The following is a 575702-nucleotide window of genomic DNA, read 5'->3' on the forward strand; positions in this document are numbered from 1 at the left end:
TGAAAGATTCAAGGTCTATTGTTGAAGGTATCTCCCTGCCATGTTTTTCCTCATCTTAAACTCACCATTTAACTGTCCTTTCCAGTATTAAATTAATAGGAATTTAATATTGCCTACTGATTGTGTTGTCATTTATTATTCACTCCAAACCACCGTTTGTTATGTACTATATGCATCACTTCCTAAATGATGAAGCTTTTGAGCATGTCAGCAAAAATTCATTAGTTTCTTAAATAAATAAGACAAGTATAACAAGTACAAATACACCATGTGGTACTCATTGTGAATTATAAAGTTTCTATTTAGACCCATAAAATTGTCAATATAGTTTATACTGAGGGTGTAAGACAGCTTAAGATCTATAAATCACTGCCTCATTAACAACAGCATCCTAACCAGTCCACCCAAGTCTTGAAGTGTGCGTGCGTGTGTGCGTGTGTGCGTGTGTGCATGCGCATGTCCACTCAGGAGGAGTGAGTGAGTGAGTGAGTGATCTGGCCAGGATCTGAACTGCCGCTTTGATCCGCCAGAATCTAAACAGAGCAAAAGAGACGCTTGCCCCTCACTGTGAGGATTAAATATCCCTGAGTCGGGACATCACAACCCTCCACCACTAGTCCACCCACCCCACCCCCACCGCTTCTGCACCCACACCCATCCCTCCTTCCTCCGCTCCTTTCCTCCTCCCGTCAGCCCTGGTTATCACTGTGTCTCTTGAGGGCTGAGGCGCAAAGGAGACGGAGAGAGGAAGAGGAGAAAATAAATTAAAGGAGCGATTTTATGATTCTAAAATGCCAAAGAGGACATCTGGGTCCATAAGGAGCGATTTACCTACACAGGTCAAATTCTGGATAGTTTGTGGTTTTCCATGCAGCTGCATTCAGAGGCGATTCTCAACCTGGACAGGATGTATTAAAGTGTTAGTGTCTAAGTGTGGTGTGAATGGTGTGCAGAGATGGAGGGATGTCAAAATATCCAGAGTACAAGAGGAATTGTTGTCATATAATCCAAATACAATTCAATCGGCAAACTGTGAGAATGTCAAAAAGAAGCAAATGTAGACACAAAATAATTATTCAATTGTATTCTGAAGTCCAATACTATCAAATTAAGGAAAAAATACATAACACTGGAAAACACAATTTTTGTTGAGTTGGGTCTAAGAGCGGTTTTTAAATCATTTTTGGGTGCATAATTCAAAACAACAAATCTCAGTTTTACTCTACCACATATTTTGTTTTTTTAGCTTTTCTTAAAAAATGTATGAAATAAATGTGCACCAGATATTTTAGTTAACGAAAACTAACGAAATAACTAAAATTCAAACTAAAAAATAAAAATAAAAATAAAAATAAAAATAAAAATAAAAATAAAAATAAAAATAAAAATAAAAATAAAAATAAAAATAAAAATAAAAATAAAAATAAAAATAAAAATAAAAATAAAAATTCTTTTTCAAAAGCACAAAAATAACTGAAACTGCATTTTACATTTACAAAACTAAATAAAACCAACATAATAATTATAGCGAAAATAATTTTAGTCTTTGGAAAATAATTTAATAATCTTTTGGGGTTGACTTTGTGATTTTAAGTATATTTATTTTGATATTAACCAGAATAAGGATGAAGTGCATGTGCCACACAGAACTGATGTCATCAAGCAGCAGCCAATAGAAAATCCCCTTCAGATGATGTCTCTCCTAGGCGACAATTTTGCACCTGTGATTTTTGGCTCCAATGGCTCAGCTTGCCTGCTTTTTCATTTAGCTCAGCCAAAATGCAAAGCTAAGTAAGAAATGTGTTACTTTTTTCATTTTACCATGGTGTTTATTAAATATTGCATAAAAGTAAACAAAAACGATCAGAACTGTCCTCAAAACTACTACATTTTAAAAAAAGAACTCAAAGCGAAATAAAAACTAACTCAAATGAAAATTCCAAAAATATAATAACCCTGAGGTGTACATAGGTAAATAAAACACTAAGATCCCCCCCACAAAGACACAAACTTCAAAAATGCTTTTATGCTACTTTTCGGTTATATATGCAGTAGTGACGTATTGGGAGCTACACACACCTTTCACTGACTGCACTGTCTCAATTGTGACTGCACAAACAAGTTGCCATAACTGAAAATCAGTCCAAATGTATATCAGCTATTCTTACTCCAGTCTTACTACAGCTAGTCAGTGGAATTTTGCTCATCTGGAGGGTAAACTGTGGAAAAAAAAAACCTTGACTGGCTAGATAAAAAAAATTAAAAAAAATACTCTGCAATTTTGGAAATCATCATGTCAATTTTAACTTTAATCAAGATAAAAATCTAACTCAATAGATTTTTTTTTTTTAGTCCCCAGTATAATTATTCCTGTGAAGAGTAAGAGACAGTGTTGTGTTCTTCCATGTTGAATTGGCAGGTTCTGGTCTGTAATGCTGCTAGGGTAGCAAAACTAAAGTACAGCTCACTTGTAATAACCTAACCCAACCTAACCGAACGTAAAATAACGTTTTTTTGTCTTATGTATGTATAAAACCCATCTGAAATGATAACCTTTTTGGCATGCAACAATGTCTCTCTTCATCCCGCACCATTTTAAGTAGAAAGAGATCAATTGTATGTTACTTGAATGATAATAATGCATCAGATGGCAGTTTTCTAGACACTCAAAGACAGTTTACGTGCACTCACACATTCACACTCTGGCGATAAACTACTTACAGTATGTAGCCACAGAGCCCTGGGGCAGGCTGACGGAAGCGTGGCTGCCAGTTGCGCCTACAGCCCCTCCTACCACCACCACGAAACATTCACGCCATTCATACACCAGTGTGAGTAGCACTGGAGGCAACGTGTGTGAAGTGTCGACACATGACTTGTGGGGAGCGGAGATCGAACAGCCAACCTTCTGGTTACTGGACGACCGTCTCTACCCCTGAGCCACGGCCGCCACAAAAAAATATGTTATTATTTTTGGTGTGTGTGTGTCACTGACAGGATTAAAGTGGGTGCACGGAGTCCCTCGTGGTGGAGTAGTTCTCCAGAATTCAGGTTAAAAGGGAAAAAAACTAAGTTCTTATGAGAACACATGGCTAAAAGTGTATCTTAATAAGCTAATATAAAAAGAATAAAAAGTTAAAATAATAATAATAATAATAATGATTTTTTTTTTTAAAAAGCAAATATTTCACTGCAATAAAAATGCTCCAACATTTAGCTGTGCTCATACAAAAAATTAAAGGTCTTTAGATTTTTTTTAACAGGATTAGATTTAATTAACTGGATTATCGAGCATAGTGTACGGACTACACATCAGCGCACAAAAGGAGTGTAATGAAATGTCAGACTTACAAATACCAACGTATACTGTGTGACTTAGTCCCTTGAAGACATAGTCCATGTAACTTTTTGGGGACTTCAGCGCAAAGTCATTCTTTCCAAATTACCCCCAAAAAGTGCGATTTGAGTCAAAAGTGTGTTCCTGCTCTAATACCTCCAGCTGAACAGAAGCAAAGGTCAGTGCTCTCCACAAGGGGTTAATACAATCATCATTACTGCTTCCTGCTGGGGTGCCTGAGGAAGCAGGGTGTGGAGGAGGGCTTGTGGGTGGGGAGGAGGATGAGAGAGTGAGAGGATGAGGGCAGGCAATAGAAAGGGGCAATTCTGACATGACAGTGACAAATTGCCTTGTATTTATTCAAATTGTGTAAAGTGATCTTTTGGCTGTGTCATAATGTGTGTTTTCATAGTGTTTGACCTCACTGATGAGTTAACACTAACAGGCTCGTAACGACAGGAAGGCAATGGGAGCCGTAGACAATGAACTTATTTGCTTGACTGACCTAAAACATGAAAAACAAATAAAACGTGGATATGACAATAATACTGGATGATTCTCATCAAGATACTGGGGGATTTGCATTGGCCAAAGTTTTTTTTTTTTTTTTTTTTTTAGCTCAAGACACAAATTAATAATGTTGTTCCTCTCAAGATCTAACATTTATGCACATTAAATAAAAAGTTATACACCAATGCTAGTTTTATTGTTTTATTTATTTTTATTTATTGCAACAATCACTTTTGACAAAGTAAAATTGTATGATAGAAACATTTATAAGCATTCTTCAAAAAGCATAAACTCAATAATTGCCTTTATACAAGGGTGGTACAGATTACATTTAGAAGGTGATTATTCGGCATATAAAGGTGCAGATACATTAATTTATTTTCACCATTAGAGTCACTATAGCATCCAGGGACATTCTCCCGTGAGGGATGTGGGCGTTTCAAAACCCGCACTTGATATCAATGTTATCAATAATGTCCCCTGGTCCGCAAGTCGAAAAGGTTATTGTGCATCCTCACTCACATCTTGCTTGTCAACCCAAATCTCAGTGAACCATAAGAGCATCCCCATCATTTTACCATCCTCCATACATCAGGAAATAATCTGCTAATCAACAACCAGATGGAAAAACAAAGTGGGAAGCTCTGTGAATTATGTATTTTTGTATGTACTTTTGTTAGCATTTCAGGTCTAGACAGGTATATGGTAATTATAGCAAACAACAAAGATACATCCCAGACTTTTGCACAGTACTCTATGTTTATACAGTTCCACAGATGGCTTATTTGATTCCAGTTCCATCTAAAATAGTTGCGGTGTCTCTATTAACAAAAAACATGTTAACACAAAACTGAGCCACATTATGTGTTGTCACAAGCAAATGAAAAGGAATCCGTCTGTGATCCCCCTTTTTATTTTGATATCAACTTCTCCTTATATAATAATACTGTATGTATTTTATATATTTTATATTGCATCCGTACAACCCCTCCGCTATATTGTCATATTTTTATTTCTTCTTGTTTCAGGTCAACGGTATTAACCTGCAAAAAAAAATCTTACAAAGTTGCTCCTCATATGATGTCATTGATTAGAAAATATGCTCGTATTGAACTGTAGAATTCTACTGTGGCAACATTAAATCATCTGTACAAAACTTTCCGGTAACACAACACAACATAACACAACACATAGAGTTTGTGAGTTGACAGACACTCCTTTAAGGAACATAAAGTTAGATATTTAATTTGTCGAAGCCTTCTCAAAAGTCAAGTAAGGACTAGTTTCTGTGTAAGATGCATCATGTGTTCAAAAACCTCCACTATAAACATCATTTTGGCAATATGTGAACATTAGAGCAAGTGTGATTGTGATTAATCAAAATTTGGACTTGTCCTAATCCAAAACCTGACACCTTTACAGTGAAGCAGAAAAAAAGCTTCATGAACTCAGAAAATAGCAAATTCTGAAATCAAAAGCCCAACTGGCCTCACTGGTTGTCTTCTGGTTTATTGACCCAGTCACCAGCAGCGATCCGGGAAGTCGACACACACCGATGAACATAGCCAACACACACATAGTTTCACAGAGCCAGTAAGTACACAGCGGGGATGAGTCATGGAGAGCTGAGGTCAGTGCAGAGATCTAAAGATATTAGTAAGAAGAGAGGGGAAGCACCTGCTCCAGCGGGCCTCGAGACGCCAATGCAGGAGTGTGGAATGTGAAGTTTTTAGTGACCTTATCATAAAACTGCATTACAAAATTGAAGTACTGAAATTGTAAAATTTGCTAAAGTATGTACTGGTATATGGGCAGTGCACGTCGTGTGTGAAAGTGCGTTTAAATGAGCATTAAATTCTGATCAGCAGTCACTCAATAAACCTTGCTAGGCAGTCTATGTATAGGCAATGAGGAAGTAAGTCTTGGATGACAAGTTGCTTCTGAATCATGTCCGACTTTAACTCCTCATGACATAACATTATTGGAACAAACAGCTTTAAAAAATCTGAATCAGGGCAACAAAATTAAAAAGTGTCACTAACAGGGCCCAACATGCCTGATGAATGAGTTAAGTCTCTTGGCAGTCCAAATATATACATGGAATCCGTAAGTTATGGCAGAGTTCCGAGCCCACGCTGACAATGTATCCCAAATTTCGACTTAAGCCGTATTTCCCCGTTAAAGTCGATATTTCCATCAAAATACGTTGTACAATAATTTTTAAGAAACATTAGCGTGACCTGGAAGACGCCAGAACCAACATTGTCATTCATTGCTGATGGACGGCAGAGCGGAAATATAAACACGGAAATGTGACGTACCTGATGGTGAGCCGACCTGCTGATGGACGTCCGTTGCTGGTGATAACAACACAATTTTAAATAATTTCAAAATGGCGTGATTACTGTGGGAAATTAACGAAAAAGGATGTGCTACCCACGAGGCACGAGTGCCCTAAAGTCGAAACGACGTAGGTCGCGTACGACGTAGGTCGCGTACGACGTAACTCAAGGACTCCCTGTACTTTGTTTTTGTGAAATGAAGTAGGTTTGCTAAGTTTAGTTAACGACTTTGACAACTTACAGTCAAAACCACACAGATAACCACAAATCAATGACCTGCCGCGATCAATTAAAGTGGTGACTTTTACTCTATAACTAAAACCAGAGACCACACCCGGTTTCTTAACCATTTGAACAATTTCTCAGTTCAGAATGTCCCGAACCAGAACTGGTTTCCTTCACAAAGATGGCGAGCTGCCATCACCACATCAAGGCTGCCCAACTGTGGAGAAGAATGCCTCTCGCCATACAAGTTGGTTTGGATACCTTGTCTTCGGGTTGGCCGCAGTAGAAACACGCCGGAATCAGAATAAGATGGCTTCATATCATTGTAAACATGTCACACCAAAATTAGGAGTGCTTCTCCATCAAGTGCAATCGTCAGCCACCAAGTTACATCGGCTCCTCCACATCAGCGGATGATCCTTTTGTCAACAACACGATGGGTGGCAAGTCACTGGTGGTTTCATCTCAGGTTGTTCTTGTGGCTCTGTGATTCCACTGCTCACTCTTTGTTGTTCCCTCAATCTCTTATCCAGCCTAATTGCTAGCACATTCCTCCAAATCGGAGGTCTCGCCCCAAGCAGATAACTTGTCCTTGATCAATGCATTAGGCTGCATTTGTCAACAGAGACTTTTGTCGTCCATTTTCTGTCAACAAGTTGATGAATTTAATAGAGTAGTCTGCGACAAAATGCCCACATTCGACACAGTGACTGCTGGTAACGATGATAGACGCGTTGGTAGGTGCCACCAAAGAAGAGCTGTCTGTCCTTAAAAGCACCTCTGGTCCACATGAGAATTTACAGTGCCAACATGGTTTGGATAGTTACTGCTACCATAAATTTGGTTAACGACTGCTCATGTTTACGAACTAGCAGTGTTGGGAATAACGGCGTTTAAACTGCATTAGGTAACTCTGTTTTCTATTTTTTTTGCAACACTTCCTTTTACAGCTTCCACCATTTCGTCCTCTGCTCTGCCTTTGCCATCTTTGTCTTCCTCACCACCAGAGTCATCCTACGCACTACCATCCTATGCTGTCTGCCTACACTCTCACTTTCCACTACTTTGTCGATGATCACCTTCAGATTACACCGTCTACACAAGATGTAGTCTACCTGTGTACTCCTACCTCCACTCTTGTAGGTCACCCTAGGCTCCTGCCTCTTCTGGAAGAAACTATTCACGGCAGCCATTTCCATTCTTTTTGCAAAGTCAACCTCCATCTGTCCTTCTGCGTTCCTCTCCTTGATACCAAACGTCCCCATCACCTCCTCATCACCTCTGTTTCCTGCACCAACGTGTCCATTGAAGTCTGCACCAATGACAACTCTCACTTCTAGGGATTCTCTGGATCATTTCATTAAGGTCCAACCAAAAGTTTTCCTTCTCCTCCAGCTCACATCCTACCTGTGGCGCATACCCACTAACAACATTGATTATCACACCTTCGATTCCTAGCTTCAGGCTCATCACTCTATCTGACACTCTTTTTACCTCCAAGACGTTCCTAACAAACTCCTCCTTCACGATAACTCCTATTCAATTTATCTTCCTATCTACACAATGATAGAATAACTTGTACCCTGCTCTTAAACTTCTAGCTTTACTCCCATTCCACCTGGTCTCCTGATCACACAATATGTCCACCTTTCTCCTCATAGTCATAGTTCCAACATTTAAAGTCCCTACTCTAAGACCTAGACTCTTGGTGTTCCTCTTCTTTTTCCTCCTACGAACACACCTTCCTCCTCTCCTTCTTCGACCAAGAGTAGTCCAGTTTCCACCGGCGCCCTGTAGGTTAACAGTCGTTGTTATTCCGGGCCTCGACCAATCCGGTATGGAAGTCATATATTTGATTGGCATGTTTGATTTGGCCAAAGTTTTTACGTCGGATGCCCTTCCTGACACAACCCTCTGTATTTATCCGGGCTTGGGACCGGCACAAGAAGACATTGGCCTGTGCCCCCTTGCGGCTACATTCCCCAAGCCTGCTCACAACAATGGGAATTATATAGTCTTTCATCAACCATTGCAACCTCCAAACAGAAAATCCTAATACGAGATTCCAACTCGTATGACGCTGTTGGCTGTGAGGCAGACAAGATAAAATCGTTCTTAAAATACTGACGGTGTGCAAAAAGTAAAAAAAAAAACAACAAATGGACAAACCCATGTTTCTATAAACTCATGAACACATAAACATAATCATTAGATATATTAAATCAAATCATCCCCCCCCCCCCCCACACACACACACACATACAGACAAAGCAGTCCAACATTGAGCACACTATTTGCCCTTCAGCTTCCTTCCTCCCTCATCGCTCTTCCTGGTGAAGCCTTATCAGTGCTCCAGGAACTAACTGACATTCACACAGACTCTAATAACACCGCAGCGTTTGAGATACTTTGCTCTCGCCTCTCTCTCGCCCTATGTCTCGCAATCTGGCTACTTTTCCTCTTGTTCTCTCTTCCTGGTCAATTAGACAGAGGCAGAAGTCCCAGTTGGCTCCCGGTGGTAATCAAACATCTTTTTCTTGTCCATTTAACACTGGGATTAATTTCCTACAAGGTTAATTAAAGAGGCCCGTCAGACAGAGCTGATTATTGTAAAGGTTACTGTTTTGCTGCCTGCGTCTGTGGATACACGTACACACACACACACACACACACACACACACACACACACCCTCATGCAGTTATATGCAGACATTCTTCGTACATGTGCACTCAGAGGAACGAAACAGAGACAAGATTATGCTGCTGCCCGTGGAGAAATAATAAGTTCAGAAATGCTATCGCTGAGTGTCAGGTGAGAGCTTTAAGAGGTATGTTGCACATTAATGAGAAGAATGCACCAGAAGGGGCTGTGAGCGCTGGTGAAAAGAGAACATTAAATTGAAGTCTGTCTTTACAAAGTTCAAAGTTGCCACATACTATAGATACAATTAGAGTATAACATGGATTCTATTCAATCCGAACTACTAGATAGTCGGTCCACTAGTAGTAATCATATTTGCCTCACAGTTCCGAGGTTCAGGGTTTGAATCTTGGCTTCAGTTTTCCAATGTGTATATTATATTCATTGATGATTGTCAATAGGTGCAAAAGTGAGAGAGGATAAATGTTTGTCTACACCAGAAAGGGCAACTGGTGGCCTCTCAGTGGATGATTAATTCACCAAAAACCCAGCAACATTTTTTTACATATCTATTTAAGGTTTATTGAAGAATATTTGAGAGAGTTTACAAATTAAAAAAAATGAATGCATGTCAATGATTGTCAATTATATACGGATTTTCGCTATTCATGGGACGGCCCGGTCCCTACCCCACACGGCAAGCGAGGGTCCACTGTATCGTTTTCAGTTGTAATATCACCAATTGCTCCTGATGGGGCGGCATGGCTCAGTGGTAGAGTGGCCGTCTCCCATCCGAGAGGTTGTGGGTTCGTTCCTCACTCTTGGTGACCATCTTGAAGTGTCCTTGAGCAAGACTTTGAACCCAGATTTACTCCCAGTGGACCTTGCATGGCAATAGCTGACTGCTGGTGTTTGAATAGGGGAATGTAAGGCATTGTAAAGCACTTTGGGCACCATTTGATGTTGATAAAGCGCTATATAAAAAGCAGTCCATTTACTAGATGGCAGACAGGGCATAGTTGCACTTATGTATATATATACTGTGTATAAAAAAAGATATTCACAAATTGTGTCATTGTTGAAAATGGCAATTTTGGCACTCATCTGATTAGGAAGTGTGTGGTCCTATCATGTGCCCCCCAAGCAGCGCTGATGAAACATTGTGGTCCCTTAATCGTTTAAGTTGCCCTAAAAAGGAGTAAGATGTAATATAATTCACGTCCTTTTTTTTACCACGTTGAGTATGAAATCTCCTCTGATGGTCCATGAAGCTGAGACATTAACATCCTGTGAATCCTCTTTCAAAGCGGCTGACAAACGTGCACACACTCCTGCTGGAGTGACACTTCAAACCTGGCCAGTATGCATGGCCAGTAGTCTCCACAGTCTAGTGGAGGAGAGACTGCCTCGGAAAGAGCAAAATAGAATCATTGTTCTGTCTTACTGCTGCATCTCCTTTGTCATTGTGCACTTGAGTCCTCCCTCACTGTGATCCATGACACATTTCATCTAAATTATTTTCTTCTATGCACAAATCCGGCGATCTAAAGGGGGACTGCTGAAGTGTTAATCTACAATTGTATTTGTATATATACATTCTTTGTTCTATCCTACCAATAAGCGCTATTTTATCACTTGGGGCAAAAAAATATATTTTTACCCCATATGGGGTATTTTGTCCAAAATTTAGACAGTCTTTGTAATTGTGATAAATAAGTAATTTATGATTGTTTTTTAAACTTTTGACCACTCAAAATGTTCAATTGCATCAGACATATGTCTATTATGTATTTATTTATTTTTTATGCCCTCTATGGACAATAAAATCAATAGTGTGCAATCAGCAAAACTAACTATAAGGTTGTATATATGAATTCTTTGTTGGTATCCTACAAATAAGTGCTACATCTTTCATGGAGGATTTGTTATTCATGTTTGTGACCCATGCACACGTCTAATGCTCAGCAATCATAGGGCACAAAGGTCACCATGACATTTCTAATGAGACTGAGAAAACATTCCTATTTAGCTGGTTACCATAACACCGGTGAGTAAACGGAGGGTCACAGTCCACAACACGTTCACACAAATGCGGACACACACTCAATTACCAGAGCAGCAGCCATTTCTGTTTTCTTCTAAAGTGGGATGGAGCCCTCAGGTGACACACAGACACACACACACACCACACAGTTGCACATTGTGGCTTCATTAGCATGCTAATTGGAGGTGAGGACAGTGTGGTGTGGAGGTGGCACAGAGTGTTATTCACAGGCTTTGGGAGGAGGGGGGATCCAGCTGACTCCCCCAATTTGGTCTTTTAGCTCCCTCACGCATCCCTCCACCCCATGTCCCCTCACAAGTCACCCCTGACTCTCCCTCCACCCAATCTGGCTGTCTCCTCCCCTCCCACTGAAGCCTGCCTCTGTCACTGCAGGCTCAGCTGCTGAGGGGAGCCTCAGTGCACAAAGCGATCTGTGTTCAACACTTCTCAGGGGTTATTGAGACCAAACATTGAGGTTTTTTTTTTCAAAATGTTGCTTTTTGGGCCAAAATAAAAAATAAATCATGTACACACACAGGCTAAATTGATTGGTACCCTTTCATTAAAAAAGAAACAACAACAACACAAGAGTTACTAAAATATAATTTTTTTAAAAACTAAAACATAACATTGACGAATGAAAATTAGGCATTTGTTGATGTCTTTGAGACTTGCACCTGTTTGCAGGTTTTGTTTTTGTTTTTTTGCCTCTCCTCATAGCAAACTACTCCAACTGTCCAGGGTTGGTTCTGCAGACTGAATGTTTCAGCTCAGGCTTCCCCAGTCCTGGTCCTTCAGGGCCAGAGTCATGCTGGTTTTTAGATTTTTCCGTCTTCCAACCCACCTGTATCCACAAGGATCGTTATTGGGCTTCTGCAGAGCTTATTGATGAGCTGATCATAGGAATCTGGTGTGCTGGAGTACGGAAACATCTCAAACGTGCAGGACTCTGGCCCTCGAGGACCAGGATTCGGGAAGCCTGTTCCAGCTGTTTGTACAGATGTTCCATAGAACACTTTAGATGCCAATGTTTAGTTTTTTTTTTTTGTGGGGGGGGGGGGGAATTTTAGCCCTGTGCTATCCTTTTGGAGGACCCATTACCATCTGAGTGGGTGGAGGACTTGGGATCACACACAGACACACGAACCATGCGTGGACTCCAGCGTGTCAATGCCAAGTACTGTGTGCTTCCATCACTCTGATTTTAATGAGATTGAGGGGAGCCGCTTCAATTGTCTGGGAGTCAGCTGCGTTCTTTTCCTTACAGCAAAAAAATAAAAAATAAATAAATATATATATATATATATATATATATATATATATATATATATATATATATATATATATATATATATATATATATATATATATATATATATATATTGTACTTCAGTTTTGTTTTGGTTCAATATAGCTGTGTGCTGTCTTCATACCCATAATAGCCAACATTGGCGTTCTGGAGCATTTTTAACTTCTACAGACTGAACAAAAGGGGTCCAAAGATTGACCCTTGAGGGACCCCACATCTCATGTCATTCAACATTTTTGGTGATAATAAGGTTGAGAATGTGACCTTGAGTGGGTGTCGGACTTTTTACATGTTGTTTGAGACCAAAAGTATCAAGTATAGTCACGCATAGTACATAATGAGATGGGCAATTTAGTAGAAACACCTGTCAGAATGACATAGAGGACGCTACAAAGTATTTTGCATCTCTGACGAAGTCGATCAAAATTGAATATTTTTATCTGAAAATGCTTGATACCTTTTTGTAACTAGTTTGTGCTGGTGTAATTGATTGAGTGAATCTATTTTTTCCCACGTTAATAATTTGGCCTCATATTGTCAGAGGAATACAAAACAAAAAAATGGGGCAAAGTGTTCCGGGTGCATGCTATGGGTTGATTTTTGACACCGCCACAACAGGTATTTAGAAGTCCTTGAGTGCCACACAGGCTGAGCGTTAATGGGGAAAAGGAGCCAATGAGGCAGCCAAAAGTAACCTGCTGTTACTGTAACGAGGGACCCTGATAACACAGTAATAACAGGCTAATCGTATTTGGGTTCAGAAACCACAACATGCTAATTCAATTAGCTTAATAAGCCCCTGTAGATAAAGAGCTTGTTTCGGCTGTCGTGATTGGCTGGCTCCTCTGGGGCCATGCAGCTCTTCATTGGTTACTATGAGTGGATGGAAAACATCAGGATGTCGTGTATTAGGGTTTTATGCTGGAATATTATACTATACATATTATAGATTATTGCCATCACATCGAATGAATGGCGCATTACTGCAGGCCTGGCAAAATTCAGACTGTCCAAAATATCAAAGTTTGTCTCCATATGGGAAAGTGCTACTCAGTTGCAAGGACATATTCAAGCAACTTCTGCCCAACTCCTATTTCTATGCAATGAGCATCTTCTTAAAGTGGCAACAATGAGGAATAAGTCACTCATCCCTCCAAAATGTCTTTATTCTTTGTCTCCACAAACACCCAACACAATGCCACATAAAACCACTCTGGGTCTATTGTCCTGCCGCTGTGTCTCAGTTGACGCTTAGCGTCTATCTCGGAGCCGCCGTCTTTGTGCGAAGGAGCACAGGAAGGATGGCGCCATTGTTTCACCAGCTGAGGAGGAGAATGGAAGTGTTACAGTGGAGAGAATTGGCAGCTGAGCCCAGCGAGGAGATTCTCCACACAATATTAGGGAGCGGGATCACCATCCTCAACCGCCGTGCTGGCCTCTGCTCGCCCCCTCTCTCTCTCACACACACACATGCACGCACACACACACTCCAAATGGAGACACACAACCTCAGCTCCTTCCCCTTCTCTGTGAAATCTGCATTCACTCTTAACCCTTTGTTTTTCAGCTGACGAGCTAATCTGTTTACGGGTGTTTGCAAGGGCGCTATTGTTTGCACCATGCACATATACATATGCGCACACATGCACACACGCACACGTACGTACGCACACACACGCACACGTACGTACGCACACTCACACACTGGCCCAGAGCCAGCTGACACCAGCAGAATATTGCAAAAATCTCTACAGACTCACTCCAGTTCTTCTTCCTCTTTCTTTTGAGCTCTTTGAAAAATTATGTTTACGTACTTTGCCAATATTTGCCCAACATCTCAAATTAATATAGAAAGTTAAGCACTATCTTGGCTTTAAAGTGAACACGTTTTCATTGTCACTGTACCTCACAAAGCTCCATTCCACATTGATAATATCATATTTTTGACATAAACGCAACATTTTGATCTACAATAATTGTTTTTGGCAAGGTTTCCAGTCACTTTGGAATTCAATAATCAAATCTGAAATGTGTTTCATTTTAGCCATAGACACATAAATCTATGATAAAGGACATTTAAAAAAAATCATTTATTGCCGCAAAAACAAATTAACCAATCATTTGTTCAGACAATACATTGATTACATCAGTTTATTTGTACCTAATAAAAGCTGATCCTGTTCGGAAAAGGCAATTTCATGGGCAAGGCTCAAGTTCTATGATAAAATAAGGTATTGCATATTTTATAACATGTATTTCAAAACGGGATGTTTTTTTTTTTTCAATTAGTAAAAACAAAACCAAACCTATTTGTAGCCCGAGAACAGACTGATGGTGTTTTGTTTTTCACTTGCATCTAGGTTTTTGCATTGTGTAAACTGGACTACTTTACGATGTTGCTTTTACTTAATTAAAAAAAAAACTTTTGGGTAAATTTTTTAGAAATAATATTGTTTATTATTATAATGGATGCATTTTATGTTCCTGATTATTTGTTTTTAAAATAATTGTTAGTAATATCTGTCAGATTTGAAGTTTTAGTACAACAGGTTAGGATTCTCTTGACTATATATTTGCGTATATAAGGTATGTTTTGTTATTGATTATTTCAGTGTTTGCTAAACTTTATCAAGCCAAAACGTATTTTATTGGGATGGGCGAGTTAGCCAACTCATTTCAAAGTATCAGTACTCACGACTTGTGGCTATTTTACTATCAGGAACCAGAACTTGGAATAATAGAAATTAATTTCATATAATTTTAAGGGGGAAAAAATGCTGTATTGGGAAATATAGGGCTTTGTTTAAAATGATCTGTCATTATTTTTGGGGGGGAATTTGGATGTGTCAAACGTACTAGTGCCATTGATACTTTGTATCTGTATCGGTGACTAATCAATAGTTGAGAACTCGTACTGGTATCAGTCTGACAAAAAAAAGGGATATTGAACATTCCTAATATTTTACAGTAGAAAGAAAATCAAAAGATCATCTGAAAATCATATATTAACGATGTACCTTCTGTCATTTGGTTTAAGAGCATTTAATTGTTATTTCTGTTACTATGTGTTGCTGGCATAGATAGTTGAACAAAGATGCATAATTTCTAATAAATAAAGAACTTTCGGACCAATTAAGTGAAGTTAGATTGTTTCCCTCGACACAACTGATCATCTCTCAAGGCACACAATTCATTGGTTTATTTGTATTGCTTTGCCTGTGCGAGCTCCAAGGGCATGCACAAACCCACTCACATGCTGTTCTTTTCACCCACATTTTCAAAACATTCTTCTCAACCAAAACTGGTACTTTTATGTTCATTTGAGCGTATTTGCCTTTTGCGCATACGCCGACTTAACCTTGATAAGGTCATGTTACTCATAACATGTCTTTGTCAACACTTTCTCACCATCATATACTGAGTATTGCTTCTAAACTTGACAAAAATTTTCCAGAAGAACAATGTGGCCCATTAAGAAAATTGACGAGTCCTGCCCTAACATACTAAGTAACATTATATTTGGTCAAAAACACATTTTACTGGTTTGTGTAGGCTATTTTCATTGAAAATCCCACCAAGCAGGTTTCCTTTCTGTGGCTCATGAAAGATTTATTTAGCTCGTGATCCAACGTATATATGCGCATGTGCATCCAGCATGCAAGTGTGTGCATATTGGAGACACAAAGTGGGGGATGGTCTACGTGATCAGCAGCACGCTAAGCAGATAAGAGAAAAAGCAAGTGTTGAATTGACAGCCGCAGTGTAGGAAGAGGTAGGGCTGAAAACTGGTGTAAACAACACAGCTCAAATTTAAAGAAGGATTTGTTTGGCGGCGAATGGCACGGATGGAGCTGTACTGTACAAATAAGCAAAAACAAAATACAAACATAAGGCCTACTGTGGCCCGTTTCTCTGCACACACCAGCTCAATCCTCCTCATCAGCGTCACACTCATTTGAGAGATTAGACAGCACGGATTAGACATCGCAAGCTTGCCTCTGAAGCGTCGCTTCTCTTTGTGCGCCTTTCTTTCCACTTCTTTCACTTCATAAAAACATTATTATATGGAGTGCTGGTAAGACTCTCACTTTCACAATAACCGCGTCTCACTTGATTCTCTCGCTATGGGATATGCTCAAGTAATTATGTAAGAAGTAAACACTCACAATCACTGGCTGCTCCTCCACCTTGTGCCGCCATATGCGTTTATTGGTTGGCCTTATTAGATTCCTGATGCCTCTACCACTGCTCTGATTAATGTGCATAAACACACACGAATACACACTCACGCATACACTAGGCACGTGCTCGGAACACCGTCTTCCCTCTCACCAACTTAGCAGCGCTATTAGTAATGATTGAACCCTATCCAGTGGATGTAATATATTAGCAGGGAGATTATTCTGACGTTAAAACATGTTCCCTGTGCTGACAGCATCATCAATCACCCTCACCCTGCCTGTAGAAGACTCACTGGACATAATTGCTTCAGCATGGGGCTGGAGAAGGAAGGCATGAGTTGGGGGGAAGGCTTTGGGGGCATGGGGGGCAAAGGGAAATGTGTGAGATTGAGTTTGGATTTCCTTGTCAGTGCACGGCTGACAATAAAGGAAGATGCAATGAACTTGACCATCCAGAAACTAAGTAAGAATAGGAATAAATGCGTAAAATGTCATTATTATTATTATTATTATTATTATTATCATCATTATTATTATTATTATTATTATTGTTATTATTATTATTATTGTTGTTGTTGTTTTTACAAAAAGCTTATTTAATACATATTTAAAGCGACTCTCCCTGTTCATTTTGTTCACCATTAAACCCTAGGGGGGGGGGGGGGGGGTGCACATAGGAAACTGGTGGAGGTTCAGTACCTCCAACAAGGTTAAGAACCACTGTCCTAAATCAATGATTATTGCTTTTGTTTGATATGTTCCTATTTTTAGGAATAAAACCACTTCATTATGTATAGCAGGGCTGGACTGGCCATCTGGTGTACGGGGCAGATGCCCGGTGGGCCGGTGTCTTTTGTGGTCAATATTGTGCTATTTATTTATTATTTTCATCCATTTTTACCTCAAGAAACCAGCCCACAATTTAGAGGAGGGAGCACATTAATACACTTGCAGTACAGACAGCAAACTAAACCAATCAATATACCTCAGTGGCAAAGACACAGGATGTGTTAGCAAGGAATAGCTTTTGTGTGTGTGTGTGTGTGTGTGTGTGTGTGTGTGTGTGTGTGTGTGCGTGCGTGTGTGTGTGTGTGTGTGTGTGTGTGTGTGTGTGTGCCAGCCCAGCCCTGCTGTATAGTTCATGCAATGTGAATTAAATGCACAATATGTTATCTAATTTAAACACTCACAAATACTTTATGAATGCATGCATGAAAGAAACTGAGCAAAGCCCTGAAATTCACAGTCAGGGCATTATGATTTATTTGGGGCGGCAGTAGCTCATCCATAACTTTAGAACCAGAGGGTCAAGGTTTGACTCCCGCTGCAGACAAAAGGCTTTGCAACTCGAAAAGCTCATCTGCCATGTCGAGGTTCCCTTGAGCAAGGACTGTGTCATAGGTCAAGGAAGCGAACATAACAGTTTAACATTGACAACGCTATGTTGCGCCAGCAGTAACTTGGCTGTCAGCCAAAAAGAGATCCCAGTCTTTTGCATGTGTGTGGCTTCACAATAAACACAATGCCATTTACTGCCTTATTCTTGTAAATCTGATTACAGAACCTAACTTCTTTTTTTTTAAGGCACTCGGATCAAGCGTGAAAAGCATGCATGATAAACTATCACAGTAAAAGTGTTTTTTTTTTTTTAATGACTGTTGCTGGCTGAGGTCAAGCTCATTGACACGATCAGGTTAATTACTGGACTACTTTACCCAAAAAGCACAGGTGTATTTTGAAGTTGTTAAAAAAAAAGGGTACCAAACCACCTCTACACTCTCACTGACAAAACGGCAAATAACTAAAAACAAAGGCAAATTTAAAAACATGACAAAAACTATATACACTAACAAATTAAAAAACACAATAGCCTACTGGAAGAGGTCTATAGGGGAGACCGGGTAAGTTGTCACATTGCAATTTTCTTCTTCACCAGAGGGTGCAACGAAAAAGTGGAATACTAGTTTTCATTGTATAAATGGTCAGGGGTTGTGTACTGTTTGAGAAGAGAATATTACATTGTGAGCTGAGATTAGTGCCAGTTAACTGTTTTGCACAACCCAAAGTAAAAATGTTCAACTTCATATATTTTGAAAAAGGCGACGTACATAGACAAATTCTAGCAGCAACTCGTGGACTCGCTAGAGGAGAGATTCAGGCATCTTGTCATGCCTCAGTCACTGCTCTGTTTTAAGATAACTTTAAACTAAAGCTAGGATTAGTCAACATGGTAGTTTGGGGCAACTTGTCTCAGTCTTTTTGGGGTTTGTTGTCACATATGCAAAGAATGGCCCAATAAAAAAATAAAAATGTATTTTTCAGTTGTTGGAACTATAGTATGCCCACGTCAGGACTGGTTTAAGTTTCATTATAAACCATCCATCCATTAACTGAAATGCTTTATTTTTTGAAGTTCAATTTAATCTCAAATTTCCAGTTTAAGGGAAGCAAAACAGACATTTGAGTCTGAGAGCTATGACCTACATGCCAGCAGTTCCTAATCTATTTCATAATATTTTATGTTAATGTTTGCTCAATGGCTATGGTAAATGTTCAACATCAACATAAAAAAACAGGAGAACAAGGATAATTTTGTCCTTGTTCTATTAGTTGCAAAATCTAGTGTGACATCTTACCCCATATAGTGTGACAATTTACCCATTGTCACATGTTCACTCCCTCTAATTGCTGGCTAAGTTATAACTCTGCACTGACACAAAGTATGGAAATGACATGAATACAAAAAATATACCTAACACTTTGGTCTTTCATCTGGTATACATTTTTATTTATATATGATGTATTGATTCCAAGAAATGTATAAAAGTATAAAAAGTGATAGCCACGGTCTCCCCTACTGGTGGGGGGATCAGACTAATCACTTATTGATCACTTATTGGACGAGCGAGAGGACTGTCCCTCACGTCCACTCAGCGATGCGTCTGATCTCCTGCAACAGTACCTTTTGGTACCAGTAGGTTTGCAATTCAGGGCCACCATAAAACAGCATATAGTGAGATACATAGATATAAATGACCACAAGAGGGAGCCTTGGCTGGTTATGGATGTGCAGACCATTCCCGGCCAGTTTGCTGACATTTCTTGCATTCATTTGTATCGAGGTCACTTTGTTTGTCTCCCAAAAAATTAATCATAACTCATTGAATTCTTTAACAATTTTGATATTGATTGGTTTGTTGTAACTAACAATTTTACAATGTTGCAGTTGAAGCGCATTGTCTAGACTATCCTACAAACTAGCCGTAAATAACGCAATTAGGGCTGCACAATTAATCGAAATTCAATTACAATTTCCATTATTACAATTCACAATTACAAAATCAGCATAATCGTCAAAAAAGATTATTAATACAATTTTTTTGTTGTTTGAGTTGTTTTAAATATATATGTATTTATATATTTTTATTTGCAGTTAAAAAAAAACAAGTAAATTTTGTTTAATCCAAAATGAACTTTTTATTTGCATTAATGATTTTCACGTTTAACATTTTCTTGTTTTGTACCAAAATATAAATGATAGTCCTAATCATGATTTCAATTACAAAAATAATCGTGATTAATATTCATAATTGCAGCCCTAACTAACACAGATGATGTTAAACGAGCTATCTTCTGGACATGCTGAAAAAAAATATGTCTCGCATCTAAAGAGCAAGTGACTTGAAGTCACTTCAAGTGGCCAAGACATGCATACGCTCGGGTTTGAAAAGGGTCTGAGAGTGCCCATGCAGACATCTTTGAAAGCTGTAGCAACCCAGCTATGTGCTAACCAGCAACTGACCAAATGTGTCCGGGTAAGACATGGTTGTGCTTCACAGTCCAATTGTCTCCTCCACTCAATCTTTAATTGTTCTCTTTATATATTGCGTATATTGGTTGCAGTGCATATATAGAGGGTAGTTCACATGTGGGCGTGTCTGCTGCGCTTGCAACTGGAATTTAGAAAGAACAGGGTTTTCCAAATGAGGGACGTGTGTAAATTGGCATTAAAATAATTTTATTTATATATATATATATATATATATATATATATATATATATACATATATATATATATATATATATAAACATGTTATATCTGCCCCTGATCAACACAAAAAAAAAACACACAAAATAAATGACAGTGAGCGATCAAGATGCTTTCAATGTAGTAATTCTATCTATACATTTTCAGTAATTCTGCTTTTATACATAAAAAAAAAATAGAGATACACTAAGAAAATTTTATTATATTACTATATTATTTTATTAACATATTCTATATGCGATTTCCATGTTTCAAATGTCCATATAGCAACCAGTATCTTGAGTAAGATATACCGACCCCCAATTTTCAGGAACTGTTAAACGATCACTGGAAAGTAAATTCCAATAGCAGATAAGGACATCATCCCTTTTATTTATTTTTTACTTTTTTTAATGGAATGTTTTTTAACGTACTAGAAATAATTTGAACGATATTGTGTTATTTGCTGTTGTGTTGCACTTCGGAGCCACCATACATTGGGCATGAACAAACCCACAACCACAAATCACATGGGCTGTGCTGAAAACACTCTTCTCCTATAAGAGATTGTGTTTAGTTAATTAAGAGTCACATTTCAAAATATGTTTCTGATTACATCGCATTACTTTTTGTACCCTGTGTCATGTCTTAATTTGAATCATTTTCGCTACTTTTCACTCAGAATTTGTGCTGTGCTGCTTCCAAAAAGGTGAAAGAGACACTGCCTTGAAACCCCACTCTAATTGTTCCGTTATTTAATAGAATATAAGCTATTCTGCGATGTGTCTTCTTTTTGCAGAGCAGTGACCATCGCCCTCTCGTCTCTCCCTCCCTGGCTGTAATGTTATCCAGTGATTAGTATTCTGCTCAGGCATTAGGATGGAAAGCAGAGTGGCTGCCGAGAGGTGTCCTGAATCACATCACTCATATTCCGCTAAGTGTGTGCGTGTGCATGCGTGTGTGTCCCTATGTGTGAGCGCACACGGTTTCAAAGAGTGAGTAGGGATTGAACCAAATCAATCTCATATCAGCAGCCAGTCCCTAAGTGTTATGTGTGTGTAAGCGTCACTGTGCATTGTTTAAACACACATTTGCCACCTAACAGAGCTGCTGCACTGCCATTTGTCAGTTTCCCCCTGCAGGGAGTGTGTGTGTGTGTGTTGCATTTGTGTGCTTGTGTTTGCACACACATGTCAAGGTCACCCGCGCCATTCTCTCTATAGGCTGGTAGACAGAGGCTGTGCATGCTCATACCTGAAATGCATCTCTTATTTACTTCTGGAGAGCAAATGAAGGGAACTCATCTGAAGTTCTTCCTACCAAAACATCATCTGAACACGGAGGATTGTATTGGAAATGGAGTGTTTTGTTCACAATATTCCAATAGAGTGATAATATTGAATCAGTGCCATCCATTGATTCTCTTCCACTCGCAGCTTCGCAGGCAAACCCAGTGTTCTCTTTCCCAAGCCACTTCGTCCAGCTCTTCTGGGAGAATTCCCAAATGTTCCCAAGTCAACCGGCGAGTCCTGGGTTGTCCCCGGGTCCTCCTCCCAGTGGGACAATCAAAACAAGATGCCCAAACACTCTTTCCCGAGCAAATCACAGTGGAGCAGTGCCAGATTGATATTGTGGAGAACTCCCTTGAATACAATCCATCCTCTCGAGTCACTCTTGAGACTGACCGCGCTAAAACCAACACGTATCCATACCCAGGCAGTGACCTTTCTCATTTTATTGTTGGCCAACAACAACAACAAAAAACTATACATGGGACGATCATTGAGCTGTAATATAAGCAGTTATCCGCTTAACTCCAGGAACTGTTGTTTGGCCAATTAGTTTGACAGCGACCAGGACTCGACTGCGCCGTCTCTAAAAGATTATTAAAAAATTAGGGGCGTCAGGTGATTAAAATTAATTGTAATTAATCGCGTGACTTCACTCGTTAACTCACGATTAAAAACAACAACAAAAGATTATTAAAAATGAGGCGTCAATGGCAGTGAATGAGTTAATGGCAGCTGTTTTCCCGGGGTGGTGGTTTGCGCAGCTGCACATTGATGACGACATGTCTCGAACCAATCGTTGACCTCCAAAATAATAACATCACTTTTTGGAACTGGGCTACATTTTCCGCAAAGGAGCAGGTACCAGAAAAAGCGAGTAGAGTAGAGTAGAGTAGAGTAGAGTAGAGTAGAGTAGAGTAGAGTAGATACCGTCGGTGGAAACGAGGCTTTAGAAAACAAACTGAACCCCGCATTAGCAAAAACTTGGTGATAGAAGCAGTGAATAGGGCCAGGGAAAAACAGAAGACTATTTTTTTTAAAGATTGTTTATATCTACACAACCGACACAAATATAGTTTTGATTCTTCTTTGGTGGGTGGTCTCGAACTGGGGTCCCCACAGCGGCAGACAATCTTCGCCACTTGGCCACAGCTTGTTGAAATAAAACCTCTGTGAACAGTATCAACTCTGTAATTCATTTTTTATTTTGATTAAGATAAGGGTGTTTGTATTGTTTATTGTTATCCATTGTTTGTTGCGCTCATTCAATTGTGCAGGTGAGCCCACTGGTTTGATTGGTTAATATGTCAGAGAATGTACTGTATATATTGGCGGTAAACACCCTGCAGCAACTGTACAACTGAGCTAACTGAGCTGAAACACAGTAGCTCACAGTGCACATTTTCTAATTAGCCTTTGCAAAAAGGTCTGAACTTGACACTGTTTAGTCGGCATATTACCCTGCTAAATGGGACCATCAGTGAATTCAATATGTGGGGAAGTGAATGATTCACTATAGTAAATTCTGTAGAGTCTATTTGGCCACACTCCAAATCTAAAGAATTTACACTTTGAAGACAGTAAAATATTAAGTAAATTCTACTTAAAGTATTTTTAGTGTGTGTGAGAGAATTTGTCTATCCCATGAAAAAAACGTATTACAGATTTGTCACTCAGAAATTCTAAGTAGATTTTGCAAGGGGAGATTTTGACTACATTTTATGAACTTATTTAAAAATATATATATATATTACACAAGTGTTGAGGAACGAACTCACAGCCTTTAGCTTGGGAGGCGGCCACTCTGCTATGCCACTCCTACTGTTTGCTTTTATCTAGTTATGATTCCAGCTGATACGAGCAACATACTGTACTATCACAGTAGAACCTGCATGACTCACAGTGTAGATCTTCCAACCTGAAGTTGCGGATTTGTTCCTCAACCCTCAAGTGCCTTTTTTCTGTCCATTTTTAACTCTCTTCCAAGTGTAAATTTTACTCCGCTTACAGTGGGACCAAATAGACTCCTCTGTTTAGAGTAAACTTTAATTCAGTATTCATTTCAGGAACCGAAGGATGCTGTGCACAGGTACACACAGCAAATATGTAAGAAAAGATAATGTGCGTGCAAACGTGGGGTGGGGTGGTGTTGGTGGTGTTGGTGGTGTTGGGGGGGGGGGGGTCGTGTGTGAGACGGAGTGTGTGTGCATGCATTAAAATAGGGGATTTTCTTGTCAGAGTGGCAGAGGTGGGGATTAGTTTAGGATCTGACTGAGACAGAGGAGAGGAGGCCTGATGACTTTAGCCACATAAAGAGATGACGGAGCAAATATGGGCGCATATACATCAATATCAGCACCAAGCACATTATAGCTGCACCCAGCAGAGCAAAACACACACAGGAAAAAGCTATGCTAGATTTTCTTTGTTTAATACATGCCTGAGAGAAGGAAATTAATATCAGTGGATTGAATCCGCTCCTATGGAAGATCTTCATGCTTGCCCAAACCTCAGCCTAACATGCCCAAATAGATGCACGCGCGCGACACACACACACACACACACACACACACACACACACACACACACACACACACGCACACACACACACACACACACACACACACACGCACACACACACACACACACACACACACACACACACAATGCTGACAGACAGGCACACACACACACACACAATGCTGACAGACAGGCACTAAAATAACCTCTGTTCCAGCTGGTGGACTGCTGAGGCTCCTGCTGGGCTCTTTTAATAGGGAAAATTAGCCAAGCAGAAAGGTGGATCCTGTTTGTTATGCTCCAGTGTCCCCCTTCCACACAGTGGGCCAAGGAGGCATCCTCTGTTGTCTCTCTCTCTCTCTCTCTCTCTCTCTCTCTCTCTCTCTCTATCTCTCTCTTTGCCTCTCAGCTCTCTTGACATTGTGTCTCCACCAGCTGCTCTTGCCTCCTTGCATCCTTCTTCTGCTCTTATGCCAGGTATACAAAACACATGTGCAACTGCTTTGTCCTTCCTTGTTTGAGAACTCTCCGTTATTTACATTACACCACAAGCTCCAGAAACGAGAGGAGATGCTCCTAAACTGAGAGAATGTCAAAGCATGAGAGTGAGTGAAGGTAGGCACAAACAAGCCTGAGACAGCAGTCAGGATGAGGTGAAAAGAGTGAAGGATGGGAGAGGATGCAGAAGAGTGAAAAGCATCTTTGTTCTGGATGCCCTTGAGACAGCTGACATCGCCAAAATAAGACCTTCTTTCAGGGGAAATGAGCGAGAGGAAGACAGCAGGATTTGGCATACCAACTAATAGGAATGTTAGAGATCCGTGTGTGTGTGTGTGTTTGTGTGTGTATTCAAACAGTTGAAAAATATATATATATATATTTTTTTTTTTAAAGGAGAAGTCAACCCCCAAAACATTTCTGGGCAATAATATGTTGTATGCAGCTTCTCTAGCCTAAATATGGTATTCTGGTTAACATTGCGTTTGTGGGAAAATGAATGAAGGAGCAAAATCTTTATTTTTTATTTTATTAGTATCATAAGGAAGCCATTTTGCCACTTGCTGTCGAGTTACAGTTGCTCAGGTCTCAGGTAACAACCAATCACAGCTCAGCTTCAGAAAACAGGTGACCAGTAATTGGTTGTTGCCTGAGCCCTGAGTAACTGTGATGTCATCATCTTCAGTCGACAGCAAGTGGCAAATATCCCTTACAGGATAAACAGGCTGGATTTTGTTTCATAACTAATACTCCACAAATGTAATATTAATCAGAATTTCATGTTTAGACTAGTGAGGTCACATATAAGATAATATTGTCAAGAAATGTTTAAGATTGACCTCCCCTTTAAATGTGTGTTTCTTATCGTTCTTGTGTGAGGTTTTTAAGCTCTATGGTGTAAAAAAAATATGTTTGTATCAACTAGTGCTGCAACGGATCACAAAAGTCACGGTTCGGATTGGATCACGGATTTCAGCTACGCATCGGATAAAAAAAGAAAATAAATAAATAATGCTTTGTCTTCATTTATTTTGTAAAACACTTTTTCCTATTAATTTATTTATTTATTTATCAAAATTTCTAATACTATAGTCGTTTAGAATTTAGGAACAAAACTTTAAGTGCAATATGAGGCAGAAACATTCTTATTTTATACATGGTCCATGTGTAAAATAAAGTATTAATGGCTTAAAATTATGTTCCTAAAATCTAAATGACTATGTTCGACATTTTGAGTTGAATGTTGTTATTTTTGTAATGGGCAAAAAAAAATTATCAAATAAATGAGGAAGTTCTATTTATTATGAAAATACCTCAAAGTGAAATTTAAGGCACATTCCCTTCCTTTAAACATGGAGAGTGAATTACAAAGTAACCTTGGTCCATAATATTGAAAAATAATTCAATCAGGTACCAGCTGTCAAACTCACTTACTGCTATCAGCCAGATACTCGTTGGTAATGCTAACAGCTAGCCTAGCAACTTACCTCGGAGACTTCTGCCAAATCATACAATGACAGTTTCTTAGCGTCTAATTTAGCGATTGAATATGAGTTTGGGATAGCATTGTGTTGTTGGTTGCAACTACAATGTCGATCAAAACTATGATAAATAAATCCTTAACGTCTAAATGGGAAGTCAAGCTAGCCATCACGCCACGACGTGGGCCAACTTCAAAGTAAAAGTTTGCTAAGGCTATTTGCATTGCCGGCAATGTAATACTGTATTTGGTCAACTTTATTTTGAAGTAGGCTTAGCGTGTAAAATTAACTAAATGGTGTCCATTGTGTATGTGCACTGATGTTGTTGTTGTTGTTTTCCTCCACCAACCAATCCGCGGATCGTGGGCGGTTGGAACAGTGGGGCCTGATCTGAACCAACCACGGATAAATGATGATCCGTTGCACAAGTAGTGCCAACGCAAGCCAAGATATGCTTGTTTGGAAATTTGTTTCATCTCTCTGCGCCATGCCAGGTATTCCGGCAAACTGTGGGAGTTTCCTTTGACATGTGCACTTGACAATTTGGTGGCTGAAAGTATATTAAACTTCACGCTTGCTGGAACCACGTCTAAGTATTGGCACAGGGAGTATAATGCGATTTTAGTGAGTTTAATCGAGGTGCGGGCAGACAGATTCTGAGCTCCACTGACATGTATGTCATCGTTCTTTTCATTCATAAATATGACAACAGCATGCATCGAACCCGCTGAATCATTGCAGAGCTGAATTCATTAAACACATTATTATTGATATCATCTCCATTATATATTTTTAGAATCAGCAAAATGGCCGTGGCACAGCTATGGAAGGCGAGGTGGAGACGTGAGGGGCGCACACAGAGATCCGCTATTGGGGAGGAAGGCACAAAGTGCCCACTTCACAGAACTCCCTGGCCAAATTGACATCATCCGCCCGCGGAAGTCTGCTTGCAGTTCCTTACCAACTTACTTCAACTCCCTGCATGGACTCCAGCAAATCAGTTTTTCCTTACGCCGTGTCAAGGAGTGTGCGCCTCTCGCATATATTGTCTGTGAATCAAGCTGTTCACGCCCACAAGGGCGCAAAATGCCTGTTTTAAACTGCATGGGGCAAGTCTAGCCCGCCCTGTGCAGATTTTTATGCCAGACTTGTGCTGATCACAAGATTAGAAACCTTAGTTGTTCTGTAAAGTCCAGAAAAACGTCCTGTTTTACAAATAGGGACATGTAAGAAAATCTCTTATTTGTTCTTCCTCATAATAAGAAAAACGTAATCAAGAGCAGATTGTAGTTATTACAAGAAACACAAGCAGCCCGAATAAATAAATAAAAATATTTATGAGACATATATTCGTTGCAAATATGTTGTAAAACATGACAATGAACACAATTTTTTTTTTAAAAACAGTCACTTATTAGACCTCAATATTGTTTTAAGATGAATCTCAAAGTATTTAAGCTAGTGCTTCTCAACCCTGGTCCGAGGGAGCACACGATCCAGCAGTTTTCCATGTCTCCCAACGCAGGTGAGGATCGTTATCAAGCTTCTCCAGAGCTTGCTGATGAGCTGTCATTGGAATCACCTGCGTTGGGAATTGGGAAACATGGAAAACACGCTGGATATTGTGCCCCGAGGACCAGGGTTGAGAAACACTGCTATAAGCAAATACAACCAAAGAGCTTTTCCAAGGCGAACAAGTCAAATGTTAAGAAATGGCCAAGTCAACCACCTGACCGGAATCTGATTGAACATGCACTTCACTTGCTGAAGACAAAACTGATGGAAAAATAGCCCAAGAACAAGCAGGAACTGGAGAGAGTTGCAGTAGAAGCCAGCATCTGGTGCGTTCCAAACTTGAAAAACTGAAAATGAATGGCAAGCAACGACTTAAATGTAAAAGTTTGATTTATGATTGTTCATTTGTTCCATTACTTTTGGCGCATTTAAAAATGCAAGGCATATTTGCAAATTGTTGCAATTCCTGCTACTGTTGAGTCAATTTGTATGTAAACACACTCACATCTGACAGTTTGCAGTTAAAGCGCATCTTGATTGCTTCATTTCAAGTCCATGGTGATGGTGTTTCCAACCAAAAGCATTAGAATTGCATTGATGTCTTTCTCTGACCTTCATATTTTAGTATTCTCAGACCCACGCAGATGTATGAAGACTGTTGAACCTTATAGGCGGCAGCAGACAGATGAGCCGAATGTCCTCTGTTAAATGGCTGATTGGAAAATGATATGCCAAAGCACATGATTAGCGATTAGTCGATGCGGAGTCGACTAATCGGTTCAACAAATGTCAAAAACTTGTGGACATTTCTTTATTTTTTCGCTCCATCTAACAGACAACTGTAGTAGCAAAATATTACAAATAGACAGACTGGCCTACACCATTTGCATTTGAAATTTAAAATGAGTGTAAGATCCTCATCTAAATTTTTAGCAAAAGGTTGTGGATGTAAAAATCTCATACACATCTGAAGTACAGTTATCAGAGTCCGGTCCTCGAGGGCATGAGTCCTGCTTGTTTTCGAGGTTTCTTTACTCCAGAACACCTGATCCAATGATCAAGTTCATTATCAGGCTCCTCCTACAGAGCTTGCTGAAGAGCTTAAATATGAATCAGCTGTGTTGAACGTGGGAAACCATGAAAACATGCAGTACTCGGGCCCTCAAGGACCGGACTTTGACACCACTGTCTTAAGCCATGTACAGTATACACGTAGCCGGGTTTTTTGCAAACGGGAGATATTTTTCTGCGGCTTGCCCTGTCATCCACACGTCCGCGGGGATTTTTTTGTCATTACAAACAAAGTTTTCTAAAAACTCCGGCCAAAGTAAAGATTTGCATATTTCTCCGGCTCCGCGTATTTTACGTCGTCCTCCACACACGTCACTCTCAATCACATACCTCAAGTTGTTGAAAAAGAAGAAAAAAGGATTCGCTTCCCACCGGGGGGACCATGTTTGTATATGTTTGTGTGGTGAGTGAGTGGGAAAAAAGTTGTTAAAAAAAGAAGTGAAAGTTTTTAAGATTTTGTATTTATCCTCTTTGTTTTCCTCTTTGCTCCGTTTATGATGTACTCAATGACTGTTTAAAAGTATTTTTTAATGAATAAAAAAAAAAAGTCTTGTGTGCGCTGACAGCACTGATCCGCATATATACAGATCAGCGGCTGATAGTCCGTACTTGTGTGACGTATGGTGAAGCTATGTCAAGAGATGAGCAGTATTTGGCTAACTACTGCCGCCTAGAGGCTTGGCATGCATCTCATTGTAGGCCCAATTTGTGGAAGTGGCATCATCAGACGGAGGCGTACTCTGATTGGATAGGATTTGGGGAACTGTTGCCACCTTAAGGTCTGGAATTGTTATGAACGTACTTCAAAACGCATTAATGCGGTTAGCTGTGGATGTTTTCTTTTCTACAAACGTGGTGGTATGGACACTATTTTTTTCTACACCCAGAAGAGGGAAATATCAGTTTAAAAAAATACCCTGCTACGTGTGTACATGGTCTTAAAGTAAGACAGATAAATCCATTTTCAACTAATGTTTTTACAAAATTATTACAGAAACGTATTAATGGTTGACATGAACTGTTGAAAGTCCTTTGAAAATTACCCTTCAACATGTCAAGACAATATGCCATAAATATGTGATTTGCCATTAGCAAACTTCCAAAGTCAACTAGTCGACTAGTTCCGGGGTCTGCAACCTGCGGCTCTGGAGCCACAAGTGGGTCTTTATTCCCTCTCCTGTGGCTGCCTGTGGATCTCTAAAAAATATATATAATTGTAGTATATTTTTAAACATATTTTTTAGATTACATATTCTTTAAAATAATGATTTAGATTTAAAAAAATGAATAATAAAATATTCCCAAAAATGTCGAAATTTTGTAGTTGTCAGATGAGATGAAAGGTAGATGCAAAAGTTTTTTTTAATTACCTAAAAAATTCCAAAAAGTGACTATAAAATGTCAACAACAAAAAAATAGAAATCCTTAAAATTACCATAAAATGTCCACCTAACTACTAAAAATGGCAAATTGTCAGGAATTTGACAGAAAAGCAGAAAAATCTAAAATTGTATTTAAAAATACGTCTAAAATTTTTACAAAATAAATTAAAAAAGAGAAAACAAAAGGTAGAAGAAAATGAATCTCTACATATTGGATGCCGCGGTCATATTTTTCTGTTGTGGTGCAGCTCTAATTAGCTTTTGGGCCCTCAAAACATTAGACTAACATTAACACACTGTTTCCTTTATCACAATGTTCAAACGTTTTGCAGCTCCAGATAGATTTTTGCTTTTTTATTTGGCCTAAAATGGCTCTTCTGACAGAAAAGGTTGCTGACCCCTGGACGAGTCGACTACTTGGTCCAATCCTAGTAGGGTTAAGCAGGAAGACAATGTTTCCTTTAAAACATTGGAAATTACAGATTTTTGGGAGATTTGCTGAGTAATTCAGTGTGCTCACCATCCATTTTGAGACTTCAATAAAAATACATGAATATGTATTATTATTACAGGTATTATATTCAAGATAATGTTATGTGGGGGGGGAAACACCGCCTGTTCCCTTGAACACAGGTAATGGAATTTAACTCCCCTTGCAGATACCGAGAAGAAGGTTAAAAACATTAAATTCCAGTTTTGCAAGCAGCACGCTCATTTGCTGCACTGAGTTTGTCACATCCTGCACCAAGCGCACACACTCGCACTAACACACATAAACACAAATGTCATTTGTAATGAGAAATGTGAGTGTTGGACCTGTCTCCTGCTCTAGCCCGAGTTCCTGTCCACAGGGGGTAGAGGGTCTCTCCACCCGTCTCATACATCCAACCCAAACACAAGCCAAGCTACACATCACAACGCGCATGGCCGCAAAAAGCTCACACGCTGGCAGCGCAGCACATCAGAGGGGGTCCAACGTCTCTGAATAAACAGATTCTTCTAGATGAAATGTTTCCGATATTTGTTATTCTTCCCCTTTGCAGAGCCCAGGTGGAATTCCTATGAAACCAAAAATGGTGTATGCGTTCCTTTGAACGATAGAGCGGACTGAGGAAACGTCTCGAACGGGGAACGAGAATTCCCTTTCGAAAGTTGTAACAACATTTCTGCGGATTCTTTGCTCGGCCTCTTCATTTAACAAAGAGCGCGCTGTGCTGGAGAGAAGTGGTCTTTTTCCCCCGGTGCAAATGCCGCCGCTACCCAGCATGCCTTGCAACGTCAGGAAGCGCACGTGCTCAGTGGAGGTCCACGGCTGGCACGGGATGGCCAGAGACGGACGAGGACATCTGACCGGCAGACTGCGCCTGCAATGTGGAAGGCCTGAAGGTGAAGCTGCTGATGCTCCGTTCCTGCTCAATTATGCAATTAAATCCAGACTTTGTCACCCGATCACACTCCAGATTATGGCCTGGAGCTAGCCAACCATGTGAGAAGTGTTATGTGCAGTGAAGAGGCCATTTTAGTAGCATCATCTGAGGATGCAGGTGGAACTTTACCTGGCATCACAAATTAACTCATTTACTGCCAATGACGGCTATAAACGTCACTATTTATATTAGTTTAATTTTTTTTAACAAGAATATGAAAACCTATAATTTTTTTATTGTTCATTTAGAACAGATATGAAATGTGTGATTAATCGCGAGTTAACTAATGAAGTCATGAGATTAATTACGATTAAAAACTTTAATCACCTGACGCCCCAAATTTTTAATAATGTTTTCTTTCCTTTTAAAAAAAAAAATCATTCACTGCCGTTGACGACTATAAACGTCAAAAATTTATTTTAACTATTTCTATTAGTTTAACATTTTTTTCCATCTTTTGTTAACAAGGATATGAAAACCTAGAATTTTGTTCATTGTACATTTAGAACAGATCTAAAATTTGTGATTCATCGTGAGTTAACTAGTAAAGTCATGCGATTAATTACAATTTAAAAAAAAAAAACACCTCTTGCCCCTAATTTTTAACAATCTTTTTTTTTAATGAATTTATGGCAGTGAATGAGTTAATGACCTAACACACTTGAAGAGCTTGAGAAGCCGCAATCGAAATATTAGCAGTCAACACGGCATCATGTCTGAGAATCCTGCGCAATCTGATACTAGTCTTTGAGCTTGACGTCGGGCCCTTTGCATGCTAATGCAGAACCGCACAATATGATATCGCAGGGTGTTTATTTTAGTCAATTTTGTGCAGCAGTGGGACATAGGTTGTGGACAGTTGTTTTCACTGCTGCGTATTTGACTCTATTTTTTCCTCTCTCTCTCTCTCTCTCCCCTCCCACACCCGCCTCCCATGTTAGTGTGTGTGCGTGTGGACCCAGGAGACGTTGCTCATGCATAATCACTGTATGTCTTTCTGATCTGCCTGTACCGCTGGCACACACAGAAACACACAATTAAGCAATTGTAAGGCAAAGCACAACAGTGTGATTGCAGCGATTCGAGCAAACAAAGGCCACGGAGGTGTTGCACTTGTCTTTATTAGTGGAAAACCAAAATAGATTGTTTTCATCTCATACAGGTTGAGTTATATTCACATTCAGACGGTTGCCTTAATGGTGCAAAGTGATCTATTAATTGACAACTCATCAATTATCAATGTAATCAATAATTATTTTTGATGATCAATGAATCGTGTAGTTATCTTTTTTTAATTGTACATTGTTCAAATACTTAGAATTTCCGCTCCTTAAAAGTAAATATTTAAAAAAATAAAATACCAAGGGGGGGGGGGGGGGGCTGTCATGTTGTCATCTTTAAGTACACCAAGAAAGCGAGCTGATTTGATTCTAGTCACTGGCATACTATCAAAAAGTACACGTATATTTGCAAGATTCTTTTTTATACATATAATTTTGACCAAATAAAATAAAATGTGTTTTCTTAATATTGAGTGAAAGTTTGATTTTGAACCATTTTGTAATATCTTCCAGTTCTTTGTTTACAACATTCATAAGAGTTATAGGGTTTTGACACAAATAAAACTAAAACTAACATCATCTGCAAACAAGATTTTTGACATCTGAGGGGATGCATATGAAAAATCATTAATGTATATAAGAAATAATAGTGCCCCCAAGACAGATCCCTGAGGAACAACACATTGTGTCACAAGGGGAGAAGAATGTACTCCTTTGAATGCAGCAAACTGTAGTCTCTTCTCCAAATAGCTAAAGAACAACCAAAAAGATGAGTTTCCTTGAAATAAATCAATGTGTTTCCTTAAAACTGCATGAAATAATGGTGACTTTCTCTTCTTCAAATTTTTAGTTCCTGATGGTAATACAACCACAAGAGGACAGACGATACTGATATCCGCCAGTACCTTAAAATCAGGTCAGGTATCGGCCCGATACGATACTTGCTATTTCTATAATTGTATCCCTAATGATTGGATGTTGCAATACAAAACTTCAGTGTGTGTATGTGTGTGTGTGTGTTTGTGTGTGTACTTGCACATACTACATTGTGAGGACCAAAATACGTCTTTAACCAACAGATTGAGGACATTTTTGTGAAGTGACGACCTTTTAGCCGGTCCTGACAACTCAAGACCTCTTTTTGAGGGTCAAGACTTGGTTTTAGAGTTTAAGTTTGAATAAGGTTATGGTTGAGGTTAGGGTAGGGAATGGGGGGTAGGCAATCATTTTTGATGGTTGGGGTTAGGTGAAGGGGCTAGGAAATGCATTATGTCTATAAATGTCCTCACAATTATATAAGTACAAGTGTGTGTGTGTGTGCGTGCATGCGTGCGTGTGTGTGTGCGTGTGTGTGCGTGTGTGTGCGTGAGTGTGTGTGTGTGTGTGTGCGTGCGTGTGTGTGTGTGTGTGTGTGCGTGTGTGTGCGTGTGTGTGTGTGTGTGTGTGTGTGTGTGTGTGTCCAGCGCTCCAGGGCTCAGTGGGCTAATTAATAATGAATCCCAGAGAGTCTGTGTTTGAAATGCAGATGTGCAACTGTCGGCTCCGCCTGCTCCTTCAGAGGGACCTGTGTGTGTATGTGTGCATTCGAGGAGGGGGGTTGTTTTGTGGGGGGGTTGAAAGAAGTACCGGTAGGAAGGTATCCTGCAGTATAGCAGTAAACTAGCAGGTTTGTTTTGTTTTATTATTGAATGTAATCTGTTTTTACAATGTTTTTGATTTTCAAGGTACTTTATTTTCTTCGTCCTCATTGGTCCAAGCTCAGGCCTGTGCTCTTTTCAGCTCTTTAGCTTGGATATATGGAAGAGGAGTTGGAGAGCAACTGAAGAGCAGACATTATATGATTATATAGACTCTCTACTCTTCGTCATTGCCGTGTGTGTGAATGGAGCGATTTGAGGTTTAACAGTTGTTATGTAGATTTTAACCAACAGAGGCTTCACTCACACTGTAACAAAATAAAGCCATTTTGCATACAGCACCTGTAACACACACACACAAACAGAATAATTACCGTGACAAACATTGACTTTGAGGGAAAGCGGTTTCAATTTAATTTCATATTTCAAATCCTCACAGATAATAAAGAATCATTTTGTAACATGCTCATTTCAGTAAAGAAATACTTAAAAAGTGTCTCTGACCTGAGGCTCGTCTATTGTTTTCACCCAATTCAGTTTCTAATTAACCACAAAGTCAAATAATGTTCTGGTCGACTTTGCATCATATTGGAATCCTAATGTGGAACACACATGCAGGTTGAAGGCCTTGACGCTCTCTTTGAAGCTCCTCTTTGCACAAAATATAATTACATTTGCTGAGAACTTCAATTATTCCAAACAACATTATCTAATGATTGCTTCTATTTACTGTCACAACAATGCCACAAAATGTCACTTTGTTGACATGCACCTGCATCCAGCACCTTCATTTCAATATCGCCACAATCCGAACCCTTGCCTCTGTTTTTATGTTTATCCTTTTCAATGTGTAACAACAGAATGGAACATCCAATGATTGGACATTTGAAACGAACAGTTCCTGGGACATTTGGTGTGAGAATGAGTGCTAAATTTTCAGGGTTAAATTTGTGGGAATTTATTTTAACTCCTGAAATGTAATTTGAACATCTGCAGAGTTAAATCGTGTGCAGATGTGTTATTGTACAACAATAGTGTGGACCAATATAGACACCTTTGAAGTGTCAAATTTGACTCTGTATGTGTTGAAGTAACACTGCCAATTTGGAGAAGTAAAAAATACAAAATGTGATGTACTATTGCTATAATTCTAATTTAAAAATTTGATTTGGGGGGAAAAAAATAAATATCTACGCAGACCAAACACAAGCATGCAAAACTTGAACCTCAAACATGCACTTCAGTTTTTCTTGTCAAGTAAAGAAATACAAACAAAAACATTTTGGTTCCAAATTCGTGATGAAAACAAACATGGTGTCAGCAGCGTCATGGTGAGATTAGTTTGTATTTAGGGCTGCACCGTTTAAACACCATGCCACTGTCCTTGACGTCACGCGCTGATGGGGGATATCGATTCTTAGGACACACCTGTGTGCGTGTGTGTAAACGTGTTATTATTAGACGATGCCACTTTACTAAAACACACACATGGCGCACATATTTTGTTTATGCCTTCCAGTGTTCATTAGCATAAACAATTAATAATTCACATAATTATAAGATACAATCTTTTAATTTAGGGAAGTGCACGTGTATGAGATATTTCTCGTTGAACGCATTAACAAACATTTACGGGTTCGACTCAAATTATCGAGGTCAACGCTGCTGGGGAAAGTTTGCAGAGGTCATGACACCCAGTGGCAGGGCGCACCCTGAGGCCCACTGCTGTCTCAATAGCAGTCGAAAACCTATTCATCTTGTCTTAGTGAGAACATTGAGAGAAAAAAGATTAATACAGCAATTAGAATATTTTAATAATACCGGGAGCACCAATCATGCTGTTAGTATTCTTGTAGGAATGGTGACACTTAAGTGTGGAAAATTATTGATTAAAATAAAATGGTGATACCGCACAACATAAACTGGCCATTCCAATTCCGACACTCTTATTAATACAGCACACATCGTTCTGTTTTGAAAACACAAATTGTTTTGTGTATTTGTTTTATTAACAAAATAATCGTGCATGGCGGTATAAATTCAACCAAACGTCGCTTCAAACCGCAAAACAAACAAAACAGCCAACTCCAAACAAACCATTAATTCCAAAAAAGACAAAATGAGAGAAATTATGAGTCATTAGCTTGTCTTATTGAGCAGTAATGTGCACCTCGGTAGGAGAGAGGCAGTCAGTGTTGCAGGGCTGTCTCGGGTTATCTGTGAATGGGCTCTTTATTGGAGGCGCGGAGCGGGGATTTGCCTTTTATTCGCCTCACTATGGAAACCAGCTCGACGGCACAAAAATGTTGATGGGAATAAAAGGAATCAGCACGCGGAGCGTTTCTAGAGAAGCATCTGTTACACTTAGAAACTTAGACTATCGAGAGCAATACAACCCCCTCTCGAAGCAGCACTCTTGTCCACTTTAAATGCGTAATTTAAAATCATGGAGGCAGGTGTTACACGATTTATAAAACATTTTGATATTTAAAACAAAAGATTTAAATAGGCTACTACTTTTTTTTCTTTATGATAAATATCGATAGACTATGCGTGCGGGAAAAAATGCACGTCCTATTTTTTTTTTTATTATACCATTATTGTTATTGGTTGTCCAATTTCCTAAATTCACATTAATTGTTAAGTTAATGTAGTTGAACTTATCTCCAACTCAATTGATTATACAAGAAGAAAAAAAGGAAAAAAGGAAAGCTTACTACGCCAGCTCGGTTTCTCTCGTTTCAAGTAAAAAAAAATAATAATCCAACATTAAAATAAAATAAAAATAAATTCCAAATCATTCAGAGTATTCTTCTTATTCCAGTTGCGCTGCAACGCATCTTACTCGGCGCCCGAAGCAAAGATCACTCATCAGTCCCTCGTGCATGCGATGATGCGAGTCTCCGGTGGTCACCGAGGCCGGTCGACGTCCAGCGGTCGGTCAGCGGTTCTATCCTGCCCGCCATCCGCTCACCTGCTCCGGCCTCCTGCTTGTCTGCTCCACGGCTCGGCGCTCTTTAATGACTTTCTGCTGGATCCAGCCTTCTTTTTATTTCTCCTAAATGTATGAAAATGTATGCAAATTTAAATCAAGCTTAACCTGGGAGCCCCGGCAATATATTTAATGGAATTGCAAAGCAATAAGGATGCTGGCACACATTCTTCAAATGGAAATTATAGTGTAGCTAAGTTAGCTTTGTGCAGAAATATCTTGCTGAGTTCTAACGAGAATGTTATGAGTGGGAATAAATGTAGGGCATGCCACTCGCGCGTTTAATGTGAGGAATTGATTTATTCCCACGGTGTTTTGGACTAATTTTTGGCATTTTTGACTGATTTTTTTTATTATTATTATTTTTTAAATGTGTTGTATGACATGCCCTCATGGCCCGTTCGCAAACGTGCTAAAATCTTGAGACGTGCCACCTTAGAAACGTCCTGCAGGACGTGTTTACTGCAAGTTAATGATTATCAGTTAGAATTGGACCAGGTTTGATCGCATCCTTCTAAAATTAAGTGCTGGCACGTCTGACAAATGCCACTGGAGCTTATACGCGCTCAAGGGTGACAGCAGCGCGTAAAGCAGTTGGAAACTTCGATTAATAAACAGGAAGTGCGCTCCACGCGCACATTATTCCACAAACAGACTCAGCGGACCAGCACTCGGACTCACTTCCGGTTCGACCGTCTTAACCCTTTCCTCACTGCGGTTCTGCACCCGCAGGCGCAGGTTGCGAGTGTGGCGTGCGCTGCGCCGCCATTGGTGGAGAAGTGTCGTCGCCGCCGCTTCCTCGGCCTGTGAGTGGCGGTTCTTGGCGTCCGTCAACGCCTGGCTGGTGCCGACACTCCAGAGAGAGGGAGATGTCAGAGGCTGAGCCGAGGCTCACTTTAGTATCGCCAGTGGGGTTCAGCAGCCAGCATGGCCACAGCTGCCTCCAGCCCCTACACTTTGCTCGGCTCCAGTCCCATGATCCACCCGGACAGCCAGGCCATGCAGCCTGCTAGCCCCTACAGAGGACACCAGAAACTGCTGCATGGTGACTACCTGCAAAACGTCCAGAGCAACGGGCACCCCCTCGGGCACCAGTGGGCGAGCACTCTGTCGGATAGCAGCCCGTGGTCGTCCTCCATGGAGCAGCAGGACGTCAAACCGGGGAGGGAGGACCTGCAGCTGGGGATCATACACCACCGCTCGTCTCACGTCGCTCATCACTCGCCGCACCACAACAACCATGGCAACCACCCGGTAGCGTGGGGGGCTCCGGTGTCCCACAACTCGTCCATCAGCAGCGGGCAGCAGATCAACATCTACTCCCAGACTGGCTTCACCGTCAACGGCATGCTGGAACACGGCGGGCTCACCCCGCCGCCCAACATGCACCCGGGCCTCAGGGACACGCTCAGCCCCGAGCACGGCGACGTGGGCGGCCACCACTGCCACGACCACTCCGACGAGGAGACGCCGACGTCGGACGAGCTGGAGCACTTTGCCAAGCAGTTCAAGCAGCGGAGGATCAAGCTGGGCTTCACGCAGGCCGACGTGGGCTTGGCCCTGGGTACTCTCTACGGCAACGTCTTTTCCCAAACCACCATCTGCAGGTTCGAGGCTCTACAGCTGAGCTTTAAAAACATGTGCAAACTCAAGCCGCTGTTGAACAAGTGGTTGGAGGAGGCAGACTCGTCCACGGGCAGCTCGAGCAGTATAGACAAGATCGCAGCTCAGGGGAGGAAGAGGAAGAAGAGGACGTCCATCGAGGTCAGCGTCAAGGGGGTCCTGGAGACGCACTTTCTCAAGTGTCCCAAACCCTCCGCGCAGGAAATCACGTCGCTGGCGGACACACTGCAGCTGGAGAAGGAGGTGGTGCGCGTCTGGTTCTGCAACCGGAGGCAGAAAGAGAAGCGCATGACGCCGCCTGGGGAGCCGCCGCCACCGCCCCACGAGGCGCCCTATTCCCACGGCGGCAGCGCGGGGGACGCGTCCTCCTGCCACGACCTCTGACCGCCGCAATGCTGCGGGAGGGATCGGACACAAGTCGGACTCTCGCGGTGCAGGTCCCGCCGATACGGGCTCCTCCGGACCTCCCTCCAGCAGCACCGGAGATACCCGCGCAGCCTTGGCCTCTTTCGAAGCGCCACGAGGGCATTAATCCATCGTTTCACGTCACTCCGTGGAGACGGTCAAAATGTTTGGATATAAATACAAAAATGTGCCTATAATCTACCAGCGCCTTTAGTTTTTGTCACCATAAATGGGACTGCTGTTTCGTTTTCTATTTTTTCCTCTATTTTTTGTTGTTGTGGAGTGACACAAATGATTTTCTTTTTTGAACTGATTTGATATTTCAGTGTTTGGGCGCCACGTGTAATTTTACTCGAGCTCACAATCCTTCCATGTCATTATTTTGTAACATACTCGTAGAACATCTGTAATTGCTGTTATTATTTTTGCATATGCAAAATAGGCCCTAAATCCAGTGATACACTACCAACACAATAGCACTTGAATCTTGTTTTTGCCCCTCCGTTGTGGCCTGTATTTTTTTCTGGCCACTCACAAAAACAGTTATTTATAAATGTGTTTGTTGCTTTCATTCATTTTCGACCATTTAAACTGTGTAGACTCTGAAAAAGAGCCGTATAGAAAAAGACATGGTTTGACGCTATACACCTGCCTATAATTTTATTGTACGTTCAACTATCCAAATTTTATAATATTAAATACTCCTTTGGTTTATTTCACAAGTATTTTTTCGAATATTGTACAGTTTTATATATTACCCTTTTGAAGTCATTAATTTAAAAAAATGCTCTTAGTTATTCCTGCACTTAATTAGCAATGTAAAAAAAAATATTTTCAGTATAAGATTGAACTGTTTCGGCGGTTTTATTCCAAATTTCGATGACAGCTCAAGTAATTATTTATTTTCAGTATAAAGCTTGTATTATGTTTTGAAATAAACTATGTATGTTGTAATAAACAATTTCTTGTAACAATTGTTGACTGTCCAAAAATAATTAAAGTTCAGCAATAAATTATTATTATTATTATTATTATTATTATTATTATTATTATTATTATTATTATTATTATTATTATTATTATTATTATTATTATTATTATTAATGCAGTTCTAATTAAACCCCTCAAACATTATTGATTTATAGGTAAACCAATCCAGGCGAACAATTTAAATAAATGGTTCGTAATACGGGTTTGTTTTTGTTTTTTTAAACATGAACAACAACGTCTCTTTTTACTTGTCATGTCCAAATTGTGTTTCCTCGTCCCCCGTAGGTTTGGTGTCCCTAACAGCTGTAAAATATCCAAGTGGCTCGATGGAGTCTTGGCTGCAGGCTGATCACTGGGAAAAAAGAAAAAAAAAAGACAGAGAGAGAGAGAGAGAGAGAGACGCATTCTGCATGCAGTTCCTCTGAAATTTTATTGTCAGGGCCCTATGACCTCCTTGATCAGACATGCGTGATGTATCGCCGGGGCCAGTGGGCCTGACAGCGCGCGCGTACACATGCGTTGACACGCACGAGCACACACACACACACACACACACACACACACACACACACACACACACACACACACACACACGCAGAAGCAGATGAATCTCATTTCAAAGACTACAGCTCCGTATAATTGGCGATGCAAAAGCAAAATAGAGCTATATTCCTGCAAAAAAAAAACTGCATGTGGAGCTTGAAAATAAATTAGGGATGGTTTTGAAAAAAAAGAAGTAAATGCAGCACTGTTTAAATGATTCAAAAATAGAGCTGGAGAGGGAGAGTGAAGGAGGGGAAGTGGGGGTGGGGAGGGGTGGGGGTGTGCTAGGCCTTGCCTTGAAAACAGAGAGCCTGACTGGAATACTAATGTGTCTTGAATTTATGCATCTCCTCAGTCTGCGGCCCAGGGAGGGGGTTGGGGTAGACAGCAAGAGAGGGTGAGGATGGAGGTAAAAGGGGACCTCGATGACAATATGGAAGGGGGGAAAAGTAAAACAAAATAGCAGCATCCAAGCACTTAATTAGCAAATGATGAGTGTTGAATGCGTCTATAGGAGAGCAAGTATGGACAGAAAAAATGTCATGTTCCGATTAACAAACAAATTGGAAAACTTTGCTATACTTTGAAGGCCAAAAACAGCTGAATTCTGAGAGGAAGCACTTTTTTTTTAAAGGTTAACTGATACTTAAATAACTCACTAGTGCAGAAATGATTGACTGGAAACACGTTAAGGGCGAAAAAGAAACAGGTGCACAGCAAAAAAAAGAGGCCTATTTGTGTCCTCCAAAATGTTTGAATTTGATGACTCTTGCAGGTAACTGCATCAGACCATGAGTCAGACACGAGTGGTGACTTCATGGTGACATTGACTGACTCAGTGCTTCTTGATTTTATCATCACGTTACTTTAGCACAGAACCGTTTTGGTTTGTTTTTAAGGTTTTGTAAGTAGTGAAAACTCACTTCAAATACATTGTTGTATTGTGGTTTTAAACAAAAAATATATAATAACAACAAAAACTTATAATTAGTATAATAACAGTCCCTATGTCACTTCCGCCGTCACTCATGGGACGGTCACGTGATCACGTGACGTCGGTGCAAATGTCTATACCGCTATATACTATATAGTCCCCCCACTTTAATGTTTAAGATAATCAAATAAATGTAATAATCAGACAGATTGATGTTGATTGATGAAAAAAAAACAGCTATTCAAAGCTGTCAGGGTGAGTGAAAAAGTAGCCTACTTGCCCCCTAAACCTAATAACACCCTCAGCAGCAACAACCAAAACCAAACGTTTTCTATAACTGGCAATGAGTCTCTGTGGAGATATTTTGGAGCACTTTTCCTTGCAGAAATGCTTTCATTCAGCAACAGTGGCGGGTTTTCGAGCATGAACGGCCTTTCCAATGTCGTGCCACTGCATTTCAAGTCCGGACTTTGACCGGGGCACATTAAAATCTCCATTTTGTATTTTTAAGTCATTCAGGAAGTTGACTTGCTAATGTGTTTTGGATCCTTGTCCTGCTGCAGGAACCAAATGTGCTTCAACTTTAGGTCACAAGCTGATTGCCAAAAATTCTCCCTCAGGATTTTTTTGGTAAAGGGCATAATTCATGGTTCCGTCAATCACAGCAAGTTGTCCAGGTCCTGAAGTATCAAAGCTGCCCCAGACCATCCACATTATCACTGCGTTTGATACATTACGTACTGTACACCTTCTATAACATTATTTTTTTCTGTTTCTATGGAATGGAACATTTGAAGTGATGCTTTGGGATGTTTCCCACTTGTTGCACATGAATTATTGAACCATTCAGAACCTACAGGGTATATTCTCACTGTGGTGTGTGAGGCAGGCACGCATTGTTATTTGCTCAATTAGGGAGCATCAAGAAGAAGCTAGAGTGCAAGAATGTGCTACATACATCGGAAATCAGTTTTAAATGGCACCAAATTGTTCCCTGTATATCTTTAAAAATCTTAATCACCCTGAATAGACAATTTGGGAGGAATATTCTGCTGCTACTAAAGTAAAATGAAGAGGTGTTTTTTTCTCCCCCTGTTAATTACTTCCTCTTCTGTACCTCCTTGGATCAGTGCCAGCTCTTCACAAGGAAGTCCCATAGCAGCCTTTTATTATTCTTTTTTCTCTCTGCTTCAGATCAACTTCATTCCAATGACCAGCCCCAGCGAACTAGGTGGTCGGCCAGGTCGCCATCTAGTGGATGGGGTGCCAAATTGCAGGGCCCAAAAAAAGATCCCCCCCACACACAAAAAAAATACTTTTACAATGAAAAGGTCCAAGCCCTCAGGTGCTGCATTAAGAAAGCGGGGCCAAGGGTAGAGGCATGATATGTCGGTCGGTCATCATTGTCTATAAAAATAAACATGAAAATAGTGTAAGCTTCTTAGCTTGCTTGTAACTTGTTTACTCCACCATTACATCCATGCTACTCTGTGCACCAAAGCGAGGAAAAGCTTAATGGCTTTAGTATAAAGCAGTCAGTCCAGTCCAGATAGTTGCAAATAGGTTTCCATAAATCATTGTTTCACATAACCACGCTAATTTATACAAGATAAGAATTGGGTGCTGGTTCAATGTAAACAAATATATAGAAAAACATACTTTTTAAATTTTATTTTTTATTTGAAATTTGGTATTTATTGTGTGGTGTTCTATTAAACATTATATTTATGTATTTAACTATTTATTTATTTATTTATTTCCGGAGGTGGGGTCGGGAGCAATCTGCACGTTCGCCTAGGGCACCAAATCACTTAGGGCCGGCCCTGCCCAAGACAGCACATTGCTCCAGTTTTTTATTATGAATCTGGTGAGCTTGCAAACTTTAATGTGACTTTTTAGTCACATCACAGCAGAGTGGCAATTACGGGGTCTTATTTCAAAACCTACAGTCAAGCAACATCTCTGCACTTCGAGGGGAGTTTTTAGCCTAACAACATGTCTAATGAACACACGCGCACACACAGATAAGTAAGGCTAGGAAGGCTTGTTTAGAGCTGGGGGAGAGTAAATCACAGATATCTTCATTTGAGACAGGAGGGTTGATCACTGCTTGTCCTGCTTGTTCCACATTAACTCATTATCACACACGCTCGCTCCATTAATTCTCTTGCTTTTATTAGCAGCTAGAATGAATGCAGCCGCACGCACACATACACACTCACACTGGACCAATGACATGTGCTGCTTCTACCTCATGTGACAGCTAATGGCTTCATTTGGAGCAGCGTGCTAATTGGCTGACTTTGGGGAGATTCTTGTTAATGAGGATAAATAGATTCACACCTGAATGGGGCGCTACCCAGCCACAGCGGCACTGTGGGAAATGTGGTTGACGTTTACAAATGTGGGGCTGCAACAGCAGATCATGGAGACGAATTGATATAGCCGTGTCCCTTTTTTACTTCCTACCAGCCTGAACGCAGTGATGTTTCCTTTGCCAGGCAGACTTATTAGCAACGTGCTTGATTAGCACCAGGAGGCCAAAACAAAGAGCAGCATGTCAAAGCAATTAGCCTCACTGTTTACCTCTCAGCTCCCAGGCTGCAGATGCATTATCCAGGAGAGAGAGAGGGGGGGACATGGAGTCAACTCAGACGGCCACAGAGAGAGAGGACAACAGCTGTTCCATAGGCTAGCCAGTGTGTGTGTGCGTGTGTATAATGATGGTAGCATTTCCTCATACCTCTATCCATCTGCTTTCCAGCCAAGATCCCAATCTTCTGCTGTCACACACACACGCATACACGCATACACACACACATACACACGTACACGCACACACGCACACGCACACACACACACACACACACACACACACACACACACGCACACAACTGGTAAGACAAAAGAAGATCAGGAGAAAGTGGTCATTTACATAACCTACTGGATGCAGAGTAAAATATGAAGGGCAGTCAGGAACATAATATAGGATTACCTCTCTCACATTACTGAGACGCTCACCTACACACACTACCAAACTCTTTTCACTCACACGCATGACTAAATAAATAATACAGCTGTAACACTCACACACTACTGAAATGTTCATTTTTCACACACTACCAAAACACTTTTATAGTAATCTGAGGAAACAGACTAGAAAATTGAGGATATAGATTAATAAACTAGGGGAAGTTTGTCAATGAATATAATTTTTCTTTTACTACCTTGGCACATCTGCAGCATGAAAAAAATAATAATATGAGAGCAGAGCCTTTGTATTTATTTATTGATATGTAAATCAACTTTTATAAAAAAATATATATATTAAGTATATATATATATATATATATATATAGATAGTAGTATTTAAGTTTTGAATTGTATTTTTTTTAATAACATTTTAATTCCCCCCCTTTTTATTTTTGCATTGTTGGTCCTCCATAGTAGAAACGCTCTCACACACCTCATAAATAAACTGATATAATTGTTATTTTATCCTTACTGGCCCCGCATAGTAAGAAGTCATGTACTGAACAGTGTCACCACCTAGTGGTTTCTTTAACTCTGTGCGCCATTTGAGGAAACGACAGCAAATGGCAGCAGCATTGTATTCTTCCATTTTCTATACCACTCAGTGTCTCAGTCTATCTGAGCCATCGTAGTGCATGCAATCGTTGCATTAGTTCTCCAGTAGATGGCGTTGAATCCTACAGTCCCTTTAAATTGAACAATTAAAGGCGTAATAATAACCTCCTAAGTAATTACAATTTGTATTTTTTTTTAAAAAGAGGCAAGTTCAGTATGAATGCATGTCAATAATGATCTTTAATGTCAATATATACAGAACTCGAAAGAAAAATAGAATCTTAAAAATCAAATGAAATAAATACAATATCATACAATTTCCACAATGTCTTTAAAAGAGATATCTATGGAATTTTTGTTTTTTGATTCAGCTTCTCTGGTTTGACGGGGTGCATTTAATTCCCCCCAGAGAATTCCCTACAGCTCCCACACATGCTCTTCATCTTCAGAATCTTCACTGTATATATTAAGATACAATGTATACAATCATTTGCAAATGTACTAGGTACACACAGATCAAACAAATGTCAATAAATATTATATATGGGGACTATTTTGATTAGTTTTTGCTCTATTTTAAAATATAGAGAGGTTTATTTAGTTAAATCTGGTGGTGATGTTTTGTCCGTAGTTCCATCATTGAGCTTTAAAAAAAAATCAGCTGCAGTAAAAGCCTCGTTAGCAGAGGCCACTGCATTAGTTTAATCCAGGCGTACCAAATAAATTAGCAAGTAACATGTATATGTGCAATTTAGAACTTCTGTTGTCACCACACCGTTTCACATTCATTTCAAGACATTTCGTCCATCTGCAGCCATTTTAACCTCTTTAGATACATCATTAGTATCACAAACATGAATTAAAGGTTAAGGAAATACAGCATCTGTCCACACATGCATTACACTGCCAAAAGTGCTAGAAGATGGTTTTGATCCTTAAGGTTTAGCAGTATGTCAAAAAGAAGCATTCGTTTGCGGCTATCCCTCAGTCAACATCATCTTGCCAGCACTCTCACACATAAACCTTTTACTGCATATTGTGGAGAAAAGGAGAAAGCAAACACAATGAAGGAAGGAGAAAGAACTGAGGCAGAGAGGATAACAGAACATAGATGAAGAGCAGTGGGAGGCAGGGGGTGGGCACAGTTTACCGAAGCAGCATTGTATCAGCCAATCACAGTGAAGGAGAACATCAGCTGGTGCGTTTCTTCCCGGGGAAGAAAGAATGAAAGGCGAGGAGGGCAAGTGCATATGAAAGCTGTGGAAATAAATACAAGTCTGTCTCCCCAGCAGTAACAGATACGAGTTTCTAGTCTTGCTTTTGAGCCGATGCCTTCGCATAGGAGCCTCATCAAGTGGCCATGTGCATGGAGCCGTGTGCGTTTGTGTGTTGCTTTCGTCAAATAAATATGTTGAAAATGGAGATGGCAGCTTTGACAGGCCAGGAGTTCAGTCTTTATGAGTGAGGTCAAAATGGTAGCACGGGCTCCCTGTATGTTTGTGAGTGCGTAGTTCTACATGTCCGTTGAGGTGAGTTTCTTCATGCTGCGTCGCTGGGCTAAACTGGATGCGGCCACAGGTTCTAGCACGGGCTGGCTTGTCTTCTGACTCAGCGCTGAATAAGTGGCAGCCATGGCTCCCTATAAGGAAAAGAGATGAGATATTAGCGTTAACGTTAATATACTACACTACTCAAAAAAGTTAGCGATATTATATATATTAGCGACCTTTAGATGAACTTATTAAACTTCTGTCTGTATAAAGTTGAAAATAAAGGATTTTACCACCACAAATGCATTTTTATGTCTACTAATAATTCATTTGGGAGAGCGGAGTTTGTCCTGTATTGAATGAGGTTGAGTTACATATGGTCATTATTGCAAACAACATCTCTAATTGTGCTTAGTTTTCACACTACAATACTGTACCTACTCAATTTACCTTGGAAATGAATTTTTAACCTTAGCTACCTCAGACATATTTCTAGGATTTGCTCTTGATCTTCTCGAACCCTCGCAAGCATTTGCTCAAGGTTCCATCCAGAGCTACAGTACACTACTTGTGTACTAAGTGTTCTTTCTGCTTAGGAATCATACTATTGTCTTTCCATTGCTTGACTGCTAAAAGCGAACACAACAATGTTTAGTTGGCTTGATGTATTCCCCCTCACCTTGACGAGGTGTGGTGCATCATGGCGTGTAAGCTGGAAGTGCGGCAGTGCATCTCTGCAGGAAATCCAGGAATGCTTTAGAACCTGCTCTGCCCTGTATCGCTGGTGAGGATCCACGTGGAGCATGTGAGACAGGAGGTCCTGTAAAAACGTAGATAAGGAAAGGGTAATATCCTCCGACAAAATCAGCTTTTAGATCAGCGGTTCTTAACCTGAGTTAAGTCAGTCTCAGGCTGAAGGGTTAGGTGAAGGTCAAGGTCAAGACACATGATTGCATGCCCATGCTCATGATTTGTGCTAACACTCCAAAGTCCTTAGGAACTCCGGGCGGATCTCATCCGGGATGGATGAGATCCGCCCGGAGTTCCTAAGGGCTCTGGATGTTGTGGGGCTGTCGTGGTTGACACGCCTCTACAACATCGCATAGACATCTGGGACAGTGCCTCTGGATTGGCAGGCCGGGGTGGTGGTCCCCCTCGGAGGGTGTGTTCCAACTATAGAGGGATCACACTCCTCAGCCTCTCTGGTAAGGTCTATTCAGGGGTGCTGGAGAGGAGGGTCAGTCAGGAAGTCCAATCACAGATTCAGGAGGCGCAGTGTGGTTTTTGTCGCAGCCGTGGACCAGTGGACCAGCTCTACACCCTCAGCAGGATCCTCCAGGGTACATGGGAGTTCGCCCAACCAGTCCACGTGTGCTTTGTGGACTTGGAGAAGGCGTTTGACCGTGTCCCTCGGGGAGTCCGGTGGGGGGTGCTTTGGGAGTACGGGGTACCGAGCCCCCTGATACGGGCTGTTCAGTCCCTGTACGACCGATGTCAGAGTTTGGTCCGCATTGCCGGCAGTAAGTCAAATTCGTTTCCAGTGAGGGTTGGACTCCGCCAAGGTTGCCCTTTGTCACTGATTCTGTTCATAACTTTTATGGACAATATTTCTATGCGCAGCCTCAACATTGATAGGGTCCGGTTTGGTGGCCTCAACATTGCATCTCTGCTTTTTGCAGATGACGTGATGCTGTTGGCTTCTACAAGCCGTGATCTTCAGCTCTCACTGGAGCGGTTCGCAGCCGAGTGTGAAGCGGTTGGGATGAGGATCAGCACCTCCAAATCCGAGACCATGGTCCTCAGTCGGAAAAGGGTGGAGTGCCCTCTCCGGGTCGGGGATGAGATCCTGCCCTAAGTGGAGGAGTTTAAGTATCTTGGGGTCTTGTTCACGAGTGAGGGTAGGTTGGAGCAGAAGATCGACAGGTGGATCGGTGCCGCGTCTGCAGTGATCCGAACTCTGTATCGGTCCGTTGTGGTAAAGAAGGAGCTGAGCCGAGGAGGGAATCAGTGTCGAGCTGCTACTCCTCTGCGTTGAGAGGAACCAGTTTATGTGGTTCTGGTTCTGGTTCGGATGCCTCCTGGGCGCCTTCCTGGAGAGGTGTTCCAGGCATGTCCCACCGGTGGGAAGCCCCGGGATGACCCAGGACACGCTGGAGAGACTACAGTATGTCTCTTGGATGGCCTGGGAACGCCTTGTGATCCCACTAGAGGAGCTGGTTGAAGTAGCTGGGGAAAGGGAAACTTCCTCCCTGGGCCTCCCTGCTAAAGCTGCTGCCCCGGCGAACCGACCCCGGATAAGCGGTAGATGATGGATGGATGAATTGACATGTATAACGGAATGTATGGTGTTCAACAGAGTTCAATTCTGGGGCCTCTGCTATTTTTAATATATCCGTTACCACTGGTTCCAGCTTAAGAAAACAGAGGTGGTTGTTTTAAAGTCCTGTATAACTATAGAGTTGAGTGATGGGAGTCAGCATACTAACTGCATGATTTACAATGTCAAGATGAGCAATTGTAGTCCAGCACAACTATAGCCATCTATAGCAAAACTAAAGAAAAAACTTCCTTAACTCATTAAGTCCCAGCCATTTTCACTGAAGCAACTCCCTTCGCTGTTTTACTGGATTTTGACTGATTTTGCAAGGCCCACAGAATATTGTGTTCTATTGCTATAAAAACAAAACAAAAGAAAGATTAGTCTCTCTTCTTTTATCAGGAAAAAAGTACATTTGTATCTTTTTCTATTTTGAAGATTAGCATTACAATATGGTTAGGTTTCGTCATTATTCACATTCCTGGCGAAAACACTGACAAATAGAGCTTGTTGCAACATGGCCCTGGCTTATCTCTTATACTCTGCTGCCACCTGCTGGACGTTTTTTTGAAATAACTATCATTGCTTAAAGCCACCTCTTCATGTCAAAAGCTGCATCAAAGCCTTCTGTATGCTCTTGCATAAAAAACATACAACATGTAAATACGTTTTTGGGAGTGAAGGACAAAGTAATGAAAATGTGTTTACACTTTTTTGGGTTTGAATGAGTAAAACTGCATGGAGATAGTGAATACAAGTACACAACACTCTCTGAATTCAGGGTGAAGAGAGCCACATTCGATGGAAAGATTACTCTCTCTGTTCAAGAAAAAAATAATCGTATTTTTCAATATAGAAGGGTCCAGTGAATGCACATAGGAAACTGACTAGGTTCACTACCTCCAACAAGGGTAAGAACCACTGTTTTAGATATATTAACAAACAATACAATAAATTGCATTCCTTTAGCACTAAAACTAGTCAACATTTGACTCCATATTTTAACTTGACCCTTAAATTACAGTACGTGACATATTTTCAAATGTAGATGTTACTTTTGAGTCCATTTTACCTTTGAGGTGTCTGACACAGTATCCCAGTTACCGCCTGTCAAAGAAAACTTTCCAGAGCCTATTCGAAGAAGAATCTCCTCTGGTGTGTCATTTGGCCCATTTGCAAATGGTGTGTACCTGCCAAAAGGATTAATAAGGCGTTAAGAACGTCCCAAAACAATTATGCATTTAGAAGCACAACTATCATGTTAATAAAACCCAGAATGTTTTATGTTCGAGGGTCTTCAAAAGAAATCTGTTTTGAAAAATGTAGAGAAAACACAACATGTCCTGTTTTGGTCTTACCCAGCCAACATTGTATATAATAGAACTCCAAGACTCCATATATCACAGGCTGCATCGTAACCTTGCCGCATTAGTACCTGAACACAAACACATTTAAAGACCGTCAAAGATAGAAGTACTGCAGATGTAAATTCCGAACAGCTCAAGTGATTTCTCCTTTCTGGCTCACCTCTGGTGCAACAAAGTTAGCGGTATAACAAGGTGTGAGGAGCAGACCGTTGCCCCCTCGAAGCTGCTTTGCAAAACCAAAGTCGCAGATCCTGATTGAGTCCGGATTCCCAGAGTCGTCCATATACAGAATGTTGCTGGGCTTCAGGTCTCGATGAACTACCTGACAAAGATCATTTGAAAAGATGGGATGATTGATTGTCGAGTGTGTGTGTGTGTGTGTGTGTGTGTGTGTGTGTGTGTGTGTGCGTATTTTTTCTCACCCCTTGACAGTGGAGGTAGTCAACAGTCTTAGTGATGGTGTAAAGCACAGCACTGGCCTCTCGCTCAGAGAAAAACTTTTGCCTGAGGATCTTGTCTAGCAGTTCTCCCCCCTTCATCAGCTCCGTCACCAGGTAAACATACCTGCCCTCGTCATACACCTGATATATTCACACGCAACAATTGTCTGTCAGCATGTTTGTATTTCACACTTGAGTATGTGATGAGTATGAAATACCAATAAAGCAAATACTGTACTGACATCTTTGAGTGTAATGATGTTAGGATGTTGGCCATATCTCATCAGGATTTCAATTTCCTCTGAGGGGTCCCTCTTACTTTTGTCTATAATCTGTGACATAAAAAACAACATTCAAGTAGTTTGCATCCTATCACTGTTTTGCCCCATTATTTACAGTTGATCTGACGTGAACAGTCGCGCTGCCCTCTGCTGGATAGACCTCACTCAGCAGAATTTAGGGATTTACAAGAATGTTAATGTAACTGACGAGTGACGACTACTACTAACTGAAGAGTAGATTGCAGAAGGAAAGCAAATTAAATACACCATATAGACACAATTGTTAAGCAATATAACATTGCATCACTGGTTACTATGCAACGTTAATCTAATACTAGAAGACAATGTCAAGAAAGCACCATAAATTATTGGCAAGCCTATCCTTAGGACAGATAAGACAAAGCTGGATCTTTTGACAAGTTGATTTCTTTTTTACAGAAGCAAAAGTGAAGTACAGTGTTCCCTCGCTATAACACGGTTCACTTTTCCCAGCCTCGCTGTTTGGCGGATTTTTGTATGTGCAATTTTGCATGCATTTTTTATTACAGTAATGTACCTATTTTATAAAATTTATGAAGGTTTGAACATTGAGAATGTTTAAACGAGAGAGAAATGTGAGAAAATATAAATGCCTCGATGAGAAAAGTGTATAAACTGTGTGGTGAGGGGTTTTAGAGCCTTAAAATATTTATAATATATGTAAAACATAAAGCTACTTCACGGATTTCATTTATTGCAGTATTTTTTCAGAACCTAACCCCAGCGGAAAACGGAACACTGTAAAGTAACACTGATCATGGGTCCTCCAACAGGATAATGACCACAATACAGAGCTAACAACAAAACATTGGACTATTTTGCGCCATGGTCTTTTGAGCCATACATAGTCGTTATCCAATAGAGATCCTGACGTTGACGTCACATGTCCCAAAATGGCCGTTTGGCAGCACAGAAAACAAGTCGGCCACTTTGAGTAAACAGCAAACACCACACTTTAACAATGATTGACAGTTGTTGTGGACCAGCTGCCACAACGAGAAGAAGCAAAAAAAAAAAAAAAGGATCGAGCATCCTCCAGGCTACCAAAAGAGGAATCAGTGCATAGCCAATGGATCACAGCAGCCATAAAAAGGGTGAACAAGAAGACGGAGGATTTGGGATCTTCCTCATTGCTTGTGTAGAGATCACTTTATATCAGGCGGGTCACTTGCTGCATCAGTCGTGTAGATGTAGCTCGATTGCAGTTATTAAATGAAGGCGAAAGACGTGATCGAGCAACATTGCGACCACGCAGTGGCCTGATGTGCACATTTGTGTTATTCATAACCGCTTGTAAATGTCTACAAGCATTCACAGCAAATCTGAGACATTCACGGCAAAATAACGTTCATGGGAGATTTGCCGGTTACGGCAAAATATCCATTGCCTAAACAATCACAAATTAACGCTACAACATAGTCTCTGTAGCAACGTTATGCTACTTATTCTTATGGTAAAACGTTATGTCACTTTTCCACATATAAAATAGTTAATAATTTTTCTTTTCTTCTGCTCCCATAGCCAGTCGTTATCATTCACAACATTTAGGGACAGCAAAAATATTAGATCCAAAGTCAATTTTGACGAATGCATGTCACAGACATGTCTTTTACACGTTTGAGAATTATTTTAGTATGTTAAAAAGTTGAATAATATGAGACCTTTAATATTAAGTAGTAAGTTTTTATTTACTGTTACTCTTGCCAGGTTAAAGATATTTTAGTGACGACTGAAAAATTCTTGTCTTTTTTTTAAGTGTACTAATGATTTTTAGCCATGTGTGTATTTTATTTTTTACGGTTGATCTTAGAAAATGGGTAAGCATATAGCAGAAAAGAACACATCAGATGGAGTCTGGAATAAGATAAATACTGTTTTAGTTGCCAATCTATCACTTGCTACCACAGCCATACCCTTTAGCACTGTTATGAAACATGACAGGTGCCAGATCAAACTATGGTATTAATGAAAACATCGCGTACAGATAGATGTGCATGGCTACGTGGGAGTGAAATCTCCCTACTACTTAGAAGTGCAAAACACGCAACAGAAAAAGATACACATGCATCTAAACATCTTAACCCCTTATCATAAAGTTGTTTAAATGTCAGTGACTGGTCACCTTCACAGCATAGTCCATGGCAGAGACTCGGTGTACACAGCGTTTACAAATGGAATAGGAGCCGACTCCTATGTCCTCCTGCAGTTCGTATAGATCCGAAAACTTGGACCCCGCATGCATCTGAAAGGAAGAAGAAAAAAAAACTCATTACATCTCAATGCAAAATTTTAATGTCCTGTATACAAATACTTGCGTGTGCGAAGTATCATGACAACCCATGAAGTGTAAAAATTAAGCAACCAAATTAATCTAAAAAATGTGCCTACTTCTGAAATTGTGTTTATTGCCCATCTGTCCATGTGCCACAAACACATTGATTTAAATGTTTTTATTCCTCACTGTGGGCTCTGCTTTAACTAGTGGAAGAAAGCAGCCGAACACCGTGACCACACAAAGCTGAGCGAGGCAGAAGCGACGGCAAGATGCAGCCCATTGATTGTCATTGTAACAAAATTCAGTTTTGTCATTGGCCTAGCAGTATTATTTATCCATCCCTCCATTATGCGTACCGCTTATCGTCACTGGGGTTGTGGGTGTGCTGGAGCCCAGCTGACTTTGGAAGAGAGGCATAAGAGTCATCACAGTAACACCCTGAACAATTTGGTGGTGCCTCCCGGGTGTAACAAATGTAATGCACGAGAAAATAATGTGTCCATGCAGTATAATTCTCAACACCATATATCACTGTTTGAGCTAATCTGATTCTGCTTATACATATAATTACTTCCGTTAGAGCCATAAATGATATTAACTATGCTAGTGAAAATGTTTGGCGTGACTTGAACTGCAACTGATGTCCCTGACATCACTTAACAGCTTTTGGATGATTGAGTTTTGCACTCCACTTCATTTAACAATTTAGTTTCTGCTTCCGAAACTTTCAGTTGAACAATATTTTTTTGATGGCATTCTCAAATTATTTGTTTCACTTTGTGCTCATACCACATGTCACCTACAATGCTTGCTTGTGCAGCAGGTTAAGAGACTAACACTGATTAGCGGCTCACATTGATATAAGCTTTCATCTAAACAATGGAAGGGGGTTTATCTAAGGGGATGACAATCCAACTGATAATCCACATACAAACTGATAGCACACATATGTTTGAAATTAATTGCTGTCCTATAAATAGCAAAGAATAAGATGAATGAATGATGTGCCATCCAAGCATATATGCCTTTATGGTGCTCTCAAACCATAGGACCCTTTTACACAGACGTAAAAGCGACGTTGAGCATGTACAGAAGAGAGAGACTGAATAAGTTTACCTGAACTATGGGGATTATACTAAGGAGTGGGGAACTCTTGTTTTCATCCATCGGCGTTGGAGCAACAAAACTGAAGCCTTTGAAGAGCTGGTGGGCGTTCGCACTGGGAGGGATACCTGGGGAGTCTAAATAAACAAAACACGCTGCATAATACAAGACTACGAATATACAAACACCCAATTAATTATGTAGTGGCAGGTGTGAACACAGCAGGATGGTTTTCAAGCTAACAAGCTTGCACTGAGTGTGAGTGTACGTGTATATTTATTTACCTTTAGGTGTCTTTGCAGTGAACTCTGGGTCGAAACAGAACGTGTCATCTGGTTTACCTGCCGCCGGCTTGAATGGGGGCTGTAGCTCTCTCCTGTACAGTTTCTGATGGCCACATTTTATATTTTAGATATTAGCAATCAAGTCTGGAATGTGCGAACATATGTGCGTCAATAAAGTTCCAGTACTACAGGTTTTCCCCTTCAAATTACTCCCCCCGTAGTCATACACAATGGTTCCTTTTTTTGTGTATCCCCAGTTTTTTTTTGTCATACGAGGACCCCCACTCATAGGTGTTGATAATTATCTAAAAGTAGAATGTAACAAAAACGATTCTAAAATGAAATTGATTTTATTTCATCTCCTTAATTTGAACATGTTGCAGTGAAAATAAATCTATTTAAAAAAAAAGAAATCAATTAACCTGCATTTTAAACAGGCATTAAATGTTAAGTATGAGGAACAAAACACTTAACAAGAACTAGAGTACATTCAGACCTACTATAGTAGTTTGCAGCAGTCGTGATTTTGCTGTGACTGTGCCACAGGTTATTGTCTCCCCGAGAAACAAGTTGTAGCGCACATATATCACTTCATTGATGGGCTTATGAAATGACTGGAAATTTACTGAGCATCTTAATGTGTCCACGTATCGACTGCAATATGCTCGCGTACCCTACCCTGGTTGGGAAACCCTGGTCATTATAATGCACTATCCTAAGTTCCTAACTCTGTCTAGCAAGACTTCAAGCAATTCTGGAAGGATTTTTAAGGTCGATGCGGTCTTGATCGTCATTCACATTTTCAAAAATGGGTCCCATGGATAACACCTTGGAGCTTGGGAAAGGAAAAAAAGGGGGGGGGGTGTCACGCAGAGCCAGGTCAGGTAGGTTGGGAGGTTGCTCCAGTATAGCGATGTTCTCTACATCCAGGAACTGTCGGATGCTGTTGTCATGGTGAAAGGCAGCCTTCTCCTCTCACAACTCTCTCCTCTCCTTGCCCACCAAACAAAGCAAATGCCACAAAATCTCTTTGTAGATGTCCTGGTTTATCATCTGGCCCACATCAAAAGGGAAATCTCATAGCTTGGGCTTAAAATATGTATTTTGTGACACCAGTCCTGGAACCATTCTGACATCTCATATATGAAAAAAAGGCCAATACCCCTCACTGAACTCAATCCCATTCCTCTACAATGGTGTCCAGCCAATAGCGGCCTGCTGGCTGATGAACACTCATGCAGAGCTATTAGTTCACACACAGCCAGAACTGGCCATCTGCCCAGATGCACACAGTGTGCTGGCACAGCCAAAATTAATGGCCAAGCTGAACGTTTGTGAAGTGTGAATTTGCATGCGTGTTCGTGTGGGTACGTGGGGAATGAGAAATGATTGTGTGTGCATGTGTACCCACATTCCAGTCAATGGTGGAGAAGAAAGCGTGGCGTTTGATCTCCTCCACACCATCGGGTCCGGCCCCTTAAGACACAGATCACATAACTTCAGTAAACCTGGCATGATGAATTTGTACCTCTTTAAAAAGTACCGTCACTTTCATACATGGTTCTTTTGTGGTATTCTGCACCTGATTGAAATAAATGCCACCAATTATTAAGTTCATGCTTGAAAAAAAAAATAATTCTCTGAGGACATATAATACTAATACACGGTTTCCTAGGTTGATTCACCATGAAACTGCAACACTACTCACCTAGTCTGTTTGTTGGGTTACGTTTAAACAGCATCCTCAGCAAACTCTGAGCTTCCAAACTAAGGAACTGAGGCATTCCTAATTTTGCTCTAATGGGAAAAAAGAAACAAACATAAATATGCACCATAGCAACACTGTTCAATGAAAACTGCCACCTTTGTGGTCTCGTAAATTTGCCTCACTGGATAAATAAATAACAGCTACTTATAATCAAAAGAAAAAAACAAAACAAAAACAACAACTGTATTAATGTTATATTTGATAAAATGCACAAGAAATAATGCTGAGCAATTAATAGAATTCAAATAGACATCACAGTGTAGTAGAATGCGACTTTCAAATCTCAAAGACTGCAATTTATATATTTATATTTTATTTATTGATTGATTGCTTGTATCACACCTAGCTAAGTTCAATGCTTAAAAAACATTGCAATGCTTTATTATTATTATTTTTTTATATCTGTTCTAAATGTACAAAAAGTTTTCATACTCTTGTTAACATAAGAGTGGAAAAATGTTCAATGGAAATATGCTGCATCTTTTAGTCATTGATACAGTAATTTCATAATAGATCATAAAATGTAGTTAAATTAATAAGATGTACAGCACTGTACTTTAATTAAAAAAATGAGTGTGATATTGATTTGTGTTGGTAATTTTCCTGCCACCAGAATCCATAATTGCATTTGTAAAACGTTGGTGACAGCTCAGTGCATTTTTCTAATCTTTAACATCAAGTAACCTGTAAAATTCTGCAGATTTTTAAAATACAACTTGACCCCAGTCTCCACAAATATATGCATTATTGTTAAATTTATTACTAATTTTTGACAGGGACAGGTCTGCTGCGTTGCGACTGGAATTTCCCCAGTACAGGCTTTCCAAGTAAGGGGCAGTCATTAATCACGTGTCAAAAAAAACTTTGTGCCATTAGAGGAACTTTAAATTAACTCAAAATTAATGCAATAATTTTGTCACCCCCACTTTTATTATATGGAGCAATAATTAAATGTATATGCATTTTATATTGGTACAGTTGTTTTTAGGTGTTGTCACTCTTTTGTTGTTGTTGTATTTTCCTCTTTTCATAAGACATTTTTTTGTATTAACTCATTCACTCCCAGCCATTTTCACTGAAGCAACCCCCTTCGCTCCCGGCTGTTTTACTGGATTTTGACTGATTTTGCACGGCACACAGAATAGTGTTCTATTACCATAAAAACATGGGGAAGTATATTTCTATCTGTTTCCGTTTTACAACAATTAGCATTGGAATATAGCTAAGTTTCATCATTATTCACAAATATGCAACATACCCTGGTTGATCTCTAATACTTTGTTACCACCTGCTGGCCGTTTTTGTAATTACTACCATTGCTTCACCCATTCTCTGCAGCTCAGAGGCTGCATCAAAGCCTTCTGTATGCTCTAGCATAAAAAACAAAACAATAAAAAAACATGTAAATTTGACAAGTCAATTGTTTTGTTTGTTTTTAAGAGTGGTCCCTGAGTCTGGAACAAAATGAATGGAATTGAATTTGAATTGAAATACGTCTTTGGGACACTGAAAACATTTAAAATAGAACATATTTATACATTTTTGAGAGCAAATGAGTTAAAAACTACAGGTCACATGTTTACATATCATTGCCTCATGGAACATGAAACATGAAACATAAAAAGTGAAAAAGCCAAATATGTGCTGTTTGAATTATTGTTGTAGCCGTTCCGGTCACTACATTCAGGATCAATTTCTGTTCATTTGTTCATAAATTAATACCTGGTAGAAAACTTTGAGAACACTTGCGTTGGGAACACCAATTAGAACTCACTTGTCATCTATCATTTTTAGAGTTCTATTAGAGCAATTACATTACGGTGTAACTCACTTGAGAATCATGTTCATGGTCTCATTGCGGTCTTTCCCTTGGAATGGTAACGTCCCCGTTAGCATCTCAAACTGAATGAGAAAGCAAAATTAATACAATGGATATATAATATCCCAGTGAGTGAAACTAATATAACCAGTAAGTCTGCAAAGAGGTAGAAAGGTGATTTCATAATTTGTTCATTTTTTCATGACGGAGGGCATTTTGATACATGTTATATGAGATGATCTTCTGTTGTGTTCTTTATCACCGATCGTGGATATGTTAATGCTACGGCAATAACTTACATGTTCTTGGACCCTGAGAAGGAACTCAATTTCAAAGTCTAAAATGTATGGGAAACCTTGGTCTATTAAAAGATTATCTTGAGCTAATGTTCAAGTATTGAGAGAACCCCACATACCATTAGTACTCCCAGCGACCACCAGTCTGCACTCTGTGTGTGTCCTCTCCTGTTGACCACCTCAGGGGCCATATACTCCACCGTACCACAGAATGAATAAGCCTTCTTATCAGCATCCACTGACTCTTTGCTCAGGCCAAAGTCTGTACACAATGACATCCGATTATGTCTCATCTGGACAAACAAAAACATGACAGTCCCCAGATAAAAGTGGACAAGTTGTGATTGTTTCCTTAACCAAATACAAATGATTACTTTTTGTGACATCCTACTAAATTCACAGGGGAACATGCTAATATACGGTTACACAGTGTCAAAACATACCTGTTAACTTTACATGTCCAGCTTCATCAAGTAAGATACTGGGGGGGAAAGGAGCACATTTTCTGTGATGTACAGCTTCAACATATTATTGTAACACAATGAAAATTGTTAATTCAAAATGATCAATTTTAGTGAAGTTGAAGGTTTTGTGCAAATTTTGAGATTAGAGGTGACGAAGGAACAAAATACACAGACGTTTCGTGGACCAAGGTTTATGGTTAGTGTTTGTAGTTTTGGTGTGCAAGTTCAAAGATGAAGGTGAGGTCTTACTTCTCTGGCTTGAGATCTCTGTAAACTATGCCCAAGTTGTGCAGGTGGTCAAGGGCCAGAGCCAGCTCTGCAAGGTAGAATTTCACATCTTCCTCTGTAAACATAACCTGTTAAGAACTAGACAGATTTACTCTCTGAACTCAGATGAGGACAATTCAGTGGCACGAAAGAATGTTATTGTCACAAACCAAACATTTCAAGAAAGTAACTTGATTCTGTATGCTGTGGATTTGACACTGCTGGCAGCTATTGCTTTGTTTCTGAGAGATGCTTTTAACAAAAGTTCTATCATGGCAGCAACCGCACGATACTTAAGTTCCCATAGTGAAAACCCTTGAAAGGAGTTGATCAGGGCCACAACCTGACAAGCAATTAATACTTGAAAAGCTGAAAGCACATTTCTTTCCATGAGGAATTCCAGTCATAATATGATTACATGTGAACACAAACAGAGAAGACATGACTTAGCAGTAACGATGCTTGCAAGAAATCATTCAAACACTGATGAATAGTAAATGTAAACCAATCTCACATGTAACTTTCATCTTAACAATTCCTTTAGGTTTAAAGAATATTCATATTTTCGTTTGTTGTTTTTCAAACTGAGAAATACAAACACCTGATAGTAGGGCTTAAAGTACAAAGAGATGTAGAGCAACAGAACGTACGTTTACCTCTTTGGATAAGCGAGTGAATACATCTCCCCCCCTGAGAAAGTCCAGTATTAAATACAGTTTCCCTTCCGTCTGAAAGGCTGCAGAAACAAGGAAAAACACATGCTTAATTATACCAACCTAAGCAGGACTATAAGAATATAGGCTACGATATATTGTACTACAACATTTAAGAGTCCGAAGAGACACGGAATTTGGAAACAGCCAACACTTCTATTCAATGTTTTAAGTGGCTTACAAAACTTTGGGAGTTAGGGTAGAGGTTAGGGTTAGAGTAACTTTGGCACATTTAGTCATGATACAACTACAAACAAATATATTTTATTTGATAGACCATCACAAAGTGGCACATAATTATGAAGTGGTAATCTACATGTAGCAACGTGCCAAGATTTCCCAAAAATGGAAGTTTGTCAAAATGTGAAGTCTGCTTGGAAAGGCCACTTAACACACAAAGAATATTGAAAGTCGGATGATGTATTCTAGAGAAAAGTAGTTTTTTTTTGCATGCATGCATGCGTGCATACAAGACAAATACAATGCAAAACCTAGCCAAAAATACATTAAAATTGGAGTAAAACAATACAGCTTCATTATATCTCAACATATCTCCTCATAACATAACCTGTTTGTTTACTCTGTTACTCAGAGAGACCCTCAGTAAAAAAAGTAATGCACTTTAGTCATCATTTGTTTTTTCCAATATATTTTTGTTATATACACTTTTAAAGGTGTATGAAGTGCACATTGCATGTTTTTTTAGTTTTAGTTTTTTTTGTTTTTGTTTTTTTAAAGATAGTGGCCGCTTGTGACTTTGCTACTATATGTAGTCCGTGGGCCTTCTGGCCGAGATTGCACAAGGTTTTTTGCAAGCACATGCCACAGACTTCAGCATCTATGTATTTCCAAGTAGTGTCACCAGTAAGGTACTGGTATGTTTCTTTTTCAAACTTGAGCTACTTTATGTAACAAGTTGCCCAAAATATCTTTACAATAGCCTTTTCATTTGACCATTTATGACGGAAACATCATCTAATTAGTAGATTACAACCTTAGCTGTTCACAGTAGGTACCCCTGCAAGCCACTGGCTAATAGGTTCCAGACTGGATTTGGGTTCGAATTTCAGGACATATTTGTATGTACTGCAAAGTGTTAATTATGTTAATATTTAACAGTAGTTTTTTATATAATACCTTATGTGCCCCTTATTACATGTTTTTTTTTAATAATAGTGAAATTTGATTTATTTATTTTTAATTGTTAAGTACAATGTGTGTTCAGTATTTAGGATTATGCAAAAATATTCAAGGATTAAAAAATAACAATCAGAAAATTTACTGGTCACACATGCACAAAAATAGTTTAATAATATAAGATTTTATTTGTACAGTCTTAAATTTTAGGAGCAAAATGCCAAACTTAGAGAGCTCCAGACTGGAGGTATGCAACTGATTCTTTAGCGGACCGGTACCCACTAATGTGTAACATGTATGCGTGTGAAAAGTATGTTCTTCAGAAGATTCTTGGGCACATTTTTGCAAATTTTATATTTTGTAGCATAATCTTTTCTAAAACAACCAGATTTGGTACAAGTTCAGTTCATGCACTGTGCATTCCTCTATCACATGCACAGATGATATCTAGAATCCAGATTATTTTTTTAAGGGAAAGGGGCTCTTTTCATTAAAAAAATTTTAACGGGACTTTGTTGGTCTTTTTTGATGTGGTGGAGTGTGCATTTAAAAAAAAATGGGGGAATGGGTTGCATTAGGAGAATGAGTAATATTTAAGTCAAAACTCTTATTTTTGTACTCTTAAAACAAAAAAATATTATTCAACAAAATATTTCAAACTTGAATAAAGTTCTACATAGAAATAATTTTGGTGATATGTCCTTTTTATCTTATTGCATAGATAATGGAACAAAATGTTTCTATTTATGCTTGAATCGGATAGCCTTCAAAAATTCCTCACCTTCCACATCTTATCTAACCATTAAATTTACCGGACATTTCCTGGAAATTATTATTATTTTTTAAATCCATCCCTTTCCTTTGCATCCAGTTGATACTTTGTAGAACCACATTTTTCTGTAATTACAGCTGCAAGTCTGTGGTGTATGTCTTAGCTTTTGTAATCTCAAGACTGAAACGTTAGCCCATTCTTTGCAAAATAGTCCATACTCTGATTGGATGAAGAGAATCAGTGAACAGCAATTTTTAAAGATTGCCACAGAATGCCAGTAGGATTTTGGTTTTGCGACAGGTTCTCCCACCTGAGCTGTACATCTCTTCAGCTGCCTCTCTGATTACCACTCTTTTCATCCAAACTGTCAGGTCCCGGTGGATGGTAATTTATGGTACGTGTGCCAGTGTACTGTGCGCGTCCCATTTTTGGATGATGGGTTGAACAGTGCTCACTGAAATGTTCAACACTTTTTCTTTTTAAATAACGCAACTTTGCTTTAAACTTCTCCATCTTTTATTCCTGACCTGTCGGGATGTATTGTGCTTATAAAGGTGCAATTTGTTTACTAATGTTCACTAACAAACCTGTGCAGTCTTCACAATAGTTGTATTCATACAGTCGTGAAATTACACAGAAGTGCACTCCATTTAATAATTAAATGACGTTTCAAGGCAACTCGTTACACTAGATGGATTTTTCAAATTTGTATTTTTACCAAAAATGGATCATGAATCATTTTCTGTCCATTTCTTAATGTGCCACTTTGTGCCGGCATATAAAATATCAATAAACTATATTTATGTTTGTAGTTGTAACAAAGGGTGGGCGACATAGATTCAAAAGTATATCACAAATGTTTGTATTTGCAGTGACAATATTTCTGGCGATAAGGAAAAAATTTGACTTCCAATATATTTGTGATGGCATTTTCGGAACAATCGTATTTAGATTGCGCACAATATTTAGCCCACCATTATTCTCCAATTATAATGTAAAGAAAGTGCAATTATATAAGTGACAGAGGTTGAAATGGACACAAAAACTGTCCAGGTAGTGTTTTCCACAAGGTCTAAATATAACATACTGTACCTGCTTACAAAAAAAAATAAAAAATACTTTAAAAATCATTGGCCTGGCCTCGTTGTCTTGTTACACACACACACACTCCTGCTTGCACTTTTGCAGATGCCAAACAACTTGCAATATTTTCTCCTTTGTGATTCTCAGGAAAGTAGCTTGTTTTAAAGCAGAGGTTTTGTAGAGTCCGATCGCTGCCTATGTAATGAACCGTCAGTCTGATGTAGGTTCTGAGGTTTGTGTCAACCATATGTTGGTGGTAGTGGCAAAAAAACTCCACTGGTGATATGATAGCAGCCACTTTGCAACGGCATGCATCTTGGACACGACTGTTTCAGTATTACCCTACCACTGTCTGCTTTTTTGTCACTAAGGAGTGCATCTAATCAGTGCTCCAGCAATGCTCGGTTGAAATATTTGCTCATTTTTACTCTAAACAGGAGCTGCTTTCATTCATAATGTGTCTTCATATTCAGCCGTGTGTTTAAACTCTACGTTGTGTTTCCTCTTAATTTTAGCGGTAACAGTGTTCCTGTATAATTTGCAAATAAATGGGGACATTTTGCAATAAATCTGGCCTCTTGTAGCCAAACCACCACCACACGACAGAGGGAGCTTGAAATTTAGGCACTAAATCCTCCTTTTAGGACAAAGTCAAAGTTGCAGATCTGCTCACGCTCTTCAATTTTGTTGTTATGCTGTAGGGAACAACATGGCCATGTGTATGTCCAAATGGACGTGATGACGTGCGAGATTACAAAATACGTCATCACATCCTTACAGTGTCATTTTTGTGATATTTATTTATTTATTTTAAAATCACAAAAAATACAACCGTCATAGTGTAGAATATAGAAGATATGGTATGTCAAACCACTATTGTGAACACCTCTGTGATGTGTGAACTGAAGATACTTTGTTGTTCTCCATTTTCTTACCGTAGTGCAATTTCACTATGAAGGGATGATTGACCTCCACTAAGATGTCTCTCTCCATCTTGGTGCGAACTCTGTCCCTGACTGAACAAAGAACACAAGAGTGCAGTAACGGTTTAAATGACAGAACACACTCATTGTGCAGTGGGCTTTATGAAAAGTTACCTTACCTTTCAATGATGCCTTTTTTAGAACTTTCATTGCATATAACTGACTAGCATCTGGACCCACGATTTTTCTTACCAAAAACACCTGGTGGGGAAACAACAATTTAGGATGACAAACAGAGAGATCAATTTGATTTGGTATGTTCTCACCTTGCCAAAACTGCCCTGACCAAGGACCTTGAGGAGTTCAAATTGTGATGGATCTGCTTTCTCACAGCCCTCTTTCACGTGGTGAGTGATGGGAATCTCCTTGTATGTTTCTTCATCCTGCACACACGGGAACAAATGAGCAAGTCCCAGTGCACATATGCCAGTCTACATGCATTGAGACCCCTAACCTTACTTACACAGTGCGTGTAACACTCTCCCTCCTCCATGGGCTCATCCATGATCTGATGTCCATTGACCTGCAGCCACAAAAACAAATTACATCATAGGAGTCGGAAAAGGCAAAACTCAAGGAAAGCTAGTGTATGCGAGCTTTCAAATGAACAGGACTGCAGCTCTTGCACGCCCACATGAATGATGAACAAATCAACAGATTAAAAAACGATGACTCACATGCAATAACAGAACATTTTCACCAACATGTAGTCCTTTTTGGTTGACAAACAGTATGGAATTCATACTCTAACAGTGCACATCCTATACAGCAGAACCCCTGTTGTATCCCTTGTTATTAGCAGTCGCCAAACAGAACATACATACATAGCACGTCTGACTGGCTCTTGTGATGCCTTTGGCATTTATGTAGCCGCTTTATGATGATGTCACTCTCATACTTGGTAGTAACAACACGCTTATTCTCTGACAAATAAAAATGTATGCAATTTTAATAACTGAAAAAACAGTCAAATGCACAAAAAAATACAAATATATGCATTAGCATAGTCCAGTGCTGCAGAGATTTGCAGTTTTCACTTGTGAAGTGAATCTTACTGCATGATGTATTCAGTCTAGTGTGTTTGTGTGTGTTGAATTCCATCAAGGCTCTGAAGAGAGTGGATGAGTCATAGCACTACGCAAGCCCACTCAGTGGGTGGAGCCACTGACATACACTCACATCCACAGAACAGAGGCCAACAAATCACTTTCCAATATGATTGAACTACAGAAAGCTGCAAGAGGCATTAGCCTTTAAAAAAAAAAAAGATATCTATGAAAAATGAAAGATAGCAAGATACAACTCAGAGATATCAAAATGCAAGCCTTTGAGCATCTGTGAGGTCTGAAATGTGACATGCTGGCTACAGCTAAAGCCAGGACATCATTCACACATGCATCTATCCTCCCACCTCTGCTATGGCTCATCACAGCTTGTAACAAGAGTGCAGCCTACACTTGTAGCATGGCAGGCCTCTTTATGCCATTCTCAAACATGCAATTGATCATATGGAATAGACCTAACTCTCTTTGAACATGTTTTTGTTTAAGGTCTTCCATTGTCCGAAACTGACGCAAAGTGGATTAAAAGGCTACTCCAGTTGAAGTGGCTAATCCAGATATTTACTTTGAGTACTTTAGTCAGCTGTCAATGTGCCTCATCCAGAATACATTAGATCATAGTGTCATTTGTAGAAGATAGGTACAACTAACACTCAGTTAGTCCAAAAATTCTACAGACGTTGTAAGAAAAGACTGCAACAGACACAAAATACTTAGATCTGTGAATCTAAATTGGTGAGTCAGGACTCAAAAATAGGTTGCGGACAGCTTGTAAAAATAAATAAATGCATATACAGTATTGAGACGTACTAAGTTCACACATATAACACACAATACTGGGTAATCTTAGGAAAATGTTGCCCACTTGTGCTCTAGTCATTAGCTACTCTGTAAACAAATACAGTGCAGCTCAGTCTTTGGCTAGCAGACGTCATAGCAACATGCTTTTGGCGGAATGTCAAGCTCTTTTGAAACTGAGTTTATAAAGCTTGTGTATTTTCAGAGGCTATTATAAAACGTTGTTCTTAATTTCAAGTGGGTCCCAGGGTGACATGTTGAAAACAGTTTCTGGTGTTATTACTTGCTAGCCGCACGCGTCTGCACCTCTTTTTATCCGATTGAATTGCTCTACAGTTTCCAAAGCACCTTGAAACTGGTTGAAAGAACACCACGGAGGATTTTAATGACACCTACTTAGCTCATTATGTTAACAAAGAACAGCATGCGTAAAAGATAGTGTGAAATATTACGTGCATTTACACCGGTAAGTTTATATGCAACAGCAGCATCACTCTTTTCACTTACAGGCGACCCTGTACCCGGCAGGTCATTAACTCGGAAAACTTGGAAATACATGAGAACACAACCATGTCTCTTTAATCGATAATGGAAAAGAAAAAGTTACCTGATAGCGAGCTGTCACTTGGCACACTAACTACATGCGCTAATGCTACATGCGCTAAGCTAGCAAAGCAGCAAACTCCTCGAGAAGTATAAATGACAACAAACGGCACAAGGAAACTGCGCGTCATTGTGCAACGAGTCTCACATTATACCGGAATGTTAGGTTCCAACGGGCGGGGGGTACAGTTTTGAAAACGATAAACCCAGGCGCTGCAACAAAAATAAATATGTAACCAGCTGTTAGCATTAGCTAGCGTGTTAGCATGCATCGCGGTGCGCTGCAGATCGTGACGCGAAATGGACGTAACCTTTAACCAGGGCAAGATACCGCAACTCGGCAACAAAGCCGAAACAATCCAGAGCAAGTAAAAATACAAAAACCCACCTCACTACTAACGTTGCTTATCTCCATGTTGTGCCAGGATTCCTCTCTAAATCTAAGGCATCGTAGTCCACCTAGACCCCCGCTCCAAAGTACATGTTCCCCCCCACTGTAAAATCCCGGCTGCTCAGCTCGGTCGTTCGGGGGGGAAGATGCGTGGCTGACCGTGGACCACTATCAGGGTGGGATTTGGGTGTCAGTGCGTGGGTATTTGATGTCAATGACTGGACCATGCGCTCTGCAAAGACACCGTTACCCTGCCATAGCTGCGAATATGGCGGCTACTGAGGTAACTGGTCAGTGAATGAGTTTATTGACGTATTTGTGACGCAATTCAGTTAAGGATTTCCCCTAGCACTGCAAAGCACCCGGACGACGTGAATAGCGACAGGCTACGAAAACAAGGTATTTAATGATCGACGCAAAATAAACGAACGTATCACATTAGCTTTCTGTTTACATCAGTCCAGGTTTCCGATCTTAAGAGTTAAAACTGAATGTTGAAGCCTGACCATCTCATGTGCTGACGGACATAAGAGGCTTAAAGCTCATCCACTTTCACTCCAGCTGTTTTCCCTCCCACCAACAGATAAAGGATATAAAGATACGTCTCTTAACGATTATTCAAAGAAAGATCATTCTCATTTTCCGGATGCTCGTAATTTGATGATTTTTACGGTTCAGACATCAACATAGTGCAATGCTGTTTCTTGTGCTAGAGACATGACATGAATAAATAATTTAGGCCTAGTACTAAATAAACGATTGCATATTTAGTTATTGGTGAGTAAGAATCAGTCACATGTCAGTTGGAAGTTCTTTAATATTTTCCCCAGACTTGACCAGAGCAAGGCAAATGATGTGCAATAAAAATGAATTGAGAGAGCCAAGCTTCAATCCACAGGCACTGGGCACAGAGCAAGTGTTTATGGTGAACAGCTAGCAACTCCTGTTTTAAATAACTTTCCGTGTACTGGAAACGCGTTTGTGCGGAAGCTTGGCACATATGAAATACCATAGCTAGTCATTTTCTTGCACTCCTTGCATTTGCTCCTCTGATGCAGAGGGCTCAGTAACATTAATGTCTTTCATCCTCATCAATGAGGAGCCTTCATTTGCTAGATCCTGTGTATGTTCAACACCACTTGTCGTCCTGGTGATGTGGTAGTTGGAGTACTTGTCTTCGGACACAACATCAGGAAGAGCTCTGTCCTTGTCCCACACCTGGTCCAAAGGCTGAGGTAGACTGGCAAGGAGTTCCTGGACATTTGTTGATAAAACAATCAATTAAAAAAAAAAACACTTGGCAAGTTCAGGTTAGTATTCAAATTAAACATGCCTTGAATGTACCTGCTGTTTTTCCACATCTTTATTTCTCATCACGTTAAGCAGGCTCTTTGTGAAGCTTGCCAGGTCCAGGTATTTTTGCTTTTGGTTCTCTAGCTCTTTTTCTAAGAACTGCACTTCTTCATGCTGAGAGGTTTAAAACAAAAATACTTAATTTCAGTTGAAGTTATGTCAGTTAGCAACAAGGATTCTAGACACTTTCATTAGCCTGAATGTCAAGACACATTAATGCAACGTCTTAGTGTGTGTCCTCACCTTGAATTCAAGTAGGCTTTGCATCTGTTCTAGATCTAAGGGCCCCATTTCACCCTCATCGTCATCTTCCTCTTCATCCCCATCAATCACTTCAACTTTCTACATACAGTAGTATATAAAAAAAATAAGTCATGTTATTTGTACAACATTATCGTGCAAAACATGTCCCTATGGTCAAATTACTGTTATTTTTTTTTAGGGCTACCATTATTTTTGTCCAGGCCTGTTTGTGTTTTAAAATAATTCTGTTGATGTTAAACCACAATGTCTGATTTTCTTATTGGAATTCAATATCAGGCATGCTTAAAATATTATTTCAATTAAAATAAAAAGTCCAAAAAGTGAAACTGTCTGACTAAGCACACCTAGACCACACATGAAGACCAAAGCTCTATAATGTTATAATAACAGTATTTGTAAAGAGTCTAGCAAGACTGAACTATTGAAGGAGACATATTTACGCACCACATTATTAGCCAGTGGCGTACCACCAGATGCATTTGTTCCATTTTCGTCTATCTGGTGTGAGTCAATGGTGCTATCTGGAGGTAAGAGCTTTGAATTAACACCGAGTTCCACAGTTCAAAGAGAGGTAAACGATGATGAGAGTGTTGCATCAGAGGCCCCACCTTCAGAGAGGCAGAGAGATATCCCATCATTCAAGTCATCTCCGAGTTCGGGTGATCCGAGACGATCTTCTTCAGGGCTCAATGCCACTGGAGATTCAACTCTGGGGGAGCTCGTGTTTGTGAATACAGCAGGTCCACCTTTTGGCAGGGGTATTTCAATACCCATGAGACGGTACTTCCTTCGTCTGTTGCTAATCCACGTCTGCCAGCCAGGGACAAAAGAAAGGCATAGTGGTATGTGACAAGGATGTGCACAAGGTGAGAATGTCAATTTTCAATAGAATAAAAGGTTAATATACATTGAATTTAATATCTCACATTTCTCTTAAAATGTATATATTGTATTAATATATATACAGTATACCACAACACAATGTTATCCAGAGAATTGCAATTTTAAATTACTGTAGACTTGAACACCTATGTCCTGTAGGTGGCGTTAAAGTCCAGTGTTCGTGAGTAATAGATTGATCTCAAAACAGAGACTCAAAAAGAATATGCCAAAATCATCATGTGATATTTCAAAAATGAAAACAATAGAAAACTCTAGTTTGGGCACGTGTATTACATACCTGGCTTCAACTTTTATTTCATTTTTTACAAGTGCCCAGTGTGGCCACCACTGGCAATTTGGACACTATGAAGCCAAGTGAACTACAGTTTTCTATTGTTTCTTATTTTTGAAATGTAACAATATCAGAAATGGATTAATCACCAGGGCGGAAAAGGACACCGTACATTTAGTTTTACCCTGAGGAGTTTTTACCTTAACTATTTCAGTATCTACATCGAGCTGGTTTGCTGCAGCAGTGATCTTGTCCCTGCACACGACACCCAGGCTGGTCATGCCCCTGTCCCAGTAGCGTTTCAGTTGAATGATATCCCCATCACTGAATTGGGTTCGATCCTGCAACTAAACACAAAATGTACACAAAATGCTGAGCAACATCTATTTTTAGACACCGGACAAGAACAAGTGTCATTACAGGCAGTTGTTATGTAAAGAATATAACAAAGAAGCATGAAATTATGTGAGAAACCTGACGTACATTAGACAATTAAAAATATCTATAATATATAAAATTAGTAAATACACTAAGGCTGCAAAAAGTTTTTTCTCCATTGAACATTCTGCATAAAAAAATAATTTGACACATCTCTGCAAAAAGTGTATTACCAAGAAGCCAGACTAAATATGTAGCTCTTCAATTGTTTCTTGATCAGAATAAGGAAATGCTTGAAAATGTCACTTTTTGGTACATTCAAATACACACATCACTGGTCATGTTAATTAAACCTGCACAGCAGAACTGTATGACCAACAAATAATCTGCCTTTACAAAAAAATGCTAGTAAGGGTCAGTTTGCTTGACACAGTAAATGTGGTAGGACTTCTTACCAACAGATAATCCAATTATGTACTTTGTCCCCCAGAACCAAAATAAGATCAGTACAATTCACTGCAGTTCAACACCACTGCAAGAGCAACTGATTTTTCAGATAATACAGACAGTATCTCTCTGACAGTGACAATCAAACGTGAGCATTATTGTTTTTGTTAAAGGGATACTTGACTCACTGAGACATTTTCAAGAGTAAGAAAATAATAGTTTGTCAATAATTGATGTGAACAATTAATAGCTTTAAAAACGAATTTTGCCACTTGCTGTCGATTGAAGAGGACATCACCTGTGCTGAGGAAGCAGGTAACAACCAATCATGGCTCAGTTTGCTGACCAAACCCGGAAAACATGTGAGCCGTGATTGGTTGTTGCCAGAGTAACATTGATGTCATCTTCAGTCGACAGCAAGTGGCAAAATGGCCGCTCCCTGAGACGGATAAAAAAAGCTGGATTTTGCTTCATAACTAATATTACAAAAATGTAATATTACTCACAATGTCATGTTTAGAAAAGTGAGGTCACATTTAACATATTGTCAAGAAATGGTTATGGTTGACTTCCACTTTAAGTGTATGTTGCACTCTTTGCACAATGGTACTCACTGTTCTTTTTCTGGAATTGCTGATAACCCAAGTGGCATCATTGACTGAAGTCTGTAAACAAAGAAAAACCCAATTAAACTCTGGCTTTCAATTCACTCAGCTGTACGACATCATAAAAGCCTTTCTACCTGTGAGCAGTTGTCCACAGAAAGTGAGGTTTGTGTGAAGGAGTAGCTGCCCTGATGAGTTGTGTTGCTATTAAGCAGCAGATTTTGGAAGCGGGTCGTGGTCAATGAGTGGTTCCCTTTTACCAAAGACATTGTCTGCTTCTGAGGGATGTTATCCTGAGCAGCCATATTTGCCAGTTCTTCTTCCCTTTGCCACTCATCTTCTTCATCTGCGGTTTCCATGGCAATGGAGAAGTTATGACTGGTGTCCAAAGTGCGTGAAACTGGCCTCTGCATATCCCGGGCTTTTAAAGTAGAACCTAGTTCAGACTTAATTCTGCTGCCTTCACCTCGTTCTGCTAAGGATAACATCTGCTGGATGCAGGTGGTCTGCTCTGAGGTAGGACTCGAGTTTTGGAGTGGGAGGGAGAGACGGGTCTTCTGTGGAGCAGGGGGTTGTGGTTGCGAATTGGTCTCAGATTTGGCCTGAAGCTGAGCCGGGGGCTGAGGTGAAGAAGACCATGGCTGAGTCTGTGCAGTACCAAATGGTCGAGTCCAGCCGGGAGGTAGGCGTCCTACCCCTGCAGTCAATCCTACATCCCTGATGGATTTCATGTCCCTTCCAGCAGTGTAGACCACAGATGCAGAGGCAGACGTGAGGGTTGGCAGATACTGAGAGAGTGGCACAAGTTTGGAGTGATGAGACGAGGAGGTCGCATTGGTTTTGCTCTGCATAGCCTGGCTGATTAAGGAGCAGGGTGGGAGTGCTGATAGCTCAGACTCTGACTGTAGGGGGCCTGTGGGTTTTGGCTGGGAGCGAGTGATGGAGTTCTGAGAGTAGATACCGTTTTGTATGACGTCATTATTATTTTTGTTGTTCCCACTGCTGAGATCAGAGGGAGAAGAAGCGGAGGAAGATGATGCAGGGAGAAGGTGCACACGATTATGGACATTCCGTACGGCAGCGACTTCAGCTGGGAGCAATGCTACTGCAGACAGCCCATGATTGGATAGCGCTCCTTGAGCTAGAGTGTGATTGGACAACAGTCCCCCAGCAAGTCCATGACTCGTCAAGGGATGAAACTTGCCTCCATTCTGGTCTCCCATAGAGGCAAGTTTCCGTCTTTTGTTACCGACCCATGTCTGTAGGGAGAAGTACAATTCAATCAGTAATACTAAAAACAGAACACTGCAGAGACTAACTGAGTTAAATGAAGGCACTAGAAACAAACAAACAAACAAACAAACTCGTTGCTATTTCATTATCCTTACCCGGACAACACTAAAGTCCAGTTTGGCCTCCTGAGCACATTGGAGTATTAGCTGGAAGCAAGCCTTGCTCTGATTGGTCATCCCATTATCATAGTAACGCTCCAGGATCATTTGCTGTTCCATTGTGAATACCGACCGCAGGTTCATCTAGAAAGCACCCAATAAACAGTGATGTTACAAAGTACCCAGGATCTTACTTATTGGTAATTCCCTTTCACTGCTTTGAGTACTACATTACTTTTGTAGCCAACAAGCCACTTTTACAGCTGCCATTCAGACATGGACGTTTTGCTATTAAACTAAAAAAATATATATAGATACGTGTTGTTATTAGCATTATTCAGATATCAAAGACAGTCTAAATACAGTGTGACAGCATACATAACAGGAGCCCAAAACCACAGCAGCTGAATAAATTGTACTAATTTAAGGTTGGCTACTCATACTTTTATCCACCTTATTCCCGAGGGCTTTGATGCAGAAACAATTCTGCTCCCAACTTCTGTAATTAAGCTATGTGTAAGGTTTCATGTCACAAATCGGTTATTTGAATGTTTGTATTTCCCCACTTTTCTAAATCATCCTAAGCCCTTGTTGCATTTAAAAATGACTTGTACAACTTGGGAACTTGTTGTGCTGTTAAGAGTTTGTATGGACACGCAGAAGAAGTTTAATCTGTGACTACAAAAGCAATGTTTTGAACTAGCACCCCTGACGAAGAAGACAGACTGTTGTGGAAAAACGCTAGTTTCCAGCACCTACCCAGAATTAGGATCACAGAGGAATAAGTCTGAGAATCTTCATTTGAAAAGCACACATCAATCGCCTATGGTCGAGTTGTTTCATTTTGTGGACAAAGAGCACGCACGACGTGCACATTGAACATGCTTGCTTTCCGACAATTACCACAGGTGCCAACATCAACATTAGGTATGATTTTAGTGTATGGGAGACACGGCAGTTTGGTATTAAACCTCTGAAATTATTGCAATGTAAGTAGAGATGTTCGCATAAATTTTGGTAAAGCTTGATTGCACTTAATGAAATCAAGTGGAATGTAGTTTGCTTACAACAAGCTTTAAGGCTGCCCCGCCCGGAAATGTAGTTAACATACAGTGGGAAGTAATGGGTTTGAGCTAGCTCCTATGTCTGCTTAAACAAAAAAAAAAAAGAAAAAAAAGAGAGACTGTCCAACCTCTTTTAGCAAAACACAGTGAACTTTATTACTGTGTAGGTACTGATTTTGAGATTGCTCATTGCCTCACATCTGCAGAGCTGGGAAAGTAAACATGCAACTGTACATTGACGCTAACCTAGCCTCTTTTTTATGTCATCCAACTACCCTGCTAATATTAGCAGGAAGCTAAAGCTACATCAATTAACTTTCCCACATTCGACTCGTGCAAATAGTTTCCACGCAAAGAAAACGCCGGTTTCAATTTATTCCGGAAGTCGGGAGCATAATGCATAATTCACGCAAAGGCTCATGGGGCGTAGGAATAGGAGGGATGGGTCCTAGTGATTTATGTAAAATTGGTCTATGCAAAAAGAAAAAAGAAAATAATTTCGTTTTTAATTTTTGCATGATGAAAGTAGAAAATGTTTTTCCTAAAAGCATGGATATACTCACAGTTTGGAGGCCACGCCTCTGTGGCCATGAATCCATGCTGCTACTGGAGGGGCTGAACCGTATATACGGCTCTGTGGAGGAGAATGGAGCTGCCATGTCGATCACAGCAAAACATCCACGAATTTATGTTGTCACCATCTCGCTTCTCCACATCCTGTCTCAGTGCACTTGACCAACTGTTGAGCAATGGAGCCAAAGCAGAGAACTTAAAAGCTGAGCTTTAACGCTAAACATTACACGGAACAAAATCAAGCAGTTGTCTTCATGTGATTAATGTTTTAGCACAATAACAACAAAAAGTAGTAACCAAGTTGGTAAACACATGTGAGGAGGTTAAAAACGAACCCAAACAAAAATCACATGGACCGTTGTACGACCAATAAGCATCCAGCGGCTTTATTTTGGCAGACTACTGCGCATGGCCAAAGTCGGCATAGGTAAACGTAACAGAGGTAATTAGAAACGCCACTTACACGAGGATGCACGGCGATTGAGAAATAAACCTCCTATTCATGAAGCGTGTGCCTCCAGTTTGCCTCGTACACGCACACAGAAAACAACCCCGGTAAGCGGCACGTCTGCACCCTCGCTCTAAACGAATCTTGCAGGCCCGAGCGGCCATGTCTGTAACAGCCGACGCCAGTTAGCATTAGCAAAGCTTTCCTAAAAGGACAGCTGCAGCTAAACTTTTCCTTTAAACCCGAGATTTCCCGAGTCCCGCCGCTGCCATTTCGCTGACCCCGGCTTCGAGCGAATAGCAACAAAAAGCTGGCGGGAAAGAACTGAAGCGAAGAGTGAAAATACGTCCATACTTGCTGTGTCCAATTCAGACGAAGCTTCTAAATTCAAGCAGATTTCTTTCCCACAGTCCCCGTTGCTAGACAATGAAATCAGACCGTCCGATCATCAATTCTAATCATGATTGTGACGTGTCAACAGACGGGAGCCAATAGGAGCGCGAGATCATCGTGACATCCGGAGAAGGCTGAAAACTGAGCCGCGAGGCCCCGCCCCTCCTTGACTTTGTGGAGAAGGGAGCCTTGCAGTGGAAGGAGGACGAGGAACACTGGGTTTATGTTTTGTTTCCATGTCAACTGACAACATAAGCATTTTGTTTTTGAAGAAAGTGTAGGTCGAAATTTGTTACAGGCTGAAATCATTAATGTATTACTGACTTTTGTTGTTACGTCTCACCTATTTGGTATTTAGTATTGCTTTTCTTTTGTAAGTATTTTGCAACTAATAAAATTAACATACATGCATATTCAGACTTTTCTTGAAAAGTAGCCATTTTTAGGCAGGGATTAATTTAACACAATGTAATAATTCATCAGCAGGGGACCATTACCTGAACACATACATTCCATATTTGGGCACCCTATATATTATTTTACAAATTTGGCCATACATTTCAAGGCTATATATATATATATATATCTTTGGGGAGCCGTTTTCAAATTATTTATTTGCATGCTAATCCCATAGACCTGAAGGACAATATAACAAATGAACAATTGGTTTCTTTTTTTTTATAGAATAAATATTTCTTTTTTCTGTTGTGCAGTTCAAAAGGTAACAAAGCTTTTTCTACATCATACATGCTCCAGTAATGCCCAGATGAGTACAAAAAGCCCTGACTTTTTAACAAAGAGGACGCCTATTAGCTTCTATCTTCCCATTAGTGTGCAGTGTTTGCCCTGAACACAACACATTTTATCGAGGGGGGAGGGATACAGTGGCGCGGCTGGCGTTATGCCCAAGCGTTACACAGAGGCTGCAGTTACGCCTTAAGCCACAGGTGGCAGCCATGAGTAAAAAAAAAAAAAAAGTGACCAACAATGCTTTTTTTAAATTCACTTTGTGTATATTCTTAAATTTACATTGACTATAACAGCAAACTGTATATTCATGTCTAGAAGCAAAGGTAAATTGATTTAACAAAAAAAACATTCATTATGCAGATCTCAAAAGTCAAAATCCTAACTAATAACTATATTGTGAAAACAAACTATAAATACTATTATTATTTTTATAATACTTATATATTATCAGAGGTGGGTAGTAACGAGTTACATTTACTCTGTTACATTTACTTGAGTCACTTTTTTGGGGAAAAAGTACTTTTTGGAAAAAAAGTACTTCTAAGAGTAGTTTTGCCACACACAACTTTTAACATTTACTCGAGTAGGTGTGTGAAGAAGTACCGCTACTCTTACTCCGCTATATTGGGCTACACTAGAATCGTTACCTGCCGCTCCGTTCATACATTAGATTTACCGTATTTTCAGGTAAGTGCTCCGCTTGACTGACTGTGTGGGAGCATTTCTGCGGACACTAGTGATGTGACGTTCATGAACGAACCGAGTCTTTTGAACGGCTTTTCAATGTGACGATGGGAACTAAGTCTTTATAGAGACCCAATCAGACTAAATCAGTTACTCAGTACTTGAGTATTCTTTTCAGCGAATACTTTTTTACTTGTACTTGAGTGATTTTTTTTTATGACTTATTTTTACGTTTACTTGAGTAACATTATTTTTAAGTAACATTACTCTTACTTGAGTAATTTTTTTGGCTACTCTACCACCAAGAACTTTTGGAGGTTAAAAAATAAGTATAAATATGCAAATATGTCAATCCACCAGTGCTGAACTGCCAGTATGCAGAGGTTGACTGATATTACCTTTTCTTTTTATTTGCAACTGATCATCTGCTTCCTATACCGGGTTTTAGTGTGTGACAATTTGAAAAGCTATTCCTGTCCTGAAGTAAAAAGTGATATTGTAAAATATTTGAAAAACGTTGTAATATAAGAAAAGAAGGAACATGCATTAAATAACTGTACTGATTGAACTGAATTGTAGTGGTGAGTAACAAAAGTTAAAAAGAAGGAATTGGACAGTCCTTGGGCCAAATAAAGGGGTAAATAGGGGTATGCAATGGTGATTTCCTCTGACAGCTGGATCACTGAGCATGGAAAACCGCCGCCAGTATTAATGTCTGCAATATAGGAGTAACAGCAGCAAAAAAGTAAATGCTTTAGCTCACAAATGAGTGCAAATTATTTAGCCACAGCAAGTTCTAATTGAAAACAGGTTACCAGTGTGAGTGACAGCCGTCAGTCGTGCCAGGATCCACTCGACTATTATTAATATTTTATTAATCATCCATCATATAATCAGATAAACATTGGTTTTGCATGGAAACGTATTGCAAACTAAATTTTTCAGATTACTATTGTTGTTCATTTGATATGGTTTAATTAATGACACTGCTACATTCAGTGATTGTATCTCAAGTTTGTGCTCTTTAGCCCCCTTTGAACGTGTGCGTGTATGAGTTTGTGTGGGGATGGTGACGCGTAATTCCATGACGTCACCCATGTCTCAGGTGCACAACAGGGGGCGCTGTCCCTCACAGCTGATCGCTTAGTCTAGAGTTGCAGAGACGACTGCTGCGGATATCCCCGTGCGTAGATAGTGTTGCTTGATCATTAGTCATGCACATTTCACCTTTCTGGTTGAGTCAGACTCAACAAGAAGGCATAAACTGTTCTCTCACCTAGCACGATTAACACATATTAGCAGGCTATTACAGGTGTTGCCTTCTATGTTTTATATTCAAGATTTTAAATGATTTTCAACCCATCCCCTAAACGCTCTTTGACCCCGTATTGTGAAAAGTGTGGATGGAAAGAGGAGGGGGCGCTGAACGAGATCCTCTGTATGATGTGCGTTGCACCATTTCCCGGTCTCTTTTGTGAAAGGTGGCCCTTATGATGCTGCAGCGAGGTGGGTTGGGGGAGAGGAGAGGGGAGGGGTTCCTCCCATCGAATCCCCTTCTCTCGGCGCGCGAGCTGCTGGCGGGAAGGCACGAGAAAGAGAGGGAGAGGGGAGGTAAGCTGGGAGCGCGTGTGCGCGCGTGTCTGTGCGTGCACGTAGATTGCACCACCGCATCCCGTTCACCGTTTCTGCAGGCGGCCATGCTCTGATGGAGGGAATAAAACCGACAACCGTCTCTTTACACTCCGAATTATCCGGCGCCACGTCACTCCAGATGTGACTGACAAGACGTTATATCATATGTCGCCTGCTTTCACTCCTGTGCTGTTTAACGCAGAGAGGCTGTGACATCATGGCTTTGGTTATGGAACCTATAAGTAAATGGACACCAAAGCAAGTGCTGGACTGGATGAAAGGTGAGTTAGGATCTCTTCTCTGCATCACGTCAATGTCCGGGCTTGTATGTGATCTGACTGAGGATTATCGGGTGGTGGTGAAGTGAGCAGCAGCGGCCACACGCTGCATGCGTGGAGCTTCTCCTGCCTGAATGAGTGAGTGGTTTTAAACGCAAAACCAGATGTGTTGGAGGTGGTGCAGTGAGATGGGTTTCCTATTAAAAAAAAGAAAAGAAAAGAAGTGAGGACACAGCATTCATCGTGTCATATGGTTTGTTTGAGAATGCGCCTTGCAAGGCAAACCTACAGGCTGATGTTGCTGATGCGGTCGGAGTAAGCACCATGCAGTGGTCTCATCAATGAATGTGGAGGATCTGTCATCAGTTCCTTTCACTGACACATGCTTGAAGCTCATATCACCACTCAATGTGTGTGTGTTATACAGTACTTGTGTGTTTGATTAATGCTGTTAGCTGCATCGACCCCCCCCCCCACCCCCCAACACACATGCATGCACACACGCCTCAAATCACACCAAACCTGAATGTCAGCCTGTTCAGTAAGATTCACTAAGAATTATGTGTCCTCATTCGGTGAGCCCTTTCAAAAGTCAGTATCAATAAGTGGCCATTAATAATATGTCTGTCTGCATGAGAGATGTTATAACTGATGGGGATAAGGGGAGAGAGAGAGAGGGGGGGGGGGGGGTACGGCTACTCACACACTGATCAGCTAGGGAGCAGTGTGACACTAACTGTGGCAGCCCTATTGACAGACATGAGAGATAGAGAAGGGGGAAATGGGGGTGTCCGCAATCGTGTGTGATCAGCCATTTTAATGGTGTATTTGTGCAGGCAGTACACTGGGGTTCTTTTTAATGGTGGATCACGATTCTGCATGATTCGATGCTGAGGTAGTTCAGAGAACCCCAGAGGACAAGGCAGCAAGCAAACATGGATGCCTAAGGTCCTTGACTTAATTGTCCTCATCAACCGGCTTCATCCTCTACTTAGGTGAATATTCAGTATGAACAACAGGAAATAGGAATAGAAGCAATTCAGAACACAATTTGTTTCAATCCAAACACAGTGGAGGAAAACCTGAAATACAATGAAGTTGTCACGTGAAGTGTCTACACTTCCTTAGGACCCAAACACAGACAAGGCATGGAAGTTGGGAAACAGAGTCTTAAGAGCCGCGTTTCCACGGCAGGAACTTCGGGGTAAATTTACGGGGCCAGCCCCGTATGTGCGTGTCTCCACTGAAGGAGCCTTCCCAACTGGGCCACATTTACAGGCACTTACGGGGACGAGCGGAGGTCCTACTTGAGGGTAGTTACTCCGCCGGCCCGATAAACTCCCGATCGAGCTTTCGTGCTGATTGGCTAAAAATTATTTAGTATAAAAAATTATCTTACCTTCATGCTCAACGATGATGCATTCTCGGCTTAAGTCTATTCCACCAAAACAATTATTTTTATGATTCTTTGCCTATTTTCGTTTCACTCTACTGTTAGCCTTTTCAAATTCTTCATCTAGATGCTGTCTCCTCTCACTCAAACTGTCATCCATGCCCAGTACATTTAACAAAAAAGCGGAAAAAAACGGCAACCGCCACAAATTTTTTTCTTTCCTCGTTGTTGTTCAGATTTTTGTGGCGCCGTGCTTGGATGACGTCACAGAAACGGTCGCAAGGCGATTACGTCTCAATCGAAACTTGTGACTTGCGAGTCAGCCTTTTCAAATTCTTCATCTAAACGCCGTCTCCTCTCACTCAAACCATCCATCCACGCCAAGTACATAAAATAAAAAGCAGAGAAAAACAGAAACCACCTAAAGTTTTTCTCTTTCCTCGTGATTTTCATCGTGCGGTGCTTGGGTGATGTCGCGAAAGAAACCGTCGCACGGTGTTTACGTGTCGATCGAAACTTGTGACGTCGCGAAATGGGTCGTACTCCGCAGTGGAGACACACCTACAAGCGGGCCGACTGAGAGGACGGTTCCTGTGAAAGTCCATCCCCCTCACCCCATACCCGAACGTCCTGCGGTTGAAACGCGCCTAATAATACCAAGTAACAACAGAGAGCAGGTCTGGATTCAGAAAAACTCGACGTTAAAAACCTGGATAAGAAACTTGAGCAAGCTGGATGCAAAGAAGCCTCGACTGAAAGAGCAGCGCTGGATGCATGTAAGCAACCTCAAACGTGGAAGTACAGCTTGCATGGAAGAAAGCTAGTGACGGGAAACCTCGGCTAAGGAACCTTGTCGTACTGACAAAAGTGTCATTCAGTAACTCTTGCTAGGGCAATGCACAATTCTATATAACAGTCTAGCCTATATAATAAGAGTGACATCACTGGACAAACTAAGAGTTACTAATATAGGCACACAGCCACTGTATAGCAACTGACTGCATTATCATCATAAGGACCATAATAACTGCATAAGCAACTGACAACATCAGCATTTCTTCTTCTTTTTTTTTTAGATATATTTGTCACATTTTGAAAAAGTACCTTATGAAGTAGTAAGTGTTGTCTCAGGCCTTTCCATGTGGGTGTTCTCCCTGTCATTGTGTGGGACCTCTCTGGATTCTAGGACTTCCAAAGATGTTCCCAAATGTCAAGAGTGGTAGACCTCAGCAGTGGACACTGAGTGAAGTAGCCTCTTCTCATCCATACATTCATGTGCATCTCAAAAGAAAGTGCCTCAGATTCCAAACCTGAGTCCTGTTCCAGTAATTTAAAAAGTAGGCGTGTTGTCATTCTGAACACTCCTGGTCTCAGAGATTGATTTTCATCATAACATGTCCCATGAAAGTCATTCTCAGGCACAGAATCCTACTTCGGTCTTTCATTTCCTGGATGCCCATCAGCCCTCTTTTTCTGCACTTTGTCACTTTATGGCAGTGACATTGAGGCCAATTTTAAAAGTGCTGAAGCAATTTGTGTGCCTTAACAAGTGACAACTCAATCTTTAGAAATATAACTTTTTTTTTGGTAGCAGGGAAACAAGTTGGCAAACGCAGTTGTTTCTTCATTTTCTTATCTCTTCTGTGGCTGATAATCTAAAGGGTGACTTTTTAATCACTATTATTTTTGGGAAATTGTTGAGAGGAAGCAATAAAGAACATTTGACCTTGTCTCAATTCAAACTCTCACGGAATAAAATGGCTGACGTGCAATAGCCACAGAATTCTCAAACATTTGCTATGAAAATTGCAGACTATGCAACATTTCACAATTTCTCCATAATAAATAGGGGTACAACATACATTTATAGGTAAATTATGGTTTGCCTTGGATCCTTCTCCTTATGTAGGCTTAAAAATCCTTTTCAGCATTCCATATCAATTACAAGTTCCAATATTATATTCATAAGGCCGACTGAGTGACTTCATGGACCAAATCAAAGTTATTTACCCTTATACAAAATAATGTAAATGTTCTTCAGGAGTGATTACATTTTTGGTTCTTTTTTACATTTATGTGATAAAAAAATTAAATGACCTTTCATTTAGACCTCTGAAGTAGTTTCCCCCCGTAAATGATAGTTGCATAACTTGAATTGATTTAAATCAATATCAGACAGCACACATGTTCCTGTGCCATTGTTGAGGCAAATTCTTAGCAGTGCACTTTTTAGGAATCTTTTCACTGCAAGGTTAATCTATTTAAGCAGAAGACTAGACTGTGTGCTGCTGAACGACTTCAAGCAGCACAACACCGGCATGGCTCATAGAAAGATGACTCATCAGCATTTATTTTGAACACCCACACTGGAGGACTTTCCTCTGTGTGCGTATTTGTGTTTGACAGAAACTGAATGTGGCAGGGTGTGTTCCAAAGACACTCAAATGTACCAAAGATGTTCATTGCTCTTAAAAAAAAAATCGGTAAATTCATTTTTAAATAAGAAATGAGCATTGTTATACACCAAAACATTTTTTAATGGAAAGTGTGTGAAAACATTGTTTAAATAAGTACCGTAGTTGATGTGTTGATAATTTATTTTTGTTTAAATGACAGCCTTCATCTGAAATTTTAAAAATAATAAATTTTGAGCCTTAGACATTGGACCTACTGTGTACGCAACGGAAATGCAAGCTGTACACGTGCTCTAAAGCAGTGGACCCCAACCCTTTTTTCACCACGGACCGGTTCATATATGTCCACAACTTTGGCGGACCGGCAACCCAGTGGGTGCTTGGTTGTTCGTCGGCTGATTAATAAAAGGCTACGACAACAAACGCAAGTCTACTACCGTAACAAAGGTAACAAAACGCGACTGAGATAATTAGCATCTTGACGTGTCAAGAGTCCGTCGTTAACAGAGAGAATCTGGTCACTTTTCAAAATAAAATATTTTTAAGCCTCGGCTAATCAATAAACCGGAAGTACAGTAAGTTTTATTTATTCTTTCAACTGTGCGGCCCGACGCGGCCCGGTCCAAAGGTGCCCACGGCCAGGTACAGGTCCGTAACCCGGTGGTTGGGGACCACTGCTCTAAAGTGTCCGTTACACAAATGCAAAACAAAACACCAATTGAATGACCATAGGACTGTTACACACACTCATTTGTACTTTTATGTGATGGCAGGGTTAACATTTTAGCTGACCTCTACTTTTTAGACTAGATTAGGTTATCAATATTACACAGTAGCCCCTTTCACATTCACTGTTAACCCGAATAAATAAGCAGAACTAAAAAAAAGTGAGGTAATCTGTTGCCTCATTTTTTTTGAGTTGATCAACTCAAAAGTTAAAGTTTTGCAGAACTTGATTAGTTTGATTAAACCAAATTATTTTTGGGGGATAGATAGTTACTTAGAAGCTTACTGTTACAGCAACTCAATTATTCTCAGTTACTAATTTATAAATGTTATAAAACCACTGGATTAAGTTAACAGAAGTCCAAACCATAAATACACTGTGTGTCCTCACGAGAATCCCGGGAATGCTGGAGCCTATCCCAGCTGTCTTTGGGAAGTAGGCGGGGTACACCCTGAACTGGTTGCCAGCCAGTCGCAAGGCACACACAGACAATCTAGCGACAATTCAGTGTTCAATTAACATACCATGCATATTTTTCCGAATGTGGGAGGAAACTGGTGTGCCCGGAGAAAACCCACGCAGGAACGTAGAGAACATGCAACCTCCAGCCAGGAAGGCCAGAGGGCCGGATTCTATCTCACAACTTCTGGACTAGGAGGCAGACATGTTAACCAGTTGGCCACCATGCCACCTGCTATGAGAATATGTTTATAATCTAACATAAATTATTATTAATTTATTTAAACCAGATAGTAAACTGAGAATAAATTATAATTTACAATTTCAACTAAAGGGCTAATATGATGAAACATCAGCTAATTTATGTTTTTAAGTTACCCAAAAACTAGTATAGTTCAATTTAATCAAAACTTTTTAGTACAAATTACTCATAAAAGCATACAAAGTTACACCAACTTAAATAAGTTTAGTTAGTAGTAGTTTTCATAAAACTTTGAGTATTGTGTACTTAATCTATTTGATTATTTTGAACGTTCGAGTTTACAGTGACTTGGCTTCCTGGTAAATCTGCATTAGAGGCATTTATTCGCTGCTGTTTCCATACTGCACATTCATACAGCTGTTGCAGCTTCACGCCTTCAGATAGTGACACTTCACCTCTCTCAATTCCCTTTTGTTTTGCCGCAGACTGAACAAACTGGGGTTTGACTCTTGTTTGAAGCTGGGTTTAGATGGAGCCTTGTATTCCAATTAGAATGAAACTAAAATGGCCAAACGAATGAAAATGCTCAATATAAACACTTCAATCGGAATAAACAGGGGTGATATATATTCCTTTTGTCTGTCCGATTTGATGTCATGCATACACTTCAGTCGGAATATCCAGGCTGCGTCCTGTGTGCGCATGCTCTGTCTTGACCTAAATGTGCAGTGACATCGTCTTTTTTGGACTTTAAAATGGCGGCTTCCAACTGGAGCTGGTCTACGACAAGAGAGCTTGTTTTAAACTATCGTTAGTTTGCTTTTATAAAGCTGTTGCTTTAATATAAGTGTAAAAACAGGTATAATACTGTGCTACTGCGCTGACCTTTATCTTGATAAATGATTTGATGTAATCATCAATCTGCTTTTGTCACCGGAAGTGTCAAATCCAGGTCCAAAAAGTAAAAATTCTGCTCCGGGAGCTCGTTTACCTGCTGGTTGATTAGAAGCACCTGTGGCTAGAGCCAAACCGTGGCACAGTTTTTACTTTATGAACCTGGATTTGACACCAGGGGCGGCGTGGCTCCGTGATAGAGTGGTCTTCTCCCAACCCAGAGGTTGTGGGTTCGATGCCTTTGTTTTCTACGTCGAAGCAAAACACTGAACCCCCAGTTGCTCCTGATGCTGCGTGATCAGTAGGTGAAGGAATAGTTGAATGTAAAGCCTTGTAGGGCCGTGTACAGTAAGGTGGAAAAGTAAATGAAGTACCATTTATCTCTGTGTGTCACACAGCTGTAAAACGGTTCTGATGCATGTATAATACATATCTAAAGAGACTCATGTACGGTTGACCAGAGCTCTTCAATGAATTCAAATCATAATGATGAAGAAGTCTAGATCTAAACAAGAAATCAACATTTGAGTTATTATACCTTGGTACGGAAGATAGCACCTTTAAAGTAAGACACAACCAAACTCATTGGAAGAATTTTCATCATATAGTAAGAGAATGACCAAAAAAAACCCTGATATCAAAGATATTCATCAGGGGAAAGAAGTGAGAGTTTCCTTTGACGGAGTAAATTGTATAGCGCATGCATATCTGCCGAAGAGAAGGACACCCCCAAATTAACAACACCTAAAAGAGGATGTTTCGACAATATCATAGTATGAGTAAGCAGGCAGACCATGTGCAAGAAGTGAAGTAGTGCACAAAGTATTTAATTCACTCGTATCATGCCAATCTTGACTTTTGATTGGCAGGATAATTACAAGAACTAGTAATGTCAAAACTCGACACTCCAAGGGTATTTTTTTTCTTTTTCTTTGCCTTCAAGTGGTATAATAATCACAAGTCAAGGTAAATCTCCTTTGTGCAAAAATTAAAATGCTTAAAAAATAATAATAAAATGCATGTACAATTTATAGAGAGCTGCGAAGATAATGTCTCATACCGCTCGACCTGTACTATTTTCCTTGACGAAGACCCATTGCTAAACAAGCTAAAAGGAGCATAATTATCACCTGGCATACTACAAACCATGGCAATAACTTGATTAATATGTGCATGTAAATGTGAGCACTTGTGTGAAAACGAGGTAACTATTTAAAATGATTTGTGTGCCCAAACTACATACCATCATCATCATCATCATCATCATCATCAGTGAGCCGATTTACAATTTCACCATTTTTCTACCCTGTATACGTTATAATCTAAATACTACATGTACAGCAACCTTTTTGGTCAACCATGTTGATACTATTTTTTTTTGACTCAGAACAAAATGTGTACATTGCATTGAAAAACCTTTTTGGGGGTAAAGAGCAACACAACATCGAATCAACTTTTCTTTTTCTTTTTTCCCCTGATAAACTGTATAAAAGGGTGTCTACTTAAGCTGTTTACATGTTCTGGTCATTATTTTGACATTTTAGTGCATGTTTGTTGAAAGTTGCTTGAATTAAAACACAATTTGGCTGTTTGTCCTCCTTGGATGAGCACAGACTACCCACATCACTTCCATGAAACTGACTTAGTCGCTTGGGTGCCCACTCGTACACGCCTCCTTAGTTTGCAAACACCTTTATATCAATTTTCAGGTTAGTGATTTATTAGCATAGCATTGGGTTAGTTTATTTTTTATTTTTTTTATCAATAATTCTTTAGATCGCAGTTTTCTGCTGTCAGTCACAGCCAGACCCCGCCCAACCCGCTCCCTCTTGCAAACCCAACAGTCCTTCAGGCAACACCCCCTCTGAGCGCCGCTTTTAAATATTAGTGAGGAGTGGAGCAAAAGTCCAGTTGCTGTTAAAGTTGTTAAATTGTACTTTAAGGTTGTTGGTAAAACAAACAAACAAACAAAACAAAACAATGTTGAATGAAGTATTTCCCCCCCTTCTGCTTGTAATTAGAAAGTAACCTAACCTGGCAGTCCACCTACAGTATGAACCTTTTGACCAAGAATCTATTTCTGATCAACTACCAACTAATAGCATATGGTTGGTTCTTTTCGCAGCTGCTTGATCCTTCTACCGAAAGAATCTCCCTTCTTTGTTTGTTTGAATCTACTAGCAAGTGGGTGAAAGACCACTTTTACTACCAGTCCATATTCCTTTATTATTTCTCAGTGGTTTAAATTGGAAAACATATTGGTTATGTTATGTATAGACTTCTCATGGCTGTGATTCCATCCTGTGTATTCTCGTCTTTAAGCCCAAGCCTGTTTACACTGTGTTCCACATTTTTAGACATATAGAGTCAATTTTACTCTAAAAGGACTATTCAGTCCCACTCTAAACAGAGTAAAGTTTACACTTGGAACAGAGTAAAATACTGAAACAACAACAACACTGAAGTGTTGAGGAACAATCCCACAATCTTCAGCATGGAAGACAGCCACTCTACCACTTGAGCTATGCCAGACTTACTCTTAGTTAACATATTGCTGGTGAGTCCAAAAGAGCAAACATTGAGGTACGAGGATTCCACCTGACATCTGCGATATATTGACACAGAGCAGGAGTGGCATGGGTCAGGGGTTAGGTTGGCTGTCTCCCAACCTGAAGGTTCTGTGATTGTTCCTCATCTGTTTTTTTTATTTTATTTATATTTTACTCTCTTCCGAGCATAAAATTGACTATGTTTAGACTGGGAAAGAATATAGTCTTTTTCAGAGTAAAATTTACTCTACAAATCTGTAGACTACAAACATTTGAATTCTCACTTTTTGGTGGGAACATACTGCACATTTTGTTGCTCCTATTTATTTAGTCTATTTAGTTCATTGCAATGTTTTTGTCAGGCAAATGCATCGTATGGTAAGAAAGCAGTTGTTACAAGAATTTGAAATTGTTTAGCTGTGAGCTGTTTTTGCGATAATTGTTTCAGTGTGAGGCACTTCATACAGATGTAGTGTTAAGTAAAAAAAAATTTGGTGAGATGATTTAATTTGTTAGTTTGGAATCCTTGGATATATATTTTTGTAAACGCTATGCAAGATTGGCATAATTGCATAATAATAACTGTTTGTACAGTGTTTTTGTGCTATCATTTGCTCTTGCTGTCTCAATATATGTGTTTGCGTTATTTTAAAATTGTTTTCTATATTTAAAAAAGGAAGTGCCATATATGTCATAGAAAGATGCCCATAAAGTATTCAAATAGGAAATTTCTATAATGCAGATTCACTTTACTGCGGGAGTTGTAAAGGTGATAATATCAGAGGTTCCTATGTTAATTCAAAATGATCAGGAAAAAAATAAATAATTTTGAAACCTAGTCAAGAAATGTGTTGGTCAAAATAACTGTTTTAATGATCACTATGTAATGACAAATATATATATATTTTTTGAGGGTGGTTTTGTCCAACAAAATCCTAATTATTTAAGAAGCTGATACAACTGGTTATGATCCCAAAATGCTATCCACTGTAAATTATATTGACTATTTTGGAAAACGAACATAAATATGCATCCCTCTATTTTCTACACCACTTAAAGCGTAAGCTGGAGCTGAAACTTTGGTTGAGAGGCAGGTTGCATTCTAGACTGGTCCCCAGCCAATAAAATAGCATTAACATACACAGTGTAATTTTAATAATCTGGAATAATGTACGCACATATCCATAGAACGTTTAAACAATGCCTTTCACTCCTTTATTTACACAGTAATAAGCAAAATAAATCCAGAAATGTTTTTATAATGCATTTTTATCGACTCAGATACAAAGCATTCACCTGTTTCTATGTGTGCAACCAGAAGCAAGAAACACACAGTTCCTACATGGTAACAGGGGTAAACAATACAACAAAAACATGCAATGTGTATGAAGTCATAACAATTATAAAATGGGTTTGATTCCTCATGTTGATATTTTTACATGCATATTTGCAATCCATTTCAACAGGAGATTTTGTCGGTTTCGGTGAACTTCATGTACGCATTTATGGACACACGCACACGCATTAACACACAAACTTGGGAGCAGGAGCTTTAAGTGGGGCATTGGTAACCATGGAAACCAGATCTGATCGTGTTGGAGTCACAACACATGCCATAAGATGGGGAGGCATAAACTACACACAGATGCCCGCTACACATGCTTGGATAACCTATAGGCACAGAGTGAGGCACATATGCATGCAGCATCACACACACACACACACACACACACACACACACACACACACACACGCACACACACACACACACACACACACACACACACACAAACACACAGCCCTTCGTGTGCAATGACTCGAACGATGAGGGAGCAGGAAATTTAGGAATGGGAAAGCGTGCTGCAAAATGAACAAAAAGCTTCCCTAAGATGGGGGAGGAAATGAAGCCATGATGGAGAAACGGGGAGAGCACAGTTTATGGCTGAGCTGTGCATAGAATGAGAGATGCAGTGGGCATCATATCAAAGTACCAGCTCTAGCCCGGCGGACACTTAGACAGAGGGTCCTGTGTGTCTTTTTGCACCTGTTGTTCCAGGAGCAACACTTTTATTAGGGTGATTTTATCATAACACCCATTAGTGTGTTTTGATCTCAAAAGAGGAAAAACACACAAAAAGGGCATTTTCCTCCCTGTTTGTGGTTTGTTTAATCAGGTGTTAAAGGGGAATTTAACCCAATTTTTTTTGTCTATAATGTTCTATGCAGCCCCACTAGTTTAAATATGGCATTTCTGGTTAATATTGTGTAGGTGGAATATGAGTTAAGCAGCAAATTCAGCTGTTTTTACCCATCTCAGGGGGCGGCCATTTTGCCAGTTGCTGTTGACTGAAGATGACATCAATGTTGCTCAAGTCTCAGGTAACAACCAATCACAGTGCAGCTTCAGAAAACAGGTGAGCTCTGATTTGTTGTTGCTTGTGCCCTGAGCAACATTGATGTCATCTTCAGTCGACAGAAAGTGTCTAAATGCCCGCACCCCTGAGATGGATAAAGACGACTGGATTTTGCTTCATAATTAATATTCCACAAATGTAATATTAATCAGAATGTCATGTTTAGACTAATTAGGTCACATATAAGATGTTATTGTCAAGAAATGTTTAAGGTTGACTTTCAGTTTAAGTATCACAGAAACCCAAATCAGGCGAGGACCAAACCAACCAAAACAGATGTGGGGTTCTCAGAACATTTCTGTTGTGGTGAGAAAGCAATTAAACTTTTTGCAGCTCCAACTGGGAAATGAACCATTCAGGTTCAATGTGACTTCACCGAGCTGGAGATTGACATGGAGATAGTAGCTGTCTTTAATTATAATTAATCATTTATGGGGTTGTAGGGCTGTGCAATTAATAGAAATTAAATTACAATTTCAATAATTACACTCCATCAATATAAAATCGGCATAATCGTAAACAAAAATAAAAGATTATTCATACTAATTTTGAGTTTTTAAAATTTATAGATTTGACCTTTTTTATTTTAAAATGACAAATTTAATATATCTTGTTTGGCCCGAAGAAAACTTTCATAATTATAGTGTTTCAAAGAAATGTATTTGTCTTAATATTGTTTTACAAGTTTAAACATTTTCTTGTTTTATACCAAAAAATAAATGATTGTCCTAATCATGATTGCAGTTAATACCAAATGAATCGTGATGAATATTTTCTTCATAATCAAGCAGCCTAGTATGTTGTCCAAGCAACATATTTACTTAAATCATGTGAAGGAGAATAATATGCTTCCCTGAGTAAGCTCTACTTTCTGGTTTACTGTAACGCGGTAGACCATTTTGTGTTTATTTGCCTTTCACTCACCAATAATAATAAAAGAAAACACTGCTACCTGAGGTGTTTGTTTTTTGTCTGGAACCACATCAATGGGAAATGCACTAAGTTTACTAAACCAACAAAGGATTCACTGCAGAGTGTCTGTATTTTGTTTTGGCCACCAAGTTGCAGGACAGCAAGCAGTATATTACGCAATTAAGTCTTATGTGATGTGATTGTTTCCCGCAGGGAACTTTGAATTGGATTCCAAATTGTCCATCTGCTTTTCTTTGTGCTCAGAACACGGGTCACAGTTTTATTTGGATCATGTTCAAATTTTGCGTGTTCATAAAATATTTTCAACGTAAACACATCGTTGATGGCAACTCTAACATCTTGGGGAAAAGTGTTCTCATAAACATTATGCAGGATTGGTTTATTGCAGTTAATGTTAGGATAAATGCGAACACCGACAGGGATGGGAAAGTACAGATATCAGGCAATGGCATCATTATTCCGGATACACCCTCTTGTGGCCATTTGATGATCAGGAACTGGAAATTAGAAGTGTAGAAAATTGCCAATAATTTCATGGATATATATCCAAAGGTCTTTCTTTCTTTATTTTTTAATTTTTTTTTAACAATTACTAGTGTCGGTGACTACTTAAGAGTTGAGTACTTGCACGGGTAAAAAAAAATATATATATATAGTGGTATCAAACATCCCTATCTGACAACTTTAAAATCATGGCAAATTAGATAATTTTTAAGATAAAATGTGCAATTTTGGGAGACAAAATATCACATTTCACATCACAAACATAATATACTGTAGTGTTTATTTTACGTATGACAGGCCATTACATTTTTTGAAAGCATTGTACATGATTTTTTAAATAGAACTATTTGATCATTGCTATGACTTTCTGACTCCTTATTCCATACAGTGACAGAAATTATATACTCTCTCAATTGGAGATTGCGTTGAATGTCAATATTCACTCCGAGCATGTAAATTTGTATAAAGATGAATATTTCCAGTAGAAGTGCCATCAGTTGAGATTGCCTGCGCATCCAGCAAGCTGCGTTTCAGAGAGGAGGCTGGGGTGCACTTGAAAGCTCACATACGGGAGAGCTAAAATGCCACCTTCTTAAGAATATTCTGTCATGATGTGATGAATATTTCACAGTAGGAATATTTCAGTGGCTTTTGAGTCTTTTTTTTTTTACGTGCACTTTTTCCAGCTAGAAACTCAAAGATAGGAGGCAAGGCAATAAGACAGCGGTCTGCGCTGCCTGTCAGTGCTCTTTGCACGAGTTCTACTCTGACCCAAGCATGGTCTCGACGGAAAAGTTAAAAACAGATTTGACTGTCTGATTTCAGTTGATGTTAATGGGCAAGCGGGAAAATCGCTGCTGAGAAGCTTTTTCATCTAGAGTCATATTAAGCAGTAAAATCTGATTTTATTGTGGCCTTCAACGATGTTTTTTGAATACAGATAAGTATTGTGTTTGTATGTGCGCGGGCCTTAGCCTTGCATCAGTGCTGAGTCCTGAGGGCCAGCAAATGCTGATCCCTTACTTCTACTCTGAGGCTTCCCATGCTGTTGGTTGCTTAGCAACCCTCATAGTATGCCAATAAATGCCGAAAATATTTGAAGGACTTGCATGGAATGTAAATGAAGAAGCTACATAAAAATAATAATAAAAAAGTTAAAACATTACATTGAGTTATAATGGGAAACAGTCCAGTATAAAACTAACCCTAACCCTTAAATAAGAGTCAAATCTGACTGTCTAGATAACTCCATCATCCAACTGATATTACAGTTTACACAGCGACGATGAAGTAGTTGTTGAGGAAATTTTGAACCTCAAGAATAATTTTAAATAAAAATTCCAAATTGAACAAACAATACAAATTGAACAAACAATACACACTTCTATCCTAACTTGATTACACAGAATGACACTTCTGACATTACGTCATGAAAAATAACTTTTATAAGGTTTATTTTAGCTATGCTGGGGCAAATATTTTGTTGACTTGCATTATAATGCATGACCAACTCTAGAGAGAGGGTCACGATTTATTTGTACTGAGGTTAAAAATGCAGTAAACTGCTAGTTGATAAATAAAGCAACTCTGAAAATCTTTTAACTAGAAAATATCAGCTTCTTCTGCTTAAAGAGACAGTGTGTAGAATTTTAAGATTTTTTTCCCCAATGTTTATTCATTAAAAACCAAAACAAAACTATTAATTTCAATAATCTGAATAAAATAACTATCACATTGACGTACATTTAATAAAAAAAAAAATCTTAGATCGAGTAATCCCTAATTATCTTGCATATGCCGGGCCGCATCTTACAGGAGGCTGACATGTTTTACCACCATCTTTCTGCTACGGATACTCGAAGGTGAATGACTTAGCAAATGTTGTATTTGGTGGGAGGCTTATGAAGTGTGGTCTTTCTGAGGTGTCGTAGTGCGTGTGCTTTGAAATACACATGCCTATAGGTTTGATGCATTCTATTAGTTCACCTCTAGATGGCATTAGATTCTACACACTGTCACTTTAAGGTAGTCCTTCTCTCTGTGTAAGAAAAAAAAATCATTGAGAAGCACTAATTTAAGGGAAGATGTATTGATTAAACACAGGCTAATGTGTACGTTTCCATGTGTAGGTTTTTGTACATCCATGTGTATGTAGAGGTACTGATTTGCATTTGTAACTACAGTATCATCTGTCTAAATGTGTTGCTGCTCTGTTTGTGTTGAAATATCTGTTGCTTAAAAGGTAGAAACCGCCACCTAGATGCTAATTGTTATCCTGTTTGCCTGTGGTGTTCCCCATTGTATATTAGAATTAAGCTAGCGGAGGCAAGCAGTTGATTTAAATACATAATGTGCAATTGTATTTTTTTATATGTTTAGTTTTACAGTAACCTGCATAGAATAGCAATAAACGGCTTGAAGATTATTTTAGAAAAAAATGTATTGTTAGGCCTGTCTGGCAAACTGCTGCTTGTTGTGAATTGAATTGAGACACTTAACACAACTAATCAGATCTACAGTTCCCAAATAAATAGATGTATTTGCCCCAAACTGACTTCATAATGTGGCACATTGTATAAACACGATTCATAAATGCCTCCTTGCCTCGGCAGCTGAGGTACAAATGAGAAGAGCAAATGTGTCTCTCTCATATGTTAATGTTTGGAGTCATGAATTCATATTCCTCGCTACTTGCTGCAGGGTCTGCTCTGCCTCCATCATTTCAGCATGGCTGTATCTGCTATTGTTGCTGCCGGCTGCATGAAGAAATCTGCTCATGCACTCAACTTGCAGATATTACTGTCAATACTGGACATATTTTTTTTTTTCATACATTGTACATTCTCTTTCTATATATGTTGATCATTTCCATTAATATCAACTTTTAGGCCTAATACATTTCTGAGTATTGTGTACTTGGGTATTTTCAATTTATTTTAACTGCCATTTAAAATGTCTCTATTAAAAATGTTCTTTCTGCTTTCATTTTGTTACTGTATTATGCTATATGAGAACATACAAGTGTAGATACAAGAACATCTCCACATATTGATAGGTATGTGCTTATGGAAAATGTTTGGAATGTATCAGCATTTTAAGCAAAACAAAGTAAAATGTTGTCTAGTTATGATAAAACTGCCATGCTGTCTACTAGACCAGTGGTTCTCAAATGGGGGTACGTGTACCCCTGGGGGTACATGAAGGAACTCCAGGGGGTAAGCAAGATTTTAAAATGCATTTAAAAAGCATCATCCATGCAAAAACGTTTTGAAAATACTTATTACATTATGTAAATATTTCAGTAAAATCAAAGTTTATAAAATAAAATGTATATTCAGTAGGCCGTTCAATTTCATTGTTCTAAAAACTCCAGAATGGTTCGACCCAAACTGTCATATGCAATCTAGGATCACCTGTCAATCATCTGAAAATGTGATTTAAAATAAATGATTAATTTTTGAGAACAGATCTTTACTACAGCGTGACACAAAAAAATAATCATCACCTAAACTTGAATAACTTTAAAAATAATTAATAAATTCTTATTATTTTTCCGATTTACCAAGAAGAACTAATGTTCTAAAAGTCTATCAAATTTGACCTTCAAGATGCCATGGAGTACTGAGGAAAATACATTTATAGTTGAGGCATATTTTCGGCTCTCCCTTAGAGATAGACTCAGAGTTGAGCTGTTACTCCTCCGCATTGAGAGGAACCAGTTGAGGTGGCTCGGGCATCTGGTTCGTCGTCCAGAGTGTGATTGTCTGTTAGTGTCTTTACCATTGAGGTTATGCACAATCCCATGGGTTCTGAACTTATTGACCCATCTGTAGATCATTGAGTGGACAGGAAATTCAGGACATCTTAACTGTTCTTTGAATTGCAATTGAGTTGCGTCGATAGACTTCAGCCGAAAATATGCCTCAAGTACAAATGTCTTTTCCTCAGTAGTTCATGGCATCTCGAAGGTCAAATTTGGTAGACTGTTAGAACATTAAATATAGATTTGAATGCCCCTTTATCGATATGTAAAGAAGCCCACAATAATATTCTCATATCATTTTTTTCAGCACGTCCCTGGTTACATTATTGTTTACCCTATATATTTGTAGTCACTTAAGTTTTTAAACCCCTCTAAATCGAAATCTATGTGCTTACAGTTAACCCCCCCCCCCCACCTAAGGATAATGCCTGTCATCACCAAAATACTCAGTCTGAAGCTTGGAAAATGAATCTGTGGCATTCCATGGATGTAATATTGTCAAGATGAAGGAGCAATGTCATCCCCTTTCCAGGCATTATTAAAAACGGTGTTGACATTTGTTATTTTGCAATTACCATAATCTCAAGGCTGTAAAATGCTGTTATTTCATTTTGAAAGCGCCGGTAGCAGTTTCACTACATAAAATGTATTTTCGTGATCTGCATCTTGCAGGAGACAATGCCAGATTGGCACATCTGAAGCAAACACAATGAGCCATTGTGATTTATTTATTTTTATCCCCACTTGGGGAGTAACAGTACATATAAATGTGTTAGATTGAAATTTAGTCTGCTATATCGTATGTAACAAGATTGTGTGTTTCTCAGAATAACGCTGGGATGATATTTTGCCTTCTGTGTCCCATGACATACTGAGTGCCAGATTTCTCTCATTCCTGCTTTGCTATTAGTGTGTATGTGTGTGTGTGTGTTGACTGTGTTAAGGTGCTACTACACAGTCTGTCTGCCATCCTCGCTTCCCTCGGGCATCAGTGTTTACCTCACGGCTTCACTCAGCTTTATCAACGGCAATCGTAATTGTTTTGTAAGTGTGATGTGCTTGAAACAAACATTGAAACAAACATTCACAGGCAGACTTTAGTGCACTGTTGTTCTCCTCTCTGATGGGTGCTCTCATGCTTTCTGCCTCATGCGTTCTCATTTTCTAACAGGCTTGTTCATTAGATGCGCTTTTTGCTGACTTTGTTTATCCCAAGCCTGAAGCTCTTAACTGATCAATAGTATCCCCGACCACCACATCTATATACTGCATGGCAGGTTAAAAGTCAATATTACTTCCGTCTCTGAGGTATACTGTATGTTAGACACAATTTTAATTGGGGAATGAACCTGTATTGCAAAAGCGCAAAATAAACATGCACAAATTCATAGGAAAATACACTTCTGATCCCTGCATGTAATGCCGTCTACAAGTACAAATAGTATTCCACTTATTTTGTAGATTTTAACCTATTGCGTCTTTTAATTAAAAAAAACCCCACACTGGACAATTCCCAGTGAATCTTTGTTGATTTCTGTATTTTTTAACCATCATCAAAAATATCATAGTTTGTCAGCTACGGAATTTTGATGCAGGTTGAGCTCACCCAAATGTCTTTTATTATCTATCTTTACATGCTGAGTTTTTTTCCAGGTTCATACTGTGCCCCATTTTAAAGGGTCAGAGCTTGAGCCTTATGTTTTCTCTTGATTTTTCTTTCCATCTAAGAAACTCGGGGCGCTGAAAGGCGACCCACCAGGCTTCCTGTTCTGTCTCCCTCTGTATTATTCATTATTGTTTTATTTTTTGACAAGTTGTGACTGGGGGATTGCCCTTTTAGGGATCAATAAAGTAATGTGAATTTGAATATGACCTGAATCTCATCCTATTTTCTCTCAGGTCTGGATGACTGTCTCCAGCAATATGTGAAAAGTTTCGAGCGGGAGCAAATGGGTGGCGAGCAACTTCTGCACATCACCCATCAGGAGTTGGAGGAGTTGGGGGTTACGAGGATAGGACACCAGGAGCTCATTCTCGAAGCAGTTGATCTTCTCTGTGCCCTGGTCAGTCACTCTCTTCACTCCTTCTCTATATCATGCGTGCAGAGGGACGTTACAATTTGCATTTTAGACAATCAGCTCACTTCATGGGGCACAATTCATACTTCTTTTTTATAACTTGATTGTAAATGTGTTGAACCAGAGAGGCTAAGGTATGGGTACACAAAGGCCTAATTGCTTTATGTCACTAAAAGATTTTCTTAACCTATTATAGAAGTGTTTAGTGTGTGTAGAGTGATTTTTTTTGCTCCCCCATCTGCTCAGAAAACAAATGGGGCCAAAATTTTTAAATGGGCTGGGTCAACACCAAGTTGGGCCAAGCCATGGACTCAGTGAAACAGAATAGCCAGTTAAGCCCGTATCCCACCGTGGGGGCAGAGGTGGATAGAGTAGCCAAAAATTGTACTCAAGTAAGAGTAGTGTTACTTCAAAATAATATTACTCAAGTAAAATGTGAAGTTGCTTAAAACAGTAGTCTTAACATTATGTGTATTTTAAAGAATATCCTGTATATATTTTTATGTTTTTATATTATCAACTGTCGTTTAGAGGCGCCGCTCAACTTTCTCTAATGTTTTGTATTTTTCCATGACGTATGAAACGAAACTGAAACTTTACTGTAATAAAAGCGACGAGGTGGCCGGGGGAGGAGAGAGAGTCGGAAGGAGCCGAGCGTGAGTTAAGGTCTCGCGCCTCCTCTCCTCTCCCAGCCGCGGTTGCAATAAAACAAAGCAACAGCTTCTGCCTCCTTTTTCCTTGGTGCACGGTCAGTAACTAAGGGGATCTGTAATATCAGACCCAACATAAAAGTAAACAGTCGTCATCAAATAAATCACTCAAAGTATTCACTGAAAAGAATACTCAAGTACTGAGTAACTGCTTGAACATGAAGTCTGATTTATTTTTTGAAAAACAATGTCATCAGATAGACAAAAACAAAATTATATGCAAATGCTGGCATCTTCAAATCATAAAATAAAAAATAACTTTTTAAACTCGTTGTGTTCTAACTTCTGCCATGGTGCTAAAGCAGCGCTGCGCAGAGAGCATCTGCCTATTTTTTTCTTGTTTTAGAGCTTTCGACCCACTTAGTAGTTAATTGTTTGATTGACACTAATATACAAAGATGACGCTCCCTCTAAAAGCGAGCGGTGGAGCACGGGGGAAGGGGGGGTGGGGGTTAAGGGGTTGAACGGGTCTCCGTTCCCATCGTCACATTGAAGAGCCGTTCAAAAGACTTGATTCGTTCGTGAACGTCACATCACTAGTCCGTGGGAATGCTCCCACACAGTCAGTCAAGCGGAGTGCTTACCTGAAAATACAGTACATCTAATGTATGAATGGGGCGGCGAGTAACGATTAACGACTCTAGTGAAGCCCATTATAGCGGAGTAAGAGTAGCATTACTTCTTCACTCATCTACTCAAGTAAAAGTAAAAAGTATTGTGTGGTAAAACTACTCTTAGAAGTATTTTTTTTTTCAAAAAGTTACTCAAGTAAATTTAACTCGTTACTACTCACCTCTGCGTGGGGGTGAATGCTTGCGAGTGTTTGCGAAAGTAGCGAATAATGATTTCTCGTCAGGGTTCGTTCAAAGCCGCAACGTTTGCTGAATATTTGCTTAACGTTTGCTAAACACACACCAGACGTTTGCCAAAAGAGAAATCTCATTGCGAGACTGACCACTTTGATTGGCGTTGAATCAAGACAGCTACGTTCATGCTCACTGCGGCACGAATCGCCATTTTTAAAAAATACGTCTGGATTTAGTCTTAAGAGAGTTAAAATTAGAACTCGATTTAGACGTCTAAATCAAGTCTAAACATAAACTAAACTGTACATTAATCAGTGATTGTTTAAAATGTAGTAATCCTAGTAATCATTTTGCCATCATTTATACAACTTAACATTTAATTTAATATTTAATATTTACTTGATTAAGTGTGTCGTCTAGATTCGGGCTAAAATATCAACAATTATAGACGGGCTACTTTCGGTCTAAATTTAGACGAGACGTCTAATAGACTTCTATGGCTCAGTGGGCCCCCCCAAAATTCTTGACAAATGACAATGATATGTTCTACGCAGCCCCACTATTCTAAATATTAGGTATTATGGTTAATATTGCGTTAGTGGAATATGAGTTAAGCAGCAAAATCCAGCAGTTTTTATCAGTATCAAAAGGCGACCATTTTGCCATTTGCTGTAGAGTGAAAATTACATCACAGTTGCTCAGGTCTCAGGTAACCAATCTCAGCTCTGCTTCAGAAAACAGGTGAGCTGCGATTGGTTGTTGCCTGAGCCCTGAGCAACTGTGATGTCACCTTCAGTTGACAGCAAGTGGCAAAATGGCTGTCCACTGAGATGGATGAAACCGGCTGGATTTTGCTGCAGAACTCATATTCCACAAATATAATATTAATCAGAATGTCATGTTTAGACTAGTGAGGTCACATATGACATATTATTGTCAAGAAATGTTTCAGGTTACTCCCTTTAATCTCGCGTACACCACACCACACGCTATAAAAGCAATAAGCACACACACCTATTTTGTTTCCTTGTCAAGTGTCTTACATTTAAAAAATCCGCACAAGAAGGGAAAGGCAATGTGCTACAAGTGGAACACATGAGAAAGGATATGCCTAACAAGGGGAAGAGCACATAGGAGGGCCAGAGCAAAGCACCTGATTTGTGGAAGTTTTGCTCGACAGTGACATCTCAATATCACCTCAGGGTTTTCTGGACTGAAAAGTTTTGTAGAATAATTCAATATTGTATGACCTCAAGAACATTTGGCTTTGAAGGGTCCACTTTATTGAAATCCATCATCTAGATTAGGGATGTCAAACTCATTTTTGTGCCAGGCCACATTGTACTTAGGGATTCCCTCAGAGGGCCGTTATGTGCTGTTTGTTACTTGAAACCAAATGAATGTTTAATCATCTACAACAAATTGATAGATTACTAGTTCTAAAACCAAACGTTATGGTAAGTAGTTTGTTAAAGTAAAAAGGGTAAGAAAAAAATTAAAGCACAATCTCAACATTAATATTTATTACACATGACAATTTGAAATTTTGGTGCAGATTTTGGCAAGAATCATGGAAGTTGACACACATCATTTGCTTTTCGCGGGCCACATAAAAGGATGTGGCGGGCTAGAGCTTGACACTCTGTTCTAGATGTCTGTTTTGATGTGTTGTACGTGGGTGTTTGTGTAGTACTGATTCTATTAATGGAAACACTTCAAATATATAATTATCTCATTAAGTCACGGCTTTGATTGAAATGTTTCTCCATTAACATTTGTTAGGGGGTGGTCGGTGTTAATTACACTGTTTGTGAACATTGAATATTAAAACCTGCCATGTCCCGAAAGCTGACATCTAAGAGTTAAATTGCAGGATTTAAAGTGGAGGAAATTGTTTGCATCAATAACATTACTCCAAATTGATCACAAATGCTTTTATTATGGAGGAACCAAGCTGTGCTACACCATCCGTGTTTGTTTAGCTTAGTTTAACCAACAAAATGAATGTAATTTGCAGAAAGGGTATGAGCATTGCAAATCTTGTAGCATTTCATTACATGTACACTAGTAACTTCATTTGACAATGATATTTAGTAGAATAAAACAAATGAGCATGTTTCTGTCTTCCTAGCAGACATGTTCACAATGTTAATTCTGATACAATGACACTATCTACTCTGAGAAATACATTACATGTTGTGAAACAAGGGAAGAGGGGAGGTAAAAATAAACAGCTATAGTGGCTGTGTTCAGAATTAACCAATCAGATTCAAACTTGTGTTAATTGGGTAACACCACCCACTCATTTTCATTTAAAGTGCCTGATTGACCCCAAAAATAAGTTCGGATGTTCTATAGGCTTTTATTGACATTTGTGTTGCCACATCCTAAAGCATAAGAGCTTCCACAGCATCGGAGGGATCTTTCGTTTTAAAATGTGCCTGCCAGAAAAATGATAAATATAATTTCATATAGATTACATGGAAACCTGGCTGCTACATTGTCACGAAAATGTGTTATTGTATATTGCAAGATTTAACTTTCTAACCATAATTTCAAAGCGATACAAACATGGGCCAATATTAGATTTTGATGTATGAAAACCATGAGCAAAAATATTATGGTATCAAATAATAAAATTTACAGCTCTAAAATGTTTTCTTTTCAATATTTGGGTAAATAAAGACAGCATTTTCCACCATTGAACAAGATCATCCATCCATCCATCCATCCATCCAGCCATCCAGCTATCCATCCATCCATTTTCTTAATCCGCTTATTCCTCACAAGGGTCACGGGGGTGCTATCCCAGCCGGCTTCGGCGGTGTACACCCTGAACTGTTTGCCAGCCAATCACAGGGCACACAGAGACGAACAACCATTCACACTCTCAATCACACCTAGTGACAATTTAAAGTGTTGAATTTACCTGCCATGCTTGTCTTTGGAATGTCAGAGTAGAACGAAGTACCCGGAGAAAACCCACACAGGCACATGGAGAACATGCAAACTCCACTCAGGAAGGCCGAAACCCAGAACAAAATCTATTTTATTTGTATTTTTTATATGAAATATTTAGTACGGAAGAAACATTTGTCATGTTAAGTTTAAATACATAAATACATGTTAACATTCTTCTTCTTTAATGCCATAAATGTTCGAATTCTAACGCTAACGGGAAATTAGCATCAACTTCGGGAATGATATTCCTTCAAATAACAAATATTCACACATAAATGCTGTGGAAGCACATATACACAGATAAGATAATAGTACTCAAAGGCACATCTCTTTTCCCTAATCTGTGAAAAACGAGTTATATTCAAATGCTCAAATGCTACTTTTTTTCATAATTTAAGTGTTTACTCCATGCATGCATGAAATAAATATGATAAATTATGTAATGCATAAGAATGAAAATGTTGGTCATTTTGTACTTGAGAAAAAGAGAACGTGTTCAGCATGTAGGGGTGAAAATGCATTATTAGGCAGTGATGATAGTTTTGAGTACTTTAGTTTTAGTACTTCAATAAATACTAAGTTTTGCAATCATTGAATAATGATTTTATTAATTGTGATTTTAATTCCAAATAAAATAGTCATTAGTATTGTTTTTTTCCATAATTGTCCAGCCCTACGAGCTTCCAGCAACACATTGGGTGGGGATTGGGGGAATACACCTACGAAACAAATTCATTTTTGGATTTATGAACTTTGTTTGAAAATGTTCAATTATGAACTATTAACTGAACTAAAATTTGTGATTTGAACTTTGAACTAGTTTGCGTAGAAAATGAACTTTCCCAACACTGACCACTATCCACAATCTTGTAGACCATTATCTCATCTGCCTGAACTTCCCCTCTTGCGAAGATGAATTTTTCTTCTTTTTCTATAGAGCCGTACAAGTATTAGGTTTCATTAATGATGGGAAAAGTTTTGAACTGACTTAGCTTGGTCTGGTATATTAACAGAATCATACGCCATTACGCCATATATTGTTCATCCAAACACCCACATATAGAATGTGTGTATTTTCTTCTTTTTTAACATTGGCTATGAAATGGTTCAGGCATTTTAGGCCTGCTTTGTATGTCCTGACAGCCAGCCTGTGTAGTGGCCCTGCTCCGGATTAGAGAATTAAGGGGAATTAGGTGCTACCCTCCAAGAGAGAGAATGAGGAAAAGAGGACAGGAGGTGTGAGCGGGGAAGTGAAATAGAGAGAGAATGTGAAAAAATTTATATGCATGATGCACCTTATCTCTCAGGCACACACTGCTGGATTAACTGAGGTTGTTTGAATGTGTGTGCGTGTGTATGTGCGCGCACACACGCTGACATGCTTTTGGCTGTTAATCAGCTTTTCTTTCCATTCAAATTTTACAACATGGAAATAAGGAAAACACAGTGAAAGTCTTCATATGTCCTGGGACCGGACATACAATTCATCATCATCATCATCACATTAATTGTGTCAGTTTAGCCACTCACCATGTTGCGTCATGCCTCAGTAGCCAACAGCTAGCTCTATAGTGAATATTTAACAGGAGTGAAGAGAGAGTTATTGTCCAGCAAGACATAATCACTCATATCTAAAGCGAACCTTCAGCTCTTCTTACACAACTTAATCATTCTTTCCTCCAACTAAAGAGGAAGACGCGACTGAATCGTAAAACGTCAGCTTGACTGTAAAAGTCCCATTTTTTTTTGCCTTGCACTGTAGTAATTTTTTGTATGTTCAATGAATACTTTCCAAATTATTAAATTATTATTTGGCCATGCAGTGTGCAATCCGTTGGTAAGAGATAAACTGGCATCTTGATAAATATTTCATCATGTTTTGGTGGGTGTATGTTTCTGACCTCTCCATTTAGAAATGTAATGCAATGTCATGAATTTACATTTAGAATGCACTTGGTAATGGAAGCCTCCAAGTTGGTCCTGTTTTTGTCTTTGCAGTGTCCTTCAAGTGCTTACTTTGAGTGACACTTCCTGTTTATCGGTCCACATTATTTTTCATTGGAGTTTTTTTTATATTTACAAACCCAATTCCCGAAAAGTTGGGACACTATACAAATTGTGAATACAGGTCAACAAATCTCAAATAAGTTGAGACTGGTAGCAATAAGAGACTGGAAAAGTCAATTGCACTTATAAAAAACAGCTGGACGACCAGTTACCAATAATGAGGTCCATTGGCAACTTGACTGGAGTATAAAAAGAGCTTTTCGGAGTGGCAGTGTATCTCAGAAGCGAAGATGGGTACAGAATCACCAATTCCTCCAATGTTGCGCAGAAAGATAATGGAAAAATATCAGAAAGGTATTTACCAGCGAAAAATTGCAAAAAGGTTGAAGTAATCATCATCTACAGTGCATAACATCATCCAAAGATTCAGAGAATCTGGAACAATCTCTGTGTGTAAAGGTCAAGGCCGAAAAATCATACTGGATGCCCATGATCTTCGGGCCCTTAAACGGCACTGCAGCGCAAACAGGAATGCTTACTGTAAAGAAAATCACAGAAAGGGCTCAGCAATACTTCCAGAAAACATTGTGGGTTGAACACAATCCACCGTGCCATCCGCCGTTGCCAGATGAAAGTCCACAGTACAAAGAAGAAGCAGACCAAATAGCGCAGGCGTTTCTCTGGGCCAGGGGTTATTTAAAATTGAGTGTGGCAAAGTGGAAACCTGTTTTGTGGTCAGACGAATCACAATTCCAAGTTCTTTGTGGAAAACTGGGGCGCTATATCATACTGACTGAAGAGGACAAGGACAACCCAAGTTATTATCAGCACAGATATACAGTGAGATGCCACAACCATGAGTGGTTGTGGCATGGGCAGCTTCCACATCTGGAAAGGTATCGTCAATGCAGTTTTTATTCACAATTTGTATTGTGTCCCAACTTTTTGGGAATTGGGTTTGTAAATTGAAGACATTTATTTTTCATTAACTGTGATTCTTTGCGGTATTGTTCATAGAATATAATGAATTGCTGCAGTTCCCTTTTCCAAATGAATTTGCATACAATAGTTTACTATCTGGAGTGTGGTGGCGCATATTGTCCGCCTTTCATTTGAATCTTGGGTTCGAATCTTGACTTGTGTGGAGTTTGCATGTTCTCTCTGTGCTTGCGTGGGTTTTCTCCATGTACTCCTGCTTCCTCCCACAACAAGACATTAAATTGCCTGTTGGCACGAATGTGCATGTGAATGGTTGTTTGTCTTGATATGTTCTGCTAGTAATGGGTGAGCAGTCCAGAGCGCACCCCTCATCTCAGTCAGATAGTACAGGCTTCAGCTCACTCACGATCCCAATGAGGACATAGGGTCTCGAAAAATCCATGGATGGGTACCACTGGGGAACAATTTGAAAACAAGTATCTGCTAAGTTCGATTTTTCTGCTGATTAATATTTGGCATGCTGATTCCAAAATTGTATTATTTTTTCTAGCATGTTATTTTCCTCTCTCCACAGCTTACACTCCAGATAAGCAAAATTCTACTGATTAACTATAGTAAGACTGTAGTAAGAATAGCTTATTACATTTAGACTCATCTACAACTGTGTGACAATTTGTTTGTGTAGTCACAATTGAGACAGTGGAGTGACAGGTGTGTGCAGCTCCCAATCGGTCAGTACTATCAATATCTAGAAAACAGGCAGCTAGCATCGTAGAAATTAAGAGGATTAGTCCGGACTGTTCTCTTAACCATGTAACCATGGGCATACCATTGTAAGTTCTATTTTATTTTATGCTGTGTTTTTTTTAAATGTTGTCAAAGCTTGTAACTATTCCAGCTAAGGGCAGAATCCACAAAGATTTGCTGATAGCGCCATTAATTGCACTTCATTTGCACTGGCAGTTAGCGCCGTCTTAACATCCTACTCACAAAGAATATTGCGGTAATGATATACCAGCGCGAACACAAAGTTGACAGCTGAGCGCAGTTTGCACTTTTTTTCTCCGATTGCCACGCTTGGCAAAGTATAAATGATGGCTTTGCGCCAAGAACACCGTGGCAGAAAAACGGCACGAAAAAACTCTTGGTAACACTTTATAATAATGATTGCTAGTTAATCATTTATGATGCATTAATTAAAGATGATGTCATGAGAACTTATTTTGAGCTAATAAATTGTAAATTGCTGGTGTCGGGCCAAAACCTTATACCTCCAAAATCGTCACTTTTCAGAAGATCCCAAAAATGACGGAGGGGTTTTCAGCCATTAACATCTCCGTTAATGATGCAAATACACGTTTATTTAATATTTTTTAAGAAAATGAGGATCCTATAGCGCAAAAAAAATTGACGTGATGGAGAAAAACTGAGATCAGTTTTGGATTCTGCACACATTTTTTTTTTTTAACTAGCTCAGACCTAACTCAAGAAAACTTGTGCTTCCCCAGCGATTTGTTAAAATTTCATTAATTAAATAGTTTTTTTCTCCAACATTTTTTTTTTCTTACCTCATCAACTATTTGGAATATTTTAGCATCCTTTAGTTGAATAGCTATTTATTTAGTGTGTATTAGCTCATGCCTATTATTCAATTGGAATTGGAGAAATAGAGCAATATGTCTAATTTGTGATACAGTATATGGTTGTGAAATGTTAATGTACAGTACTGAGTGCATGGCAGTTTGATATTTCAGGGGAGAGAAAAGATTTTTATATTGTAGAAGATGCTTGATTGTGACTATGTGGGTCTGGCAATGGTTGGAATTTCAGCATACAAGAGGTTTTACCCCTCATTGCTACTATTGCAACCGGATCGACTGAAGGTAGTAGGGGGCTGCTCTAATGGCATCGCCCTTGTACTGTATTGATTGACACACACAGGCACATATGCTAGCTCAAATTATTTTTTTCTCCGTACACACAAAGATGCAAACACACACACAATCAGCCGTGATCAGAAGATAAGGTCTCCTCTTCATTTGTGCATTCCGTTCCCAGGGGGAGACACAAGTGGAGGCCTGATTGTAGCATCTGCAAACACACGTTTCAAGTTCACATGTGCATCCCATACAGTACATTAGATCATACAGAACATACTGTAACATATGCATGACCCAGTTCCAGCAAGATGCGTTGCTCGTTGCTCCCTGCCCATCTTGTTTTCTGCCTCTTTAGCTTCTCTAATTTGGTCTCTCACTCCTCTTGCTGCCACTGTACACTCCTTTGTAGTCACTGTGGTCGTGACTGTACTAAATAGATCAAGAGGCAGAGGGGGAATAGAGTCTAGATCTGTGTATGTGTGCATGTGCAGTCGTCGTGTCAGCAGGAATCAGCCTCTTTCCGGCAAGAAATTTCCAGAGGTGCCTTGGTTGGCTGTGCACAATGTGGCTCACTGGGTCAGAGTTTTTTTTATTTTAATTTAATTTAATTTATTTTTTACAAGGGTTACAGGGTTGTGTAGGAATAGGCTTTGTAACCCTGAAGTCCAGAGAGGAGGTTTTTCATTCTAAAACTTTTATACTTTTATTACACCACTATTTTCCACCCATCTAAGGAATACTTGAAAAATACAAAAACAATAAAACATGTAACATACACACAGCTAAAAGTGACTCTATACATAGAGTACAGTACAGTAGATTAGTCCTGACTGTATAAGACCAGTTGCACACTAACATTGTCAAATTAGAAGTGGATTTTCCTGGCTGCTGTATGCAATATTAATAGAAATAAATAAACTGGGTGAGAAATAAAAGAGCGTGTGGATGCTTCAGATTCATTGATTGTACTCGCCATGCTTAACTGTCTCATCCACAGTTACAATAAGACACATTATAAATATAGCTAGATATTTATTGTAAAGCAATATATAAAGAGAACTGCCAATGTTCTGTGGGTGAATATGACTTATATATAAAAGTCGATTTTCTTTGTGAAAGCTCACATGATTTGACATGCAATGCATGTTCATCTGTGATTCAAATTTGCAGTCCCAGCAAAAGCAGTGGCTGACATTTGGGCACTCATGGAAACTAGCTGCGTTGTAATTCATTAGTTAGATAGTTCATTTCGGTTTAGCTGCGTCGTTTGGTATGCAGTTTTGGGTCGGTTACGCGCTGACATGAAATATCGGCCTCTACCTGGCAGTTGAAAAATGAATCCTGTTTTCTTCCAGAACTACGGCCTAGAGACAGAAAACCTCCGGACTCTCTCACACAAGCTGAACGCTTCAGCCAAGAACCTCCAGAACTTCATCCTGGGCAGGCGAAGGGGAGGACACTATGATGGAAGAGCCTCCCGGAGGCTACCCAATGATTTCCTCACCTCAGTGGTGGATTTGATTGGTGCGGCAAAAAATCTGCTAGCCTGGCTCGACAGGTATGAACTACACACACAATTAAGTTTGACAGCGATTTGATTTCCCCCCGTAATGAAACAATGAAATTTGACTAAATAACTTACATAAATGTACAGTACACACATAAGCTACAACACCTTCACAATGAAGAGATGAATAGAGGAGCAGAACAATAATTTAATTAGCTAAAAAAAATCTGCAACTGCTGTTTGTTTCCCGCTTACGCACCGAATCCTGAATCAACTCGCATGGGTTACTAATTGTACTTTTCCTGAAAACAAATCCAAAAAATAAAAAATCCAATTTGATCATCATGATAAATGGAGAGCACTTATCTAGCACTTTTATCTATACCATACTGTATGTTGTCCAAAGCTCTTTAACAAGCCTTATACTCACTTTTTTGAAAACATATCGAAGTGAGACTGTATGCCGTCCGTCAACCCGCTAACGTAGCCTCGTCAACCTACGGAAAGGTTTTCCTTAATTAAGACAGGTCAACAACTGGTCAGAACCCAGGGTGCTTTTTCGCTTTTGGTAACGTTTTCATTCCATCCATGTTCCGTTGTACAAACTAACAAGCGCTAAGCTAACCTCGCACGGTTCATCTCCAAGTTTGCATAAATAAATAAATATCAGGATTTTTCATACGTTCAAAATTCAGAGGTGGCCCCCTCCAGGCAATTTGGATATTTTGTTATAGCCATCGTTGTCTTTACAAAATAAATTGTGACTTCTAATGTGAACGTCCGTTAAGTGATATGCATGGGCACAAAACATGATGTCACGTGGGTGGCGTAGTATATTTGATCTGAGTTCATTTCTCTATTTGCAACTTAATATGTCCTCGTTCCTTGCTCCTCTGTTTACATGTTATAACCTACCACCAGAAATCACATCAAGAGAGTATGAGGGGGTAGGATTCGATGCGTTTTTTTACTTCTTCCTACTCCCTTTTGAACATGTAAGCTGTGCTTAATTGATGATTATGTATGTAACAAACATTTTTTTTCTTTAAAATATTTTTATTTTAATTGCATTATTTCTGTTGCTTGTTTATATGTTCAATAAACAAACAAACCAAACAAACAAACAGACAGAGACAGAGAGCTGGGAAGAGGGACAAATATTTGTGGACATTTCCCGGAGACTGCAACGCCAGATGACATCATGTAAATGACTCGCGTCACAAATCAACAAGAGCCCCAAAAAAAGATAAAAGGGAAAAGGAAAAAAAATGGCGGAAAGTATTCTTACCTATGAAAGATTGTTCCCAGCTCCCGTGTTTTGATTGTACATGATTGTGCATAGTTTTTGGTTCCATTTGCACTAAAAGTTCACAGCTAAAAATGTTAAAGGCCACATGATCGCCTTCATTTGCCTTTTCACTATCATATATAAACATCATAAAACATGTCAGGAATGCTGCTAATAGCTGCAAAGTTTATTAAAAGTTGAATGTACTATTATTTTAATCTTTTTTATTTTTAGTTTGCACATCCCTTTAACATCTGAAGTTGATTATATAAGCAATAAGCTGCAATTTACATGAACCAATTTGTCAACTAATTAAAAAGAAAATCAACGATGAATTAGCTTGGGTAATCTATCACAAACACATTTCAGTATAGTCAGTAAGTATACTTACTTATGTGTTAGCATTGCCAATTCTTTTTGGTGGATCAGTATCAATGTGCTTGTGTCAATTTAATGTCCAAAAGAAAATGTTTCAGTTCTGATAATCATATTTAAAGAAAAAAAAAATTATTTGTCTAAAAATGCTGCTACAGAATGATGACCTTGCAGACTGGAAATTTGAGGGAACACAAAAGGTGCCAAAACACAGAGCTTTAGCCACGGAATTCCGGTTCTGGTTCTCAACCAAATGTTGTTGTTTGTGTTTATTGTTTGCTACTGAGCATTGAGGAGAATAATAAAAACATGTACTGCATTCAGCATTCCAAATCACACTGTTCTTTGCCCTTCATTTCAGGTCTCCGTTCGCCAGTGTGACAGAGTATTCATTACTGAAGAACAATATTGTGCAGCTCTGCCTAGAATTAACTACCATTGTTCAGCAGGTGCCTCCCCCCTCCTACATACGCACACATGCTCAGGGCCAAATTATCGTTACAAGTTACTGTTGGTGGGCGTGTAATATGATCTACTAGAAGAATATAGAAGAATCATCTTTATTTGTGATGTACATACACATGCACAAAATTAGATACATGCATCACATTAGTGGACACAGCAAACATCCACACAGTTCAAGATCAATTTGGGATATTGGTATCTTGCTGTAGGACGGCACAGCCGCCTGTCCAGGCCACTTGGTGTAGGACCTTTCTAGTGGTACGCAAAGAAATACTGAATTTGCAATTACTCAAAGTCAGCCACAAGAAGGAGTCATGCCATATCACCTTATGACAAAATTGTCTTATAAATAATCATTTTATTTATGGTATTTAAAAATGTCTTTCATTAAGCCTGTACTACGCTGTACACCTGCCTTACAGAGCTGGTATTTAAAGGTGCAAAATCAGCTGTTGTAATCCATCTGAGGTGCATACAAATATCATTCACAAAATAAACTGTGCGGAAATGGTGCGTGTTTGGCAGATGTAATTGATTTTTGGAGGTTGGTTTCAGCTGCACCGAAAAAATGTCTACACAAAACTCAATATCAGTTCACCTAGCTCAGGTCTACAGTAGATCCCATTATTGTAAATTTGAATTTAGAGCTTGGTATCGATTCTAATTTCCTCAATCGATTCATTTTCGATTCAGTTCAGTTTGATTTGATTTTTTTTTAAAAAAAGGATTTGATTTGATTTACGGGAAGTCGAATCTCGGATTCAGAAGGAGCAGTGTGGTTTTCGTCCTGGCCGTGGACCAGTGGACCAGCTCTACACCCTCGGCAGGATCCTCGAGGGTGCATGAGAGTTCGCCCAACCAGTCCACATGTACTTTGTGGACTTGGAGGAGGCGTTTGACCGAGTCACTCTGGGGAGTCCTGTGGGGGGTGCTTCGGGAGTACGGGGTACCGAGCCCCCTGATACGGGATGTTCGGTCCCTGTACGACCGATGTCAGACTTTGGTCCGCATTGCCGCCAGTTAGTTTAATTTGTTTCCAGTGAGGGTTGGGAGGTTGCCCTTTGTCACCAATTCTGTTCATAACATTTTTTGGACAGAATTTCTAGGAATTGAGGGGGTCCGGTTTGGTGGCCTCAACATTGAATCTCTGCTTTTTGTGGGTGATGTAGTGCTGTTGGCTTCTTCAAGTTGTGATCTTCAACTCTCACTGGAGCGGTTCACAGCCGAGTGTGAAGCGGTTGTGATGAAAATGAGCACCTCCAAATTCGGGACCATGGTCCTCAGTCGGAAAAGGGGGCAGTGCCCTTGCCGGGTCGGGGATGAGATCCTGCACCAAGTGGAGGAGTTCAAGTATCTTGGGGTCTACCTCACAAGTGAGGGTAGGTTGGAGTGGGAGACCGACAGGCGGATCGGTGCAGCGTCTGCAGTAATGCAGACTCTGTATCGGTCCGTTGTGGTAAAGAAGGAGCTGAGCCGAAAGGCAAAGCTCTCGATTTACCGGTCGATCTACGTTCCTAACCTCACCTATGATCTTGTTCTTTCGGTCACGACCCACAAGACCCCGGATACAAGCGGCCGAAATGAGTTTCCTCCGCAGGGTAGCCGGGCTCTTCCTTAGAGATAGGGTGAGAAGCTCGTTCATCCGGGAGGAACTCAGTGTTGAGCCGCTACTCCTCCACGGTGAGAGGAACCAGTTGAGGTGTTCTGGGCATCTGGTTCGGATGCCTCCTGGACGCCTCCCTGGAGAGGTGTTCCGGGCATGTCCCAACGGCGGGAGGCCCCGGGGACGACCCAGGACACGCTGGAGAGACTATGTCTCTCGGCTGGCCTGGGAACGCTTTGGGATCCTGTCCGAGGAGCTGGTTGAAGTGGCTGGGGAGAGGGAAGTCTGGGCTTCCCTGCTAAAGCTGCTGCCCCAGCGACCCGACCCCGGAAAAAAGTCTTCTTAAATATCAAGGACATGATAAAAACTCCACAAACATTGCCATCAGCAACGATGAGATGAAATTATTTTCATAATTCTAATTCAATCATTGTAAATATAAATTAAAACGATTCCGAATTGTCTTAAAGTACAATTTGTCAAGTCTTTCATAAACGTAAGAAAATACTTTTAGATTCGCATGAACAGTAAATGTCAAGAAAGCAAAACACATAGAAAAAAACTCAAAAAGAAATATTAAAATAATTGATTCATGGTTTTATGAATTGATATCAGGCTCAAAAAGAAAAATCAATTTGATATTGATTATTAATTTTTTTAAACCCAGCCCTAATTTGAACATGAGTGAAACATCTGCCCACTGTTAACTACCAAAGGTTGTTTGCAGCTGATGGGACCAATGTGCTTTATCACAGCTGTTCCCAACATGTTCATTGACTCGCTGTCAACCACAATCCTCAGCTTTGCTTTACCTTTATGGAGAATGAACAACTCGTTTCTTTCATTTCCTGTCCTCCTTCTGCTCCCGATAGTGCCTTCATGCAGGTTCCCTATATTTACCCTTGCCTCTTTTCGAAGAGTGATTGCTACTGGAGCAATCTTATTGAGTCTAACTGCTCTTTACTTTAAGATCCAGTTTAAAGTCTGTGCCCACAGTTAGTCCTGAAGCCTTGCAGATAACACCCATCCAGTCTTACCAGAGCCAGAGTAGAGGCATAGCATATGAAACCCCACTGGTGAACAATGGTCCAAATGGACTCATGACTGCCAGGGTGCAGCAAGATACACAATGGGGGTAAAACAGCCTGTACTAATGGATCAAGCAGATGCATTCGTTGCCACCGTGTGCATCTGGTAGGCTCAGTTGGCTACGTTCCAGAAAATAGATTAACAAACAGTAATCGTTAACTGTCAGGTTCGCACAGTAGTGTTGATCGTTTTCTAAAAAGTAAGTAAACTATTATTGAGTAATATGCATAATTTGGATGCATTGCTCACAAGTGAAAATGCTGACTGCTAATTTCTAGTGAAATGGCATATCCCTTCCAATTGGCCTCTCAGTTATCCTCCTTTTTTAAATGTACTATTATTATTATTATTATCATAATAATAATAATTATTGATTTTGTATGTATTTTTCTCTTTCCACAGGACTGCACTGTATATGAGACAGAGAATAAGATTCTTCATGTGGTAAGTTTCTTCTCCATCTATATGAAAGTCTGATATTAATTTGAAGTTTGAGCCCTCTAAACAAAATAGACATTTGTTTGTTTTCATATGCATAGCATGATGGTAATTGTTAATGCAACCAATGTACAAACTCACCAATCACAATACTTACACAGTACTTATATTATATGAGATCTATCTCCTCTTTCATTTCTTAAAGACCTTTGCCATAACATTAAAACCACTTCCAAGGAGTATGCAGTGCACAGCACACTACAACCACACAAATGAAGCCATCCATTTTATTTTCACAGCTGCAAGGAAGTGAGAAGCCTATATCACCTGACTATGCACTGTTAATAGCGGGGCACTCATAGAGACAGTCAACCTTTCACACTCATATTCACACCTATGTGGTCACTGAGAGAGAAGCAATCTTACAATGACTACACATGCAGTTACACTATCCGTGGTTTACTGTAGTGATAATCATATTGCTGAATGAATAATGCTCTAGCTCAGGGGCGCTCAAGTTCGGTCCTCGAGAGCGCCTATCCAGCCTGTTTTCTATGTTTCTCTATCTATATTAGGCTTCTGCAAAGCTGGCTGATAAACTGATCATTAGATTCAGCTGTGCTGCAGGAGGGAAACTTGGAAAACAAGCTGGATAGCGGCTCTCGAGGACCAAACTTGAGCACCCCTGCTCTAGCTATACAAAATGCCTTCTCCTATCTCTTAAATTTGATATTGTTTCACAGTGCGGATGTACTTGACCTAATGTTTTGGTTGAGTGAGTCTAGGTGTGTGTGTGTGTGTGTGTTTTTGGGCTATAAAATGCACTCTGTGTGAGCTTGTGGACTTTGTGTGTTTGTGTGTTAAACAGAGTGAGCAGCAAGTGTCTGATGTGGGCTGACAGCGGGATTAGGACACTTTCTGATGTCATTCAAGGTCAGGTGGTGGAAACTATATCAAAGGCTGTTAAGGGGAGATAACAGAAACGTGACTGAGCCAATTAGCGATAGACTTATTGGAATTTTTAGTGTTGTATTAAATTGTCTGTATTGGATGAATGCATATATTTCTACGAGCACTACCAAACAAAAGATTATTTTAGATGCTAATTCTGATGTGGCATTCAGCATATTCCCTCCCCATGATTTTTGATTGGAACCAGGCCATTTACTGTATCTCTTGTAACGGAGCTGTTAATTTCACTGACACACGAGCACGCATGCGCACACATGTACACGCTCGTGCACGGGTGTCAGACTAAAGGCTACATTTGACTCTCGGTTATGTGTGGGAGGTTTGTATGTGAAATTGGGAGACAGCATGAAAGAAGAAAGAGGAAGAAGGTGTATTTAAATGCTGCTTGCTTGCTGATCCCTTTTACTAGAAATGAAATAAAGCGGAGGTGAAGTGACACAACCCACTAAGCTGTTCACATGACATAAACCTGTCACACAGGACAACAATATATGGGATTAAAAAAAATATGCTAATGTGCAGTTTCATCTACCATACAGTATGTTTGAACTAGTTTAGGAGTGGTTATTTGTCTTATTGTCATGGACAAACGTTGGCAGCTTCCAAAACAAGCCCAAAAATGTCAAAGTACACTCAAGTCTCTTTCTATTAAAGACTTGATTAGTGGCAGAGAAGAAAAGGCATCCATTATTTATACTTCTATTCCACACGCTTTAATAACGTCTTTATTTAAATGTCTACATACTCTCAGTAGCTGTAAGATTTATGTTTCTTTGCACTTGTAGAAAGAAAACTGTAACTAATGTTACCAACCGTATAAGTGAAAGACTGAGTTGGTCTACAGCAGCAGAAGTCCACACCTGGAGTGGGTTAGACTGAGTATTAATATTTTGGCAGTCACACGCTTGTATGGCGCGTATGGCGCAGCTCAAACCGGGTGGTTTGCGCCGTTGTGGGTGTGAACACAGATTTGATTTGCTGCCAATCAAAGTGGCTCGTCTCATTCCCTTTAAAATTGCCGCATGAGTGACGCGGTCCTTGACATGGCAGAAGAAGAAGACATTTTGGCAATTTTATGCACACATGGTCATTTTCTGCCTCTCTTCCTCCCTTTTTAAACATTTTATGGCTATTTTTAAAAACTTTTTTTTGTTGTTTTTTGCTATCGATTTTCTGCTATTTTCTGGCAATCTTGTGGACATGTTATGGTAATTTGGGGGATTTATTTTGTTTTTTGGACATTTTATATATTTTGGAGCGTTGTCTTTTCTGCCTTCTTTTAAAATAATTTTCTGACCCACCCCCCAATTTTGTATACATTATATGGTAGTTTTCTGCTTTAGTTTTGTTTTTCGACATTTTATGGTTATTTTTTGAACGTTTTCTTTTCTGCCTTGCCCTTTTTAAAATACATTTACTGACCTTTTTTGTTTTTTCTCAATTTTGTGTGTATTATATGGTAATTTTATGTTTTTCTTCTTTGTATTTGGACATTTTTTGGTCACCTTTTGGACATTTTCAGGTATTTTTTAAAACTTTTTCTGGGAATTTATACATTTAGAAGTTGACATTTTTAAAATATTTAATTATTAATTTTCAAATCTAAATTGTTAATTAATTCAAATATTTTTTATCCCAAAAATTTAAATAAATATGTAAAAATAAATTTATTTATTTTGACTTCTTTTTTTTGGGTGGGGTGGGGATGGGGGGCTAAAAAGCCACATGTGGCTCCAGAGTCGCAGGTTGCAGACTCCTGACTTAGACAGACAAAATACAATTTTAAAAAGTTCAAAATATAATCAGCTGAGCAGTAACACAGTATGTGTTTGCTCTGAAATATCCTCCCCGGCAAAGGTTATAGAAGAATCTGAGCACAACTTCTTACAAATCCTCATTGTCAAACATGTAATTTTAGTAGAACCTAAAGGTCAAATTCATTTTTCCCTGAAGGATATTGATCTTTTTCTTTCCAGGGTCAAACTGTCATGATTATGAAATCATTATTCGTGTACAGGCAATGTTTTTGTAACAATTTAACATTCTCAGCTGTTGTTTACACACATCAGTCAGCACAGAGACGACCTCACATTATTTGCTTGGCAGTTTTTCTGATGGCTGCCCTTTTTAACATAGTAAAATTACCTTTTTTTGGGGGGGCTCAGTATTGGGCCACTTACCTGGGAAATGAACTTATGAAGAACAAATGCACTAAAGCTTCCAACTTCTTATCTGTATTGGTGAATGAGGATTGCCTAGCAAAGGTTGCTGTGCGCTTGCTATATTGTAACATTAACTGTAACACAAGTGTAAAAGTTGACCAATGTAAGATAAAAATATATATTTTTAAAGCCCTATCTTTATTTATTTATTTATTTATTTATATTAAGTGTAATTGCTTGCTAGCAGATGGCTTGTCAACCGTTGGGTGGCCCATTTTGAGGTTCTTTTGTCAAAACCAATAATCAAATTATCAATGGAAAGTGTGTGATCTACAAATGCAGACTGCAATACAGTATGCGAAAGTGAGCTTCCAGCATGTGCTCCAGTCTTCTGCTCTGGTCATCCTTAGTGTAGTGGGACTTGTACGTTTGTCAGCTTCTGCTCAATAATGCAAAACTCCCTGCTACTTTGCTCTGCTCTAGACTACAGCTTGCAGCAATCAGATGGACAGGGATATTGTGTGTGTGTGTGTGTGTGTGTGAGGGAGAGCGTAGTGCACAAGTCTGTGTGCCTGATGGAGCGTGAAGTGTGTATGTGTTTTTATGTGCATTCATGCATAAGGATGAGCACTATTACATAACGCTGTCCTAGTTGTGTGTGTCCCTCCCCCTTGATTTTTGCACTGGACTCTCACTTACCTATTGCCCTTTCTGCTCCTCTCATCTACCGTTCTCAATCCTTTTTTAGAAAGTTGTCGTGGCGAAGCAAAGAGTCATGCATACACATATAATAGTGGTGGCTGTGTATGTTTGATGCAAGGAGGAAAAGGGGAAAGAGGGTGAGGGAGGAGGGTGGAAGCATGAAGCCAGATCTTAATCCATTTGGCAGCGTACTACGTCTGGCTTTCTGTTTGACTGCTCTTAAATCTCACGCCAGCCAACCACATAAGTGAATTTCTCCATAATCTGCGCTCTGATTGTCCAGAGGCGTGTCAGATCAAGTCTGGGTGTGTCAGTGGACGAGAAGTAGCAACTCTACTCTGGTGACTACTTGCCTTTTTGTGTCTTGTTCCGTGTTAATCCCAGGTCAGAACTGTTAGTCCGATGATTAGAGAGGAGGACAAGTAGAGCCGTGACATCAGACTTTGCTACAGCTTGGAATTGGAGGCTATTTATGGCTTTACAAGGATAAGATCATCTTCGTACACTTTTCTACTGTATTTCCAAATTGAAAGTTAAAGTTCCCTCGTTAGGTTATACTGTCATTGACCTCCTGTGTTATAGAGAAAGCATTCAGAATAGTTGACATATAACTGACACAAAAAAAGGGATGGACACAAGTCAATCCGACACAGTCAAAGTTAGCCAGAGTATGACAATGAATAGCCTCCACCTTTTCTATTGCACGTGATTCACAGACTCTCAGCTAGCAAATGCGTATGAGTGCTTGAGCGGTCTGTGTATGTTTGTGCAATTGTGCCTTTGTGTGTGCGTGGGTGTGTGTGTGTATCTGAGACCCGCTGTCTTCGTTCCAGAACTATAATCCTGTAATTGCCCATTAAGATTGAGATCAGAAGATTATTTTATATAGGGGTTATCAGTGTGTGCACTGTAAGGCATCATGCCACACCACATAATGTGAATATCAATAACATTGAGAGATGTTTTTATTTTTATGTCATTTGGATCATGGTATGTGTGTTTGTATTATGTGCACATGGTTGTTACTAATCTTCTAAGGAAGGATAACGGCATGTGTAAACCTGTGATCCAAGATTAGAAGGCAGAGATGCTGCTGATAATTTAACGATGCATGACCTAGCACATAAATAGACGGCAAAACAGTCGATGTTTATTTAGAACAGAGGCAAGGTAAAGCCAAACTTCCTTTTTTTGTAACACATTAGGCTTGTTATATGAATTCACAGAAATTGTTTTTGCTGTTTGACTGCCAATTACTTCTTGTTTAGACCACAGGTGTCAAAGTCCGGAGTCCTGCATGTTTTAGAGCCTAGGTCCGCAATTAGCGAACCGCGGTCCAGATTGTGGACCTAGGAGTGGGGACGGGGGATGTGGGTGAGGGCACGCCACTGACTGGCCGAGAGAGAGAGAGTGTGGGTGAATGTGCACGCGCTCACGCTTGCATTATGGGCTGTTATTCCCATGATAACGATTTACTGATTGGCTGATAACTATGCAAACCTGGAAGTAACGGCGCAGGCGGCGGTAAGGTCTTTGCAGCAGGAGAGTTGCTGGCACACAACATCAAGATGGCAAGCCAGAGAAAGATGGACATTGATAATCTGCGGTTTACTGACAAATGGACCGACGAATGGACCGAGCACAATGCCAATGTGTGTTCACGGTGGCTGCGATAAAAAGTGAAAACAAAACGCCATTATGAGAAGCCCCACAAAATCAGAGCTACAAACAGATAAAAAAAAAAAGATTAAAAAGTCATATGAGGCTTCTCGCAAGAAAATGACCTCATGAATGACAGAAAAGCAAAAGGCAACGGAGTGCTCACTCAGAATGGACTGGATCATCAGTAAGCACAAGAAACTATTTCATAATGCATGATAACTTTGCTAAATGGAAAATTATATTTTGTTTGACTTTTGAGATGTACGTGAACATTTGAACTCCCAAAACACTTGATTCACCTTTAATGAAAGTTGATTATTTTTATTTTATTGGGTAATATTAAGCAAGAAAAAAATCTGAAAATAAATGTGTTTGTTTCTTCCAGTAACTCCTGATTATTACTGTACACTACAACAGTAAAAAAGAAAAAGAAAAAAAGAAAAAAAAGCCAACAATTTTTGCCACCACGCACGTGCTGTGAACCTATGACTTCCTCAAAAAAAAAAAATTCTGGACTTTTTACATTTCTAATTGAAAACGGCCTGTTTTAGAGGGTTCCTCTTCTCCAACACACCTGAATCAAATAATCGGTTCATCAGCAAATTGTGCAGAAGTCCTGATAACAATCCTGATCATTGAATCAGGTGTGTTGGAGGAGAGAAACCTCGAAAACATGCAGCACTCCGGCTCTCAAGGACTGGACTTTGACACCTGTCGTTTAGACTAATGCTTTATTTTATGTTATCAAAGTGTCTATGATACTATATTCATTAGTATTAACTCATTAGACTTGCATACATGTCAATAAACTAAATATAGTCAATAAGCGAGTCAATTTGTCTAGGGACACCCTGTAGTCGCAGTGTTTGATAACATACAGTGATGTGATGTGTTAGATTTTGTATTTTTTTATGTAAAAAATCAGGAAAGCAATGATGCAAATCAGTATTATTTAGTTATATAGTTTAATTGTGAGTAAGAAATTGTTGTTAGGGTACCTCAGGTTGGTTGGTAGAAATGATATGTTGCTCAGCATGTGACAAAAATCTTTCAGGAAGTACTTTGTGTCAAAGTGGTGAAAGTGGTGATGTGCAACAATCTCATTAATTGATTTTGTTTTCCAGCAAGGTCACGACTGTAGCGCTCTTAGATAAAAAGCAATCACAATAACCTCATTCCTCTGTCATTCTCTCTCCACTCTCTCCCACTTCCTCCAGTGTAAGACCTTAGCAGGGATATGTGACCACATCATCTCCCTGTCATCAGACTCTCTGGTTTCTCAGTCAGCCCATCTGGAAGTTGTCCACCTGACAAGCATCATGCCAAGCGAAGGACTGGTAAAGAAAAACACACAAACATGCACACATGTTAAAACGAAGACAAATAATTACAAAGAAAGTGAAGTCAGAAAACATGGCAGATCTTTAAACAGCTAGATTGTTTGTCTAGTCTGACAAAACTTCCAACAACTGAGCTGCCTCCACTGCCCCTGATATTAACTTGTGTAATTAAAACACAGTCAAAGTCCAGTCTCATGAGTCACAAGTTTCCAATGACAAATACAGAATCAAATGACCATTTTATTTGGATCGCTGCAAAGAGCCGATTGTAGATGGCAGCATGTCGTCCCACTGGAACACTGATTAGCACTGAAGGAAGCAAATGAAACTACTCAACTCCTTCTGAGTAGAATATATGTCAAATGTCCTCTAAACTCAGCTTTATCAAACAAACTGTATCACAAAATCTAAAATGTACATTGGTGAATACTGTATGAGTGTCCTAAATGAGCACTTGAACACTTGACAGACCACAAACTTTGTACAAAACCCAATTCCAATTATTTTCAAATCCTTTTCAACATGCTGTATATTAAATTGAATAATATAATAGAATGGCCTTTATTGTCATTGTAACATTAAGATACAATGAAATTGTGTTGCTCCCTCGTGCAAAATTTTAAATAAATATCATATTCTAATAAAAAACACACACAACATGGAATAAAAAAAGTATATACAGATTAAAAGTAGTTAAAAAGGTAGATAAAGTAAAACACATTGTGATAATAAAGTACGATAAAATGAGTCATTTAAATGATCAGGATGAGTATAAGTTGAGCGCTGCAACAGCTCTTGGATAATACAAAAACAAGATATTTTACTGATAAATTTATGTATTCTATTTTTTTTACTTTAAATATTCACAAATATTAACACTCATTAAGCATTTGAGAACAGAGGGCTAGTTGTTTAAAGCTTTGTACTTTCTCATTCTTGCTCGATGTACAACTTTAGTTGCTCAACAGTTTGGGGTCTCTGTTTTCGTATTTTATACTTCATAATGTGCCACGCATTTTCAATGGGAGACGGGTCTGGACTGCTGGCCGGCCAATCTAGTACTCAACGCTGTTGTAACACATGCAGAATTTGGCTTGCTGAAATAAGATGCTCCTTTCCTTTAATACTCACCTGTTTCCAGTTAAAGCTGTCCACCTGTGCAATGTTCCAAACATTTTTTTTAAACATTCCTCAACTTACTAGTATTTGTGTTGCCCCTGTCTAAGCATTTTTTTTAATGTGTTGCAGTCATCAAATTCAAGCTGTGTAAATATTTAGAAAAATAAATAAATAAATAAATCCCAGAATATGTGTATCAGTTTCAACATTAAATATTTTGTCTTTGTAGTGTACTCGATTGAATATAGGTTGAAAAGAATTTGCAAGCAATTGCATTTTGTTTTTATTGATGTTTTATACAACATCCCAACTTTATTGGAATTGGGTTTGTGCATCTTGCACTAGCCAGAACGTAACTTTTGGAAGGACAACACTTTAGGAAAGACAGCTGGTTCACTATCAGGGAAAATAACTTTATAATGGCCGTAATTTATTACTTTGAAGGCTTCCTGGACAGATATTTATAGTCAAGGCAGTGAAGCAGCCTTTCAAGAAAAATGCTAATGAGTCAGAAGGACTTATATTATTGGCATTGGGTCTGAGTCAAACTTTGAGATTTGAATGTTTCTCTTTTCTGTTCAAGCTAGTCTTAGATAAATGGATGGCAATTTAAAGAACAACAAATAACAAATGCAAATTAGACCCAGTAGGGACAAAGTGATATTTTAGGACAGTATTTTCAGAAGAAATGTATTGTAATGTGGATTGCATTGACTTCTGTCTTGCTTGTCTTTCAGGGGATGTACATCAAATCAACATATGATGGACTTCATGTTATTACCGGGACCACAGAGAACGTAAGCTTAATTGACACTGAAACGCATCAATATGCATATCATATTATTATTTCATCTATATTGTGATTGTTTATCCTTTTTCTTGCCCCCAATGTCTTTCTTTGAAGTCTCCAGCAGATCAGTGCAAAAAGATTCATGCAGGTGACGAAGTCATCCAAGTCAACCATCAGACGGTGGTAAGAAGAAGAATGAATCCACAATCCATGAAATGCAAACTGAAACCATGGCGCTTCATGCCCTCCTGCATTGCTAAGTAGGCTAATTAGTTTTGCTAATGGAGAAGATTGCTGGGTACATTCTCTAAGACTTTTATTCATGCCAGTTTGATTGTCAGTCATCTCTCTCAAGAAATCCATGATTTCTCAGGATTTGAAATGGGAACTCATGTTCCTCTTTCACGACCTAATTTTCTGGTCGTCACATTAAATGGAGGCACACAATTGGGCAGCCATTTTAAAAATGAAAGGAGCCTTATGAGAGCCTGTGATTCATTGCAGTATGTTGTTAGCTCTGCTACAAAAGATCTGCTCAAAGATTTAATTGATATTTCTAGAGGGGAGGGATTTTTAAAAATGTAAAGTCTGTGTTGTGCCGTTTTGCTACTGTTCTCCTCCGTGATGTTTTCCTTTAGTTTCTGGTGCTTTCTTCTGCTTCTCGTTGAGTTGTGAGGGAGCTACGTACTACGGCTCCTCCTCACTTGCAGACTGCTCCCTGCCGGGCGCTTAGTTTCAACTGCTCGTTACTCCCTCTGTGAGACCCTCATCCCTCTGATCTCTCACCCCGGGGGGAGGAGATAAGCGCAGGGAGGCGCAGGTGTGGTGAACGCTGTGATGAGGCAATCGGGGCTACTGGTGTGAGGCAAAGCTGGTGTGGTGTAAAGATGTAGAGGAAGCAGGAGATAACGAGGAACTCGAGGAAAGAAAAGGAAGAAGAAGAAGGAAGGGGAATTTTGAAAACCTTACTACTGTTGACTTTGTCACAATGTTCCTCATGTGCAATAAATTTAATTTGAATGATGAACTTATTTCATGATAAGATAAGTTGTGTATATAGTAGCCCATACATTTAGAATCTTTGTTGTGTGAAATCTGCTACAAAACAAGATGGGTTGTTTTATGAGGTAAAATTTAGAAGTTGCTCAGATAAGAAACGGATTGTTTGAAGAGGCAACATAATTATGTGTTGGTAATAGCATTTGGGAAAATAATGAAGACTCCTGAGATTAGAAAAAAAAAAACACTCCAGCAGCAGTTTATGTGAAGCTGTTATTTTGGTGAGTCTCTCCTTGTATCCATCTGTTCTGTGCATATTTGCAAAGTGAACACTTTCTAACTGGCCTGGTTAACATGCTTTGTGTGTTTTGCGAGTGTCTGCGTTGTTGTGTTAATGTGCTGTCCACCAGGGGCGTCACTAGGTTTTTTTAAACAGGTGGGGCTCTGCCCACAGCATATGGGACGCAAAGTTACTATCAAGTAATACTGCTTTAGTGGTACTGAATATTATTCTTATAGTATTTTGTTCTTGCTCTTTAAAGTTGGTTATTAAAAGGAACTCCAGTTTTTTTTTTGTGGTTTAATTTGAGTTATATAAAAAAAAAGCCTAAGAATTAAATGTTCAAATTAAGGAGATAAAATAAAATATTTTCATTTGAAAATCAGTCAGTTATGTTCTACTTTTAGAGAGTCATCAGCATGTATGTGACCTTCAAAATGTATTTCAGACTAAGTAGCTAGCAAAGTAGCATCAAACTTTCTGCTCTTTGCTGGGAACTAAATCTAACTTATTACTAGCAGTGGTGGCGCGAGTACAGTAGTTACTTTGTTGAAAAAACTTGAATAAATCCATCATCGCTTTCGCAATTCTGATGTGTAAAAGATGTACAAATTTGGTGTGGAAGATCTTGACAATCTTGGCCTAAACCTCATCAAACACCTTTTGGGTCGATTAGAACTATAGAAAGAGATTGTTCAACATATTTGATCTTTGGCCACAGAAATGTATGTGGAGCCCGGAATGTGACATGGGGAAGAGGGGCGGGGTTGGGGATAATATGTTCCTCATTAAGATGAGAACATTTTATTTAATTAAAAACCTTCTCATGAGCCCGAGAATTTTTCTCGTTCTAATGAGAATCGTTCTCGTTTGAGCGAGAACGTTTCTCGGTAGGTAGGATGACAAAGTAGTCCATGCATGGGAGACCCTGTAAATACATTTTGTTTATATTAACCAAATATTTTTGCTTATATTTTCATCTGGGACTTTATTATTTTAGGATATTGCTGCTTTCCTTGCAAATCGTCGCCATTATTTTGTGTCTGTGAGACATTTAAAAGGTCCGGAGTCTTGTAAAATGTTCTTGTTAGGTTGAGGAAATGTATCATTTGGACAAGAAAGTTTCTTGTTAGAATGACAAAGTTTCTCATTAAGATGAGAAAGTCTCTTGTCCTAATGAGAAACATATTTCACCTTTTCTATCCATGTCACTTGAGGGTCTAAATTTAGCGCTGGATTAAGAGAGAGAGAGAGGGAGAGAGAGAGAGAGAGAGAGAGAGCGAGAGAGAGAGAGAGAGAGAGAGACATCCAACTACATCTTTTCAAAAGTCTCTGTAGAAAATAATTATTGTTAGATTTATTCATTTTTGACCCATTGTGTGTTGTATGCCTCCCAGGTGGGCTGGCAGTTGAAGAACCTGGTCAACGCTTTAAGAGAAGATCCATGTGGAGTCATCCTAACATTGAAGAAAAGGCCACAGAATACCTTGAGTTCCACTCCGGCTCTGCTAAGGAATGTCCGCTGGAAACCACTGGGCTTGCAGGTACATACCATCAGTGTAGTGGTTCACACTGCTGACTTTGGTGAAGCCAACATGGGATCGATTTCTGATCAGTGACTGTAAGTGTGAATGTGAGTGTTAATGTGTGTTCTATGTTACCTGTGATTGACTGGCGACCAATACAGATTGTCCGTCTTCAGTCAGCTGGGAAATGCTCCACCTTATCAGAGACACTGAACATGATAAAAATAAAAATGGATGGATGGATGAGCTGTATTATAATCTTTCTGTAATTATTTTCCCCTACAATAGCCTACATGCTTAAATGGAGATGTTCTGTGCTTTGTTTTTTTTCCTCTTTGGTCCTTTTATTCATATCTGTTCCGTCCTTCAGTGTCTCTGTCCTTGGTTCTTTTTTAGCAAATGCTAGTATTTATGCTTAATGACCGCGAGCAATGATGCAATAAGATTATACTGTATCTTGCCTTGGTGGTGAGGCTGGAACACTTATTAGTCCATCACTCTTTAGCTTGCAACTTGTGTTTATTGTTGTATAAAAACAGCAGTTAAGGAGCACCACATGCAATGTCTGATGGAGTGGTTTGATATAAACACACCATAAGCGGAACATACCAGAACACAAATGTCTGGGGAAAAGAATGTGGTGTGCAGGATTTGTTTGGCCTTAAAAAGGTGAAGCTTTTAATTATTCATAAGGAACTACAGGATCTGAAACAAGATCTTCTACTCAGCAGTTTCTGGAGATCATTTACTGAATCCAGAATATCTGACTGTGTCTTCACATATTTCTTAGCGTTGCATGCTTGTCCGTATGGCTCGGTAAAACTGTACATACTACTTACAGTATCATTCGCGTGTGTACTGTATCAGTGCAAAACAGTGTTTTCTCTAATCAGACCTTTTGCTCTCATTTTACTTTGTAAAACAAGCGTTTGAGTACAAACTGTACATCCATGTTTCACATCCAACACATAAGCCTGGTTTTGTAGGATGAGTCATGCGGCTTTATAGTCTCTAATCTCAGATGTGGCAAATATTCCGATGGATTATGACTAAATCCAAAAAGGAAACAATTTGTCTCTGAATGATCATGCGATTCTAGACCCAAATCCCTCCATGGCTGTCTTTTCCATTCCTCTGTCTAACTCGCTCTTTTTTTTGGTGTTTTTTCCTGTGCCTGCGTTGTGTAGCAAGAACAGCGTTATCATCTACTTGTATTACCCAAAAGCAATGTTTTACTTGCCAACATTGTGCACATTTGTCACATTCCTCACGTGTGCCACTGATTGTCGGAGAGCCCTTTTTCATAAATCTGTAATATGTGTAGGTGTATAAATAATTACTGGTTGTAAATGCCTGCTATTTTGGGTCACATGTATTTGTGAGTTATGTATTGTTAATAAGAAGGCTGAATAGGTAAAGAGTTATGGCTTCTTTAACATCTTGGTCAAAGCTTTTTTTTTGGTGTCTATTTCCGTGCTACTGGACAAAATGACAGCTACACCCTTTTTAAATCTTTGACAGCTTTTTAATAATTCATAACTCTATTTTGACAGAATAGTAGAATGGAAGAAAATGAAACGTTCACATTCTTGGTAATTAATGTGTATGTATGCTCCTTTTCCTCTGTACTGAAATTATATAATTACTTGCAATTATGTGGAAGTGCCAAATTGTAATATTGTATTCAGAATCGAACACAGAGAACAGGTCAAAAGTTTAAACTGAGAAAATGTATAATTTTAAGGGAAAAACTATGTTGATTTTAAATTCCATGGTGTCAACAAATCTCCCAAAAGTTGGGACAAGGCCATTTTCACCACTGAGGCATCCCCTCTTCTTCTTACAACAGTCTGCAAACATCTGGGGAATCGAGGAGACAAGTTTCTCAAGTTTAGAAATAGGAATGCCATCCCATTCTTGTCTAACACGCGTCTTACTAACTGTTCAACTGTCTTGGCCTTTCTTTGTTGCGCCTTCCCCTTTATGATGCGTCAAATGTGCTCTATAAGTGAAGGAAGTGGACTGCAGGCTGGCCATTTCAATACCCGGATCCTTTTCCTACGCAGCCATGAGTTTGGAATTGGTGCTGCATGTGGTCTGGCATTATCGTGTTGAGAAATGCAAGATCTTCTCTGAAAGTGATGATGCTGGATGGGAGCATATGTTGTTCTCCAATCTGAATATACCGTTCTGCATTGACGATGCCTTTCCAGATGTGGAAGCTGCCCATGCCACACGCACTTATGCAACCCTATACCATCACAGATGCAGGCTTATAAACTGAGTGCTGAAAACAACCTGGGTTGTCCTTGTCCTCTTTAGTCAGTATGATATAGCGCCCCAGTTTTCCACAAAGAACTTGGAATCGTGATTGGTCTGACCACAAAACAGGTTTCCACTTTGGCACACTCAATTTTAAATAACCCCTGGCCCAGAGAAACGCCTGCGCTATTTGGTCTGCTTCTTCTTTGTACTGTGGACTTTCATCTGGCAACGGCGGATGGCACGGTGGATTGTGTTCAACCCACAATGTTTTCTGGAAGTATTGCTGAGCCCTTTCTGTGATTTTCTTTACAGTAAGCATTCCTGTTTGCGCTGCAGTGCCGTTTAAGGGCCCGAAGATCATGGGCATCCAGTATGATTTTTCGGCCTTGACCTTTACACACAGAGATTGTTCCAGATTCTCTGAATCTTTGGATGATGTTATGCACTGTAGATGATGATTACTTCAACCTTTTTGCAATTTTTCGCTGGTAAATACCTTTCTGATATTTTTCCATTATCTTTCTGCGCAACATTGGAGGAATTGGTGATTCTGTACCCATCTTCGCTTCTGAGATACACTGCCACTCCGAAAAGCTCTTTTTATACTCCAGTCAAGTTGCCAATAATGAGGTCTCATTATTGGTAACTGGTCGTCCAGCTGTTTTTTATAAGTGCAATTGACTTTTCCAGTCTCTTATTGCTACCAGTCTCAACTTATTTGAGATTTGTTGGGACCATGAAATTTACATATGTTTCCCTTAAAATGATACATTTTCTCACTTTAAATTTTTTACCTGTTATCTATGTTCTATTCTGAACAAAATATTGAAATTTGGCACTTCTCCATAATTGCATTCAGTTTTTGTTCACAATTTGTATAGTGTCCCAACTTTTTGGGAATTGGGTTTGTATTTATATCATGATCAGATACATAGCTTAGAACAGAAGTCTAAAAAGTAAGGAAACATGATTGACAGGTGTGTTTTATTTTTGCTTGATGACTCTGCAACATTTGCATAGCTTTTTTTTTCTTTCTTTTTTTTTTTTCTTTAAGGAGAGCTCAGTATTGTTCATTCGATTTGACACCATCATTGCTCTCCTTTTAAAAAAATAAAAAAAAAACAAAAAAAATTTAAATTTTATTTTTATTTTTTTTTAACATTTGCATAGCTGACACTGTTAGGTAGTACCCACTGATCTGTATATATTGCTGAATAGCCGATAGGCCAATACTTTTAAAGCCGCGACGCCACCATGTTACCACTCCCAACAAACGTTTCTCGGCATACGATCCTATACATTTACAGTATCAAAATTGAAGAATTTTTTAAAGAATCATACCTGTAATTCAACAAAAGATGCTAAATCTAATATTGGTGTCTAAGGAACTGAGCGATAAAAGAAAAAGGGGGTGTTCAAAGCAGCACATACTGTCCACTTGTTAAAAAATAGTGACCACCCTGACAGCCAACACACACACACCACTGCAGTATATGTCTAATCTGCACGTCAATTATACAGTAGTCTGCTCGAGTAATGGGAGGGGTAAGATTGCCGCCCTGTGGCTTCAACGACTTACATGGGTGTGTATGGGCAATAATATATATGTATATAATATATACAGATCAGTGGTACTACAGCACTAATGGTATCCTTACATTTCTTAACGGCTGTCTGCATTTATGTGTTATGTACTAGCGGGGAAATGTTTGACAGTGAACCATTTTTTTCCCCCCAGAGATTATACTGATTTCAACTTCTTTTAGCTTATGGTTGGCAAAGTGTGACACTATTCAAAAGGAGGTGTTTTATTGTAACCCTACAGTGAAATACAATTTTAGTCCTATAATGCATGGAAAGATGTTAACATTAGGATATGTGACTATGCGAAGGTGTTGTGAATGGGGTTTGTCAAGTTTCTTGTGAATGCAACAGAACATAAATGGTTTAAGTAATGTTTTAACATGCTGGATTGATTGTGACCTGCTGTGAAAGTCTCATCCTGCTCAGTGTGCACGTCCAGCACCACTTCCCCTTTTCCTAAGGCTGGACTGTAATCACTAAATTACTATTTTCACTCTCACAGCACAGCTCCCTGCCTCACTCTCCTCTCCACCACTCTCCCCCTCTTTTTCTTTCTCTTTTTGACCTATTTCCTTGTTTCCGCTTCATCGCATCCCTCGTTTTTTCCCAACCAGTTTTTGTCATTCTTTTGAAAAACGGTTTGACTATAAACAGAGGAAGACTGAAAATGAAAGTACAAAGACATGGCCTACAGATGAGGGAGGTGGGAGGCTTAAAAATTAGAATGAATGCTTCTAAAGAGCACTGGTTACATGCATATAACCCTTGTTATGGCCGTATATTTCATCAAAATGTACATGCCAGCTACCATGACGTTAGCAAGGCATCCTTGTTCACATGGCGGACCCAATGACAAATGACGTGTCCTTGAGTCATGCCGAGGTACTAGGCCATGCTAGCTTTCCTCTGCCCTCAGTGAGAGCAGCGGTTGTCATAGAAACAGACACGGAGAACCCTGCGTGTAAAGAGGCTTGAAACAAAATGACAGCATAGTGAATGTGGGAGAGGCTGCACAAGCTACTGTATGTGGAAATATGTCTCTTCTTTTTGATCCACTGATCGATAAGGGCCCTTCTAAAGTTCAGGGATCTTTTCTGTCATAATTGTATGTTACAAAGTTGGGGGAAATATCTAACACTTACTTGTTACAACTTGTGCCCCAAGAGATTCAATGACATCAGTCTTTAATTTCCCTCCTATCAGCCGATCCCCACCAGTCCTACCAGCACCTCGCCTACACCAGGTGGAACCTTAGGCATGTCTAAAATGGATGCCCAAGATGTCTACATCCTTTCGCCTGTCTCTGGACTCTACAGCCCCAGGTAAGGAGCTGGGATCCTACAGATCTGTGTGCTGACCTACATGCTGGCTATGATTAAATTGCTTTCTGTGTTGTCAGGGAGGAGTTGGGTTTGATTTCATGTGATGACATCACCCGCTACAGTGTGACCTCTCAGCCTGGTTCCAAAGGGTCAGAGGCGGTCAGCTACTACTTGGACCAGGACAGTGGTCAGTATTTCTCTCTTTTGGAGGGAGACGGACCACCAGGCTCTGAATATGACAGAGGCCGTAATACGGGTGTGCGCAGGCGGGACAAGACCCCCACGCACGGTAAGAAAGTCATTTGATGTTGTGGTTCCAAACCTGTTTCTTCAGTAGAAAAGCATGATGTCTTTACCACAAATGTTCTCACCTTTTTGTTAGTAACATTTCCTCATTATGTGTTCATCCTTTGCTATGATGGCTGTTTATCACCTCTGCCAGCAAGGCTTCTGATGCTGTTTGCCTGTCAGCATTATGCAGCATTACACAGAAAAGTCTGGGCCGATTTCCTTGAACTCTTTAGAAGGATGTTGCATGGACCAAAGAAATAACAATTTATCCTGAAGCATAAGGATAACATTCTCTTTCTGGCATATTTCTTGAGAAATATCCCGACGCAGAACTGTCATGCCCTAAAATCAAACACAAATCCATGAGCACAGTTTCAAGCCCTCTCTCTCTCCCTTGCCACCTCGGGCCCTCTCCCACTGTCCCAGACAGCTTTCACCTCGGGCCCTCTTCCACTGTCCCAGACAGCTTTCAAGACATCCTCTTCCTTCATGGTAGACTCTCAAGCGGCCGTTGTGATGTGAAAGGCCAGCCAGGGTCACACGACAAACAACTGTATTAGCATTCACATGAATTGTGAGTCTGGACTATGTCTGGACTATCAATGAAAGCAGGGGTTTGTTTGGGATTCTGCTATGCAGAGATAAATTGTCCAAATACAACGGTCAACAACAAAAATGACGCAGATGCTATTACTGGGGATGAAAGAAACAGCAACAAGTGTCACAAGAAATATATAATGTAAAAGTAATAGTAATAGTTCAAATTTTGGGGTACTATTTCCTGGCATCATAATATTCAATCTTTTTTGTTGTTTTTTGTGTGTTTTTTTTCCCCAAATAAAAGACTATACGTATTACATTCTGTTTTGCATGTCAGAACTCCATGGTCATACTCTTTTTATCTTAAATTAGCAGATTAGCTTTCTGACCTGCTGCTGTGCTGGACTTTTCCAGCGGTACCAGACTGCTGAATCTTATCGTTGCAATGATGCTGAGACCTTAAAATCACCAAAGTGCTGAGCTCATTGGTTTTCTTGGCAAGAGAAACCAAGTCTAAAGGAATGTGCTGTAAAAAAAGGAAGGATATTTAAAATCATGGCAGTGGGTTGTTTTGATGATGACTTAACTGCTGAATTGTACTGTATTCAGACTCGACGACAGCACGTAGAGATTTTTTTCCGGATGAAAGGGAGGAAAATGTAGTAAGCAAACTATGCTAGGAAATGGGTATTGATATTTTTTCTGCACATGTCAAAGGTAATTTACGTTTACCAGTTTTACAGTTTCAGTAGAAAAAATATAATATATTTATCTTGTTTTATTTTAATCTATTGATTAAAATTATTAAAAACCTAATGAAGTTTTTAAAGTCTTTGATGTCCTTTTATCAGATTTGCAAGATAATTTGGATTTGAAATGCACAGGGTGGCCTTTGTCAAGTTATTCTAACAAACTTTGTTGTTAGTCTTAAACACCTGGCATCTCGAATGACTAGATTTCTCATTAACATTCGATATTTAATAGGGATTCGGTTTTGACCCCAAAAATGTATTTCGATGCATTCCTAATATTTAAAGCTGATTGGTGGGTGACAATATCTTGGTGCCTTTTGGCAGCCATCTCGGATCTTACTATCATTTTGAAATTAATTCACCAAGCGTTGTTGACTCACAGCCACACAGCGTTGTTGACTCACAGCCACACAGTGGGCGGTTCGACATGTGGCGCCACTGAATGGCAAGCCTGCATAAGCTATTTCGGCTGCACAAACAATATATCATACTTTATCCTAATTAATAAAACATAAAAACTCACCTAGCTCACATTCATTTGGCGACAAGACTGCAAGGTTTGCTATTTCGTCTTTCGGTGTATAGTAAATGATATATACTCAACAAAAATCTAAACGCAACAATTTTGTTTTTGCTCCCATTTTTTATGCGATGAATTCAAATATCTAAAACTTCTTCCACATAGACAATAACACCATTTCGTTCAAATATTGTTCATAAACCAGTCTCAATCTGTGATAGTGAGCACTTCTCCTTTGCCGAGATAATCCATCCCAGGTGTGCCATATCAAGATGCTGATTAGACACCATGGTTGGTGCACAGGTGTGCCTTAGACTGCCCACAATAAAAGGCCACTCTTAAAGGTGCAGTTTTGTTTTGTTGGTGGGGAGTGGAAGGGTGGCTGGGGGTGGGGGGGGGGGCACTGGTGACTCAGAAAACCAGTTTTTTGTGGGCAGTGTGCTCACTGTCACAGATTTAGACTGGTTTGTGAACATATTTCAGAGAAATGGTAATATTGTGTATGTGGAAAAAGTTTTAGATCTTTGAGTTCACCTCATAAACAATCGTTGCGTTTATATTTTTGTTGAGTATAGTTACGTATTGTAAAATACAATATACTCTATGTATATTAACTGTGCTGTATTTGTATGCCTTGGTGGTGGCTGGCTGTGTCTCACTCGTTAACAACCCAGATATTAGCGTGTGCGGAAGATTACGTTTACGCAGAGGTGGACATTACATCAATATTGGCGGAAGGAATGCCCGTTTTGTTGACGATTAGCAAATGATGGGAAACTTGGAAAAATTAACGGACTAAGCATTGCCGAAAATGGGTTTTCGTCCATCTATGTAATCATCAATAACCAGGTCAGTGCCAACAATCCGTCAATGATGAACAACGGAAACACTGGCTTCAATGAACTTAACATAAAAGGTTTTAGACTCTGGGAGGAGATTACTTGGTGAGAGCCCACGTAAGAACAGAGAGAGCATGGAATATCCACACAGAAAGAGTAACTAAAATGTGGGTCACATGGCCCTCATGTTGCATGTCATCCCAGTCCCTCACCTGCACACACCTTGTCTACCTCTCCCTTGTACACCCGCCAGCTGTCTCTTAGTCACTCACGACCGCTGCTTTCCAAACACCCCGAATACCCACGTCCCCACTTTAGCCGACTTTCTGATCGCTGGTTGGATTGTTCCAGGTGACCTCAGACCTGTTTCCATGCCTCCCGAATATAACTGGATGGCCGAGGCCAAGGAACCCAGCATGGGCAAAAGAGGGAGCCGAGGTACACGCATACTAACACATATACATGCAAACACTGCCCTTCACTCTGTGAAAACAAACAAGATGGGACCAGTGCTGCTTGCTTTGCTTTCTACTTTGCTCAACGCATCCCATCCTCAGGTTGTTCATGGTGGTGTAGTTGTGTACGGATACATATCTGAAAGTTATGTATCTGACATGGTGACAAACAAGCATAAATGCAAGAGGATTGCATTTATACAACTGCTGAAGAAATGAAGGTATTTCAATGTGACTAACAGTTTGCACGACAATTGATCTGTATTCACCTCAACTCTACTGCCAGAAAGTCTATGAATAACATTAAAATACAATAATACGGTCTGGGTCAGGTGCATTTTTTCCCTTCTATTTCTCATTCTTTTGTCAGATTTAGGTTTTCCTTTTTAAATGTATGACCAATGAACAAATCAGATTCAAACTCTCTGTGACAGTCTAAAGTTTAGCAGTGGCTTCTTCTAAATCTGCATAATCATTGTATCAGATAAGCAGGATTTCCCTAGCTGTGTCTTCAGTCTAGCAGATAATGCAGCTTTGGAGAACTTTTATCAGTTTCTGTTGTTGTTATTATCTCAGGGTCTTTCCACCATGCAGTTCTCCCTCAGTTCTCTCCTATCTGCAGGCCTTTTACATTTTTCTCCCTCTTCCATCCATTCTTGTTGAGCCTGTCTTATCATCTAACTGATGCATTTCTCCTCTACACAGATTCAGATAACTCCCTACTGCGTTACCTCAGTGATGACAAGATCTTGGTCATTGAGGAGGAGCCCGAATGTCCGGGTAGAGAGAGCCGGCGGGACTCCACCAGGCGCTCTCGACGCAAGAGCCGCAATCCCAGCAGCCCTAGCTTTCCCCTCAGCCCATCCATGCTGTCCTCTACACTGCGCTTAGACCAGCCACCAGAGCCGTTGCCTGTATGTACACATTTATATATTGTGTATATATTTATATAACCAATTAAAAATACAGTAATAATCAATTTCACATGGTGCTCTACTAAAATTGACACCCTTAAAAGGAACCCTGACTGTAATGACAAGTTTGCTCCATAAGTTTTATTTGGTTGTTACTAAATATCTATGAGATTTGTTTTTCAAAAACCATTTCCAGTTTAATGCATTTTGTAGAAACCTTATTTGTACGTATGCCGCCATCTTTGTTTACGTCGTAATTGAATAGCGACGTAAAATGGCGGCTGGCTCTCTGCCGAGCAATGAGAAACGGGTATGAAGAAAGCAAGGTAACCCTGCATAGAGTTCCTAAAGGGACGATCAAAACTCTTGAATGCGTCTGGTGAATGACAAGAGCACGGCGTGGGGGAGGGTGACTCTCCCGATCGCATGTTGATTCTTTAGGAACGCTACGATACTTGCCTCGCTTTCTTTATATCCGTTTTGCATTGTTCGGCAGAAAGCCAGCCGCCAATCTATGTCATTACTTACTGAATGCTTTGTGACGTAACAATGGCTACGTATGTACAAATAAAGTATCTACAAAATGTATTAAACTGGAAATTATTTTTGAAATATGTATCTCGTAGTTATGTTAATAACAACTAAATAAATCATAAAGAGCAAACTTGTCATTACAGTCAGGGTTTCTTTTAATTTAATATAGATATAACATACAGTTGTGTAATGTAAATAATAATATAATAATAATAATAATAAGTAAATCTCAGTCTGTTAATATTCTACAAGTAAGAATGATTCATGAAATACATGTTATTTATGTACAATTGTGTGTTATAGCCCTGAAGTAATATTTTATTCCTTTATTATGTCCATCCATCCATCCATCCATTCATTTAATACCGCTTATCCGGGGTCGGGTTGCGGGGGCAGCAGCTTTAGGAGGGAAGCCCAGACTTCCCTCTCCCAGCCACTTCGACCAGTTACTCCGACGGGATCCCAAGGCGTTCCCAGGCCAGCCGGAAGACATAGTCTCTCCAGCGTGTCCTGGGTCGTCTCCGGGGCCTCCCGCCGGTGGGACATGCCCGGAACACCTCTCTAGGGAGGCGCCCAGGAGGCATCCAATGTCCTTTATTATGTCCTCAGAATATTTTATTTTCACATTTAGAGGTTAAAGGTGTTAAAATCAACTCCTTCAGTCCTAAAAACCGACGGGCGGGTGGATGAATTCAGTGCTGCTTTAAAAAAACATTTTTAAGGAAAGACGGAGGTGACATGTTCCAGCTGTGACCGCAGTAATATCAACATTGTTTATATGAAATAGCAAAAAATGTCAAACTTGCCAGGGCATCACTGGTAGTGCATTCAAGTCCAGCATAACCAGGAAGAGGAAACGGGGTTGTCAGGGTTAGAGCTTACCATTCTATCGTAATTTAGATTCATAACCATTCTTTTTATTTAATGTATATATTACCAAACTTGTAGTGTTTGTTTAAAGTTTTTAGGGTGTTTCAATATTATGATCTCTTGCAGAGGACAGGTTGAATTACATACACTTCCTGACTGCAAACCAGACAATCAAACAAATTCACGCACAAAAAAAAAAGCAAATTCCTTCAACTTTAACATTTTAAGCATATTCATTTTGATGATTCTATTTTTTTTTTTTTTAAATATGAATTAGATTTTCAAATGTTGAACATGTTTTGTGCCAACTCTCAAGAATCTGATACAATAACAGGACTTGCGCAGGTAAAAAACAAAAACATGACACCGGAGAAACATTCAAAGCGATGGTATTACTTTACTGGTTCTTTCAGCACACTTAATGCTGTACCGTGTCGCATATTTTCTTTGTTTAATTAATTGCTAAGAGATGTTGTCTTCTTGGAACGGTGTGATGTCACACTGTCTGATCAAGTGTTTGGTCACTTGCAGTTTCTTACCAATCAAAACAGTATTCCAGTTAACTTCTCAAAGTTGTTTGTTTTCCCTTTGGTAAGTGTTTGGTATATATCAGGTTATAAAATCCATCTGAATATTGGAGTACCTGTGCATGCAGCATTTGTTTAGAAACTACAAGTACTTATTTTGGCACCATATGATAGGTGGCAGGTGGCAGATGGCTGACTTTGTTTTATGGAAGCGCTAAACAAGCAAGAAAAGTGAGGAAAGTTAGAATGTGTTGTTTTTATGTTTACTATAGAAACAAAGCAAGATGCATTACAGATTTCACATTTTCAGATGCATTAGATTTATTTAATTTTTATTATTTACTTTTTTTTTTAGAAGCATTTGATTTTCTCATATAATTATTATGCACATTTATTGGTTATCATTAATGTGAGACTGTAGAGTCCAGTACTCGCATGGTGATTGGTGCAGGAACAGACAATATTTAATTGTTCATTTCCATTCACATATTATACTATTTAGCAGTTACTGTATATAGTAGTTAAATATGGATATAAATAATGTTTTCTCAATAGATGCATAATCAAAGAGCTTGAGAACTGTTTGGCTTTAAAACCAAAATATTTGACTTTTTCTTTCAAAAATATCCAAAGATAAGATCATACAATAAGATTGTTATTCCCAAGCACTCTGTTCGTTGATCATATTTTTTGATTTGACATTTCAGCTCAGCATTATGAAGCATTCACAAACAATTTCTGGAGGAATTATTATATGTCTTCTCATCATGCAGCTTCTGTATGTCTCTCCAGTGGAAGCGTCATAGCATTCACCTCAGATTCACCCTCAGTTGCGTGTATTATCTCAAGAGGACGGAGTGAGTTTGATCTCCTGGCAGCTTTCTGGATTATAAGAACAACAGGGACAAATTCACATTGGCCCCTCATACACATGCATGCACATAGACAGATTCACACAAATTAATCTGTATGCAGGGAAACGATCTCACAATTCATCCTAACGTCCCTATCACCTGATTCTAAATAGGAATTTATTCTGGGCAAACACATTTGATTATGCACACACACACACACACAGAAACGTGTATCATTGTCAGTAAGGACGGTGTATGACTCAGCATCAGCTAGACCAATTAAGAATGTGCTTTGAATTCAATACAGACACACCAGACTCCCAACATGTTAGTACACACTGTCCTCTCTCTCTACCCTTCAAAGTGGTGTGTTTTTGTTTTGATGACTCAAATCCAAGCACATGTACAAGTACAGATCCCGCACTAATAAATATGTCACGATTCTGTCGATGTTAATATTTGGTATTGCAAAATAAACAATCTCATCAAGGCTTTCAGATGATCTTTAAGACGTTTCCTTCTCTATCTTTTAGCGAGGTGCGGACACACTGCGTGCAGACACAACAGACAGGTAAGTTGATTGTTTTTGTCAAAATACATTATATACATGTATAGAATTAAAGGCAGTAGTATTGTGATTGTTTTATCAGTCACAATCAATCTTTTTACAGATATTCTGGTTCTGGAAGCTCAGGAGCAGCCTCCATGAAAAAAGTAAAGAGACTTTTACTGCCTGACTTTTGTATTTTATGAATACTGCACTTCCTCCTCTTAATCTCTTTTTAAACAATAAACAATGACTCACATTCATTTTCAACAAGCCATAGATGCTTCAAAGTTACGTCAGCAACCACATCCGCTATGGTAACAGGCTTCCTTGTGACTCAACATACACATGAAGTGATTTGGGCCATTTTCCACACCAACAATTGGATTCTAAATAAAAGTTAATTGAGATAAAACGGCCTTCCACCTGAGGGTCATTGTCACACCGGCAGCATTAGTCATCAATGCTTGTTTGTTGTCGCATACAGTGAGTCAACCCAATTCTCCAAAAAAACAAATGTTCATTAATTAGTTTTCATTAAAATAGCAAGCTTGCTGTGTAAATGTGCTACATTATTAGCCACTCAGTACCATTTTACTCAAATGTTTAAGATACCTCACATGTATTTACTATGTATTTATGTAGATATAACAAGATAAAAATGGCGTATCACTATTTCCATTTGGAGCTACACTACATTTCATGATAGTGATATATAAGCCCGCTTTTACTACAAGGTATTGCTTCACTTAATGTTGTTATCAAATCATATGAGTAGAAATGTTACAGTAGAAGTATTACACTGAACACTTTTAACATCCACTGTACATATTTACGTCGACACTCCTTCTCCTTAAAGGCATTTGCAGTACTGTGTTGTTTGAGTTACGGGACAGAAAATGAATGATTAAGTTGTTGCGTTGTGTCCTGTGCTCTCTGTAAAATAATGAGCTCAGTCTAATTATTTTCCTTTCTCGCTGTCTTGCAGTCTTTCCATTACACCTCATTGAGAACGAAAACCAAAAAGAGAAGTAAAGGTCGGTAGATGATATGCATATCTTTTTTTTTTAAGACTTTTGTGCTATATTAAGGATGCTACTTGTGTAGTTTGTTTAGTAGGTTGGTTGTTTTTATTTTTGACATTACTGTGCGAGGTAATTGTGTTGATTCAGAACTGACTATAAAAACTGCTTCTCACACTGCAGCTGATACATACAGTGTGCTTAATTGAAAAAAAAAAGTCTTCATATTTGCGTGTCAAAACCATTAAAACGCATAATTTGGATGATGTCAACACTTCTGGTTCAAGATTGGATCTTAACTAACCAATCACAATCCCAAGTTAATTTGCATGATGTTCATGTTAAAAATGTTGCATATCAGCTTGGTAACACGTTACAGCCATATTATATTATCTTTTTTTTTTCTTTTTTTTTCCAGGAGAGCTCAGTATTGTTCATTCGATTTGACATCATCATTGCTCTCCTTTTTAAAAAAAAAAAAAATGAAAACAATTTTTTTTCTCTTTTTTTTTTTTTAAATATACGTATATACATATATATATACATATACACGCATGTATATATACATTTTTATTTATTTTTTGTATGTGGGTGAGTATGTGTATGTGCGTGTGTGTGTGTGCGTGCGTGCGTGTGTGTGTTCATCAGTTCACCTAAAGCCCATTAAAAAAAAATCCCATACTAATAATATAATATAATAATAAATTGCCAAATGCAGAAACATCAATGTAAGTTATCACGATGTAGTGGCTCTCGCTAACAGACAGAATTAAGTAACCAGAATTAGGTTAAAAAATTCTATATACGTAGACCATGTTTCTATAAATTTGGATATTTGTTTTTTATTTGAGGCAGATATTTTTTCCATTAAAATGTGATTTATGAGGAGGTTAGACCATTGGTCGATATTCAGAGTTTGTTTATTTTTCCAGTTAACAAGAATTGTTTTTTTAGCAATAGTAAGGGCTACAAGTGTAGATTGAAATTGTTTATGTGGTAAGTCAGTTGTTGTTAGGTCACCTAGCAAACACAAGTTTGGAGATAAAGGTATCCTACAGTCCAAAATAGCGGAAAGTTTTTCTAAGACTTTAGTCCAGAAATACATAACCGGAGTACATAACCATAAAGCATGAACATAAGTGTCTGTAGTGTTTTGTAAACATTGGAGACAAATGTCGGAGTCTGAGAGTCCCATTTTCTTCATCATATATTGAGTAATGTATGTTCTGTGAATAATTTTATATTGGATAAGTTGTAAATTTGTGTGTTTTGTCATTTTAAATGCGTTTTCACAAACTTGAATCCAAAATATATATATATTATATTATCCTGGCGCCCACTATAACAACCAAAAACATAAGATACCCCCCCCCCCCCCCCCAAAAAAAAAATCCATGTTCTTAGGTGGAAAAAGAGTCAAAATCAGCAAAAATAAATACATTTTGTCCAGCACAAAAAAAGCGGGTCTGAAGGGGCTACGCCTTATTGGCTTATTGATTGTCTATGATTGTGTCTGAAAGAAAAGAGTTGTGTATAAAAATATAGTTGAAAAGACTCCTCAATTGCAAATGCAAATGGAATTGGAATTCAACCAGGTACCTCCCCATTTTTTAAATGAGGAGGGAATTACTTAATTCATTCACTTCCGGCCATTTTCACTGAAGGGACCCACTTCGCTCCCGGCTGTTTTACTGGATTTTTGACTGATTTTGTGTTCTATTGCTATAAAAACAAGGAATTTACCCAAAGAAAGATTAGAGTATTTTCTTTCATCAGGAAAAAAAAGTGGGAGTCCTCGTGTTACGTCGTATGCGACTTACGTCGTTTCAACTTTACGGCGCCCGTGCTTCGTCCTTAGCACCTTCTTTTTCATTAATTTCCCTCAGTAATCACACCATTTTAAAGTTATTTAAAGTTGTGTAGTTGTTACCTCCAGCAACAGACGTCACATTTCCGTACTTAAGTTTGAATTAGCTTCGCTCTGCCATCCGTCAGCAATGAATATCCGTGCGGAAACATGAAATATTGGTTCCGGCTCTTTCACAAATATGTTTTTAAAATTAACTTTAGCTAGAACTCCGTTGTAACTTGAGGACTCCCTGTATTTGTATCTGTTTCCGCTTTGCAGCAATTAGCATTGTAATATAGCTAAGTTTCATCAATATTCACATTGCTTGTGAAAACACTGGGGGGAAAAGCCTTTTGCAACATGGCGCGGGTTGATCTCTTATACCCTGCTGCCACCTGCTGGCCGTTTTTTGTAATAACTACCATTGCTTTAAGCCACCTCTTCATGTCAGAGGCTGCATCAAAGCTTTCTATATACTCTTGCATTAAAAAAAAAAAACATAAAAACGTGTAAATACAATTTTATGAGTGAAGGACAAAGTATTAAAAAACATGTTCACACATTTTGGGGTTTGAATGGGTTAAGAAAAAACTGAGCCTGGAACTGGGTTCCAAAAGCACTCTAATATTGTTTTATATATATATATATATAATATTGTTTTGTTCTGACTTCAGGTTCACTCACGAGTGCCAGTCGAAGGAGGATTTCCTGTAAGGATCTCGGCCACGGTGATTGTGAAGGCTGGCTGTGGAAGAAGAAGGACGCTAAAGGATACTTTACGCAGAAATGGCGGAAGTATTGGTTTATCCTGAAAGAATCGTGCCTCTATTGGTACACCAATCAGAATGTAAGTCCATGTCAGAATGTCAACCTCACAGGGCTCTCTCTCTCTTTCTCTCTCCCTTTCTCTTTCCCTCTATTTCCCTTTTTTTTTCTCTTTCCCTCTCTCTCTCTCTCTCTCTCTCTCTCTCTCTCTCTCTCTCTCTCTCTCTCTCTCTCTCTCCCTCACACTCTCTCTCTCCTACCCCCTCTCTCTTTCCCTTCCTCTCTCTCTCTCTTCCTCACAGGGCTCTCTCTACCGCTCTCTCTGCCTCTCTTTTTCCCTCTCTCTCTCTCTCTCTCTCTCTCACTTTCTCTCTCCCCCACTCTTTTTCCCTCCCCCTCTCTCTCTTCACAGGGCTCTCTCTCTCCCTCTCTCTCTGTCTCTCCCTTCTTCTCTCTCTCCCTCACAGGGCTCTCTCTCTCTTTCCCTCTCTCTCAACCTCACATGGCTCTCTCTGCCTCTCTCTCCCTCTCTTTTTCCCTCACAGGGCTCTCTCTCCTTCCCTCTCCCTTTCTCTTTCCCTCTATTTCCTTTTCTTTTTCTCTTTCCCTCTCTCTCTCTTTCTCTCTCTCCATCTCTCTCTCTCCTCCCCCCTCTCTCTCTTTCCCTTCCTCTCTCTCTCTCCCTCACAGGGCTCTCTCTCCCACTCTCTCTCCCTCACAGAGCTCTCTCTACCTCTCTCTCTGCCTCTCCTTTTCCCTCTCTCTCTCTCACTTTCTCTCTCCCCCACTCTTTTTCCCTCCCTCTCTCTCTCCTCACAGGGCTCTCTCTCTCCCTCTCTCTGTCTCTCCCTTCTTCTTTCTCTCCCTCACGGGCTCTCTCTCTCTTTCCCTCTCTCTCTCCCTCACAGGACTCTTTCTACCTCTCTCTCTGCCTCTCTTTTTCTCTCTCTCTCTCTCACTTTCTCTCTCCCCCACTTTTTTTTCACTCCCTCTCTCTCTCCTCACAGGGCTCTCTCTCTCCCTCTCTCTGTCTCTCCCTTCTTCTCTCTCTCCCTCACAGGCTCTCTCTCTTTCCCTCTCCTCTCCCTCACAGGGCTCTCTCTACCTCTCTCTCTCCCTCTCTTTTCCCCTCTCTCTCTCACTCTCTCTCTCCCCCTCTCTTTCCCTCCCTCTCTTTCTCCTTCACAGGGCATTCTCTCTCTCTTTCCCTCTCTTTCTCCCTCACAGGGCTCTCTCTCTCTCCCTCCCTCTCTCTCTCTCCCTCTTTTTCCCTCTCTTTTTCTCTCTTTCTCCCTCTGTCCCTCTCTCTTTCCCTCTCTCTCTCTCGCTTTCCCCCTCTCTCTCTCTCTCTCTCTCTCTCCCTCCCTCTCTCTCTCTTTGTCTCTCAGTGTAATTCATGCAGGATACAAATTTGACAAAATCATGTTTTTGTTCAATTTTACTAACATTTATTAGCTGGGACAGACGGTGCAATGTCAAGCAAAGTTCATGATCTGAACCGTACATTTGGCAGCCATTTGCATGTCGGCTGTAATGTATTGCGTTTATAAGATCGTATTACATTCTGCTCCCTTGATTAAACTTCACTTCTTTTGAGCCAAAAGCTGAGGTTGTGGCTGTTCTCCCATTGATTTTGCAGGTGACAAATATTGCAGCCTTGGCAGAACATGCCGCCAAGTGCTTTTGTTTAATGTAAAGTGGTGAAAGGCTTGACCCAGCCAATGTAAACAACACATTTAGTTTGCAGAACAGTTCCAGGGTGAATTTGGTGTATCGGTTTGTGTGACCATTTGTTCCCTGACGGTGATGATGATAATAATGTACCACCACTCTCCATCTGTCTCTGCCTGCAGGATGAGAAGGCTGAGGGCTTCATCAGCCTCCCTGAGTTCAGAATAGACCGAGCCATAGAGTGCAGACGGAAATTGTGAGTGCTGAAATTATTAATCAAGCACATTTGCTCTCGCCTGAACAACATGGGTTCGCACAAAACTCCTGTGCGCACACAGAAGCACTAATCAGCTTTCTTCTTCTCTCTGGCTAACTGCAGTGCCTTCAAAGCCTGCCATCCCAAAATCAAGAGCTTCTTCTTCGCCACAGACTGTCTTGAGGAAATGAATAGGTGAGTGTTTTAACTGTGTCAACCAACTTTACACAAGGAGAGTGCCCACTACTATAGCAGACTGTGTTAATAAAGCATGAGCTCCAGCTGGGTTCTTGAATGTCGATTTTGAGCATGAGAGTGTTGTCTCATCACATGTGCATTGAGGAATATTTGCATCAGTGCTATCTGATTGGAGTCAATTATGCTCACCTCCTAGCGATGACATTGGAGGATAACTGGGAAAGAGTCATTAACGAGCTACTCTATATTAGACATACAATACAGTATGTACATGCTTTGTCTAAATGTGCGTGTGTGGAAACACCTTTGTTCATATTATTTGGCTAATAGTTTTGTAATATTACAAACAACAAAACATTTGCAAATTGCTCTGCTTTTTGAGGATTTAACATTCATTTACAGTATATTCCTTACCATCTTTTTACACTAAATCAATTTCTACCATTTGTAGCTTATTTGCTTTGCACATTCACAATTAGTAGCTGACAATTTAGAGCAATGTAAACAGACAATACTCACCAGGTATTAAAATGTTTTATGACAATTAGGGCCCACCCGATTAATCGGTCAGACGATTTTAACAGTGAATATAAGCCATTTTCCAAATAATCATAACCGGTCTGAGTTTTGCAAATTAGATTCCAATATGTTCTTCCTTCCTCAAGAAACAATTAATGCAGTTCAGTGTTGAAGCCCCATTTTGATTTGCTGGCGCAGTTTGTCCATTAGGTGGAGACCGACTCCATTCAGTCCAATAGACAGCAATTTCACTCATTACGTTGCTTGTAGGCTACTTGATACCACATTTATTTATGGCCTAAATCTAAAGATAAATTAATCAGTTTTGGAAAATGCCTCTCAGTTGTCATAAATACTAAAGGACTGGCCTGTAATTCACATCTGTAAGCATTAAACCAAAATATAAGTTGTTTTATTCATTATAAATGTAGAAACATTAATCGGTTAATTAATCGGTTATCTTATTCTTTTTTCTACCCATTATTAGAATTGGCATCGGATACAACTCAATATTAAAATTGTAGGCATAGTAATAAAGAAAAAACAATACTAGAACAAATATATAAAGCCTGAGTGCATCACTACTACTACAGTGTGCATTTTTCAACTAACTATGCTTACAGTACATCAAAAAATAAATATTGCCTTGTTTTTATCTCTGGGTTTATACATGTTCCAGACCATCCTCTCGATAGACAAAATCTGCAAAGTGCCGTCCAAGTATTTATTATATTATTTATATTTTTAAGTTTCATGCATATATTGCAGTACCACTATACTGTACAGTACATGCATGTGAGGTGCAGGTATTATTTCTGTCCACTTGGTATCTGTGACACTAAATGTGTATCTGCCTTTAAAAAACAGGCCAAGCCTATTGAATGATGTGGAAGAGAGCAAATAAGGTTGTTAGACCAGCCAATAGAGGCGGTGCAGTGTGGAGGCAGAATCCAGTATGCCTCAGCTAACGCTTTATCTGCGGTTTTATGCAATCAGCTAAACTAAATGTCTAACAAAAATACAGTATTTAAATACAGTAGCCTGACTATGGAAAATTAAAATGCATATTAGATGGAAACATTATAATGAAGACGAGAAGAGGCATAACCACTTCACAATTGGACCTTTTGTTTTTGTACAGCAATTTAACTAATAGTCTGGCCAATTTATTTGAAGAGGAAATACACAAATTCAGCACTTATGATTATAGTCAATATATTATATGGATTTTAAAAGTTAATAAAAAGCACAGAGCATAGAAATTAAATTGAAAACAAACACACGGGAGCCCCCAACATGTTTGGGGCCCCCACAAAGTCTTCACCCCCATATCGATGCCCCTGACAGCTATATATACATTTGCTTACAGGTTTTTTTAAATGAATGTATTTTTCCCTTGAATTTATTGACATCAATTCCGCAATGGCAAAATGATGATTTTCCTGGTCCTGCAATTCAGATGAGTTTTCTATTCTTACTTGCAGCCTGATTATTCAGAGTCTGCAGGGACACGGGACAAGCTTGAATTTGCAGTGGAGGCAGACAGGCAGAAAGGAGAGACAGACAGGGGATCTGGATGAGGACAGGATGTGTGGCTGATAGATAAAAAGCCATCTGAGAATCATAGTTCAGAGACTGGGAAAGGAAACAGTGAATACTGTCTTTCTGCATCCATCGCTCTAATCGCTCTAGTTTACTCTCTGCTTTTGTCTCCTCATCAAGGGGATGACGTCAGTTAGAAAAATCGGAACTGTTAAGAGACATGACTTTAATTATTTAAAGTGAATCTTTTTTTATTCATTACCTTCCAGTTACCCAGTATAACCCAACATTTCCACCCTTTCCTTTTTTTATTAACCCACGGTTTCCTTTTGACGTAATCTGCCACTTGTTTCTCATTTTAAATGATGAATTCATGTTTCATTATTTTAAAGGTGGATGAACCGGCTTGGATTGGCTGCTATTGGCTACACACCGGATGACAAAGTGCCACGTCCAGATGAAGGTGAGACAGACTGACTCTCATTTAAAGCGTTTGGTTTTCTTCTAAACTTCAAATGTTCCTTCCTGCTTTTCTCAATTTAGACTACTGGAGTGAGAGTGATCAAGATGAGGTTGATGGCTCCATGACACTCAAACAAGAGGGACCGTCCTCTCTCTGCGATACTTACCACCGCACACCATCAGTGAGTACAAACTTAACAACATCTTTGCCGTGTCCCATTCTGATTAAATATTTTATTCAAAAGACAGCCACGCTTTTAAGTGCTCTCGACATCAATAAATCACAAGATTATCTGGTTCGGGAAACAGCCGAGTCCGTGCCTTGTGTTACGCTGCCAAGTCACAGTATGTCCAATAGATGGCAACAACTAGCCTGCATTAGTGTATGTACTATTTTAGACCAGGGTTTTGGAGTAAGTCACCTATGTGCAAATCACAAGCAAGTGTCGCGCCGCAACCCTCAAGTCTCAAGCAAGTCCCAAATTACTGTGGGGAAAAAAATGCAAGCAAGTCAAGTCAAGTTATTACTTGATTCGAGCAGGTCACAAGCCAATTTGCTCAGTCACAACAAATATTCGTGATAATATATATATATCTTTTTTTTTAAATCACTAATCATAAAACTAAATAGTATATGGTACCTTTAAAATGTAAATAAACAACAGCTAAGATTATGATTCGTTTAATTTATTGCACTGAATTGTTTTAAGGTTGATGATGTTCAAATGATACTATGCATACACCATTTTTTAACACCCAGCAGTGGTATTGTGCAGTATTGCTTCCTTAAAAGGGTGGAGCCTGTTAATTTGTAATTCTTTGGTCATTACAAAACCATTACCTTACGTGTGACATTGAAAATGGATGGGGAGAACACAAAGCATGCCTCTACTTAAACAATGTCTAAATAACTACATGCCAGGAAAAATGAACAAAAAGTGCTGAATATAGTCCATTGCTGTTATTCCTTGTGTTCCTCTTCTTTGCCGTCACCTTATACATTTATAGTCGCCAACATAGCTATTGTCATTTGTTCTAACACTCACTGGTGAAAACAAGCCAGATCAGGGTTTATCATTCAAAACTGGGTTTAGCTGACCTAAACTGTACCAATTGGTGGAAGTATGTCCCTAGAGAGTGGTTCTTAACCGCGGTCCTCGAGTACCCCTATCCAACCTGTTTTCCATGTCTTCCACAGCCAACACAGGTGTTTCAAACGATCAGCTAATTAGCAAGCTCTGCATGAAGCCTGTTAACGATCCTCAGCTGTGCTGGCTTTGGAAGACTTGGAAAACAGGCTGGACGGGGTACTCGAAGACCGGGGTTGAAAACCAGTGCTCTAGAGGATGTTTGGACATTGAGTTGAAATGTTAAGCCCACATCCCGCTACGGGGCAAATGTTTGTGATGCGACCAAATGTTGATTTTACGTCAGAGTGCACTTAAGGTCGCAACATTTCCTAAACGTTTTTAATGATACCTAAACAGTTAGTGGTTTTCTAAACAGTTTTAATGTTTTTTCTTGTTGCCATGTTCAAAAATTTCCTTGCGACAAGATAAAAAAACATTAAAACTCTAGGTGAACGTCCGGCCAACATTTGGTGAATGTTTGCAAGCCTTGAAGAAGCCCTGATCTGAGAACGCATTCGCCTCTTTCGCCAGCTTTCGTAAACATTTACCCCTCAGTGGGATACTGTCCTTAAGCCTGTATCCCACTGAGGCGTGAAGCTTTGCAGCGCTAACGAATGTTGATTTGATTTCACGTCAGGGTTTATTCAAGGTCAGTCATAATGGTTCTCTAAACAGTTTTAATGTTTTTTCTTGTTGCAAGGAAATTTGTCCAAAATTTCTTTGAAACATGAAAACTGTTATAGCCCGTATTGAACGTTCGAGATGCTAGAGAATGTTGATTTCACGTCAGGCTTTGTCAAGATTTTTTCACTGTCACATTTCCTCAACATTCTTTAATGTTCCCTCAACAGTTTTAACTCATTCACTGCCATTGACGCCTATAGACGTCAAAAATTAATTTGAACTATTTCTATTAGTTTAACTTTTTCCCCCCACTTTTGTTAACAAGAGTATGAAAACCTAGATTTTTTTACTGTACATTTAGAACAGATATAAAATTTGTGATTAATCGATTAATTACAACAACAAAAAAATTATCGTCTGATGCCCCTAATTTTTAATAATATTTTCTTCTTTTTTTATTAGGGGCATCAGGCGATTATTATTTTTTTTATTGCAATTAATCACATGACTTCACTAGTTAACTCAAGATTAATCAGAAATTTTACATCTGTTCTAAATGTACAATGCATTTTTTCTAGGTTTTCATATGCTTGTTGAAAAAGTGAAACTAATAGAAATAGTTCAAATGAATTTTTGACACCTATAGCCATCAATGGCAGTGAATGAGTTAATGGTTCTCTAAACAGTTTTAATGGTTTTACTTGTGACAAGAAAACTGTTAAGAGAACCATCAAGTGACACGTTTAGAGAGAGATTAGGAAACGCTGCGACCTTGAAGGAACCCTGCTGAACCCTGACATGAACTCAACATTCGCTAGTGTCCCAAAAGTTCATCTCGCAGTGGAATACTTTACCATTCTCAGCTGAGCCACATAACAGCCATGTCCATCTTTTTTGGAGTTATTCATCTGACATCTCATTGCTTTTTTGCTCTCATCTTTTGGTCTCTTTACGCTCTGCTTTTTTCTGTTCCCTCCTTTCACTCCCCAACTTGATATCCTTCTTGTTTAAACACCCGCTTTTCCTATTGTAACCCACCTGTCCTATCCTACTTACCCATGTCTACAAAGTCGAACCTCCTGCACACTTATGACCAAATCCCCCGTTCTGTCAGCTCCATGAGCCTCATGCGCTCCACTCCGTCTCCCCTTCCTCTACCAATGAGTGCCTCCACCTCCCCCATCCCTCCACAGATGGTCTCTTCCACCTCCCCTCTTCCCCTGCAGGTGAATTCTTCTAGCCCCTTCCCAGAGCCAAAGCATGGGCGGCATTTTTCCAGCGAGTCCACCCACTCCCACTCATCTGCAGAAGACCAACGTGGAGAGGGATTAGGCATGGGCACAGGAACAGGCAGCACCAGTACCCACTCCTCAGGTTGCCGGTCTTCACATCGTGAGCGTCGCTCCTGGCAGGACCTTATCGAGACCCCCCTAACCAGCGCAGGGCTGCATTTCCTCCAGACAGCACCGGGAGAAAGTGATTATGGTGGCCTAATGGGGGGCATGCCTGGTGAGATGGGGCTGTATGGAGGACTTGGCAGACAGGGCATGTCCCCGGAGAGACGCAGGCAGGCTACCCTGCCGGTACGCCGACATCACGCCGCAGAGAGAGACAGGGATCGAGATGGGCCTTTTCCTCTGGAGCGTGGTCCGTATACACACAGCTACACACACCGACGCTCCCATAAGCAGCGCAGCCAGAGTCTACCCAGGAATAGGGACCCATTTGGAGGAAAGCTGATACACTCATCACCTCACATGGAGGAGAGAAGCGAAGATGAGGAGGCAGAGAGGCAGGCTGCGGATATACTCGAGGGTGAGGAGGGTAAGAAAGTTGGACCTTGTCTTCTTTTTTTTAAGATTGGATAATGAGTCTGATACAGTATATCCATAAAAATAGTCATATAGTACTGATTAAATCATTTGTACGAATAAAAAGATGGAATTTTCCTTTTTCCCTCCCCAGACAATTGGGTTTCTGTTAATGTTTGAACAGAGACCTAATTGTGTTCTAATGATGTTCAATATTGTGTCGGAAGAGTGGCATTTGTTACCAAAGTATTTATTTACATATGAATATTTATAAAGTATTGTAAAGACAAGTACAGGAGGACAAGCAACTGTACAAAGTGACATCACCAACTAACAATGTTAGCACAAATATGTCAGCAAAAAAAAAAGGGTAATCAATTGCCTCACTTTTTGTTGTTGATCACAAAATAAATGAATAAAAATTTTAAAAAATGGTTATTTCCATAATCTAACATCAATTATTATTAATTTATTTAAACTTAATTTGACCTAGTAAGGCAACTAAGAGCAGATTGTTATTTGCAATGTCAACTGTAGACAGAGTAAAATAACTAAATAACTAAAATGACAAAATAACAAGTAAAATAAATTATGAAACATATACACAAAACATCAAACAAAGCATAAAATAATACATTGAATATATATATATATAAAATACATTTTATTTGTTAAATATGACCTTTTTTGAAATAAGATTTTTTGGTAATCAATTTTATTAAGTTGCAGCTATTTTATGTTTTTAAGTTATTCATACCCAAAAACTAGTATAGTTCAATTTAATCCAAAATTATTAGTACAAAATAGCCTACTCATAAAACCATACATAGTTACACCAACTTAAAAAAGTAAGTAGTATTTTTTTTTATAAAACTTTGAGTATTGTGTACTTAATCTATTTTGAATGTTCGGGTTTACAGTGTTACTGGCTTGACACACTATTGCAATAAATTTGAACATGCCCCAAAGGGGGGGGGGGGGGGGTCAATTATTAACTCAATATCTCTTCTGTGCTTCCTCCTCTTGCTACCTCAGACTTGCGAGAGTTGAGAGTTGAGAGCAGAGAGAGGAGGGTCTCAGAGGGAAGGGAGCGACGGGTGTCAGATGGACGTGAACCTGAGCCATTGGATGGCCTAGAGCAGCTGTACCGGGCCCTGGAGCAAGCCAACGTTACAGCGCTAGGTGACCCAAGACCCTGTAGCAGGCAGGAACTTCGACGAGGTTTCAATCAGAGAGTCAGGGACCCCCTTCTGAACGACAGACTGCACCGCGTCAGAGCACTACGCAGCACCTTGAAGGTAGCTAAAAGACAGATGTTTATTTCCAGAAATTTTTTTTTTATCATAGTAGAATATAGATTTTCACCAAGGAGAAGGAATTTTCATTTGGAACAGCACCAAAAATGTAATCATCTTTTTTAATGTTAAACAGATGTGGGGAGGGTTTGGCTGGATCTGCACCAAAATGAAATGGGTTCTTGTTTGGCTGATCAAGTCATTTTTGCATAATCCTACTAACGAACAAACTACAATGGCCATCATCAGAGTGCAAGGACAAACAATCCTAATTTAGATGACCACCAAATTACCCTCATCAGGTGGCACCTCCCGAGTTGTCTATTCTGGCACACAGTACAGGTTGACGTCAGATTTTCCCTATCGAACATACAGGAAAGGAATTCATCTTAATACAGTAAATCTTTATTGCTACATCCTTAACATTCATACACTCTAAAAGGAAGATAAGCACTGTCACTGTATATTAAAACTAATGATACAGCCTGCATAGGGAGGATTATTGCTTATGATTTTTTTCTCTTTTATTATTGATGTCAACTTTTTGAGCCATATCGCACTGGCAAGTGCTTCAGATAAATGATCATATTCAGGTAAATTTGCTGTTGTATGGTCATCATACTTTTTACCACCATTGTCTGGTACTCTTTAGTGGTAGCACACACAAAAATCATGGCAGCATAGCTCAGTGGTAGAGTAATTGTCTCCCAAACCTGAGATTGTGGGTTTGATCCCGCGTCCTTGTGACCATATTGAAGTTCCCATAAGAAAGATATGTACAGTATATAGAATGTGAAGTCAGTGTGAAGCGCTTGAAGTTCCTTACTCGGTACATAGTATAGTATACAACTGAAAGACCATTCAATCTACACGCCTTTATTCAGAACCATCCAATACTTTCATTTGTTCTTTCATGGCCCATAGTTGGCACCTAATTGTGGTCTCCTGTCTCCCCCAGGCCAAAGAGTCTGAGCTGGCGATAATCTGCGCCCTCTTGGAGGACCCAGGCCTGTGCTCCCAGACCTTCAGAGAATGGAAACAGTGGCACAGCGAGCTCTATTCCGACATCTGTCAACTCAGCCCTGGCACCAATGGCCAGGACGATCTCTCCCCGCTGAGTGCTCCCATCATGACCCACACACACTCCTTTATCGAGACCCATGTGTGAGATTGAGGACAGGACTGGACTCTCTATCTATCAATTCCAATCTTACATACAGCATACACACACATACAATAAGACACTTTGTTACGTGTAAATATAGAGGGAACAGTCTGAGACATGTGTATGAGTATACTTTTGATAACCGAGGACCCCACAGGGTGCCTGTTGCATGCCTGAACAGAAACCATTAATCTTCTTTTGTCAGTGGAACTCAGCATAAAGTCCACATGCCTGTCAAGAACGAAATGGGGATAATGGATATGTTTGGACATGTTACTGTACATGTCCTTTGTATACTCAATTTTATTTTTGCTCTACTTCTGGTTGATTTTCGGGTGGAGGGGCATCTATGTAGCAGCAATACAGAGGAATTCTTTCACCACAACACTGTACTTTTGTACTAATGAACTTGCACCCAGAGCCACCAATCCGCCCCCTTCACTGTTTCGCTTTTATTTTCTCCTTGCATATCATGCTGGTAAGTCTTATTCTATGTTGATCTGACAAGTGAATTGTGGGAAAAGTAAGCTCAGAGACTCTGTTTAAAGACTGTGAAAGGTTTGCCATTAGTGTTGGTTAATCTCTCTTTACCAATGAAAAACAACCACTGCAGTCCACAAGAATCATTTTTCTATACACACAACTTCAAACTGTGAAAAAGTTAGACTCCTCTGTTTGTGTGCAAAGCTACAGTTTAACCTTTGTTTTCTTAACACCACTCCAGTCTATTTTCTCCGTCGTCATCTTTTTATTTTTGGTCTGTTCTCTTTCTAAGATTGTGTATATGTGTATACTACTGTAAATGTTCCGTTCCACTACCACTGTGATTTGCTTTTAGAGAGGAACACTGAGAATATGTATTTGAATGTGTGCATTTTTTTCATTTTTATTTGTATAATTTTTTTGTTAAACTGTGATAGCAAGAGTCAGTCACTGCAAAGAATGCACTTTCTACGTATTTTCATCTCATTGGTCTGTCTTATTGGCCTCTACCATTGCTGTTCAAAATATCAGGTAAAAGCATCTCATTTTCTGAAGATTTATGTACAGTCGACTAATATATTTAAACATAGACAAATATATAACTATATTTACGTTTTGTGTCATAAATATAATGTAAAGTATGATGTATTCTATGCCAAGGTTTTGCATTGTACCCCTCTTTACACTGTTGCTGAGATGCAGTTTAACTCAGAGCAAACCCCGCCATTGACCTGAGGGACATTTTTTATTGGTATACAGAAACATTAAGGCTGACACATAGATATTCTTCTGGTTATGCGTTGCATGAGAAAAGGCCTGGGAGAGATTTAATTGGACAGGGTAAAATATTATGGATCATTTTTCTCAATTCTTTTAAACTCCACATGATTGCAGGATTGAGCGACTTGTAGTGCATGATACACACAGGTATACCATTGAAGAGTGATTTTTGAGAGACTTTTGTGTTTAGAGATTTGAGGGATTCTTCCTTCTATATATCTGTGTTAAGACATGCGCTGTAAAACAACTGGAAGATTGGTGGTGGACAGACTAAAATCAACATTGGATGCATTGCCTCCGTCAACAATCTACTGTAACACAAATTTTGTTTATGTACCACAGAGTGAGCCTGAGTCACAAACATACTGTCACTTTACAAACAAAAGCTTGTTCTTGACTTAATGAGATGATATCCGTCATGTCTGGCCTACACCTTGCTAAAGACTCAATAGTGCCCCCTGGAGTGAACGACTCAGATGTGTAGCACCTACCGCATCAAGCACTATAGTATATTTAGGTATGCTTCACCTTCTACTGTTATTCTTTTAGTATAGCTTTGGTTTGTATCATCATGTTACACGCTTGACAAATATGAAACACAACCCAGAGCTCTGTTTTTTGAATTGTTTATTTGAGAGTACCACAAAGAAACTAAATGATGCAAGCACTTTCCCTGTGCCTCTCAACCCTCTCTTTGGCAACGTCAAACTGACTATACTGGTGGACTTCCTACATACACATAGCTGTAGAGGATTGGGAATGCAGTCTGGTCTGCAGAGTTCTATATGGTACTCATCGTTTGGTTGGTTGTCTTTTCTTTTTTTTTATTTCCCACCTTCTGCTCAGTGAAACAGGAACTTGACTGTATACAGGGGGCAAGTTCTGATTTGTGGCCACAGACTTTGTTATCACGCCCTCGTCTTTGTGTGTGTAGATCTGCAGAACCAGGCCGAAAAGGGAGATTCACTGTGTGTCCTTTCAGGGGTGTACACCTCATGGTACATTGCACAGGTGTGTAAGATGTAAGTTGCACTGCGACATAAAAAAGGAACATATTGCTCTTTTTCAAGGATGATACTAGCTTACTGTAATTCTGTACAATAAATGGACTAAAGATGATATTAAAAAAAGAGACAAGTACATTTATTCTTCCTAAAGTAGCCTTTTTTGGTTTCATATATATGAATATATATTACAAAAAAATACAGATTGTAAGTTGTTAAACTTTGACTCCAATAAACTGAATCCTCTGCACTATATGAGCTCGCTTTTGCCTATATGCCTCAATTTTCTGGGAGTAATGAATAACGTTACACATTCAATCCTTCAATATTGCACTTAATTTGAGAAAGTGCATACATTTTTTTCTATACCATTTTTTTTTAGATCACCCACTTCTATTTTGCAAATGCATGAGTCTCCTCCCTCTCACCGTTTAAATATTATTCAGCATTATATTTGCAATACATTGGATACACAATATATGTATTTGCAATACATTTGACCGTAATAATCATCATTCACAGAGACACAAGGCAATATAAAGCAACTCGATGCATAAGTAAAATCAAACAAACAAACAATGGTGTCAGAATACTACAGTGGGACAAAAAAAAGTGTTTGGCCAGTTTCCCATAGACTTCCTATTGCATTTTGGCCAAATACTTTCTTTTTAACCCACTGAATATTTAGTTTAGAAAGCATGGATAATGATCTCGTGATTACAATAAACTGCAGTACTATTTTTTTACGGATAGATGGCAGTAGCTAATCATGATTTGGAGATCTCGAAGCTGCAGAGTGGAGTAGTCCCAGAAGAAGAAGAAAGAGGAGCGGTGTCATGGCGGCCAAGGTGAATAGTATAGCTATATTCAATACGGCAAACTTTCTATGTAGCAAATTGTTTATTTATACTGAATATTTAAACGATGTGTTAATGCCTGACATTTCGGTGTTGTTTGTAATCAGCTATATATTATACTCAGGCATTCATCCCGTATGACGAAACATCTGGGAATGCCTGGCAGAATGAAAACAAGGCTAACGATTCAATATTACATGCAGTTGACAGCAGTTAGCCCTCGTCTACCTATCCACCAGTGGTTTAATTTTCAAGAACTGCACTGGCCACGCTATTTCAAAAGGACTTATTTGTACCTTCATTCGGCTGCAGGTAGTAGAATTTGCAATAATGTAATGTGGCGAAAAGTAGAAAATGCAGTCAAGGTTCTGTATGTCATACCTCCTATGCAAAGTGCGGTAACTTGAACTTCCACTGATAAGTGTTATTAGTCAAAGGAAAAACACGCTTATTAAATTAGAGTAGAGCCAAAATAGCCAAATTGACAGAAAAGTATGCGAATCTTTTGGAAATGCAACTGTATATCTGCATACATACATATGTTATAAAATGTGCACTGATCGTCTTCTACGACAAAAGACAAATGCAGCCTGTTTAAACAAATTCTACACAAACAATTATGTATTATATTATTTTTTCCCTATTATTTTTGAACGTTTTAGTTTTAAACTCATCTTGCAGCAAACATGTTCTCTCCAGTTAGCCTACAGTAAAGACATGTACCTGATTCACATGTTAGATTATCCTCAAGAAGATTTTTAAAAACTTCCTCTAACTCAGAAGGAAATAGGAACATTTTCTCAAATTCACACTTTTTAGTTGACAATGATGTTAAAATTGAAAACATTTGGTGCTAAAAAATCATAGGTTAGCTTAAGATATTGAAATATCAGATAATCATAACTAATTTCAAAAGCAGGACAAAGTGGTCTAAATTACCTACCTCACCTTTTGTTAAGATTGAACTGATGTAGTAGGGGCTAAACAAAGTGTGATTAGCAGCTGGTGCATTGATGAAGATGGCAGCTAGTAGATGTGAGAATCAGTGTTGTGAATTATACACATTAACCAGTGACCACCAACACTTCATACGTACTTCGCAGTAATATGCTTCACACCCAGTCACGTCTCTCATCCCCAATTGATTACGAGAGACGCACTGATGCCGCTTCGCTTCCCTTCTCCTGAGTGCCTCACTTCTCGCCGGAATTAAGCATTTTTACAAAGCAGAGGGAAAACTGCAGCCCTTGGTATTAATGATCACTGTTGAGGATTTTTTTTTTTTTATCCACAAAAATCGGTGATACATTATAGGGCTGGGCAATATGGCCCAAAAAATGTAATCTAGATTTTTACAGACATTCGGGACGATTACGATTTTAATCGATTTTAATCTAAAAAACCCAATAAAACATTTATTTAAATGTTTCATTTGTTCAAAAATAATTTCTGTGCAAAATGTTCAGACAACAATAATGTATACTGATTCTAAATTAGTTTTGACATAAACTTAACATTCATATTTTTTTCTTAAATGCCACAATTAAGTAGTTGGTAGCTATTGTAAACATGTCTTGTAAAGCACCCATCCAGCATTCTGCCACAAAACATAGCAACAACAGCTTTTAATAATTCAAAAGAAAAAATTCGGGACCACTGGTTTATCGTTGGAGTTATAAAACACCTGTAAAATCTGCTACTTGATGGTGCAATGTAAAAGAAAAAACATTCATCGAAAGCCAACTTAAATATTTTTAATGTTGCATGCATACTAATAGTGTTTTTGGCACGTGAGGAAATTAAGGTTTATATTTACTTCCTCACTCTATATTAAACAGTTTAGAAAAGATTTAGATTTGTAATGTTTTATTTTAGAAAGTCAGACTCAACACTGTGTTGTCTATTTTCCTAGGTGGCTATGGTGGCCGTCCCGGCGGTGCTGGGCATAGCCTCTATTAGAGTGTACACCATTAGTGAAATGCCCACCGAAGGCCTCATTACGCGAGAGAAGGTACCCCTATTTGTCTTGAAGGAGGCCAGTCCACTGTGTTTTGTATGTGACAGTTTCACCATAATAATGTTATACCTTTGTACCTAGCTGAACATCTACACCCCAGTGACAAAGTCTGCTCAGGTCCAGAGTGTTCCTGATCAGCCGGGGCAGATTGAGAATGGCCTAGCTACAGCGAGAGAAGGCCTGCTACCCTTTGTCCGTACAGTGAAGGTACTCGGCTCTATTTAGACTTTGTCAAGTTAGTGACCATTATGTTTTGGCACAATCCCACATTTTGCAAACAGCTTTGCTGGCAGAAGAGTTCAAAAGTCCCACAAGAAATAGCGTTTGTTGTTGCAGTGACGTAACACACTGTCATAATATTTGACAGTCTGCTATAGTGTTGTATAAAGTGGTGGAGAACCACCTAGAGTTCCATTGTCCATGCGTGCATGTCACTTAGTTCAGTGAAGTTGCTTTTCTTGATGGCTGTGTCCCATTGTATCCACAGGGAGCCTGTGTGTCTGTGAAAAGAGGAAGTGTAAATCTATACCACGCTGGAGAGGGTGAGTTCACTGTAGGTACCGGCAACTTTCACAATCTGTATTTTCATGAATGTGTTTAGATGTACAGGGCATAGAATTGTTGTTGCACTGGTGTAGAACAGTAAGAGAGCTGTATCCATGTACTCAGAAACTGCAAATGGCTCATTGAATCGCTTTGCAGTTATTTGCTTAACTGGAGCAATTAGAAAGGTAAAACATCATTTGCGGTCCCTTCCAGGAGGCAGCGCGTATACTTTGAAGAGTTTGATGCTCTTATTGTTATCACTATGCATTAGTCTGGCGACCAGAAGTTATCACGCAACCGTATGCTAAGTAGTATGTGCATAGAGTCCATTGTTTATCCTCCATTTATATTGATGACCTCTTTTTTTTCAAATATCAGAAAGAGAAAATGCTGTATCACCTGATTTATTCAAATTTGCACCCAAATGTATTGAGCTATTGCTTGGCATATGATGTCAGCCACCTTTCCGCAAAGTTTTATCCAAGTCGGTTGTATATTTTTTGCTTAATCCTGCTAACCAAACAATAATCAAACCAACCAACCAATATGGGTAAAAACAATATCTTGCACAAAGGTAATTAATTACCAGTAACATGCTGCCACAGTATCAATCAAAAGTGTTAGTGTCATGAGAATTATCTGTTGAAAAGAGAGGGACATTTTATTTACTGTGTGTCTTTGTCTTAGATGTGTATTATTACTTGAAAGATCCTCCCCCGGGTTTCCTACCCAGGTTTGGCACCATCACCATGGCTGGCCTACTTGGCATGTTCTTGGCACGCAAAGGTAACGCCATCCCCAGTCACACATGCACACACAGTGTGTCGGGTCGGCTGATATGCACATTCACAAGATCATATTCGAGAATTCATTTGCATTCATTGTCAATTTTTTGTGCGAGTGTTTTATTCAATTGTTTTCTACTATTTTATTGTTATTTGATCACCTGTGCATTTAGGGAATCATCAGAAACACTCTACCAATAATGGAAAGCATTTAGTAACACATTAACATTCCTCCCCCTTTGAAAATATTTTTTATTAGTTTCAATTGTAGTTTAATTTAAAATTGAGCTTTTATAGACTTTCATTGGTGTGTACACATTGCAGAATAGCATGGATTTTTAGACACATTTATTTTTTCTGTGTGCATATTTGCATATCTTGTAGTATGTGCAATAGAAAATGTGATGGAAGGAATTTGCTGGTTTTCCAACAAATCTGTCACTGTCGATATGGTGCTTGCTTGTACAAACTTTGCCAGTGGTTACTTGATACAGGTAACTGAAACTCCTGATCTACTTTAACGATTAAAATGTTGAAATGATTACTTTCCCTCTTGATTGTGAAATGGTGTTTTAGGTTCTCGTTTGAAGAGGATCGCAATCCCACTGGGTCTTATGAGTGCCGGGGCATCAGTGTGCTACCCAGCGCAGGCAGTGGCTGTCCTTAAGGTGAGGACTTTGTCAGACTAACCTTGCAACCAGCCATTTATAACACAGTATTCATGCGGCAAAACACTTATTTTCTCTTGTTACCAAGGTGACAGGTAAGAAGATGTATGCTGCAGGCCAGTGGAGCCGCGCTGCTGTGTCTTCACTGCTCACCTCTAAGCCCCCAGAGCCTGATGCTGCTCCACAGCCACAGGTTATCTATGCCTTAAAGCATTCAAACAGATGCATTATGGTCATGATTATGAATGGATGCAAATTTGCAGTGTTGACACAGAGTACCAGGGAGTTTATTATTATAACGTGTTTGTGAGCAAATGTGAAACACCTCACTATAGCACTGCTATTTAATTGTTTCTCTCTAAATATTTAGTTTCTTCTTCTGCATTTGCATTTTGTAAATGCTAACAATACCGTAGATCAGGGTCCACCAATTCCTGTCCTCGAGGTCAGAAGTCCTGCAGGTTTTAGATGATTCCACCCACTAGCACACCTGATTCATATAATCAGCTCATCTGCATGCGTGATAATGATCCTGATCTTTAGTATCAGGTGTGTTGGTAGGCGGAAAGATCTCAAACCCGCATGACTCCGGACCTCGAGGGCCGGAATTGGTGAACCCTGCCGTAGATCTTTAAAGTACACAAGTAATGGGAATTTGAATTCATTTCTTCTGTCAAAGGAGAATATTAGCAATTGTTTCATTGGTTAATTTCTGTAGTTAATGACACGCTTTAGGGACAACTCCTCACTTTATATGTACACTATGCATTATACTTCCCAAAGGAGGATACTGAAAGGAGAAACCGTGTAAAGCTGAGTCCATTTTGATCATTTTAATCAATAGCTGTATTTTACAGGAGAAGAATTCTGTTCAAGGATCAAAGAAAGCATTGGATTCTAAATACACTTTTCTAGTTGATGATTTTACATTAATTTGACTCAAGTAAATGCAGTATCTGTTGCAAGCTTTGTAGAAGCAGAAGTAGAAAAATGTGATTAATCTAGATTGATTTTGGAAAATTGTGCAATTAAATAGTTGAAAGTATTTTAATCACTTGACAGCACTAGTTTTTTCCCCCAATCCCTATGGGTAACCAGTAGTGTAATAAGCTTAGTGTGAATGATTCTGTAATACAGCTAAAATATTGGTGTTGACATTAGGGCATGGGCTGATTACCTATTTGACGGTTTACTATGGTTTGAAAAAGTCAAGGTTCCAATCACTGCTAATATTAGCTGTCACCGGTAATGAGCTCTTCTTCTCTTTGTTGAGGGGATCAAGCGGTGAAGTCTTGTGAGTGTTTGCGAACATAGCATAGAATGTTTTCAGCAGGGTTCGTTGAAGTTTGCAAACGGTTGCAAAGACGTTCACAAACGGTTTTAATGGTCGCAAACAATTTTTCTTGTTCAAATGTTCAGAGCCTTTAATAAACCCTCACGAAAAACCAACAAACACTTGCAGGCCTCCGCCGCTCACACATCTACTCGAGTAAAAGTAAAAAGTATAGTGGGGTAAAACTACTCTAAGAAGAAAAATTTTGCCCCAAAAAGTTACTCAAGTAAATATAACTCGTCACTACCCACCTCTGCTCATCAATGATGAGAGACTGACTTACTAAGAAGAATTAAAATGGCAGAATAATAACATGTATTTATTTATTGAAACTTAACATTGTACACATTTTTTCTGTCCTAATTATTCTATATTTTTGTTTCGGCGACATTTTCTCTCATGGTTAATTAATCATAACGTGGCGTCAATCTAATATTGGCCCGTTGATATTGTAAAAAAAAAATTCATTTTGTAGGTTTGATGTCGTTATTTATGGTGTTTTGAATAGGGGGGAGTGGTTAGTTGAACAGGTGATATTCTCCTTTTGATTGCATTCCTTTCACGTGCTGCTCACAGGCAACTCCTGTGCCACCTCCAGAGGCTGCAGTCGTTGATGAGCCTCGTCACGCTTCAGAGCCAGGCTCAGCGCAGTGTGTTGCCATCTCAGACACTGAGGCGGGATCGGTGGAGTGTGTTCCAGCCGCTGATAAACTCATCATTGCTATCGCAGCAGAAGAGGCGTCAGTCACACTCGCCGAGATTTCAGCAGAGCAGGCGCCTGCAGAGATAGACTCAGGTACAAAAGATATTGATCTCTGTCTTCCTATTTCTCTGTCTCTATTTCTCTATGTCACATCAGTCACATGAGGCAACACGCTTGTGTTTTAATGTTGTGATCTGTCCTCCCTGGCTGGTAAAGAATCACTCAACTCGGTTCAAAGTGAGGCGCCTCAAGCCTCCAAAGAAACACCAGAGGGCGCTCTTGCTATATCTGTAGATGCCGTCACTTCATCAGAGGTCATCTCTCCGGCTCCTGATGGCACCCCGGTTGAAGCCCTGCCTGATAAGCCCACGCTAAGTTCAGAAGCAGCGACCAAAGAGTCTGCTCAAGTTGAATCGGCTCCAGCTGAGGTTCTGGCTTCCTCAGAGGACCTGCTAAAGACCTCAGATGAACCAGCAGGTAGAACTAATATTCTTCATGTCAGTATGAATCCTCATCACAGTTGATCTAAAAACAGACAATTAATGCTGGATGTCTGCATAATATTGTAAATTACATCCAGTACAAATAGGGGTAAATTAAAGTAAGTCCCTGTCACTGTTTCAACTATTTCATAGTTAAGGGGGTTGGACTTTCCCCAAAATAATCACAGGGGGAAAAAATTCCCATGGCTTATAATGTGAAATGTATCGCAAAAATATACTTGACATTTACATTGTAAATCACGTTGTGTATTCATACACATACGTTAGAGGGACGAAAAACTTGAATAAGTAATCCAACTGTAAGGGGAGAGACTCTTTGACAGCTTTCATCAAACCATTAATTCTTCTCACATCGGGCAACTCGATCAAGAATAAAAGCTGCGGCCATTCAATTGTGAAGTCTGGCTAGCGAAGCATTTATGCTTTGCTTGTGGAAGTTGATTGCTCATTTGGGGACGTCTCAGAGGAGACTTCAGGTCTCTCAGGCTTTTCTTTGTGTCTTTAAAACAATTATTATTTTTTTACATTCTTAACAAAATGACTGTCATTTTAATAGATCCTATTTCTTTTACTGCAGTTAACTCACATTATTAAAAGTATTATTCTTTTGTCATACTTGGCCATTCAAGGGGACGTTGCTTGGTCCACTACACCCCCGCACCCACCCACGTTGCCCATTTGACAATCTATCTTTTCAGGAATATGTCCGATAGCACGCTTCTACAAACAAAACGCATTATCAATTTTTATGTTGATGAAAATCCAAGTATAATTGACGTGTTGTCTTTTTCTTTTCTTTTTTACCCCCCAAAATTATTGGAAAGACAGCGGTAAATCGCCAATAAGCGTTTTTCGGGAAAACCTCCCACAAAAATAAGTGGATAGGTGCAAGTCGGCGCATTCTTCAGCACATCGTTTGTTCTGCAAAAAACCTATGCAAGGATACAAGTCTGTGACTGGTGATTTGCAATTCGGTGGGATGTTACTTTAGAAAGCTTTATTTAAATAAATTGACCAACTTTTGTAGTAGTTCAACCATGCTTTATACATCAGACACAATACAAGTGACAATGGTGTTGTTGACCCTGTTTTTTTTTTTGTTTTTTTGTGCGTATTGTCGCAACTAGTACCGGATATGGAGTCCACAGAAACGAAGCCCGCTGGATTGGTAGAGGAAGGATTACAGGCAAGCACACCCGCTGAACAGCCTGCTGCAAATGGCAAAGGTACTGTGTCATTAGGTAGACGTGGTAGAACTTGATTTGAGTGAGAGGGCTTGCAGCAATCACAACTCTGTAAAACTAAAGCAGACAAGATGACATGCTCACTCATAAGGCAAGTCATGTGACTGACACTTTAAGCCTTCTAGCAAAACATGTCTGAGTTAAATCTCTGCTTTGTGCTTATTAGACTTGTTTTATTTTCTTCAGCTTAATCTTTTTTCTCAAACTATCGTAGTTAAAAATGAGTGTCAACACTAGATTTACCACTGCAAGAGTATTGGTTACGGCAAGAAAATGTTTCTAAATCCAGAATGCATTATTCTTTCTCTGTCGTTGCATTTCTCCTGCTGGCCACCTGAAGGCGCTGGTTTTAAACCAGATCCGGCACTCTTGGACTTTGGCCAGTCCAGTCCTGAGGATGAAGACTTGTACACCACTCACTGATAAAAGTGTCTATCACACATCTCATCCAGAATGACACACACTGTTGTCAACTTGTCACACAGCATAAAAGGTGCATTTTGGTTTTTTTCGTCTGAAAACAGTGTAATTCCTGCCATAACATTTTACTTTGAGTAAAAAACAAAAACATTGGGTTTAGATATTTTTGTGGAATAACAGATGTGTGTGCATGTGTGCTACAGATGGCCGACTGTAACCCTCACATTCTGTGTTGTGATGTTTAGCAACTGATTGCTGATATGTTGCAGTCGCCACTCTCCTGACCTGAATGCACGATGCGGTGCGTTGTAAACTTGTGCAATTTTGTTATCACCCAAAAATGTTTTTGCATATTGATTAAAGAAGTCAAATAAAGCTATATTTTTCATGGATTCAGGTTCAATTGTGTTATCTGTTAAACAACAATTACTTAACCATACATCATTCATGTTTACGAAGTGAAACCATTGTAGGTTGTTCATTTTAAATTGTATAAAACACAACAAGGCTGAGTTAGGCTGTGGGTCCCCAAGCAAAGCCAGTTTGACAGATCTATATTTTTATGCATTTGCATATCCGTCCATCCATCCATTTTCTTAACCGCTTGTCCACACAATAATAAAACATAAATACAAGGTAACAAGACAAAGACAAAATTATTGTTCAGGAGAAGAAAATAAGCCCGAGGGCTTATGAAATCATCCCCTTAAAAATAAAAACACAAAAGCTCATCTACTGTAAAGGGGAAACAATTATCATACATAACAAAACACTGACAAAAATGTATAAAGGAGGCTAGCATAAGATAAGAAATGGCAATGACATATAATAAATATGAATAACTCTTAATTTCACTTTGTGTAATTAATTACATTGACTGGACAGAAGGAACCTCATCAAACTACACCAAACATTTTGTAGGTGGGTGTCTAAGGAGTTCTAGATCTTGGGACCACACATTTTGATAAATATTTTGTGGTATGAGGACTGGTGGTAGTGCAACAAGGTAATTGAATGTTCATCTGGTTTCTTAGTAAGTAGGGATGAGTATCAAATGATAACACAGTTATTCATCCCTTATCAACAGTTGCATGCCTGGAATTTCTTGGTTGTGATGAATGTATTCAAACATGAAAAGACATGGTTGCAGCATTTTAATAGATTAAAGTTTAAATTTATTGAATCAGTGTGCGGATGGTGCTTTACTGGTTGAGTTGGAGATCATTGTGCTGTATTATAAATCAAGATTAATATAAAGCACCCCGGACAATGTTATAGTATGTTAAATATGGATACATTCAGCTGTAGTATAATGTCATAAAGCAAGATCGAGTTCACAAGAGACTCTCCTGATAATACCATAAGACTTCATAATTGTTTTTGCATACATTCTCAATACATTACCCCACCACGATCTTTCATCAACTAATATAGCAAGATGTTTGATGCATCTATTTGATTTCAATGTTATTTATTAGGAGCTTATGTTGGCATTTCTAATTACCGGTACACTTCTGAGGTCCGGGTGACAAATGGCAATATTTGTGTTATCTGCAAACATAATGGGTACAAACAACGCAAATATCACAGCAAAATCCTATGAAAATAAAATAAAAAATGAAACAGTAGGGGGCCCAGAATTGACCCTTGAGGCACACCAAATTTTAGTTTTGCTATCCTAAGCCGCTTCTCGATTGTACGGAATGGTTCTACACCGAAATGGTCAAATCTTTATAAGCTTAGAATGATTATTGTTCTTTGTCACATCAACAGTCCCGAAGGCCTAAAAGACGACCCATTATGGCTGAGTTAGCAAAGGTTAAAGGTCAGGTACAAAATACAATACAGTATATAACATGTATTATGTCATCTCTCTTCTGGGCTATTTTTCATGGTATTAGTTTTTTTCTTTAGTTGAATAACTATTGACAGGATTTTCTGCTTCCAAAACCATTCCTGTTAAGTGATATCGATAAACTCATTCCATTTACCATTACACATGTGGACAAAATTGTTGGTACCCTTAGAAAACATGATGCTAATTAGAGGACACATCAAATGGAGATGTGTCCTCTAATTAGCATCGCAGGTGCCTTTAAACTTGTATTCAGTCACTCTGCCTATGTAAAGGCAAGCAGTTACTGTGCTGTTGGGTGACAAAATCAGTGGCATATTATTTTTTCTTCCTAATGTTACACTGTTCAATATAGTTTATTGGATTTTTTTTCTGTCCTCATGGACTGATAGTGATAACTATAATGTCGAAGCACAATTCTTTCCTCATATCCAAAATAATGCCATTGCAAATAATATCCCTTAGGACACTTAAAGAAAGAGTTGATGGAACTAATATTAGCTCCATCAATCATCATTTTCATCTCCGTGACTGAAATGACGAGCGTTGCTACCAGCCTCGTTCCGTGCCGTTCCCGTCCCGGCTGTCAGTCACATCAATCACATCAAACGTCACTTATAAGCAACGGAGGCAGTGTTAAGATGCGACATTGATGCAGAGCCTTCACTAACATTGGAAATCTTTCATTCTTCACATCAGGCTCTCTGCTATGTTTCTCATTCTGTGATTATGAGTTTTTAATTTGTCAACAATGCATTTTTCCTTGTACTCAACACATGTGTGTCAAGCATGAACACTGGTACAATAATCTGCTACTGTGAAAAGCTTACACTAAAGAGCGGCCTTTTTGGTCATTTTTTTACTTTCTTACTGACGAAGTAGACAAATGTAACAAATATTTGACTCTTGTAGTGTGTTGAAAAAAGGCCGATGCTAATACATTGTTCTGAGTGTATTTAATGCTATAAATGGATATGATACTAGACTGTAAGCTTCCACTTTTGTTTTGTCAAGAAACTGACCCAAACACTATGGCTCATCGGGTAAGTGGATCCAGAATTAGATGCCAAGTCACACAGTTGTGGCTTTTCATGACTTCAACATGCACGCAACACAAATGGAATGTTCATATTTTTTTGATAACCTAGGAATATGGAAATTGTGCAAGAAGTTGTGCATCATCTATGCTTTGGGAAACATTGTTGGTGCCACACATGCAATCTGTTAAGCAACTTTACGGCTCCTCAGAGGAATTGAACCTCCTAAAATCAGTTTGAGGTTAACCAGCGTAGTGACCCTTAGTTACTCTGTGCTTGCTCACTTGTGTGACCCCGTGGAAAATGAGTGAAAAAGATGCCAGATGAAGACATCTTGTGATCAAATGTTCGCATCCTTTGGATAAACAAGCATCTGGGAACCGGGCAGCTTGTGGCATCACTTTGTGCTGTTGGCTTTAACTTTCGAAATGTTTTGGTGCCTTTTTATTTTAAACTGCCAGATGTCACAAACAAGTGGGCATGATTATCCACCAACTGCATGAATGAAATGAAACCACATGCAACAAATTAGTCATAGCGCAACCAACCAATCTGCAGCTGAATGGGAGTGTTCTGATCCGGCTTGTGTATCCACTGCGTCAGCAAAATAAATAGTTTGAGCCACATGGTGGGAATTTTTTTGTTGTTGTGATATATCAGATCTTTATCTTTTGCAGTATTATTGTATCAGTTTACAGTACTGTCCAAATTCTTAGCATGGACTTGAAATTAGCATTGAAATTTAATGTGAATCACACTAATGAATGAATGAAAACCCGTTCTACTGCATTTTTGTCAACACAGCCGGCACTGCAGACAATTGACATTTGACATTATTTTGTTTTACCGGTATTTGGATAGTTATCATAATGTTTTCAAAATAACATCAACATTTTTGCTGGGTTTAATTCACCATTACTGTGAATGAGCTGGCAACCGGTCCAAGGTAGACCCCATCATTCAATAGTCAGTTGGGATCCTGAACATGCAGTAGAAAATCATGGATGGATGGATAATTAGTCAAATGTGCTGTTTTTTGTGCTAGTTTGCACAAATAGGAAACAAACACGTCAGGACTGTTGGTTCACTTCTAAGAAACAAACAAACTGACAAACAAAAACTCACAATGGTCACTGGAATGACCTGAAACTGATGAGAGGTGAATTTTCAAAAATGGCATATTTACAAGCCGCAAATCTGTAAGAATTCAATTTAGACAATGGAAACGGAACTGGAAATTTTTAGCAAGTCATATTAGGTCTATGTTGACACAGTCAAAAATTAAGCCTCCCAAAAAATAATAATGTTGTATCGACTGCGAGTCATCAGTTGTGTTCTGATGGTCTGCTAAATCTGGGACAGGGCACCTCAGGATAAATACCTAAAACAGCTGAAATCACCCAATGGTTGAAATAAAAACATAGCACTCTTATGATTTGTATTTCTATGAGCCCGCGGACATAAATCCACTGTCATGAGCCAGTTGGAGTTTGCTCACAAGGAGTGGGCCAAAAGTCACATTGAGTGTTGCAGATAGCATTTGCAGAGGTTACTTCAAAAGGTTGTGCAACAAAATATTAAAGATCCCATTGTTTTTGTTTAGGCCAGCAGACTTTTAGAAGAAAAAAAATCGACTAAATATCAAATAATAAATAAAATGCTGATTTACTTTATTTATTATAACTTTATTGTGTTGTACGTTAAATGTTTTTCGTTCTTTGTTTAGAGTTACCAAGTTAACATACAGTAAAGACTAAGAAAAGGGCAGAGGTGCTAAATCCAAGTCCAGGAAAACAAAACGCACACACACACACACACACACACACACACACACACACACACACACGCACACGCACACACGCACACACACACACACACACACACACACACACACACACACACACACACACACACAGACATAAACCTTCAACAGTTTGGCTTTAGTCACCAGTGCTTCTAATTGACGAGGCAGGTAAAGAACCTGCCCGGGAGCTAGCTAGTGAGCTGACTAGCATGTGAGCTAGGTAGTTAGCTAGGATCTAGGGCTAAAGCCAAACTATGGTAGGGTTTTTACTTTATTGACCTGGATTTGTCGCCTCTAGAAAACGGAGATTTACAAGACAAACATGAATTCTATTGAATAATTTGTGTAACTTTTTATACAATACTTAATGTAGCTGTAAGCCTGTAGGCTATTTGTTCTTGTTCATAAAAATAAACCTTAATTGGACAATGTTTCATCACAGTGTTAATTCGTAAAAATGAAGAGAAACCCACATTTGAAAAACAATAAGCACTAAGATATAAAGTTCTGTTATCTGTCATCCTAATATTGGAGAATATTGTGTTACAGCTCTGATTGTCACCTCAAAAAGAGGGTGCCGAAAACAGGTTTCATCTTTAAGTTTTTGGTTTGACATTCATTTAAAACAGAAAGTTTCATTGCAAACTATAAAGCTTGAAGGAATCTGGGCTATCGACTGAATTTGTAAGTCTCTCAACATCTTTTATCCTGACAGAGACTGTGCTGGATGTTTCAGAGCCCCCAAGCAAGATGGGATGTTAAGCGTAACCTTCTCTCGCCTCTCTAGGGCCCCCTCTGCTTGTACATGCACCCCACCATCCCCTTGCCCCTTGCCCTTCACCACCACACAAACAGTAGCTTTAATAATGTTGCAGGAACTTTATGTTCCGCTGGACATCGTCATGTTGTCCGCTGTGCTCTTGGATGTTTCTTGTGCACAGAGGAAGTGGATTTTACAATCCTGGCCTCCCACCTCTCACCCCAAGAGCCACATTTTCCACAGGGAGACAGCATAAGGGGTCCAGTTTGTGGTCGCTGTCTTCCCAGGGTCTGACCAGCAAGGAAGGACCTCAACATAAAATAAACACAGAGTACACTTATCAGCAAGACTTACAGTATAAACATGTGAGTGTAAGCAATTTAAGGCTGTTTGAAAAATGATGAATGTTTTATTAGTGTACACGATTTCTCTGTTGATCCTTGACAAATGAAATCAGACTTTAATACAAACAAACAAGTAAATTAAGTAAATAACAATTGCTGCGACAACAATGAACTTTAATGAGTGCAAAGAGTGGAAACAAAATTCAGATAAGCTGCAAAAATGATAATGGAATGAGAAAAAAAAGTAATTGCCTGTTATGATAAATGCTCATAAGTTTGTTGCTCTCTGCTCTGTTGCCCTCCTTATCTGCAGCCAGTTCCAGTGTCTGTACAACAGTCACACCGCACTATTCATCACTGAGCCTCACAGTTGGAGCCCAAGTGGAGCAAAAGGCCAATTAGGATGTGTTTGCAGGGGTAAACAATGGTCAAATTCCTTGAATTCCGCAAAAGTTAAGTGTCTACTACTACTACTAGTGCACTGCTTAGCCCAGACTGATTGTCTGCAGATAGGAGAAAGTCAGATTGGCCCTGCAAATGTGGACAAAGGTCAAAGGGGCACTTTAAGTTAAAAACAAGTGAAAGGAAAACAAAGGAATGAGAACATTCGATAAAGCACTTTAATTGGGAGAACACACACAAGCCAACTAAGTCATTATGACCTCCCGCACAAAATAATGACATCCAATACATAAACTGTATGAAATAATACGATTTTACAAAGACAAAAAAAACAACAGTTTTGAGTGACATACTGTCAAGGGAGGTAATTCTCACCCAGTGGTGTCGACTGAGTATCGTTATATTGTCCAAATGGTTATAAGGTTATGGTGCCCTAAACGAGATTACATTTTTCACAACGATTTACATACGCTTACAAAAGAAGTTGACATTTTAATATTGCCTTTAATTCATAAGACCACATAACACAATTTCAAACATCATTTCATAACTTTTTCATTACTGTCAAATAGATCATGAGAGTGTGTGAGGTCTTGTGACATCTTATTTTACTGGAAAAACTGAAACAATTTTAACGTGTGTCTCAATGTCTATACTTTAAAAAATATATAAATCCAACATATTCTTTTTGCACGATATTATCATTTGTAGTAATATCTATTGGGCAATGCTTTGAATTTAACTCTATGTTGACTGTTGCAAAATCAGGGTTAGTTGTCAAGTTATTGTAAATATGCGCAGCTTCCCCACTTGAAAGAGATACATTCATCCTCTGTAGATTTTATGCAGATTTTATTGAATGACTAAGCAACGTTTTTCTTTTGTTATTTTTTTTTTTTATCTGACTCTTCATTAGTTTGACAGTCCATCAAGAAGTTTCATTCTTTAAATTAGTCACTCTCACTGGCAATGTAATGAGGAGCATTACCTATATTTGTATTTGAATTAGATAAGGACTTTGAGAAAAAAAAATCTACAAAATAACATCAAAATGTGTTTTTGTAAATAAATGAAAGTAGTAACAGAAGCGCATACACATAAAAAAAAATACTGTATATGAGAGTCTCAGATTTACTCATGTTTCACCAAAACAGATGAGGCTGTCAGTTAAACGTTTTCATTTTAATAATTGAGTGTAATTGTTAATGTATTCACATATTATTATTGCACTATAATATGATATATTGTTACTAAAATTTGATTATTTCACATTTTGTTATTTAACCATGGAATCCTTTTATTTTCATTTACCATTTAGAGTGCAACTACCAACATTATAAATTCAGAGATGGGCACACAAAATAGAATTCAATGCAGAATCACTAATTTCATATTAATTCACCATGCTCCACTTCGCTTATTTTTTATATTGATTTAAATTTACTCCTCTTTCCTTTTAAAATTAAAAGTTATTAGGAATAATTTCTTTATTATAATTATATTCAAAGTGAATTTTCAGCCGATTTTTGGCGCACCCTAGAGTCCATGGCACCTTAACATCTGCCTATCTCGCCTAATGGGTGAGCCCTGGCTGGTCAGTGCTTAAAACTCAATCACTGCCATTATTACTATTACTATTACTATTTACAAAAATAAATAAATAAACATTTTCTCACAGGGTTAATTGTGGCATGTTAAAACGAAAAAGAATAGGACGGATTGAGCAGAATTGGGCAAGTAAGAATAAAATAACTTTGTACAAGGGTAAAGGTTTCTCCCCTTGACTAACTATGGCATCAATGGAATTCACCAAGAATCATAATTGCATCATTGGCCATCTGTTCATCCTCCTTCATGAACCAGAAAGTAGCCTGCCATCTGACGAGCAGATGGACAAACGTACACAAATCCTGTACAAATATCTTATATTTACAGTAGTGCATATACATTTGAAAAATGTGGTACCATAATAACTTTAACTTTAACATAATAACTTTAACTTAAAACATGGATAAAAGATAAATTATATATATAATATATATATATATATATATATATATATATATATATATATATATATAGTGAAGTCAATATATATTAGATGACCATTAGGAAAGGCGGAATTCTGTTGGATTGTGCCATGCCTTTATCTGTCCTCAGTGTCAGCTTTCTCCCAGCTATTAGGGCACGTCACGTTCTGATAGATGGTCAATGGAGCAGAGTGCCCACACATCTGAGTAGGCGCGTAAACAGAGGCGTGCATGGCAGGGTTAGATTAAGTGTATCAGCTTGAACAGGTACTGCATTGAAGCAGACACACGCTCGCTCATGCCATTGATCATAGAAGCTGTGATGTAATCAGTCATAGAGCTTTGCGTGCATCCCTCATTAACTTGCACCCGAAGCTTTAATGAAAAACCACTGGAGAGAATCTGCGCATTCACTGTTTTTGTCCCTCTTTCTCATTCCCATTCGGACTTTCACGCCCTGCAATATCTGCTGGTCCTCCTCCTCGTTCATCTGACGCCCACCCTCCCCCAAATGCCCCAGCGGCTGGCTTGACTTCCGCTAAGACAAAGTAAATATTTCCCATGGCTTATCTGACCGCTGGCAGAGTAAGACAGTGCGAGGATAATTAACAAGTGGTCAAGTCACAGGCCCTGGTGAGGTTAAGGTCATTTCGCTACCTTAAACCCGATCAGGACTTCATCAACTCAGACCCAACTTGGAAATTCAGTTTCTTCCTGGTTCAATTTTCACCACATTGTCTGACAATAACCAACTAGAGAATGCAATTTCTGAAGAAATTGCATGTGAAGGCAGAGAGGCTGAATGAAAAATTGTGGAATGTATTATTTGGAATAATATGGAATTATGTGGAATGATATTGAATAACATGAAATAAATGACCTGGAATGACCTGAATATGTAGAAGTTAAAAAGTTTGGTTTGAAAAAAAAAGAAGATATTTGAGGAGGAAAAAATAAATCATAATTTCCCAAAAAGTTTGTGTGCTTTAATGATGAACATTTTGAATTTTTGGTCAGTGGGAATTTTGGGAACGTTAAATATTGTTCCCAGTGTAAATTGAATGAGCGGATTGATTTAAATTCAAAATATATAGGAACCATTTGAAACTGTTAAGTTGAATGTGCCATTGGGAATTAATAGTGATTTTTTTTGGGGGGGGGTGGAACATTTTTGGAATGAGAAAAATAGCCCTGAATAGCCAGATTTTTTTTTCTCAGTGTGTGTTAAAATTGGAATGGTATGAAACAGTGAATGCCTGTGAACAAATGTAGAATAAGTGTTTTTTTTTCTTTTCTGACAACTAGACAAATTATTGTGAAAAATGTAAAAAAATATATATATAAATAAAATAGTATGTGTGAATTTTTGGAAAGTTGAAAATTCTTCCCAAGGTGAATTAAATGAGAAGAATATTTTGAATTTTCAATGGGAAACTAACCTGTTTTGATGAATGTCTCATTGGGAATGCATGTTTTTGTTTGTGTGTTTGTTTGTTTGGGGGGGGGGTATCTGAAATAGTGAAAAATGTGAACATTTGCGAAAAAAAAAAAAGTATCTCAGAAGGCATGAATTTTCTCAATATTTTGAAATTGGAATGGAGTAAATCGGATGCAAAATGTGAAAGTAGACGCAGTACAGAAAAGGTGATTGGAATTATAATATTAAACATAATATTAAAGACTATGAATGATGTAAGAAACACAACATATAGGAATTAAATGTAATAAGCAATCAATTGTGTCACTCTTTGATGATCAGTAAAATAGTGTAATAATAATGTGATAATCAGCATCCCAATAAAAGGCAAGCGTGCAAAACTCCCAACTTGACTCGATTATCTCATTGTTTGTCCTTTTCCTGGAGACCAAAACTGAGGGGTAGAATGAAAAATACATTTGTGCAAGACTGGCTTGTGTCCAGGTACAGCCCCGCCCCTCTAATGATCACAATATGACGTGCGTGCACCTTCCCATGTTGTGCAATCATCATGGGGGCTATAAGACCCCCACACCGCAGCCTCATCTGGTTTCTCAGAGGCTGTCCCGCGCTCACACACTCTGAGGCATGACATGCTTCAGGATTCTTTACAGAGGGGGCCACCGCTCAGACGTTATGGACTTTAGTCAAATGAGGCATTAATACAGCTCGACCGATCAGACTGGACAAACAAACAGTTGAGGTAAAGTATGTAATGTTTGTTTTATAAGTCAGTTGATTTAATGAAGTTGAGAAACGTTGCTGATGTAATCCCTCGTGTTTGTATCCCTGCCAGGCTTCTTTGAATGTGATTATTTCTCTATTAATAATGTATTCTTCCAATGCGACCAAACCAGCTGCTTCCTCTAGATTCCCCTTTAAATTTCAAATTTAACTTGACACCCTGTTCATATATGGTATGAATTTTTCAGATCTTAGTTTCAAATATTAATATGGCATGCGAGTTTCCGAGAAATCCAATAAGCAGCCAACATGTCTTGGTTTGGGGTCATTATAGGGCGACTGCAAGAGTTGTTTTAACTCGTATTGAGGATCCAGTAGAATACTTGCTAAGTTTATCGCATAGAAAAAACAAATTGTTATCCATAAAAGGAGGCTAAATTTCCTTTTTGTTTCCTTCCAGTTGAGCTCGGAGCGCTGAAAGAAAGGAAGTGAAATTGTTCCACGATGACAGTCCCAAATGACAGCTTCACTTTTAACTCCACCTTCGCTCCTTATACGAGCAAAAACGGTGCGACAGCTTCTGTTTGCCCAGACTGGCCACCGGTTCCTATGACCACCATCATCCCCTCCATCTACAGCATTATCTGCATCCTGGGCATCATTGCCAACTTGCTGGCCATATGTGTGTTGGCCCACACCAGCGCTTCAAGGAGAACTGTGGCCAACACGTTCATGCTGAACCTCTGCGTGTCGGACCTTTTGTTCCTGCTGTCTCTCCCGCTGTGGGCCGTCTACTACTCGCGAGGTTACAGCTGGCCCTTCGGCCAAGTCGCCTGCAAGATCTCCGGAAGTCTCCATAACCTCAACCTGTACGCCTCCATATTCTTCATCACTTGCATGAGCATGGATCGCTATCTGGCTCTGGTGCACCCACTGCGCTCTCAGAGCGTCCGAGACCTGAAACGTGCGAAGCTCATGTGCGTCCTAGTGTGGGTTCTGGCATTGGCTTGCACGGCGCCAACCATGGCCGTGAGGGACACGCACTACATCGAGGCACTTGACGTGGAAGCTTGCGTGATTAGCTACCCGGATCACACCTGGTATCGAACCCTGGCTTGGATGAAAGTACTCGTGGGTTTTTTGCTGCCAATGATCATCATCTCTTGTTGCTACTGTGCAATCGGCAGACACTTCTTGGCTGGTTCTGGACTGGCAAGCCTGCGGAAAGCATCAAACTCATGTAAATCTTCAGCGTCGCAGGATAGCTGCAGTAAACCAGAGCGACCGCCGACCCCATGTGTGAACCCCAGCTCCAGTGGAGGCAGACCCAAGGAGGGACGAGGGCTGGAACGGGTTTTGTGGACTGTGGCGGCTGTTGTCCTGGCCTTCTTCCTTTGCTGGTTCCCCTTCCATTGCGTGACATTTATTGACATACTGAAGAGTGACGGGTGGTTGGACAGTTGCTGGGCGCATTGGGCCGTCCATAATCTCACCCCGCTCACCCTCTGCTTGGGCTTCTCAAACTCTGCCATCAACCCTGTGCTGTACTGCTTCATCGGGAACCATTTCCGCGGCCGACTGGCCGCCCTGAGTAAGGGTCTGTGTGTGCGTTTGAAGGCCCGTGAGGAAGATCACAATCAGAAGAGGGGCTCCTTCAGCACCCGGCTCAGTTCGTTCTCACGAAAACTCAGTGACTTAAAAGATCTGGCGATTGTTGACGCCTCTGCGCATGCTTAGGTGACTGGGTGATGAGGTAACTTCACATTGGGCAGAGAACACATTGGCAAGAACAGTGAGGGGAGAAAAAGAGATGGGAAAAGTACTGACATGCTGTACTTGAGTAAAAGTACAATAACTTGTGTAAAAAAACAACTTTGGTCAAAGCAAAAACTCAAATAATTACTCGAGTCAAAGTACAAAAGTACAGGCTCTGAAATGTACTTGATGAGTAAAAGTAAAAAGTATTTTTACCATATGTTCCTCCTACGTCAATTTGAAAGATAATAGCAATTAATGGGGCAAAAATGGGGATACATCGGCCAATTGACTCTCTGACTTACTATCGAGTTCAAATGATTCTCTGTAGTGGCGGCGTGCATTGCCCTCATATTTACGGGTTATTCTAATCTAGCCAATTGCATGTCATGTGATCGTGTGTCGTAGAGCCAATCACAAACTGGGATGTCGGAAACGCTTGATATGATTGGCGAAGGCATCAGATATTGAGGGCTGTTTTTTCTTAAAGGTCAAGTATGTTTTCATGCATTCAAAACAAACGCAACGACCTTGTTTTGAAATTGTATCAAGTAAAAAGTACAGATAATCATATTAAAATGTAACAGATAAAAGCAAAAAGTAGTCTAAAAAATAAATACTCAGGAAAGTACAAAGTACTGAAAAACTACTCAAGTAAAGTAATGAAGTATTTGTACTTTGGTACTTGCCATCTCTGAGAAAAACACATGTAATCTGAAGATTGAGGCTGCTTTTGCAAAACTCATATGAGTAATAGGATTAAAAAAAAAATCAAAAGCAAAAGAGGAGGGAACAGTTTGCTGTTTTTCAAGATGATTCATGAAGTAAAACTGCAGATAATTTTCAAATAATGTATTTTTTCTTTAACCTACCTGAGTTACCTTGCTTGCCATTGTGGAGCATGATGATGTGTTGATGCAGTACCTTTTTTCACAATATGACATTTCTTGCACATCCTTGACAATAAGAAAGATGAAGAAAAATGTTTTTTTCAGTGGCACAAAAGCACCACCTTTGGAATGTCATACTCACCTTTGTTAGGTTGTTTTTCAGGGTTAAGTTAATCCACATACATTTGACGACTACTCTGTCTACCATAGATGTTGTCCAACTATACAATTATAGCAGCCTCCAGTAAGATCAACAACAATTTCAATAGATTTTAATGTTTGATTTAGCTTTTGTATTACGTATAACCAAGCAATTTTCCATATCTGCCTCACAGTCAAAAGGATTCATGATGAATGTTCAGTTTTTATTGACACTGTCAGAGAAGTATTAATGTAACAATTTGTTTATTTTGTACAACTGCTTTTCAACATACTGTGGGTTGTGTCAATCTTCTTTACATTTCTATATCCACTGTAGCTAATGCCATTTCACAAGCTATTAAAAGGCGAGGCTTCAAATGTTTGACTTTGGTTTGCTATTGCTTTATGTTATGGTGCCAATCGGGTCATACTGTCACAATAATGTTATACAATGGTAGATGATGATGCCATGAAACCGCAAATTATGCTAAAGTTTTGAGTGTCTTGATTTTAGCTAGAAAAGACACCAAGAAGTGGCAAAATACAATAACATCGTGTTTTCAAATATACCGGTAACCATTTAAAATACTTTTTTTTTTCAAGGTATCAATTGTTTATGTTCAATTTTGACAACAGATCCATGTCCAAAATAAAGCACATAATATTTTTTCTCTTATGTCTTATGATCTACGTATAGTTGATTGGGACTTTCTAATCATGTTTAAGTCATTTTGAATGATGCACACGATTGCATTTCCTCCAATTTGTTAGTGCTGATTTGAATTAAAAATACATTTTCTTATGTAATTTCCCGTCAAAATATATCCATTCAACACATACAAACCCACTTGAAATCAGAATTTGACCAGTGTATATACAGTAAGTATATTTGGGAAGTTAGTCACCAAGTGTGATTAAAATGTATTTTTTCACTTCTTTTTTTTTCAAATGTACGGTGGTTAACAAATGTATTACACCACGAGCCAGATCAAGGTTTATGCCACAGGTGTCCTAAATTAACCACAACATACCCATATAACATTTTCATCATGGTATGTGTATCTATAATTGTTAATACAATTGTACACTACAGTATAGCAGATCAAAATTATATTTAAAATACCAAAACATAATTAGCAATAAACACAAGATACACCCAATTATTAATAAGTTAATTTCTTTCTTCACAGAGAAAGCGATTGAGCCCGAATTTGTGTATTCCTTCAAAAATGGGGAAATGTTGAGAGCTCATCGAAGGGTCCAAATTAGAGCACTTGATGAGGTCGGGTATTCTCTTTATGAGAGGTGGTCTAATACATTTGTCAAGAGCTGTATTATACATAGCAAAATATACATATATTAAGCTATTTTATTGGTCTAACAGTTAGGAATACCAATCTACAGTATGCATAATTGTATATGTTGTAACATATATATATATATATATATACAGTATATATATTAAATATACTGAGTAAATCTGTTTCTTTGCCTGAATTTTAAAATAAAATAAAAAATGACAGCAATATGTTTAGTCCCTCCTCCTCCTAGGAATGACCTTGCATTGGATTGTACATATCAAGGCTGCCCATCATAATGTCATACAAATGCTCTGATGATGCATTCCAGTCCAAACGCTCGTGTTGTGCCAATCAATGGACTATCTCAGTCTGCTACTTGTGTCTATAGATCCTCCACAGAGTACACTGACCCTGGCCTGTCCCTATGTGAGCTGGGAGCTTATAGAGTGTACCCATGTGTTTTCGCTGCTGAAGGCCACCCAACAAAAAAATACTGCAAAATACTATTTTGTTAATGATAAATGGTGTGGAAAAAGAAGTAAACCATGTTTCATTAGTGTACTTAAATAGATTTTTCTGTTCACTTGAATCTTTATTTTTCTGAAGTTTACTTTTATTACCTACAATTGAAAACACATATTTTTACTTTCTGCTCCTTACTTTGTCAAAAATAGGCAGGGTACAGTTTTTCAACCTCCGCAGGTGATGACACAACATGAACAGAGGGCGCTAAAGTCAACCATGATTGCAATTTGATTGACTGATAGTGATCTTGGGGACAAACAGGGACAGCAGCAACATTGTACGAACTTGCAAAAAGGAGCAATAATGATGATAATGCAACAAATGTGGAGAAGCAAGATATTCCCAAATTGTTTGCTGGTGTCAGTTCTTAAGAATGATTTGTGGTGAATATGTTCTATTTTGTGGGAGGCAAGAAACCATTGGCTGTGCTTCTTTTGTAAGAAAAAAAAGTATAATCTGAAAAAAAGAAAAGGAAGGAAGGAAGGAAAAAAGAAAGAAACACTTATGCCCTGTAGGCCTATAAAGTATTTGTGTGTGCGTGTCATCATCATTAGGCAGGCTTATAGTGCATTTTCGTACAGAAGGTAACTCCATGTGTTTCACTTAATAAAAAGTACAACGTTTATAAACAATTACAAACAAAAGAGTTAAGATATAAAGATAAGTAAATTAACAAAAAGTAGTTTACTAAAAAAACTGTGGGGGGGGGGGGGGGGTAAACTTCATACACAACATTTTGTAGAACATTTATTAAAAAATAAATAAATTACAAAGACCTAGATTTAAAAGCATAATTTTTTTTTATGTAGCATTTTTCTGTTGGTCAGTTATCAAAGCTATGGGAACAACACTAGCTAGCTTTTTTCTTTCATTCCCAGTACAATCCCAATGCAAGTTAATAAGGGTAGCTATGTTAGCTAACGCAAGGTAGCTTTTTTCATTTTTCATTCTCAGTACAAACATTAGCCTATATGAACTTTGATAAGGGAAAGTTGAATGAGTGCTTCTGCTTTACTATATACATTTTTGTTTTCACACCAAATATCTTTACTTAAGTACAGTGCGAGTAAGTATTTTGGCTGGGCTTTTTCCCATCGTGATATCCACTACTACCCAAGCAAGAGTGATAAATGCTTCTCAATACTGTAGAGTAAATGTTTGGAATTGACCACTGGGTGGCGCTAACATGCTGCAGATGCATGCGGCAGACAGACAGGACCTTTCTGGCTGTTTACCCACACGGTCAGCCCAGAAGCCCCATGCTCATGATCTTTACAAGCTGAGGGAAAGAGAGCCATGATACAGACTGATGATTCGGATGTTACACTTGTGAGTGTAGAAACCTTTAAACTAATCCACACTGAAAATTCTCAAAGTCACAAAAATGTCTTCTGTAAGAGCATGTGGTCATTGCGTGAAGGACACCGTGTAGACACGTGTGGCCTCATAGCCGCTAATGATATACATCTCAGTGTGACACACCAGATGCTATAGCACACACTTAACAAAATGTGCGCACGACATTCAATATTTTAATCAGCAGCTCTTGTTTACAGCAACATTGACACAGCAGCAACTCTGCAACTGACAGGACAGATTGCAAGCGGAGTTTGGATCAGCGCTGCAGTATGTTGAGACACACACGGCTTCATTAGCCGCTTCCTTGCTGCTTCTGTGGATGAGGTGTATACGTCCTTGACGCACAATCAATAGAAGACACTTTTCAACGAGAAATGAGAAAATAAAGTGGAGGCGAATCTTTTGGACGGCACGTTGTTGTTGTTGTGGTCTACTTGCAAATGTGTACAATTGAATACCACTGTTTCTGTTCTTCATTTGATGGATTTAGTCAGGGTTTCAATGTTCAAGGACACGACAGCCAAGGTCGGAAGGCGGCTGAGGGTGCACGGTCTATCGCCGTATCCTCTCTGTCCACACTGTAGCCGAAATGCGGACTTATTGATGTCCACATGATTTTTTTCCACGTTGGTCGGTCAGGACGTGAATAAGCCCATTTTGAATTTTAAAGACTACCTTCTTATCTTCATGAATGAAGATCTTTAAAACAGATTTGTATGTTCAACACAATGATGGATTAATCTAGAAAAATGCTATCTTTGGAACAGCTTGACGTAAAAATGTTAGGTTGTATTCTGTATGTCATTTGTTTCCTGCAGCACAATTTTATCAATTGAAATTTATGAGCTGTTTACACTTTAATAGCAAAAAGTGGTAATCTTGTAGAATCTGTGACATGTTTATTAACCTTCGAAGCAAATTAGATACAATGAACATAAAGTTATTTTATGTGATGCAGCCAGACTGCCGCTTGATTCATCTGGAACCAAATTTTGCTGCTTTTTATTCTGCTGACGTGCCCCATTATGCAAATGACATGACTTACTTTGGTTTCTTATCTTGTTGAATGCTATTTTGGTGGTTCCTGAACGTTTCTGAATGACGAATATGCACAATTTACGTGTGGGTGTGTGTATACATGTCTGCACTTTAGGTAAAAGAGGAAGGCTGAGCTATGAGTGGTGTGACTGAGCAAGTGCGCTTGCTGCCGTCAGTGCCGAAAAGCAGGAAGAGACCGCTAGAAAGCTCGCTAGTCAGAGCTCAAGCACCAAAAGAGACATTTGAAAGAGCGAGAATGAATTGCAGAAAAATAGATGCAGCCTCACTTGCTTCAAGTTTGGGTCCTACAAGCCACTGACCAAAAGTCTTATCATTAAAAAGCTGAAGTTGAGAAAGGGAACAAAACAACGACAAAGCCGGTGTGGTATGCTAAGTCGCCTCGAAAAAGGTACGATGGAAAATTTGCCTGTCTACCACGGAGCCATTGGTAAGAGGGAGGGCGAGAGGCGACTGGCTCTGGATGGAAGAGATGGATGTTACTTGGTCCGAAACAGTGACACTGTGCCCGATACCTACTGTCTCTGTGTGCTGTGAGTACAAGAGTGACTTTTACTTCTCTTCAGTCGGCATCCAGTAATCACATCATATCTGCTTGCACATATTATTGATCATGTCGCCTTGAAGGAACTCAAGAGGTAAAAGAATAAGCAAAGTGAAACCAGTGCAAACAAACGGCGTGTCTGTGTGCAGGTGCAAAGGCATTGTGTTTACATACAGACTTCACAAGCATGATGGAGGATCATGGGCTGCCGAGGTAAGATTTATACACCACACTTAATTGATCGACCTCAGTTGGGTGTTGGAAAATACAATTTTAGTGATGCTTGAACCTTATTTATTGATAGTGAGACACTTTTTCAGACTTTGCGGGGAAAAGCTTTATGAGGGCCCCATTTAATCCCAGCATTAATTTTAGTATACAAAGCAAGGTCCATAAATACTGTACATGGGTTGTTTGTGAATGACCATAACCAATCACAATCGCAAGCTGATTTGCATGATGCTCATGTTAAAAATATTACATTAGAGTTTGGTAAGTTTACGACACGTTACAGTCATATTATCCTGGCGTCCACACTCACAAATAAAACATGAGATAACCCCCAATCGCCCCCCCCCCCCCCCATGTTGATTTTATGTGGGAAAAGAGAAAAAAATCTGTAAAAAAAATAACATAAAAAAAAAGATAAAAATAAAAAAAATTGCCCAGCAGAAAAAAAAATGTGGGTCTGAAGGGGACAAACTATAGCAATCGTAAACCATTATAGTGTACGGAAAAAAACTCAAAAAAGGAATACCCCGAGGTGTTGAATTCAGCTTGAGAATTTGTTGACCAATTTAATTGAATTGTTTCAAGTGGTAACACACGATTAAATTAAGTTAATCCAATATTAATATACTAAATTTATTGAGCTCATTTAATTATTCTTAATGACCTCATAATTAATTAAACTTAATATATTAACTTGGATAAACTTATATCAATTATGTGTTACCACTTGAATCGCTTCAATTCAAGTTAATCAACAATTCTCTTTTTAGAACGTGCCCATTATTGTTAGTGTCCATTGCATTAAGTTTCATAGTCCGATAGGCAACTCACTACTTACTACAGTATATACCATGCCATGCATCCCCAAAAATTTCATTAAAGGGTAAATAATTTATTGCGTCTGCATTAGTAGCATTGGTGTATTGATACAGTATTATCTACTGTATGACATTTTAAAATAATACAAAATAATGGTTAATCCATTTGACACGCGTGCAAAATAATTACATTTCTGTTATTTCATGGGAATATTAGATTTTTTAAATATTTATTATCATTATTATCAATATTGTTATTATATTTTATACTGACCCTTGGGAGGACAAGCGGTTAAGAAAATGGATGGATATTTTATACTGTAATTATATTACAATGCAGGGTTCACCAATTCTGGTCCTCGAGGTCAGGTTCGGAGTCTGCAGGTTTTAGATGTTTCTGCCTACTCGCACACTTGTTTCATACAATCAGCTCATCAGCATTCCTGATAACGATCCTGATCTTTATTATCAGGTGTGTTGGTAGGCGGAAATATCTCAAACCTTCAGGACCTCGAGGACGGGAATTGGTGAACCCTGTTATAATTTATTATATTAATCTGTTCCTTATGGAATAGGCTTAAATGTCAGAGATTGTATCCAGTGGGCCACTGAACCCGGGCATCACCAGACGGGTCATCCAAATTATTTGGTGGGTCATCGGCATTACAGAATGAGTATTAAGCTTAACAGACGGTGCCAAGTTATTATCCTTTAAAGTTGTCCGTCTCTTAAAATTTGTTAGGGGCATCCACTTTGCTTTGCATGCCACCGATTGTAGCCCTTCAATGTGGAATGTATGATTGCACAAGACAGAATTTGAGATGAGCTTCATGATTGAGGCCGCAAACATAATCTGTGAACATATTGCGACATCTTAATATTGTCTTTTTGTTGCTTGTTGTGACACAAATGCTGCATAGTCACATAATGCCTGGTGTTGTACACTGACACGTTCAATCAAACAATATTGACGAAGACAAACATGGATGGCGCCACAATTTTAATAATTATTTACATTATTCATAGGTTCAACCAATATCACTTTAATAAAATATTTTTCAAGGTTATAATTGCAGTCAGAGAGAGAATTGAAAGATTTGAAAAAAAGCAATCTGTGTTTGGTTGAATGATTGTAAAATGCATGAACGTTATTAAAGAATAGAATGCAAATAACAGCTGAATAAAGCCTCCTACATGACAAAGGCAGACTATTTTCAAATGTTCAATCTAGCTCCCGCAAGTGGGCTTCGATTTTGCCAGGTGGAAAGGATGACTTCCAAACGTTTTCGGTTATTTTGAAGCCACATATGTTTGTGTTGTTTCAGTTTTAATTGGCCACAATGGAAGCTCCAGAGACAATGGCACATATTTCAAAAATGTACTCGTGATCAACACGAATAATTGTTTTTTGTTGTTGTTGACAAACAACATGTGAAAGAAGCCTAAGGGGAGTGAAGAAATCTCAGTGTGCATTTTCCTAATTTAGCCTCCAATACCCCAGTGTTTTATTTTCCCATCTGCTATCATTAGTTAGTCTCTCTTCTATTCATTCGCTATCTTTAATGACAGTGCTGCCAAATTGATTGTGCCATATATGAAACAGATTGTTATTTTATATTTTTATATAAATATTTTTTTCATTTTCATTGCAACAGCCTATTTGTATCCTGGTCAGTCTTTGATGTATTTTCTTAAGTGCAGCTGGCTCATTCCGAACTAACCATGTCTCATCCTCCTCTTTTCCACATGATGTCAAGATAAAGTATGTGAATTTTCCCCTGCCTCCTGCTTTACTTTCTTTCTTTCTTATCCCCCAGACTATTCCTGGTGTGCCCAGACGACATTTCCGTAAAATCAAGAACTTGATCGAGGCTTTCCAGCAGCCGGGACAAGGAATTGCCATTCCCCTGCTTTACCCTGTCACTGGCCAGAGATGGGCGCAAACACCCACGGCGGTGCAAATGCCCAGTAATAGCCTGTCACCATCTCACAGCAGCTCGAGTACTCTTCTCCAGTAGTTGTGCGCTGCTCGGGGACAGGAAAATGTGATGAGAAAAAAAATAAATGTAAAGTGCATTATTTTTTTATTTGTATTTTTTTAATCTCAAACACAACTTCTTATTGTCAGTTTTTCATGTTATATCACTTAAAATCAAAATACAATAAATAAACCCAATACAATACATCTTTGCAATATGTTCTATGTTCCCCCACTCGTCTAAATACTGCCTTCTGATTAATACTGCATTTGAGGGATATGGATTAAGCAGCAAAATCCACCTGTTTTTATCCATCTCAAAATGGAGCGGCAATTTTGACACTTGCGGTCAACGGAAAATTACATAACAGTTGTTCAGGTAACTACCAATCACAACTCACCTTAAAAACAAACAAACAGGTGAGTCGTGATTGGTCGTCGACTCGTGGACAGCAAGTGGCAAAATATATTATTGTAAAGAACATTTTGGGGTTGACTTCCCCTTTAATGTCTATACCAGGGGTCAGCAACCTTACCTGTCAAAACAGCCTTTTTAGGCCAAATAAAAAAAACAAAAATCTGTCTGGAGCCGCAAAATGTTTGAACATTGTGATGAAGGAAACAGTGTGTTCGCGTTAGTCTCATGTACCGAGGGCCCAAGAGCTAATTAGAGCTGCACCAGAACAGAAAAATATGACAGCGACATCCAATATGTAGATTCATTTTAATTTTTTGTCTTTTCTTTTTGAATTTATTTATGTATTTTTGTTGATTTCAGGCTTTTTTTTTTTAAATTAATACATTTGTAGACTTATCTGGTTTTCTGTAAAATTTCTGACATTTGGGCAATTTTATGAACATATGGTAATTTTCTGCCCCTCCTTCCTTTTTTGATATTTCATGGCTATTTTTTTCTGCCTTTTTGCTATAAATTTTCTGACATTTTTGGCAGTTGGGTGGACATTTTATGGTAATTTTCAGCATTTCTTCTTTTGTTTTTGGACATTTTAAGGTCACTTTTATGGTTCGTCTTTCTTCTTCTGACAACTTAAAAATTTGGACTCTGACTTTTTTTGGGGAATATTTAATTATTCATTTTTAAAAATCTTAATATTTCATTTAAAGAATATGTGATCTAAAAATATGTTTAAAACCAAAATTCTACTTTTTTTTTAGAGATCCTCAGGGAGAGGGACTAAAGAGCCACATGTCAGTGGCTGCAGAAACACAGGTCGCAGAACCCTGGTCTATACTGTTCCTATTTAAACTTAACTAAATGAACTAAAATTTTAACTAAATGTGTGTGTAAATAAAAGTCGATTAATTTGAAACGTTTTGTATTCACACAAGGTGTAGGCAATTAAAATGTCCAGCTACAAGATACGGATTCACCTCAAATTGAGGATTTTGCGAGCCATTTTACAAAGAGAAGCTTTTTACTTTCACTTAGGCAAAAATGTAATTTGCATTGTTGTTGTAGTCACAATGGACTATATGCCACGGAGGAGGCGGGACTTCCGACTTCCGGGTTTTCACCCATCAACTTTGTTTCCGGTTTGCGACGTGTGGGCCGCGTCCTAGTACTTGCGCTTCCGCCTTTGTGCCCCTTCGGTTGCGCGTTCCCGTCGACGGGTGCGAGGCTGCGAGTGTGTAGTGTCTGTCTCAGTGTCAGAAGCATTTCAGATAGCCGAGACGCCCTCCCGCTCATCGGCTTGACCGTGTAGAGACTTTTATTTTATAAGTGCTGCAGGAAGTGGTAAGTGACGCGTCTTCCAACCGATGCACAATCCACGGCCGCTGTCAAAAGTAATTCACCGACACTTCTGTTCCACCAAGAAACATTCAAAAGATAAGTAAAGCTTAATCACACTCATTAAAATTGCCAAGCACACACGCTTGGCAAGACATTGTCTACTGTACTTCACTCATTTAACCATTTTTAGCAGTTGGGAAGTAATATTTGGTCAATATTTATTGTGATAATGTTAATATTTTTATAAGTACAATAAATACCTTTAAAAATACAATTTCCCACTTGCTGTCTACTGAAGATGACAACACACCTGCTCAAGAAACCGTTAAAAAACAATCATGGCTCCGTTTTCTAGCGTCAAATGACCAATCCCAGAAAACAGATGAGCTGTGATTGGTCTTTACCTGTCTCCTGATCACCTGTGATGCCATTTTCAGTCGACAGCAAGTGGCAAAATGTGTTTTTAAAGGTATAAATTGTACATGAAAAATAATGAACAGATCAAAATACTAATAGACACAAACTTGTTACTGCTGAAAATGGCTAAATGAGTCAAGTAGCCCTTTAAAATTCAGTTTACACGCTCACATTATCGAACTATCTGTGAAAAGATTGTGGCTGCATTTGTGGTCACTCCAACTGTAATAGCGCTAACAGCTGTATTCTTCTATCATCTGTGTTAAGCTGTCTTTCATTCGGATAGCTGTAGTAGTTAGCAATGTGAGACGAGTATTTACTGCAGCTCAAAATGTCACAATATCTCACATTATGGAGTAATGGGAGACATTCATGTGACATAAATATTTACGAAAATCAATGAAAACACCCCATATAGCCTGGAGATTGCAATCTAACCTACTTTAATATGTCACTTGCTAAAATGCTCGCTACTCAAGTGAAGTTGCAATAAGGCAGTTAGTGCCTTTGTTTTTGATGAATTATGCTTTTGATTCAAGAAATGCTAAGCTTAAACCGAAATGGTATATTTGTGTTTGAAATTGCCCAACACAATTTTTTTCTACATAAGAAAACAGATTGCCGATATGCACAATGAAAATATAAGAAATTAGGACTGCATTTTTTAAAGGAAACCAATTGGTCATTAATTATTAAGTAAAATGCTTTCTTTTTCTTTTTTTTGTATTTAGAATGGCTCTTTAATCATGTAAAAACATGTTAGCCAAATAGCTGATTATTTGATAGAATTTTCAGTAGCATACTCAAATACTAAAATATTCAATAGCTGCATCCCTACAATTCCACCGTTATATTGTCATATTTCTATTAATTAAAACCTTGTTTCAGGTCACTGGGATTAACCTACAAAAAAAAATGATCTCAATATTACAAAGTTGCTCATCTAATTATGTCATTGATAATCAAATATGCTCCTAAAAAAAAAAGAAAGACAATATTTCGAGCTTTTACCTAATAAAATGTATGAGTAACCATGGGCCCAACTGTATTCTTGCAGTCTGTTCTCATTTTTGTGCCACACAAAATGTCTCATGGCTTCCTCGGAAGTGTGGCGTAAAATATTCATCCACTGAAACATTCATATCCATTACTGCATACATGAATTGAAAACAAATGTATTTTTGTGAGTGACAAGGAAAATAAAGTATTTGGGTGAAGCAAACGGTATAAAATGAGTTCTCATTCGCTCTTTGACACACCCACACGTGTGCGCACATGCACACCCACACCCACATGACACATAATATGGAACAAAATTCAATTTGACATATTGAAGTGCTGATCTCCGTGGAGAGAGTGCTGCCTGCTGGGTTAGGATGGGGAGGGTGTGTGCTACTGTCATTTTGGTGATTGACATTACTGGCTACTCTATAAGAAAAAAATAAAGAAGTGTGAGACAGAAAGAGGGAGAGAGTGTGAGTATCCATTCAGCCGGGACAGCGGTCTCCTAGCAACCGCCCTTTCCTTCTTTGCAGCACTGAAATGAGGCTGGACAGTATCTAACGAAGCATATGCTTTCGTAACGGCATCGCAAAGAGCTTATCAGGAAGGTATATCACCTGCTTGCAGTCACAACATATGCGGCGTGCGGCTCTGTCATCCGCAGCACACCAGAGAAACACAAACAATTAATGGTGGGCAGATGGTGGAGTGACGCAGGGAGGGGAGGCAGATGGAAGAGGAGGTGGATTAGTGAAAGCTCGCTTAAAAAAATCTTTGCATAAACTTTTTATTCGGGGGGAGCTTGGAAGTGGTTCACATGTACCCTGATTGGCATTTCCTAATGAGACGAGACAAGCTGTAGAGTGTGCTGTAGCCAACTCCAAGGTCTTGCCCCTTCTGTGCTCGCCACCCACTCGCTGAGCCTCAGCTGTCACATTTCTTCCTCTCGGCCGAGGGGCCTTTCTCTTCCCTCCTCTTCTTCTTTGCTTGCGACAGATGCAGGTTTCTCATGCAAGGCTCAGTTTGAACCGTAATGACGGGCGATAATGACAGCACAGATTTGAGAGCGACAATCTCCCCGAGAACAAAGAGCGCACGACAAATGTTGTGCAAGGGAGGCGAGTGAGCACACACACGAGTTGCCGAGCCCAAATAACAAGCCAGAATGCCATCCCAGGGAGCTCTGGGAGTATTCACACATAATAACTTTTTTTTTCTTCTTTTCGCCCCCACAGAAAGTTTGGAACACTGTGGGAGGGAAGGAGAGGAGGGAACACCAGGGGACGGGCGGCACCCCAGAACACCAGGCCCGGCAGGGAAAGGTCCCGGTTGTCACGCCAGCTTACCTAGTAAGAATTAACCCCGTTACTGAGTTTGCCAACTCGTCAACTCTGTCCCTACACCGTGAATGTGACTCCACTCAGTGTATATACAAGTGTGTGTGTGGTGCATTAAAATTGGGAGCAGGTGAGATGGAGTAGAGGGAAATGATATCCCCTACTCAACAAAGAACAAAGAGCGCACGACAAATGTTGTGCAAGTGAGTGTGGGCGAGTGAGCACACACAAGTTGCCGAGCCAAATAACAAGTCAGAATGCCATCCCAGGTAGCACTGGGAATATTCACACATAATAACTTTAATCAGCATTGGAACCCCATAAAGTCAGATTTTTTTTTTCCAGCGAGAATATTTACTATAGCCATGTATAATTCTTTGCAAAAATGTAACTGCTCTTTCTATTGATTAACAATACTGACACCTATTTATGAACAACAGAACTTCCAATTGAGCACATTTTTTTTCTTCAGTGTGAAAGCACTGGCTATGTACATTCTTGATTGGAGTATACACACTCGTACAAACTACTGTTGGAGTACAGCAGAGGCAGCAACCCAGAAGAGGTTCGCTCCACTTTTCGGGAAGTGTCAGAGTCGACAAGGCCTCTCTTACACATTATGTAAACGGGAGTATATCCGGAGTAATTGGCAACTAGAGAGCTCTTGATTTGACTCATGAAGGAGATAATTCAATGGCAACCGTAGAAGTCTCCAGCTTGGGTGAATTCAAACAAAATCCAAAGTGAAGAAGAGTGCTTAGGACAGCAGAAGAGTCAGTTAGCTCCCAGGCTAGCCGGGATACAAAAAGCAAAGCCACAACCAAACCACACTTGCTTGTGCCACTGTTAGAAACCAGACAATAATAATAAAATACCATCATTCTGTCACAGTTAAAGGCATTTTGGAAATCTTTTTCCTCTAATCTCTCTTCTTGTTCTTTTTTTGATGATGTCACCTTTTTTGATACAGTATAGAAAGGGTAGAACAAATTGGAGTAGAGTAGAAACAGGCAGTCTTTGGTGGGCTGGGGCGGGAGAGCCGCTTGAGTGTTACCTGCCCCCCACCTCGCTGAGAGTCATGAAGTGGATGTTGTAGGGGCAGTCGGACAGCTCCGACTGCTGCTCTATAGGCAGGGAGTAGTAGCCGTCGTAACCCTGCACACGTCCGGCAGACAGCAGCTGCTGCTTCTCCACGTCGCTCCACGTTCGGCTCCCCGTGTCGCCTAACTCCACCCGCCTCCTCTCGTGCTCCCACGACCCCTCGACTGCTCTCCGCCTTGCCTCCTCCCTCACCCTCGCTCGCTCTTCCTCCTCGCTGCCGCCGTAACGGATGCACAAGCACAGCGCCCCCTGCTGGAGGGTGATGTCGGCGAACCGACGAGTTCTGCCATTGACCATGGCGCTCATTTGCGATACGCTCACGTTGACGCCGCTCTCTAGTACGCGCCCGCCGACCCCTAACCCCAAAGCGAGGTCTTCCTCGATAGGCCGGGACTGGAGGAAGTGGTGGGTGTCGCAGCCGTGCACGGTGAAACTCAGGCCATCCAGGTGTATGGCGCCGTTCAAAATGGCGGCCACTCGCCGACTGTCCTCACTGGCCACGCCGATGACTTCAGCGCTGACGTGGCCGTGGGAGACGGCAAAACGGATGCTGGGGCCGAGAAGGAAGGGCCGGGAACCAAAGGGAGGGGGTCGCGCTGGTCGGTGGCAGGTTGAGCCTACGGGCGCTGAGACGAGAGGTAAACGTTCCAAAGAGATGAAACGCTTCAGCTGCCTGCGGAGCTCACACTGGATTCCCAAAACCACCTAAATGGAAGAAGCACAATTATTATTACCGACTTGGCAAGTGCAGATTCACATAATTGCAGATTTTTTTTCAAATTAAATTAGTATTATTTTTTATTTATTTAAAAAAATATATTTTTCTCTATTGTCCGATTTTTCCCTTTAAAAACGTACAAATTATAAATTGATCAAAAATAGAAGAGCAATGGGGTATTCACCTTGCTCGAGTCCCAGTCTTGCGTCTTGGTTTGGGTCTTCATCAGTTCATATGTTTGCTCCATGCGGCTGATCTCAGGCTTTGGGAAACCCGGAACAACATTATGAAGTTGGAAGCCAAATAGCTGCAGCCAGCTGCCAATGTCTGCACACAAATACAGAAATGAATTGCAGAAATTAAACAAACAGGATAAATAACACGTCAACACAAAGCCCCTTTAATGCAACTAAATAACGCGGGATTAGCGTACACCCCTTATTTTGGCCCGTCACGGGCATTGTTTATGAATTCCAGTCACGACGCTGTTCTTTTGCGAACTGAGGAGGGATGAAAACGGGAATATTGTGTCGGAAACGTTGGGGAAATGAAAGATGACAGGACCCTTGTCAGATCTTGTCCACTGACTTTGACACGACTAGGAATACACAAACTTTTTTTAACTAAAGTGTGTAAAAGAAGGATAATCTATAAAAGTCAGCCAGGATCGCGGAGGTATGACGAGCACAAAGGTAGAACATCAACGGGTATGTGGTCGTGAACTGTTTTGGAACCCGTTGTATTGTATTTTCTTGTGTAGTTGAGTACACATATTTCACCATATTTATATGGTGAACTCAGCACTGAATTACGTAACATAATTGTCATTGATTGTTGTATTAATGGTATTACAGTTGCAACTGCAGTTGTAATGCAGTAATCATGACAAAACGTTATTATTATTATATGTATTATAATAAAAATTGTATGAGGAAAATATAGGGTTAACTACCTGTATGCAAACACAAAAATAAATAAATAAAAATGTGACTGTACCACCATTTAGACCAGCATCATAATACAATAAAATAGTGGAGCTGAGTGTTCTTAAAAAATGAGGTAGAGGATTTATTCCTAAAATAAACTAGTATTTATTATTGTAGGCCACTGCAACAAACATTAACACTGTGCTTGAATGTAGGAAAATAAAAGTGTTATGTGTGTTGATTCCATCCGAATGTATTGAAAAATATTGAATACAAATCATACTCAAATAAATGAAACAAAAAACAACATTGCCTAAACATGAAAGAACCTTAAAATAAGGCTGGTATTGGCACTGATATCTGGTACTTGCCCATCAATACTTACAAGTGTTGCATTTTATTAGGCAGATGCATGTTAAAATAGCATTTTAAAAGACTGATATTTACTAATTTGGTCTGTAACATGTCGGAGCATTACAAATGCAAAAATAAAATACAAAATAAAAGCAGATTTTTGTAAATGTGCAAATTAGGAGATTTAGATCATTTAAAATTATACAAGATATTCAAACGATTAATGGAGTATCAAAATAATTATAAATTAATTTGGCAGTTGACTAGTTGTCAAGTAATCAAATAATCGTTGCACCGAATCGCAATACTACTCAATCGTTCCATTATATATATATATATATATATATATATATATATTTGGAAGCAAAAACAAAACAGTAAAAAGGCCATGGAGCCGCAGGGATTCAGTTGCATGACACAAATTCTCTCTTTAATAAACAATAATATTGCAGTAGATCATGACGGTCCAAATGAATGTTTCATTGTCGTGAAAGACAGATGACCCGACTAGCATCCTACATTCGCTCTGATACGCTGCTATTCCATTTCCTTCTCTTGTTCAAGCTTTTGTTTCACCCTTCGGGGAAACAGTGTGTTCTTGACAGACAAAAGAGGACAAAGCATAAAAGCTTGTGTAAAAAAAAAAAAGGGGGGGAGGGGGGAGAAACAGAAAAACAAGATGATCACATGCTGTCCTGTTTTCTGCCGGCATGTTCTTCAGTCTATTGCATTTTCCCTGTCTGACACATTGCCTCACCTGTGTCATCTCATTCGCAGCAGCAGATGTTTTCTACGTACGTGTAGGTGTGTATGTGTGTATGTGTGTGAGACGGTGAGTGGGCGACTGCGTGCAGTATCTTCCACTTTTTGTGCTATAGTTGTCATATAGCACTTCCCACATGTCTCCAAGTAGTATAGTGCACTACTGTTTGCCACAGTATGCTTTGGAGTAAATTCTAAATCGGCGCATATTTTCCTCTGCAGGGCAAGTGGGCGGGATGGCAAATTGGCAATGTAAAACATGTTAAAAATTGTAAACACAACACCATAGTGTTGTGTGCTTATCTGGAAACCATTAATCAACTGCATGCCATTATTATTTTTATTTACTTCTCTTCCTAATGGACTTTCACTTGTAAGGCACTTTTCTACCCGTAAGGTACTCAAAATGCTTTACAACCGTCTCCTCATTTATATACTGATGACACAGCATCAGCACCCCAGTTTGATTGACCACTTTTTTCAGACCGATATCACCAGGAGTACTCAACGCGGGTAGTCACCAATACCGATACCACTACTACTTGTGATACATAAAAAAAAAACACCACCCCAAAAAAATAAATATGACAGATCATTTTAACTCTTTCACTGCCACTGACGTTTAAAGACGTCAAGTAAAAACCTACGCTTCACTGCCAATGACGTCAAAAGACGTCATCCAATGATTTTTTTTTTTTTTTTTTGAAACGGGTAGAGGAAACCCTTCCGCATGTCTGGTGAAAGTTTCCAGTCTGTCTGTTGTGCCTAATGACTATTTTTGGCCCCTAGAGGGCAGCGATGACTCTCTTTTGACAAGATCGGGTAGGCGTCAGTAGAGGCGGAGCTAGAGCGTCGAGCAGGAGATGAGAATGGAAGACAAAGGAAAAATGGCGGCCGGTCGCGAGGAGCTCACGCCCGAGACGTTTTTTTCAAAGACCAAAAGCATCGCTGAAAGAGCACATTGTTGACGACGATGATCATCATCGATGATGAAGATGAGGGTGGTGACTCCGTGGTTGGGAAGCATTGACGCGGCAGTAGAAGACGTTAGATGGAGCTCGATGGAGGAGGGAACGGGCAATGGCGAGCGTTTGCAAGCAGCTCTACACTTACAAGACGAAAGCCATCGACCAACGCTAAAAGAGTACATTGATGACGATGATGATGAAGGTGAATCCGAGCTTGACGGCGAAATTGGAACCGCTAACGCGGCGGCTATGACGGTGTCGTAACGCGGAGCGCAACCGAGCACGCACAGGCGGACGTTCGATCGGACGACGGAGAGTGCCCCGAGTCCAATGCATATTCATCGGAGGAAGTGTGTACAGTCTGCTACTTGCTTTTTATTCCCCGGAAAAAAAGGCCGTCAAGAAAGTGTAACGTTTGCACGCAAAACGGACCAATGCGAAAGTGAAAGTAAGCTGTGTGCGAGTCCTGGCGTCTCCTTGCACGCAGGAGAGCGTTACAAAAGGAAAAACTGTATTTGAAACATCCACATAATTGTAAGTAGTACCACAGTTGCACACATTTGTAAATAGTTTGCGAAATTGTTTTGTCAAATTGTTACACTGTTGAATGGAAATAAACGCATTTTGCAATCCAAAAAACACTTTTTCATTGTTGGTGAAAGCGTTTTACAGAAGTAAAGCACTATTAAGGTGTTTGTGGCATCATTCATGGACAAAAAGAAGTGTACAATTCACTAGAGTGCATGAAATAACATCGTTTCACAAAAAGCTCTTTTTCTCCGTTTTTTGTTTCAAAAGAGAGAATTTCGGTGAAAGTAACCATTTTCTATTGTTGATTACTGAAGAACGGAATAAGGTAGAAACAAACTTTTTTTTTCTGATGAAAGCTGAGAGTCCAATCTTTCATTTGGTAGTATGTGTGTTTCCATAGTCCAAACACAACATTTTCTGTGGACCTTGAAAGATCACTCAAAATGCTTAAATCGGCTGGCACTGGCGACAACCCGTTTCTGAAAACGTCTGGCAGTGAAAGAGTTAAAGAAATACCTATACATCCCAATGTAGCATTTTTCCACAACATGGCATGAAATTCATGGCAATTTTCTATTCTTCTAACTTCTATTTCCTAATTGTAAATTTGCCATGTTAACGATACCTTCAAATAAGGCCGGGTATCAGCCTGATACCTGCTTGGGTACCTGTAATTATCCATCCCGATACCATGTATCAGTTGGAACAGTTGAAAGGAGACTGAGGGCAGGAATATAGACCAATGATTCACAACCTAGTATGATGTGAAAGATCATCAAGGGTGCCATGAGAAAAGATTCCATTTGACTTAATTTATCCAAAAATGATTATTCGCGAATTACAAATATATCTTTGTTCATCTATGCCAGGGATGTACAGTGAAAGCCTCAACAAATACTCTTCCATTAGATGGCAGAAGGTTCAATAAACTCATGCATCCAACTATTGCCACACCTTATTTCACACTAGGTCAATTTATGAGTAAATGAGACGAGGTCATTATTAGGGCTGGGTATGGCCAGCAACCTCACGATACAATGCATATCAAGATACATGGGTCACCATACGATACATAAAGCGATATATAAGTATCCCAATACATGGTCTTCAAGGCTATACATATCGCGATATTTTACATTACATGCATTTTTATTATAACAGCTATATGTATACCTAAATTATATGTTTATTATGCTGAAGGGCAAAAATGTTTTTGTTCACAGCTCTTCTGGTTTACCACCAAGTGGCATGCCTGGTCTAAATAAGTAAGAAGCCGCTTTCACAGACACGCCAGGAAACTTTACAAATAGGCATGGACCGATATGAGCAAAAATATAGTATTAAAAGTATTAAAATTACAGCTCTAAAATGTGTTTATTTAAATTTTTTAGGGAAATAAAAACAACATTTTTCATTCAACACATTCTATTACGTTTTTAAACAAATTATAGGAAAATTGGTACATGAAGAAATATGTACCATGTTAAGTTTAAATAAATAAGTAAATAAATGTTGATAGTCTTCCTCTGTTTTATTTTTTCTTACCAAGACACAGTGTCCAATCATTGGTGACTTATTTTTAGAACAGACTCGAGTTCGTGGGACGCTGGCACCTGCACTTTTGTTTTTTAATTAAGTAAACTGTGAAGGCACCTGTGTTTCTTCGCTCCCCCCACTCCCTCCTCCTCCTGTTACTTGCATGTGCACTTTATTGAGGCTGCTGTAGCACAGCCCTGCGCAAGCAACGCATATTTACAAACGAATGTGCAATATCGATTCTGACGCCCGCGTATACGTGTATTGTAAAGAGGCCCGCACCGATATATTGCTGTATCAATTTTTTGAACACACCCCTAGTCATCATTATTACAGTATTCATATTACCAGTGATGTTTTTGTTTGGTGGAGCGTCATGAGAGTCATCGTTACGATCTATGTAAAATGGGTGCTGATATAGACAACTGCAAAATAATGCAGTGTCTACGCACAGGGTAACATTTTTGTCATTACTTGCAATGTCTCCACAAAGGTTGACCGTTGTGCTGCTTGACCACTGAGCCTCCAGCAGTGGTTTACATAATGCATATACAGTGTTCCCTCACTTTTTGCGTGTGTTATGTCCCATGCCCACCCGCAAGGATGTAATAAAAAAAAAGTTTTTGGGGGCGAGTTACACTTCTACTGAGCCATAATGAAGTCACCACACAGTTCCCACCCTTTGAAATACTTGTTAACTTTGTAAATATAAGAAGAAAACTACAATCATAAATAAAGCATACAGTAAATCCGGGAGGTGTGGGCAGGGGGGTGGGGTAATAATCTCAGAAAAGACAGCGATACACCAAGGTACAACCCAAGATAATATAGGAATTTTGGACCCAAATACAAATCCGCGATATAGTGAATCCGCAGTAGTGAGTAGAAGTACTAGATCAATGTGTTTCAAACCCTGGCTGACCAAATGCAAGATTAGCTGGTTTTGACGGAAACGTGTCATAGAAAGGAAGACTTTGTTGTTTTGTCATACAGAAGTTACAATTTTACATCAACCAGCCAACAGACAGTAGTAGGTTTACTTCCACACTACTGCAACTATGAAAGTAGGACAGTAGAGGATATTTTGAGAACTGAAAACTGAACCAAAACATAGCACTTGGCATAAATAGCTCTCACGTGTGCCTTAGTAAATCAGCATTTCATAATATCTCACCTGTTGTAAATTGTGTCACCTCTTCCACTCTCCCTACGGGGCAGTTGTTTTTGAAGGTGTACAAGTTAAAAGGTCTTGGCTCCTTGCTCAGCTCCGCCCATAGTTCATGGTTGGGTGAAGTCCAGCGACCAGCCAGAGTGTCATAATCCCGCCTTCCCAAGTGGACAAGCCGTGTGAGAGGATCATACAACCCTCCGTGGAATCCGATGATGAGCTGAAAGTCGGGGTTGGTGTCCTGATAGACTTCTCCATAGGGGGTGTAGAGGATCTCCTTGACCAGTCGGCCCTTGCTGGAGAAAACGGCCCTTGGGGTCCCCACGCTATCACAAGCGACGTAGTACTCCTCCCCGCTGCTCAACTCCATTGCGATGAGGTGACCCTGAAGGTCGTAGTACAGCGACGTGATCAAGCTGCTGCTGTGGTTGTACAAGTGGCTAACCCTGGTCGGGTGCGAAAGGTCAGCGTAAAAGAACTGCAGCTGCTCGCCCTGGCTCGTCTTAGTGGCCACGCGCCGGCCCAGCCCGTCGTATCGGTACCACACCGAGCGCTCGCTTGCCCGGTTGAAGACTCGCATCAGGAGCCCGTTGGAGTTGTAGTCAAACAGGTCGCTGGCTCGCTGACGGAGGAATCCGTCTTCATCCACACTGTATTGTATCTCGCCGAGGTGCGTGATGCGGTCTCGCTGGTCGTAACGCAGCGGAACCAACCTGGAGTCAAGCAGACCAGTAATTAAGCTTTCGATGCAGTGAAGGAAATGAGTGTGACTGTGACTTTAAATGCGTGGTTAGATAAACAACATTAGAGCCTATTTCAGTTTAATGTTGTAGGAGTTACAATTGTTTTCTTTATAGCATAATAAATCATCCTTAGGGTAGCAATAATGTTCAAAGGAATATGGCAATCTTAATTTCCTGCAAAACAACTACTAATATCATGTTGGTGCCTGAGGAAAGGTTAGATGCGCGCAGATTTCAGGTTGTAAATCTCAACCATAAAAACATTGCCAGTTTATCTATGTTGTAATAGTTAGGTGTAAAATTGACCTGCTGGGAACCTGAATGTCAAATTTCATGAGACTGCTGAAAAGCTCATGACGTAGTTTGGACCAAACCAATGGCTGGCTACAAGAGCTAAACGGTTTAGGTCTGTGTAATACACTAGAAGAAATATCACTAATTCAATTAACTGCTATTAACTCATTCACTCCCAGCCATTTTCACTGAAGCAACCCCCTTCGCTCCCGGCTGTTTTACTGGATTTTGACTAATTTTGCAAGGCCCACAGAACATTGTGTTCTATTGCTATAAAAACATGTAACCTACAAATAGAAAGATTAGAGTCTCTTCTTTCATCGGGAGAAAAAAGTATATTTGTATCTGTTTCCGTTTTTCAGCAATTACCATTAGAATATAGCTAAGTTTCAATATATTCACAAATCTGTTTAAAACAGTAAAGGAAAAGAGCTTGTTGCAACATTGCCCTGGTTGATCTCTTATACTCTGCTGCCACCTGCTGGCTAATAACTACCATTGCTTTAAACAACCTCTTCAGGTCAGAGGCTGCAACAAAGCCTGTCTGCTCTAGCAAAAAAAAACTACATAAAAAAACGGATTTTGGGACCATGGCAATATTATACTATAATATAACCTGGGTGTTATCGAAATCCAGTGGTTTGGTGAGTCAGTGTTAGGGGTTCGCTGGTGGTCAAGACACAAACCTGACTCATTTGATTTGTGATGATACGTCCTGCATGGCCATTTTTGGTTGCAGGTAATCGCGCTGCAATGCTTGGCTTATCTGTGCTGTAGGGAATTTAGTCCGCTCAGTAGTCGATTTGTGATTGTTGTGATGATACGTTGTGTGATTTCTTTATTGTAATATGATTCACATAACGGAATGCATGGTTGGTGTTCCATAGGGTTCAGTTCTGGGGCCTCTGCTCTTTTTATCATACCTGCTGCCCCTGGGTTCCATCTTAAGAAAAACAGCGGTGGTTGTTTTAAAGTGCTCTATCAATATTTGGGCTGAGCTGTGTTGAGTGATGGGAGTCAGCATCCTAACTGCATGATTTGTAATTCCAAGTTGAGCAATTCTTGTCTAGCTACTGTGTTGAGCAAAACAAAAGAAACAATTCCTTAACTGTATGGAGATGGGGAATACAAGAAAAACACACTTTTTGAATTCAATATGAAGACAGCCAGATTTGTAAAAAAAAAGGCTACTCTCATTTTGTTCACCAGTAAACCCGCCTATACTGTACCTATGTCTTAAATTTGAAAGAAAGAAAGACAAAAAAAGATATAACAAGGGTTTGGTGAATGGAAACTGGTGGGGATTATAACCTCCAACAAGGTTGAGAACCAGCGGTTTATACAGTTGTGCTTGAAAGTTAACAAACAGGGGTGGGCAAACTCGGTCCTCAAGGGACGGAGTCCTGCAGGATTTGGATGTTTCCCTTCTCCAACACACCTGATTTATATGATCTGCTCATCAGCAAGCTTAAACTAACTACAACTTGCAGGACTACGGCCCTCGAGGACCGGAACTGCCCATCTCTGCTTATGAGCACACTGTATGGTGAGAAAAAAAGCTTAATGCCCATAAAATCCAAAATACTGCGGCAGTTGTTTTGATATTTTCGGAAGTTGAAATTTACATGAGTTGCATGTGAATTTTGTGACAATTCATAGCATTTTTGTGTCATTAAGGGACATTTAGCTTTTAAATATTTACAATTGTGCTCATAATACATACATCAAGGGTATGTAAACTTCCAAGCACGACTGTAATGAGGAGAACAGAACCTCAAACACCTCTATATCTCTCACCCCCAATACAGCCTTACCTTGCACTGGTGCCGTGGCTAAGAAGGTTGATGTTCCCATTGAGGTCATAGCTGTAGCGCCACTGAGGCCGCTCATTTACAGCGGCACTTTGCAGTTGGCTGTCCGCGTCATACTCATATGTGTATCGCGTCACATTGCTGTCCACGCCCACCCTAATGTCACAGGTGGTTGTACGTCCTGCAGAATCATACTGGATGGTCATCCAGTAGGCGATAGATTTGAGGATCTCGTATTGGACCTCCACAACTTGGCCGTAGGAATTAAACACCTTGGTGTGCTTCATCAGATGTGTCGTGATCACCTAGGCAACATCAGATTGTTCAACAGGCATACACACAGTAGCCAGCAAAGTGAGTAGTACAGAGAATGGATGGATAAAATCCATTTGAGAGTCTATGCCAAAGCAACGTCCAAATGTGTGGACAGTTCAGCCCATCAGAAGCCAAAAGCTTTATGGAAAAGGCAGCTGTTATCAAAGTAAAAGAGACTGTGTGTAGAATTTAGTGCCATCTCTTAGTGAACTAATAGAATGCAACGACCTAAGTTTGAAGCATGTGCATTTTGAAGCACACACTCTACAGTGCCTCAGAGAGACAACACTACACAAGCATACCACCAACTGCTACGTTCTTAAAATTTTTGTCCTTCGGGGAGCAGTAGCAGAAAGATGTCAGCACAATAATGTAATATAATTAGTGATAACTAGACAAAGTACAATTATATATAAAAAAAACAAAAAAAAATGTATTTTTTTTATACTATTGAGACTCCTAGTGGGTTTTCAAAATGAATGAACATTGAAAAATCCTACACACTGTCCTTTTACGGGTGATTGGGGAGTTATTATACTCAGGTACAGTAAATTACTTAAGTTACTTAACCCTATAAAGCCAAACGTGTCATATTCAAAATAAGACAATTTGAGTATAATATTTTTTGTGTGGATAATCCATTAGAGGTAAGGATGGGTACCTTTCACATTTGAACCGGTACTGTTCCAATACTCGGTACTCAATGCTACCCATTGTCAAGCTCGAAGTTTGAACCCACGTTTGACTCAAATATTTAAAAAAAATGACAGTTGGAAGAGGACATGACATGAACAAAGAGAATAATTGGGTTCAAATTAATCATTTGAATGTACCCGATGTGGTCTGAAACGCTTGCTACATTTTGGCCAAAATATTTTGTTAACTTAATTATGGTCACCAGTAGTGTATCCAAATTACAATGTCTATATATCAAACAATGGTAAAGCCTAGTGCCTTCTAGCATAATTCGATTGGTGGGGGAAGACGTGCGTGGGCTCTTAATACAGCGAGGACGGCGTCGACATCCCCCTCTCGGCGTGCATTGTCAGCTTGCACCCGGCACACTTCAGAAACTGTATTTCTTTGGATTGGTGCCGCAAAAATCTCGCTCGTTTCCAAAACCCGGAAATGTATTTTAGCGCGTGAATTCCTGCGTGAGTGGGTGACGTCAGTACGCTGGTGCACGTATAATGTTGCGTTCAAGTGCGGCATGGAAAATCATCAACTCTTTCACTCCCGCACATAGTCATAGTTGAAAGATGTGCTTCAGAATCGAAACATGGCACCGTTTGATTTTACTGGAATTGGTGCTCGGAAGTACCGACCCAAATCGGTCCATACCACAAAAAGTACTGTTTTTGATACCCATCCCTAATTAGAGGGCAGTATTACCCAGCTGATGGCTTTTCCAGCGACCTTGCAAGATCGCCCCAATTGAGAAAGGAGAGACACCGATACTTATTAATAGTGGGAAATGTTCTTTCTGATTTTTTGAAATACAAATATGTTTGATATGTCTGTTTATCACTATATTTTTGACAGTTATAAATATACAAATTTAAAGCATTGTGACCGAATGTGTCAAATATGACACAAATCAAAAGTCTTATGTGACAAAATTGACAGTTGCAACCCAAAAATATTTTGGAAAGTTCTCACTGTGTTCAGAAATAATAATTAAAAATTATTATTAAAAAAAAAATTTTCAGCAATCAAAAACACCAAGTAGCCAAAAAAAAAAAAAAAACTGGAGCAAATAAGGTGTGTACTGTATATGGCTTTAATGTAATTTACCTGGTTAAGGTCATAAAAGATGACGCTGAACTTGCCAAACTGTTCCACCCGGCCCGATACGTCAACATAGCGGTACAAGTCGATGGGCAGGGGGGTCTCGTTGATGACGGCCTGCATGCTGGTCACTCGAAAGTTATTATAACTGTAGTCGAACCTGGCGTTGACCAGTCCCTCTTCACTGAAGCGGAAGATCTGCCGGCTGGTCAGTGGACCTAAGCAGAGAAAATCACAAGCGCATTCACAAAAGTTCCCTGGTTAACCATCACCGACGCAGCTGAGCCTACCTAATCAATTCAATTGATGGAGAGAGTTGAAGATCATAAACGGCGACACGCTCAGCGCAATCCATTCATTTTTAACTACCCGCACACCTCTCTGGCATTTCCAGTGTTGACCTTTAATACGGACAGATAATGAAGTCTAAAGACAATAGTCATGATGGCCCAATGTGCTCCTTAATGTCAGAACATCAATTTCAACATTGTTCGTCTAATCTCTTGCAAGTGACTACCACCCGTCCTCCATTGGGGGGAAAAAAGAAGCCTGTTAATGAAACGGCATTATAGCACCATTTGAAATGACTCCGATTGCACTTAAAATGACGAAGCGCCTGGCTTAACAGAGTGCACATCTATTTTTATTTTCTGTGGAATGTGGAATCTGCACCTCCACAAATGGGGAAATGGCAGGTTCACCCCGAGTGAATAACAGGCTTTTCGACAACCCATGGGAACTCATATATGCTCCTTTCGTTTCTAAAACTGTCATCTTTCCACTCCTTTTTTTGCTCATTTTCTCCTCTCGCATATACCCCCTTTTTCAGACTCAACTCATTGCTGTCTCCTCTCAAGTTGACAATTACCGCTATCTCCCCTCTCTCCGAACATCCGTTTGTTCTGCTGAAATGAGATCAGTTAAAGGAAGGTGAAAGTCTTTTCACAGTCAGGGCAAAGTGATAGAACACACAAACACACGCACTGGCCTGCACATTGCTGACACCTGGTTTACCTAGTGACTGTTTATCACACATTTTCGTGTCAGGCACTGCAGCAAATGAATATAAAATAGAAAGTAACAGTAAGTGTTCTGCGGCGATCATCAACATCTACCGGATTTTCCAGTCTATAAATCGCTCCGGAGTATAAATCGCACTCGGCCAAAAATGCATAATTAGGTAGAAAACACATACATAAGTCGCACTGGGATATAAATAGCATTAAGTATATTGTCATCCTCTTAAAATAACTGCTTAAGTCATTTTATTTGCAAATTTTTTTTGGGGTGCCTAAATCATCTCATGATACGTTTGGTTTCAATTTTTTTGTGTTTCCTGGAAAATCTAAAAAATTGACTTAGGCAAATATTTTATGAAGGTGTCAATAGATAGTATACTATAGTTTAAGTCTAAAGTGCCCTCTTGTGGCATATATTCCTCCTGGTATATTCCTTTCATGTATAAGTTGCTGGAAAAAAAGTGTTATTTATAGACTGGAAAATAAGGTACATGTAAGGCAAAAACACCCCAAAACCCCCCCCCCCCCCAAAAAAAAAACAATCAAATTGATGTCCTATGATGAGATGGGAGACGTTCTGCCGAGAGCTGAAAACTACAGAAATATAATCCATAAAATCAGTTTGTGAATCAGGAACAAAAGATTTTCCTAGTGTTGAAATCGTAAGATATTGAAGCAGCATGTGAACAGGAATTGAATAGTTGGTGTCACAACCCACTCTGTCTTGTTAAATTTTTTTATCATACTTAACTCATTCACTGCCAGCCCAGTCAAAATGGTCTTTGACATCTATAGTCGTCAATGGCAGTGAATGAGTTAAAAGAGAGGCGTAAGACTGAAGTCTCCAACAACCAGTATGAGGACACCACGATCGCAGATGTTGTTGAAATTGTAATCTTGTGACGTCACTTGTGTTAGCTACAAACTGAGTTTGAATGTAAACAAACAACTGCAGTATTGTAACAGACAAATAGTTTGTCTGTTTGCGAGTAACACACCTACATAAAGAACGTTTCAAATCTGCCACATTTAGTCCTTATCACCGACTCGCGTCCCTCTCCAGATCTCCTCCCGGTTGCATTCCTGGCCGAGTGGATGCCATCCGGGTCCGTGTTGGGGTGAAGCCCCTCTTGGTGGTACCCTCGTAAACAAAAATGGGGTCTATACTCCACTAAATAAAATATCAGAGCCAATGCTGCAACTACTGGTGTATTCCAGGGACTACGCGGGTATACGGCGTGTACCCACTTCTTTTTTAGCCAAGTTTGCGTCTACCCACTTCTAAATCCTCAATTTTGTGTCTACTCACTTCAGAATTTTCCTTGATGGGCAGTTTTTGCGCACCATTGACCATTCAGCCATGACCCACCCTCCGCTGCATCTAACTGGCTGGCCTGCCTTATTGGTTAATTAAAGACATGATGACTGATGCGCCAATCAGAGAAGGAGTTGGGCGGGTCATACCGAGGACTTTATTGCTAACACGTGAGGTGCCAATGCCATTTCAGTTGATTGACAGGTCATTCCGTCTCCTGCGCAATGACAGTAAATGTGAGCGAGGCGGAAATAAATAAACGTCTTTCCATTGAGTGATGGCATGTATCCACTACTGTACGTACTACGGAAACATCATTCACAGGTAAGTTTTAAAGACGTTTCCAAATAAATTATTGTTTTAAATTACTGGCAGCAATATGACTGACTGTACTGTACTGTACAGAGGAGGATTTTGTCGCCATTGCAGTACACTCTTCGATTAGGCTAGGCTATCGTTATGAAATGTAATGTTATCCTAACGTTAGCAATTTAAATGATCGAATTAGACCTAAACTAGCTGGATTAGGATAATGTAGGGAATGCATGTAATTGTTTCAGTAATTGTATAATTAACCCAGTTTGCAAAGATTTTCAAGATAGACTGTAATGTTTGATGAATGAAACTGTAACAAATGTTCAGTGTCTATGAAGCTTTCCCCATCCCATTACTTTGAGGTCTAAATAACTTTAGCCAAGTTATTGTATAGCCTACTGTATATACAGTAACTTAAAGTATTATAGTACAGTTAGTACATAACCCTAACTTACATTATGTAGTTAAATTTTATAGTAGATAACATATTATTCATGTTTGCTTCATAATAAATACACTTATCATTACAAACTGCTCCTAATTCATTCACAATAATTATACACTTCATCAACTCTAACAACATTAGTTTTCTTTCTATTTTAACTATTTACATGTTGTCTAACTAAGGTTTATTATTTTTATTATTAATAATAATAATAATATCATTATAATAATAATGATTATTATTATTATTATTATTACGCAGGATAATGCCATGATATTCCTCTGAAGAAGTGGAAACTCGGTGTGAACCAGGGTTTGTCTTTTAGGACGTGACTACAAAAATGTCAGGAAACAGTCTACAGTCTACTAAAACATCAGAACTTTATTTGGGGTTAATCAGAGGCCTTGTTTAAAATGGAAAATGGGTTCACGAAAAGTATGAAATATGTTAGCTGAGCTGTTGTAAACATTTTCCAGCCCACAACTCACTCTTTGAACCTCAATGTCAAGTGTCAACTTCTTGTATGAACCTGAACTCAAAGACTAAAATGTTTTAGAGGACACTTCATCAACTCTAACAACATTAGTTTTCTTCCTATTTTAACTATTTACATGTTGTCTAACTAAGGTTTATTATTTTTATTATTAATAATAATAATAATATCATTATAATAATAATAATAATTATTATTATTATTATTACGCAGGTTAATGCCATGGGTTTTAAAGCAAGGGTTTTATTAAACAATAAACAAAAAAAAACAATGTAGCGAATTAAGATTTTTTTTATTTTTAAATAATCAAATCAATTTACGTTGTGTAAAGCAGCAAAGTCTTTTTTGTCTAGAAGCAAAGCTAAATAAATATATACGAGTGAAAAACAAGTGGAAACAAACCACAACATTTCAGTTCATACTCTTTATACTCCCCAACTACTTTTTGAGGTTTATGACTGTGTGGGGGTGGCCTGCCGTTGAAATCTCGATTGAGTGCATTTGCACACATGCTCGACCATATTCACTTTTGTTTGCATTTGTGCTTTTTCCCTCCTGAACGTTTGATCCTACGTCACATTGCAGACGGTGTGATTGACACTCCAAAGATGACTGTACGTTGTAAATATTTTGAAGTGGGGCCAAGTGTTGCTTTAAGTGCACATGTACCTGTCTGCCGGTATCGTATCGAGCTTATGAAGCCGTTGTGGGTGAGATGGATGGTTTTGACACTGCCAGAGGCCTCATCATAAGTGAAGGTCACCAGGGTGGAATCATATGTCACCTCAGAGAGACGCGCTGCTGGTGTATACCTTGAAAAAACAGAACATTGAAAACCATGAGTTATTTATAATGTATTATATACTAATCATGTGCAGCATACATGGCCATGTCTTCTTCAATGAACTTTCTGGTAAGTATGCTCAAAATGTTTTGCACCCCAGTGGTCCTTCATTTTATCCAATATTTGTATTTGCTTCTACACTCTAAAAAGGGATTGAATTGAATGAATCCAAGTGAGTATATTAACGTAAATGGTCATTAAACTTCACTTTAGATTGATTACCTTACCAACTGAAGCGATTTTTTTTTTTTAAATGGTCAACAATTCTCTTTTTAAACTTAAGTTGGTTCAACAATTCTCTTTTTAGAGTGTACAAATGTTTGGTCTTACAAATACCTTACAAAATTAGAGATGATTAAAAACAAGTCGCACCATTTAATTTATTTGTGTTTCAAAATAAGAGCAAATCAGGGTTGTGAAAGTCATGCCCTTTCAAATCTTTGCAAAAGTGATCATTTTATTAAAGTGTCCCTATCAAGGAAATAACTGTTAGGAAAAAAGTGTAAATGTCAGACCATTACTACAATCAGTCCTCCAGTTATCATTAAAATTAGATCAGTGGTGGAGGCTTCTGCTGCTGCTGATGACAATGATGATGATGATGATAAAGCGGCCCTTTAATCAGTTTCCCTATCAGTCGAATCACTATCATCTGTAGGGACATCTGACTTGGATATGGATGCAAATTGTAGATGATGTGAGAGCTTATCACTTATTTGTATACTAAACCTCTGGCACATCAAAGCTCTTTTTGAAAATGGGAAATCACACCCAGCCCACCTTGGTATCACCAATGTTGTGTTTTCTTATATCTAAGATGTGTTTAAGTACCTGTAGATGACGCTGCGACCCGTCCCCAAGTACTGTGTCCTGAGCAGCCTCCCATCCAGGGTGTAGTCCTGCAGGAAGGACGCTAGGCTGTCTGGAGGAGTGTACATATTCCGATAGTAACCAATGGAGAGCAGCGAGTGCAGGTTGTGTTTGGCCATGTTGGGCATGGTGACTGCTATCAATCGGTCTGTCTGATCGTATTCAAAGACGTATCTCCGCTGGCTGTGCAGGAGAAGCATGACCGACTGCAAGAACACAACAAGACAAATGTGCAGCATAGTGAGTCACTCTCTATTTGGACTGGCCTGCTTCTATATTAGCCTTTGGTTTTATTAGCAGTCCTGACCACCATTGTTCAGTTGATATATTGTACAAGTCTACACACCCCTGTTTAAATGCCTCCCCCCCTCAACAGTTAACTTTGACAGCACAAATATATATATATACTGTATATATATATATATATATATATATATATATATATTAGGGGTGTCAGGCGATTAAGCGTACTGACTTCAATGGCTAACTCACGATTAATCACACATTTTATATCTGTTCTAAATCTACAATAAAATACACAATAACATATTTTTTCCCCAAAGTTTTCATACTCTTGTTAACATAAAAGTGGGGAAAATGCTAACTAAAAGAACTATGGCTGCATCTTTTAGTCATTGATTCAGTAATTTCATAATAATTCATAAAATTGAATTAAAATTAAAAAGATGTACTGTACTGTAAAAAAGAGTGATTTCGATTTGTGTTGAGGTAATTTTTCTGCGACTAGATAGCATAATTGCATTTGTAAGACGGTGATAGCTGAGTGCTTTTTTAATCTTTAACATGAAGTAACTTGAAGTAATTTTTAATATTGTAAAATACAACTTGACCTCAGTCTCCACTGCTAAATTTTAAAGTGTCTGCTGCGTTGCAACTGGAATTCCACCAGTATAGGCTTTTCATTAATCGCGTGGTAAAAATGAAATTAAATTGAGTGATATATATATATATATATATATATATATATATATATATACATATACAATTACATTTTTTAATCAGATTTATCACATCTTAGAATTTAGTTTTTGGACCATGGCAATATTTAAAATAGAACGTTTTTATAGGTTTTGGGGAGCAAATGAGTTAAGTGTGCTTTTTTTTTTTATAGTATATATGGCCCTGCCTATGAAGAAAACAGTCAGGCGAATGCTGCAAAATGTAGTATAGAAGTTCTTTGGTACTACCAGAAATTTCTGCAGCTCCTTCAGTGTTGCCGTTGGCCTCTTCACAGCCTCCTTCACCAATCTTTTCATCTTTTGATCAATTTTGGATGGACGTCTCGTTTTTGGTAATATGACTGTGCTATATTTTCTCCACTTGCCTGTCTTCACTGTGTTCCTTGGAAATTCTTTTGTAATCTTTTCCTGAATAACACTTTGAAACAATGATATTCCTCTGATGAAGTGGAAACTCGGTGTGAACCAGGGTTTGTCTTTTAGGACGTGACTACAAAAATGTCAGGAAACAGTCTACAGTCTACTAAAACATCAGAACTTTATTTGGGGTTAATCAGAGGCCTTGTTTAAAATGGTGGCAGGTTTCTGATGACTCACATTTAATATGAGTTTAATGTAATTGGTTCATTCTGAACACAGCCACAGATAAGGTTAGAACAGGGTGTGCACACCAATGCAACCACATTGTTTAGTTTTAATTCCCCTCACTGTTTTTTTTTTAATAGAGTTGTACATGCATTTATTTTTTTTATCACAAACACACCTGGCAATTGGAAAAGGTTGTGTAGACTTATTCCACCCATTGAATTTGCAGTCTTAATGGCTTATTCCTACAATAAAGTTAAAGCAAAACAAAACACATAAAACTCTTGGTATTCTTCTCCATGTTTTACATAGTAGATTAATTTTATTGCAGCCATAAGTTTATACACACTGGTTGGTAACTAATGATCTATCTATATAAAAAAAAACTGCCCTATTTAAGTCTTTGGTGAAATAATGGCATAAGAATATTAAAATTTGATCTTATCAATTTAAAAAGGTAGTGTAATTTATATTAATTAAACTCAAATTGTTAAAGCAAAAACCTGGCACTGATTATATTTCAGGATGAATGCTCTTTCATTAAAATTGATTTGAAGGACGGAAATTAAACCTTAATTTGTCACACTTGTAGAGAAACATGCCAGTATTCACTGTGTCCTCATTGCCAATTAGTTTCATGTAGCACACACATTTCCAATTCTATTAGCTGTAAACCTGATTTCACTCAACAATCTTATACGTCCAGTAAAACGGAATGTTCAAAGCCTTAACATTGTACTGGTATGTAATACAACAACAAAAAACACGTTCTTACACACTTTTACTGCGACAACATTGTCTTGTGATGTATGCTTGAGTTAAATTCAACATAACAAAATGAAAGCAAACATTGAAAGTTTTGTTTTCAGGTAACGGGAATATCCGAGAACATTGTGTTGTGCTTTTGAAAACATGCACTCATGTCTTACTCTGTCTATGTACGAGTAGCTCCATATCTTGCCGTTGACCCACGCTCGCGACACCACCTTGTCGTTCTCGTACTTCAGACGTTCAAACCAATCTCCACGATGGATGGATGACAGGAGTCCACCTCCGGAGTAGCTGACATTTACTTCCGTGTATTTGCTACTCGGGGACCAGACCACAGGCCGGCCGAGAATATCATACTGGATATGGAGGGTGAACTTTCTGTGGTCGTCGTAGATTTTCCCCACTCTCGTGCTCTGATCAAAATCTATGGACAGCAAGTTCCGGTTATGTGCCTGAAAAGAGAAATTGCATACGCTTGAGGCAAGAGGGCCATGTGGATAATAGAATAGAATAAAATAAAATAGAATGCAATTAAATAATCAGGCAACATTTGAACTTAACTGCTGTATAATCAAAAAGCAAAGGTCACGAGATACGGGGATATATAAATCTCGACTATAACTTTCATGACACGAGATTAATCAGTAAAATGACATTTACAGTAAACCGCGTGCAAATGAAGCAATTATTACGCCTGGAGTTTCATTTTCTCCAGAAACTATTATTATTACATTCATTATGTGACGACTGTTAAACTGAAGAAGAAAGGTGTCAGTGAACGTAACGGTTTGTGACCGTTTGTGACTCATTTGTTGAGTAGACATTGCAAGTGATAGCAACGTTTCATTTGCTCAAAATCCAGTTTGCCACGACTGAAAATAGTGATCACGCATGCCCTTCCCTGTTTGCACTAGCTTTTTTTTTTGTGTGTGTGCCACCTCTTGTTGTCATAGCAACCAAAGACATACCTGGCATTAGCCCTGCAGAGAGGAGATGGGGCGAGCAGTGGCTCATTGCATGACATGGGACCCGCCCACCCCACATCCCTTAAATTGTGCTAATTTCAAAATTAAAGTTGTCATATGTTTTATTATTTTAGTTAGATTAATCACATCTTATAATTTTCATTAATGATGATTAAGCACTTAATTAAAAAGGCTTTTTATCATTTTTTTGCCCGACAAATTTGAAGAGCACCTGTTATATGTTAATTATTTCTACATTTAATGTTATGAGGACGTGTTCAACATTTTTTGATCCACTGCACGCTCTCATCCCCCTCTTTTTCTACTTAATTACTTGCATGATTTAAAATAAAATAAAAAGACCCCAGTAGTTTGACCTGAGCAACTATTCTAAATGTCATACGCAAACATTTATTAAATGCTTTACTTTAATGCATGTAGTTATGTTTATTGCTCAAACACATTCTGTGCTACCTTTAATGTAACCATCTGCTCTCAAGCTAAGGGATCATCTGCTGTCAAAATTAATAGTGTGATTAATCTGCACTAATACATGATTAATGCGATATTTTTTTGTGATTAATCAATGAGTTCATGCTTTAACTTTGACAGCACTATTACATGATACAGTCTATAATGATGTCTCATTTCACATTTACACCAATTGTGCAAATACTTTTGAGTCCCCTAAAATGATGGCAGCACAAAATGGCTGTAATTCCTAACCAGTAAAAGCCCTGTCTTTGTAACACTTCTTCAATGAAAGCTAAAAGTACATACTTCAATAATGTTAAATGTTTAAGCCTTTTTCACACTGCATTTAGCAGGGTGCAGCACGTAGCTATGTGGAAAGAAGACTTCTGCAAGGCAGCTCGAATTGGCAGAATCTGGCTCAATGATTAGTGTTATTTTGGCGGACTTATTGAAATGAGCAAAATCAGGGCTTTATTTTGCAACAATAAAATATACAAAATACAGTAATAAATAATCTTGTCGCTGCCATCGCACAAATATTTCACGCTGTGCAAGTGCAGTGTAAAAAGGTCTTTATCATAAATACTTTTTATTGGTTTATAGAGGTAAAACAACATACAATTACAAATACTTCTGTGCCTATTTGTATGTCTTGTGAAATTTTTTTTACGGTGATCTAGCAGTTTACCCTCAGTCTGCGTTCATAAGTGGTGTAGTTAGTCTTGCTCTGCTCCTTCCTCTGCCTCCATTCAATGAGGCTGGGGGCATGATCACCGGGCAGGCTGATGTTACAGCGGCTCGCGGTTGGGCTGACTCCGCCCCCAACACCTCCGGGGAGGAAGGGCTCTGTGCTCAGGGACAGCTCCATCCCGCTGGCCAGCGACACAAAGAAGGAGCCGTCGGCGTTGACTTTGTATGAACTCTGTGCATGGTCTAGGTGTTGATTTATGGGTGAGACACACACACACACACACACACACACACACACACACACACACACACACACACACACACACATGCAGGAAGTCGCACACAGACCCCCAAACCACACATGCAAGCAATGGAAATGTGCAGCAACAAGTGAGAAAAAGTCCACAATTTTCAATAAACAACCTTGATAAACAAAAAAAAAAAGTTGTTAAAGCTACTGTCAGTATGATGAGTATAGAAAGTGCTAAAAAAAAATTGTGCCGGAGAAGAAAGCAAAAACTGTAGAGTGATAAAATTCACAAACTATGGTCAATGTGTGATTGATGGCTTGACACATTTGAAGTTTCTCACAAAACAATCTTATCCATGTACTCTGCTAAGAGCTGATGTTGAGTTTGAGATCTCATTGCGCAAATGCCTTCATGCATGTATAAGAACCGATTTCTATCATTATGATGAGTGCTGGGAAGCAATTAAAGGGATGACATGGGAAGAAAGTGACTACATGATCTCCCGCTCTCATTTTCTCCCATTTTTAACAAAGTCTACCCATATTTACTTATTAATTTTTTACCCTGGAATCATAAAAACATTCCACTAGTATCTACCCTATATGAAACAAATATATAAATGTGTGTTTTTCTTTAACCCAAAATATGTGCTCTTAATATGTCAATCTCAATAATACATTTACCAATGCATGTATAAAAGATCCACTACCCCAAATAGGGGTGTTAAAACATTTTTTGGGGGGCGATATATTGCGATATTACAGTGCATAATTATTGTATCGTTTAAACATCAGTTTTGATGGAAATTTTCAATAAAACGTCTTATAAGGGTTACGGTTCACACCTTAAGCATGGAAAAATGCTATATTAATGGAACATTAAGCCTTAATATTTTATTTCAATGCTGTTCAAACATTAAACAGATTGCAACCTATTTGTTAAATACAGTGGACCACAGTTATAAGACTGACGTTTCAGATTAATAAATACAATTTCATACAAATCTTACAGTGTACATGAACAGGTTTACTGATTATTTTCTAAAATTGAGTAAAAAAAAAAAGAAACAATTATTATAGATTCATATTGGGATTAATCTGTATCAAATCTAATTGTGACCTATGAATCGTGAAACAGATCAAATCGTTAGGTACTAGGTAATACACACTCCTAATTTAAGGACAGCACAAAATTGCCGTACAAGAAATAAACATTAAGTGCAAAAGTTTTTAAGAATTTCCTTTTGTACCCCTACATAAATCAACTAATTCAACATTTTAATATTAATATAAATTAATTATGTTTGTCCTGCATATCATATCACTTAAAACTACAGTCGACCCATATTTGCAGTTTGGCACCTGTAGATTTACATTTTCTATTTTTTTCTTTCCTTTTTACAATTTATTTGGTGATTTCCCCAATTTCCCCCTGTTTTTCATGGAAAAAGTACAATTCAATGTTTCGCAGCATTTTTTAAACACATTTTTTGGGTTTGCAAAACAAAAACAAAAACATGACTTTAATTGTTTTTACTTCTTTTTCTTCACGTATTGTTTAGTATAAATGACCATACTCTTTTATTGTTTCAGGATTCCCTCATGACTCTTCAAAGTCTACCAGGTGAACGCTTCTGCGGGAACCTTTGCAAATGTTATAATGAAACAAACATTTTTCAGGACTGTTTTATGTTTCCTCTTGAACAATGTCAACACTGTCCTACAAAAAAACAGCAACACTTTCTCAAGATTGTGTACACAAACTTTGCGACACCTGCATAAAAATAATAATACTTTGTGAGAATAATTTCTTAATCTTTTCTTTTTTGTGTATTTTAGGTCACTTTACAGAAAGTCGTCAAATTGTATGGTGAAAGAAATACATTAAGAGCATTTTTATTGCTGTCAAATGTCAAAATCGGACCCAAACAGTTTGTAAGAGTGAAAGAGCTCCTCTTAAACTGCACATTCATAGAGAATGATAAATCATCTTTGAGTATTGCAGCACCCAACACAGTCAGCCCGAAAAAGTGAGCAAAAACAGAGGTCATATCATCTAACCTCGAAACAAATAAAGCCGCTTTCTTGCCATTTGCCAGTCATAAATGTTTAAACATCATTTATAGCTTCACAGCCTCTCTTTCTTACAGAGCTGTGAATGTTTGGTCGAGCCCCGGATGACTCATAAACGCCTTTGCAGCATATTGGTGTTGAAGAAGATGGAGGCAGATGCATGAAGACGATTTTATGATCTTTCATATGCCAGCCATTATACAGTTAAGTCAATGGGAACATTACATCTGGACCACCATATTTGCTTTCATGTCAGCTACTCGCTTTTTTTTACATTTCAGCAATATTTGAAGAACATTCTAGCAGCCCGCGGGCACAAAACGCAATGACGCTATACCTCGTTTGAATGTGTAGATGGTGTCACTGGCAGACACGTTCGTGCTGGTCACAAAGTTCTCTCGGTTGGATGCTTCAACCTCAACCCTCGACCAGCGCTCCAGGTTGCCTTGGAAACCGCGCACATCACCCGTCGGGAGGGTGATGTTGGTCACACGGCCTTCGTTGTTGTACCTGCAAAATTAAACACAGAGGCGATGATGGACAACCGTGCACACACAGATATGACTCTGCCGGTTGGAAAAATGAAACGCACACGTGGAGACGCACAATAGCACCCCTCTTACACACATACGTGTGACAGCTTTGATTTATGCAGGCAATTATCCAGCTGTGACATTGTAAATAATTCAGACTGATGTGTGTGCGTACTTTATCGCTTAAACTGAACATATGCACAATCAAAGCATTGGAAAGAGAAATCTTCCAGGTTAACTACCGCCAGGCTTGCAGAGTAACAATAGGAAAAGTTGGAAAGAATGTTTTCTTGCTTTTTCTATTTGCATTATTTTTATTTTATTCATTTATTTTTGACTAAAAGGCATGTTATTGTTATAATTTGTGCGAGCCCCACACAAAGCTGGACCGATTAAAAAAAACCTAACATGTTTGAATCAGAATCGCTCCTCATAGTTATAGATGGCATCGTAAACAAACTGTGAAAAGTAGTCTGCTAGCGCTGATATTTTCCACCAATAAATACTGCAACTAAAACTCTGCAATTGCCAATGCACAGCGCCCTCAATAAGGTAATTTTGAGTTCAATCTCTGTGAGGCCACGCACAGTGGTGGGCCTACAGTTGATTATTGAAATCAGACGCAGCAGTCAGGGGGTGATTAGTCTGGCTTCAGAACTCACAGCCTTCGATGCCAATATAGTTCTATGCCGATGTTAGCACACTGCATAAATATGCAGTTAGAAAAAACGAAAATACAAATAAAAATCTGACAGTGGCAGTTTAAATAACATTTGATATATTTATGGAAGCCAAACTTCAAGTGCGATTTGATGCTGCACCTTCCCAAAGGACTTGACTTACTGCAGCCTCTGACAGGTGGAAGAGTGCTAAAGTTGACGATTGAATAAGTTGCTCTATTCACATAAATGACACACTTAGAATCTTCAACTACTATACACTGACTTACAACTTACTTTCAATACTTAAAGAATAACATTTGATAAACTGTATAAATTAGTGTCTACATGTCCTGGTCATTATTTTTACATTTTAGTACATGTTTGTTGAAAGCTTGAATTTGGGGCAAAAAAACATGTGTTTGCTGCCATCTTAAGGTTAAACGCTGAGATAAACACAATTTGGCTGTTTGTCCTCTCATTACACAAGATGATACGTACTACGTCACTTGTTCCGCATGGCGCAGTCGCCACCGCCAAACACCGGCTCCTTCTCGTACATGCCTCTTTAAACGGCTTCTTAGTGAGTTGCTGCTGTCAATCACAGCCAGACCACGCCCAACCCTCTTCCCATTCGCAACCCAACAGTCCTCCAGGCAACACCCCCTTTTTTTTCAAATCTTAGTGAGGGGTGGAGCAAGAGTCTGTTGAGTAATCCTTTAAAGGATCTTTGCGCAGTTTGTCAATTTTTTACTCGCGATGGCCACCTCTGGCCCAAAGCGTAATTGCAGCATCTGTGTCAGGCTCGTTCATGGTGCGCTTGCGAGTACGTGCACGATCTTAAAGCGACAGCCACGGTTGACTTGAATGAGGTCAGAAAAACTCCAATCCCCTCCCCAACTGTGGAGTGAGCAGGGTCCGCACACTCTACTATAAAGGGAAGATAAAAGCTGATAGGTGCAGTCAGAGTAAAACAGTCAGGGCTCTTCGTACTCATCTGGGCATTGGTGAAGCATGCATGATTTAGAAAAAGCTTTAACATTAACTTTTCAAACGGCACAATGCATCTTTTAAGTACAAAAAACGTCCGCTACTTCAAGACACAAGTAATATTCTACTGCAGGGTGACTTTAACTTTTGAATTCCTGAAACATCACTTTAAGGTAGTTTTATACAACACTGTCAAACTCCAATTCCAATGAAGTTGGGACGTTTAAATAAACATTGAATACAATGATTTGCAAATTCTTTTCAACCTATATCTACAAAGACAAGATATTTAATTTTCAAACGGATAAACTTAATTGTTTTTACGAGAAAGGGAACCATTACAACGTGAATAGAACAACAAATATTATGAATTTCATTATAATATTGTCAGACTATGATCAGTACATGCTTGCAAATGTCCACAAAAATTTCTGTAAGAATCCATCATAGTTTTCATACATATGCCACCAGAATGCACAACACTGTACAGCAGACATGTTGACTGCGTTTGCCAGTCACTTCCGCAATAAATGTTTGTTTGTTTTTTCTCGAAGGAAGAATATGAAACCTGAGTTGGTCCGGAGTGCCATCTAAATGGCGGCAATACTTGGCAATGCCATACAGCATTATTATGGAACAATAGCCCAGGTAGAAAAAAAGAAAATGAAGTGAGAGGACAATGGGCCTCATTCACTCATAAATCTGTCATTAATCAATGATCAATATTTGCTACCTTTGTTTGCAGAATACCCACAAATTCGAAGATATCATTGAATCACACATTAATGCGTCATTATTGAATAATGTCTAATGATTGCAGAACTTACTCATACACAGTGGTCCAACTGTTCTCATCGCTCTTGGTTGCTAGGAGACCGGTGTTCCCGTGGTAAATGATGTGGGCGACGTCGTGACCTTGTGCGGAAACCTTCCTCAGTGTTCCACTGTTACTAAGAGACAACCGGTACACCTGTCCACCAGGTAGTGCCAGCCAGAGTGGCACACCGTGAGCATCTCTCTTCACCTGGAGTCCATGAGCATCACGACCTGTCACTGTAGACAGCAGGCCGTCTCTTCCATAAGAGAAGTTGTACAGGTAGTGGCCGGTGATCAGGTGCTTAGTGTATAGGTGGGAGCCATTCTGTTGAAGAAAAAGAGCCTCATGTTTTGATCACAATAAGATTTCCATCTACTATTGTGCATAAACTAGCTACCACCCTTTTTCAACTTTAAAGGGGAAGTCAACCGTAAACATTTCTTGACAATAATACCTTATATGTGACCTCACTAGTCTAAACTTGACATTCTGATTAATATTACATTTGTGGAATATGAGTTAAGCAGCAAAATCCACCTGTTTTTCTCCATCTGATGGGCGGCCATTTTGCCACTTGCTGTCGATTTAAGATGACATCACAGTTGGTCAGGGCTCAGACAACAGCCAATCACAGATCACCACATAATAACCAGTTCAGGGTGTGTGTATATATATATATATATATATATATATATATATATATATATATATATATATATATATATATATATATATATATATCCCATCTCTCCAGATGGGACCACATGCATTAGAATGAGCTAATCACACTAATTTACAATCCATTCTATCAGGGTTGCATCATTTTTAAAAAAAAAAAATATATAATAATAATAATAAAAAAAAAAAAATATATATATATATATATATATATATATATATATATATATATATATATATATATGCATATAGATAACTTCTAACAATTGACAATTGTAGCTTACACAGTAGCTTGACTGAGAATAGTTGGTTATATTTCTCATAGTGTTTCTTCTGGAGCTCTGTGTGTACACATTTTAACAGCTCAATAAAAATGAATGCAGTGAATAATTAAAATCCATTTAATGTTTTACAGTATGTAAGCGTTAACCATGTTATTGTAACTAAATTACAGTTGAGTTATCTTTATTATATCTCCTGGTCAATGGGAAAAGTACTGTCATCAATTGCATTTAACTACTCATTTATTTCATACATTTTATTTACCTCATAAATATAGCACTCAGGAGGCTAAAATCCAAGCCCTTTAATGCAGCTGTATAACTACATACAATAAATGCCTAAAATGTTTCCTGATAAAGAAGCTCTTGCTATTGCTTTTGCCTGAGAATCGGTCAGGGTTGCTAGGCAACAGAGCAGAGCTCTCTGACACAGGTTTGACAGCAGCAATCGGTAGGGACAAACAGGAAATCAACAATTGAACACTACTGACTCACCACATTGTCACATTGTGCTTGCTTGCGGTCTGATGGGTTTTCAGAATAATTCATGTCTGTGGTGACAATCGCACAGATCACTTCCACACTATGACCTTCCACACTATAACCTCTGAACCCAAAGATACTGGCTGAACAAAGGCACCGACGATTTTTTTTAATTTCCAATTTTAATGCAGTTACCACTAGAATAAGATCTCTTCCTTGTGACGACCTTTAACCCTGGAGAGACCAGCACTATAATATGAGTCTTCCCAGGCCACATTCCATTTGGCAAATGTGCATTTTTATTTCTTAGGTTTTGTTGTTGTTGTTGTTTTAAGACTGATTTTTAACAAACTTAAACCTTAATAGTGTATTCAAACCTGAGATTACAGAGCCTTTTCAGTCAGTCCTTGTATGAAAGAAAAAAAAGTAAGTGCGTCTTATGTGTAAATGATTTGTTCTGGTTTAGTTTGCTTGTCATCAAAGCATATGACCGGTAATAACAGAACATGTTTACAAGCCACAGAGGCTTACCAAGAGCAAGGTCAAGCAACATTTTAACTATCAGTGGTTCTACTACAGTTATTATGGTTGCTAGGTAAGAAGAGCAAAGCTCTTTGAAGATTTTAAAATTGTATATTATAGCAGTGCTTCTCAATAATTTTTTTGTTACGCCATCTCCTCCCTTCACCCCACAGGAAGAAAAAAATATTTTGCGCCCCTTCGCCCCCCCATCCCCAACTCTCCGCCAATAAGTATAAATACTATCATTTGTCTACAAAAATGTTTTTAGTACTCCTCTTCAGAGGAAGTAATACTCCTTGTACACTCTCTGACAAAAACAGCACCACTGCCACCTATTGTAGTGAATGTGCAATTACACTTTATTCTAGTATGGCAAAAAACAAACAAAAAAACACAGACATGCTCCCTGGGGTCACAAAATATTGGCATTAGCGATTCTGTTAAATACAACTAAAAAAGCTTAGGGTCAAAATGACCCCTAGCAACACTCATGTGTACAACATGAACCCCATTTATATAATAGGAGGGTTAAGCACGATAGAAGTTACGCAATAGTAAATATATTAGTGATAGGAAAATGAAGCTTCATGAAATTTCAAGAAGCACTCTTCTAGATGGTGCAATTAAAGGCTAGTGAAATGGAAAGTGATTTGATTTCCACTGCTTCTTTATACCAAGACTGCCGTCTAGAGGAGTCAAAAAATCCCACAATTAGGGACCGTGTACCTGGCTGAAGAGATAGAGTTCCTGGTCGAGTGGCGAGCTGATCTCCACCAGTCCAGCTGGGTCAGGCTGAGGCTGGTTGGGGCTGACAGCTCGGATCCGAATGTTCCCCAGATCAGCGATATACAGTGTCCCATTTGGACCCACGGCCAGAGAGGAGGGAGCTTTGAGACGAGCATCACGAGCATAGCCGCTGTCACCTTATAATTGGCACAAAATTGTGACCACCACGCCACACTGAGTTAAAAAACATCCTGATAAACACAAATTCTTCTTTCGAGAAGTAAACATGAATCCAAGTTAGCAAATAACATTTCATGGTGCGTCCAAAACAGGACTTGGACTCCAGTTGCTACTCAATGGTCTGGATCAGATCAGCATGATACTGGCTCAATACATTCACATGTTGTGGTAGCACAGCAGTATAAGCCTTTTAAATGTAGCCAGCAGGAAGCCCAGAGCCTCTGGCGGGTCAGTGCAGCCACCGGGATGCTGGTTTACCTTTCAACAGCATACAGTATGTATACAGCTTTCTTGTCAGTATTTTGTGGATGCATACTGACGTTCAAAGGCAGAGACTGTGTGAGTGTTTGCGGTGAGGACATGGAAACGGAAAGCCTCTGAAGAGTGTAATCATCAGTTAACAGCAAGACATGATTGAAAATATGCAAAGCAAAGCTCAAGAAAAAAGGAACCGTTACAGCCAATTGGCTTGTGTGGCAAGGGAGAGACTTCCCTTTGCTTTGAAATAGGAAGGGGGGGGGGGAAATGACAGCTTTTTATGAGCTGAATTAAATGATAAAATCACATCCTCTGACACTTACAATGGAAAGCATGGCCTAACTGACAAAAAAAACATCTGCTTATTTGTTTGGTCCTTTTCTCAACCTTTTATTAGATTTCCGGTGCCCTGCAATGATGTGCCAACCGGTTTAAAACCTTCATCTGTTATAGCGGAAGAGCTTTTCATTCGCCAGCCATTAAATGATTGGATTGGAAAGGCTTTTTCTCGTGCGGGTTTCAACTGAGTTTCAGGTGAAGGTCTTTGCAAAGGAGAGACAGTCACGTGAATACAAATACAAGTGATGCACATATGTACACTTGTGCACCCAAGACATGTTAAATTAAATCTTCCATTGCAATCACTTTCACACATTAAAGTCATTGTTATTGGTTGATGCTCAACTTGCACTTGAATTAATTCCTTTAGCCCTATACAGTCCGAACCATGAAATATATGAGAGAAAATTCTGATTCTTCGTAAATAGAGTCTTTTTTTAAAAATTATTATTGTTTATTATTTTATTATTTTAAATGAACTTTCACATATGACTTTTGAGTTGTACATTTATAACTGTCGAAAATATAATACTAAACAAACCTATTAGTATTTCCCCAAAACAAAAAGAACATTTCCCACTATTAATATGTATAGTATAACTGCTATCATGCACTATTGGGATTTGAGAACTCCACCAAAGTAACTAAAAACAGATTATTATTTTTTTTTTTTACTAACTTTGTGGGTCACAATTTTTTCTTTTGAATAGTGATACACCTCAAAACAGTTTCTGTTCTTGTCCAGGCAAATATGTACTTTGCATTTCTTACAGTATACATAGGCAAAGTGGTCTGTGCAGAACTTCTCTGTCGTGTTTGTCATTTTGACAAATTATCAACTATGTATGAACAAAGATCAATTATGCAATTTAAACATTTCATTAGTTTGGTTTAAAAATCAAGCTTTGATTGCATGGCAAATGCAAAAATTTACCAAAAAATAACAGTTGACTGATTTAGTGTAAAATGACTTAATACACCTACTGATTAGAATTTTATACACTTACTGTACTTTTAACACGGTTTTACTAAAACATTTAGTCAAAAACAATGGGTACTTTCACACTATATCCACCCATTAAATTATTATACTGTTGTCTAAGTAACAGTTTCAACTTTTTCTTACCTTAATCCCTATATTTGACAAAGAAAATTTACAAAATCAGGTGTCGCTCTTTTCTCAATTGTGGCGATCTAGCAAGGTCGCTGGAAAAGCCATCAGATGGGTGATTACTGCCCTCTAATGGATTATCCGTGCAACGCATGTGTCAGATCATATACGTCAGGGTTTTGATGCAAAAAAAATATTATACTCATGAAATAGACGGCTCAAAATGTTTTGTAGTTAATATGATATATTTGGTGTTATAGGGTTAGAAAGTCTAAACCTAGACAAAAAAAAAGATATAAAAAGGAGTGAAAGTTTAAATTACTTGATGGCTTCAATTACCAAGCATCATCTACTTCTAAACCAGGCCAAGAACAAATTTCAAGTGTGATGCATGTTGTTCTTAGCACTGGAATCCTATTAGGCATGATCTAATATGCTCACTTTATGATAGCGACATTCACACAACATAAGGATATGGCTGTGTTTGGAGGTGTTTTTGTGCGCACGTGCAAAAGCGCCAGATAACCTACCGGAGAAGCAATCACAGTTGGGGTCTATCTTGCAGTCACAGTCCGTAGGAGCGCCAGAGATAACCGAAATCTCCCCATTGGTTGACACCTGTGTTGTGTTCAAAAATCCATGTCATACAAGGCAACAAAACAGACCAATGCTGATGATAATGTTTATAATCTTGCTCGATAATGCTGAGTTTTTGGAACAAATGGCTCGAGGCATGCATGTAAATCACACAAATCATGAAACATTTGTTATGCTCACCAACACCCTGTTCAAGAACAGTAAAAATACAAGCATAATAACTTATTTTCCTAAAAGTCAACATCATTCCAGTTAACTGTATATCAAATGGTAAACTCAAAGGGGAAAAAATCTATCCTGACAACATTAGAGTGCTTTTTGTTGTTGTTGATACACTTAATTTGTTGTACTGATATATTAGCGCAGTATACGCTTCATTTGCATAGGCCTATATTGCAAACAGGGCTGTATTTATCTGACAGTACAAATCCAATACACTGATCCAAATTAAACAGGCGCATTCACTACTACGCACATTTGGTGCTCGATTTAGACTTTGCACTAAAAAGAGTTTCAGCAGGTGTTGTATTCAAAGAGACACCGCTGATTTCAAATGTCTTGTGACTTGACTCTGATCAAGGCTTCAAAACTCTGCCCTCTACATGGAACAAGAGCTCGCAATTGATGCTTGTCACGGTTTGCTCGCTGTCTGTTCTGTGAGTGCGCTGAGAAGAAACATCCTGTGATCGTGCAGAGTCTGTGTGGGAGACAAACGAAGTGGTTTGAGGGAGCTGCGTAAATGGCTTCCACCAGCAGGGGGTATTAGCGGTTGCATGTCGCATACAATTCCTTCTGGCATCACTAGACTGTCAAATGAAAGAAATAACAGACTCCATGTGCTATGCGATTGGCTGGTGATCAGTCCAGGGTGTACCGGCCTCCTGTCAAAAATTAGCTGCAACCCTAATGAGGATAAGTGGCATAGAAAATGGATGTATATATTTTTGAGGAGTGTTTTTAATATTTTTTCAGCTCCCATGTAGGTAATAAAGATAGACTTGTTTATGTTTTTGTTTCATTACTCATATCGGCTCTAATGAGAGGGCCCTGATGAATTGGTCAATGAGTGTATTGGCCTATTAGATCACTTTATCAAATTTGTATTGTTGTTTCACTCAGGAGATCCCATTTTCTACGGTTTATTTCATATTATATGCATTTATTTGAGAAAAGCCACAATGGCATCACTTCATTCTATATTGCCTTCTAAGAATCAAGCAGACTTGACTGCTTGACTGTTAGACTCATTATCAGAAGAGACAAGTACATTGATAGACTCAATCACTTCATACAGTACATTGTAAACAAACAAACAAACAAACATTTCTGACAGTGGTTTAAAAATGCCAATATACATTCAATAAATGTCCACTATTTATATTTCTATTATTTTCAATGAGGGAAAACATTCGCATTGGACTGAAAAGATGGATTTAAGGAATCGGTTAAGTAACGTTGACTTTTTCAAGGTTACTGTGGCAACACCGCTCACAAATTTCCGAAAAATCTGATTCCACCGAATGATGTCACTCTGTCAAAACTGGCCCGAACTCTGGAATTTTGGAGATCCTGAGTATGGGCGGGGCCAATGCATTTGAAGTATGTTCGAGCTTAAACATATAATTACAATTAGATGGGCAAATAAAAAGTAGTTTATTCAACATTTGACAGTAATATTTGGGAATTTGTAATACAAACTCAGTTAGTTTGAGTATAAACTATTGATTGGACTTCAGAGCACAATTACAGTAAGAAATATGAAAAAGTTAAGCAGTATCAACGACTAATGTCAACAAAGTCTTCCGTTTACCTAAGATGTTTTTGGAATCAGGAAGGGAAATATACAGTACCTCATCCAAGTATGGGAAGAGCATGCGAGTTTGGATTACCTTTGTCACCTTTGACGCTTATGCTGGCTTACTGCATGCTCCACCATGCCGCTACTATTATATTTTATTGTACATCAAATTTGCAGGAAATAGTAACACTTGCTCACTTGGTACTTTGATATAGTACGAGGAGTGCTTGTAAGCCATTACAAATGAAATGTACCAAATAATTAATGCACCATTTTATTTTGTCTCTTCATTGTCACATTTAGCTCTGAACAGCTCATTTGCCTTGAAACAATTTCCTCACTTAATTTATTTTTGTCAGATCAAATCATTTCTACATCATCCTGCCAAAATGCTACATGCATGGTTAGCACATTCGCCTCACAAAGGTTGGAGGTTTAAATTGTGGCTTCCGCCCGTCTGTGTGGACATTTTATGTTCTCTCCATATTTGAACGGGTTTTCTGCGGATACTCCAGCTTCCTCTCGCCTGCATGACAGGTTCATCGGAGACTCTAAATTGTCCTTAGGTGGGAATGTAAGTGCAAAAAATGGTGAAAATCCACTATGTCCAAATATGATCAAATTCATATTTTTTCCTACTTAGTTGTTATTTTTGCTCAATATTAGCCAATTTAAAGTGGTAAAGATTGGTTGTGAGCAAATACAGTACGTTGCCGCTGTTAAACACAACTCATGTCTGAGAATTGTTGCAAAATACAGTACTATCTACCGAGTAGTTCTTTGTTCTGCAAAAGATGTGTGGAAAAAGACATTGTCGCTTATTTCCAATGTCTGTATTGTTTATTAGACAAAAACGAGTGAAAATAGTCACATCAGATAAATTTAAACTGGCTTGTTTTGTTCAAATTGATCTCTTACTTCCAGAAAGACATTCGTGTGCCATGGAAGAAATTCTGCATATTAATGTCTGCTCAGGGCTAGTTTGGCTCATTGTTTGATTTTTTGCATCATTCAAGAGCTTTAAAAAGTTTGTGAAGACGACATGGAACAGGTGTATTAAAGGGATTCTTGCAATGGGCTCAGCATGACTGTGGACTTTGACATACCGATATAGAAAATGGATGGATTTTGTATGTAAAAAGAGCTGCAAAACAAGATCTGCGGTGCGTGGTATTTGTTGGCTGAAAAAAGGAAGAAAGTAAATTAACAACACTATTTATCGTGTGATCTATACAGGAAGATGTTTTCCACCGCAAATATACCTGAAGCCTTTTCACTGCTTGACTGGGACTATTGATTGAGGCCAGGGGCCCGTATCGTTGTTGGTGCTGGTGCTTAACTTTTAAGAAGTGTTAAGATGTCGGAAAACTGAATTAGAGCAGAAAGCTTTTTCCAATCAAATGCTGGATTTACTTTGAGCTTTATGACTACTCAGTATTATAGCAATACTTTGGATTTGAAACTGGACTGTAAAATAAATGAGTGAGTACTGCATCAAAGCATCATGAATGGAAATGAATGAGTGTTTTATTGATGATATGACCTGCTGAATGCGGTTGATGCGCCTCTCGTCAGTCTCAGCGATGTAAAGGGTACCCAAGTGTGACACAGCGATGGCTTTGGCGGCTTCCAAAGTGGCCCGAACCGCAGCTCGGCTCATTAGATGGTGGTCAATACCTGGCACCTGGCAGTGGATGGGCCGGCCGGCGACAATGCGCACCTGAAGAGTATCTGAGACCTGAAAACATACACCTTCATGTGTTAGACATTAAAACGAAGAGTAGGAAGTCGATCTTTCAGCTGCTATCTAGAAATGTTAGTGACACCCGACTTAACCTTACATACTATTCTATTTCCATTCACATATATTATGTTGTGGCTTAATTTTTGACCAAAGTCTAGAATATCCTTACCAATCAACAATAGCCTGTCTGCCATTCATAAATGTATGATAAACCCTTAATCAAAAGGGAAAGTGCATTTTTATTTGCTACTGTTGAGGTACTGTACATGTTTTTTGCAGGTGCAAATCTCTTGCCTGTGTCAAGGGACCATCTGACCTTTATATGAGTTCTCTTCCTTATAAATATTCCTATGCTTTTCTCATTTTTTCCATTTTGAGTTTCCTCCATGACCCTTCAAAGACAAGCAAGTGCATGCTACCATTGTCCCATAAAATTACACACACTTATGGCATGTCAAGTATCACAGTTTAAAGCTTCGCACCACTTGCATAATTTCTTGATTTAACACACATTGCTTAATCCAAAATATATTTTAGGGGAGATGGGTTAAATTAAAAGTAAAAGATAAAAAACTAAATAAAAAAATGTGTGTTTTGGAAAAGTCATCAAATTTCAGGGTGGGGGTATTTATTTATTTTTTTTAATGGCTGTCAAATGTTAAAATGTTACATTATTCGACCCAAACAGAATGAAAGCATTTTTACTGAATGATATAGTTGTTCTGCCACTTTCAACCCCCCTTTATAAAATAATCAACTGCACCTCTTTTCTTCCAAAAGTCTATTTGGCAGGTTCATTTCGACCCTAATTGTGTGCCAGTGGATTCTAGTTAGCCCCAAGGAGGCCAAGGGTCTGTTATAAAAAATAGCTCACCAGTGATGGGACACTGTGACTTAGTTCACTAAGAAGGATTAAAACAAAAACAGAATGTCAACATTTATTCAGTTATTTAAGCATAACATGGTATTTTTTCTGTACCAAATGTTCTATATTTTGTTTAAAATAAAACAGATTATTTTCATTTTATTTACCCAAATATTTCAAAAAAGGTCATTTTAGAGATATCATTTAAATACCATAACACCATGATATTTTTGCTCACGGTTGTCATCTTGTCAGAATCTAACATAGGCCCATGCCTAGATGTTTTAAAAAATAGATTATTTTATTTCACATTATAAGTATTTTGTTCATGTTTGTGTTGTTACAGATGTATTATACAAATCCGAGACAAAATGAGACAACCAAGTGCATTCAAATAATGGGTTTGATGACTTTCAAAACCAGAGCTCCAATCTTGTTGACATTTTACCACGGCAATGTTGCCTGATATTTATTTCCAGATCGTCTTGTCTGACACAATTTATGTTTTTACATGAGAGGCAATCTCCTTTTGGCTGACATGTTTTTGAATCAAAGTGAGTGACAAACAAAAGAACAGCTTCTGGAACGACATCTCGTCTATAGCAGGGAGCAGGATTTTCTCTTCATTTTACGTTACTTGTAACATTCACTGAATGCTGATATAGTGACAACAAAGTTGTTTGCAAGAAATAATTTTTTTTTTTTTTTGCCTCTGCAGCAAACAGAATCAGATGCAGAGGAATGAGGTGTTGAATACAATCACTGGCTGTGAATACTGTGTATGCATATGTGTGTGTACCTGTAAGACAATGTTGTTGTCCAGGATGTAGAGTGAGTTGTCTAGAGGGTTAATAGCCAAGTCTGTTGGCCACTCCAGACGCACCTGCAAAAGAATGCACAGAACATACAATCTATATGTATATTTATACATTAATACAACACCCTTGGCAGTGGAGTGACCCTCAAGTGTCAGTTGCAAGTGATAGGAATAATATCTGCTTAATAACATAGCATTTGGTCGCCTGGCCCTTCGCGCCCATGCAAAGGTCAGCGTCAGGCAGGGAGCATTCCCCGTGTTTATTCAACAGCCACAACTGCTGGTTTCGGCGGTGAGCCAAATGTCAGCCAATAACCATGATCGCCGCGTTCTGAAATAGCGCACCCTGCTTGCTAACACTGCGGGGGTCAAAGACAGACACAGCGACATCGGCCCCACCGACTTTGTGCACAAACACAATAAAACACCAACTGGGGTGTTTGTCTGAGGATATTTGTCGAAGGGTATGAGAGCTGATTGATGACTGTGGAGTGGGATTGGTAAATAAATGGATCATGTTAAATTGCCACTGACATGTCCAATTATAGGCTCTGTCAAATAGGAAAGAAGAGGTTTCAGTCTGAAATCCCATTTTAATGGGTAGAGAAATTAATCAAGCAGGGCTCATCCTGTCTTGAGACGACACACACCAGATCTCCGCTCATGATACTGAACTTTTCAGTAATGGCAGGCAAATGCCGCTGCATGCTGCATACAAAGAGTCTGATATCAAACGTTTCTGTCAAAAAGACCTACAAACTTGCTCAACACATTTGAGTGTTATTATGAAAAGTCAGTGTCAGTCTCTGTTGAACTTATTTGTTCAGAACAAACATTTGACCACTTAACAAGCCAGACATGCACATTTCTTTAAACATATAATTTGATGCTGTGACTGACTTAAGATGAACCACATTCAAACTGCAGGCAACTGGATCATTGAAAAACATCAAACTCTGTTTCTTTTTATTAAGTGTCTAAGCATAGAAGTGTCCTGTGTTGAATAAGAATCCATACAATTTTGATGCAAATACTGTACAGCCAAAAATTCAGATAAAAAAAAAAGATCTGATAGAACATGCATAATTTTCTCTTTATACTTAAATTCTATTTAACTGTTCTTTCATCCCAGAATATAAATCCAGGGTTGTCTGCAGATATTCTTTTCACAGTTTTGCTGATGCAAAAATGATTGTGAAAAATTCATCTTAAACTTGTGGTTTTTGATGAAGTCAGATGACTGTAACCAGAGCGACCATACTGCAGTTGTAGCAGATATATGTCCAATTTATGTCCACATATGAAAGAGAACAGGTCAGATATGGAACAATCTGAATTGTACTGTTCACGTTACATGAACAAAAAAAAAAAAAAAATCAGATACATGACATACATTGGCAAAAACAATTGACCTTGTGTGTGAACAAAATTGGCCACAGGAAGGTGAATGGTTGTGGCGATGTGATTCAGTGGTGGAGTGGACGTTTCCTAACCCGATGGTTGTGGTTTTGATTCTCAACCTTGACCATGTTGAAGTGTCCTTGAGCAATTTGCTCAGTGGACATAGTAGCAGAGTCCCATGGTGTATGACTGTGTGTGAATGTGAGCTTTTGTAAAGCACTTGGAGCACCATATGGTGAAAAGAAAAGTGTTACATAGTACACTATAGTTACCATTTAACAATGGCTGATTGTCAATTTTATGGACCATCTCTCTCTTTGCAGTCAATTGGAAATTAAATAATGTTTAGATATCAATTTAACAAATTTGGGTGACAAAATTAGTGAGTTAATTTTGAGTTAATTTTAAGTTCCTTCAATGCCACCATTTTTTTTCACCACCCCTTACTTGGAAAGCCTGTAATGGGGGAATTCCAGTTGCAACACAGCAGACACGTCCACATCAAAATTTTGCAGTAGTAACTTTAATAATAATGCATATATTTGTGGAGACTTGGGTGAAGTTGTATTTTACAAAAATAAAAATGTGCAGAGTTTCACAAGTTACTTCATATTAAAGATTAGATAGCTCTTAATATGAAAAGTAAAATGCACTGAGCTGTCACCAAAGTCTTACAAATGCAGTATGCCATCTAGTGGCAGAAAATGACCAACACAAATCAATATCACACTCGTTTTTTACAGTACAGTACATTTTTTTTTAGTTTTAACATAATTTTATGAATTATTATGAAATTGTTGTATCAATGACTAAAAAATGCAGCCATATTTCTATTTGTAGATTTTGTTTCCACTTTTATTTTAACAAGAATATGAAAACTTTAAAACTTAAAAAAAGAAAACATTTTATTGTACATTAAGAATAGATGTAAAATTTGCTATTGAAGTTATGCGATTAATTACAATTAAAAACTTTAATCGCCTGACATCCTGATTAGTAATACTAACTTTCAATTTTAATCTAAAAAAATTCAATATATTTATTTTTCACCCTGATCAAGAAGATCAACAAGAGCAATGTCTTAAAATAATGACAACATAGTAAGTAGCACAGATTCCAATACTACTGAATTGCTGCGAAGCAAAATACAACTCAAATATATCCAGAGCTGTGTTGTATGCACTCTTAAGTATGATAAAACTGCACTTCTCTCGGAGCAAAAAGCCACAGATTTTTTTATCCGACGCTTCACAAAATAGAAAGTGTTCTAATTCAAAAGTCAGTTTGACTTTGCCCAAAACCCGTGCCAACAATCTGCTGTTTATTTGGCATAAATTAGCGTGCTCGTGTTTGTCAAGTCAAACAGCTACAGAAGTTTTGATCAATATTGCTGCCAGTTTGAGGTCAGTGCAGTTTACAAGAGCAAACACAGATGGAGTATGATGATGGTCAGATGTGCTGCAGAGGATGATGTCTAACAGGGGGATTGAACTGGCCTCTTTAAAGACATGCTATTGCGCCTCTGGAGAATCACCTGGCCTGAACAGTCATACCCAGAGTCATGCACACACTCAAGCATTACAACTCACTGTGTGTGTGCGCGTGTGAGTTTGTGTTTGTGCCGAGATCGCACTTCATCTATAATTCATCCGCAGCTCTAATAGGCCTGACATAAGTCAGCAGTGTGATCTGAAGGCTAGCTGATCAAATTAGTTGCCTTTGGTCTTCACCAGACTGTCACGTGCATGCACACACACACACATGCACACGCACGCACACACACACACACACACGCACGCACGCACGCACGCACGCACGCACACACACACACACACACGTGCACTACACACAAAAAAAACATATGGGGGCATTGTGCAATTTAAAATGATGCCGGAAAATAAAGTGGAAAAATTTTTTTTTCAAAAATTGGCCTTCCTATTAAAATATTTAAAAAATGTATAATTATTTGCCGTAACATAAATATACAAATATTTCTTTCAAAAATTGTCCTTCCTATTGATACATAAAAATATATATATAATTATTTGTCGTAACATTTCTTCATACCCAAAACAGCAAAAATCCTGAAGGATGTGTTAAAGGCTTATCTACAAGCATATACAAGCCACCCTAAACAGCAAACATAAAACAAGACGGTTGCATCGCAGTTTTCACATCAAAATGTGGATTTTGCGGGCCAAATGGACAATGTGAGTGGGCATACGACATATACGCAGGGATTAAAAACCAAGACAAAATTCAGTCACAAAAAAAAAAAAAGACGTGTGCGCTTTTACAGAGAGAAGCTTAAATTCACTTAGGCGAAAATATCAATTGTGCACAGTTAAATCGATTGTTGCACCTAGTCACAATAAAGGTGTATTGACAGCTGGAATGCTTTATTTTGTACGTGCTGTGGGAAGTAAATCTTTACGATGCGTCTTCCAAGCGATTCCCGAAAGCAATTTGACGCTTCTGATCCACCAAGAAAGAACCATTCGAAAGATGAGTAAAGCTTAAATACACTCATTAAAATGGCCAAGTTAACAAACACACATTCTACCATTGACAAAGCCAGTAAATGTTGACGGGACATCACTAAGGCAGCGCCGCAATCATCTACATTAGTGTACTTGATGCGAGCGGTTAAAAGTTAGCTGTATGTTTGATATTTGTTTAGCATTCAATTTACATGCTTAAACTATCTTCCAAGCAAGCTATCTGTCAAAAAGATCGCGGGTCACTCCAAATTTAACGGCACCAACAACTGTTTTCCTCTGTTATCTGTGTTCAGGACTGACCAGTAGTAATTTTAAATGTGATATTTCTTAATATGGAGTAATGGGAGACATTTAGGTGGCATAAATAAATATCTGCAAAAATAATGAAAACGCCCTATGTAGCCTGCACATAGAATTTCTTGGTTTCTGTAGAATATTGTATGATGTTTTGTTATGATGTTTTGTTATGATGTATGATGAAGCAATTTCACCTGAGCTCAAGTTATGTTGCATAGTGCTGTTAATGTATTTTTTTATGTAATGAATGCCTTATGTTGTTGGTATAATAAATGCTAGGCACATTAAACTGAAATGTATATTTGTGTTTGAAATTGCCCCAGCTATATACACATGCATATTGTAGAGCAAAACAGATAGATAACCTACCTGGCTGATGTCCATTCGTGCATCACAGCTCAGTGGTTGTGTTGACATCAGTCCATTGGAGCCAATCACAGTAGACAGCAAACCTCTTTCATTTATCTTCTGAATGGTGGTGCCATCCACAAAGTAGACAACACCCTTTTTATCCACTGCAATACCTGGTGGGTGAGAAAGAGAGGCCAAATTAGCTTTAAAGCTGAGAAGAGGAGAGAATGGGCAAAAATGAGAAAAGGTGAGAGGGAGCGACAGACAGGAGTGAGTGAGGCAAGATGGGTAAAGTCAAGAGATGATGGGACTTTCGGAGCAGCATCCAATTCAGTTAGACATTCAGCTCAGCTAGTGACTGTCTTATCAAACGCGCTGCACTGCAGAAATGTAATTATATTTCCATCCCAGAGACCACTAAAGGGATTAGAACAATACGACTGCAGGAAGAGCTTATTTGTCACATTAGATGCAAGCAGGGTGCTTCACTGAACTTTTGACATTTGATGCCTGCAAATTTACATGATAAATGTTCACCCACGAAGTATGCACACATGCTTTTCTCTCAACACCTATACAAACTAACGTGTATGTGTGTGTGTGTGTGTGTGCGCCTTGGCTATGACCACTGTACACTTGAACTCTCCTTGCAGTCAGACACTGCAGCAGGAAGCGAGAGCGAGGTAAGTCACGGTATTAAAGGTCAGGGCAGACTATGAATCATCCGTAATGGATGAGGAGCGACCTCCCCGCAAGCACCCCCCCCCCGCACCCCCCGCCCCAATCTCATCTTCATACACAAAATGGGCCCTTTGACTCAACTCCTCAGCAATATTCCACGCCTCAACCTTCACCTCTCATTCCGCGGCTTCGCCATGATGCCTTTCGCTCTACATCTGCAACAATCAGCCATTTTTCAGACATCCTTGGCGTCTCCAATGTACACTGCCCTATGCTAAGCTACTTAAAAATACATTTGGTTTATAGTTTATCATTAAGTTATGGCAAGTGGTTTATCCATATCCCTTTATCACGCTAACACCTCAAAGGGCTTCCAAGTTATAGTCAATTACAGAATTAAGGATGTATTAGGCACCACACTAAAATCGGCTGGCTGAGCATTAAGGACCAACAAATAGAAAATTGATATTTGTTTTCAAAAGCCGTTTAAACAAAGATCAATCATTTTATAAGCGATTAAAAAAAAGGTTGTCGTCCAACTCCAATCCTATTAGTGGAGATAATACCATAATGCACTCCAGTGGTGTCACCATTTTTGAAAGGACACATTTTTATTCCTTCCATCTTAGTTCACCACAGTGATGGAAAAAAAAAATCCATATATTTATCTAGATCATCCTTTTATCGTCCCTGTCCCTTTACTGCAGAAAATGGATATCGATAAATTGTTGTTACTAACATCCATTAATCAAGTTTTTTTGGGTTGTTGAAGTGGTTAGCATTATTGCCTCATAGCACAAAGGTATAAAGTAAAGGATGACATTTCAGGATGGGACTCTTTACCTTTAACTTTAATCATGGGATTGGGACAGTAAAGGTTAAAAAGTTCATGGGTGCAGACAGGAGCAGGTTAATTCAGAAGGAAATAATAAAAAAAAAACCTTGGACAAAAGCACAGCCATTTGGATTTTTCTTTCCATAAGAGTAAACATTAACGCAATGGTGCATTCGCACTGTATTACTTGAAATAGCAATGGAGGGACGGCACATGACGGGACGGGAGTCATGGACGGAACATCATTTTTCTGTGAGAGTGCGATGAAATGCGAGTGAAAATCCACTCCCGTATCACCCTCTAGTATGTAAAGGTTGATTTCCAGTAGGACTGCAACTAACCATTATTTAAATGATTGATTGATAGCTCGATAAATCCATGAATCGGACAAAAAAAATAAAATAAAAAAATCCATCCCGAGATTAAAAAATGGGACATGATTTCAAATGTACGGTGCAGATAATGCATAAATTAATTAACATTCAGTTACTGGTTTGGTCTATAACATGTCATGTCACTGTAAAAGTAGATGTTTGGAAATGTTTTATTTTGATTTGACAAAAAGATAAGTGTACAAAAATCTGAGCCTATTTGCTGATGAGAGAGTGAAATTGGACAATTTTAAATTGAACAAGGTCTCTAAATGATTAATCAACAATAAAAAACAATGAACAATTAATTAGTTGTTGATTAATTGTTGCACCTATAATTTCTAGTCATATATCTTGAACAAGGCTTTTACAAGGTCGGAAGGCATAATGCTCTTGCTCATTGCTCCTCTGATCAATAAAATACATTTGATTATTTTATTATAAATACAGCTGTTGCTTGGATTGTTTCCATGTGTGGTATTGTTTAAGTATATACTGTATGTTCCAAGTGTTTTTACCCCCAAGAAGCTTCATCCATCCTTTCTTCTGTCAACATGCCTTTCGCTTTATTATGACACAATTTTTAAGATACTCATTCCAATTTAAACCTTGTCAAATATGATCAGGCAGGGTTCAAATTGATCCTCCATGTTATGCTGTAAAATATCATTCTAAACATCTCATTCTCACACTGATGAATAGGGCGTATGGCCGCCACTAAACATTCACACGTGCTCTCGAGCCGGCAACTGTGGACTGACCCGGTTGCTCGTAAATTGTGCGAGTTGAGAGAGGACGCGGGCATGCAGGGCCAGGGTCAGTGTGTTTCCTCCAGACGCCACGCGATGAACTGCAGAGCTGTCCCTGCTGGCCCTTTCATCTTCCCTCTGACACAGACAGATTAAACTACCCACACGGCCTCACACCTGCACCCCCACCCTTTAGTCGCCTCAACTCAACAAAGCACCCTAACCCAATCTGCTTTCATGCACATCTTCTAAACTTACTTTTGTCTTTTGTTTTACTGTATTTCACAAGTGTATCACATCAGTGGCCTCTGACCATCCAATAATGTCAAGGCTGTACTTTTTCTTCTCCTCCTTTCATTCTCAGCAACTTTTCTATTTCTCCTCCTGTCACCTGGCATTATGTAAGAGAAACATCTCAACCTATAGTGTGCGGCCTGAGCCTGCTCACATCTACGTGTCTGCACATTTCATTTTATTTTCACCACATTCCTCTATATAGCACTTCTTCTTAAAACTGTCTTAGAGCTCATAAATCCTGCACAAGGACATGACAAGGAAGGCAGGACATTGTCTCAGTATCTCACTCCACTCTTCCTTGCATGCATGAAATACAATAAATTCCTTCTCATGTCTTTTTGTTTATATTCTGATAGATCGGTTCACTAATTAATTCATGTCATTTTTTACCATTATTTACGGTGGCCTTGAAGTGCAAAACGCAAAAAAAGTGAACACATCTGCAAATCAAAAAACACAAACCAAATAAAAAACACAAAAACACAAATGAAACAAAACAGCAAATAAAAAAATCTCAAAAACAAAATGTAATCGGAAACACAAAAACATAATCAAAAACACAAAAAACGAAACAAAAAAAAATGATTGCAACCACAATAACGTAATCACAAATACAAATAAAAAACACAAACACAAAAAACGAAACAAAAAAGTGATCGCAAACACAAAAACGTAATCAGATATACAAATAAAAAACACAAGCACAAAAAAAATGAAAAACAAAAAAGGAATTACAAACACAAATAAAAAAAACACAAAAATGAAAACAACGAAAAAGTAATCGCAAACACAAATAAAAAAAACACAAAATACGGACCAAAACAACAAAACGTAATCGCAAACAAAAAACACAAACACAAAATATAAAACAAAAAACAAACAAAAATTTATCGCAAACAAAAAAACAAAAAAATGCTAAAGCTCCCAAAAGTTGATTTTTCACGTTACTGTCCCTTTAATATGATACGTTTGGCTTTATAGGGTCAAAATGGCCACATATTTGTTCATATTCATATTCATTCCTTCTACAGTAAATAAAACTATGTGAAAGGAATTTACAGCCACTCGTACAGTCGATGGATTATTACAAAACATCAAAAGAATTGCCACGTGTTCTACGGTAGACCTGGCAGACCTGATACTGATGTTTAGAAGCTGGCAGCAGGAATAATTGAGATATATCTCAACTCAAGAGAGAGATGGAAATTTGGCAAACATGAAGATTGAACTGGATTCCATCATCAAAGAAAAGCAGAACGGGATGGGTTGAACCGACCTTGGTGAATCAGCTGAGATTGAGGTGGGGAAATGCAGCCAAAGCGAAAGAGAGAGGAAGCTTCAAACGAGGCAGAGATGGCGGTGAGACAAAAAGGACGTGATGAGGAATTGCTTCAATTAAGCATTACGGGCCAATCACTCTCAATCAAAACATTTCTTTTTTCAAAAGTCCTTGTCAAAAGAATTTAACACCCCCTGTGGCATGGCAATACAATCTAATCTGATGAATGCCACCGAGAGGGGTTTTAGGAAGACATCAGTGTTGATTACAGCTATTTGCAGAGAGTGAGCCACAGGAGATTACTGGGCAAGCAAACAGACTGAAAGTGTGGATGGTGAAAAATAAAATGAAACGAGACAGTTACAGTAATTATAAAATATGTTATATTATATATTTTACAACACAGTAATAGTTGAGCCTGTTACAGCATATAGCAAAATAAAGATGGGGCGATGTGTGGTGAATACTGAGCACACTTTCAAAACAGCAGGATCAAGGATGTCACCGGGATGTTTCCTTTGTACTTTGAGCTTGTGCATTTTGATGAAAAAGAAAAATAACTGCAATCACACTGCGACAGCACTTCTAAAAATCCTTTGTCAGGCTACCTCCCAAAAACAATGACCTGCGTGCAACATATTCACAAAGGAGGTCTATCTAAATGACATAATAATGAAGGCAAGATACATTTATAGATGAAATGTCATCCCTTGAGTTCTACAAAAGCATTAACAACCAATAAAAGATATATACAACCAATGAAGCGTTTCTCGTGTTTGTACCTGGGACTGGCATAAAGTGTACTGGGTGTCATATTAAATGAGGAAAATGTTTTATTGTTCAACCAGTATTGTGCACATTCAGTTACAACTTGAAATAATCAATGTCAAAAATCACAGGCTTGACAAGTATTACATACTTACAATGAGCTACATTCTGGATGGTTGGGTAACACTGTTGCTTCACAGCAAAAAGAAAAAGATTTTCCACGGGATATGCAGACTACAGAATGAGTGGTGCTTTTTGATAATGATGTGGCATAGTCTAGGTTTTTAAAAAGAGAAGATGATAGGTTTGAGACCCACTTAAAAAACTCTACAATTTGGAAAATGGAACATTTGATCCTTGGGCAAGGCATCCAACCCCCAAACCATTGTGGTAGTCAGATCTAATTAGAAAATATCCGTAGCATCCTGCTAGGATATCTTTTACTCATATGTTACAAACTATTACTTCCACCGCTACGCTAGGTGGTGCTAATGTTCCTTTCTATGAATTTAGTGATCAGGATGGAGCAAGTACTTGCTAATTTTAAATTCTATTCTTCTAAATCACAGATGGGCAGCTTTTGATCACAGTACAGGAGGTCCAAGAGTTACAAACATCCGACTTCCAAATATTTTTAGATACGAACAAAAGCTGACCGATCCATAAATGTCATAAATATTTGTAAAATGCCATATTGCATTCGCAAGTATGTATCCTTAACCGCACGCCACATCATACTCTACAGTACTGTACTGTAGTTCCTGTAGTCTGCATCTATTTGCGCATCTACCATGAGAAGAGAAAGACCGCTCAGTCCGTTTGCCAGCCACTGTAAAAACCACAAAGAAGAAGAAGGCATATCGACTTTGCTAAAGGAAGCTCCAGCATGACACTACTGTGGTGCTTTTTGATATAATCACATCTTGTTGACATATCTACGGTGCCTGCTTTTCTTTGGGACCATACTAGAGCATTTTTTTAAATGACCTAAAATAATGTTGAATTAGAGATTGCAATTTAATATGAAATGCCTTGTGAACAATTCACTTTAACAAGCTCTCGGAACATGTGTTCGTACCTTGCAGATCTTTGTCGTTATTTTCCGACTGTTCAAAACCTTTGTTGTTCAAGTCTGGATATTTTATACATGCAAGATACTGTGACGTACATTGCTTCAATAAAAAACAGACATATGCACATATTTTGTGCATATTTAAAAAGGCATTTTGTCTTCTAAGTCAAACACAGCAGTAGAGTTTTGAACGATTCAATGCCCTAAGCAAGGAAGGACCGGGATCAATGAGAATATCAACATGCATGTTGTCATACATCTGGTTAGGAAGTACACAGTCCTATGTGGCTGTCTGGTTGTGCTAATTTAAAAAAGGTGGCCCCCTCCATCATTTAAACTGCCTGTCCCTGTAAATATTCGTCTAACACTGTACATGCCTAAAAATTCAGTTTCTAAAAGCATCCTGACATCACTACCACAGATTGGAAACAGCGGTAACGGAACATAAAATTGCAAATAATACAGCATCTAAATGGCCCATAATTGCAAGTACTGCTTATTTTTTTTGCAATTGCAATATTTCACAACATTGTGAAGCAGCAGGTGCACTATAATTTCACAGTGCCGCGCTGCCACTGCAATAGTTCGTCATTCCGCTCGCCTTCCCATATTCCTCTTCTCAGTGGGTGTTAATTACATGAATTGAAATATTATTACAGCATCTAAATGAAGCTAGCTATTGTTGATTAGGACCCACGACGCTTTTGTACAAAGTGTGACTGACAAGTGAATGTTGACAGATGGACAACACCACCTGCACTGCCTCATTTTATCCAAACAATATGCTTGGAAAACCTGCATCTTGTTTTGATTATTTATTATGTTTTGATTATTTATTATACCCATAGCAGACATCATGTTGTTCTTTAGATCACAAACTAGTTGAGAATGATTCAGCAGTGCTTTTGCTGGTGGTAGCTGAATAGTACACAATTTTGTCTTTCAACAATCAGACATAATTGACAGCTATTTTTACGATCAGTTATATTATGATCACTACATGATTGGATGGATGAATATTATATATTAATTAAAGCGTTCCTGTAGTGATCAGAAGGGGAAATATGTTTTATCAATAAAAATCGCACTCAAATGCATTTTTTTGTTAAACTGTTTGTATTAAAGCAAGCTAAAAGTAGCACCCGGAACATATTTGTCGAGATTCCATGATAGCTAGTGCTCGTAGCCGTACTAGCCTGAAAGGAGCGAAGCCATGACGCCACCACGTTGAAAGCTGTCTCGGTTCAACCGTCATCCCCAATTCAATATGGCATTTTTGACGAATCCGAGTCATTTTCACAACTCTCCAGTCAATACTGACGGAAGGTCCTTCAATCCGTCACTGACAACGCCCGTTTGCTGACAGATGAGACGAGACAGATGAGGTGCTCTACGTGTATTTAAGTATTCTCCCGCCGTAGGAAAGCCGGGATCATGTTATATCCTTTCCGTTTAAATAAACAAAAATAAATAACTGTCCAAGTCTGATTTACATCCAGCGATCTGGCGTCTCACTCAAATGGTAAATGGTACTTCATTTATCTAGCGCTTTTCCACCTTAAAAGGCCCTCAAAATACTTAACATTTGACTAGTCATTCACCTTCTGATGACGCAGCATTAGGAGCAACTGGGCGTTCAGTATCTTGCTCAAGGATACTTCGACATGGTCAAAATGGCGTGGGATCGAACCCAGCACCTCTGGATTGGGAGATGACCACCATACCACTGAGCCATGCCACACCCGCACACAAATGGAGTTTAACAAAACAAAAATAAATAAGATAAGTACAGGTAGTGAGTCATAAATGCTTCTGATGGCACAGGTTTTGTTAACCAGAAAATCTCATGCTGTCTGTTGGTTGAGATACAGTATATACTGTAAGCGCTTAGCTGAATGAATAACCTCACACGTTGAATAATCTGAACATTTGATGCTTCTTGCAAATGTGTGCATCACTATAAAACAGCAGGGTGCCGGTATACAGCAGCGGATGTGTGGGATTGAGGATATTCATGAAGGTTCGCAATTCATTTCAGCCTGATATTTTCCAAATCAACCCTTGCCAAAATGTATTTGCGGGTCACTGCAGAGAAGCTACAACGTCCCCTATGGCCATGTTGACTTCATAGCAGCTGCTCGCTATTATAATGTGCTAATGCTTTTATACCATTGTTATTCTACTGCTTGCTCTCGTAGGGTTTAGTGTGGTGATTGTCTCACACGCCAGAGAAAGATAGAGGGAGTGGGTGAGTGGATTCGATTAATAGAGTGAAAGGGAAGAAAAAAAGAAGATTAAATGCAATCAAGAATCAAAATAATGTGAAGTCTATGGTGAATGAAAAAAGTGAAAGTAAATAGACTCTACCACTGAGTCAAACCGCCTCATGAATCAATAATCAATAGTAACTAATGGTGCGAATGGCGGTCTGTCAACGCGGTGACGTCACATCTGCTCCAAACATAACAAATACCTCAAAATGGGGCACCAGAGGTAGGCCTACACTTTGATGGTTTATCATGTCCGTCCTGAGTCACAGTCATAGTCTATCTCATGTATATACTGCTGAACTATTGCAGAACTACTGCAGGTACTTTCATACATACTCATCTGTGTACATGTTCTTGTTTGTATAGGTGTAATTACTTCCAAAGTCATATAGTAGACCATGTAACAAATCACATTAACTGATGCAATACAATGTCAAGAACAATGACTTGCATAACATATTTATGAACCACAGCACGATAATGCAAGCCTTGATGCTAATGCCTCATCATTTTTCAAGTCAAATTTTTTTTTCACCAATCAATAGAAGTTCACCACATGGGTGGCTGTTTATCTTTGGCGGGTCTTTGGAGAGCAATCATAATTCATGCTACTTCTCATTACTTATTCATCAAAGCTCCCCAGAACACACACAGACTTTGTAATTAAGTCTGAATCAAGCACTGTAGCTTATCTAATTATCACCCACTAAAAGATTGTCGTCAATGTAATAACCTGCATTAATTAATTATCGAAAGCTGCCATTTTCTAATGAGTAGTTACCGCAGACATATATGTGTGGTGACACCACAAATGGTAGGGAGGGTTTGAAATAATTGCATGCAATTTTTTTGCATTCAAGTAAACATTTATTGTGTGTGTGAAACATACGTCTTGGCAGGAATTCTCTTCTTTCATAATAATAAAAAAGAGATTCAGCAATCACAAAGGCAGCAGACAAACTCAATTATAAAAGCAATTGAAATGCTTTGGACTATAGAATGCTCCATGAAAAGCTGAGGGGGTTGGATCATTGCAGTGTCTGCAGATTATGTTGCACTGTTTGGAACATCAAACAAACACAGGGAGGTCTCACAAAAGAGGCTCTTCACCAAACACGTCATCACAACAAGAGATGCTCAGCAATGGAAGAGGAGAGGATATTATCAGTTCGGGGGAAACTAATGTTGTCATAACCAAAACGGTGGGATAAAAATGCCAGCAGATTATAAAAAGCTTTAAAAAAAAAGCTTCTACTGAGAGTCAGAGGCAACTAGAAAAGCTTTCTTTGCTACGTTTTAAGACTTTGTGTCCACATTTTGACACTGAAGGTGCTCCTTTAGAACTCTCCAATTGATAATGGCACCCAAGTGACATTTACTGTTTCTCTCGACCCATTCCTGTCGCCCCATTTGACCTCAATGCAAAGTTACATCTAGCACCCTTCTTCCCCAGCTCACGCAGGTGAAATTGGACTTCCAAGTAAACCTTGTCAGCCACCATCACGCTACTTATTTATCCTCATGTCAGTTTGTTTAAAGAATCAAGATAGCTTTCGACCTGCATGGGCACAAGCTCACTATCGCCTTAATCACAACATCACCCGTTTACTGTGTGTGTGTGTGTGTGTGTGTGTGTGTGAGCATGTGTGGCAGTGTTGGGCACCCACCTCGAGAAAATGTAATTTATTTCCCGCCACATTGGCAAAGCTCCCCTCCTCCTGTCAGCTTGCCAGGCTCCCAGTGGAGGTTGACAGGCCAGCTGCCAGCACTGGCCATTTCAAATAGTTAAAGGGACACACGTGTCACATTCCCCATGATCATGCTGACATTGTCAAACTGACATTCCTTTAACAAGACTCCCCTAACTAACTCAGTGTCCTATCAGGGGAGTGGAGTTGAGTGCGGAGACTTAAAAGCTGGAGACTGTCAGTCACAAAAAGTGGAAGCACACACAGAGTGGCATGAACGTAACACCTTTGCTGCAACTGACTCAGCCACTGGCCTACAGCCATCTCATATTGACTATGGGCTTCATTAGACACACAATGTGCTTTTGTAATCTCTCACTGCCTTACTCTAGCTACAAAGTAGCTGTTGGTTTATATGCAGTTCGTAAATTTAAAGTGTGAACGTGACATTGTTTTAACCCTCAGTGCACAGCAGTGCATACTTTAATAGATTACACTGAAAAAAACAAAACAACGTTGGAAAAAAACAAACAAAAAAAAAAAAAAAATCTGTTGTGTTACAATTTTATGCTGATTAAAACTAAATGGGCATGCTGATTCCAAAATTGCAGTCAGTTTTATCTAGCACGTCAAGATTTTTCTCCAAATAAGCAAAATTCAACTGATTGGCTGTAGTCAAATTATTGTAGTACGAAGAGCTGATTACGAATGGACTCTAAAACTTCTAACCACTTAGTTGCGTGTGTCACAATTGAGACAGTGAGAGGTGTGTCAGTACTATCAGTGTCTGCAAACAGAAAGCTAGCATCGCATGAATTAAGATAATTAGTGCTTTTCGCTTAAAAGGAACCCCGGCTATCATGACAAATTTGCTCTATATTATTTATTTGGTAGTTACTAGCAACTATGACCAGTTTAATACATTTTGTAGAAACTTTGTTATTTACTTCGCAACGCACTCAGTGCGTAGTGACGTAGAATGGTGGTAGGCTCTCTGCCGAGCAATGTGAAACGCCTATAAAGAAAGCAAGTTAAGCCTCGTAGCGTTCCTAAAGAAACAACACACAATCGGGAGGGACATCCTCCCCCACGCCGTGCTCCCGTCATTCACCAGACGCATAAAACTGTTTTGATTGTCCCTTTAGTAACTATACGCAGGATTACCTCGCTTTCTTTATACCCATTTCTCATTGCTCGGCAGAGAGCCAGCCGCCATTTTACGTCACTACGCACTGAATGCATTGCGACAAAAACAACAATGGCATACGTACAAATAAAGTTTCTACAAAATGAATTTGAAAAATGAAGCTCATAATTATGTTAGTAACAACCAAATCAATAATATAGAGCAAACTTGTCATGACAATCGGGGTTCCTTGTAACATTGCAACCATGGTACACAGTACATTTCATAGAGTAACTATAATTGGTCCCAGTCTGAACTAGAGTAAACTTTACACTTGCATGGAAGACAGTAAAATATTTGAAAAAAACCTTAACGGTTGAGAAACAATTACAGAACCTTCGGGTTGGGAGATGGCCAATCAACCCACTGAGCCATGCCGGGCTATTGTGTGTCAGTATATCGCTGGCGTCAGGTGGAATCTATACCTCCGACCATTTTTGGTCTCCTTTTGAACACACCAGCAATGTTATCCAATCGTAGGCATGGCATAGATCAAGTGATAGAGTGGCTGTCTCCCAAGCTGAAGGTTGTGAGATTGTTCCTGAGTGAATATACAGTATATATATATATATATATATATATATATATATATATATATATATATATATATATATATATGAATATAGTCTTTTTCAGGGTAAAATTTAGTCTATGAAATTTACTGTGTAATATTGTTGTAAGTTCTATTTCATTTTCAAAGCTTGTAACTATTCCATCTTAGTGTTTTATTGACATACATACACATTTATTTCAACATGATCCGCAAAAATTTGACGCGATACAGTAAATGATATCAGTTTAGGATTCTGCCTCCAATCATTTGGTAAAAACCGCTGCCAGTGGCATTGATAACATTGTGACAAGTGACTAATGTGTGTCTAGCATGTCATTTGGAAATATAATTAAACTTGTATATAATATATTTTTACATTTTTATGCTGATACACATACTGTAGGTACATGCACATGCAGTGGAAAAGCTTAGGAAGAAAAATACATTCACCCATCCATTTTGTATACTACTTATCCTGTTCATGGTTGTGGGAAGCTGGAGCCTATCCCAACTGACTTTCGGTGAAAGGCAAACTACACCGTCAGACTGATTGTCAGTCAATTGCAGGGCACAATCCCCGCCCCCAAAAATAAAAAATAAAAAATAAAAAAATAAAATAAATACAAGCAATGGAAAAAGTTCACTCATGCTGGTTTCTTCGTGTAAGCCATTTGTGGTCCATTCAAGGGTAATGAATGAATTGATAAATGTTATCACGGTGAGTGCACGTCAAATTTTCCATTTGCGTGAATGAACACTATTCACTTTCTCTCACAGCACATGACCTGTATGATGGAATGAAGGTCCAACCTGACTCTCTTACGACTAACTTCACGTCCAATGTTCAAGGTCATTTGGGAATTCCCATTGAGAACATGCGCTCTAAAGTGAGAGAGCATGGATTATTTACAGAAACGTTCTTGCTCTAGGATCACAATGCACTACACTTAAAAGGAGTATACTGTATGTTTTTTTTGGGGAGTGAGTGAATCGCTTTAATATTCCACCACTTCTGTCAGAAATGCTCACGTCAGCCATTGCACACTGTCTGGCTGAGAAAAATTCAGCAATAAATATACAAACACAATGCGAACCACATCCTTGCAATTCGTTTTCCTGTCATACAAAAACTGCACACTGCCTTGACAGGTCCTCAGTGGATTACAATGTGTAGCGGGCTTGGCTGGATGCTGTTTGCTTGGCCCTGCTTTTGCCGCTGGCAAATTCTTCTTATTCTCAGCATAGGTTTTCTAAGAAACACGTTGTGGGTAATGCTTCCTGCTGTAGCACAAAACAACATGCTTTTTTTTATAATAATATAATAATAAATATCAAGAGGAAAAAACACTGTCGTATAACTAGTATGACCTAATGATGTCATTATTATCAGAAGGTATGCAGTTGTTTTCCTTAATGGTGTGATTAATTCATGAATGCATCATTAATGCAAGAATGTCTGGGGGCAATGGCAAAAGCTCGGTCAATGTGAAATGAAATACATACAAGAGGAGGTTGTTAAAAATTGCGTTCTATTTTACACACTCCCGGAGCTAAAAAATAGAGCTAGCATGATCAGATGCACTTATTTTGAAAGGAACAAAAACAATGATGTTGACCTCTCTTTCTTTCTCTCTATCTACTTCATTCACTTTTTTCATTCACCATAGACTTCACATTATTTTAATTCTTGATTGCATTTAATCTCCCTTTTTCGTCCCTTTCACTCTATTATTCGAATCCACTCACCCGCTCCCTCTATCTTTCTCTGGCATGTGAAACAATCACCACACTAAACCTTACGAGAGCAAGCAGTAGAATAACAATGGTATACAAGCATTAGCACATTATAATAGCGAGCAGCTGCTATGAAGTCAACATGGCCATAGGGGATGTTGTAGCTTCTCTGCAGTGACCCGCAAATACATTTTGGCAAGGGTTGATTTGGAAAATATAAGGCTGAAATGAATTGCGAACTTTCATGAATATCCTCCCTCGCACACATCCGCTGCTGTATACCGGCACCCTGCTGTTTCATAGTGATGCCTACATTTGCAAGAAGCATCAAATGTTTGATCAGATTATTCAACGTGTGAGGTTATTCATTCAGCTAAGCGCTTACAGTATACTGTATCTCAACCCCCAGAAGAGGTAGGTGCTGAAAGCATGAGGTTTTGTGGCCGACAAAACCTGTGCCATCTGAAACATTTATGACTAACTGAGTTATGTTATTTCCTTTTGTTTCGTTAAACTCCCTTCAGTGGTATGGTGGTCGTCTCTCAATCTACAGGTGCTAGGTTTGTTCCCATGCCATTGTGACCATGTCAAAGTATCCTTGAGCAAAATACTGAACCCCCATTTGCTCCTGATGCTGCGTCGTCAGTAGGTGAATGGGTAGTTGAATGTAAAGCGCTTTGAGGGCCTTGCAATGTGGAATAGCACTATACAAATGAAGTACCATTTACCATTTGAACATATTGAAAACCATGTGCACTTTTTTCATTCATACTCAGTATACTCTTGTCGAGAGCCTAGCAGCTGCAGATCTGAGAGAGATGAGGCCCAGTGTGTGCGTTTGTTTGTTTAGAGAAAAGCAAGACTCAGAGAATGAAGACAAAAAGAAACAACACAGGAGAAAAGGGTCAGTGTGCACGAGGGAGAATTGAGGAGGCAGCATGTCAGCCGCTGATAAGGGCATTAGTCTGCCCCCTGTGGGTCACTGGGGGAGATTGACACTGCAGTTGCACTACTTTGCAGATGCGCATGTGCACACGCCAACACACACACAGTGTCTGCCTGATTTTCTCAATTCAATTAGAAGAATATTTATGCAGCACAGAAGTCACTGAAGTCAGACGAGGGCCTGGCTCTTGGGTTGAAGTCAAGGCACTTGCCGTGCCTTCACAGACCTTGCGGGAATAGAAAGTCACCTTCCCCAACAAGTTGTCAACATAAAACTGTTGAAGGGGAAGTCAACCCAAAGATTTGACTTGTTCTATGGAGCACCAATAGTCTAAACAAGGTATTCGGATTAATAATGCATATGTGGAGTAGAATATAAATGAAGCAGTCAAATCCACCTGTTTTTATCTATCCTTTTATCAATTTTGCAACTTGCTGTCAACTGAAAATGACATCAAAGTTGTTCAGGGCTCGGGTAATGACAAATCATTGTGAATGTCACATGACCAAGCTCAGAAAACAGAGAGTGAAAGGTGTGCTTAGAAAGGTGTGCTGTGATTGGTCATTACCTGAGCCCTGATGTAATTTTCAGTTGACAGCAAGTGGCAAAATGGCAGCCACCTAAGACGGATAAAAATGGGCGGATTTTGAAGCTTAATTCATTGGCTCCCAGCAACGTATACATAGGTTCTATTTTAAATGTTGTGTCCCAAAGGCGTATTTCTATGTTTTTTGAAATTATTATTATTTTTTATGCTAGCGCATACAGTAGGCTTTGATGCAGCCTCGCAACTGCAAAGAACGGTTGAAGAAATGGTACTTATTACACAAACGGCCAGCAGGTGGCAGCAGAGCAAAAAAGATCAACCAGAGCCATGTTGAAAAAAACATCTCTTTTACTCACATTTCGAAATTGATTTGTGAATAATGATGAAACTTGGCTATATTCTAATGCAAATTGCTGCAAAACTGAAACTGATAAAAATATATATAGATTTTTTCCTGATGAAAGAAGAGACTCTAATCTTTCTTTTGGTAGGTTCCATGTTTTATAGCGATAGAACACAGTATTCCGTGGGCCTTGCAAAATCAGTCAAAATCCAGTAAAACAGCTGGGTGAAGGGGCTTGTTTTAGTGAAAATGGCTGGGAGTGAATGAGTTAAACCATATTCCACAAACACAGTATTAAGCAGAATAACGTGTTAAGATTAGTGGGGCCTGCCTAGAACATAAAGAAAAAAATGGTTTGGCTTTCTTTTTAAAAAACAAAAACAAAAACAAAACTGTGCATACTTGGGTTAATTGCGTACTTTCTGTCATTTAGTAGAATTGTTTTTATTTGTTCTGTTTGTCACTATATGTTACTGGCATAGATAGTTAAACAAAAATACATTACTTGCAATAAAAAATTTCTGGAATGAGTGAAACTGAATAATTTCCCATTGCGCACCTGATGATCTCAGATGGCACACTAAAATCACTGGTCTACATATCAATCACTCATCTTGTGTTTAATTTTACATGCACACAGCTCTTACTTACAACAAATGAATCATCCTCTCGTGTTGTGAACTGAAAGAGTGCAAAGATATGTGCTAAGGCTGTTGCATCTCAAGGGAATTTGTCTCTTTCATGTCAGACATGGGATCCATCTTAAATGGAACGAGGCCTTTTATTTGCCGAGCTAATTGACAGCGGGGGCACAAATGGAGCCAACTCTAAACAATGCTCCAGATCTTGTATTCAAAAATGAGTGTCTGAAGGACATCTAATCTGTGCGTTTCATGCTTATAATATTGCACAGCAGCAGTGCTCTCAATCGGGCTGCATCTTGTTGGCCAAATCTAAATCATGGATTACTGTAACAACTGTTTGCAATGTTGTCACACGTGCCAGAGCAATCCTACTGCAGCTATGTCAACAAACGGATGATCCATTGATGGCACATGGAAAAGTTTTGAAAGAGGAGGAAGGAAGCACACCGGGGGACATAGGACAAGATCAATGCCAGAGAATTACAGAGAGCCATCTTGGGAAAGAACAGACAGATATTTCTCCGTGATTCTAACACTTATTATCATTGGTTAGAGGCTGAAGGGATGAAGAGGAGCATGAGCGTGGGCTGTGGCAGATGGATGACGAGGTACCAGGAGGCTTCGGGCGGAAACCTCCAGAGCCTTACTAAGTTGGTTAGTCAGAGTGCAACGGCCACACAAGACTCCGTGAAGCGCAACGAGTTAAAGAGTATAAAATACCTGACCATGAGGGAACAGGAGGAGTCTTGGGAGGCAATGTTCTATATTGCTGCATAAAAGAATGAAAACAGAATGTTCTGCAGCAACATATAATGAGCATAATAGGCTTTGGATCAGCTGTCAAATTAGAGAAGGAATCTGCTCCAATATTTTATTTTCACATCTTGTTCTCTCGCATAAGTATGTTATCAAAATATGAACTATACTTCGTGATCCTGTGACATTTGAAGCACAGACACATTGTTTAACGCACCATACATAGACTGGCTGTCTGCCTCACTCTGCATTGCATGCACAAGCTGAGAGTGACTGACATAGGGGGATGATGGCTGACAGGGCCGTGCCTCAATCTCATGTGCCGTATGGGAAGCCAAAAGGTGGCCGAGTGTGTGGGTGTGACTGAGGAGGACAGTTATGATTTCTTCTTGGTAGCATATATTTTCTTCAAAATTACAGTCCCCACTGGCCCAACCAAGTTAGTCCTGTTTGGGCCCTCCTCTCATCTGATAGTTGCTGGATAATGACCTTATTATGGTTGCGCTTCCTCGGCTTGTCAGTCCTGGCCTGCAAAAGTTGTTCTAGTTTGGGGCAAAATGAGGAAACAAAAATACATTATACTCAAAAGCTGACACATAAGTCATTCTTTCTTATCAAGCACAACACTATGGGTTTATTTTCTGCAATACATGCACACTGCAAATTTCCCCATTGTGGGGCTAACAAAGGTTACCTTATTAGATTAGGTAGGATGAACAAGAATAGAGGTAACGAGCTAATTTAGTAGGCTTTTGATGATGGTGAATCTGCCTTTTTTCCTTCTTTGAGCCAACACAAGACCTTGCTTCCACTCAAGTGTCACAAATGTAATTTTCAAGACAAAAAAAAACTCTCCATGTGAACTAATTCTCATTTCGCTCCACCTGAAGTTGTGTAATACCCAAAAGCGTACATTAGCTCAACACCGACTGTGAACTCTCTTAGTAACTACATTTACATGCAGTCAATAACTCTTTCAAAAAACAATATTTGGCTATATTTCGGTTTTGAAAGGCCATGTTAATGCACAAAAACCCAAATATGCCCAAATAACACTCTTGGGTTACCTTTTTTCTAACCTTAATATTTGGTCATCTAAACACAGCTGGAATACTTCCTTTGAACGAAAAATTGTTTTGTGTTCTGCGCATGCTATATTCACACGGAATCTTGGTCTTTTGTGTACAGGAACTACTTGTTTTTTTTTTTTCTGGAGAGAACTACTTGTATGTGCGGCGGCTATCTTACATTGCCACTCGTTAAGCAAGACTAACTCGAATACAGTGATTTCTCAGTGGTGATTTCATGTTACTTTCTGTCTCTACAGCAAAAATGCCACAGTGTATACATATTAGGTTTCTCAGGGGATTAAAATTGTAATTGATCACATGACTTCAATAGACCCCTCCGTGAGTCATCACCTTATCGTGGTGGAGGTTTGCGTGTCCGAATGAGCCTGGGAGCTATGTTGTCCGGGGCTTCATGCCCCTGGTAGGGCCACCCAAGGCAAACAGGTCCTAGGTGAGGGACCAGACAAAGCATGGCTCAAACGACCCCAATGACGAACACAAATCTTGGATCTTCGTTTCCCTTGCCCGGACGCGGGTCACCGGGGCCCCCCTCTGGAGCTAGGCCTGGAGGTGGGGCTCGAAGGCGAGCGTCTGGTGGCCAGGCCTATACCCATGGGGACCGGCCGGGCACAGCCCGAAAAGGCAACATGGGTCCCCCTTCCCATGGGCTCACCACCGGTGGAAGGGGCCAAAGGGGTCGGGTGCACAGTGAGTTGGGTGGCAGCCAAAGGCGGGGGCCTTGGCGGTCTGACCCCCGGCTACTGAAGCTAGCTCTGGGGACATGGAATGTCACCTCTCTGACAGGGAAGGAGCTCGAGCTGGTGTGCGAGGCTGAGAAGTTCCGACTAGATATAGTCGGACTCACCTCCACACACGGCTTGGGTTCTTGTACCAATCCTCTCGAGAGGGGCTGGACCCTCTTCCACTCTGGAGTTGCCCACGGTGAGAGGCGCAGAGCAGGTGTGGGCATACTCATTGCCCCCTAGCTAGCAGCCTGTACGTTGGGGTTTACCCCGGTGAATGAGAGGGTAGCCTCCCTCCGCCTTCGGGTGGGGGGACGGGTCATGACTGTTGTTTGTGCTTATGCACCGAACAGCAGCTCAGAGTACCCACCCTTTCTGGAGTCCTTGGAGGGTGTGCTGGAGAGCGCACCCCCTGGGGACTCCCTCGTTCTACTGGGGGACTTCAACGCTCACGTGGGTAATGACAGTGAGACCTGGAGGGGCGTGATTGGGAGGAATGGCCCCCCCGATCGAAACCCGAGTGGTGTTTTGTTATTGGACTTCTGTGCTTGCCACGGACTGTCCATAACGAACACCATGTTCAAACACAAGAGTGTCCATATGTGCACCTGGCACCAGGACACCCTAGGCCGTAGTTCGATGATCGACTTTGTAGTCGTGTCATCGGACTTGCGGCCGTATGTGTTGGACACTCGGGTTAAGAGAGGGGCGGAGCTGTCAACTGATCCCCACCAGGTGGTGTGTTGGCTCCGATGGCGGAGTAAGATGCCGGTCCGACCAGCCAGGCCCAAACGTACTGTGAGGGTCTGCTGGGAACGTCTGGCAGAATCCCCTGTCAGAAAGAGTTTCAACGCCCATCTCCGGCAGAGCTTCTCCATTGTCCCGGGGGAGGCGGGGGACATTGAGTCCGAGTGGACCATGTTCCGCGCTTAAATTGTTGAGGCGGCCGATCGGAGCTGTGGCCGTAAGGTGGTTGGTGCCTGTCGTGGCGGCAATCCTCGAACCCGCTGGTGGACACCAGCGGTAAGGGATGCCGTCAAGCTGAAGAAAGAGTCCTATCGGGCCTTTTTGGCCTGTGGGACTCCGGAGGCTGCTGACGGGTACCGGCTGGCCAAGCGGAATGCGGCTTTGGCGGTCGCTGAGGCAAAAACTCGGACATGGGAGGAGTTCGGTGAGGCCATGGAAAACGACTTCCGGACGGCTTCGAGGAAATTCTGGTCCACCTTCCGGCGTCTCAGGAGAGGAAAGCAGTGCACCGTTAACACTGTGTATAGTGGAGACGGAGTGCTGTTGACCTTGACTCGGGACGTCGTGAACCGGTGGGGAGAGTACTTCGAAGACCTCCTCAATTCCACCAACACGCCTTCCTTTGAGGAAGCAGGGTCTGGGGACTCTGAGGTGGGCCCCCCTATCTCTGGGGTCGAAGTCGCCGAGGTGGTTGGAAAGCTTCTCGGTGGCAGGGCCTCGGGGGTGGATGAGATCCGCCCGGAGTTCCTAAAGGCTCTGGATGTTGTGGGGCTGTCGTGGTTGACACGTCTCTGCAGCATCGCGTGGACATCGGGGACGGTGCCTCTGGATTGGCAGACCGGGGTGGTGGTTCCCCTTTTTAAGAAGGGGGACCGGAGGGTGTGTTCCAACTTCAGAGGGATCACACTCCTCAGCCTCCCAGGTAAGGTCTATTCAGGGGTGCTGGAGAGGAGGGTCCGTCGGGAGGTCGAATCTCGGATCCAGGAGGAGCAGTGTGGTTTTCGTCCCAGCCGTGGAACAGTGGACCAGCTCTACACCCTCAGCAGGGTCCTCGAGGGTGTGTGGGAATTCGCCCAACCAGTCCACAAGTCCACGCTTTGTGGACTTGGAGAAGGCGTTTGACCGTGTCCCTCGGGGAGTTCTGTGGGGGGTGCTTCGGGAGTATGGGTTACCGAGCCCCCTAATACGGGCTATTCGGTCCCTGTACGACCGATGTCAGAGTCTGGTCCGCATTGCCGGCAGTAAGTCGAATTTGTTTCCGGTGAGGGTTGGACTCCGCCAAGGTTGCCCTTTGTCACCGATTCTGTTCATAACTTTTATGGACAGAATTTCTAGGCGTAGCCGAGGCGTTGAGGGGGTCCGGTTTGGTGGCCTCAGCATTGCATCTCTGCTTTTTGCAGATGATGTGGTGCTGTTGGCTTCATCAAGCCGTGACCTCCAGCTCTCACTGGAGCGGTTCGCAGCCGAGTGTGAAGCGGTTGGGATGAGGAAGATGCACCTCCAAATCCGAGACCATGGTCCTCAGTCGGAAAAGGGTGGAGTGCCCTCTCCGGGTCGGGGAGGAGGTCCTGCCCCAAGTGGAGGAGTTCAAGTATCTTGGGGTCTTGTTTACGAGTGAGTGTAGGTTAGAGCGGGAGATCGACAGGCGGATCGGTGCAGCGTCTGCAGTGATGCGGACGCTGTATCGGTCCGTTGTGGTGAAGAAGGAGCTGAGCCGAAAGGCAAAGCTCTCGATTTACCGGTCGCTCTACGTTCCTACCCTCACCTATGGTCACGAGCTGTGGGTCGTGACGGAAATAACAAGATCCCGGATACAAGCGGCCGAAATGAGTTTCCTCCGCAGGGTAGCCGGGCTCTCCCTTAGAGATAGGGTGAGAAGCTCGGTCATCTGAGAGGGACTCAGCGTCGAGTCGCTGCTCCTCCACGTTGAGAGGAACCAGTTGAGGTGGCTCGGGCATCTGGTTCGGATGCCTCCTGGACGCCTCCCTGGGGAGGTGTTCCGGGCATGTCCTACCGGCAGGAGGCCCCGGGGACGACCCAGGACACGCTGGAGAGACTATGTATCTCGGCTGTCCTGGGAACGCCTTGGGTTCCCGTCGGATGAGCTGGCTGAAGTGGCTGGAGAGAGGGAAGTCTGGGCTTCCCTGCTAAAGCTGCTGCCCCCGCGACCCGACCCCGGATAAGCGGAAGAAGACGGACGGACGGACTTCAATAGACTTCACGAGTAATCACAATTTTTTTGGTTTGGTAACATACAAGTTGAAACAAATGTTAAATTAATATGGATCTTTTAGTCATTGATACAGTAATTTAATAATAATTCATAACATTTAGTTAAAATTAAAACCGTACTGTAGAATAAAAGTGTGATATTGATTTGTGTTGAAGTAATTTTTCTAGATGGCATAATTGCATTTGTAAAACAACTCAGTGCATTTTTATTTTCATACTAAGAGCTATCTAATCTTTAACATGAAGTAATTTGTGAAATTATGCACATTTTTAAAATTGCAAAATAGAACTTGACCACAGTCTCCACAAATATATGCATTATTATAAAATGTATTACCTTTCTGCTGCATTGTGACTGAAATTCTCCCAGTACGGGCTTTCCAAGTAAGGGGTGGTCATTATTCACCCGTTAAAAAATTTGGTAACATTGGAACTTTAAATTAATTCAAATAAACACACAAATTTTAACACCCCTAATATATATATACAGTATATATATACATACACACAAGTGACTTTTTAAGACTTTTTTACACCCCGCAAGAACCCTGATATAAGTTTGTGTGTTTGGCGCGCAAACCACTGAAAAAACACAGGCAGAGGTAAAGAAATACAGCGATACAGCAGAAAAGCAATTTTTTTCAGCGAGGAGGAAACCGACTACTTTATTAGTGCGGTGAGTGACATGAATATAATGCTTTTTATTGACCGTAGAAAGTTAAAAGTGGAAATCACGTGTATGTGCGTAATGACTTTGTTCGTGCTTTGCGGTTTATATCGGGATATGTATACGGGAGTAAACTGCTCATGCAAGTATATGGCTTATTGCATATGTTTCAGAAACTGGAATTTTGATCTTAACCTGAATATTGACTGCATGTAAATGTAGCCAATGTGAACTTTTTTTTTTTACACTTTTATTACCTTTACTGTCTTTCTATAGTAAGGTTAATAATACAAGTACCTGGTACATTTATGCAAATAAGTGAGCTCACAACTGCTGATGCTCTTTCTCTAGTATGTAAAGTGCCAATAAGCAGGAATTACATTAAAGCATGAATTGAAATGTTAGGCTTGTCTAATTGTGGCAAAACTATTAACATGCATTTCTACAAAATACTAGGGATAATTGCCATTCAAAAGCATGGACTTTCAAAATTAAACGATTAGAAGGACTTTCACAACAAAGTCAAGGAGAATTTTGGTTCAATAATTGGTAGAGGAATGAACTTTATCCGAATATAACATCACAATATACTGTATTTACATTTAATCTGGTGTGTATGAAATCGTTCTCACATCTATTTTTTCTGTTATTAACTTATTATTTATTGTAAGGGAGCAAGCTAAACTACAGTATGTACACATACAGTCAGTTTTTTTTTCCGGACTCAGCAAAAGTCAGTGCCTCGCCAGCCACAGAATGTACCGCATGCCACTGGTACCACCTTTTGGCAACCTTCTAATACACTGATGTGCCACAACATAATTAGTTAAATAAAGTATCTAAATGGGTGGGCTGGTCACACATTTGTTCATTGATTTGTCCACAGAAAATGTCTTGTTAATAACAGGAATGCAATGGAAATAACTTTTTTTTTTCTCAAACAACACGTTCCTTGTGATAAACCATCCTATTCCAAGGAGAAAGAAAACAGAACACATACTGCTAGATGTTCTCCACTGTTGTCCTTTGTTTAGGCTATGTTTACACTATTCGGAGGGCCACGGAAGCCCCGTTTCAAGTCACCATGAACAAAATGGGTTAATTGTGAGACAATGCGATGAAACGGGATGGGCAAACATGACAGGCTATGATTTCCGTGAATGTCTGGTAAGAGTTTTAATCTGAAAACATTTGCTGTAGCAGTCACGGTGTGAATGAGAAACCTAATTGGCTGGAGCAAAACGGGTGCACACAACTAAACCAGACAGTATGAGAGATTTTCTGGCATCACACACATACACTGTGCAGTGTGTGTGTGTGAATAATGGGCTTTCTTACATTTTTTGGTATTTAGGATTAAAATCTTTACTGTATTTGAATTAGTTGTTGATAGAAAACAAATTATTTAATTAATGGTCACATATTTATTGAAGAGCTATTGAGCCTCACTTGACTCTGCCAGGGATTGTAATGTGCTCCGAAGCTTCCTGACATCCACAAACAATCCAAAGAAAGCCTTGAAAGAACATGAGAAACATGAGGGACCCTATCAGAACGTGACGGGTGAGGTACCGTATCTTGTGGGCGGATATGGTATAAAAGTGTCAGTCACACTTTATGTTGCAAATATACAGAACTACATATGTAGTACATAAAATATGTCACTGATGACAAATATGATTCAGTAAAGCTAAGCTAAACTAGAGGTGTACCATGTTCACATATTTATTTACAAAGATTGTTAAAACAGCAACGTGAAGAGTGTTAAGATAATGCAAAAGAATCATAGTTGCAAGTATAGTTGCAACAAATCCCATTATTGATTTTCTAATTCCTGACTCCCATTACATAAAATATTTTATTTTATTTTTCAGAATAGCACTGCCCCATCAATGAAAAGTCTTTAGCCCTCCACTGAGAGAACAGTTTCTTATAATAAAAATAGTCTTTTCCGAGTAACTATTGACAATATGTGAATTATGTGCACCCCAGAATGCATGCCTCATACATTTTTTTTGCTTGAGTCAACGGGGCAGACTGCTGGGGATAATTGATATTTTTGGCAGCGCACAGTACGATCTTTAAACCAGTAATGCATTATACTATACGCATGAGAGCATCCGTTCAAAGTGCCGTTTGAACAAGCAATGAAGATAATCACTATTGTAAACGATTGCGTGTTGTCGTCAAAACATAACCAGCCATTACATTAATACTTTAGCTGAGAGAATTACAGTACATCCAAACATTATTACAAACCACACTATGATTCATAAACAAATATGTAATATTTATACTTGATTGCTACAGTAATCATCACAGTAAAGTCTTTGCAGTCAGTTAATGAAAATGCACTGCAATAAGGTTTAACTTTAAAGAGCACCATCATGAAACAAAATATTGTTCTGTCATATGTGAAACAACTCAGGATCTTCTTTCTACAAATGTAAGTGACAATTTGTTTTTGTAAAATTATTACATTCAGGGTTGTAGTCTGCCTTTCGCTGTAGTCAGCTGGGATAGATTCCAGCTGCCTGTAACCCTCAATAGAATGACCGGTATAGAAAATAAATGGTTGAATGGACATCATGACTCTTTATAGACAGCATAGCTCTTCCACACTAAACTTATATAACTATGCCTTTATGGACATTGGTTTATCAGTCATGCTAGGATAGAAAATTAATTTCCCCAAACTTTATACACTTAGAAATGTTTGGACTTTTGTTAGTTTTCAGTCAGCTTCACTGACCAATATGCTAATAAAAGATCTAGATTCAGTCCCCGGGTACTGTTCCTCCAAAAAAGGGTTCCATGCAGAAAACAAACCTTTAATCTTGACTCCTACATACAGTATATGTGTCCATACAGTGCAACAAGAATAACCTTGGCAACAATGGGTGTACCAGTCAATTAGTAAGAACATTGTCTGTGACAAGATCTTACCTCGGGGGTTATTGAGTGCAGCTTCAGTGGCCTTCCTGCCCTCTCCACAGTGGCTCTGGTCAAAGGGCAAACACTGCTCCCCAGTCCCAGCTACCACCTCCAGGTTGCGTGACGGATCTTTCGGCTGACCAAGGTTCCTCACCCTGTACACTCTGCGACTGCTGGTGTCCGACACATAAAGAACTTCTCCCATTGGGTCCATGGCTAAGTAGTATTTATGGGCCGGGCTGGTGCTATTGAGGACAGGTCAGCGGAGAGCAAAGTTAGAAAAGTGCAACACTTTTACAGAGTACATTCAAGTCTGCAATTACTCATGGCCTGAGTAAATTTTGATTTAGTAGTGTATTTTTGAGGCAGGAAATGATATGTGAAAGTGGCAAGTGTGTGAGACATTGTGCTAAGACAATTTTTTCCCCATAAACACATTTTGACAAAATACTGTTGATCTGTCAAAATTGTATTAATGTAATTGTAAAGGTATTGTTGGCTATGATCATATACAATTTCAATATGATTAAATTATTTACATAATATAAATCACGCGCAAATCAGGTCTAACAAGCTCAGCAGCTGCTCCTCCCCCACCCCCACAGCCTCACAGGCATGAGTAACTGGGTGGGATTCATCCATTCGGCAGGGCAGTATGCATTCTAGCGAGGCGTACGTCGGCACTGTGCGTGGGTGAGCTGGTCGGATGGGGCAGCTGTGCACAGTGGTGAGAATGACCTGAGCACCAAATCACCACTGCACACTCAACTCTACTTGCGTCTGTCTACAGGCAAAGCAAAGGAAAGAACATTTGCCCAAAATAAGCTTTGCTTTCAGTCACGACTGGACACTCACTTTGAAATGTTTCTTATTGGCAAATAAGGCATATAACCAAGAGCAGGCAAATTTATTAGATTCACTCACCTCAGAACAAGCAGCCTACTGAGATGTGAATTCTGGTCTTAACGCTATATAACAGATTGGTTATAATTGTACCCCATTACAGTATATTTAAGTCGTTAGGTGATCATATTTGTGTTAAGAAAGCATGGCATCCACATATTTGAAATATTACCCTTTACACTCTTTACAATATTACTCTTGATTTACATAAACACATAAGCCTATTTAAACTTAGTACTATAACAAGTAATTAACACCATTTTCATTTTCCATTTCAATTTGAACAAAGGATAACTGTTATGTCAGCTATACTGCAGATGAATGAAAACACTGATTATGTCCATGACTTAAAGTGTACGCATTTTTTATTTACACTGGTTGTATTAAAGCAAGCTTGTAATAGCTCCCATAACATAATTGTCGAGATGCCGTAACATCTAATGTTTGCAGCAATGTTCACCGGCGAGGAGCAAAGCCGTGAATGCTGTCTCAGTTCAACCGATTCCCCTGATGAAATGCAGCATTTTTTGAAGAATCCGAGTCGATCACGCAACTCCCCAGAGTCAATACTCATGGAAAGTCTATCAATCCGTGATTGGCGACGCCCGTTTGCTGACGAACGAGATGAGACTGAAGGAGGTGCTGTCATGTATGCAAATATGAAAGCCGGGTCAGGTTATATCATTTCCTTTTAAATAAATACTAATAAATAAATAATCGGGTGGCACGGTGGATGACTGGTTAGCACGTCCACCTCCCAGTGCAGAGGACGTAAGATCGAGTCCGGGTTTCGGCCTTCCTGGGTGGAGTTTGCATGTTCTCCCCGTGCTTTCGTGGGTTTTCTCCGGGTGCTCCGGTTTCCTCCCACATCCCAAAGACATGCATGGCAGGTTAATTGAACACTCCAAATTGTCCATAGGTGTGATTGTGAGTGTGGATGGTTGTTCGTCTCTGTGTGCCCTGTGATTGGCTGGCAACCAGTTCTGGGTGTACCCCGCCTACTGCCCGAAGCCAGCTGGGATAGTTAATTTCTCTCTGTGAGCACTATAAACACTCAGACATGGTATTGATGTGATCATGTGTGTTAAATTTTTCATATTACTTCAAATAAGAAGTTAGCAAGGTGGTCCTTCAGTATAGTCATTAGAATTGATACATATCAAGCAATGTGTTACAAAACATTTCATTCTTAGCACACAGACCATGAACACTTCTCACAAAGAAAATGTTGGCTTGTTTGTCAGGTAGAGTTAATGATTCTCTTTTAGCCATGTACAGTATGGATGGAAAGGTGAACGTCAGCTCAGTTTGGAGAAATACATTATTATTATTTTTTTTTAAATAAAATTATATCCATCCATTCATTTTCTGAACCACTTATTCCTCACAAGGGTCGCGGGGCTGCTGGAGCTTATCCAAGCTGTCTTGAGGCAGTAGGCGGGGTACACCCTGAACTGGTTGCCAGCCAATCACAGGGCACACATAGACAAACAACCATTCACACTCAATCGCACCAAGGGACAATTTAGACTCTCCAATTAACCTACCATGCATGTTTTTCGGAATGTGGGAGCAAACCCACGCAGGCACGGGAGGAACATGCAAACTCCACCCAGGAAGGCCACAGCCTAGATTCAAACGCACGACCTATGCATTAAGAGGCGGGCGTGCTAACCAGTCATCCACAACAAAAAAATAAATACAAATAAATTATATATATATATATATATATATATATATATATATAGGCTGGAATATAGGACTGTACAGTTTTTGACCGTTTGTCCCTTTTCATTTTAATTGAATAACCCTGATATAATCAAACCACTTGAAGCATTCAAATGCATATTGATATTAACCTAAACATTCTTAGCTCATACAGAAAACTAATGCAGCCCAGACCAGGGTCTGTCAGTCATTGGAGTCCATTAAGCGTAAAACTGTTTGCAGAACTCTGCACTGAATCACACATGCATAATTTAAACTTGATCCAAGGAGAGTTTTTCACCGAGTTTCAAAGTGTGTCACTGTTCTGTGCGGCATAAAATATTTGTTGGGCCTCTTAAAGTTTCAGGAAGCATTGCCGGTGCACAGAGCTGATTACAAATCACTTGACTGTCTTTTTTCTAAATTAGATGCTCATCTCAAAAGGCATGTAGCCAATTAAAGAGGAATGAACACAACAACCAAATAAGAAATAATGTCACTGTAGCCTCTCCTGCTCCATGAACATGTTAAAAAAGAAAAAGCTATCCAAGCTGATCGACTCGGTCATCTGGACTGTCTTGTTCTCAGACTATATTGCAGAGGACGTCTTCCCCTTGTGTGTTCCTTTTGAAGGCAAAGAACAGACAATGGTTTTACACTGAGTACATCCCATATTGTCTCCCCATGAGGGCACCTTGCTTTAGAAACCCCGCTTACTGATAGACACTTTGCAGGGAAAAACGTGGAGAGGAAAGCTTTGAGAGCTGAATGTGGATGAATAATTAATGCATTTGACTTGGGAGAACAATAGTATAGCATAAAAACGAAATATGCTCCAAACAGTAAAAAGCAGCCATGGAAGCAGGAAGTAAAGGAGAACCCCCCAGGGTGAGGAAAGGGTATCTTAAGTGCCTCCAGAAGAAGACACTCCATGCATTAGGGTTTACAACATTACTTTTCTTGGTCTGACATTTGCAGACAACTGCCTGTCAGATGATCTGACGGCCTGGTATACCGACACCATGTATTGTTTTAAAGGTTTATCATCCATTAATAGAAATATGTATTTTACCAGTTTTGCCATATTCGCAGAAGTATTTACTTCTCAGGTTTAAGTAACTTAGAACATTTGTCCGTTTTGTAATATATGTACAGTGATACCTCAGCTCACAAACTTAATTGGTTCCCAGGAAGTGTGTGTGAGGCGAAAAGTTTGTCTTCCAAACATTTATTTCCCATAGGAAACCATTAAAATGAGAATAATCCGTTCCCAGGTCCCCATAAAACATAATTTTCTACTAAATAAGCCTTAAAACTACACAAAATATACCTTATTTTATATATAATAAATGTGCTATTGTATTGTAATTAAAGAAATACACTGTACTGTATAATAAAGTCGTTTTATTTGCCTTTGTGATGGTACAGTAGTTGATGGCTTGATGGAATGGAGTGGGAGAAGGAGGGAGGGAGGTTAGAAGTTACTGTTTGGAAGGAGAGTCACCTTCCATAAGGACTGTAGGTAACTCAACCTCCGGTGTGGCTTCTCTTCTTTGCTTCTTAGGAGACTCTTTATCCTTTGTGCTGACTAAAAACCTCTTAATTGACACCTGTTGCTTTCTGAGTTGTAAGGTCTTACGAAACTGAGGCATCACATTATCATTCATCATGTTGATGATTCTCATAGCCACAGTCTTTTCTGAATGGTACTGTTCGATAAAAGCCTGCACATCACTCCACTTAGTCAACATGGTCTTGATGCTCTCACTTGATGCTGCAGCCATCTCCTCCTCCTCCTCGACTTAGCGTACTGGTACTGGGACGCTAAGTCACACAAACGCACACCTCGTTCGTGTTTTTCGATTATCTCCTTCTTCTGCTCAACCGTAATTTTCTTTAATGTCTTCTTAGGCTTACCACTAGCCTGTGGTGGGGTCTTTTTCGGTCCCATGATAGCAAAAGTACACTCCAAAATGGTCCAAAATGTCTACCGAACACAAACCACGCCCGCACTCAAAGAAAGGGGGTGACGAACTGGGACGCCGTGAGCGTGCGTCAGCTTCTCGTGATTTCTCGTGTCGCGTGATTTGGTTCGTCCGCCGAAAACTAGTTCGTCAGCTGAGACTATATGCTCGTGAATTTAATGTTCGTGAGACCAAAAGTTTGTGAGCTGAAGAGTTCGTCAGCCGAGGTATTACTGTACTTTGTATTACTTTTCTTTAAAATTGCACAAAATTTTAAGAATTACATTAATTTTCTGTTCTTCTAATTTATAATATTTAAAATTCCTGATCATAAGACGGCCACAAGAAGGTGGTCGATACTGGATTCAGCAACCGTCCTGAGTACCGATAACTTAACAGCCTGATACTGATACCAGGTACTCGGCCATCTCTAATTATTAGATAACAATCTTCAATAACAATCTGCATTAAGAGAGCTACTGGTACTCAACCTTTCCATGTAGTTGCCTGGCTATGGCCAGCTAAACTAAATTTACTATTTTCCTGTCGTCAACGTTAATTGACGTCAACTACGTTTTTTTTTTTCTTTTAATAGGCAGAGCAACGTCTTGGTTGGTTCGCTCTGGTTTCACGAATGAGCTGAAAAAATAAAAAACACCCACTTACTATGGCCAGCAGATGGAAGCATAGTATATATTTTCAATGGAATCCCGTGAATCAAAGCGATTGAAATGACATGATAATATGAATGGCGGATCTTAGGAAGTACAACATTTTCAAGGATTTTGTCAATGGTCAAAGCATTTGACATATTAAGTCTAATTCACAGAGCGTCACTAAACAAAAAAATATTAGTGTCAAAGTCGCTGTTGTGCAAAAAAATTATATTTTTACATACAGCTTGTTTTCTCCTATTTTTTTTCCATTAGGCTTCTAGCTTGGTGTCACTCAAATTACTTATTTTCAAATGGTGATTACTAAAGAATGGAATAAGCTACAATCATAGTTTTTCTCTAATGAGAGAATGGAATTCAATCTTTCATATGGTATGCATCATGTTTACGTAGTCATAGCACACAACATTTTGCCTTGAAAGATGAGGGAGTTAATTACAGGTTAAGCATTACCCGTATTCTAACATTTTCACACTTGCCAACATATGTACTGTATTAATGTTACCCATTGGCCTATGACATTTTAAAACTCTCACTGTCACAAGCAGACATGTTCAGCTTGAAATTCACTAACCATCGATAAAAGTGATACAGATACAGAAAGGTTCAGGTAATAAGACGCTCTGTGTCACGTCTAATTTTCTGTGGACACGGTGGAAAGAGCTCACACTATCAAGGCTCAGAGCCAGCAAAGACTGCATGGCAAAACCAGGCCGTAGGCTTTCTTCATATCAGGATCACAAATAATCAAAAGTCTTGAATTGGGCCATTTGCAATATTAAGTGTGTGTATCAAAGGGAATTCAATGCAATTGGCAGACAAACCCTTCTCACCTGTGTCTGGTGTCCCGGTTCCTGATAAAAAGCCACGATGGAGCATTTAAGAAAAAGCAGAAAAGAAGGCAAATATGTAACTCACAATTCTAGTGAGAACTGAAAACATTTGACAAGCCACAGAAAGTGAGTTTTATTTCCATAAAGAACGATGATTTAAATGGCTGCATTGTTTCATATTAAATATTAATCCAAGCAGGAAGCTGTTTTCTGTTTCTTCTCGCAGGAACGTGAAGTATTAAATATAGTCACCATGAAAGTCTGAAGCAGAAGTATTAGTAAGAAATGCAATAATACCAGTGAATATGAGTTGAGTCACATAAGAAGAACATTTTACAGGACAAATGACAGTGAAATTCCATTGAGGTACTATACTTGAGAAAATCGAGCAATAGAGATTGTAGTGCCTCCAGCACAGCGTGATGTTGTCATAATCCACCACAAGAACATCATTCCGCAGTAAAGACTGGTAGATTAGAGTGTTTAAAGTCGGAAATGTACATACACTACTTCTGCATGAAGACAAACTGAAATAAAAGGTATCACAAACACATATTCTCATGAGAACTAAAGCCACAACTAACTCATAGTGCATGTCTCCATAACTCTCTATAACTATAATAACTATATCTCAATTAATTGTAATGCAATTATGTTCAAACTGCATACTAAAATTCTGCTTGCAACTCACTTTAGTTCCAAAATGGTTCTGGTGTATCCATCTGGATGAACTCTGCGAACGAAGTTGAAGTCCCCAACATAAAGAGAACCATCAGGGCCACTGGACAGTGCCACGGGGGCATAAAGCATCACATCACGGGCTGCACCACTGCAGCTTGGCCCACAGGGGACAGTACGGTAGAATCCGTTTCCCATAACTGTGGTGATAACGGCGGGCTGCTGGGAGAGGTAGACATTTTCCCCATTTCCCTTGTGGAGGATTCCTGTGGATAAAAAAACAAAACAAAAAACAAATGTGTTAATTATGTAATTACTTATAATATACACTTTTAAAATTGGAACACAAAAAGTGGAATTGAGATAGACCCCAGTGGTTTTCCAGGGCGTTCAACAGACAAGGCTTCTAAGTCCCTGACAAATTTGATTACACATTTCTAAAACTAACAAACAATTGCAATAGCTATTAGATGTAACTTACTGTATGTAAAAACAACAACATAATGGAAAAACATAAATTTTGTGAAATGTTAACGAGTGTTCAGTAGAGTTGCACATGTAGGCCAAATGTTAGATCTGGGGCTGCTTAGGAAAGACTTTGTTTTATTGAGAAGGTTGCATTTGATTTTGTAGATCCCATTATTGTTGTTTCCTTTGTTCCTGTGTGTGTGATGAGCTAACTTGTGCTTATTTGCTACATCTGTGTCCGGTTGTCACCCCCTCACTTCTGTCCTTTAATTCCACTGTTTTTGTGATGAGCAGTGTTTCATTGTCAGTTTGTTTTGTGCCCTGTGTTGTGTATTCTACACTACAAGCATTTTTGGTGTGCTTTCACAATATTTTAATAGTTTTTTTTTTGTGTTTAAGTACTGCCAGTAATTCGGGTTGCTGTCTTTTTACCTGACTGACTATCAAGTGAAAGACTTACAGTCTTTAGTATTCTGCCATGCTTTAAGCAGGATAGACATACATTGCCTTGAAAAGGCATTTATAAACCTTGAACATTCTCACATTTTGTGACCTCACAATCATAAACTTGACTGTATTTTGTTGAGATTTTATGTGATAGACCAACACAAAGTAGCACATAATTGTGAAGTGTAAAACAAATGATATATGGTTTTCAAAATTTTAAGTGAATATAAATATGAGAAGTCTATTTTATTTGTCACGCTGTACTCTGATACACCAAGAAACAATCCAGTTGCTTTCAAAAGTCATTTAACTGTTGTAACAAATATTCCCCACAGTTTGGACAGTCACATTGCACCACACCCACACCATGCAGGATGACTCCCACCAATTTTAAACCAATCTCACAGCCCTGCTGTTGTCTGCCAGGCTGGAAGCCCAACCACACTTTTAGGCCATGCGTGCCTCCTATCATTGTCGCAGGCCACAGTGGAAGAGGTATGAACCACAAGTCCAGGACAAGAGTGAGAGTGAGAGCACATTTACGATTTTCGGTAAGTTTTTTCTTGCCAACCTTTTCTCTGAAGCGCCCCCTCTCCACCTGACCGAGCCATGAGTCTTCGCATCAAACCTCTATGCTAGTTGTTTCATTCGTTGAGCTTTATCGTAGTATAGCATCCTTTGTTGTCTTTTGTATCTCCAAACAGAAGTAGATATTAAACAATATCCATATAAAAACACTTGTGTGTGTCTTTGTGTACTTGAATTAAAGTCAGAAACCTGTATTCTCGAAAACACAAAGTTATTTACAGATTTATAGAGGTTTTTCTTCCTTTTTCCTGATAAATAAGGATTTGTTTACCTTAAAGAATATTCATGTTATAATGACCTCGTCATAGTCCAGAACTAAATCCCATTGAGAGTCTGTGCCAAGACTTGAAAATTGATTTTCACAGATGATCTCCATCCGGTCTGGCGGAGCTTTTTTCTTTTCTTTTTCAAATAATGGACACAAATCTCAGCGTCTAAATGTTCACCGTAGTTGCTAGGCACCACAACACTAACAAACAATATTTTTATAAATAATAGAACCTGGCACAAAAACAGCAAATATGTGTTTTTCTGTGGATAACACAGGATAGGTCTCCCCCACACACAAAAAAATAAATAAAAAAACAGAATAGGCAAATTTACGAATAGCAGTCCGCACCAGTGCAAGAGCTCACCAATCACCCCCCTGTTGTGGCATTATAGGAGAATGACAGCAGCTCAGCATTTGTTTTTGAAATAATAGGAAGCATCCACAATAGTTATTCTTTCAGTCAGTCAGCCACTTTTATGACTGATGCTGCAGGAATCATATCAGGCAGCCTAACAAATCACTATTTTATGATATCAGTAGCAAATAAAAAGACAAACATACGTATCAGGTGATGGAATAAAAAAAACATGATTTTGGTGTTGGAAAATCTGTTAGAAAATGTCTTTTGGACGGCCCAGTCCAGTGACCTGCTGCCGCCACACGCTGATGCACAGCTGAACTTTTACACAGCCCCTGCTCTCTGTAATTACTACTCATGTGTTTTAATGTAGCCAAATTCATTATACAGTTGGTTGCATTTGCATTTTATTGTGTTTCTATTGTCAGACAATGGTGTGAGCACGCTGCATTTATTTATTTATTTTCACAGTCCATTTGCTAACTACCAATGCTGGTGCAGTGCAGTGATAAACTGATTATACAATCACAAAGACCTTTACCAAAACCAACATGGACTCAAGTGATCTGCCTGTACTGTTGACATTTAAAATTAGGAATTACAGAAAAAGTAAAGCGCAACCTTACACTTACTTGGTTTATTAGGTCTTCTTTTAGCATTTTTAAGTAATGCCAAAAAGCAGCTTTTTGAAGCTCAACATTTTACAGAAATACATATATACTGGTATGTAAGATTAAATAGCTCTTTGCCTGCTCTTTCTTCAGATTTTGTAATTATTGAGGAATCTGGTTTGAAAAGTTTTAAAACATAAATTTCAGGACTTGAGACTGCGACCAAATTGGTCACATTTTGTGAGCTATTTTTCAGCGTGTGCAAGTAGGAATTTCATCTGGTCACGTTGGTGCGATTGCATATGTTATAATGCTTCCACCAACACAGGCACTGTATTAGACATTGTGGTTAAATGTCAACCCCTACTTCAGTGTTTTCTGCCTATTGTGTATTGTGCAGTAGCATTACAGCTAGATAACAGTTTCCTAGAACAAATATACAAAATGTCAAGTTTGACTCAATATATATTTGGGACATACTTACCACTATGAATGTTGAGGGAATGATGTTTGTCCAAGGACCAACCTCCTAGGTGAGAGGGCACCAGCTCAAAACCCTGCATCAGAGCTGTTCTCCTCTCCCACTGAATAACTCCAGGGCACGATTCATACTCATAGCCGACTGACACTAAAAGCAAACATATGCACACAGATGCAGGCATTAGATTAAAGTTGAGTTCAGTTTAAACAATATTTAAACAATGTATAATTTAACCACTGAGAACTAGAGCAGGCTAAATTCATTTTTGTCTGCTTTTTTATTATTATTATTTTTTTTACATTTTATTTTGTTTTCATGAAAGTGGCATACAACATATAATAACACACATACAGTATGTACTGGCACAAAAGCTGAAGCATTACTTTTTTTTTTAGTCTTCTATCAATCTCCTAACCTCACATTAGTGGGACGTTTTTTTTGTGTGAGGTGAAGCCTAGCTTGGAAATGGGAAATGGCCCAGTGTTGCACAAATGAATCCTTGAGTGCAATGATGGACTTTCCCCTACATATCACGAAATTGGAACTACAGTATATGTCTGCATTCATCAGAAAGATACACATAAAGAGTTAGCTCACCCTAGTTGTCAGTGGCTCAATTTTATCTTTAAATAATGGAAAACTATCACATCTAACATCAACATGAGTTGGTATATTGCTTTCAAATACAAATTTTCACAAAAATGTGAAAAACACATGTATAGTTCAACATTTAATGTTAGTTATACATCTCTCTCATCTACAAATACAGTGGATATAAAAAGTTTACACAGCCCGGGCAAGTTCAAAATTTTGCAAAAACACGTGGGAAAACATGTTCTGGTCTGATGAAACCAAGTTTGAAATATTGGGCTGGAATTCCAAAAGGTACGTTTGGTGCAAACGCAGCACTGCTCAACACCAAAAGAACACCACACTGGCTGTGTAGTATAGTGATGGCATTGCACAGACCAAGTTATAGGCCATTTTGCCATTTTGGTGCCCTAAGCATAAATACTTTGTGGTGCCACACCCACCACCCACCCCTGACAGAAATGAACAATATCTGAGTATTTGTCAATTTTGCTTAATATTTATAAAATAACTTGTCAATATCATCACAAAAAATTGGTAATATAACAATTGCTAATGGGCAAACCTTTCCACCTATTTCGGTGGAGTCATGAATAGTCCCTCACTCTATTGCTTTGTGTGAATAAAGGAGAGAGGAAAAAAAAAAAGAGTAATCCTTCACTCTTGCATATTGATTCTACAAAAGTAGAATGGAACAGATTATGATGGAACATTTTATCACATTTCATGTTTGAGCATTTAATTCTTGGGCATTGTCTTCTTTGTTAATCAAATTAATATGCTATATGAGTAGAATAATAATCAAAATAAAGAATAAATCTGCATTTGTAATATATAATTCTCATAACATTCACCACAAAAACTCTGGAGCTCCTTTGAATTAGTTCCCTGCAAACAGCAGGTATTAACAGCATGAACAGAACACTAAAGAGAAAAATAATCAGACCTGCTGTAGCATTTTTATTTTTATTTTCATCAGTCATCTGTGATGATGGGGCAAATAAATAATATAATGTTTCCACGTACCCCCTGTAATGTGCTCACGTAGGACTAGTCATTGTGGTTTGGTGCACTGAATTAGTTTTTCTATGGAAATTTGAGATGTCCTACTGTGTGAGTGGTCAATGAACGCACCTTGAGTTTGCTGACAAACACGAGTTTGAGTAGGGCCTACTTGCTTTTCTTTTGCTTCTCCACGCAGCTACCGGTCGTTAAATACAAGCATTATAAAACTGAAATATAAGTATGTTGTTCGTGTCTTTAAATGAAAAGACTGGCCGTAGCAATCACACGTAGTAGTGTGACGTCATTGAGTGCGCGCTCCCGCGGCAAGGGGTACATTTTTTTCGGGGGTAAGTACATTGGCACAACACCTGTTACGCACGGGGCTCTCTCAGCCCCGCTTTGTGGAGCCTCGACTTGCCTTTACCTCCACGTACGTGAAAGAATGTATTTAAGTTCACTCAATATCGGCTCAGGAGAGGACCGCAAATTTACTCGGGGGACGAACCAGCGACTAGGCGCACTCGCATGCCCTCCAGGCACTCTCAGCCTTTGCCTTTAGCTCCGCATGCGCCCAAGAAATGTATTCAATTTCACTCAATACGGGCAATAGAGGAACACAAAATGTATGCTTTACACATTTTTATTTTAAATATTACATACTGATATTATTATAATTACTATTATTATTATTTTTTACGAGTTAGATATTTTTTTTGCCCCCCCCCCAGGCAGTTGATGCCCACCGTGCAGTGCGTGATAGGCATATGCCGAGCACCGTGTTTGTATAGGCCCCTTAATGTTTGAGATGATTTATCCTGGTGTCATTTTATACATCACAAACACTTGGCATTTGATCAGGGTTGTGTAAATTTTCTACTTGGTACATCAACTGGAACATTGTGGTCACATCACAGAAACTACAACACTCGTATCTTGTTCTGATTCTTGTGTGAAATAACATGTCCTATTTTGGTACAAATGGCTGCATGTACTATATCTGTTAGTTTTATATATAATGCATTTTTTGGTGGGTTACGTCAAAAACATTTCAAAAGCAGACTCTTCAATGAGTCTTTTCAGTGAGACACTTGACCATGTTGCATGCTGCACATGTTGCTCTCAAGTGCAGTATAATCCAGTGCATATTGATGAATTATTTTGGGGCCAGGGTTAGGATGCCTGGGTTCAACCCCTATATAGAAACATCTTTATTTCATTGATGATGTGCCTGCAGTAACAGTGAAGTTGAATTTAATCTCTCTCAAAGCTATATTGCATGTTGGGCTGAACCAGATGAAAGGCCTGTACAGCAAAACCTCATCAGTGAGTCTGTCTGCAAAGATCAGTATGAAGTAGCAGTGTAATCAAAAGGAGTCATTCTTGTATGAAAGAGCTCTAGAATTTGGTGCCTGGCCTCTTTGTTGTATTGATACACTGTGCAGCTTCCCACTGCAGCTTGACAGCAAATTAGACTGAATCAGATGACAAAAATCCAACCATATTGCTACAAACAAAATCCTGCCTTACAAAAAAAGATAAATAAAAATCAAATGACATGCTTTTTTTAGCAGATATAAAATAAACTTTTTATTTACAAGGGTTTATTATACAGGCTCAATGGGGAAAAACCTCTCAGATATTTGATGAATGAAGATGTGCAGGCTAAAAGTGTGTATTAATGCTTTGCTTACTTGAATAAAATCAGTAAGAAAAATTAAAGATAACATCATTTTTTGTCACACCCAGTTCAGAATGCGTGCATTGTATAATATTCTACACCTTTGCTGTGTTTAATGTTTAATGCTAACAATAGTCACTGCAACCATCCCCCCCTTTAAGTGTTATTATGCAAAGGAACAAAACAGCACTTCATATTCAAATCAGTAGGCCATGAGTGTGGTTCATGCAGAGGAATAATATATATATATATATATATATATATATATATATATATATATACACACACACACACAACAAAGACATTTATGAAGTGGGGATAAAAAGACAACTTGACATCTCTGACACAAATGTGGCGGATTAGGACCTGCCACTGTCAAACACTGTAGGCACTGATCTAGCTAACTTTCTTCGTTGTAGACCCACATGCATGTGAATTGACATGTACTCAAGGGATTTGAGAAGTTAAGTCAGCAGAAATATCGGTAGAGACAGTGGAATACATAAGTGGGGCATTCAGATTATGTACCAAGTCAAACATTCATTTCAAAAAGAGAGAACATTCCAAAAGGCAGGAAAGGTAAAACCAGTGACTCCAATCAATAGAGATGTGGCTAAAACAATTATATTCAGAACCTCGAAGCCTAGCTACAAATATTGCTACTATATTGCTGAATATTACTACTAAATAAAAATGTAATACCTTTCCATTCTTTTAACCCCTAGCCGTTATTGTGACCATTTTTTGGCTTTTTGTTGGTTCTGACCAAGCCATTTCAAAATAAAATACTGCCCACGAGTTGTATTGTCTTAAATTAAGCACTTTAAAATTCTGTATATAACACAACTAAAGAGCTGGAAAATAGAACAATACTACCATGAATACTATACTATACTACTATACAATACTACAGAAGCTTGGCATCAGTCTAGATCCGTCTTCATAGTTAAAATTTCAAATCCCACCTCTCATAGAACTATTTTGGTTAAGATTTGGTTAAGATCGTCACCTACCACAATGGGGACTGCGGTTTAAGATCATTGCGAGACACATGGCTGAAGTGTCCTTGAGCAACACTGAAATGCTCCCAGCTGCTTGTAGCCTCTTACAGTGTGTTCCACTAGACACTTGGCTAATTTGCATAGGACCAAGCTGAATTGTTCTACCTTCTTATTTTTCTTATTCAATATTGTTATGCATATAGGATTTAAGTTAAATAAACAGATTTTTAGTTTTAGTGACAACATTTTTGCATTCATGTTGTCTTTGTTATCTGTTCAGATCGCAGAAAGGTCTGATAGCTAGTGTTGTTCTGATACTGTTTTTTGTCCCTCAATACCGATTCCGATACCCAGTTTTGCAGTATCGGCCGATGCTGATACCGTACCGATACCTAGTTGTTGTTTTATTTTTCAATGTGAAAAAGCTGCCCTGCCATTGGTTCAGAGCATTCGCCAATACTTGGCTCGGCATGAAGTGAACACGTCACACATCAGTGAATGTCGTGCACAAGCAAGACACAAGATGCTGCATCCAAAGTCCTATATTAGTGTTGGAAACAATGGTATTGGCATGTTACTTGTTAGTACTTGCCGATACCAATACCACTGTTTTAATGCAGTATCGGACTAAGACCGAGACAAGACCATGACTATCAAAGGAAAATCACAAAAACAACATGGACAGAGTTTTTCTGCTTTACATTTCTCTTTAAAAATGAATTATTTGGTTTTCAAAGCCAAACTTCATTAGTATTTACTGCTGACATTTGTCTATTTTTGGGGGGGCGGTGCGTCTCCCATGTTCATCCACTCTCTGGGTGAAGGGGGCGTGGCACTAGTGAGCACTTGCATTGAACGTTTATCAAGGACCACAGTAGTACTGGCATTTAGACTGTTTTTGATAAATAATCCTGAGTCCGCCCTGTCCGAGACTGAGTAAAAATGCTCTTGATTCTGAGACAAGACCTTTAAAAAGTGGTCTCGAGACCAATGACAATCTCCAGAGCCACAACACTAGAACAATTGTCCTTAAACAGCACAACTGGGCTGCTTTGTTTTTCTTGAAAGACATTTTGCCAGCCTTTTCTGAGCTAATCAAGTCTTGTTGCATGAACTGATGAAGACTTCTCGGATGAGAGGTGAAACGTCTTCTAAGACAAACATGCAGTCCAGTGGCCATCGATTTAATGTCCTGAGAAAAAAATAACCTGGATAAATGAGAATATCCACAAGCGTCCTCAAAGCAGTTGTTCTATAATTACTAGGCAGGTCACAGTATTTATGCATAATGAGGAAAAAGATGTATCATTGTACTAATGAAAATCACAAAACAGTAAGGGAAGAAAAACACATTTCCAGAAAACTTAAACAAGATTGTCATGCTGTTAAAATAAATTTGTGTCAATCAGAAAACAAAGGGGTTCCTTCCAATAAAGGCATATTAAGGATTTTTCTTTCAGGCAAATCACATTTAGAGGGCAGCAAGCAGATATCTGAATCTGCTGATGTCTCCGGAATCCCACAAACCTCAATCCGGAAACATTACCGCAAATCTCAATAAGAAGAGCAAAGTGCAAAGGGAAAGTGTGTTTTCACAACCCAATATCACTACTGATATATTACACACAATTGCACACTCCCGTACAAACAATATCCACATGCACTATAGCACAAAGGTGAAAGCTTTCATTCCCCTCTGTTGAAGCCTCAGGCATGTGTTCACCCCAGCAAACAGAGCATGATCTCCCTTTCTTGCAGACTCTTTTGCTGTGTGTGTGTGTGGACATACAATCTGTGTTTACGTGGGTCGCTGTGCCAGCAAAGCACCAGAATGTCTAGAGAGGGGATGTTAAGGGGAGGACAAGTGTTCAGACGAAAGAACAAGAGGACACCGTGAGACAAGGAAGACGACAGGGGAGATGAGAATGAATGGAGAAAATAACAAGTATGGAGGATAAAACATAACCATACCGAGAAAGAAAAACAACACAAGAGGAAGGGAAGCAGGAAGGGCAAAGATGAGAGCGATATCTGTTTGGAGAAGGAGGTAAATAGAACAAGTAAAAATCTGATATAACAAAAAGTGACAGATGAGAAAGGGATGAGTGGAAAATAATAAATACAAAAGAAAACCTTTTGATTTGTCTGTGCAAAGTTTCAAAGTAGTATAAGATGAGACCTATATCTGGGAGTTTAACGTCATAAAGCAAAGTGAGCTTATATATATATATATATATATATATATATATATATATATATATATATATATATATATTAAAAAAAAGCCTTTATAGAACATATGTCAAGAGCCCTCCATGTTATTTTATGTGGCCTGTTCAAGCTCGAAAACAGTATAAGGACTTCTAGCCCTTTATAGCTTACAGTGCCCACAGACTAAATTACAGTATATGTCCCAAAATGCATCTTGAGTTTTTGATTTGCGCAATGCCTGCAGCCAGTTTCTATAAGCCGGAATTATTTCCAAGTTGAGTTATGTTGTTTAAAAAATAGTAGAGATGTGCATGAGTTTGTGTTGAATAGAGAGGAGGAAGGGTTTAAGGGTCTAAGATTTAATGCCCCAGCTTTTATAAACCAGAACATTGAACAAAGTTTTACCAAACTTCAGGGACGTAATGACTTTAGAAATCTCATGAGACTTCATTTGAGTCAGTGTAAATTATTATTTTCATGTTGTTCATGTTTTGCCTTTTTGTGAAGTCACATCAAAACAAGACTTTCAAAATCACTACAGGTAAACAAGTGGACAGACAATTGACACTGATTTGATGACCCATAATACAATAATTTAAGTAATTGTGTTTTCTATTGTATTCATTTTTATATTTTTAGAAACAGTCAATAAGCAGCGTGAACGTGTCAATGTGCAAAGGTGTTCCATATCGTTGTTTAAAGTATGTATTCTCTTTCCTTTTTGTAAGTTACACAAATGTTTGTTTATAATGCATATAAAAATGTGCATTAAAAACATGTTACAAATTGTAACATGTTTTTAATTCCCTGGCATGATATGGTATATTTACAGGAGAGATAATATGCTACATTATCATATCATGTTTAGTCTGCTGTTTATGAAAGTCTTAATAAATACTATACAAGTAACTATTAGCTATCAAATTACCAGTCTCCCTAGTTCCTCAGCGGTAGTCTTATTGAGTAGAGACATGATGGTCATTCACGTGACGTCTTCTAATCAGGATACTCGATACAGCTACCGTATGCTCATGCACAGTAATTAAAAAATCTTGAGTCATTGAACATAAGTGGCTTACTCCAAATGACAAAATGAAACTCACTTAATTGAATCACTCAGTCTATGCTAATATAATTAAGCTTAAAACAAAACAAAACAGGAGTCACTGGAAACCTGACCTTGAGTTGCTCAAAAGGGAAGTTTATATTACAAAGGTTAGACCAATATTGGGATGTCACACTAATGCCGGTAAAACTGTGTGATCAGGAGAAGATTTATAAACTTGAACTTGGACTCTTCTTTTGGAACTCATGAACATTATGAGTCTCTATGGTGTAGCTTAGAATTTCTCTATAGGCCTATATGCTAACTCCAAATGTCTATTTGTGTATGTGTAGCTCATAAATTCTCTCACTTTGTCTCCCTACATTTCCATGCGCCCAAACAACGTCCAATGTTAATGACGCACAGTAGACACATGCGACAACAACACACAAACAATTACACGCATTGCAAACTCGGAGTTTGTTATATTTTTTGCTTTCAAAGACTTCATCCAGCGACACAACAAAATATGTGTGTATTCAAATTACAGATGCAAAGAGTCATGATCAGGAAGTTGGACTTGACTTGGAACCTAAAGACTTGGACTTGAGACCTGACTTAGCCTTATAGAGACTTGTGCCCATCTCTGTTTGCCACAGAACTTCATATTTTTCCATCTGAACCTTCTTCTGCATTCTCCTCTCAAACACCAACTCCTAGCTATCAACCTCCTCTTAGGTTAAAAAATAAATAAATCAAAATGGCGGACTTCCTGTTAGGTTTAGCATATGGCTACAGAATACGTTTTTGTAAGTCTTAGGCTGATAGGTTTGCCTTCCAATTTTCACAAATATAGCTGATTGCAAATGCTTCATAAAACTGTGTAGAGGGCACTATTGAGTCATTTATTGGAAATTGCACAAGACATTTAAAAAATATTCATGTTCATGACAGGTCTGATGTGCGTGTAAAGTTTCATGAGCTTTCGCACATGTTTAGACTCAGGAAAAGGAGCATTTTTCTTTGCAAACAATGCATCGTTACAAGTGCACCAAAATAAAAAACTTTCGATACATTTTCATCTTCAGCATCTCAAGTCTTAAGATGATCTGAAAAATTTGGAAGGAGAAGTTCGTTAAAATATGACCCCTAGAAAGGCCCCCAAAAATCGAGACAAATTCCAAAGTAAATCAAAATGGCGGGATTCCTGTTGGGTTTAGCATATAGCTCCAAAATACTTTTTTTGTGCGTCGTGGGCTGTTACATATGCCTCCAAATTTTCTTGGCGATACAGTTACATGAAACGTACTACCGGGAATGCATCGTTAGAGAGGAATTTTGGAACGCAAAATGTGATGTCCCGGCCCTGGGGGACTTCCTTTTAGGTCTAGCCTATGGCTTCAAAATACTTTTTTTTTGTACGTCGTAGGCTCTTATATAAACTTCCAAATTTCCGTGCCTCTCGGTTATTCGTACAATTGGGAATGCTTCGCTAAGAAGGATTTTTCCCCCCGTTGCAACAGCGTGCGACGGAATAGAAAGCTTTCAATAACTTTTCATCTTCAACATCTTAAAATAAAACACAGAGTTTAAGACGATCGGATACATTTTGTAGGACGAGTTTGTTTCGTTAAAACATGACCCCTATGAAACAGCCCACAAAAATGGCAACTAATTCCAAAGTAGCATATGGCACCAAAATTGTTTTTTGTATTTTTGTTTTTTTGAATTGATCGTGGGCTGTTACATATGCCTCCAATTTCCCGAGCCTCTGGGTGCTTTATACAACCGGGAATGCTTCATTAAGAAGGATTTTTTTCCCTTTGCCAACACTGAATGCCACGGCAACAGCGTGCAACGAAATAAAAAGCTCTCAATAACTTTTCATCTTCAACATCTTAAGATGAAACACACCAAGTTTGAAGAGGATCCGATACATTCTGTAGGAGGAGTTCGTTAAAATAAGACCCTTATGAAATGGCCAATAAAATGGCAACAAGTTCCAAAGTAAATCAAAATGGCAGACCTCCTGTTAGGTTTAGCATATGGCTCAAAGATAGTTTTTTTGTACCTTGAGGGCTGTTACATATGCCTCCAAATTTTCTTGGCGATACAGTTACATGAAACGTACTACCGGGAATGCATCGTTAGAGAGGAATTTTGGAACGCAAAATGTGATGTCCCAGCCCTGGGGGACTTCCTTTTAGGTCTAGCCTATGGCTTCAAAATACTTTTTTTTTGTACGTCGTAGGCTCTTATATAAACTTCCAAATTTCCGTGCCTCTCGGTTATTCGTACAATTGGGAATGCTTCGCTAAGAAGGATTTTTCCCCCCGTTGCAACAGCGTGCGACGGAATAGAAAGCTTTCAATAACTTTTCATCTTCAACATCTTAAAATAAAACACAGAGTTTAAGACGATCGGATACATTTTGTAGGACGAGTTTGTTTCGTTAAAACATGACCCCTATGAAACAGCCCACAAAAATGGCAACTAATTCCAAAGTAGCATATGGCACCAAAATTGTTTTTTGTATTTTTGTTTTTTTGAATTGATCGTGGGCTGTTACATATGCCTCCAATTTCCCGAGCCTCTAGGTGCTTTATACAACCGGGAATGCTTCATTAAGAAGGATTTTTTTCCCTTTGCCAACACTGAATGCCACGGCAACAGCGTGCAACGAAATAAAAAGCTCTCAATAACTTTTCATCTTCAACATCTTAAGATGAAACACACCAAGTTTGAAGAGGATCCGATACATTCTGTAGGAGGAGTTCGTTAAAATAAGACCCTTATGAAATGGCCAATAAAATGGCAACAAGTTCCAAAGTAAATCAAAATGGCAGACATCCTGTTAGGTTTAGCATATGGCTCAAAGATAGTTTTTTTGTACCTTGAGGGCTGTTACATATGCCTCCAAATTTCCATAGCTCTAGGTAAAACGTACAACCGGGAATGCTTAATTAAGTAAGAATTTTGAAACACAAAATTTGATGCCCCACCTTTGGGGGACTTCCTGTTAGGTATAGCATTTGGAACCAATATACTTTTTTTGTAGGTCATAGGCTATAACATTTTCTCCATTGATTTCATTGTTTGAAGCAGTTATAGATGAAAGAGGAGAATTTCAAAGTCTCCTTTCACCAGTGGATAAGAGATGTGATGATCACAGCATGCACAACGCCAATTACGCCTGCTACAAGCTACAGTATGTTGGAAAATAAACAAGTAATTGTAGCGTTCGTTGGTGAGTAACATACCCACATACAGAAAGAATGCTTCAATTCTCCAGTCCCAATTAGATTCGCTTCATTTTACTTTTCAAATGCTAACTCTTTGACACATCTGCTCCTGGCCCCATTTTGATGATACACCTCATCCTCAGCTCCTCCAGCCATCCATCCATACTATCACAGACAGTCCAACAGCGCCAACATTTCCACTGACCAACATGGGGCTGTTGCAAAAATGTTGCCCACTTAGGCCACTTTGTCTATAATTCATTTGATAATTTTATACATTTTCATGTACATTTAATACCTTTAAAAAATATTTTACCATGTTAATGACATCGCTTGTGCTTTGGGCTCAAGTAATGATCAATCATGCCTCAGTTTGTGGGCGTCACTTGACCAAACCCAGAAAAAAGGTGAGTAGGTGAGCTGTGATTGGTCGTTATCTGAGTTCCTAGCATCCGTGATGTCATTTTCAGTCGACCGCAAGTGGCAAAATGTGTTTTCCAAGGTATTAATTGTACATGAAAAATAACTAAGTTATCTGATTATAGACACAATATTCACTTTTTATTGCTGGAAATGGCTAAATGAGTCAAGTATACTTTTAACAACGGATCCACATGACGTACAATAAACATTAAATGACAAAAAAAAGGTGGAAGAATACAAAGTAAAGTAAAAATTTATCATAGCTGCCTCCTCAAAGGTCTTTTTTGTTACTTTGTTAATGGCGTTCACCACCTGTTGGGTGATTTTAGATTGCACTTCTTTTACTTTGCCACTTGGGCGTTTCACCCATCTGCTTCTGTGTCCAAATTCTACTCGTGTCACAACAGGTTTTACAATATATGGTGCAATACGGCCTCACAATCAAATACACTATATAAACAATTCAAGGCAATGAGTCCTGTTATTTTATCGTATTCAGACCACGTTCATTTAATTTTTTGTCTTCTGTTTTGATGATGAGGTATAATTTGTCTAACACACAGCAAATTAATTAGCTTTGAGCCCAATTTGGGGGTGGGGGTCTTTTTTCAGTGCTTTTCTGTTCTAGCGAGTTGCCGTCTACACCCACTAAACATACCCACTCAGTGCACTTGGGAAAAAAAATGTTTGAATGTGCTATGTAAAAAAGATGACTTGAATTGACTAAAGACAACAATGAAAGTAATAATGAACGTTTTATTTTTCAACCTACCAGTTGAATGAGTGAGTCCCCACACCTCCTGGCCATAAACATCAGTTTTGTTCCAGACCAGCCTGTGGACCAGACCAGGGCCAGCAGGGTACCAGCGTTGGTACAACCTTCCCTGGACTGAAGCTCTAACATGCACCTTAGACAGACCGCCCAGAGGGGAGATGGGAGAGGACGCGGATGGAGGTGTGAGGAGGATGCGCAGCAAGGAGAGGTAACCTGCAGCTCGGGTACTCAAATAATTCAGCTTCATGAAGGCTCCTGGAATCGCAACTTCTTCCTGCACTGCCTGCAGGAGAACGACAGACAAAAATAACGTTTTAGGGGAGATGAAAAATAGGTTTGATCACTGTGTTATATGCAAATTGGTGCGACTGGAAAGGGCATCACAAATCTGCTTCTGTTGAGATTCCTCATTGACTGCAACAACATGATTCCATCATTGTTTCTTAAATGGCATGTTTTAAGGTTTCAATTAACTTTGAATAAAATATATTGACAGAATTCCCGCCTCTGGTAAAATACATGTTCTATTGGCTTAAGGTCTGGTGACCGACTTGGCCAGTCTAAGAGCTTCCACTTGTTCGCCCCCATTAAGTCCTGTGTTCGTGTGTGTCTAAATGTAAATGCCGTGAAATAAAAGCTGGAATTCTGAACTTTTGTCTTGTATTCATCTTTTGAAAGTGTCTTCAATAGACAACAAAAACAAAGGAATTGAACTTGCCATTCCAATACTTTTGGAGGAGACTGTATAATAGATAAGGTACAAAATGACCATGCTTGTTTTCTTCCCATCTAGTCGTTTTTTAACATAAAAGTTGCAGAAAAAGTTTACAATGTGAAGTTAACTGCACAACAAAACCATTAATGCTTTTTTTGAAACAGATTAGATATGATTCTCTATGGCACCATTTTGTATGTGAATTGTGCTTTGCCTTCTTGGCAGGAGCAGACCTCGGTCCCAATGAGTTTTTATTTTCGCGTTAAATAAAGGTTTTGAACATGATAACCATGACATAGCTAACTTTAATATGAATGCTATTGCTGTATTTAATGCTCAAGTAAAAAAACAACAACTGTACTTAAGTAGGCCTACCTGAAGCTCTGGTACAGCAGGACCCTTCTCTGCACATGTCCCTGTATATCTAGGTAGTGGGTATGGCAGGACCAGAGGATAAGGACTCAAAACAGTCCTAATATCACATGTTGGAGGCTGCACTTCTTCCCTGGACATAATGACCTGATCCAGAACCAGGAAATTGTTGTTTGGGGTCCAGACAGTGCGTGTTTGCGGCAGGAAAGGCGGGCGGTGGAACATAAGAGTCACTGACATTGCACCCAAAGTCACCAGGTCATAACTAAAGTGTCGGAAAAGTGAATTCAAAAAACAAGATTAGGAGAGGAAAAGGAAACAAGCTTTTGCATGTGTGTGAGTGTGTCCATTTTTGCACCTTCCATCCTGTCGACTGATGGTGTACCCGTACTCGGGATGCTGAGGGAAGGTGATGTTGACGCCAACCAAAGAAGAGCCATCTTGCAAAGCAACATTGCCTCGAATCACAGCAACACGACTGGCATAACAAAGACAGAAAGCAGTTGGATAAAATTATACAAGGACACACAAGAGGTTAAGATGATAGCTTTACAACGACAATTATTGTCTGAGAAGGGATGCATGTTGTGATGCGCTTGCCAAATGACCATGTGCTTTAGCAAAACTATTTGTGTAATTCTCAGTAAGTTTGATCAAACTCGTCATTGTGGACAAGTAAATCCTTTTTGAATGATTATATTACATATATTGCATGTGTGCCATAAACTGCTCTCTACCCAGTCATGGGGTAACTAACGACCTATTTTAGAAACCCTCTGAAATTTTCAGTGTCATTACTACCAACGTTTTGTCTTTCTTTAATGGAGGCTGAGGCAGTGGCTAGTTGCACAGTAACAATGTCATGTAGGCCTAATCAAATGTTTAATGATTTGTCATCATAATGTGTGTAATTGGATGTTGTCAAGATCCACTCAGTCATATATATATATATATATATATATATATATATATATATATACATATATGAAAATTTAGACACTTCAGTTAACCTACTATGCATGTTTTTTGGAATGTGGGAGGAAACCGGAGAACCCGGAGAAAACCCACGCAGGCACGGGGAGAACATGCAAACTCCACCCCTAGGCCTAAGCCCGGACTCAATGTCCCGTCCTAAGCGCTGTGAGGTGAACGTGCTAACCAGACAGTCACTGGTGAGACTGCCTCTTTAAATCTGTGCTGGCCAGACCTCACCACATGCATGCATTTAACCGATAATTTAAGACCACTATACTGAGATATTCACTTAATTATCTTCTGTTCTTGTATTTTAACAATTGACAATCCAAGGACACAGTCATACAAAACAAATAAGGGAAGGACTTTGCATGCACATGGTGACCCAGACTCGCAAAGAGTAAACAAGCACATACCTGGTATCAAAGGGCACATCTCCAGGGAGAGTGTGTGTGGCTGCTTTGCCAAGAAGAAAGTGTATGCGGTGGTAGAAACTGTGAGTGTGTGTATTAACTGGGGAAGGGGGTGCAGTTGGGGGCAATGGGCTCCGTTGCAACAGGGCCATGGGGTCAGCCGAGCCGCGGCACAGGGGGTCAGAGCCACAGCTTAGCTGCTCGCAACAGTCTGGATCCACACAGTCAATCAGACCATCTGATGTACACAGAAGCAATGTCAAGAGATCACATTAAAAAAATATACAGTATAATAATGAGATACCGTTTAACAACAATTTTTAAGACCAGCACTTACATTTGTATTATTATATGACTATATTATTTTTGTAATTTGTCACTGGAGGTTAAAGCTAGTTAAAGCTACGAGAACACATTTGCATACAGTTTTCAAGAGGTATTTACTGTATATTGCACTTTAGTAGTAGGGAAAAGATAGAAAGAGGATACCATAAAACCTCTGCCAGAAAAACTTCTGCACCTCCAGCCAATGAGGAGCTCAACAAAGAAGATGTAATCTGAGACAATGAACGTGCATCACCATTATCACAAAGATAAATCAAATTAGATTCTTTCATCAAGCCCGTTTTATATTGCTATAAATCAGGCATTTGTCGGCACAATTATTTGAATGTGAGCCATAAAAGTCCAGCGTAAACAATGGGCTGCTGATAAAAGCCAAAGCAGCAGGTAACAGGAGCCAGGCTGGCATTTGTGCTTCCTATTTCAGGCTTGTCTCTCAAAAGGCAGGAAGCAGTGCTGACATTTAAATGCATCTGACCACAGAGCAGAGAGCTAAAGGCCAACAATATTCTATTATAACCTCCTCCTACAAAGGTGGCCGAGTACAATAATTCATTTCCATACCATTCAACACTCCGGCTTGAAAGAACACAATTAATTGAATTTGCTACATCGTTGCCATTAAAAGGACAACGTTTGTAATTACTATGCATAGGTGGCAATTGAAATACACAAAGGAGCAAAGTATCGATTATAGTGCAATGCATATGCAGTGTAAATGTTTGACTGTGTCAGTCGGCTGTACTCCGTATGCAATGTTTAGTTTTTTCTTCCAAATGGAAGAACCCTGCTCTAACTTCTGGCATTTTTTCATCTCTGTATAGCTTCAGAAACAAAATAATTGCTTCAAAAGACAGATATGTAAGCATTACCAGCAAGCGCTATATCAGGGGTAGGGGAACCCTGGTCTTAGAGAGCCACCGTCCTGCCTGATTTCCATGTCTTCCTCCATCAACACACCTGATTGATGAACAAGATCGTTATCAGGCTTCTATAGAGCTTGCTGATTAGCTGATCAGTTGAGTCAGCTGTGTTTGAGGAGAGAGACATGGAAAATAGGCAGGACAGTGGTTCTCGAGGACCAGGGTTCCCTATCCGTGAGCTATATTATGATATTTGAAAAGCCAAAGAGTGAAGTGGCTCGAGTGAAAGACTGGTAGCCTGAATGAGATCCGTGATACAGTATATTGCATGAGTTCTTTCTTTGCAATGTTCTCTCTGCAATGTAGCATCTTGTAATGTTTTTTACTGTTTTCCTGCCTGTCAAAATGACCATGCCCATTTACAGAGAGTAAATAAATTTGATTATATTAAATTAAGTTCTTTAATTGATAGAAAGTTGGACAGGCATTGTACGGTTAGTATTTTTAGTTGACTAGCTTCTGGAAAAAAAAAAAAAAAAAAAAAATAATAATAATAAAATATATATATATATATATATATATACTGTAGGCAGACAGTCTATCACTAACCACTATGTGCATGAAAAACACTTTTAGGACAATTCATATACTATACTATATCGTATTAAATATGGATGGGCGAGTACTATGGGGCCGATACCTGAGCCATATTTCAAGGTATCGGTACTCGTGTCGGCCAATAACAGTATTGGCCTCTCCCTTTTGTGGTCGTTTTACAATCAGGAACTAGAAATTAGAATAATAGAAAATTGCCATTAATTAATGATTTAACCACCACTTCCCCTACTCTCCTATTCAACACGATCGCCGATCAGCCGATCATCATTTGCCCGTGATGCATTAACACTCCATTGCGCTGATCTCTACGTACGCCCACATCAATATCTGAAAATATAAAAATTGATCGCACCAATATTTTGTATTTTACTTTATAAAACCTTGATCCAAGGTCACTTTCTGATAATTTCAACTTTTTGCATTTGCCATGGTGTTCTTGGTGCAAATTTAGCATTGCCATAAGTGGTAAATCAGGTGCAAATTGCACTCAGCTGTCAAACTTTGTGGGTGTGTTTGCACTGGTATATAATTGGAGCAATATTCTTTAAGAGGGAGAAAACTGAAAAATAAAGATGCGATTTATAGCGCTATCGATGGATGCAGTGTATTTTTGGTTGACTTGGCCCTGAGTAGATCTAGTGTGGCGGCGTGGTTCAGGGTGTAGAGATGGTCGTTCAGTAACCAGAAGGTCAACTGTTCGATCCCTGCTCTCCTCAAGTCATGTGTCGTTGTGTCCGTGGGCAAGGCACTTCACACACATTGCCTCCAGTGCTAATCACACAGGTGTATGGAAGGTGCGAATGTTTGGTGGTGGTCGGAGGGGCCATAGGCGCACACTGGCAGCCACACTTCCATCAGCCTGCCCCAGGGCAGCTGTGGCTACTTAAGTAGCTTCCCGTCACCACAGTGTGAATGTGTGAGCGCATGAATAATGCAACCACTGTGAAGCGTCTTTGAGTGTCCAAAAAAGTGCTATATAAATCTAATGCATTATTATTATTATTATTAAAAATAATTTACCATTCAAATTATTCCAAAGTTGTCCAGTAAATTTATTACATACCGCTTTCATTGGTACATTTTAAGTGTGAAATTCCTTTATACGTATCTTTACAACATTGATAATAAAAAATAAAATAAAATGTGTAAGTGTTTTGTTGTTTTTTAAACCTATGGCTCTCTGGGCAGGGTGTGGAGAGGATGTTAAATGTATTTATATATTTTATCCCAGCAGGTGTTATGCATATCAGATATTTAGCTGCGAGAAGACAAAAAATGTAAATGCACACCCACACACAAACTCTTAAGCAATGACCAATAGGACTCCACAGGCTTCGCAGCAGGACTGGGACAACACAGAGAGGAAGTGAAGGAAGGACAATGAAGCGGATTCTTTTTGGCTATTGAATTAAAGGAAAGGAGTGCAAGGAAGACAGAAATAAAAGGTAACAAAGACAGTATAGAGATAGAAAATGATAGATGGTGATAGAATGTCACCTCCGTCGTTGTCTGTTCCATCACTGCAGTCAGTTTCCATGACAACACTGCATCCAGGCCCGCTCCATCCAGCCTGGCAGACGCAGCGCCAGCCACTCTGCTCCAGGGTACAGCGCCCGTGCCCGCTGCACAACCCTGGGCAGCCATCTGAAGATGACACACATACACACATACACACAGTCATTGCAATGTGTTCAAAATTTGGAATACTTGTTATAAATAAAAATAATTAAAAACTACCTTTCACAACAATGTCCAAATCATGAGCAACTGCGGAGGAAAGAAGTGACAATGACACCATTTTCCAATCCAAATATCACAACGAATAATTAAAATCTCCCACGCGCGCTCACCAATGTTGCAGTGTTCTCCCTCCCAGCCGGGTTGGCAGATGCAAGTCCCATCGTGGCACTGGCCGTGTTCTTCGCAACGAGGATGGCACGCTCTCTGGTCGCACAACATGCCGAGCCAACCCTCCTCACACTGGCACTGGCCCTCTGAGCAAACACCATGACTGCCACATGGCACTGGGCACAGCTCTGCCAGCGAGGTAGGTGGGGGTGCGGGGGCGAGACAAGCGTGTTAGTGTGAGAGGAGAAAAGAATGGGCCAAGCAGATGGAGAAAATTAAGAATTGAAAGAAAAAGTCAGAGTTGCATTGAATATGGAGGGAAAACAAAGTTTACTGTAATTCAGATTTCAGGCAGAAGCACCACTTCATGGTAGGAGGAATAATGTTATTTTGTTCACAATTTTCTGTTCTCTAAAACAGTGGTTCTTTCTTAACCTGGGTTTGATCAAATCCCAGGGGTTCGATGAGTCAGGCTCAGGGGTTTGGTGGAGGTCAAGACAATATGCCTGACTCAAATGTTTCGTAATGATACACCCCACTTGGCCATCTTTGGCTGCAGGTGATCATGCTACATTGTGGCCTATACTGTATGTGCTGTAGGGAATTTGGTGTGCCCAGTTGTGATGGTACATTGTGTGATTTCCGTATTATTGTAATCCCTTCATACTAACAAAACTCACATGTGTAACGGAATGCATGGTGTTCCACAGGGTTCAATTTTGGGCCCTCTGCTGTTTTCACTGTATTTGCTGCCACTTGGTTACATCTTAATATAAAATAGGGGTGGCTGTTTTAAAGTGCTCTAAATATAGTTGAGTTGAGTAACAGGGCTCAGCGTCCTAACTGCGTGATTTGCTGTGTCAAGTTGAGCAACTCTAGTCTCGCACAGCTATATTGCAAAACTAAAGGATTGGATGTAAAGGCTACTCTCCCCGTTCGTTTTATTCACCAGTACTGTAAACCCTATGGCTTGATTTTTTTTGGGGGGGATCATATTTTATTTTTCAATAAAGAAGAGTTGAATGAATGCACATAGGAAACTGGTGGGGTTCAGTGCCTCCGACAAGGTTAAGAACTACTAGAAGAGTGAATAGCGCCATACCAAACAAATGACTCATATTTGCACTGCATTTCAAAACCCAGAGGCCTGAAATCCAGCTCTTGGCAGAAATGTTAAAACATTTTCTTCCTGTCCTCTGTTTGATTTTCTGTATCCAATTTCTCAACAATCGTTTTATTCCTTACCTCGTCTTGCTTGTCTATTTTACTTTTCCACTCTCTCTAGAGGAAAAAACGTCATCTGTGAGTAAAGCGAGCAAAGTGCTAGAGGCTCACGAAGACCACTTACCTAGCCCACTAAGAAGTAATTTTAATTTAAATATACATTGCACAGAGAGGGTGGGAAAAGTGGATAAAAGGAGTTTTCAACTCTCTATTAGAGTTACATTTAGATATGCTTGGGCAAGAATGGAGAATTGTAGTGTTCTTTTTCATAAAGACATCATAGAGAGTGGATTCGTGCTTGCATCATAGATAGATATTCAGATATTCAGCCATGGTCTGTCATTGTGACGGCATACGGTATATCACAGTAATAAGGCGTCCACACTCTTGAGGGCAAGTGCTAATGCCAATTGCCCATAAATCATCTTTGCCAAGACCAGCATTAACTTTATGTGGTGGAAAGCCTTAAAACGGACATTTTGCCATCTGTCAAAGGACACTGTAATGAGGACAAAGATGAGGCGTGTACCACACGCTATAATTTCAACATTGTTGAATACCCTGTTACTGTGTTTGTCTGTTGATGGTGAATGTTATGCGCAGGCAGAGCATTGAAGGCATTCCACTTGAAAAAAATCTCAAACCACTTTATTGGAAAAAATAAATCATGAAAGTATTTATTTGGCACGAGTAAATGCCAACTTTCTCCAATTTACATTCTTGGAGCAGCCTTGATTGAAAAATAGCTTCCTTTTTTCCATCTCTTACATCTTTGTTCTTCCATCTTCTAAAGTGGCTGAAAGAAATTTGTGTGATTGCACTTTCAGCGTACTATCCACTGTAAAGTGGTTGCACTGCCTCAATCATGAGCATACAAAGTGACCACAAGATACAACTGCACAATACAAGATCCAATAGAGCAGCATGAAATGTTTTACATTTACAAAGATAATAATTATTTTGATAGGAACTAATCACTTTCTTGTCAACCAATATCAATCACCATGTTTGTTATAGAGAAAATTTTGATGAATTCATCCCCTTTACTTTCTCACTGTAGCTTGAGAAGCCACACCCATTTTTTTTAAATAAACTGTGCAATCAAGTTTGTTTATTTGCTGTGACATATTTTCCAAGAGCAACATCATCTTCAGAATCCATCCTCATAACGTTCAAAATGGCGTGCACGAGAAATACAATAGTTTTCACATTGCATCATGAAAACTCCAGCACTGCAAGCATTTATTCCAAAAGAAGAAAAAAAAAGTGTCACAATGACAGATATATATGAATGGACTAACAATGAGGCTTACTCGCCGCCGCGAGAAGTGAAGAGACGAGCGGCCAGCCTAGGTTGCCACTCACTAAGGCTGCCTAACTTGAATATGCTATTTCTCTGTGGTGTTTTCACATGATATTTTCTGTCTCTGGCAAAAACATCACTGTGAATGCTATACAGTTTTACTAATATGATGGGGAGAAGCTCTTCATGCACATTTCATGCGATTACACAATCTGTTGCGCCATTTTGTAAGGGTGTCTGAATTTCCAAAAGAAAAAAAGTGATACATTCAAACTTACCCACAATGCACTTCAGACGCATATTTAGCCCATTTTGGGGGGTGCTTCAGCATATATAAAGATAGCTATAGATATACAATAGAGCTTAAAAGTAGTATTTAAACAACAAAAATACAGGACACCCCCCCATTTGACTCAAAATGGTTTTGATCCACCTGGACCCCTTCACCCTCTGCTTTTGCAGAGAAACAGAGCACGTTGTCCTCCAAGAGTCCAGTGAGTCACGGTATGTCTGTCTAGTTGAGTGAAAGTGTTCCTTAATTTCACCAGGATATGTGAAAAGTTTCTTACCTCCTACCACCATTATTTTCATTACTAGTCTGCTTTTTTGCTCCCCTAAACGTCTTTATAGCACACCTAAACCTCTGATCCCAGAATTGCCCTGCCGAACATTATATAACATAATATAGCACAGGTCTATAGAGTGAATGAGGGGTGAGGGCACAAGGTTGGACATTCAGACACAGCCTAGGTCAAAATATGTAGGAAGTGCTCACAAGTCGCTTTTCTAACACCACACCTGCTCTTTACAGTTCTTTCTTGTCTGTTTGGTTAGGTTGATGGCGACTGTGACTGGTGGGTTCCAGGCTAGGATCACAGTTGATTGTATTGGTAAATCAAATGTTGTATCTGTGAGCATGCCGTGGATATAAAAAGTCTAAATACTGTTTAAATGCCACTTTTTTTTTTTAACTGAATACAAATATGGGGTCAAGATAAACTTTTTTTTGAGTGGAAGTACAATTGAACTACTGAGATAATATGGTTGGGTGCACACCTCCTAACAACTGGCAATGCTGACCAACAACTGGCAATGCTGACCAATTACGTTCAAACACTTGTTAACCCTATAAAGCCAAGCGTATAAATACAAGACATTGTGAGCCCTCTATTTCACGAGTATAATGTTTTTCTTCCTCATTAAAACTCTGACGTATATGATCAGACACATGCATTGCACGGACAATCCATTAGAGGGCAGCACCACCCAGCTAATGGCTTTTTCAGTGATCTTGCAAGATCGCCCCAATTGAGAAAAGGGAGACCTATACTTAAATGTTCCTTCTGATTTTTGGAAATACTAATATGTTTGATATGCCTGTTTATTATTATATTTTTGACTGTTATAAATGTACAAATTTAAAGCATTGTGACCAAATGTATCAAATATGACACAAATCAAAAGGCATAAGTAGAAGTTGGTTTTCTTTTCTTTTCTTTTTGTTTGTTTCTTCAAAAGGACCAAAAAATGCTCTATTTACAAAGACTCTGAATTTTCTCTCATATATTTCATGGTTCAGTCTTTATAGGGTTAATTAAATGACAGTTGTCACTATTTAAACTAGTATACCTCTGATTAACCCCAAATAATGTTGCAACACCAGTAAAGACAGTCGCATCCCTAGCTATATGAGGGTGTGCATACTTGTGCAACCACACTATCACTGTTTTCTGGAAATATTTCTGTCAATTGAATTGTATAAGTTAGAGGTCACATTTATGGTGAAAAAAAAGTTTTACAATCTGATGTATCTAGGTTTTCTCTTATCACAAAAGCCTTGACTTTTCATCTCAACTGTATGTGCACACAACACAAACCAGTATCATAAAATGGCTGCTATCCAAATTCTCTTCAAGGCTAGAAATTGTATCTGGAAAGACCAACCGTGCCACTTGACCGCTGATAAATGCGTGTACAATTGCATGTTTCTGTTCTGCCTGAAAATCCAATTGATGTTTTACCGATGTAGCAGTCGGGTCCTGTCCAGTTGGGCTGGCAAGCGCAGGTGTCTGACTCGGGGAGGTAGGTGCCATGTCCCGAACACTGCTCCTGACAGGCTGGCAACGGGTCGTCACAGCTCACTCCTGCCCAGCCTGGAGAGCACACACACTCCCCGCGGACACACACGCCATGTCCACCACACTGAGGGTCTACGCAGTCCACTGCAGACAAAGAGAGGACAAATGTCCGAGTTTGGGGGGAAGGGGAGTCGTTAAGTGTCCGAGTGTGCCTGTCTAATTATAATCATCAGTTCACTGAGTATGAAAGCAGTGTTCTTTGCATCCCATCCAGGAGTTAACCGCCCTAGCTACAATCCCTGTATCTGTTCCACAACATTACATTTCATAGGACACTTAAAACCCGGGCTTTGATAAGGGGTGAAATGGCCTGGTTGAAATCTGCATGTGCGGGTGGTCAGTGTTAGTGTGTGTAATTACAGCTCCGAGCGCCGAGCCAAAGCTCAGCACAACGCCTCAGCACAGCTTAGCTCGGCTCTGTTGTTCAAGGTCAAACACGTGATTCAGTCTCTGCAGGCGATGTGTTACAGTACGCGGCTGCTTTGGAACATTGTGCTGAGAGGTTACAATTAAGTATAGCATTAAGCTACGAATAATGCCGCTTTGCTATCCTTATAATTGTTGGTTATACAATGGAGAGATGCAAAACGATACATGACTGTACACACAATGAGAATCACTATCACAAAAAGAGCAACTCATAATACACTATAACATTTAATTATTTTTCGCCCAACCTTGCTTAGACAAGGAAAGCCACAGCTTTGAATCAATAATGATTCTTCAAATAAGGAATGATTGATATCCTTGGTGCACTGAGCAAACCCCCCCCCCCAAAAAAAAAACAAAAAAACAAAAACAAAAAACAAAACAACATTCTCCTCAAAATTTTTTGCTTACCGTATTTTTCGCACTATAAAGGGCACTACATTATAAGGCGTATAGAATAGTAGTGGCTGGGGTTGCGTTAAGCATCCAATAAATGGAGCTTACTTAACCAATATTGATCCACATATAAGGCGTATTATAAGGCGCACTGTTGTTTTGGGAGAAAAATTATAGGCTTTTAGGTGAGAACATTATAGGCTTTTAGGTGCGCCTTATAGTGCGAAAAATACGATATATTTTTTACACGCACTTTGCATGCAAACCAAACCAATGTACTTGTATAAGAGAATGCCAGTAAAGCGTATTGTTTATCAGGGAGTATAGTTCAGGACAATAAATGATTGTCACACATTTACTGTATATAATTGTCCGTGTAACACAATGCTAGTATGATGAAGCATTGCAGCATGCTGTGTTTGTCATTGTTTATGATGTCACGCTATTGACCATTCTGCCGACGCACAATGGGCCCTATTTTCGTAGCCTGGACTAGACAAGAAAAAAACATGTCATGGTTGTGTCACACATGTTTGACAAGCTATATATAAGCACACACACAAACATGTTTTTAGGAAATGGCATTTCTCACAAGTGTGGATGACTGCCTGTTAACCAGTTTTAAGTAGGTGTTGTGACAGTAATTTACCTCAAAATGAATGTGTTGCCTTTTTTTCATTTATTTTAAGTTTGAAATATCGACATGGCCTTTAAAAATGGTTTCTATGGTTTCTATTTCCACAGTGAAAGCAGACGTTTATTCATGGAGCTCGCCTTCCGGCCTATTCACAAGAGAATTATACATCCAGGCAAGTAAGTACATAGTGTCAGCCTCTATGTGACCATTAAGTTGCATTAACAAGACACCATTTATATTTGCCCTATACCTACTGGAGACAACCGTGTCAGTGAAGGTGAGGTTCAAGGAACGCACTTTTGCTTGATTTGGAAACGGCAGCAATAACTGGAGCAAACTGGCTTGCATAGTTTGTGTTATAGATTTTAAAAAAATGTGCATGTATCAATTTTTTTACTTCTGACATCACAAATTGAAAGTCATCACAAGTACTGTTTGATGTAGGACTGGCTGTAAATGGCTGCCAGCTGGGGCAGGAAATTGGGTTGATGACAGCAGTTTACAAAAAAAAAAAACACATACACAACATAACCTCAATTCTCCTTCAACCTCACCCCCATGCTGTAAGGATAATTACAATCATGCACACATTCAATTTATGTTTATATCCTCCAGTTAATATAAAACTCATCCACATGCTAGTAACTTCATGGGCCAGTTCCTTACACTTACGGTCAAATGCCTATCCAACTCATTAACACAATTACGATAATCACACATAAACCACCTTTAAAGTACACATCTGTTTATTTATTATTTGGGGACTGTGGAATCTTTGGCTGAGGAAAGTTAATGGTTTGGGGTATTTGCAGCAAAAATCTTAACTTTTTATATTTTATTTACACATTCTCAAAATTAAAAAAAAATAAAAATACAAATAAAACATTTTCAGCCATTTATCTTGCCATAACAAGTTCCAACAAATAGACTTAATCTTCACGCAAAAGCAAACCTGGGTCAACAATTACAGTAAATACACTTCTCAACGATGTGGTAATTGATTTATATTTTTCTGTAAATTATGTAAAATACATAATTATCATTATCCTTTTGGCACTATAAACTAAATGATTGAATTAAACTTGCAATAAAAGTAATTGTATAGTGATGGCTGCGAAAGCATTCCCCGTGTTCAGTTTATTTTCACAAAGTTAAAAAGTAATCAAAGTGGGTCATAAATACGATCATGTGAGATTCGTCTCTCTCAGTTCACCAACAGGCGTAAAGATGTCAACAGGATGAAAGTTCAGTGTGCGACTAAGTGAATGAAATACAGCTAATAAAACATGAAGCAAAATTGGTCCTTTTTGGTAATTTTCCAATATTTGCATTGACAGTCTACCAGACAATCAAGAAGCAGAGACACAACTATCTGTTATTTCCATCTGTTGGAACACATCATAGTCAAACCACTAGGTCACCACACTAGAACAGTTAAACTGTTTTGTTATTTATGTTGTTGCTTGTTAGAACCAAGGTGGTATTAGAATGGCTGGGTTGATCTCCTCCAAATGGACCAGGGAGGCAATTATAGCAACAGATGAAACGGGTTATGAAACGGCAGATATGCAGTGTGCTGTCTACGGCTTTTAGGAAGATATTTTGCTCAAGATATGATCTTAAAATTCACACTGCATTTTGTCAATATGATTAATAATATAATAATTTTGCTCCACACTTATACAGTATTTAGTAGTACTATTAAATTAACTCCTTTACAATAACCTTCCTGTTTACATTCTTGGAACTGTTGCAGATTGGTTAGATAAAAGAAAATTTCATATTTTTGTTGTGAACTATTTTGCTTTACAGTGAGCCCCTGGGGATATTCTCGACACACTCACAATAGGTGAACATTTGCAATATAGATGGACCATATTGTCGCTGCTATGTGGAAAACACTTATGTCCATTTTTTATTTTTTTTATTTTACATTTTTGAGATGAAACTGAATGCAGACATTCCAAAAATGTAAAAAAAAAAAAAAGAGACATACCTGTAAGTGTTTTTAACATAGCAGCAATGATATGAAAAACATATATTTTTATTAGTTTTATGCCTTGCCGAAACACACATAAACCTCATATCATACATTTACTATATACATTTTAAACTGACACAAAAAGCAATATTGCAGGCATAAAATGTATAGAAAATAATGTACTTATTTTAGTTTCTGTGCACATGCATGTGCCTTTAAGGGGCGGGGCCTGGTGGGGTGGAACGTGACTTTGGTGAGTGTCTTGGCATAAACTGTGGTAAGTCCTTAAATATGTGTTTTACTGTTCTTCCAGCGTTTTTAAAACCTGGCTGAGAAGTGCATTGGCAAGAGTGGCTCTGATTTTCCATTTGAAACCTCCTATGTCAAACTTTGGTCAATTATGTATTTTTTTTCCACAAATCAATACTATAACCATGGTACACTACAGGGTACGGCACCACCCGTTTGTGTTATTTGTTTATTTTAATTTGATCAACAATTTTTCTATTATTATTATTATTATTATTATGTGTTTTAGAAGGGAGATAATTTTCTAGATTTTGAAGTCTCATTTTATAGATTTGGCAATTTGTTTACTTTTATTTTTTTAACACAAATTTGGCAGGGTTGTGAACTACATTTTTTGCTGTGCCGTGTCAAAACAACAAGGCATTTATTTTCACTATACTGGGACTTAAAGCAACCCAAGTCACTCATACTCGGTTGCGTTACCGATAAGGACCAGTGACGTGTTTTAGCAACGTGTTCTGTAATAATCAACAGTGAAAATGGGCAATGTCATCAAAGTCATAACAAGGCTGAAAATGTGTATTCAGTGTAAATGTTTAGTTGTCACTGTCTTACCTAGTTCACAGTTTACTCCCTTGTAGGCTGGGCTGCATATGCAGATGCCGTGTATGCAGGAGCCATGATTGGAGCAGGTGGGGTCGATACACTGACCTTCCTCCACATTACACTCTGCTCCCTTCCAACCAGTCAGGCACACACACCTTCCCTTCTCATACACGCCGTTACCGCTGCACAACACAGGGCACGAATCTGTAACAGGACAAACACAGATTACAGCCATGTGAAAAGACACACATGGTACTGCAGTATATTAGCTGGGAGACCGCAGTAACCCAGTGTGAGAGGGACGACACACTCTTATCTCAGCCGCTGCACGGATTCAGCAAATCCTCAAACAGTCTTCCTCTCATACACACTCATACTTAGACACACACAAAAGAACACACCTACACGCGCACACACACGCATCCAGCTTATCACTCACGCTGTTTCAATTTACTCAAGCACCACCTGAGCCCGGCTACCACGGCAACCCAAGAATTGGAGAAAATCCCCCCAACGTCACCTCACTTGCTTTGAACAGGCCGTGAAAACAATTGTGAAAACGAAAGATTAGGAACGAGAGCATTAGGCTTTTATAGAATGAGGAGCTCTCTTCATGCAGAGATGGAGAGCTGTGCAGCAACCAGCCACGTAGGCACTGACAGACACACACGCACACCTACTCACACACCATCACCTCAATGTTGCTAAAAGAGACGCATGACAGGTAGACACTTCAAATTGTTTTCAATGAAGATTTACAACTAACACTTTTTATCTGGGCTAATTTGAACTGAAAACCTTTTGCAAATTATATATGTGGGCCAATGTTGTCTTGTTTGATCCTTTGTAAATATAACCCACTGCTCTCTGCAGCAATAAACGCGCATTTCACTTTTTACAACTCTTGTCATAACTTTTTAAACAACAACAAATATCACAATGCAACCAAATGAGCAACAATGAGAGGAGCATATGAATAAATGATGCATGTAAATACATCATCATGGGAGACAATATCAGAGCACCTGTTTCAATACAATGAGGCAGATATACGTTTTTCAATTTAGAAAAAAATATGGGGAGGGGCAGAGGAAGAAGATTGGAAGCAAAGGCAGAGAAAACCGGAGGAGAAGATTACATTTCACAACAGGGAGTGAGAAAAAGAAACACAAAAAGCCAAGTAAAAGTCTGAATAAAAAAGGATGATATACTTATTTAATACAGTTATAATACTTGGTTGCTTGGTTGATTTAACTATATTTCATGATGTGGCTTGTTTTTAGGTTATTAGAATATTCTTTACTTGACACCATAGGACACAACCAAACTGGCGACTCCTAGCTGCGAACGCTCATTAAGCAAGATTGTAGATGTTGTCTAATGAGTACCCAGCACATTTTAGTAATCCTGAGGTCGGATAAAAAAAAATATATATATATATAATAGTAATTTCCTCTAATCTAGATGTAGAAGTAGTGCACGGGCAGAGTGAGAGCCCATTAAGTTGCGCAGCGGATCCTTTGTCATGCTGTGATTATAGAAAATATTGTACAGACCTTGGTGGCTTGGCTTTGTACTCATTTCAATTGATTTCTCTTTGCCAATTCCGCATAGACATTTTGAAGCAAATATTATTAGAGGTGGCTGGCATTTAAGTCACCATATTGCTTAATATGAAAAATGTGGTGGAAGCAATCCTCAAAGAACTGCTGACAGACAGACAGACAGGGTAAAAGTCATACACTCTTTAAAATGACCATTTAAAATAACCTCTGCAGATGGAATTTTCAGTCTCTAGAGCAGTTCTTTTTCAAAACACTTTGACCCGTTGTAAGAAAATAAACTCAATTGAGTAATGCGTAATGTAAATAGATGCCCTTAGAATCAAAAGACTTAACAGATGAGAAGTATTATTATTTGTTGTTTTGTTTATATTAATATCTAGTACAAAGCGTACGACAGGTTTGAACATGTTGGTTATTTTCCGTTATAAACAGTATCATTGACATTTCTAGCCCATTTGCACCCCTAAATTGAATCCCAGCTCCCCTATGATGTAAAAGCTTATTTTTTTATTTCTATAATGTGTCCTTTGTAAACAAACTAGGAAAGTGTATAAACATGGAGTACTTTGTTGAAAAGAAATACAGCGGTTCTTAACCAGGTTTGATCGAACCCCAGGGCTTCAGTGAGTCAGTCTCAGCGGTTCGGCGGAGGTGTACCCGTATCAAAAATTATTTGTTAATATACTGCCCGCTTGGCCTATCTGTGCTGCAGGGAATTTGGTGGGCTCAGTAGTCGACTTGTGATGGTACATCGTATGATTTGTTTATTATTATAATCCCTTCTTACCATGACGAGTAAAAAAAGAAAGTGGTCGGATGAATATGTGCAATATGAATGTATGGTGTTCCACAGGGTTCAATTCTGGGCCTCTGCTGTTTTCATTGTATCTGTTGCCCCTGGGTTACATCTTAAGAAAACAGTAGTGGTTGTTGAGTTGAGTGATGTGAGTCTTTGTTCTTACTGCATGATTTGCAATGCCAATATGAGCAATTAGCAAACAGCACAAGCTATCTAGCAAAACTAAAAGAATAATACAAGAATATACAGTTTTCTGAATTCAAGGTGAAGAGAGCCATAATCCACAAAAAGGCTTATTTCCTGTGCATTTAGTTCACCAGAAAACCCTATGCATATATCTTTAAATTGAAAATAAAATAAAAAAATCCCATTTTTATTTTTCAATGACAAAGGGTTTGGTGAATGTGCACAGGAAATTGGTGGCGTTTAGTACCTCCATCAAGGGTAAGAACACTGTGACTGGCAAATATATATTAACAACAAAATTACAGCAACACCAACCTGCCAAACCAATGGTTTGCTCCACCCCACCCAACCCAACTCCTCCCCAACCGATTTGCACAGATGAAAATAATGCCTTCCAATGATATACTGACAGTGCAGTCATGCTGTAAGTAGTAAATACCGGGCTTAACCTGTTTTATGTGGAACATTTCTTACCTTCTATTACTCAGTGCGTTACCAACACTCTATTGTCATAACTAGTCTGCTTTGTTGCTGAATTTAAATTTAGCTCACTGTTTGTTGTTTGGTAGGAGTTAGCTGATTTTTTTTTCTAGCAAGGAAAGGTTTCAGGTGGTCAGGTAGATGTTTGAGAACTAATTCTCATTTACAAACATGACCTGGACATTGCCCTCTGTTTGATTTGGAATAAGACAAGCTAGCTAGCTGTTATGTCCTGTTAAAATTAAATATACAAATTATATACAAATGAAATGTACAAAATGATTAATTTGATTTTACCTGACCAGGAGCTCATCACCCCTAAATCTCTGGCTCAAGAGCCACCCCTGTACAGTATGTAGCATCGTTTGTATACGTGTTTACAAGCTTGTAACATTCACGGCGACATACACCATCAAGACAATTTTATTTAGGCATCAATCTGAATAACACATACAAATTTTTTTTTATGTTTCATTGTAAACCCCTGAATTCAGAGGGCTTGAATTTTTTTTTGTCTATATGACAGTTTTTTGTTGTTTTTTTAAACAGCAGAATTACAAATGGCCATTCACTCACCTATTCTTTTGAAACTACCATTGTCAGAGAATTGGGAGTCTCAACCGATAATGCAAACGATAGTCACACGTTATGCAACATTTTCAAACGTGTTTGCTTACCTTTGGCACAGTTAGGACCCATGAATCTAGCAAAGCAGTGGCAGCGTCCAGCAACACATTCTCCATTTCCGTTACATCCTTTGGTGCAGCCGTCTATTGTGTCTGTGCAACAACATACACAGACATCATTCACGTTTTCATTTATTCAAGACAATAAAGGCAGAACAGAAGAAAATAATCCACATGCAACTCCATCAACTGGCATACAGTAGTTTTCTGTTATTGAATGAAATATGTGATAAGCAATGGATGGCTCCCCAGACACAGAAGCTGTATTAGATTAGCCTGATCCAGCTGCTATCACTCTCTGGAGACTGGCCAAGCACTCACTTACTCTGTGTTGCACTAAGCACATTATGTTGCATTACAGGTTGCAAACACGCTGCACCGCACATTTACATACATCCGCGCTTCATCATCAAACTGTTTACACGAACACAATTTGGAACGAGATTGAAGAACACAAAGTGTGACGTTGTGAATGACCTAGTTAGTCAACAACAGATGATTGTAGAATGTTACTGCTGGAACACATGCATGCAGAGGACAGTAAATTGACTTTGTTGCTAAGAAGATTGTAATGTCCAGAATGTCTTTGGGTAACTATGCAGCCAGTATGGGTTCAGTTCCCATTCGGTGACAGTGAATGTGAATGATTGTCAGTGCCTGGCAGCTAATACAGGGTTACTTTTCCTGCCTCAATGCAAATTCCATAACATTAATTATATATCTGAACATCTCTAAAATGGTGGGGATAGTAGATAGCAGTCTTTGTTAAGGTTGAAATGCTTCCTTCTCCTCAAGAAAAACGGTGGGCCCATGCATCTATCAATCGACACGAATGAGAAATTACTTGTTGAAAAGCCCATTTGCAAAAGTCACAATCAAACTGCTCAAAAACGTAATACAATCTGTGCAGTGGTCTTACATCATTTTGCATGAAGCAACAAGTTGCTAGCTAACAGATGGGGGGGGGGGGGCAGTGAAATGCTACTATTTCTTACAAGATACTTTTGTTAAAGGTTGAACCGTTTTAAAGGTTACTCAACTGGTGCCCTTCTAGTTAAATTGGCTAAAGGAATATCCCAGAGGACCATAACAGATTAGCTGATGTAACACCCGTTTCATATAGCTGATATTTGTATTTGTGCTGCTGGATTTTGTACCCTAAACCAGGGGACACATACTGTACCTGCATTTGTTGTGTAGGTGCATGCGCACTGAAAATATAACATAAAAAACATCATATTCAAGTCTGTCTGTAACAGACTGTTATTATACATTGATTAGTGTACCAAACATTTTGCAGTACAGAATATGAGCCACTGCTCTGTTTATAGCCAAGGATATAAATATCAAATTTCCTTAGGTCAATTAATCTGGGGGCAAATTGAACAGTGCAGGACATAATGGAAAACGACATTGGTGTTGGTATACAGTGAGTGTCAAAGTTTACACACGGGAAGCAGATTCATCCAGTGAGCTGGAAATGTTGTGGAAAAAAAACAAATAATTATGTGCACCCCAATACTGAATTGTGGTCTATTACATTAATGCAAGCCACATGCTCTAAAGCAGGTCACATGCTTCTCAATAGATAGATAGATAGATAGATAGATAGATAGATAGACAGATAGATAGATTGGCATGCATCTTTCTATAATTAGCTCTTTCCATTTTCAATTGGTAATACAAAAGCAAATTAGTGAATTGTTATTTTGTTTTTAAATCTGACTAACATCCCGCAAATAAATATTTTTCATAATTACATTTTAGACTCAGATCAAAATAATGAAATGGAAAAATGTGCCACAGGACTGAGTTGAAAGGGAGAACGGGTAGATTATTATTATAATATCTAAATGATCGTGTTGATTGTGATTTCAATTATTAATTGTGACTAATATTTTTCTTCATAATCGAGCAGCCTTACATCAATATGCATTTAAAAAATATATATAATTGCAGATCTCGTAATCACTTAATATATTACACTGGTCACACCTACAAAAGGCTGACACCATCTTTCTGCTACGGATACTCGAAGGAGACAAACTTAGCGAACATAGTATTTGGTGGTAGGCTGAAGATGACATCACTGTTGCTCAGGTCTCAGGTAACAACCAATCACAGCTCAGCTTCAGAAAACAGGTGACTGGATTTTGCTGCTTAACTCATATTCCACTTACCAACCAGAATACCATATTTATACTAGTGTGGCTGCATAGAACATATTATTGTCCCCAAAATATTTTTGGGGATGACTTCCCCATTAAAATAAGACTAGTGTCGGCAAAGATACCGATAACTTGTATCGGTACTCAACCATCCCTATCAAACATATGTCGGCTTGTGAGGCACCACAGAAAGTCAGGGTGATCCAATCAGCCATATTGTATCAAGGGCAAATGTGTTTAAAACTTCATCGTAGTCCAGTTTATGTATTATGACTGAAACAGAAGATGCTTTTGCTAACATCTAGTTTAGGAATGTTTTCCTTCTCCTCTGCCTATTTGCACAATTTGCACTGACTGTGGCTGCTGACAGCCCAAAATATTATTTACTGATGCTCATTAACAAACATGTGGTTCACGTAAGCCTGACCAATTAAATATTGGCAATTGACAATTTTGTATTTTTTGATTATTTTTTGATTCAAGCAGAAAGTAAAATTTGCATTATCAGGCAATTTTTTTGCTGGATAAACAAAAGTAAACAAATTAAAACCAATATAAAAAGTCACCTTTTTGTTTTTTAATTGCCTGTTGAAAATGAAAAAAAAAAAAAAACATTTTCAAAAACAAATAACGCACAGATTAGAACCCAATGTTGTCCTGCTTTGCTCCTCCTCTGCACATCTACTTAAGAGTCAATCCACCGCTGTCCGCTGCTTTCTTTTATTGAGGTTGCATGAATGACAAATCCTTCATTGGCATGGACCACACACACACGTGCAGGCACACACACACATTTTACAAACAAACACACACAGCGATATAGTGTGACTCTCGCCTTGAGGCACGTGTGACACATGCTAATGAGACAGGCGGCGCAGTTCCTCCACGGCAGCGCATCACTATAGAAACCAAAGTCATTTTCACCTCCATCACCTGTCATCGTCACACTGATGGAGAGGAGTGCCAATCATCTCCCACACAGTCAGGAAAACTCCTCATGTGAGTCTTCTATCCTCTTGGAAGAAAAATAAACTCACACGCGTAAATTCTAATATTGGATGTGGCACCTGACAAATGCAATGAGCAAGAATTCATCTGCAAGGTCAGGGAGGAGCTTTTATTTCTGAGAAGACGCAATGATCCCTCAGAAAGAAGGAGGTCGGGATGGCTGTAACAGCGAATTAAGCGCTGTATTTTCAGGTCAATATCTTAGCTGTAAAATTCTCCGGGCAATTAACAAGTAACGCATGAAGACCAGTGCATTTGACTATACGGCATGTGTGTGTGCATGCATAATCTGTTCTTTCCACTGACTAAACCCTTTTCCGTTGGAAATCATTCATCCCATAAGTTATTGCAGCTAAGTGTGATTATAAAATAGGTACTTCCACCCAAGTGGTCTGATTGGTCAAATAAGCATTCCAATTGTAGTTTATGAGCCTTTTAAAGTTCCAGCCATGCTTTATGACCCTCGGGTTTAATGTGAAATGAATTGACTACTCAGCTGACTAGAAATACTCGTGCATTTTCTAACCGTGATTTCATCAGTTTCATAGAAAACGTGTATGCGTGATGATAATGATCATTAACTCATTTTTTATTTTTTGCTACTACAAAGATGAAAAGTAGCTGAGAGTATGTGTGAGGAAAGCAGCATATTGTAAATATGCACAATTAGCCCAGTTTGTACAGGCTAGTGTTAATTTTATCAGCCATTTTTAGTTTGTTTTTAACTCTTTCACTGCCATGGACGTTAAAAGACGTCAAGTAAAAACCTACGGAGGGCCGCCAATGACATTAAAAGACGTCATCCAATTTTTTAAAAAAAATTGGGGGGAAACGAGTGGAGGAAAGCCTTGGCCGGCTGTGGTGAAAGTTTCAAGCAGATTTAGTTAGCCTAATGACTATTTTTGGCCCCTAGATGGCAGCAATGACTCTCTTTTGACAAGATTGGGTAGGCGTCAGTAGAAGGCGTGAGGCGGAGCTAGAGGGGACAATGGCTGGGGAAGGGAAGAGAACATGGCGACCGGTTGCAAGCAGCTCACGCTCGAGCAGTTTTTTTCAAAGACGAAAAGCATCGACCAACGCTAAAGAGCACATTGATGACGACGATGATCATCATCGATGATGATGATGGTGACTCCGAGGTTGGCGCTGAAGTTGGAAGCGCTGACGCGGCGGCTATGACGACGTCATAAAGGTTCACGGGCTAGCGATGCTAACACGGGAAAACGCGGAGCACAACCGAGCACGCTCAGGCGGACGTTCAATCGGACGACGAAGAGTGCCCCGAGTCCAATGCATATTCATCGGAGGAGTGGGTACAGTCTGCTACTTGCTATTCCCCGGAAAAAAAGGCCGTCAAGAAAGTGTAACGTCTGCACGCGAAATGGACAATCAAAGGGAAACGTATCTGTTGTGCAAATCCTGCTCCGTCTCCTTGCACGCATAGGAGCGTTACGAAAAGAAAAACTGTATTTGAAACATCCACATAATTGTAAATAGTACCACAGTTGCAGACATTTGTAAATAGTTTGCAGAATTGTTTTGTCAAATTGTTACACTGTTGAATGGAAATAAACGTATTTTGCAATCTAAAAACACTTTTTCATTGTTGGTGGTGGTGTATTACAGAAGTAAAGCACTATTTAGGTGTTTGTGGCATCATTCATGGACAAAAAGAAGTGTACAATTCACTAGAGTGCATGAAATAACATCGTTTCACAAAAAGCTCTTTTTCTCCGCTTTTTGTTTCAAAACAGAGCATTTCGGTGAAACTAACCATTTTCTATTGTTGATTGCTGAAGAACGGAATAAGGTAGAAACAAACTTTTTTTTCTGATGAAAGATGAGAGAGTTCAATCTTTCATTTGGTAGTATGTGTGTTTCCATAGTCCAAACACAACATTTTCTGTGGACCTTGAAAGATCAGTCAAAATGCTTAAATCGGCTGGCACTGGCGACATCCCGTTTCTGAAAACGTCTGGCAGTCAAAGAGTTAACACAGTTAGTCAACCTCATCCGGTTTTTATTGATTCCATTTTAAGTCAACTATAAATCTAGCATTTTAGTCTTTATTTTAGTCCAAGAAAACATAATTTTATTCTATAACTGTCCAGATTTTTAGTCTAGTTTTAGTCAGGACAATGATTTTACCCTTGTATATTTTTTTTAATTATGAGATAATGTTGAACATTTCAGATCTAAAACTATTTCACAAAATGTTCTCTCACCTTTTTGATGAAAACAACTTCACACACAATTACAATATATCAACAAGTGGCTACTTTGGCTCCATCCTATGAGCTAGTAAATTAGCCAGCATTAGTAAATGGTCAGATTAACATTATTGTTGGAACGTTATAGCTGTTGGATTAATGTTACATTATAACTATAATTTATTTTTTTTTTCAAGCCATTCACCGTGAAATCCACCTACCGTCTGTCCCTTGTGTTTTTGCATGTTGCACTCGCTAGCTGCAGATTTGAAAAGGGGTGTGTCACTTTGTGTCACATGACAGTGTCACAGTGCCAGATGAGCAGAGACAAGATTTTACAAAATCATATAATTTTCACCTCACTTTTGTTCATGAACTAAAATGTCCATAGATTTTAAATTTTAGTCCAGTTTTTATTAAGTGAAGTATATTTTCGTCTCGTCTTCATTAGGTGGCGAAAATGCATACTGATTTAGTCCCAGTTATTGTTTATTATTGAAAAATTTAGTCCAGTCTAGTTTTAGTCCGGTGAAAAATGTGTGTTGACAAAATTATTTTTGTTAAGCTTTCGTTGACAAAATGACACTAGTACAGGCAGAGGTGAATAATTAACATACTGATTATGTTGTTTATTTCATCTGATACTGTATGACGTAACATTTTTAAAATGACATTCTCACAATTATTTATATATCGCCTTGCTTCATATGCACATTTTAAGTCTTTTTTCACGTCCAAATCAGCAGCAATTATATTCTCACTGTTGGTAGTCTAAAAATAAACTAAATAATGTCTGACTGAAGCAACAGAAGCCTGTAGTCAGCTAACCAAACACTTGCAGCTTTAAATGTCCTTTTGATACTGTCTGAGGAAATTAATGATCATTATGATGACCCATGACAGCATTGCAGTACACGTAATCACATACCTCATTGCTTTTGCGACCATGCTTTATGGCCACCCATGTGCTTTTATGACAACAACGCGGCATATCCGGGTAAATCAGCATTGACTTCACGTATTGTTTTCATATTTTTCATGTTCTCGAATGTTTACTCTGTCAAACTGAGGAGGGTTTATTGATCCTATTTATTTATTTTTTCCTAAAGAGCATTCCTCTCTTATTTATTGTCAATATTCGTTTCTGTATCCAGTTACTATTTGCTGCACGGAAGCTCAATTTCCCGACAATGATCATCTGGTATCTTATCTTCCTCTCAGGCTCCAGTCGGAGCTCCTGCACGCAGGGTCTCTCTCATATTAGAATGCACTACTTCACGCCTCAGTGGGTTTGATTTCCTTCATCCAAAACAAAGCGGGACAGTTCGTAGCCATTGTTTGAATTGGTAGTAAAATCAACTTTGTGATCAATCTTTTGTATTTCTCCTATAAACCAAGCCCTTTTCCATTCAAAGCCCATCTCTTTTGTCTATATTTACATTCTTGAAGGGAGTCTCATTCCAATTCAATTCAGAATATCCAAACAAAACAAGTGCCCGTTATAAATCAGCCTTCAAACACAACATGTCAGTTGCATGACAACACTGGAATAAAATAAAATAAATATCGGTTGCATGCTATCAGTCATTACATAAAAGACAAAAACTAAATCAAAATTTCAGAACAATGTTTTGTTGCAATGTGACAGTTCAGCTAGCACTCTGTTTTTTCCAGACATTCTTAATTTACAAGTCTTATAACATCCATGCAGGGTTATTATAGTTTTGGAAATTTCATTATAGTTAGTTTTTATTTGGTTTTGAGTTTTGTTTTTTAAATTTAATTTTTGTTTGTCAGCGAGACTTCTGCCTAGCGCACTGTCAACAACAACCAACATAACCGCTAGAGGCGTTTGATTTTCACATTCCCATTTTATATTTTTGTCTAGCTGACATTCATGTTTTGAAATTAACAAAAATAATAATAATCTGAAGTGAGTCACCAGTTCCTCAGTAAAGTAGTAGTCTTCTTACTTGATCATTACATAATCTTGCTAAAAATGCTACTCTATTCACAACTGTTTGTGAATAACTTGTTGTTAATAAGTCCAATTGCTAACTGAATACAACATACTAAACTCAGTAAGTAAATCTTTGTTCTGAGTAGTGTCCTTTTTAATTTGTACGTCCATGATGTCTCATCTGCTTCAACATGAACACTTATTGTGTTATTTGTGTTAATTATGGCTGATTAAACACACTTGAGTCATGCTTTGCCCCTTGTTTTTTTGAGAACAGCACACAGAATAACTCTTTTGGATGCAATGATGTGCTTAATTATATATAAGTTGAAACAAAATCACTACTTATGACATTCCAAGTATCTTGCCTTACAGCCAGAGAAGCCAAACACAATTCTAGACACAGTTAACACTGAGCTTCCAAAAAAAGGTTCATTTTCAATTTATATTTGTGGACAGTATACTGCATACTATATGTGTCCAAGTCTTGTCAGTGTTGTACCAACTTCAAATGAAAGACCTGACGTCACTGCTGTGCAGTTAAGTTTTGCACTCTTGCCCTATGCACAGAAACATCTGCAGATCATGTTAAGTCTTTCCTTGTACTTTAATAAAGTCATGTGCTGAACAGAATATTAAATCTAAATCCTTCTTTTCTTTCTATGATTTTTTTTTTTTAAATACAAATCCAATGGAGGCAAACATTATCCCTACCATGGCCATATTTGGAGTGATTCTTCCTTTATTTGTTAAGTGGGTATCATCATTTGTCAAAACCCTTCCCAAATGAGCGGAAGCTAGGCTGATGTGCCCTTGAGAAAAAGGCACCTGTGAGAATTCCCCTATAGCTGCTCCCCCTCACATCTCCATTGTATCACAGTTCTCACTATTGTACCACAATACTTTTTTTCTTCCATTATCAGCCCGTGTTGGTGTAATAGGTAGTTTTTGCCATGTTTTTTAAGTTACAGCAATGAAAAATATATTTGTCCATATTGGCTCATGCAACCTCTCAAAGTTTCCACTGTGTCAGTACATTCATTTAATGTAATCCCAAGTGAAAACGCCGCTGGTAATTATCCCCTTGTCAGTATTCAACCATGTAGTCCTGCATTATTCAGACTCCAAATTATGCCGGGATCCGTGTGTGTCATAGGAATCAGCTCTGTACCAGGTTTTGCCATTACTGGAAGCAGTCGTTATCATTCTCTTTCAAATGACTGTCTCTTTCCACACCAAACTTACTTGACTTGAATAATATGGAAAGTTCTCTACAAAAGTACATGACTTGACACTTCAATGTCATCCTGTTATTATATAGAAACATATAAAAGCTGAAAGAGGGGAAGGCAGTGAAGAGCGCTGAGACAAGTAGTCATGCAGTGGAAGCGTGTTGTGACTCAAATGAGGCAAAATATAGCAACTTGTGAAAAAGCAAGTCTTCTTCTCACCTATGGGAGTGCTGTGGAGTAAAACTTGCTCGAGGTTGCGTCCATCATTGTAGAGCGCCAGATGCCAGGTGCCAGGGTCCATGTACTCAATAAAGCGTGTTTCTTGGAGGCCGCTCAGCAGCAGACCTTTCGGTGCTTTGCCAGCTGAAACAGGATCACTCAAAGATCTGGGAAGCGCCTTCCCATCCAGCAGTTTCACAAAGTCAAACTGAACACATAAGGAAACATAATCAGACAAGAGTTAACTGCATCCGCAAAGAAAGAATGAATGCATATGCAATTTCAATGGGAGACCTTGGACAAGTCGTGTTTTTTTTATTTATGTAGCAGGAACAGCCAATTGCATTATTGAAAATATGTTGTTTTTTTTACTTCCTACCTAGCCTTCACACAATGTATAAAATAGCCTTGATCATATACCTGTAGCCTCATAACCAGCCAGGTTTTCAAATAAAGGTAAAGTTAAAGTATCACTGACTGTCACACCCAAGAATACAGTGTTCCCTCGTTTTCCGATTGGGTTAGGTTCCACAAAATACCCACAATAAATGAAAAAGTAGTTAGCTTTACGTTTTACATTTATTATAAATGTTTTAAGGCTCTAAAACCCCTCGCCACACAGTTTATACACTTTTCTCATTGAGTCATTTACATTTTCTCACATTTCTCTAATTTAAACATTCCCAATGTTTAAACCTTCATAAATTTTAGAAAATAGGTACATTGCTATAAGTAAAAAAAAGATGCATGCAAAATTGCCCTAAAAAAAAAAGAGCAAAGCTTCTCGTTATAGCGAAGGAATACTATATGCATATAATTATAGCTTAATTACTAAAGTTTTGCACATATAAAAATGGGCATGTGAAATATGTGGAAGCTGATCTATTAACCTGGAGCAATAGGCAGAGCGTCTGTGCCAAACAGGTAAAATTGCTGTGCTGTTCAGTTGTCTTACTCTGGGAGGACACTATGCAAATTCAGATTGTATTATGAATTGCCATACATAGGAAAATTCAACATCAATCAAAACATTTGAAAACTATTTTAGTATGTGGATAAGTTGAACAATATGATACCTTTAAAAAAAATAGTAGCCAGTGCCACTTTTAATGCTGAACTGCACTTATTTTATAGTACCGGTAAGCACCTCTGCATAGTGTGTCATTGGTACAACAGATGCTCAAATACGAAGTAGATAAACTAGCATAGAATTAACCACTAGTATGTGATGTTCCACTGTTGTCATTGTGAACTGGTATCGCTCAGGGCAGGCTGCTTTAAAACCACCGTGCAGATAAAGAATTATGGCCTTCAATTTAGAGATTGACTGAAAACTGGCACACAGGCAGCTTAATCAGTGACACTGCTTTTCAATGTACAAAAGGGCAAAAAGACAGGGCACATTTTATGTTCTAGCCAAAAGCATATACATGATTTTTGTAATGTTATTATATATATATATATATATATATATTAGTGGTGTCAGTCGATTACAATTTTTAATCGTAGTTAATCGCATTATTTCAATAATTAACTCACGATTAATCACAAATTAATTGCACATTTTATATCTAAATGTATATCAAAATTTATAATAAAGTGCAATCTTTTTCAAATTTTTTATACATTTGTTAACATAAAACTGTGAAGAAATGTTAATCTAATAAAATATGGTTGCATTTTTTAGTCATTGATACAGTAATTTCGTAACAATTCATATATTTGCATTTTTAAAATTGTAAAATGCAACTTGACACCAGTCCCCACAAATATATGCATTATTATTTAATTTATTACTGCTAAACTGTGTTATAGTTACTCCTTTTCACGACATTGAATGCTTTTATTTTGTTAAGTTTGGATGAGCATTGATTGTAAAGTGATGTCACTTTATTGCAAGCCAGAGAGAGCCGCTCTGCTGCAAGCGACAGCGAGCCAAGAGTACGACTATGTGTTACACTTAACAAGCTATTTTCTGGAGTTGCTGAATAAAATATGCCTCAGATCTAAAGATTAAGTGGCTTGGGGTCACTCCAACTGACAAGACGACGTCCATTCGGCTCTTGACTCTCACAGGGTTTGAGAGTGCCACGGACACCTCTTGCTGGAGCAACCTAGCTCGTTGCTAACGGCTAACTGAGTGCGTTCTTTCAAAGCAAGGAAACCGGCGGTAGTGCGACACAGTCCAAATGGCTCCTCCACGCTAACATTCTGCCCCTTGAAAATTCTGTGTTTTAGCTCCAGTGTAGTAAAGTGCATTTCTATTGGGTAAGTTTGACATAGACGTTTCTGCTGCGTCATGCGACCCTTCAGTAGAGGCTTTCCAAATAGGCGCGGTCGTTTTATCGTTAAGTTAATGCGATATTAACACGATCATTTTGATATTATATATATATATGGCTTTGGGCAGTAGGCTGGGTACACCCTGAACTGGTTCCCAGCCAATCGCAGGGCACACAGAGACAAACAACCATCCACACTCACAAACACACCTATGGACAATTTGGAGTGTTCAATTAACCTGCTGTGCATGTCTTTGGAATATGGGAGGAAACCGGAGTACCCGGAGAAAACCCACGCAAGCACGGGAAGAACATGCAAACTCCACCCAAGAAGGCCGAAGCCCGGACTCGATCTCACGTCCTCTGCACTGGGAGGCGGACGTGCTAATCAGTCAGCCACCGTGCCGCATATATATATATATATATATATATATATATATACATCATGTTAATCAGATTTTCGGAGCTTGCATGTAAGCGTCATGACGTGTTGCTAGTTGAGAGTATGTCTGCCAAAATAATGTTCTTACCTGTGTGTGTGTAGGTGGTATATTCCTGCGACCATAGACCCCCAGCAGTGCCTTATGGGAAAGAGAGAGATTGAACTTGATGTGGGTTGGATGGTGCACAGTCATATGTAACCTCCAAAAGACTCCTGGTGGGATGGCCTGATTCTGTTGTGTTCCGATGTCGACCTCGCCACGGTCGATGGCCCGTCCACGCGCCCACTTTTCTGTAGATTCAAACAACAGATTTCTAATGTAAAGGTCATATAATGTGGATTTATCAAAGAAAACGGGGGCTCTCTTCACAATCAACGGACCAATTACATACCAGCTCCATGTCCTTAAACATTATTGGGATCAACAGCGCTACTAATGAAATGAGACTGAAGAGACATCAGGAATGACTCATTGCTTTAAAAATCCTGCTATTCAAGAGACTCTCTAATGGCAGTCCTTTGGATAGACCCTGCATTGAAGATAAACTGCTTTAAAAGCAAGTGTTTTGTCTGAGTGGTATCTACACGGGCTACTGACACGTGTTATTTTAGCATCTTTTAACAAAAAATATAGTGTGCACATGAAAAAAAAGAGAGTTCGAGGTAGATTGGAGAAAAGAGTTGCCCACATGTATGCATGCAATCACAAATAGAATCATGGCAGACAGATAGCGTCTTGAGTAAGTGTGTGTCTTTGTGGGGAAGGAGAATGGGTATTTCCAAAAGTCCTTTGGTCATTAGCTCTTTGCCTCTCCATAAGCCTTTATCAACATCCAGGCTTCAGTCTTTTGTGTTGGTGGAGCAGGAGAACCTCCTCAGCCCTCTTTGTGCCTGCTTTTATGGAGAGATATATCTGCGCTTCTAAAAGAAGATGGAGGAAATACGGTGACAGAGGGGAGCCCTCCGATCGTTACTGCCACAAAGGCAGATGAACAGTTAGGGACAGATTCATGGATGAGTCTGCATGCTGTCTATCTATAATGGCTGCAGCTTTACCACTCCATTATGGCAACATCATGCACACCCACAGGCCAGCTGTCATATATCTTGTGTCGTCAAATAACAGTGAGCAAGAGAGCACGAAGATACCACTGTTTATACCATAAGTGCTGTTTATTACTGTTGACTTGCGTTAGAAATGGCGATACTGCAATTAATCTGATTAGTCTCGCAAGAAGTCTTACACTGACAGTTCCGGGAAATAGTGACTTCATGACTTCCCATTATGAAAATCAGGATATCGACTTAGTGAGATTTCTTGTCGGTTGGATGTGGCTGCGGCTGACTTTGGAATAGTTCCCGCTAAGTAATTGTAAATGTGCATGTGACTTAATCGTTGTGTTTCTTTATGCCCTGTGAATCACGCTATCGTCACCGCCATTTTTTATGTGGTCTACGTCTTCAAAACGGGTCCCCTTCTAGACACACTTGAGCTTAGAAAAGATGCAGTGTTTTCAGCAGTGGCGGATCGTGGCACGTGCAACGTGTATAACCCGTGAATAATACCCCCCTCCCCAAATCACCCTAAAAAGCACTTTAAAAACGGGAAGAAATAAGGTCCACTCTGATGTCTTTTCATTGGTATGTTTGTGTGATGGTAGAGAGTGGGGGCAAAGTAGGTCTCCCACAGGTCACCATTTAAGTGAAAATCCACCGCTGCTTCACGGCCAGTTGCTGCCACGCTCAGGGCGTTGAGAAAGTATGTTGTGATGGTAAACCAGCCTCGAGTTTTCCTGCCACAACGTGCATGGGACGAAGCTAATGCAGCATGATCTCGTTCTAGATGAGCAGGTTGATCAAATGGCCCAGACTGATGGGGAAAACGAATAGCGAAGCTTGTAATTTGAGTTTGAAATAACTTTTTTGCACCAGACCTAGAACTGTTAACAACAAACCTCATACACTTCATTGAAACTATTACATAATATTGTACATACACATATGAACATTCTATATATTTTCAAGTCATCGTCATACTACCTACAAGTGATAATTTTCATTATATATTTATATCAATATTTATGCTTTATTGATACGAATAAGACACATCAATTTATTTTTAAACAAGTTATTCAAGTATTAAACAAAAAACAAGTATTCTAAATACAGATTGAAGTTGGGAGGAAAGAGAGTCTGTGATTAATATTTACAGATTGAATATTAACTAGTGGAGGGGAAAAGTTCATATTCTGGAAAGAGAATAAGTGAGGAATCCCCTGTGTGTGTCGGCTTTCCTCAAGGATAGCATAAGGGGATTGATTTGTTTTATTCTGATTACATTCATTCGGTACATTCATTCACCACCTTTTTATATCCGTATGGGGTTTGTAACAGATAAGCAAGATATGAAAATCGCGTATGTTTGTACCAGGCCTAAATGGTGCAGCAGACAGATGGCAATGAATCCAGTCTGTCCCATGAGTTACTCTTCTCCAAGGAAACATAAGATAACAAACAAAACAAAACAAAAACAAAGTGAGTAATTGTTTTACTGACACAAAGGTACACCCTAAAAATGAAATAAATGGTAGGTGTTTTCAACCAATATATATTGGTGATTGGGCCAACCAATACAAATTGGTCATTCTGACCAAGATATTGGTTAACCTGTGTTAGATGCTGACATTTTTCAGGAATCCTGTGACCCGCGGGATTCCCCCAAAAAAGGTACCACTGATTCTCACACCCACCTAAGTGGGCGAAACTGGTTCTCTGCATTTGACCCAACCCCTGAGGGAGCGGTAAATAGCAGCAGGGTCTGTGCTTGGGAATAATTTGATGATCTAACCCCCTAATTGCAACCCATAATGCTGAGTGTCAAGCAGCGTGGTAAATGGGTCCCATTTTTATAGTCTTTGGTATGACCCAGTCAGGGATTGAACCCTAACCTCCAAGTTTCAGGGTAGACACTCTATCACTAGGCCACCAGTGATCTATCTAGACACACATTTCCATTTTTATTTATAATGTATCATATTATAATCACATAATTAATAAATACATTTAGAATACAATAAATATATTTCCAGTTGATCTATATCAGGGATGGTGAGATCCGGTCCTCGAGGGCCTGAGTCCTGCAGGTCTTGGATATTTCCCTTCTTCAACACAGCTGAGTCATAATCAGCTCATCAGCAAGCTCTGCATAAGCCTGATAACAATCCTGTTAATTGGAATCAGCTACAGTTCAAGTAGGGAAACCTCTAAAACCTGCAGGACTCCAGTCCTCGAGGACCGCAGTTTGCCATCCCTGATCTATATAGACTCACTTTCTATTGTAACCAATTTCATTGGTTGGTTGTCTAACCAATAAAATGCCCGTAACCACCCGGAATGGTCAGTGTCTGACCAATCTATTGGTTAATCAAGACAATATGAGCGTGACCTACTAGATTGGTAGTTTTCTTATTATGTATATTTTTTTTAACCAATCCATTTTAAGAGTGTAACATAAGTGGGATAGACAGTAAAACATACAAAATTAATACAATTTTGAACAATTGGGAGATTTTTTATTTATTTATCCTAAACTCACATCTACATGTATATTGTAATGTGTAAGTATGAACATGAAAAAAACTATATTTTAATAGACATATAAACAGACTATTTGTGCATTGTGGATTGTACTAACCACAAATAGAAAAGGGATGCATACGGAGCTGAAAAATAAAAGTTCTGGATTTTCAAATAAAGTGATTTAAAAATCACTGGGAGAAAGGAATTCAACCGGGAAATGTATTTTTTTTTTACAACCTCAGAGGTCTACCACACAAAGTCTGTTTTAAAACCAGAGGCAATTTGAGTATCCATGCAAAACAATCCCTGCCCAAAAGCTCAGGGGCCTTTGGTTCGGATGTGATTGGACAGAGAGAAAAACATACAAAATGCTCTCCAATTATAGTAGTAGGATGTAAGCAGCTTGGCAGAACTAAAGTATGCTTTTATGCATTCCTGCTGAGTATACCTCCTCAGTCTATTCCCTTTAATGCTAATCCTAACTCCTGTGCCTCACCACAAAAATAAAGGCCAGCAGAGGGATGGATGTCCCGAGGAAAGCAGCCTTTTATTCAACTCTAGATGAATAGGACATGAAACGGGCATGGCAGTTGGCACAGCACAGGCAGGCAGACACGAGCGCAGGCACACGGCAGGCCAGCTGACTGGCAGGGAGATGAGCACCGGGTCCTTCTGATGCTAATTACTGTACTGTAGCCCTTCATGTCTGATGCAATATGAGGACAGACACCAGAGCTCAGGGCATATGAAAGTACGGGTATTGGGTAAAGCGGGGGTGGAGAGGAAGATCTGTAGGAGGAGGAAGAAAAAGGATGGGCGGGGGAATGAGCCAAGAAAAGAGTAGCATGTCCAAAAGAGAAGCTGGCAGCGTCAACTTTCTGCTGCTGATGCAAGAAAGAGGAAAAACCCTTTTTGCATCTCTCTCAGATAGAAACTAGAAACAGGGGAGGATGGAAACGATACGTAGGTCCAGCAGAAAACAGACAGATTGAATGGTTACGCTGACACCTCAAGGTCTTTGCGATTGTGCCTGTCAATCAATGCTTAAAAGATAATCAGGTTGATTTTGAACCTACCCCAAATCAGACCTGATTAGCAGATCATTACTAATGTTCTAAATATATTCTCCAAAGCTTGTAGGGTCAGATATTAGATATGCTCAATAATTACTACCAAAATCCTTACGTAACATAACAATAATAAATCAGGAAGCAACATAAAGCTAGCACTGTTAAATAACTTCAGAAATGGAGGAACAGCTGTTTGAATTGAAGGTTTATATAGATTAGGGATGTAACAATATCCAAACATCATGATACGGTATTATTACGGTATGAAGGTCACAATACGATAATTGTCACATAGTGGGGAGGTTGGCGATATAAAAAAAGGTCACAATATTGTAAAAATAAATAAATAATTGCTTATACTAAAAAAACATGTATATTGTGCTTTTGTACATAACATTACAAAATTACATAATCTTTAATAACACTTAATATTGAGGCACTTACTTGCTAATGCACGCACACATTGAGTTCCTCCACATAGTGGCTCGGTTCACAAACACATTACCTTCCCCTTCATCAGACCACTAGAGTGGATTGTAAACGTAGAAGGGGCAAAACATGCCTTGTGAAATTTAAAATGCACTAACAAACTAGCCACGAGAGGGCGCTAGAACTGTACAAATGGAAATAACTTTTTTTAAACAGATGAGCTGCTTTTGATATCGTGGCATGACAACGACAATATTGTGGCAGTTTTAATATTACGATATTGCCGTTATCATTACATCCCTAATATAGAGTGTCATTAGCCACAATAGATATGAAAATAAATGTTAGCATGAAATTAACTTACCAGATAACAGCTAGCAATATTTTCCCTCTCTCTCTCTCTCTCTCTCTTTCTCTCTGCCATGACCCATATCTGAATGGTGCCATTTGGGAGCACCAAAGTCTAAATTGTGTCACGATAACTATTTGCTATAAATAAAGCCTAAGATTTGCCTTCTCCATCTTTGTATTGTACACCTGGCCAGCTAATGACTGTGAGCTACTTTAGGACTTGGAGCACAAGGTCTAATTATTTTTTTCTTGCCTCAGGGTTTTTTAGGTAAAACAATTATACTTTACCTAATAATTTTTCAAAGGAACTAATATGTCTTTGGCATGAATGTTATTAGCCCTGAGATTCTGATGAAGCAAAGAACAGAGTAACAGTGCAGCCGCCGATAACAGGACATGTCTAGAGGGACAGACACTGTATGTGTGTTAGTCCATATTAGTGTTTGATGTCAATCTCACCCACATTGGTCTATACAACATTAATAGTGTTCCAGATGCAAGCAAAAGTGCTGCAGGATGGATACAATTATCACAACGGGTAAGGTCTCTATAATTACTTTGATTTGACTGAGGTCTTTTTGAGCAGGTGGCTTAGTAAGCTTTCTGCCACCTCTTTTTACTCTGCAGCCTAATGAGTGTCAGTCAGTCAGGAGACGATAATGCTCTTGGCCTTCAGGCCCTCCATTACTCTCTCGTCCTCACCGTCCACCATCAAAGCCTCAGGCTACGTCTGTGACTGACAAGATTGCCCGTCTACCAACATACTTATCCCAGAATACTGTGAGATTTTTACTGGCACACATAAAATGTCATCAACTGTTTTCTTTTTTACTGAGCCCCCTGCTGCCATGGTATGATAAAACAAAATGCTAATCTGTTCCCTTAGATTACAAATCGGTTTCCTCAATTTACAATTGTGTACTCTCAGTTTAATAATCTGTTCCCTCAATTTACTAAATTTCGTGCAGTTTTGCACGTCAATAACTAGCGGTGATTGCTCGAGCAACAAAGCTAGCTGCTAATGCTGATGTGCAGCGCACACCACCCGTGTAGCACTCTGGATCTCACCAGAGATTGGCATACCTGTAGAGTATTCTGTTTAGCTTCCACAAGCGCTTAAGATGACATAAGAACTGACCAAATGCACTGTGAGGGCTACTTATGTTCTACTAAAAGGTTGATGACTTAGTTTTACAAATCTCTGGGGCACTGTAGTATACAACTGTTTATCTGACAAGTACTGCTGATCCCCACTGTGACTTGACCGCAACTGGTGTTCTGGGCTATGCAAAGACAATTTTAGAAATTCATATTTGTAAGTCAATTTTTTCTTTACGATGCTAGGCACACACAGTTATTATATTACAAGGATCTCACAGAGCTATGTGGAGAAGAGCAGTATGGGACTGAATGCAATGCAAAGCAAGTAAGTAAGTAAGTAAGTAAGTAAGTAAGTAAGATCAGTAAAGTCAGAATGGCTAACTGAATTTCACTGAACTATCACAAATACAGGTAATTTACATTATACCCCGGCATACTCCTGGTTCAGCACTCACTAATATGTATATTCACTTTTTTTTCCTGCAGTGGTTATTTTGCCATGACTGGCAACTCGCCACCTAGTGTTTTGCTGTAACTCAATCAAGATCTAAAAATATAGATTATGTGCAGATGAATGTGTGCCAGCTTGTGAGTAAGTAGGTGCTACGTCATGGGTTCAAATACTGCTCTGAACATATTATTTTATTTTTGTATTTGTATTTTTTACTATGTTTACAATTTCTTGCAGCCAGCCCGGAGTTGTAAACGTGTCGTTTTGTTTCACATAGTAATTGAATAATTGAACAGTTATTCTGAGGTTTATGGTTAGGGTTAGAGTACTAATGCTGATAGGCTATTTTTGGTGGCAAAACAAAATGAAAACTTTGTGAAACGAAACGGAAGAGGGTGAAGCAAGGCGGTAACCACGCACAGTTTTTGACTCATTGCAAATAACCGTTTCCTAGCAGCCTACACAATACAATAACTGATTCACGGCCAACCTACTGTAATCACGGTAAAATATCAGTTTACGGCAAGGCAAGAATATTTCACTCAGAGCCATTCACGGCAAAATACCAGTAACGCTAGCAGCAGAGTTGCTGGTCACGGCAAAATAACATTTTTTTCCCCTCACTCCATTTCTGACTGTTCATTGTGGAAAACACATACTGAATGTTTAGCACCATTTGTTGATTTTTTATTTTTTTTGCAGCGCATTTCATTTTTGCTATTTGCAGGTCAGCATGGTCCCTATCCCCACAAACAGCAGGGACCCACTGAACTGCCCCAACACAGAAATTTGCACCCATTAATTGACAGCTACAGTTATGCTGGGGAAAAATGAATGAAAATAATAATAGCATCCACACTTCACTGAATCCTGCCTGCCTGCTATCCAATCTCTCTCTATCAAGCAATTGCTCTTCGGTATTTCACTCTATCAAACAAGACAGAGAGGGAAGGGGGTGAATTGGAGACCTCAAAAATATTGAAGCATTGCATAATTTATTTGTTTATTTTTCTCATCTTTAAAAGCAGTGAGGGGTACCATAATATTCTACACTAAAATGAATGGATAAGCATAATATATATTTTTTTATGATGTGATCTTGAAACAAACATGTGAGGGGTAGTAATTATTTTCCTTTTTTCTTCAAGACTCTAGACCGTAACTTAAGGTCAATGCAACTGACACAAAGTGGTCCAGGTTCACTTTGTGGCAATGATGATCAGCCATATGATGTTAAAAAGGATATTTCAAAAGCAACCTAAAATATAGTGTATGAATAGATACAGTTTGTGTATTGCAAAGCTGTTCCATGTGTACTGTAAACACAGTTTGAATTGATTCGTTATTATTTATTACTACATTAGGCAGAGTGATTTGAATGCAGGATGAGTAGCAAATCGACACGTTGCTGCTCTAAAGCTTTTTCAGTTTTAGCCTGGGGTTCACTAAATGATTATTGTGTATGTATGGACTTGCATGTGTGTGTGTGCGCGCACGCAGGGGTATTGCGCTCACATCCTGAGAATGTATCCCAGCGTGAGAAAATCAATGAGACTAGTGTAACATGGACTAGTCCATCAGCATTTACTCTCTCTCTCGCTCTCTTTCTCTCACTCGCTCTCTCTCACTTTCTCGCTCTCTCTGTCACACACATTCAGGATCGACACATTTTCGTACACACTGCTCCCACTTCCCTTAACTTTCTCTCAGTGCAGAATATTGATGTGCTTTTTAAGAGCCCTCTGTCACATTCTAGCAGTCTACACTCCATTTCCAACCAAAAGCGAGAGTGAAAAGAATTTGGCATTGACTCCCATTTCAGATATAAATGCTACCATGGCAATGGCTCAAGTGCCATTCCTCAAGCCTCACAATCTTCACTTCATAATGAGGCAATATGCTCCCATTGAATGTCACTTTACATCAATTGATATAATAAATTTATCTGATACTTCCTAGTGAGTCAAATGGTATTCTAAAACCCCAATTTATTCAATAATGTACAGTAGAAATTTTATTTTCAGAACATGTTGGGTAATGCTTTCTATGGCACTTGGTGTTTCTCAGTCGGCATGTCAAACAAAGAAAAAATAAATTGTGCACTTACAAACACTCAGAAGTGTTTGATTATCATTGGGTGAGTGGCAATTATTGTAGTGCTAATTAGAAAAAAGAAAAAAAAATACTTGTAAAGGACTATGAAGGGCGCCTGATAATTTGGGGAAACTGCAGGAGAGATCATGCACAGGACCATAAAAACAGTGTGTATACACACAAAAGACACAGCATGTCAATTACAACATCCTGCTGCAGAAATAATGAAGCAATGAAAAAGCCTTCTGTTGCTCATACTGTTTTCAATGTTTGCAATAAGTCAACACTTTTAAGTGTATGTGTGCCATGGAAAGAACATTGGTCATGTAACAGTAGGGTTGGAGAATAAACTAATACATTCTACTTTTAAGGTGATACTATATATATTTTATGTATTTATTTATGTAACAAGGTAACTATATAATATTGAAACATTGAAAGGCAACATTTGTGTGTTTTCAAACCTGTGAATCAGCATCACCAATAAAACTAAACAAACAGTGCACTAAATCATTGTGCTATTGTGTTTGATCTATCTCTCAATGTGAAGAATTTATCACAAAATAATAAGACCCTGACAACTGTTCTCCATTAACATTAATAACTGCTATTAGGACAGACATTCAAAAATGAATAGATTTCAAACATGGGAGCAAATCTACATTTACCTTTGGCCAAATTTGCAGACAAATAAGAATTTATTTCAGTGTGAGTAATTATTCAGGTTTATCACTTCAGTGAAAATGCACCTTCAAAATCCTTCAAACAAATTGCTACCCATCAATCATTCATGTCTTCGCACCAGCTCCCTTCTCTGCTCATCTCTCTCTTCTGTCATGTATTTATCCTTTCGCTATCCTGCAGCCTCCACTCACCAGGCCTTGCAGTGTAATCTGGGGGATTGTGCGGTTTGTGGGTATGAGAGGTGATGGGTACAGCAGGATGAGCGTGATAATCTGACGCACTGGATTACAGCCCAATCTCTAATCTCTCAGGCCATCCTCCATGTAGGAAATACCTCAGAGGGTAGTGAATTAATCTCAACCCACGTCTTAACTTTGCCCATTTCTATGGCCCGGTTTTTATCCAGCACCTAAATCAATAGATGTTGAAACAATAGATTGTGATGCAACAGTCAGAAGTAAATTCAATGACCTCTGTGCGCTCTATTATCTAGGATTTAACTCCCGATTTGAGCGTTAATCCTCTGAATGTGAGGATTCATCAAGAACGGTTGCTTTAGGGATGTCCCAGGTTGCCTAAAATGCAGTGGGTTGCAGTTTAGCGTAAACCTTCTCCCTCTAAGTGCTGAACACGACCACTGACAACTACGCAATATCCATCAGCCAACCATGAAGGTTGCTGTGTCCTGCCTGACATCATGACCTGCAACACTTACAATTAATGTACCGTATCATGGGGTTAAATTGGTGTTAGTAATTCCTCCGGCTAGTTGAGAAGTGAGTGGCGAGAGTCAATTCAAGTCACGTAGCGGCTAAGAGGGAACATGATTAACCAATTATCTTGCCTTTCTTTTAAATGACTAATAAGTTCAAAACTAATTTGTGGAGTGAGGTCTATTATCTGAACATGCGTCACACATAGCATATTGTGTATGCAAGCCACGGTTCAAATAAAAAACGGTCTTGTCAGGAGGGTGGAGTTTGGTGGAGGAACCAAATGCAGGGAGCAAAAGCAGCCAGGCAAGGATGCAGTCAAAAGGGGGAATTAATTAAGAAAAAGGCAAACAAGGTACTTGGCAAAAATAACAAAATCAACAATATCCAAAAACACAAGTCAAAGCAACAAACCAAACGAAATGATGACGACGCGACATGGCATGGGTGTGGCAGCAACAATGACTCAACAAGGACTGAAAGAAAGCAGGGAACTAAATACACATAGTAATGAGACGAGAGACACCTGGACAAGACACACGTGGCTTTGGGAGCCGATTAGGTAATACCAGGGACTGGAATAACAAGTACAGGAGGATATGATAAAACTTGACGAGACATTGACAAAGGGAGACACACAAGGAAAACATGACCCGTAAACAAAACCAGAACACAGACCATGACAGGTCTGATTGATAGTCACACCTTTGGACAGCCGTTTTCAGCATGTACTGACTGTTCAAATGTTGTGCTTTGGTTAATGTCAGGAGGAACATTACGTATGTTAAGACACATTATTGTACTGATAAAGAAGCCAATGCATGTACTGCGTATACAGAAAATCTGAAAAAAAAAAATACAATACCAAGAGTGCTGCTCGCTGGTCCTTGCCCGCTTTAAAGCAGCTACAATTGTTCCTTTTCCAAAACAGTCCAATGTCACATGTCTTAATGACTACAGACCAGTGGCTCTCACCTCCATCCCCGCCAAATACCTGGAGAGTCTGGTCATCAAACACAAAGCTGCCCTATTGCCATCACTGGACGCCATTGCCACGGTGCTGCACATACTCATAGAGCACCTGGAGCATAAAAACATGCTAACTATGCACGGCTCCTCTTTGTGGACTACAGCTTGGCCTTTAACACCATCCGGTCCAAGCGCCACCAATTGGGACTCAACACCACCCTGTGCAATTGGATTGCGGACTTTTTAACCAACTGCACGCAGAGCTTCAGAGTGGGCAAAAGCACCTCCTCCACCCTTATCATCAATACTGGGGCCCCTCAAGGGTGCGCAACGTCCTACGGGACCAGCACCATCCAGCTCACCACCTTTTCCACCTGCTGCACTCAGGGATAAGGTACAGGTTCATACGGCCCAGAACATCAAGACTGGCCGACAGTCTGTATACACAGGCTATGAGGTTACTGAACTCTGCTCCTCTTCCCTCTCTGCCTCCCCTTTATGGACAATAATAACATCCAACAATAACTTTGCATTGTTGCAGAATGTCACTACTCCCTTTTTCCATTTATCCTTCTTACTCAACGTTTGATGACCATAATAATTAATTAAATGATCCGGTTTTGCACTGAGGCACGATGTTATCTCAGGTATCTGAATATTTCTTCTCTGCACTCTATTAATGGCAAGACCTTAAGTTGCGCTTCGTCTTTGTTGTACTATGTCCTATACTGTGTCGAATGTTTACACTGGTTTATTTTATGGTTATTTATTTTGTGGGATTTTGCACATTACCAACTGTGCTGTATGGATGCTCCAAACAAAGTTTCGTTGTTCCCTTGAGACAATGACAATAAATATTCTGAATCTGAATCTAAATCTGAGTGTGATGCTCATTTGGATCAACTAAATATAACTGGAACACCTCATTAAATATATTGGATGCTTATGTTCCTGTTTACATTAGGACTGTAAGTTGCTGAGTATACAGTATCTTTCATTACTTGTTTGTTTTTTTATGCTCACCTCTATCACTGGCATGTGTGTTGTCAGGGTTCAGTGTGTCCAGCAGGTGGATGGAACTAGTAGGTCTAGTTTTGCGGTCTTCCTGTTGATGATCTGCCGAGCTCACACCATTCTCATACAGCTGGCTCTCGCCATGCCGCAGATGCCAGGTCAGACCTAACAGGTGGACTGCTGCACACAAACACACACAAGCACGCAACGAGTGCCAAAGGGAGAGAAAAGATTAGAATTCAGCGTGTTTATATGGGCATGCCTTGCTCTCCTTTAATGTCTATATCATTGAATTTATTTGCTTATTAGAGTCCATCATGACAGCACACTATTAGCAGATGTACAAAGAACACAGGCAAACATATACACACATGCATGGACAAACACACGCTCACATAAACTTTCACATAGATTGTGTCAGAGGTGGGCAATTACGAGAGATCTTCAGAACTTGAGCCCAAGGCTGATATTAAAGTGCTCACACAGTCTTTTGTGCATGACTAATGATGCTTTGAAAGCCGCTGCCGATTCACAATCCATATGGGCCTTTTAAACAACAAAGACTATGGGAGGATACTGGATTCCAGCCTCCTGCTCATCAAACTGTTTACTGGGAAAACAATCCGACACACTGTTAAATAGAAACAACCAACACCTGCCCATTAAGGAAATTAATTGTCTTGCAAGACTGTTAATAAAACGTTCCATAAAATATTCACCGCGCTCAAACAAATCTTAATGTCCCATGTATCCAAAGTTGCAGTCCTAGGTTGCTTTCCTTTTTTCTTTTTTCTTTTTACATATCTTTAAAGGAAGCATTGCTTCACTGAATTAAAGTAGAAATAAATGAAATAAATCACTGCCAAGTTTTCTTCAGCGACACCTTCAGAACATCAAACAAAAGCAGAGTCGAACAAAGCAACGAAGCAATGGTGGCAGTCAGAGGCTGTCTGCAAGCATTGTAGATCAAAGAACTTCTGAAGACTTCAAACATCTTCACTGTCTATCTTCCTTCAGTTTATTGGTGGCACCTACGGAAAACACTTGACACAAACTTGCTAACCCTTACACAAAATGGCTGCTCAGAAACAGATACTGTATCCAACACAATTGTAAAAGCTCATATCATGAATGTGAATATGAATGTGTACATGAATGTATCTGCTGTTTCACGCATGGTTCTACTCCCACACCAACCTGCTTGCAAACCACTTGCGCTTTCGATCCCAAACCAATTGATGAGGGATACCTAATTGACATATGAATTCATTTATTTTTGGTACAATGCTGTACACTGTCAATTGAAACAGGAAACTATGAAAATCAGGATCATCATGATTGGCCAAGCACAGTATGTTGAAGCACACAAGCAGTTTGCCTCTGAAGTATGAACTTAAGTGAATTGCAGTAACAAGCAATTATGACGTTTCACATAACTACAGAGAGTCTTTACGTAATGCAAGGGTACCATGAGTGTTGTAGTACGGACCAATGACATCTGTGCAAACAATGCAGTCATCAAGCAAAGATAAAATGACCAGTAGTGTGATAATTACCATCGAACACGTTTGACAGTTGTGCAGATAATCGTCACAAAAAGTGACCAGTAGCGCAGTAATTGTCATACAACATTTTAATGTGCAATGATGCAGAAAGTCATTGAGTACTTCAAAGTGTCTTGATCTTGAAAATTATTAATAATCAATTAATATACAAATATGTTAAGAGTAGGGATGCACGATAATATCGGTGGCCAATAATTATCGGCAATTATGGACCAATTTGACGTCATACAGATAAACCAGATAATAAAGAAGTCCATCAATAATAATAGACATGCCACATTGGTCCATCTGTTGTGGTTCAAGTTGTGGCCAAGTCCTTGACAGCCTCCTCATTCTTATGATAGTGTCACATATTTGTGACATCATAATGCGCGCGACCTCGTGTACACAGAAGATGTATCAAGGCGAAATGGCAGTCGCCAGTGTGGGCTTTCTTTATTGCGTCTCCCCAAAATGTTACCTTCGCAGTTTTTTGTTGCATTTTTAAAACATGACTTTTGTTTTGGCAAACTCAAAATTAGTTACTGGTGTTCTTTGAAGCAAATATATCAATACAATTAAGCTTCATGGTGCTTTACACAATGTTTCAATGTATTTGTACATGTTAGATTTATAGTAGGGCTCGAAAGTATATTTGTATTCAAGGTAATTTTGCAAACAATTGTTTGCTTAGTTATCAGTTATCGACATTGGCACTTTCAAAATTATTGGTTGAAAATAGCATTATTGTGCATCTCTAGTTAAGAGTTGAAGCAACAATAATCAATGCAGTAATACTGTCTGGGAATGGTGTTATGGAATTTTGATGGCAACAGCAATAAGCAATTGCAATGTCTACTGGTTTTAGTGTGGATAGTTCTATATCGCCTACCTGAAGGAGCTGGATGGTCTGAGGGGATTTTGCCTGCCCTTAGTAAATGGTACTTCATTTATATAGCACTTTTCCACCTTGCAAAGCCTTCAAAGCGCTTTACATTTGACTACTCATTCACCTACTGATGACGCAGCATCAGTATGAACTGGGTGCTTAGTATCTTGCTCAGAGATACTTCAACATGGTTACAATGGCATAGGATCAAACCAATAACCTCTTGGTTGGGAGACGAACAATCTACCACTGAGCCACGCCGCCCTTGTCTTGGTTCTTGCAGTGTGCAAGACCTTTTTCGGCAGCCCAAACTGTCCGTTCCAGTGGGATTTTTTTGCCCTTTTTTGTTGCAGCACCAACTAGACTGTGTTGGAAGAACATAAATAAGACTGTTTTAGCTCCTGTGGCAGGCCATGCTTCCTGAGCAGCTGCAGTAATTACATTATCTGCATGGCCTTTCACAAGATGGAGTTGATATTGGGCTTGCACTTTAGGTCCTGGAAGACTGCAATTCCCAGGAACTTAAAAGTCCCGACAGTTGACACAGGTCAGTTGGACAGTGTAAGGTTCAGCTGTGACGGAGGATGTTTTCCACAATTATCTCAAAAGTCTTGAGTATGCTTAGCTCCAAGTAGTGTTGGCCACAACAGAGCACCAGCTGCTCTGTTATCTGTCGATATGCAGACTCGTCACTGTCATTGATTAGGCCGATGACGGTGGTGTCATCTGAAAACTTCAAGAGTTTGACAGATGTGTCCATTGAGGTGTAGTCATGTGTGTAGCGGGAGAAGAGCAGCAGAGAGAGGACGCATCCTAGGAGGGCCCAAGTGCTGATGGTGCGTATTGATGATGTTGTCCTCGCCTACTGTGTGCTGCCCATCAGGAAGATGTACATCAGATGACAGGAGGCATGCTGAGCTAGAGAAGCTTGGAGGAGAGGATGGTTGGAACGCAGAGGTGAAGTCCACATTCAGGATCCTTGATTAAGTCACTGTGCCATTGAGGTGTTTCAGGATGAAGTGAAATCCTATGCTGATTGAGTTATCCACCAACCTGCTTGCTTGGTAGGCAAATTGCAGGGGTCCATCAGGGGTCCATTGATGGTCTTTAGCTGGTCCAGGACGAGGTGTTCAAGGGACTTCATAGCCACAGATGTCAGAGTGACAGGCCTGCAGTCGGTCAGTCCCGATATTGCAGGTTTCTTGGGAACTGGGATGAGAGTGCAGCGTTGGAAACAGGATGGGACCTCACACAGTTCCAAGGATCTTTAGAGGATTCGTGGGAAGACTGGATCTGGTCAGCACAGATTTTCAGACAGGAGGGAGACACCCCATCCAGTCCTGAAGCCGTCTTGATCTTCTGTTTCTTCGAGAGCAGTCTCATATTATGTTCATGAATAGTCAGGGTAGAGGAGGGAGTGGTGCTTGACTGAGGTCGGTGGTGGTGGGCGTGGGCAGCTTGGAGCTGTGAAAGTCTCCTTTTCAAATCTTCAGTAGTGCATTTAATCAACATTTTACTAGCTTGAGCCAACGTTGGTTTAGGCCTCATCTCATGCATAATATGAGTTCTTCAAAGCAAAACAGTGATGATTACCAGGGCCATGAGGGAAACGCCATGTGACATTTAGTCCACATTAATTGAACTGTCATCCTGTGACGAGGGTAGACATAGACATGCACAGACTGCACATCTATATGGCTATAAGCCATTCATATGAGATGTCTTTTTTTCTTTCAACTCTAACTCTTGGTCTTGGGGGATTATGTCATTAACAAATGTGTGAAAAGTCAGTACGGATACTGGCGTAAAAGTGATGCAAATAGCCTGGTTTATACTGGGTTTTGTGCAGTTGGAATTTTCTCTCATTTATTAGGTCCCATTAATTGTCTGCATCTTTTACTAAAATACATCGATGTGCTTGACTTCAAACATATTGACCAAAGATTTGACTGTTTTTCAATCATTGTATATGTTATGTGTATATGTAAAATTTGTTATTAAGGGTATGTATGTGAGTGCACGCTTTTAATGGCACTGTTAAATGGAGGATTCACCCATTGATCATAACTGGGCTATTCACCTGTCAATCTATTTAACCTCTTGCTATGGATAATCACATTATTACATTATGAAATTAACCTACCGTTGTTGCTTTCTGTAGCGTTTAAAGTCAAATGTTAAAGTACACGATCTTCTGACGGCCCTGCCAAGCTTTATGTGAGCTGACTGTTTTCAAACTTGGTCTAATATTTGGTTACCATGGCTATATGCAACAATTCATTCCCCACTCTAAGAATTTTTTTTTAGACTGCAAGTGCACAATGCTCCATAGAAAAAAGCCCAGATAAATATGAATGTTACATAAAACTAGAAAAATTCCCGAATGCTGTTCAGATATGAAGCATAGTTTGCAACAAATGTGTGTGTATTATTTTGCAGTGGAGTGGAACAACCTTTCATAGTTTCATGAATGAGTGTTCCGAGAGGGATGACACAGCCTTCACCAGTCAGCATTTACACCATTGAGCTCCTGTATTTTGTTTTCTCTCTATTATAAATGTTTTTTCTTTTTCCTCAGTGCACCAACGTCTTTGTAAGTCCTTTGCCACTCCAGTGGTGACTCTGTGGCAACAATCCTTAACAATTCTCCTGCTCTCGTCTCTTCAACACAAGATCCCTAAAAAGGCCCTCTTGGAATACTTGCCCTTCCTGCTCATCAGTCTATCTCTCTTTTTTTTTGTCTTGCTCATTCTTTGTTTTATAATCGTTGACCTTAAGCTTACAACACTTACCATTTAGAGTCACAGTGCTGTGATGAGGAGGCATGATGAGGAGAGGATGGTTGTGTGGAGTATGTGTACAGACTGTGCGCTCTACAATTCTAAGTACGGGTGTGAGATTGCCTCACAGCAAAATGAATGAAATGACTCTTCCCTCTCTGTAAAGATGCAAATAATATTTTTTCTTGTCTGATCTTCAATTTTAACATCAACAACAAAAAAGTCACACAAACAAATGACAAATGTATGTATCATAGAAAAGTTATACCTTTCATGTCATCATGATTCATGCAAATATGATTAGTTCAAATACCTTTTGTATTATTTAATAATATAGCTCACGAGGTTATGAGCAATAGCAAATCTCAGTCTCAGTCAATCTCTGACTTTGGATAAACAGTAAAATAATTTCACAGCCTTATAACATTTGCAACATTTGAAGCTACAAGGCCATGACTTTACAATAGAAACATCTAAGAAGTACCGTAGCTTCCTGGCATAATTAAACAATGTTTTGACAAAACAAACTCAAAGCCTTCATTGCCCAAAAAAACAAGTGTAATCCTTAAAGGCAACGTGCTTGAAACCTACATGCAAAGATAAATCCATCAGAATATGCTGTGGTGTTATATTACACAAGAAAATGTTCTGAATCTCACCACTGCATATATATATATATATATATATATATATATATATATATATATATATATATATATGGTGATTCGATCCGTATCACGATTCATAGGTCACAATTCGATTCAATATGATTAATCTTGATACAAATCTATAAGTGAATTATTGCAATTCTTTTTTACTCAAATTTAGAACATACTAATCAGTAAACTTGTACATGTACATTGTAAAATTTGTAAGAAAATGTATTTATTTATCTGAAACTTCAGGCTTATAACTGTGAGCCACTGTATTTAACAAACAATCTGTTGCAATCTGTTTCATTTTTGAACAGCATTGAAATATAATAGTTAGGCTTAATGTTCCAATAATATAACATTCTTCCATGCTTAATGTGTGAATCCTAGCCCTAAGTAACACGTTTTGTTGAATATTTCTATTAATTTTTTTTTTTAAAAAGTTTAAAAATCGATATGCGGCCAAATCGATGTTCATTTATTGTTGAATAGATTTTTTAACACCCTTTTATATATATATATATATATATATTTATATATTTGAATCGTATCATGATTCATAGGTCACAATTCGATTCGATACCGATTAATCCCGATGCAAATCTATAAATTGATTATTGTGATTATTATTTTTTTACTCAAAATTAGAAAATACTAATCAGTAAACTTGTACATGTACACTGTAAGATTTGTATGAAAATGTATTTATTTATCTGAAAATTCAGGCTTATAACTGAGCCACTGCATTTAACAAACAGGTTGCAGTTTGAACAGCACTGAAATAAAACATTAGGGCTTAATGTTCCATTAATATAAAATTATTCCATGCTTAATGTGTGAATCCTGTTTTGTTGAATATTCCCATAATTTTGATTTTTTTTAGAAAGTTAAAAAATCGATTCGGTGTAATATTGCGATGTATTGCCAATCGATTTTTTCTAACACCCCTAATATATATATATATATATATATACATAAAAATTTGATTACGCAATATATCACAATATTACAGCGCCCAATTCTCGTATCGATTCGATATGCAGCCGAATCAATTTTTGAAGATCAATTTTTGATGCAAATATTCAACAAAATGTCTTAATTACAGTTAGGGTTCACACTTTAAGCATGGAAGAATGTTATATTAATGGAACATTAAGCCTTGTAATTTGATTTGTTTGTTTGGTAAATACGGTGGACCACAGTTTATAAGCCTGAAGTACATTTTCATAAAAATATTACAGTGTACATGTACAAGTTTATTGATTAGTATTTTTTAAATTTGAGTAAAAAAAAAAAATCACAATAATTGACTTATAGATTCATATCGGGATTAATCGATATCGAATCGAATCGTGACCTATGAATCGTATATATATATATATATATATATATATATATATATATATATATTTCCACAAATGACCATCAAAAAACTGGCACATGTCGCCACTGGCTTGCTTGTGATCTGATGACATTTCTTCATATATAATACACTTATCGCTTACTATTTATTTTAACATTTTTAACTATTTGTGCAAGGTTTGTTTGTTGATTGCCTCGTAATTAATTTGTTGTATTGTCTGTTTTGCATACAAAATCCTCAAATTTAGCTTTGGCATTAAGTAATGGTTGTGACAAAAAATGATCAAGAAAGAAGTGTCTCCACTTCCCCAGTGGGCCAGCTGTATAAAAAAAAAAATTGACAGGCAGTGGTTTAAGTGGAACTATTACGTGAAAAATAGTTATTAAAATTTGAGTGTTGCGAATGGAACGCCCGTGTGCTAAACTGTATATAGGACTATGTTACAACACACATGCCGGAAAAGTTAAGAATTAATGAAAAATCATCAGTTATGACACTTTATGTGTGTGGATTTTAGAAAAAGCCACACATCCACACACACTCGCTTTCAAAAACATGCAGTCAGTTATGTGAGCAGCGTGTGCTCTGCATGAACCGTTTCCTGTACTCCTTTTCTCCCTGGCTGTCTATCTATCTTTCCTTCTGTTTCCATCTTCTCAGCATTCTTCCCAAAAGATGTCTAACGGTTGGAGAAATACTCAGAGCAAGTCCAGTCATTATTTCCTGAAGAGGCAGCAGCAGTGGAGCCATTGAGCTGCAGCGCAGCAAGCTAACAGGCCAAGGTCCTCCTGCGCATGAATCATTGATCAGCATGACAGTGAGATGACTGCTGCAGGTAATAGGACGGCAGTGCACTGAGGGGGTTCTGTGCTGTCACTTACCCCCTGAGATTGACTTGAAGGATATGGGTGAAGAGAGACTACAACTCACAGAAAAAGGGCTGCCTCTAATATGTCTATATGAAGGACAGTAAGGAAACAATGGCTTCTATTTTTGTAGAAATGTCCACGTGCACTTGGCGTAAAAATGTGTGCATCTCAATTTTCGTGGTAGCGCAACACAATTTTGCGCTATTCCTGGCCATCTTGCTCCTTTCTGGACGCATCCACAAGGGGAGATCTTGAAGTTTATCTGCCGATGTCATGCATGGACACCAGCGAGTTGGTTTCTTTTTTCGCAACGTCAAGCCTGGTGTACTCAGGTTGACTGTGCTCAGAGCCATTTTCCTCCTGCAAATGAGGACGGCTGCTACGATTGGCCAGAAAAACACTTCACTAAAGGTTTGCGTAGCTTTTGCGTGGCGCTAACCGGTATAAATGGCGCAATCGGGGAGCGTGTAATACACAAAGCACGCGGAGATAGGGAAATTCAGTACGAACTGCACTGCCAACCAGATTGTGCCTCGGTGCACCGGTGTTTTTTGCGCGTATCTAAATGAGGTCATTTGCATACATTTTGCAGAGAAATTGACCACCTCTATGCAAATGAGACTCATTGATAAAAAAGCGTCTAATTCACTAATGCCAGCGCTAATAGCCACACGAAGTTTGAGTGACGCAAACAGCGTATAAGGCTGATGTAAACTTGGCGCTTCTTCGATCCTGTGGAAGGCTTTCATGCAGAATTTCCACATGGCAGGAGTGGCACGGAGAAGGCCAGGCAGTGTCCCGCCCCCATCACGCACTGTGCGTAGGGTGCCATTCGCCAGGGTTAGCCAGTTAAGAATTATTCAAGTTGTTTTGTTTGTAATGTTTACTCATGTCTTATTTTGAAACGTTGGCTTTTAATTTGAAAGGCCGCGCTGTATTTCCGCTTCCTGTTTTTCCGTCCTCTGTTCTTCAGTCAGCTCGCAGCGTGCAGTATTAAATGACAACGTGAGTGTCCATTCTGACTCGTTCCAATTTTAATTCATGCTGCAGTTCTTATCTGTGCGTAGTCAAAAACGATGAGGGTTAATGTCTCTTATATGCTCGTTTTTTGTCTAATGTTACTAACAGCCACACGCTAGTAGTTAGCTATCAACTACTAATACAAAGGGGCATTTTGCCAAACCCGGGCTGATCGGCGATCTTAGTGGGGGGTCATTTTGCGATCATTTTCACAATGCCCACGTCGACTTCTGAAAATATAAAAAATGATTGCGCCAATAATTTGTATTTTATGTACGTTAAATGAAGGAACAAATAACGTCGTCGTCATCCTCTGCACTCACTACAGCTTAATGGCGCTAAATGAGGAAAATGCTTTTCCACCTCGTCAGTCCAACCTCACCTTCTGATAATTTCATCTTTCTCACAACTCTTAACATACTGCCGTGTTCTTGCCGCAAATCCATTGCCATGTGTGGTAAATCGGGCGCGAATTTGTTGCCCGCTCTCAAACTTTGTATACTTCCGTATATCATTAAAGCAATATCCTTAGTGAATAGGACAGTAACAGGCAACAAGCTGCGGGTGCATATGAGGAGCGATTTTTTTGCGCTGTCAGTGGACGCAACACATTCTTATTGGATTTGGCCCTTTGTTTCATCCCACAAAAGTGCAAACGGGTATTACAGACAGTTCTAATGGTGCAAAGTCTGTGAAAATGCCAAAAGAAAGAAAAATCCACCCATGCATACAGTTAGACTGCACTTTGCTCTTGACTTACTCTGGGAACAAAAAGAGAACCTAATGTATTAAAATAACGGCTCCTATATTTGTACGTTGAGGACTGAAATAGGATGTAATTTGTAACATTTAGGTTAGTTTTCTGTTAATTATTTAGCTAACAGACTTGAGTGAATCCAGCATAACCAATTTCCTTGAAATATTTATAGAAGAGTGAGGCAAAGACCAAGGAAGTGCCTCTGTTATGTTATGCTATATGTCTAAATGTTGATGCTGATTTAGATAAAGGTAAAGATTGTGAAATGTTGACTTTTTAGTAGGGCTGAATGATGTTTTGAGACCGAAATAGCGATCTCAGACGGTGCGGTTTTGAGATTGACAAAGCTGCGGTTTTATTTAAAGGGCTCTTAATCCCCCAAGTTGGCCAATCAGCGGCATACCATAGTGCACACACACACTAGCCTGCTCCGAAATTGTAAAAAAAATAAAAAATGCCACATCTATGTAACGCTGTTGCCGAGTCACCCGGAGGTACTCTACTTTGTCTCGCGGCTGCTTGACAAGTTGACTGTGATAACACAGACTGTGATTGACAACGCGAGGCGCTAAGCTAACTTGCTCCGCGACAGAACATACAGACTTAATAATAAGTCCGCATGCAATCGCAGCAACGGGCTGCGTGGTGCAGATCCTCTCAGTGGTGACAAATAAACTACCCTACTAAAAGTAGTGCTTTCACTAAGGCAAACGGGAGTCGCTAAGCATGCTAATCGCTCAAGTGAAATGCAGAGATGGAGGAATGACCCAAAATAAGTGCTTGGGCGTACAGTAGACTTTTCACAGAAGTCTGGTTAGAACCATATTAAGGCAAAGAGTCAATAGCTATGAACAGAACATTTGTACTACAATTAATAAGTACTTTAGGCTGAAAATAAGATGTCAGATACAGCTTTTACAGTTGGACTGAGCACGCTAACGGCTGACGTCAGCCATGACGTCAAGCTCCAGGTCAGCATGTTATTGAAAATGTTATATACATAAATGTACATTTAGAAACTTGAAACCTTTATTCAAATTATTTTTGATTGAAATTGATAATTATATTAAGTCTCTTAAATGTGTAACGAACAAGAAATGTAATTTGATAATATCCATACAAAAATATTTACCTTTTCACAATTGCGCTGATCAGAGATATTCCTATTCTGATTGTTATACTTTTACACTCACCATTACAGTAAAATTACCAAAAGAGTTAATACCATGATATGAATTTCACGCTATATCACAAAGCCCTCAGTCTCTGTTTGAAGCAGTTAAGTCTAGAGCAAAAATATGGGAGTATGGGAATTTTTTTAATTTACATATGATATTACACTTATTTTCAAAGAACATGTACATTAGTACAAAATGTCAAACATTTTTTGTTACATAGACTATTATGGCGCCAAGTAGTACTGTAGCTCTTGCCTCAATTTGAACCATTTTAAAGGACTACCTCTCTCACAAAACCTCTTTTGTGTTCTTGCATTATTTGAGTAATAGCTTTTAATATTTTGATGGTATGTCATTTTCAGTTATGTTTGGAAACGTTATTGTGCATTGTGAATAAAAAGCTGAATGTGAACAAAATTGCAAATTAAATTGAAATCACAATATTTGTAAAAAAAAAAATAAAAAATAATAATAATAATAATAAAAAAAAAAAAGTAATTCAACTGTTTTCCTAAAATCGTTCAGCCCTACGTTTTAGTCTTAGAATGAACAGGTGAAAAGAAATAATCAATACCTGCATTCATGCCTCAATCATTCTTTTTAGTGTGTAGGTTTACATATATAGTAAAAACAATTGCTCATCCAAGTTCAATTGTGTGGCTGCGTCAGCCTCTAGCAAAGCCATGACTTCAGAGGGACTGCGGTGGTGGCGACGGTGGTGGTGGAGGGAATGCAGCAAAGATAAAAGTCACACACGAGAGGGAGAGAGTAGAGTAACGGAGGAGAGAGACAAATGGGCAAAACAAGTGTGAAGGAGAGTGAAGGGGAGTGAGGGATGGGAATTCCTGAGCCAATAAAATAAATTTCTGTCTGAGACTGACTGAGCGCCTGGGCTGTGTGCATGTTGGTATGTGTTTTGGGGGTCGATTCATTCTGACAGACATGAGATGGAAAAATGTTTCTTTTACTAGCCCCAACCGATTTGACTGTTTAAGTCTGCGTGTTTGTGAAAATGATTGCGTGCGTGCTGTCATTCATTTCTGTGTTTACAGTTTATGGAATATATGTTATATGGATTAAATGAGCATTGGACATCCATGTTTGAAGAGTTCGATGCACCATAGTGGTCTTGGAGTAATCTTGTATCTGTTAAACTCAATGTTGGAGAGTTAGTCACGATAACCAGTGTATTTGTTACATGTTTTGCCGCTATTCACTGTTTTACATTTCTTGTCACACCCGCCACCCACTCTCTCTGTTTACCTCCCACTTGCTGTCAAACTAATCTGGCCGTTTGCTGAAGATGAGTCATGTTACAGACATACAGGATTAACTGAACAGGGACAGGTGCCATATTACAATCCCCTCCGGCAGTCATCAACCACCACGATAAAGAAGAGAACCAGAAACACACACTTACATTATATGGGCAATGGTATTACCAGTAATGTCGATTGATGAAATGTTATTTTTTCTCGCTCGACTCTTCTGGAAAACTAAAGAAAAAAAAGAAGTTTTTATTTTGCAGTTAAAATTGGACAAAAAGGAAGAAAAAAAGTGCTGATTAACGAACAAAAATGGAAACCTAACTTTCCAAAACCATCTCCTATCATTTCCCAGCTCCAATGAAATAAAAAACATACGAGACACGTAAAAAGTAAATTATGTAGAATCACTTTGACACTATTTAGAGTGGGACCAAATATACTTAGTTTTAGAGTAATATTTACACTTGGAAGAGAGTAAAATAAAGAATTGAAAGAAAAAAGAAAAAACACTCAAGGGTTGAGGACCAAACTCACGAACTTCAGCTTGAGAGACAGCCGATCTACACTCTGAGCCACAGAGCTCCTGCTGTGTGTTAGTATAACGCTCTTGTCAACTGGGATAAGCAAACAGTAGGAGGGGCATAGCTCAGGTGGTAGTGTGGCACTCTCTCAAGCTGAAGGTCGTGAGTTCATTCCTCAATCCTGGAGTGACTTTTTTATTTCACTTCTTTATTTTACTGTCTTCCTAGTGTAAATATTAGCCTACTCTAAAACTGAATCTATTTGGTCCCACTTTAAATAGTCAAGTTAAGAGTCAAGTTATATTAAATTTAGTAAAATTAACTATACAGAATGTAGTGTGTAATAAACTTTAAATATTTTTTTTTAATATATCTGGCTATTATTGTTCATTCATTCAGAAAAAACAGTGAGGTAAGAGGAGGGTTGGGAGTTGTTTGTTGACACTTTAAGTTCATTCTAAAGTTACTCAGTGGGCTTGAGGTCAGCGTTCTGAAGAAGTTCTTCCAACTCATTTTGGATTATGAACCTGTCAAACTGGAACACAAACTTGTCCGACCAAGTTAGAAGTCATATTGTCTTGGTAAGATTTACATTAATATCAAGGTGGAAATAATAAACTGAGTAGTTAACGGAAGGGTTTGATTCCGACTATCCATATGATGCAGCTCAGGATTTAGGAAATACCTCAGACAGACACAAATGAAAAACAATAAGAAAACCCATGTGGGTGCACATGCGCATATGCTTGTCCAGTTATCTTTGGACTGATGGAATTGCATTGCAATATCTGTGCCCTTCTGGAGACATTTTTTTTCTATAGGCTTCTCTTTCCATTCGAAGCCTTCTCTGACCACAGCTTGTCTAGCCTTTTGAAAGCAATTTTATCTGAGGCTCCTGTAGCAGTTAGAGCAGTTTTAGCAAAGGCCAGTGGGTTCTTAGAGCTGCATCAGTCGACCAAAATAGAAGAGTGAAAACAAAGAGAAACTGGACCAATCAATATGAACCCCAATGAGGCATGAAGCAGCTGGCTGAAAGAAGCTGCGGGTGAGGAACACACAAGCACACACACATGCACACACAAGCAAACAAATACACGTGATCTCAAACATTCAGAAAGCCATGCACACCAACAAACAACTGGCCTCACAACCTAACAAGTTCGTTTTCTCAAAGTTGTAGCACATGCATTCATCCAGCGTTCGGCTACATTCTGCTCATTTAACTGTATATATATATATATATATATATATATATATATATATATATATATATATATATATATATTAGGGGTGTTATAAAAAATCGATTCGGCATATTTCGCAATATTACAGCACGCAATTCTCGAATCGATTCAATATGCGTCCGAATCAATTTTTAAACATCAATTTTTTATGGAAATATTCAACAAAATGTCTTATTTAGGGTTAGGATTCTCACATTAAGCATGGAAGAATGTTATATTAATGGTACATTAAGCCTTTTTTTTTCAGTGCTGTTCGAACATGAAACAGACTGCAACCTGTTTGTTAAATGCACTGGCTCAGTTATAAGCCTGAATTTTCAGATAAATAAATACATTTTCATACAAATCTTACCGTGTACATGTACAAGTTTACTGATTTGTGTTTTCTAAATTTGAGTATTTTTTTTTTTTGCAATAATCAATTTATAGATTCGTATCAGGATTAATCGGTATCGAATCGAATTGTGACCTATGAATCGTGATACGAATCGCCAGGTACTAGGCAATTCACACCCCCAATATATATATATATATATATATATATATATATATATATATATATATATATATATGGATTGAAAATTGAAAGACCTTTTCTATTTGCACATTTTTCACTCATAAACTTTCTGCATTTTTTCATCATGAAAATTATATTGGCATGCATTTTCAATGTCATCCTTTTGGTTTGGAGAAATTAGTATGCGATGTGTTTTCATAAAAAATCAGGTCGTATGTATATAGCCAAAGTTTATGAAAATGAGTGATTAGCAGACATATGTCATAAAGTAGCGTGTTTTTAGCCGACCGCTAGCTGGAGCATTTCGGGATCCTGCTCCAAAATAATCCTTGCCTCAAATGGAATTCTCAAATAATTTATATAAATGGACATAGCAACCAATAAATGTCGAAATACACTATATCAGGGGTGGAAAACTGTGGTCCTCGAGGGCCGGAGTCCTGCAGGTTTTAGAGGTTTCCCCCAGTCAAACTGCAGCTGATACCAATTAACAGGATCGTTATCAGGCTTATGCAGACCTTGCTGATGACCTGATTATGAATCAGCTGTGTTAAAGAAGGGAAATCTCCAAAACCTGCAGGACCCCGACCGGATCTCGCCATCTCTGCACTATATTGTGACCCTCCAGTACGAAATTGAACAGAAAGACAGACGTACAGCTGTTGAATAAGAACATCCATCCATCCATTTTCTTAACCGCTTTTTCTCCCAAGGGTCGCGGGGGGTGCTGGAGCCTATCCCAGCTGGCTTCGGGCAGTAGGCGGGGTACACCCTGAACTGGTTGCCAGCCAATCGCAGTGAATAACAACAATGCTAAGTTATTAGCCAAAGCGATTGATATCTCGTCATCCTGACATCGGCAAATGTTTGTAATCCAAATATAGTTAATTGTCAGTTCTAGGATATCTGCCTTTAATGAGTCTATTTCTAATTTTAATTAAATGTATTTATTCATTAAAGCAAGCCTGTCACAATCGAGGATGTTAAACAGCTTTGCTCCAGGATAGCGAGTCAGGATTTAGTGGAAAACTTTTTAAATGCCTTGTATGTAATAATGCAAATAACACAATGTTTTAATCACATGTCATCATTTCAAATGTAATATTGCTGGGGAACAGTTAAAGTGACAGGTAAAAAGCATAAATAATGACAACCCCACAGTGACACTTCGCTCTGCTGTTATTACTATACAGTATAATGTTGCCACAATCTAATGAATGTGCTCAAAAAATTAATTGCTTTGAGGTTTTGAGCCATCCTGGTGTGAGCGGTATATTCATACCTTCAATCTCACTCGTACTTCATCGGGACCTCCACAAAACAAACCCAATATACACCTAGAGTTTGAAGTAATTTATTCATGCACACACATTTATGTATTCATGTTCGACAGACAGTTACAGATGACAATTGGTCTACATCATCCTCCCACACACTCAAATGCGCATTAGTTTAGCCATAAATAAATCAAAGCAGATTTTTTTATTCTTTTAAGTTCCAAAACCTACAATGTTGCGTGCACACCATTCGATTGTTTTCTAATATTTACCAGAACATGCAGCAGCAGTATCAAACAGGACCAAACCGGTGTTTACTACCTATCGAGCTGTCAAGATATGTCCATCTGGAGTGACAGATTATTCTCACAAAAATAAGATTCAGTACCAATTAGTTATCATTTGTTATAACTCTCTCCACACCATTGTCTTGTGTGAGCATGTACAGTAGTTAGAGGAAACTTATGACATGATATTGTAAGTTAAAAGTCTGTTTCAGAGTAATTGAATGAGGGAATTACTAATACTTATATATCTGATGTTGACATGCGTCTTCGGAACCTGCTGCAATTTTTAACCCAGTCAGTAACAAAGAGGGCTTAAATTCAAGCTAGCAGGAAGTAACACTCCTGGGAATTTGAGAAAGGCGAACTTATACTATTTGGTGGTATCTTCACTTGCGAGTGCCCCAAGAGTTTATCACAATACGAGCTGTCCAGTCGATTTTTAGGCAATAACTAGAGTTACGAGTGGGCTTCTGCTTTAGTAAAGTGAAAAAAAAAATGGAGCAATCATGGTAGAACTGCTTGTTATGTGGATTAATGAACTTCTTGTTATCCACGCAGAACATTCACTTGAGTTGTTTTTGTTTTTTTAAATCTTACGCAGCGTAACCGCGTAACATTCGCAAAGTACTGGAAATCGCATTGTAGAATTATTAAATAATTTATTTGTAAATTGTGGTATAAATGAGCAAATATGTATTTGGTCACTTACAAACAAGCAAGGGCTAGTTTGGAGCTCCACGCAAGATCTCATCCCATAAAGTGAAAATAATCATGGGAACGGTGAGCAAATATCAGGGGGGGGGACCTGCTGAAAAACCTGCAGAGAGTTGGGACCAAAGTAATAAATGTTACCATCAGTACCACACTACGCCGACCTGGATACAGATCTTGCAGTGCCAGACATGTCACCCTGCTTGAGCAGTTCATGTCCAGTGCCATTTGAAGTTCCCCAGAGATGATAGAGAGGATATCATGTGTTGAAATTAGATGAAGCCAAAATACAACTTTTTGTACAAACTCAACTTGGAGGAAGAAGAATACTGAGTTGTATGCCAAGAACACAAACATGCTTTGGGGCTGTTCTTCTGCAAACGGGACATGGTGACTACCTGTGATAAATACACACCTTATAAAATTAGAGATGGAAGCAAGTTTGACAATGTTTAAATTTGAAGTCTCCACACACATTTAACATTGACATTTTACATTGCCATTAAACAAAATAGATTATGTGAAATAATTGTGTTGATGTAATTAATTTAAAGCAACGGGGGAGGGGGGGGGGGGGTCATTTTTCCTTTAAATGCAATCAACAAGTGCTTTGATCCACAATGGCCAATTCAACACAACAATGTACCCAACACAATCGAAAAGACATGTTCTAATGTGACTGGAAAGTGATTGGAGATTATTTGATCACAGTGAGTTGTTGTGTAACAAATTCATCAATGATCCTCTCTTTTTTTCTTTTTTTTTTTATCACATCACCACCGCTGGTCATATTTGATTTATTGTAATATATAATAGCAAATTATTCAATTGTGAAATGAGATGTGTGAAATTAATTGATGCACAGAATACCCTAATGAGCTTTTGTGACACAAAAGGGCATCCAGGTTTTACAGAAGCAGAACTCAAATGAGGCTTAAACAATAAAATGAGTGACTGGTGGTGGTGTCATCACATCTATCCTTCAAAATCATAGATGCAATCTGAACCTGTCCTCTAGCTCTCCTTAAATGCCCCATCATAATGCCCGCTCCTCATATCTGATGGGTCGTGCTGTGCTTAATAACAAGTTAAGTCTGCAGGACGGAGGTGCACTGGGAAATGAACAAATTAGCAAAGCAATTCACAGCCTCTGCAGCACTGCGGGGGTCTTGCAAGCGGAAACGTAGGGTAGTAAAGAAAGAGGGGAATACTGTGTCACCTGCTGAAAACGGGCTATGTGCTGCAATAATTTAAAAACAGCAATATCTGTATTCGTATATTGCCCTATTTACCCTCTAATTGGACACCTCAATCAGAGACATAATAATACTCCTTCGTTTTTGGCTGGGTTATTTTTCTCCAAATTAATTAAGTCACATATTATAACTTCACACACAAGGCTCCAATGACTCATATGAGGTTAGTCATAAGAATTGTTTTGTCTCACTTGTGCTAATCCATTATTTAAATTCTGAGAATTTCCAAAAGGCACGTGACCAAGTGCAAGTGCTTAGCAAGTCATGCACACGCACTTCACAGTTATGAGGTTCAAGTTTGCATGTTCTCGGCGTATTTGCGTGGGTTTCCCCTGGGTACTCTGGCTTCCCACCACATTCCCCCAAAAATGGTTCTTGGATTAATCTAAGACTCTAAAATTGCGCTTAGATGTAAATGGTTGTTTGTCTATATGTACGCTACATTGGCTGGCAAACCAGTCCCCATGTATATCACCTCTCTTTCAACGTCAACTCGCATAGGCTCCAGCTCACACGAGACCGCGGGCTGTAGAACATGGATGGCTTCCATTAATTTCCTGAGGCTGAATTTATACCACAGGACCAAGTGCCCAATTCCACTCTAATACCGGCATCCAATATTTGTTGACTATCTTTTTGATGTCTACATTTCACGAATCAGTAACACAAACAGTATGGCTGTGTTAACATTCACAAAACATATAAAACAGCCCACATGCATAAGTGGCAAAATTGCACGTACTGTAAGTAACTCCACATTGTCAATAAACAATCACACATAAATAATATATTACTGGACCAGAAGAGTGGAGTCATAAGCTCCAGCCTCGCAGATTTTGAACAGGACTCTGATCCATAACTTCCATCTGGTCACCTGGATTGTGTGCCGAGTAGCACCAGTAGGAGGTGCGGTCAGATCTGCGAGTGTGTGTGATTCCTATTATTTGCAGGTATGACATGCTGGAATTGCTCAGCAGCTGTTTCCCATCTCAAGCAGCTGCCCTTCTTAGTTGGTCTGGTCTCTACTGCACCACCACAATTGTCAATATTCCACGGTGAGTTCTTATATCGAGCCATACATTTGATACATATCTCATATTTTAAACTGGAGCAATTTGATTCAGTTTGATTAAATGCACTCAGATATTTTAAATCAAAACCAATTAAAAAAAATTGTCCTTTGTGTGCCAAGCCAGGAGTTGAAAATTTAGTATTTGTGTTGGATTTTGTGGAGAAATGGAGGACTAAAATGTTGGGAAGGAAAGCAGGGAGGCAATACCGGGGAGGAGGAGGAATATTAAAATGTATTAATTATCCTAAACACACACACACAGACAAAAGGCCAACAAGAAATTGGGCTGAATTAGAATACTAATTCTCCTTCGTGATCCAGCACATTAACGTGTTGGAGGAGTTTGTGTGTCCCAATGATCCTAGGAGCTATGTTGTCTGGGGCTTTATGCCCCTGGCAGGGTCACCCATAGCAAACAGGTCCTATGGGGCCAGATAAAGCATGACTCATTGATCCCTTATGATGAGTGCAATAAATGGACAGATGTTTTCCTTGCCTGGACGCGAGTCACCGGGGCCCCCCTCTGGAGCCAGGCCTGGAGGTGGGGCTCGTTGGCGAGCACCTGCTGGCCGGGCCTGCACCCATGGGGCCTGGCGGGGCACATCCCGAAGAGGAAACATACCACCGGTGGGAAGGGTCGGGTGCATAGTGGGCTGGGCGGCAGCCAAGGGCGGGGACTTTGGCGGTCCGATCCCCGGCTACAGAAGCTAGGTTTTGGGACATGGGATGTCATCTCTCTGGCAGGTAAGGGGCTGGTGTGTGAGGCAGAGAAATTCCGCCTATATGTAGTCGGACTCTCCTCTACACATGACTTGGGCTCTGGTACCAATCTTCTCGAGAGGGGTTGGACTCTCTTCCACTCTGGAGTCGCCCACTTTGAGAGGCACAGAGCAGGTGTGGGCATACTTATTTCCCCTCGGCTTGGCGCCTGTACATTGGGGTTCACCCCGGTAGACGAGAGGGTAGCCTATCTCCGCCTGTGGGTTGGGGGACGAGTCCTGACTGTTGTTTGTACATATGCACCAAACAGCAGCTCAGAGTACCCACCCTTTTTGGAGTCTTGGGGACACTCTTGTTCTGCTGGGGGACTTCAACGCTCACGTGGGCAATGACAGTGAGGCCGAGAGGGGCGTGATTAGGAGGAATGGCCCCCCGATTAGAGTGGTGTTCTGTGATTGGACTTCTGTGCTCGTCACGGATTGTCCATAACAAACACCATGTTCAAACATGGCAATGCAGTTCGATGATCAGCTTTGTAATTGTGTCATCGGATTTGCGGCCGCATGTTTTGGACACTCGGGTGAAGAGAGGAGCGGAGCTGTCAACTGATCACCACCTGGTGGTGTGTAGGCTCCGATGGCGGGGGTCAGTCCTGGTAAACCCAAATGTATTTTGAGGGTTTGTTGGGAACATCAGAAAGAGTTTCAACGTCCACCTCCGGCAGAACTTCTCCCTTGTCCCGGGGGAGGTGGGGGACAGTAAGTCCGAGTGGACCATTTTCCGCGCCTCCATTGTTGAGGCGGCCGATCGGCGCTGTGGCTGTAAGGTGGTCGGTGCCTGTCGTGGTGGCAATCCTCAAACCCGCTGAGGGATTGCCCGTGAAGCTGAAGAAGGAGTCCCATCGAGCCTTTTTGGCCTGTGGTACTCCGGAGGCAGCTGACAGGTACCGGCTGGCCAAGCGGAATGCAGCTTTGGCGAACGGAAAACGACTTCTGGACAGCTTTGAGGAAATTATAGAGATATCATACGCCATCTATTCAGGGGTGCTGGAGAGGAGGGTCGGATTCAGGAGGAGCAGTGAGGTTTTCGCTCCGGCCGTGGAATAATGGACCAGTTCTACACCCTCGGCAGGATCCTCGGGGTTGCATGGGATTTCGCCAAACCAGTCTACATGTGCTTCTGGGTTCCTACACAGAATATTTGTCACATGCCCTTGCCCTACATTCTCAGCATTTATACATACATTTAATAGTGTTATTTTTAAATATACCTCCACTTTGAGTCCTATGTTTCTGTTGACATGATACATGGCACAGTTTAGTATGGGGTGTTTTGTAATCTTGCATTCATGTTGAACAAAGCACATGTACAATGTGAGCTACAACAACTGTATATATGGAGAATCATATCCCATCTCAACTGGCATATAAACTCTCTGCGTAAATGACAGACTTTTTTTCAAAAGTGCACCATTATCAGCCAAAGTGATGCTTGTCTCTTGTTTGCCTGTATGGAAAAAAAAAGGAAACCGTGTTTCCCCAGGAGAATTTCCCTTTGTGCTGTCAAGTTTAAACATTCCAGTTTTCCTGCCTCTTAGACTTTAGTTCGATATTTGTTGCAAAGATGACACTTTAAAAATGGTAATACTGTACTGTAATGACAGATTTGTAATCTTAAAGTCAAATAAATTCGAAAGTACTGTAAATGTTAAATTGTTGCATTACATAAATGCAGTAGATCACTAGAGAATATCTTATTGGTTGACATCACGAAGCAGTGGTTTAACTGAAGGATGAATCCCATTTAATTTGATCATAATCTTTGCTTTCAACACTCTGAACTTAGAAATATGTAATGTACTATTGAAATGTGTTTATAAAAATGAATTGATCAATAGAGGTCAAATAACATGAATTAGTATTAATGATGTATTAATTGAAACTCTTAAAAAAAAAAAGAAGTAGATAGTAACATTCAATAAGTGCTGCAGGATATTTATTTTATGTTTTATTTTATTTTTTTACAAAATAAAGTCATTGTCATATATTCATGAAATGATCTTATTAAATGTCATTAAAATTGACTGTACTCGAGTATCACATTCAGGTATTTTATACAAGACTGGAAATTGGGTAATCATAATACTACTGGTGACTTTTTTTCTCTTCCTGTCAAAAGTAATTAATTAATTGAGTCAAATGACTGAATCATTATGTAATGAGAAAAGCTAATCATGTGGTAGCCTGTGTCTGAACCTCTCACCCTTAACAAAGACATTAAGTCCATGACCAGTCTAATCTTGGATTTTAAAATCTTTGATGTACAGGCAGACATATCAACATATCATCTTTTCTCATGTCACATCCATCTAAATGTAGTTTCCATGGTAATGGCAACATGGAGATCAATCATTGCCAAGCAGGAGTGGAGCATGACACCAATTAAAAGGTTATGTTGTCTCTTAGTCATCACTCACACTCCTCACTAATGCTCTAATTACCAGGTCCGGGACATTAATGGGATAGCATGGTTCAGCCAGGGAATTAATCTGCATGGCTTTGCTACGTGAACGTGTGTGTGCGTGCGTGTGTGTGTGTGTGCCTGCATGTGATTAATGTGAACCCCCACAATCCCCCCAATGAATGACTTTGAGCGACACCAAATGGAGAGAATGAACCGACCGAGCAGAAGGTTAGGATATCTGCTCATGGAGACCATCTGCTGAGGTCAAGGGATCTATGATGCATTTTAGTGCTGTTTCACTCACTAGGATACACATTGATTATTTTATTGACAGTGATCTCACGTGGTTGCTGTGTACTATTTAGTACACTTGAAATTTTTATGGTTTCTTCCTTGAACCCAAGGAAAACATGGTTCAGGTGAGGGACCAGACAAAGCACGGCTCATAACTCCCTATGTTGACAAACAATATTGAATCAAGTTTTCCCTTGCCCAGAGGTCAGGCTGGGCAGTGGGGCTTGATGGTCTGCCTTAGGGAGCCAAAGACCCAATCCAAAGAGGCAATATGGGACCCCCTTTCCATGGATTTACCACCTGAGGAAACGGCCAATGTGAGCTGGATGGCCGAAGGCAGGGACCCAGCTTCAGAAGCTATCTCTAAGGACATGAAACATCACCTCTCTGGCAGTAAAGGATGCTAAGATGTTGTATGAGACATTCAACTTAGAATTGATGCTGGACTTGAGCTTAAGAACTAGTCATCTTAAGAGAGGTTGGACTGTTTTCCAACCCTAGAGTTGCCCCAAGTGAGAGTTGCCGAGATGGTGTGGGCTTACTTATCTCCCTCCGGTACAGTGAAGGCACCACTGACTGTTGTCCGTGCCGAGTACCCACTGTATTTGGAATCCTTAGAGAGAGTGATAGAGAGCACTACTGCTGGGGACTCCCTTATTCTTGGGGAGCAATGGCAATGATCAATCGATCAATTAATCAATCATCCATTCATCCATCCATCCATTTCCTAAACCGCTTATTCCTCACAAGGGTCGCGGGGTGCTGGAGCCTATACCAGCTGGCTTCGGGCAGTAGGGCAGTACAACCTGAACTGGTTGCCAGCCAATCCAGTCAATTTAGGGCACACAAAGACGAACAACCATTCACAGTCACAATCACACTAGGGAGAATTTAGAGTGTTCGATTAACCTGCCGTCTTTGGGTTAGGGTTACCCAGAGAAAACCCACAAAGGCACAGGGAGAACATGCAAACTCCACTCAGGAGGGCCGAAGCCCGAACTCGAGCTCATGTCCTCTGTAATGGGAGGCGGGCCAGTCATTCATCATGCCACCATTAATCAATCAATCAATCAAAGTTAAAGTCAATCACCATTGAACACAAAACACTTCACAACAAACTCAGGTACAAAAAAAGAAAAACTTAAAAATAATAATAAACACAAAAGGACAATGATAAAACAATCACAGACTAAAGCGTACTAAAGTACTAGGTAAAAGGGTATGTTTTAAGACAGGATTTAAAATTTGCAGTGGTGGTGGGAGACAATTCCATAAATAAAGGGCACGGTAAGAGAAACCCCTACTATGAACTGACTTTTTATTGACTAAAGGTATGACAAAAAGGTGTGAATTTAAAGAGCGAAGGGAGGCGTAGTGGAATATATGGAGTGAGTTCCGACAGATTTGATGGGGCCAGACTATTTAATGCTTTTAAAGGTTAAAAGAATGACCTTAAAATCAGCTCTATCCCGAATAGGCAACCAGTGCAGGAGACAGGAGTTGAAACCTGAGACCTGGTCGGCCTGACTGGGAGGCCCACTGATCTGAACCCGAATGGTGCTTTTTTTTTCTTTCTTTTTTTTATTGGACTGTGCTCATCACAGTCACATATAATCATAAACTAACACCATGTTCAAGCATAGGGTGTCCACACTTGCACTTGTCAACTGACACCTTAGGCTACAGTTTGATGATTATTTTTGTGGTGGTATTATCAGACTTGCAGCCACATGTCTTGGAAGGGTTGGGTGAAGAAAGAGGGGCTGTTGTTGGTGGTGAGAATGTGGGGAGAGGAAGGCCATTCAGGTAGTCAAACCTCAGATTCAAGCTATGGAACAGTGGACCAGCACAATACATTTATACGCCTACATAGAGTATATATGTAGACTTGGAGAAGGCTTCCAACGAGTCCCTTGAGAAATCTTGTTACGGTCTCCAGACCTGGCAAGGACCGTTTGGTCTCTGTAAAACCGATATAAGAAATTGATCCGCATTGCCAGGAGTTAATTCAATTATTTTCCAGTAAGGGTTGGGCTCCACCAAAGGCTGCCCTTTGTCACCGATTTTACTCATAACTTTTGAATGCCATGAGATTCCTCCAGAGGAGCCAGATGAGGTGGCTCAGACATATCCAGGACACCCCACTTGGTGAGGTCTTCAGAGCATGTTCTACCAGCAAGAGGCTCCATGGAAGACCCAGGACATATGGGGAGACTACGTCTCCCGGCTGGCCTGGGAACACCTTTGGATACACCCGGGAGAAATTGTATGAAATGGCTTAGAAGAAAGTATGGGTTTCTCTGCTTGGACTGCTGCCCCCACGACCCCGGATAAGTGGAAGAAAATGGAAGGATGAATTGATGGTTTGACATTTTACAGTGTGAAAAGGAGGGGAACTGTATAAAGTAGATTAGAAATAGAAACTAGGAAAAAGGTGAACTTTAGTTGTGAAAGCACCCTTAAAAAGTTCAGACCAAAATCACTTCAGAAACATGCACAGAAACAGAGAGGGAGAAAGAGAGAGAGAGAGAGTGAGAGAGATTTTACAACTGAATTTATGTGTCTATTCATCATAGAATAATTAGTTTTGTGTGCTTTGGTCCAGTGACTCAGATGCAATTCAGAATTTCCCACAGATTTGGAATACATTATTTTCTGTGTTTAAAGCCTTTTTGCACAGTTTATTACTACAACATTTGGCTTGTATAATTGCTTTTTAGCAGTTTGCATTGATTATATTTCAAATTTATTTTGTATTGAAATGGCTCCTTTGGCGTTTTGCTTTGGAATTATTGGCAAAAATAAAATAAAACACAACAACAACACCAAGATAACCTCTTCTTCGCAACCTTACAAGTGGTAACATTCAAAAAACACATGCACTATAATTGTGTTACTAAATTTTTTAGGCAGTAATAAGTTGGGTCACAACAACCATCCTTTCATCCGCATGATCATCATGATCATCATCATCATCATCATCATCATCATCATCATCATCATCATCAGCATCAGCATCAGCATCAGCATCAGCATCAGCATCAGCATCAGCATCATCCTTATCATCATCATCTCTTAAGCAGATTGAGCTAACAAAATGTAGGGAATTTTTTTTTAAAATATATGCTTTGGTTTTTGTTCGATTAAAAGATGAGAAGTTTAGTATTTATTTTGTCGAATAAGTTACACAAATTAGGTTAATATGAATCTGGATAGAGCTCAATATTAAAACAAATAATTCATTGGTTCAAATTATACATATGCACAGTGAAATTGACAAAGGTTTTCAACAGAAAGTAACAAATTGTACACAGTTATTTGGGAATGTCATGCAGCAAGAGTAACTCACCAATGACGTATGTGAGCAGCAGAGCCAGGGTAAGAGTGAGAAGTGACGCAGATAATGCTGTGCACTTCCAGTTGCAGCAGCGATGAGGCTTGTTGAAGGTAAACAGTGGTCTGGTCACACTGCTGCGAGGCAGGGGCCTGGGCGGAGGCGAGTACACTGTCCCAGAGGTCAAGGGGTAACCCTGCCCTGCACCTGAAAGCAGGGCTGAGGAGCCCGAGCCTTGCTTGAATAGGAAATGTCTAGAATGGAGAAACAAAATGTTGCATTTATTTCAAATGATTGAATGTTAATATTTGTATACACTAATTATAGCTCTGCTAAGATGAAACTTTCAAAGGTAAGTACTGTGTGTGTTTACACAATACATAATGCAATGCTCTATTGTTGAATAAGTTGTTCATTAAAGGGTTTTTATCTTGGATACAGATGAAGTTGTAGCATAAAGCTCTTCTTAACTATCTCAATGGCATCTGTCCCTCATAGATTTTTATCAGATCTACCTTGACTGCTAATTAAGATAGCTGCGTGAGTGGGCTGAAGATGTACATTCTACTAAAATGTTTTCCCTTGCGGAACATTTGTAAATAATACGCGTGGAAGACATATACAGATAGAACAATGTTTTTTTTTTCAAGGCCGATGCCAATGCCAATTATTACTAGTCAAGGAGGCCGATAACCGATATTTGGATCAAATATTAATTTTCAGTAGAAGAGAGGGGATAAAAATATTGGCTTTTTTTTTTTTTTTATAAAAATGCCAATCTTGACTTTGTTAAGCATATTTTTTACAATTTTTCAGACTTTTCAAAATCTAAAAGTTGTTTTTATTTATATTTTTTTCAATCTTAGACAATAGACATCCTATTACATTTCTAATAAAATGTTCAGGGAACTCCCAAGGTTATCAGTACTTCTGAAAAAGAAATTTAAACAGTACAATAGCTCTCTATAGTTTTCTACAGTAAACATTTTTTTCCAAGATTTAAAAATACCTGAAATCTTAAACTTTCACTTTTTTTCCACATTTCTAGTTTTAATGTCGAACAAAAACAAATGGTTCAGAAGGTTCCCAGGGTCAGCACTGTCGCTTATAAATGTAGCTGAAAATTTTAATAAATGGTTCCCTGAGCTTAAAATGGTTTTAGATTCATCTTTTATAAAAATGCAGATACCGATAGTCGTCAAAATGCCCAATATCAGCAATATCGGTCTATCCCTAAGGACTAAAAATTATTAAACACAAGATAGATTTCTGTTACTCTACAGCAGGGGTGCCAAACTCATATTAGCTCAGGAGCCACATGGAGGGAAATATCTTACCAAGTGGGCCGAACCGGTAAAATCCTGGTATATAACTTAAAAACAATTGCCATAAGTTATACACAGACTTTCGCTATTTGCAAGACAGCCCTAAATAGCAGGGCTCAACTGTAAATATATTGTTCCAAAAAATAACACGAATGTGAGTGTGAATAATTGGTAGACCTGCGGATGGCTGGTGACTAGTCTAGCTCACCCGCAATGCTAACGATGATATAGAAAAAAATAACAAATGAAGAATTTAGGCTACACTGTATGGTAAAATACTGTTTAATATTGAGACCTTATACTGTATATGAGTTGCAGTTGGTTTGAGATGTAAAATCTGCTTTATGTCCCAGAAACTTCCTGCCACCTCTGGGACCAAAATGCTTGCTTCCCTCCAAATGGGATTGTAACATGAAACTGGAAACAACCTGGTTACTGTGCAGGCCTATGTAGGACAGCAGCTGAGGACTTCATAAATGAAAATCAAATGCAATATATTTTCTCAGGTAGCAAGTATATGAGTCACAGTTTAATTATGCAAATCTCCTTTTGGTTGGAGTCTAGCTCTTGACTGGAGGCTTGACTGAAACTCCTTTAAAGGACTTACGTCCATGGCAGAGGCCTTTTTTTTTTATAACATACAGTACAGCTACAAATGCAGACCTCCATTACAGAACTTTATATTACTTATAACCCACATCTTTGGTTGCCTGCATATGTCCATATGTGTGCTTTAAATACAAAGATGTTTCTTAAATTAACAAGGAATCCTCCATCAGTTTCATCCGAAAAGCAAACATTAAGAAATAAATAGATAATAATAAATAAAAGTCCCTGGGATTCCCCTTGTAGTCTATATTTAGCTCCACAAGAGCAAATAATGAGTAACATCTAATTCAGGTCGGTATTAAATAGTTTATGATTAACCACAATAACATTTTGAGCCGTTTGTTTTATCATTATTATTATTGAAAATATTTTTTTTTGTTTCTGAGTAGATGTAATTTGGCTTCCCCCATTCGAGGCTCACAGATGTGAACCATAGAAATATAAGAGGATGAAAAAGAAGAGGAAATTAGGAAACTAGAGAAAAGGCAGCCCAGATGATCTACAAAGATTATGTGGGAGTATTTCACTTTTTATAATATCTGATTGGAAATGAATCCAAGATAATTACCCTCTATGCAGAGAATGCAGGAAAAGGACAGTGACAACAGTCATGTGATTGTCACCTAAAACTGTACAACAATGCTTTAAGCAAATCATATCACTGCTGTCTGAACTGTAGAAATTAGTTTGTTATTTTTCTTTTTTTGGTACACGTTTTAACAGTATCTTGAAAATACTGCTAAATGTGATTGTTTTTTTTGTTTTTTTAGGCTAATAACACCTTTTTTTAAATTACGAACTAAGGACGCCCTCCGTAACTCATGTGACATTTCCATACAGTTTTGTCTCTGAACTCAACTCCCAAAGAATGAAAACATTTCTTTGTGGAATCAAAATGATTGCTTATGTAATCACTGTCTTAGTTAGACCCGGATAAGCTTTGATTTTACATATATGAGAACATTTTAGATGGCTTTTGAAGATAAAAATAAAATGTAATACAATGAATTTTTCCACTAACTCTTATTGTGTTTAGATAATTGAGGGGAGGACTGCAAGGTGTGAGCTGAGGAAGCATGAATACATGGGCAGCAGAGCTATCCAATTTGAAAAAGTGGATCTTGGCAGGCAAATAGAAAGTGTAAGCAGCATTTGCCGTATTCTGTCCTCTTTCTAGATTGACTCAAACTTGAAAGTGAATTAAGTCTGTTGTTGATGGGGCCACTATTCACAAGGATTTGACACCGTTATTTTTTCAGCAAAATTGTGCATTTTTTTTTGCTGGAAAATATCCTCACCCATTGCCCTGGGTTACGTCATGCTCTATTGACATTAATACTGGTCGACGGTGTGCAATGCACAGCTTTGCCTGACTGTGTTCGCTTGCAGCAACAGAGGGTGTGAGGTCACAAACTGCTGGTGGCTCTCCGAAGGGCCCTCGGAGGACAGGTCATTAATGTCGAGCCAAACAGCAGAATGATTGCGTTGAAGGAAACCAGGCTGCAAGGCCACACTCCTCCTTCATTTGCAACCGTATGCTGCCAAATATGTCTGTTTTGCAAGAAACGTCATGTTGAATTTAGTAAAAAATTCAATTATAAGGTCACTCTGTGAAAATGTGAGGGTTGCAAAGCTTAGAAATGTTCTGCATAAAGGATTTGTGCCATGAAAGAAAAAAGATGAAAATGTATTACAATTACTGTGTCAACCCAATTACGGGACAATTTAAAATGAATTACAATTGCTTGAGAAATAATGAAAAAGAAAAACAGATGTGTTTGTTTTTTATTCATGCTGATGCGATTTTAAAAAAAATGCCGTCACATAGTACTTAATTTTTTAAAAGCCTGGTATCACCAGATTTGTTTCAATGATTATCATTATCTTGTTTATTGTATCAGTCTTTATTTGGGTTTCTCACGCTCGGTTTGTCTAACTCATGCGGCCCCATGGCAGCTTAACACAAGACAGATGACATCCATCCTTCACTGTCGCCCTCCCTTGCTCTGCTCATCCACCCATCCAACATCAGCTGAAGGGTAGGAGTCAGATGGGGGACACAGAGGCTACACATGAAGTTTCCACACCCAAAGGGTCAATGCTAGTTCAGGTCTAAAAGCAGATAAACTTGTAGGAATTACGACAACACACAGTAGGCAGGAAATAAGCATACACAAAAATATGACTAATGCAGGTGGGCATTTCACAGCAGGTCATACTTCGCATCTTCGGCTTAGAAGAAAGGATTTGCTCAAAACCAGGATCCATCTTGTATGTTTTGCAAAACCTCATGGAGCTCAAATCTTCATATGTGTTACTTTTCAAATGTTTCCCGATCTTCCCAGCTCACTGCGCATGATCGTCTCAGACAACATCTACGGGCGATGCTCAGGAAGCTGGAAATTCATATTGGGGAGCAAATTTCCCCTGAGACAGGAAGTAAATGAGAGTCCTGGCTCTTTGGGAGGTTGAAGCCTACTGCCCTGGGGCTGTTCACAACGTAGACTCATACAAATACAGTATAGAAGAAGACGGAAATATCATGTTGTGGTGATAAGAAGAAGGGGAAGAGACAAGGGTATCAGTCAATGTATGGAAGTCTTAACAAGCATGACAAGCCATATCTTTTTACCTAAAGATGTCCACTCCTTGCATCGTTTCAACCGAAAAGGAAATCTATGCACACTTCAAAAATTCTTAATCTCTTCTGACATATGATCAATATATTACAATACAACTCAACAATTCATCAGATATGCATCAAAGAAAATGCTGCTGTTCTTGACAAGACATGCAATTTCCATCAAAGTAATATAATCCTTTAAAATTATACTGGCATGCGCTCTCATGGAATGTTTGCTAATCCTTTTATCTCAATTGGAAAATGATCTGACAGCAAGATTAGGCCAAAAAAAAAGAGACAATAAAAAAAATTATTTCATAACTCGGGTCTCTGTCAATGTGAGGGAACATCAATAGACTAGTAATAAATCAACTCAAAGACAAAAATAGTAATAGTCACTATCCTCTGAACTATATGAAGAGGCTCCATTCAATATCATTATTATTCAATTCTATTCTGTAATATATACTCTTCTCGTGTTGCCTCACATGTCATATTGTGCTGAAGTTTGGGGAAATGTACGTAAAACAAATACATACCCAATTATTAAATTACAGAAAAAGTGATTGGAATAATTAATAAGTTTGGCTAGAGAGAATCAACTAATCAATAATTTATACTGCATTTGGTATTTTAAAATTTATGGATATTGTGTATTTGAGACACTGCTTAATTGTGTAGTGAACAATAACCTAACCGTTTGCATTAAGATTTTTTTAAAATTAGGAGAAGGAAACTATCATTTAAGGCAGTGGTCCCCAACCACCGGGCCGCGGCCCGTTACCGGGCTGTGGGTCATTTGGTACCGAAAGAAAAAAATTGCATTATTTTTTATTTTTTTCAAAAACGATGTTTTATTTTGAAAAGTGGCCGGATTCTGTCTGTTACATCCGTCTCACTTGACGCACTTCAAGGACGCTACACCACACGTCACATGATACGTCACGCTAAATTGAATTCCAAGCTAGCAAAATGAGCAAAAAACAAACTTCCTTAAAAAGTTTATTTGCAAAGGGGAAACGGTCCAATGAAGGGACAGAAGAGGAACCTGGACCCTCTAAAAAAGGGAAAGCTGCCTTTAACAGGCAGTATCAAGAATCATATTTAAAATATGGATTTATCGCCACGGGCGATTCCCACGCACCAAGCCCGCTGTGCGTATATGCGGTGACCGGCTTTCTAATGAGGCGATGAAGCCTTCAAAACCGAGATCGCCAAAATAGCACTGAAAACCCTGTTGCCATTTCCGACATCGTATCTGTGTGAAGCTGGGATTTCTGCAGCGACGGCAACCAAAACCAAATTGCGGACCAGACTGGACCTAAGTAGCACACTTCGGGTATCATTGTCTCCCATAACCCCAAGATGGGACCGTCTCGTTGCAGCAAAACAAGCTCAGGGCTCCCACTGATTCACTACTGCTGTGATTAGCGAGTATTTTCATGCACTTTGTTTTTGTGTTGTGTCTTATTTTGAAGGTATGTTTAAAACAGGCTAAAAATAATAATTGTGAAGTTGTGCGCACTGACTACACGACGAATAGTAATCACTAGATGTTTTTTGCCACACCCGTCCCCCACTTCTACAAACATGATACATGATTTGGGTGTGTAACATCTCTAATACATATACTGCATACAAATAGTAATAGAAAATAAACAATAATGCATTCAAAACATAAGGCATAATACTGTGACCAGTGAATATTACCTTATTGTGCACGTTCTTCAAGTCACTATACTGCCATGTCAGAAAGAGATTAGTAATTATTACAATGTCATCAGGCTGATGATTAATTTAAATTGTCACATAGTTCTATTTTTTTTTTTATCCCTTTACTTTAAATGAGATGAAATCTAATTATGGTCTGATGCATAACTTATTAAAACCACTTCTTCTGGCATGGCAGCCTGCCAATCTCATCTCCATAATGCCAGAACTCAGCCGCCACACTGAGGTCTCATTAAAAATGCAAACATATTCTTTTGCACCTTTCTGCTTCTTCTCAAAATCAGCCTCACAAATGAGAATCTGCGAAATAATTCTCTGATCAATTATTACTTATGCAGCTGGGAAATACTTAATTCCGTTTGATGGGATGAAATTCCACTGGCTCGTCTCTGAGCATTAGACGGTACAGTATATTTTCAGGTGCCACAACTGGAGGTGGAATTTCAATATGTTCCCAAAAAGAGGATTTGTGCTTGATGGCGGATTTTGTTTTGTGACGTTTTAACTCACAATGGTCCCCTGACGGATCTTCAGAGGTGTGGTGAGAGAATCCAGTGAAAAACCTGAGAGATTCACGATGGCTTTGATGGTGTGCAAAGACATGTAATATCACCCATGAGGATTGTGAGCTGCTCCAATTTTGTGTGCACGTTCAAAACATCCAAATAAAGTTCTAGTTTTGTCCTTAAACGGGGAAGTCAACCCAAATTTTTGGGGACAATAATATGTTCTATGCAGCCCCACTTGTCGGTATTTTGGTTAATACGCATTAGTGGAATTTAAGTTAAGCAGCAAAATCCTGCAGTTTTTATCAATATCAGAAGGCAACCGTTTTGCCACTTGCTGTCGAGTGAAAAATACATCACAGTTGCTCAGGTCTCAGTTAACAACCAATCACAGCTCAGCTTCAGAAAACAGGTGAGCTGTGATTGGTCGTTGCCTGTGCCCTGAGCAAATGTCATGTTTAGACTAGTGAGGTCACATATAGCATATTATTGTCAAGAAATGTTTAAAGGGACACTTGACTCTTTTAACCATTTTCAGCAGTAAAAAGTTAATATTTTGTCCAGAATGGTTCTTTTGGTTCTTTATTGAAAATATAATAAGTCTAAAATATAAATTGAAGCAAAAAAGAAAACAAAAATAGGAAGAAAGAAAAGAGTTTATATGTTCAAAAGGGGTAGAAGGAAGTTAAAAACGTATCTAGTCCTACCTCTTATTCGTTTTATGTTAATAAAATAATAAGGTCGTGTATTTCAACAAAAGGAAATGTATAAACCTAATCATATATACAAGTGCACTTTAACATACGCACATTTGCCAGCGACACATGCACATGAAATTAATAGACATATAGCATAATACATTTATATACAATTTTCATTACACTCATACAGATACATCCAAAGAATTTACAGCATATATACATTTTTAACAGCTCATGTCTGATGTAAGTAATTTTTTTAAACTTTGCTTTTAAACAAGTTTTTAAATTCAGCAAGTGACTGACATATTTTCAAGTCAATTTCAAAGTCATTTCACAAATTAACACCTTTTACAGAAACACACCTTTGCTTAATATTTGTTGTTGTTTGAATATTTTTGTAGACACTTGTACCCCTTATGTTATAAGGACTCTCTAATTTTAAACAGCTTCTGAGTACTGTGGCAGAGTAGATTGTTGTGTACTTTATACATTATTTGTAATAATTTAAATTCAATTAAGTCGTAGAATGTCATTGTATTTGATTTAATAAATAGAGAATGAGTTGGTTCCGTATATTTTGATCGATTAATAAATTCTTATGGCTCTTTTTTGCAGTTTGAAAACAGGATCGGTATTTGTTTTATATGCGTTTCCCCAGATTTCCACACAATAGGTCAGATATGGTAATAATAATGAACAATATAATGTGTATAATTATTTCTTATTCAGGACATTTTCTCCATTTTTATGAATAGGAATAACTTTTGCTATTTTCATTTTTGATGGAAATGTACCGGCTTTAAACGACAAATTACATTTATATGTGAAAGGTTGCACAACATATTCTATAATACTTTTTACTAAGGTCATATCAATGTTGAAGCAGTCAGTGGACTTTTTATTTTTTTATATTTTAACAACATTTAATATTTCTGTCTCACTAACAGCATTAAGTCACATAGTGGATGGATTTTTTTATGTGCTTATCTATTTGATGTTTGTTTCTTGGCTCAGGGATTTCTTTTGCCAAATTACTACCAGCATTACAAAATACTCATTAAAATCATAAACGATGTCTGAATTGTTTTCAATAACAATATTTTTATCTTTTATAAAATATTCTGGATAATCTATTTTTTTGTAGCTATTTTTAATTACATGACTTTTTCCATATTTTTTGTGTGCTGCTTTTATTCTGCTCTAGTAATGCATGGTAATAATCTTTTTTACTTGTTCGTATAATATTCAATAGTTAATTTTTGTAGGTCTTATACTTTATTTCAGCCTCCAGAGTTCTCAATTTAATAAACATTTTGTATAAAATGTTTTTCTTTTTACATGCATTCTATATTCCCTTCGTCATCCATGCCTTATTTAGACCTTTATATTTTCTTGTGACTTTTATTAATGGACAATGTTTATTGTATAGAGAAATAATGGTAGACTGAAATGCACTGTATGCGACATTAGGATCATCATTTGAACAGACCTCAGACCAGTTATGTTTTTCTAAATCCAACTTAAAGGCAGCCATGGAGCGTTGTGTTCTTAGTCTTGTTTCCGATGTGTAAGTTATTGTTGTTTTTATTTTTTCATCAAAATAGTCTTGGAAAATTGCAAAGACCGGAAGATGATCACTTATATCATTAATAAGAAGTCCACTTTCTATTTTATGGTCAACTTTATTTATAAATATGTTATCAGCATAGCTGTATCAATTGTTATTCTGCTAGGTTTCATAATTACAGGGAATAGGTTATTACTATACATTGTATTTATAAAATCAGTTGTTTTCTGATGCCCATTCGGATTAAACAAATCAATGTTAAAATCACCACTCATTATTTGCATTGTGTTAAGTTTTGGTGTACTGGTGCGAGCATGAGTAATCAACTTGTCATGTCGTAAGTATGCACTTTCTCCCCTCTCTCTTACAGTTCTCAGTTCAGGCGTCAGTTCTTTTCTTTTCCTTTTAGAAGATGAATTTGATAACGTAATTTTATTTCATGTACAATTAACTAATTTACTCCCAGCCATTTTCACTGAAGCAATCCCCTTTGCTCCCGGCTGTTTTACTGGATTTTGACTAATTTTGCTATAAAAACATAGAACCTACCAAAAGAAAGATTAGAGTCTATGTCTATTAGTTTCCGTTTTGCAGCAACTAGCATTAGAATACCACAAATCTGTTGAAAACACTGGGGAAAAAAGCCTTTTGCAACATGGCCCTGGTTGATCTCTGCTGCCACCTGCTGGCCGTTTTTGTAATAACTACCATATCTTTAAGGTTTCTCTTCAGTTCAGAGGCTGCATCAAAGCCTTCTGTATGCTCTAGGATAAAAAAAAAACATAAAATGTATAAATATGTTTTTGGATCCATGGTAATATTTAAAATAGAACGTATTTATACATTTTTAAGAGAAAATGAGTTAATACATTTATAAATTCCTACTTCCTCAGCACAGGTGATGTCATCTTCAGTCGACAATAAGTGACTAAATTAGTTTTTAAAGGAATTAATTGTTCATGAAAAATAATGAAGCTATCACATTAATTATAGACAAAATATTATATTTTTACTGCTAAAAATGGCTCAATGAGTCAAGTATCCCTTTAAGGTTGACGTACCCTTTATTTGTTCTCCACAGAATGAAAATGTGCCAATCCCTAATTAAACACTTTAATGTAATGATGTTTATTTGTGGGATTGAATAAATGGCTTAATATGATTTGCCTGGAAAATTCCCTTATTTTAAGAGTTTCATTGCAATTAATAAATCCACAGATTTGGACTGAATGCATTTTGGAAGAAAGTCTTCAACACATAACTAGTTTTTTATATTCTTTTCAGGTCAAAGCAAAAGGTTATTCCAATTAGTTGTATTTCCCTACCTGGTCTCGAGGGGAATGTTGCTGTTCAGCACCCAGCTGTCATGAAGCTGTGCCTGGTCCGTGCTTGAACTGGTGTCTGCCCCCTGCACGCCCTGGCTGGCCTGACATCGCGTCGGCATGGTCTTCCTCTGCAGACTGACTTGGGCGTAGGGTGCCGGGCGGGCGCAGGTGCAGGCATGGGGGGGCGGAGGGGGTGGTGGCAATGGGCGAAATGTGAACTGACCACCTGGACTGCTGGGTAGCTCTGGAGAAAAGAGACATTTAAACAAGGTTTTATCAGTAACAAGCTCCAAAAATTGCAATCGCGAAAAGTGACATCATGTAAGTTCAAAGTGTATTGTCATCGTTTGACTCCTTCATAACTTCCAATGCCTCCTTTCATGCTTGCTTTGATGCATTCCCAGCTTCCCTATAAATAGATACTGGGCTGTCCGCAGCACTGAGTCTTTTAAGAGCACTGACTTAATCCTCACCCGCCAGCCCAAACTACCCATATGATGTTTATTATGAGATATGTAGCTCGGCGGAATGATCTAGCCAGCTGTAACCCGCTCACACTGCTAACCTCGAGGTCTGGCTGGAGCTCTTTCAATCCATCATTTAACATTCTCTTATGCTATAATTCCTCCATGCACCCTCCTCCATGCTGCCTCCTCTTCCTTTCAGGCTTCCTTCTCACACTGATGACAGATTTTGCCTAATTGAATGTTTTGTTTCTTGTGTGTCCATGCTAAAATGATTCAGATAGAAAGCTGTACTGTGCATGTGTTAGTATTTATTCATGAATGCACATCAACTGTCCAGAGACGTTCTTTTTCAGTGTTTAGGGGGACAGCTCCTGCCATATGTTTGCATTATGGTTCCGTGAACGCGGCAGCTAAACAGTGAGCATCGTTTCCCTAAACACCAAACTATGTGCAGGAACATGGGGGGAAAAATAAAAGATTTGTCGCAAACCAGCTGAAACGTTTTAAGCGAATAGATAGTTGTGACAAAAATAGAAGGAAAAAAAAGACCAGTGATCTGATAACTGAGTGCTCTTTTCTTTTTTCTTTTCTTTTTTATACTCTGCTGTGCAAATAATACATAAACACCATCAGAGAACAATTTTATGAATATTGGCAGATGCAAGTGAGAAATAGATAAACAATAATCTTGTTCTTATACCAAGCAGAAAATTGTGAATATTACGAAAATCTTGATCTCACTTTGCTTTAAAATGTTAAAGGTGGAGCTTACAACAAGTAAAAAGAAACAACAACATATTTTCCAGACATATTAAAACTGTCTGTATGGCTTGACAGTAGAATATTATTAAAATGTTTTGTTTGGGAAAATTAACCATCTCTGGCCCATCTAATGCCTCTTATTTAATTTGTAATTATTGTTCATTAACCAATTGGGGGATGTGACTAAAACTAACCATATGCAGGGTTTATCCCAATGCTTTATAGGCCTGGCGAGCCACCATGCTTTTCTTGCCCACCCTCCAGGCTAAGCAACTTTTTTTCCACAACTAGCGTAAAATATTTCTTCTTAAAGAATAGGAAAACAAGGAGCAATAACACTTTTAAATGCCCATAATGGATGCAACTAGCAAAAATAATCATCAAATCACCCTCCAAGATTGTGTTTTTCTTTCTTTTTTTTCTTTTTTTTTATTGCAGCACTATGAAAAAGTCCCAGGTAACAATATGTTGTTCTATTGACATTTTAATTGATTTTGACAAATTTGACAAGAGAAAAAGTAAGTAGTGGGTCAAATTCCATTCTCAGGATTATGCAGAAAATGTAATGAAGAGTTTTCAACAAAATAGTGATAGGGGGCCGGTGCATGGACCAAAGAAAATGTTGAATGTAATTTGGTGAGGATCAGGACAAAGTTGTGCACTAGTCACTGGATTCAATGTAGATGTTGTTAACCCCTTAGAATCAAAATGGCATCACCAAGCGGTTCATCCTCCTCCATGAACCAAGTAGTAGACTGCTTAAATAGAAAATAACTAAATAAATAAACACAAATTGTCAATGTTCTTAGTTTTAATTTAGTTCCAGTATACATTAGAAGCTCTGGAAGTTGTGTTTTGAAGAGATTCAAAAAGAAAAAAGAAAAATAAATACATATTGTATTCACAAATTGGCCTTAGGGAATTAAACTGCACATTCACATCAGGTTTTATTGGTTTTGGAAAGACACATCCTCGAAAGTAAAAGGCTCTATATTCATAGTGCAGGTGCATCTTGATTTCCTTGCCAGTGCAAGCCGCGTTTAAGTGCGTTTGGGAATTTGGCAGATGGCTCTGTGCCATGCTGGGCATTTTGACATTTTCTGTGACACACCCAAGGGCCATCTTATAGTTTGGCGGCTGAAAGTAGACTCAATTTTACACCTGATGGAACCACATCTAAGTATTGGTACAGGGTGTGTACCTCAATTTTGAATGTGAATGTGATCGAGGTGCAGGCAAACCTATTCTGAACTTTGCAGACATGTGGTGTATCATGTCATTGTATTTTAAATCATAAATATGACAACAGCGTGCAAAAATCAAATCTATTAATTGGACACATTTTTATTGTTTCCATCTTTATTATGTTTAAAATCACCCCCTGGCCTTTGCACAGCTATGGGGGAATAAGGGCATCACACACAGACATGTGACGTGATCTCGCTGGCTAACTTTAACCTCTTGCGTATACTCCTTGCATATACTCCTGGATTCCTACTGCGCTAAGCTGTGCAAATTTCAGAAAATATCAGTACTTTCTCTAACCGGCCCCTTTGCACAGTCAGACTGTGCTACGTGTTCATAGTGTCGACAAGCATTGTGACAAAAAGGCTCAGCATAGCAACAGGACTGACTGTCAATGGTCTATAAACATTGTTTGACACTGACTGTTATGAGGCCATCTGTCTGGCTTTATCAACAATGATACAGAGAACAGTTATGATGACGTTTACTATGCGTGTATACATGTGTATTTCACATTAATGTGTCCAAAATGTCTTTGTGATTTCTGCCATCATTCTGTTGACCAAACTATCAGTTTTGTCATCTTTCAAAGACCACTGTTGCTTATTGATCCTTCATCATGGCTGATTTGTCTTTGCTGCATTCATGCCTCCATTCTGTGCACACTGACACAATGAAATGGCCCTTTCATTAGTTGTGACAAACCATTACTCATTTCACATATTATTTTTATGGTTTCACTGACACATGCAGTGCAGTTTCACTAAACAGCCCTCCTCCATAGTATTGCCCGTGGCCATCTGCAGTGATGCACGTTGCACACCCACACGCGATTTAGTATTTTTAGTACGCTTAACAGGTTTGTGTTGAATTATAAGCGTATGCCAACTTGTAGTTTGTGGTCCTATTTTGTCACATTCTTCTTTACACCTAATCAAATTAGTCGATTAAAAAAAGAGAATCAGTATGAGCTGAAGCTTATTTCTTTTGATTGATAAAATGAGAGAGAGATAAATGCATTTGTTTTTTCATCTAGGGGTGCTGTTTCATCAAAAGTAATAAATGTAGAGAACAAAGGTTATTTTTGTCTGAACCATCTTAAAATACTAAACGTGGCCTGCTTGGGGGAAACCAACAGAACATTTTTAGACTACACTATATTATGTGTGTCAGTCTTATACATCAGGAGCTTTATTTCTCTCATATTCATCAACAAATGGGAGTCCTTCAAGCCCTGATGCAATTCTCCTGCTGCCATATTTTGCTTCTTCTATATACTTAATGATATGCTGATATATTACACTAATCAAATGCATACTGTACCCCCATCAATTAGATTTTGCAGCAAATCATTGATATGATGTTTTATTATGACTTGTCATTTACATTTAATTCTGCAGTCTGACATTAAATACAATATGAACTGGCCTATTGCAGACACATTGCACAACTTTGTAGCATGGTCAAATGAAACTAAGCTAAGTTCTTTAAAATAATAATAATAATAATAATGCAAATGTTATCATGGTTTTCTGTTGCTCAGCTCTAAATACATTTTATAAATGTGATGTGATTAATTGTATCATGGCTATTGGAAACTATACTAATTATTCGAGGTGTGCCATTTACTATGATTCAGAATCTATTTAAAATGTCCCAAAATCTCTCTCTCGCTCTAGCTGGATTCTGACTCTGATTCTGAAGTATTTGGTTTCGGTGAACGGTATGGGATTTTTAATAGGTTTTAGGTGAACTAATGAGTACACAATCACACGCACGCACACATGCACACGCATATGGACATACTCACGCACATACAAAATAAAAATAAAAATTTAAAAAGAGAGAGAGAGAGCTATGATGATGACATGTCAAATCGGTAACGGTATGAACAATAGTGAGCTCTCAAGAAAAAATAAATAAAAATAAATAAATAAAATAAAATGTCCCAAACTCATTTTAATTCATTTATTTCATACTGTATTGTTTTTGTGGGTCTTTATAGGGAGCATTGCTCATGTTGTACACAATTTGGCCACTTAGGGGCAGTGTGTTTTCACGCGTTCACATACACTCTTGATGAAAGTAGCCACATTAAGAGTAGAAAAAAGAGTGCAAGAGTAGAAGAAAAAAGTTAGGATTAAATTATATCAATACAAGTTGTCTTTTGCAGCGTAGGAAGAGCATATGCTTGTGAGTAATGTTAATATCAGGGATGTGATTTGACCAAAGTGAAATTATCTGAAAATTTAGCCGGGGGTCTAGGGGCCGCTGGCACCCAGCTAGGTCCAGGTATGCTTTTTAAGTACTTTCAATGCACTCACATGACAAAGAAATAGACAAAACAACAGCATAAATTTTCAATGTATATTGAACTATCCCATATAAAATGGCAGTTTTAGTCAACTCAAAATCAGTCACATTCAAAAACATTAGACTGCCTTTGCTTTTAAAAACTATCACTGAGAATATCATCATATCTAACTAATGTGATTACTAAGTTAACACATAAATAATGTTGAAGAGTTCAAATTTCATGAACAAATAATTGTATCATGACCAAATGAAAAGTAACTCATATTAGAGCATACCACAAATGTCTTTGTTATAGCAGAAGATGTTATCTGTCGGAGTCATGTGCATACACAATGAACTACAAAAAAAATAAAATAAAATAAAATAAAAAATCGGAATTTTTTTTTTTTTGGAGGGAGATAAAAAAAAGCGGAATTCCGCGAATTAGCGGAAAAATCACATCCCTGTAATATGCTTCTCTGTATACATTCCTGCAGCATTTTGTATGAATAGCCGTTCATTTGAGTGATAAAAGTGCCACGCACATTAGCGTTAGCGAGTTAATGGCGCTTTCCATTGTGCATTAGCCTTGAGCTAATTACGGTTGGGAAAGAAGCTAAACACTGTGTGTGAATCTCTTCGTTTTGTGTATTTTAGTTTTACAGTTAACCTCAACTGCAGTGTAATAAATGGCTTGAAACCAACAACATTGGACTATTTATGAGAAAAAGTTCTCTATCTGCCGATATATATATATATATATATATATATATATAAGCTATAAAATCTTACCTTCATAGAGTGCCAGTTGTGGTCCACACACAGTTTTTGTGGAAAAAGCCACTTTCTTTACAATTAAAAACATAAAACATGTAGGCAAAAAAAAAAGTGCACTTTAATATCTCCTTTTGTCATTCTGTCTTGCAAAGGAAACTGGAGTAAAACATGACTATTCTTTGTGTATCTATAGATTCAAGCAGAAGTCATTGTCAATCAAAACATTTTGAATAGAAAATCAATTCTGAATCTAATCGCAGAGCCAAAAATAAGTGTAAGACAAAGATTCCCACTCCTCCCACCAATCAATCATTTCATTCATTTGTAAAAGTAAAAAAAAGACAATATAAAGCAATAGTCAGATTCAAAGTAAAGTAAAAGAAATAAAAGGGGACAGAAAGAAGTAAAATTTATTTTGTCTGCCCCTGATCAACACAAAAAAACACACAAAAGAATAAAAACACTAAATGACAGCGAACGATCAAGACGCTTTCAGTGTAACAATACTACAAAACATTTCTAAATAATTCAACTGTGTGTCCTTGTGCTATATATATTTTTGCAGTAATTGTGCTTTTATAAAAAAAAATTAAAATACAAATAGACTGAGAAGATTTTGTTTTACAATCCAGATTTTTCAACAGACTGACACCTTGAGTTAAAATACATATTTCTTTAAATTTGTGTTCTATATTTAGGTTTAGAAAAAATATATGTTCCTCTTAATGTGTACTCACTTTCCCTTTTTATAAATTTGGTTTGTATATTGACTGGTAAAATTTCACAATATTTGAAGGCGGTTAAATGCCATCAATTCATTATTTTTTTAATAAGTTTTTAGTATAAATAATGGAACCAACAAATATAATGTGTGGGTAAGACAGACCTAATTTAGATAATTTTAAGAAAAACATGCCTATCTGCAATACAGTACAACAATAAAATAAAATGTGACATAAAGTCTATTCATGGAATTTTAAGAGGAGGATAGCAAGAGCAGTAACAGAGCCTGTTAGATGTTCCCTCAAATTAAACAAGTTTCTTGTAGTACAGTAAAGGCTGGGTACACGAGCAAAAGAAAGTACTCTACTTAAACACATCAATATGTGAATTTTAGTAAATTAATGTATTTGGAAATATAAATCTATGCTGTATCACCTATCCTCATTAGGATTATGGTTAGATGGAGCAAATCCTAGCTGTCTTTGCGAAAGAGGAAGGGTACAACCTGGACTGGTCGCCAGCCAATTTCACATTCACGTTCACACCTGTAGAGAATGTAGAGTGTTCAATGAATATAACATGCCTGTTTTTGGGCTGTGGAGAGAAGCTGAAGTACTTGAAGAAAACCCACGCAAGCATAGGAGGACATTCGGACTGCCCACAGGAATTAGCCAAAACTTTAACCGAGAATGTTAGTGTGTGACGCAGAAGGTCTTACCAAAACAACGTGATTCCTCAATACCTCCCAGGTATTTGTACCAAAATAATCCATCCATATTATTTATGCCTCTCAGTTTTCAGAGGACGCCTTTATTAACTCATTTGCTGCCAAAAACATATAAATATGTTCTATTTTAAATTTTTTAAGTGTCCCGAAGGCGTATTTATATGTTTTTTGTTGTTGTTGTTGTTTTTTTAAGCTAGTGCATACAGAAAGCTTTGATGTAGCCTCTGAACTGCAGAGAACGGGTGAACCAATGGTAGTAATTACACAAACGGCCAGCAGGTGACAGCAGAGTATAAGAGATCAACCAGGGCCATATTGCAAACAAGCTCATTTACCTACAGTTCTTAACAGATTTGTGAATAATGATGAAATTTAGCAACATTCTAATGCTAATTGCTGTGAAACGGAAACAGAAGGAAATATCCCTTTTTCTGATAAAAGAAGAAACTCTAATCTTGTTTTTATAACAATAGAACACAGTATTCTGTGGGCCTTGCAAAATCAGTCAAAAATCCAGTATAAGAGCCGGGAGCGAACAGGGGGTTACTTCAGTGAAAATGGCTGGGAGTGAATGAGTTAATTTACTTTGTTTAGTAAAAGTGAGGTACACCAGTGTTGAGTCAAGTTATCACTTTAATAATTTCTTATGATGAGGGAAAATAAAAATGCAAAGTTGTATACAGGCCATGGGGGACCAGGGCAAAATGTAATCTTGGTGAGTATGGTGGCACGAGGTGCAGGTCACCAGATGGTGTTTAGAAGGCTTAGCTAAGGCAGCTTTGGTTCCCCATTTCCAAAGACATATGCACAAAAGGAATAAATTTAACTCAACAAATCCAATCTCAACCATTGTGTTCAAACAAAGTTTTCCAGTTTCATGCTTCAAGACAAAGAGACACCAACCACAAGCTGTGCTGCTCCAGCTGTAACCCGTATAAGTCAGTCAATGTAGGCCAGGGGGGCACACAACATTTCTTCAGTTAGCCTGGAGTTCAGAAACATCAAGTCAACTCTGTGGGTAGCAGATAGAGGCTGGGGGAGGGCCCATTACAGCTTCAGAAGACATCCGTGATAGTGTGGAGCATCTTTTGCCCTAAGGTTCCTCTGGGATTTAGCCCTCCATAAGCAGGACTATGGAAAGTCGCTTAAAAGATATTTCCCAGCAATCATCAGCTTTTGGTTATATAAGGGACATATATGAAGGAGAAAAAAATAAGACCTGGTAATTTAGTGTGGGGGGAGGAACGGGTAACCGCAGGTATTTAGGCACATTAGGCATGCATCACAGTAGGTGGACCTGAAATTGCACTCAAACTGCATATTTATAAAAATGGTGTTATTTAAAATTAAGTCATTTCTGCCACGGAACACACTCAGGCACATTTGCTGTCAAAGCTAAGTGCAAGTACAACAAACAAATCACATTGGACAAGGAAAGAAACAATGGTCATGCCCTCCAGCATGATTAGGTACATCTCTCTCTCTCTCTTTCTCTCTCTCTCTCTAAAGCAGTCTATCTATCTATCTATCTATCTATCTATCTATCTATCTATCTATCTATCTATCTATCTATCTATCTATCTATCCATCTATCTATCTATATATCAAATATCTACTCTTATCTATTGACAATTCCAAGATTAAGTCAAAATGGAAGCCAACCATCTGCAAAGCATTGGACTTTGGATCACAGTAATTTGATCTGTGATGATTATTTTGATTTCAAAATGTGATGAAACGTTGTTTGACCTCTATAACAATCTGCCTGGTTTGTATGCTCGTCACAGGCAAGAGCAATACAATCCGCCGTTTGTTGTCAGTGTGTAAAGGACATATTTACATTGTGTTGCATTGAGGAAATACCAGAAATGCCCGGATGTTGGGAATTGTCGGCCATCCAAGTCACCCAAACAAACACCCTGCTCTCTTCTTCATACCATTTGGTCAGTGCAAAGGCAAATAAGAAAAATTACTGTCACATATTACAGTACAGTAAAGTGTAGACTCTATATATGAAACATTCATCCCTTCCTGTCTAACAAGCAATCTTAATATAAAAAAAAAAATCAACATTAATGTTGAACTATCCAAGCAAAAAACACATCACCCACCCAACTCTAAAAATAAAAGCTTTAGAATAAAACCCTTAGAATCTATCTAACTTCTTAACTGACTCACATTAAATTGCCACACTTTATTCCACTGCGTGTTAGGACAAAATAAATATAACCACAAAAAGGTCAAACAACTAGAATTAGATGTTGCTGTCTTTTGTCTTCCCTTTACGTCTTGAGGAATCATCTTACTTTCACTGACCCGTTGTATGTATGTTGGCATTTGTCTTTGTTATCTCATCAGACATTGTAATTTCTAGAATGGCTCAGTTTAATGTCGCTGATGAAGATGGCACGAACAATAATGATATCGATAAAAATAATAATGTTTGCAAGATAACGGGGAGTAATATTGCTAATGATCATGGTGAAAAAGGCATTGCAGAAGATGATTTCCCTGACAACAGCGGTGGTGATAACAATAACAACAATGAAGATGAAAACATTGGTAATAACAGTGCTGGCAGAAACACTGATAATTCTATTGATGACATGGGGCTTAGAGGGAGCAATTAGAATTAAAACAGCCATTGATTCATCTCTGCAGACATGGGGATAAACGGCAGGATCTCCATTTACCAAAGTGACACAATCATATAGTCCAATTAAAACCAGAAAATTCAAATGAAGAAACTGAGGATGCAGCTCCCTCCTCTCTCCCCCAATCAATTTTCATACAGAGCATGATAATGAGGAGCCATGCGTCATCTGGCTTTTCCATATCAAATTCTACTGTGTGCACGATTGTGTGTGAGTGTGTGTGCATTTGAGTAATTGCTTGTTTGTAACCTCATCTTCAAAAACAACTCCACCATCATGTTTAGGCTTCAGGTGATTCTGAAAGTAGCTTTTCCCCGGAGAAGGCGTTGAACCCTCTAGAGTGGAGCACCAGAGTTCTAAAGCAAGAAGCTTAGCATCACTCAAACTGCAGGGGCCCACATTCTCCAAATTAGTTTTTCGGAAACACGCTTGCACTCACGGACTATTTTAATCATCACCAAAATATAATTAAAAATCTATGTTTCACAGAAAGGAAATTTACAATGTTTATTTTTATTATTAATAATTTAAGTTGCCTATTTTTCACAATAATCCATTTACATAGATGCAGTAGATGGATAGATAGATAGATTTTTTAAATCTGCAAATATAAATGTATGCATGGCTGAACGATTAATTGCTTGATCTAAAAAAAAAAACTTAAAGAAAGAAAAATGCAACCAATCACGTGAATTTTGATTGGCGAGTGTTGGTGGCGATTGCTTGTAGTTTTCTAACATTAAGCCACGTTAAGCTTTTTCTCTACAGTGAACGTGTATGGGGAGGAAAAAGCTTAATACAAGACACATAAAATCCAAAACTATTTGAGCCATGACAAATTAAAACACATCTGTACAAATTTATCAAGCGGTCAAATATTAAAAAGATTAATTCAGCCGTATATTTTGAACCAAAAGACAGACAGGGGAAATCGCAATCCCATTTTTTTAAAGAAAAAAGGCACAATTAGATTATTTTCAAAAATCGTTCAGACACACACACACACACATTATATATATATATATATATATACATTTCCACAAATTTACAGGTGACAAATTACCATCTACAAAACCACTGGCTTCCTTGTGAGCTGATGACATGCATTTCTTCAATATACTGTATAATACACTTATCCCTTACTATCTATTTTAACATTTTTGCCTCGTAATTTATTTCTTCATTGCGTGTTTTGCATACAGCGTCCTCTAATTTAGTTTTGGGATTAATTAAAAATGCTTGATCAATATTATGTTTTTACGTGTTTCAGCAATCCGTTGTTACAAACTTTTTGATACAAACCTTTTGAAAAAAGGATAAAGACTGAGAAAGAACGTCTCTCGCAAATGTTTTTTTAACCTCTGCATATTGGCTGAGATCTGTCAAACGGATGCCTTTTTGGTAGGGAAATGGGTGAGGGTTATGCAAATTAGGGGACTACAGGCCCGCACACTTCTATTTATTTAGAATGAATTTTGATTTATCAACATACGCACAGTCGAGCGAACAAAGGGCTGGTACGCATGTGTCGTGAATAATGACTTGTGCGCAGAGTACGAGCATTCCCCTGCATTTGTTAGTGATGAGGTTCATTGTGAGGAACACCTGTTTGACAAGGTGCAGTTTTTCACCAAATAACCGCAATAATAAAAACATTGTAAAAAAAAAAAGTCAATCAAAATGCACATTTATTTTCGCATTTAGGTTGTGCAATTGTGGCGAAGGAAGTATCTCATGAATAGTCTTGTATATTTACACATACATGAGCTTTGGTGCGATTGGTGGCATTTGATTTAGTTGCACTGATGCTTATTTGCATCGAAAGTAAGAGGATAAAGACAAAATAAAAAAAAGGGAAAAAAAAAAGAGAGAGCAATGATGATGACATGTCAAATCGGTAAGATTACCGAACAATACTGAGCTCTCCAAAAAGAAAAAATGAAAAAAGAAAAAGGAAAAAAGAAAAAGAAAAAACAAATTAAAAAAAAGAAAGTAAGAGGATAATGCAAATTGTTTGAAACTGCAAATTGTTAAGACTCAAGAAGTAAAAAATCGCCACGGCCATTGTAGTATTGAGATTTTCTACGCTTCACCATGGTCTCCTCTTTCCCTCTTGCTCTTGCTCTCCGATGAACACACGCTTCATCTCCCTCAACCCCAAAGCAATCGCAACCAGCACACAAAGAGTATGAAGGATTATTGCTTTCACTCAGATGCACACACAAAAAATTTTGTGACTCCCAACACTAAAACTGTAGAAAGTAAGCTAGGCTTGACAGCAAACAAACCAATATGAAGAGATTCCTTGCAGGCTAAAAAGAGAGAAAGGAATCTTGACAGATGCTTCACCAGCAAATGAGAGAGAGAGAGAGAGAGAGAGAGAGAGAGAGAGAGAGAGAGAGAGAGAGAGAGAGAGAGAGAGAGAGAGAGAGAAAGAGAGAGAGAGAGAGAGAGAGATGGTAATTAGAATGGGCTCTGAGGAGAGACAAGCAGTGAAATGAATGCAAATGAATTCAGTGGTCTGGCAGTGCGCTACACAACCACACATTTCATACAGCATGCCTTTTAGACATGAAACTACTGGCACAAACAGAGCAGGACTACACAGTAAACAGTGAGTGACATGACTGTTGGCACGCACATGCCAACATCGCACACGAGTAAACACTGACGCGCACGAGTGTGTGGATGCAAGGCAAATCATCGGGCCTGAAACAAATACTAGCCCCACAGTGCATAAGGAAGCATGCAGATGGAAAGACACAAAACCACAGAGGCACAGTGTGCTAATCCATGTAAATACCAAAGTGTCGCTTGCGAAAAGAGAAAGGGGTGAGCATGTTTGTTCCAAGCGAACAGCCACAGCATGTCCCAGAGCAGAATAAACAAAACCTTCTTAATTGGTGTCGATTTGGAATGGAGTGATGATTCATCATGCGGAGCTCGCCAGTAGAGTATTGGAAACCCAATCATTTCTAATCCATATGACCTTGACAAAGGGCCAGAGTTGGACTATAACTCCTTCTGCGCGCATTCTCTGACAAAGTCACGCCATTGAAACTGACGTTGCAGCTCGTTGGAAATGTAATCCACCAAAGTCAGATCACTTCACTGATTACTCAATCTCAGGCGGCGGCAAATCTTTATGAAGCACTCAATTCTCCACAGTAGTCATAAATCAGAGCACTATAAGCTTTCTGTGTCAATGATGGCACACAAGAGACGCTATCTCCATATGATGCTACTCTAGTCAATAATTCCCATCAAATCAACAGCACTGCATTCAACATCAGGACGCGCGCCCGTATTTCACCTCAAATCACCTGCAGATCGCCGTCAGTTGCCCTCAGCGACCGTGTTAAACTTGGATCAGTAAGTCTCCACTGAAGGAGAAAAAGGTCATCTGTGATGGGGTCTTGCTCTTCACTGCTATAAATGAGTCTGATGAACACATTCTTCTTCCTATCTTAACCAGGCATCGGAGGCTAACTTCAGGCTTATTACAGCATACATTATGCATGTTATCTCCCCACTGAGATTGCAGTATGTAAATTGAAGCATTTAGAGAACACGCACATTGTGGTTAAAAAGGCAGGACTGTTTGAATGCGGGAAGATGTGAGGAATGGCCAAAAACAGATTGGACATCTAATAGAAACTGATGATAGCAGAGAGAAAACAGAAAGAGTTGTATCTTTAGTACCACCTGCAGACTTGCCTGCTAGCCATCTTGTGGTCAATGAGGTGAACGCAGGCAACGCCCTGGGTCAACTTTAACACAGTCCAATGACAAGTCTGCACTTGCCCTCTATTGCAACAACACCTTGCCGTTCCACTCCACCAACTGCACCTATCACAACGCCAGCCCACACACACTTTAGCACACCGCCGGCCCGCTTTCTCTACCCTGCTCGCCATCTTTAAATCACACACACCAGGCGAAGCTTAACAAATGTGGGAACAGATGCCCCACATCAGACCGCAGTTGCCCTCTGCTCCTTGTGTCTCCCGGGAGACAGAGGAATACCGTTAGCAAAGTCCTTTGCTGTCTCAATACAGGTCTACGTTTTTACACACACACTTGAATAATGTGTTATTTTTCTGTCAGTAGGCTACTGCAGAAATCTACTAACTATGATTATCGCAATTACCTCCTGCAGCTTGCACTCAACACAAAGCATACTCTCCATTTATGTAAGCATAATATTTTCTTTCTTTCTTATTTTTCTATAGGTGAAAATGAGAAAATCAGTTAGTGAAGTCACTCAAACAAGCATGAATTTATACTGTATGATGGCCCATGATTAAAAAAAATAAAACATGGATTTTGATTAATACGATACAATATTTCATTATTGGAAAAAAAATAAAACTGCTTATGGCTTAAATTAGTTTAATGAATAAGGCTGCTTGTTGCAATTAAAAAATCTAGCACTACAGTATAAAATATAGCATGTGTTTCTACTGTGTAAATGTAGGGTTCAAGAAACAACTGAAAACACATTTTATTTTATTTTTATTCAAATAATTGTATATTCATCTGTCACTGTGTGCAGTGACTTTCTGATGTACTATTACACTATATTAAAGTTGTGCATTGTTCGTTTAAATACATTTGACTTGACATTAAGCTTCAAAGAATGTGATTTCAAACAAAAGGATTATTTTAAAGGTCGGCGACATTTCAAGCATTACTATATATAGTGCTGGCCATTGAGTAACTTAGCTTGCCAGAAGGGAAACCAAGAGGTCAGACCAAATAAACATCAGCAAGTCTTGGCAGACCACAAAGTAGCAGTGCTGGCGAAGGTGCATGTGGCACAACAAAGAGTGTTTATTTTCTTGAAGCATCGTAAACACGCACGAATATTTATATTTTTGGCACTAGTGATGCAGTGTAACATGCGGCTGCCTTTCATGCAAATGGTGGGGGTTTGATTCCCAGATGGTGCTCCTACACCAGCCACAGTCGGTCCCAAGCCCAGATGAAAATAAACAAATAAATAAAAATATGCAAGTGACTGAATGTGGCCCCAACAAAATTCTGTATTTTTAATTATTCTTTTTTTTTTCTTTTACAGTATAGTGGTGGTCTTTTTTAAACATGGACAACATTCATAATGTTGCCTAATGTAGCTACTACGGCATAGGTTAGGCATGTAAAACGGACTTTACCATCATGGGTTCCACATTTGAACAGGCAATTTGGTCTACTATGTCATCTTAACAGTTTTTTTTCAAGGTGAGGGTCCTATGTGTGCAAGTGCATGTGTGTGTTTTTGTATGGTTGTGATCATGGTGTGCAGGCACGATGCAAAGGTCAGATTATACCTCAAATCCGGATCAAAGAGTGTTGTTTGTGCTGAATTGTCATTGTTGTTGTGCTAACTTATGTTTGGAAGACACCTAAAACTAGTTTCGGTTTGTACGCTTGATTTAATAAGATTATGCATGAGCATAGGGAGAGGTTAAAAGTTGACACATTCTTGTGTCAAACCATCTGCCAGCAATCTAATGGACTCTACCTTACTAATATGTGTTAAGTTTTACTGTTAGAAAATGTAAAAAATGTAATCAAAAATAAGCTTTGAAATTACATAAGAGGAAATCCTGTTGATGCCAATGACTGATGTCTCATTACAGATAACAAAATTAAACATATAGTTCCATACAGTGACCTAACCATGCAAACATCAAAATTTGCACACGCCACAGTCTATTATGCAAATGAAAGATGAGACCTTATCTAGCAAACTCAAAATTAAAGGACAGGTCAATACACAGAGAGAAAGTCAAGTCTGCACTTATACATCGAGGTAAAATAATGTTTAGACAGCGACTAAATGAAAACACAACTGCTGTATATGGCCGTTTGCCAGCCATTAATACATGCCAGTAGATTTTAGTAATCTTTAACACGCAACAAGAAAGAAGTTCAGGAAATTCTGAAGACATTAAAATCATACATCATCCATCTAAAAAAAATGTACTAGTGGATTAAACAGTCAAAAAAAAATGTTTATACATTTTTCAATCCCTTGAAAACGCAACTATAGTACACTTTTATAGCACTCGATCTTCATCATACATTAACAAAGCCATATTCTCTTATCTCACACTAACGCATCGAAGTCCAGCATACACTGGTGCGTTGACGCAGTGTATCAACCCACAAAAAGGTTTTTCTATTTAATTTAAAACAACTTACTTAAACCTCCATGATCCCGCGCTGTACCCTGGATAACAGCAGAGCCCAGGATGGTTTGTTTTTTGCCTTTGTCCCATTTTAGATCCATCCCTCGTTGTACTATCCTCCTTGCTAGTGATAAACTAGTTCATATATGTCAGGTCTGGCAAGTTTGCAAACTCCCTTTCGTTTCTTGCTAGGATGGCGCGAGAGGCCAACAGCAAAGTGACGACAAAGAAAAAACACTGCCTAGCCGGGCGTTATTGATTAGATGCTTAAAGCTGCTCTTTGTAACAATTAACCCCAAAATATCTTTACAATACCCTTTTTATTTAACAGTTTATGACTGAAACATCTTCTAATTAGTAGATTAAGACCTTAGCTGTTCACACTGGATACTAATGCAGGTGGGAGTAGCAATTCAAAATTGAATTTTCTGCATTCAGTAGCTTTAAAAGGGAAGTCAACCTCAAACATTTCTTGACAATAATATGTTACATTTGATCTCACTAGTCTAAACATGACATGAAACATGACATAAACATGAAACATGACAAAATCCAGCCATTTTTATCCATCTCACGGGGCGGCCATTTTGCCACTTAATGTCGAGTGAAAATGACATCACATTTGCTCAGGTCTCAGGAAACAACCAATCACCACTCAGCTTCAGAAAAGAGGTGAGGTGTGATTGGTCATTTCCTGAGCCCTGAGCAACTATGATGCCATCTTCAGTGGACAGGCAAAATGGCGGCCTTCGAATAATAATAAAAACTGCTGGATTTTTCTTGAATCATATTCCACTAACGCAATATTAACCAGAATATCATTTTTAGACTAGTGGGGCTTGCATAGAACATATTACTGTCAAGATTTTGGGGGTTTGACCTTTAAGCTTAATTTAATTTCTTGAATTAAATGCTCGTTCACTGACCAAATATTAGTCCCATACACATGCAAATACTTCAGGGCATTCAAAGACACACACAACTGACACTATTAATTAAGAGCAGAGAGGAATACTAACAACCTTCATTTTCATACCAGCCACCCACAGAGAAAATGTGATACTGTCCTCCACCTCACCCATTCCTTTCTGTGGCTTTAACAGGGAGTAAAACGGCCACTAACCCTTGACACAACAGTGTGAGAGAGAAAAAAGATGTAAAACCTACAAAAAGACCATCAGTGACCCCTTTTAAATTGGTCATTTGGCTAAAGGCAATAAAACCCTTCTAAAAGAAAAATATATATAGCTAGCCTTACCGAGGACTGGAGAGACGGGAGTCGGGGACAGAATACAGGAGAGGAGGATGAGACAAGACCCCGGCCTTAATGTAGTTTGTAATTGTAAGTGTTGGTCTTTAATAAAAGCCCAGAGTATTTGGTCAGGCTAATAGACTGGGCTCTCTAAATCCTGCCTGCTATGCATTATTCAACAGCCATTAGCTATCACCTCATCTGGGAGGCTTTATGAGTTCCATCATCGGTCGGGGCCGAGGCTAGTCACACTGGAGGTGAGCGGGGAGGCTAGGGAGGAGATTAGCTATGGAGGGAGGGAGCCAGTTTTGCAAATACAGGTATGAGGTGAAGGGAGATTCAGACAGCAGAATCAAAGAGGAAAGCTGACGACAGTTGGGTGTGATGTGGCATAGGTGAAGGTCTGTGATATGGAAATGAATACAAGCAGGGGACGATATGGCTGAATGAAAGCCAGAGGTCATATGGCAGACAGATGAAAATGGGAAGGCTGATGCAGGGAAATGAGAACAAGAGTGACCAACGGAAGGTTGCGTGAGGTGTCAGATGTAAGCTTTGGGTCAAGGCAAGGCTGGAGAGAGCAGCACAGTATGAAAAAAGATGCCAGGCTGAAGTGGCATTTTCTCCTGACCAGGCACATAAATGTCAGATTCTGCCTCTCTCTCCCCTCTCAACCTTTTTCCTTTCAATCCCCCAAACCTTATTCTCAAATGGCTCTTTCCACTCCACCTCTCCCTTTCTTCATCTCCCCAGAGCAGTGCCAGCTGTAATTTTGCTTTCAGTGATGAGAGATGGCCTCGGAACACATGGAGATGCTTACCATGGTATCAGCGGCCAACAGGAAGAGAGCCAAGACGTGCGTGCATGGGTGTGAAGGTGCGTGTGCACTATTAAGTGCAACTACACATCTGAGTAATGGGTGTTTAGCAGGCTTGCCAGCCTTGTCCCAGGACTCGCAGGTTCTCCTGACCCTATGCGCCAGCCCAAGGACACACTCCTGTCTCTCTAATTAAAACACAACCCTGACATGCACACATCCTACACTCACACACCGACACAACCTGCAGGTCTTCATCTTAAAATAGCCTTAAAAGGAACACGCAGCGCCATCATTCCCAAAGCTAAACACCCCTTTAAAATCTACTCTGTGTTTTCAAGGCAAGCAGCTGCAAGGCAAACTCAGCCTGTATTTGCAGGCAGATTCACAGCAACAAACAAAAGCAAAAAATGTTATTAGATGCGTTATTATTGCACACCCTAACATTGTTACTCAGAGCTTTAAAATCCTTTACTATTTTCAAAATGAAAAACCTAGAATCAAGACTACTAAAATATTAATATGCTATAATAATAATAATATGGCTCCGGACATGTCCCCAAGTCCATCCGCTTTGATAGCCATTGAAAACAAGCAAAGCATTTAAAATGATTTGTGTTTGCGAGTGGTTGCCTTCTACAGTATCTATGCTAACGCAAAACCCAAAAAACAATAAATATTTCCCAAATCGCCAACTCAAATTAACCTGCGGGAAATGATCAACCAAAACCAAGCGGATGTTTTATTGGTACTTGAAAATCACTTTGGTGGTGTAAATTTCTAAACATAAATAAACAGTTTTTTGCAAGACTAGTTAAAAAGGCAATAAAGTTTAAAATTATGTTATTGGAGTTTTGCACAAAATCTCCACTGTTTACGTGGCAAATCACTTATAGACAAAACGTGCATTCACAATCCAGGTTTGCATGGAGATTTTTTTGTCATTCCAATTGAAATCATTCTAAGTGGAGATTTCTCATCACCTGTTTACATGTGACATGATCTACTCCGATCTGCCGGTTACATGCTCCACTACGTTCAGAAATAGACGTAAACATCATGTGGTCAACTAGATGGAGTTCATTCATATATATAGCACAGTAGTTGTGATAGTTTTGAAACTTTTATTAAAGCAACATTTGGATTTGTATCATGTTATAAGTATTTCATAAGTACTTACTCTTGGTAACGCTGCTATTTTAATGTGCATAAACAGTGACATCACAATGCATTTACCTCACGACAGAGCATGTGGATACTTGACACAGCCTGGCTATTCCGATTGAACTGTTTACATGACGCTCATTCGGATCGGCAAAAGGAATATACTAACCCTGTGAATCCGAATTTGTCCTTGTCATTCCAATTTATGTACAGAGCTTTTTCATGTCAAATTACTCAGCGCCTGAATATTCACACAAAATAGGTCATCAATATCTCACATACTGTACATAGAGTGTTATGTGTCGAGATCTTCGACTGTATTACATGGGGAAAAAAATATAGTGTTTAGCGTTGACCAAAGGCGGGCACAGTTTCTTTTGACGGAAGAAAAAAAGAACACGGTGTTCCACCTTGTGTTTAACAAACTCCAGTGGACATCACTCATGACATGCTGAATTGAGACAGCCTCTTCGTTTCTCCTCCAACAGACAATTTAGTGTGTTTACTTCCTCGTTAATCGCATGAGAGACTCTGATTGAGGAATTCCAAGGAGGCAATGGCGTCCTGTCACGGCAGGTTACCACTGCGGCATGATTTAATGAATCCGTCTGTCAGAAGAGCGAACAACCGACTATCAACTATACAGGAAAATGTGGCCTGCGCACACAAGCTCACGCTGAGGATTTGTCAGGATTCAAGTTATTGCTTGTGCACACACACACACACACACACACTTGTTTTCCATTGTACACACACACATGGAGACCTCAATCAGAAATATGATCTTTAACATGTATCGCCTGAAATTCCACAGTACCATACATTAGGGATGAGCGAGAACTGATACTAGGTATCGGGTATTCTGGCCCATACCCGGCTTTATTTGAAGATATCGGTACTCGCAATGCCGACCGATACCAGTATCAGTTGATCAGGAACTAGAAAATTGCCATTGATTTCATGCAATTTTAAAGGGTATGTATCACAATATTTTAAGCCCTTCCACAATTAACTATAGGAATATAATGATTCAATATAATCTTTGACACCATGGTGATTAATTTCTTAATGAAATATTAGGTATTTTGCTGGCTATTTGTCTAACGTGGACGTAAAACACCAGGTTCAGTAAAACTCCGCCTTTCCCCGTGATTTTGCCCACAAAACTCTGGAGCGCTGCGTTCGAGCACTCCACTGTGTGAGTGGCCATGCAAAACTGGCAAGCCCTTGCAGTATAACCGCGTCTTCTTTAAATGTGGAAATTGGATGGATGTTCAATTATTCAATAAACATTTGAAACAAAACGGCTCCTTTGCCGCAAGAAATCGTAGTGGAGGAGAGAATGAAAAAAAAAAACCTGAGCGGGTCGCAAACCCAGCACCTTCTGCTTGCAGGGTGAGCGCTGTAACCACTACACTATTCAGTTAAGCTAAACAGCGCAGAAATTGTACTTGTAGTTTACGCAAGTGTCAGCAGTTACAGAACTTGGGAATTTAAGACGGCCAATTGTCATTGCACTTTGGCATTGCAAATGTGTAGGATAATTGGTTGCTTTGAATTCATTTGGACAGAATGTTTACTGATAAAGGCTACTTTTATCACTATCCAGCGAGTATGGAGGTCTCAGAGAAAGTGGATGTGTGTTTAGTCCGCAGAGGCGGTGCTGGGGTGAGTCCGTACCTGATAACATCAGAGTCAGTATGCATTTTTTCTTTTCTCCAGAAAAAAAAAAGAAAAAGAGTCAGTATGCACTCGTTTTCTCGGGTTGGGAGGGGCTGGTGCTTGGAGAGCAGAATTACCTAGGATTTCTCATAGAGGGGCAAATGAAGGAAAAAACACTTTGGTGATGTTTTTGGTGAGGAATTTTAACATCGCTAAAAGCTCCAAAAAGTAGATTTTTCACGTTACTGTCCCTTTAAGGAAAAATGCCATATAGAGATATATATCTATTTCTTTAAAATGTTCTCATTGTTTTTTTCCCTAATAAATTGTGCATGTAAATGTATTGTGGGGATGTTTGATACCACTTTTTTTTTTAATTGATGATACCCGTACGAGTTCTCAACTTTTGTGTAGTCATCAATACCATCTACCAATACCACTAGTTCTTTTGATGCATACAATTTCCCCTTAAAAAACTGACATGTATTTTTTTTTTTAAATAACTATATATCCCAATATAACACATTTCCTTAAATTGCATAACATTAATGGCAATTTTATATTCTTCTAATTTATAATTTCTTCTTCTTGATTCTGTTATCGGTTGCATTTACGAGGACCAATGCATTGAAACAAGGCCGATACAATACCTGGTATCAGTCACCCATCCCTACAATTTTGTTGAGTTGAATCTATGTACTGTAATCCATTCAGTGAGTCCCTTGTGTCTCGCCAAACAAACCAATAAATCCACATAGATGAAAATATAGCCTTGGTGGCAGTGGTCATTAACGAACATTTTTCTTTCTCGTGATGAAGACACAAATCCAAAGTTTATTTGATGAGGTTTCTCCATTGCTCCCTCAAACTAATATCAAAGGTCCCAAAAGTCCTTTCAGTTAGCTCAGGGCTGATTTCTATCCTCTGCTCCCTTGTGAATAAAGGCAGCAATCACATCAGTCAGGCATCGGGCACCATCTAAAGCTTTATATATCGTATATTGCAATCATTTCACTATACTGGCAGGCCTGAGCGCTATTAGCATCAGAGCGTTTGATTGTCCCACTCAAAAATCAGTCGTTCCCTCTTTTTTGCCAATTTGCCAACTTAAAAAAAAAAAAAACTTGGGTGCTTATGTTCACATATTTAAACATGCACTTTAGACCACAATGTTTTGAGATGAACCTAAATGGTCAGCTATTATACTTTGGCTTTGCCAACCATTATTAAAGACTGCAATACCATTTTCCAAAAAGGGCCATTCACACTAGCCCTGAAAATAGGTTGCTTCTTTACAAATACCGCTCTTTGTGGCCATAATATGATAAGCTGCAGAGGACATTGTAGCTCTCTCCACTGCTAATACATTTTGTATGGATTGTCTGAGGGGTAAGGATACAGCGAGCGCAGGGATCGATAATCACAGTCTGTCTGGAGAAGAGGAACCATGCTGGGAGATGGTTAAATGTTCTAAAGCGGCAAATGCTATCTGGAAGCTCCAAATGCCAGGAATCCCACAATATTGAGTACTTCTTCAATGCTTAATGCTCAAGCTGGGCAATGGTTTATGTTGAGTGTCTGTATCTGAAAGGAGCTTGTTGAAGATTTGTTGTAGATATCTTAAAGGATGTGGGATATTATATAAGGCAAATCTTATGGTCCATAGTGTGCCACTCAAGACGAAAGCCCTACTGGGCTTTGCCTCCATCCAGCTGATGTCAAAGTGTTGCTCTAAATAGAGAATAGGGTGTCCTTTGAGATAGAGGGGAAAAAGGGTCCCAGATTTAAGTGGCTTCATTTGCATGTGAGAATCCTTCACTTAAGCCCATTTGAATCACACACATGAGCAGCCACACACACTATCGGACATGTGCACGACTTCCAAGCACACAACTACACACAGACACGTTCTGCCCCCTATTTCTAGAGTCAGAGGACATTAGCACTGCATCTATTTCTGGAGGCCCATTAAGGCGGTAAAACATTTAAGAAGTGCCCGGACTGATTCCTCCTGTCAGAATTATCCGTTCTTTCCCCATTTTCCTTGTGCATGTAAAAAAAAAAAAAAAAGCTGACACGCAGCTTGTGACAGAAACATGTATTTGGTGGCGTTTCAGACTCGCCTAAGTGAGCAGACCCAGGCATATCAACTGGATAAGTGGGGTGGAAAAGAGTTGAAGGGTGGGGTTTATTTTCAAGTGCGACAGATTTAATCAAATGTGACTGTTTTGGTTTTGTTTTGTTTTTCTTGACAGAGTATAATAAAGCTATAAATTCCATGGGTGTTTATTTGTATGAGTATTGTCTGCATGTTTGTGTGCCATGCATGGAGAGGAAATTGTAAAAAATAAAATAAAATAAAATCCCCTTCATCACCAAGTCATAGAAACAGTTTGGTTGACAAGGGTGGCACATGCCAGATAATGGAAATGCATTGTTTGAAATGTAATACAGCCCGACTACACGTATGCATTCACACACACATACGTACACAAAAGCAGAAGATAATGTCAGGTGAACCAACAAGCAAGTCTGGCTCCCATCACTGTTCTATATATAAATATATAATTTTCTGTCCAGGGAGGTGTGGAACCATGAAAGCAGAAATGCTAGGCTACTTTAATGTGAAATGACAGACTGCTCGCAGCTCTTGGAGGCCAAACAAGCCTGAACGTTCTCTATTTTCATAGCATTCTCGTAGAGTGATTGCATTCTTACAACTGATTATGGCACACAACCTTGACCGTCCACCCGCATGCGTCTACCTAAATTTCAGGAAATGCAAACTTCAGAGGTCTGAGGCAAGATTTGAACCGACAATGAGGCAGATACACTCACCACTTCCCAACCATGCTGCCCAATTAAAATATTTGCATTATTTTTAATAATTTAGGTATAGGTTTTAGGTATTAGGTAATAGGTAACAGGTAGTTTTAATAACCATTCATCCATTTTCTGAACCGCTTATTCCTCACAAGGGGGTGCTGGAGCCTATCCAAGCTGTCTTTGAACAATAAGAGGGTTACACATTGAACTGGTTGCCAGCCAATCCAGGGTATTATTATTTTTAACAAAAAAAAAAATGTATTTCCACAACGATTAAATCAATTAATAAGACTAACTGTGATCAAATGAACCAACAGTGACCTTGTGATATTTAACTTTGCCAAAAAACACATTTTCATTAATTTCAATGTAGTCGTGGTTTTAGGTCACATGCTTTTGTTGATGACATACAGTGCTCTGTGAAAACCATAGGGCACCATTCAACTTTGTTGTTGTTTTTGCCATAATGATTACATACAGTATAAGTAGAAGGCCACTAAGTAGAGCACAGATGGGTTTGGGCAGTTCTGCTGTTACTATGTTGACCCTTATAGTAAAAAAAAATAATGCACCCATTTCCAGATCATCACCAAAATGGATTGAAATATAATTGATTGCTAAACTGTAATAGGTTTTTCATGCACCATTCCCCTACAAAGTTATGTGGCCATCGATTTTGTATTCATTTGTGTAAACCTGCAGTGCAAAGGTTGAACAGTTAAGGTTTTACAAGTCATCCTGACTGCTGTAAAAAGGCTCGTTTGTTTTTATTTATTTATTTAATATACTCATGATATGTCCTTAAGGTATTCACACACTGATATATACTTTGTATTGCACACTATGCATACTGTATAGGAGAGGTTCGGAGCAAAAGTGATGCACTAAGAGTGCTGTACCATTTCAGCTGGTGCCTTGTTCAAGGGCAATTCGGTAGCACAACTTCACAGCACAACTACTACTAATTAGCTACTGCCACACCAATATAGGATTTTACAAATTTACTTGTCAATTATTTTATAACAAATTGGTGCTGTGCATACTATTAGTGACATACATTCCTCAAAACATTTTGCCCAAGCAATATATACAATTCTGAAGTGTTCTGATTAGCCACGGTGCATTATTTTTTGGTGTGAAATCCTACTCAAGTCATGTCTTGATAGGATCCAATTTTTTTTTTACAAGTGGTGAGTCATCTTTAATTCTTTTACTGCCAAAGACGTTAAATGACGTTCTGCAAAAACCTACGTTGGAGCGCCAAAGACGTTAAAAGACGTCCACCCATTTTTTTTAAAAAATTTTTGGAAACGGGTGCAGGGAAGGCTTGCGGAGCTGTCCTGAAAGTTTCAAGCAGGTCTAGTGAGCCTAATGACTATTTTTGGCCCCTAGAGGGCAGCGATGACTCTCTTTTGACAAGATCGGGTGGACGTCAGCAGAAGACGTGAGGCGGGGCTAGAGTGTTGTGGGGACAATGGCTGAAGAAGCCATAATGGCGGTTGCAAGCAGCTCACGCTAGAGCCGTTTTTTTCAAAGACGAAAAGCATCGACCAACGATAAAGAGCACATTGATGACGACGATGATCATCATCGATGATGATGATGATGGTGACTCCGTGGTTGGAAGCATTGACGCGGCAGTAGAATACGTTAGGCGGAGCTAGATGGAGGAGGAAGCGGACAATGTTCCAAGCAGCTCACAGTTGGGAATTTTCAACGCTAAAGAGCACATTGATGACGACGATGATCATCATCGATGATGATGATGGTGACTCCGAGGTTGACGGCGAAGTTGGAAGCGCTGACGCGGTGGCTATGATGACGTCATAAAGGTTCACGGGCTAGCGATGCTAACACCGGAAAACGCGGAGCACAACCGAGCACGCTCAGGCGGACGTTCAATCGGACGACGAAGAGTGCCCCGAGTCCAATGCATATTCATCGGAGGAGTGGGTACAGTCTGCTACTTGCTATTCCCCGGAAAAAAAGGCCGTCAAGAAAGTGTAACGTCTGCACGCGAAACGGACAATGAAAGTGAAAGTAATCTGTTGTGCGAATCCTGCTCCCTCTCCTTGCACGCAGGAGAGCGTTACAAAAAGAAAAACTGTATTTGAAACATCCACATAATTGTAAGTAGTACCACAGTTGCATACATTTGTAAATAGTTTGCGAAATTGTTTTGTCAAATTGTTACACTGTTGAATGGAAATAAACGTATTTTGCAAACTAAAAACACTTTTTCATTGTTGGTGAAAGCGTTTTACAGAAGTAAAGCACTGTTTAGGTGTTTGTGGCATCATTCATGGACAAAAAGAAGTGTAGAATTCACTAGAGTGCATGAAATAACATTGTTTCACAAAAAGCTCTTTTTCTCCGTTTTTTGTTTCAAAACAGAGCATTTCAGTGAAACTAACCATTTTCAATTGTTGATTACTGAAGAACGGAATAAGCAAGAAACAATAGTTTTCAACAATTTCCATAGTCCAAACACAACATTTTCAGTGGACCTTGAAAGATCAGTCAAAATGCTTAAATCGGCTGGCACTGGCGACATCCCGTTTCTGAAAACGTCTGGCAGTCAAAGAGTTAAATATCAGGGCAGTCTTTAAACCTTTATGACTCCACTTTGAAAGTGTTCCGCATATTCATATTGACTGAGAATGAATTTCCACTCAAAGGGTAATAAAGTGACGGCATTAGTGGAGGAATGGTTAGTACACAGCTCTGAGGTACTGCAGCTTTACACATTCCAAAAACATACATGGTACTGAAGACTCAAAATGTTCCATATGTGTGTGAGTGTGAATGTGTTTCTGTCTATATGTGCCCAGTGACCAGTTGAACCCGTCCGTCTCTAGTCTGATGACAGCTGGAATAGGATCCAGCTCACCTGTGACCCTAATGAGAAGGAGCGGTATAGAAAATGATTGAATGGAGAATAATAAAGTTTCCGTCCACTTTACTGGACTTCAAAGTTTGTCCTGACTTGTCAATAACATCCTTTTAGATGTGTTTTCTCAATGTGCCTTCCCCAAAGGGAAAAGTCAATGCCCCACAATTTACCCCTGACCTGTGGGCTAACCTGGCCCATTCTTCCTTTCATCTTCAAACATACATTGATTTCCTAGCATCGCACTCAGCACTCTCATATCTGTACAAGTGGCAATTGGGCAGATTTGAACAGGAAGATGATACAAAAATAAGAGGTATGTTCACACATGAAGCTTTGGCACAACTGTAACAAGATGGCTGGATAGGTGATATGTTTGGTGCTATTCTCTTTTGAAAGTGTGAGATGTACGTACATGCAGTCTGTTTATTCACATTCAGTCCAGGTGGCTGGAGTACTTTGCTGAGAATACTTGGAAGTGTTGCGTGACGCGAGAAGACCGAGAAATACAAAAATACAAAGAAAACGATTTACTGAGGACAAATTTGCCTATTAGCAAAATGAATACATTTATGAAATAATTGCCTTGGAGGTTAAACAGAGGTCATAATGTATGACGTCACACAAGACCTCAGCAAACCTTGTGGCATTCCAGCTCACTGAGCATCTAAAAGATTTAAGTGAGTTTTGCTTTTTATTTAGGTTTTTTTTTTTTTTTTGCCATAGTGAAGGGGAAACGTTTGATGATGAAATAGGTTCAGCCAACAATCTAATGTTATGTATTATTGTACATATGCACATTTTCCCAATGTGGGACTAATAAAGATGGTTTTTTTATGTTAAAAATGATACAGTAGATGTTTTGAAACGCTTGATACTTAATGCACTTATTGAGCTTCTATATACAGGTATTTCAAGAGTGCCAATTAAAATGACATGCATTCCCCAACTTTGACTGCTATTTTGGCATTATGTTTTAAATGAGCCAGACTCACTGGCAGCAAGTCCGACACATTTTTGTGGCCGCTAGTTTATTCAAGCTCGATCAGAGAGAAAATGTGTGACGCCGAAAAATCAAGTTTCCTTTGTTTTGTTCGTGGCGTATCGTCTCCTGTCGCTTGCATCTCTTTCAGTGTTAATGGCCACTCATTTCGTAGAAGACTGTGCCGCACACCCACACACACACGCACACAGCCCTTAAGCCTATGTTTGTTTCAGCCATGATTACAGCCCTTGTAGCATCCATAAAAATCAAAAACACATTTGCTAATAAATTAGCCCACAGAAAGATGCCCCGCTTGGCCTTGCACTGGTCATTAGAGCACTTTAATTTATAGGTCTGTGTAGATTCTCAGTCATTGAGGACATTGTAATTCGCAAATCGAGGTGAGGTAAGTGGAGTCGTCTTGTTTTCGGGAGATGGTTCACTTTTAATTAAAAGGCTCCTTCAGTTCTATTTTTTACATGGAGTGTGGAGTCACTTTACAGCATGGAGGGTGTGCCCTCTGGGATTGGTCAGAATGGAGTTGGTGCCGTTGTCTGACATGGCTGGTGAGCGACCGTCGTGCATACCCAACCGTTTGTTCATCTGCCTTTTGGTTTAAAGGTGAAACTTCTTCCACAAATTAGTCCACTTCCTCAATTCAACCTTTGCAAATGTATAGATTTCTCTCCATTTCTTTCTCTGCCTTTCCGATGATCATGCTTACATGCTTTTGTTTCAATAATATACCTGCATATACTTAACTGTACATATTTTATATCTCAGCCATGGGAAACCACTGCATTTTCTTTAATATCCCCGGAGATCTATTCAACTTTGAAAGCCCAGTTGTAAATAACCCTTGAATACGCACTGGAAATCACACCAGAAACAAAAGACATAAAACAGCCTTTGGCCACGTTCGGAATAAATGTATTGTTGGTCCAAACGGAGACATTCAAAATGTATGACATCTATGGGCCTTATTATTCATAACGAAACCAAATAGCAGAGGTGGGAGGAAGTCACATGCTGTATGTGCACATTGTGAGGGCAGGTGTTATAATGAATTGATTAATTGACAACTAATCAACAGTTAACAATTATTTTGATAATCAATCATTTAAAGCGACTTTGGAAATTGTTCAAATCCTTTGATGTCAGCGTCGCAACAGTAATAATCTGTACTTTTTATAGTCCTTCACGAAAGCAGGCTGATTATCTTTTATGTTTAATCACAATTTGACATTATCAAATATCTGCTTTTACGTTGGAAAACAATGACCAATATTTTTGCCAATTTTCTGATAATAATAATAACAATTTACGGACCAAACCAATAACTGAATCATAATCACTTAATTAAAAAAATATAGTCAGTTTATAATCCATCCATTCATCCATTATTAAAAAAATATATATATGTTTCTGCAGCCGCAGTATGAAAAACCTGCATGCGGCATGTAGTATATAACCTGTATAACCGCAGCCCAAGAAGTGTATAGGAAACTTGTAGTCTTTCCCACTTCTGATTGCTCAAGAAGTACACTAGCTCTCAGTTTCTAAAACATTGGTGAGCACAATATTGCTCCCTCTTGTGTGATATTGGTTAAATTACCTGTTGTTGATTTGGTTTAGTTTAATTATTAAACAATACCAAATAAACAACAATAATTGGTCAATAAGCAGTAATAAAGGTGAAATGTGCAGTGCAAAAAGGTAATATTAAAGCTTTTTCTACATCATGCATGCTCTACCAATCCCCAAATGAGTACAAAGTGCCCTGACTTTTTCACTCCAACTGTGCTCAACAGCTTCTTCCCTTTAGTGTGGAGTGTTCGGAGCGAACACGCCACAGTTTCTTGGGTGGGGAAGGAGTGGAGTGGCGCCATGCACGAGTATAACACACAGGCTGCAGTGACGCTTTAGGCCAAAGGTGGCAGTCGTGAGTAAAAAAAAAAGAGTGAACAACTCCACAATGATTCTTTAAAAAACTTTTGCAGTAAACTTAAAATGAAAAAATATTTTTTATCCAATTATTCAGTTAATTGATGAAATAATCAATAGAATAATATTTCAAAAAATATATGAGGTGACAGCAGCATCTGCATGCACTCTAAGTCTCAAGCAATGACCTTCAAGTCTCAAACGTCATAGTTGTATCTCTTATCTTCTAGTTTCAAACATTGCATGTTTTATCATTGTTTCCCAGTTTTAACAATATGATCTATAAATCCAACTGTATTCATCTTTGGAGCTTCCCCTGTCACACTTGCTCAACGAGTCAGCTATCAGCCTTTGTTTGTGGTCAAGGCATACTGGTACCCGTTGTTGCTGGTGTTCTCAGACTGGTGGCCCGCATGACACACACACACAAATTAGTGCTGTCAAAAATAAAAGGCACACTAAATAAATAAATAAATGCATTCGAGCGGCACGGTGGCTGACTGGTTAGCACGTTTGCCTCCCAGTGCAGAGGACGAGAGATCGAGCCTGGGCTTCGGCCTTCCTGGGTGGACTTTGCATGTGCTCCCCATGTTCGCTTGGGTTTTCTCCGGGTGCTGCGGTTTCCTCCCACATTCCAAAGACATGCATGTCAGGTTAATTGAACACTCTAAATTGTCCATCGGTGTGATTGTGGGTGTGTATGGTTGTTTGTCTCTCTGTGCCCTGGATTGGCTGGCAACCAGTTCAGGGTGTACCCTGCCAACTGCCTGAAGCCAGCTGGGATAGGCTACAGCGCCCCCTCGACCCTCGTGAGGACTAAGCGGTTAAGAAAATAAATGGATGGATGGATAAATACATTCAAATGTAAACAGAATGACTTGTCAAGTCATTTTTGTCAGGAAAGTCTCAAGTTAAAGAATTAGTGACTTAAAACAAAGCAATTTGCCCAAAAATAGCTTTACAATTGTAAAGGAGTGTGCAGTTTCATTTTTCGTAGCGATTCGAAATCCAATTTGCTGCATTGAGCAGTTCAAGTACGAGTCCAAGTCATGTGACCTGTAGTGACTACAGCCCTTGGTTTCATGTCTCCTTGAGTACAGTAAAAAAAAAAAAAAGTATACTGCTACATCATCGACATCGCATAAATCAGGGATGAAAGCAAAATGGTGAGGAGTTGACGGAGGGCAACTGAGGGCAAGGACAGCCATTTGAGATACTGCCCTCTTTCATTCATCCTCCCTTTGCTTCCTGGATCTTGTGTAGTGCTGACGAAATTCCAATGCCAACCCAAAACGACTAGAAATGCACACATATTGCCAACCACAAACCCCATTATCTCGTCGTTCCGCTATGAGGTGGCTGAAACACAGACTTCCCCAAGGTGCTCGTCTCTCCACCCATCTCACAGGCTAGACAAGATTTGCTCATTCATGAATCATACAGGGGATCTTCCTCTGCTCACTCATGGCTCTTGCCATTCCCTTTGTTCCATCGCTGTTACAAAAACAATAAGAATAAGGATAAGAGTACCTTGGATAAGCCGCTGGCGGAGAGGTGATGTTCGTAATAGATGGAGCATATTCACTCAAAACTTATGAAGCTATAGTCCCTTCAACACACCGAGGGGTAAAAACAACATCTATTTTTTTTTCTTGATAAAGACTATTGGAACTTGTCTACTAGCCAATGCGTACCAAGCTTGCATTAAGCTCTATTTTTTCGTCAGGTGAAATGACGGGCTGAATGATGAATTACCTAATGAAAAATGTTAAAATGCATTTATTCAAATCGTAACATACTCTTTTCTTAGGTGGTCACATAATAATAATAATAATAATAATAATAATAAATGTTCTATTATTGTTATTATTATTATTATCGATCCAATCTTTTAATTTCAACGTTTGTTTGCAGAAGTACAGTAGCTATGGGTAATTATCCATCCATCCATCCATTTTCTTAACCGCTTGTCCTCACAAGGGTCGCAGGGGGTGCTGGAGCCTATCCCAGCTGGCTTCGGGCAGTAGGCGGGGTACACCCTGAAATGGTTGCCAGCCAATCGCAGGGCACACAGAGACAAACAACCATCCACACTCACAATCACTTCTATGGACAATTTAGAGTGTTTAATTAACCTGCCATGCATGTCTTTGGAATGTGGGAGGAAAACAGAGCACACGGAGGAAACCCACGCAAGCACGGGGAGAACATGCAAACTCCACCCAGGCCCAGGAAGGCCGAAGCCCGGACTCGATCTCACGTCCTCTGGACTGGGAAGGCGGACGTGCTAACTAGTCATCTACCGTGCCGCCCTCGGTTATTATTAATGTTTTAATTCATTTTTTGGGTTATTAATTTTTAGACCAGTGTGAGTGTTCTATATTAGTTCAACAATGTTGAACTCCTGAACCACAGATATTGATCTTGCCAGAAAAATTATGCTTCCAACTTTATGTGAACACTTTAGAGTCCCTATATCCCTATTTTTCCAGAATGAATGTTCTCATTGAAATATCAATCAAGTAGCAGCAGTTTATTAATTAATATAAATGGGGAAATACTGACACATCCTGCCCTTCCCAGAACATTCCTTCCAGTGACTCTGATGTTATGTAATAAAATGGCACCTGGAACAAAGGAATGGTCTGCTTAAACAAGTGTAAAATTGTGTGCTGTGGCATGATATTTCTCGACAAACTTTAAAGGTGTATTCAAGGACCTTCTCGAAAAGTAGAAGCCAAACGTGCGCATGCGCAGCTAGGAATGAACACGCACAACGTCGTTAAGGCAGATTGATTGAAGAGATCGAGAACCAATCATTAAGATGATTCACCCGGAAGACACAGCGACAAAAGATCCTTGAATGCACCTTTAAGACTGAAAATGAAGGGGGGCGGGGCAGGAGCAATAGGTGGAATATTTCTTCCAACTATATGTTCTGGAAAGTGTATTAAAACAAGTGACTGTTCTACCTGTCTCAGTTTTAGTGAAGCATGTCCACACACTTGAGGTGCCACTGTTGTTTTGCTTCATCAACAAACCACCTGTTGATTTCAGTGAGGCATTCGTGTTAATGCCAAAAAAAAAAAAGAACTTCAAGCTATAACTGTCATTGCACAGTGGTCGACTAGTCGGTTCAACCCGTTCTTCTAAGTACTGCTTCACTCAAGGTAAACATGAGCCACAGCTGCATCAGGCTCATCTGAACTGGCGCCCACAAATTTCCTCTCATGCAATTTCAATCATGAAATCCTATTTATATAGATGGCTTGACTGAATACTTAATGGATGTGCATCCATGACCATCAAGTAGAAATCATAGATATATTGTTTTTATAAGACAAAAGTTAACACAAACCACTACTTTAAAGCAAAACATATGATCACTATCTTATACAGGCAATAATTTATATATATCTTTTTTAATCAATTACTGATTAAGCAAACATTTGGTTTTACTTTTACCCTATCCATCTTTTTGAGAGGAAGAAATGTTGCAGAATAATGCCTGGTGTGCAAGCTAATCACAAGCTGAAGAGAAGCACTGTTAGCAGGCACCCATTTAGGTGACAGTAGAACAGCTTCTATCAGACTCAGAGAACAAAAGATTATCGCTGTGATCTTCTTGAAATGTCAGTTGTGTCTTCTTTTTCCTCTCTGTCTTTGAACAGAGAATAATAAATTTTGATCTGCTTTCACGTAGTAATGTAAAGTAGTTACAAATGAGTAAGCAGGGTGACAATTTGATTTCCAAATCCCTGAGACCATTTCCCCTCACTTCATAAAGTAGGTGAGCAGCTTGTCCATATGTGTCTGTGCAGCAGTAGAACCAGGCACAATATATTAGCAATGCACTGAACTCAAATATTTGTTAAACTACCTTGAACTGCTTTCATACTTGAATGTACTGTAGCAGTCTTGGGAGACGCTTTCGCCATTTAATGTATGTACTTAACCTGTTTGAATTGAACTGGCATATTTTCTTATTGCCTTGCGTGTTTTGACAATTTGCATTTGTCTTTTTCATTTCCGCAGTTTGTGGTGCTAATGCCACTAATGTTGTGTGTGGTCGTATAATGAGTATGCACAAACTATATTGCTTGTAAGTCATGAATAGGCCATTTGGTAAGTACATAAATGCCGACTGCTGATTATAATTACTAATGTTGTTTTGTGCCTCTGTTTAGCCATTAAGCTGCTCAAACGGATAATTGATGTCCATAGCATAATGAGAAAAAGTCAGAGAAAGGTGTCATCACCTCTGTTCCTGAGTTAGGGGGATTGACATGGTTTAACTTTACCTTAAATACAGCAAAAATGCACTTTAATATTTGTGTCATAATTGTTTGAAACACTTAAGTATGTAATTTCTATAATAACTACTATGCCAAGACTGTGTGTAGAGCTATTTAAATAAGAGACAATAGTTTATGAAGCTTGGTGATGTTTCTTCATCCTACTTAGATATAAATTGTATGTGGTGTGCCCCAAGGGTCTGTTTTGGGCCCCAAATTATTTATTTTGTTTATCAATGATTTGTAAGGTATTGGATGTTTTGAAACTGGTCTTGCTTGCGGATGACACCAATATTTTCTGTTTTGGGAAGAATTTAAATGATTTGAAGATGAAATCACTGAAGGAATGGGAAAAAAATTACATATATCATTAAACTTATATAAAACAAAACTAATGTTTGGGAATTGCAGAACAAATGTACAAATACAAATAAAGATTAATGGGGTACAGATTGACAAGGTTCAAGAAAATCAATTATTGGGTGTCATAACAGATGAGAAAATTAGTTGGAAGCCACACATCAAATGCATACATACCAAATTATCAAGAAGCATCTCAGTGTTAAATGAAGTTAAATAGACACTTGATTGCAATTCGCTCCGCATCTTGTACTGCCATATTTTAGTTACTGCATTGAGAATTTGGGTAATAATTATATAAGTTCACTCAGTTCATGAATAATTTTACAAAAAAGGGCAATAAGAATCATTCATAAGTTTGGATATCTAGATCATACACACTCACTATTTTTACAGTCAAAAGTCTTCAAATCTGTTGATAAAGTGAGTTTTACAACATCACACTTTATGTATAAAGTTCAAAATAATATGTTACCACAAAACATTCAAAAAAAATTGCTATCTAGTGGCAAACTATTAGAATGCAACAAACTAAGTTTGAAGTGTGTGCATTTTGAAGCCCGCACACTACGGTATCTCAGAGAGACCACGTTACCACCAATTACTATGTTTACTGTTTATCTCCTTCGAACATTCGTAGCAGAAAGATGGCATTAAACATGTCTGAAGGTGAGGCGTGACCCATGTGATATAATTAGCAATTACTTGACCTACGACTATAAAAAAAAGTATGTCGATGTGCTAAAACACTTTCTTTCTTCACGTTTTTTTTAAATAAATAACATTGAAAAAAATAAATTTCTACACACTGTCTTTAAGAAAACACACAATACACAAAATACACAATCTCTAAAAAAAAAAAAACAAGGACAAAAGCCTCTGTGACCAGATGAAAGAGAACACTTTACACAAAAAATTATCAAAAACTTAACCCTCTCTCTCTCTCTCTCTCTCTCTCTCTCTCTCTCTCTTTCTCTCTCTCTCTCTTGCACAGACACACATACACATGCACACATCGTGGGGACATCTCATTGACATGATGCATTTCCTAGCCCCTTCCCCTAGCTCCAACCATCAAAAATGATTGCCTACCCCCATTCCTTACCCCAACTCCAACCTCAACCATAACCCAATTCAAACCTAAACTCTAAAACCAAGTCTTGACCCTCAAAAAGAAGTCTGAACTTGTGGGGACCACCAAAATGTCCCCACAATTTCAAAGTTAAACCTGGAAAAACACGCGTGTATGGGCCCCACAATGTAGCAAAGACAAAAGCACACATACACATTTACACACACACGTACACACGGCCTGGGAATGGGGTTGAGCATCTGTTGGTATGGATGCAGCAGCACGTTCGGTGATCTGAAACTTTGGCAAGCAGCCCTACATTGGCCATAAGAAGTTTGACTGCAGACGTCCGCTTGTCTGCACCCACTTACTGCATATACTTCAGTACACACATGCACAACTTGAAGCTAGCACTATCTTTTCTCAAGACACTCATAAATAGCTCATTCTTTTAGCAGCGTTGTGAAGTCTGTAAGAAGCTTTTTATTGTACAGCATGATCATCTATCAGGGCAATCTATCTTGTAAAGTGTTTGGGTGGATGCACTATGAATAGCCTCTGCTCGGGCAGAAAAGGTTCATAGTGGATTCCTAACAATAAAATCTTGAATGTATTGCATATTTGTGATATTTTACAACTGTGCAGCTTCCCCAGTACAAATGAATCTTTACCAAAGGGGTAATTTGGTCACGTAGACATGCATATACATTTCACCTGCTTTCAAATATAAACGGGGAAATTGCCTGTTGGGATCTTTTAGGGGCTCTCCATTAAAGTCCAAATACATCAAATGTGAAGGTGATGTCTTACACTAAACTGCCAAGCCTCATATTAACAAATGCATATCTTCAGGGAGTGGCGCTTTAGCATTTAGCACATGCATACATCACATCAATGTCACTGGATAAAAGTAGCCCATTTATTTTGCTGACAGCTCGGCTGAGGCCAAATTGTGCAAGCTGGAGTGTTTTTTGTATACTCCTGCATGCATGGACACATGGTTATGTGTGCAGACAGAGAGCGAGAGGAAGAGATGCAGCGAGGAAAATAAACATTATAGAGAGAGACAGGGTGCTCTGAGGCAGCGTTAAAGCCAGACCTAGAGGAATTTTCATTTATTTACATATGCAGATTCCAGTGACCCCAGATCCCTTCCCTCATCATGAGAAACCAATTAAAACTCCCCTCATTTAATGTTTACTTTAATTAACCCGAACGATTAATGGGTTTACAAAGTCCTATTGCTGCTTTTTCAATTAAGCATTCCATGTGACAAAGTTTGTTGAAACAAAGTCTCAGGTGAGTAAAAGAAGTCCATCACAGGGCAAAGTAGTAGAAAACAATTGCTGTATGTGTTATGTTTCATCTGATGTGTTCCTTAGTTTGGGTTGTTTCTAGATGTAAAGTACATTATTTTCCTATTTTTTTAATATATTAACATGGCATCTGTATGTTGGTGTCCAGCAATGCAAACAGCAGCGCTTTTACTGGTCGGCAGATTGTTGGGTGAGACCCAGTGGGCCATTATCTGTCTATAGCTGCCAGAGTACCGGCTGATAATGGCAGGTGGTGCAATGCCGTGTAGGTGTGACAGGTCAGGGCATTGTGCCATGTAACAACAGTCTTTACTCCTGAAACAAAGGCTGTGATATGATAGCAGCAATGCCGCAATGTCTGGTCTGAGCCCACATCAAATAAGCTTTAAGGAGCTTCTTTCACATGTAAATGTCTATTCAGATTGCATTCATGATAAATGCCAGTTGTGGTATTTCAACATGTGAATGAATTGAATTGAAATTGAAAAATTAAATTGCAGTTATTGCACAACCTATTACTTGGTACAATATCATCTCCATCTAGAGTCTTATAAAAGCTAAACTCAAATTCACCAGCGTTTCTGCCCCAGTCCTCTTTTTTGGTTAAATAAATAAATGTCACTTTCATCTGGGCTGCCTATGCACCATGTCCATCTGAGTTGCATCCTCTTCTATGGTTCACGTCTTCTTCTTTTTCCTTTTATTAGCTTTAGCGGTGTGCACCAGGTGGGAGAAGCCGAAAGACACCTATTGCTCTCAGAGATGTTGACTAAGGTTATAACAATAATTACAACTTTAAAAAGTAAATCTAACAGTCTAAAATCTTATCGGTTTATTAAATGTTTGTTTTTGAACATGAAAAAAATAAAAACAGCACAAAAAAAAAACAAGCAAAAATTGACAATGATCACTTAACACAAGATTTCCGAGACCAAACTTTAGTTTAAAAAGTTTAGCATGATTAAATTCCACCTCTTCTCTGTACAGTATTCTGACCATTCAATCCCAATGGCAACCACAGCTATAAAAAACTATTTACAAAAAAAAAAAAAAAAAAACGGGAATATAGTTGCCACACAGACTAGTAATCTAATATCATCAAAATTATTGGATTTAGTAAAATAATAGCAAGTCACAAAGTGCTGTACCACACACAATTTACAGCATAGGCCACAAGATGAAATAGAACCGACTGCAACTCTATAACATAAAACATTAAATCAAACCAAAACTGAATTTATTGACTGTTATCGAGTTTATGTGTGTCATTCCATAAGTCTTTTTCCAGCAAAATGAAATCTGCAGGAAGTAGCATGTCCTTTGGGGAGTTTGGTGGAAGATTTCATTGTCTTAAGTCCTGACAATATCCACTAAAAAGTGCAGTGGACAGGAGCATTTTAGCCTATCTTAATCCACATTCAATACTCATTCATTCATCAAGGTTGAAAACTAATAATAAATATTGATTGGAAATATTATTGGATAACTGCGATTCCAAAGTTGCATTTTAACATTTTGATTGTAGGGCAAGGATCGTTGATCCGTAAAGGCACCAAAGGCCTTAAATATGATGCAAGGCGCAATGTAAGCTATTGTATTAGAATCAAAAATCTATTAATCTATTTTTTTTGGGGGGGGGGGGGGGGGGTTAGGAACTCATTTTTGTTGTGGGCCCCATTGTACTTACAGTACGTTTTCACTCAGACGGCTACCAAAACATATAAATATACAATCAACTAATCATATTATTATTCTATTGATGCAGCAAATTGATTGATGGATGGTTTTGAAATCAAAAGTCAAGGGAAGATAATCAACTGTCGTTGAATATTTATTTAAAAAAAAAATGGTTTGTGAACAAAAATGCTAATTTGTAGTTTAGGTACAGATTTTAGCGTGAAATGTTAAGCATAAGATTTGCTTTAGTGGGTAACATAAAGTGATGTAGTGGGCCAGGTTTGGTCCCGGGGGCTTGTGTTTGACATCTTCTCTGTAGAGGAATTCATTTCCTATTACACACACCTGACAATGTGGAGACAGAAAGGAGACTAGACTTTGAAGTAAACCAGATGAAACCAGGTTTAAGTTGTATCGCAGGTGGTGTTACACAATTTTGCTGGATTTGATCAAGCCACAGGCAGGCAGATTCTGAGCTATGCGGACGTGCGTGGTGGATGCCATTGTATTTCATTCATTCAATTTTAGGTCATATTTTATATGAAAACATCATCTAGGAATGATGTGTTCGCTCCCACAACGGTGCAAATACTTATTTCTAGCTGCACATGTCTATGAAAATGCCAGAAGAAATAAAACCACCCATGTGCACGCAAATGGGGCTCATAAAGTTAATCTGGATGTTTTTGTCCTTATTGTGCCTGATCCCAACAAAGGATGGCAAATACCAGATTATTTTACGTTTAATATGACGATCCTATAACATTTCCAGTCTAGGTCTAAGGCGTGTTAAGAGAGAATTTGTCCTTATAATAGGGTCCGAAACAGCTCAGGAGTGACAATCTCAAAGTCATAAATTTTCTTTACAATAATATCTTCTATACCCTCCCACTAGCCTAAACACAGCATTCTGATTAATATTGTGTTTGTGGAATATGAACTAAGCAGCCAAATCCATCTTTATCCATCTCTCAGGGAGCTGCCATTTTCAAAGTGTGACCTCGGTTATGTTGGTTTGCATTTGTGTAAGTCAGTAAATGTCACACAGTAACATAATTTTAGTGGAATTATTGTGTGAATCACCTTCAATATATCCACCCAGATATCTAGCCGTGGTGGACCACTTTTTGACAACTGTGATTATCAGAAAAGGCAGGTTGTTTAAGGATGACAACGTTTATCTCAACAACAGTTTCCACCAGATGAAAACAAGTCCTAGGATTTGTTTGCTATTATATCATCAGTCCTTTCGCAGAAACCGCTACGTTTTCTCAAAACATCTCAGGTGAACAAAAATAGAAGATGGAAATGCTCTATTTACTTTCCTTTTTTTTCCATCCTGAATGTCATTTCCTTATCAATCCAGTTAGGTCGTCATAATATTTTTAAAGCCTCTTCAAAGCACACTCCTCCAACACAATTACACACCCCTCAGCAAAAAGTGTGTGTGTGCGTGGGTTTCTGAGAGCATGTGTGCATGTGACCATACATGCACCTTCGTGTCCTCCGCCCCCAGCCAGGCTCTCCCGTTCACTGTAAACCACTCTGGTTTTCACTAATCTCTCAGTACACTGACAGAGCTATTGTTCCTTTTGGCTTTCGGCATTTTCATGTGCCACTCACCCTGCTCTCCGCTCATATTAATATGCTAAAAGCGCTTCAAGCTAAAAACAGTTCAAGGCCCGCTTATGCCATTGTTTATTTAAAAACAGCTCGGCTCTCACCTCCTCCACTGTGTAGGTGATTGTAGAGCTGTGGCTATACGTCCGCTTGGTAAACTGGCAAGTAGTGGCTGAGCTCTGAGATGTTTCTATCACACAGTTTATGTATACAGGCAGCCCGTAGGCAGGCGGTGGATAGCATGAAATGAAAGCTGCGACTGATGTTCTGATTCAATGACTGTTGCCATGGCAGTGAGATGATAATGGAGTAGGGTGTTTGAATTCACACACACACGCAGGGATGGCAAGCGGGGGGTAAAAAATACCACACAAAAAAAAAAGGCTCTCCTCTTCTCAATGCCAATCAAGGAGCAGTGCAGTTCAGTTACCCTTCCTTTGGACCAGTGGACTGTAAAGGTCCATCATTAGGACAATGGGGGTTTGTCCATGTTTCTCACAGCATCCCTAATAATGTGATGAGACCATGTCAAGAGTCAAACCTCTGCTAGAATCCAACAAATGGCCGATTCACGGAAGCTCTGCAGCTTTTCCTGGATGCCCGATCGGCAGGTTCAATAAAACCGGTTTCTGGCTCCAGTGGACGGGTTTATAGTGTTTCCTCTGGCCAAGCATGGCACCGGGGTTAAGTTGATCATCTCTCACTCTAGTAAAATAGCCAGCGGAGTCTGTGTACCACTAGATCAACTCTACAACTTAAAGACCCTAAACGTTACAGCTCAGATGATCGATATGGCACTGAGCAATGTTCTTTACGAGCTAATAGACAAATCCATTACTGCAACCCCCCCTCCCCCCAGGGCCTTGGGAAGGCAAAAAGGGAGTTTGAGCATGTGGCCGTTTGTCTGCTGTTGCCACTTAGTCTGCCACTCACACAAGCACAGATGCACACAATCACACCAGGGAAGTTAAAAGATATACCGGGTGGAACAGGAGCACGTCTGCATGCATACTTGTATGGTTTGATTGGCACATCTGCGGATGTCTTTATCTCTAAGGGCATTGCAGATTCACAATGCAAGAAGGTTATCACGAGCGCAGTAATGCCAAAAGAAGATTTGTGTCTTCAAACATCAGAAGAAGGAGAAACACATGAAATCCTTCTCATTCACACTGCTTAACGAGACTTATCTGACATTTCCGGATAAGAGCGCTTACATGAAATATTTGTAATTCCCTCTCTGTCTAATTAGAAGTCTGTAGTCGGAATAATTCTCAGAACTGTGCCATAAAGAAGTGAAATCGGGAACATCAGATTCCCAACTGGCATACTGTGTATTCTTCTTGTCTTTTTTCACCAAATAGTATCACGTAATCTGACTACTAACTAATTAATTAATTAATTGGTAATGCTTGTCTGACATTTGCTCACCAAAAAGCCTTCTTTGTGTTGTTTGTTTAAGCCGTATGTGGTCTCATTATAACTGTAAGGTCAGTTTAGTTTTTATTATTCCCTCCACTTCGACACGTTTTGTTTCTTTGTCTTCTTGTGTCTAACATTATGCAACTCCTAGGCAGTATGGCTAAAAAATAAAAAATAAAGAACTCTAGGAGATCATTATAAAAAACAATTTGCCAGGGTGACATATGTAGGACAAATCAACATAAATCAAATAAAATAAATATTTTTTTCATTCTGACTGCTGTAGTAGCAGTAAATGGTCGGACTGCATACCACACATGAAAAATGTGCTAATATCTCTCATTATGGAGAAACTGAATGAAATAAATTGCCTTTTCTCATTCTGATTTCTGTAGTAGTTAATGATAGAACACAAGTTACTAAAACTTAAAATTCCATGTTAACTATTATTCTGAAGAAATAAAATACATTTAAAAAAAATATTCACTAAGTGACAAAAAAATCAATCAAAAATAATGAGATAAGAATGAGAGGGGGTAAAGTGCTCAATCAAGAAAACACGTTTTCATTCATTTCTGGTGAATAACTGACACTATTTCATTCAGTTTCTCTATAATGAGAGATATCAGTATTTTTTTCTGTGTAGTATGCAAAGGTCTACCATTGCAACAAATACTGTTATGATTTGGTTTTTTTGTGCTTTGTTTTCTTGAGGCTTGGTTCATGTCTCTTGTTATGGTTTTGTGTCCACCTGTTCTTGTCAACCCCCATCCCGTGTGTCTTTCAATCTCAAATTGGGGGTACGTTTACCCTTGTATACATGAAAACACATCAGGGGGCACATGGAAATTAAAAATATATTTAAAAAGTAGCATACATGCAAGAAACCATCTTGGGGTTTTTTCAGTTTCTGCTTTTATTTAAAGTTAACTGAATTATTTGTTTTGAAAACCAACCTGTACCATGATCCAAAAGGAGGACAAATGTTGATAATTATTGCACAATTATGTATTTACCATTAAGACAATTACTTATTTGCTTTTTTTTTATTTTTTACCGATGCATAGTGGGACTGTGGCCAAAGTTAAAACCAGTTGCCAAATTAAAACTAGACATATGGTACAGCACTGTTTTGTTTTGTTCATCCAAAATGCTTTGCGTTGGTTGGGGGTACTAAGCTGAAAAAATATTTTGCAGGGTGTACATCACTGAAAAAAGGTTGAGAACCACTGCCCTACATGATCTTAATCTAGCTAGTTTAGGGCTAAATTGCTAACTTTAGGATAATGTTACATTTCATGACATTAGCCTAGCCGAAACGCACAGTTTGACTATAATGTATTGGTGGCAAAACTTCCTCTGTACAGTGATATTGCCAGTAGTTTAAAAGTTAACAATGATTTACTTGGAAACACATTTAAAACTTACCTGTGCATTATGTTTTCATTGTATGTACAGTATGTTCGGATAGCCTGCATGCTGTCACTCACTGGAAAGATGTTTATTTATTTATTTTTTATTTTATTTTTTATTTTTTTCTTTGAGACCTCAGTATTGTTGATTCAGTAATTTTACCGATTTGACATGTCATCATCATTGCTCTCTTTTTTATTTTTTTATTTTGTAAGTGCGTGAGTATGTGCATGTGCGTGTGTATGTGTGTGTGCATGTGTGCGTGCGTGTGAGTGTGTACTCATTAGTTCACCTAAAACCTATTCAAAATCCCATACCGTTCACCTAAACCGAATACTTCAGAATCCAGTTTGAGTCGTGAGGTTGTCAGGAGACCCGAGGAAGGATCAAAGAAAAGAAAGGAAAGTGAAATCCAGACCGACCAGACATTACCAACTACCGGGTGACCAACCAGAGTCTTTCACCAACCCCAGAAACATCTAAATTCCAACAAATTAGGGAGACCTCAAGAGACCAAAGGAGAGACTGAGGAAAGGAAGGAAGGATAGATGAAGCAGAGTGAGATCCACAGACATCAGCCTCCACCGATTCAACGACCAGAGGAAGAAGCAGATTGTGTTTGAATTTCGATAGATGCTGGTGTGGTGGATCTGGCATGCATGAAAACCTCCAACAAAGAGGGGAGCCGTCGACCCCGGCCAGGACAGAGCAAGCACAACCCCCCAGGCCACGGCAGCGCCAAAGGACAACCCCCGGACCCCGCAGAATCAGGAGCCAGGAGCGCCCCCCCACCCAACGCAGCAGGACGGGGCACGGCAGGCCCGCCAAGCACCCCACCGGCCCACCCCGCCACCCACCACAACCCAGCCCCAGCCGACCCCAAACCCCCAGAACCCCCCAGCACCCCCCCACCCAGCCACCCGTAACCCCCCCAACCAGTCGTCACGCCACCGTTTTTAGTGAAAGCTAACCCTGTTACTGAGTTTGCCAGCTACCCCTACACCATGAATGTGACCCCACCCAGTGTATATACAAGTGTATGTGTGGTGTATTAAAATTGGGAGCAAGTGAGATGGAGCAGAGGGAAATTATATCCCCCCGCTCCGATCCACCTGTCAGTGAGTGTATGTGGTGCATTAAAAAAAAATAGTGGGGGCACGGTGGCACGGCGGGGACACGGACGGGGGACCGCAGCACTGCTTAATACTGCGGTCTGCCCCAACCAATGCCCCCCCCCCAGTTGTGGGGTGCATTAAAAATGTTTATTTATTTCTGTCTCACTCACATTTATGATCATCTAGATCAGGAGACGGAGCGACCTGTCAATCAACTAGAGTGGCGTTGGCACCTTCATGCAAGCAATAGATTCCTCTTCATGACCCGCCCTACTCATTCTCTGATAGGCGCATCAGTTTTAGTGCTTTTAATTAACCAATAAGACAGCGAGTGCAGGCCAGCCAGTTAGAGGCAGCAGAAGGTGGGTCATGGCCACTGATCTATATATTACTGGATAGCCGATAGCAGGGACGATCCAGTAATATATACAGATCAGTGGTCATGACTGAATGGTGCGCTAAAACTGCACATCCAGGAGGATGGAAAGAGGAAAGAAGTGTGCATACATCGTATACCCTGGACTACACCACTGGTCGTGACCGAAAGAACAAGATCCCGGATAGAAGAGGAATACGTTTCCTCCCTAGGGTGTCCGCGCTCTCCCTTAGAGATAGGGTGAGACGCTCGGTCATCCGGGAGGGACTCAGAGTCTCCGCGTTGAGAGGAGCCAGCTGAAGTGGCTCGGGCATCTGGTTTGGATGCCTCCTGGACGCCTCCCTGGAGAAGTGTTCCGGGCATGTCCCATCGGCGGGAGGCCCCGGGGACGACCCAGGACACGCTGGAGAGACTGTCTCTCGGCTGGCCTTGGAGCGCCTTGGGATCCCGCCGGTGGAGCTGGTTGAAGTGGTTGGGGAGAGGGAAGTCTGGGCTTCCCTCCTAAAGCTGCTGCTCCCGTGACCCGACCTCGGATAAGCGGCAGAAGATGGATGGACATCATTTTTACATACAGACCTAATATAAAACTGTCAATGTTCAGCCTATTCTTCCTAGTCTACCTTGTTTTGACCAGCCCTTAAATATGTTTTATTTGAGTAAAATGTGCATTTGTCTTCACCCTTGACAGGGACAAAAGATCCATTATGAACAGAAAAATACCAGTTTAACAGACAATGTTTTCTTGGTTTCAAGATGGGAAACAAAGTGCTTAATTGAATAATGTATTTCCACTCCGGCATATTTGAAAATCACAGTTGAGGCAATAGATTTATGTTTTAATATGTTTTCATAAAATGTCTACAAAATATTTGAGAGGGGAAGTAAAAATAAACAACTGAGATGAGAACACAATGACTAAGTGTGCACACCTTGTTATACAGTAACTGGGGCTGCGGCTGTGTATTGACAAAATCAGATTCAAACTCATGTTCAATGCAAATTGAATGCAATTTAACCCTAATTTAATTATTTTTTTACATGTTAAAATGTTCTACTACGCTTTTGTGCAGTTACATCTAATAGCACACACCATGGTCTGCAGAGAGCTTCCACAGCATCACAGTGATCTTATTGTTCAAATGTATCAGTCAGGAGAAGCATACAAAATAATTTTCAAAGCATTTAATTTTTCATGGAATATAGTAAAGACAGCAACCATCAAGTGGAAAAAATAAGTGTGACATGACCAAGAACTGAATGTCCCTCCAAAATTAATGAAAAAAAACAAGAAGAAAACTGGTCTGTGTGGCTGCCAAGAGGCTGACAGCAACATTGAAGGAGCGGCAGGAATGCTTAGTAAATGTGGCAGCACTCTCTCAACTTCCTAATATGTCTGGGCAACGGGGAAGTTCCCAAGACACAAGCTTCTTACAAAGAAAACAATCCAAGTCCAGCTGTATGTTGCAAAAAATTAAATCTCCAAAACATATGTAAGAAAATTTGCTAAAGTTTGATGATTTGGACCTTAGTCAAAGCGGAAATAATTAAAAATAGTTCTGAATGACAGTCAGTGTTTGCAATAAACCTTCAGGCTTCCGCAGGGAAAAATAAAATAGTCAACTAGAAAATAGAAACTTTATTTGGGGTTAATCCCAGGGCTAGGCACTTTATATGGTGGCAGGTGTGCTGACTCTCATTTAACATGAGTTTGAAAGTGACGGGTTAATTCTGAACACAGCCACATCCCCAGTTATAAACCTTGTGCAAACACATCTCATTTGCTTTGTCGGTAGATAACCTCGAGCCTTTTTCAGGGGTGGAATGACAACATGCATTGTTTGTTTGTTTTAACAAAAATTGGGTGCTCAATTGATTCAGAGTAAATTCCACAAAATATTTTTTTTGATTATCTGTGCCGAATATAATGAGAGGATTAATAGATTGCACATGCGCAGGAGTGCTGCTGATGTGTGAAGTCTTTTTTTCCCTTCTTTTTTTTCATTTTTGATCCCATTTTTGTATATTTGTTTTGATGGACGCATACATCATGGACTTGTCAAAAACTTGTGGATGGATATTTCAGGGAGAACTTTCTCTTTCTGACTGCCACTTCCAATTTCCTCAGCACTTTTCCTCAGGGGGAAAAAAACAACAGCGCAGGTTGCACTTCATTGTTCATCCACATCTGTGGTAGCTTTTTGTCTGGCAGTCCTCCAGCATTATGAAAAAAATGTCAAATTAAAACTGTAGTCACAACAAGAACAGCTGTGGACTCTTCCAGCAGGGAGGCTGATAAAATGTTATTGGTCAACCAACCCCATATTTTCAGCTTTGCATCTTGAAAGTACTACTCAAACTACAGTATCAAGGTATCCTTAAACACCTAAAAAATTACCACGTGCTTTATTGTCAAAGAGTTTAAGGGGTGTGAACATGGCAATATTCTGAAAAAAAGCTCCAAATTCCAGGGTAAAATTTCTGCAGGAAGGATCTATAAAAGCTCAAATATATTCAGTATATGCATCCAATAATATTTGGTTAATTGCCCTTTGCAAGTTTCACCTCAACCGCACACTATTTTTTTCATAGCCATCGATCATTATCAACCCTTCTTACAATTCCAGTATAACTTTTCAGTATTAGAATGATCATTCTATTTTCCCTTGCCTTAGCTGTCTTTTTCAGATTGCTTTCTTTAGTGAATATTGTTGATAGCTTTCTGCAATAAACAGTCTCATGTTTGTGAGGTATTAACATACTTACAGTGTTTATGTGTCTGCCGGACTAAGATCTATAGCTTTAAGAACCGGGGGATATAGATCAACACTTGTTCATGGACTGTATATATATATATATCATTATGTCCAGTAACGCTCACATTTAACTGTTTTCAAATGTTGAGATATTGTTCGTTAATTCATTGATGGTCTACTGGACATTTTCTGTGAACGTGAGTGTGAAAAGTCGTCTGTTGCTAATGCTATACTTGTCATGTGAGTGATGCTGGTGTGGTGCACAGGGTGAAGTCCACCTTTTGACCAAAGTCAGCCAAGATAGGCTCCAGCTGCCCATAATTTGATGAGTGGTATAAAACAAGGTTGGCTGGATGGCTAACTGCACAGTTTCTAACACATATAGTATCTGTATTTTATATTGAAGTTAGTTATAGGTTGTTGTTGGTTGTTGTAGTTGTTGTTGTTGTTGTTGTTGTTGATGAACATGGTTTGAGAAATCACTGTTCAATAAGAACATGTGGCAAACAATTCTCTAAAGTGCAATTCAAATTAATTCATATATGTTAACATTGTTGACTCCAGTGAGTAAGCCAATAAATGAAATTATTCTGGATTTTTGCAGAAAATCAATTGTGTCGATTTTCATTTGTCGTCTTTTTATTAAGCGACACAAACAATATGACATGAAATGTATCAAAATAAGCCATGCTTTTGAGTGCTACTGCCTTCATTTGATGTGATTGCTAACCTGGGAATGGTAAATAGCTGAAGCAATTTCAAAACCAATTTTACTCCGACCATTATCTGCAATCTATGTCTGAAGTGGAACACTAAAATATATCAAGTATATTAATTTGGCAGGATCAAGCAAATATGAGGGAGAAGTCAAGTTTGAAAAGAAAAATAATGGAGGCGGAAGCCAATCTGAATTAAGTGCTTACTCGAACCAAGGTAATTGCGTTGATATTTGAGAGATCCTTTAAATTGACGGGATTTGCAGGTGTTTTATAATCTCACTGCTTGGTGGAAGAAACATACAAAGAACAGTGTGTTAATGCCAGGAGGTAGTCTGCAGCATGCCAAAGTGTCAGTGCAAAAAGATGAGAACAAAGGCGAGTCCATAAAGATAGACATTGGCCTTGAGGGAATGAATAATGAAAATCTGGTCACTTAATTAGCATTTCATTTTGAGAGTGCTGTAACCCACATTCCAGGCTCATGTTTTTCAATCCACTAGCATCATACCATCAAACTATCTCTATTGATTTGCATTTCAGTGACAACGTGTAGCAAGTACTGCAGTCATTTGTCTTTTACAGATTCAAGGAATGTCTTGGGTTTTCTTTCCCAAATTTACCTCGCTTTGGTGTTAAGTGTGCATTTTTATTTTCACAGCATCCTGCAGACACCATAGTTACCGTTATGTCTATTCAAGGATTTTAATAATAGTTGCTGTCTGCTGCAGTGAGTGACTGTGGACGAAGGCAGAGCCATATTACGCTGGAGTCTGATGTGAGATTGGCTAGTTACTAATGGATGTCATTTACATTAGGCTACATTATGAACATTTTTGTGAACATTTTATTTTGTTGTCACCCAATGTATGTGTAAATCAAATGCAATTGATTATTTTGTATTTATTTATTTTTTTTTTTTACTGTAGCCAGTTGGGGACTGGGAATAAATCCATCTCTTATTTAGTGTACCACAGTGACTACATCACATTTGCTTTACTGCATTGCAATATTGTCTATCCACGAAAACAGTGTTTCTCAACCCTGGTCCTTGGGGCACATTATCTAGCCTGTTTTCCATGTCTCTCAATTCCCAACGCAGGTGATTCCAATGAGAGCTCCTCAGCAAGCTCTGGAGAAGCTTGATAACGATCCTCACCTGCGTTGATATCGGAAGACATGGAAAACAGGCTGGATAGTGTGCCCCGAGGACCAGGGCTGAGAAAAACTGCACTAATATATGGTACACACATGGCATGATTTGTCTTTTTGTGGATATTAACTCATTCAAACCCCAAAACGTATAGATATGTCTTTTAATACTTTGTCCTGCACTCCCAAAAGCGTATACAGAAGGCTTTGACACAGCTTCTGATATGAAGAAGTCGCTTAAAGCAATGGTAGTTGTTACAAAAAACGGCCAGCAGGTGGCCATCAAACAGGGCCATGTTGCAACAAGCTTTTTTCCCAGTGTTTTCAACAGGCTTGTGAATAATGATGAAACTTAGCTATATTCTAATGATAATTGCTGCAAAAACGAAACAGATACAAATATGCTTTTTTTACCTGATAAAAGAAGAGACTCTAATCTTTTGTTTGGTAGGTTCCATGTTTTTTTATAGCAATAGAACAGAATATTCTGTGGACCTTGCAAAATCAGTCAAAATCCACTAAAACAGCCGGGAGCAAAGGGGGTTGCTTCAGCGAAAATGGCTGTGAGTGAATAAGTTAAACATAGTTTTGTTTCATGCTTCACTGTATTGTTTTCTTGTAGTTTGTTTTATGTTTGTCTCGTTAGGGTTTTGTGTCCCCTTGTTCTTGTCAGCCCTGTCCCTTGTGTCTACCAATCAGCTCACTTAGCCACTCGTCTCTTGTCCAGGTGTTCCTGGTTGCCTTGTCAGTTTTAGTATTTAGTTCCCTGCTTCCTTTCAGCCTTTGTTAGATCATTGCTTTTGCTTAGAGTACCTGTCAGTTGTCACGTCCAATCTAAAAGAAACAAAATAACACTCCAAGTCAGGTACATAGACTTACTTGTGCTTGACAAACAGATACACGGATGGTCAACAGAAAAAAACCTTGTTGGAGGCACAGAACCCCACCAGTTTTCTATGTGCTTTCACCAAACCCATCTTTATGGAAAAATATTTGTTTGTTGTTTCTTTTTCTTTCTTTTTTTTAATTTAAAATATATGTATAGGGTTTCCTGGTGAACAAAACCAAGAGTGTAGCCTTTTCATCGAATCTGAATCAAATGAATAGAATTTTCACCTTGAATTCAAAAAGTGTTGTGTTCTTGTATTCCCCATCTCCATGCAGCTTAAAGAAATGTTCAATTAGTTTTGCTAGATAGGTAGTTGTGCTGGACTACAATTGCTCAACTCGGCATTGCAAATCTGTTAGGATGCTGACCCCCATCACTCAACTCAACTCTCTATATAGGGCACCTTAGACAACTACCGCTGTTTTTGTAAGATGGAACTGAGGGACAGCCGATTCAATGAAAACAGAACAAGACCTAAAATTGAACCCGGTGGAACACCCTACGTTACGTTATACATGTGAATTCATATTGCACATATTAGACCGACCACATTATTATTTTTTGCTTGACATAGTATGAAGGAATTATAATGATAAAGAAATCACACGACGTACCATCACAACAGCCACAAGTCGACTACATATATACCAGGCAATGTAGCGTCATCATGTAATAATTTGAGTCGGGAGTATGCCTTGACCGACTCACCGAACCCCTGGGGTTTGATCGAATCCAGGTTAAAGATATAGAATAAAGATGTTTCATCTAGCATTGTTCAAAGTGAGGTACAATTCAAGAATATGCCTTTCCTGTAGTGTGTGCATGTTGTGTATACTTCAGTCATAAATGTACTCAACTGTGACTGAAGAAAAACTTCCTCTTCCAAATAATCAATGCAGCCTAAATATTCATGTATTTCTTTATTGAGCATGGGACCCCATTTGATTGTGTTAGTAAAGAATGATGTCATTATATAATGAATACCATTGATTAAATAAACATAAAAACTTAACTTCAAATGTTCCTGAAATTAAAATGTGTATGTAAACTATGCTTCTGGAGTAGCAATTTTGAATTTGGGAATATTTAAACGAGTGCCTAAAGGTTTCATTGTAAAGTGAACGGATGCGGTAGTTGAATTGTCAAACCAAAATGAATCCCGATCCAACCCAAATCTGATGGTTCAACAATACAGCTTGTGGGCTTTCCTCTGGTCATAACTGTGCGTCCCTGCATGTGCCAGTGAGAGTGTCGGTGATAAACTCCAGCTGAACCTTATTTTGTCTTTTGTACTGCCAATCTCCTCAACTCTAACATTGCACTCTTTGTCATCAATGCGGAGAGGTTGATATTTTCACGAGTTTGCCAGCAGGCTTGACTGATGCTCTGGAATGCCTACAGCCATCCTCAAGGGAGGTGTCACACTTGGACATAGAAACCACCAAAGCCCGCACACATGCAGCCTGCCTTATCTTTTTTTTTTTTAATCACATATACATAAAAGAATGCAGGCAGGCATGTGATGAATTTTAAAACGAAATCTTTCCCTTTGTCTCTCTATTTTCCTCATAACACATGCACCGACAACACATTCACTGACAAAATTGACTTGCCACCTTCAATCAGACGAGGACCAAATGGATTTCTGCCAGTTTTAAGCTGACATCATTAATGGATTTGTGAGGGGTGTGTGCTTTGAAGACAAAGGGAGAGCAAGGTCTGTCTGACTTAAAATGCACTTTCGTTTAGGAAGCAATGTAAGCTTTTGATTCGAGCCCCTTTACACCAAAATCTTTACTTTTTTAGCAAGTGTCTCTTACTTTTATTATCGATGCGAACAGGGGAGAGTATTAGACTTTGCTGTGGAGAGAAGTGTGACATCCATAATGTATTTCCTATTAGAGGATTCCACGCATGGACACACCTGGCCACGTGTCACAGTGGGATGGACAGGAAGTGGAAGAGAATAAATGAGAGCAGAGGAATAAAGGTTGCCAAGTAACAGATAGCAATTCAAGAGAGGGGTGAAGTATGAGTCAAAAGAAACAGAAGGGAGTGAATGTGTCGGGTTCACGAAGCCACTGGACATTTAGTCCTTCATGTGACACATAAAATCCACACATAAACCAGCTTTCATGGTGCATCGCAGCACTTAAGCCAATTGCTTTGAACATTTAAATCCTCTCCTCTCACCTGCGCCACTTCCATCCTTATTTGCGCCTCTTTTCTGCATGTCTATCTATCATTCTCCTTTTTTTGACCCCGGATAAAGATGGAGTGCCTCATCTTAAATGATAATTATTTTGGTCCATATGCACACAGCCATCACAAATTGATTACCGTGTAATGCTGCAAGCACTTCCACTCCCTCCCTCTCATTCGCTCCTCTTCCGCTGTGTGATTTTGCATTAGTCGGACTCCTTTTCCAATCAGGCTGTCATTAAAGTGCACCCCTGGGTGCATCCCAAACAACAACAAGCACACCCTAAAACCCTTCCTGCATAATTTTTGTCTTATACCACTCCACTTCAGCCCTCTTTGCTTAACATAGTTTCCCCTTTACCTATTTTCCCATCAACCCCTCATTTGTTTTATTCACATTCTAATTATACCATTACATTACCATTTGTATGATCTCATTAGCATTTTTGTTCACACTGTCTCTACCTTTTTTCCCCCTCTTCATCATTTTCAGCCGCTTGCTTTATGTTATCCTCAGCCTCTGAATACGTTCCACTTTTTCGCAGCACATAAACAGACAGTGCCCTTGGGGAGGAGTTGGAGAGCTCTGTCTTTGTTTGTGCGCACCTCTAACTAACTCTCCATCTGCAGGGAGCCAAGACCGCCAGTGCAAGACAGATAGTTGGCTCAATCCCAAGCTCCTTTCCAGTTGGACTCATTTCTTTACCTTAACCTCACAACGTCTCTCTCCTTCCCGGATAAAGCCCTCCCTAGGAGACAAATGTCAGCCGCTGACAGTCGCCAGTTACTCAAGACGCCTGACCCGATGATTAATAGACCTGAAAAAAAACTTACGCCAAATTAGTTTCAGCTTTCAGTGGATAGCCGATCCTCTCCAAATCATATGAAGTGGTTGTTCATAATTAGACTTTTCTAAAAAAAATACAAAATAAAAAATCACCACTATTCCCACCTTTAGGGAGCAAGCTGAGGTTGAATGACCAATAGCAAATACTCGTTATTTCACCACATAAAAGAGCCTTCAAAGAAAGACAAATTTAAGCAATAGCAAGACTCTGGAAACAGAGTTTCAGTCTTATAATTGCTTAAGGCTGTAACTCAAGCCATGAAAAGTGTTTGATGTTTTTATATTGTTTCAAAATGGATTTATATTCTATTCAATATGAAATGTGAAGGTGTATTGAAAATGCAGTTATGGAGAAAATTACAGAAGTTGCTAGGTTTCAGAATGTGCTGCACGGTACTTACATGCACAGTAATGCACCATCAAATGTGCACTATGCTGTGCTAAATTTTCTATCTCCTCTGGCTTTGATGGACAATCTCCTTATAGAGTGTGAAAAGAGGTTTTATCACTCACCATTATCGGGCTCAGATTTCCTGTCATGCTCGGTGTCTGTGAGAGACAGGGCAGAGTTGGCGCGGCTTGACAGGCAAGAGCTCTGCTCAGACTTCAAGCCACGCATCCACATGTGCTGCAGGCCGTGAGCGGGCGAAGGTTCCACTTCCGGCTCGGTGTCCACATCTGAACCTACGCCCAGGGAGTAGCCGCGGCTGCGGATGTGAGCGGTCGTTCCGGCGCATAATGCTTCCTCCTCCTCTTCTTGATGCTGCAGTTGTTGCTGTTGATGGACGAAGTCTGGACTCCTCATCTGACTGACCTTGCAGAAATCTAAATCTTCAGAAGGGGAGATGCGGAGACAGATTGAAAGCCTGAAGACAGCAAATCCTCTAATAATGCAGTTTGTTTGTTGTTTGCTTCAGCAGCTTTGGTGACCAGGTGTTGATAGATAGACAAACCAAACACTGGGGGAACATACATGCCTTATAATATTAAAAGATTTAGATAGTACTCAGAAAAATATTGGGTAGGGTGCATCAAAAAAAAATATATATATATATATATATATATATATATATATATATATATATATATATATATATATATAGATATATATATAGCTGGGAATCAAAAGTGTTACAATGTATCAAGAAATTACACATGCAAAATATTTATGCAATATATGATGGTTTAGGGGTGCCACCATGTATTTGTTTTTTTACTATTAGTAAATTGTGGTCAATGGGTGCAAAAGCAAAAGACTGCTTCTCAAGAAACTGTGAGGTGAAGTGACCTTCATTGTTTCAGTTGGGTATGTATAGTCTTATTATTATCATATATGTTGTGTGTGTGTTTGTTGTTTTTTTTACTTTTACAGTCATAGAGGCCTTTATATACGTTTGCTAACCTCAGTTAGGCTAGTTAAACAAACCTATTCAAAAAATGGTTACATCATAACATGTTAAGATGGACTAGTATGTTTTGCTTACAGCGTAATAAACCCTGATTGATATTAATGAGGAATTATTGACTGTTAAAAGAAATAAAACCATTTTATAGCTAAAAGTGTGCAGAATAGGTACTAGTAATGACCTAATTATTCTTGAGTACATTACACTATCATATCTGTAATTGTGTTTTTTTTTTTGTTTTTACTTTTACAGTCATTTAAGTCTTTATATAGTTTTTTTTGTGTTCATTACATAAAGCTAACTAAGCTAGCAAAGGTTTACAAACCACAGTTAGAGAACAACCCAATTTTAAAAATGGTTACTTCATAACGTGTTAAGCTGGACCAATAGCTTTTTCTATTTATATAATGAACACTGTTGGATATTAAATGAAAAAAAAAACATTTTGAAGGCTAAAATGGCACCAAAGCTAATAGAAATGACCCAATTATTGTTAGTAATCATGATTAAAAAGTGAGATCAATGTACGTGCAGTCAATGTGGTCAACGACTGTGCCGAGTGTGGCATCAAGCTCACATCTGATTTTGTTGGAGTGGCCACGGAGGAGCAGCATCTGCAGAATGTGCTCCAATCAATTCAACTTTATATGTGTCTAATTTCCATCACACTTCAAAAAATCAGGCTAAGTCCACACAGGCATGCTCCATTGAACACCATTCATTATGTCTACAGGACGAATGAATTTGAAGTTTTTAAGGTTGAGTTCTGAGAAATGTCCAAGTTCCCTCTAGGGGAAACAAACTAAATGAACTTTAATAACCCAAGAGAATATACTACTATTAAAAACTGTACTGGATTCAGCATTTCCCAGTGAACTTTGGACAATTACTCTAAAAATATCAAATTTTTACAAAATTTGCAAAAGTTTGTGTGCTTGGTGTCACCCCTACATTTCAATAGATTTCCTAAAAAAAATTGTTAAAGTCATTTTTTTGATAATTAGAACAAAATGCAAAATCCAAATTCATATTATCACATTAAAAATTCCCATTCAAAGTTGATGCACCCTAGTACAGGGGCACACCTTTTAATGAGACTCTATAAATCAAGGGCAGGTTCAGACTCATTATTGCCCCCTGCCATAAGGAAGCTATTACAAATGGGAAACTAACTCTATATTTCCTTTTCTTTTTCTGAAGGCTTTTGTCAAAAGCTCAGCATAATACTATACATCGATTTCACTGATGTTCTTTCAAAATTTTGTGTGGTCAACAAAGGTTGACATTAACACTACATTGATTCTGTCACAATTATGCAACTTTTTGGTTAAATTGTACTTACAGGGTAGTTTTAACCCCTTATCATTCTAGCATTTATAAGAAGAAAAATACATCTGGTCAACAAAACAGCATGTAATTTGAAGTTTGGTTACTTCTGAGCACATCCACAATCCAGTTATCAGCAATTCAACACATTTTTTCTTTACCTTGCCTGACAAAAAGATGTTTAAAAATGATGTTGAGTTGTACAGGTTAAACGTCACATGAATGGTGGAAAATGTTTAAAAATTATTTATCTTGGTTTCATATTTTTTCATCACAAAAGTCTGGCATTTGAACATGGGTGTGCAGACTTTTTCTAACTGTCCTTTTGGTGAGCCTTTTGTGCTGTTTAACAAGTGGAAACAAAATAGTATAACAACGTTTCTTACGGCTGAATTTGATGATGATTTGAATGATTGAATGGTTTGTTATTTTTATAAAGATTTTCTTTTATGATTTGATTTACCAGTATCATTGAATGCAGTACGTTTTTTTTTGTCATTAGTTTTTTGCATAGTACTTTTTTTTTACTCTTATTCAAGTAATTATTTGGAGGACTACGTTTTACTTTTACTAGAGTCATATTCTAAAGTAACAGTACTCTTACTTGAGTACATTTTTGGGCTACCTCTCACTCATTTTTTGAAAAAAATTTTTTGGGGATGGACTGCCCCAAAATTACTATGGATTCACAAAAGAAAATTCTCATCATATAATACTTTTGCCCAAATACCGTTCTAAAATTCTTAAGACTCATTTGAGATTGATAGGTCAAAATGACAGCCTTAATTTTTCTTGCACATTTGCAATGCAGCCATATCCTGTTCTGACTACCTGATGTGTGTTATTGAACTTGAGATGTATTGAACTGCTGCTCAAACAGAGCACTGATCTCATCTATATTCTCCTTGGTGGGGTGAAGAGATCAGATAAAGATCAAACCTTATTAATATTGACTCAGACTGAGGGAAAAATTGAGCCTTGCATGCTTTCAGGTATTAGAACGCCCTGCAATCCCAAGAATCAAGCCGTTATCTGAGAACATCAGATAAACTGTGTTAGTTCTCCGGTTACACCTCAATTCAATTCCATTCAATTCAATAGAGATTTTTTTCTTTTTTTTTCTTTATAAGAATAATAATAATATAGATGCAGCTGAGTAAATTGTCTTTCTTAGCTGCTTTGGCAGTTGTTTAGAATGTACATGTGGAAGAAATTGAGTTGATGTAATTTAAAAGAAATTGTGGCATGAATTGAAATCCAAACGGATTCTACTGAAGAAATGTAGACTGCAGATGAAAGGATGATTTTGTACTTCTGTTTTTAGCCTATTTGTTCCTAGATTGACAGAATGTATCCTACCTTCTGGATTTTCTCCTCTAAGCAACTGCACAATAAATAACAAATCACACAAAACAAATCACTGTAACTTGTGTGCCAGCAATCTGTCACTACTGCAGGAGGAAATACAAAATTTGGCCCACATTGAGATCTCAGGTTCTGTGAACAAAATAAACTGTTATGCATACACAAAAATATCTCCTGGTGGATACAATGACAGAGAAGTGCCTGACAAAACCCAGGAGTTTAGACCTGTTGGCCACTGGGATGAACATTAGTGTGCCATGGTGTCTCTGTGTTATATTCTGAGCACACACAAAAAAAGTGGCAAAGTGTACTTTTAGACTAAAAGTGCCTGTAGTTGGACAAGAGCAAACAAGCCAACCCCTTTTGATTTTTTTTAAATCAATTGTAACACAAAAAAGTTGCCATAATTATATATTTGAAGTCATTTCCTCTGAAATTGGGAAAAAAAGTTGTATAGAATTTGGTTATAAACCCCCCCTCAAAAAACAACAACACTCATTCCATTCATGTTTGGTTCAGTACTTGATCCAACTGAGACAAGCACATTTACATTTTGTTTGTTCAAGAGTGCAATTTCCACAATGAATGTGTGGAGGGCTTGTTCCACTTGATTATGTTTGATTCACTCACTTAAACCTCTCTAAATAGCACCATCTTGCTGTCCAGCTGCCATAATTCAAATGAAGGAAGCTGAAGTAGGTTTAAGTATGACACACTCATCTGCTTAGGCCTCATTTAACACATGTAGCAATAAGCACAAGAGCAATATTTATGTTTATGTTGTCCTCCAGCCAATCAGTGAACAAAGTTAATGGCACAAATGAAAAAGTTATGATGAAATATAGTGAAAGATGAACATAGTTTACATGATCCATTTCACAGTGTCCTATAAAGGGCACAATGGACCCGACTCGAGTAATAAACATATTACTTTTGCCCATATTAAAGTCCAAAGGAGAAAAAAAACAGAAGTTAATGGAGTGCACTTAAGTAGCACTTTTATTTTACCAAATGGTAAAGGCTCACATTCAACCATTCACGCATACATGCATACATACACCAATAGGACGCTGCAATGCACTGCCAGGCCTACTAGGAGCAAATTGGGATTCAGTATCTTGCTCAAGGACACTTCTATATGGTAAAGTTCGAGGATCAAACCCACAACTTTCAGGTTGGGAGACAACCACTCTACCACTAAGCCATGCCACCAAGTAAAATTAAAGTGCCGTGAAAGTAGGTGACACCCTACTCATTTTTTTTCATAAATTCCCCACTTTAATATCATCAGACAAATGCAACTTTCAAAGAAAACAGAAGTAAGTATTATTCAATAGTGGTTGTATTTTAAGGGAAAAACTATTCAATGCTACCTGACACTGTGAATGACCACTTAGACCCCTAGACCCAATGACCAATTAGGCCATTCTCAGCAGCAACAACTCAATTCAAGCATTTTCTATAACAGGCAATGAAATGAGTCTCTTATATTTCTGTGGCGATATTTGGGCTCAGTCTTTCCTGTTTTAATTCAGCAATGGAGTGTTACCGGCTTTGGCTATTGCCCACTCTAAAACCTTGATTTTATTTATTTATTTATTTATTATAGTTATTCAGAAATTGGTTTGTTGGTGAGTTTTGCTATATAAATTTGATGCATTATTCTTATTATTTCTCATCTGTTCTTGAATTTCTTTGAATGGTGGCATTTTATTGTAACTGGCCAACTTCATTTGATCAGACAGGTTAGATAAATTGTAAACATAATTTGAGCAGGTCTGGAGGTAATCTGTCTTGGGTGTGGTCCGTGAAAATGAATTCCAAAAGGATGTGGTTAAAAGGGAGTTAATTGAGGTTCTAACGATTTAGTTTTTTACACATGGCCAGGAATCGTATTTACTTGGATTACCTTTGTCTGATATTTTAATTTCTTTGATGATGTCAGACTAAATTGCGGAGAAACTGAAACAAAAATATTAATAATTTAAACGAGTAAAATATTTTTTTAAAGGTTCTACAGAAGTTACACTTCTAGTTATTATTTATAACAAATATATTTGCAATCCTATATTATCCCGCAGTAGAATAATATAAATGCAATAAAACAATTGTTTTACATAATGATGGCACTTAAATATGTTAATCATCCAGTAGGAGTGTTTACATTGAATGAGACTGGCTAATAATAAAAAGGGTGCATTTCATCAACTATTGAGTGTACAGAGCAATTGCTCCCTTCCCCTTTATTCCAAAAACTAATCAGAAGAAAACTGATTTATTTGGACAGTGATGATTTTCTGTTACGCTGACATGACACAAAGGAAATTATTATGGTCAGCAGCGCTATTTACTGGCAAAGAATCCGATATAGCTTTGTGCCTGACCTCAGCATCTCATACGTAGAGCTTCTCAGTTGCTGGACTGGGTGGGATGTACCATTAAATTGACCAAAAATAAAATAAAATCCCATCTACTGTATGTGACATCAGGAAATAGAAAAAGGAACAGCAAAGAAAGGCAGACTCATATATGACAGGAAATGTGAATAATATGCTTTGGGAATAAGATGAATTGCCTGATCTCTGTCATCCATTAAAAATGTCACTGGAGGCGATGCCCCCCTTAACAGTTGGTTACTTAGGCAGGCTATACTTTATATAACTCTGTTGCCCAAAGATGAACAGATGTGCTTCATATTACCAGCTATCATTGACATTTGAAAGGCTGCTTTGGGGGATCGTTTGCACCTGACCGTATGATGTGAATGCACGTCATCAGTATCATATGGTACGCTAATAACGTTCTTTTTCTATTTTTTTTCATATAATGGAAAGACAGCGAAACTTGAATAGACAAATGCTGGCACACATCGGTGATGACTGATGGTCATCGTGGGTGGTTACACGCAACAGGACAAAATCCATAGTAGGCGGTAATTTAAAATATGAAATCGCAGGAATGGCTTGTCCAAATGGCTGCAACGGTCATGGATGGATAATGTTGCTTGTTAGCATGCTGTGATGGTCTTGCCGAAAAGCAGGACGTTAGGGTGGCAGAAAGTGCATCTATTGATCACGGTGAACCCTGCACAGCAGCACAGTCCTGATGAGGTACAGCTTCTCTCTTAACACCATACATGACCTGCATAAAGGCCATCCATCACAGCACGCTCTGGCCCATTTCTCTTCCTGTCACCGGCAGGGAAGAATTTCTTAGTGTGTATACGTCAGCGTTACCTCATGTGTGTCTGTGTCTGTGTGTGTAATGAAGGGTGGTGTTCCACCCCAGGTGAGGCCAAAGAGGTTTGGGGCTGACCCAGTTTAGCTGTGGGAGGGAAATATCACCTCCGTGGAGGAGAGGTAATTGGCTGCCTCCAACTGTCCTTCTGGCTCATTGTAGACTGTAATAGGTAATTCACATAGGCCCTTTTTATATAAACCTGTGTGTGTGGGCATATGTGTGTCTTTGTCCGCCTTTTGAGCCGCTTCTGTGAAGCTTTGAGGGTGCACTTATAGGTAAATAAATATGGAGGACCAAAACTGGTAAAATTTTAAATAAATACATCAATAAATACATAAATAATAATAATTTAATAATAATAATAATTTAATAATAATAATAATAACAATTTAATAATAATTCAAAAAGTAAATACAAAAAAATAAATATAAATGGAAATAAAAACAACAAAATGTGTATATAACCATAGGGGGGAGCGCTTTTTTTTTTAACAGCAATGTACGTATTTTATAAAAATGTATGAAGGTTTGAACATTGAGAATGTTTAAACAAGAAAGAAACGTGAGAAAATGTAAATGCCTCCATAAGAAAAGTGTATAAACTGTGTGGTGAGGGGTTTTAGAGCCTTAAAACATTTATAGCAAATGTAAAACATAAAGCTTACTATTTCATTTATTGCAAGTATTTTTTGGAACCTAACCCCAGCTGAAAACGACGCAACACTGTATTTTATTTAATTTTTTGTATTTAATTTTTTAATTAAATTTTATATCCATATTTATTTATGTATTTATTTCTTTTTAATTTGGGCAGTTTTCCATAAATAAATTCATGCCTTGAGCATATGGGATACCTGGCTGAGCTTGGCTGTAGTTGTTCTGTCTTTCACGGTGCGAGCCAAGCGTGAGGCGTAGCTCGTGTGTGTAGTCAGGCAGGGTTTCACGTGAGGTGTAAGAGCGGTGGTGAGCGTGACCGTCCTCGCTCTCATCAGACGAACTGGTATAGGACATCTCCATTTCATGGCGGCCCTTAGACAGCGGCTGGTAGGGTTTACTGTCCATCTCCTCCATGGCTTGAAGGGCATCCACTTAATCACTCAGCACAGCCACAATGCAGAATACGGAGTCTGGAAAAGTGAAGGTGGGAGGGGGGGAATAGGGTAGGGGTTGGGGTGGGTAAAGGTGAAAGAATGGCGAGGACAATGGAGGGGAAAAGTGATGAACCGGTGCAGGGAAATGAAAGGAAGCAAGGGATTGAATGGGCAAGGTAGAAGAAAAATAGCACAAGAAGTGTGTTATTGAACACAGTGGAACAGTACTGCAGCATCTGCTCATTCCTATTACACTAGACATTCATAAACAGTATTTGGCCTCTTTGATATTTCACACCAAAGGTTAGCTCCAAATCAATATACTTAGAATGGACTGCAGTTGGCCTGAATAAGGGCCGATGGTTTTCCTTCACGTGCTGCGATTTCGCTATTAATCTCCTACAGACAACTCTGGACAGGTTTCCGATTAATCAAAAATGTGTTGCTTTTATTAATAAACACAGTGACTCAGTCACCATTTCATTACATAATGATGAAACACTTACAAACCACAGAGTCATTGCCCTTCTAATTTGAGTCATCTTAAGTGACTTCTTTCAGCTCCGTTCAATTAGTCTTGTTCCTCTTCCCACGATATTGAACTCTTCTGCAATGTGCTTTTAACGCCAAAACTAATGATTTAAATGATCGGGACAATGATTCGCAATGTAGAACATGTAATCAGATATTACTTCATTCATTATCATCAGTTTCAGTGGCATGTTATGAAAAAAAATGTGACGGGATGTATGCTACAAACCAGAACACTCTGTAGCGTATTTTTAAATATAGCAATGTTATGAACTTTACAAACAACAAAAATGATTCATTAGGCCTTATAAAAAAGATTAGAAGAGAATTATATATTATATAGGTGCAACAATTAATTGATTAATCAAAACTAATCAATTATCAAAAGAATCAATGATTTTTTTTTTTAATCGATGAATTATTTAGATGGCTTGTAATGAATAAAATAAATAGTCCAAATCCTTGGAATTTCAGCTTTTCAACAGTATTTTGAGATGTATGTAGTCCTACTTGAAAGCAGATTATCTTTGTACTGAATCAAAATAAAAACATTTTACAAATCATCTTCCTTTACTTTGGAAAGCAATGATCAACATTTTTGTGTATTTTCTGACATTTTACAAATTGAGTAACTAAACTAGAGATGGGTGAGTATCGATACCAGGTGTCAGTATCGAGCCGATACCAGGCTTTACTTCATTCAAGGTATTTGGTACTAGTGATGGCGACTGTTTTACAATCACAAACTAAAAATTAGAACAATAGAAAATTGGCATGAATTTCATGCATTATGAAGGAAAAATGCTATAATAGAATATATAGGTCATTCTTTAAAAGTATCTGTCATTTTTTTACAGGGAGCTTTTGTGTATCAAAGGTGCTTGTGATATCAGTACTTGGTATCTGTATTGTTGATTCCTCAAAAGTTGGGTACTAGTATTGTTATCAGTCTGAAAGTGATATTGAACATCCCAACTAGTAATTTAATTATAATTAATTTATGTTTGTGGATTTTCTGCACTGTTAATTTGAAATAGGATCCTTCATCAATTAATTGCCCAAATTATTATTATTATTATTATTATTATTAATAATAATATTAATACTGTCTACTTAGAGTTCTTATTGCTCTATCATACCTGTCTCTGCGTTCACACTGCAGCTCAATTCAGTATGTTTTTTTCATGCAGTGTGAACGGTACAATTCCGATGTTTTCACACCCGACCCGGGCCTCTTTCGTATGTGGATATAAATGGGATATGTATGCGATGCATCTGCACTGTGAACGCTCATCCGCACGCATCCGATTCATACGTCATCAAAAGCCTGATATGCGCTCTGCGCGGGCGGTAGCGAGTGCTTGGAAGGGAGACGACTGACACGTCTGTGAATATTTAAAGCTGTTTTGAATAACAGTGTTGATTTAATCACACTTGAAACATGAAGCATGAAGTTGGCATTTGTGGCGACCGTGGAAATTTAGCCCTGCAGATGATTCATCACACAACGCAACGCAACGTCATCTTCAATAAAATGAAGATATCGAGGGGTCTTCCCTCATTTCCCCCAAATATTTCTACTTCTTCCAACCTCGCTACTCTGGCGTTAGGAGATGGGAAAAAATTAGTTTGACGAGTTTCTACTCTGATTGTAAACACTGACGCTCGAGGAAGCCGAGGACAGCAGCCAAACATGAGCGAGCGTGAAAACAGTCCACCAATTGGGAGCGGGTGTACATCTTGATTTGCATAATTTATGCAGGCAAGAAACATAAACTTCTAACACGTCCGCGAAAGGAGTCCACCAGCCCACCAATCAGTAACGCGCGTTGGCACAGCTAAATTTGCGTATGGCACTGATAAAGGTCGCTTGCCTCGGCGGTAAAGCATTGCGAGTCTGTTAATTCCATGAACACTACAACGTGATGTTGTTTTGGGTGTACTTCACTCGAGGTGTGCTCTTTGCGCATAAAAGTCGCATCACGGGCGCGTTGCGGTCACATTAGATGTCGCATTTGTTTTTTGTAATGTGAACAGTACATAAAAAGATCGGATTAAACAAAAATTCCAAATTGGGCATCACGCCCTGCAGTGTCAACGTAGCCATAGTCTCGTGACAAAATGGCAGCATGCCCCATGCACACTACCAAATAAATTATTCCTCAAAAGTCTCTATAAGTATTGATGTATTTATTTACGAATGAATCAATATTGCATTTTCAATGTAATCCCTACTCTAAAAGAAAACTTTCTGACAAAGTGCCTGGATGTGGTGATGACTGGCACCCCTTGTCCCTAATGCAAAGTCACCACTGATTAGCTTTCAGGTACTACGCCCGGCCTGAAGTATTTCCGGCAGATATAAAGCTTCTAAATGGAGCTTGAGAGGGTCATTCCTCATAGAGACAAAGTGCTGTGGTATTGACCTCTTCAGGGAGTCCTGTAGTCCATATATCAAAGCCATTAGAGTGTGCCTGCTCAATACCTCAGAGATATGCAGCAAAGGGTCATCACCACCAGTCTGATACCATCCAAGTTTACAGCTGACCTTTTCTACCAATACAATAATGTTTTTTTATTCCACCTGAAAAGCTCTCTTGGCCTCCTGCTTACCCTTCTCATTCTGGAGACAATCTTGTAACTTTGGGTGAATGTTCTCTGCACTCGCTTGTTTGTACCCCCAAAAGCACATAACGACTTTAGCATGGATGACCAAATTTGAATGCACATGCAAATGAATGTAAAGGTAAATAAGGTAAATTCCACTGATTGTCACACCCAACTAGTGGGGGTGAAATTCGTTCTCCGCATTTGACCCATCCCCTGAGGGAGTGGTGAGCAGCAATGATTGCGCTCGGGAATCACATGGTGATCTAACCCCCCCAATTCCAACCCTTTATACTGCGTGTCAAGCAGGGAGGCAATGGGTCCCATTTTTATAGTCTTTGGTATGACCCGGACGGGGATTGAAACGACAACCTTCCAGTCTCAGGGCGGACACTCTACCACAAGGCCACTGAGTTGGTAATGTGTTAGCCAAACAGGCTAAATCAGAAAAGGCAGAATTTTCTCGCTGCACACATTTTCCTATCCGCCTTTGTGCCTGAAGCGCAGTCTGGGTGGAACCACCTCGAAACGCGGTCGTCAACCGCCAAATCTGGATTTCCGCACATTTTCTCGTCAAGCAAAGCAACTCCCTTCTTACGCGTTTCAGAGGCTGTAGTATGATGGTGAAACATCGTATTGCACTTGATGTTTGCGGTGCTCTCCCAAAATTTCCTAGGTGAATATCATCAAAGTTAGCTAAAACAAACCTTTCTTTACACATGTTGCTAATCATGCTGCATCACGAGAGACAAACCCACCAACAATGTGCGTATTCTGTTTGAGTGAACGGAAAATTTTGCACCTGCAATTTGGGATCCAAGCAAACCAGGCCCACAGCATCATAATTATCTTTGTCTCACAGAACTGTACAATAAACTGTAACCCTGAGCCCCTTTCCTCTTTATTGGCAAGACATATTGTGGGAAATCAAAGCCCACTATTATCTCTGCTGCTTTGTCAGGATACGATTGACTGGTGTCACCTTCTCTTTGGTACAGCAAGGAGTGAGTATACATTACCCGTGAGCTGTGAGCTTGCTTCAGGCACTGCCTGCCGTTTGTCTCCGCAGAGGCCCTCTGTCCTGTTTCATGTCTGTCACACACTTACATGCACGAATGAAGGCATGCAATCATGCACCCTCTGAACTGCCTTGTTCGCCGTCAAGTGTTGTATGCACACGGAAGCAGCACATAGATTGACATGCTCGATCAGGTTTGTTTGTTTTCTTCTCTTTTCTTTCAGACAAACTTACTTCTGACCTGGGCAAAGTCCGCACGGTACATCGAGCCCATCTACGGCTTGTGACCGGCCTCTGCATTGTTAAAGTCATAATAAAATGTAAAATAGGTCAACTTAATACTAGTCCTAGTGTTAGCAACATTTTTAATTTATGTATGGTGGAGTGAAGAGGATTTGCTCTGATATTATGCATAGCAACAGTTTCATTAACTGTAGATGTTGGGTGTACTGTATTACAAATCATTATTCTATCAATATAGGTGAGGAGGAACCTCACATGCTTCATTCAGAATGAAAAGTAAACAAATAATGTTTAAATGCTTGTTTGCATGTTTAAATGTTTGGGTATACGCAACACTAGCTTTCATATTGAACATATTTCAAACAAAGTGAATTTTGGTTTGGGAGGTTTGTTTGGTTTGAGGCATTGTTTTACATTTAATGTTAGGAATAAAAACTAATTGCTTAACTTATTTTGCCCATTATTGATTATGCTGATATTGTTTGTCAGGTCGCGTCAAAAACTGTTTCACAGTCCCTTAATGTGTTTTATAATAAACTATGTATGTTGATTTAAGGTTGTTCTTTTTTTAATCATCATTGTTTATTGATGAGTAAAAAATAATGGTGGCTTTCTTTAGATCATAGCAATTTTATTTAAGTTTCAGTTTATTTTTAAATGTATTCATTTTAATTTTCCTCATTGTTTGAAACAATATTTTGTTCCACAGTCAGCCAACTATACATTATGAAGTTCAAAGCATTTTTTTTTTCATAGTCCCCTCTGTCACTAAAGAAATAGGAAAGAAAGCCTTTAAGTTACTTGCCCCATCTAATTGGAATAGTTTACCTGTTAATATTTGTTTGTTGTCTTTGCTCCATATTTTAAAAAAAAATATTGTGTTTAATTATTTAAAAACAGATGGTCAATGTTTTCAATAATGTGTTGTCACGCTGTATTTTTATTTTTTTCATTTTTTTTATTATGAAATAATTAGAACATTGTTGTGTTGAGATTAAGGTTGTCTCTGTTAAGTGGTATTGTGTTCTATATTGTCTTTTGTCTTTTGTTTTTTTCTTTTCTTATTTTGTTCCCGTCTTTTATGTCTAGTGTGTTATTATGATTGCCTTGTTGTATTTTTTGTGTGTGGGACCCCCTCGTAAGCGAGTTGTGGATCTCAAGGGGCTTATCCCATGACAATAAAATTTTCAACAACAAATGCAATACTGATATATTCTTCTTCGTCTTAGTCCCTTTTAATTATCCCTAAAATTAGAATAAAATGCATAAATAGATGAGAATTTTAGTTAGTAGAGCCTACCTAAAGACCTAAGAGCAGTTGAGAGTTATGATAATTTTTAATAGCTAATTTAAGACACATTTTTTAGCCTAGCTTGCAACTAAACTGTTACGTTTTAGTAAATTGACATTTTTGTTTTTTTAATTGACCTTTTCTAGCATATTTATTGATCTTAACTTGATATTTCATTTACTGCTTTTACTGTTTCAATAATTTTATTTTATATTATTTAGAATTTAATGTCTCACTCATATGTGTGCATGTATGCATTTGTTTTGTTTTGTTCCTGTTTTATCATTTACATCACCTTATGCTGAATTTCTCATGCATGAAAAGTGCAATATAAATAAAGTTTGTTTGCTTGCTTGCTTGCTTGCTTGCTTGCTTGATTGATTGATTGATTGATTGATTGATTGATTGATTGATTGATTGATTGATTGATTGATTGATTGATTCGGATAATACTGTTCAAATACATGAGCGAGACACAAAGTGAGGCATTGTAGCAGCCAGGTTTAGGCTGCATGACATATGCTTGTTAAATAAATATGAATGTGCTCTTCATTTCTTTTTGCATTATTAAATGGATTACTAAAAAAGGTTTGCAAAATTGTATTGATGTCAGTACACACGGATGAACAGTATCATAATACATTATCTAACAACAGGGGTCACCAACAGAGTGCTTGCAGACACCAGGTCACCGCGAGAACCAGACAAGTCCATGATAGGTTATTTTCTATGAATGTTGTTACAGCAAATTTGTTTATTTCAGAAGTGTGTATCTAAAAGGTAGCCTTTACATTTATCAACACAGAAGAAATAGCTAGCTCTAAGTATCTAAACAGTTGGTGACCCCTGCACTCCCAAATAACACCAAGCTGTAATATTTTATTTTGTTTTGTAACATGGAATCTATGTTGTCAATGTAAACACACATTAACACATAATGAGAATTGCACTCTTGATAACCCCAGGACCAAAACCTGACCTTTATCACTGTGTTTGTGCGTTGCATGTGTTTAGTGCATTAAAGGCACCTGTAATCCATCTGATTGTGATGCATAGAAGCAACAGTAGTGCAGAGTGCATACTGTACAGTTGTGGCCTATCACACAGAGACCTAGCTAGTTGTGAAATCAAGTGTGTAGCTCGAGTCCAATCATTCTAAACTTTTGCTCTTAATGAAAGCCAAACATGGAAGACATTACAGCTAACATTAACTAATCAATGCAATTCAAAACAAGTTGAAAATAACTTGCAAATAATTGTATTATTTTTAAGTATGTTGAAGAAAAAACACTATAAAACTCAAATATCCCGAGGAAAAATGCCATTCAAAATATGTGGTAGTACAACCAGTGTTCAAGAAATGCACACTGTGAAGTACAGTGAAATGTAGTCTAATGTACAATGTTGTTTACATTTGTGATCCTCTAGCAGTGCCGGAAATAAAAAATTGCAGTAGGGCTGGACGATTAATAGAAATTTTATCGTGATTAAGATTTTGGCTTCTCTTGATCTTTAAAACTTAATAATCGAATAAAAACAATTAATGTGCAGAAAATCTCACAAACTCATGCTCTGTTGTAGCACATGCACACTGCACAGACTCCGTTTATTAAACTCAGCACACATGAGACCGACGTAACATAACAGTCACCTTTTTAGCATGCCATTCCTGCGGGCCACTTTCCAGGCTTGACCAATCAACACACACTTATTCCAACTGTTACATCAGTGCAAGAGTTGGATTCAGCATAAATCGGTGCGTCGCCTGAAGAGTAAGGATGACGTAATAGAAAGAACAGTGTTGTATTAACGTTTCAGAAGCTACATTAGTGCAGCAACAGAGCTAACCCTATTTCATCACATCGAAATAGTGACATAGTCAAAAGAGGGTCACGTCTATACATGTATATGTTTTTGTATCGCACGATACATATGCTTATATCACAATAGCATCGTATTCGAACAAGAATTTTTTTTGTATAAATGTATTAAATTGATATGGAACACAGTTGAGGTTAGCATTTTGTTGTGGCCCTCGACAATCTTTAGTTTCTCATGTGGTCCTTTTAGAAAATTAATTGCACACCCCTGGGTTACATGCTCTCTCTCACCTCATTCTCTTTTATGCTGCACTCTCCCCTATTGTATGTGCTCTACAGCCTCTATCGTGTCCTCCAAGGCCTCTGCATTAAGAGACATAAGCCTGCTGGTGGGGGTTATTCCCTCTAATTCTAGCCCACAGTGGGGTGCCCATTAGGGGGCTTGATTCTTGGTTTTGATGTCAAAACCTTGAGGTTGTTTCCTAGAGCCAAGCTCACTTCAAACAAGACGCCTGGGTTTTCTGGAGGACAAGTCAGCGTGTGGCACCTTAGAACAACACCAGACTAGAGGGTTGAAGTGAAGAACTTCAGAGTGGCGCAGTTGCTATTCATAGAAAAACACATGTGCAGTCCTAGAAATGTCTGTGCAGGTTGAAATAATTAGCTGTCTTACAGTGAATTCCAATACTTTTTCAAAACCTTATTACATCTCTCTAATCACTCTTCACTATACATGTATAGCATGGGAATACTGATGGTTCCCTGAGTGCACATATATAACTACTGTAAGTGCTTCACTGACTATATTGCTGTTTGTGCATTTTGTGAAGACATTCTGACCAATTTTGGTGTACATCTTTTTTCCTTTCGTGAACATAAATTTGTACATTTTATATAATTGCGACATGAAGCTTTCAATATACAACATGAAATTCTGGGGATGGATTGTGGTTCTTTAAAATTAAAAATAAGACGTGTATTTGACTCAACATTTACAGCAAACTGAACCCTTTTATGAGCTCACACTAGTCTAGCATTCTGATTAGTGATCTTATCTATGCTTCACATTCTTTACCTTTTACTGTTTTTGGTCTGCTCTTTGTGCGACCCAGACACTCAAGGAGGCCCGTACCACTGGTCATAAAGAAAACATGGAGTGGATTTTTTGTAATAAGGACCCTCTCAATATGATTAAGTCGAACGTATTGAACAGAACTGGACTAGCCACCTGACATATGGGCAGATGCACGGTGGGCCGGGTTTTTTTTGGGTTGATGCAGTGCTTTTTAATGATTATTTTCCTACGTTTTACCCCAAGAGACTGCCCCACAATTCAGAGAGACTAGTCCAGTAATCCAGTTCTAATATAGATCGCAAACTGAAACATCATCAGTAAACATCAGTGGCAGAACTACGTTGGGCAGGAGTCGGGCTGGGCCAGCACTGCAAAAACTAAAGTCTTAAGTAAGATATAATTTCTTAATTTTTACCTAAATTTGCTTATTTTGATTTTATTTTGACTTGAAATTAAATTGTCAGGCAAGATCATTGTGCCTATTTTAAGATACTTATTATTTAATTATCTTATTTGATCAAGCAGTCTTGGCATTGAGTGTTAACAGCCAGTTTTAAGTGCTGTGAAGATTAAAATAAGTATTTCCCACATTTTAAGATGACAACTAACAAACATCAAAGGCCCTGAACTGGCGTTTCATGAGTTTTCTTATTTTAAGATTTTGCATAATCAAGTAATAATATAAATGGAAAAAAAAAATACAAGTATGAAAACAGACGCGTGCAATAAGGTTCATTCGTTATATTTACTAAGTTAATTTTTCCTTTCATTACCAGCTCTGTGGTTTAGTGGTAGAGTGCCTACCCTCAGACTAGAAGGTTGTGGGTTCAGTTCCTGGCTCAGTAATCACAAAGAAAATGGGACCTGCTGCCTCCCTGCTTGACACTCAGGCTAAGTTATCCAAGCTTAAAAAAAATACTCATGTAATTTAAGAAAATACTTGAAACAAGTCAACATTACTTGTTTTGAGTCTGAGAATACTATTTTCAAGACCGTAGTGGTTGATATGGGCCTAGTATTATTTTCTTATTTTTCAAAATCTTACAGGTAAATTTAAGCAAATTTTTCTTGTTCTGTTGGCAGATAATTTTGCTTATTTGAAGTAATCATTTTCTTATTTTACTATATTTTTTTCTTAAAATTTCTACAGTCCTTTTTGCTGTGAGACCGGGCTAATGCGCCCAAGTCAAAATACCAGGGCCAATTTTTTTGTGCCAGTCCAGCCCTAGTAAAACAACACATGGCAAGTGCTGTGCTGAAGAAAAGGGGAAACCCACTGATGTATGAGCATATTTTAGAGAATAGCAATGCATTTAATTTATTTTTAATTATTTTGTAGCCACTTAATATTGAACTTTTTGGTAGTTCTTTGAAAATAAATAAAAAATAAATGAATAAATAAATAAATACACATTAAAATAAATAAATAAAATACAACCAAATAATTCGGGGAGGCTTAAAAACATTTCAGGGAGGCTTTAGCGCCCCTAAAATAGGCCTAATGACGCCATTGGTTTGGTCATGTAATGTTTGCAAACTGAGCTGTGATTGGTCGTTACCTGAGCCCGAAGTAACCGTGATTACATTTTCAGTCTACAACAAGCAGGAAAATGGCCACTCCCTGAAATTGATAAAAATGGGTGGATTTTGCTGCTTAATGCAGATTCCAAAAAACTCAATATTAATCATAATATTGTGCTTAGACTAATGGGGCTGAATAGAACATATTTTGTAAAGATTCTTTTAAATTGACTTCCCCTTTTAGTATTGTCATGTGTTTAGGGATAATCAAATAATCCACAACCTAAGAGCTTCTATTTCATCCACTACTGTTTCCTTGACCCACTCATAGGTGATGTGTATCTAGAGTGTCATGGTTTATACTCCATTTCATCACTGCAACTAAGGAAGTGATCTTATTCCATGCAAGACAATATGCATTATTCATGAACTTAAATGATTAATGAATCTCAAGCTGCTGTATTAACCGCAAAGCAGTCATATTTGTTTAGCAATGAAATACTATGGTATTGATAGACTAGTGTTACAATTTACAGGAGGGAAAAAAAAGAAAAAAGAACCATGAAGTTTTCACATTGGAAGCGCATCTCAAGAGTCCACTAATGGACCTGAACTGTATGAGTATATGAATGTCATTTCAGTTCTAATTTACATTAAATCTATAATTCATCTGTGTGTAATGAACTCCTTTGCGCTCAATTTTAAATAACCACACAAAGTGGACTGCATGCATCACATTACAGTCACCCCCCACCCCCCACCCCCCCACCATTCACTTTTAGCTAGTGTGTTAACTCTTCTTTGTCTTATCAAGCGCACATACACACACATGCGCGCACACACGCTCTCTCTTGACAAATTCATGAGGGACTCTGCAATCAATCACTGCACAGTTGCAACAATATTGAATGCTTCGCAGACTTGATCCTCTCTTGACCATCCAGGGAAATGAAAGGCAAACATGCTGCTTTTGTAAATTTGCTTCGAGGTGTAATCAAGTCTGACAAACACAAGTTTAAATAGATTTACATTGCAAATCAAATGAGGCTGAAAGTCCATAGGAGGTCTAGCAACAATGATGCAGACAGGATGGTAGAGTTAGTCATGTGCAAAGACCATGAGAAACGTGATTTATACTTCTCTATCTACAACTAATATCTTGAAATTCTGATGTACGAGAAGGGAGCAGGCAAAATCAAATAGGAGAGGTAGAGACTGAGAAAGAGGCCAGCAGAAGCAGAGGAATGGAGTTTCACATTGCTAAATAAATGAGAAGAATAGGCAGGACAAAGTGGAGCCAACATTATTAGCTCCTCTGAATGATGCTGTACAGCGGCAGGATTTCAGACACATTTTCACAATGGTGAGAAGGTCTTATTTTCATAACATTTTGGAGACCCTGTGAAAAGGAGCTGCTTTATTTGTTAGCTCTGGCCTTTGCACATTTCAGTGAATCTTGTTTGCACATGCTAATCCTGCTCTCTAAACAAGCCACCAAATGGTAAAGAGAAACACTGAGAAATCTACTCATACTCAAGCAAGACTTGTACCTCCCCACCTCAGATGCGTAAAAATAGTTGTGAAGTGCCCATTTTTTGCAGTTATTTTTAAATCAAATGCTCACTTCAGTGAAGCGATTTTACCAAACCACTGAAATTAGCTACGATAAAGCCACACAAAAAAAGAATGCTGGATACTTCCATGTTGGCACAATATAGACCCTATTTCCACAAACAACAAACATAGGATAGACAAACCACCCCTTCTTCAACATTAAGAAAAAGATTAAAATTATGAATCAACTCAGCAATTTCTTGAAATTAAATGGGACTCGTCGACCAAATCAGGATTCAGACCTTATTACATTCTAGATTAGAAGGTCAGCTCTCAAAGTGCTACATCAGTGGTTGGAGGTACTGAACCGCACCAGTTTCCGTTGTGCATTCACCGAATGCTTCTTTATTGAAAAAAACAGAATGAAAATTACAAAGGTCCCAGAATTGAACCCTGTGGCACGCCTTATATTTCGTTACACATGCGAATTCATATTGCACATATTTCCCCGATCACTTTTATCACACAACGTACCATGACCCATCACAACAGCAACAAGTCAACTACAGAACGCACCAAATTCCCTGCAGCCAAGATACGCAAAGCAATGTAGCGTGGTCACCTGCAGCTAATTATGGCCAAGCAGGTGTGTGTCTTGACCTGCGCCAAACGCCTGAGACTGACTCACCAAACCCCTGGGGTTTGATTGAACCTAGGTTTAAAACCATTGTGCTAAATGATATAAAGTTGAACACTGACTTTGAAAAGCTTTCAAAATTTACTGGTGAACAAGTTGGAAACTTGGGTAGGACGCAATGGAACAGTCCTTTAGTTATTTGTAGTCCTATCAAATCAACCACTAAAACAGCCTTCTACCAACAAAAACATATCCAGAGCATGCTCCAAGCAGTTCATCTATGATTATATCTCCAGTAGATTTAACTATTGTAATGGTTTTCTGACTGGGATCCCTTAAAAGACCATTAAACAGCTGCAGCTCATTCAGAACGCTGCAGCTCTCGTTCTGACCACAACAAAGAGATTAGAGCATATTGCTCTAGTTCTAAAGTCAGCTAGGGGCATATTATCTTGTTTGTGCTGCATTCAAATCATTGTGTGCCTTTCTTGAGCACTTTTAAGTTGCAGCAATTATCCCATCTAGGCTTGTGACACACCCACTATGCGTCACCTGGACAGTCGTGTGCAATCAGCAAAGAGGTGTCAAGTATGAGGGTGGCGCTAATTTCTGAGTCTTGTGAATTCCACACCGATCCATTTGGAAAATGTCAGACTTTAAATGTGAATCAACTTATGTCGTGGATCCAGAAGTTATAGTGATCTTCACAAGTGACATGTGCGCGGCTCATCTACAGGCTACGTTGAAAGAGCGTGATTTTCAGCATTAACTTTAAGCAATTCAATCAGAGAACCTTGTTCATAACTGATTGCGTAGGAGATGGTGCAAATTGAGAGTTGAAAATGTAATCAAGCAACGCAATTTGCATCAAATACATTAAAAAAATAATCTATAAATCACAGCTCATTAATACGATGGCTGTATTGTTTGTGACTTTTGACTGTATTGTTTCAACTCCAAGCCCCATCAGCATGTGGAAATGCTCTTCACATGTTCAGAAAAAAGTTGTTCACCATTTAACTCTTTGACTGCCAAAAACGTTAAATAACGTTTAGTAAAATCCTATGGAGGGGTGCCAAAGACGTTACAAGACGTTTTTTTTCCAAAACAGAGGTGAAATTAACCATTTTCTATTGTTGATTACTGAAAAACGGAATAAGGTAGAAACAAAGTTTTTTTTCTGATGAAAGATGAGAGTCCAATCTTCATCTATCATTTGGTAGTATGTGTGTTTCCATAGTCCAAACACATCATTTTCTGTGGACCTTGAAAGATCAGTCAAAATGCTTAAATCGGCTGGCACCCACGGCATCCCTTTTCTGAAAACGTCTGGCAGTCAAAGAGTTAATATGATTGTCATTATAGGGACACATACACAGCCGCAGGGCAGTCAGTGAGCGTATATGGGCCAGGTGTGCCCCCACCCCACTCTGTACGCACGTCAGCACGAATCAGCCAACTCGGCCGGTGACACTCATCACCCATCATCAGTGAAATGGCTCAAAACGTGCAATATGATGTTTCACCTTCTAAAGGCACTAGACCTTAGTACAGCCTCCGAAGCACGGCAGACAGAAGATGCTTAAGACTCTGACCAAATATGGGCAATGTGAAATTTGTCAAAGAACAACCTCATTTCAAGGTCGCTCCACCCATAGTGTGTACATTTCATGAAGGTGCTTAAATGACACACTTAAGTCGATGGTAGAAACTGCACAGCCAAAATAGTGTGCAGCAGCGCACCATTTCTGACTAAAACACACAGGAGAATATACACCCTAAAGAATAAACGTTAATGTCCTGGCACTAGTCTATAAATGACACAATGCATTAAAGAAATGTTATTGGAATATAAACCCATAGGGCTCTGAGGCCTGCAGACTCTGGTCAAAAAGTGGAGTCCGAAGTTCAAAGCAAACAGGGTGAAGCATCATTTAGCTGTTATGCTGAACACAAATTGAATAAACTGCCAACATTTTTTTCCCTCATGCTTACATTTAACCTTGCCAGCAAGGTGAAGTCTTGCGGTATTTGTGAGTTCACAAACTCCGGAGAATACATCTTCTACCACTTCCGCTGATACGTTTGCAGCCGACCTTTTTTAGGTAGGACGAAACCAATAAGCGCCGTTGGCGGGGGGAAACAAACAAACCTAACATACGAATGGATGCCGCAATTAATTATGTTCTCGCACAATTACTCACTGTTTCCTTGTTGAATGTGAACAGCGAGAGGAGTTTCGTGCATTTTTATCAGGTAAAAATGTTCGTGCGGTTCGTTTTACAGTATCTTTTGGCATCAAAAGAAAGGTGTGATTGTGTCCAATTTCCAGCAAATAGTTTCAAAATATATGGTGAGAATTTACTATAATGCAGGATTTCAATGCCACGTGATTGCTCATGCACAATGTGTACATTTAGCTCAATCCATTTTGCAGTGAAAGTGGTGCTGCAGCATTGCTTGGATAAACTAATAGTTGCAGATTTATATATTTAAAGAAAATGTATTGATATCACTTATATACATTCAAATTATATACATTTGATGCACCTATTTCCAACCTAAGACAGTCGGAAAGGGAAAATGTCTTGACAATTTCTTTAGGGTATCAATTGTATTTATTACAACCTATCATGTTTGCAATTTCCTGGGCAAAATTAGCTTCTTTTTGTAGGGTCAAATGTTGCAATGCTGAAAAGAAAAATGATGCTTATGCAAGGAGAGAAAATTATAAGAATTGAAGGATGCCATTGCTAAGTGAAGCATGAAGTGATGGTCTTTTAATTGATGAATACAAGCTAGATACCAATGGGCCTCAGCCCTCCCATCATGTTCTTGCACTTTCATAGTTGATCAAGCCTGAAATCTCTTGCTGATAATGCTAAGTTTACCAGCCGCATGCAAGTCAAGACCTGACACCACACCACTTGCATCCCTGAACACATGAAAATAAATGTGCTTCCAGTAATGGAAATTGGAAACATACAACATACAGAGTATCGCCTATAAAATGTTTACATCTTCTAAAATAACAAGATGACACCCTGCTCACAGTCGTCACGTGAGCATGACATTATGAGCAAATACATAACTCTCAAGTGTAAGAAGGAAAGCAGCAAAGACTATCAAGCACTGTTTGCGATCATGACAATCAATAGTTACTAAGATGATCACAAGGTGACAAATAAGGATGAGTTTAACATTTGATTAGTCAATTTAATGATCGATGGAATTTTCGACTTTTGTGTCTAGGATGCGTACGCTTAGTGCTTGCGTGAGTTTTTGGTTGTTACGCATTTTTTTTGTCTTACTTATTATTATTTAAAAAAAAAAAAGGGGAATAATCCCCCATATAGTTGTGGTTCACTACTCATAAATGTGCCAAATTCAATGCCTGTGACATAATACGTAGGTGGGGGGTGCACAGCATCGTGTGAAGCGTGCTCGTCATGTGACACCTGGAAATGTCTCGTGCCTTTATGGGAATATTTAGCCAGCTAATGAGCATTAATCTGTCAAGCAATCAGTATACGTATAAAGCCCATCTAGACAGTGTATCAACGTCTTTTTTGTCACTTTGCTGTTGGCTTCTGACGCCGTCCTAGCACGAATGGAGTTTGCAAACTTGTAGACAAGCCCTCTCAGGTTAGCTTAGCACTAGCTAGCTGGTAAGCCAGAACACGGATGGATTTAAAACTTTACCAATATGTTTTCAAAAAAGTAAATATGAGTAGTGTAAAGCGCTTTGGGGATACGGTGTAGATAAAGTGCTATATAAGTGCAGTCCATTTATCATTTTCTCTTTTGAGTCTATGGCAAAATATTATTTTTTATTTGCTGCACTTTGACATGTTTTTTCAGCAAAAGTACAATTAGTAGCCCGGCTTGAATGTTAAACAAACAGCGAATGCGGCTTCTTTTTTTTTTTCCTACAGCAAATGCGGCTTTTGGATGTGAGTCCGAGCTCTAATGAGCATGTTGACGTGTTTGTATTTCTCAACAAGTTAAGTTGTAGGCACTTTAATTAGTTTTATGTGTCATGTACATTTAATTTGGAGAGGTTTAGTTTGGCTTCAGCTCAAGTTCAGCTGTCTTCTCATATACTGTTTTGCCACAGTTTTTTTTTATGTCTAATGGGGCTTTTTTTTGTGACATCAATGTTTCTTGAAATTAAGCTTCATAAGCATAAATAACGATAAGCAATAAATCAATTAATTGCATGATAATAAAAAATGAGTGTGATTAAGTTTGCTGGGCACGATAATTCTCAGCAATGTACATGTGTGTTTGTTTATATACGTCATCAACATTCGCGCAGGTCCATTTTTTCTCTGTCAGTCACTGGGTAAAACGGCTTTTTTTCTTTCTATTATTCACTCACTCATGCACACACACACAAACATGGTCTCCCGGGCAGGGAAGCGAACCCACTCCACCACCCGGAGCCCGTAAAGCGGCTTTTAAAACCAGTTTAAACATTTTGGTTTGCATGTGTCCCATCGGGTCTTCATAAGCACACGCAATTCTCTTTCTCATTTGTGAGCCGCGGCAGTAGCGCTGCTAATAGCATGCATCTTTATTGCTGTCGTTGGTATGCATGTTTTTCATTAAATGCATGAAGAAGACACGTGTGTTCTTGAATTTCAGAAACAAGGTTTTGTAACAAGAAAAAGAAAAGCAAGAACACGCTCACATTCTGCAATGGACTCTAGGTGCGTTCAGTGACCACGTAGACAATAGGAAATCTCAGCATACACAGAAAAAGCTCAAACGACTGATGAATGTTAATGTGTTTTGAGTTTTCTTCAACATGTTTGAAGTTTAAGGTTATGGTTAGGAACAAGGAACAACAACGAATAATACAACCACTGTGAAGTGTCTTTGAGTGTCCAAAAAAGCGCTATATGAATACAATGCATTATTATTGTTATTATTATTAACATGGTGTGGGAAACACTGCATACTATTTCCAACTAGAAAGCCAAGTTCGCTATGTGATACCCACTTTGAAATTCTCACTGGCTTTAAACCATCTGCTGAAAAAAATTGATGAGATTATGCAACGACACATATGCATCGTGCCACTTTCTCTTGCTGTGCCACAAAGGACTGCGACCACAAATACACCGACGACGCACACAGAGCAAGAAACACCCCCCCAAAACCACTTAATCAATATTCCTGACAAGGCAAAGCCTTATTCAACACAACTGATATTCCTCCTCTCTCGCAAGATAAATACATGTCACTGTCCTCCTCGCAGGCCTAAAAGGCTGTTCACACTAACCCGTTTTGCAAATAAAGCTTTACATCAAGACTGACAAGCGCCTAAGCTCTCTGCATCAGCCACTGCTCGCTAAAAATCCTCTTTCAATAATGCATTTGGCTGCTAAAACCTCCACTTCTCAAAGATAAGCAAAGTGGTGGCATTACAGAAGCAGAATTAATTGATAAATCAATGCCAGAAATTGGATTCAGTTGTTAGCAAGTAAGACAGTACTTCCTGCATAGCTCCTTAATTAAGTCGTTGATTATGGAGAAATAAGTGAGCTGAAGAGGAGTTGCTGAAGAGATCTACTATGAGTATTAAGCAGCAAAAAGAGATTAATTTCTGAATACTCAGGGGAATAGTCTTCCATCATTGCTTTACATCGCGAGTGTTGCCATCTGAAAAATGGAAAAAATATGATCCAGAAGAAGGATTTTCCTCATGTCCCTAATCTGAAAAGCCTTACTGCTCTCTGTAGATTCTTATCCCTGAACTCTATAGCTTTTACCATGACAGACTGTTAGATGGACAGACAGAATGCAGCAGCCTTGAAGAGGAAAATGCCTCCGAACAAAGAGTGGAGCTCGGTTCCAGTGGCTGGAAGACACATTCAAGTGCTTGTTCTTGTAGGTGATAAAGCAGAAACATGTATCAAGGATAAGTTTGTTCATGAAATGTTTTACTTTATAAGCAACCTTATTGTAACTTTAACCAATAAAAGTGTATCCAATTTACCTGTCTAGTTCCATCACAAACCAATACCAATCTATCCAATATCCAAATTTAGCTCCCAAAATGTTCACATTTCTCATTTTGCTGATTGTCAAATGAACCTTTGTGCTAACTAGGAACGTTTAACAGAACAAACCCACAATTTTTTTTTCTGCGCACAACATGGAATAACACCCAGCGCCTGCTGTAAAATGTGCAATTTCAGACGCTTAGGCTCGCGTTAGATGAAAAATGATTGTGCAATCCATCTACGATTTTCTCAGAGTACATTCTGGTTACTTTATTTGCTCAAATGACTTTTCTTTGTGCACTTTGCCTTGGCATTTGGGCTGGCAATCAACAGAGAGCTTCTCCCTGTGCAGTTGGAAGTCAATTTGAGCAATGTTTCATATACTTGAAAAAACATCTCAGTTCACGATGGATCAAGACTCAAACTGAAATTAAGCTCAACAACAAAAAACAAACAATTCGAGAAATTAATGAACCTGATTGTACTTTATGTTTGTATACGAGGCCTCCAACAGAGAAACATTAGGCACCATTTTGGTGCTATTCATCTTTTCCATGAGTTAATAATTCATGATAATCAAAGCCATGAATATTACTGGCGTTATACACATGAGGCTATTTACCACGCAGCAGTGAATAAATGAACTCGTTTAAAGGAGGCAATGTACAATCTACAATCACTGTTTAATGTTGCAAGTAAGCAACAAGCAAGTAGTTTGCCCAAGTAAATCACTTCATAATCATGTAACAAAGTCACACATAAATTAGTCATGTTGTTAATAAATTATGTACTGCATTGCAAAATTTGATCTTTAATTGTTCTTTAATTGTTTTGTTTTTTTAAAAATGGTCAACATTCTTTCAGTTCAATTTGAAATTGACTTTCTTTTTCAAGGTTAATTTTTAAACAAGCAAGATTTAAAGTGCAAGTTTGTTTTGAACTGAAGCCTTCCTTCCTCGATAATTTGTATTAAAACTGAAGGTGAATTCCTGGTCTCTCTGTCAAGGCTCTTTGGAACACACTCAATTTTGTCCTTTGTATCAACAAGACAAATATAATGGATTTTGACTTAATTGTTTTGACAACAATGCCAAGATTTGCAGGCCGGGGTGAAGGACAATTTACGTGGCAATAAATCTGTGAAGAAACAAGCATTGATTTTCTTTCTTCTAAAATTGTCCACTGACTTGATTAATAAAAATTTCACAGTGAGGAATGCGTCCCTGCAGGTGGACATTGGCTTTCTTTGTGTGTGTGCGTGTGTTGGGGGATGATAGCGTAGCAGTGTTAGCGTGAATTTCTGCCAAACACAAATGTATTACTGCTTCTACACTCCAAAACAAAAGACTACGCCTTGAATAACCCAATCTTTGCATTATGTTCAGGGAGCAATTAAATGGAAAAACTCACAATATGTCACAATCCACAAGAGACAAATTAAGCACTCAGAAATGACCGCAGCCTCGTTCTGACAGCTTTTCCGTCTCAGCCCTCGAGCTAGCCACGCTCCTTTAGCGTTCCTCTTCACATGCTAAAGGACGCACACACCACAGTCCTCTTGACAAATTAATCTCATATTTTAAAGAAAGGTGGAGTGGCTTGACCAGTAAGCCTCTTGAGGCTCTGATCTTCCAGTCTTTAGACCAGAGAAGCAGGCTGTCCAAGGTACAGCAGTGTGAAGGAAGTTGCAATTGCATTTTCTCAACACAATTCGCATATAACGCTTTGCCTTTTGTTAAAGCACATATAGTTCCTGACTTTTGCCCACAGCCCAATGGAGGAACACAGGAGGGAATAAAGAGCTGGAGATGTCAGTTGAGACAAAGCCAAATACTTAAAAGAAGATTGCCTCCGGCATACATGCTACAACTCAGCCCGAGCGTGTGTGTGTGTGTGTGTGTGTGTGTGTGTGTATATGTGTATGCGTCTGATCGCGCATGAGTGTGAATTTGTCTGCAACAACATTAAGTGACGATGAATTTTGTTTTGATACTTTTTTTTTGGTTTTGTCTTTTACTTCTACTTTTAGTTTCAGCATAAAAATAACCTTGTTGTATTGTCATGCTTTACTGTATGAAAGAGCATGGTCCAAAAATACAGATGCAAGCACAAGTAAGTTCACATATAGTGTAAATCCAATAACATACATTTCTCAATATAATATAATGATTTTAAAATATTGTCAAAAAATTTGTGCTGTCAAAATTAAAGCCTTAACTAATGATTTAATCACAAAAAATTATCGCATTAATCATGTATTAATGCAGAATAATGACACTATTAATTTTGACCACAGAGGATCCTTTAGCTGACAGTGGATGTTTACGTTAAAGGTGGCACAGGCTGTGTTTGAGCAATAAACATAACTACATGTTATGCACATTAAAATAAAGCATTAAATAAATGATTGTATATGACATTCAGAATATTTGTTCATGTCAAAATACTAGGGCCATTTTTTTTTCTCCATTTTTAATTATGCAAGTAATTAACTGATTAGAAAAAGAGGAGGATGAGCGTGTGCAGTGCATCAAAAAATGTTGAGATTTCCCCATAACATTAAATGTTGAAAGAATTAACACATAACAGGTGCTCTTCAAATTTTGCTGGCAAAAAAATGTTAATAAAAAAGCCTTTTCAATTAAGAGATTAATCGTGATTAATCCAAATTCTAAAAAATGATTAATCAGATTAAAAATTTAATCATTTTACAGCTCTACAAAAAAAATTGAATCATGGGCAGAATGCAATGTAATGTTTTGCTGTATCGTACGCACAGAAACAGAGAACAGTACTACTTGACAACACTTCACGATTAATTATATTTTATAAATTGCATGGGGATTTAAACTGATGCCAAGTTGGAAGAAATTTCAACTTTTAGGTGAACCCACCAAAACATTTTTAAAGGGTGCCATTTTTGGGTTGTCTTAGAATTCTTATTGATGACAGAGCAACAATACATTTCACTTTTCACAATGTTTTAAGTTGTATGATGTTAAAGTGTGTGCTTATGCATCAAAGTCTAATGACTAATCTTGTCATGTCATTTCTGGCAAGGATTCTGTTACTTTAAAATGATCACCAGAGTGACAAACATTTTAGCTTTCCGAGCAATTACATTCTTATCATATATGACGGACATGCTGAGAGAGAAGTGGGTGGTAAGATGTCACACTGGGCTTCAAATTGCTTCTTAGTGCAGCGGTGAGTGTAGTGCTCTGAGCAGTACTATGTGTGTTATGTTATGAGCATCCCCTGTGCCTCTCACATTGTCCTCTCACTAATTCATGACCTCAAATTTATTAAGGAAAAGTCGTTTGGCAGCAACATTGTGGGGCAGAGAGAAACGTCTGAGCAATTCCACAGGAGAGGAGAGCATTATAGTGCCATGGGCAACAGCATTCCTGGAATGAAAATTTATTAATAATGCAGGGTTGGATAACAAAAAAGAACACCCCCCAGCACCCCCTTCCTGTTTGGTACAGTGCCGCGCTACACAAAGACAATGCAGTTTCACTCAGATCGCAGGCGCGGAAAGTACCCCAAACGTGATGACTTCTACTTGTACTCCACATGGGACAAAGAGATTGTTGACAGGTCAAACTTAAAAGTTGCACTGCAGTTGTCGCTCTACAATTACGATAGGACTCGTAACACATGGAAATGAGCTTGCATTCTTCTTCACATTTGCACAGCGCCATATGCGTGAGCCCTCTTGCAACAGGAGTGAAAATTAAAAAATGAGAGCGCAACAGCTGAACGAGATCATTAGTATCGCCGCACTGTTGGCCTCAAACGGCTGCCGAGGAGTCAACTGGCTCAAGTTATGATTGAAAGTCAAATGCCGACTGTTGGATGGATTGATTAGCCATGTTGGATAACTGACAGAAATGCCAATGCCTTATCGGTGGTATGGGCAGAGTGTGTAATTGGTCGTGTGACATTTAATTTCAAAGACCCGCCATAATGGGTGTGGCATTTAAGACATGCTCTTAATCACCGGTAATAAGGCCTAAACTAAAAAGCATCCATATGTAGATAACACACATTATGACTCTGTGGGTGTATATTTATTTATGTATGTGCGTGTGTGAGTGTGTGTGCGCGCACGTGTGAGTTCCAGGTTGTCTGTGGGAGTGTGTGAGAAAGGGTCTGCAGCTTGTATATGTGTGTATAGTCGCTAACCCCCATGCACAGATGCTCTGTTAATAAAAAAATAAAATAAAATAGAGCCAAGACAGACGGTCTTATTTCACTATCAATAAGGCCTGTGATGGAAAAAAAGAATAAAGCACTGTGCTCGACTCACCATGAACCGCTTCAGGTAGGACAGTGTCACACACATCGCATTTATATTTGACTGAGTGGAACAGACTGTAATATTATCTGAAATACAGTAATTTTACTATTTTCTGCCTGAATTGTAATGGTTGCTACAAGAATAATAATTTGTAATAAATTAAAGTTTCTGATTAATTACATTTGCATTTACAAATGAAAACTATTTAGTTGTTTTTAGTGCATTGTTGAATAAAACACGATTAACAAATCCACATTAAAGTTGTTTTTTTACTCGCCAATTATTAAGATATATATGTGCTCATTTATTTATATTTGCACAAACTGTCTTCAGTGGTTTACTGGAAGCAATTTTAGTGTGAAGAAAAGAGACGGTATAATTTAAATCTATCCGAGCATATCCATAGTGGTGCGAATTATGGCAGCTTCATAGTAATTATGATTTATCTAACTGTATTTTTGCTGCCCTTAATTATTCACCCTCATTCATTTTAAAGTCATCCAATGGGGAAAATAAATATGCAGCTCAATAATGAAATCTAGTGTGGGTTTGGCACAGCCTTCTCTATTCAGAATGTTACTATTTTACATGAGCCTTATAAAGATTAACTCTATTTTGCCTTCTGGACCTCCATCTAGCAATGTGTATGACCCTTTTGTCACAATATTACACTTCTGCATTGTATAAAATCGGTCAAATATGTGCTTTTTTCCCCAAGCTGGAACAGATAGGTCTCAGTCAGTGAGCTCAAAACCCTGTGGACCTCATGTGGCCCTGTTGGCATCATTAGGCTACCTTGGTGCTGATGCTGATGGAGTGGCTCCAACTCAAGGCTGCTTATGTGACACTTCGCAAGCAGGAAGCAGACCAATTGTCACCATTTGTGGCGTTTCTCTCAATAGCCGTGCTTCTTGTGTGTACAAAATATGCACCGAAAGCTGCTCGGAGCATTAGCACGCGCCCATGTAGCTGTCCGCTGTCCCCTCCACGTACTGCACACTAACAGCACGCAGACTACGAACAGCTGATGATCATTTCCTGTGAACTCACGTTGTCCCAGCAGCCGAGCCGCCTCCAGCCAAGCAACAGTGCTGACAACCGGTCACACGCCATGCGTGTGAGTCCATTAAAGGCCAGAACAGGACTCTTACCTTCCCGACGTGTAGCAGCCATTCCTTTTCGGTCCAAATCCACGCTTAAGATCCAAATGCGGAGCAATCCCCCAGCAGAATCGGAACCCCGTGACGTTGCGCCTCTGCGAAACGTGACCGAGACACCTCGGAGTCTGCCGGTGTGACTTGGATGTTGATGCTGCTGCCTCGGACGAGATCTCCGCAGAGAGGAAGGGAGTGTGTTGTTATGAAGTATACGAATGCCAGGCAGGGCAGCGCGGCGACAGGAGGGAGCCCGGCAAGCTGCGATTAGCTAGACTTGAACCCGACGAGACTCGCTGGTGTTGCTGATGCTGCCGAGGCTTCTTGCCGCTATAACAGCATCCGTGGATCATACCACCGCACCGCGAATAAGGGGGTGTGGCACCGACCGCTTTACTCTTTAGCATGATGCCATATTGTGTCCTATTACGCCCAGAAATAAAGCCCAGCGTTGCACTTATGGAGCACGGTGGCTTGTCACAGGGGTGATACCCTCAAATATGCTCTTTATATATTTTCTTGACACATTTTTGACCCATAAAAGGATACAAATTTCACTCGCCAACAAGTCTAATAATTAGCCCTATGGGGTAAATTAGTGTCAATTATAGAGAAATGGGCTCCCCTGTATCTGACAGAGCAAGACAGTACCTCATTAGTTAGCATATTTATGGCCATGCTGCAGCACAGCCACAATTTCCAGTGATCAAAAGTATTTTCCACATAGCAAAATGTCATCGAATTTGATATTATAGCAGTTTTTCAAAGTTAATAACTTGAACTTGACACAGCTGAGAGCCCCATAAGATGTGTTTTCCTTTGCTAAATTAAGTGCTTAATGACTTCGACCTATGTGCTCCATATGTGATGCTTCCATGTGGGTATTTAACGCTAAAGGTGGCTTCTACAAACGACTTGTGAATGGCAGGTGTCCTAATGATGCAGTTTATTATTTCCCCTAAGCCCAGCACGCAAGGGGCTACAAACAACCATTCTGACAGCTGCTTCCATCTATCTGTCTTTCAGCCTGTCTCACCATATCCCCAACACACCACAGCAGCATGCATCTTTTATCAAGATAGGTTCTGGCACTTTCCTGCAGTTTCATCACTGATTCTGAAAATTGAGGCTACATTCTGGTGCTATCTTGCAGAGCGCTAAATGGAGCACATGGGCCAGGTAAGAGCAAGTTCTGGTTGAAAAATACAGTAAAAGCTATTTTGTGCCACATTATATATGTGTCATCTGGGTATGGGTTGTCAATGTGGCTGTCGGGCCCAGTTGCAGCTGAGACTGAAAAAGATGGTGGAGGATTTTGATCAGAAGCCCAAAGACCTTGTGAGTTTCTGTGCTTGTCCTAATGGCAGGAACATTACACCTCAGCAGCTGGCTGAACATCCTTTAAAAGAGCCAAACCACTTGCGGCCGACACATCTCACTGAGGCATCTCCTTGACAACCAGCTCATTGCTGAGCTATAAAATGTCACGTTATTTAACTGTGATTTTTTTTTTCCTCTTCCAACCATTGTGTTTCACTGAAGAGGACCACTAAATCGGCAAGAGAAGTGGACTGGCCTTGTTATGAAAGGAAAAAAACATCTCATGGTGTGTATTATTCCATAAAGCATTTAAATTAGTGATGAAAGTTCTATTTTATGGCTATAGGGTTTGAAAACAACAGCTGGTCACAACTTATATTCGTTTTCATAGCAAAGAATGCTGACATTTTAGTCAAATTAGTGGTCTACATTGGATGTTCTGAAGGCCTGCTGCTGCTACATTTTATAGACATAATGCCAGTTGTATTATAGCAAATTATACTGTAAATTGCATTGGGCTGTATAAGATAATAAAGGAGTTCCTCATATGGGGAAAAAATGTCAGTGGAAACAGATAGGAGCGGCCCATCTCCATAAGACCATGTTTGCTGAGCCAATTATCTCTGCCCTATTTGGATGACACGGAAGCACAGCTGAGTGGGATGTGGCGCACAGAGGTGGATTTAGAGCTGCTACTCCATGAAAGCGATTTGAGGGCGAAGAGAAAGCTACTGTTGCTGTTGTGAATGCTAAGATGGAGAGAGTCTAGTGAGAATAAGTTTGATGGGAAGTTGTCCACGCCTGTCCTTTCTGATACGCCCCCACCACAGAGTAAGCATCTTACGCCATGTGGCACATCTGTGGAAGCTTAAATCCAAAATTATTCATACCCTGGCCAAATTTTTAGTTGAAGTGATTTTTTTTCTACTTATAAATAAGCAGGCTATCTTTTTGTTGGTATTGATTCAAGAAGAAGGCAAAACACTAATTAAATGTTGATTATTCCGAGGAAAATAGCATTCATTCACCCAAACCTGAAAATTCTACTATAAAAATCAATTTTATGGGCGTCACTCACTCTGCACTGAATATTAACAAATCCTACATCAATCTCAGTGATTGATATATTTTTTTTGTTCAAAACGCTATTGTGCGTGATAGGTATGGTAGTGAGAATACTGTTTATATTTATTTCAGATTGGTGTTGTCGCTAACTGTCTGCTTATAAGAATTTAAAGAGATGGTCCGAAGATTTTCACTCAGAAATAAAGACTAGATAAACTCTGGATGAAATCCGACTCAATCAACACCTCTGGGCTTCTGTTCATGTCTGTTAGGGTTTTTACCATAAACGTAACGTTAACTTTTGTTTTTTCTTTTTTTTTTTCTGGAGAGCTCAGTATTGTTCATTCGGTAATTTTACCGATTTGACATGTCAAACGTAACGTCTCTGGGGGAAAGTCAATGTTTACCCCTCCAGCCAATCACAGAGCGGAGGGCGTTTCACTGTAGGCAGGCGGCAAGTTGCATACGAGCAGAGCGGCTTCAGCTCACTAAAAATCGCGGACAGGGCGAAAAAAAGGATGTATTCCACTACAAGACGTGCAGTGGATAGTGCACGGTCGAAAACAAGAATGAATATTGGCATGGCATTTACCCGCTTCCAAGCCCTGAAGGAGCAGCTTGGGCTGAAGAGCCACGCAGAGTTGGCCTGCTTGTAAAGTAAGTGCCAAACACAGAAATTGTTAGTTTGCTAATTTAGCGACCTGCTAGGCTGCTAAGTCACACTGACAAGGGTAACTCGGCAATATAGAATGAGGGCCAAACTTTTCTTTTATCATTATATTTACACTGTGCAATAGGTGAAGCTAAGCCAATAGGCGAAGGCCGTTTTCTTTTTTTGGGGGGGAGGCCATGGGAGGAGTCGGTTTTGAGCAGATGGGCGACCTGTTGGTATGCGGGACGGTTATTCACCAGCCATGCCAAGCAACAAAATTAACAACTCTATTTTGACCACTCCCTGGGGGCTAATCCTAAAAAAAAAAAGGGCAGGGGGACGAAAAACATCTTTACAAATTTGACCCAACACAGCGAAAGAAGAGTGTTATTAACAAGGCCTGCCTAATTTGAATGAAAAATCATGAAAAACAAAATCCATGTTCTAACTGCAGGACGCTGTGGGCATGTCTGCTGAATCTACTGGAAACAGCTATGCTTAAATGTCTCCTGTCAATCAAATTTGTCCGCCTGTACTGTAAGTGCTAAAATGTCTGTCATCAGGCACAGGCTAAAAAATGTGTGCCTGTGTTTAAAAAACTGTTAACGTTGTCTTACGTCTGTATCGAATGTGTTTGATGCATGCTGATGTTATATTTATGAATGAAATACGATGACATCCACCTCATGTCAGCAGAGCTCAGAGCCTGTCTGCCTGCATCTCAATCAAATCACCTAAATCGTGTGACCTCTGCCAATACTTAGACCTACTTACAGCAGGCATGAGGTTTAGTCTACTTTCAGGCCATCAAGTTGTCAGATGTGTCAAAAGAAACACCCTCTTACTCCGGAATGCCCAGCATGGCACAGCGCCATCTGCCAAATTCCCAAACATTTTAAAGAAGGCTTGCAAGATGGTCAAAATGTGCCAGTCCCAATGATCCTAAGTGGCAAGTTTTTGGGCACCTGAATGCACCTTATGTACCTGGCAGGGTCACCCATGGCAAAGAGGTTCTAAGGCCGTTTTCCCTTGCCTGGTCATTGGGGCCCTCCTTTGGAGCAAGCCTGGAGGTGGGGCTCAATGGCGAGTGTCTGGTGGCCAGGCCTGCACCCATGGGGCTCAGCTGGGCACAGGTTGAAAAGGCAATGGCAGCCCACATTTCTTTGGGCTTACCACCTGTGGGACGGGCCGAGGGTGTTCTGAGTCCTGGGTGGTGGCTGAGACCAGGAGTCTTGGCTGTCCACCCCAACTACAAAAGCTGATTCCAGGGACATGGAATGTCCCCTCTCTGGAAGGGAAGGAGCCCAAACTAGTGTGCGTGGTTGAGAAGTTCTGACGAGATACAGCTGGGGTCACCTCAACACACTGCTTGGGCTTTAAGTACTAGTCCTCTCGAGAGGGGTTGGACTCTATTTGTGTGGGTGTACGTATTGTCCTCTGGCTCGGTGCCTTTACGTCTGGCTTTACCCTGGTGGACAGGAGAGTAGCATCCCTCATCCTTCGTGTAGGGGGGATCGGTCCTGACTGTTGATTGTGCCTGTGCACCAAACAGCGTTTCAGAATACCTACCATTTTTTTAGCTGTTGGAGGGGGTGCTAGAGAGCTCTCCTGCTGGGGACTTCCTCATTCTGCTGTGAGATTTAAATGCTCTTATGGGCAATGACAGAGAGACCTAAACGAGAGTGATCTATGTTCATCACAGAGTGTCCATAAAGAACACTGTGTTCCGACATAAGTATGTAAACATTTACATTTGGCATCAGAACACCTTAGGTGTGTTCAATGATGGATTTTGTGGATTTGCCATTGGAATTACAGTCACGTCTTGGACGATTGGATGAATAGAGAGGTGGAGCTATTAACTGACCACCATCTGTAATATGCTGGTCTGACTTGGTAGACCCAAACATATTGTGAGGCACTTCTCAGAACGCCTGGCAAAGTCAACACTGGTATTGTGAGGACGCTGCCGACCTCAACTCGGTACATTTCGAGTCAGTGGGCCGAATGCTTTTAAAACCTACCTCATTTCCATGATACACCTTCCCATGAGGAAGCAGAGTCTGGGGATTCTTAAGTGGGCGCTTCTATCTCTGGGGGTGAGGTCATCAAAGTGGTTTAAAAGCTCCTTGGTGACAAATGCCCGGGGGTCAATGAGATCCACCCGGAGTTACTCAAGACTTTGCATACTGTGAGGGTTCCTGTTGTCACGCCTCTGCAACGTTGCATGGCATCGAAGATACTGTCTCTGGACTGGCAGAGCGCGGTGGTGGAGCCCCTGGTGTACCTGAGGGTGTGTTCCAACTATAGAGGGATCACACTCTTCAGCCTCACCGGTCTATTCAAGGGCTCTGAAGGTGAAGGTACATTCTGAAGTTGAATCTCAAATTCAGGAGTGTGGTGAGCGCAGTATTACATCTCCGCTTCTTGCGAATGATGTGGTTCTTTTGGCTTCATCAAGCTGTGATCTTCAATTCTCTCGTGATGGGTGAGGTTCACAACCGAGTGTAAAGTGATTGGAATGAAAAGCCGCACCTCCAAATCTGCATAATCTGAGACCATCTATTAGACAATATTTCCTATTTTCTTCATTACGAGTTAGAAAATAGCCATTCAACAAATAAACACCCACTCTGAATTAAAATTTTGACCAGGGCGTAAAACATTCTTTGCTTGAAATTATTACATTTAGAAAAACACAATATGAGACACACTATATGTACAAATGAGGGCTTCGGATTTGAGTGGGTTTGGAAAAGTGATTGACAAATCATAGTTTTCAGACTCGGATAAGAACGAATGTTGTGATGTTGGTGCAGTCAGACATAAACTGTTGAACAGTACATTCAGTAAGCCTATCTCGGCTGGGGATCAACACCATTGTCTCTTACCTCTTACTCACTCTATCACACAAGGTAACAATTGGGGATTTGGCCACTAAGAGACATCTTCCCAGCTAGTCAGCTAGCCAACGAGGATCCACCTACTGCACCAACAGACGCAAAAACCGACCCGGGTGGCACCTTTGGCCACCGCCATGCCTTGGCCAAAGTAAATCATTTTAAACTGAAAAGAAAAACTTTTTGGTAGTTAGTGGCAGCCAAAATGTGTCCTCTACGGTTCAATACATAGTTTTCAAACAAGTGAATGTGAGGCTTAGTAAAGCGCTTTGGGTAACTGTGTGGCATAGATAAAGCATTATATACAGTAAGTGCACTCCATTTACCATTTTGATCAAATTGAATTCTTCATTTGCTGGATGATGATTTGTTTTATTTTTTTCCCCCATCTGAAAAGCACAATAAGTAATCCATTCAAGTCCATTTAAAAGATAGCGAATGGTTATTCAGCGAATGAGTCCAAGCTCTTGTACAAACCTATTTCACTTGTAGGAACTGAAATTATGTTTTATAATTATCACTACCGATTCTCGCTCCTTGCAGCTATAACAACTTTGCCTCATTCAGTCTTTGTCTCTGTGGTTAATGTTGTCTATTAACTCAGAAGAATGTTAGTCAGGTCAGAGGTCACTGATGGTGAATGACAGGGCCTAACTCCCACTCTCCGACCTAATTCATCCCTAAGGCATTTGATGTAGTTGAGATCAAATTTCTCACATTCATGAGTTAAGAGCTGTGTCTTGATACTTTTGTCCATTTGGTGTTTACTGTTGTGCTGCTTAATATCAGATTAAGTATGCCGTACTACATCACTTTACAGCTAGCTTGAGGCCCTTTAAATGTTCATTATTTAGCTGTGTGGATGCAAACAGTTTTTCTTCCCTGAACTCCATGTCCCTTGTAGGCTGTAACATATTGCCCATTGATCAGTGCTTGAGCACAGGGTGATTGTAGCTTGCTTTATTAGATACTAACAATTATCCTTTCAGTAATTTGCAGCAATTCCCTCTTGTTAAGTTTTGCTTTATTTCAGGTTTGGTCATTATTGTTGTGAAAATCCTCTTCTTATTATTACCCATTTATATTGCTTTCGCCTCACCTCTGCTGCCCCCTCGCTCTACACTGTACATAGATTTTGGACATATTAACAGTGTGTGTGTGTGAGATGTGCTATTAAGCACTTTAAAAAGGAACTCCTAAGACACTAAAGCACATTTGCATTAGTTTTCATGGAAAAGGCACATTAAATGGGAGAAAAACACATCCAAAATATACAAAAATCTATCCAAAAAATGGAAAAAGCATCTTCAGAAAACATCTCATAAACCATGAAACTTCATTTGCGACACATAACCATAAGGATTTTTTGATTAAAAATAAAAAATATATTACTTTAGAGGCTATTTATTTGTTAGAAGCGGTTATTACCCTTTGAATGATAATAATTATTGCCAATAATTCAAATGCTCTTTGAATCTTTGAGACCTTGTGGAGACTAAGGCTATGTTCACACTGCAGGCAAATGCGACCCAGATCTGATTTTTTTGCCCAAATGTGACCTGTATCTGACTTTTTTATGTAAGTCTGAATGGCTTGATTCCGATTTTTTCATATCAGACCTGGGTCACTTTCATATGTGGTCCTAGATCGGATACATATTGGAATTTTTGCAATGCGACCACAGTTTGAACGGCCAGATCGCATATATCCGACTTTTTATTTTATTTTTTTAAATTATTTTTTAATTTTTTATTTTTTTTCTGCATATATCCGACTTTGACGTCATCAAAAGTCCAATATGCGCTGCGCGCGGGCGGGGGCATTAAGCTTGATGTATGCTTGATGCATCCGCGAGGTCCGCACGGCATAGAAGACGTACGTGAATCGGCAAATTTGTTTCGAGTTTTAACAGTTGTGACTTTATATTTGACTATAATTTAATCCCACTTGAAACATGAAGTATGATATTTGTGGTAGTGATATTAGTAATTTAGCTACGCAGAAGGCTCATTAATTATGCGGGGCAATGACGTGACGTCATCGTTAGGGGAAAAAAAAAGAAGAGGTCGCCGTGAGCTGAGGCACTCGAACAGGCTCGCCTCATTTTCACAAAATATTATTTCTACCTCCTCCCACATCACTCCTCTGTAGATATGAGATGGGAAAAAATATGAGCCCCGACAACAATCTTATAAAAGTCCGTGGCCCTGACACGCTGGACCATACGTATTTACTTCCGGAAACAGTGTTGTGAGTGACGTTGTATCTTTCTGTCACTTTGGGGATGCATTACGTCCACACAGCAGACCAGAATGAGGTCGCAATTAATAGGTATTGTGAACGCTTATTCAAAAAAATTGCATTTCACCAAAAAATCTGAATTGAGCATTATGACCTGCAGTGTGAACGTAGCCTAATTCTGTTCACAACTGGGACTTGTCTGCAAGGAGACTGGGGATATATTGTAGAGGCACCGCCACAACTTCGCAGAGATGCCGCAGCGAGTTTTGGCCAAATCAGTCTTGCGCCCCACTTAGAGGGCAAGCAACATTTTCGTTTATAGAGTCGCTGCGACAGATCAGTGGTGTAGTCCAAGATATACACGGGTATACGGAGTATACCCATTTCTTTTTCAGCCAGCATTGAGTATACCCACTTCCTTTTCAGTCAATATTGAGTATACCCACTTCTAAATCCCCTGATGTGCACCATTTAGCCGTGACCTACCCTCCTCTGCTTCCAATTGGCTGGTACCCACTGCCTTCGCTGATTAGATTGGCTAACTTTTGGCATGAAGACTGATGAGCCAATCATAGGCAGCGTTTGGTGGGTCATACCAAGGAAAACAACCCTTCACATTATTTTTCCGAGCCTCAACGGTAACCCAGAAATTTAGCTCATATCATTTGCCCTAATACACGGGATACTTGATCGCGACAGGGGATGTAACAATATCCAAATATTATCACAATATGAAGGTCACGGTATGATAATTATCACGATATTGTGGGGAGGTTGGCAATACAAAAAGGTCACAACATTGCAAAAAAATTTGCTCATACTAAAAAAAACACACAATATTGTGCTTTTGTATATTACAGCAATGAAAAACATAAAAATATAAACATAAAAATATAAATTTTCTATATATAAAATATATATATATATATACATATATATATATATATATATATATATATATATTGGCATTTACTTGCTAATGCAAGCACACATTGAGTTCCTCCACATATTGACTCTGTTCACAAGCATATTTTGTTCCCTCTAATCTGACCTTTAGCGTGGATTTTAAACATAGAAAGGCAAAAACATGCCTTGTAAAAATTAAACTGCTCTAAAAAATCGTCCACCAGAGGGTGCTAGAACTACACAAATGGAAATCAACCCCATTTTTTTTTTACAGGTGTGCTCCTTTTAATACCGTTAAGATAAAGTAAATTCATGAAACGATAAAATAAATTCATGAAACGCCACAACACAGTGACCATGAAATAATTAACTAAATAGAGAAATAATTATATATATATATATATATATATATATATATATATATATATATATATATATATATATATATATATATATATTTATATATATATATATATATATATTATTTTTTACAAGTAATCATAGGTCATTTCACAAATTAATGACACATTTAATAACACATTGATTTATTTAATTCCATTTTTAATCGATAAATGAAACATTTAATTAAACATTTAATTAATTAATAACACATTTATTAAATTATTTAATGTGTATTCATGTATTTAATTTTGGCACTTTTGGTCCTCCATACGACCTTAATGCATCTGCCGTAATTATATTATCTTTATCCCTCGGCATGTGATGATTTGCAATTGTGTTCCGGGTTTTCAAAAGTAAATTATTAGCAAATAAAAAATCTCAATAAATATTTGTTTGTCTTTGTTAAATGAAATTTTGATGAAAGGATTACTTCTTTTGCACTCACTTAACACCTTTGAGCAATTTTGAGTTTTCAGTTCTTTAAAAAAATGCATGTTTTTGCAGTGTGGGCGTGGGTGCCCCGACAAAACCCACGCAAGCATGAATTGAGCTGATATTCGGATCCATCAAAGTCTGTCCTTTTGTCCTGTTTGCAGAGAAACAAGAGTGCAGGAAGAGGTAGCAACTGATTAATCACCAACAGAAAGTATCATAATGCAGATATGATGTGAACTGATTTCAAAGTGTCGGCATTCCCCTTCAAGATCTTCTCTCATAATTAGTCATTTCCCTGAAAGGCTATGACATTCATAAATTCAACAATCCACATGTATAAACTGTGGCAGGTTCGAAAGACAACAATATTTTAGCCGGCAAAGCTGTGACATTCAATAGCTTGTGATGTGTGAGAGCAGATTAAAGCCAGAGAGGACACAATAAGCTGCAGACGAGGACATCATTGCACCAAAGACAAGCTCCAAGGGTGCCGTACTGCAGTTATTGATTTATAAGGCATATCTTTATCCTTACAGTATGCATGAAAGTGAAGGGAACATCAAGGGAATCAAGTGGAGTGATGGAATCAAGGCTTTGTTCTTGAGACATGCGCACATGCTTTGGTCCCAAAATCAGGGCTTTCTACTTCGGACCCCTAAAATCTGGGGACTATTCCCATACAGATCAAAGTGTGTGTATGTTTTAGGTGGGAGGGCCTTTTGTATCAAGTGCCTGTGGTGCTGAGTGCTTTCCTCAATGCAAGCAGCAAAAAGCCCTCAGAGAGCGAATGCCACCCTAAAGCTTGGGCACTTCGACTTTTATCACGGCACGCTTTTTTTTGCTCTTGCTGCCCTGCTTACCTATGACAGGAGCGCTTTTCAAACGCACCTCATTGCATTTCAAACGCCACCAACTCCCACTCCTATCTGCAACGCACCCAAGCTTATGTGCGCAGCTGTCAGCTGCCCAAATACAGTATTTCCCCCTAGCCTTCTCTCCCACTCCTTTCCAAACTGACTCCTTCACAACTTTGAATAGTTAAGAAAATGTTTTATGCATTTCACATCTGCCCACGCACAGGCATAGCTCAGAAAAGACATACTGACATCATACGGCACGTGTCGCACTTTTTCCATCCATCTACCGTACGTTGTCATCCTCAGCAGATTCGTACTTCTGGCAGATGCGTAATGAAGGCATGCTTAATGATCTTGTAATTCACAATAATAACATCACATCCGTTGTTTTGTAATGTCTTCGGGGAACATACTGTATATATGTGCAATATGCAAATACAAAACTCAGTAAAAGTAAGGCATGCCAAAGGCCATGGTGGCTGCAGTATACCACTCTTCAGTGAATTAATCACATGGTCCGCCTCCACACCTAAGCATTTGTCAGAGAAAAAGAGGACACAGTGAATGAATTTGCATTTGTTTGAAGATGTATTATTAATTCATGCCAATGAGACTTTGCATAAGGGAGACTGGGTGAAGTTTGAAAGGAGTAAAAAGCCCCAGTAAGCACAGCGACTGTTTGATCTTGTTTTGGCTTCATGCTCTTATTCTGCTTGCAGAAACTACAGTACATTGGTGTCCAAGCATCTTTGACTGTAGATGTCCCACATTTGCTGGGCCCGTGACAACAACAGGTCATCGAGCATGGGCCTATCTTATTTAATCAGCATGTGTTGAGTTGAATAACAAGCTATTATTAGTGGCCGCCCAGCGGCTGCTGTTCACGTTTACAAACAGCCAGTCCGAAAGGTCAAACACTGATAATGAGTATAGTGAAAGAGCTATTCCTAATTAGACATGATTGTAAAATTTGAATGGGAAATGAGGCTGCTATGTACAAGCAAGCGAGCCTAAATGTGCATTTGAAAATTCATGCCGGCATTACTTAGACCTATCTTTGTTTAGCTCATGTGTTATCCAAGTGTGTGTGTAAAATGTGGCCTGTAAAGATTGTCATGCTACAAGTTGTCACGTAGCTGTAGATGAATCCAGTTGTACAATCAGCTCGTCTTACTACGGTCTTACTAAAGATAATTGGTGGAATTTTGTATATCTGGAGTATAATTTGCGAGGGGGGGATTGTCATGCTAGAAAAAAAATGTGCAATTTTGGAATCAACATACCAAATTAAGTTTTAATCGGCATAAAAATCAAACTCAATAAAATAAAAAATAAAAAATATCAAGTGTATTTTTACCCCAAAAATATTTTGACAATAATATGTTCTATTGAGCCCCACTAGTCTAAATATGGTATTCTGGTTAATATTGCGTTAGTGGAATATGAGGAGTTAAGCAGCAAAATCCAGCTGTTTTATCCATCTCAGGGGGCGGCCATTTTGCCACTTGCTGTCGACTGACGATGACATCAATGTTGCTCAGCTCTCAGGTAATAACCAATCACAGTGCAGCTTCAGAAAACAGGTGAGCTCTGATTGTTGGTTGTCTGAGCCCTGAGCAACATCAATGATTACATGCAGGCAATAACCCTTTTAAAACCTGAATACTGGCAATATTCGGGTTTTGTAAGGCCATGTAAACATGTGCAAAAACCCAAATATGCTCTAATTCGGGTTTTTAAAAATCTGAATAAGAACCCTGGGTTACTCCTTTCATAACCGGAATTCTTGCTCATTGCATTTAATTATAATAATAATAATGATGCATCAGATTTTTATAGTGCTTTTCTTTCTTGAAACTCAAAGACGCTTCAACAATGGAGACATTCATGCTTTCACAAATTCACACTGTGGTGGCGGTAAGATACTTAAGTAGCCACAGCTGCCCTGGGGCAGGCTAACGGAAGAGTGGCTGCCAGTGTGCGCCTACGGCCGCTCTGACCACCACCAAACATTCACACCTTCCATACACCAGTGTGAGTAGCGCTGGAGTCAATGTGTGTGAATTGCTTTGCCCAAGGACACAACGACACATGACTTGGGGAGAGCGAGGATCGAACAGCCAACCCTCTGGTAACTGAACGACGGTCTCTACACCCTGAGCCACGGCCGCCATTTATCATTGCCTTCCCAATTTACACACTTAAAATGCTTAATATCACGATCGTTTCTACTGCCATCACTTTCAATCTCACCAAATAGAAGATTCCAACTTTCAACTGGCATGTGCAGAATTGATTCAGAAAGACGGCTGCAAAATAAGCTTGTTACCACTGTTGTGAGTATAAAGTGGAAGATAAAGCAAGTGGAAAATAATCCTTTTGTATCAAAACTGCACAAGGTTTCAAACACTTTCATGTTGGCATGTACCTAACCGACACCGACAACAGGAAAAACACATGTTCTTGCTAGTTTAGTAACACTAGTGATCTTGGAAAAAGGACTTTTATGACTTTATCTAGATCAGAATTTTTTTTCAAATTCACACTTCAACCGTTACAGCAGTTGTCCACAAGAGAGTGCCGAAGAGCCCTATGGTCCCCTTGACACTGATAAAGCAGAATTTGAGTGTGTGTGCATTCCTCATAAACAATGTTTGGTGTATCTTGTATATACTGTACTTTGGCACCCATATCTCTGTATAGGACAGTAGGTGGAACATGTAAATATAATTGTCACACATTATCAGGAACTGCATAAACACTAGCTTGGAATATCTAAGCTCCTGATAGGAGAAAGGTGCTTTGTGATCTGTTTTGGAATCAAAGGGACAAAAGCTCTGAGGGGTATTGCGAAGTAGGAAGAAGGGTATGTAGAAGATTAAATGAATTAACGTGTTACTGGTCACAAACAAATGCCCTTGGTGCGTCCTGAAAACACACATCAAAGATGTCAATGCAATGTTATTGATTCAAATCGCTCTTGTAACAAATACATACAAATCCTATTTGTTATGCATTTCAAAAAAATAAAGCATACACTGCATGCAAAATAAAGTGGCCATCCTTCAACCACAGGGACAAAGCTCGAGCACCGGTGCAGCAAGCAGTGATGTTGTTTAAGTGTCCTTCAGCACTACACTTAATCTTTACCTGCTCGAAGGGCGGTATTGTTGTGCTAACCCGTGCTTTTCATGGAGGCTAGCGGAGCATGGATTTGCCCTTCTGAAACCGCAGCTCCAAACTGCTCTGAAAACCCTGCTACCTCTGTCCGTGGTGCTGAAATATGTAGGAGAAAGTCCACAACTTTTAGCGGTATGCCACTTCCATATGAATTCACAGATGGTTTTGATTATGCAATGCGGTTAAAAGGAAGGAGTGTTGAAATTAAACACATTCAAAGAAGACCGCATGCATGTGAAAATCACTTTTATCGCCGCATGTTTTGTGCATAGAGACTATTGCCTACTGGTGCAATGCAAAAGTGGATCACCTTATTAATGGAGGACTGTGGAGGAAAAATATTTCTATTTTATGTACACTTAAGTGTTAATTTTGTTGACAAAAACTAAATAAAGATATTTTCGTCAATACACATTTTTCACTGAACAAAAACTAGACTAGACTAAACAAAAATCCCCATTAATAAACAATAAATGGGACTAAATCAGTATGCATTTTTGTCTACTAATAAAGACAAGATGAAAATTTTGCTCACTTATAAATAATAAAATATAATATAATTTAAAAAAAAACTGGACTAAAACCTATGGACAAAGACGAGACGAAAATTATGATGTTGTAAAATCTTGTCTCTGCTAATCCTGTCACTAACACACAGTGACACACACCCTTTCAAATCTGCAGCTAGCGAGTGCAGCTATAGGCTAACGTTCAAACAAGTTTAATCTGACCGCTAATTAATGCTAGCTAATTTACTAGCTTGTAGCATGGAGTCATAATAGCCACTTGTTGATATTCTGTAATTGTGTGTGTAGTTGTTTTAAATCAAAAAGATGAGAGAAAGATTTATGTGAAGTAGTTTTAGATTAAATGGAAATGTTCAATATTATCTGCTAACAAAAAAATGTAAAAGGGTAAAATAATTATCCTGAGTAAAACGAGACTAAAATGTTGACAGTTTCTCTTGACTAAAATTAGACGTATACGTAAAAGTATGTTTTCCTGAACTAAAATAAAGACTAAAATGCTCGACTTATGGTCGACTAAAAGGTGACTAAATAAAAATGGGATGAGGTTGACTAACTATGATAAAAACTAACAAGTGTGATTGAAATTGGACTAAAACTGAAACTAAATTTAAAAATGGCTGATAAAATCAACACTAGTACACTTGTGTTCCTATTTCTTCCATTTTTATTCTTATTTGTAGGGATGTTCGACACCCGTTTTTCTCAGACTGATACTTATACGAGTACTGAATGCTTGAGTAGTCACGGATACTAAGCACCGATACCTTTGGTACATTAAATACATAAAATGACCTATATATCCCAATACTACATTTTTCTTTAAAATTGCATCAAATTAATGGTAATTTTCTATTCTTCTAATTTCTAATTTTCTAATTCCTGATCGTAAAACGGCCACGAAATGGCGCTGCTGTCACGAGTACCGATACATTGAAATAGCGTTATCGTCAACCACACCAACCAAGAACAAGACATTATCGAGACCAGAGAGACAACACCAAGATATAAGTATATCTAAACAAAATGACACAAAATACGGCCAGTTTTTTATTTATTTATTTATTTCATTTTGATTATATGTATCTATACTTTACATTATACAATATGTTGGCTATAATATGACAAAGTGTTATTGACTTTGTACTAGTTAGCATCACAGTGTAGCTTTTCAGGTTCATTGCTGAACCAAACCCTCTACTTTCTGCAGTCAAAGTAACAACAGAGGACGCTGAATTCTACAAATGTGCCCCGCTGGTCGTGTCTAAAATTCATTCAATTTACCCGTGTAATAAATAACTTTTCCACTCCCAAATAATGCCCTTGGGGAGTCGACTAATACCTGACGTGTTCATTGTTTGTTTTTCTGTTACTATGCTTTAGCTAACTTTAATAATGTAATATTGAGCGCAATCCGAAAGACGCTATGAAGTCCGGGCACTATACTGAGAGGCAAAGTAATTTCCAGTGTGGTAAGCGGCAAGACGACTACTTGTGTTTTGCTTATAACTCGACTAGCCCACACAGATAGCTAACGTCAATGTTAGCCAGCCAACTTGGAGCCTCCCGGAAGCCAGCACGCGAACGCTTGCGTTATTTCTCAATCACCGTATTACTGGCCTAGTCTCGACCGGTCTTGATCAAAAACCACACAGTCCGAGACCGAGACAAGACTTTGATTCCGAGACGAGACCAACACACTCACAAGAATAGGTATCGGCCTGATTCCGATATCATTTATCGGTACTCGCCCATCTCTAATTATTAATAGGCTACCCCATAGAAAAGGAAAAAAAGGCAAGGTTGGAATATGGTAGATAAGAAAAATAATCTTCAATATAAAATAATACAATATTATGACAATTAATCTATTATCATAATATCATACAATTTCTTTTTTGTAATAATATGATTTAATTATTCTAACATTACAGCTTTACTCTGGTAACATCATGACTTTATTCTCATAATGTTGCAACTTCTGAGGTTGATTTAACTTATTTTTTTCTTTTTGGCCCGATTATTTGTTTAATTTTAATGCATATTTACATTTGGGTGTTGGTTAATTTTATTTTAAATGAAAAAGACCATTATTTCGTATCTCTTTTCATTCACCAGCATCCTACCAAATGAAAGTCCAAACGTGTAAAGAGAATTTCATGACTGTGACTGTGGCATGTTGCAGCAACATGTGGATTTCATCATTGATTTTCTCTTACATGGCACAATTGCTATGAGGATAAGCACACATCTGCTACTGCAGATAACCATGCTGGTAAAGAATCATCTTTTTATGAATGAACAGCAGCCATAAACTAAATCATGTTTACTGTGTCAATACCGCAGCCCACACTCTTTAAATACAGCACAGCTCTTGTTAGGTGTCAAAGCCACTCATTATGCAAGGGTATGTTTTGTCAGCCAAAAGCATGCTTTACAAGACTGTACAACACACAGTACCACGGAAATGTATAGATATTATTCAGGTAACACCAAAATTAATCTAACACTTATCTTCTCATTTAGTGAATATAATAATGTTGATATCTGTTAGAAGGTCAGAGACAGATTGCCTTCATTCAGCACAGAAGCGATTTTATTGAAATCAATTATTGCTCATTGAAAGAGTATTTTAACCAGACCGACTTGAGTTTCATAGATCATACAGTTAAATAGAAACATTCAAGTCAATGTGTTCTATTGACTTCATACATTAAACTGAAACCGTAATAAAGCCATGTAAGACCTTTTTTACAGTTGTATTATTACTGGATGTCATTGCAGGTCACGGTGTATGATTGCATCACTGTGTCAACTCTGCCGTGACTGCCCTTGGCTCCAAATCACAGACTACCATAGTCATTTGCACCCATACCTCAATATTCTTAAAAGAAAGAACAATCAGGAATAAGCAATAAAACAATTTTTTACATCATGCTCATAAATGTTAAAGCTTTGCTTTTTTTGTAGTTTTAAATAGCTCTAAAATATTGAAAGAAAGCAAAATTTAACAATGGCATTATCCATAATGATTTGTTATTGTTTTCCTGATCCTATAATCTCACCTCTGCAAGAATTAAGTAAAATTCTAATTATCTAACCACAACTTTATTCTGCTAAGATTGCACAACGAAAATATATATCATTTTAGATCATTGATTCAGAAAAGATTGTTACTTGTCTAGAGTTGATTCCACAGAAACATGAATGCTACATACAATCACCTCAAAATAATGAAAAATACATTCTAGGTGCATGACTATTGCTAAAGATAGCCGTCGTTTCCTCCCACCTTCTTTAAAATGTAGTTTCTTTCAATATAATTTTAATTATTTAATTATTAAGTAGAGTTTAACTAAAGTATGCAATTACATCAGTCTGGCTGGTCAATGCGCTATTTTTTTTTCTAGGGATAGGCGAGTACCAATACCAGGTATCGGTAATGGGGCAATACCTGGCCTTGTCAGTACTCATGACAGCGGACGATACCAGCATTTTTTGTGGCCACTTTACGATCAGGAACCAAAGAGTAGAAGAATAGGTAAAGATATAAATTGCCATTTATTTCATGCAATTTTAATAAAAAATGTTATATTGGGATCTTTAAAATTATCTGTTTTTTTTGTTGTTGTTTTTTTTTGTGGGGGGGGGGGATTTTATGTTTTGTGTATTTATCAAAAATACTAGTGGTATCAGTACTCAGTATCGGTGACTACTCAAGAGTTAAGAACTTGTACTGATATCGGTCTGAATTTTTTTTTTTAAGTTTTGAATTCATTTATTTATTTATTTTACGGGGAGTGTACATTAAAAAAATGAACTATAGCACCTTGATTTTACTCCTGGGTAGTTACGTTTAGTAGTTGGAAAAAAAATCTATCAAAAGTATATTTTTAATGAAATCCTGGTGCCTGATATGTTAAGATGGTCTGTATAGAAACACGTGTTCACAAAAATAACGCCTTCTGGTGCCACAAGTCATTAGCATGTGCCTCAGAGCAACACATGTATTCATTTTCAATCTATTTACATTGCCAAAGAATTTACTTGCCATCTAATTTATTCATTACTGCCTGATCCTGCAATGTAGGGTAGTCGGAGTCCAGAACGACCGTCCTGAACTGCACTCATCAAGTTCCATCAAGTTTTTAGTGATCCAATTATATTCAAGCATTTATGTAATGACACTTTCTTCACAGTCTATATTCCACTTACAATCATCGCATTTATGGAAGATAAACACACTGTGTGTGTTATTTTTTTTCTGTAACCCAAACGTTGTCAGACTTTTGAAATAATAAGAGAATGATTTATTTGTGGTGCATTCCACGTTCATCTAACACAAATAAATGATGTACAAAAAAAAAAAATCCCCATCCAAGCCAAGTTTAATGAGACGAAGAGGTGTGTGTGTGTGTGTGTGTGTGTGTGTGTGGAGGTGGAGGGGTGAGAGCTTCAAAACACATCAATTGATAATGCTGTGGATTTAAATGATGCATGTGTCAATGTGGGAAGCACAGGCTTGATCCAGGAAGCATCAATGGTCCCGAGGGTGTCAGAGTGCAATGTGCTTCCCATCTCTGATTGGTCATTAGTTGGCAAGGTGTGAAACGCTGCCACATTAACGCTTTCACACACTGCCTGTTAGAGGCTTAAAAGCCTCATGTTCGCACACACACACTGACTGTCATCTCATTTAGCTGTTAGTCAGGTGTTTTGCAGATATATTTATGAGTGAAAACATATGCTCCATCTGACCATCAAGTAAAAAAACAAAAAACTGTCATTGAGGTGTGTGTGTTAATTCACCTTTGACCTTTTCTGTTTCTGTCATACCCTGGAAACAGGGAAAAAAAACAAATGAATAACAACACAAATGATGCATTATGCATTTCTTTTTATTCACATCTATTTCAAAGGGCGGACATGGTAAAATCCAAATGCAGATATTTTGCTGTAAGATGTTTTTACTGTATGTATCAAATTAAAAACAGAATTTTTAATGATTATGCAAATAGCTATTAGATTTACACAGCCATCAAAGCTGTGGAAATCTCATCTGCTCCATGCACTGCCAATTTGCAGATCTCAAAGCTGTAGTATAAGGTCAATAAAATTATTCATTGATTTAAATGTTTAAAAATACAGCAACAGACAGAGCCTGGAGCAAGCGTCATTCACACCAGCGAAACTCAAAGGGCATCCATGACAAACAATGCTGCTGGGATTTATTCTTCACTCAATTTCATGACTTTGCCTTTAGCCAAAAGTCATGAAATTACATTTTGTTATCAGGTGAGAGTGTGCTAACATTTTGACAGCATATCCCTTAACTAGCGTGAGTATTTTTGTGAGTAGCCTATTTGTTCCAAGTCGAAATTCTAATCCGTCTTTGACTTCAGGTTACAAAAAAAAAAAAAAAAAAAGAGATATTAGTCAGTGATTTCTGGATTAATTATCTCCATAACAAAGTAACACAAATCTAATTATTCCCTTTTTCTTAACTTGAACCAACATACAAACAAAATCACAGCCTGCAGAAGAATAAACAAGAAGTGACAAATGACATACAAATATGTTGATGCTTCTGTGCAGGTGCCCGGACCCAAAATATTGCTGCTGGCCTTTAGCACTTTAGATGTCACAGCAGAAAAATGAAAATAAATGATGGCTACATTCCTCAGGGTCTGGTTGCTACGCAAATTGTTACAGAAATATCCCCCACGCAAAGATTAAAACATGATCGTTTCTAAAAAATAATGAAACTCCCTTGCATTGATAATGTTGTTTACGCCATGCAGAACAGCAACTGAAATGAATGCGATGCCGCTCAGATGATATGAAGCCGACTTTGTGTAGAGCTCAGAGCACCAGAGGTTCCTGAACTCCAGAGACCGTTTTTGCAGGGAACCAAAGGCATATCTGCAGGCTGCCACATCACAGCCGACTATCTGTCTGGAGCTGGTGAACATCATCATGAGCTCTGTGGCTCTGGGTACAGACAGATTCAAACGCTGAGACTCCCAGCGGAGCGCCACTTTCTCTTTTCCAAAGCCTGAACATATTGCATTACACTGTTGGGAGTTTGAATCAGTGGGGTATCTGTTGGAGGTTTGGATTTTGCCTCGCAGATAAGTTGCATGAGTGGAGCTCTACCTGGTGTGGTTGTTTATGCTCGCAGGCGGTCTCCGTCAGTGTGAACGCCGAGCGTAAAAGGGGGAAAAAATATCCGTGAACGGCGTCAATCAATGGAGGAGAATAATGTCATTTGTGGATAATGAGAAAGGGCGCTGAGCATCACACTAGCACACGCGATTACTGACATCTCAGTGACTCTCAATGTAGCAGAACTAATTCACACGTACAAATGTATGTCTAAAAAATGATGACTTCACTTGAGGCTAATTAATAATCAAACAAGCCAATGAGCAGTGAAACACAGAGATGATGCGATGAGCCTGACGAGGCTTCCAACCGTCACTTCTTGAATTTGGGAGTTCATCTGGGGAAAGTTACATTCAATTATTGCCGCTCTACCAAGGCTGGCATTCCACAACTTTGGCAAACAGGAAATAAATACTATTTAGAAGTTTCGAAGTTTTAAAGGAGTTTGCCTTTTTACGCCGCAACATTTCAGTGTTAATGTTTTTTATTTTCTTTCATTGAGGTGAAATCAAATGAACTCTCTATTGTCCAAATACTTCTGAACCTAATTGCATGAATTAAAGAAAAAAAAAACTTTTCTTTTCTTTTGAACTTTTCATTTTTTGTTCTGGGAAAAAAATCCCCAAGAGTGATTATGTTCAACCTTAAAACGGAAAATATTATGCAAAGTTAACTTTTTAAGTGCTTTTATACTAATAGTTGGGTCAAATGCTAATTCATTCATTGTCAAATCAAAAAACAAAGTATGAATTTGTTATCTCTGTTCCGCACTCCCGCCCCCGCAGTTACATAAGAGGATATAATACTGGTAACTTTGTTAAACACTATTCTTTTTTAGTGGATGTGGAGGGATGCAACACTAATGAAGGGCCAAAAAGTAAGCAGAGCTGCAATGAGTTTTGTTCAAAGCACAGATTATCGTTAGCTAACAGCATCACCTTCAGATAGGCAGCACATGCTTGATTGTTTGGTAAGTTATGATCAAGTTGGGTGTGTTAGAGCGGGGTATTTGTATTTTGTGATATTTTTACTAATCCAGATACACTGTCTGCATCAGTGGCATGAAAAGTTGAGTGGGGAACAAAAGTGGGCACTTTACATCCACAAGCAGCAAAGCCTAAACAATAAACTGTAATTCAATTTAAAATCACAATCCGGTGGAAAAGCGCTATATAAATGTAGCCTACCATTTATTCATAGCCTTACAAATTAAGGATATGAATAAAACCTTTGAATGATTCGAAATAGGGCTGTGTAATTAATCAAAATCCAATTACAATTTCAATTATTACCCTCCACAATTACAAAATTGGCATAATCATAAACAAAAATAAAAGGTTACTAAAACTCATTTTGAGTTCTTTAAATTTATATATATATACCTTTTTTATTTTAAAATGACAAATTTAATAAATCGTGTTTGCTCCAAAAAGAACTTACATAATTATAGTGTTCCAAATAATTTTATTTGTCTTAATATTTTTAAATGTTTAAACATTTTCTTGTTTTGTATTAAAAAAATAATAATCGTTTGAATAACTGTGATTTCAATTATTACCAAAATAATTGGGATTATAATTGTTTCTATAATCGAGTAGCCCGCGTTCAAAATAAAAATGCTACTCACCAGTGCTGTTCATTCAGCTCAGTTTTTTTCTAGCTTAACTTTATCTCCAATTGGCCAGATTTTCTTTGCTGCTTCAAATTCAACACATGGAAACGTTTTGCTGAAATTACTGAAAAGTGTGATGTCCACAACAAGCAGTGCTCCTATAAGGTGGCCACTCTTGCAAAATCTCACCTTCACTTAAGTTGAGCCACAAGCTTTCTTCACAATGAGACAGCTGCAGTGTTTTGCCCCCCGCAGTGCGGCCTCTCTCTCTCTCTTGAGCGACGTCATCAACGAATCTACTTCATTCATTGTTGGTTTACTATTATGTAGTCTTTTTGATCACGATGAAAACCAATCTAGTTTACTGCTGTATGCTGCCATCCGCCAAAACGCCAGTGTGTTGTCTTCAGCACCCACACCTGGCGGTTGGGAGCGACGAAATAAAACTGAACCTGTGTTGATTGGGTCTTGATGTCACGTGACATCAGTCCTGTATTTCAATTTGACGATAGGCCCAGTTAATGTGGCCCCATGGCTGTCTATGGAGAGCAGCTTGGGACATGCGCACCGTGATTTGAGTGGGTCATCCACTGGCCCTCTCCTGTTTAGAAAGTTAGATCATGAAACTTGGCTTTGTATTATACATATATGTTTATAACAAAATTATTTTACAAACATAATTGGTATTTATTCGAAAAATCTTCTTCTTTTTTTTTTTTTCTTTTTTTTTCTGGGAGATCTCAGTATTGATCATTTGACATGTCATCATCATTGTTCTCTCTTTTTTTTTTTTTTGTATGTGTGTTTGTGCGTGTGTGTATGCGTGCGTGTGTGTGTGTGTGCGTGCATGCGTGCGTGAGAAAGAAAAAAAAAAAAGAATTCCCATACCGTTCACCTAAACCGAACACTTCAAAATCCAGCCAGAGTCGTGGGGCCGCCAGGAGACCCGAAGAGGGACCAAAGAAAAGAAAGAAAAGCGAAGCCCAGCACCGACCAGACACCACCCACCGGGCCACTAACCTTCACCAACCCCAGAGACATCTAAACTCCAACAAATCAGGGAAACCTCAAGGGCCCAAAGGAGAAACTGAGGAAAGGTAGAAAGGACAGACGAAGCAGAGTGAGATCCACATACACCAGCCTCCACCGAATCAATGACCTGAGGGAGAAACAAATTGTGTCTGAGTCTCGATAGATGATGGTGTGGTGGATCTAGCATGCATAAAAATCTCCACCAAAGAGGGGAGCCGTCGACCCCCGCCAGGACAGAGCAAGCGCAACACCTCAGGGCCCCCCAGGCCGCGGCCGCGCCAAAGGACGACCCCCGGGCCCCGCAGGGGCCACCGGCCGGAGAGCAAACCCCGGAGCAGGAGCGCCCCCCACCCCAACGCGGCCCGCGCCCCCAACCCAACGCAGCAGGACGGGGCACTGCCGGGTGTGGAAAGATTTCAAAACGTGCCTCGTACGCGTCCGTCTTGACAGCATATGCAGGATACTCCTCCAGTGATGACGTAATGATCGCAACTCGATGACGACGAATTGTTGCAGATTGATGATGTATGCTCCAATTCTTGCGTGACTGCGCGCGAACCGTCAGTCTGTCAACAACAATGGCGGATAGCCGTGTCGTAGTCATTTTGTGCAGCCTCCTTAGCTTGCTTATGCTTTTGCAGCTAAGTATTTTGCTTCTTTATTCCCACATTCAACAAGTGGTGTTGTACTTGAATCACCCGCCATTGTCACTTCTCCTGTGTTCGTCTTTTTCATGTTTTTTCGATACATGCAAAGCCATGTTTGTTCTGTAGATTGCAATAAAGTTAGAAAAAAAAAGTGTGTCTTCTATGCTGATTCTTCTTCTACGCTTTCTGTTAACTCCCTGTGGCTGCGCTACAGCGCCGCTCCAGACTTGGCATATACATTACAGCCGTTAAACGTCCTCAGCGTCTTTTTTTGAAATGCTTCTGTGTGTACGAGATTTGTTTGAGGAACGAAGCCGGCTTTGCTTCTGTCTGGACGGGGCCTTAGTTTCCCGGTTTCGTTTGTTGGATCGCTGTCGTTGTCACCACTCTTGTGTTTTGTTGTTACTTCGATTTTTGTTTTTGTCAGAACTTTGTTGGTTTTGTTTTTTTAGAGTTTTACCCATGTTGGTGTTTTTTGTTAAATAAACTGTTCAGTATTCCATACATCCCTGCCGTGGTTCTCCTGCCTCCCTGCATTTGGGTCCTTCCCCACCAGCTCACCGTGACAATAGCTTTAAAATTCACATGCACATCCCTGTTAATGTCCACTTCAACCTCTAAAAATATCAAAATAATTTCCACAGATATAATAGATAAGATAGGGTTACACTACAATTTCGCTGAAAAGCAAATATATAATAAATTAAGGATGGGCAAGTAGCGATACCAATATCAGTATTGGTCCCGATAGCCAACAATATCCTCTTGTGGCCGTTTTACAATCAGAACTAGAAATTAGATGAACAGAAAATGAAAAAGTTCAAAAAGTTGAACATTGAACATCTCCACGATAAATTCTTACCAGAAACTATTTATAAGAAATGTCATTGCTAGTCAATCTGGTGACCAGTGGTTGTGCTTTAGCTAATGCTAAATGCTATCTTAGTTGATATTTCAACAGTGCTAAACATGCAACGCACTCAACATGATCCAACCTTTTTTGCTTGGTCCCAGCAGCTATTGGAAACTGTCTGTGCCGTTTACCTTGTGCCGGTCCTGCATTGTAACATTGGAAATATGCCACCAGAAAACTCAGGTAGTGTTGCGTCTGACCGGCAACCACAGCATTAGGATAGCAGGACTACGTATTCCATGATTCCTAGGTTACGTTCACACTGCAGGTCTTAATGCTTAATTACGATTTTTTTTTAGAATTACGATTTTTGCTGGCGCAGAAGAAGATACAACATCACTCACAACGCTGTGTTTACGGAAGTAAATATGTATGGTCCAGCGTGTCAGGGCCACAGACTTTTATAAGTCCGTCATATTTTTACCATCTCATATCTACATCGGAGTGATGCGGCCGGAGGTAGAAATAATATTTTGTGAAAATGAGGTGAGCCTGTTGAGCTCCTCATTTCACGGAGACCCCCCCCCCCCCCCCCCACAAAGATGACATCACGCCATTGCCGCACGTAATAAATAAGCCGTCTGCGTGGCTAAATTACTAATATCACCACAAATGTCAACTTTATGCTTCATGTTTCAGGAAGTAGTTTTAGTTCCAGTATGACAAAAATATGGCATATGAGTTGCTATGACAACCATGTGATTAATATACACATGGCTAAACAATTGTGTTTTCTAGACTAAAAACAGCGTGACAGGGACTGCGTACATAGCAGGACAAAACATTGGAGCTGGCGAAATCTGCTGGGACACGGTACACAAGGCTCAAATTGAGACTGCGTCAGTAAGCCTTTTTCTCACCATACATACACATACTCGAGCGCCACTGTAGTCTAGCTGTGGATCTTCTGCTATATTTTAGCAAACTAAACAGCTATATATTATCCTTTTCTCTTTGGGTAAGTGAGAGTAATCTCTGTCACAAGTTCATATCTGTGTGGTTATTATACTAAGGCCTTGAAAGGAGATGATGTATAAACTCAATGTACCTTTGGTAAAGGAATGTTGACTTTAATTAATGAACAGTTCACATCAGAATTCATTTACTCCCAAGGCATTTAGCTCACGTTTGCATTCAGCCCAAATGACAATTAGTTTAATCTCTTTGTGGGCTTAGATTCCCCAACTGTCAATACAGCAGACAAGTTAGTGTGCGAGAAGGTCAAGGTTCACAGCTGCTGCATAATTACAAAGGACGACGTGCAATAACTGTGTCTATGCCTACTAGAATATCATTTTGTGTGTGTGTGTGTGTGTGTGTGTGCACGCCTGGGACTCAACAAGACAATACACTATTAATTTAGTCACTGTTTAAAGTACAAGCAAACCAACAGTCTTGCCTGCTTTTCCCTGGGTGCTAATAGTCTTGGGTTAGTTCCAGTATTCCTTTGTTGAATAATTGGACACCATGGTGGGCAATCACTAAGTCTCTTGCTCATACCAAGGGAGAGGTGAAAGCAGTATTGATCCATGTCTGAATCTCTGATCAATCACGCCAAATCAGTCCCTTGGGGGGGTGAAGGAGCGGAAACAGGTGACAAAGGATGTCTCTATGACTGTATATGTATTCATCACAAGCGTGAGATGTGTTCAGCATCACAAGCAGCATCAGGTTTTCTGACCATTGTACGCTTAAGTGGGCCCCTCTGCTTACTGGCTAGAGACCACCCAGACTCTCCAGGTGACATTGGTGGCAGAAGAGCCGGCTGTGGCTTCTTGTAATTGAGTTGAATAAATGATTGCGTTTCCTGCGGCGGCTGCTGCGGCCTTCAGCTTTCTGCCTGGCTAGAATCACCGCCGATTTAATTAATTTTTAATTAGGAGGGGAAATTGCAGGCCTGTTCCACAGGGACCTTTAAGACATCTGTGCATTAGAGATAACATTCTTAAATACCCTGAGCCTCCCAAAAGTGGCACCACAACTCGACTTGTCTAGGGCAGAAAGGGGGTGGTGGGGGCGGTCTGGGAAAGTTTCCTGCTTGTGCTTGTTAAGATGGGCATACACAACAATAATCGGGCCAAACTTGACCCCGGCTTCAGCCTTCAGTTCAACGTCAGCAAGGACCCAATTATCAGATGCCTCAAAAAGAATATCTTGCAGTGTGGTAAGATTTTTTTTTCCTTACCATAAATTGTTTTCTGTTCAATATTTTCAGTTGCAAATCCTTATGTGTGTCAGTCAATCAGCAGGCTCCATTATTGTGAAATGAACATTTTGTTTGCAATAGCCAATTAGAAAGTGACTTGAAGCTCGCAATATTACCGATGAAGCTTGCAATGTTACCTCGCTTCCTTAATTTACTTTTCTACTACTACGACTACTGTCTACTTGGGAAGGGTGATAACCGATCACAAGTATCGGTATCAGACTGACACACAGCAAAAAGCCCAGTGCTAAACTGACTCCTACAGAGTTGATTTTAACACTGTTTTAGAGTTGATATAGCTCCAGACTTTCCAAAGATAACTAATCACTTTTAAAATAATGAACAATTTCACATTGGGAAAGAGTACATTTTTAACTCACCAAGCAGGTATAAATTAATTAAATTCCAGTGATAAGCAAGGAGGAAAGAAACACTGACTGTCTCTCAAACTAGTGACGTGTAAGTAAGTGCAAGGTGAAGTTAATCTAACACTCCGTTGTGTTAATCTCACTCTAGGTGAAAAAAAGTGGTGGTTGCTATATTTATAAATTTAACATAAATTATTATTAATTTATTTAACCTTTATTTAACCAGGTGAGGAAACAGATTATCATTTAGAATGTCAACTGCAGACAAGGCAAAAATAAAATTACAAATTAACAAGTAAAATAAATTATGAAACATACATAAAACAAAACGTACAAAAATACATTAAGTTGTATTATCCATCCATCCATCCATCCATCTTCTTAACTGCTTGTCCTCACAAGGGTCGCAGGGGTTGCTGGAGCCTATCCCAGCTGGCTTCGGGCAGTAGGCGGGGTACACCCTGAACTGGTTGCCAGCCAATTGCAGGGCACACAGAGACAAACAGCCATACTCACAATCACACCTGTGGACAATTTCAAGTGTCCAATCAACCTGCCATGCATGTCTTTGGAATGTGGGAGGAAACCGGAGCACCCGGAAAAAACATGCAAACTCCACCCAGGCAGGCCGAAGCCCGGACTCGAGCTCACGTCCTCTGCACTGGGAGGCGGCCGTGCTAACCAGTCATCCACCGTGCCGCCAAGTTGTATTATTATTATTTTTATTTTATTTAAGATTTTATCACAAAATAACTACATTATATTAAGTGTTTTTAAATTATCCATAACCAAAAACTAGTATAGATCAATTTAATCAAAAACTATTAAAAAAGCATACAAAGTTACACCAACTTAAAAAAGTTAAATTAGAAGTACTGTAGTTGAAAAAACAAAACAAACTTTGAGTATTTTGTATTTAATCTATTTGATTATTTTGAACATTTGGGTTTAGAGTGCACCCCCACAATGCTTTGTGGGTTTGTTCATTGTTTGCTAGAGTGAATGTCACCCAGCAATACTGATCTTCAAGTATGAGACCTTTGAAGATGTGATCCATCCATCAGTCAAACAGATTCTTGTCACTGTCAAAGTCCTCTTTAATTGGGTGATTGATTGTACTTTTACTGCTACACACACAGTACACACACTTTTATGCTGCAGACAGTTTATTTGCACATGCTGTGCACTGATGAATATATATTTTATTTATTTTGCCTCTTGCCATGTAATCCCTCATACACTTAGCTTGTGCACACTGTGGCCCAGGCTTGATGTATGGCAGTCACAGTGTGTAAGAATGTAGCGTGCGGATGTTCAACAGCCTGTTGGAAGATGTTTTACAGCCCCGGGAAGCAGTATGTTGTCACAACGTGTTCAATATCACAACACATCAAAATTTATTACAGGCTTCCAGCACTTTTCATTCATTGTACTTTACTGCTGCGATAAAACACATTGATCTCTGCAAATAATACTTTTTATTATTGAACATTATCTCACGCTCTCTTTAATCAGAATTATTACCTGTCGAGAATGTATGTGCGGGGGGCATCACACAGGCAGATATAGGTGACAATATAAAGAATAAATAATACCCTGTACTTGACTTCATTGTATCAGTGAATGAAACTCTATCAACAAGAGTGATGATATCTTCATGCGTTTTGCCTAAGAACAATGTGACCTTCTCTTGAAGATGTCAACAGATTTGTTTGTGCAGAAATTCAGCAATTGATGGGAAAATGCAAGATCTCATGTAGTTCCCAAACAATAGCAAAAGAAGATGTGTCAAAGAAGGCGAACATGACCAAATATAATTCTGTGGCTGTAATATATTATTGTTCAAACGCCCTGTTGGAGGAGCTGATGTCAACGTTTTGTTTCGAATTACAAAGCACCTCGAGAGTCCCAAAAAGCAATCAGTACGTCTTTGAAATTGCAGAATACAACTAAAAACAGCCGTCCCTCACCCTCCTCCCCTTGCAAAAAAAAATCTGAAAAAGGTTCACACATCTAAAGGACAGCTCTTCACTGGGATTTTGCTTTTGTTGTCTTTCATCATTTGCACACAAAAGCCGAAAAGGAGTGCATCAGAGAAGCATGGCATTGTTACTAGTGTTTAGATATGCTGCTTCTCCAACTATTTACAGCGCATTTCATATGTTGAGAAATACGCCGTCCCTGCTTCTTGTAACAAGCATGAGTAAAATCATTTAAAAGTTCCAACCCGTCAGACCTCATGAGTAGCTTGATTATCCTGAATCATTGAATTAGAGTATGTACTGATGTGACCACTGATCTCTACGACTAATTTGGGCAAGATGCACGTCTGTATAATTTAAAAAATTAAAAAGGCATTTAACAATTTGCTGTATATTTGTGTTCCACATAATGAAAACCAGATAACACTCATGCCGCTGTGCAAGGATCGATGTGAATCAATACTGCGCGTCTTGAGTAGAGGGTGGCCTTGGCTCTTGCTCATTGACTCTTGATGGCATTCAGGAAGCAGACAAGCTTCAGTATCCTTTTAGACTGTGCCTTTGTAATTTCTCTTTGATTATCATAACAGTGAAAGGTGAAACAAAGACAATGCTCAATACACTTTTTAAACTATAGAGTTAGCAATAGTGATGCAACTTGATTTTGGGAAGTTTTTCCAATTTCAAACCATTCAGTGTCCACAACGCAACTATTTCTGTTAATGGCACAGCTACTTATGTGCTCCGTTTGGGGGTTGGTGAGCAGATAATAGAGTTCAGCACAGTGGCGTCGTTAGGTTTATTTTAGAGGTGCCTCAGGCTAACCTAAATTATTCTCTAACCTCTCTAAATAATTCAGTATTTTTCCTTGAAAAAAAAAGAACAGCCCTGGGATCGAACTCATACCATCCCCATTGGTTGAGAGTTGAACCGAATAGACAGCATTAGGCGGTAGCAAAGTTAGTGTGGCGGTAGCGTTTGCTCAGACACCCCTTAGCTTTAAACGCATCTTAGCAGTTTGCATCACGTAGCTACCATCCCTAGGAGCCACACCCAACAAAAGTACCTTTGATGTTTTAAAATACTTCTCTAATCTAATTGTAGCTTAGCGCGCTACATTTCTCTGGTGGGTAGCTCCAATGCAGTAAACTTTTCGTGTAGTGCAAAGCGCAGTCTAACTGTGCGCAAGGGTGGAGTTTCCTTATTTTTGTATTTTCCTAGACGGGTGCAGGTAGATGCGGATGTTTGTGCCAAGTAAAGCGAATGAGGGGACCTGCTTCCATTAGATGGCAAAGTTGGCTGCGTTCCATCCCACAACAGTGCACAACAGTGCATCAATGCCCCCTTATACCAAAAGAAATAAAACTCGTCGACCAATGCACACAGACTGTGCTTTGCGCTAGACTTCTGTCTCTCTGCACCCCCCCCCCCCCCATAAAACCCAGTAACACCCCTGAGTCAGCATTTTTTTTAATAGAAAGCAAGTGACTTATAGTACATCCAACCATGTACAGTATTTTTTTTGTGTAAAATATGAACGTGTGATTTTGATGACTCTTGTGGCGTTTTAGGGGTTAAATCAATGCCAGAAATATTTTGGATGCAGCATTTTGTTGAAAGTGCCGAAGGCAGAGTACGGAAGTGCCTAATTAGGCTGCTGTCCAAAAGTCTGTCATGTGTGTGAGAAACGCCCAGTCTTTGGCATTTAATCTAAGACTGTCACATCCACTTTGCCTCCTCCGCAGCACTCCAAGAGGTGTGCACAAATGAGGGGACACCTGAATGTATTGCTGTAATTTTCACTTCTCGGAAATCATGCTGATATGACTCTCATATGACACTGTGGTCTGTTCTACAGGATGAATGAATGTGGTAATGTTGTAACACTTGAGAACGGTCTCGTCATTCAACATTGAATGTTTTCCATTCATATATTTAGTGTGTTTATCTAGTACTGTTGATGATTTTGGAGTGCTGCAGCCTATCCCAGATGACTTCGGGTGAAATGCAGGCTACATTCTGGACTGTCTACTAGTCAATCACACGGACGGACAACCATTCACACTCACATTCACACCATCACTGAGTGGAATCTTAACCCATGTTGCCTGGCAACCAGGACACTATCAAGAATGCAAATTCTATTAAAGTTATTTTGATTGAAGGCAACAATGCAGAAAAAAACATATCAAATGAAAATATTAGACATTTTATTGTCTCAAATATCATAACTATAGGTGAATATACCAACCAACCTTGAATTTGACAATGTAAGGAAGTTTTGCCCCTTTTTGAAAGACTTTTGACCAATTCACATTTAGGGATTCATTCCCCAAAACATTTGTATGCCTTCAACCACAATGAAATTGTGGATTGGGTACAGTTGCAGATCGGGTTTTGACAGTACTGATGTTCATGTCTACATTCTAAGTGACATCAAGACCAATCAGTGCTGCTGCTATAATGACTGACACATGTGACACATGAAACTCTTAAGTGATTGATGAGCTATGCCTGAAATGTGGGCCAATCACCGTACAATGATAACGAGCAGGCATGTGGGAAACGTTGCAGCATACAGCTGATTGAAACATAATATGCAAAATTGTTAGTTCTCTGACATATTTTACACCAGAGAACTATTCAAGTTTTTTTAATCGGCAACTTAAAATAAGATTGAGATTTCAAATAATTGACAATCTTGATGCATGTTTTTTGTGGATCTTGTAGGAAATGCAAATGTTCCGCATGTAAGTAATTGTGGGTTGTTTATATAGCCAAGTTCCTCCCCTTAGGTTGCATCTATGAAAAAATATCAAATATAGGAAACAAGTGCAATGTTTCATTTAAAAATGTCAATGCCAGCTGGAATAGGCAGGAAAATGAGCTCAAAATTGATTAGTAAAAAGCGATTCTGTTCTTCAATCTTTTGAATGAAGGCGCAGGTAATGTTCAGACTTGAATTTTGTGCTTTTGCCAGATATGTACTGTGATGCCTGACATTTTTGTAGCCTGACTGTTCATGAATCCTCAGGCTGACTGAATGAACTGTCATTTTGCCTTTGGCTTGTTACGTTTTACCAAACATTGAAGCTGTAACTCGATCAACAGAGACCTTTTGTGGACAGCCTTGCTGGTCTGTAGCATTGGTTTTAATAGGCAATGAGCGATGGAGCAATGTTGAGATGTTTTTTATTTATTTAAACCAACCTTTAGCATTTTGGACGAAGGTCCTTTAGCCAAATTGGATTAACTTTATGGAAATAAGAGTTCAGGGGTATGACTTGGGCTGCTGTATTTTTTATTTTATTTTTTCTCTCTCTTTTTTTAAGGCTGCTGTATTTTAATGCATGCACGCATCCACATGTATGTATCTTCAAAATATGATAAAAAAAAATGTTTTTTATGTCCAACACTTAATTTAAATTAATATAAATTTCACTCTGTGGTTGCCTCTACAGTAAGTGGCATTAACATGGTCCACAAATGGTACTATCATCACATTGTTATTAATTTATTAATATGCCATTTATAGCCCCTGTAACGTTGGTGACTTCTGGATCAATAAAAACAAAAGCATCTAGAGGACTGTAAATCCAATCATCAAATAAATAATAAAAAACATTTTGTTTTATCCACTTTGCAATATGTTATCAATCACTGCAATATTTCCTTTGCTTTTGACAGCAATCATCAAATTGAATTGACTCTGTGTTTGTTGTGTAGTCGAGAGAGGCCATGCTGTTCAAATGACTTATTTGGTTGATTGCCTCAATAAGCGTCCATTATGTTTACATAGTCAGCAATAGAACAGCTATTGTTTTTTGTTTTTTTTAATACCATAGTTTTATTATTATGGTATTTACATGAGTTGGTATAAAGTAGTTTATTCATAAACCTGTGGACGTGACTGAACATAATCCCAATCGACAGTGTGGCTCTGTCTTAGATTCCTCCTCAAATGTCACATTCATGTCCATTGCTCTTAAAAGACATTGACAGATTTTTTGATGATGTATCTAATATTCCCAGTGAGTCCCAAGTGTTCACACTTTACAAACCAACTGTGAGATACCAACCTTTAATACAGCTGCAAATTGCTTCAGCAGGTGTAAAAAGCATTTCTTGCCTTTCTTTTCGTGTGGTAACTAAACTCCCCTGAAGTCATCGGGCACCCTCCAGGGCAGGGCAACATCACACCTTGAAAACTTCTGCTTTATGTTACTAATCTTGCATCCTGTTCTTCCATGTCACAGACATAGGAAAAGGGAAATGCTCAGTGTTTAAGAATAAAATAGGGCTCTAACTGTGCAAAATCATGAAGAGTGCCCTTTGTATGCCTAAATGCCCAGCTTGGCACAGAGAGATTCAGGATATGCTTGTTTGAGCGCAGTTGTTTATGAATACAGAGCCCCAAGGCTTATCCAAGATCAGAACTCAATGAAATCAAGACAAGACCAAGACCATAGAAATTATTTTTAAAAACCACAAGGATGGACAGTTAACTCATTCAAACCTATAAACGTGGAAATATGTTTAATACTTTGATCACTCCCAAAAACGTATTTATACTTTTTTTTTTTTTTTAAATGCAAGACCATACAGAAGGCTTTGGAAGAGGTGGCTTAAAGCAATGGTAGTTATTTTATTTTTTTAAAAGGTGGCAGCAAGCTCTTTTTTGTCAGTGCTTTCATTGAATATTGATGAAACTTATTCTAATGCTGATTGCTGCAAAACAGAAACACAAATACTTTTCTCATGACAGAAGGGACTCTAATCCATATTTTGGTAGGTTCCATGTTTTTATACCACTAGAACACAATATTCTGTGGGCCTTGCAAAATCTGTCAAAATCCAGAACAGCCGGGAGCGAAGGGCGTTGCTTCAGTGAAAATGGATTGAATGAGTTAAAAAGCACTCTCATTTTAATACATTTGTGTCAATAAGGTGGGGCTTTAGGACCCAGATGCGGGAAGGCAGAGCAAGGAGGCCGAGGTGCAGTCCAAAAGAGGTTTTAATTGCAAATCAAAAAAAAAAAAAAGCTAACTTCAAAGTACAAAACAAATGGAACTAACAAAACATGAAAAAACAACTAAGGCGAGACTAACAACATGACATGGATCCGGATAAGGCAAAGAGGTCAGCGTGACGTGGCGAAAGACTTACGAACGTGGCAACAGCAAAAATGAACCGACACAGACAGGGGGGAGACAACCGACTAAATACACCAACACTAATGACATGACAAGACACACCTGGCTGAGGGCACTGATTGGATGACACATGAGGGTAATGGGGAAAGGTGGACACAATCAGGGTTGACACAGACACCACATGAGGAAGGGCAAGTGACCAGAAACGAGAGTCAGACTTTTCACAATAAAACAGGAAATGACAAGACAAGGGGAAAACACAAGGAAAACATGACAGGGAGTAAACAAGGCTTCCAGACGTCCCTTAAAAAGTTCAAAAACATAAAACAAAGCATGAACTTGAACTTGAACAAAAGAGGGAACAAAAAACAGACAGCAACAAAACATGAACTTGAACTAGAACTAGAACTAGAACTTGGGAGGGAACCGAAAACAGGCAGCATGACATGAGGACAAACGTACATACCACAATGCACCAACACAGACAGAGGAGAGACAGCAGACTAAATACACCAACACTAATGACGCAACAAGACACACCTGGACCAGACACAAGTGGCTGAGGGCACTGATTGGACAACACAAGGAAGGGCAGGGTCACAATTAACAAGACAAGGAAAGCAGAAACTGAACATGACAGAACCAAAACATGACAATTTGAGTGTCTGCAACTATTTCAAAGCACAACATGCAAAAAAGTCCAATTGAACTTATTTTCTTCACTAAATTATTGCAATAAGAAATACTGTATTTAAAAAAATATTTAATTTAAGCGATCTGTGACCTAAATGTGCATGGTGGGTTCTCATAAGAATAGATCCTCTCCCAATATACTAAATTGAAGACATTTTTTGTTTTACCAAGTGCTTCTCCTTATCATCACATTAATAAAGTTGAAGAATGCACATCAGTGCTGGTCTCAACTGGACTTGACGGCTCTATTTTCATGCCCAGTGCAGGTGTAGCGCAAACCTAACTGTGCGCATGGGTGGAGTTTAATTTCTTTAGGTATTTTCCTTGACTTTGAATTTGGAGTAAGGAGGCATTTCCATCGCTTTGCGCCATTGTGGGATTCAGCACAGCCAGTTCTAGCAGCTAATTGACTACATACTCATAATAAACATGGTTGTTCAAGGATCATATAGAATGTAATTTTCAAAAAGTATTCCTAAAGCACTTTGTAGTATGTGAGGTGCAGAGTTAGGACCCAAACGCTGGAAAATCATGGATGTTGGAAAACAGAGCGTCTGCATGGAAGAAAGCTTGCATCTAAGAAAACTCAGTGTGCTGAAAGAAACCTTGGCTAAGGAACCTTGACATACTGACAAAAGCATCATTCAGTAACTCTGATTGGGGAAATGCACAATTCTTTATGACAGATAAAAAGGCTTATATGACAAAATAATAGTCACAAACACAGAGTGGCAATTACAAGAACATAGCAACTGCAAAGCAACACACAATTTAATCATCATAAGCAGTGTTGTCACTAATGTCTTACTAAGTAACGTGTTATTGTAATCTGATTACTTTCTTTTAATAACACATTCATTTTCCAAACCAGTAATCTGATTAAAGTTACTTTCCTAAGTGGCTGTACGTTACTATTTTTTTTTTTAAAAATTACCTCATAATGTATGTAGAATGCAGAATTTTGTTGTCCATTTTGAAGAGAATTTCAAGGAGAAAATAATTTTCTTGCATTTGGGAGTGACGTCACATCACATGTCAGATTTTCTCAGCGGAAGACGCAACGCCGGGTCACGTGTATTTGAATTGAATTGAAATGTTTATTTTAAATATGTCAACATTTTCAATACATGAATAAGTGACAATAATCAACAAAAGAAACTGTGTACCAACATGTGCGAGCGCTGGGAGTCTGGACAAAACAAGAGACACTACCTACCTCGTCACGACGTAAACAACCGACCGTCGACCACTAAATACTCCACATCCAATTTACGGAAACACTTGTTATCACAGCACAGCGTGATACAACTCGAAGCAAAGCCAACAGGTAAGGAGATGGCCAGCAGTTCTACAGTTACTTCAGCGCCTCCGGCAAACAGATGAAGCTGGAATTCAGTAAAAGAGCACCAGTAGGTGGGAGTGAGCTGAAAAAAGTTGGTCGGGCGATATGTTCGCCCTATGTCTCGCCCTCTTTCCATGCAATAATAGTGTGACGTCTTGCAAGAACGCCACCAGCAAACGTTGGTTGGGATGTCAACCTTTTACAGTGGTACCTTGGCTCACGAACTTAATTGGTTCCCACAGAGAGTATGTGAGCCGAAAAGTTTGTCTTCCAAACAAGTATTTCCCATAGGAAACCATTGAAATGAGAATAATCCGTTCCCAGGTCCCCATAAAACACAATTTTCTACTAAAAAAGCCTTAAAACTACACAAAATATACCTTATTTTATGTATAATAAATGTGCTATTGTATTGTAATTAAAGAAATACACTGTACTGTATAATAAAGTGTTTTTATTTGCAAAACTTGCAACTTGCCTTTGTGATGGTACAGTAGTTGAAGGCTTGATGGAATGGAGTGGGAGGAGGAGGGAGGGAGGGAGTTACTGTTTGGAAGGAGAGTCCTCCGGTGTGGCTTCTCTTCTTTGCTTCTTAGGAGACTCTTTATCCTTGTTGCTGACTAAAAACCTCTTAATTGACACCTGTTGCTTTCTGAGTTGTAAGGTCTTACGAAACTGAGGCATCACATTATCATTCATCATGTTGATGATTCTCATAGCCACAGTCTTTTCTGAATGGTACTGTTCGATAAAAGCCTGCACATCATTCCACTTAGTTAACATGGTCTTGATGCTCTCACTTGATGTTGCAGCCATCTCCTCCTCCTCGTCCTCACATGACAACTCCTGAATGGCTTCCTTCTGCTTGTCCTCTTGAAGGCGAATCAAATCCTCTGTGTTGAGGACCTCATTATGAACGGAATTCCAGGTTGCCTCTTGATGATATCCGAGTGAAGTTGCCGTGCTTTCTCGGCGATAATACCCGGGACGCTAAGTCACACAAACGCACACCTCGTTCGTGTTTTTCGATGATCTCCTTCTTCTGCTCGATAATTTTCTTTAATGTCTTCTTAGGCTTAACACTAGCCTGTGGTGGGGTCTTTTTCGGTCCCATGATAGCAAAAATACACTCCAAAATGGTCCAAAATGTCTACCAAACACAAACCACGTCCGCACTCAAAGAAAGGGGGTGACGAACTGGGACGCCGTGAGCGTGCGTCAGCTTCTCGTGATTTCTCGTGTCGCGTGATTTGGTTCGTCCGCCGAAAACTAGTTCATCAGCTGAGACTATATGCTCGCGAATTTAATGTTCGTGAGGCGAAAAGTTCGTGAGCTGAAGCGTTCGTGAGCCGAGGTATCACTGTATTTAAATTAACAAACGCTGTTGTTAGCTGTAGCCGACACCGGAAAAGAGAAATACAACTCACGGGGGCTAGCAGAAAAGCCAAGAACAAACACGCGCAACCAACCCAAGTCCCTCCTCTCCCGCGAGACCTGTGTTGCGTTTACTAACTGTCGGACATAAGAGTGCTAAACAGAAATGGCAACACCGGAACACACAACACACTTAATTTGTTACACTAGAAAAGATCCCTACTAGCAATAATGCTGAGCTGCCCTACAGAGTGTCTTTCTCGTCATGCCTCAAGAAAGAGTATGCCTGAGCAAAAAAAAAAAAAAAAAAAAGAGTAGTTCAGATCTAGTACTTGATGTTATATGTTATAGTTACAGTTGCATCCAGCCTACATGTAAATGTTATAGTTACAAGTTTGTAACCAGCCTGCAGGTGTCAATGTCTGGTGTTGTAAAACCAGAGAAACGGAAACAAAGAAACATGTTCATGTTTCAAGTTTCACTTTCATAAGTATTTAAGTAACCAGTTGTCATTCTTATGTTGAGGCAGCAAAGGGCGAAAATTGGTAAAAAGTAATTTAGTTTTTTTGTCAGGATCTTGCAGGTGTCAATTGTGCTCGCTCCAACCACATTAACACTTGCAGGCAGTGGCACACAGTAACACGAGCACTGTTAAGCTCATCAGTTGTCTCAGAGGTGCTGGAAATGAATAAGATAACCATTACAGAAGAGCATTGGAGGCCGGACCAGCACGGTTTTAATAGCTTCAGATGGATTTGTCTATATCCACATTAGGACGTGAGAAGGCGGCAGCAACATTTGCATCTACTCATTCTGACTTGTTGTGAGTGACCTTCTCCAAAGAGACTGGGAAGTGTCTTCTTAATTAGGCCAATCAAGTGCTCACATTCTGTCACACACTGAGAAATGTTGACAGCTAGATGAAAATAGCCCAAATTGCTCCATTTAAAAAAAAAAAAAAACATTTTGAAGTTGAATGCACAAATAATTGATTCCAAAGATACATGATGTCATATATCAAACTACACAAAGTGCATAATTGGTTGGTAACACCCCACCATTTATGTCCAGTCTGTCATTAATGCTTGTGGCAACAAGAAATTGACATTTTAACGGTGCCAGTTTTGATAATGTCGAAATAAAATAGCAGTGAAAATTGTATTACATGCAACATCAACCTACAATATTAACCCAGTGTGAGACATTCATTCATTTAAGTGCCTTGTCATGTCATTTCTAATTTTAGCTGCAATCACTGGTCTGGTATATCTGCATTGTTAAACAGAAACCTCATATACCTGCTAGGTTGCTCCATTAATCAACTGGTAATCATTTCAATATGAATTTTCCCACTGGCATGTACAGCCTCGCAGGCATTCCGAGTCTCTCACATGGGCACACGTGCACATGGCTTCTGCAAATGTACACGTTCAAATTTAAGACACCCAACTGAGAGTAATGACCTTGGTTCCACACATTATATGAAATAAGCCAAGCCTTTTTATTTCATTAATGCAGCGTACGTGTAGCCCTTCAAGCCCTCTAGTTTCTGCCTTAACATTTAACCAGTCTTTATTGCTTGCTGACGAGGCTCAAGACAGCAAGGTCAATTACCACGAGTTCCCCTAAGAGGCTACTTTACCTACCTCATCATTTTGCATAAAGTCTTCAAAAGTAACCATAATGATCCTTGTAAATGCCAGGCAGAGGGATTAAAGACAATTTGTTTTGTTTTGATACACTACAGTTGTGCAGCTTAAACCGGAGCAGAGAAATAAAACGGGGCACAAGAAGACCATAAAATGGTTTATATTAAATAATATATATACAAATCAGTATGCAGTCTGGGACGAAGGGCGATGAACATGAAAATGGTTACGAATCACATTATTTAAGATGTAGTAAAGATTTGTCAGTATTGTATGTTTGCAGAATAAGAGGTATTTTTGTCAGTCTTGAGAAAACCGAAGATTTGAAACAGAAAATGGCTATGAAATTAATCCTAAAGTCAACCATAATATTTCTTTACAATAATATGTTGTAAGCACCCCCACGAGTGTAAACATGGCATTCTGATTAATATTGCTTTTGTGGAATATGAATTAAAATGTACCGGTGGTGCTCAAGATAAATATTTGTATCGAGAAAAACTGCATTCAAACATATTTTTTGTTACACTGGTTGTATTAAAGCAATCTTATAATAGCTCCTGGAAAGTATTTGTCGAGATGCCATCACAACTAGTGTGGTCAGACTTACTTGCCTGCAAGGAGTGAAGCTGTGATGTCACCACTTTGAAAGCCATGTGGGCTCAGCCGACTCCCCAATTCAACTCAACATTTTCACAACTCTCCTGAGTCAATACTGACGGACGGTCCGTCAATCCGTCACTGACGACACACGTTTGCTGACAGATGAGACGCGACTGACGAGGTGCTGTACGCGCATGTAAGTAATCTACCACCGTATGCTAGCCTGTCTGTCGGGTTAGGTTATATCCTTTCAATTTAAATCTTTAATAATAAGTAAATATATGAGTCTAGTTGACTGATTTACATTCATAGGGAAGCAATCTGGCGTATCACTCAATAGTAACAAATGGGTGCCTGTGATGGCCTGTCAACGTGGTGACCTCACATCCAGCCCAACGTAGTGACGAGCATTTAAAGTTAACTTGAGGAATTATTTTGGTAAATACAAGACTAGACACAAAAATGGGAACGCCAGATGTTGATTAAACTTTACAAGATTTCTCTGTTTCCCCATCAATACCTAAAAATTAGGTACTGGAGGTAAACTTTAAACTGCTAAATCCACCCATTTTTATCACCATTTTACTCAGGGGGCGGCCATTTTGCCACTTGCTGCCAACAGCAAGTAGCAAAATGGCCGCCCCATAAGATGAATAACAGGTGCATTTTGCTGCTTAATTTATATTCCAGAAACACAATACTTATCAGAATGATGTATTTAGACCAGAGCTATCATAGTTTTTGAATTTTCATTTTAGTTAGTTTTGTTTTTGTTTTGAGTTTAGTTTTTATTTATTTATTTATTTTAATTAGTTTTCAGAGCGGTTCTGTTAGTTTTTATTAGTTGTAGTTATTTAATAAATGCTTAGTTTTCATTTAGTTTTAGTCAGTTTCAGTATTAGCTTTAGTTTTAAATAAAATATGTATTATAAACACCATGGTAAAAATAAATCTACTTAAAATCACATTTAAAAATCATCCCCAAAGGCTCATGCATTAAATTAATTGCCAAAGACTAATATGAAGGACATTTTCACAATATTTAATTTTAGTTAGTTTTGTACGTGTAAAATGTAGTTTTAGTTTAAAAAAAAAAAACATTTTCATTTTTATTTTACTTCATTAAGAAAAAAAAAAAAATTTTAGTTTGTTTTTTTCGTTAGTTTTTGTAAACTAAAATAACATTGATTTAGACTACTGTTGGTGCATAGCACATATTATTGTCAAGCAAATGTTGCTTGGTGTTGACTTCCCCTTTAATGGTATCAAGTAACACAACGTTAAACTGCTGCACTTTCACACTCTCGCTTTCCCAACTTACTCTAAATCTATCTCATAAATGTATGCATGTGCACACAAAATTACACACGGCAAACACATTTCCGCTCATGACTTGGAAACCTCGCACAAGCTGTGGTAATCACACTGGGCATGCATGAAGTGCTCTACCACCCACTGGCGACTTTAATAAAAGGTCACACATGAGGAGAAAAAGATGTAATTGTTACATGGCTAATTTAGTAGGACATTGCATAAGCTTTAGGCTGTTGTCTGCCATCGATTTAGCTTGTTGTGGCCCGATTGGCTTTAATAACATTAGCCATTCGCCTTCAATGTTTACTACAACGGCCATGTCGATTACGTCATTTACAATAAATGAAATGTACTTCACGTACATGATGAACTGTGTTGGTGCTTATTGCCTACGATAAAATTCACTGCAAAATTGTCAGCCCCGTGCTACAGCGTTTGTAATCTAATTCTTTCGAGCAGGAACGGTATTAAGAGAATTTTTCATCTATTGCTCTCTGACAAGCACATCTGGCTCCCCTTGAAGATGTGTGCTAGATGAATTTAAAAAGAGGGCTCAGCTGACCTTTTTCTCTCATTTGCCGCTCTCCGTACACGGTGGAAACTAATTAACAGGACATTTAGTTACGTCTGAAGCCAGCAACTATAAGAGCGCAGTTAAGCTTCCCCCATCTCGAAAAGACATTTGTATGCTGCAGTTAACAAAAGTGATATTTATGAAAATGACAAGTTTAATATGCAACTCTTGCACCCATTTTGGTTCGACTTTGCAAAGCACTCTTCAACTTAATGGACTTGGAGTCAGGAGGACTTCACAGAGTGGAATCCTTTGCATATTTGAATTTGATCTCAAACTGCTCTAAAAATACATGTTTGATGAAAGCTGGCTGTTATTTTGTGCATTTGTATTCAATGTCAACGGGGTGAGAAATCAATTCAGGGCTAATGGAAGTGATAAAAAATAGACGTGAGGATGAATGATGTTGAATATTGACAAAGCAACTTCTGGAATAAAAATGCTGCTGTATTGATTTTCTATTTAAGTTTCCCATCAAACTTGATGCGTCCTACCTTGACACTAAAAATGACTTGTAAAATAAATGGGAATCCACTCACGCTGAGGCCTGCCGGTCGCATTATTGAATCCAGCATCTCAAACGCAAATAGCTGCTTTGACATTGATAAACATAACCCTCTCATGCTCGACATCATATTGACAAACAACACTGAAGACAGGCTTATCGGCCCTGGCATCCCCTGCTGCTGCTTTAAGTGTGTTTGATGAGGCCTTGTTGGCAGCTCACACACTTTAGAATCACGTTGCGTAGAGCTGACTTTAAGGAGGAAAAGCACTTCTCATGCCTTTACCATGTTTGCTGTTATAAACCTTAACGTGAATTGAACAAAGCAGGTCTAAAAAAAAACAGCCTCAGCCCCAGTAATTTGCCTCAGGCATCAAGCAGTTTCCGTCATTGTCAATCATCTTGTTAATGCACTTGGAAAAGCAGAAGCGACCCGTGCCACTGCTCGTAGCTGCGCAGTCGCCTATCTCGGCTCCACAAAGGGACAAAAACAATAAACACCCTAAATCACAAACCTCCTCTGAATGTAATTACTATTCTCTTGGTGATTCTGCTGTATTATTTTTTTTACACAGCTTTTTTTCTTTTTAGATGTTCTCATTTGAATAGGATGCAAAAATCATGTTGCTCTAATACATGACGTGTTTGCTTCCTTGGACATTATTATGGAGCCCTTACAGAATGGGTGAAGGAATAAAAATGTCTCTGAACATAAAGCTCCAACATACTGTATAGGGCTGCAGACACTGACTATGCAAATGAATGTTCCACGCTGCCTCATTATGAGCCCTAGAGAGAGGTCGTTTTTCTTAGCTATTTTCCTGAAGAAGCCTTGGAGGTGGAGAATTTGCTCGGCGGTGTGTTTCTTCTGGGGGTTGTAAATACGAAATAAATAAGTTCAGAAAGAGAGCTACGACTTGTTCATGTGATTATATAAATTAAGGGTTTTGATGTGTTTCTTCTGCAGGGTATTTGTGTTTATTTCAACTGTGTTTACCAGTCACTCACAAATGAACAGGAAATTAGTTTCAAACGTGTTGCTATTTTACAGAAATAATTACAACTCGAGTTCTCCTATCACCTCAGGGCCTCAGTGCAGTTCGAACATAATTCCCATCTAACTGAAAAGTGAGAAAAATCTCTATTTTTCGACAACATATTAAACAAGTGTGCCATTTCTAATCTCATGTACAAGTTATCCAAAATTGTATTGAGTTAAACTATGCTTCTGCAGCCATTTTGGAGCATGCAAAATGAAACACCCACTCCCAGCGCTCTTATATTTCCTCTGCTGTTCTCTCTTTGCAGCCTCCTCCTCTCTACTGATTATTTCTGCTGTTGCAATTTTCCTGTCCTAACCCCCATTCGCCATAAACATCAGAGCCTCATAATTAGCCAGCATTAATTAGATGCACTGGCATAATTGTTAATCATTGGTTACGCTGGGAACATCTTGGAGAACGACGAGAATGTCAAGCAAGTCAGGAAGGAAAAAGCCGCATAGTAACAATATGAGCAAGAATTGTGAAAATATAATGAGTACCAATGCCCCTTTTTCCACTGAGGGCAAACGGTGCACTGAAATAAGGCTGCCTACTTACTAATGACTCTTACTCTTCTCATCACCTGATATTATTACTGCTATTACTCTGGAGGAATGCACGGACTTGCAATGAAACAGTCTGGCTTTCGCGCAATGAAAAGGAGCACATTGTGAAAAAGGCATTAAATGGAAAGTCATGGTGAACGTTTGCCTTTGCGTTCCACGGCTTGCTGAAAATGACCATCTCGGATTACCATCTAATGGAATTCAGCCTCATGTTTGGCTGCTCCCGCGAGTCTGATCCGCTCTTCGACTCCTGTGATCAAACATAAAAACAAGACACTGCCATTTCATTGTAGAATGAGCCGAAGGGGACATCGAAAACCTGCATCACCCCCGCTCTCACTTCCTATCCATCTTTATAGCCACTTAATAGGGACAAAAATATTGGGACACCTGTCCATTTCACCAACACTGTCAGAATTAGGCTTAGAGGCGTCTAGTAATCTATTCTGTTCCTCGATGTATACGCTAAGGTACAACTTGGGGTTCATTACTGGACTTCAAGGCATCTTTTCATACAAGTAAGCTCCCAAGATGTAAAGGCCAAGTATCAACACAGCAAATCGATCAGTGTTCGATCAAATATGCACTTAGTAGTGTTATTTTAACACTGTTGGAATACAAAGTTACACTGTCAGAATAAATTTCCTTGAGTGTTGGGGTGGAGGTTGGGTGTAACCTGAATAGCACTACCTTAAGTGTTAAATTGACCACAGCCTCATTTCCAGTGAAAGAGAAACTTTTAATTTTCCAGCGCACTGTCGACATTTCAATAGCGATACATCCAGTTGTTGTTGTCTACGCGGCGTGGCTCAGTGGTAGAGTGGTCGTCGCATGACCTAAAGAGTGTGGGTCTTGCATTGTTCACTGGGGCACAGTCAAGTCGAAACTGAAAATGGTCTTCCTCTGTTCTGACCGAGATGGAGGCATGCAATTGTTCAAAATGTCAATAGAAGATTTAAAGGAACTTGGGGGCAGCACAGGGAGGGGCCCAGTGGCTGACAAGTCTGACAGTATTGGAATGAAGTCAGTGTTCACTTTTTGAATGAATGAGTCCAAGATATATTTGTAATACGTCTCCTGCCCAAAATATGCTAGGTAAGAAAATGGATGGACAGCAAATAGCTGATTAGTACATTGTTTGGCCCTAATTTTAGTTGGAGCATTTCCCCACCCGTCTCTCCCCACCCCAAGTGTATCATCGGTAAAACCTGAGCATACCACAACAACAATGTCATTACCAACAGTTAATAGCAGTAATAAAATAAAATAAATCCAACCTGAAGCTTTAGTTTTTAAAAGATTGAAATAGAGAGTTACTGCAATGCATTGGACAATCCAGAGATTTGGATAAACTATAAATATAATCTACAAACCAACACTTTTACACTTGGGTACCAGGTAGCCCCCAAAGACCAGAGATGGGAATAGTACTGACATTCTCTACTTGAGTAAAAGTACAATTACCTGTGTAAAAAAATTACTTTGTTAAAAGTAAAAGTACTCACTCAAATAATTACTCATGTAAATGTAAAATAGTACAGGCTCTGAAATGTACTTGACGAGTAGAAGTAAAAAAATATTTCTTACCGGATGTTCCCTCCTACGTCAATTTGAACGATATTATCTTAATGGAGCAAAAATGTCTACAAATTGACCAGTAGACTCTCTGACTTGCCCTGCGTCGAGTCGACAGTGTTGAGTATCACTCCCTCATGTTGCTGGTCCACTCCTTGCTGACATGATTGAACATTCTTTCATATTGTTGACTGGCAGTCTGCAGCATTTTTCTCATCAAGTTCAAATTATCTCCTGTAGTGGCGGCACGCATTGTCCTCATATTTATTGTATTGGTTGCTCTAATCTAGCCAATTGCACATCATGTGATCGCGTGTCGTAGAGCCAATCACAAGGTGGGATGTAGGGGACCGTGTGTAAGATTACATATGATTGGGGGAGCCAGGAGTCATTGAGGGCTGCTTTTTCCTTCCAGGTCAAGTATTTTAATTGTTTTCATGCATTAATCACAACATTTTCCATAATTAGTCACAATTAGTTAACGCATCTTTCAACTACTATTTTCTACGAAGCTTCTTACAGATATTTATTTGTAAAATCTTGTAATTGATGTGAAATCATCAAATACAAAGTATCGATTCAAAGCCACTTCACAGGTGGACAGTGAAAGCAAAGTAGGTAAACATTTGGTTTGCAATTTCTCAAACCTTAAACTGTATGCTCCATAAATGTGTACAGTATGTATGTATTTGTTATTTTTAGTTTGCATTCTGTCTGTGCTTGCCCAACCCTGCCTGTTGAAGTCCATCTCTCAGCCTGTTGATGATAATGGCTGTGCCTTCAGTAGACTGAATGCGAGTCATCAAGAGTCAAGAAACGTCCTGCATAGGTTACATGGCTCATTCCTCATTCGCCATGTCAACTGCCTGTAAATGTTTATGGCTTTGTGGTAAGACCTCAGCTATTCAAATTATCTTGTCACAATGCATCCCTGAGCAAGAATAAAGTCCTCCTTTATGGGAAACTGTAAACAGTCACTGTGTGGTTCATGGGGAACAATACCCATTTATAAGAGTCCAGCAGAGGCCATGTCCAAAGGGGACCGTAAAGTTTTTTTTTTTCCTTCACCCTTTCTTCTCCCACCTTTCAGTCCTCTGGTTTTTCTAGCCTTGTTCACCCCTCCTTCCCAGGGCTTGGCTGAGATCAGGGTGTGTTTTTAATGAGTGCTGCAGCCTGAGTCTGAGCCCTCCTCTCTATGCAGCTCCATGAGCCTCGTAATCCGCCATCGATCCTGTCATGAGTTGTTGCTTGTCAGCTTTCTGAAATAACAGAAAGTAAAACAAAGCGTATTCCAATTAGCCCACTTCATAATTGGCCATTATTATAGTGCTACAACCTGACTTAGTGGAGCATGATGCATTAAAGCTTTGTTGGAGTTACGTTGTGACCATAGCCAAACAAAATCCTGCCTTTGTTGCTCAAGCAGTGAGTTCTCACTGTCACAGCTTATAACCAGTAGCCAAATAAGGATTTTCCTCTGTATTTTCTTTTTGTCTTCAGCCCTAAATGCTAACAGCATTTTGGCTAAGGCTTAAATATTGGGGGATATGGATTATGGGAATCAGGCCTATACATTTGCGAATTGTTAGTGGATTACGGTGCTAAATGTCCCATGAACAAGTGTTCAAGAAGAACAATAGTGTATGAAATTCGCCTTTAGTATGTTAACATACAATGACTGACTACTTTTTCTCCCCTCCTAAGCCTGTTGTTGTACAAAAAAATTTATATGAATAATATATGGAGCATGCCACAGTTTTATTATTCTATTTATTTCAGGGCAATTAGCAGTGATTCCACTATGAAATGGGAACAGCAATTTGTTTGATCTTCATTTTGACCAAAAATAAACAATGAAACCTCCTTTTAAATGTCTTAAAGTTTGTGCAATTTGGATTTTCAAGCAACTTTTTCTCAATCAATACCGTACACATCCATAGAACGCGGAACTTAGACGTCACATGGTCATCGTATATAAATATATATATATGACATTTTACTCCTTATTGGGGGGTTGTATTTTTGCTTACTTTCCTTATGTGTGTGTGCGCATTTGTGTGTGTTTGTCATATAATTTGAAAGTTTAGCTTAAACTCTACAATTACAAAAGTATAATTTGTGTTTTCTTTCTTTGTGTGCATGAGATGCTGTAAGTTAGCAGTCATAGCACAGTGGAGAAATATGATGAAAACCATGAGAGTGGAAATGGAGCGTGACATGGGAAAGTGATACACACATTGTTGTTTGCTTCTCAGTACAATGCTGCTAAAATAAATGTACAATCTAAAGCGAGATGTTTTTTACCATTAAGGGGAGGATATAAGCAGAGTCTGCTTGGTCTCTTGATAGCCATTACTGTGGCCGGCAGCCACATGAGAGCCCATTGTTTTCTGTTTCTCTTTTTTTCAGTGCTTGTCTTATTCTCTTGAATATGTTTATCTGAGCTTGTTTTTTTAAATATAAAATACAAATGTGTGGAAGCTATTCTGCTAAATGTGCTTGCCCCTGTGTATTAGGGTGGCCACTTCCATAAGGTCAAAAAAGAGGGCATATTTAAAAAAAATAAAAGTGTTCCTTCGCTCTAACGCAGTTAGCTTTTCATGGCCTCGCTGTTTTGATAATTTTTTTTGTGCAATTTTGCATGTATTTTATTTTTACAGTAATGTACCTATTTTATACAATTTATGAAGGTTTGAACATTGAAAATCTTTAAACAAGAGCGAAATGTGAGAAAATGTTAATACCCCGATGAGAAAAGTATATAAACGATGCGGGTGAGGGGTTTCAGAGCCTTAAAACATTTATAATAAATGTCAAACATAAAAGCTAACTACTTCGCGAATTTCATTTATTGCGAGTATTTTTTTTAACCTAACCCTAGCGGAAAACAAGGGAACACTGGATATCAGACTTGCTGTGTTTTTTTTATCAATTTTTTTGCATGGTTTATAGATTATGTTTGTGCACAACTGCGCTCCAGTGTTGAAGGTAAATACTGTACATATGGAGTTATGTACCCGTAGATGCGACATTTGTTTGTTGATTAAAAAAATATATATTGAAGGTTTATAATAATAAACTTATGTTTGCCACAGTTATAAACTCTGAAATGTTTTTGGAATTATGCTTCTATCTGCTTCAGGGGCTGATATATCAATTATTTTTAATATTGTTGAATTTCCAGGAAAACTTCAACTTTTTGGGGGTGACTCAAAAGCCACCCATAGGTTTTAGAGGCATGCTTTGCCATGTGCTTTGCAAAGGCCTTAGTGGGTTAAACCACTAAGCAGTGACATGCTTCTGTAAAAGTGCAACGTGCCACAAAACAACTTATTTTGAAAAAAACAATAACAAGGAAAAAATGTCTTCAATGATGACGCACCTGCTGTTTGCCTCTTGCTTTAAGCTTCTCCGTCCCCACGTCAAGATCTGACTGCTTTCCCCTGACTGCTCACATCAACATCACACCAGCATAGCGTGCAGAAACCGTGAAACCAGTCTCGACTGCTTTTAGCCAGGAAATTGTTAGCTAATTTCCTTATAGATATAGACATATGGTCAGAGAGCCACACGTGGAGATTTGTTTACATTTATTGAACCAATGATATACGAAATTTTTAACTGATGGCACTCTTGGCCAATACAGATAGTTGTGACAAACAGGGGTGGGGCTGATGTTGGGTCACATAAAATCAACCACGGCTCATTTTCTTTAAAAGGCGGACAAATCAGCAATTTAGGTTTGCGCAGGACACATTACTGAAAAGTAGGACTGTCCAGCCTAAATCCGGACATCTGGCCACCCTACTGTGTATTCAGGTCAGCCAGTTATCACCAGTTGATGCTGCACATGTAAAAAAATGTGATTATATTTAAACATTACACCACAGTCAAGACACAGCTTACACTGTCATAAGGTACATATTGGCAGATGGATTTCCTTTTTGTGCACAGAGGCCAGTTTTATCAAAATGATGGATGTACTTTAATTCCACAACTTGCTCTCTTATTCCCATCCTGTCTCTCCTTTAGGGCAAATGTTGCTGCAGACTTACTGCATTGCCCATGATGGACGAGACATGAACTTGCCAAATGTGGCACCATGACGACTATAGTTGAACCTCTAAAGTTGAACCCATTATGTTAGGCTGTGGAATTTTGGCTTTTGTTGTTGTTTGTTTTTGTTTTTATTTTGCATTCCTAAAGACAAACTTCAGTCATCATCATTTAAAAAAAATGTTTAGGCCTACAGTACAGCTAACATTCATAACTGTTAAAAGCACTATTAATAATGGATGTTGAAAGCAATAAAAGGTGGGGTCAACCTCAACTTTGACATTGACTGACGAATAGTAAAGTCGAGAAGAAGGCTCACTGCTCGGAGGGTCCACTCATAAAGACTTCCACAGTCAGACAATTTCAGCCCTAGAACATGTTGTTATTTAAAAACTGTGTGAGAGTAAGCACACCTACAACAGTTGTAAGTATTGAAGACTGTGATTGTCACATGGCATTCCCACCCTGCCCAGTCCCTGATTATTAAACATTAAATGGCCAAGATTTCAAAGGTTTTCCGTCGGTCCAGACTTCTGGTCTAGTTTTGTCAACAGCCACATCTACAGTATAGTTGTCATGGTAACCCAAGGCTCCACTCGTGTTGGCAAAATCTGACTGAATGCTCTAATTGTTAACACCTGTGAACTATTTAAATTGGGAGGGTTAATGCAACATGTCCCTTGTCAGGCCAAGTGGCCTCAAAGTTCTGATGCTCAGGGTTCGAATCAGAGCTCCAGTTTGTGAATGTTCTTCCTGTGCTTTGTCATGTACCTCCAAATACATGCATGGCAGGTAAATTGAATACTCTTAACTGTCCATGAGTGTGAATGATTGATTGTCTATTGTTTAGTATGTGCTCTGCTATTGACTGGGGACCGGTCCAGAGTGTAAGCCCCCTATTTGCCCAAAGTCAGCTGGGATAGGCTTTATCTTACCTGTGGATAAGCGGTATAGAAAATAGATGGACAGATATGCCCTGTCCCTCCCTTTTGACCCCTCCTGTATAATTCTGCAGTACAAACCAAACTCTGATTTGGGCTTCTATGTTATGTTGTTGCTAGTAATGGACCAAAAATATTTTGCAAACTGGTTCAAGTTACAGGATGATCTATGTTGATAATTCTCACCAGTTAAATTACATCTGTGAGTCCATGATAAAATTAGGAAAAACTCCAACAAGCCTTCCATGTACTCAAAGCCAATGGAAATAAGTAACATTTGGTATGGCAATCCACACGTTAGCTAAGCATTAGGGAGGCTGAAATGAGCCTTCAATCTCCCATGGGCTGCATTCAGAGAATCCACTGGAGAGAGACTGGAGTTTGCTTTGGCTCGAGTGGCTAGCAGAGTGAAAATGCTGTTTTCTGGCTTTGCAAAAAAACAAACATTAGGACCATCAGCTGTGATGGAACTGAGGCTGGCTTCTGACCAGATGTTGCCTTGGCAACGACAAAATCATCATGGTGAGGGTGCCTGATTGTGATAAACGCGGTCAGCGGGACCTGGTTGTCAAGATGCTTGGAGAAAAGCAATCAGAATACTTAGGGGCCTATTCTGTTCTTTTGCTTGTGTTTCCTACCCAACCTGGCCAACATAGCTTTCTTATGGACAGAAAGGCACAATGTACTACATCTCCAGGTGGAAGCAACCTGTAAAACGTGTGCTCTTCCATAATTATCTGGGCTCTTCCATAAGCCTTTAGAAAACACAAATGCGAGTGTTATCATAGTTAAATTGGTTGGTGATTTGATTCTACTACTTATTGTAAAGGTGACCATATTTTCGTTTCCAAAAAAAGACCACACTCGGCCCAGCCTCAAGATACTTGAATGATATTCAAAGCTTACTCAAAGATGTCATACATTATAACTATTTTAATGTATGCCTTTGTATGAGTAGAAAAAAAAACATCCACTTCTTTTGAAGTCTTACTTGACACATGAATAAATAATGACATAATGTTATAAGCTCAATTTTCTTTGCTCCAGTGAGCAATCTTTTTTTTTTTTATGGGGGGATTGAATACACACACCCTGGTTTGTGAGTGCAGAGCGCTACCAGTTACCTAAAATTCTAGATAGACAACCAATAAAGCTCATGATGGTATTTAAATGCTCCATAAACGTTACTTTTTTTCTTTTAGAAAAATATATATATTTTTATATATAATAATTCTTAATATTTTAGATATAATATTTTTTTTCTTTTAAAAGATAAAATATTTAACAATGTAAAAAATATGCAACAAATATAATACACACACACAAAAGCCTTTCTTTTTTCTTTACATTCTACGCCCGGACATTATGTAATTATGGAAAAAGGAAATCCAGGCAGAAGAAGACATTTGGTCACACACATAGGTAATGTGCATCCTGTTTTTTTTTTTGTTGTTTTTTTTTGTCACTAGCTACGGCGCTGCAGACCATGAAGGTGTTTAATAACAAAAGACCAGAGCGGCTCACGATCTTTGCCTCTGTCATCCCGCGGGAGGAAGACAATGGCCAGCAGCCACCTGCCACCGGGAGCATTACACTTTACTGGTGCCATGAAAAGACAGAGGCAAATCTCCACAGGCCAATCAAACTACACCAACAGCTGGCTGGCTGCCCTCCTAAGCTTTGCTCTATCTCTATCTCCCTCTCTGTGGCTCAATCCGTCCTCCTATGTGTGCATTTTTCCTTGCAACACACACGTGCACACGCAGAGCATTTCCGTCCCCGTACAGCCCCTTACGCCCTCCCCGGTGACAAATATTTACTGTGCTGTCCTGATTTATTCTGGGTTAATTAGTGAAAGTTAAATCGCCATCATAGGCCTGATCCTCCACAACACAAGCAGGGCCGTGGCACAGCACCCAAACACGTGTGCTGGCTGACAAGCTGCTGACCCGCCCTTTAACCCCAAAGGCATAATGTGGTTTATTATAGACATGTGAAGACTTAATTAGATGTGTATAATGCATGCCGTCCAGGGACTGCTAGCTCTACTGCTGTATAAAACCGTGCCATGTTTAAAACGGGCTATCCTAGCAGCCTGCATTAGTAAATCTCTTTGTGTTGTGCTCATGATGAGAGGCAGCTCATAGTAAAGCACTGCCGGCTCCTCATTATGACAGATATATGCTGCTTTGCTAGCCGGCACAGGAAGATTTCATACACACACAGCATTTCCCGAGCTTTGTGAATAATTGGCTCAGTATAAGGTAAGGAAAAATGGAGCAGTGTGAGCAATGATAAGTAATGAGCATCATCATTAAAGAAATAAAACCTGGCAGACATTATGGCTCATCTTAAGACATTTGACATTGTGACAGCTGGTGCATCTGAATGTGTATGTTTCCCTTTAAAAACGGCTCAAGACACTCTGGAGAATATCTAATTCTCTGGCAAATCATTCGGAGAGGTTCAGTGTCCTGCCCTGGAGAAAGCCATAAAGATTACCGACGAGATTACAATCTTTACTACAAACAGTCCTTCCAAGAGTGGGAGGGTGAAAGAGCAGGCCAAAGCAATGTCGATGAGGCAGATTAGCCTGAGCGGAAACAAGAGGGACTAAACAAATCCACTCAAAGGGAGAGGACGGTCATACAAAAGCAATGGATGGGATGTGGAAAAAAATGGAGAGATGCTGCTGACTGCAGGAAATATTTATGACTTTCACCGCACATAAATCTCAAGTGAGAGCTCCAGTAAACCAAACAGACAAAAGGGAGACAATCAATAAATCCATAAATGTTCACACTAAGCGGATACTGTGGCATTTGTCACATGCATTATTGGAATGCCGTACAAGACCGTGACCCTGTTTGACTTCACTGGTCCTCTCAGTCTTCAAAAACATACACATTGCACAGCCCATATCAGCACAAAAGATTCCTGGCAAAGATCAGAATGAAAAATATTTGTATTCAAATTATCAGATGTATAAAAGTGAAAGTGTATTTATTAAGAGAAATATGAAAGTCCCAAGTAGGTACAGTATATGAAATAAGCAATTATTCACACCAAAACCAAGATAGTGCAAATTGAAAATACCAAAAACAGACGTAAGGTGCTTTTGACACTGTGCAGTTTGTGGCAGATGCAACAAAGTAAGTAATGTGACGTTGCCATTGACTGTTGTGAGACTTACCAAAATGGTAGCAGGAAGTCATATTGCTAAACAATAAAAGCTACAAAAAAAAAAAAAACATTCTCCTGTGTAAACAACGGGAAGTGATTTGCCTGTCGTCAGTACGTCAAACATCTTGGGCCATATTTTTGTGCTCAGTGCAAGTCTAGCGCAAAGTGCAGTCGAACTGTGCATATGGGTGGAGTTTTCTGTCTTTTGGTATCAGGGTTTTTCCTGGCTCAAACTGAGGCAGAGGTATCAGGTATCAGTGTCGATACCAGTCTCATTATGTAGGTATTAGTTAAGTTGTGTATGTAACTGTCGGAAATAAAGTACTATCAAACATCCCTGATCCTGACTATGCACATGCATGTATTCTGTAAATTCAATAGACTCCCTTTCCTTTACAGGCAACATACTTTAAGTTCCAAGAAGAATATGACTATTATGTTAAAGCATTCATTTATTAAAAAGTTCTGACATAACATTTCACGAGTGGCAGTGAAGTGTCACTGTTTTTGCCAGGATTCAAAATATGAATTACCGTTGCATGACATTGCGAGAATCAACCAGGCGCCCGCTGGCCGGCCAGCATCATGACAAAAATAAACAATATTTACAGACTACAAAAATTTACAATTTCATATAGACTACAATGGATGAAATATTGCCGTCATGATTTTGCTACGGGCACGCGAAGATCACCGTGAGCGCCTCATTCATTCTGAATGGAGAGCTCAAATGGAACACAACATGAGCCTCGGGGCCGCATAGATGGCACCCATGCCAACCCCACCTCCAGCCGCATGGGGAGGGCGAAGGGCGGTACCCCAGAACCCCAGGCCCAAAAGGGAAAGGTCCCGGTCATCACAACAGCGTACCTAGTGAAACCTAACCTCACCAGCTTGCCGACTGGCAAACTCTACCCATACACCGTTAATGTCACCCCAGCCAGTGTATATACAAGTGTGTACGTGTGGTGCATTAAAATTGGGAGCAGGTGAGATGGAGCAGAGGGAAGTTATTTCCCCTACTACAATCCAACTGCATCCCAAAAAATTATTGTGTGTTTGTGTGGTGCATAAAAAAATTAATAAATAGGTGGACGTAGTGGTGGGGTGGGGGCACAGATGGGGGACCACAGCACTGCCTAGCACTGGGGTCTGCACCAACTGATACCTTCCCCCCCCGGCTCACCTGACCCTCCTGGTTGTGAGGTGCATTAAAATTGGAGGGGAAATGCAAGGTGAAGACGGTGTCTCCACCCTACCCCACCCACCAAGGAAATGTGTTATGTGCCCTATGTGTCTATTTGCAAAGTGTTATTGGGCAAAACTAGTGAAGTGAACTTTCCCAACTGGCACCAAAACGGGCAGATAGGGCCAGCACGGCGGGGCGACCGGATCGCTGCTGATTGGCGCCAGGAGTCTTACTGCAGTGGGGCTGGCCGCAACACCTTCTCCTGCCCTGCCCGGCCCCCAGGGGCCCGAAACCTGGGCCAGGGAAGGAGCCCCAGGCCCAAGGAAGAGGGTGAGGGGGAAGAGGGGAGGAGATGACACAAAGGGGAAAGGGCGACGAGGGAGAAGGGACCGGGAAGTGGAGGAGGATGGGCGGGGGGAGGTGATGAGGGGGTGGCGGCGTGGTGAACGCACCGCTGTTGTTATAGCACCTCCATTGTGGCACAACGCTGCAACTGCAGTTAAAATAAGTTGCTGCCGTGCTCAATCAACACAGCTCTGCAGCTGTGTTGAGCAATATCAGTTGCACAGGCTGGGGGCGGCGTAATAATTAGCTTGAGGCGGCCCCCTCTGAATTTTGACAGCAGGAAAAACCCTGCCATATTTTCCTAGACAAGTGGCATTGTCAAATTCATGAAAGAAATACGCTTACATCCACCACACGCGTATACAAAGCTCAGAATCTGTCTGCCTGCTCCTCAATCAAGTCCACCAAACCCTGCGCTTTAGACCTGCTGTTACCTTGTCTAAAATTAAATCTACTTTTGGTTACCAAAATACCAGATATGCCGAGGGTGTGCAAAAGAATATGTCAGAACGCCAATCGAAGTGTAGTGCTATCTGCCAAATTCCCAAACACGCTGAACTAGACTTGGTCTAGCACGAAAATGAAGATGTGCCGTTTTTTTTTCTGAGCACACGTGCCTGTCAATACAAATAAGAGCCCTTAACTCATTTGACATGCCATCACGTCAGTACAGCATGAAAAAAAAAAAACATTAATGCAGCGGAAATGCAATTTCCAGTGGTCTTTAAACACCCTCGCCTGATCCAAAGCAATAACAAATGCCATTGGTGTTTTCATAGCATAATAAATCAGGCTGTTCAACCCGTTACTGTCACACTTGTCGGCATCACACTGCGTCTTAAATAATAATAAAAAAAATTGTTATTGACATTTCACTTTCCTTCGAAGGGAGGCTAAAAGTTTTTTTTATAATTTTTTTTATTTATGATAATTGTATTGCATCAATAATTTTGTTTGCATTTTAAAAGTCATTAACTGTTACCTAAAAGATAATGACTTTTTCATTTTGTTACTTTAACCTTAAAACCAACAAAGCATCCCCCCCCCCCCTTTGATTTTGCTGCTCTCATTCTTGCAATGCACATGAGAGGCACATAGAGACATATTTTTGTGTATACGTTTTTTATTGCAATTATGTTGAGGATTAACACATTTTAAGTAAAACTATTTTAATTAAGTAAATTGTTGAGATAGTTTGTGCAGGAATGATGCATATTTAGACACATCCCATTCATATACATGCATCTGTGCAACAAGCGCTATTCGTCAAACTCTAATCTGTTATACAGTACATGCACTTTTTCCCATATTGCCCACACATCTGTGTCTCAAACCAAATTATCAAGGCAGATGGTAGCTTCTTTGCTGAGTCTGTATTCTTTGAGTTGGTGAAAAAGGGAGTGTGGTTAATAAACGTGCATTCAAATAATACTTTTTTTGAAAACCGTTTTGGGATTTAGTGCCAATAAATAAATAAAAAATAAATAACAATGTGATGTCTAACACATTTATGGTTTCTCTAAAGTATTTCATAATTAGTAGTGACTCCCTGTGTATATATATATATATATATATATATATATATATATATATATATATATATATATATATATATATATATATATATATATAAGAAAAACATTTTGAAGGCTAAAATGTCACTGAAGCTAATAGAAATGACCCAATTATTGTTAGTAATCATGATTAAAAAGTTAGATCAAAGTACGCGCATATCAATGTGGTCAATGATTGTGTGGCATCAAGCTCACATCTGATTATGTTGGAGTGGCCAGGAAGGAGCAGCATCTGCAGAATGTGCTGCAGGTAGTTGAACTTGACCGCAGCCAACAACCCAACCTTCGCAGCTGCAAACGCAAGCTAATCCCTGAATAGTCTTAGGGAGACATAGCTAGTGGGTGAGTGGGTGATGCAATGGTAAAGTGGAAGGGACTCTGTCACTGACTGAGCAATTAAGTTAAGAGTTTAGTTCACCAATTCCGGTCCTTGAGGTCCTGCAGGTTTTAGATGTTTCCGCTCACTAGCACACCTGATTCATATTATCACCTCATCAGCACGCCTGATAACGATCCTGATCTTTAGTATCAGGGGTGTTGGTAGGTGAAGGACCGGAATTGGAGAACCCTGAACTAAACTCTTAACTTAATTGCTCAGTCAGTGACAGAGTCCCTTCCACTTTACTGGTTTAGTTAATATACCCTTTTAATTAGCCACTAAAGAGAGATCGTTCCTCTATGTGTGTCAGTATTGCTCCTTGTGTGAAACAACGGAATACATTCAACTTTATATGTGTCTAATTTCCATCACTACTTCCAAAAAATCAGGCTAAGTCCACACAGGCATGCTCCATTGAACTCCATTCATTATGTCTACAGGACGAATGAATGTGAAGTTTTTAAGGTTGAGTTCAGAGAAATGTCCAAGTTCCCTCTAACGGTAAACAAACTAAATGAACTTTAATGACCCAAGAGAATATACTACTATTAAAAACTGTACTGAATTCAACATTTCCCAGGGAACTTTGGAAAATTACACTAGAAAAATTCTCAAAAGTTTGTGTGCTTGGTGGCACCCCTAAATAAATTTCAATAGATTTCCTCAAAATTTCGTTAAAGTAATTTTTGGGGGATAATTGGAACAAAATGCAATCCCGGCCAAATTTACATTAACACATTAAAAATTCCCATTCAAATTTGATGCACCCTAATATATATATATATATATATATATATATATATATATTTATTTATTTATTTATATCAATCGAATATAACTTTAAGTGTTTTCCCTAAATCTTTTAGTTCAAAATCAATTCAATCTTTTTGGTTACTTTCTACTTGTGTGCTTTCATGTTGTTTTGAAGCAAGTAGCTTATCCCCAAAAATCATTACCATAATTTTTTCAATTCAACCAAACCCAATCACCATCCAGTTCCAGGAAAAGCATTTTTAGAGGAAATGTTAATAATCAACAGCTTCATCAAGTAAAGCCTGAGAGCGGAATCCAAGCAATTACCAAAATAATTTGTTGTCATTTCATCATCATCAACATGTTTAATAAACGTGTGTGCAGGAATATCCAATGTAGAAATGTGTTTACACTTTTGCTTGAGTCAAAATCATTTCAAAAGAAAAGCAGCAACCATCCCAAAGGTGTGCTGGAGTTCATACCATAATGACCTAAATGTGACGGTTTTGTTTGTTTGTTGTTTATAATGCTAAACTTAACTTATTCATGAGACGAGTTGATTATTTAACATTGAGATGACATTTGGAAGGCTAGTGATGAATTAGGATATGCCAAACACAACAGAGTGGGCAGTGCCCTCACCTAAGATCATGGTCAGAGGAATAATAATCATATAGACATTTTATCGCTACTCTTGCACCCATACCATGTGCTGTGTGTGCCGTAGCCGTGGGAACTTGTTGGCTTAAATCTCTCCCATAGGCCCAATTATCTCCCTGCAAAATCTGTTGCATATCCACGCCGGATGAAATATTGCCTTACGGCTGGGTCCAGCTGTGGTTACCCTGCCTTATTACTGTAGAATTACTCATAAATCAGACATTACAAAAGCCACACGGCTATTAAGAAAACATGCCTTGTTGCATTTATTATTGGTGGTGCAAACCACTCTGATGTTGTTGCAACAGCTTGAATGAAATATTTCTGTCACTCAACGGGTATATTGGATTTTATTTTCAGATGTTTAGACATTTCGAACATTTAGAAAACACTTCACCATCCTGGCACTTCAAAATTATCTGTGTTTAAATTGAATTTATTCACAGTAACATGCAGTCCAGTATTATTTGGATTGTATAGTTTCATACTTCGCCTCTCCACCACATCACTTGATTTGAAAAAAAAATAATGAAGATGAGTTTGAAGTTGTTCTTAGCTTTAATGCACAAAAAGTCAAATTTATCATTTCAGAGTATTTTAAACAACCAACTCACAGGAGATTAATATGTGCCATCCTTATTGCTTGTTTAAAAGACTGAACTTAACAATTGAAGACAAGAATCAATTTTCAATCACACTTTAATCGATTTACTCGATGCTGTGTAGGGGCAGAACTAAAAAGAAGTTCAAATACTTTTGGACCTATCTGCCCAGAATCCCTTTAACCGGAGCGATGAAATGATTTATGGATTATTGATAAACCTTTCAAAAACAAATGTAATCAACTGTTCATATCACCATTTCAATCATTAAAATAATAATAAAAAAATATATATATATAGAGAATAGGAGTCGCTTAAACGGCTCTGTAGATGGATCCTTTTTCATTTGCTTATCTTTAGTGTTACAGCACTGGTGATAGTATCGGCAGCTAACAGGATTAACGACATGTAATTTATATGGTCCCATCATGCTCAAAAATCTTTATGGTGACATATGAAGACAGATTCAACTTAACACATCTTTACACATCTTTAGCGAGCGTGTTTGCAACGAGGACGCTCATTTGCTAACTTGACCTGTGAGAGCAACAACACTTCACTGCTCAAACTAGAACGATGTGCCATTCTTTTGAAATGCACTCTACAAATGCTATTTGGTGATCTGCCATAGACTGCAAGCTTATTAATATTTTAATAAGTCAATTATCTAAGTAATTCAAGGACAGGTTGTACTTTCTCACTTTCACAAGGATTTTAGCAGCTCTGTTTTGAATGCTCTGTTCTCGATGTTCTTGCTAGAAATCTCAATGAGCAGTGTGTGAACAATATTCCAACCTACCAGAGGGAGTGATTGAGGGAGATAGAGGTACGGTATCCCCCTTCCAGGATGACCAGGCTTCAATGGACGCAGAATGGGCAGCATTAATCACATGATATCATGTTGTACAATAATTTAAACAGCATGAGAGTATATTTAAATAAATGAGCATGGCGCAGGTCAAGGCCTCCCGGGAAGGGTCCTCCATTGATCAGTCAATGAAGAATCCTCCACAGTAACAGCCTCACTTATCGCTTATCACCACGAAGCCACCTCAGGGAGGTAGTTAGACATAACAAAAATCAAAGGGGTGAGGCAGGACGAGAGACTAGTTGCATATTTGGATCAAAGACGGCACTTTTGGGTTGGCAGCCTGTTACAAGTGCTCAATTAATTATTCTTGTACTTTTCCAACCGTTTTTGTCTTTTAATGTACATTGTACATCATGTTGACCCATTGTGTACAGTGTGTGTGTTGTTGTTTTTTAGAGTATCATACTATCTATGTTAGTGACTGTATTATTCCCACTAACTAATATTTTGGCCAATATGGCCACAACCCTGGGGTGCCTACACACAAGAATCCGGGGTGTACCTAATATTTTTGGCCAATATGACCGCCCCTTTGGGGACCCATCGACATAAGAATCTGCGGCGTGCCTAATATTTGGGATACGAGATTTTTGGAACCTCTTTAGAAGCTGAACAGTTTAAAGTTGGACCGGTCAGAAAATGTAAAAAATTACACGGGAGAAAAACTAAGCACTACAACTTCTTACAAAGTACTACTGTATGTGCAACAAAGCAGGGTTCTTGGTTTTCTATTTTTGTATTCAAAATAAAACATGGTGCAATATTTGAGGTGAGTGGTTGTTTAGTATGATAATTTGGTGACAATCGTCGTGATAAGAAATGTTCATACCTTTCATTAAAAAAAAAAAAAGAGAGCAATGATGATGACGTCAAATCGGTAAAATTACCGAATGAACAATACTGAGCTCTCCAGAAAAAAAAATATATATATAAAAATAAAGAAATGTTCATACCTTTTCATTTCTATTTGATCGGCATGTGTAATTTGTGTTTTCTAATGTACCCACTGAAAGCACCACAAGAACGGACCTGCACACTATTTGACAAGTGTAATTGGCCGGCTTGGTATGTTACTTCCTTGAGTGAAAATGTCATCATGGTAAAACACAGTTCTTCCCACTTTGGCACGCACCAGAGTAGAGGTGAAGAAGGAGTGGAACATATAGACGAGGTGAGACAGAAAGAACACCCCCGTAAAAAAAAGTTGATTTCAAGAGAGTGATGTAGTACTTCACAATTTGATTGAGGCATGTTACTGACGTTATTAAAACACATAGGATTTGTTTGTGGAAAAATTGCACAATTTAGCTTTGAAGAGTGAAAAAAGCAGGCATCCACAGGAGTTCAAAGTCTATTTTTTTTTTGGTTTTTTTTACACTAATTGGGAAATGAAGTCTTCCTCAAAAGTGTTTTGAGTGGACCAGATTGTCTTTGTCGGTTTTGGTTTGTCAGACGTTCAATGATGGCTGTCTCTGAGGAGCGCTCAGTGAGCTGTTAATTGGATTAATAAGGAAACAGATTGAATGTAGTGGTGTGTTTAGTTTACAGGTTATTCCCAATGTCCCTCTCCCGCAATGGTTGTTGTATGGGGCAAAGCACTAAAACCATTTGTTGATGGCTGCAGACCTCATTGGTCCCGTGGGAACTTGGATGGTTGGCTCACTGCACCATGCCACACTCGTCTGAGGGCGTTATCTTAAACCCATAAAAGTCTGGTGGGGCAATCTTGAATTTATTGCTGCCACACATGGTGTAGACTTGTAGTTTGATATAACCCAAAATAATTGAACTTAAATCATTTCAACGTGAATTCCTGATGCCCTGGCACTGATGCTGCCTGCAAAACATCTCTCTCTCTCTCTCTCTCTCTCTCTCTCTCTCTCTCTCTCTCTCTCTCTCTCTCTCTCTAATCTAGACTAATCTATAGATTAAAATGATTAGTTTGCATTTTTGACAAATGTAGCAGTGTTAACGAAATATTGAAACTTGCTGATGAAAAGTATGTTTTTTTTTTTACTGAGTTTCAGACCGATAGGTTGGTTTGGTCTGTTGGGGTAAAATTGAGGGAAATGATAATTAAAGAGCTAAACGGGCTCAGTCATATACACGCTTCTTTAGCGAGTTGTAGTAGTGATTTATTAGCATAGCATTTGCCTAGTTTATTTAGCACATCTTGTGGTAGAATAGAAATTATTTAGATCATAGTTTTCACAGACACTCGCAAGCTCAACGTTTCTCCAGGCTACGCCTCCTTTCAGTGCCGTTTTCAAATATTAGTGAGGGGTAGCGCAAGAGTCTGGTTGGGGTTTAAGACCCCAGGCAATTTTTTATTATTATTTTTTAGTTTGAGTTTTTTCCCATTTCCTTTACTGTTCATTGGGAGATTGCTGTATATGACTTGTAAATTTACTGTGATGATTATTATTGTTTGCTTAATGTTTGCCATTTTGGGGTTCTTGAATTCAATTTGTTAAATAAAGCAATTAGAAAGAAAGTTGGAGTTGCTGCGTCACAGTCCTACAGACCGCAATGACATCATCCCATTGTGCCTACCTATACATTATACTGTATATACTGTGAGAAAACAAAAAATAGCAGCATGCTACAAACATTTTCAGCAATCCATGTGTCATTCATGCTTTCCATTTCAAATCACCACTGAAAAAACAAAAAAAACGTATAAGTGACTTGTTATTTTGTTATTTTTCTTACAGGTTTAATTGAATTTTGGGCTTAGATCAAAATCCTTCAAATAAAAATAGAAAGAAAATGGTTTTGTGTTAGCCTCCTTCAGTGTGTTTAATGTTTTTGCTCACCTACAGCCAACAGAAGTTCATCTGCGATTTCTGCTGTTAATCAGATTGTGAAATTACATTTTATTATTTATGTTTTATTCTCTTTTCTGATGTGTCCACCTTCATTTGTTCTTTATTACATTCCTAGTTATTTACTCCCGCATTGATCTTTTTCCATTGTTGTTTTCTCATTTCTTTATTAGCTTGTTATTCATGTTATACTGTATGTGCTCCCTTGGTTTATTAAATTCAGTTTTATTAAACTTCTTGTATCAAGTCTGTATTTTTTTAGACACGGCTATCTACCAATTCGCTGTTTGTCTGTTTAATCTCACTATTTTCAAACGCATTCATATACACTCGAAAAACCAGCTGTGAACTAGTAGACCTGGCTAAATATCACTTCAACAACAGCATACGCTGGATCAAACTTTGTGGAAGAGCACATGACCAGTTGAATCCCCCCAAAATTACTAGAAAAATGTCTGCACTAAGGTAATGTTCTCCATTGTTGTCCAAAGGCTATCCATCCACGCGTTTGTTGACTATTTACTATTAATGCCAACAAAACATTGAAACTATGAGGTAATATAAATTCTTTCTTACCGTGCTTGATAGGAACAATGTCCAAAAACTTCGGTTTTGCTGACAATCAGTCAAAGTGAGTGAGGCGTGAGGTGTCTTTCTCTGACTTATGTAGTAGCAGACAGCGATGTGTATTTTCCTTTGTTTTTGGGCAAAATTGTATGGTGAGGGAGTGAAGATAACCTTCACTAAAGAAATTAAAGCCCCCTCTGCTTGCTCCGCCGCGAGGGCACCCCACCCACCCCACCTCCAGCCGCGTGGAAGGGCGGAACACTGGGGAGGGGAGGAAAGGAGGGAGCACCTGGGGACTGGCGGCACCCCAGAGCCCCAGGCCTGGCAGGGAAAGGTCCCGGTCGTCACGCCACCGTGTCTAGTGAGAACTAACCCTGTTACTGTGTTCACCAACTGGCGAACTCTACCCCTACACCGTGAATGTAACCCCACCCAGTGTATATACAAGTGTGTGGTGCATTACAATTGGGAGCAGGTGAGATAGAGCAGAGGGAAATTATATATCTTGCTCCAATCCACCCACTTCCCCAAAAATGTGTGTGTGTGTGTGTGTGTGTGTGTGTGTGTGTGTGTGTGTGTGTGTGTGTGTGTGTGCGTGTGCGTGTGTGTGTGTGTGTGTGCATGCGTGCGTGCGTGCGTGCGTGCGTGCGTGTGTGTGTGTGTGTGGTGCAAAAAAAAAAGGAGAAAAAAAAGCTGTTGATCTCCAATATAGCTGATCATGGTTGGGACTGACTGTAATGACTGAAAAACGTAACATTCCTAATTCGTGTTACCAGACCAGGTCAGGTAAACATAACTGCTTAAATAAAATTCAAATTCAAATCGAACTCATTCATGTGGAAACTTTTTAAATTTTATACTTTTCATGTTGGGATAAAATTCAAGTGTGACAAAATAATTAGGGCATTTTTCGGTTTTCGATTACGGTTGAAAGAACAAATTAGATGCGTACGGATTGGAAAGCAATCACAGTATTTATGTGCAACTGCAAACTATTGATCTGGCAACACTGACTGCTCTAAGAGAGATCTTTTACAAACAAAGCTATCAATCACCATTCGAGAAGACCACTGGCACCTCCCTTGACAGTGAGCTAACAGTATCATTTGTGTCTTAAGTCAAAGGAGTCTGAGTGATAAAAAAGGTTAAAGTACCAGGGCATTAACAGTGGAATCTTCTTTTTAATCACCCTCTCAAGGTGGAGAATTAGAGTAAATGTTTAGGCATAATGTAATTTGAAGTGGAAGTAATATAACACTAAGCTCTGCTTTCCCTTACAATAGCTATTTAAAGCATTCAAACACTCATACATTCCAGTGGCTTTCCACCGGTGTTACACGAGGTGCAATGTGCGTGGTTTGTGAACATCTATTTAAATCGATGAATCATGCTGGGTTAACATCTTATCCAAGGTCAAGGTAACAATGCCACCGACAGGAATTCTGATCCAAGTTGTCCACTTGTAACGCTTTGTGGAAAAAAAGTATTGACATCCAAAACAACTGAGGAATTCATTGGGAGCTCAAAAAATCTATCCCAAATGATTTGCTCATCAGTAAAAAAAACAAAAAAAAAACAGAATGTGGACATTAATAATTCATCGAGATTCAAGAGGGAATTGATCCACTGAGTCTTACAGATTGGAGAATTTCTCAACACACATGCAGTGAATTTGCCCATATGCACTTACGCCTGATCTCATAAGTTTCCAAGGATGTGTAAAGGAAAAAAAATCATATTTCTCAGAAATGCATTATGTCTTTGTGTTAATGAATGTTGTGAAAAACTAAACATGCAAAAGCAAAAAGTGTGGCACATATGTAGGCGTGTATGCCATAAAGTGTTCTGACTTCTGAGTGCTAAATCCCCCATTCTTTATGAAAAGAAAATTGCATGTCAAGTAAATGTAACAAATTTGTTCTAAAGCAGTGGTTCTTAACAAGATGGTTCGATCGAACCCCAAGGGTTTGGTAAGTCAGTCTCAGGGTTTCCGCAGAGGTCAAGACACACACCCGACACAAATGATTTGTGATGATAAGCCCCGCTTGGCCATTATTGGCTGCAGGTTGATCACGCCTACATTGCTTGGCCTATCTTTGCTGCAGGAAATTTGGTGCACTCAGTAGTCGACTTGAGGCTGTTGTGATGGTACGTCATGTGAATTTTTTTAAATTATTGTAATCCCTTCATACTAACAATGTCAAGCAAAAAAGGAAAGTAGTAGCAATTTAAATTGCATGTGTAACAGAACATATAGTGTCTCACAGGGTTAAATTCTGGGACCTCTGCTGTTTTCATCAAATCAGCTGCCCCTGGGTTCCATCTTAAGAAAACAGTGGTGTTTGTTTTAAAGTGCTCTGTAAATATAAAATTGAGTTGAGAGATGAGAATCAGCGTCGTAATTGCTTGATTTGTAATGCCAAGTTGAGCAACTCCAGTCCAGCACAACTAACAATCTAGCACACTAAATGAACACTTCCTTAAGCTGCATGGCGAATGGGAAATACAAGGAATTTTTCTGAATTCAAGGTGAAGGGAGCCTGGTTCGATGAAAAGGCTACTCTACCTCTTCATTTTGTTCACCAGTGAAGCCTATACCTATGAAAAGAAAAACAACAAAAAAACATATTTTATTTTTCAATAAAGAATGGTTTGGTGAATGCGCATAGAAAACTGACGGGGTTCATTCAGTGCCTCCAGCAAGGTAAAGAACCACTGTTCTAAAGGATAAGGCATGATGTCTTTATTTCTCAGCCTTTCATTCAGTCTGAAATTATCCTACAATAGCCAGTGATTCATCTCTTATCCAATTTTCGCGCAAGTTTGACAGCACAGACACTGAAGAAAGCCTGCGAGGAAGAAAAGGAAGAAGAACACTATCTCAAATAAAGATAAGCAAATGAAAAAAATGCACAAAGACGGAAGTTCTTTACAATTTTTATGTTGACTGTCTAATTGGTCGATAGAGAAAATATGCCGAAGTGGTGATTTTGCAGCCTTCCACAAAGGTACCCACTGTACAACTCTTACAAAAGCTCTGAGGCGAGCATGTGCACAACACACAAAAACACATGGGCATCAGTCCCTTGCTTTAACAAAAGCTTGGTGCGAAAGAATTCAAGGTGCATTGTACGTCAAGGAATTTTCTTCTTGTCCTTTGTGTCAGCTCCCTTGCCAGACATCTTTTGTTCAAGCACCCGGAATGTTGAAAGGTAACAGCAGAGCTACGTGTGTGTCCTGTTTTCGTCCTTTCCGTGAGGAATTCTCCCTCACCTGCCATTAACCAGCACTCTGCCTGCAGCGTTGAGTCACATTTTAGAGAGAGGAGATAAAACAGTTTTTTTCCCCCACGCCATTAGAGACGAGAAAAGAGTCTAACTAGCCTGCTAGTTTCTGCACAGCAAATACTAACTCTTACTAAGAGACACATACATACATAACCATAGTTGGCCACTAAGCAGGCTTGCCTTCAAAATAGTCACCTTTCACTTGATAAAGATGCCATAAAAATAATACCAAACAAAATGTGCAGGCTTATAATGAGCTGCAGAGGGAGTGGAGGACACCTGTTTGTTTATACAATCTTTCACAAACAGTGTGCGGTTAATCACCTAAGGTGCTGCTGAGGTGACGCTCATCTGCATCAAAACAAAGAGGTCGGCCCACATGAAACACAGAGGACAGATGCCGCTCCATTTTGTTTTGGCTTTTCACTTTTAATGTATTTCTCCTCTCTGGTGAAAACACACGTGCAGATGTTCTCGAATGCTCAGCACCTGCAGCTCCGGCTTGTCCACCATCAAACAACAGCTAGCTTTCCGGAGGGAGGGGATCATGCTCTGCTTGAGTATTTTATAACACATGTTGCCGTTCATGTTCCCTCAATAAACTGCAGCCCCAGAAGATGACACACACAAACACACACACACACACAATGATTGACAAGCATGCTAGGCACGACTCATTTGTACTCCTCACCTTGTCGCCACCACACACGCCAAATTAAGTTATCTTGGTCTCAACAAGCCACAGGTCATGGTTCCAGTGATTGTTGTCCTTAGTCCGATTCTCTTCAACAAACGGCTTGCAGGCTTTATTGCGGGCTTGCGGAAAAATGACTCACTGCTTAATTTTGACATTTTCATAAAGGGTTGTGCTCACCTTTGTTGCAAGGGGTTTACTAATGGTTAGATTTTGAGGGAACAATAAACTTACACTGCTATATAAACTGCACACTCAGTAGTTTTCATGGTTTAAAAGTGACATTTTTTCAGTGTTGTGCCATGAAAAGATAATTACACATATCTGCAGAAATGTGAGGGGGTGCTCATTTTTGTGATACTGCATATAAGGAACTGCAAGCAGATCTCCATGGGTGGATGATGGACAGGGAGATTACAAATCTGTGAACTGGGCACCTTCCACCCCTATTGTACGTGTCCACGTGTGACCCTTGCTATGAGATGGATAACAAACGGAGAACATGATACAGGAAACGGAAATACAGAGGAGCCTTCCAAATTAAAAGCATGGATTTCAAAACAAGATATTATTAAACATCACACACTAAACAGCTTGAGGAATTCTTAACATGATAGATATTACTAAATTACTTGAAGCACTTTGTATTGTATTTAATTCTTTGCACTTCACTGACTTAAGTAATATGTTCCTCCTCTGCCAATGATAAGACAGAAATACATGAAAAGCTATTAGGAAGTTTGCCTTGTCTAAAAAAAAAACTAGGAGTTGTCAATAAGTGACAAAGAAAATCCAATTACATTTTTCTTATTTTCACAAGCTTTGTTGCCTCTGATGGCCTTTCAAAAGCTGTAGTTACCACTTTATTTGACGCCTCCATAAAGGTGATTTATACGCTGTTATCGCAAGGCTGGAAAGAAATGTCAATACACAATAAAGAGGTGTGAACAGAGAAAGAGACAGACTTCATTAATGCTAATCTAGCACTGCTAACGTCTATTGATGAATGACAGACAAGTGCAGTATTTGAGAGGTGGAGGAATTGGATTTTGGTCCCTCATTGACACGTTTGGACTCCGATTGATTTGTTGTATGCAGCAGGCTCACAACGAAAAACTCGCGGAGCTATTTATATGTGACATATAGCACAGATTGTGGTGCTCGTTGGTCATTTAATTCTGATTTAGTTTCATGATGCATACATTAAACGTCACATGAATCATTATGACAATAAATAGGTTGACAGTTTTACTAATTTACTAATGTTCAAAGAGGGTCTTGACATTGCTACACATTTACCAATGAAACAATGGTGAATATTACTCCATTCGTGAACATTGTTGTTGTTTTTGTTTTGATCTGTCAAATTATTGTGATCAAGATGGCATAGCGAGCGGATGGCCGTGGCAAGCTAGTTCTCCACATGAGGGCAAAATGGACTCTACATGTACTGCCATCTTTGCTGTACTGAAACTTGGCTTAATGAACATATCCTTGATGCTACACTACAGCTGCCCGACTTCCAAATTCACCAAGCAGACTGTGTCACAGAGCCATCAGGGAAGACCAAATGTGGTGACATTGGCTTCTACCCGGACGTTAAGAAAGGTCGGCATATGTCCTTGTTACGTTCCACCTCTGGCTAACATGAACGACACCCTGCAAACCCGAGCTGACCAGGTAGCTGGATTTGTGTCATGCTTGTGCTCTCAGACTGTGTACTTTGTGTTGCAACTGCCTGATGTAATCAGTAGCCTATGAGAGTCATCCATAGGCTATAAAAGGCAACAGTGGAAGACACATTCTGTTTGTCGGACGATTCATCTGCTTGCCTTGACAGCCCAATGAATGATAGTTAGCTACCTAGCTCCACGTCTCTTCATCCATGATCCCTTCTCGCTGTTTCTGGTCTAGTTTTTTGCTGCCTCGTCTTGTCGTGAGTACGTTTCGCGCAAACCGCTTAGGTAATGACTTACTGGGCATTCCATCTTTAGCGTTTGAGCCTGGCTGATGCGAGAGCCTTTGTTTTCTTTGTCATGTCCCTATTAGCGTAGATGATTGCATCACCTTCAGTTGAAGCTTTGTTTTACAAATAAATGTCAAAACTATTATTTGTGTCTGCGTTTTTGGGATCCATCTCATGAACATAACAATTTGAGTACAGTCCATTTACAAAAAAGCAGATAGATGTTAAACAACCTAACTACGGTGTTGACTTGAGATACAAATTTAATTTGTTCCGTGATCATGTTTGTAACTCAAAACACTTGTAACTCAAATATTTTTTTAACCTATTGAAAAGAATGGAAATGCCATTAATCTGTTCGAGGCCCACTCAAAAAAGATAAACATTTGTGTAGTGGGTTTTTAATGAGAAAAGTTGCACTCTATAATTATTCTGCTTCATAAAAACACACACTTTACTAGAAATTTGCATTGAAGCTGATTGCCTTAAACCATTTTAGTTTGTATTCATTGTGAAACTTCTATGTTAAGTAGTAAAAAATATATATATACTGATTACTTAGTCTAAACTGAAAAAAATGATTAATTTAATTTAAACATACAAATGATTAAAAAAAATAGAAATATGAAATTATTTATTGCTATTTGTAGTCATTTGCTGATGGTTTAATTGCACCTGGTTTAATTGCACCTGAACCTAGAAAGAAATTCAAAACATCGCAATACTTTAAATAACGTATTTATTTTTATTGCATTACCAACATATATGTTAGGGTATGAACACAACCCGTTTTTGATAAGTGGGGTGAGAAATTATTTAAGGACAGTTTGATTTCAAAGTGGAACAATTCAACTCAGTTTGACTCAGTGGGATTCTGATTTGATTTGAAATGGCACAGATTTGAAATGGTTTTAGTTTGAGAGGGTATGTTAATATATATTTATAAATACATGTAATTTGTATTTACTCAACACAAATGCACAAATATGATAAACACAAAAATACATATGTGCTAGACAAAAAATACAACTATAATGACACATAATAAAATAAAAAATAATAAAAAATACAGTATTAGACAAAAATTACAAAATCAGCTGCCATGATTTCTTCTATAATGTTTTAACAGATAGGCCCTTTTCTCATTCTCATAAGGATATTCACAATAAGTACACTTACCATGCTTCTTCACATGTCAGCAATGTTGGTCCATTGTTTGTTTGTTAGTTGCTTTGCTTTATGTCTTGCCTCTTGATCCTCCACGTTTTGCCATGCCTGTTTTTTTTGTTTTTACTTTGTTGTTTTTGTTTCTTTGTACTTTGCCTTGTTTTGCCTCCTTGTTTTTGTTTAGGTAAATAAACCCTTTTTAGACTCCACCTCTGCCTTCTCGCCTCTGCTTCCCTACATTTGGTCCTCCACCAGCACATTCCTGACAGAACCTGACAGCAGCTATAACCTCACTTGACTGTACTGCCATGTTTGGAAACAGATTATGAATAAATAAATATTTGAAATATTTCCATTTGGTGTAGTTGTTATTGGTGTGGCTGAAAGGTTTTATATTCATTCAGTCCGTTTTGTCACAAAAATTGGCCACAGCGGAGTCCGAACGGACACTCATGGATGACAAATATACACAACCGCTGATTATGGCAGGTGTAGATTGGCCCAGGCTGCTGTATGTGGACTCCACTATCGCCACTATAGCCATTCCTGCGGTCGAGAGCGAAGAGACAGGTGAGGACATTTTCTTAATGGCCAGCAAATGTCAGATTGTTATTGTCAATAGTGGGGTACAGTGTTCCCCCACACTGTTAGCATTAAGCTAGCAGAGGAATTCAGAAGGCAAATTTGTTTTTGTTTTTTAAATACACAAATTGAAATTCTCTCTGTTTTATGTTAAGTATTACAGTAAACGTCAATTGAAAGCTGTTAACTGCACTACATTCTGGAACACCTCAACAGAGCAGGAATTTAGACTATCTTACTTGAATTCCTTTTCCTCCGGGCTCCTCCGGCTCTCTGTTTCCCTTGCCATCAGCCAGTAGATTCACAGCTTTCTGACAGACGAAGCGTGCGTACGCACAGACGTGCGTACACACACAACCTTGTGCTAGAACAGTAAAACTACAGATAGAACAATTATACAGACATTACCAACAAGCTGAAGTCAAAAAAGTTTTCTCAAACATAGTTGGAGCCATTAATTGTTCCGAACATTTTTTTCCACTTCTCGGACACGTACCTCAATGTCTGTCTTGGCAATTCACTCCACCCTCTTTGCCATGGTTTTGGATTTTTGAAAGAGATTGCTGTTGTGTTACACGGTCAATTGGAGGCATTTCTCAGTGCAAATGTGCATTCTCTAAATTTCATTCATTTGAACAAATTTAGAACCTGTGCTAGGCACTCTAATGAATGTGGCCTGAGGTGAAGCTGGGGAAAACTACCTCAAGGTAGCACAAGGAGCAGACTTGTTCATAAACAATTCTCTTGCCATCTGGCGAGTTGGTTACCTAACGTAAGAAGGTGCCAAAGCTGCATCAGAAAATGTATGTTCGATGTATGTTGTATGTTGTTTGGGGGGGTGGTGGTGGTGGGGGTGGCTGGGTGTGGGGGTGCTGGGGGTGGGAGGGTGTCTGGGGGTTTGGGGGCCTGTGGGCGGCTGGGGCTGGGTTGGCGGGAGCTGGGGGTGGATGGGGGGTGGGGTTCCTGGCGGGCCTGCAGTGCCCCGTCCTGCTGCGTTGGGTTGGGCGCGCGGGCCGCGTTGGGGTGGGGGGCGCTCCTGCTCCTGGGTTTGCTCTCCGGCCAGTGGCCCCTGCGGGGCCTGGGGGTCGTCCTTTGGCGCTGCCGCAGCCGCAGCCTGGGCCCTGAGGTGTTGCGCTTGCTCTGTCCTGGCGGGGGTCGACGGCTCCCCTCTTTGGTGGAGATTTTCATGTACGCCAGATCCACCACACCAGCATCTATCGAAACTCAGACACAATCTTCCTCAGGTCATTGAATCGGTGGAGGCTGGTGTCTGTGGATCTCACTCCGCTTTGTCTGTCCTTCCTTCCTTTCCTCAGTCTCTCTTTTGGTCTCTTGAGGTATCCCTGATTTTTTTAAATTTAGATGTCTCTGGGGTTGGTGAAGGACTCTGGTTGGTGGCCTGGTGGGTGGTGTCTGGTCGGTGCTGGATTTCACTTTCCTTTCTTTTCTTTGGTCCTTTCTCGGGTTTCCTCATGGCCTCACGACTCTGGCTGGAAGTGTTCGGTTTAGGGAAACGGTATGGTATTTATTTATTTTTTTATAGGTTTTAGGTGAACTAATGAATACACACACACTCGCACGCACACATGCACATACACATATTCACCCACATACCAAAAAAAAAAAAGACCAAAAAAATATATATATATATTAAAAAAAAAAAAAAAAAAAGGGAGAGCAATGATGATGACATGTCAAATCGGTAAAATTACCGAATGAACAATACTGAGCTCTCCAGAAAAAAAAAAAAGAATAAATAAATAAAATAACAGACAAATATTTGATACATTTGTGAATGTATTTTAACAATCAATATATGTATTTCTAATGGAGTTTTTTTTTATTGTAAAATAATAACAAAAATATTGTGTGTTTTTACAGTTACAGTGATTCTGTTATTTTACATTTGACACATAAAATCAGAGTTCATTTTTCTAAATTAAATGATGTTTTTAAAATGTAGAAAAAAACTGTAAAATAAAAAGTAAAATTCTGTTATATTACAGTTTTTTAGTTTTTTTTTTTATAGTGCACACAATATGAATAGAGATCACCGACTAGTTTGTGAACCACTGCACTTGCCACTTTGTGGATAAGTATAATTGTCAAATTAAAAATGTTCAATATTGTATTTGATTGGTAAATCTTGAAAGCCGTATTTTGATCGAGTATAAATTGCATGGAAAAAAATAATAGAGCACAATAAGAGTTATAATCATTAAAGTGCACTGAAGGAGATTCAAGAGAAAAAACGTTAATTCAATTGTTGATAAATGACAATTAATCAACATTTTGTTTTCACCACATTCTCTTTCTTTTAAGCAACCACAAACTGTATGTTTTGTCTCTTTTTTTCCAGGGTAAACAAAGATCCTTTTTAGGAGTTCACATAAGAAAATACATAACTTTCCATGACACACACCATTTCTTTTGTACTGTACGCTGTCATAACAAGCATGGCAAAAATGCATTGCTGGGACAAAAGATGTTGCAGCTGTGTGGGTGATTACGCGTAAATGCTGCTTCACACTGCAGCATGCTGTTTCTGTGCTAGTTTGTTCCTAAATGCTTGACAACAGAGCACAAGCTGTAGCAGGAGTTCATTAGAATAAAAGAAAAGGCTGGGCCCCCACAACAAGCCGCCTCTCCATAGACAACAGCAGTTTTGCCTCCAGCTCCAGCTGTGACCTCTCACATTCAATAGGAGCAAAAAAACAACTGGAGACACGGAGTACTCACGCAGAGCTACACTTTAGTTAGGGCAAGGAGTTGAACAAGTATATCTATGTGGCAGTCCAATATTTCATTTCATTTATGAATATTTACAAAAGTCATGACTTTGAAAGTTATAGAACGGTTGGAAGAAATATTAATAGTTAATGGTGCAGGAAACAAAGTGTCACAACAAATATTTTACAGCACAAATGCGGATGATTTCTACCATCCATTAACACCTCAAACAGACAATGTTTTGTCTTTGATATGTGATGCTATATGTACAACAGCTCTATAATGTATTTGGTTGTTAATAACGTAACTATCAGATTCATTTCTCAAAAATCCTTTCCAGTTTAATACATCTTGTAGAAACTTTATTTGGACGTACGCCGCCATTGTTTGTTTGTTTTACGTTGCAACGCATTCAGTACGTATAGTGACGTAGAACGGCGGCAGGCTCTCTGCCGAGCAATGTGAAACACCCATCAAGAAAGCAAGTTAAGACTCGTAACGTTCCTAAAGAAAAAACATCAAACAGTTTTGATCGTCCCTTTAAGAACGCTAGGGAGGCTTACCTTGCTTTCTTTATAAGCGTTTCACATTGCGCGGCAGAAAGCCACTACGCATTGAATGCGTTGCGACGTAAATAACAATGGTGGCGTACGTCCAAATAAAGTTTCTACAAAATGTATTGAACTGGAAATGATTTTTGAAAAATGAATCTCTAAGTTATGTTAGTAACAAGCAAATAAATAATGTAGAGAAAAGCTTGTCATTACAATCGGGGTTCATTTTAAAGCACGGGTGTCAAACTGCACATTGAAGTTATGGTTGCCTTCAGGGAGACGGATATACAGGTAAACCCACATAAATGTAGAATCACTAGAGATGCAACAGAATGCTTAAAAAACGGCCACAGATTAGCTCACGTTGGTTGTGAAGATGCTTTAGAGGTGTGCTCAGTGGTTTAAGATTTTGGCTGCCATACCTCCATCTGAACAAGTCATGGTGAGGCCTGGCCATTTTCAGAGGCTATGACCCACAACTTACATTAGGTGTCACATGGCCCTCAGTTGACCAGTTCACTTGCCCTCCATTTAAAGGTGGAGGGTGTCGTAAGTGACAATTCTGGGCCAGCAGCCGGTTGCTTCGCCCGGGGGCATCTTAGGTTCTGGGCTGCCAGCACAGATACAGTACACTGTAAAACATGTCTGTAGAATTAACAGTGAATTTCTGTAAAATTGTGACAAAAAAAAACATGAAATACAAAAACAATGAAGCATTGTGTAATACAGACGCTCCCCTACTTACGAACATTCGAGTTACGAACAACGGTACATACGAACATTTCTGCGTGTACAGTATGTCGAAAAATGTTCGGAAAGAAATGCTGTAAGTTAGATTTTGTATTGCGCGTAGTGCTTCTTTCCGCCGCTAATACCGACGATTGGCGCTGTGAGAGCTCATTGGAGGCTGAGCAACGTGGCGAGGAGGAGGAGGAAGAAACGCCGGTCCCCATGAAGCAGGAAATAACTTTTGAAGCCGATTCCAGCGACGACGAAGAATCTCTCATGATATAAAATCCTCCTCTTCCTCCTCCTCCATCATCTCCTTAAGCATCGAGTACATCTTCCAAAAGTAAGTTAAACTTCATTTTATTTATCTTATTACGTGCATGTACATACTGTGTGTGTGTCTTTCGCTCTCTCTCTCTAACATACGTAGTACAGTACAGTACTGTACGTATTCTCTCCATTTTATTAAAAGTTTTTTTCAGTACAAACCAATGCAGGTTACTTGTACAAGCCTTAAACATACTTATATAAACCTTCAATATACTTATATAGGCTTTAAACATAAATTATAATACAAAATATAGCACTGAAGCAACTTACGAACAAATTCACCTTACGAACGATCGTCAGGAACGTAACTCATTCGTAAGGTGGGGAGCGTCTGTATACATAAATATTTTGTAAAACTCTAAACCAAACACAACTATTGATTTGACAGTAAGCAAATATTAAAAAGATCTCTTTTTTGAGAATTCACAAATTACTGTAATTTAAACACAGATAAACTGTAAAACAATAGAAAAACATTGGGATACAGTTAAAATTACATCATAGCAGTGTTAGAATAACACTTTTTGTCAGTAGGTTCTTTGGTACACACAAAAAAATCAGGCAGCTGTGGTTGCCAGAATAATTCTGTAAAAATTGCAATAGAAGTGTAAAGAATTTTACAGGCAAAACTGTAAGTTCTATATACTTTAAAAATATAGAACTTTTTTTTTTATTTGTAGATTCAACAGACCTTTACTGATAACTTAACAACAACAGGGTGTTTAAGCCCAGTGGTAGAATGGTTGTCTTGGAGCCCTGAGGTTGTTGGTTCAATCCTAATGCAGTGTGTGTTGAAGGTCAATGCGCAAGATAATGAAACTCCAGTTGTTCCTGTTGCTGTGTAATCAGTAGGTTGCCTACTGTGTAGTCAAAATGCAAAGCACTTTGAGGGCCTTGTAAGGTAGGAAAGCGCTATAATAATGAAGTACCATTTTCCAAGAACATGCTGCTTTTATACTATTTTTCTTTAAAGTTTACATGTAGATTTTGTTCATTGTACATTGAATCCCGGCTAACATTTAGAAGCAGTTACTGTTTATTATACATTAAATACTATAGTAAAATGTACATGTTGCTCTGTAAAGCTGTTTATATTTGCACTGTATTATTTTTTTATTTTTTTCAGAGTTTCTCTATCGATTTACAAGATAAATATTTTCATTGCTTGACCGTACTGAATTTTCTGCATTTTTCTTTTGAAAGTAGAGTTTTTCTGTTTCAAAGTCCCCCAACTTGAACTACTGTATGTCCCCATGCCCCAGTGTGTTCACTCGGGTTGTGGCCATGTCTCTGTGACCTTATCTCAATGACTGCATGATCTGTGCTCCCACAGGTTAACCAATAAATGGACACTGTGCTCTATCATGTCAGGCAGTACATCCACGCACCGATTCACATGAAATGAAACGGTGCCATGTATTTGGTTCTTAAGTGCGTCTTTCTACGTTATGACTGTGCAGCGATGAGAAGAGTTGGCCATTTTCCATGGCACACTTGAATGCAGCAGTGTACGCACGCCAGCAAACTGATGTCACCCACTTCCGCTTAACATTTACATTAAAAAAATGCATTTCCGGTTTTGAAAGCAAGCGAGATTTGACCGCCAAACTAATAGTTTATGAAGTATTGTAGCAAGGGTGAAGTCTCGCACTTTCTAGCGTGTTTTGGTTGAGCGTGGTGGGCCACCACTGGTGGGTAGACTTCTCTGTGTTGACGCTGAGCGGCGGCTGGGATGTACCCGGGTCCCTGCAATCGGCTCTTCTTATGCAGGGAGCACCCAGTGGAAAAGCTTTTGTTTTTCATAATTGACGAAACTGTTAATCAATGAATAATCAATGGATGTCAGTGTCATGTTTGGCAAGTAGCAGTAAATCGCAGATAACTAGAGTCAATGACTGATCTTTTTGACAATTTACTTTTGTCTTATGCACAGAATGTGTGGCAAAAGTAATATTACAGTACATTTAGAAGGAAGGTACAGTGCCTATTAAAACTTACACAAGAAGCAAAACTTAATAGATCATTAAAATTATATGACTGGCCGTCCAGAATAATACACTCATCCACTTCACTATACTGAAATGATTCTGATTGCATGCTACAACCATTACTGTACAGGAATTATTTTTACTTTATTATATTGTATAGAGAGGGCATTGGAAGGTCAAACTTTGCTATGAGTTGCAGTATTGTCTCTGGCCTACAGTAATTCATTTTTCTAACTGCTATGTGAAATCTCCATATCAAACCCTAATTTTCTACTCAATACCTGACTGATTGTTAAATTATTAATAATACAATTTTAATGAAAAGTTGGGCGGCGTGGTGGTTGACTGGTTAACACGTCCGCCTCCCTGTGTAGAGGACGTGAGATCGAGTCCGGGCTTCGGCCTTCAATGGGTGGAGTTTGCATGTTCTCCCCGTGCTTGCGTGGGTTTCCTCCCACATTCCAAAAACATGCATGGCAGGTTAATTGAACACTCCAAATTGTCCCTAGGTGTGATTGTGAGTATGGTTGTTCGTCTCTGTGTTCCCTGAACTGGCTGGCAACCAGTTCAGGGTGTACCCCGCCTACTGCCCGAAGCCAGCTGGGATAGGCTCCAGCGCCCCCCGTGAACCTTGTGAGAAAAAGCGGTTAAGAAAATGGATGGATGGATGGATGAAAAGTTGACCCTGAAAATAATCTTTTGAGTGGTGAAAGAAAGCCAGCCTAGGATGCAATCAAAATGTAAAATCCATGCAAAACAGTCCAAACCAGACTGTGAGCTTGACACTGGAGCCTTCCTCTATTGATGCATCATTTCTATAATCTGTTTAAAAGCTTGATATATTCCCTGCAAACGCATGCCAACTACTTGACAATTTTCAGACAAGCTTTTTGACAGTCATGTACTGTATATGTACACAAAAGACTTTGCCCTTGATGAGCCGACGGGCGTCGATAAAGGCAGTGGAAGGTTGTTTGAGTGCAGTACATAAACAACAGCCATGTCGCACCGTGTAATATCACCATCTCCAAAATGCGTCAACTTTGCTTAATCATCATTCAGACTCCCAGTGAGTTCACTATGAATAAAAAAAAATCTTCTTTTCATTCTTCTAAGCAAGGGCACAGATTTTAACTTTTCATCACTCAGCAGTGAAGCGATATCTTTTTTTATTTTTTTATTTTGCTGACATTTCAGTGTGCTGTTATGATGTGCTTGGAGTAGAAAGTGTGCAAGTCCACATTGAAACTGTGTGGAGGGCACCAAACAGGAAGTATGTATTTTCAGGAACTTGATTAAGAGACTAACGTCAGACTGTAATGAACTCGGTCATGCTTTTTTGTGAGACGTTGAGTTGAATAATGGCGGAACATATACGACAAGCTAACAGTAAGGTTATTGATTATGCTTTCATCAGAGTTTGTGGTTTGTCTTATATTTGTTTTTTCATGACACGTTTTAACAATTTGTACCGTAGTGCTTTCAAAGAGTGTTACACAAATTATCCACAAAGTCACAAGCATCCTTTTTATTTAATCACTTGATTGCCACGATTGAGCAATCTGAATTTAATATTATTTAATGTTTCAATGTAATTATTCTGGCAAATAAAAACTTCAAATGTAAAAAGATAATAGGTTTTAGGTCATCAAGGTTGCACTTAAAGGATAATTCCTCTTTCTAGGGAATTATCGTCCAAGACCTTATAAATAACAGCATAGAAGTAGGCTACACCTATATGCTGAGTTTTCATGTTCTTCCCATGTTTGCATAGGTTGTTGTTTTTCTCAGTACTCTACTTCCTCCCACATCCCAAAAACATCAACTCATTCACTGCCATTGAAGGCTATAAACATCAAAAATTCATTTTAACTATTTCTATTAATTTAACATTTTCTTTTTTCTTTGTTAACAAGAGTATGAAAACCTGGAAAAAAAAACATTTTTACTGTACATTTAGAACAGATATAAAATTTGTATTTAATCATGAGTTAACTAGTGAAGTCATGCGATTAATTACAATTAAAAAATTGAATCGCCTGACAAGATGATTATTACAAATTCAGGCGATTACATTTTTTAAATTGTAATTAATCGCATGACTTTAATAGTTAACTCACGATTAATCAAAATTTTTTATATCTGTTCTAAATGTACAATAAAAAATTCTAGGTTTTCATACTCTTGTAAAAGTAGAAAAAAATTGTTAAACTAATAGTAATGGTTAAAATGATTTTTTGACGTTTATAATCGTCAATGGCACTAAATGAGTTAATGATCTTGAAGTGATTGATTGATTGATTTTTATTTGGTGAGGACTCAATCAAACTTCCAATCACTCAGTCTGGTATCACCGAGGATAAAAACACAAAGCTAGAGGGCTAGAAAACTTGTGCACAGGTGTGAATGTGAGTGTGATGGTCGCTTGTCTATAAGTGCCTTGCGATTGACTGGCGACGATTTCACATTGCTCACAACCCTCTCCTATACATTTGAGATGTGTGTATCGTCTCAAATCCACATATTGAACAAATTAAACTCATATTTAAAAAAATATTACTGAAGATAATATATAAAGAGCATGCTAATAATAATATATTGTGACTGCTGCTGAAGCTGTGCACAAATCAGTGGTGATTCGGATTTGAGTGGGTCTGGAAAAGCATCAGGATTCAGCAAATTAGAATTTTCAGACTTGAATCAGAACAAATCTTACAACTATTGATACAGAATTGTCAGACTTGAATGTGACAGGCAACTCAGTATGTGTGGCATATGTACTTTAAGTAGGGAGTGTGTATGCGTGCTATAGAGACGTGTTGTTTTGGAGTGGAGTTTTGTGTGTGGGTAAGCGAATAGGTAACCACTAACCAGCTCATGAGTTAATGTAATTGAAGCAGTACAGTCAATAAAGCCCATCTCGGCTGTATATCAACAACTCTGTCATTAATTTGCTCACTCTTCCTCACTTTGTTACGGCATCAAACAAAGGGCGACAAATTTGGCCCTGGAGAGACTTCTCCCCACTCCCCAGCAACCTAACTAGCTAGAAATCTTGTCCCAGCCAACAATGATGGCATTACGGCACCAACAGACGCAAAAACCAAACCTAACTTTGGCCTTACGAGGTATCAATGTTAAAGTAAGGAATTTTAAACTAAAAAGGTAAAGTTTTGCGGAGGTAGAAGTGGCAGACAAAATGCACCTGCGGTCAATACTGTACATAGCTTTCAAATAAGTAAATGAGAGGCTTTGTAAATCTCTTTGGGCGCAGTATGGTGTAGATAAAGCACTACACAAGTGCCGCCAAATGATGCCATTTTGTTCAAATTTGAGTTATCATTTGTTGGACTATGACATGTATTTTATTTCAGAAAAGTGTAACCATTCAAATCCATTCGAAAGTCATTCGTTTCTACCAACACGAATAGTGAATCTGGATTTAGAGAGCGAATCCAAGATCTAATAGTAATAGACTATATGAATGAGAGGCTGTTACAGTAATGATGTGCAACATTAGCACCATAACAGTTGTAGGTCTTGTTCAACATCCCTTCTTTTCATTAACTCATTCACTCCCAGCAATTTTCACTGAAGCAACCCCCTTCGCTCCCGGCTGTTTTACTGGATTTTGACCTATTTTGCAAGGCCTACAGAATATTGTGTTCTATTGCTATAAGAACATGGAACCTACCAAACGAAAGATTAGAATCTCTTCTTTCATTCTTCTTTTTATTTTTTATCTGTTTCCGTTTTGCAGCAATTAGTAATAGAATATAGCTAAATTTCATGAAAATAGCTTGTTGATCTCGTATACTCTGCTGCCACCTGCTGGCCGTTTTTGTAATAACTACCATTGCTTAAACCATTCTCTTCAGTTCAGAGGCTGCATCAAAGCCTTCTGTAGGTTCTAGCAAAAATAAAATAATAATAATAAATGCATAAATACGTCTTTGGGACACTAATAATATTTAAAATAGAACTTATTTATACGTTTTTGGGAGCAAAAGTTAGTTAAGTGATGGTGAATGGAATCCACTTGTGAACGAATAACGAGCAGGGTAGTGAGGTCAAGTTAAGTGCAATAGTTATGCCTATTAATATGAAAAAAACGAGAGAATTAGGGTTGACTTGCACCTCTCAAATATATAATATTGTACAAATTATTACAACGCTTACCAAAGAACAAAAACATAAAACATGTTTACCTGCATTTTCTCTTGCATGGTTGTCACTCCATTCCAATGAATTTTGAATACATACACTGTAGTTCTATACCTGCCTGTAGCAAATTTATTCCTGGGTATGATCTTACTTTGATTTTAATCGGTTTGATTGGTTCAAACGATCTAGACAGCAGGTAGTCAGAGACCACCTGCATCTGCGCTTTAGTACACATGAGTAAAATTTAAATGTGTCACCATTCATTTGTAAGATGTTTACAGTTGCCCTGTGATTAATGTTATTCAAACGGTCAATAATGGTGTTGTTTTGTTTCATTCATCTGAGGATAGTGACATTTGAAGCCATATATCATGAATATGTTGTAATATAACAAATATAAAGTTTGAAAAGCAGAATTATATGAAGGAGCGCTATGGGACTCCATAAAACACATTTGTTGACTGAAAGTATCCGTGCTTGTGATTTTAATTCTGCTTTTGTAAATTGAATACAAACCATTAGAGAACCATGTTGAAAATCAATCAGTGAGTATACCATACTTTTCGGACTTTAAGCCACTGCTTTATTTCCACGCTTTGAACTCTGCTGCTTTAAATTTGGTGCAGTCTTTTCATGGATCTTTACTGACGAGCTTCATGTTGCCAATAGATTAACCGATTGTCTCATCATATCTGACCAATGAAATTACTGAACACGTCACAGTGGACCAATGAAACTGTCCTAGTCCACCTTCATACGGAATACATATTCATATTCAGTATGTCATTTGCGTAGTGTCGTGGGAGGCTTGGATGATGAAATCTTTGAACAAAACTGGCCGCATGCGAAGACTGAAGCCTACAAGATCAATTATTGCTGAGGTTTGCTAGGGGATCCTAAAAGCATGGAACAGTATCACAAAAAAAAATCCACTATTACTAACGATCTTCAAAATGCTTGGACTACCACTGCGTGATGAAGAGAACAGCTTAATCTCATCTGCAAATTTGCCATGTGTTACAAGAGAGACTGAGAACGTTTCTGGGAGTCTGATGTGTAGGCCGTACTAGCTAAGTAGCCTTGGATGCAGAATGCAGTTCGAGGCGTGCCTCAACGTCGGGTGGACTTAAATGTTTGACTCCGCCCACACGGATTTTTCTAAATGGTTTAAACATTTTTTTTCAAACAAAATTTGCAGATTTAATGAAGCGATATCTTACGATGTAAAGTTGTTGTTTTTTTAAACACATTATGGGGCATCAAAAATTGCAAACACTCAAGCCTCAGTCAGCAGAGGTGGAGCTAACTAAATGGTTTGAGGAAGAGGCAGAAGAGCAGTACCACATGTCCCCAGCAGATAGCGCAACCCTGAACGGTTGAAGTTAGTATTTGGATTTCAGTCAGTTTTCAATTTTCGTTGTTCATTCCAGTGTTCAAAACATACTGTAATCGTTATGTGGTATGGTTAGGTTCATAGTTATGGTTAGGGTTAGGTTCAACAACAAATAAAGAAAGAAGGCGCTTCGAGGTGGAAAATCCGTGTGGGCGGAGTCAAACGTTTAGGTCCACCTGACGTTGAGGCACGCCTCGAACTGCGCTCTGCCTCCAGGGCTTCTGCATTCAGCATTGTTTTCCCAAACAATTCTGAATGGTATGGAGGACCAAAACTGCCAAAATTCAAAATAAATAAATGACTAAATAAATAAGTAAAAGTGAAAATAAAAATGGATCTAAAAAACATAATTTAAAAAACGAAATACAAAAAAATATATATAAATGGAAATAAAAACAACCAAAATATATATAGGCTTAATCCTAAATAAATAAATAAAAATAAATATTGAAATAAATACAAAAATAAATATATAAATATAATTAAATATCAATCAATAAATAAAAACCCTCTGCTCTCACATTTATTTATTTCATGCCACTGTAAGGACCCAAATGCAGGAAACGCGAGGCAGGCTTGAGGATGTTGAAAAAAGGATTTTATTTCCCAAGAAACAAGAGGCAAACAAGGGACGTGGAAACAACAGCTGCAGACGTTCTGTCAGGTCGAAATGTTATTGAAATGAGCGGTCCTAACGTGTCTTGGGTTGGACTTTGCCGTTGCAAACTGCCTTTCAATGGTCGAGTGAGCAGGTCGTGCTCAGTCCATGTATTATTTTGGGCTTTGCGACATAAGCACTCACCACAAATATTGAATTACATATTTTCCGAAAGGTGAACAGCCATCAATGGTAAAATTGTAATCGCAAACACAACTCAAAAACAAAAAAATGAAATACAACATCAAATGAAAAATCAAACAAAAAAGGTAATCACCAGCGCAAATCAATAATAAAACAAAACAACAGCAAATCAAAAATCAATATCCAGACAAAAAAGGTCATCGCAAACACAATTTAAAAAAATATAAAAACAAAAAGTGATGCAGCTGTATGTCAATGGTCTCCTGCTGATGACTGCAGCCGCGTCAGAGACAGAATTTTCTTTGCGGTATTCACACCTTGAAATTGTCATGTTGAATGTGCACTTCTACCTTTTGTCTCAAGCTCTTTTGCTGCATTTTACAATCACAGCACTTCACCTTCAGGCACGAAGCTCTTACAGCTCCTCTTTTAGTGGTTCAGCACTATTGATATTTTCCAACTGCGGGGTATTGAAGTGACGGGTCATCTGAGCTATTATTCTAAGATTAGGGTGACGCAGGGGACTCCACACGAGAATGGTTTTGAAAAACCTCATGAGGTTTCATTATTGTGTCATCTCTGACAAAGTCTAACTGTTCACGAGTATAGAAGAACACAGTCGTGGTCAGACATTGCAACATAATTGAAGGAAAATGCAGCTCAAAAACCCACATGGATGTAAGAAATCATCTTGGGATTGACTGTTGCTATAGTTGACAGAAACATCCATCGCTAGATTGTTGACATTTGACTGTGTTCTTATGATGAGGACAGTACAAGGTGTTCTGTATCAAAATAGAAAATGTTCCTCCCTGTTTCTTCTAGTAGAAAATGAAATATAGTATACTTTCTGATTGGATAGTAACACAGTAACACATAACAAGAGTAAAAAGTGGCAACAAATACAACTATGTGGAGTAGGCCAAAAAATGGAAGCAGACACTATGTCTGTGAAATGTGTGACCTAAAACTAACACATAAAGCTAAATAATAAAGAGCTTGACCCTTGAGGATCTCCCAAAGGAAATTTGAGGAGGGAGGTTTTCAGTCACTAGTTGCCTGGCCAAAATTATATCATATAAACAAGAGGTTGAAAAGCAAAAGACCATCTTGACATAACGTCATATGAAGTTTGACACAATTGAGGCCATGTATACACGTAGCTGGGGTTTTTGCAAACGAACATATTTTTCTGCGGCTTGCCCGGGGATTTTTTTCTTTACAAACGAAGGTTTCTAAAAACTCCAGCCAAAGTAAAGATTTGCGTATTTCTCCGGCTCCGCGGTCGCGTGTGTCCGTTAGTAAACAACGTTTTACGTCGTCCTCTACACACGTCACTTTCAATCACATACCTCAAGTTGTTGAAAAAGAAGAAGAAAAAAGGATTCGCTTCCCACCGGGGGGGACCATGTTTGTATATGTGTGCGTGGTGAGTTAGTGGGAAAAAAAAGTTGTTAAAAAAAGAAGTGAAGCTTTTTTAAATTTTGTATTTATCCTCTTTATTTTCCTCTATGCACCGTTTATGATGTACTCTAGACTGTTTAAAAGTATTTTTTAATGATTTTTTTTTTAAGTATTGCGTGTGTAAGCACTGATCCGCATATATACAGATCAGCGGCTGATAGTCCGTGTTTGTGTGATGTATGGTGAAGCGATGTCAAGAGATGAGCAGTATTTGGCTAACTACTGCCACCTAGAGGCTTGGCATGCATCTCATTGTAGGCCCAATTTGTGCAAGTGGCGTCGTCAGAAGGAGGCGTACTCTGATTGGATAGGATTTGGGGAACTGTTGCCATCTTAAGGTCTGGAATTGTTATGAATGTACTTAAAAACGCATTAATGCGGTTAGCTGTGGATGTTTTCTTTTCTACAAACGTGGTGGTATGGACACAATTTTTTTCTACACCCAGAGGAGGGAAATATCCCTTTTTAAAAATACCCTGCTACGTGTGTACATGGCCTGAGTTAGTGACGTTACTGTATAAGATAAATGGATGGCAAATTTAAGGCTTTAACTGAACTTTGGCTATCAAAGGTTCCTAAAATAACGTAATAAGAGAAGGCATATGACATATTGCTTGAGACCTTGAAATGGTCACATGTTGACCTTTAAAATTTAACGTTATGTGCTTTACTGTCACAAAGATAATAAAAAAAAAGTGGCATTTTACAGCGTCACAGTCATGACAGCATTATGTATTTGCAGAACAAAACCAGTGGAATCTCATAAGTTAAACACAATCCATTCATGTTGGTGAACTTGTTTAACTTGTGAATGTGAGCTTCTAAAAGTGTACGTTGCTTTTGTCCACCTGTACAACAATGTAATGATCATGCCCTGATTACTCTGCAGAGGAAGTGCCCCTAGACGCAATTGTTTCATCTTCCATTACCTTTGACTTCTTGCATTTGTCTACCCTTCACAAAGCTTCTTTCATCCATCTCTTGCTTTCTCACTCCATTTATTCACAAAACTATCCATTCACTGAGCCATCTACTCTTCCTCTGTTCCTCCCAACCAGCCCAGACCCTACAGCAGTGGGATCAGAATGAAGAGGGTAAGCCAAGATAAGCTCCCCCCGCGGGTCGGTGTCTATGTACCAGCTGATATAAATCAGTGGAAACCCCAGGATACGATTGCTTTGTTGTGTTTTGCACAGTTACATGCTCATTTATTTCACGTTATTATTTAATCACTTATTTTTAAAAGACAGCAAGGGTATTGCAAAGCTATGACTTCATCAGGTCTTCTTATCTCTCCGTCTATCTATTGTCTCTACCGCTTATCCTCATTAGGGTCACGGGTGAGCTGGAATCGATTCCAGCTGGCTTTGGGCGAGAAATGCAGGACACGCTGGACTGGGCATCAGCCAAACGCAGGATACAACAACCGTTCACATTTGTACCTGGAGAAAACCTAAGAATGCAAGTGGAGAACGTGCAAACGCCACAAAGGAAGGCCGGATCTTACGTTCAAATAGGAATAGACCGATTATCGGCGCCGATATTCAGCATTTTGACAAATATCAGCATCAGCCACTTTGAAGAATCATACAACCGATAATAGATCCATTTTAAAAAAGTGTTCAGGGCGGGGGGGAAATTATTAAAATTTTCATAGATGTGTCTAACCCTGTGAACTATGCACCTTCTGTCTTGGTTTGAAATTAAAACTAGATAAATATTTTAATACTTCAGATATTTAAAAAAAAAAATGTTTAAACTTTATTTACTCTAGCAAACAATAGGGAGCTATTTACTTTAGTTTTATTTAATTTTTGAAGACATGCTACTGCCCATGGAAGATTCCTGAACTTTTGGTTAGATTTGTAAAACAACACTAACATTTTTTTTTAACTCTAATATTTTACGAACCCTAAACGTTGTTCAGTAAACATATGCTTAAAAATAAATAAATAAATAAATAAAACCTGGAGTTTGTATTTTTTAATGTCAATATTTTCCCTTTTAGTGAAAATGAATATTGGCTCCAAATATTGGTTAACGACATCCTTGACAACTAAAAATAGTCCTGAAAAAAACATGTTGGCCTATCTCTATATTCAAATATTATTATTGTTTAAATGAAGACAAATAATATACTGATTAGTATATAAAAAAGTTTGTTTTTTAAAAGTGCTGTACGAGTCTTGCCACAAAGCAAAATGTCATGTGTAAATATAATAACTTTTAAAAACAATTAAAAGAAATACACAGTATACTAGAGACTACAAAAATGACTCGAATACAATAATTCAAGCAAATGTAATGCATTTCCACTTTCCACCTCAGCAGGACATGGTGAAGCCCCATGGTGGTTGATCCAGCATAAAACGAAGGTCACAGGAAAGGTGGATAGGAGTGGACCCTACACCCACTGCCACAAAGAGATTTATCAAGCCAGCTTTGCTCTCCGAAACACATGGTTAATTTAGCAGCCATTACAGGTGACATCTTGATGAATAGGGAGTGCTTTCCACGCATACATAGGCAAAAGGCATAAACACACAAACGCACACGGAGGCACGTTCATAGGAAGAAAAATGGTCATTTTATTGCGGTCTGCAGGAGGACATGAGATAAAAGTTAGTGTTTGTAGAATGATGTGTCAGGATTGTTTCATTAGCTGAGAGATAGAAGACTCTAGCCTGTGCCATCACTGACGATTCCAGGGAAAGAAATTATCCCATGGTGCCGGGGATAGGCATGTGCACTAATGCAGTGACAAACCTACAGTTACCTACTGTTAATCCCAACTGCTTATGCACCCAAGTGATTAAGGCGTCTACTAATCAGGATTTAAGGCCTCAGAAATGCTCAAAGGGGAACTACATGATATTAATACTGCAAGTGAAAAGCCTTGGAAAGAATCACAGTTTCATTCCTTTATTTTATTTTTCATCATTTCCAACCCTGAAACTGACAAGGGAAGCTGCCCTTTACTGCCTAGAGTAGGCGGTTCCACAGAGACTTACAAATATTTGATCACTGACAAGCATGTTTCTACCAACATACACCAATCTACTTTACAAAGAGATGTCTATTCAAACCAAAAGATGGTATGAAGTTGTTGCACCCACGCAGACAAGATGCAGTCTGCCTACTGTTGAATGTCAGCCCCGTAGCCTGGAGCCAGAAGAGAATGTCCTTCATGAGGAAGTGACTATGCTCATGTTTCTATCTCTCCGGCGTCTTGGCACGGACTAGAGGAGATACAAACAACAGACAATATAAAATGCCTCTAGTCGCTGCATGGGAAATCATCACTCAGCATCATACTACATTTTAGCTTCATGGATGGAGAAAATATGCTTTATTGGAATCAATCATTTGGATTAACTTCTTCTCAAGAAATACACTGCTGAGAAAAAAAATCAATGGGAATACGCAATAAAAGAGACCATAAGAGACCATCTATTGTCTCACGAGAAGCATTCACAGAAGTCAACAGTGCATAAAGCTATTTGAGCCAGTTTTTTATTGTACCAGTTTTAGCCCGAAACAGCCTGCTTGCACACTGTGTCATCTACTTTTTCGGGGCTATAAGGTTAAAAATGGAACAGTTTCTCGGAACCTCTTCCAACCTGGTTCTAGAACCCATGCAGGCTGAAGAAGGGCCGTGACATCACTGTCATATGATTGGCCAACAGATGTAGGCGTTTCTTTAAATGATACGGCAAGGAACTCCACCGCACGTTTACGGCCTGGATGAGGGAGATATCAATGATCACTCAGACATAAATACGTCTTCTCCAGCGGCTAAAGCGAGAATTTTTATCTACAAAACATTTACTTTCATACCTGGATGAGGGAGATATCAATGGTCACTTGGACGCAGATACGTCTTCTCCGCAAATCACAATTTTCAAAGAGGCAGATCATAGATGACATTGCAGTTATATAGAAATGTTCTCAAATAATCTTAATTATGTTAAACATTTTAAACCTGTTTTTAAGCTCTTTTCAAAGACGTTTTTAACAGTCTCCATAAGTTCCTAATAAGTCTGTTTACATTCAAATTTGAATTTTGCCTGTCTCGGAGTTTGACCTAAATATTCGGAGTCTAAACACCCAAGCAAAGCCTTGAACGGATAGACGAGTCAAGCCGAGCGATGCCGAATGCTCACTTCACGGTAGTCGAGACGAGGCGCTGCTCATTTTGAGCTTGAGCGTGAAGACTCCCGCAGGTGGTATAGAAGTGCATTTAGATTTTTTCACGTCAATTTTCTTCACCATGACCAAAGAAATAGAGTGGCAGCAAAGAAGAATAGAAGGAACCACAGTTGAAGGAAGAAGATAATCACGCCATTGTTTCTACAGTGACTACTTCCAAAAAATAATGGTGCGAGGATTTCCCCCCAGCACGCAATGACCCCTTAGTAGTCTAGCATTATGCCCAATGTTAAATACACAAAGTCAGCACTGAACTAAAGAAAGCATTAACATTTTATTTTCTTTCTTTTTTTTCACATAAAACAAGAAATTAAATTTATTTAGAAATAAATTAAAATACAAATGTTCTCTTTTTGGATCTTGGGAACAGATTAATTGCATTTACATTATTTCCTATGGGATTTTCTTTTTTCGTTTTGTGAGGTTGAACAAATCAGACTTGGAACGCCTCACAGGAACGAATTCAAACTCCGAGGTACCACAGGTCCTTATGATACAATCAATGTGTTCCCAGAGGCTGTTTGTAAAATGAATTATTCTTAAATCGTTATGGATTAACATTTCAATCTATAATTACCATTTGAGGTCATTTTAACCCTGGAGAACCCAAGAACCCTTTTCTTCTTTGGAAAATTATGAATTATACATTAAATGACTACTATAAATTCACTGAACACCAAAATATATGTTTTTTTCAATTTTAACTCTTTATTCCCTAATTTAGGATTAGGGCGAAATTTGACCCTTTTGGGATTTAGGGATATCATTTCGAAAAATCTGAAAAAAAACTATCAGTAAAATATTTAGAATTTAAGAAAATAATCAATCAAATTGAACAATATCATTTTTTTGTTTTATTTGTTGCATTTTAGAACTGGATTTTGAATTTACAAACACACTTTGGCCAATGGAAACAAGAACACAGGGACAAAATCACTGCTGGGAAAAAAAAATAAAGGTCTTTATTATTTGAGTAGCAGAATTTATAGGGGCCAAATTTGACCCCGTGGGTTCTCCAGGGTTAAAAACAAACTTCCTCCTCCACCATCTACAGTTACATATGACATCAACTTCGTTTTAAATGTAAATGACAGTTTGAGGAGGGAGAAGTTATTGTTGTGAGGGACAGAGTTGGAGAAATCGTTGCGGAAATTCCTTTGGAGACATGTTCAGTGGAGTGTTTTGGAGATAACTTTGCTGGAGTCCACTAGGAGTGCAAGTTCAGGTGAGACTGTTGAGTGTGCTGTGAGGCTTAACCGTGAAAGGGCTTAAAATTGTGTGATTTGGGTCTGTTTAACAAATAATATATTTATTGTGTTTACACTTTGCCTGAATGAGTTTAAATCTGTAGAACTGATCTTCATCGTACTGTGAAATTACTTCTGGGCTAATTAATTATCAGTCAAATGACTGGAATTGCACACTAAAAGTTTGTGTTCACTTGAATTGGTTCAGTAAAAGTTAAATAAGTGACAACTCTGATTGTTTAGCCAAACTGATGGAATGTGAAATGAATGCAACTAAAGACATCACAAGCTTAAAACATATCAATAAATACATAAATATAAAACATAAATGATAGTATAAAACAGGAAAAACATGAACCGCCACAATTAAGTTTCAAATAGACACCAAAAATATGTTTCATTTATTTATTGATTCTCTTTTAACTGTGTGGACACCGTGGAGTTACAAAGTACATTTTTTTAAGTCATACACATGCTAAGGTTACTTCCAGTTAAGCTCCGAACCAGGCAGCATGGATACACAAAATTAATCATGTGCCATTTTTTATTTTATGCTTTATTTGGACCAGAAAACCAAATGATAGTTTTGAAACTGGTTTCATTGCATTACAAATTTTGCTTATTCTGTCACATGGACAATTTGTGCCCATGTCTCAAATACAGTTAGAAAGGTAAAAATTTGAAAGTGATTTTTTTTTTTTTTTAATTGACTGCTCCACTCTTTTTTTCTTATTTTTTCTTTTTCTTTTTTAAGGCAGAAGCGGAGCGACGACTATGAATTCACAGAATGACATGTCAGATAATAAAGTTCAAGGAAGCCAATCATTTCCTGTTCCTGCTTACAGGCAACTGAAATCAAACCAAATACAGGTGCAAACTTGAGTTGACAATTTTCTTTCACAATTAATGATTGACCACCCCCAACCCCCGCCCAACGACCCCCCCCCTCCTGCCCCCACCCCTTTTGTGTGTAGTATTCTGTTTTGTCAATAACTTCAGCAGCCTTTGTGAGGCATCCAGAAGGTCAGATGTGATGAATCAGAGATGGAGCTCTGTTATAAAGAGCAGCTATCACCCATGATACTGAAAGAGGTTAGTCACTCTACCTAGGGGGGGAGGGGATGATATAAATGAGGCGAGGGGGAAAGAAACACACTATACTGTAGACAAAATTATGGAGGAGAAGAAATAAAATTCAAGTAAGGAGAGGGAAGAGGTGCGCTCACAACACCTCGGAGACGAGTCACTGTGAATTGCTGATAGATGATCGGTGACAAAACTTCCCTTACCCACTTAAAGTTGACACCTCAGTGCAACCGTCTCTCCCTGAGCGTGCAGGTGGGGATGATATCAGTGTACCTGAGAGAAGTTCAAATAGTCCCAGCCCAGTTAGAGCTGACACTGGAAAACAGTCTTCACTCCTCCACTCCCCTCCCTCTCAGTTCAATGTATTTTCTCAGCGGAGATGTCCTCTGACAGAATTCAGTGGTGAGATGATTGTAGGAAGCTGTAAGTCACAGATATTCCCTCAGGCTGGAATTTATGGAGGCAAGTGCCTGCTGGTTTAAGTGAATTAAAATGAAGTTGCTCCATAACCTTATCACAAAGCAATTTGCAAATAACCCTAAAACATGAGGACAATATTTCACGTCATCATTCATGAACTTATATGCAAAAGTGGGCCAAGAAGTGCTGAGCTCAGCCAGCCTAGGTGATATCCCTTCCTAATTGTGGTCTTCTTGAACCCATAGCCCATCTTCTAGTCTGTCTGCTCCCCTCTACAGGCTCCAGATGAAGTGCTCTGCGCCTGCGGTATACTGCATGATGTGCCATGCATGATAAAGAGTGTGGGGGAAGCCTGAGGAAGGTAGTGCTACACAGCTGCTGGTACGCTGCAAGGCAGAATGCACATTGTAGGCATGCAGAGACTAAATATTTTAAATGACCATAAAAAAACAGATGCAAATAGGTTTGTACATAAACAAAGTCACATGCATGAAATTAGATGTATAAACAATCCTAAGTACCTATATATGTATATCCAGACACAAAGTCATGGCTAATTAATGCGTTTGTGCTCTTGTACATGTGTTTGTAGATTCGCATACACCAATTAAAAAAAAACTGCATAATTCACAAGGTTGGATAAATAATCATTTTCACTTCCATCTGAAAAATATTTCATCAATATTTCAACAATATTTAACATGAGGGCCAAAGACATTTTTTGAAATTAAAGTGACAATAAAATTCAAATATAAACCATCTCAGATTAACTTTGTGGAAAATGACAGTAAAATAACTATCCAATCATCTGTATAGGTTTTACAAGCTGAACTAAAGGAGGGAGCTGTGTGTGCTTGGCGTGTCAGTACTTCAGTCTCAATGCTCAGAGGATTCAATTAGAGGAGGAGAGAATTCTTGCTTGTGAAGAGCCGTACTTTCAGACTCCAGCAGTTGACAACTCACTGACACGAAGATCTCAAGTTGGACAAGCTGACCTGAAGTTTCGCCTGGGGAGCTTCTTCTGCAATTCTCATGGGTGTAATTTTGCAACTAGAAATTGAAATTACCACACAGCAAATTGATCCGTGTTAAATTTCCAGTGTTTAATCAAATATAGGGCGGGCTGACTGGTTTGCACGTCCACCTCCTTCTAAAGAGGATGTAAGATCGAGTCCGGGCTTCGGCCTTCCGGGGTGGAGTTTGCATGTTCTTCCCGTGCCTGTGTGGTTTTTGTCCGGGTACTCCGGTTTCCTCCCACATTTCAAAGACATGCATTGCAGGTTAATTGAACACTCTAAATTGTCCCTAGGTGTGATTGTGAGTGTGGATGGTTGTTCGTCTCTGTGTGCCCTGCGATTGGCTGGCAACCAATTCAGGGTGTGCCCCGCCTACTGCCCGAAGCCAGCTGGGATAGACTCCAGCACCCCCAGGACCCTTGTGAGGAATAAGCGGTTAAAAAAATGAATGGATGGATGATCAAATATGCATGTAAACAGTGTTATTTTAACACTGTTATGATAAAGAGTTACTGTCAGAGTAAATTTCCTTGAGTGTTGGGGTGAATGTTTGGTGTAACCTGAATAGCACTACCTTGAGTGACCCTGAAAGGGTTAAATGGTGCGACGACGGTCAGCATCATCTGCACAACTGTCATTGTATTGTAATTACCGCACTACTGGTCACGTTATCTTTGCTTGATGACTCTACGCATCATTTGCACAGCTCTCATTGATTGTCACTACAGCACTAACAATACCCTTACATTACGTATAGACTCTGTACTTATGTGTATGTTCTTTTTACATACCATAGTGGCTTGATACTGCAAAGGGCTACTAGTGTATAATATATTACCGGTTAAATATTCTTTCCTGTTTTTACATACTACTCGGCCAATGAAAATGATTCTTATCGGATTCTGAGCCATGCTGCTATAATTTTTAGTGAATTTACACCATTGCTCAAAGTCACACACGATTCTCTGAGCCTAGATGGGAAAAACTCCCGTTGAATGGTGTAATGAATTTGGATAAGCCATACTACAGATTGTATGTACACTACTTTATCACAACCACTACTACCACCATTGAAGTGGATCACTGGATGCATGACAGCTTTTTTAACTTATGAACCGGCCCCATGTCTTTGACAATGTTCGCACGATCGACTCCATTGATGTCCTACCATTAAGGGCTCCTTTCTTGTCATACATGAAACAGTGTGAAATAATTCTAATAAATTGTCTGTTTCTTTGCAGGAGTTTTTGGTTTCAACAGTCTTTAATCATACTTTGCCGCAGACTCTTTGTTGTTCATTGTCTGAAGCCGCAAACCAACTCAAAATGACTGATGTAATGGTGCTTGAGCTTATCGAACTGTGTTTATTTTACTATTCCAACAGCCTTTTTAAGTATCACTTGTCTGTCTTTGTCCTTTTAAAGATTTTATGCTTCTCACTTGTGTAAAATTCATGCCTTGTGCCCCTTGTTGAGTCATCTGCCTGCATTCAAAATAACAATCTTGTCTCTACCATATTATTCTGTCAAAATCCATTGGAGCAAAACTGAAAGAAAAAAAAGATACTCTGGTTGAACATGTAAAGTAAAAGGTAATCCCTCACAATCAATAATTACACTTTGTTTAATTATTAATTAGTGCTGTCAGGTGAGTAAAAAATGTAATCTAATTAATTAAAGGATTTTTAATTAATTAATCTATTTTAATCTCATATCTGCTAAAGGTCCCCAAATAAAGAATTAAAATTCTAGGACATTACAAAATTGTACTGCACGACTAATCAGTTGAATACACCAAGAAGAGAAGATTTAAAATCCACATTTTTATTGTTGAAGTGTGCTTCATAAATGAAATTCAAAAGAAAAAGTTTAAACGCATCAACAAACCAATTAGGCCAGGTATTATTTTTACAGTTTTTTTTCAACTGTTTACCCACAATTGTGAAAACAGGGCTCCTTTTTTTCAAAATATTGCCACAATTATCCAAACACTCAACACATACTCAATTTGTATAACACTTCAGTCACAACATACACACTTATATTTAAAAACATACACATATTTACAAAAATGCTGTTTTGGTGTCATCTCACAAACACAGTCTGAAATGATGAGACACTATTGCAAGTCAGTTACACACTACTGTGACGAATATAAAACACATTTGTAAAAAACCCTATTTTAGGGACTAGCACGTGCTAGACTTTTTTGACCGGTATTTTTATGTAAGGGGTAATTTAGATGACAAAAGATATTGACAAACCCGTTTTTTTTTTTCAGAAATAAATTTAGTTTTTCTTGTAAATTACACAAATTGCAGACTGAAAGTATGTATTTCTTACCATACTCCACTCCAGTAACATAACACTCAACAATAAAATTGAGAACAAAATAGTATTTTTTTTTGCTACCATTAGACAAAAATTTGTAGACATATAAAAATGATGTATGAAGTATTTTCAGTTAAGCACATGCGTGCTTTCACACTTGGTGGGTGGGATTATCCAATGTGTTTATTGGTGTGGTCATTGACAAGCCAGTACTTTGTAATGACCAGGCAGTAACCTCACAATCCGTATCTGTGTCTAAGGTATGAAAATGTGTGTAGATGTGTGTCGTGTGTGCAAATCACTGTGTGCAATGTTTTGCAAAAAGTGTGAAGCTGAGTCTGTGGATATTGTTGTGCAACTCTGGACAAGTGTTTTATTCCTTGTGTGTAAAAATCGGCAATTGTGTGAAAATTGTCATTTTAGTGTGTAAACGACTGTAAAAAAAAACTGTAAAAGATAATCTAATCAATTTTGTTCAAAAACATTTTCAACAAAATTGAATCTAAACTTCCACAAGCTGAGGTTCAGTGTATTGATGGCATGAGATAAACTGATAATAGCTGTGGTGTTTTTTCTAGCTTTTGCTCTTTTTACAAATAAACTTGCTGTTTAACCACTAACACTGCCAGAATTATAAAACAACTAGATCTCCCAGAGCTGTCATTTTGATCCTAATATGCTTATTACCCGCTGTTTTGAGTTGTGGAGGCAGATGAGTGGTGGACCTTTTTTTTTTTTTTTTTACTATAAGCTTTTACTATACCTTTCAGTGGAGCGGGTGGACTGGGCTTGGTTGGACTTGCTGTCTATAGCTCACGAGCAATCCAGCGACCACTCATCGTGATTCGTCAGACTCCCTGCCAGTTTGTAGCTGTGAAGTCTCCTCTATAGTATAGTTTTTTATTCTCCATGGTGATCTAGCTTGTAGCCTCCGTGCTGAATGGCAGTTGTCTGTTGGCGCCTAGGAAAGCCCAGCAGCTCAACTCTGCGGCCCGGGTTCCGGTGATGGGAAAGATGTACATTGAAATGAATAGAACCAAAATGTCCTTCATTTTTGTCTTTGGTAATCAATTTAATGGATGAGCCTTTGGGGATGATTTTAAATGTGATTTATTTTGATATTAACCGGAATGAGGACATTTGAAAGTGTGTCAAAAGTGATGTCATCTAGCAGCAGCCAATAGAAAAGGACCTTCAGATAACGTTGCTCCCATGGTGTTTTTTAAATATTGCGCACAAGTAATACACACGTTTAAAAAAATAACTAAAACTAACACTGAAACTAACTAAAACTTAATTAAAACAAAGCATTTATGAAATAACATAACCACCCTGAAAACCAATTAAAACTAACTAAATTTCAAAAAGAAAACTCAAAACTAAATAAAAACTAACTAAAATGAAAAATTCCAAAACTATTAAAACCCTGCCTTTCAACGCACTAATTTTAATTAATTAATCAAATGAACGCTTTAATCTGTCAGCCCTATAATTAATATATTCATTTGATGTAATCTGAACATTTTACTATCAAGTACATTTATTTATTTAAGTGAAACAAACCCATTATATTGGTTGTCCTAATTTAAAATAATTAAATAACATAATAATACAATATAAGAAACCTCAGTTTAACCTGAATGTGTATTTTGGAACAAAGTATTTTAATTGGTCACAAAGATTTAAAATTGTCATAATGCTGAATTATTATTATTGTTTTAAATACATTTGGAATAATAGTCAGGGGCAAGGCAGCTTTATTTATATAGCACATTTTATACAAAAGGTAGCTCAATGTAGTTTACATAATTAAAAGTACATTTGAAAGCACTTAAAAACAAAAGAATAAAAGTATTTTCTAAAAATCACAGAAATGTAAGATAGCTTTTCACCTGTTCAAACTGCTTCACCATCAGCCTCAGCCAGCTCCATCCTCTATCTAATTCCCTCTACCTCCCCTATCTGACCCACACCCCATACCACCAAACTTGTCCTCTTCACATTTTTCTCCCACAATATACAATATTCGATTATGTCCCTGCCCTCAAGTTGGCTGTGCCTGCATTCAGGTGACCAAGTGAAAACAGCACCAACAGCGAATTAAAGGCGTGCCTTATGGCACTGTATATGTTTGAATACCCAGGTTTTTTTGTTTTGTTTTTTGTTTTAAAAGTCTTTCAGAATGCAACTACGTACATCATGCATACTTTTCAAATTGTGATATGGGCTTGTTTCAGCGACATATGATACAAAACCACGTTTATAACGGATGCTAGTTTGTGAATGCACTTTTAATCATTTAATAGCTCATACAGGGCACATATTTTCATTTCTGCTCATTTTTAAGCAATGGAATTTGGAAGCACATTCTTAGCACTCTTTTGGCAGGCACATCTATTTACATTTTTATTAACTCTCTGCACATGTTGAACTTACCTATAATTTATTCTGTTTTAATTAAGATGTTGTTAGTATTTTGTATTAGTATTGGTTGCAACTATAATACCAAGTCACTTCTTTCATAAAAAAAAGAGATGTAGAAAATGTGTGCCCAGAATAGAGGAGCCAAATCTATTTTTCTTATTGGTGTCCTTTGTTCCTTCTTACTTTGCTCTTCAATCCAAATAATACATCTACTCAACTCATCTGATAATGTTTTCATTTGAAATATTACACTGGTTGACAGAGGACATGATCCTATCAAGTATTTATAGTGGCATCATTCTATTTAAACAGTGCGCTATGAAAAACATCTGCTGTATCGTAGACATCCTTTTGGACAGCTGTTGATAAAGCAGGGGCTGTCAATCGTGTCTTCTGCGTGCCCCCTTCCTCATCATTTCACAGAGATGGAGAGGGATAGAGTTAATCACAGCAGCAGTCTTGCAACTAAGTGAAATAATTTGCTATAGGAATTGTCAACTCAATGGGGACTCTTTTTTTGTAGACAGGCGCACGTGTTCTCTGTGAAAAAATGGGCGTATCTTCATTTTGGTGGCGGTCTATTTTCCAAGTCAATTTTTTCGTGTTTGGGACCTTGTTGCACCTGGCTGAGCATTCCGATGGACACCGCTGCCGCACCACCAGCACATCTGGCAATTTGGAGAAAGAAGACTGTGCTCACCGTAAAATGGGCGCATCTTTATTTTCATGTCGGGGTAGGTCTAGTTTAGTGTGTTTGTGATTTTGCTAGACATGCTACGCCTCACTGGGTCTTCCGACTTAGCCTGGAATGGACTTCTCCACCGAAGAGCGACGTTGATCTTGAAGAATACGTCACAGCAAATAAACACATTTAATTGCATGGGCAATGGCAACCTTTCCAAACCCACTTGTGTGTTATGGTTTGGGTCTAGTTAGTTTTGTTGTTTTATGTTTTGTACGATCTGTGTTTTGTTTGGTTAGGTCTTAGTTGTCATTTCTCTCTGTTGTCATTGTGCTCATCATCCGGGCCCTTTTGTGTCTTCCCTCTGCCCAGGGCAGTGTGCTAACACAAGGGGCAGACTGCTCCTTGTGTCATGTCCAGGTGTTTTTTATTGTCTCATTAGTTTGCTCCTCTTTAGGCCCCGTCCAGACGTAAGCAAAGCCGGCTTCGTTCCTCAAACAAATCTCGTACACACTGAAGCATTTCAAGACTTGCGTGTGACCAAAAGAAGACGCTGAGGACGTTTAACGGCTGTAATGTAGATGCCAAGTCTGGAGTGGCGCTGTAGCGCAGCCACAGGCAGTTAATGGAAAGCGTAGAAGAAGAATCAGCAAAGAAGACAAACACTTTTTTTTCCTAACTTTATTGCAATTTACAGCAAAAACATGGCTTTGCATGTATCAAAACAACATGAAAAAGACAAACACAGGCGCAAAAGCATAAGCAAGCTAAGGAGGCTGCGTCAAACGACTACGACACGGCTATCCGCCATTGTTGTTGACAGACTGACGGTTCACGCGCAGTCATGTGAGAATTGGCGCCTACGTCATCAATCTGCGCAGCGCGTCGTCATTGAGCTGCGACCATTACGTCATCGTCATCGTCTGGAGGAGTATCCTGCATATGGTGTCCAGACGGAAGCGTACGGAGCGCGTTTTGAAATCTTTCCACTCTGGAGCCCGGTTTCAAAAGTGATTGGTTTCAAGCTCCGAAACCGCACCATCGTGAGGACGAACGGCCTAAACGGTAAGAAACTTGTGAGGATACATTGATACTGGCTTTCGTGTGGACGAGGCCTTAGTTCCCTCCTTCTCTGCACTCTTTGTTGGATCATTTGCTTGCGTTACTGAATCTATGCTAATTGTCCTGTCCTTGACCTAGTTACTTTGCATCTGCTTTTGGTCTTTTGTTAGTATTCCAAGTTTCTTGTTTGCGTTTTAGTTGTTTTTTTGGAAATAAATCCCTTTTTTGTTGAAATCCTGCAAGCCGGCCTCGCCTCCCTAAATCCTGCATTTGGGTCCTCAACCCCCAATCCTAACAGAAAGTGGGTCTGGCTTGCCAGGCTAGTTCCGGCTGCCACACACTCCCGGCAAATCTTTGAATTTGGTGACAAAATGTAGACTCCATTTTAGACTCAGTAAAAGCAGGTCTAGTAGTGCAACACTATTTTGGTGGAATTGAACGTGGTGCAGGCCGTCAGATTTGGCGTTCCACAGATGTGTGTGGCGGATGTCATCATATTTCATTCATAAATATGACAATAGCATGGGACAATCCCTCTTAATCATTGTGGAAACAATTCATTGTACAAAAGATTATCATCTACATTATATCACACAATTGCGCAAACACCCTTTTAAACCCAATTCTACCTGTGCAATTTCTAGGAAAATACCAAAAGAAAGAAAACTCCACCATGCGCACAGTTAAGCTTTCCGCTAGATTTGTGATGCGCAAGAGCGCTCTAAATAGAATCTGCAGAAATTTCAGTAATTCAGCTATTCACGTTAGACAACTTGGAGTTACATTTTTTTCCATTGAGTTACATTGTAGTTTTATTGTGAGGAGAAACATGCATGATAATTGTATGTTTTGTGTTAAATACCGCTCCTTCATCACGGTTATTAGGATTATATTTAGACTAAAAAAAAATCTTTCTCATTGAATAAATCCAAGAAGCTTCTATCCAGCTAAGGTAATTTGTTGTAATGGGAGACGTATCCACATGTAATTCGGGCATTGCCTTGGTGTATAATTGCATGTTTAAGTCTAATATTTATGTAATCTACCAAAGGTTTTGCCAGTAGCTCCCTAGCCATGGATAAACATCATAGGGCTTTAAATCTGCACCAAATCAACCATTATCTTACTCCTGCAGTTTTTTTCACCAAACAGCTACGATTTAGCACACTCCTCCTGATGGTGTTTTTGCTCCATCCTACGGCTACAGTTGGACATCTGACCCTCTTGCCAAGGTGCTTCCTCTAATCGCTCTCAATGTTTTATTCATGGCACCTGCAGAACACAGGTAAACTGCCATACCACGGTCAAAACAAATGGTCTCAGTCCCCTAGGAAGAACCACTTTGTCCGTTGCACACGCCTCACATCTCAACAGTGCTGTGATACCCCATAATAATCAATAGTCATGCTGTAATAGTCTAATCTTTTTCTTACTGTGGATGGTGCATGCTTTATTTAAGCACTCTGTTTTACTTGGATGGTATTCAAATATTTATTCAAAGATTACACCATGGAATTAAATGTTCATGTCATCCACAATGAGATGCCATCTGATGCATTTTTTCTTTGTTTACTTTAGCCTAAAAATAGCGACAATTTAATATTCAGCCTGTTACTGAAGTCAATGATTACAATCTCACCATCCTAGCTTAGCAAGAAGACAGGTTTAATTTCCTCATTTGATCATTTGTAGATGTTAGTTATATTGTCATTGGAATCTTAAGCCGATGCTACACGGCACAAATTTGGCTGTTTGACACAAAAAGATGCATCATCGTGGCAAAAATCTGCCACGTGGGCTTGCTGGATCACACAGTGAAACAGCAACATCTAAACTAGACAGAAGAAATTCACAGACCACTGCCACAAATCCGAGACTTCTACTTCACTTCAATTACTGGTACAATGTTCCATGGCTGTCACACATTGGCCTCTGTTGGTAACTTGTCAGTGTACAACATAGTTTCATTAAATATAACTAATACACGCATTTTTTTTAAATGTGGTAATAAATAAATAAATCACATTTTCACACTGATCAACCAACATACCAACCAACTAACCAATTTAGGAGCCTTTTATAGGCAAGTTATACAGATTTTGTAATGCCAATTATACGGAAGAGGATTAGGGCTAGTGACGAGAGAGAGAAAAAGTCTGGCAGGATTCTGACTTTATTCTCAGAATTCTCACTTTAAAGTGAGAATTCTGAGAATAACTTTATTTTTAGAATTCTCACGTTAGAGTCAGAATTCTGAGAATAAAGTGACTTTAAAGTCAAGTTTATTTATATAGTCAAACAAGAGTCTCAAAGGGCTTCACATGCCCACAGTTGACAAATATCAAAGACATCCCCTAATTGAACCACAAGAGGGCAAGGAAAAACTCCACACACAAAAAAAAGAAAAAAAAAGAGAAACCTTGAGAAGGGACAGCAAATGTGGTAATCCCCCTTCCAGGATGATCAGGTTGCAATGGATGCCGAATGGGCAAAAATGTACATAGTTTGTGATACTAAACATTATTAACTAGAATAGTGTGAAAGTCCATTGACGTAATTGAAGCACATCAAGAAGACATCAGGGAAGTGGGTCTTCATCCAAATCCAGCCTGGTTGGTCGGAGCAGCTATTTCCATGGCGGCAACTTCAAGGTGTTGGTCCTCCCCGGATCGCAAACCGGTCAACCAGCACAGATAGTAGTAGTAGTAGTTGTCATTCGTTTGTTCCCTTTCTGCTGTGCAGGTGTCTCTCATGACATTGCAGGAAAGCAAACATGGAAAGCACACATGACAACAGCATCTTTTACAGCCCCACCCACCCACCAAAAAAAAAAAAAAAACACTGAATGGGAGAGGAGGAGAGGACCAAACCTGTCTCATCTCCAAAAGGGAACCTTCAAGGCAATCAGTCAATTTGAGCCAGAGACCCTCTTGATCACAAAATGTCTTTTCCCCTCATAAAAAATGCAAGAATTGTCACTCATGATCAATAAACAGGTACTACAGTGATCACAGTGTGTGAAGCACCTGTGAGGCGACAGCCAATTGTGGAATGAATGAAATTGATAACATGTCGACATTCAGTCGTCACAGAGTTCTCTGTCTCCTCTCTTTGATCGTTCTCAATGAATCAGTGTCAGTCTTTGATCAGTCTGTGGCGCCCCATCCAAGGGCTGAGAAAAAGGGACAGGAAGAAGGACAGAAACTGTTACGTATTTACCCCAGCATTTCAATTCCTCTAATGATTTTTCACCTGCAGCTCGGAGGAGGCCAAGAACCTGCCTAAAGCCTTTATTATCAAAGATCTGAGTGAACATTATTGCTTTTACTGCATGAAGCAAACACTTTGAGCAATTATAATCATTATCATTATCTGCTGAGAGACATGCTCGACGCAAATTGGCTCTACATCAGTAATTATGAGATGCACCCCTTTCACAAAGGAAGCTGCATGAAATTTTGTGGTGCTTCTAAAATAAAAAGATGGATACTCTTGTACAGAATTTCAATGGCGTTTTCCCCTAAAGGTTTCACATTTGCGTCATTAGTATTCAAAAAGTCTAATTACATGCTAAAAGGAATGTTAGCAGCTCAATTAGATTTTCTTTTGTTATACAGCAAACTGACAGGGCAAGAAGTATGCTGACAGAGTCAAGATGGACTTTGATATCAGAATAATCTGCATTATAACATGTCTGATTATTTATGTGTGTGCAAATGTGTACATACATACACACATTTAAGGAATATAGCTGCTACAAAAGCTCAAACAACATCTGTGAGGTATTGATTCGATTTGATTGACATAAATTTTAGATTCAGTAAACGATTTCGCACATTACCAATTTTACTTTCATATGGAAGACATTCTCGGACGTACCAATGCTAGAAACAGTAGAAACTTCTTGCTCTAACTCGGAGCATTAGTACTATATGAATACTGTTACTGTATTTACATTAGGAATTTAATCCAATGCACTTACATTGATCATGTGTTTTATTGAACATGACCTGATCAAAACAATAAATAATTACAGATAGACAAACGGACAGACAGGCAGGCAGATAGATAGATAGATAGATAGATAGATAGATAGATAGATAGATAGATAGATAGATAGATAGATAGATAGATAGATAGATAGATAGATAGTGTGAAATCGTAAAAAAAGTTAAGCTTATGCATACAATATTTGCATCGGTATCTTCACACATGTACACTCATACAAATGCACACACCATAATTATGAAGCGCTGATGATGTGTGATCCCAAGCACACACAAATAAAAGACACACATATATCCCAGTGGCAAGTTTAGCCGTTTATATTGTTAATGTGGTGTTTCAATAATACTTTACCATACAGTAGCAGTTTTCCAAATGACGGAAATCCGTCATGGCGACAGAGAAGTTTAATCCTTGAGTATTAATATATGGTTTTATGAATTGATATTAGGCTATGAAAAGAAAAAACGATTCGATATTGCTATATCAAATTTTTTTAACTCAGCCCTACAAATTTGTTCTATAAAATGTTTTCATAACTGTTATTGATGGATGCTTCAACCTTTCTACAGCGCAGAAATAGTTACCCAAGACTCTGTGTCAAGCCAGCATAAATAGCTGAGTTAAAGCATGAGTTAAAGCAGTGTAACCAAGCATGATCAATGGCCTTCGGAATGCAGAACAACCAGTCAATCTATTACCCAAGTGAGAGTTTATGCAAAATACTACTTATTAATTTGATGTTTTATCACTTCCCAAAGCTCTCACTGTGATGCTGCTGCGAGAGAAAAGGGGCTTGGAGCAGCAAGACCAAACAAATGTCTGCACTAAAAAAAGCAATATGAGAGCCAAAGCACCAGATGCTGTCACGGCGACTGTGATGTGTTTGACTTTGTTTACTTCTTATACCTTATCCAAAGTTTGCCATCGTCTCACAACTTTTGAGATGATTGTTTCATGCATGATAGAGTTTTGGCATCCACACACATAGATGCATTGCAATTTGCTTACCATGCCAAAAATAAAAGAAAAAATGATGAGGATGCTATTCTTTATATGCTTCGAACGTGATCGCACTGAGAAAATGCCAATAGTACTGTCAGTTTCTTGTTTTGATGTTTCATGTGCTTTTAACGCTATCCAGATCATCACTTATCTTCTCCAAACTCAAAGTCATGCTATTTTCATATTGCCATGAACAGGTTTGGGGAGTAACGGAATAAGAAGAGACAGACAGAGAGAGAGAGACCGACAGAAAGAGAGAGAGAGAGACAGACAGACAGAGCGACTTAGACGGGTGAAGGGAGTGGAAGTCGCGCAATAGACAGATAGAGACTCCAGGAGCGGGGGACCCATTGGCATTCCTCAGGCCCACAGCCTTCCCAGTCAACCAAATACTGCACACCTCGCCCTCTTCGTCTAGAATCAAGAATTTCCCTGACTGTATAAACTGGCTCACCATCGATCAGCCAAGGAGGAGAAGGCACTGTTGGCGGGCTCAGTGGACTGGAGACAACTGGCCTGATAAGTGAAACGTGGAATACCGAATGAACTTTGAGAGTCGGTGGAAGCTTAAGCTTGACAGAGACTGGATTGACCACGGACTCAAATGGATTTCAAATGGACCGATGAAACGGAAATTCCTTGTGGAAAAACACACTTACTAGCCCGGGTGGTAGTTGGGAGCAGGTATCCGCCGACGATTAGCGATCTGTTAATTGCGGTCTGTGTGAATATGCCGCTCTGATCTCCCGCCACACCCAATGGGCTCTCCGAAGGTAATGCTGTATCGATGGGATGGCCACTTCCCCTTCCCCTTGAAGGAAATAAGTGTGGCTGGTATCCATAAGCTGACATGAAGGGGGAGTGGTCTGTGGCAGAGGAGACGACTAAATTATGGGCATATTCCACCCGTGAGGCAGCACGGTGGCTGACTGGTTAGCACGTCCGCCTCCCAGTGCAGAGGACGTGAGATCGAGTCCGGGCTTCGGCCTTCCTGGGTGGAGTTTGCATGTTCTCCCCGTGCTTGCGTGGGTTTTCACCGGGTACTCCGGTTTCCTCCCACATTCCAAAAGACATGCATGGCAGGTTAATTGAACACTCCAAATTGTCCATAGGTGTGATTGTGAGTATGGTTGTTCGTCTCTGTGTGCCCTGCGATTGGCTGGCAACCAGTTCAGGGTGTACCCCGCCTACTGCCCGTAGCCAGCTGGGATAGGCTCCAGCACCCCCGCGACCCTAGTGAGGAAAAACGGTCAAGAAAATGGATGGATGGATGGATGGATTCCACCCGTGGTAGGTGAGTGGACGAAGGTGGGGGTAGGGTGACAATGACAGACACAGCGAAGAGCGGCCTCCAAGTCTTTATTGACCCTTTCTGTCTGTGCATTTGTTTGTGGGTGATAGCCCGAAGAAAGGCTCGCTGTGGCTCCCAAAGCTGCCCAAAATTCCGTCCATACATGGGATATGAACGGGGCGCCTCGGTCCAAGAAAATGTCAATGGGGATTCCGTGGATTCGGAAAACGTGGCGGGTTAACAAGTTTGCGATCTCAATGGTGGATGGCATCTTTGACAGGACAAAGAAATGAGCCATTTTAGAGAAATGATCTACTACAGTCAGTATTACTGTGTTGCCTTGCGAAGCAGGGAAGCCAGTAATAAAGTCCAATGACACATGTGACCACGGACGTGACGGAATGGGTAAAGGTCATAGGAATCCTGCTGGAGGTCAATGGGAAGCCTTACTGCAGGCACAAACAAAGCAGGCACTGATGAACTTGACAATGTCCCTGCGCATTCTTGGACACCAAAACATCTGAGCGATGAGGATGAGTGCGTCTCATTCTGGGGTGGCTAGCGACCCGCGAAGCATGTCCCCATTGAAGCACCTCTGTAAGCAGATAGTCGGGGACAAACAATCTCCCTTCCGGACCTCCGTCTGGAACTTGAGTGTGGTGGAGGCTTCTTGGACTTTTCTTTCTATCTCCCACCGTAACGCTTCCACCACCCGGTCACTTGTAACAATGGTCTCATTGCTGGTGCCCTCCATGGCAGGATCATGGATGAATCGGGTTTGGTGTTGGAGGAGCCATTTCTTTAAGTCACAGTAAAATTGAACCGGGCGAGGAACAGCACCCAACGAGCCTGTCTGGGGTTAAACCGGCAGCTAGGGACTTAGTTATGTACTCGTGTAACACTTCCTGCTGGGGTTGGGACATCTGGTACAGTTTGGAATTTGGTAATGGGGCATTCGGTACAAGGTTTATAGCGCATTCACATGGACGACGTGGAGGCAAGGATTGGGCTCTGTATTTGCTGAATACTTTTTTCAAGTCATGATACTTAGAGGGAACGTTATTCGACGTTATTATGACCACAGTAAAAGCAGGACCCTGTCTGGATGCGTCGCAGTCACTCAGTCTGGCTGAGACGTCCTCAGCTGAAACTTGGTCCCTCCTCACTGCCTCTAGAGATGTCGCAAACCTGGGACCGCCTCCAGGATTTGTTGGTGGTATTCAAGGGGTAGCTGGGACGCTCCACGCGGCGTTCTCTCCACCGCTCCCTCAAGTGGTTGTTCAGTCGTATGGCGAGAGCGATGAGTCCTTCCAAATCAGTTGTTTCATCCCTTACAGCTAGCTCGTCCTTCACTCTGGGGTCCAGGCCCAGGCAGAAAATACTACACGAAGTAGTGTTATCGAAACCGCTTTCGGCTGCCAGTATGCGGAATTCAATGGAGTAGTCCGCAGCAGAATAGTCTCCTTGGGCATCATCAATCAGTCTACTTCCAGCCTCTTGACAGGATGGTCAAAGACTTGCTTGAATTCAGCAAGGAAAGCCGGAAGTGCACAATATTGGTTTGACATTGCATACACATTTCACATACAAAATTCATCACAACAGACACTCCCCTACTTACGAACATTCGAGTTACGAACAACGGTACATCCGAACATGTCTGCGCGCATGCGCGCATGTCAAAAAATGTTCGGAAAGAGATGCTGTAAGTTAGATTTTTTTATTGCGCACCTTTTTATGAGTACTGTAGTGCTTCTTTCCGCCGCTAATACCGACGCTTGGCGCTGTGAGAGCTCACCCAGCATTGGAGGCTCAGCAACGTGTCGAGGAGGAGGAAGAAGAAGAAACGCCTGTCGCTCATAGATAAAGCCATCGCACTCTTCGAGCAGCAAGACCCAAATATTGAACGTTGCACAAAGGTTGCAAATCAATTGAATGATGCCATACAGTGCTACCGCATCATTTATGATGAAAAAAGAAGAAAACTGTGCAATCGTCATTAGATCGCTTCTTTCGGTCAGTTTCTAGTAAATCCTCCAAGGCAGATACTTATCAACCCTCATCTTCTTCTCCTCGACCCTCAACTTCTTCCTACATTGAAGTTACGGAGGAGGAAGTAACTTTTGAAGCCCATTCCAGCGACGACGAAGAACCTCTCATGATATAAAATCCTCCTCTTCCTCCTCCTCCTCCATCAAATCCTTAAGCATCGAGTACATCTTCCAAAAGTAAGTTAAACTACATTTTATTTATCTTATTACGTACATGTACATACTGTGTGTGTCTCTCGCTCTCTCTCTCTAACATACGTAGTACAGTACTGTACGTATTCTCTTTAAACATAAATTATAATACAAAATATAGCACTGAAGCAACTTACGAACAAATTCACCTTACGAACGATCGCTCGGAACGTAACTCGTTCGTAAGTTGGGGAGCGTCTGTACAAGTGAACTTACGCACAACTGAATGTTTCACGTCATGTTGTTATGTTCCGGCCCTCTCATTCATGCTTCATCTTTTTCCCGCTTTTGCACCTCGTCTGGCCCAGAACCGACAAAAGGATTCTCCGGTGCCTTGCCACGTTTTTCAATCACGTGACATCTGTGTTCCCTGAACGACCAAGTGTCTTGGACTTGGCGATCGCACCGAATCGCCGCTGTGCTCCAAACCCCCGGCGTGCACCACCTGCCTTTTTATGTCTCGTCTCACCTCAGTGGCACGAAGTTGCTGACAAATTTTTCTGTGACCCCGTGTGTCACCCAGCAACCACAGTTTGGACTCTGGAAGCGCCCTGTGCGTCAACCCGTACCTGCTCCATCCTTTGAGCATCCTGTCGCAGCGCGAGCTGGCTCAACGGCTGGTCTCCCTCGGGACGCAGGCACGCAGCGGATATTGGCCTCAGCGGCTGGATTTGGGCAGCTGAGACGCAGACCTCCTCGCGCGCTGAGAGTACAACTCCGGCTGAAGCCCCCCAACATCTCCTGAAAGCGCCATCCACCTTGAGCCGAGCTGCATCGCCCCTCTATTGCCGGGAGACCCGAGCTGCGTCGCACCTCATCTAACTGTGGAATTTTTTTTTTTTCACTTGCCTTTTTGGGAGCAATTTTTTTCTTCAAATGACCTTCCCTCTGCTAGCTTGATTCAACTCACTCCAGTAAGTTGCACGTCTCATAGCTAATTTGACATATTGCTGGTGCAACTTCCATTTCGAATATCTCACAGATTTGGCAAGTCAAACCTTTCCTTTCTACCTCGTTAAATTGTTCCTTCATTTTATTCATTTTTTTTCACCGTATGATAGTTAGGTAGGCAGTGTTTTGATTCTGTATGTGTAACTGTAGTGAATAAATGCATGTTTTTCTAAATTTAATTCAGTCTCAATCGTGCTTGTATCCGAGGGGATTAGTAATTCTTTAAATACAAAGAACCACGAACATTGAAGACTTCAGATTATGAATAAATAAATGAGGATTTTGATTTTATTCGTTGTGTTTCTCCAAAACTGAACGTAAACAGAATGTGGTGTCCCTATAGGCGATTGAGGGAATTATGACCTCCTCAAGTTCCGATCAAATTACTAATTCGTCCAAAAAAGACAACATCAATTATCGCTGAAGTGCAAAAGGACAGATGCAGAGACTGTTTCAGACATCATATTTCCTTGGGGCTGTCACAGACAATAGCAAAGAGAGTGATGAATGGACTGTAAAAAATTAAAATTGATACTGGGGCAGATTTAAATGTCATAGAGAAAGAGACATTCAACAAGTTAGACCCTGGGCACAAACTTGTGCGGTCTGATATTCCGCCAATGAGCAGCCCCGGTGGTTAAGTCGCATAGCGTTCCTAAAGAAACAACATGTGATTAGGAAAGTCACCCTCCCCCATGCCGTGCTCTTGTCATTCACCAGACGCATTCAAGAGTTTTGATCATCCTTTTAGGAACGCTACAGAGGCTTACATTGCTTTGAAGTGGTAAATTGTAACTTTAACTGTAATTTAGAAAAACACTGTGATATAATGGCTTAATTTGCCTTTATCTTAAGATCCTGTAATCTATAATAGATCTGATATTGTTTTATTATAATTAACTTTTTGTTGGATAAAAAAAAAATCATTAAAAAGGACCTTGAAAAAAATTATTGCATATGATATATTTTTTTTTTGGGGGGGGGGGGGGTCACAATTAGATTATTTCCCATAATCGTTCAGCTGATTTCTTTAAATTGCCTGTTAACATTTTACTTCTGATCTGGTTTATTTTTATATTGCTTTGCCTAACTAGTTCACCAATGTGGGATCAATAGTTTTCTTCTACTAATTTCTTCTTCTTCAACTGTCAATAGCTAAGTACAATTGTATATGTACATGTAAATGTATACAGTTAACCTAAGAAGCATGTTTTTGGAATGTGGGAAGAAGTCGAAGCACCAGAAAAAACGCACACAAGCATAGGGAGAACTCAACTCAGGAACCGGATTGAAGACCCAATATGTGCTAACCACTCGTCCACTATGTCCCCAATCCTTGAAAACATTTGGTTGCCAGCAGAATACAAGAATTGTTCTGCAATTATCTGTCAAAGCAAGAGAGTGGTAAAACATTATTGACTCAACAGTAAATAGAAATTGAACAGTCTTTGAAACCTCTCTGCCCTGACCTTCTCCTAGCTTTATGACCACATCATCAGTTCTCCTCATTTACAAAGGTAAAAGTGCATTGCTTTTCTAGGGAAAGCGGAGAGTGCTTTTTTTCATACAGCAATGTTGATGTACCGTTCACATTACAAAAACAAATGTGGCATCTAATGTGAACGAAACGCGCCCGTTATGTGACTCACATGTGCAAAGAGCATACGTCGGGTAACTTACACCCAAGACAACCGCGCCACATTGCAGTGTTCACGGAAGTAGTGTTGTGTCGTTGACGTACGTTTCGTTCAAAAAGAACAAATCTTTTCAGTGACCGTGAGTGATTCGAGCTCAGCCACGCTCATGTCGTCAGTCTTCGCGAACAACCAATTAGCAGCCAGCTGCAGACACGGGCAAACATACTCCCATGCTATTGGAACGCGGATCAGCGAGTGAACGAGTCAGTGAGTGAACATGTTGCCATTTCCAGTTCACGAACGTATGAGTGAACAAGTCAGTGAGTGAACGTGTTGTCAATACCGGTTCAGGAATGATTCAGTGAGGGAACAATACTTTTGTTTTTGATAGAAACACACTCGTGACAACAAATATAGCAACATAACACTAACTGCGTATTTTATTATACATATATATAATATATATTATATATATATATATATATATATATATTTTTTTTTTTTTTTTTTACGTCTGTGCCGGCGGGGGGAAGGGGGTTGCGTAGACGAATGAATGAATCTTTCGAACAGTTCTTTTTAATGAACTGATTCTAAAGATTCAGTTCACTTAAAAGAACTGTCATGCCCATCACTACACGAAAGTAACCTGACCAGCAACGTTTCTTCGCCAGCCAAGAAGACAAGCGACTTTTATGAGTGTCATATGCAAATTTAGCTGTGCCAACGCTCTCTCCCGCCTGCACAGAACGCATATCGGCTTTTGATGACATATGAATCGAAGCGTGCGGATGAGCGTGCAGACGCATCGCATACATATCCGATTCATATCCACTAGGGTTGCCAACTCCCTGAAAAATACAAAAGGGACACCTCATTGACAAGGACGGCCGACCTGATTGCCTTCAACCTTGTGCGATTTATTCATTTATATATTTATTGTAGGTGAAATAGTTTTTTGGGACAATTTAAACCTAAGTTGAATAGGATGCATATGTTTGAATGATTAAATGAAACTATTGGAAAAGTTATTATTCAGATATTTACTTTAATATAAACTAACAATATTAACTTAGCAAAAATAAATCTCTCAGAAAAACCTTTCCTTCATAACTTAAAATGGTGTACATGAATATAAAACAATATGTAATAAGCAAAACATGCTTATGTAACTTGTTCATCTTAATGTTACATTATGTGGCGATAATTTTTTCCATTTATATTTTATCTTCATCATACAGTGTTCTGATCAGTCAGCTTTAGAGCACAGTTAGCTGAGTTATAGCATATAACCATGCTTACAGTGTGAGCAATTACCTCTAAATTAGAAAAAAAACAACAACATTTTTTTACTACATATAAAGTGTCGCATATCAACGGCATGTAAAGTAAACATTATACATACCTGTTTTAACGTAATTAATGTAAGACAATGTATCTATAATTTATCAATGACCACATTTATGTAATATCTATTTTAACGTAGCCTACTTGTCAATCAATTTTATTTGTTTATAACACCCAAAAAATATTATAGGTTTTCCATACAACGCTGACATTTCTTGCACATTTCCTTATTAACCTTGATCAGAGGGTTAAAGAATCATTCTTTACATACCTTATCTATCTCTGGCATTGCCTGGTGGACAACCGTTTTTTTCTAGGGTTCCCAAGTTTTGTTGTACCTTGTACAGCATTCCGTATGTGTCCACCACTGGAAGCATGTTGTTTGAGGATCAGTTAACTCACCATGGGCTATGGTAAAAGTATGCCAGCAGATTGTATAGTGCATTTGATAGATGTTTTCTCGCACTTTTTCAACCGGGTGTTTTCTGCCCGGCGCGACTCGACCGCACTCATGGGCAGTATGAATGGATTGTCGATGCTTGTCGGTAGCGCATTGACCGACAGTCAATTCATGTGCAAGTTCGTGCGTGCTATCGAGTTGGGCCAGGACCCAGCCTTGTGAATTGGAACACATTGCCTGTGTCCAAATTCACAAGGCTGGGTTCCCCGAAGGCCGAATTTACCGGCTGCATGACATCACTCCTGGCGCGACTCGACAACACGCAGAGGCTGACACATGAATGGAGTGTCGGTCAATGCGCTACAGACAAGCGGCATTGACAATCCATTCATATGTAAGTCCGTGTGTGCTGTTGAGTCGCGTCGGAAGTTACGTCATGCAGCCGAGAAATTTGGCCTTCGGAGGACCCAGCCTTGTGAATTTGGACACAAATTCCTATGTACTTCCGCAAGCAAAACATTCGACGGTCGACCAATAAGATGAGCGGATTCCGTAACGTCATACTTTGAATGAATGTGCTGTCAGCTCATTGGTCACAGAGCAGGAGATCCTTGGAATGTTACCGTAAGTTGTCACATAAAGGGCACTGTTCATTAATTCCATTGACATTTTAGGGACTATTTTTTGCTCTCACGGTATTACCGGACATAGTGCGTCCCTTGACAACTCAATACGGAACGCGCACTTATAGTCGTAAATACAGGACGATTCCATATTTCAAGGGACGGTTGGCAACCTTAATATCCACATACGAAAGAGGCCCAGATCGGGTGTTACAAAATCGGAATTGAGCTGCCGTGTGAACGCAGCCCTAGACCTCGTTTGTGACCTCGACCTTGATCTTGCCTGCCCGTCTTGTTTCTTGTAAGTTCTTGGAGATTTTTGTTGTACTTTGCCTTGTTGCCTTTTGGACTGGCTCAAGTGTGTTTTCGGTTCCACGTATTGTTGTGTGCGTTTTTTTGCTATCAAATTGTCTCTTGCCATTGCAAGCTCCTTCTGTTTAACTTTTTGCCTGTGTGCTGAGTTTTTGTTGGAAATAAATTATTTTTGTTGATTTACTTGTCCGCACCTTTGGGATCCACTAATGCATTACAGGTGTGAGTTCTACAGTGTGATGCTCACGAAAAGTATTCTGCATTCATTTGAATGGCAAATATAAGACAAGACAAATTAGACAGCAAACATGTCACAGCACAGAGGGCGATGAGACAAAAGTTGAGGAACAAAAGATTGATGTGAGGTTGGAGTAGAGAAGAACAGGAGTTGGCTGGTTGCATGTGGCCATGGGAGAGAAAGTGTGAATCTATGGGATATTGGATGTCCTGACCAGGCCAGTGTAGGGCACGAGGATGGATTGGCCACTACGGACCGACACAGAAAGCCAGAACAAGAGAGGGAAAGATGGGATGATGGAGGTGTTGGGGAGAACAGGAGAGTAAGGAGAATATCAATGGCCAGACAGCAACGCATATGGATTTCTCTTCAGTCTCTTCAGTGCAGAACTTTACAGCTGCACAGAAGTGGATCGAATTAGAAGGGAGAAAAAGAGGGCTTCCTGATCCTCCTCTGAGAAATCAACACTTATGCATGAAAAGCTTCTTTGACGGTTTGACTTAGTCTCTGTTCATTTTTGAATGAAAATCACCGTTTCCTTTTCATGCCCCTAAGTTTACAAGTTGACACAATAAAAGAAACATTGCAGTGAGAATAAAGGTACATTGCATAAATTATCTATAACAAAAGAGAAAAGCAAGACCATGTGTAAGATTGATCTCATGATTAAATAGAAGAAACTTTTGAATAAGTATACTATTGTTATTACAAAGTGCAACCTTGTTACTATTTGCATAATTCCAATTATTCCACGTTTCACATTTGCTTCCTGACGTGATTTGTGCTGACTGTTAATACCATCAGCACAAACAAAAGAATCTCATGTTGATTCCCAGGCCTGAGTCTTTCGATTTATGTGTGCAATATTTTTGATGAAATGAATAAATCAGAAAGTTGTAAAAATAAATAAAAAAAATAAAAACATTTTAAAAGGAACAGTAGAGAAGGTTTAGCCAAGCGCTTGTCAATCAAATTAGTCTTGGGCATTCTAATGGACATTGGAGACATTCTAATATTATTTCCAAATAAAAAGCTAGCATGATTACTAAGAGCTAACGACTTGTGTGCACGAATGATAATAGTTGTGGAACATCTTTGTTCACATTACAAAGTAGAGAAAGTAGCTTGGTAAGGATTTTACACCTTGCCTTTTAGTCTGGTATTATTCCTAATAATGAGAAATTATCAGATGTTAACATGCTAACAGTTATTGTGCTAACATGTAGCAAGGTAGCAACCTAGAGAAGATGAAGGAGTTTTTTGCGCTCTTATAAATGGAGCAATCCGGGAGCGTCCAATCTACAAAGCACAAGCAGATGGTGAAATTCAGTACTAACTGCACAGCCAACCAGATTGCGCCCCATCAGTTTCTTATGCACATTCACCTTCTTTCATTTATTATCCCGCCCCCAAAATTCAAGACATAGGTATAGGGTTTACTGGTGAACAAAATGTACAGGGAGTATATAGCCTTTTAATCTGGCTCTCTTCACCTTGAATTGAGAAAGCGTTGTATTCCTGCATTCCCCATTGCCTTGCAGTTTAAGGAAGTGTTCCTTTAGTTTTGCTAGATAGCTAGTTGTGCTGAACTAGAATTGCTCAACTTGGCATTGCAAATCATGCAGTTAGGACGCTGACTCCCATCACTCAACTCATCACTTTAAAACAACTACCGCTGTTTTCATAATATGGAACCCATGGGCAGTGGACACAAATTAATGAAAACAGCAAAGCCCCTAGAATTGAACTCTGTGTTACACCATACGTTCCGTTATAAATGTGAATTCATATTACACATATTCTGACGGCTGCTTTCCTTTTTTTGCTCGACAAAGAATGAAGAGATTACAATAATAAAGAAATCACATGATGTACCATCACAAGAGCAACAAATTGACGACCGAGCGCACTAAATTCCCTGCAGCACAGATAGGTCAAGCCATATGGCGTGAATGCATGATCACCTGCAGCCAAGTGCTGGCCAAGCAGGGCGTATCATCATGAATCATTTGAGTCGGATGTGTCTTGACCTCTGTCGAACCCCATGAGACTGACTCACTGAACGCCTGGGTTTCGACTGAACCCAGATTAAGAATCACTGAACAAAAAGAATGACATTTGTGGCCCGCATGAACAGACACCCTACTGCTTTTAATGGTGATCCTCATTATATTTGACTATGTTTATAGAAGTGTTGAGGGTGATCAACATGTCAAATTGTAAAATGTAAATGATCTATCCAGCTCAACTGGACCACTTTGAGTGATGTGATCCTTTGTAAGGTTTACTGTGATCAAGAACTCTTTTGCAACAGAAAAGAACGGAGTAAAGTGATGTCCTGTGATTCCCAACAGAAAGATCGCCTGTGAAGAAGTTAATGAGTAAATCAATGAGACTGGTTGTAAGACTCAGGCAAAGTCATGCCTGCTCGGTTGGGGGTAAGCTGTGTCTTACTATCAAGCCTCCAGCATCATCTGAAACTAAATGTCTGCCATGCTTTAGAGTGTAGCACATGGAGTTTCTCAGCTTGTGTCGTCATGTGAATCCAAATGTGTATATTTCCAGCAAGTGAATGTGTTACCTGCCATATTCTTGCTGGAAAAACATGGCCACTTCTGTGACAGGTACAAAAAGTGGGATTACATTATTGTGTTGTTTGTCTGAGTCATATTCACACTCTTTTACCAAAATCCTAGGCGGCGTGTGAGCAGATTAACCAGTGTGCTTCAGTTTATTTCAATAAATTATTTTTATATTGATTGATGATAGGCTGCGTTAGGGGTGAGTTTTTCCAGAACGCCGAACAAAACATTAATATAATAATTAACACATTGTTAAATTAACAGCATTCTATTGTGTAGTTTTTGTAGTGAGCGCGAAGACAACAGTTTGAAAAACGCTCAACGTACTTCTTCAGCTAAAATAAACATACTATTATTACAAGCACTGATAATCATTTTAGTCACCTTGGTACAGGGATGCAGTTGGTAACCATTTAAAGTTGCTTAGTTTCCACCAAAAAATGATCAATGAAGTTTCTTTGAGGGGACTGCAATTAATCTTAATCAAATACACCACTGAGCCCAACTGTAGCTACTGTTTTCATCTGCTTTAGTAGTTAGTGGTGGGTTACGACGAGCTCCCCTAGAGACTATATTGTGGAATATTAAAGATGGTTGACATGAGATATTGTGCTTTGTGTGTGACACAGATGTGTTCATTGTCATGACAGTACAAGTATGAGTGAGTGATGTTGCTGTGTTGTCCATACATGGCACAGAGCAAATAATTTCATAGGCATAGGCATTGGTTTTGTGTTTGCATGCGTGCGTGTAGTAAAGTTTAGGATTTCAGGCTACTATAATTGAGCCTCCCATACCCCCAGATAATCTATGTTTGTGCTTGTGTGATGTCTCCCATCAGTTAGTGAGGTGATGAATGTTTCAATCAATAGCTCTGTCAACCTTTTTTTAACCTAGTCTAAATATGGTTGGTGGACATACCCGTGTTTATTAAAGTGGAAGACTAAGAGGTACTTGAATTACCACAGCTAAATCCCACGGTGTTGCATTTAACAGTAAGTCAAACATTAGGTTGCCTCAAACCGCTTGGATGTGAAATTAATTTAATTTGAACCTGCCAGTCCGCAAGTAAAATCCATGTAATACCTGATTGAGCTCATTTGAAGCTAGTAGGCTAATTTCTGGAGAATTTGTGTTAAGTGAATAGCTTGACATTTTAATCATGCAACTGCCACAAAGTCAGAAGAAAACAAAATCACTTCATATACACAAATGAAAATTTATGTAAATTACAGCCTTGTCTCTCTGAAAAGTGCTAATTTCAAAATCAACAACACTTTTAGGCGTCAAAGAGAGAGTTTAATTTGCAAGATTAAGAACATTCTACGATTTAATTTAATACTTTGTGAGTCTTCTTTTATCCACGCATAAAAGTATATGAGATAGCAATTACTAATGAATGAATGAATTTGTAAGCTTAAAGGCACTCCCTATAGCGCATGTAAAGATTTACACCTTATCACAGGTTTTATTTTGCAAGCTAAACAAATCTTTGTCCCACAGCAAGAGGTCAACAAGTATCATTCATCATGATTTGTTTGGATTTGAAACAGTTTTATCACAGGAAAAATTAAAATAAAAGTAGTCCAAGTAGTTGTAGTACAAGGTCAAACTGTTACCAACTTGCCTCCATTATTGAGGCACATGCTAATGCACGCACATGTTGAGTTCATCCACATATTCACTCGGTTCACAAGCATGGTACGGTCCTTTCATCTGTCCATTAGTGTGGATTTTAAACATAGAAGGGCCAAAACATGCCTTGTGAAAATTAAACGGCCCTAAAAAAAACTAGCCACCAGAGGGTGCTAGAACTGCACAAATGGAAATCAACCAGATGTGCTACTTTTAATATTGTGACATGACAACGACGATATATTGTGGCAGTTTTAATATCTGGGGGTCATCGTAAATTCATTCAACAATAGCGTGCATCTTCTTCTTCAGATACACGATCCAAGTGCACACTTCGCAGTGGACAACTTTACATTATCCACAAGTGGGAATCTTTTTGCAGTTCTTCATAAACATACTTTGTGCATGCCAATTTCCTGCATGGATTCCTGCAAGTCTGTTATGCTTACGCCTTGTAGACTACACACCTCACCTGTGCTAAATTTGAAGGGAATGACGGGAGGATCTGGTATTGTCTGGGAAGTCATATTCACCCATCACCCAACCAACTCAGTGGCCTTGTGGTAGAGTGTCCTACCTGAGACTGGGAGGTTGTGGGTTCAATCCCCGGCCGGGTCATACCAAAGACTATAAAAATGGGACCCATTGCCTCCCTGCTTGACACTCAGTATAAAGGGTTGGAATTGGGGGGGTTAGATCACCATGTGATTCCCGAGCGCAATCATTGCTGCTCACCACTCCCTCAGGGGATGGGTCAAATGCGGAGAACAAATTTCGCCCCCACTTAGTTGGGTGTGACAATCAGTGGAATTTACCTTACCTTACCTTTACCATCTGCAAAAAAAATGCTAAAACAAAGAAAACTCAGGATGTACATATTTAGGCTAGGTTTCAAATTGCAGCTCAATTCAATTCACCTTGTCTGCCCAAATTTGACATCTGTTTTGTTTGTTTTTTCCATGCAGTGCAAACAGTACAATTGCAATTTTTTCAAACTGTGAAAACAAACAGCGAATTGTAATGCTTTTGCCTGTGACTATCATACAAACCACACCGAATGTTATAGTAGTCAAATGACATCTCATCACATTTTGAAATCATAATAATCCTCACAAATCAAATTACAACGATCTAAAGTCCAATCATTTTCACTGAGCATAACGTTCACCAAATTGACCGCCATCTTGACGTCATATCGGAATTGTCAGTAAAGTTTTCCATATGCGCAAAAGTGCCCTTGTTTCCCCCTGGAGCACTTGCCCTCCCCAAAATGTCTGTGCACACCACTGTGTATTTTGCACCCCCCTCTTAATCTTTTGGGCAATGGACACAATAGTCAACTCTATATTGCAGTATTCGTCATGAGCGCGATTATTCATGTCATCTGGGTTCTCTATACAGGCAAAGCAATGATTCTCTTTGTTAAGATCCTAATTACCAGCAAACAAGAGGACCCATCACATTAAAATTCATAGCACAAAAAAAAAAGGCTGCAAATGATGAGAGACGCTGTGTTATTGCTACATGGCAGAAACTTAAATTGACAGTGCAGGGTAAAATTCACTCTAGCATTATAATAATAAATTAATTCTGTTTGATCAATTTCTCTGTTTGATATAGCAGTCATAATGAATAAATTAATTTATGTGTAATACATTTCATGATATTCTTTGTATTAAAGTAGCATTCTCAATTCTCATAATTGAGTGTCCAGAACATTGACGTGTAAATATTCGGCATGCTTTGACAAAAGATACGATTTTTCATTAAACTCACCACTAATAAAAATGCAGCAGAGAATACCATTCCCAATTAAACCTTTATTTTCATGTCGAGTACAGGTCTGACGAGAGGTGCGGTGTAAATCTGCGCAGGGGCAGACTAGATTAAGTTTTTATATTTTCACGAACCCCATGCAAGTCAGTGCATCTTATAAAAAGCATTTTGTGCCGTTGTAGGTGAGAACACAGCCGACTTGTTCAGCTGCCAATTGAAGCCGCTACTAGTGCTGCGTGCGACGATATAGACTGATACCGATTTGCCTGTCTGTTATAGGGCGAGTCACACAAACTGGGCTGGACTGGCACAAAAAAATTGGCCCTGGCATTTTGACTTAGACCAGCGCTGCCTGGCTAACCCCAACTCCTGCCTAACATGTAATTCTGCCACTGATATTTATTGATGATGTTTCAGTTTGATTTCCATATTCAAACTGGGTTAACGGACTGGTCCCTCAAAATTGTGGGCCAGTCTCTGGGGGGGAAATGTAGGAAAATAATCATTAAAAAGCACTGCATCAGCCGCAAAAGAGGCCGGCCCACCGGGCATCTGCCCTGAATGCCAGATGGCCAGTCCAGCCCTGCACACAAAGTACTTTTATAAGGATTTGTAAGCAAACCAACCTACTGAGTTATGATTTTTTTAAGTGTGCTAATCACAATACAAATCAGTGAATTTCCCGTAAGTAAGGTGAAAGTTCTTGTTTGGTTCAAATTTCCTCCCGGTTCACACAACTTGTGTCAGACAAAAGTATAAATCACCCATTATGTTTTTTCCATTTTTCATTTGTGCACAAAGTCAGAATTGGAAAGTGAGTCGTTTTCCTTTTTTTTTTTCATTTTGTTTTTTTGTAAGGAATATTGTGAAAAGTATTTTATTCTATTTAGCTCTGCTTTGAAATGCACAGATTTGTCTTCCACCAAGGTTGTACGTATCTATCTATGTGGGAATCCATAGCTGTGTCGCAGTCAGTGGGATGATTTTAACATAATAATAATAATAAGAAGAAGAAATAATAATAATAAGTGTTGGTGCACTTGGTATAGTGAAGAAGGGTATGGTAGAAAACATCGTGAAAGTATCAGAGAGAGCTACTATGACAGAAATTCAAAAGATCTGAAAGCTGGGATCTGCAAGAAACCTCAGAAAGATGCTTGGTATATGAACAGAATAATTGACTTAAGTGACTGACTGTCACGGCTTGAGAAGGGAGGACCCAGATGCAGTGAGGTAGGAGAGCCACGGCAGGGATGCGGATAACTTCGGTTTAATTGACCAACAGACGTAAACACAAAATCACGCACACAGGCGGACAAAAGTAAACACAAACTCCTAACCCGCTCCTAGGCGGATAAGCAAAAAAATCAAAATCACGCACAGTGGCGGCAAAAAGGTAAGTCATGGGCAGCAGGAGAAATTCTTGTAGGAGCGAATCCAGTCGGGTTAGGAGAGCGGAGTCTCGGAGTACTCACCCAACACTCCTTGCTGTGTTCGTCAGGCTTTTATCCAGGCCTGATTGAATGATGGGCAGCAGGTGTGTATGGTGGGCTCTGCCCACCAGCTGTTTCTCCAGTGCCTGAAAAGGAAACAGAGCAGCTGACCCAAATCATGACACTGACGCCTTAGATCAGTGGTGTCCAAACTCGGTCCTCGAGGGCCGGTAGTCCTGCAGGTTTTTGAGGTTTCCCTGCTCCAACGCACCTGTTCCAATCAACAAGGTCGTTATCATGCTTATGCAGAGCTTGCTGATGAGCTTCAGCTGTGTTGGAGGAGAGAAATATCCAAAACCTGCGGGACTACCGGCCCCCGAGGACCGAGTTTGGACACCACTGCCTTAGATGCATGGTTTGCACCCAGCTGATGCACAAAAGGAACACCAGCAAAGACTGTGATAAAAGAGAATAATAATACAAATAATAATGTGTTCAATGTAGGGATGCTCCGATCGATCGGCCACCGATCATTATCAGTTGATAATCATGAAAAATTACGTGATCGGAATATTTGATCAAAGGCTTTTATTCCCGATCAAAAATCCGATCATCCGCAGGTCATGCTTTGCAGCCTGCGCGGTCTGGGAGACCAGATTTGGGGCAGTTGCGGGAACCCCCCACCCCCCCCCCCCCCTCGCTTCACACAGCAGGCGGCCCACAGCCCCGTACGCACGCAGTAACACAGAGATAAATGTCGTCGGCTTGAGAGCGATGAATTCACATTGACTGTGGAGCGGTTTCCGTACGGCATCCGCACGGACTGCAATTCACACCGAGTGCGTTGCAAAAGCTGTACGTGTTCGGAAATCTGCACCCGTGAGACCACAAGATTCACCAAGGTTCATGCTGGACAGTTACGTTCACGCAATATTAACCGTGTATATAGAGCGCTACTGGTAAACAATAGCCATGATTGCCTGTGGTCACATCGATATGCTTTTAGGACATTATTTCTGGGACTTCTACCAAAGGTAAGTAAGTTTTGTGTTTAAATAGTGTTATTTTGTCATTTTTTATTTATTTTGAGCTCATTTTTTGTCTTTTAAATGTCCAACTCAGCTATGTAGTTAGCTAGCTTCTGTCCTAAAAACGTGAGTTTGCAAACGGTTTTATTTTGAAATATACCGGAGCTATCTTGATGCTGACGTCTGAGTTCCTGTCCGGCTCGTGTAATCACCCCCCCCCCCCCCCACACACACACACACACACACACGCGCGCGCGCGCGCGCACACACACACACACACACACATTGCTAAATGCACAATATCGTTTGTCTATGCACAAGAGACTAATCCAAGTTACCAGGGTATTGTCAATTTAGGAACTTATTGAATAGTTTATTTAAATAAAGCCTATATGTGATTTATTTTTTATTTTTTTTATCTTACTTCATTGTGAATCATGCGATGTTTATGTGGCACAGTTGAGACCGCTGTGTACCACACCTACTGCCCGAAGCCAGCTGGGATAGACTCCAGCGCCCCCCACGACCCTTGTGAGGACAAGCGGTTAAGAAAATGGATGGATGGAGTTGAGACCGCTGATTATTTCAAGCTGTTAAAGATTGTGTTACTAAAAACTGGTAAATGTAATTTTTTCAGTTTTTTTTTTTTTTACTGAATACTGTAGTTGATACATTGTGCCAGCAAGTGTTTTGTAGTAACTCTCTTGAATAAGTAAATATTGTTTTTGTCTAAAATTAAGGTGGTTGTTTTTTTCAGATAATCTAGCCAATGGCACTCACTCACCATAAGTAAATTTAAAAAAAATACAGATAATGTGATCGGAATCGGTATCGGCTGATCTTACTCACAGATGATCGGTATCGGCAGCATAAAACCCTGATCAGGGCGTCCCTAGTTCAATGTATTGATTTTTTAAATGATTCAGAGGGTTCGAGGTTGTTTTGACATCCACCACACATATCTGTGGACTTCAGAATCTGTCTGTCTGCACTTTGATCAAATTCACCAAAATCTTGTTACACTCCCTGCGCCAATAGTTAGACGTTGTTGCAGTAGTTGTAATGCTTAGTCAGTCACTTAGAACTTTCAGTCACCGAATTGTCAGGTGCATCGGGCTCATATAACAGGAAATGCCTTCTGTACGCTGGAACGCCCAGCGTTATGCAGAGACGTACCAAATAAAATATAAATATAAATAAAAAAAGCTTGTGTTGGCACAAAAGTCCGGATACGCCAGTCTTTACGCTGGAGCGCAGCTACGCTGTCTCTGAATATAAAGCCATTAATATCAAGCAAGTGTCTATGTATATATTTGAAGATTTTTTTCCCAACCCTATTATTTCTTTGGTGCAGAGAAGAAAAGAGAAGAGGACATTGGTTTGGTTATATATTCAGGACGGCGCCTTGGTGTAATCCACATACACTCCAGCTCGGTCCCTCTTGTGTGCCCTGCCCTTAAGAAGGCAAACAATGGATATTCTTCAGTCTCCTTCAGATCACCTCTTTCAACACATTACCTTTCATCAGTTGTGCCACAGTCAATCTCCTTCTCTCTCTCCTTTGCTATGTATCTGTGAATTGTAATGTAAAACAAAGAGAACCATCAATACAAAAACATGTACTTTGCAAAAAAATTCCCATATATAATAGATTTTATGCAAAAATAAATGGATCACGTTGTGTTTGTATCGAAAGGGATTTTTTGTTAAGCCCAATTTAACACTCAGTGAGTTTAAGCAAGGTGCTCCACACTTTTTATTCTGCAGCATAAACACTCAATATATGCTAAGCCTCATTCTCTTGGTACGCATAATGCTGCCCAGATCTCACCGAGCTCCCATGGACCCGCACACTGGGCTCCGTCCTCCTTACTCCTTCTGCCAATAGCTGCCAAGGAAAATCAATATTGTCAATTCACACCGCAAATGTTGGGTCTTGACTTTGCAAGGTGATGTCTTCTTGTCTCTGCAATGTTGTTTTAAACTCAGTTCAATTTCATTTATGTCATCCATTGTCATAAATCACACGCTATTGGGGTTGTACACTCTAAAGAGTATATGACACCCAGAACCTTTTGCAAGAAATGTGATTCCATAATTGAAAATACATTGCAAACCAGAATGTACACTCAACAAAAATATAAACGCAACACTTTTGTTTTTGCTTCCATTTTTTACTAGATCAACTCAAAGATCTAAATAAAATTACCACATATGCAATATTACCATTTCTCTCAAATATTGTTCACAAACCAGTCTAAATCTGTGATAGTGAGCACTTCTCCTTTGCCGATATAATCCATCCCACCTCACAAGTGTGATGCTGATTAGACACCATGAGTTTTTTTTACTAGGGGGGTCTGGGGACTCAGAAAAGCAGTCCCCAGATCCCCCCCAAGAAACACAATTATGACTAAAACTTTGAATTAATTTTAGCCAAAAGACTATAACTAAAACTAAATTCAAATTTTTTGTCAAAATTAACGCTGCACTCTACAGAGTTGAATTGATATTTTCTAAATAACCATTTTAGAGTTGAAAGGTAATATATTGCTGAGATATATTTAACAACCTGGTTAGTGTTAGTTTCACTCCCAGAAACGTTAAAAATAATTGTATTGATTATATATATATATATATTTTTTTTTTTTTTTTATTAACTCCAAGAGCACCAATTAGACATCCATCCATCCATTTTCTTAACCACTTGTCCTCACAAGGTAGGTGGGCTACACCCTGAACTGATTGCCCGCCAATCGCAGGGCACACAGAGACGAACAACCATCCACACTCACAATCACACCTATGGACAACTTGGAGTGTTACCAGTTAGACCAATTAGCTTTAATTACCTTGATATTAGCTGATCTGACATGGTGCCCTGTTAGAACAACATTAAAACCCTGATACCAGTGAACTTAATATGCATTTGATTGTTTAACAGTAAAGCATGAACATAACATTATTAAATAAAAGAAAGATGAGGTAGATTTAACTGTAACATTTAGCACCCCCAGAAGTCTTTGTAGAAAAGCAGTTCTAATCAAGTGGGTGGAGCTTATTTTTGATTAACTCTCTGCAAAGTTGGTTTAACACTAAATAAATCAACTGTCAAATAACTTCAACACTGACCAACATTTAAATCAGACAGTGTGAGAAATACACTTTGGTGGTGGAAATCAACTCTGAAGCATTTAACACCAACATTTTAGCACTCAACATTTTGCTATAGCAGGTGTATATAGTGGAGTGAAGGTTTTTCTGAAAAGGCTTTAAAATTATGTGTACAAGGAGGACTCAATTCATGCAAGAAGGAACACAGGTGATTTGAAGGGTCTTATTCTTCACTCTTTAGGTTAGGTTTAGCTTTAGGTTTTGCTTGAACATTTCCATGAGTAAATTGTACGTTTCCCTCTATGCTCATTGTACCTACTCAAAGTGGTCGACAAGATTTGTTTTCCCGTCAGAGCTCGTGACGAGGAAAAGAGGGAGATGCAAGGACATTTGTATATATTCATCTAAACGAAAAGATTTTTGTAAAAAAAAATTAAGAAGAGGGTTTGAGCTATCTCTCATTTGGGAGAACAACCCAGAAACTTCATTTTCATGTCCAGGTTTGATCTGAAAACACAACAATATTTAAGCATGGTGGGAAAAAAAGGAATAAAAGCAAAAGGCAGAGGAAGAAAATAGCGCTCAGGACAAAGTACATAGAGACCTCTGTCTCTCCAAAAGGTTGCTGCTAGTCTAAAAACTCTTGCTTTATCCTGTCTCAGAGGGGGGCGCACACCCACACACTGTAGTACATTCAAATGTATGCACACAAACACGTGCACAGTTACATTATACACATGTAACCAAAGAGGGAGTATCGCACGTAATGACAGCATCTGCAGCAGCATGCTATTCCCCATGGTTGAATTTGTTCTGATGAGTTCTGATGACCATTTAAATGTGGAATGATGATCATTTTCACACATTAGAACATTTTCTTAGTATGCACAAGATCCAACATGTAATCTGCAGCCAAGTGAGCTAAGGAGTCTATTCAATCTCACGATGAAAAGAAGCGTCACATTTATTCCTGTGAAAATGAAAGAGTCACACAATGGTATAATATTTTCATGTTCAGGCAACTCTGCTACAAAATTTAAATATGCTTAAATTTTTAAATTATCCCTCATTTGTGCATGGCAAATAGGCACATGCTGCCTCCGCAATTGCCTGTGCTCAAGAATCAGACAATGAACTCCTCACACAGACTTCCCAGAGCCTTCTCATATTTTATTTAGTTCTAATTTTCGATCATCAAGCAGAGGAAGCGTGAAGGCTAGTTTGAGCTGTCATTTCTAAGAGTTTCATGAATAGAGACATACCAAAGAAGACACTAACAAAGTCTGAAACCTATCAAGGTTGCCGTCTCTCCAGGGAATGTGTCTCAGCCACTCTCACCATCTTGTTCTTGTTTGATCCAGGCTGAACAGTAAAGATCAGTAATTTTGCTGCAATAGGTGACTCATGAGGTGGGAGGGGGTGAAAAAAAAATCTTCAATGCCATATCAGTATGTTAACTTTGAAAAAGCACCATCTACATTACATACAGTATCACATTTGAAAACTGTCATTTTGTCACCTACTAAATGTATTGAAAATGTCTAATTTTTGTTGTGATTATTTAACTTTGAAATTAAAAGATGAACACAAGATGTGTTTGTGGTTTTCTGGGTATTTGCTGTACATAACATGTAATATTCTCATACACAACTACAAGAAATATTGCACGTTATGTTTGAAACCAGTATTAGCGTGAGCATTGGAATAATGTGGCATTTCTCAGCTGTATCCTATTATACTGATTATTCATTCATTATTTGGATGAATAGATAGATAGATAGATAGATAGATAGATAGATAGATAGATAGATAGATAGATAGATAGATAGTTTGTGAAGCAATCGAAAAGCTAATTTTTGATTGACACTGTAAGAAAGCTATTAATTTAATCATATGTTTATTACTGTGTGTGTAGTTTGCAATGGCGTAGCAATTAGCTCGGCACTCATATTTCATCACATATGACATACATGCATGTATACTGTACAAGCCAATGAATGGAAAGTTGCATAAACATGTCATTCTATGGAGCAGTAGCGTATGACTGTTCGATTTGATAAGGTGTAATAAAGCTTGAAAGTATTCAGATGGGCTGTCTCAACAAAAAAAAAAAGAAAATCTCTTTTTGCTACAAATTAGTAATTACCATTTGCAAACCTGCCAAGTCGGTCCTACAATACAATATCCTGTTCCTGTCTTTAATTCAGTCTTACCTCTCTCTCATTAGGGCACTTTCGGATCTAATTTGACAGTATGGTTTGCTGAGGAAATAGAGAGCTGTGAATCGCTAAGCAGTGAAACTGTATGAATATCAAAATCAACAAAGGATGATGCAGGACATAAATGATGAGTCTCAGCGCTTTTCTATCTACTTTCTTAAGATGAGGTCCAAATCTTCATTTCGAAATAAAATCACTGCCTTGCATATGAAATGGAAACTTTTTGATATACTGTATGTCGTCTTAATGCTGCAATATCTTTTTTTTTTTCTGGAGAAAAAATAATAATGATAATAATAATAATAATTAATGCTGCAATATCAAAAGCAATGAAGTAAAAAAAAACTGAAGATCAATCAAGGGTTATACAATGATACTACTCTCTCTCTATCTCTCTCTCTCTCTCTTTCTCTCTCTCTCTCTCTCTCTCTCTCTCTCTCTCTCTCTCTCTCTCTCTCTCTCTCTCTCTCTCTCTCTCTCTTTCCTTTAGGTTAGGTAGAGAGAACTTGTTTAAGATTGCCGGTTGTTGATTCTTTTGAATACGTTGTTTTATTAGTGTGTGATGTTGTAAAAAAATAAATAAATCAAACAGAAACAATGAAATAAAGATATTCTAGAAGCTACAATTACCAATATATATAAAAAAAAAAAAAAAAGTGAAGCACTGTTTATCAGTCATAGACCAGGGCCGTAATGGTGGAGGGGGCCACAATTTTTCATCAGCGCTACCAACCAATTCACACCACTCAACAGCAAAGGGTTAGAAGTAATCAAGAAAATAACCACATACAATGTTTTTGTTTTTTTGTTTTTCTAGTGAAAGGGCTCTTGTGCATAAAATTGCCATTCAAAAATTGCACAAAACTGCTTAACAGCAAACCAACATTAAGTATCAGTAGGCTCCCCATGTAATATAATTATCATCATCTTTATTACAATGAAATGACCTTAACACGGCTCCCCTCAAATCACAGCTTTGGCCATCAAAACATACAGAGGATTACGCCAATTCTACACAAACACACACAGGTCTCTGAAATCCAATGGATGGATTCCAGCACTGCTGTCACACTTAGATGAGAATTATAGAATATAATGTCACAGAGGAGAAAAACTGACAAAAAAAACAAACATGCCATATGCAGTTTGGCCATTACAGGCCAAGGATAAATCAACATGTAGTGTACACCAACACTGTGGAAATATTTATTTTGGAGAACAATGTGTGTGACAAAGCTGACATACTGGGAGAAGCAAATAAGGCAGATTAACTGTTCTGGTGATGTCCTCTTCCCAGACATGTTCTTTTGGGACAGATGGAGGCAATGAGACATGTAAAACTCATTGTTATCACAGAATGGGCATAGACACATAAGAATTAATCACACAAAATAAGAGTGAGGATCATTACACTTCATGAACCAATGTTTTTTATCTGCCAGTATGACTGTGGCGTAGTGCACAAAGTAAGGTCTTTAAAGGCATTTTTGTTTGAGTTTGGTGTGGAAGGACATAGGATGAGAGTCTGAATTCAATCCCATCAATTGTCTTTGGGATGAAATTGAACAATGACTTTGAGCAAGACGTTCTTGTTCAGCTTTTCGTTTAGTACCAAATTACACTGGATTAGCTGGAAAAGGACAATCATCTATTTTCAATTGCTATAACTGTACCGGCGAATTTCTAAATTCTTAAACATAGGTAGGGCAAATCGTAACAGTTAAATTGAACAATAGGATGCTGAAACAAAGAAGATGACCTTTCAGCATCAGACATTTAATTTCCAACCTGTGCTATGAAAATTGTAATTTATTGTTTCATATGTTTTACAACCATTATTTTTAAACATTGTATTTACATATTTCTGGGAAGGCATGACAAAAAAAAATGATAAGCACTGAATTACGCTTACGTTCCACTGAAGGAACATAGCCACATACCACTAACCGATTTCAACATATGATTCAGACATTTTCTATCGAACATCCTAATAAGTGACAGCTGTGTAGTTTCCAATCATTGTCGATCGGGTCTCTCTAAGCACCCAAATGAAACTGTTACAGGTGAATGTTTGGTTGGTACTGAACCGCAGATGGAACATTTTCACATTTAAATTTAATGGAAGCGATTGGCTACTGATGACCAACGTTGTTAGCACATGACCTACATGCTTCCTTTAAAGAAAAGAAAAAAAAAAATATATATATATATATATATATATATATATCACATTATCATCCCAGTAAAAGACCAAAGGGGTGTATGTAGGAAAAAAATATGAGGCTATTGTATACAGTGTGTTCTCCAAAACAGTTTTCATCAGCATCCTCCATTTTCACTCCATTTCCTCCCGCTAGAATATTCCTTCCTTAGCATCAGTGAGGGAGGCTTTTTTGTTTATATGGGATTGGAATCGTAGAATGCTTTTGATCTTTTGCCCTTTGCCACCCACCCAAGCCATGAAATAGGCCTCTAAGCAAAGTGATGAATTTTCTTTCAACAATGCTGCTTTTGCATCCTGGGAAAGAAGACAAAGTCTGGGATGTGTACCGTAAAAAGGCTGTGAGGCCAATATTATAAGCTACCTTTGTGCAGTACAGATCTTGTTGTTTATCAGGGGACAGCAAAACATTGTATGACATTATTTTACAAAAAAAAACATCATCCGCTCAAAATGTAATAGGCTGCAATAATCAGGAGAATCATTTACTTGTAGTGCTTAATTATGCCAAAGCTCTTTCGTGCATTTAGTATCAGTAGAGTGAGCATCATTCTAGTATTTTTGAAAAACTAAAACTGATTGCAAAGTCATTCAGGTCCACATTACATCTCATCTTGGCATCATTAATGTCCTAGGACTTTATTTGAACCTTCTGCAACATGTTGTTTTTATTATCTGATTAGGATCTGTATTTCCTGGACAAAACAGATATTCGTGTCTGTCCACCTCGAATGTCTAGCCGAGCGAATGAAATAAAACATTTTCTGTATCCCTTTTCAAAGGCAGCTAAAGCCACCCACAAGTGACACTCTGAGCTGCAATATCAAACCTGATGAAAAGCCAGGCAGAGATATTTCATCTGAGAAAATATACTCCCTTTCACCATCCTAGACTCTCATGCTGTTTAAGCTTCTGTTCATCAACTCTGAGAGTGTTGCACTGGTTTTAAAGCAATATAAAATAAAATGTTGGAAATAAGGATGATGAGATTTAATTTTTAGGCTTTCAGCATACTTTACTGTTTAAAACATTTCCTTAATTGACTCAGGATCTGCTTTATAAAACATGAAACATAAAGCAGCATTTCTTTTTTTTCAGGGTAGTAGGTACATATTCTATAATCATATTGAAAAACAATGTATATACAGTACCTGATCAGATCATTGCCAGTGTTGCAGAATTCATTTCACTCTCAGTAACAGTATGCTGATACTACATATTTACTTTTTCCTGTCATTCTTCAGGCCTTACTTATTTACACTGCATAATCAATGTGAGCAGACCAGGTGATGCAATTGCAATGATATTATTATCATAAAAACAATTCCTGTGTGTAGTCACATACCAGAGGGACCCATTTAATTGAATCCATTTCCTTTGCAAATGATGGATTCACCTCCTGTCATGGTGGATGTTGTCTGATTTCCGTGGTCTCATTTTGTGGCTTATCGCTGCCGTTTTTACTTCATCTGCCGTCGGGTCCCTTCTATCTGCCTGATGCTCCCGCTAACATTACCAACACCAGCAGGTAATTGGCCATTTTTGGCTCAGACAGCTGCTAACATGAAGGCGACAGGCTTTGGCTAGGAGTGCTGAAAAATATTCGACAATCTTTCCCCTAATAGTCACACTTTCTCTTTTTCACTCATATCCCCCGTGAATGTGTGAATCCACACTCGGGAAAAATGGATTAAAAGGTGGAAACATGTAGCATAAACTCCATGATTAGACCTTGTCGTGACTGATAGGAAAAGAGAGATGCGGCAGATGTATGTCTCCCATATATACAGATTAAAAGAGGCTCTTATCTTGCCTCTTAAAGCCTTTAGCAGGGATGATATGCTTCACTGAATAATAAATGAAAAAGTTCCACATGCCTTGTATCATATAATTCAGACCAAGTCATTACCTAACTTGCATCAATTAGCTGCTGTCAGATTTTATGAAATTTCCTTACAAATGAGTACTTTTTTTCCACCCAAAATTAGCCGTTTTTAGCAGATAATATTTACAGTGAAAATCACAAGAATGAAAGTAGAACATCCTAAAGATATTAGAACCTCACAGTGGAAATCCAGTAGATGCCTGTGGCTTTCATCACATATGACTTCTATGCTCGTCAACCCCCCCCCCCCCCCCCCCACACACACACACAGTCTTTTTCTTTATTTTTACCTCAAATTACTTCTCAGCCCAGAGTGTGTCATCTCGTCACTCACAGCCTATCTTAAATATAACAACCCCAATCTCCTAAATGTCACTGATAGGTCTCAGTGGAGAGCATTCCAGGTATCACATGTGGTCGGCTGCTTGAAATTATTGCACATGTACCCATACAATTGCACCGTCATTACAGGGAGGTGAACCAGAAGCCTCGGGGTGCCATTTATGTATGGGAGAATTCAGACACTGAGCAGTGTATAGTGGACAGCCCCGGCACTTTTATTAAGTTTGGGAGCAGTGTCTTATTGGAACCATCTAATACCAATAATTCAATGAAAGAGTGAACAGAACCTACTCAAGCAGTTAATTAAAATCCTAACAGCAAATTTGGCCTATATCATTTCATCATTTTAGATTAATTCCTCTCGTTTCAGTGTATCGGTGCACATCCCAAAGAAACCTGGATATGCCTGTATTGTGTGGCTTCTGAAAAAAAATATTCTCAAATGTGCACTGTATCTGATTTGTAACAATAAAGGATCATTTTGTGAA

The 575702-nt window shown here is 39.1% G+C and overlaps 8 protein-coding genes across 19 annotated transcripts; 5 read left to right on the top strand and 3 right to left on the bottom strand.

The window, feature by feature from the left end:
- Positions 1-38294: 38294 nt before the first annotated feature.
- LOC144058682 (POU domain, class 3, transcription factor 4-like) lies at positions 38295-40492 on the top strand. Its single transcript, XM_077577053.1, has one exon. It carries the CDS (start codon positions 38417-38419, stop codon positions 39494-39496), a length of 1080 nt encoding a protein of 359 aa, XP_077433179.1. The 5' UTR covers positions 38295-38416; the 3' UTR covers positions 39497-40492.
- Positions 40493-45793: 5301 nt separating this feature from the next.
- On the bottom strand, positions 45794-67620 carry rps6kal (ribosomal protein S6 kinase a, like). Of its 3 annotated transcripts, none has more exons than XM_077577207.1 (22): positions 67322-67620; positions 64935-64994; positions 64738-64854; positions 64591-64672; positions 64424-64504; positions 60440-60519; positions 59766-59872; positions 59496-59533; positions 59172-59314; positions 58769-58839; positions 56878-56966; positions 56581-56645; positions 55170-55272; positions 54898-55022; positions 53629-53748; positions 51429-51518; positions 51169-51327; positions 50907-51068; positions 50738-50814; positions 50452-50569; positions 47742-47882; positions 45794-47211 (listed from the first exon to the last, which is right to left on the bottom strand). In XM_077577207.1, the coding sequence occupies exons 1-22, from the start codon at positions 67346-67348 to the stop codon at positions 47086-47088; spliced, it is 2181 nt and encodes a 726-aa protein (XP_077433333.1). In that variant the 5' UTR covers positions 67349-67620; the 3' UTR covers positions 45794-47085. The 3 variants fall into 3 exon arrangements, with proteins under 3 accessions (XP_077433333.1, XP_077433332.1, XP_077433334.1); XM_077577206.1 differs by having other exon boundaries at positions 60434-60519; XM_077577208.1 differs by lacking the exon at positions 67322-67620 and adding an exon at positions 66938-67062 and having other exon boundaries at positions 60434-60519.
- Positions 67621-68123: 503 nt separating this feature from the next.
- hdx (highly divergent homeobox) lies at positions 68124-75526 on the bottom strand. 3 transcript variants are annotated; one of them, XM_077577202.1, is made up of 11 exons: positions 75376-75526; positions 74564-74739; positions 72934-73080; positions 71683-72804; positions 71555-71605; positions 70316-70462; positions 69550-69751; positions 69386-69462; positions 68921-69019; positions 68669-68791; positions 68124-68578 (listed from the first exon to the last, which is right to left on the bottom strand). In XM_077577202.1, the coding sequence occupies exons 2-11, from the start codon at positions 74657-74659 to the stop codon at positions 68339-68341; spliced, it is 2304 nt and encodes a 767-aa protein (XP_077433328.1). In that variant the 5' UTR covers positions 74660-74739; positions 75376-75526; the 3' UTR covers positions 68124-68338. The 3 variants fall into 3 exon arrangements, with proteins under 3 accessions (XP_077433328.1, XP_077433330.1, XP_077433329.1); XM_077577204.1 differs by having other exon boundaries at positions 68658-68791; XM_077577203.1 differs by lacking the exon at positions 75376-75526 and adding an exon at positions 75037-75331.
- A 2881-nt stretch (positions 75527-78407) lies between these two features.
- On the top strand, positions 78408-154353 carry LOC144058919 (connector enhancer of kinase suppressor of ras 2). Of its 6 annotated transcripts, none has more exons than XM_077577574.1 (24): positions 78408-78761; positions 96910-97073; positions 107747-107949; positions 109923-110010; positions 113121-113162; positions 119872-119991; positions 121851-121910; positions 122018-122086; positions 124580-124726; positions 129761-129879; positions 129957-130168; positions 133173-133259; positions 133982-134190; positions 137509-137546; positions 137626-137689; positions 138511-138559; positions 141068-141240; positions 143012-143085; positions 143209-143280; positions 145737-145807; positions 145888-145988; positions 148631-149384; positions 150407-150669; positions 151625-154353. In XM_077577574.1, exons 1-24 carry the CDS (start codon positions 78698-78700, stop codon positions 151832-151834), a joined length of 3453 nt encoding a protein of 1150 aa, XP_077433700.1. In that variant the 5' UTR covers positions 78408-78697; the 3' UTR covers positions 151835-154353. The 6 variants fall into 6 exon arrangements, with proteins under 6 accessions (XP_077433700.1, XP_077433703.1, XP_077433704.1 ...); XM_077577577.1 differs by having other exon boundaries at positions 148754-149384; XM_077577578.1 differs by having other exon boundaries at positions 148787-149384.
- A 496-nt stretch (positions 154354-154849) lies between these two features.
- Positions 154850-163566, top strand: apool (apolipoprotein O-like). Its single transcript, XM_077578987.1, has 11 exons — positions 154850-154946; positions 156868-156966; positions 157054-157179; positions 157460-157514; positions 158206-158304; positions 158880-158971; positions 159060-159164; positions 160881-161100; positions 161224-161484; positions 162638-162736; positions 163095-163566. The coding sequence occupies exons 1-11, from the start codon at positions 154935-154937 to the stop codon at positions 163175-163177; spliced, it is 1251 nt and encodes a 416-aa protein (XP_077435113.1). The 5' UTR covers positions 154850-154934; the 3' UTR covers positions 163178-163566.
- Positions 163567-173443: 9877 nt separating this feature from the next.
- Positions 173444-177737, top strand: agtr2 (angiotensin II receptor, type 2). The gene is made up of 2 exons (XM_077578991.1): positions 173444-173586; positions 174028-177737. Exon 2 carries the CDS (start codon positions 174072-174074, stop codon positions 175302-175304), a length of 1233 nt encoding a protein of 410 aa, XP_077435117.1. The 5' UTR covers positions 173444-173586; positions 174028-174071; the 3' UTR covers positions 175305-177737.
- A 3004-nt stretch (positions 177738-180741) lies between these two features.
- Positions 180742-184356, top strand: sh2d1ab (SH2 domain containing 1A duplicate b). Its single transcript, XM_077578215.1, has 3 exons — positions 180742-181127; positions 181288-181351; positions 184005-184356. Exons 1-3 carry the CDS (start codon positions 180964-180966, stop codon positions 184203-184205), a joined length of 429 nt encoding a protein of 142 aa, XP_077434341.1. The 5' UTR covers positions 180742-180963; the 3' UTR covers positions 184206-184356.
- Positions 184357-188934: 4578 nt separating this feature from the next.
- Positions 188935-443183, bottom strand: tenm1 (teneurin transmembrane protein 1). Of its 3 annotated transcripts, none has more exons than XM_077577571.1 (38): positions 442856-443183; positions 418857-419129; positions 411180-411497; positions 358058-358301; positions 347686-347924; positions 321663-321830; positions 309287-309489; positions 306475-306682; positions 297669-297770; positions 293971-294165; positions 289547-289747; positions 285001-285186; positions 284888-284917; positions 284648-284794; positions 281331-281565; positions 280298-280417; positions 279943-280204; positions 278850-279135; positions 266885-267028; positions 263671-263923; positions 262980-263000; positions 256911-257143; positions 231805-231959; positions 227219-227302; positions 225354-225548; positions 221946-222033; positions 219468-219664; positions 216788-217101; positions 214116-214288; positions 211454-211698; positions 209485-209778; positions 206952-207196; positions 205946-206088; positions 201696-201907; positions 199590-199891; positions 196745-197451; positions 190678-190820; positions 188935-190480 (listed from the first exon to the last, which is right to left on the bottom strand). In XM_077577571.1, exons 2-38 carry the CDS (start codon positions 419071-419073, stop codon positions 189725-189727), a joined length of 8265 nt encoding a protein of 2754 aa, XP_077433697.1. In that variant the 5' UTR covers positions 419074-419129; positions 442856-443183; the 3' UTR covers positions 188935-189724. The 3 variants fall into 3 exon arrangements, with proteins under 3 accessions (XP_077433697.1, XP_077433696.1, XP_077433699.1); XM_077577570.1 differs by having other exon boundaries at positions 321663-321833; XM_077577573.1 differs by lacking the exon at positions 262980-263000 and having other exon boundaries at positions 321663-321833.
- Between the last annotated feature and the right edge of the window lie 132519 nt (positions 443184-575702).

Source organism: Vanacampus margaritifer, chromosome 10 (genome assembly GCF_051991255.1).
Source record: "Vanacampus margaritifer isolate UIUO_Vmar chromosome 10, RoL_Vmar_1.0, whole genome shotgun sequence".
In the NCBI taxonomy this organism is placed as follows: Eukaryota; Metazoa; Chordata; class Actinopteri; order Syngnathiformes; family Syngnathidae; genus Vanacampus; species Vanacampus margaritifer.

Bases quoted from the DNA above. Each gene is read 5' to 3' on its own strand.
- LOC144058682 (XM_077577053.1), top strand. From the start codon at position 38,417: ATGGCCACAGCTGCCTCCAGCCCCTACACTTTGCTCGGCTCCAGTCCC.
- rps6kal (XM_077577206.1), bottom strand. From the start codon at position 67,348: ATGGAGATAAGCAACGTTAGTAGTGAG. The intron at 53,749-54,897 runs GTAAACTTATTC...TCTTCCTTTCAG, and splicing joins GTATAATCCCCATAGTTCAG to ATGCATGCGGGGTCCAAGTT. The intron at 51,069-51,168 runs GTGAGAAAAAAT...GATCTTTGTCAG, and splicing joins ACTACCTCCACTGTCAAGGG to GTAGTTCATCGAGACCTGAA.
- LOC144058919 (XM_077577574.1), top strand. From the start codon at position 78,698: ATGGCTTTGGTTATGGAACCTATAAGTAAATGGACACCAAAGCAAGTG. The intron at 129,880-129,956 runs GTAAGGAGCTGG...CTGTGTTGTCAG, and splicing joins TCTGGACTCTACAGCCCCAG to GGAGGAGTTGGGTTTGATTT. The intron at 137,547-137,625 runs GTAAGTTGATTG...TTGTTTTATCAG, and splicing joins CGTGCAGACACAACAGACAG to TCACAATCAATCTTTTTACA.
- hdx (XM_077577202.1), bottom strand. From the start codon at position 74,659: ATGGCAGCTCCATTCTCCTCCACAGAGCCGTATATACGGTTCAGCCCC. The intron at 69,020-69,385 runs GTGCGTAAATAT...TACTGTATGTAG, and splicing joins CGCCACTGGCTAATAATGTG to AAAGTTGAAGTGATTGATGG. The intron at 68,579-68,668 runs GTACATTCAAGG...ACAAATGTCCAG, and splicing joins AAGATGTGGAAAAACAGCAG to GAACTCCTTGCCAGTCTACC.
- apool (XM_077578987.1), top strand. The intron at 157,180-157,459 runs GTACTCGGCTCT...TTGTATCCACAG, and splicing joins CCTTTGTCCGTACAGTGAAG to GGAGCCTGTGTGTCTGTGAA. The intron at 159,165-160,880 runs GTTATCTATGCC...TGCTGCTCACAG, and splicing joins ATGCTGCTCCACAGCCACAG to GCAACTCCTGTGCCACCTCC.
- sh2d1ab (XM_077578215.1), top strand. From the start codon at position 180,964: ATGCTAAGTCGCCTCGAAAAAGGTACGATGGAAAATTTGCCTGTCTAC. The intron at 181,128-181,287 runs GTGAGTACAAGA...GTCTGTGTGCAG, and splicing joins ACCTACTGTCTCTGTGTGCT to GTGCAAAGGCATTGTGTTTA. The intron at 181,352-184,004 runs GTAAGATTTATA...CTTATCCCCCAG, and splicing joins GAGGATCATGGGCTGCCGAG to ACTATTCCTGGTGTGCCCAG.
- agtr2 (XM_077578991.1), top strand. From the start codon at position 174,072: ATGACAGTCCCAAATGACAGCTTCACTTTTAACTCCACCTTCGCTCCT.
- tenm1 (XM_077577570.1), bottom strand. From the start codon at position 419,073: ATGGAGGAGATGGACAGTAAACCCTACCAGCCGCTGTCTAAGGGCCGC. The intron at 284,918-285,000 runs GTGAGCGCGCGT...TTTCCTCCGCAG, and splicing joins GGGAGAACACTGCAACATTG to TTGCTCATGATTTGGACATT. The intron at 280,418-281,330 runs GTATGTGCTTGT...TTGTTATGCCAG, and splicing joins GATGTGCCCTTTGATACCAG to TCGTGTTGCTGTGATTCGAG.